This window comes from Hippoglossus stenolepis, chromosome 10 (genome assembly GCF_022539355.2).
Source record: "Hippoglossus stenolepis isolate QCI-W04-F060 chromosome 10, HSTE1.2, whole genome shotgun sequence".
Classification (NCBI taxonomy): domain Eukaryota; kingdom Metazoa; phylum Chordata; class Actinopteri; order Pleuronectiformes; family Pleuronectidae; genus Hippoglossus; species Hippoglossus stenolepis.
In genome coordinates, this window is record NC_061492.1 from 15843043 (window position 1) to 16419758 (window position 576716).

Consider the following 576716-nt stretch of genomic DNA (forward strand, 5'->3'; position numbering starts at 1 on the left):
TACACAGACTCTGTCATGGGTTACATTAGTAAGTGCATTGACGATTTTGGCACGGACCACCGCCTTCAACTCAGGAGACCTGAAGCCTACAAAGCAGCCAGATACAACCTCAGCAAGTTCATCAGGTTTCCAAGAGGGACTACAGGGACAGAGTGGAGTCCAACTACCGCAGCTCTGATCCCAGGCGTATGTGGTCTCGATTACGCTGCATCATGGACTACAAAGGGAGGACCAGGGACATAGTTCAGTACACTGCATCACTCCCGGACGAGCCCAACACCTTCTACGCTCGGGTTCGAACAACCCAGTGCCTACCACTCGCCCACGTGTGGACGGGGAGGCTGCCACATTGACCCCAGAAGCTGCCGACGTAAGACGGTTCTTCAAAAGGGTCAACCCCCCGCAAAGCCCCCGGGCCGGATGGCATCCCAGGCCGTGCACTCAGGGTGTGCGCTGATCAACTGACAGAGGTGTTCACCAACATCTTCAACCTCTCCCTTAGTCAGTCCGTGGTCCCCACCCCCTTCAAGGCATCCATCATTGTTCCAGTCCCCAAGAAACCAGAGGCCCCCTACATGACTACCGCCCTGTCGCACTGACATCAGTCATCATGAAGTGTTTCGAGCGACTAGTCAAAACCCACATCTGCTCCTCCCTTCCTGACACCTTGGACCCTCTTCAGTTTGAAAAAGGACCATAAAGGACCACAGCCTGTTACCATCTGGCAGAAGGTACAGGAGCCCACCAGACAGTTTGTACCATCAGGCCATCAGGTTCCTGAACTTGTACTAAACTATAACTTACAACCCTCTGCACAACTTTTTTTTTTGCCTGTTTGCACTTTATTTGGAAATGTGAACTGACACACACACGTTGCAACAACTGCACATACACATGTGCAATAACTATTCACACACACTCCAGTTAAAAGTTCAAGCACCTTTAGTTTTGTAATGTATTGCATTTAACCTTTTGATAGTAAGCTCTTCTTACCTTGCTTTTATTTTAATTTTAATTTTAATTTAATTATTGCACTGCTGAGCTGACCGGTTTCTTCTTGTCCATCACCTTTCATTGTACTGTTGACCCTGTGTTAACTGCATATGACAAATAAAACTAGTATTTGTTCTTTCTTTCCTTTTGGCCTGGATGAAATATTACCAGCGTAGCAGATTGAGGGCTGGCCCACTGTGTAACTATGGGATGGGAAGTTATAGGATACAAAGGCTGTGCTAACTGCCTGTCCAAGAACACCAACAGTGAAATCAGTATCTTGTCATCATATGATCCCTAACCAAAATGTAAATCTTACAAACAACTGCCCAATGACAGACTGAAGCAGTGGGTGAAATAAAAAGCTCAAGGACTCAGGCGGTGTTTGAGTAAAACATTTTTAACGTATCTGAATAAATAGGAGCAACACAGAAACCCCACTTCATTTAAATGAGACCACACATCATACATACGTCTGGCACTTACCTTTGCCGTCTTGATTTCCATATCTTTAGGTTTGACTACTTCTAACATTTCCACGTCCTGCTCAGACCCCTCTAGTGCCATTGTGATTCCGAAATATGGAACGTAATAATTTTTCTTTGACAGTATATTGTCCAGGTTCAGAGAAACAAAGAAGGACGCTTCACAGAAATGCTGTGTTGGTCAGTGCTCTGTAGGTCTGTAAGGCCTCACCTGATCTAGAGCAACATACACCACACCTACCTGTAAGTGAAACACCAAACGGTTTACAAAGGGTCTTGTTTACAAAGGTGTTTATTAAGTCCTGCACTAAGCCAACCTTATAACCACTATAACCACCTCCAGGCGTTGTTAACATGCCACCGGGCATTGTTTGAGTGCTGTTAGACATGTCATCCCAGTCATGAGATGCAAAGTTCCACAGTCAGAGTGACCGGCCCACAGGGAGGAATCCCAGTGGGCCCGTCAGCCTGTGGGAGCACCATGCAGCAGCCCACTGATGCAGCCCACAGCCTGTACAGTGACGCTTCTCAATTCCCTGTGAACGGGCTGATGTCATATGGGGCTGAATTATCATACCATATATCTGTGGACCTCAATGATTATTATACACTAGCTCACAACCTGTCCCGTGACACAACGTTTCACATTATGTGCTGATCTCATCCTAAAGGGAAACTGAATTGTTGAGCCGTTGCTTTACAATCAATTCATTGTAAAGCTGCATTGACCCAGCAAGCCTACTACTATCTCCCTTTCCTCCTCCTGTTTCCAAAGGCTCATCTGGGCTTTAATGTGTTGTGTTTATATGTATCTTCAATTTGTATCTTGCTTCGTCTTGATATTTTTTCCTCAAATTCATGCATGTGCTCTTGCCTCAGTTTTTCATTTCAATTCTGATATTTAATCAATACTATATTTGGCAGTTGGTGAACTGGAATGTATTTATCTGGTTGTTGTATTTATTTCCCATGTATTGTGATGTGTGGTTGCTTTCATTATGATGATCACACCAACACCAGGCATCAGGCACGGCCACCATCAGGCGTTAAAGCATATACAAACATCAGTAATTATAATAAAACCCATTTACTGGAACATACTTTTGAAAGTTGATGAGGATTTTGCGGATGTTATTACTTCAAAGTTCTCATTTTTACTCAGTTTTACTCAAGTCCAACCTTTTTACTTGGGCTTTTAATTTAAGTTATTGTAACAATGCATCTGTCTATTTATACATCTTGGACTGTTTTATATATTTTTATTCAATTTTGTTTTAGCATTCAATAATTTACTAACTTGTTTACTTTTTGGAACGTTTTACACTTTAATACCCTTTTTTATATATCTGGTTTACTCCTCTCCTTTCCTTTTAGATTGGCATTTTTTTCTCATCTCCAATTTCCCCCGGGAAACAGAAAAGTATTTCTAATTCAGATTTTTATTGGCTTATCTTCATCCTTTTTTTCTTTCTTTGTTTTTTGTTTCTTTGTACTTTGGTTTGGACTCTTGTAACATTTAGTGGGATTTTTAATAGCGTGTCCTCCGTTCACATATTGTTTTGCAGTAAAATTGCTATACAAATAAAATAAATAAAGTCTGATTAATGGATTTTATTTCTATTTTTATTGTAAAGAAAGACAGTTCCACAGTACCACGAGAGTAAAGAGATCAGATAGTTTTTTACACAGATTGAACACCAGGTGTCAGCATAACGCAGTGTACATATGCTGCACTGAACAGTGGCTGCACCAGGTCACAGTCAGTCAGTTCAGGTTTTTGTGTCTGTGATTCACATGTTCAGGATCTGAATTTATTCTTGTTTATCAGTAAAATCTAGCGTCCAGCCCTGCTTCTTTGTGATGGCTTTGGATGGAGGAAGATCTTGTGGTGTGATCAATAGCTCCAGAACAGCTACTGAATGGACTCTGTGCTGATACATTCATGCTTCGTCAAATTTGATCCAAAACGAGTTTGCATTTCTTAGTGTGAGTTGCCAAATAAATGCCACAGCTTCCCCTGCAGGTGCCAAAAATTCACACAGCGTCAGGAAGATTTACTCTCTGATAGTGTGTCCCACATACCTGGAATACACGCATAAATACCACAAGGTTTAATTGCTTAATTGCTGATTTTATCCATTGTAACACACCACTCGCTTTTAATCCTTTGATTTTCCTCATTGTTTTATTTATTAATTGGTCTCATTGTCAATCCCTACACCTTGAACAGATTTACATTGTTACTTTTATGTTGTTTATTCCTCCTTTATTGTTGCTTGGTTTAAGTTGGATTCACATTCCTCGGACCACAATGAGGGATCTTCCTCATCCCCCTCCTCCTTTTCTGAGGTTTTAAATGAATAAGTAGATAAATAGATAAATAAACTAGAATGTCATAGAATTACAAAGACCAAAAGTCCCCATAAAACACATTTCTTTTTTTAAATCAAGATTTATCAATTGTTCTTCTGAAAATGTTGTAAAACGCCCTATCTCACAATGTTAAAGAAAGTGAGAAAGGAATTCCTGGATCCGCCCCCTGATCCGGATCCAAATTGAATGGGTTCTTTCTTGACCCAAACCACATCCTTCCACCAAGTTTCGTTGTAATCCGTCCAGTAATTATTGCGTAATCCTGCGAACTAACAGACAAATGCAGACGAAAACATAACCACCTTGGCGGAGGTGATAAATGTCTTAATTAGGACTCACTCACACTTAAATGTATAAACTATGTCCCTAATGGGTTTTCCTCAGTTTGTAAACTTCACACTTTTACAGATCGTATCTATCCATCTTCTCAGTGGTGCAGCACTTTGCTGAGAAGGAAGTGAACAGACGAGTGATGACATCAGCAGTAAAAGCCTAATGTGATGCATGCTTCGACAGATATAGATCTCTGGTGTATGTCACAGGTAAAGCTTGCACCCTGCTGATCCCTCCTGGTATTTCTGCTGGGGGCTGAATACGGTGTTTTATATCCCTGGGGAGCAATAACACTTGTGTGAATTATTTATGTCGTCCCTCTCATCTGCATGGCTTTTCTCCAAGTGCCGGTTGACTGGTCCCATTTTTAAACCTGCTACAGATTGTGTTTTTATACAGGAGGAGAGGTCAGAGGTCAGTGTGAGGGGGGGGTCCTGTGTCAGGGAGGTCGTGGGGAAAGGGAGGACACCGCGTTGTTTAAGACGTTCTACAGGCAGTTCCCCCGAAAACCATCCAAATACCTCCACTGCATTGTGTCTGATGTTCTTCAGGCGGCTGAGTGGCGTCGTAGACAACATGAGGACTCTGCTGATGGGGACCCCCGACCCCCTACTCCCTCTGCCCCGCCCTCTTCACCATCCACACATATGCTAGCAGGACAATAAAGGACAATGGCGGGTACTTGAAGTTAAGTTGGGAGATGACTTGGGGAACTGGCTATTGTTAGTGTTAAGCATTGTTACCCTAACAATGTCCCTGCAGAGGAAAAGAGCTCCAGGTTTTAATGAAGGAACAGAGGAGAGGAGAAGAGGAGGGGGACCTCATCTGAATTTTATGGGACCAGTATTTGTTCTTTCTTTCCTTTTGGCCTGGATGAAATATTACCAGCGTAGCAGATTGAGGGCTGGTCCACTGTGTAACTATGGGATGTGAAGTTATAGGATACAAAGGCTGTGGTAACTGCCTGTGAAAGAACACCAACGTGTTATTTTCGATTCAGAACATAAACTGAGATCACAAGGTTTTACAGACGTGATCATTTTCTTTTCCTCCTTTATTTAAGCTGGTAAAAGTCACCGAATTAAAATCTGTCTCTGGCCGAGAAGACGCTGCACTATAAAGCATCGTTAATGCATTAAACCTGAACAACATAAGCAGTCTTAGTCTGTCTGACTTATAGGTGATCAGTAGACTTGTGACAATAACAATGACTCTTGCTGCAGCATAATGTGGATATGTGACATCAAAATGAAGAATTGGGACAATAGTTTGTGATGGATGTCACAGGTATAATGTTTAAGTCTGAGCCAAGTCAAATCCAATATTTGCTACAATATGGAAACACTGCAAACTCCATCGACTAAGGAATTTCCTGTATTTAGACCAAATGCTCCAAACAGCTACTGAATCTGTTTGAAGAGCTCGGGAAAACACAATTGGGTTCGGACCTTCTCCAGACTTTGCCGTTCACATATGACAAACACAGCAGGAGATTGTGAGGGTCAGATGCATCATAACAACAGGAAGATCTTCAGCGCTTTCAGGTGAGAGGTGGCGCCTGTGTCGATCACGCAGGAGGCCGGACATGACGTATAAATTCTGATGCAGAGATCACATGTTTAGAGTATCGACCCGGGTGTCGGCCCTTATCACCAAAAGCTCTCAACTCTCGTTGAGAGTCTAGTTGACATCCTTGTCTGCATCTTGCACATGTACGTCTCCTCTTTTTCATCCTGAGATATTGGCCTTCTCTTTCAGTTGTAGGTCTGTCACGTGCTCGAAATGTCATCAACACTTCCAAAACTACACTTTTCCAGATATTTTACGACTATTTTACTCATCCATTTTCCAGACCCTGCATAAAAGGGGAGCTGGCAAAAAGAAACTGACATTTGTGTTGTCACATATAGTCCATCCGGAAATATTCCGAGTTCAGTGCATGTTTGAACGCAGCTATAATGGTTCTTGTAGTGAGAATAATATGTCATCACATAGGGGCAAAGAAGAGATTTTTAACCCAACATGGATTAGTTCTCATAAAAATGGAAAATGAGCAACCACAGTTTCCTGGCAATTGCATACACCTGACGAAGATCTTGTGATATGATCGAAAACTCCAGATCAGCTACTGAATGGAGCCTGTGGGGAAACAGCTTTGTCAAATTAGTTAATTAATTTCTTAATTTGAAAAAGCGTGTTGTCTCCTGCTCGGACAACGTGATTGGCTGCAGTTGATTGGCAGCCAATCATTCCTCTTGTCAGGAATATGGAGACTTGATCCATGGACACTTTTTATAAAAACATACTGTTCCTCAAACCCGAAGTGTAGGGGGCATTGTGCAGCTAGGGGCGTGTGTTTGACCTCAGGCCTGTCACTGACAACAGATGTCCAACACTAATCAGTGTCATTAACTCGGCCTAAATATGACTGAGACTGATGCTGCAGGTTTTGTCTCGTCCACCGAGATGCTTAATTAAGGAGAGGGAAGGCACGCTGTGGAACCAAACTGATCAATTTGTCACAGAGGAGGAGGAGGAGGTAAAGGTCACGGTTGTTGTACGATTGTGACCCGGCGTTGTCTGGTCATGAGATGTTGGTGAACTTTGACCCTCTGCTCGCCAGTGAGAATAAAGAATTGGTTCACAGAAGACAATATGTATATAAATCATCTCTGCTTAATTGTTGCCTGACTCAATGTGGTTGTATCCTGGTTGGTGTCGCTGAGTGCACATGTGTTTTACGAGGGTGGTCTTTTTCCTGTCTGCTGCTGCGGCCTGTAAATAACGCGCTAAGACCAAATACAGTGGTGTTTGTTGAGGACTTTAACTTGGGTGTCGCTGAAGCGGCTTTGAAGTGGCTTTCTCTCACTGTAAAGAAGATTACTCAATTCACCACCAGATGCAGGACGAATCTGTTTGTGTACTCGCTGTGTGAAACTGCAGGTCATTCAAACATTCCATACAACCATTGGAATTAAATGCAACTCTTAGCTTCTGTATAAACTTTGTATCAGGATGCTGAATATGGAAATTAAGGACTATTTGCACCTAATTCTCCTCTTTTGTGATACAAATTAAGAGTCCTGATACTGGAGTTCGACAAATCAACAAAAGGCAACTTCGCGTAACTGCTCAACAGCTGCTTTGTCTCCCTGTTTGAAATAAAGTTTCAGAACTGAAAGTTTTAGAGGAAAAACAGACTGAATTGACATAAACTAACCTTTCATGCAGCCAAAACGCTTGAAAAACAGATTAGGAGTCTTTCAGACTTCTGAGGTCTGCCAATTTTAACAGGATTAAGGGAAAAGAGGATCAGCTAAAAACTAATGTTTGCCATCAAGGTTGAGACGTGTGAGCTTTACCTCAGGATGAGGATCACACAGTCATGTCTCTGGATGCAGCCAGACACTGTGTTGTTGACTGCCTCAAATGCATTGTGTTGTTATAATGAATCATGAATGATGTGCCATGTGGGAGACATGTTAATCGTGCTGGGATGCAGTGGTAAAGAGATTATATATAATTACAGAAATGAAGCTATGAAACAATGAAAAACATTTGATTCCAAGAAAATGTAAAAGTCTGAAAAGTGTTGTTAGTTACATGTACTTAGAGTAATACAGGGAAAATACATTATTATACTTTTATTATGTAGAAATGTTTGACAGAATTATTCTATTTTCTGATCAAATAATTAGATAAAGGCAAAATATCAGCCGCAAAACTTTCACATTAGACAAAGATAAGCAGTAAACTCTCAGATATGGGAAGTGAAACTATAGGGAATGGTTGATGTTTTTGCTTGATAAATAATGTCTCATTACTTTATATGATAATTTTGGATAAGTATCACAGATGCATTGATGTGTTTTATTTCATTATAGCAATTGGAGGTGGAGCTCTTTTTAAGGATTAAACAGGATTCAAAGGCTCTATTGTCATATGCAGAAATTATTTATTCAATATATATCTAAATTATTGTTTCTCTATGTTTCTACCAGGTGCCATCAATAAATATCTAAATACAAAATCATAAAAATAGAATGAGGTAGTAAACTTTTAAAATAGCATCTAGACATTACAATTGAAGTTTAAGTTGACCCTATAAATTGATCTTTGTATGTAAATAATAATGCAGTGAGTAAAATGTAAATAAGGTGTCCAATGTAAATGTTGTGGAATATAAATTAACAATATTTCCCTCTAAATGTAAATAGAAATACTGGGTATACAGCCTGTAGTACCCAAGTAAAGTACCTAAATATTTCATTTAGATGAGATATAAGTGCAAGTTTTTATTATTATTATTGTTATTATTATTATTATTATTAGTAGTAGTAGTAGAAGTAGTAGTAGTAGTAGTAGTATAAAAAAGAATAATAATACCATGTATACAATACTACAACTACAAAAACAACTACTACTACAACTAATAATAATAATGATGATGATGATAATAATAATAATGAAATAAAGTATTAGATATGTGTATTATTATTATTGTTATTATTATCATTATCATTATTGTTATTGAGTTATAATAATAATAATCTTGATGAAATAAAGTATGGTATACGTGTATTATTATTTATTTTGTTCTTAATATCATAATTTAGTATAATTGATGAAAGAAAACTTTTGGGATGTGTCTATTATTATTGTCGTTTTTATCATCATGATTGAGTATTTTTATAACATTCTATGTTATAATCTTGATGAAACAAAGTATGGGATACGTGACAGTGATTGTGACCATAGTGGGTGTTGTAGACGGGGCGGAGCTGTGCGTCTCCCTCCGCCCCTGATTCAAGCGAAGGGGCTTACCCGGATCTACCGCTGCAGATATTTCCCAGGCTCCTCCCTGCGCCTCTTTATCGCCGTATAACAGGATATCTCACTGGCGCGAAAAACGCACTGTGTGGCTCTCTGTTACGCATTGTGGGCTGAAACCTGGATCCTCTTCTCCCAGCCCCGGCGTGTGTGCGTTGCCCCTTTTGTTGTTTTCTTTTTGTTTAAAGAGAACTCAAAGAAAAGTGGTAGCAGCACATCTTTAAATCCAGTCGGACCTACCGGATCTTGTACACGTCTGATCACCGTGTACTCTTTGCTCTTTGGCTGCTGCTGCAGGGGGTTCTCATGCCCTCGTAATTCACGTTGAGATTTGCGGAGAATCCGGTGAGTACAGTTTGATCCCGATTGCTGCCTTTGAAACTTTCGGAGGGGGACGTCTCTGTGCGCTTTTTACGCACTCAGACACAGTGTGGCACTTTTCTTCTCTTCCCTTTTACCGGTTCTCGGCTGCTCGCTAGAACAAAGCGCAGCCTTCATTTCAGGAAGCACAGCCTACATGGTACAGCAGTTTCCCACAGTCAAACTAAAAGTATGCAGCCTCCTCGTGTCCAATCCACTCATTCAGAACTTGCTGTGACTTATAGCTGGCGTTTATGTACAGTCTATATATATATATATAACTAGATTATATAATAACCCTGTGCGCCTTGGACAGTCTGCAAAGAGCATCCGCAAGATGCAATCAATTATTAATGGGGTCCTGTTTGTGGAAAGTAGGCTGTTGTGATATACAGACAGAGGGGGTGTGATGTCCTAATAACCCACGATGGAGACTTGAAATGTGGTATTATCATGTGATGGATGGGAGCTACTTTTTTAAAGGACCATTACTAATGACTGATGTTCCCCTCAGGTTGAACAGGACGTTCTCCACAGATCGCAGCTGACATCTGATCCTTTCTGGGAATAAACTCAACCGGACTTTTTATTACTACTATTTGGAAACATGGAGTTCGACTGTTTCCAGCACTATTTTTTGGACGATTTCGACACCGAGGAGGACTTTTACAAGTCGACCGCACCGAGCGAGGACATATGGAAAAAGTTCGAGCTGCTGCCCACCCCTCCCATGTCTCCCACCCGGACTCTGAGCGGCGCTGCCCTGCACCTCTCGCCGGGGGACAAGCTCAGCTGGTTGTCCAAGGTGCTGGGGCAGGACGAGGAGTGCGAGGGTCCCTTCACCCCGGACCCGGAGAAGCTGTTCGGCAACCTGAGCTCCATCATCATCCAGGACTGCATGTGGAGCAGCTTCTCCGCCAGCAAGCAGCTGGAGAAGGTCAGCGGGAGAGTGGCCACCATCGCCTCCCCGGTGGCACAGATCTCCGTGAGACCCAGCAAAGCGCAGTGCGTCTCCCCCAGTGGCCCGCTCCCCGCCTCGGTCACAGACTGCGTCGACCCGGCGGCGGTTCTCACCTTCCCGGCGAACAGCTGCAGGAAGCCGGCCTCGTCAGGCTCCGAGTCTCGCTCCGATTCCTCTGGTAAGGAAGCAGTCATGCTCTAAATTGCCCCACCCTGCCCCGGCCTCGGGATTATATTGCCCTCTAACAATGCGTAATTTAGAAAGCATGGGCTGCAGTTGCATAACTGTGGTCTGCGGTGCAGCGGGGTTATCGGGAGCAGCATAGTCACTTTAAAGCTGGATTTACACGCTCCCCCTCACAATGCGCCACATGTTTGATCTGCAGTCTTTTAAAAACCGCGCCCTCGCCACTTTTGCTTCAATTCCACCTCATTCAGTATCTTCCAGCAGCTCTGCATTACAATCAGAGTGCGGTAAAGGGGCGGGGTCATGGTGATTTATCACTACTACTACTACACAAAGTGACAGAACCTGAGAGGAATTCCTCAGCAGTGCTGCATGACAAAAGCTTAAAGTCCAGATTGTTAGGTTGTTATGAATGAACAATCAGCTCCTGCTCTACCCTCCACAGACAGAGAAACCTGCATGTTTTAAAGGAATGCACTTCCTTGTAGTCACTTTAGTTAAAGTTTGATTAAGCTCAGGCATCTGAATCATTGAAGTATTTTGTAGAGGATTCTATAAAAAAGTCTTTCTGGCAAACCCTGTGCATGTGGCTGAATATATTTTCTATGTGATGACAGATGACGAAGAGGAAATCGATGTGGTCACCGTGGAGAGCAAGCAGAACCGGGTGCGGCTGGTCAACGTCAGAAAGCCAGTCACCGTCACGGTCCGGGCCGACCCATGCCCCAAACGCTTCCACATGTCCGTCCACCGGCAGCAGCACAACTATGCCGCCCGATCACCAGATAGCGAGCCCGAGGATGAAGATGATGATGAGGACGACGACGACGACGATGATGATGATGATGATGATGACGATGAGGAGGAGTATGAGGAAGAGCCTCAAAGCAAGCGTGCCTGCACAGCATCCAGCCAGCAGGGTCGCGGCTCCCAGCCCTCCTCCCCCTCAGATTCCCCCCTAAACTCAGATGCAGAAGACACTGACCGCAGACGGAACCACAACTTCCTAGAGAGGAAGAGGAGGAACGACCTCCGCTCTCGTTTCCTCGCCCTGCGGGATGAGATCCCCGGCCTGGAATCGGCTAAGACCCCGAAGGTGGCCATCCTGACTCAGGCGACGGAGTACCTCGTGGAGCTGCACTCCAGAGAGAAGCGGCAGCTCCTAGAGAAGAAGCGCCTCAAGTCCCGTCAGCAGCAGCTTCTCCGCAGATTATCTGAGCTGAAGCGCTCCTGAGACTCTGTCACAGTCAAGAACTCTGCTCTTAAGTTACTTGTCACTTTTGAAAACCTACAGTTTTCATTAAGACATGCCTCATGTGAATAGCCGTGGAATGAATTTTGTGTGGAATATTGCTGTGGGCTTCCGATGAATTGACAGTGCTGGCCTGTGAACCTGTTACGGGGAGGAGCAGTTAGATCTCTGTGTGCTGTGTTTTATATTTTTCTTTGCACAGTGTGTTAATTTGGAACATGGAGGCTTAAATGAATTTACTTTTATAGCTATGACCAAGATATATCCTGGTATGTTGTGATGGGGGACTGAGAAATGTTTTTTAATAGTTGTATCAGTGTGATGCCTGTAGCCTTCAAGGTGTGTGTATGTGGAAGCAGGTTGGGGATCTCCAGTGCACACTTGAGTGAAGTGTGAATGCCTTTCTGTACATACGAGTGAATGAGACTGATTGTGCGACTGATTGTTTGATGTACAGATTGTCCTGTAAATAATAGCTTATTGCTCCTGATGAAGGAGATGGAATCAAGAGTTGTCACCGGGTATCGCTCCTCTGTTTAACGGGCCACCAGGCACAGAGGAGCCTTTATTTTGTTAAGAAAATAGGAAAACTGACAAAAAAAAGGAAAAAAAGAAGAAAGTAGCACTGCTGTACTTTATATTCACACGTCACTTTGTGATTTCAATGCTTCTCCTGAGTTTGGTTGATTTTTTTAAAAAAAGCATGCTAACATCAACAGCAACATTAAATTTTTATACCATGTTTGCATAAAAGCCTGAAGTCTTTGGTTTTTCTTTAATTATTACACAGTATTTTACAGCTGTTTTCAGACATCCACTGAAGTCTGGACATTTTCCTTACATTTTCCAGAGGGGCTGTGTCTGAAATCTCAAATGTCTGAGTCTGACGATAATATTCCAGAGCTTTTGGTGATCAGGGCCAATGGCGGTGTAGATGAGCTGATAATATAACACATTTTTCCACAGCGGGAGTTAAACTTGCAGTTAAACATGCATGCTCGACCCCCACCATCTCTTGTCTGAATTTCCAGAATTTTTCCTGACCCTGACAATATCCTGCTGCGTTTTTCATAAGTGAAATGCAAACTCTGTAAAATGTCTAAAAACGGCTTATGTCACAAATGTATTCCTCTACTAAAGGAATCTCCGATTATTTTCACTTTGCCGTCAATCTCATCTCAAAATTGGCCCTCAACTTCTATCAGTTTCTCCGTCAACTTAGAGAAAAAACACCAAAGTGATTTTCTTAGATTGAAATGTTTGAGGCGGTAGTAAGAAGAAGTGGCACAGATTAAATACAGCATGCCTCGCACTGTCAGAGCTGGTGGTCTGCAGTACATGCTGCTGTGGCAGTGCCTCTCCAGACACGCAACTTCACATTCAAATCAGCTGTGAATGATAGCAGACCGTTTTAACTCGTCACGCTGCCGCTCATTGACACCGTGCTGTGTGTGAATGAATGAGCAGGTCCGGTGCATCAGCTTCTGGTTTACAGGAGGTGAGACTGAACTTGTCCTTGAGACTTACCCTTGAACAGAGTGCGTGTGTGCGATACAGTCGTGGATCCTCCCCTCTGCAGTGGCTGCTGCATGCTGGGCACCTGATGTGCTCTGAAGTAGGTTACACACACTCACACACTTACATGCGTTCCTACTATTGGTATCTTTAGAACAGTCCCTGGGGTTTGGAGACAGGTTGTGTGAACTGCTGCCGGGATTCAGTGCAGCTCTTCACACAGGTATGCAGTCAGAGCAGCACAGTCGTACTTAGTGGCTGTAAAAAGGCCTGTAAATTAATACAGTAAAAATCTCACAGGGATTTCCACATTAGTGGACGAGGCTCACTGCATGTATCCATTCATGAGACATTTGTTGCGTCATGTGACCTTTACGGCCCTTTGTTGATAGTTTGACCCCCCACATGCAGGCTGTCCCCCAGAGAGCACCCTGCGGTTTCTGGTAGATGAAATCGTTTTGATGTAATACATAATGATGGTAATAATAAATGAAAGTAGCCTTACACAGGAATGAAAATCCTCAAACTTTGTTGATCTGCAAAGGGCAACATTTTATTTGAACCCCAACAACCCTCAATGAAACAACTCAAGTCTACATTTGAGCAATTTGCTTGTCTGTTACTTTAACTATTACTTAAAAACTACTAAATGGATAACGAAATTTGGTGGTTGCGTTTTAGGTCAATTTTGGTGCATATGCAAAACGGGGCGAATCCAGGGATTTTTTTCTGAGTTGGGACATTTTTGTTGAGTTCTCAGAAATTGATTCACGGATATCAGTGAAAAAAATAGGCATGTTCAAGGAACTGATATTTATTAGTATGCAATTTGTTGCAGATCCAAGTACAAATGTGGATCTAGTGAATTTAAATGTGCACTCTACTTAATGCCACTATAGTCTGCTCTTTAGTTCAGCATGTCTTCGTTATTTGATTGCTTTATTTAACATGGGTTATTTAGACAAACATTGTTACATAGTGAGAAGCGTAAGTGGTGATGTTATAGGGTATAAAGGACATAAAGGTGAAGCTGCAGCTGTTGGGCCTTGGAGGAGGAATGCACTGTAATGAGTAGCATTCTTGTTCTGCATAAAACTGAACTAAATTCCTTACATGAGAGAAATTCTTGCCAATGAGCTCCTGCGTGATGCTGCTGCTGCCCTATCGATGACCTCACTGGCGAGTCTCTGCACGTCTGGATAACTCAGGCTTGAACTGCAGCCATTTGTTTAATAAACTCAAAGAAGCAATTTTGTTCAAACCGGGCCTGACAGACGAGCCGGGCACACCCTGAGCTCCAACCGTCTCACACCTCGCTGTTCCTTTGTAATGGCTGGGATTGGTTGGTGTTTCACCTGTTCACTTTCTAGGCCCCATTTCCAACCCTGAGGGCACAGTTCTCTGGAGAAGCTAAATATTTCCCGTACATAAATCAGCTCTCAGGAGGCTCAGTGGAGGGAGTAAAATAAGCCCCAGATGGAAGACAGAAAATACAAAAAAGTATTATCCAAAAATCTCTGTGATATCTCTGCAGTTGTTGTACTTACTTGGTAAACTGAGAACAAAAGAATCAACATATGAGCTAATACAAACCTGAGTGATCCTGGGATGAAGCGCAGTTGAAGTAAACAGCAGTCATTCCTCTCGAGGCCCAGGGCTGTTTGCACGATCACATCAGGAAGTGAAAGCAAAACTCGGAAATCAGGTTTTGGAACAGGTCGGCATAACCTCATACTTTTCTGGTTTCCCTCCAATCACAGAATTCATCTGAAATGATGCAGCACAAGATGAGGAAATCAGTCATTAATTCAATAACGTAGTCCAAGTTCAGAGACTTCCCAGGGGATGCTCTATTACTGAAGCTGAGGGGTCATTTCAGGACCATGCAACAAACCAACACCAGTATGCAAAGGGCTTCAACCACAGCTGAATTTGTTGTGATGTTCACCACAAACACACAATGGTTACGCTGCTCCTGTGTTTAAAAGAGCCGTTATTTTTCCTAAAGGGAAACAATGAGGCAAGAGGATCTCTTTGTTCTGTGGGATGCTCTGTTCGGCTCTGACGGTTAACTTGCCTAGCCAGATTTTCTGGTCTCAAGTTCACGCAACACCAACACAGAGCACAATCTGAAGTGCATGTGCGATCACTCTCACACACATGTTCATACCGTGGCCGTCTCCTTCCAAAGCATGTGTACTTTGTTCCCCCACATCTGCAAGCTTCATGTGATTTCTGCTATAAAGTGCAGCCCTTTAGTCCCAAACAGCTGCAGTATGTTGCTGTCCCATACGCTAACTATCTGCTATGTGTGTCAGTGGAGATCTGTGTCATAGAGATCGACTTATACTGCAGGGGTAAAACCCAGCACCTGACAGATTTATCGGTGATCAGACAGAAGTGTGCGATGTGTGCGTTCGGGGTGGGACTGTGGAGAATTGATGATTTGGCTGAGTGGAGAGCCTCTCTCTGATTGATACACACTCACACAGGCAAATATCCTTATTAGGACTTTGAATTCACTTCCATTCATTGTGGACAGCCAAATCCAAACCTAAACCTTGATGAACCATGACCAATTTAAGCTTAACCATAACCGTAAAGGGGAATTGTTGTACTTTTTAGCCTGAGCACTGCACGTTTATAAATGTGGGTGTGTAAATGATTGGTACTTACAAACGCTTCTGGAATCAGTCCAATAGATTGTCTCCGCAGGCAGCTGCGTCACGGTGGCAGTGGCTGCTATGTAATCTTATGGGGCAACTGCGACAGGTCATGAAATGTCCACTAAAAGTTTGTATTTTCATCAATAAAAGGCTGAAATTGTTATTCTGGGTCTTTGCTAAGAGTCTGGTGGCTTTACATATGTCTGGCTCAACGAGAAGTCTTGGGTTGTTGCAGGGGTGAAAACGTGACAGAGTGGAGAGGGAAGTTTGAATTTTACTTCTGATGTGGACAATGCCGATGAAGCATTAGATTTCGATGGCCGTCCCTACTTGTTTGAGGCATCGTGTCTGAAAACTGCTTGAGGGATGTGCTCCTACCAGTTAGAATTAAGACCTTAATAGAGCATGCTGCATTAGCGTGCATGGCTACTTGAAATATATACTGATTGAATAGTTGGCAATGCAGCATAATTAGTAGGCTAACTGCGCGATTAATGCAGATTGTTCTTCACAAAGGTTCAGACTTTTGTAACAGGGAGACCAGAGAGAGGAAACGTTCCCTGGAAGCCCAGAAATTGTGTATAACCTCCCATAATCCACTTTATCACATACAGCGGATGAAGCAACACGTTATATTCAGTGTATTCAGTGTGTTTACACATGTCTTAACTTGTCTAAACCTTGTCACCTCAGAACAATGGCTGTCAATCTGTGAGTGTTTGCTGAAAAACAGAAAAGCAGATGAACACGTCTTACACGACACCAGTCATACTAGCTGCTCTGGCATTTCTCGCTGAAGAACGAGCACTGACATCAAACCGGTGCAAATCTGCAGATTTTAAAACATCTTTGTGTGACAACTGCAATTTACTTTAGTGGGCTTATAATTGAGCAACTCATAAAGTGCATATGGGTTTCTGGTAAGAGGGAGGATAAACTTTCGCAACAGTCAACGAGATGAACCTCCAACATCTGCACTTTAACAGAGAAAAAAAAACACACACAGACACACACACAGGCACATTAAGCAATATTTCCACTGTGTTCACTGGTTGTGTTCTGACTGGCCTGGTTTGTATGGCGTGTATACATTGCATGTTTTCACAGAGGGGGCAGAGGCGGAAACAGACCATAAACTCGTCGCACTGGTTTGTGATTCTAAGAGCATGGTTGAACTGGCTGCTTATCCCTGACCTAGATGTTGGGGGGGAATATAGGGCATATAATACAGGCGGAAGAGTAACAGGCTTATCTCAGGATAACCTTTATGATCTTCTGTGTGAGAATGAGCTGCGGTGGAATCGAATAATCTGCCATTATAGGAGGCCTGCTTTTGGTCAGCGGCGCCGGGTGACTTTTGGGCATTTGACAGCTTGTAGGGAATGGGCAGTCGGCCGGAGAGAGGAGAAGTGGACACTTACTCAATACTGAACACACACCCTTCCCCTTGTTCTATTTTTCAAGTTGCTGCCGGTCAAAGAAGACTGTGTGGGAACAGTCTCTTGTGAGGACACACACACACACACACACACATTCCCACGGACACACAAATATATTGGCCGAAACTTTCCCTGGTCACAGCCCTCCATCTCACTGCCTACTGACCCACATTCCAGCCTGGTTGTGTCACTGGAGCTGAGCAGCGACTGTGGCAGCTACTGTCCATCTGATCATAATGAGGCTAAGGGCCCACCGCAGAAAAAAAAAAAAGGAAATGAATATGCTGGCATGCAAGAAATCAGTCTTTTACTCTCTGTTTTCCTGTCTCTACCCCCAGAATCAGTCTGCTGGCTCCTGCCCTCCCCTCAGGTACTTATCTCCACCATTTGCTGATCTAGGTCAGTCTTCTGAGCTCTGTCTCTCTCCCTCTCTGTTTTGCTCACCCTCCCTATCCTAAGGCCAGTGTTACATAACAGTGATGATTCAATTGGAACAGGCTGTATATGTTCCTCTGTCTCTGGATATATCTGGCCCCAGCTGACTGGTGTGGTGTCAACGCAGTGTTTTGCTTTCAAACCTCAGCCGCTCCAACAAAATCGGCCCATCCTTCAAAATCCAAACAAACACACGAGAGGCATCACGAGTTGCACCTGTTTTCCAGCACAGGACAAAGGACGCTTTTTATTTTTGCGTTGTCTCTTCCTTTACCCTCCTTGGCCCACATCGGCTCTCTTGTCTGTTGTAGGTTAGTAGTATCTGAGATAAATTCGGGAGGGTTAGCACGGGGCCAGGCGGCCGTGTCGTGTCAGCAGAGCAGGCCTTTCAACTCGACTGTCTAATCTGGAGCTAATCCTAATCCTGTTAGTATAAACACCGCTGCCATCTGGGCCCAGACACACCACGGCTCCGATTATAATGAACCCATCATAAGGTCTTCAAACCAACGCACGGCATGAGCTGTCAGCGACTCGCGCTAAACTCTCTGACCGGGGCTTACTGTATGACACAATCACGCTGAGGATGGACGGTCAAGCAGTCAGAGTGTAAACAAACATGAGACGATGATAATAAAACAGGCGGACTAGAATAAAACCAGGTATATTCTGTATTCAGACATATGGAGACAAACATGAGTAATCTGTGCCTGTGCTGTGGCCACTGGAGATGCATGAGGGAGCTTTAGCTGTGGTGATGTAACCATGGTGCTGGTTAATGGATAAGCAGGAGGAGAGAGAAGGGGAGAAGGGCCTCAACAGCGACAACTGCTGTGTTACCCTCACCCTGGCAACCCCCCCCAACACACATGGACAGAATGGTTGAGAGAGGGTCAGGTGGCTTGTGAGTGAGTCATTAAAGTTGACAGTATGCGTACAGTAAGTATGTTAAGATGCACACTAGTTCAGTTATTCTCTTGTCTTGTTTTTTTTGTTTGGTACCAGGGATATGAGCATGAAACCTGGTCGTACAGATGATTCATTATCCACTTTCTTAAATATCAATCAAGCTACACCAAATAGCACACACTCATAAAGTTTGATGGAAATTGGTTCTGTAGTTTTTGCGTAAATCTGCTGAACAAGCAAACAGACAGGGGTGAAAATCTAACCACCTTGATGGAGGTAATTACAGAAAGTGGGGGGAAAAAATCCCAGATCCACCCCCTGATCTGGATTCACACCAAAATTAAATGAATTCCTCCCTGACACAAACAACATCCTCCCACCAAGTTTCATGATAATCTGTCATGTAGTTTTTGTGCAATCTTGCTTAAAATCAAACAATCAAACAGGCAAACATAACCTCTTCGCCGAAAGGTAAATACAATAGGCAGCACTGAACAGCAGACAGACAAAGTTAGCTCCTAGCTGGTGGTAATAGTGAATCATTCAGAGCTGGATGTTTTCCTCAGGAATTGGTGGAGACCAAAACAGAGCTAAAGAGACAGTTGGAATAGTAATTCTTCAATGGGACACAAACACACAACCTTGAAAAGATAATAATGTCTCTCATTATATACATTTTTTAAAAATATTGCTTAACTTTGTGATATAATAATATGTAACAGGATATTAGTGAATGCCCATATCTGACAAAGATTTCATCTTCTTCCCAAATTGCATTGCAATAGAATCACATTCCTTACATTTGAAAGCACATTGAAAAAACTTTTTTTGTGCTTTTAAAATAAAGTGACATAATATTTCAAAGGAAGTGATCTGATGCCAGGTATCTCTGAGCTTAGATAAATGTTCAAACTTGTTGCTACTGTTTTTTTGGGGGCTCCACAGAGCAGCAGCTTAAACCGGAGCCTCTTGTGCTTGCTCACTCAGAGAGCTGCCAGCTTTGTCAGCCAGCAGATGTTCCATTGTTTGGCTCCGCGGTGTAAGGTTGCTTCAGTTGAAGATGGTGGGACACTTGCTGCATCTTTTGAATTCAGCCCCATTGAATGCCATCACCACAACCCCCTCCTCCCCCTGACCCCCAATGCTACTCAGAGAGGAGCTTTACCCCTCCCCCTTATCCCCTTTAACCCCCTGCCCTCATAGTTGTTGCCCACCACCACCATTATAACATTGTAACCCCCTACTCTGTCTCACCATCAGTCAGGCCTTCACTAATCAGCACCCCCCACACACACACACAACACATCAAAAGCCACTTTATTGACCAATTACTGTAGTGTGAGAGTTGATTTGCATCTATACACATTGAAATGCTAAAATGCAGAGACTCACGCACACACCCACACACACACACATACAAATTATACACCTGACAGACACACAACTACTCACTTTGGACAAGTTATCTAAACACTGTTTATTATTATTAATTATTTAGTATATTAACATGTAGACACACGCATAAACAAACTAATTAGTTACACACAGAATAGAGTTCTAGAATGTTGTAGAACAAATCATCAAAAGTGCAAGTACTTCATTGATCTCAGGAAGTGAAACACTGAATGTGTGAGGACAAGAGCTTCAACACAACTCCAACACAACTCGAAACAAACAAGACTCTGAAAAAACAACCGCTCCAACGACAACACAATACAATACAATACCTGTATTCAATCAAGATGAAGAAGGGCAATTTCAGTCGATCTTAGATTTTATCTTATTTTTTCTTCTTTTGTCTAAAACTTCAACAAAATAATTTTCTAGGGGGGAGGGGGGTCACACGTAACTTGTTTGTCATTCAGACTAAAGTGACATTGGCTGTCTGTATTTTACGATAATTTGGCTGACATGAGATTTTTCTGCTGTATAGGATCCTTCACTTTAGTATTGAGTATTGAAGTCGGCACTTATTGGAATGCAATATGTTTTTTAAAGAGCTTTACAGAAAGAAGATCCTTACTTGTACTGTATGGAAGGACCGAGTTACACACACACACACACACACACACACACACACACACAGTCGTGTCTCCTTGACTTCATTGGACAGTACATTGACTTACACTATCCTAAACCCATTCCCAAACCTAAATCTAAACCTAAAACCAACCCCAACCACAACCCCAAACCTAATCCTCTACCTAGACCTAGCCTAACCTAACCTAAACATGTATTCACTTTAAAATTTAATGATTTACGATATGGTTGATTGATTTTTGTCCCTACAAGGAAAACAAGTCCCCATAATGTGACTGTTATCAGATTTAGGTCCCCACAACGTGAGTAATACCTGGACCACACACACATGCATGCACACGAGCGCACACGCACACGCGCGCACACACACACACACACACACACACACACACACACACACACACACACACACACACACACACACACACACACACACACACACACAGAACTATCGGATGGATGGAGAATGTATAGTGTATAGATGCCTCTGTTTGTCCTGCTTGGTAACAATTCCTTCTTTTCAGCCCCACGTCTGAATGTGACTGCTGTTGTCGCCTGGGCCTGGGGAGCTTATGTAATAATCAGTACCCTGCTTTCCTCTTCCCCACTGTCGGCCTGTGTGTGTGTGAGCGACAGAGAGGCTGTGATGAGGCCTAGGAAACACATGGGCAGCACCAGCTTCCTGTTTTTGTGTTGAACCCCACTGGAGGCAGGAAGTGAGAGGAACCACTGCTCCCCTCTTTCTTTCCCTCTGACGGGTAAATTCCACGCTCGTGCTCAGTCAGCTGCCGCCACCCCCCTCCTCACTTACACTACAGATTTGATGGGGCTGGAGTGACTGCAGACTGTTGCCTCTCTAAAAGCCAATAACAACAAATCCAATTATGTCACTCGAGTGCAGCGTGGATGCTGCTAACGGTTTGCGATGCGACCCCAGCGAACGACCTCACCCTGCGTCCTCTACCTTGGAGGTAAACGACCATCAGGCCTGATCTCAGCAACAAAAGAAAGAGATTGCTTCTACTTGTGTGCGATAACAAGATTAGTGTGTGTGGAGGTGAGTTTTTTAGGCCTACAGGGCAAATCAGGAAGAATTCTGACCAAAACCAAGCAGAGGCCCAGTCAGAACAAAGAACCCTGGTGGTGGCGAACATGGCTGAGTGGTTGCTTTGAAGGACTGATTAAGGTTATAATAGTCATCCGCCTGGCTTCAAGGCTTCAGGCTGTGTTGGTTGCGGTGTGGGGGTGGGGCCTGATAAGGGGTAGAGGGGTAGTCCAGGCTGTTACCCTGTCTTTGTTCTGGCCTGCTCCACTCATGCCTGCTTTTGTCTCCTCCCACAGTCTAGCACTGAGAGAGAGCATTATCTCTCTATCCGTCTCGCGCCAAAACCAGGGAGGAGGGGTGTTGCTTCTGTCTTCCGGCTTTCTTTCTTTCTTTCTTCCTGCTCTCTTTCTTTCAGAGGTACATTCTGTATCGGATGCGTTTGCAGGGCAACTACAGGTGCAGAGTATAGGTGCACAAAAGCTCCTTGAGTCCAGCACATGCAGTCCTCTCTCTCCCTCTTTTCACTCGGTTTCTGTGTCTCTTTCTCTCCCTCCCTCTCTAGCATTTCCCGCCAGTCCAGGGTACAACAGGGAGGGGGAGGCTAGTCGAGGGGAGTGGTGTCACAGCCGGTGTGAAGAAAGGCTGGCTGCTCTGAGCCTCGCGCCAAATGCCGGCGTTATTCAAATCAGCTCAGTGGGTGCGGCCCCAACTGTCTCCACGTCCTGTTAACCCCCTCAGAGCTGGAGACTGGAACACAAAGGCGCACACACACACGCACGCACGCACGCACGCACGCACACACACACACACACACACACACACACACACACACACACACACACACACAACACACACACACACACACACACAGGCTCAGGGCCTTGCCAACACAAATGGTGAATGTATCATTGGTGTTCCACAAACACAGCAGGGTGTGGAGTCTTTATTTTTTTTATATTTGCGTTCACGAAACAGATTAGAAAACTGTAATTAATATGCGTTTTTACTGCTGCGTTTAAAGACAACTCTTCGTATTTTCTCTACCCCAGCCCTAACGATAAGCTTGAAATCATCAAATCTTACCAAGCTGTCTTTTATGTAACAGAATGTCTGTCATTCTCTGGTAAACTTTGAAGCTATTGGGATTATTCTACTCAAACCACAAGTCATAATAATACACAGAGGCTGAACGTTTCTGTAAAGACAGCAACACTTCCAAGTTTTAAAGTATCTAAAGATTCAGTGTTTAGGTTTTCAGATAGACTTCCTCTCCAAGCAGAGTTTCTCTTCCACATCCTCTTTGTCTTCAACGCCCCCTGAGCAATGGGGGAGGCTGTGAGCTATTCAGGAACACTCAGGATATGGAGGTTTGCTTATCCTTTACTACGCTCTAGTGGCTGTGAGCTCGAAATACAAGAGGTGACTGACGCGGCTTTCTGTTCCAACACACAGAGACCGGAAATAATGAAGCCACTCAAACAGGAGGTGATTTTCAGAACTAAATCAAATGTGTTATGGTTCCCTTAAATTCAATCAAGCTGCTAAATGTTCCATGAAATATTCCCTGCATTGAAAATGAGTGAAACTGTCAAAAGGACTCAGAGCTGGAGAGGGAAAAGAAGAGGAGCTGGATCCTACACACACAGAGGATGGAGCTCTTCTGTGAATTCACTGTCTCATTATCATCTGCTTATTCTTCACTTAGGCCTGTTATACTAATACAGATTTCTTAAGCATGTGCAACAACCAATACTTTCATTACTTAATCAAGCCTATTCGGCTTAATTTCTCATTTTGAGGTATAAATATTTATATTTTTCTATTTAAAATGTTGTAAGACGGGAATTAGCTAATTGTGTTATTTGCTAGTAAATACTTCAATTAAAGTGTGTTGAGAGAAAGGTCAATCTTGTATAAGTAACAAGAGAGCACATACCAAGGCCCAACAATCCCCTTATGAAACCTTATTTAAATTCACTGGATCCAAATTCTGCACCAAATTACAAACACTAAATCAGAATCAGCTCTATAGGCCATGTATACATACAAGGAATTTGACTCCAGTTTTTCCGTTGCTCTCAACATACAGAAATAGACAAATGAAGAACAACAAAGCAGAACAAGTTCAAGTATAAAGATTTAACTACTATGTACAAGTATGAATATAAATATATATGCAAAAGTATACATATATGCACATAAAACACAACAACAATGACAGTGAAATGGAGAAATAGTGCAATGATGCAGAGTGCAGGGATGCTAGAATAAATATGGAAAGATTGCCACAGGATACTTTATATACATGAGGTAGGTGGAATATGTATTTATATATATATAATTTAGAATATATAGGTACGAGGAATTATTGCACATAGATTGTACCTGACACTGTTCCTGGACTGTAAATATCAGTTCGCTCAATGTTCCTGATTTTTTTTAACCAAGATTCATTAATTATTCTCTGAGAAATGAACAAAAATGTAATGAAACACCCCATATTGTAATGTTAACATAAAGTCCCTGGATCCGCCCCCTGATCTGGATCCGCACCAAAAATGAATGGGTTCTTCTCTCACCCATTCCACCAGGTTTCGTTGTAATCCGCCCTGTAGTTTTGCACAGTGTTGCTCCTAGACAAACAAACATACTGTACTAACAGACAGGGGTGAAAACATAACCTGCCTGTACCTACATCATTGTTGGGACATACTTACACACAATAAATTCAAACACAATATAATCACTTAAGAGAGTAAAAAAGATTGTATTCATTAATACTGACGCATGGTTCTAGACAGCCGGACACATTACTTTTAGTCTGTTCGATGTCGGGCAACACTAAGTGATGTTGGGTTTAATGTGTGCTGCCTCTAGAACCATTAGATAGGTTCACTTGAACCCTGTGGTTTTGTATTTTGACACTGCAGTCTGGATCCGAGTGCCTGCAGCCCTGCAATGTATAGGTAACAAAATAAAATGTCACAAAGAACTATTTAAAGAAAAAAATTTTTATACCTATTTTAAATTCCTGTTCAACTCCAGTTGTGCTTGCATTTTTCGAACATAATGTACACAATCTTGTCTGGTGTCAACAATCAATATCTGCTGCCTCTGTAATGCTGAGAAGTGAATTAAGACGATGGCCGTAATGGATGCGGTTGTTTCCAGCACATTTCTCGTCAGACTGTGTCTCTTTTATCCTCATGTTCCTTAATTCCCTGCAAAGACATCTGCTCAGCTTCGTCATCCCAGAAACCATCTGTAGCTGATAAATTGCCTGTTTGTTGCCATAAATGCGTAGCTAATATTATTATTAATAATGCATTTATGCTCTTCAAAGTGGAACACACACTTTCATCTCATCGCCCTGCATCACCTGTCTCTTTCTCTGATTGATGCCATAATTGGAGGGCTACATATGCAGTCTGATGTCCCTGCAACCAATCAGAAAATGGATGCGGGTGTCCCAGCCCCTCTGACTCCCTTGCCGTTGCCTGGCAACTGGGACTGCTGCTTTGTGTTTCAATCTACGGCAGCATCCTGCAGGGGTTTTCACAAGGAGGCGGCAAGAGGAAATAATCATTAGATGCACAAGAGGAAGCAAATGACCCAGGACGGACTTCATTTCCCAGACTGCTGAGCAGGAACATGTAATGTAATGAACCACATGGGATGATATATTTTTGTTATAACATCTTAAACAAAATAATAGATATTCTATTGACTTTGAATATCTATTAAAGCACTGTATGATTTCAAAGATAAGGGTTTCTTATATGTTCACCGAGATATCAAGCTCCACCTCTCTTTTAACTGAAGAATGCATTTTAAGCATCCGTGCTCTGTTCTGTTCTGGGCAACGGGTGCAACAACTTGCTGCATTAAATAACATGCTCTGCTGCTGCTCCAGGGGACCAGTCTCTGAAAGGGTTAAGAAGAAAGGGGCAGGACGCGAATGGCTTGAATCCAGCATTTTCCTGAATCTCTCTCCATCTCTCTTACTTCCTGCAACATCTCACTCCTGCTCTCGAGCATCTAGCCGAGTGCCTCTGCAGCCATACGGTCAGACTCATGGAGTAGATTTCCTGGATGCACCAGGACAGGAATCAAATTGTGAATGCGTAGGAGTGAGTAAGGACTTTGTTGGGAACTCCAACCAAAGAGAGAGAGGCAAGGAAAGAGAGCCATCGGGGACACACACTGACTTAGTGTGGTCCTGAGGAAGAGAGAGGGGTGAGCTGAAGAGGTACGATGAGTTTAAACAGTCAAACTCTGACTGGCAGTGGACAGGATTGGACCAGAAATGGCAGCAGCAGCAGCAGCAGCAGCAGCAGCAGAGCCCCCATGGAAAATGAGAGTATGATTTTGAAGCCCTCCACCCCCACCAGGAAACCTATACCAGTGAGTATCTCTCCTTACGCAGCATCCATTTAGGTTCTGTGAGTTTCCCCGTCTTCATATGTGTTCACAAGTGTTGACAGCAAAAACAATGCACATCACATGAAATACAAGTTATTAATTAAAAAACTTTCTGTCATCACTTTGGATTTAGGTTAAAACTAAATTGATTAACAGTCAAATGTGAGTTCAGGCAACAAACTAGAATTTGCTGTCAGCCGTTCTGGTGTGGGCCTGCACTATGTCTTCCAGGGGAAAGTATATCATACCACTGTCACTGCTCTTCAGCTCACTCATTTGTTAGCAAGTTTGGCATTGTCAATAAAGCCTTTATTAAATGATCCCTGTCTGAAAGAGCCTGTCAGAGTCTGCACATCAGCAAGAGTTTCCTCATTATTCTTATGCTGCTGAGAGTGAATAATGAACTGTCTGTGCAGGTGGAAAAGATACAACTCTGAACCCAATTTCAAAACATCAACTTTTCAAATCCAATCCTCTGTGTGTGTGTGAAGCGTTAGGCAAGGCTGCATGAAACTAAACTTTTTTTTAACCTGTCATCCTCCAGCCCAAGCCGGAGAACGCCATCACCATCGCTGTGTCGTCTCAAGTCCTCTTCAACATGGAGAAGGAGCAGCAGATCTACGAACAGCAAGGCATGGAGGGTTACATCAAGTATCAAGGGGAGCATGAAACGGAGCCTTTCAGCCCCGGACCTGCCTTCTCCTTTGTCAAGGTCAGAGACAACGAGTGGAACGAGGAGGAGAGACATTCACAAGCACTCACCAGCACACACACACACACACACACACACACACACACACACACACACACACACACACACACACACACACACACACACACACACACACACACACACACACACACACGCACACACACACACACACTATATCAAACCCAATGCAGAGGGATTACTTGGTGTCACTTTTATGTGCTGGGTCGTGTCTCTGTAGGCGGTGGATGACTAATAAGCTTTAAACATGAACCCACTCTAACACACCTCCACCCTCTCTGCAGTGAAACAGTCTTTTCTTTTCTTCTTATATATTATATATTCATACACACACACACACACACACACACACACATATGTATATATATATATATATATATATATATATATATATACTCACCGGCCACTTTATTAGGCACACCTGTTCAATTGCTTGTTAACACAAATAGCTAATCAGCCAATTACATTGCAGCAACTCAATACATTTAGGCATCTAGACGTGGTGAAGACGACTTGCTGAAGTTCAAAACAAGCATCAGAATGGGGAAGAAAGGGGATTGAGGTGACTTTGAACGTGGCATGGTTGTTGGTGCCAGACGGGCTGGTCTGAATATTTCAAAAACTGCTGATCTACTGGGATTTTCACGCACAACCATTTCTAGCGTCTACAGAGAATGGTCCGAAAAAGAGAAATTATCCAGTGAGCGGCAGTTGTGTGGACGAAAATGCCATGTTGATGTCAGAGGTCAGAGGAGAATGGGCAGAGTGGTTCGAGATGATAGAAAGGCAACAGTAACTCAAATAACCACTCGTTACAACCAAGGTATGCAGAATACCATCTCTGAACACACAACATGTCGAACCTTGAAGCAGATGGGCTACAGCAGCAGAAGACCACACTGGGTGCCACTCCTGTCAGCTAAGAACAGGAAACTGAGGCTACAATTCGCACAGGCTCACCAAAATTGGACAATAGACGATTGGGAAAATGTTGCCTGGTCTGATGAGTCTCGATTTCAGCTGCGACATTCAGATGGTAGGGTCAGAATTTGACGTAAACAACATGAAAGCATGGATCCATCCTGCCTTGTATCAACGGTTCAGGCTGGTGGTGGAGGTGTAATGGTGTCGGGGATATTTTCTTGGCACTCTTTGGGCCCTTAGTACCAATTGAGCATCGTTTAAATGCCACGCCTTGTTGAATCTATGCTACGAAGAATTAAGGCAGTTCTGAAGGCAAAAGGGGGTCCAACCCGATAGTAGCAAGGTGTACCTAATAAAGTGGCCGGTGAGTGTATATATATATATATATATATAAAACTTTAATCTGTGTTTGGTTGTGTTCCCAGGCTCTGGAGGCTGTAAACACTCAACTGAGGGAGCTTTACCCTGACAGTGAGGAGCTGTTTGATGTTGTGCTTATGACCAACAACCATGCAGACGTTGGCCTGAGACTCATCAATACCATCAGTCATCACCGTGAGTTACCAATATATATTTAAAAAAGTAGGGCTACTCAGCGGGGCTATTTTGTGGGTGCCAGATGTCTGTACTGTGGCTGTATTATGTATTATGTCTGTACTGTGGCGGTAATATGGCTGTAATATAGGTGTATTGTGGCTGCAGTATGGCTCTGATATAACTATGTTGTGGCTGTAAGCTATAGTGTTTCTGTATCATAGTTGTAATATGGCTGAGGTAGGGCTGTAATATCATGGCTGTAGTGTGGCTCGCTCATGGCTTTAGTATGGAGGTAATATGGCTGTGGTGTGGCTGTATCATGGCTGTTATATGGTAGTAATGTGGCTGCACTGAGCACATTTTTTATACAGTCACTGGCCTCAATCACTAACGTCTCTATTTCTCCATATAAGGACATCTGTTTTTCATGAAGCGAGCGCTGCAAAGAACAGAGAAGTTGAAGTTATAAGACAGAAAAAGAATTTCACAGCAGAAATTGAAACAATTGTGTCGGAGGTGGAAGCATTTATGCGTATGCATGGTCTGAAGAAGCACTAAATTTGTTCGTACTCTGCGAACAAATTTAGGTAAGAACAAACTGATGAATCACAGATTTGTGCGTCAAATGTTCATAAGCACGGTTTAAGCACAGATCTGTGCGTACGCACTGTTTGTGAATAAGGGCCCAATGTCTTCTCATATAATACTTGAAACGAAAACAAATTGCATCGCCAAATTATTTCCTTAATGGATTGTTGTAGTGGATGATCCCTCCTTATCTATATTAATAGCCAAACAGTTGATGTTTTAAACCGAAACAAGTTGCCCTTTAATACTGATCTGTCTAATCACAGAGTTTTAAACTGTTACTACCTCGTATCACATGACTCAAGTTCAGGTCAGGTAATGAAACCCAAGTAAGGTCCATTCACTGAGGGAAAGCCCTACGATGACAATGAAGTGAACATTTTGCCACATCAATACATGACTTATTCAATATTTATGAAACAATTTCATTCCCCTGCACAAAGTATGAGAACAAACACATAAGCCTCTTTTTTGTCATGAAAATTTAAAAGTAAGAAGTGAAATTTAAAAGCACATCAGCAAGCTACACCATTGCACCGGTGACAGGTTATATGCGTACGCCCAGTTTTCTCTTTTGTCGTTGGAGTTATGTTTGTATATTACTACAACGTTTAAAAAAAAGAGCTAGGCCTGTTTCATTGAAAATATGTATTTATTACCTGTTCCTCATTTACATCTTCTGAGCAAATTAACTTGCAGCTTCAGGAAAGTAAATAAAAGAGAAATAAATTTGAGTATTTGTTGATACAGTTCTGAGCAGCTGACCAATCCACAGCCAATGTCGGTTGACACAGTTGAGTTTCTCTCATGCTGAAGGGTCAGTTAACTGTGGATACACGTTTAGGTCCGTCCTGCTGAGTAGATTCAACATATCAGCATGGCCTTATTTGTAATGGCATTTGAAATTAATAACAATGCTGCAAAAATAAAATAGATGTAAATATAGTAGTATAGTAACAGTGCAAACTATGCATATGGACAGGTTGCAGGTTGGGGAATTTCAGCCATTTATTGTCAACCATTTTGACAATAAGTGCCAATGTGAAATTTTCTTTTTAATTAGTGTGCCATAACAAACATTTTTTAATATTAAGTTATATTATTGAACCACAGTCTTCTGCCCATGAGGGCTGAAATGCCCGTACCTTAGTTTTTTTAGCTAGCGGGCATGACATCACCAATACACCTGAACGGCTGCACTTCACGGAGATTCATGTGGGAGGATGCGAGCAGCGCCGGCTGGGAGGCTTCTTCTTCTTCTTATTTAATGGCGATTGGTATCCAGCCTGTGCCGCATTACTGGCACCTAGTGGCTGGGAGGTGTTAACATCAGCCACTGTGACGGTAAAACCTTTGACATTTCTTTAATAAGAAATCGCCTGTGTGCCAATGATTATGGCTCCGCGTGCCACTATTGGCACGCGTGCCTAATGTGTTAACAGGCTGCCTCTTAGTTCAACGGGTCGCTCTCATCTCTGTGGATGAGCAGTGACTGCCGGTGGTTCGATCTGTCTCACGGTCAACACACAACAATGTGTCCCCAAGGGATAAGTGGTGGGAGTTGGGGAGCTGCAGTCTTCATGTTTCCTCACAGGGGTTTAATCTTTCCTCACCCTGCATCCACTGATTGAGTGACCAAGGAGTGACCAAGCAGAAAAATCTGCATGACACGTCATCTTTTCACGTCCCTCCAGGTTCACTCTCTCTCTTCCTGGCTCTGCCTACTATAGCCACACATCATCCACTGTCAGTATTTAATATTACAACAGTCAGAATACAAAAATAGTTGTGCCCTCAATCCTTGATTCTTCGTTATTGTCATTACTATCTCAGGATTTGAAGATTACTGATATCTTATTCACCTTAATTAATTTAATATTATGTAACTTTCCTCGCTATCCGAATACAGGCAAATTTTAAAATGAAACATTCGGTGACGACTTCATTCTTAACGGCATTAACTGTTCACTGAGCTTTTTGTATCCTTATCTCTGCAGAGTTGGTCATCGAGCGCTTCTGTATGACCGGGGGAAACAGCCCCGTGGGCGACTTGATGGCCTACCACACCAACCTGTACCTGTCGTCTGACCCAGGCAAGGTTCGAGAAGCTCTGGGTGAAGGTCGGTACAAAAGGAGCTATGTGTCATTGAGAAGCTTTAATAATAGATAATGATAATCTAATAATAGGTAGTCTTTGTCATCAGCACCTAAATTCGACAGGTTCGATTTATGGATGTGTGTCCATGTGTGTGTGATGCTCTGAATGAACCAGGTATAGCGGCAGCCACCATGTTCACCCCGGAGAAGATGACGGAAGTGTCGGAGACTCAGCTGCGAGTCGCCTTCGACGGTGATGGAGTCCTCTTCTCTGATGAGTCAGAACGTGTTTTCAAGGCCCATGGACTGGCAAAGTTCCTTGAGCATGAGAAGGCCCACGAGAACGAGCCTATGAACCATGTACAGTAAAGACGTAGTGACAACTGTAACACTGCTAATAGAAATGTAGTTCATCAATTTAAGGACAGTTCTGTGCTTGTGACCCTTTTTTATGCCACGGCTATGCACACAGACGAAATCTCTGTGGTAACATGTTGACGTCTCTACGACAAAGTGCAACAGAAAAGAAACGAGGTGTCAGAGCTAATAACATCTTAATTTGGATGTAAAACTGCAATTAAGACATCTGAACTGTAATTTATTATTAACCGCCAATTGCAGAGGAATGCCATGTCCCCATATAACCATATTAAGCACAGATTCCATAAAATATGAATATGACATCTGTAGAAACTGTGGACTAACTGCACTCCCTCCTTCCATCCTCCTGCAGGGGCCACTGAAGGGTTTCCTCGAGGCTTTAGGAAAACTGCAGAAGAAATTTGATGGCAAGGGCCAGCGCATGGACTGCCCCATCCGGACATACCTGGTGACGGCTCGCGGTACCGGCAGCTCCGGTATCCGAGTCCTAAAAACACTGAGCTCATGGGGCCTGGAGATCGACGAGGCTCTCTTTCTGGCAGGGACGCCCAAGGGCCCCATGCTGGAGAAGATCAGGCCACATATTTTCTTTGATGACCAAATGATTCATGTGACGGGGGCTGCGGAAATGGGGACGGTGGCATGCCACGTGCCCTACGGGAAAGCTAACGAGATTTAGCAAGAAAGGAGTGATGGGCAAAGAGACGTCTTCAGAGTAGCCCGGACATCACGGTGGTGACAGGCAAGGAGCTTGAGGGGGACATTTCATTTTTGCGTTCATTGCTCTATGAATGTTTTTTTAACAATTGAAACTAGAATGGCACATTCAAGCACACCTGCACATTCTCAACAATATTTGCTTAGATTCTAGTTTACAGATCAGGAAGAAACATCAGGTGACTTCTTTTATTATTTAATGTACTCATATAACATATTTTTTACCCACATTTGCCCACATTAAGTATAATCATCTGAAAGTCAAACTCTATTGAAATAAAGAATCCTTAACATCGAAGAGAACTAAACAGATATGTAGAAGAAAATCTATAAGAGTGAGTCTGAATGGAGCGTGACCTGTGCTACACAGCTGCACTGAAGACATACACTCAGTCATTTCACGCAGAATCTTTAGGAAAATTTCTACAGTTTTAACCCTTCACTGCTCACCTGGGTGTTTTAACATTTAAAAAAAAAACTGGTGCCTTTTTCCCCTAGTTTTTTGACGTTATTTTTCTTGTCAGCCTTGCACATGTTGGTAAATGGGCCTGTTTCATCAATGTATATGAATGTATTTTAAGATTGCAAATTAAGATTAGTAAAATATTTATTTTTTATTTCCTCTTGTACAAGAAAATAAAGTTTTAACATATTTAGTAATATTGTTATCAGCCATGTGCAATTTCCAATTATGCTCCTTGTCCCTGAATTGCCCAGAGTTCAGTGTGTCCCTTGTTGTTGCATGCTGTATGTCTGTTTTAATATTGTCATTCAGCTTTGTTGTTGTTAGTATTGTTGCTCTACTGTCAAACCTGTGAATTCTGGCGAAAGAGAGCAGTGGACAGTTAATGCAATCAAGCTTTTCTGTTTCAAGATTAAAGTAAAAGTGTCTGTATGCGAAAAGCACAGCTTCCGGCATTTTTTTCCTCCATAAACAGACTGGTTTATATTTGGTTGCAGAACTTGAAAAGTGTCACCTTCTTTACTCTCAATCAAGAAATGAAAAGCAAGATCTGATGGTTTAAAAACGCAGTAGTATGTTTTGCTTGTCAGTAAACTCTGAACTCTGGACTCTCAAAAGACTAGAAAAGGATGGATACTCACAGTGGTTTTACTTCCATTTCACACTAGGGGGAGACAGGGACCAACATGCATTCAAGCAAACAGCTGATGGCACTCATACGTTACAAAAGGCCAAGGGAATTATTAACTTTGAAACACTGCTATAATTTTAGTGCATTGATATGTTTAATGGTCATCATAGTATTCCTCTCTCGTGATTTTTAAAAGTATATATTAAAAATAGCTGCATGATCAATTCATATATAATTTAGGCTTTCAAAGTTGGTCACCCAATCAGACAATGCAATACATGACACGCAACCAACATTGCCAAACAAGGAATGTTACGATTTTATGGTGAGAATTTAAGGATGAGGGGCTGTCTCTTCTATTTATTATCTACCTCCTACCTCTCATTCTTATTTTTTGAAAATTTGCTTCTCTATTGAGTTGTCATTTCGTTAGAGCCCTGATTTCAACTTGATGGAATGGTTGTCGTCATTGTAGCAATGGAAATGAAAATCAAATTTCCAAAAAATAAGAATGAGAGGTAGGAGGTAGATAATAAATTCTCCCCAGTATAATCGTATATAGTGATGCACCGATGTTGCACCACTATATGCAAGTGCTACTGATATACGGCCGATATTCGCCTCGTTTACTGCCATCGGCCGATGTTCATAGGTATGTTTTCTGCAGCCTGCCAATCTGGCATCCAGATTATGGTACACTGATGCCGGGTTTACACCGGGCGCTGAAGCGCCGTGCCGTGCCGCACAGCGCAGCGCAGCGCCAAGGAAAGCCAGGCGCCTCCCATCCACCCCCCTGTTAAACCTTTGTGCGGTTCACATGGGCTGCGATGCGCCGCGCCGCGCCAGCGCCCTTCACCGATGGTTTCGGCGTGCGAGCGAGCGTATCGCGCCAGGAAACAGACTGAAAAATGATTTTAAACGATATAAATGACATATTTTATATGATATAAATGATCAAATACGCATCCCATACTTTGTATTCCCTTCTGTTGTCCTGGAGTTTTAATTTTCCCAATTTTCCCAATCACATAATTAAATGTCCCCCTCTGCCCATCCACTACAGCCACATAAGCAGTCATATAGATAAAAAGAGAGAGAGGGGGGGGGGCTAAAGGCTTGCTTGGAGAATACGTCATTTACCCCCGACACCCGACATTGAACGGGTTACATACAACAACAAGCGGAGAATCGCGGGCTGACCGGCGCGGAGAAATGCGGGTCCGGTGGTCACATGCGCAACAGGTACTACATACAAACAGCAGAGACAATGTCGGCAGCGTCGGCTGTGTGGGATTTCTTCACTGTCTCAGAGAAAGACATGTTCAGCCGACATTTCAAGAGGGGGTAATACCACCAAGGATTTCAACATGGCATCTAAAGTTACACTTGTCACTTTTTCTGTTTTTCATATTATTCAAGTAATAAACAAATATCGGTAACGGTATCGGCTAGGAATTTCCATATCGGTGCATCCCTAATAGTTTGTACTGTTACTATATTACTATATTTACATCTATTTTATTTTTGCAGCATTGTTATTAATTTCAAATGCCATTACAAATCCGGCCATGCTGATATGTTGAATCTACTCAGCAGGACGGACCTAAACGTGTATCCACAGTTAACTGACCCTTCAGCATGAGAGAAACTCAACTGTGTCAACCGACATTGGCTGTGGATTGGTCAGCTGCTCAGAACTGTATCAACAAATACTCTACGTTCCTTTGTTAATTTGTTCAGAAGATGTAAATGAGGAACAGGTAATAAATACATATTTGCAATAAAGCAGGCCTAGCTCTTTTTTGAAGACGTTGTAGTAATGAGCAAACATAACTCAAACGACAAAAGAGAAAACTGGGCGTACGCATATAACCGTCACCGGTGCAATGGTGTAGCTTGCTGATGTGCTTTTAAATTTCACCTCTTACTTTTAAATTTTCATGACAAAAAAAGAGGCTTATGTGTTTTTTCTCATACTTTGTGCAGGGGAATGAAATTGTTTCGTAAATATTGAATAAGTCATGTATTGTTGTGGCAAAATGTTCACTTCATTGTCATCGTAGGGCTTTCCCTCAGTGAATGGACCTTACTTGGGTTTCATTACCTGACCTGAACTTGAGTCATGTGATACGAGGTAGAAACAGTTTAAAACTCTGTGATTAGACAGATCAGTAATAAGGGGCAACTTGTTTCTGTTTAAAACATCAACTGTTTGGCTATTATGCAACTCAAAAATAACTGGGTTGGTTTCAGTATTTGTGCCATAACCGGTTGGGCCAACCTTACCAGAACCCCTGTGCACCATGTGTGCGGTATTTTCTGTAGGTGGAGATGGCAATGGGAGACAATTAAATACCAGGTTGGGGAGTTACTGTTCTACTTAGTCACACGTCAGTCACCTACTTTATTTATACTTCACCAGCATGGTTCCTTTCATTAGCTGACTACACCCAATCAGACATTGCAATTCGTGACACGCAACTAACATTCCCAAACAAGGAATGATACGATTAGGGATGCACCGATATGGAAATTCTTGGCCGATACCGATATTTAAAACAACAATCTAGCCGATAGCCGATACCGATACTGATACCGACAATGCATGTTGGTCCCTGTCTCCCCCTAGTGTGAAATGGAAGTAAAACTACTGTCAGTATCCATACTTTTCTAGTCTTTTGAGAGTCTAGAGTTCAGAGTTTACTGACAAGCATAACTTACTACTGCGTTTTTAAACCATCAGATCTTGCTTTTCATTTCTTGATTGAGAGTAAAGAAGGTGACACTTTTCAAGTTCTGCAACCAAATGAATATAAACCAGTCTGTTTATGGAGGAAAAAAATGCCGGAAGCTGTGCTTTTCGCATACAGACACTTTTACTTTAATCTTGAAACAGAAAAGCTTGATTGCATTAACTGTCCACTGCTCTCTTTCGCCAGAATTCACAGGTTTGACAGTAGAGCAACAATACTAACAACAACAAAGCTGAATGACAATAATAAAACAGACATACAGCATGCAACAACAAGGGACACACTGAACTCTGGGCAATTCAGGGACAAGGACCATAATTGGAAATTGCACATGGCTGATAACAATATTACTAAATATGTTAAAACTTTATTTTCTTGCACCAGAGGAAATAAAAAATAAATATTTTACTAATCTTAATTTGCAATCATAAAATACATTCATATACATTGATGAAACAGGCCCATTTACCAACAACGTGCAAGGCTGACAAGAAAAATAACGTCAAAAATCTATGGGAAAAAGGCACCAGTTTTAAAAAAAATGTTAAAACACCCAGGTGAGCAGTGAAGGGATAAAACTGTAGAAATGTTCCTAAAGATTCTGTGTGAAATGACTGAGTGTATGTCTTCAGTGCAGCTGTGTAGCACAGGTCACGCTCCATTCAGACTCACTCTTATAGATTTTCTTCTACATATCTGTTTAGTTCTCTTCGATGTTAAGGATTCTTTATTTCAATAGAGTTTGACTTTCAGATGATTATACTTAATGTGGATAAATGTGGGTAAAAAAATGTTATATGAGTACATTAAATAATAAAAGAAGTCACCTGATGTTTCTTCCTGATCTGTTAACTAGAATCTAAGCAAATATTGTTGAGAATGTGCAGGTGTGCTTTAATGTGCCATTCTAGTTTCAATTGTTAAAAAACCATTCATAGAGCAATGAACGCAAAAATGAAATGTCCCCCCCAAGCTCCTTGTCTGTCACCACCGTGATGTCCAGGCTAGTCTGAAGATGTCTCTTTGCCCATCACTCCTTTCTTGCTCTCATTAGCTTTCCCGTAGGGCACGTGGCATGCCACCGTCCCCATTTCCGCAGCCCCCTTCACATGAATCATTTGGTCATCAAAGAAAATATGTGGCCTGATCTTCTCCAGCATGGGGCCTGTAATGGCAGATTTTGCATTTGTGTAATGTTTAATAGAAGAACAGATATGTATTTAGAAGAAGTAGATAACAAATGTGTTTTCTGTGACTTAACTACGGAAGTTGCAGAAGGAAGTGTTTATGGCCCCCACATGTGTGTCTTAGCAAATGCTTCACTGCAGGGGGTTATTTAGTGTGTCTGATAGAGATGGGTGAGGGGAACTCTGCATTGTATACAGGACTGGGGTCTTTTGATGTTGTAAATCTAGATAAGGGATCTCGGAGACAGATTGTCTCACACCAGAGGTCACACCAGGGGTCTGGGACGAAGATCTGAGACAGGAACTCTGCCCAACCTGGTCAGACATCAAGAGACTGAAGAATACCTTTTGGCTCCTCGTAGGGAGGGGCTTCTGATTGTATAAGTGAAGTGATTCTCCTGTGCTCTGTGCTCATTCTATAGATGTTACACTAGGTGGCTGTGTGGGGTGAGCCCACCTGCAGGTGTTAGAATTGAACTTTCCGAGAGACAATGTTATGTGTGTATTATTATACAATAGAGTATCATTATTAAACAGAAACTGCCACCACAGGCCCTTGGGTGTCCCTGCCAGAAAGAGAGCCTTGTCGATCTCCAGGCCCCATGAGCTCAGCGTTTTTAGGACTCGGATACCGGAGCTGGCGGCACCGCGAGCCGTCACCAGGTATGTCCGGATGGGGCAGTCCATGCGCTGGCCCTTGCCATCAAATTTCTTCTGCAGTTTTCCGAAAGCCTCGAGGAAACCCTTCAGTGGCCCCTGCAGGAGGATGGAAGGAGGGAGTGCAGTTAGTCCACAGTTTCTACAGATGTCATATTCATATTTTATTGAATCTGTACTTAATATGGTTATATGTGGACATGGCATTCCTCTGCAATTGGCGATTAATAATAAATTACAGTTCAGATGTCTTAATTGCAGTTTTACATTCAAATTAAGATGTTATTAGCTCTGACACCTCGTTTCTTTTCTGTTGCACTTTGTCGTAGAGACGTCAACATGTTACCACAGAGATTTCGTCTGTGTGCATATTCGTGGCATAAAAAAGGGTCACACTGTCCTTAAACTGTCCTTAAATTGATGAACTACATTTCTATTAGCAGTGTTACAGTTGTCACTACGTGTTTACTGTACATGGTTCATAGGCTCGTTCTTGTGGGCCTTCTCATGTTCAAGGAACTTGTCCAGTCCATGGGCCTTGAAAACGCGCTCCGACTCATCAGAGAAGAGGACTCCATCACCGTCGAAGGCGACTCTCAGCTGAGTCTCCGACACTTCCGTCATCTTCTCCGGGGTGAACATGGTGGCTGCCGCTATACCTGGTTCATTCAGAGCATCACACACACATGGACACACATCCATAAATCTAACCTGTCGAATTTAGGTGCTGATGACAAAGACTACCTATTATTAGATAGAACCTTGCCTGGGTCAGACGACAGGTACAGGTTGGTGTGGTAGGCCTTCAAGAAGCCCACGGGGCTGTTTCCCCCGGTCATACAGAAGCGCTCGATGAACAACTCTGCAAAATTTGTTGACCCCCCACCTTGCCTGTGTTCGGATAGCGAGGGAAGTTAAATAATATTAAAGTAATGAAGGTGGATAAGATATCAGTAATCTTCAAATCCTGAGATAGTAATGACAATAATGAAGAATCAAGGATTCAGGGCATAGCTATTTTTGTATTCTGACTGTTGGAATATTAATTACTGACAGCGGAGGATGTGTGGCTATAGTAGGCAGAGCCAGGAAGAGAGAGAGAGTGAACCTGTAGGGACGTGAAAAGATGACGTGTTGTGCAGATTTTTCTGCTTGGTCACTCCTTGGTCACTCAATCAGTGGATGCAGGGTGAGGAAAGATTAAACCCCTGTGAGGAAACATGAAGACTGCAGCTCCCCAACTCCCACCACTTATCCCTTGGGGACACATTGTTGTGTGTTGACCGTGAGACAGATCGAACCACCGGCAGTCACTGCTCATCCACAGAGATGAGAGCGACCCGTTGAACTAAGAGGCAGCCTGTTAACACGTACAAAAATAAATATAATGGCAAAGTAGAACAGGACAAGAGATTCTTAGATTACAGTCCGTCCCTTACTCTCTTTGCATGTGTCTTTATTTCTTCCTCTTTCTGAGCCAATAGAGGATTCAGTGATGTCTCCAGTAGACTTGATTTGTATAAATGGGACCTAGAGGGACACTCACAGTGTGGGAATAAGAAGGACCAGCTAGAGACACCACAGAGCGACGGTACATCACTGCAGAGTCCTGCCTGCCCTCACTCTGTGTTTTTGTTTGCAGAACATGTTGTGTTATTTCAGGAGCTCACCCAATGAAAACCAGAGCTTTGTACTGCAAGGTTGAAGCTGAAATTCCCCAACCTGCAACCGGTCCATATGCTTAGTTTGCACTGTTACTATACTTCTATATTTACATCTATTTTATTTTTGCAGCATTGTTATTAATTTCAAATGCCATTACAAATCCGGCCATGCTGATATGTTGAATCTACTCAGCAGGACGGACCTAAACGTGTATCCACAGTTAACTGACCCTTCAGCATGAGAGAAACTCAACTGTGTCAACCGACATTGGCTGTGGATTGGTCAGCTGCTCAGAACTGTATCAACAAATACTCTAAGTTCCTTTAAATTTATTTCTCTTTCATTTACTTTCCTGAAGCTGCAAGTTAATTTGTTCAGAAGATGTAAATGAGGAACAGGTAATAAAAGGCCTAGCTCTTTTTTTAAGACGTTGTAGTAATTAGCAAACATAACTCAAACGACAAAAGAGAAAACTGGGCGTACGCATATAACCTGTCACCGGTGCAATGGTGTAGCTTGCTGATGTGCTTTTAAATTTCACCTCTTACTTTTAAATTTTCATGACAAAAAAAGAGGCTTATGTGTTTTTTCTCATACTTTGTGCAGGGGAATGAAATTGTTTCATAAATATTGAATAAGTCATGTATTGTTGTGGCAAAATGTTCACTTCATTGTCATCGTAGGGCTTTCCCTCAGTGAATGGACCTTACTTGGGTTTCATTACCTGACCTGAACTTGAGTCATGTGATACGAGGTAGAAACAGTTTAAAACTCTGTGATTAGACAGATCAGTAATAAAGGGCAACTTGTTTCGGTTTAAAACATCAACTGTTTGGCTATTATGCAACTCAAAAATAACTGGGTTGGTTTCAGTATTTGTGCCATAACCGGTTGGGCCAACCTTACCAGAACCCCTGTGCACTATGTGTGCGGTATTTTCTGTAGGTGGAGATGGCAATGGGAGACAATTAAATACCAGTTTGGGGAGTTACTGTTCTACTTAGTCACACGTCAGTCACCTACTTTATTTATACTTCACCAGCATGGTTCCTTTCATTAGCTGACTACACCCAATCAGACATTGCAATTCGTGACACGCAACTAACATTCCCAAACAAGGAATGATACGATTAGGGATGCACCGATATGGAAATTCTTGGCCGATACCGATATTTAAAACAACAATCTAGCCGATACCGATACCAATATTTGTTTATTACTTGAATAATATGAAAAACAGAAAAAGTGACAAGTGTAACTTTAGATGCCATGTTGAAATCCTTGGTGGTATTACCCCCTCTTGAAATGTCGGCTGAACATGTCTTTCTCTGAGACAGTGAAGAAATCCCACACAGCCGACGCTGCCGACATTTTCTCTGCTGTTTGTATGTAGTACCTGTTGCGCATGTGCCCACCGGACCCGCATTTCTCCGCGCCGGTCAGCCCGCGATTCTCCGCTTGTTGTTGTATGTAACCCGTTCAATGTCGGGTGTCGGGGGTAAATGACGTATTCTCCAAGCAAGCCTTTAGCCCCCCCCTCTCTCTCTTTTTATCTATATGACTGCTTATGTGGCTGTAGTGGATGGGCAGAGGGGGACATTTAATTATGTGATTGGGAAAATTGGGAAAATTAAAACTCCAGGACAACAGAAGGGAATACAAAGTATGGGATGCGTATTTGATCATTTATATCATATAAAATATGTCATTTATATCGTTTAAAATCATTTTTCAGTCTGTTTCCTGGCGCGATACGCTCGCTCGCACGCCGAAACCATCGGTGAAGCATGTGAACCGCACAAAGGTTTAACAGGGGGGTGGATGGGAGGCGCCTGGCTTTCCTTGGCGCTGCGCTGCGCTGCGCGGCACGGCGCTTCAGCGCCCGGTGTAAACCCGGCGTCAGTGTACCATAATCTGGATGCCAGATTGGCAGGCTGCAGAAAACATACCAATGAACATCGGCCAATGTTATCGATGAAAGTCGAGTATATCGGCCGCTACCGATATACGGCCGATACATCGGTGCACCACTACAAACTATGCATATAGACAGGTTGCAAGTTGGGGAATTTCAGCTTCAACCTTGCAGTAGAAAGCTCTGGTTTTCATTGGGTGAGCTCCTGAAAAAACAACATGTTCTGCAAACAAAAACACAGAGTGAGGGCAGGCAGGACTTTGCAGTGAAGTACCGCTCTGTGGTGTCTCTAGTTGGTCCTTCTTATTCCCACACTGTGAGTGTCCCTCTAGGTCCCATTTATACAAATCAAGTTGACTGGAGACATCACTGAATCCTCTATTGGCTCAGAAAGAGGAAGAAATATAGACACATGCAAAGAGAATAAGGGACGGACTGTAATCTAAGAATCTCTTGTCCTGTTCTACTTTGCCATTATATTTATTTTTATACGAGTTAACAGGCTGCCTCTTAGTTCAACGGGTCGCTCTCATCTCTGTGGATGAGCAGTGACTGCCGGTGGTTATGGTTCGATCTGTCTCATGGTCAACACACAACAATGTGTCCCCAAGGGATAAGTGGTGGGAGTTGGGGAGCTGCAGTCTTCATGTTTCCTCACAGGGGTTTAATCTTTCCTCACCCTGCATCCACTGATTGAGTGACCAAGGAGTGACCAAGCAGAAAAATCTGCATGACACGTCATCTTTTCACGTCCCTCCAGGTTCACTCTCTCTCTTCCTGGCTCTGCCTACTATAGCCACACATCATCCACTGTCAGTATTTAATATTACAACAGTCAGAATACAAAAATAGTTGTGCCCTCAATCCTTGATTCTTCATGATTGTCATTACTATCTCAGGATTTGAAGATTACTGATATCTTATTCACCTTCATTACTTTAATATTATTTAACTTCCCTCGCTATCCGAACACAGGCAAGGTGGGGGGGTCAACACATTTTAAAATGAAACATTCGGTGACGACTTCATTCTTAACGATGTTAACTGTTCACTGAGCTTTTTGTATCCTTATCTCTGCAGAGTTGGTCATCGAGCGCTTCTGTATCTCACCATATAATCATAACATTCCTTGTTTGGGAATGTTAGTTGTGAGTCACGAATTGCAATGTCTGATTGGGTGTAGTCAGCTTATGAAAGGAACCATGCTGGTGAAGTATAAATAAAGTAGGTTATTGACGTGTGACTAAGTAGAACAGCAACTCCCCAACCTGATATTTAATTGTCTCCCATTGCCATCTCCACCGACAGAAAATACTGCACACATAGTCACTTAGTGTGGTCCTGAGGAAGAGAGAGGGGTGAGCTGAAGAGGTACGATGAGTTTAAACAGTCAAACTCTGACTGGCAGTGGACAGGATTGTACCAGAAATGGCAGCAGCAGCAGCAGCAGCAGCAGAGCCCCCATGGAAAATGAGAGTATGATTTTGAAGCCCTCCACCCCCACCAGGAAACCTATACCAGTGAGTATCTCTCCTTACGCAGCATCCATTTAGGTTCTGTGAGTTTCCCCGTCTTCATCAAGTGTTGACAGCAAAAACAATGCACATCACATGAAATACAAGTTATTAATTAAAAAACTTTCTGTCATCACTTTTGATTTAGGTTAAAACTAAATTGATTAACAGTCAAATGTAAGTTCAGGCAACAAACTAGAATTTGCTGTCAGCCGTACTGGTGTGGGCCTGCACTATGTCTTCCAGGGGAAAGTATATCATACCACTGTCACTGCTCTTCAGCTCACTCGTTTGTTAGCAAGTTTGGCATTGTCAATAAAGCCTTTATTAAATGATCCCTGTCTGAAAGAGCCTGTCAGAGTCTGCACATCAGCAAGAGTTTCCTCATTATTCTTTTGCTGCTGAGAGTGAATAAGGAACTGTCTGCGCAGGTGGAAAAGATACAACTCTGAACCCAATTTCGAAACAACATCAACTCTTCAAACCCAATCCTCTGTGTGTGTGTGAAGCGTTAGGCAAGGCTGCATGAAACTAAACTTTTTTTTTAACCTGTCATCCTCCAGCCCAAGCCGGAGAACGCCATCACCATCGCTGTGTCGTCTCAAGTCCTCTTCAACATGGAGAAGGAGCAGCAGATCTACGAACAGCAAGGCATGGAGGGTTACATCAAGTATCAAGGGGAGCATGAAACGGAGCCTTTCAGCCCCGGACCTGCCTTCTCCTTTGTCAAGGTCAGAGACAACGAGTGGAACGAGGAGGAGAGACATTCACAAGCACTCACCAGCACACACACACACACACACACACACACACACACACACACACACACACACACACACACACACACACACACACACACACACACACACACGCACGCACACACACGCACGCACACACATGCGCACACACACACACACACACACACACACACACACACACACACACACACACACACACACACACACACACACACACACACACTATATCAAACCCAATGCAGAGGGATTACTTGGTGTCTCTTTTATGTGCTGGGTCTTGTATCTGTAGGCGGTGGATGACTAATAAGCTTTAAACATGAACCCACTCTAACACACCTCCACCCTCTCTGCAGTGAAACAGTCTTTTCTTTTCTTCTTTTCTTCTTTTCTTCTTTTCTTCTTTTCTTCTTTTCTTCTTTTCTTCTTTTCTTCTTTTTTTCTTTTCTTCTTATATATTATAGATTCATACAGACACACACATATGCATATATATATATAACTTCAATCTGTGTTTGGTTGTGTTCCCAGGCTCTGGAGGCTGTAAACACTCAACTGAGGGAGCTTTACCCTGACAGTGAGGAGCTGTTTGATGTTGTGCTTATGACCAACAACCATGCAGACGTTGGCCTGAGACTCATCAATACCATCAATCATCACCGTGAGTTACCAATACATATTTAAAAAAGTAGGGATACTTAGAGTGGCTATTTTACGGCTGTAAGATAGCTGTACTGTGGCGGTAATATGGCTGTAATATAGGTGTATTGTGGCTGCAGTATGGCTCTGATATAACTATGTTGTGGCTGTAAGCTATAGTGTTTCTGTATCATAGTTGTAATATGGCTGAGGTAGGGCTGTAATATCATGGCTGTAGTGTGGCTCGCTCATGGCTTTAGTATGGAGGTAATATGGCTGTGGTGTGGCTGTATCATGGCTGTTATATGGCAGTAATGTGGCTGCATTGAGCATATTTTTTATACAGTCACTGGCCTCAATCACTAACGTCTCTATTTCTCCATATAAGGACATCCATTTTTCATGAAGCGAGCGGTGCAAAGAAAAGAGAAATAGAAGTTATAAGAGTGAAAAATAATTTCTCAGCAGAAATTGAAACAATTGTGTCGGAGGTGGAAGCATGTATGTGTATGCATGGTCTGAAGAAGCACTAAATTTGTTCGTACTCTGCGAACAAATTTAGGTAAGAACAAACTGATGAATCACAGATTTGTGCGTTAAATGTTCGTACGCACGATTTAAGCACAGATCTGTGCGTAGGCACTGTTTGTGAATAAGGGCCCAATGTCTTCTCATATAATACTTGAAACAAAAACAAATTGCATCGTCAAATTATTTCCTGAATGGATTGTTTTAGTGGATGATCCCTCCTTATCTATATTAATAGTGTGATGGAAATCTGAAAATACAAGAGGTTGGAACACCAAATTTGTCTTTGTGTATTTTAATAGGGGCTTTCTGCAGAAAGGATCAACACAGAGAGTCACAGGGATCTCAGAGGGAAGATGCAGAACAGTCAAATGCAAGGATCTTATATAGGAGAACTAAGGCTGTTTGCCTGAGCCAGTCCAGACTGGTTCTGTAGGCACAGTTTGAGACAGGAATTAAAACAGGAATAAATTATTTGCATACATTTCCATTAGGTTCTTGAACAGTCAATAAGTAATAGAAAGGTCATACAGGTATATAGAAAGTTCATATAGGTTTCAGGTCACAAACACTTCAGGTCATAAAAGTCTTACACATGTGTGCAAAGAGTTACTCTTCAACTACAAAATAGGTTTCAACCACACTTAGTTATTTTCCACTACACTAAGTTATTTTTCCACTACAATAGCCAAACAGTTGATGTTTTAAACCGAAACAAGTTGCCCCTTATTACTGATCTGTCTAATCACAGAGTTTTAAACTGTTTCTACCTCGTATCACATGACTCCAGTTCAGGTCAGGTAATGAAACCCAAGTAAGGTCCATTCACTGAGGGAAAGCCCTACGATGACAATGAAGTGAACATTTTGCCACAACAATACATGACTTATTCAATATTTATGAAACTATTTCATTCCCCTGCACAAAGTATGAGAAAAAACACATAAGCCTCTTTTTTGTCATGAAAATTTAAAAGTAAGAAGTGAAATTTAAAAACACATCAGCAAGCTACACCATTGCACCGGTGACAGGTTATATGCGTACGCCCAGTTTTCTCTTTTGTCGTTTGAGTTATGTTTGCTAATTACTACAACGTCTTAAAAAAAGAGCTAGGCCTGCTTTATTGAAAATATGTATTTATTACCTGTTCCTCATTTACATCTTCTGAGCAAATTAACTTGCAGCTTCAGGAAAGTAAATAAAAGAGAAATAAATTTGAAGGAACGTAGAGTATTTGTTGATACAGTTCTGAGCAGCTGACCAATCCACAGCCAATGTCGGTTGACACAGTTGAGTTTCTCTCATGCTGAAGGGTCAGTTAACTGTGGATACACGTTTAGGTCCGTCCTGCTGAGTAGATTCAACATATCAGCATGGCCGGATTTGTAATGGCATTTGAAATTAATAACAATGCTGCAAAAATAAAATAGATGTAAATATAGTAATATAGTAACAGTGCAAACTAAGCATATGGACAGGTTGCAGGTTGGGGAATTTCAGCTTCAACCTTGCAGCAGAAAGCTTTGGTTTTCATTGGGTGAGCTCCTGAAATAACACAACATGTTCTGCAAATAAAAACACAGAGTGAGGGCAGGCAGGACTTTGCAGTGATGTACCGTCGCTCTGTGGTGTCTCTAGCTGGTCCTTCTTATTCCCACACTGTGAGTGTCCCTCTAGGTCCCATTTATACAAATCAAGTCTACTGGAGACATCACTGAATCCTCTATTGGCTCAGAAAGAGGAAGAAATAAAGACACATGCAAAGAGAATAAGGGACGGACTGTAATCTAAGAATCTCTTGTCCTGTTCTACTTTGCCATTATATTTATTTTTATACGAGTTAACAGGCTGCCTCTTAGTTCAACGGGTCGCTCTCATCTCTGTGGATGAGCAGTGACTGCCGGTGGTTATGGTTCGATCTGTCTCATGGTCAACACACAACAATGTGTCCCCAAGGGATAAGTGGTGGGAGTTGGGGAGCTGCAGTCTTCATGTTTCCTCACAGGGGTTTAATCTTTCCTCACCCTGCATCCACTGATTGAGTGACCAAGGAGTGACCAAGCAGAAAAATCTGCATGACACGTCATCTTTTCACGTCCCTACAGGTTCACTCTCTCTCTCTTCCTGGCTCTGCCTACTATAGCCACACATCATCCACTGTCAGTATTTAATATTACAACAGTCAGAATACAAAAATAGTTGTGCCCTCAATCCTTGATTCTTCATTATTGTCATTACTATCTCAGGATTTGAAGATTACTGATATCTTATTCACCTTCATTACTTTAATATTATTTAACTTCCCTCGCTATCCGAACACAGGCAAGGTGGGGGGGTCAACACATTTTAAAATGAAACATTCGGTGACGACTTCATTCTTAACGATGTTAACTGTTCACTGAGCTTTTTGTATCCTTATCTCTGCAGAGTTGGTCATCGAGCGCTTCTGTATCTCACCATATAATCATAACATTCCTTGTTTGGGAATGTTAGTTGTGAGTCACGAATTGCAATGTCTGATTGGGTGTAGTCAGCTTATGAAAGGAACCATGCTGGTGAAGTATAAATAAAGTAGGTTATTGACGTGTGACTAAGTAGAACAGCAACTCCCCAACCTGATATTTAATTGTCTCCCATTGCCATCTCCACCGACAGAAAATACTGCACACATAGTCACTTAGTGTGGTCCTGAGGAAGAGAGAGGGTGAGCTGAAGAGGTACGATGAGTTTAAACAGTCAAACTCTGACTGGCAGTGGACAGGATTGTACCAGAAATGGCAGCAGCAGCAGCAGCAGCAGCAGAGCCCCCATGGAAAATGAGAGTATGATTTTGAAGCCCTCCACCCCCACCAGGAAACCTATACCAGTGAGTATCTCTCCTTACGCAGCATCCATTTAGGTTCTGTGAGTTTCCCGTCTTCATCAAGTGTTGACAGCAAAACAATGCACATCACATGAAATACAAGTTATTAATTAAAAACTTTCTGTCATCACTTTTGATTTAGGTTAAAACTAAATTGATTAACAGTCAAATGTAAGTTCAGGCAACAAACTAGAATTTGCTGTCAGCCGTACTGGTGTGGGCCTGCACTATGTCTTCCAGGGGAAAGTATATCATACCACTGTCACTGCTCTTCAGCTCACTCGTTTGTTAGCAAGTTTGGCATTGTCAATAAAGCCTTTATTAAATGATCCCTGTCTGAAAGAGCCTGTCAGAGTCTGCACATCAGCAAGAGTTTCCTCATTATTCTTTTGCTGCTGAGAGTGAATAAGGAACTGTCTGCGCAGGTGGGAAAAGATACAACTCTGAACCCAATTTCAAAACATCAACTCTTCAAACCCAATCCTCTGTGTGTGTGTGAAGCGTTAGGCAAGGCTGCATGAAACTAAACTTTTTTTTTAACCTGTCATCCTCCAGCCCAAGCCGGAGAACGCCATCACCATCGCTGTGTCGTCTCAAGTCCTCTTCAACATGGAGAAGGAGCAGCAGATCTACGAACAGCAAGGCATGGAGGGTTACATCAAGTATCAAGGGGAGCATGAAACGGAGCCTTTCAGCCCCGGACCTGCCTTCTCCTTTGTCAAGGTCAGAGACAACGAGTGGAACGAGGAGGAGAGACATTCACAAGCACTCACCAGCACACACACACACACACACACACACACACACACACACACACACACACACACACACACACACACACACACACACACACACACACGCACGCACACACACGCACGCACACACATGCGCACACACACACGCACACACACACACACACACATGCACACACACACGCACACACACACACACACACACACACACACACACACACACACACACACACACACTATATCAAACCCAATGCAGAGGGATTACTTGGTGTCTCTTTTATGTGCTGGGTCTTGTATCTGTAGGCGGTGGATGACTAATAAGCTTTAAACATGAACCCACTCTAACACACCTCCACCCTCTCTGCAGTGAAACAGTCTTTTTCTTCTTTTCTTCTTTTCTTCTTTCTTTCTTTCTTTTTCTTTCTTTTCTTCTTTTTCTTTTTCTTCTTATATATTATAGATTCATACAGACACACACATATGCATATATATATATAACTTCAATCTGTGTTTGGTTGTGTTCCCAGGCTCTGGAGGCTGTAAACACTCAACTGAGGGAGCTTTACCCTGACAGTGAGGAGCTGTTTGATGTTGTGCTTATGACCAACAACCATGCAGACGTTGGCCTGAGACTCATCAATACCATCAATCATCACCGTGAGTTACCAATACATATTTAAAAAAGTAGGGATACTTAGAGTGGCTATTTTACGGCTGTAAGATAGCTGTACTGTGGCGGTAATATGGCTGTAATATAGGTGTATTGTGGCTGCAGTATGGCTCTGATATAACTATGTTGTGGCTGTAAGCTATAGTGTTTCTGTATCATAGTTGTAATATGGCTGAGGTAGGGCTGTAATATCATGGCTGTAGTGTGGCTCGCTCATGGCTTTAGTATGGAGGTAATATGGCTGTGGTGTGGCTGTATCATGGCTGTTATATGGCAGTAATGTGGCTGCATTGAGCATATTTTTTATACAGTCACTGGCCTCAATCACTAACGTCTCTATTTCTCCATATAAGGACATCCATTTTTCATGAAGCGAGCGGTGCAAAGAAAAGAGAAATAGAAGTTATAAGAGTGAAAAATATCTCTCAGCAGAAATTGAAACAATTGTGTCGGAGGTGGAAGCATGTATGTGTATGCATGGTCTGAAGAAGCACTAAATTTGTTCGTACTCTGCGAACAAATTTAGGTAAGAACAAACTGATGAATCACAGATTTGTGCGTTAAATGTTCGTACGCACGATTTAAGCACAGATCTGTGCGTAGGCACTGTTTGTGAATAAGGGCCCAATGTCTTCTCATATAATACTTGAAACAAAAACAAATTGCATCGTCAAATTATTTCCTGAATGGATTGTTTTAGTGGATGATCCTCCTTATCTATATTAATAGTGTGATGGAAATCTGAAAATACAAGAGGTTGGAACACCAAATTTGTCTTTGTGTATTTTAATAGGGGCTTTCTGCAGAAAGGATCAACACAGAGAGTCACAGGGATCTCAGAGGAAGATGCAGAACAGTCAAATGCAAGGATCTTATATAGGAGAACTAAGGCTGTTTGCCTGAGCCAGTCCAGACTGGTTCTGTAGGCACAGTTTGAGACAGGAATTAAAACAGGAATAAATTATTTGCATACATTTCCATTAGGTTCTTGAACAGTCAATAAGTAATAGAAAGGTCATACAGGTATATAGAAAGTTCATATAGGTTTCAGGTCACAAACACTTCAGGTCATAAAAGTCTTACACATGTGTGCAAAGAGTTACTCTTCAACTACAAAATAGGTTTCAACCACACTTAGTTATTTTCCACTACACTAAGTTATTTTTCCACTACAATAGCCAAACAGTTGATGTTTTAAACCGAAACAAGTTGCCCTTATTACTGATCTGTCTAATCACAGAGTTTTAAACTGTTTCTACCTCGTATCACATGACTCCAGTTCAGGTCAGGTAATGAAACCCAAGTAAGGTCCATTCACTGAGGGAAAGCCCTACGATGACAATGAAGTGAACATTTTGCCACAACAATACATGACTTATTCAATATTTATGAAACTATTTCATTCCCCTGCACAAAGTATGAGAAAAAACACATAAGCCTCTTTTTTGTCATGAAAATTTAAAAGTAAGAAGTGAAATTTAAAAACACATCAGCAAGCTACACCATTGCACCGGTGACAGGTTATATGCGTACGCCCAGTTTTCTCTTTTGTCGTTTGAGTTATGTTTGCTAATTACTACAACGTCTTAAAAAAAGAGCTAGGCCTGCTTTATTGAAAATATGTATTTATTACCTGTTACTCATTTACATCTTCTGAGCAAATTAACTTGCAGCTTCAGGAAAGTAAATAAAAGAGAAATAAATTTGAAGGAACGTAGAGTATTTGTTGATACAGTTCTGAGCAGCTGACCAATCCACAGCCAATGTCGGTTGACACAGTTGAGTTTCTCTCATGCTGAAGGGTCAGTTAACTGTGGATACATGTTTAGGTCCGTCCTGCTGAGTAGATTCAACATATCAGCATGGCCGGATTTGTAATGGCATTTGAAATTAATAACAATGCTGCAAAAATAAAATAGATGTAAATATAGTAATATAGTAACAGTGCAAACTAAGCATATGGACAGGTTGCAGGTTGGGGAATTTCAGCTTCAACCTTGCAGCAGAAAGCTCTGGTTTTCATTGGGTGAGCTCCTGAAATAACACAACATGTTCTGCAAATAAAAACACAGAGTGAGGGCAGGCAGGACTTTGCAGTGATGTACCGTCGCTCTGTGGTGTCTCTAGCTGGTCCTTCTTATTCCCACACTGTGAGTGTCCCTCTAGGTCCCATTTATACAAATCAAGTCTACTGGAGACATCACTGAATCCTCTATTGGCTCAGAAAGAGGAAGAAATAAAGACACATGCAAAGAGAATAAGGGACGGACTGTAATCTAAGAATCTCTTGTCCTGTTCTACTTTGCCATTATATTTATTTTTGTACGTGTTAACAGGCTGCCTCTTAGTTCAACGGGTCGCTCTCATCTCTGTGGATGAGCAGTGACTGCCGGTGGTTATCTGTCTCATAGTCAACACACAGCAATGTGTTGCAGTCTTCATGGTTCCTCACAGGGGTTTAATATTTTCTCAGCCTGCATCCACTGATTGAGTGAATAAGGAGTGACCAAGGAGTGACCATGCAGAACAATCTGCATGACACGTCATCTTTTCACGTCCCTCCAGGTTCTCTCTTCCTGGCTCTGCCTACTATAGCCACACATCATCCACTGTCAGTATTTAATATTACAACAGTCAGAATACAAAAATTGTTGTGCCCTCAATCCTTGATTCTTCATTATTGTCATTACTATCTCAGGATTTGAAGATTACCGATATCTTATTCACCTTAATTAATTTAATATTATTTAACTTTCCTCGCTATCCGAATACAGGCAAGGTGGGGAGGTCAACACATTTTAAAATGAAACATTCGGTGACGACTTAATTCTTAACGGCGTTAACTGTTCACTGAGCTTTTTGTATCCTTATCTCTGCAGAGTTGGTCATCGAGCGCTTCTGTATGAAGTATGGAAACAGCCCCGTGGGCCACTTGATGGCCCACCACACCAACCTGTACCTGTCGTCTGACCCAGGCAAGGTTCGAGAAGCTCTGGGTGAAGGTCAGTACAAAAGGAGCTATGTGTCATTGAGAAGCTTTAATAATAGATAATGATAATCTAATAATAGGTAGTCTTTGTCATCAGCACCTAAATTCGACAGGTTAGATTTATGGATGTGTGTCCATGTGTGTGTGATGCTCTGAATGAACCAGGTATAGCGGCAGCCACCATGTTCACCCCGGAGAAGATGACGGAAGTGTCGGAGACTCAGCTGCGAGTCGCCTTCGACGGTGATGGAGTCCTCTTCTCTGATGAGTCAGAGCGTGTTTTCAAGGCCCATGGACTGGACAAGTACCTTGAACATGAGAAGGCCCACGAGAACGAGCCTATGAACCATGTACAGTAAACACGTAGTGACAACTGTAACACTGCTAATAGAAATGTAGTTCATCAATTTAAGGACAGTCCTGTGCTTGTGACCCTTTTTTATGCCACGAATATGCACACAGACGAAATCTCTGTGGTAACATGTTGACGTCTCTACGACAAAGTGCAACAGAAAAGAAACGAGGTGTCAGAGCTAATAACATCTTAATTTGGATGTAAAACTGCAATTAAGACATCTGAACTGTAATTTATTATTAACCGCCAATTGCAGAGGAATGCCATGTCCACATATAACCATATTAAGTACAGATTCAATAAAATATGAATATGACATCTGTAGAAACTGTGGACTAACTGCACTCCCTCCTTCCATCCTCCTGCAGGGGCCACTGAAGGGTTTCCTCGAGGCTTTAGGAAAACTGCAGAAGAAATTTGATCTCAATGGCCAGCGCATGGACTGCCCCATCCGGACATACCTGGTGACGTCTCGCGGTGCCGGCAGCGACGGTAACCGAGTCCTAAATACACTGCGCTCATGGGGCCTGGAGATCGACGAGCCTGTCTTTCTGGCAGGGTCGCCCAAGGGCCCCATGCTGGAGAAGATCAGGCCACATATTTTCTTTGATGACCTAATGAATCATGTGAAGGGGGCTGCGGAAATGGGGACGGTGGCATGCCACGTGCCCTACGGGAAAGCTAACGAGATTTAGCAAGAAAGGAGTGATGGGCAAAGAGACGTCTTCAGAGTAGCCCGGACATCACGGTGGTGACAGACAAGGAGCTTGAGGGGACATTTCATTTTGGCGTTCATTGCTCTACCAAATAACACAGAGTCATAGATACAAGTTCCTTAAATATGCCTGATCAAGTTCCATGAATTATTCTCTGGGAAAAAGGTCAACATTTGGAAAAACGCTGTATTACACAATGTTAAAGAAAGTGAAAAAAATTATTCCTGGATCTGCTGTAATCCTGTGTTCAGCAAAAATCAAACAAACAAACAAACGGACAGGGGTGAAAACAAAACCTCCTTGTGGAGGCAATAAAGTATGCTTAAAACCAAACAGAACCAATAGGTACTTAAAAGAAAACCTGCACATTCTCAACAATATTTGCTTAGATTCTAGATCTGGAAGAAACATCAGGTGACTTCTTTTATTATTTAATGTACTCATATCACATATTTTTTACCCACATTTGCCCACATTAAGTATAATCATCTGAAAGTCCAACTCTATTGAAATAAAGAATCCTTCAAATCGAAGAGAACTAAACAGATATGTAGAAGAAAATCTATAAGAGTGAGTCTGAATGGAGCGTGACCTGTTCTACACAGCTGCACTGAAGACATACACTCAGTCATTTCACGCAGAATCTTTATGAATATTTCTAGAGTTTTATCCCTTCACTGCTCATCTGGGTGTTTTAACATTTTTTTTTAAAACTGGTGCCTTTTTCCTATAGTTGTTTGACGCTATTTTTCTTGTCAGCCTTGCACATGTTGGTAAATGGGCCTGTTTCATCAATGTATATGAATGTATTTTAAGATTGCAAATGGAGAAGATTAGTAAAACATTTATTTTTTATTTCCTCTTGTGCAAGAAAATAAAGTTTTAACATATTTAGTAATATTGTTATCAGCCATGTGCAATTTCCAATTATGCTCCTTGTCCCTGAATTGCCCAGAGTTCAGTGTGTCCCTTGTTGTTGCATGCTGTATGTCTGTTTTAATATTGTCATTCAGCTTTGCAATCAAGCTTTTCTGTTTCAAGATTAAAGTAAAAGTGTCCGTATGCGAAAAGCACAGCTTCCGGCATTTTTTCCTCCATAAACAGACTGGTTTATATTCATTTGGTTGCAGAACTTGAAAAGTGTCACCTTCTTTACTCTCAATCAAGAAATGAAAAGCAAGATCTGATGGTTTAAAAACGCAGTAGTAAGTTTTGCTTTTCAAGTCAGTGAACTCTGAACTCTCAAAAGACTAGAAAAGTATGGATACTGACAGTAGTTTTACTTCCACTTCACACTAGGGGGAGACAGAGACCAACAGGCACTCAAGCAAACAGCTGATGGCACTTTTACATCACAAAAGGCCAAGAAAATTATGAACTTTGTAACAGTGCTATAATTTTTGTGCACTGATATGTTTAATGGTCATCGTAGTATTCCTCACTTGTGATTTTTAAAAGTCTATATTAAAAATAGCTGTATGATCAATTCAAATATAATTTAAGCTTTCAAAGTTGGTCACCCAATCAGACAATGCAATACATGACACACAACCAACATTGCCGAACAAGGAATGTTACGATTATATGGTGAGAATTTAAGGATAAGGGGCCTTCTCTTCTATTTATTATCTAACTCCTACGTCTCATTCTTATTGTTTGAAAATTAGTTTTTCTATAGGGTTGTCATTTCGTTAGAACCCTGAAATAAAAGTGTCACAGATGAGAAACCAGTAAAATGATTATAAAATGATAAAAATAGATGGTAAGATCAGAACTAGGAGAAAGCCCTCCTATAAAAATGCGTCTTAAAGAGAGATTTAAAAGAGGATAAGGAGTTTGACTCACAGATGTCCTCAGAGTGGGAGCCCTGACAGAAAAGACCCAGCTGCCTTTGGTCCTCAGCCGTGACTTTGGAATGGTGAGCAGGCCTTTGATTTAACATCTTAACTGATGATAACAGGAGTAAATATAAGACATGTTTAAAAGTTTAGTTGTGACTGCAGTCAGGACAAACGTTTCTCTTTGTCAATGAAGAAAAGAATGTTTTGGCCCTGAAGGTTGTGGCACCTCCAATAAATATTTACAGTTCAGTGTGTAGAATTTAGTGACATCTAGTGGTGAAGTTTCATTTTGCAGCTGAATACCCCTCACATCACCCTCCTCTTCCAAACATGAAAGAAAACCTGTGGTAGCCTTCAGTTGTCATAAAAACTCAAAAGGTGTTTAGTTTGTCTAGTCTGGGCTACTGTGAAAAAATTGGCGGCCTCCGTAAAGAGGACCCACTCCCGATGTAAATATAAAAGGCTCATTCGGGGGTAAAGAAAACAACAATTGGTACAATTTAGATGAAACACACTGGTGAGAACATCACTAGGATCACTTTATATTCAGTTTCTGCCAGTAGATCCCTTTCACCTAGATCTTACACACTGGACCTTGAACAAATATATTAAAGTTATTGTACACAAGTGCCTAAATACAATATTACAGTACATATTCATGTTTATAAATCACAACAGTGTTATGATACACTGGTAGGTTAATAGATACTTCAACTAAAAAGGACAATAAACCAGTCAACTCTTTAAAATGTGTTTTAACTCGGTTGCTTTTATTTTCAGAGATGTAAGATTCAAACAATGAAACATCATGTCAGGTAACTGCAAACCAGACAACTTTCCAAACATTTCAGAACATAAACATGCTGCTTCATCACGTGCTTCATTAGATTAACAGGATAACCAATTGTTGATTATTCAGAAAAAGAGGCTTTCCAACCACCCCCAGCTGCTCCATCATTGGCAGCTTCACTTTTTGCCCTTTGACGCACCAGACGCACCTACAGTGACACACACACATTGGATGATCAGTACATTTTATCAAGCTACATAGAAAGCAATACCAATACTATCACAGATGTTAAGTGGATTAGAAAAGGTGAAAACAGTGCAAGAAACACTTAAGATATAAAAGTTCCACCCAAGGACACAGTTCAAACCAAAATGAACCATCTACTCTTTACCTTTTGATTGACAAGCAGACACCAGACTTCCGGCTCCCACTCTACCTCCGCTAGCCACTGCAGAAGCCGACATCATTTTAGCAGCCGTGGAGCCTGCTGCAATTCCACCTGAGGTGAAACCTGCGGCCCCCAGAGCTTTAGGGGTGCTACCCTGAGCCCCTGCTGAACACAACAGATATGAAGCCTTCATTATTATTGTTATTATGATTGTTGCTATTGTTTTTGTTTTTATTGTTATTATTGTTATTTCATGTCTATTAATGTCTTACCTGCTCCAACTGCTGCACTTGTCACTGAAACACAAGAATAAAATTGCATCTTATTACAGCTAAGCTTTACAGACTTGTATTACATGCTTTTATTAATAAGGTGAAACATGATGCTACATATAGGTGTTTATTTCTAAAAGAATGCTTCAGTATAGTCAGAGGAAGAGTGGTACTCACCAGGGTCCATGGTTTTTCTTTGCTCTCCTCTCTGCTGTGTTTTTCCTCTGTTGTGAGCAGCCTCAAGCTGGACTGGTATTTATTCACTTCATGAAGGTTTCCTCAGAAACGATACTGTGGCACAATCTGACCAAAGGGCAGTGACAGATAGTCATGTCATCTCTACTGGACTGCTGAGGAAAATGAAACTGATGAAATCCATCCAACCGCAAACAAAGGTATGGAAAATTAATCTGCAGTTCTATTATTTTCATTTCAAAACAAACAATGGCAGAACAAATGTTACTTAAACAAAGGAAGGACGGTTTTCATAAAAGCACCAGTGTACAATTAACTTATAGCTTGTCTGATTGTAATGAAGGAATTCATTTAAACATAACTGGGCTGTATCGATGATATTTTGGCAGATACTTTGCTCTTTAAATCATGATGCTTACATTTTTACATTTAAACAAAATTTGTTATTCTTTCCCAGACGATCAAACAAACAAGCCAACAGGGTGAAAACAAAACCTCCTCGTAAGAGGTAAAAATTATCATTAAAATCAAACAGAACTGAGAGATGAAATCTGCATTTTCTCAACAATATTAGCTTAGATGCCAGGTTTCAGATCAGGAGGAAACATCTAGTGACTCTGGACTATTTTTGATAAAGAGTGAGTCTGAATGGAGCCTGACCTGTGCTACGGCTGCACTGAAGACATGCACTCAGTCATTTCACGCAGAATCTCCATGAGGCTTCTACGGTTTTATCACTTCACTGCTCATCTGTGTACTTTAAAAACTGGAGCCTTTTTCTCATTGTAGTTTGACTTCATTTTTCTTGTCAGCCTTGTACGTTGTTGGTGAATGTGACTGTTTTACATGAATGTATTTAAAGATTGCAGATGAAAAATATAGTTGCTGTTCTAGTTAGTCACATGTCTATCACCTACTTCATTTATCCTTCACCAGCATTGTTACTCTCATCAACTGATTCCATCCAAGTAGTCCAGAACGCAGTAGCCCGGTTCATCACCAGAACCATTTCCATAGAACACATCAGCCCTGTCCTCCAACTACACTGACTCCCTATCAAACATCACATTGAGTACAGGATTCTCCTTCTACCTTGAGGCTCTCCATAGCTTCTGCACCTCTCAGACCTTCTTCTTCCATACATACCTACCCGTATCTCCGATCTTCCTTCTGTCCACTTATTCTCTATGGGGTCTAGAGCCTTGAGCTATGCAGCCCTCGTTTCTGGAACTCTTCATCTTTGACAATGACTTTGTCCCCAACTTCAAATCCCCTCAAACACTCCATTTTAGACTTGTTTATTTTTGTGAAAATGCCTGTATGACATTTTGTTATTAATATTGTTTATTTCATAATATTTTTCCATTAATAACAATAATATTTTTATTATACGGCACCTTTAAAACACAGTAATAAGGTGCTTTACTAGTTAGAAATAGGGCAGACAATAGGAAAGTTAAAAAGCAATTTGAAAATCACAAAGCATTAGAGCACAGATGCAGAAATAAAAAGTGTCATAGATGAGAAACCAGTAAAATGATTATAAAATGATGAAAATAGATGGTAAGATCAGAACTTGGAGAAATCCCTCCTAAAATGTGTCTTAAAGAGAGATTAAAAGAGGATAAGGAGTTTGACAGACAAATGTCCTCAGAGTGGGAGCCCTGACAGAAAGTCCCAGCTGCCTTGGTCCTCAGCCGGACTTTGGAATGGTGAGCAGGCCTTTGATTTAACATCTTAACTGATGATAACAGGTGTAAATATATGACATGTTTTAGAGTTTAGTTGTGACTGCAATCAGGACAAACTTTTCTCTATGTCACTGGCACCTCAGTAAATATTAACAGTTCAGTGTGTAGAATTAGTGACATCTAGTGGTGAAATCTCATGTTGCAGCTGAATACCCTTCACATCACCCTCCTCTTCCAAATATGAAAGAGAACCTGTGGTAACCTTCATTTGTCAAAAAACTCAAAAGGTGTTTAGTTTGTGCAGTCTGGGCTTCTGTAAACATGGCGGCCTCCGTAAGAGGACCCACTCGATGTAAATATAAAGGCTCTTCGGTAAAGAAAACAACAATTGGTACAATTTAGATGAAACACACTGGTGAGAACATCACTGGATCACTTTATATTCAGTTTCTGCCAGTAGATCCCTTTCACCTAGATCTTACACACTGACCTTTAACAAATATATTAAAGTTATTGCACAAGTGCCTAAATACAATATTACAGTACATATTCATGTTTATAAATCACAACAGTGTTATGATACACTGGTAGGTTAATAGATACTTCAACTAAAAAGGACAATAAACCAGTCAACTCTTTAAAATGTGTTTTAACTCGGTTGCTTTTATTTTCAGAGATGTAAGATTCAAACAATGAAACATCATGTCAGGTAACTGCAAACCAGACAACTTTCCAAACATTTCAGAACATAAACATGCTGCTTCATCACGTGCTTCATTAGATTAACAGGATAACCAATTGTTGATTATTCAGAAAAGAGGCTTTCAACCACCCCTAGCTGCTCCATCATTGGCAGCTTCACTTTTGCCCTTTGACGCACCAGACGCACCTACAGTGACACACACACATTGATGATCAGTACATTTTATCAAGCTACATAGAAAGCAATACCAATACTATCACAGATGTTAAGTGGATTAGAAAAGTGAAAACAGTGCAAGAAACACTTAAGATATAAAGTTCCACCCAAGGACACAGTTCAAACCAAAATGAACCATCTACTCTTTACCTTTGATTGACAAGCAGACACCAGACCTCGGCTCCACTCTACCTCCGCTAGCCACTGCAGAAGCCGACATCATTTTAGCAGCCGGGAGCCTGCTGCAATTCCACCTGAGGTGAAACCTGCGCCCCCAAGCTTTGGGGTGCTACCTGAGCCCTGCTGAACACAACAGATATGAAGCCTTCATTATTATTGTTATTATGATTGTTGCTATTGTTTTTGTTTTTATTGTTATTATTGTTATTTCATGTCTATTAATGTCTTACCTGCTCCAACTGCTGCACTTGTCACTGAAACACAAGAATAAAATTGCATCTTATTACAGCTAAGCTTTACAGACTTGTATTACATGCTTTTATTAATAAGGTGAAACATGATGCTACATATAGGTGTTTATTTCTAAAAGAATGCTTCAGTATAGTCAGAGGAAGAGTGGTACTCACCAGGGTCCATGGTTTTTCTTTGCTCTCCTCTCTGCTGTGTTTTTCCTCTGTTGTGAGCAGCCTCAAGCTGGACTGGTATTTATTCACTTCATGAAGGTTTCCTCAGAAACGATACTGTGGTACAATCTGACCAAAGGGCAGTGACAGATAGTCATGTCATCTCTACTGGACTGCTGAGGAAAATGAAACTGATGAAATCCATCCAACCGCAAACAAAGGTATGGAAAATTAATCTGCAGTTCTATTATTTTCATTTCAAAACAAACAATGGCAGAACAAATGTTACTTAAACAAAGGAAGGACGGTTTTCATAAAAGCACCAGTGTACAATTAACTTATAGCTTGTCTGATTGTAATGAAGGAATTCATTTAAACATAACTGGGCTGTATCGATGATATTTTGGCAGATACTTTGCTCTTTAAATCATGATGCTTACATTTTTACATTTAAACAAAATTTGTTATTCTTTCCCAGACGATCAAACAAACAAGCCAACAGGGGTGAAAACAAAACCTCCTTGTAAGAGGTAAAAAATTATCATTAAAATCAAACAGAACTGAGAGATGAAATCTGCATTTTCTCAACAATATTAGCTTAGATGCCAGGTTTCAGATCAGGAGGAAACATCTAGTGACTCTGGACTATTTTTGATAAAGAGTGAGTCTGAATGGAGCCTGACCTGTGCTACACGGCTGCACTGAAGACATGCACTCAGTCATTTCACGCAGAATCTCCATGAGGCTTCTACGGTTTTATCACTTCACTGCTCATCTGTGTACTTTAAAAACTGGAGCCTTTTTCTCATTGTAGTTTGACTTCATTTTTCTTGTCAGCCTTGTACGTTGTTGGTGAATGTGACTGTTTTACATGAATGTATTTAAAGATTGCAGATGAAAAATATAGTTGCTGTTCTAGTTAGTCACATGTCTATCACCTACTTCATTTATCCTTCACCAGCATTGTTACTCTCATCAACTGATTCCATCCAAGTAGTCCAGAACGCAGTAGCCCGGTTCATCACCAGAACCATTTCCATAGAACACATCAGCCCTGTCCTCCAACTACACTGACTCCCTATCAAACATCACATTGAGTACAGGATTCTCCTTCTTACCTTGAGGCTCTCCATAGCTTCTGCACCTCTCAGACCTTCTTCTTCCATACATACCTACCCGTACTCTCCGATCTTCCTTCTGTCCACTTATTCTCTATGGGGTCTAGAGCCTTGAGCTATGCAGCCCTCGTTTCTGGAACTCTCTTCATCTTTGACAATGACTTTGTCCCCAACTTCAAATCCGCCTCAAACCACTCCATTTTAGACTTGTTTATTTTTGTGAAAATGCCCTGTATGGCATTTTGTTATTAATATTGTTTATTTCATAATATTTTTCCATTAATAACAATAATATTTTTTATTATACGGCACCTTTTAAAACACAGTAATAAGGTGCTTTACTAGTTAGAAATAGGGCAGACAATAGGAAACGTTAAAAGCAATTTGAAAATCACAAAGCATTAGAGCACAGATGCAGAAATAAAAAGTGTCATAGATGAGAAACCAGTAAAATGATTATAAAATGATGAAAATAGATGGTAAGATCAGAACTTGGAGAAATCCCTCCTATAAAAATGTGTCTTAAAGAGATTTAAAAGAGGATAAGGAGTTTGACAGACAAATGTCCTCAGAGTGGGAGCCCGACAGAAAAGTCCCAGCTGCCTTTGGTCCTCAGCGGACTTTGGAATGGTGAGCAGGCCTTTGATTTAACATCTTAACTGATGATAACAGGTGTAAATATATGACATGTTTTAGAGTTTAGTTGTGACTGCAATCAGGACAAACTTTTCTCTATGTCACTGGCACCTCCAGTAAATATTAACAGTTCAGTGTGTAGAATTAGTGACATCTAGTGGTGAAATCTCATGTTGCAGCTGAATACCCTTCACATCACCCTCCTCTTCCAAATATGAAAGAGAACCTGTGGTAACCTTCATTTGTCATAAAAACTCAAAAGGTGTTTAGTTTGTGCAGTCTGGGCTTCTGTGAAAAACATGGCGGCCTCCGTAAAGAGGACCCACTCCCGATGTAAATATAAAAGGCTCATTCGGGGGTAAAGAAAACAACAATTGGTACAATTTAGATGAAACACACTGGTGAGAACATCACTAGGATCACTTTATATTCAGTTTCTGCCAGTAGATCCCTTTCACCTAGATCTTACACACTGGACCTTTAACAAATATATTAAAGTTATTGTACACAAGTGCCTAAATACAATATTACAGTACATATTCATGTTTATAAATCACAACAGTGTTATGATACACTGGTAGGTAAATAGATACTTCAACTAAAAAGGACAATGAACCAGTCAACTCTTTCAAATGTGTTTTAACTCGGTTGCTTTTATTTTCAGAGATGTAAGATTCAAACAATGAAACATCATGTCAGGTAACTGCAAACCAGACAACTTTCCAAACATTTCAGAACATAAACATGCTGCTTCATCACTTGCTTCATTAGATTAACAGGATAACCAATTGTTGATTATTCAGAAAAGAGGCTTTCCAACCACCCTAGCTGCTCCATCATTGGCAGCTTCACTTTTGCCCTTTGACGCACCAGACGCACCTACAGTGACACACACATTGGATGATCAGTACATTTTATCAAGCTACATAGAAAGCAATACCAATACTATCACAGATGTTAAGTGGATTAGAAAAGGTGAAAACAGTGCAAGAAACACTTAAGATATAAAGTTCCACCCAAGGACACAGTTCAAACCAAAATGAACCATCTACTCTTTACCTTTTGATTGACAAGCAGACACCAGACTTCGGCTCCCACTCTACCTCCGCTAGCCACTGCAGAAGCCGACATCATTTTAGCAGCCGTGGAGCCTGCTGCAATTCCACCTGAGGTGAAACCTGCGGCCCCCAGAGCTTTAGGGGTGCTACCCTGAGCCCCTGCTGAACACAACAGATATGAAGCCTTCATTATTATTGTTATTATGATTGTTGCTATTGTTTTTGTTTTTATTGTTATTATTGTTATTTCATGTCTATTAATGTCTTACCTGCTCCAACTGCTGCACTTGTCACTGAAACACAAGAATAAAATTGCATCTTATTACAGCTAAGCTTTACAGACTTGTATTACATGCTTTTATTAATAAGGTGAAACATGATGCTACATATAGGTGTTTATTTCTAAAAGAATGCTTCAGTATAGTGTTAAGACTAAAATCTATGTTTTCCTTTGAATATTTGTTAAGACTAAAATCTATGTTTTCCTTTGAATATTTGTTAAGACTAAAATCTATGTTTTCCTTTGAATATTGTTAAGACTAAAATCTATGTTTTTCTTTGAATATGTGTCTGTGAAGATGGCAATGAAACTGAACTCTAAACAAGTGCAGTATGTTGGACAGGGGTGGGGCAGGGGCAGTTTGGGCTGAATATGTGGGAAAATGTGCGGCCTTTAGATAGTGACTGATAGTAGCCGTTGCTGGCTGGTTTTAATCTTGAAGTTGATTGTTGTGTGTGGGTGTGTGTGTCACATCGCAGTTCAGTCTTGCACCTGTCTGATAATGCCTGTTTGAGAAGACTGTACATCTGTGGCATACAATACACTGTACTTTAACTTGTTCTCATACCTAACTTACTATATTACAGCATAAACTCCATTAGCTTTATTTCAAAAATCACACATAGATGAATGCACTGTTTTCTTAAAAAACTGTGACATACCCTTAGAAAGAATTCAAGCAGCTGCCACTAGGGTCTGAAGGACAGATAGGAAAGGCGTTGTTTTGTCTAGAAAATGCGCATGCCATACTGAAAGCTCACAAGCTGTCAGCCGATTCAAGGCTTGTTTTAAAACACCAAACCAAACACTGTCAGAATGTGAAGATTTGTCCCAGCTACTGTCAAAGGAGGGACGAAACTGGGAGCGGCTCCTCATCATTGGCGAATTCCAGTGCCTTGAGGCTGGGACCAGCCTGTGCACTAGCCACGTGACTCCCTCCTGCTGAAGTTCTACCTATTATTATAAATATTGCACCCACCGTCCGCTCGGGGCGACTCTTGACTTCCCTGGCGGTATTAGGCGGCTTGCGGGTTGTACGTTGAGTGCCCATAGCTATGTAGTAGCTGTTCATTGCTTCTAAATAAATACTTTTTTGAACCAGACCGACTCTACCATCTCTACCTAAGGAAAAAAGAACACGACAACTTTTGGTGACCCCGACGTGATCCTGTAGGGAACTTTTGACCAGAAAGGCCGGAACCCAAAGTCGAGGCCATCCGATCGATTCTCTACATACTCACAAGGCGCCAACCTAAAGGTAAGCAGAAACCTGTTAAAACAAATTCTGCATTAGTTATATAGGCATTGATATAGATTGTGAGTGTGCGGAGAGGAGAAAAGGAGGTAAACTATACCGTTCTGTGTTTTATGGAAGCAATGAGGGGCTATGTAAAATAAACAGAGGTCTGGGACCCTGTGAAAGGTCAGGGACCTTGTGTGGGGTCCGGGACCCTGTCTTGGCTCAGAAGAAACAAGATCAAAAGCGAGGTCTAGGACCTGCGCGGGACGGGCGCCACACCCTGTGACGCACGAACCCTTAAAACTAATTCAGATTGGAGAAAAGACAGACGATTCATGCAATAGATTGCATCCGTGCAACCTAATCTGAGATTAGGGTGTGAACTGGAGGAAGGGGCTACCGGCACTGACGAGTGAGGAGCTTAACTAGCCAGACACACCGTTGCTTGAATCGGGCACAAATTAAAAGATGCTGGGACCATAACGTGTTACGAGGACTGACAGATGAAGTAACTGACTAGAATAAAAAGACTGACAGAGACCAAAAAACTGACAACATAAAAAATATAAGATTTAAGAGGTCTGAATGTGTGGGTATTTATTAAATACTAAACAATAGCGATTTGGAGATTGATTAAAGAACTTAAGGTAACTAATATGTGTGGGTAATGGAACTGATCTGAGTAGTCCTAATATGAACTTCATGTAAAGGAACTATGGTGACACAGCACTAAGTTTGATACAAATGTGAATGAAAGTGTGTGTGTGGAAAACGAGAGAGAACCAAATTAGGAGGAGATAACAAGAGGAAGGTCACCCGGCTGACAGAGACAGAATAAATAACGAAATAAGAAAAATAGAGCGAGGTCGCCATCTAGTGAAGGATAAAAGAACGTACAACTAGCGGTGTACGCCTGCCACCTGGGGGAGACCAAGGGACATTACAGCTCGGGTTACAACTGGTTTGACAGCATTGGATTGGCTTGTGTTTTTATTTTTTATTTTTTATTTTTATTTTTATTTTTTCCACTAAGAGACAAATGACGACGGGAACTTTTTACAGTTAGAGATACACACCCCTGACATACCAACACGACCAACCCCGACCCACACAGATACACACACATTACAGCAACATGTCACAGCACTAGCATGTCACAACACCTCACTCGTCGTGGGTTGAAGCACTGCCCTTGGCGCTCATGTCAATAAGAAGTTCATCCAATGGTGTCACCCATCTATCCCCACATGAGCTTCTCACAGGACGGCCCATGCCAGGGCCTCCTCAAGACCCTGGTTATGGACCCGGGTTGGATGTACGTCAGGAGAAATTGACTGACTACATGAAAGCTTTAACTAATCTTACTGAAGTTTTGTCTGCAAAGGTCCAGGCCGCTGCTGGATATTCTGACGAGACCCCCACGGAGACTCCTGTTCCAGTAAGACCGGGTGATTGGGTGAGGGTCAAAGTTCACAAGAGAAAGTGCCCGACCCTAGGTGGACAGGACCTTGGGAGGTAACAGAGTGTACCTCACATGCGATCCGAGTAAAAGGAAAAACAGGAGCAATTTGGCACCACCTCACACATTGTGTACCCACTGACCCACCTTCTCGGTCTTTACGAGAAGTAGCCACTGATTTGGCCGACTCCTCCTCAAAATCTTAAAGTAATACGTTGACCACAAAAGGAGGGTCTATCTGTATGTCTTGTCTTTATTATTTCCAAATATAAGCTTGTATACTCTACTTTAAACTCAGCTACGCACCTCTGAGTTCCATATGAGCAAAGAGAAACACGCAGATAATGTGAATGACGATGGAGATAGCAGGACTTCACCCTTCACTTTTCCTACCTGAGACAAATCCCTACTGCTTTCCATGATTTCGGTTACAAGTGTGATTTCTAGTAATCAGGCAGTGAATTCTTATAATTCTAATAAATGTGTTTCTGTTGCTCTAACTCCATAGATAATTAAGACAGGACTGTTGACTTTTTTGTGACAAATTCTATATAATACTTTGTAATGAATTCAGATATTTAATTCCCAGTTTAACTTTATGTTTGAGCACATCTTTTGTTTAATCAATTTTAGTGCTCCTATTTGATAAGATTATTAAACTGTTCTTATCCCAAGGTTGTGAAGGTAAAAAGTTCAGTTAGTAATTGTCTCAACAATTTCTAATTGTACAATATGAATGTTTTGTATTTTAACAATTCAATTAGAGAAGCAGGTTACTGAGCTGGTAACATATATCCTGTGTCAAATATTTTTATGTATTCAAGAGCAATTTTCGTTAATGGGACTAGAGAGTCCATCTTATCTGGTATTTTAGTTGGAGTTGTTTATTTTCTTTATGTTTTTTATTGTTTTATTAGATGTTTGTTTTATTTGTTTTCTTTATGTTTTATTCAAACAAGGATATTTTAATATTTCAAAATTCAAATTCAAATGTCAGACTGAATAATGTTCATTGCTCTTTGAAAAGGTGAACTTGCATGATTATGTTATAATATAATTTTTCCTAAAAAGGTTTTAGAGTTATGACAATATATAATCCAACTAAATTTGCTATCGAGACCGCCAACCATAATATTTTTATAGTGCACAAAATTAGAGGGTTCCTTGCACTGTTACACAGATCCAAGCAAAATTGGTACTGTGAAATGATATATCCTTAACTGAATAGAGATCGAATTTGGAGTGAAGAAGCAATTTCCACACAGAAATTCTTTATTTATTTAATTTTCTTTGTTTTTAGAATTGGAAGATAAAGACTACTTAAGAATTTTACTTGAGATTTTCACCCTTAGATATAATATGTGCTGACATTTTGCAAGTAAATTTTGTATCTGATGTTGTGATAATTTTATGATCACAAGGGAGGAATGTAAGGGAAACATTTTACCATTATACCACACTAAATATTATCTCTGCTTATGCATACTATTTCTGCTTGTGTAAACTGCCAAATTGACATCAGAGCCACAAATCTGAGACTGTGCTCGTCTCCCCCAACAAGACCTCGAAGAGGCCTTCAGCATGTGTCTGTGTCTTATCTCCTGGGATTTTAATATTCACTCAGTCCACACACGTAGTTCTCACAACACATAGTTCACACACACACACACACACTCACACAGTTCAACTCTTCACACACACACACATCTCTTCATTGCATCTACATAAAAAGCATACGCCTGCAACTGTTGCTTTGTCATTACAAATGCAGTGTGCTCCCCAAGGGAATGAATGTGATAAAATGGCCAATGAATGTGAACGAACAGATAAATCTGCACAGAAAAAGTTTTCTTTGTATCCTACAGTGCCTCAGTGTGTCAGAGTGGACCACGATCTCGACTGTGCCCCTCTTCAGAGACCTGAAGTGGCTTCAGCCCCAGCCGTTCACCTCCGCCCTGTATTCCTCCACGAACAGAACAGCAGACACCTGCTACAGGTGTGGAAAGAGGGGACATTGGGCGAGGGAGTGTCCGGAGGAACGAGGTGCAGCTGCTCAGGCAGATTTGAGGAGGGGGGGGGGCCAGGAGAGAGCGGTGGATACTCTGATTCATTCGACGCCTGAGATACATGGTATCGCACCCACACCACACACACATTGATATTAGAAGCAATCACATGCTTAGAAATGAAAAATTACTTTTCTGCATTGTACATCACATGTTCATATGGTTCCTGATATCATATATAAAAAACAATGGTTTAGAGATGAATGCAAAATGATAAACCTTTGATAACACGTTTTGTGGAACACAGGCCCCAAAAGTTACACCCACAGATACAATGCACAAACCCCCTTAGGACAGCTCCAAAGAAACATCACCATCACCCGGAGGATCACGTCTGCCGGCTCCCCCGACAATAGTCTCTTAAAGACTCTTAAACATCTCCACTATAACAAATTGACTAAAAAAGCCGCACCAACAAGTCCTTATTATTTTGTTTTAGGAGTAGACATGACAGGAGCTGACCCAATGGGCATCGTTAGGATAAACGTCCGTTCCTCCTCCCCTAGAACTCAGCCTTCCCCTTCCCTGTCTGATGACTCTACGAGCTCTCCCCTGAATCCACCTCACCACTACCATCCCCACCCAGCTCCCCTGCGGTACAATATTACAACGCCAGTACCATTGAAGATGTGGTAGAAATAGAGACTGGATACACTGATGAAAACATATGGCTAAAATGGGTCCACTTTACCGCCCGTTCCCAAAACCTCACTAATTGTATAGTCTACAGTCAGCCCCGGCCCCCTACTGATAGACTCGGATCGACCCGGTTTTGATTGCATGTATGGCTTACACATGGAAGCCAGTCCCGCCAACTGTTCTACTCTCAGTCATCTCTTTCCCCCGGCGCCAAACAACACGCTGCCCCCTATATTTACTCCAGTAAAGGGAAATTACACGTGTCTGACTAAAAAAGGTAACTCATCTCACAGAGAGATGGGTTCGATACCGTCCTCCTGGTGTTCTAGAAACATCAATGTTACCAACTGGCACACCGCCACACAGCTGGAGTGGGCCCGCAGTGACCTCTTCTGGTACTGTGGAGGAAAACGCTTGAGGAACCGCCTTCCTTCAAACTGGAAGGTTTCCTGCACACTTGTTCAATTGGCCATGCCCTTGACTACCCTCTCTCCCCGCCCAGAAACACCCACTAGCACCCGTCGACGAAGAACAACGCATTTTGACTTAAAGAGGGACTCACCCACATACATAGACACCATAGGGTTTCCTCGGGTGTTCCAGACCAATATAAATTAGTGGATCAAATTGCAGCGGGATTTGTGTCTATCTGGATATGGGTAACTCCCAACAAAAACGTGGATCGCATTAACTACGTCCATTTCAATTTCCAACGCCTCACCAACCTTACTCGAGACGCCATAACAGGCCTATCCGAACAGCTCGCCCCTACGTCCCTTATGGTCACACAGAACCGAATGGCCCTAGACCTCCTACTGGCAGAAAAGGGTGGGGTGTGCACTATGATAGGGAGTTCTTGTTGTACATTTATCCCAACAATACCGCCCCTGATGGCTCGGTGACCAGGGCCCTCTCCGCCTTACGCACCATGGCACAGGACATGGCCGCAGACTCTGGAATTAACAACCCCCTACATAATTGGATGAACACTGCATTCAGCAAATGGAAAGGGCTGATTGCATCCTGCCTCCTCTCCCTAGCTATCTTTTCAGCTATCCTAGTCACCTGTGGCTGCTGCTGCATCCCTTGCTTTAGGACCTTGCTAAACCGACTCATCACCATGGCGCTGACCAAGGAAACCATGCCCCCTCCCCCACCCTATCAGTTGCTTTGTTGAGTGGTGATGATGATGATAGTGATGAGTTTGCATTGGATGTGATGGAGGTTGGGGAGTTCGTGGATGATCCCCAGTAAGTTGTTCACACCATGAAATGGTGTGAAAGGAGGGATTTGTTAAGACTAAAATCTATGTTTTCCTTTGAATATTTGTTAAGACTAAAATCTATGTTTTCCTTTGAATATTTGTTAAGACTAAAATCTATGTTTTCCTTTGAATATTGTTAAGACTAAAATCTATGTTTTTCTTTGAATATGTGTCTGTGAAGATGGCAATGAAACTGAACTCTAAACAAGTGCAGTATGTTAGACAGGGGTGGGGGCAGGGGCAGTTTGGGCTGAATATGTGGGAAAATGTGCGGCCTTTAGATAGTGACTGATAGTAGCCGTTGCTGGCTGGTTTTAATCTTGAAGTTGATTGTTGTGTGTGGGTGTGTGTGTCACATCGCAGTTCAGTCTTGCACCTGTCTGATAATGCCTGTTTGAGAAGACTGTACATCTGTGGCATACAATACACTGTACTTTAACTTGTTCTCATACCTAACTTACTATATTACAGCATAAACTCCATTAGCTTTATTTCAAAAATCACACATAGATGAATGCACTGTTTTCTTAAAAAACTGTGACATACCCTTAGAAAGAATTCAAGCAGCTGCCACTAGGGTCTGAAGGACAGATAGGAAAGGCGTTGTTTTGTCTAGAAAATGCGCATGCCATACTGAAAGCTCACAAGCTGTCAGCCGATTCAAGGCTTGTTTTAAAACACCAAACCAAACACTGTCAGAATGTGAAGATTTGTCCCAGCTACTGTCAAAGGAGGGACGAAACTGGGAGCGGCTCCTCATCATTGGCGAATTCCAGTGCCTTGAGGCTGGGACCAGCCTGTGCACTAGCCACGTGACTCCCCCTCCTGCTGAAGTTCTACCTATTATTATAAATATTGCACCCACCGTCCGCTCGGGGCGACTCTTGACTTCCCTGGCGGTATTAGGCGGCTTGCGGGTTGTACGTTGAGTGCCCATAGCTATGTAGTAGCTGTTCATTGCTTCTAAATAAATACTTTTTTGAACCAGACCGACTCTACCATCTCTACCTAAGGAAAAAAGAACACGACAATAGTCAGAGGAAGAGTGGTACTCACCAGGGTCCATGGTTTTTCTTTGCTCTCCTCTCTGCTGTGTTTTTCCTCTGTTGTGAGCAGCCTCAAGCTGGACTGGTATTTATTCACTTCATGAAGGTTTCCTCAGAAACGATACTGTGGTACAATCTGACCAAAGGGCAGTGACAGATAGTCATGTCATCTCTACTGGACTGCTGAGGAAAATGAAACTGATGAAATCCATCCAACCGCAAACAAAGGTATGGAAAATTAATCTGCAGTTCTATTATTTTCATTTCAAAACAAACAATGGCAGAACAAATGTTACTTAAACAAAGGAAGGACGGTTTTCATAAAAGCACCAGTGTACAATTAACTTATAGCTTGTCTGATTGTAATGAAGGAATTCATTTAAACATAACTGGGCTGTATCGATGATATTTTGGCAGATACTTTGCTCTTTAAATCATGATGCTTACATTTTTACATTTAAACAAAATTTGTTATTCTTTCCCAGACGATCAAACAAACAAGCCAACAGGGGTGAAAACAAAACCTCCTTGTAAGAGGTAAAAAATTATCATTAAAATCAAACAGAACTGAGAGATGAAATCTGCATTTTCTCAACAATATTAGCTTAGATGCCAGGTTTCAGATCAGGAGGAAACATCTAGTGACTCTGGACTATTTTTGATAAAGAGTGAGTCTGAATGGAGCCTGACCTGTGCTACACGGCTGCACTGAAGACATGCACTCAGTCATTTCACGCAGAATCTCCATGAGGCTTCTACGGTTTTATCACTTCACTGCTCATCTGTGTACTTTAAAAACTGGAGCCTTTTTCTCATTGTAGTTTGACTTCATTTTTCTTGTCAGCCTTGTACGTTGTTGGTGAATGTGACTGTTTTACATGAATGTATTTAAAGATTGCAGATGAAAAATATAGTTGCTGTTCTAGTTAGTCACATGTCTATCACCTACTTCATTTATCCTTCACCAGCATTGTTACTCTCATCAACTGATTCCATCCAAGTAGTCCAGAACGCAGTAGCCCGGTTCATCACCAGAACCATTTCCATAGAACACATCAGCCCTGTCCTCCAACTACACTGACTCCCTATCAAACATCACATTGAGTACAGGATTCTCCTTCTTACCTTGAGGCTCTCCATAGCTTCTGCACCTCTCAGACCTTCTTCTTCCATACATACCTACCCGTACTCTCCGATCTTCCTTCTGTCCACTTATTCTCTATGGGGTCTAGAGCCTTGAGCTATGCAGCCCCTCGTTTCTGGAACTCTCTTCATCTTTGACAATGACTTTGTCCCCAACTTCAAATCCCGCCTCAAACCACTCCATTTTAGACTTGTTTATTTTTTGTGAAAATGCCCTGTATGGCATTTTGTTATTAATATTGTTTATTTCATAATATTTTTCCATTAATAACAATAATATTTTTTATTATACGGCACCTTTTAAAACACAGTAATAAGGTGCTTTACTAGTTAGAAATAGGGCAGACAATAGGAAAACGTTAAAAAGCAATTTGAAAATCACAAAGCATTAGAGCACAGATGCAGAAATAAAAAGTGTCATAGATGAGAAACCAGTAAAATGATTATAAAATGATGAAAATAGATGGTAAGATCAGAACTTGGAGAAATCCCTCCTATAAAAATGTGTCTTAAAGAGAGATTTAAAAGAGGATAAGGAGTTTGACAGACAAATGTCCTCAGAGTGGGAGCCCTGACAGAAAAGTCCCAGCTGCCTTTGGTCCTCAGCCGGGACTTTGGAATGGTGAGCAGGCCTTTGATTTAACATCTTAACTGATGATAACAGGTGTAAATATATGACATGTTTTAGAGTTTAGTTGTGACTGCAATCAGGACAAACTTTTCTCTATGTCACTGGCACCTCCAGTAAATATTAACAGTTCAGTGTGTAGAATTAGTGACATCTAGTGGTGAAATCTCATGTTGCAGCTGAATACCCTTCACATCACCCTCCTCTTCCAAATATGAAAGAGAACCTGTGGTAACCTTCATTTGTCATAAAAACTCAAAAGGTGTTTAGTTTGTGCAGTCTGGGCTTCTGTGAAAAACATGGCGGCCTCCGTAAAGAGGACCCACTCCCGATGTAAATATAAAAGGCTCATTCGGGGGTAAAGAAAACAACAATTGGTACAATTTAGATGAAACACACTGGTGAGAACATCACTAGGATCACTTTATATTCAGTTTCTGCCAGTAGATCCCTTTCACCTAGATCTTACACACTGGACCTTTAACAAATATATTAAAGTTATTGTACACAAGTGCCTAAATACAATATTACAGTACATATTCATGTTTATAAATCACAACAGTGTTATGATACACTGGTAGGTAAATAGATACTTCAACTAAAAAGGACAATGAACCAGTCAACTCTTTCAAATGTGTTTTAACTCGGTTGCTTTTATTTTCAGAGATGTAAGATTCAAACAATGAAACATCATGTCAGGTAACTGCAAACCAGACAACTTTCCAAACATTTCAGAACATAAACATGCTGCTTCATCACTTGCTTCATTAGATTAACAGGATAACCAATTGTTGATTATTCAGAAAAAGAGGCTTTCCAACCACCCCTAGCTGCTCCATCATTGGCAGCTTCACTTTTTGCCCTTTGACGCACCAGACGCACCTACAGTGACACACACACATTGGATGATCAGTACATTTTATCAAGCTACATAGAAAGCAATACCAATACTATCACAGATGTTAAGTGGATTAGAAAAGGTGAAAACAGTGCAAGAAACACTTAAGATATAAAAGTTCCACCCAAGGACACAGTTCAAACCAAAATGAACCATCTACTCTTTACCTTTTGATTGACAAGCAGACACCAGACTTCCGGCTCCCACTCTACCTCCGCTAGCCACTGCAGAAGCCGACATCATTTTAGCAGCCGTGGAGCCTGCTGCAATTCCACCTGAGGTGAAACCTGCGGCCCCCAGAGCTTTAGGGGTGCTACCCTGAGCCCCTGCTGAACACAACAGATATGAAGCCTTCATTATTATTGTTATTATGATTGTTGCTATTGTTTTTGTTTTTGTTTTTATTGTTATTATTGTTATTTCATGTCTATTAATGTCTTACCTGCTCCAACTGCTGCACTTGTCACTGAAACACAAGAATAAAATTGCATCTTATTACAGCTAAGCTTTACAGAATTGTATTACATGCTTTTATTAATAAAGTGAAACATGATGCTACATATAGGTGTGGATTTTCTAAAAGAACGTTTCAGTATAGTCAGAGGAAGAGTGGTACTCACCACGGTCCATGGTTTTTCCTCTGTTGTGAGCAGCCTCGAGCTGGACTGGTATTTATTCACGTCATGAAGGTTTCCTCAGAAACGAAACTGTGGTACAATCTGAACACTAGGGGGCGTCTCTACTGGACTGCTGAGGAAAATGAAACTGATGAAATCCATCCAACTGGAAACAAAGGTATGGACAATGAATCTGCAGTTCTATTATTTTCATTTCAAAACAAACATGGCAGAACAAATGTTACTTAAACAAAGGAAGGACGTTTTTCATAAAAGCACCAGTGTACAATTAACTTATAGCTTGTCTGATTGTAATGAGAGAATTATTTAAACATAACTGGTCTGTATCGATGACACTTTGGCAGATACTTTGCTCTATAAATCATAATGCTTCGATTTTTACATTTAAACAAAATGTGTTATTCTTTCCCAGACGATCAAACAAACAAGCCAACAGGGGTGAAAACAAAACCTCCTTGTCAGAGGTAAAAAAGTATCCTTAAAATCAAACAGAACTGAGAGATGAAATCTGCACATTCTCAACAATATTAGCTTAGATGTCAGGTTTCAGATCAGGAGGAAACATCTAGTGACTCTGGACCATTTTTGATAAAGAGCGAGTCTGAATGGAGCCTGACCTGTGCTACACGGCTGAACTGAAGACATGCACTCAGTCATTTCACGCAGAATCTCCATGAGGCTTCTACGGTTTTATCACTTCACTGCTCATCTGTGTACTTTAAAAACTGGAGCCTTTTTCTCCTTGTAGTTTGACTTCATTTTTCTTGTCAGCCTTGTACGTTGTTGGTGAATGTCACTGTTTTACATGAATGTATTTTAAGATTGCCAATGATAAATATTATAATGTGAGAGAATTTAATTCTCATGCATTATGATGTCTGATTGGGTGTGGCCAGCTGATGAAAGGAACAATGACTAACTAGAACAGCAACTCCCCAATTTGGTATTTAAATTGTCTCCCATTGCCATCTCCACCTATAATAATATAAAAATAAACTTTATTTATATAGCACTTTTTAAAAACAGACTTTACAAAGTGCTTTGACAACAAAGCAAGAAAGGTAAATATAAACTTGAACACGTAAAAGCAATAAAAGGACATTAAAATAAGTGAATACGTAAAATAAAAGGTGAAAAGAAAACGATAAAATCACAGTATCACATGAAAGCAAGTCTATAAAAATGGGTTTTAAGAAGTGATTTAAAAGAAGTCCCTGACTCTGCAAGCCTTATCTCCTCAGGCCGTTCCAAAGCTGAGGGGCCCTGATGGCAAAAGCAGGATCACCTTTTGTTTGGAACAGCAAGCAGGGTTCCACCTGAGGATCTAAGGCTGTGTGAAGGCACATAAGGGGTCATAAATTCTGCGATGTAGCTTGGGGCCAGACCCTGGCGTGCTTTAAAAGTGATCAGTAAAATCTTAAAATCAACTCTAAAACGTACAGGGAGCCAATGAAGAGAAGAAAGGATCGGGGTGATGTGATTTTGCCTTGTAAGACCAGTGAGACCAGTGTAGACCACCAACAGTAAATACTGCACACATAGGGCACAATGGTTCTCAGGAAAACAGAAGTAGACATTAGCCTGATAGATGGTGATCATGGTGAACATTGTGCCTGTGTCACTGAAGAAAAGAAGGTTTTGGCCCTGAAGGTTGTGGCACCTCCAATAAATATTTACAGTTCAGTGTGTAGTATTAGGGACATCTAGTGGTGAAGTTTCATGTTGCAGCTGAATACCCCTCACCTCACCATCCTCATCCAAACATGAAAGAGAACCTGTGGTAGCCTTCAGTTGTGATGGAAACTCTAAAGGTGTTTAGTTTGTACAGTCTGGGCTACTGTGAAAAACATGTAAAGAGGACCCACTCCCGATGTAAATATAAAAGGCTCATTCGGGGGTAAAGAAAACAACAATTGGTACAATTTAGATGAAACACACTGGTGAGAACATCACTAGGATCACTTTATATTCAGTTTCTGCCAGTAGATCCCTTTCACCTAGATCTTACACACTGGACCTTGAACAAATATATTAAAGTTATTGTACACAAGTGCCTAAATACAATATTACAGTACATATTCATGTTTATAAATCACAACAGTGTTATGATACACTGGTAGGTAAATAGATACTTCAACTAAAAGGACAATGAACCAGTCAACTCTTTCAAATGTGTTTTAACGTGGTTGCTTTTATTTTGTGAGATGTAAGATTCAAACAATGAAACATCATGTCAGGTAACTGCAAACCAGACAACTTTCCAAACATTTCAGAACATAAACATGCTGCTTCATCACTTGCTTCATTAGATTAACAGGATAACCAATTGTTGATTATTCAGAAAAAGAGGCGTGCCAACAACCCCCCAGCTGCTCCAACACTGGCGACAGCTGCAGTGGCCCCCGACAGACCAACCGCACCTACAGTGACACACACACATTGGACGATCAGTACATTTTATCAAGCTACAGAGAAGCATTACCAATACTAGCATCACACTACAGTGTATACAGTAATATCAAATGAAATGAATGTCTGGCCAACAGAACTACTACAAAGCTGTCACATATGTTCTAATGGAGATATTGGCACAACAGATATTGTAAGTATAAGATGATTGAAAATTTGAGGTAGAGAAGTAGAATAAGGTAACAAAATTAACTGAGTACTGAAACCAAATATAAAAACAGATTTAACGATAAATAAATGAAACAATTCAAAAGTTGTGCATTAGATTAAGCCTGTAAATTATGGTACAGCAGATGTTAAGTGGATTAGAAAAGGTGAAAACAGTGCAAGAAACACTCAAAATAGAAAGTTATCCACCCAAGGACACAGTTCAAACCAAATGAACCATCTACTGTTTACCTATTGATTGGCAAACAGCCACTGCACCTCCAGCTACCACTCCACCTCCGCTAGCCACTGCAGAAACCGACATCATACTAGCAGCCAGTGAACCTGCTGCAATTCCAGCTGAGGTGAAACCTGCGGCTGCCAGAGCAAGTGGGGCCCCGACCACAGCCACTACTGCACCTGGACAAGAACACAGCAGAGATGGAGCCTTCATTATTATTATTAGGGCCAAAGCAACGACGGTGGGAGGCCCTATTGAATTTGTAAGGATTTTTCTTGTTATTATTATTATTATTATTTCCCTTTGGGGAGCATTTTCAGGGCCTAGACATGCTCAAAAGATCATGAAGCTTTGCAGGAAATTCAAGGCCCAAAGACATTTTTGTATTCTGGAGTAATTTGAAATGGGCGTGGCAAAATGTCTCAACAGCGCCACCTGGAAAGTAGCCCCTGGGATTCCCTTTGACCCATCATCACTAAAATCGGTACACAGGTGTATCATACGGAAGCGTATTGCATTCACTTGAAAAAAAAAAAAGTTCTGTTTTTCTGAGATAACTATCTCGGAAATTCCGAGATAACTTCTGTTTTTCTAATTATTTTTTTTCCCTGTTTTTCCGAGATAATTATCTCAGAACTTTTTTTTTTATTATTCAGAAAAACAGAACTTATCTCGGAATTTCCGAGTTAGTTATCTCAGAAAAACAGAACTTTTTTTTTTTTCAAGTGAATGTAATACGCTTCCGTAGTATCATGACCAGACAAACAAAAAAGTCACAAGCATCATTATGAAAAACACAACAGGAAGCCCGCCATTTTAGATTTAGTTCCCATTTTAGCCATTTTTCACGTTTTTAATTTGACGAACTTGTAGTAGGGCTTTCATTGTTATTATTTGTTGCTATTGTTATTTCATGTCTAATAATGTCTTACCTCCTACAACTGCTGCACCTGTCACTGAAACACAAGAATAAAATTGCATCGTATTACTGCTAAGCTTTACAGACTTGCATTACATGCTTTTATTAATAAAGTGAAAAATGATGCTACATATAGGTGTTGATTTTCTAAAAGAATGTTTCAGTATAGTCAGAGGAAGAGTGGTACTCACCAGGGTCCATGGTTTTTTCTCTGCTCTCCTTTCTGTAGTGTTTTTCCTCTGTTGTGAGCAGCCTCGAGCTGGACTGGTATTTATTCACTTCATGAAGGTTTCCTCAGAAACGAAACTGTGGTACAATCTGAACACTAGGGGGCGTCTCCACTGGACTGCTGAGGAAAATCTAACTGATGAAATCCATCCAACCGCAAACAAAGGTATGGAAAATGAATCTGCAGTTCTATTATTTTCATTTCAAAACAAACAATGGCAAAAGGCATGGCAGAACAAATGTTACTTAAACAAAGGAAGGACGTTTTTCATAAAAGCACCAGTGTACAATTAACTTATAGCTTGTCTGATTGTAATGAGAGAATTATTTAAACATAACTGGTCTGTATCGATGATACTTTGGCAGATACTTTGCTCTATAAATCATAATGCTTAGATTTTTACATTTAAACAAAATGTGTTATCTTTCCCAGAGGATCAAACAAACAAGCCAACAGGGGTGAAAACAAAACCTCCTTGTCAGAGGTAAAAAAGTATCCTTAAACAGAACTGAGAGATGAAATCTGCACATTCTCAACAATATTAGCTTAGATGCCAGGTTTCAGATCAGGAGGAAACATCTAGTAACTCTGGACTATTTTTGATAAAGAGTGAGTCTGAATGAAGCCTGACCTGTGCTACATGGCTGAACTGAAGACATGCACTCAGTCATTTCAAGCAGAATCTCCATGAGGCTTCTATGGTTTTATCACTTCACTGCTCATCTGTGTATTTTAAAAACTGGAGCCTTTTTCTCATTGTAGTTTGACTTCAATTTTCTTGTCAGCCTTGTACGTTGTTGGTGAATGTGGCTGTTTTACATGAATGTATTTTAAGATTGCAAATGATAAATATTATAACGCGTGAGAATTTAAGAATAATTCTCAGGCATTATGATGTCTGATTGGGTGTGGTTAACTGATTAAAGGAACAATGACTAACTAGAACAGCAACTCCCCAATTTGGTATTTAAATTGTCTCCCATTGCCATCTCCACCTATAATAATATAAAAATAAACTTTATTTATATAGCACTCTTTAAAAACAGACTTTGCAAAGTGCTTTGACAACAAAGCAAGAAAGGTAAATATAAACTTGAACACGTAAAAGCAATAAAAGGACATTAAAATAAGTGAATACGTAAAATAAAAGGTGAAAAGAAAACGATAAAATCACAGTATCACATGAAAGCAAGTCTATAAAAATGGGTTTTAAGAAGTGATTTAAAAGAAGTCCCTGACTCTGCAAGCCTTATCTCCTCAGGCCGTTCCAAAGCTGAGGGGCACTGATGGCAAAAGCAGGATCACCTTTTGTTTGAAAACAGCAAGCAGGGTTCCACCTGAGGATCTAAGGCTGTGTGAAGGCACATAAGGGGTCATAAATTCTGTGATGTAGCTTGGGGCCAGACCCTGGCGTGCTTTAAAAGTGATCAGTAAAATCTTAAAATCAATTCTAAAACAGACAGGGAGCCAATGAAGAGAAGAAAGGATCGGGGTGATGTGATTTTGCCTTTTAAGACCAGTGAGACCAGTGTAGACCACTAACAGTAAATACTGCACACATAGTGCACAGTGGTTCTCAGGAAAACAGAAGTAGACATTAGCCTGATAGATGGTGATCATGGTGAACATTGTGCCTGTGTCACTGAAGAAAAGAAGGTTTTGGCACCTCCATTAAATATTAACAGTTCAGTTTGTAGACTTTAGTGACATTAAGTGGTGAAGTTTCATGTTGCAGCTGAATACCCCTCACATCACCCTCCTCTTCCAAACATGAGAGAGAACCTGTGGTAACCTTCAGTTGTCATGAAAATCCAAAAGGTGTTTAGTTTGTCCAGTCTGGGCTACTGTGAAAAACATGGCGGCCTCCGTAAAGAGGACCCACTCCCGATGTAAATATAAAAGGCTGAATCGGGGGTAAAGAAAACAACAATTGGTACAATTTAGATGAAACACACTGGTGAGAACATCACTAGGATCACTTTATATTCAGTTTCTGCCAGTAGATCCCTTTCACCTAGATCTTACACACTGGACCTTGAACAAATATATTAAAGTTATTGTACACAAGTGCCTAAATACATTATTACAGTACATATTCATGTTTATAAATCACAACAGTGTTATGATACACTGGTAGGTAAATAGATACTTCAACTAAAAAGGACAATGAACCAGTCAACTCTTTCAAATGTGTTTTAACCCGGTTGCTTTTATTTTCGGAGATGTAAGATTCAAACTATGAAACATCATGTCAGGTAACTGCAAACCAGACAACTTTCCAAACATTTCAGAACATAAACATGCTGCTTCATCACTTGCTTCATTAGATTAACAGGATAACTAATTGTTGATTATTCAGATAATGAGGCCTAACAACAACCCCATCGAGCCGCTCACAGCTGCAGTGGCCCCCGACAGACCAACCGCACCTACAGTGACACACACATTGGACGATCAGTACATTTTATCAAGCTACAGAGAAGCATTACCAATACTAGCATCACACTACAGTGTATACAGTAATATCAAATGAAATGAATGTCTGGCCAACAGAACTACTACAAAGCTGTCACATATGTTCTAATGGAGATATTGGCACAACAGATATTGTAAGTATAAGATGATTGAAAATTTGAGGTAGAGAAGTAGAATAAGGTAACAAAATTAACTGAGTACTGAAACCAAATATAAATACAGATTTAATGATAAATAAATGAAACAATACAAAAGTTGTGCATTAGATTAAGCCTGTAAATTATGGTACAGCAGATGTTAAGTGGATTAGAAAAGGTGAAAACAGTGCAAGAAACACTTAAGATATAAAAGTTATCCACCCAAGGACACAGTTCAAACCCAAATGAACCATGTACTGTTTACCTATTGATTGGCAAACAGCCACTGCACCTCCAGCTACCACTCCACCTCCGCTAGCCACTGCAGAAGCCGACATCATACTAGCAGCCAGTGAACCTGCTGCAATTCCAGCTGAGGTGAAACCTACGGCCGCCAGAACAAATGGGGCCCCGACCACAGTCCCTACTGCACCTGGACAAGAACACAGCAGAGATGAAGCCTTCCTTATTATTGTTATTATTTGTTGCTATTGTTATTTCATGTCTATTAATGTCTTACCTGCTCCAAGTGCTGCACCTATCACTGAAACACAAGAATACAATTGCCTCTTATTACAGCTAAGCTTTACAAACTTGTATTACATGCTTTTATTAATAAATTGAAACATGATGCTACATCATGTTGATTTTCTAAAAGAATGCTTCAGTATAGTCAGAGGAAGAGTGGTACTCACAAAGGCCCATGGTTTTTCCTCTGTTGTGAGCAGCCTCGAGCTGGACTGGTATTTATTCACTTCATGAAGGTTTCCTCAGAAACGAAACTGTGGTACAATCTGAACACTAGGGGGCGTCTCCACTGGACTGCTGAGGAAAATCTAACTTTATTCTGCTGTGAACCACACTTTTAATCTCTCTATGACACAAACGTATTTACATCACTTCCCGAACCCGTTTCAAAGTAAAAGCACTCCAGCGTTTCACCTTCTGAATCCACTCATTTGTTCCAACGGGGCTTTGTTTGTTATCGACAGACCGAAAGATGCGCATCTTCATACCGTAGAGTCCTGACATTTACTTTAGTACATGAACCAACTTGTTCTTGAAGGAATTGCAGGAGATAAACCTGCTGCTCCGCCGCCAGTAGCGGACACACAGCGCGTGTGAAAAACAGACAACCGACACACAGCTGATCTGCGGCACGACGACAGCCAGTGAGTCCAGAGAGTTGGGGGATCGACAGTGAAGACTGCGAGATCGACCGGTAGATCGCGATCGACGGGTTGGCGACCACTGCTCTATGGGGTCTAGAGCCTTTAGCTATGCAGCCCCTCGTTTATGGAACTCTCTTCATCTTTGACTATGACTTCGTCCCCAACTTCAAATCCCACCTCAAACCCCTCCATTTTAGACTGGTTTATTCTGTGTGGAAATGCCCTGTATGACGTATTGTTTTTAATATTGTTTATTTATTATTATTTTTCCATTAATAACAATAATCTTTATTATACAGCACCTTTTAAAACACAGTTACAAGGTGCTTTACTAGTTAGAAATAGGGCAGACAATAGGAAAAAGTTAAAAAGCAATTTGAAAATCACAAAGCATTAGAGCACAGATGCAGAAATAAAAAGTGTCACAGATGAGAAACCAGTAAAATGATTATAAAATGATAAAAATAGATGGTAAGATCAGAACTGAGAGAAGGCCCTCCTATAAAAATGTGTCTTAAAGAGAGATTTAAAAGAGGATAAGGAGTTTGACAGACAGATGTCCTCAGAGTGGGAGCCCTGACAGAAAAGTCCCAGCTGCCTTTGGTCCTCAGCCGGGACTTTGGAATGGTGAGCAGGCCTTTGATTTAACATCTTAACTGATGATAACAGGTGTAAATATAAGACATGTTTTAGAGTTTAGTTGTGACTGCAGTCAGGACAAACTTTTCTCTATGTCACTGGCACCTCCAGTAAATATTAACAGTTCAGTGTGTAGTATTAGTGACATCTAGTGGTAAAATCTCATGTTGCAGCTGAATACCCTTCACATCACCCTCCTCTTCCAAACATGAGAGAGAACCTGTGGTAACCTTCATTTGTCATAAAAACTCAAAAGGTGTTTAGTTTGTCCAGTCTGGGCTTCTGTGAAAAACATGGCTGCCTCCGTAAAGAGGACTCGCTCCCGATGTAATTATAAAAGGCTCATTCGGGGGTAAAGAAAACAACAATTGGTACAATTTAGATGAAACACACTGGTGAGAACATCACTAGGATCACTTTATATTCAGTTTCTGCCAGTAGATCCCTTTCACCTAGATCTTACACACTGGACCTTGAACAAATATATTAAAGTTATTGTACACAAGTGCCTAAATACAATATTACAGTACATATTCATGTTTATAAATCACAACAGTGTTATGATACACTGGTAGGTAAATAGATACTTCAACTAAAAGGACAATGAACCAGTCAACTCTTTCAAATGTGTTTTAACGCGGTTGCTTTTATTTTGTGAGATGTAAGATTCAAACAATGAAACATCATGTCAGGTAACTGCACACCAGACAACTTTCCAAACATTTCAGAACATAAACATGCTGCTTCATCACTTGCTTCATCAGATTAACAGGATAACTAATTGTTGATTATTCAGATAATGAGGCCTAACAACAACCCCATCGAGCCGCTCACAGCTGCAGTGGCCCCCGACAGACCAACCGCACCTACAGTGACACACACATTGGATGATCAGTACATTTTATCAAGCTACAGAGAAGCATTACCAATACTAGCATCACACTACAGTGTATACAGTAATATCAAATGAAATGAATGTCTGGCCAACAGAACTACTACAAAGCTGTCACATATGTTCTAATGGAGATATTGGCACAACAGATATTGTAAGTATAAGATGATTGAAAATTTGAGGTAGAGAAGTAGAATAAGGTAACAAAATTAACTGAGTACTGAAACCAAATATAAATACAGATTTAATGATAAATAAATGAAACAATACAAAAGTTGTGCATTAGATTAAGCCTGTAAATTATGGTACAGCAGATGTTAAGTGGATTAGAAAAGGTGAAAACAGTGCAAGAAACACTTAAGATATAAAAGTTATCCACCCAAGGACACAGTTCAAACCCAAATGAACCATGTACTGTTTACCTATTGATTGGCAAACAGCCACTGCACCTCCAGCTACCACTCCACCTCCGCTAGCCACTGCAGAAGCCGACATCATACTAGCAGCCAGTGAACCTGCTGCAATTCCAGCTGAGGTGAAACCTACGGCTGCCAGAACAAATGGGGCCCCGACCACAGTCCCTACTGCACCTGGACAAGAACACAGCAGAGATGAAGCCTTCCTTATTATTGTTGTTATTTGTTGCTATTGTTATTTCATGTCTATTAATGTCTTACCTACTCCAAGTGCTGCACCTATCACTGAAACACAAGAATAAAATTGCATCGTATTACTGCTAAGCTTTACAGACTTGTATTACATGCTGTTATTAATCAAGTGAAACATGATGCTACATATAGGTGTTGATTTTCTAAAAGAATGTTTCAGTATAGTCAGAGGAAGAGTGGTACTCACAAAGGCCCATGGTTTTTCCTCTGTTGTGAGCAGCCTCGAGCTGGACTGGTATTTATTCACTTCATGAAGGTTTCCTCAGAAACGAAACTGTGGTACAATCTGAACACTAGGGGGCGTCTCCACTGGACTGCTGAGGAAAATCTAACTTTATTCTGCTGTGAACCACACTTTTAATCTCTCTATGACACAAACGTATTTACATCACTTCCCGAACCCGTTTCAAAGTAAAAGCACTCCAGCGTTTCACCTTCTGAATCCACTCATTTGTTCCAACGGGGCTTTGTTTGTTATCGACAGACCGAAAGATGCGCATCTTCATACCGTAGAGTCCTGACATTTACTTTAGTACATGAACCAACTTGTTCTTGAAGGAATTGCAGGAGATAAACCTGCTGCTCCGCCAGTAGCGGACACACAGGCGTGTGAAAACAGACAACCGACACACAGCTGATCTGCGGCACGACGACAGCCAGTGAGTCCAGAGAGTTGGGGGATCGACAGTGAAGACTGCGAGATCGACCGGTAGATCGCGATCGACGGGTTGGCGACCACTGCTCTATGGGGTCTAGAGCCTTTAGCTATGCAGCCCCTCGTTTATGGAACTCTCTTCATCTTTGACTATGACTTCGTCCCCAACTTCAAATCCCACCTCAAACCCCTCCATTTTAGACTGGTTTATTCTGTGTGGAAATGCCCTGTATGACGTATTGTTTTTAATATTGTTTATTTATTATTATTTTTCCATTAATAACAATAATCTTTATTATACAGCACCTTTTAAAACACAGTTACAAGGTGCTTTACTAGTTAGAAATAGGGCAGACAATAGGAAAAAGTTAAAAAGCAATTTGAAAATCACAAAGCATTAGAGCACAGATGCAGAAATAAAAAGTGTCACAGATGAGAAACCAGTAAAATGATTATAAAATGATAAAAATAGATGGTAAGATCAGAACTGAGAGAAGGCCCTCCTATAAAAATGTGTCTTAAAGAGAGATTTAAAAGAGGATAAGGAGTTTGACAGACAGATGTCCTCAGAGTGGGAGCCCTGACAGAAAAGTCCCAGCTGCCTTTGGTCCTCAGCCGGGACTTTGGAATGGTGAGCAGGCCTTTGATTTAACATCTTAACTGATGATAACAGGTGTAAATATAAGACATGTTTTAGAGTTTAGTTGTGACTGCAGTCAGGACAAACTTTTCTCTATGTCACTGGCACCTCCAGTAAATATTAACAGTTCAGTGTGTAGTATTAGTGACATCTAGTGGTGAAGTTTCATGTTGCAGCTGAATACCCCTCCCCTCACCCTCCTCTTCCAAACATGAGAGAGAACCTGTGGAAGCGATCAGTTGTCATGGAAACTCAAAAGGTGTCCAGTCTGGGCTACTGTTAAAAACATGGCGGCCTCCGTAAAGAGGACCCACTCCCGATGTAAATATAAAAGGCTCATTCGGGGGTAAAGAAAACAACAATTCGTACAATTTAGATGAAACACACTGGTGAGAACATCACTAGGATCACTTTATATTCAGTTTCTGCCAGTAGATCCCTTTCACCTAGATCTTACACACTGGACCTAAGTTATTGTACCCAAGTGCTTAAATAGAATATTACAGTACATATTCATGTTTATAAATCACAACAGTGTTATGATACACTGGTAGGTAAATAGATACTTCAACTAAAAAGGACAATGAACCAGTCAACTCTTTCAAATGTGTTTTAACTCGGTTGCTTTTATTTTGTGAGATGTAAGATTCAAACAATGAAACATCATGTCAGGTAACTGCAAACCAGACAACTTTCCAAACATTTCAGAACATAAACATGCTGCTTCATCACTTGCTTCATCAGATTAACAAGGTAACCAATTGTTGATTATTCAGATAAAGAGGCGTGCCACAAACCCCCCAGCTGCTCCAACACCGGCCACAGCTGCAGTGGCGGCCACCGACAAACCAGCCGCACCTACAGTGACACACATACATTGGACGATCAGTACATTTTATCAAGCTACAGAGAAAGAAATACCAATACTATCATCACACTACAGTGTATACAGTAATATCTTTATTCTACCTAAAGACTGCATTAGACAGACAGATAGTTTACACCCAAGGACACAGTTCAAACCAAAATTAACCATCTACTGTTTACCTGCGGATTGAAGAGCAGCCACCGCACCTCCTGCTGCCACTGCACCTCCGTTAGCCACTGCAGCAGCCGACATAACTTTAGCAGCCACTGAGCCTGCCACCACTCCAGCTGAGGTGAAACCTGCGGCCCCCAGAACAAGAGGGGCCGCGAACACAGCCACTACTGCACCTGGACAAGAACACAGCAGAGATGGAGCCTTCATTATTATTATTGTTATTTGTTGCTATTGTTATTGCATGTCTATAAATGTCTTACCTCCTACAATTGCTGCACCTGTCACTGAAACACAAGAATAAAATTGCCTCTTATTACTGCTAAGCTGTACAGACTTGTATTACATGCTTTTATTAATAAAGTGAAACATGATGCTACATATAGGTGTTGATTTTCTAAAAGAATGTTTCAGTATAGTCAGAGGAAGAGTGGTACTCACCAGGGTCCATGGTTTTTTCTCTGCTCTCCTCTCTGCTGTGTTTCCTCTGTTGTGAGCAGCTTCCACGTCATGAAGGTTTCCTCAGAAACGAAACTGTGGGACAATCTGAACACTAGGGGGCGTCTCTACTGGACTGCTGAGGAAAATCAACCTGATGAAGTCCATGCAGTTCCCCTCTGCCTTTCTTGAGATACACCTCTTTACTCTAGATAGAAATAGAGGAGTACTTGTCATACTTTTTTGATTTCTTAATTATTTTAATGGTGGGCATCATCTCAGTTTTCTGATGATTTTCTTATGTGTCAAAAACACCCTGAGGGTGTCTGGGCTGAACTGTCTGCATCTGTTAAAGCTGTGGCACTCCAAAGTAAAATTAAGACACACATCAGACATGGTTGCTGCTTCATTTCTTTTATTCTCCGCTTATGTTTTTGACTATAATGCACAACAATCATTCTCTGATCTATATATTGCTATTGACTGATTTGGAACTTGCGTTGATTTAGCTCAGTCACACTGGGTGATTCACTGACTTATTCACGTCCTTCCTGCTGGACACACAGAAACCCAATGAAACAGGGGTCTTCCACAGGTTAAGTCATGTTTTTCTTCCACATTCCAAATGTATGAATTTCTGATTAGCTCCTTTATTTAAAAGGACTTTTAAATAAAACATTTTTCTTTCAATCTTTCTTTTCCTTCGAAGATTTTCTGCTGATGAGGCTCGTCAGCCATCCCACTGCTGCTCCGGTGCTGGCCACAACTCCAGTGACAGCCCACGACAGACCAGCAGTACCTGCAGTGACATCAGTGGATGGATTCATGATAGCGAGCTACAGACAAACTGAGGAAACCTTGTTATCAAGCCAGACTTATTACACAATATTACAACACTCAGTGTCCTTAAATTGAACCTTTACTCTTCAGTTTGTTAAAGGGATAGTGTTTGAGTCCACAAAACACTTTTGGAGTTTCAGGGATCAACAGTGTTCCAGCCAAATTCAATACAATTGAAGTAAATGGTGACCAATTCTTCAAACGTAACAAAAACGAAAGAAGAAAACCATAAAATGCCTCCGTACTGCTCCTGTGGTGTCACCCAAGTGTCCGTAAGGCCCGACATTCATATTCCACCCAAAACGATGTCATTTACACCGTGTTTTTAGCCTAAATGTCCTCTGTGGTCCTTGCGTGCGGCTCCAGAGGAGAATATCAGAGGATACATAGGGATCACACTACACGAGTAGTATCGAGGCATTTCATGTTTTTCTTCAGTTGTTTTTATGTTTGAAGAATTGATCCCCAGTTACTTCAATTGAATTGAATTTGGCTGCAACGCTGTTTACCCCTGAACTTTATCCTATACCTGGTTTATCTGAAATTAATATTTAGAGTCAGTGTTTTTCAAATGAAACAGAATTTTCTTAATTATTTTCGTATGAGGCTCATATATATTAACTATTTCGTCATACATTGCATGTCGGCTGTTTCAAAGGTCTCTTGGCATCTTTGTCCATGTCCTCCACGTGTAAGGCTCCACTTTTTCATCCTGAGATTTTTGTATTCTATATTTTTGTTTTCATTTTTGCATCTGTCACATGTTAGAAACATCAACCCCCCCAGGTTATTGTGATTGGATTATTAAATACTGCACTAATAATCCATGTAAGATTACTAATCTTCACTCTTGTACAGGACATGTTGTTGTTGCTGTTTTTCAGAGAGACATCACCGTTAAAACCATCCTAAAATACCTGCGGATTGCAGAACAGCCACCAGACTTCCTGCAGCCACTCCTCCTCCGCCTGCGACTGCAGCAGACGACATCATGGTTGCAGCCATGGAGCCTGCAGCTATTCCAGTTGCAGTGAAGCCTATGGCTCCCAGAGACACAGGAACCAGGATCACAGCACCTGCTGCTCATGGACATGAACACGGAGAATGTGCTGATTGATTTACTGCACAGTAAAGTGTGTTAAAGGGTTAGTGAATCTCTTTTTGGACTCATCCTGCTGTCTTAATTCTGTTTTAGTTAGTTCATATAAACAGATGTTTTTCCTGAGTTGTTTTATCAATTTTTTGTTTTATTTCTTTTTTAAATAAATTGTTTTTACTGCTTTCACATGAGGTTATTGGGTTACAGGTTATGCATGAATTGTGCTATATTAATAAAGTTTATTATGATGATGATTCTTCTTCTTCTTCTTCTTCTTATTAGCAGTAGTAGGAGTAGTATTGTTAAAGAGTCTTACCTGCTCCTGCTATAATGGCGGCAGTTGTCCCTGAAACACACCATTAAAGTAATATTCACATTCCCAGCTCCTCTGGCTGAATCAAAGACATCTGCTGTGGTTACTGTCATCATTACATTTCAGATTTAAAGGAAAATGTAGAAATACGTGTCGGTTTAATAAGACACTCACCTTTAACCCCCATGTTGTTGTGTTGTCTTTCCTGGTCGGACTGTGTAGTGTGTTGTGAAGCTGGGCTGAGCTACAGAGGAGGGACACAGTCAGAGAAAAGGGAACAAAAAGTGAAGTGAAAGAGAAGCCCCGAAAGGGCGACAGGTGACAGTGGAGTGGAGTGGGAGTGTCAGTGGATAGTTTCACACCAGGGAACACACTGACTGACGTGCACTCACCACCGTCCTCATACAACAATAAAGCGAACAGCAGCACAGACCTCCTAGTCGTTCCTGTTGCAGCGCAGACCTCGAGGTTTCGCTCTGTTTTCCGGACACGATCACGTGGTAGGTGTTGCGCACGCGCACATGGAAGGTGTGGGGTCAGCCTGTGATGCAGACAAGATGCCCACTGCCACCATCGCCCCTGTGTAGCAGCGGAGCGCCGCAGACCCCCCCCCTGTCGTCCCCCAGCTCAGCTGCATGTTGTAGTCCGACACACGGAGCTCCATGTCTGTGGCGAATGCGAAACACACGGTCCTGAATCCGGTAAGAGGCTTATTCTCTTCATCATCTTCATCTTCATCATCATCAGCAGCAGCAGCTCTCTGATGCCATCATGCAATCTACAGACCCCCCCACCCCACCCCTCCTGTAGCTCACAGTGCAGATAAACACTGTATTCAAGTTGCAGTGATGTCAGCATGTGTGCAGAGACGAGCTGCATGGGTCCGTGTTCACTATGCACCGGTCTGTGTTCACCGTGCATGGATCTGTGTTCACCATGCACCGGTCTGTGTTCACCGTGCATGGGTCTGTGTTCACTCTGTGCACAGGTGTGTCTTCACCGTCCACGGGTCTGTGTTCACCCTGTGCACGGATCTGTGTTCAGTTGTTCAGTGGTCGTCAGTGCAGGTGTCCACTGCTCCTCACCTCTGCTCCCCCCCCACCTCAGGTGATCCCATACACAGGGCCCGTACCCGGAGGCCTGCACCCTGGGGAGATCATCATCATCCAGGGCACCGTGCCCCCAGATGCTGACCGGTGAGTCTGACTCAAACCAGAGGATGAGCTGCAGACGTGTGGACATGTGTCTTATTGGTAAAGCCACAGCATTTCATATTTACTTTGAATCAGGAAAAACTTCAAAACATTATCTTGTTTACTTTATTAGTTCCTAAACTTTTAAACCTAAACTTCATTCTCTGCTCCACACTCACACCCTGGGACCCTCACAGCTTGAATCAATGACACCACAGATATCTAATATGAGAAAGTCTAATGTATGGGCATGTTCTCAAGGTGAAAATATATGTATGAATTAGGGATGGGCAAAAATTATATCAAGATAAAAAAAATCAGTGGATATCGATAATTATCATATTAAATGTCTTAGTATTATTTCTTTTGAGTTTAAAGACAGATTTTTACTCCGAGTGAAGGTTGTGGTTTTAAACTCTTCTCTATGAACGGAGAATAAAAAACACTGATGTGTACCACCTTGATAGTCTGATACATACATCACATAACAATAACACAATGGACAAATTGTGCAAAAACTACTTCATTCAAAATTTCCATTCCAATGAATTGGAAGAATGTTTGCATTGCATAGTGTCACGGAACAGTCAACACATTGAACTGGAATTCATTAGCAATAAACATTATACACTTATACAGTAGAAGGTGGAAACAAATCTAAATTGTTGCAACATGACTGGAGGAAAAACAGAGAAAAAGGGACTGTGGTATTACCCCTTATCCAAAAGGTAGAAATACTTCAACACCCAGAATGCACCTGGAACCATCAGGCCTCTCCCAGTGGTTAATCTTGACCTAAACTTCAGGAATGTTTACAAAATGCTATTTTGTAAATAAAACTATTTATAGCTGGGGCGGGACTATCGATTCGCTATCGTGGAAAAAATGACTGCGATTGTCAGCTGATCGATATTTTTGTCCAGCTCTAGTCTTTGGGAACATCTGGTTTATTTCTGTGGACACAGCGGGGCATCAGCTGACATCATGTGTTTATAGGAACAATTAAATTGTCATTAAGTTACAAAATTATCAGCTTCCTCTGTCGAACATATGGCTATAAATATTTCACAATGATAACAACTACTAGATGAGCCTGGATTCATTTGAGCTCAGCTTTGACTTAGTGGAACTTTTAAGCTCCTCAAATCCTGATTTTGCTCCATCAAACTAAACTAATAAAAGTCCTACTACTACTTTGTGATAATTGTAGTTCATCAAATGATGAAAACCCTGTAACACACAGTAAAGCTGAGACCTTTCAGCGCCCGGCCTTTAATCCAGCGTCGGTGTGGGCCATGTCTGCAGGTTTCAGATCGACCTGTCGAGCGGCTGCAGCACCAAGCCGCGCTCTGACGTCGCCCTCCACTTCAGCCCGTGCTTCACAGGCCCCCCCAGGGTGGTATGCAACTCCCTGCTGCAGGAGAGCTGGGGTGAGGAGGAGACGCTCCATCAGCTGCCCTACAAACGCGGAGCCCCCTTCGAGACCATCATCCTGGTGCATGACGACGTCTTTAAGGTCAGTGATCCTACGATGCTACCTGCAAACAACACAAGCACATAGTGAGTTAATTAATGGAAAAACAAAATGGTTCTAAAGTATCTGTCTTCACCCATAGGTGGCAGTAAATGGTACTCACCTGCTGAGCTACAAGCACAGAATCCCACTGAACAGGGTCGACACATTTTCTATTTCGGGGAAAGTCAGGGTGTACGCTGTTGGCTACATCCCAAACTCAGTAAGTACATTTCCCTTGTTTTCATATTTTTTTCCTCACAAGCTAGTGAGATGTGTGCTTCTTTTATAGAAACGTCTTGTTTATTCATTTCTAAATGTGGCTTTCCCCCCCCAGGCGATATATTCAGAATCAGGTGACTTGGTGAGTTTTTCCTTTTTGCGTCATCTTCATAAAACCCCTGTGCATGAATGTGCCCAGTGTCTTGTGATGCTGCTAAAAGTGGATCACACTTTGTAAAGGATCCCTTTGTGCTCTGTAGACTGTTCAAGTGGGCGTGCAGACCTTTTAAGGACAGCTCTGGTTTTTCGACAGCTTCTGTCTCATTTTAGTGATGACACTGTTGTGGTGTCTAAGATCTGGGAACATGGCTACAGCCAAGTCTATTTGGGCAACAGACCTTCAGGAAGTTGTAAATAAAGTGTTGGGGACGATGCTGCGTTCCCAGATGGTGCCGGATGGAGTGATGTCCAGAGCTGTGAACATACATTTTTGCTCAAGCATTAAGAAATAGTTTGGAATAATAAGTCCCATGTTATCTACACTGTACACAGAACACCAAATGTACAGCTGATCACGATGTGAACACTCAAGGGTTTTCCTCATATGCATTTATACGTACATACTGAATATACTCACAATATGTCAATGCATACAGTCGTGTAAAATACATTCATACATAGAAACGTGTTTTTTTTATCTTGTCCACTTCTTTCTTCACCTGAATTTAAAAGCCCCACCAGACGACAGCTGCAAATGAACCGTGACATCACTTCTCACTATGTTTCAATGTTAGTCCATATTACCCTCGTCAATCCAACACAATACAATCAAATACCAAAGACAAATGATGCTGAAATCAAGATTAAACTAGAATGGCACTCAGAGTGTACATGCCTCTGCCACAGTTCCCTTATTCGAATCTCCACTAAATTTCTCACACTCATAAATATCAGTTCCCTAAATATATTTTTTCATCAAGATCCATGAATTATCATCTGTGAAAACACTGTGAAACAAAGTCAAATAAAAATGTCTTGGATCTACCCCTGATCCAGATCTGCACCATAATGTAATAGGTTCTTCCCGGACTATTAATGTTCTGATCATATCCTTCCTCCAGGTTTTGTGGTGATCGTTCCTGTAGTTTTTACGAAATCTTGCTTAAAATACCAACAAACAAGTAAACCAACAACTAACTTTCAAATATACACAAATATATACAAAAATAAAATATAACCTCCTTAGCTGAGGTAAAAAGTGTTTAGAATACAGATTTTTAAAAAGGGCTCAGAGTTGTGAGTGTTGATGAATGAATTAGAGGATTGACAGGAAGATGATGTGATGTAATGTGTTGACAACTAAGCAGCCATTTTGAATTCATCGTTCAAATCATATTTTCCAAAGCGACATTTGTTGGGTTCAGCTTCTTAAATGTGATGATTTGCGGCTTCGCTTTGTGATGCAGGATGTGATAATCTTAGCGTCTTGGATTATTGCCCCAAAAAAAATAATACTTTGGATTGTGGGAAATAGCTCAGTCTTAATAGATCAAATGATTAATGGAGAAAATAATTGTATTCAAAAGGTTTATCAGCAGTTATGTTGTTATTTCAGAGCCTCCCTTACAAGGGCAGTATACTGAAAGGCCTGAGCCCAGGGCAGCACATCACAATCAAAGGACAAGTCAGCATGTATCCTCACAGGTAAAGTGACATATTTATATTCACAAGTGTATTTATCAATCACTGATTGATTTGGTCAGTTCATGTACTGTTGTAGAGGTCTCTGTGATAATCGCTGGGCCTGAAACATTTCCTTTATGAACATTATTTACCTCTTGTCCATGTTTCCTCCAGTTTCACCGTGAACCTCTGCAACAGCAGGACGGAGAACATCGCCTTCCATCTGAACCCTCGCATGAAGTCGGGTGTGTTCATCAGGAACTCGTACCTGAGTGAGACGTGGGGTCAGGAGGAGCGGGAGCTGCCCTTCTTTCCCTTTTCATCGGGGGAGTACTTCGAGGTAGGAGCCACTGAACCACTTCACTCTACTTTGAAAAGGGTGTGGGGGATGTGGATATCACTTTAGGTAAATAATGTCACATCCTCACACAATGATGCCTTTACCTGGATCCGGATCAGGGGTGAATCCAAGGTAATTCTTTCACTGTCTTTAACGTCGTGAGATTCAATGTTTTTCTACATTTTCTTTGATTTCTCAGAGAATAATTCATGGATCTTGATGAAAAAAAATCAGGCATGTTTAGGGGACTGATATTTACGAGTGTGTGCAATTTGCCATTCAAGTTGTGTATAGATTTGAGCATAATTCATTATTAGTGTTTTTTTGTGTTTTTTTTTCAGATTCTCATCCTCTGTCAGTCCCATCAGTTCAAGCTGGCAGTGAACGGCTCGCACTTGTTCGAGTTCAGACATCGGGTGCAGGACCTGAGCAGCATCGACCAGCTGGAGATCATGGGAGACCTGGAGCTCACTGATGTTAAACTGTGGTGACTCGGGACTCCACAGCGACACAGAAACCAGCGTTACCGACACCGTCAAGTCCTGGTGATCGACGGTTAATTAGCTCAGCCCCAATGACGCAGACGGTGGATGCTAAAAACATCAAAAATCCCGAGCTGACTTCTGGATCGACTTTCAAAAAAAAAAAAAAAAAAGCTAAGAAAAAAAAGCACAGCGATATTAAACTAGTTCAACCATTGACAAAATGATCCATCTATCCAGCTCAGAGGACCGATGCATGAGCGGGGGCTGTGTCGGAGAATCAGGGCTGTGAGCCACCATGACCGTTTACAGCGTTTACAGAGTTAGGGTTGCCTTGGTTCATATCTTCTACTGTCTCTAGTTTCTCTCTGCTGTGATACGCCATTAGTGCACTGTATAATTAAAACAGCAAGCATTTAAATGTTAATATTATTAAGTAGGATGGAGTATTGGGAGGATATAGACATTTTTTTGAGATTTTGAGGATGTTATATTACGAAAATAAAGTTGCGATTTAATGAGAAAAAAGTCATAGTACAAGCATATAGAAAAAGGTTTTAGGAAAACAGCAGCAAGGACCCGTGGTCTTCAGAGTTCAACTCCGTCTAGATCTAAAATCTTGAAAAAAAAGGAAACTTCATAAGTTTAAGTATTTTGTTATTTGTTAAACAAACATTAAAGTACACTTGACAAGATGCTCCACATTCCTCATTTTTACACAGGCGACTGGTTGATCTTCTGATATTCCCCCTCCATGATGACACTTAACCTTAATTTAAGACTTTATTCTCATAATAATACTTCATTCTCAAAATCTCAAGAGTTTTTGTTCCCCTGTAAGTGACCATAAATATGACTCTGGCGTAAATAAGCACTTAAATCCTGGCTTTGTTTAAATGTCATGACAGTCTGCATATAAAACAATGAATGAAACTGTTGGGCCCGTATTTTCTTTTGGAGCAAAGCTCAATAAATCAAATTTATTGTGCAGCTAAGTTAAAGAAATCATTTTTTAATAAAATGTTTTGTGATTACTATTTTCTTTGGAGAGAAAAATGTATTGTAATGTCATTAACATTTTCACCTGCAATATTTTGCCCAGTTCTTTATTTACTTTTCTTCCGTTTTTTTTTATCCTCAGCATTCTTTAACACAACTCCGCGTGTGCTTGACAAGTTGAAATCTATTCATGATTTAGTGCAGCAGAAATTAAGCACAGTGCAGTACAGGGTCAATGAAAACTCTTTATAATAACCTAACAAATGCTGTTTTGCGATCTTTATGTGAGCTGTAGACTGAAATAGAATCCTGCATCGCTTGTCTCACTATTGTCCTGCTCCAAATAAAAAAAAATGTCCCTGGTTTAGAAATACAACCAAAAATCAGATATTTCTTTTCCAGTGCGATTGCGTTTTTTTTCCCCTTTGTTTATTGCAATTATTGTAAAAATGTATTAAAAATCTTCCCTATATCATAAATGAGTTAATAAATAAATGTGTTACTGTTTGATGCTTTTGTGTGATGGATTGTTCAGACATTGAGAATTTACCTGCAGTACTTGTGCTCAGCCACAAGGTGGTGGAATAGTATTAAATGTTTACTGACCGCCTTGCACTACCCAGACTCCTTCACCAACCACCTCCTGTCAGTGAACACCAGACTTTCTCTTTGGGGGATAAAGAAGCAGTAGTTCTCTCTTTAAGGCCCCTACACTTGAGTCTTCATTTTAGTTTTAACATCTCTGTGCAAAAGTTAGCGCCTGAGGCTGCAGCAGAACCATCGGGATGAACGGAAGAATAAATGGCCTCAAGTCTTAACCTTCTTTGAGCATCCATAGATGTCTGGAAACATTCAGACAGGCTTTTTTTTCAAATCTGTCTATTTTACGTTCCAATCGCCGCAGGCATCAGTCACAAGATGAATTTTAAAGGAAATGCTATCACCACATGACTCCCACATTAGCTCTTACTGCACTGTGCCTCCTAAACCTCAATATTAATCAAATGTTTTCTGATAAAAAGTTGGTGTTTTATTAATATCCACAGGAAATATAATTTGTAGAGGTGTTGCAATAACCATGGTACAGTACAACAGTCTCTTATTCTTTTTTTTTTTAAACAGATAAAAAGCAGGGTGATATGCAACATGACATCAACCATTGCACTGCTGAGAATGTCCATGAAAAAAAGGCAGAAGACAAAAGTCCGATCAGCAACAGGCAAATAGGCTAAAGTTTGTTTTACAAAAAGTCAGGTGTGTGATCCACTGACAGACATTCAGCTCTCTGACCAATGAACTGTTATATACTGTCAAAACATGGATTCTTGTTTTAGCTGGACAACGCTCAAGGACATTCGCCACGAAGCTCCACTGTCCAGTCTCCAGGAAGATGGAGGATGGGATCCCTTGAACTTTAAAACATACACACACCAAAAAAAAATGAGAGAAGTGTATGACTGAGTTGTCATACACTCCACCACACATGGAACCATCTCCCAGTCCCAGCAGAGAGGTTTGGCAAGACAATGGCTGAGGACAACTGGTTTCACTTAGTCACATACCACAGTTTCTAGCAGCTGAATTTAAACCACAGTCAGTTTTTTCTCCAGATCTCATGTCCTGCTGAGAAGAAAGGGAGGGGGAGATGTGGTTCAAAAGTGGCACAGTTTCAGGGGTTGGATGAATGTTTTTAGGGGAGAGGTGGTGGAGGGGGATGGGGGTATATTCCATTGTCAGACGGAGCTGAGCTTTACCAGTCCTCTGACAGAGTCCTCATGTAGCGAGTCCTGGCTGGCTGGGTTGTAGAAGCCGGCCTGCATGGTGTGGCTATGGGGGCTGCCGCAGGGTAGCATACCTGGGGGCGAGGGCACTTCCTCTGGAGTGAGATAGTGGTGGTGTGCCAGCGGCTCCTGAAGGGGGTGGCTGTGGTTGTGTGTGTGTGTGTGTGTGTGGCTGTGTCCGTGGATTGGTAACATGTCTGTGGCCTCGTGGCAGCTGAGGCTGGGGGTCGACGTTGGAGGCGTTGGCTGCCCGAGGGGGAGCGAGGTGCACGGGCCGGACAGGCTGAGGGAGTTGCGGCCCGGTAGAGAGACTCCGTTTTCGGGAGAGGTCGTCAGGATGACTGGTTCGCTGCTCTGCTGCTGGAGGAGAGGGGTGTTGGCGGCCTGCAAAACGAATTTGGTGCCTTGAATGCACTGGTCTTGATCACACTGCGAGGAAGCAGCCGGAAGCAAGAGACAGAACAACACAGGAGGGGATGTGACAGCCAGAGATAGATAAGGTGCAGGAGGTGAAGGATGGAAATAGAAAAATAAAGAGAGAGGCAGTGTGGAAAATTAGATGAAGGAGGAAACAAGGGATCGAGATGTGAGAAGACAACAGAGGAGGGGACAGGTGATTGGATAAGGGAGAGACAAAGAAAGAGACAAAGATGTTAGTACCCTGGTTAGAATCAGAGCCACACAGAGAGCCTGCACCAGTTTATACATCCGTCCTAGTAAAACCAGAGTCAATAGAAACAGTTGAACATTCAGGGCTATTCAGTCACTGCTTCATGACCTATTGATCTATTCGCTTTAGAGTGGAAAGCGCGCATCTAAAAGTGGAGCAGAGTAACTGGGTTAGGACACAAAGAGTCATCAATACCACACATTAACTACAGGGAGATTAGCTTTAACCCCATCAGCCCTTTACCACCACAGAGCAATCATGTGTATCAGAGAGCAGTTACAGATGAAACAGCATGAGTGGTGCAGAGGTGACAGGTATATACAAAAGATTATAAACAAACAGGAGAAGAATGTTAAAGCCTCCCAGCATCGCGCTCACACAGCCTGACTGACAAGATATTGGAAGTAGAAGGATTTGTCCCACAACGTCTAACTTTTCTTTATCAATCTCATTGACCTAGAGATGTGATTCCAGGTGTTATCAATCCTCTTATCGGCCGCACGCCTAAACTGCTCTCCACTTATCACTTTACAAGCCAGGCTCCTCTCCAGGTTGTTAGAGACTCATTTGACTCAAGGTTATTGAACTGAAATGACACCGAAACCTCAGTCGCCTCCACGCTAACAAACGGCTACATCATCGGCAATGTGATGGGTGTAAGATTCATATTTATTTTTTTCTACAATATGGTTCTTTCATGTGTTAAGAAGACTGAGCACTGTCTGTCCCCTAAAGCACACACACAAAACCTCAAGGAACAAGACGTACATTGACTGATGATAAACCTCAGATAGCACAGGCCTTGTTGTGTTCGGCTTTCACACGTGACAATGACACAACAAGGATAAGAGATATCTTTTCGCAATCGAAATGTTATCCTATAGTTACCCTTTAATTCTTGGCCCTTACAATAAAGATGACATAGCAAGAACCTGCCTCGTCCCTATCTAATTCATCAAAAGGTAAATATATATGAAAAGGCAGTGGGTCCTTCAAACACAACAAACCATATGTAAAGCTCTATAGAGAGAGAAATAAAACCTTCATTAACAAACCTCCACCAAATTCCAACAGTACCCTTATGGAATATCAGTTTAGCTTTTTCTGCATAACCCTGCTAAATAGCATCACCCCCTCGGTAAAAATATAAAGTGAACATCCCAGCTTCTCAGATTTAAGGATTTTCATTATGGGCTGATCTATATATTTAAGGAGTATCAGTTGAACAAAAACAAGCAGTTTGATGACATCACTTATGGGCTCTGAGAAATTGCAATTTTGCCAATTTCTATTCTTTTCTAACATGTCACACACCAAATAAATGAATAGACGAAATTAATAATTAGTTGCAGTCCGACCATCCATTCATTTTGTGCAATCCATGTCGAAACTGTCCACTTAACGTAGATTTTAAGCAGTTTCCTACACTTCAGTTCAACAGCCAGTCATAATTAGTTCAATTCAACAATTGCACGGTCATGAAGAGGATGAACGTGACCTTGTGCAGAAAAAAAAAAAAATGAATGACACCATTCAAGTGTCCAGACGAGGTGGTTGAATCCAGCTACAAGTTGGAGGGATTAGAGCCGTCTGTGTTATTCCTGACAACATGACCAATGTCTCCTGTGAGCAGGTGACTCATGCATTGAACCTTACTGAGGTTGTACATTTACTGATCAAAACAAGAAAAACAGGCGACGACTACATTAATTCATCATTTATAAACTGGCTAAACAAAGTGTTGTATCCAGCTCTGAAGGAAGCAGAGAGACAAGCCGAGTAAGAGACTTTCTGACTACTCAGTGAACCAGGAGTGAAACTGACAACAGGGCTGTGGGGTGTCAGCCCCTCATCACTCACTGTGTATCTGCCAGGAAATTGTGGTTGATCAAGTTGCTGTGTGTGCTTGCATGCATATGCTTGTGTGTGTGTGTGTGTGTGTGTCTTGTATAAAAATAGCTTGAATACAAAAGAAGAGGATGCACAAAGAGGAGAAAAGGAAGGAAGAAACAGTGAAGACCAAACATGGAAATAGTTAAAAGGCCAAATGTAAATCATGTGCCCCGGTGGTAAAGGACGAACATTTAGCATATTTAACATATAACATATAACACAACATTAGTAAAAGAAAACTGTGAAAAATGAATATCTATTAATAGATTTTACCCATTCATTTTCTGTTGAGTGACTACTCGATTGACAACTTACTTCAAAACAATCTGAAAACCTGGGCAAACAGACCTACCTGAATGGCAGCGTTCATATAAAGGCTTGTGTAAGAATCTATCTTATATAACGTGGGTGAACTGACGTGAAGAAAACAATGATTGCTTTCAATCAAACTATCCATTTCCCCCAAAGTCAAATCCCAAATGGAGGTTTTATGTTATCGAGGTGTAACGTGACATCATATCACACTGTTACCGGGGCAACCATTTGCAAGGCTTCTGCATACCAGGCTGTGGTTTTTAAGCTGCATCACAGACAAAGTACCTCACAAAGAAACAGGGCTTTTGACTGCGCGAATGAAAGAAAATGCTACTTCTAGGTATTAACAAGGCAGGTGACAGACGCAGTCAACAATAAAAGTGACGGATCAAATGAAAACGTAATGATATGGATGTAGCCACACACACACGCACAGTCTCTGAAGAACAACCACCCTACACACTGCGGCCATACGACTTTTATTCCTCGCTATTTGAACTATTTTAAATGGGTAAAATCAGCAGTTGCCTTATAATCTATTTAAAAACAGTCACTGCTGATAAAACAAATGCAAGAAAATAAACAGAGCAGACTAGATCAGTGGGCTGATAAAATGGTCAGCAGTCGGCACAATAGGACAAACCCACCTGCTAATCGTGACTTCTACGTAAACAGATGGTTGTTACTTGTGCATGTGCTAATGTAGGGGGGGTTGTCATTACGGTTAGTCCACACACGCAGAACCAGGAGACGGATGACGCTCACGTATGACGTCTCAATGAGAACGCGCAGAATGAGGTTGTGTTTGGAAAGACAACAACATGAGGACTGTGGCACAGAGCTGTGTGTGAATAACTCTTAAATCTAGCATGTAATCTGTGAAGTAAACAGTTAAAGAGAACAACAGAGGACTTGTTGCCTCTGTTCAGGCTCCAGAGACAAACTGGTCAGTGAGGTCAGTGCAATGTCTTCCTTGCGACGACAGCAGTTCTTAGACATCTCAGAGAATATCTGTTTACAGACTGAGGTGTACTTTCTGTTCAGGAATTGTTTATTACATATTATGTCTTTTTGACTCCTGCTCATTTCTTCTCGTTGGCTCAGAGCACACGCACGCACACACGCACTGAGCTAACCCTTCGCTGAAATTAGTGAGCGAGAATCCTACAGCTCAGCCTTTGATGCCCCTCAGCATTAGCACACACTAAGGATACCTCCCTGCAACTGTTGACCTAATTTACTGACGACATGGAACGACACATGAAAAATTGAAAACATCACTGACTCGCTCATTGCCACCCAGAGCAATATCATCTGTTTCAGTCGAGAATGGGATGAGGAAAACTAACTGGCTTCACTTTGCCGGGTCTGATGGATAGCAACATGTTTGTGAGGCTGCAGCATGTTTGAAAAACTTTAGACATGATATCTAGCTCAACCCTTAAACCAACAGCTAATGTTGACCATTATTATCCAATGCAAAATAATACAGGACTGGACATTTGTAGATTTAATTCAAGTTGACGTGGTTCATCTCAGATCACTCATGACAACATGTCACTCGTCTCCATTTTTAATTCAATAAACCAATCACCATGTATCTCAGGACGCAGTCAGATCTGTCTTACCATGTGGCTCTGCTGAGACTGGGTGGCCCCATACATAGTGATGCCATTGGTGGGTGGTGCCAGCTGTGGTGTGCCTGATCGGATAAAACCCCGTCTGTCAATTAGACTGGTGAGAGAGAGAGAAATGAAAAGACAAGTAAAGGAGAAAACCATTAATTCACAAATATCACACAGCAAATGCTATTAACAACTGACAGATCAAACGGAGGAGAGAAGTGCAAACAAATAGATTCACCTGAGTCCTGAAAGGTCTTCAAGTACAAGTCAATCCCTTTCACTGACTGCAACAGGGAGCTTAAAACTACAGCCATAGTAACCTTGTGTGCAGATGGTCAGGTACAATATTTTATTTTGGAAAGAAGCCTTAGTATTCTCGTCTTGACCAAACACAGAGCGCACACACTTGCTTTTCCGCTCACACATACAGTTGTTGATAAATCACTGTGGAGCAGCAGAGAACATCCCTGTTTGTGTCCCATCATTAATGCTGCAGAACTGTGACACAGCTGTTTAGACAACAATCGACAATAAACACACAAAGCTGGTCGATGTGTTAAAACAGAGCGAGCAGCAGGGTGATCGTTTAACAGACTGTGTGTTGACAGCGAGCCCCGCTGGGACTGAGCTGGATTCAGTTAGAAATGGTTTGCTACAATCGCAAAGACAAACTCCGAGAGCCGACAGCAGTGGCTTGTGTTACTGGTAATGAATACGGGAAGGTCTGCAAATGTGGTTAGGAGGAAGCCAGCATAAAAACACGTAGGACACCAATAGAAAATGTGAGTCAGGGTCTAAGCAGGGAACTGAGGGGAGCTTTTTGTGTGTGTGTGCGTGAGGCAGCGTTCCATGCATAGTCCAAGGCTGAGGTGAAATATTCCTTCCTTACTTGTGGATCCAGCTGTGTGGCGCCTTCGGCCGGCCGGCCACACACCCACCACACACACACACACACACACACCCGGCCACACACACACACACACACACACACACACACACACACACACACCCGCCACACACACCCGGCCACACACACACACACACACACCCGGCCACACACACACACCGCCACACACACACACACACCCGGCCACACACACACACACACACACACACACACACACACACAAGCTACCTGTGCACTGAGGACTCTCCTTTACCACCCACTGGAATCATTACCAGTGACTTACAGCTTGCGATGGCCAGAGCACAATCCAGCCAAGTACATTGGCTGCTAAAGTCCTTCATCACTGCTCTTCTTACTCTCTGTACAAGTGTGTATGCATCTAGGAAAATAATCATTTGACGAGGCACTGTGCGCATATGCTAAACTACAGACTGCGTGTTTCTCAGCTTTCTGTTTGTTCTGTACAGTTAATGCAAAACTGTAACTGCAAGATGCATGTGATGTCTTGACAGAGACAGCGTGCTTGTTATATCAGCAAGGTGGTCACTGTCAGAGGAAAAACCATGACGGAGGAAAACAAAGAAAGATTAAAGTTAGCAAAATCAAGAACGACAGCTTTCTGAATTCCTGAGCAAAAATGCTCAAGAGAAAGAAGCTGGAAGGGAACGAGCACTGACATTAACAGTCACATGGACACGAGAATGCAGCTGTGACAGTCGGCCGGTATTTGGGTTAAATCACATGAACGGCAGAAGTGTGAAATCTAATATATCTAACCAACTTTGATCTTGAATTTGGTTAAAATGGGCTTGAAATGCATTTGGCTCTTGCAGAATCTTAGTAGCTATGCATAGAGAAAAGGCTGCGGGCCGGCTCGTTTCAAAGCTGCTCCTCACATCAAAAGGAGCCCAACAATTCTATTTTAGCCATTAAACCAAATGGAGAGTTACAGTTACAGATGCTGTGATGTATTACAGAGAAGGTGAAAAATGACTGAGTGGGATTCTCAGAGCACTGAAGGATGAGACTTATAGATGTCATCATGTGGGCATCTGGCAATACGTATATATAACCTCATAAAAACACATCGTACCTCGGTGGCAGGGGTCCACACAGCGCTGCACAGCAGTTGGTGAATATATTGCCATGGCTGTAGGGATTATGGTTGTCCTTCCCTCTTTTAGAGGACCATGACCCTTTTATCTGGAGGAGACCACACCACATCATCAGTCGCAATTTCAGAGATGGACGAATCAAGAGTGCAAACAGATTATGATTGTGTACCATGTCTAGCCTGACCCTGAAATGTTTGAGTACCGAAACCCACAGACCACACTCTGACCAACTGAGCTACACTAATGTCTGACTGAGGTGAGCCTGAGCTGTGAGGACATGACATCATCTGTTTCTGTTTAGCATCAACTGAAACTGGGGTTGCAAATGAAAAATAAAAGAGATTATCAAAATAAAACTTTGTGACAGCTTGTGCAACCTCAAGAAAGTATAGTTTATACAGCTAAAAAAAAATTCTGATAGAGAAGCTGTTACGTATAGTAAAGTGTAGCAGTTGTGACTCAAGCGGTAGAGTGGTTTGTCCACTAAGCAGAGGGTCAGTGGTTCGATCCCAGGGTTAGGGTGTGTGATAGAGAAACCACAGCATCTAGTAGCGCTGTGTGAATGGGTGAATGTGGCTTGAACTGTAAAGCGCTTTGAGCAGTCGATATGACTAGAAAAGCCCAACATAAATAGTTGATTTACCATTTAACTACAATTAATAATGATCAATGCGATAAAGTAACATACTGAACTTTGAAATTGAAATTTAAAATGATAAATATGACCAAATCCCAAAATATAGTGTGTGTAGCAGCTGAGGAAAGTGTATCATTTGACATACTGGTGTCCATTTCACGTTCATACTCACATCTTCATTGGTGGTCTGGTTTGAGCTGATCAGGTAGGTATGGAAGCCTGAGAGGCCCACTATGGACCAAATGGAGAAGAAACACACCACCACCTCCAGCACAGTGAAAAAGTAAAGTTAAGGAACTTTCCTTTAGTGAGACATATGGCAGGGCAATATAATAATACCAGTAATTATTGCAATTCGAATTTATATTTCATTAATAGCAATATCAAAAAAAGTTAATACATCAAAAATAGTGCTAATGCATTGTGCGGGCACAGTAAGGAGGTATAAGACATAATTGATCTACCTCAAATTTGTTAAATGTATTGCTGTTTATCAAATGTTTGCCATATACAACCTTCATTTAGGAGCAAAAATCTTTCATTAAACTTATTAAAATAATAATGTGACATTTATCGTGATATCGACTGATAGGAAAATATTTATCTTGATGTAATATTTGGCCATATCCCCCAGGCCTAGTGAAACAAACAGTAATGTGAGAGCTCATCTAGAAAACATATAGAAACACACATTACGGAACGCATGCCAGCATGAAGAAAAAAACTAACTCACGCTAACACACTGACCTACAGCCTCAGGGCTGACCTCCTCTTGCCAATAGCTCCTACTTACCAGTTCATTTGGCTGCGATGGCAGGACACTGCTCTTTTTCTCGGCTCTACATAAAAACACACATGAATCCTTCTCCCTTTATAAAAACGAGGTGTAGTCACCCTGGGTGCAGTCTGTAAAAGTATGTGTTGTTCATTAAATAAAACAAACTACAAATATATTGGAAAATCAATATGATATTATAAACTAAAAGATAAGTGATGAGATGAGTCAGTGTGTTAAACTCTCCTTTTCTCTCTCTCTTTATCTCCCTCTTCTTTTTTTTACTCTTCCCATTCTCTTCCTCCTTAGCAAGCATATAACTTGTCATCATTCACCTCATATAAAGGACTGCTACGATACTGTTGGGCCATGGTTTTGTGTGAAACCACACTTCGGCCTACATGTGCCATCAAAGCCGGAAGCAGCATGTCCCTCCAGGACTCCGTCTCCCAGGGGCCATTAAAAACCAGAGCAAGGAACTCAATGTCCCAGAGGGCATCAACTTCACACAGAGGGGTGGAAACCCCCCCCAGGGACACAGGTTTCAACTCCCATTGGTCACTCTGGACCCCATGACCTGTGAGGTCACCGGGCCAATATAAGCTAAGTTCTCCAGCTTCTCGATCTCTTTCTAAACTCCCTCAACGGGGAGAAGGGTGTCTCTCTTGCTAAAACCCCTCTCTTGCTAAAACCCCTCTAAGGAGAGAAGGCTGTTGAGCCTCTTCTGCCTCTTCCTACGATCCTTCCACAGGAGGGAAGGCGGTGGAGCCTCTTCTCCAGCTCACATCTTCTCTTCCCATCCAACTCTTCGAGAGGAGCACAAAGGTGCAGCTTCCAGCTCATCTCACCAAGGAAACCTCCTCGCCCTCCAAGCTCTACCAACGTCCTAGCAGCGACTCGATGTCCTGCTGGCAAACTTCAGCAACTGAACTGAACTCAACCGAAACCAGCAAGACGACACAAAACTGCGAACTGCACAGCAACTTCCGTTTTCCCCTTTCCACGGACTGGTAACACAACTGGGCTTAATAATTATACTAGGCTAAGCAAGACTGTTTATTCGATTCTGTGTGAGGTTTATAAGTTTGGTTTGTGGTGTTGTGATATTTTGGGTACAAGTTATTGAGAAAGTAATGTTAGTCTGTTATGCTCTTCACAGTCTTTCGTTGCATCCAATCTAGTAACTTCCTCTAATTTGGCACACACACAGACACACGCATAACTCTTCACCTCATTATCTCTACAGGTCGTAAACATTCCAATAGGTGGGGGACGGGTGTTATCTCTTTGGCCAGCGACCATCTTGAAAGCACGCTGACTCACACAGACACACACACATACCTATCTTTGTTTAGCAATTAGACCGTTAGTAATTTGTGTTTTTATACTTTATTATATTCATAATAAATGTTTTTCTTTCACAAATGTTTTTTTATTAATGTTGCATAAGTGAATTTCGCCAACCTCTACACTGTCAAGAACCCCATATCTTTCAACTTAGCTAACTATCTATATGGTAATTTTGGTTATAGTTATTAATTTAATTGTTAATCAGAGTTCCAAAATTTGTAGTTAGAACCTTAATCTATGAGACTTAATCAATAAATTGGCTATCTTTTCCCTTCCTTTGAAGGGTGGTGCCCCGAGGTAACTTTAATCAATTAAAGTTATTATTTAATATTAATAATAAAATATTAATATCTAATATTTTATCTTGATAACCAAATTTATTGAATGCCGAAAGGCACACCATTTTATGGTATCACGTTTGATGCATTATGGCACAACAATACCATCAACTGCAATTCTCATTAATTAAAGCCCTGTAGGACACGGGCTATTATCAGCTTGGCACGGCACACACCACAGAGGGAAGGGACAGAGAGAGACGGTGCCATAAACATGTGCTCTCCACTTGATTTGTGACTTAGAAATGGCTTCAAGTATCATTTAGATTTGATAATTTATGATTCTCCAAACGTGCTAAACTATTCTAGTTATGGTTGGACCCTAGTGCAGATTCTTAGATTATCTAAAGAAGAAAAACATAACAAAACCATGAGAGTGGCGCAATATCTTTACTGCCTGGATCTATAGCTAAAGGCCAAGGTCAAAGGGCAATGACTGTGCTGCAATGACAAATTAAACACTTGTGGTGAAACAATAAGCTGAAATAGATGCAGGCAGGAAAATTGCATGAAAACAACACAAACAAACATAATTCTGAAGAAAACGAGGAGCCTGTACCTAATAGAGTGGTTAACTCTGTTGCATGGGCATGAAAAGTCTGACAAGGACCAGAAAAATTTACCTTTCAAATGGTGCTGCTGCATCCTCACAACGGACTCAACCACGCAAACCTCTTTTATCACCCGAGTACGAATCATGTCAAACACCACAGAGAGAGTCTACAGATGAGGTACAGTCAAGTTGCCTGTGACAGACCATGAGGCAAAGAATGATGAAGCTGCTGTTGCAACTTACATCTGAAAAGACACAGCCCCAATTTACACGGTCGAGAAACGGTTGGAGTAACAAATAGGGATATGTCGTTATCTGGATATGAAATGACCTTCATCAGGATATGAGATTTTGTTCATATCGCATAGCCCTACTTACAGCGTGTTTGTAAGAGCTGTAGCTTAAGACGTCTTGCACACACTCGGCATCTATCACACAGACAGACACACCCACGCTAGTTTCAAATCCCTCTCGCACAACATCTCTGCAGAGGGAGGGGGACAAGTGAGAGGCAGATGAAATCAAAGAACCACTAAATCAATTGGCAGAGACCGAGAGTGGAGCTGCTTTTTTGTGCAGCATGAGCCCGATGGAACAGGACTAATCAGACGCACACCATTCATGCAAGTACTGTTAGTCTGCAGAAGGTGATGGGGGCAACATGAAGAGTCATGCTAATGAATCCTGACCCACAGAGTAATGCACAGGGCCCTCGATGTACAGTTCAGTCTGTGTCTTAAAGAGAATAATCAAAGCTGAGTGACTGAATAACCACAGACAGACAAGTATATATAGTGAATATAGGCAGACAGGAGCAGAAATTAGACATTCACACTTAAAACACCTGCGATAAAGGCAGAAAGTCCGATTTTAGTGAAAGGATATCTGGCAGGACTCTCTTTTAGTGCATTGAGGAACCCACTTTGATGGGAGCCTGTGAACAGAGAGAGACAGTTTCCATTAGAACATGATACAATGGTGTTCATCATTACATACACACTTACACAGAAATGCACATCAGAATTGAACAAAACCATATGAATGATAGATATTTAATCAGATTTGGGGTTCGACACACTGAAGCTGTTGCACAACCTTTTAAAGTTTTAAGCACCAACAAGATGAACTGAGCTGTTTAAACTAGAGATGTTCCAAACACCTGCATCACAAATGCCTCTGATACTGCCAAAAAAGTGAGTATGCAAATCTATGTTCCGATCCGATAACACGTCTTTTAACTATATTAGTTTCTACAATTTTCTTTTTCCGGACATCAGTTCTACTTCGCCACAAAAAAGCAGCTGCACTATACCGCCACTGGTGAGTGCCGTTTTGAGAGCAGTGAAGAAGAAGGGATTTCCGGTAATGTAGCGTTAGACAGAGCCCGGTACAATGTCAGCAATATTTGCCAATATTTCACACTGGAAGATCCCACAAGTAAAACAGCGACATTTACCACTATGGCTGGACGACAACCTGACCCAGGCATTAAAACACTGATAACAATCATCACTTTCATACAGGGTTAGTAGCATAAAGCTGTTAAATACATAATATAAGTTCTTAATGTTGCAATGTGGTACACTGTTTCAGCCGCTACGCAATTTATATTTCAGAATCGATATCCAGAAGAGAAAAACATTAAGGACTGGCCATCTTAATATTTGGCAGATATCTCTGTGCCCCAAAGTCAGGTTGGTAAGTTTCAAGAAATGGGTTTAGATAGTGCAAAGAAAATGTTAATTTGATTGGTTACTGAATAAATTAAATCCTGAGACCAAAAGGGCACATTTTGGCATTTAAATGTAGCACTGCAGGACAGTTCCAGACAGTTAGATTGGTCTTAACTGTGAGTGTAAAACATCAAACAAACATTGAGTCACAGTAATGTTTGCTAACTTGGTCTGAGGTCCACTGGGAGGGGAAACAATACAAAATCATAGAACTCAAACTGCTGTGATTCCTTTTTGCCAAATCTGACAGCACTTAGTCTCAACACAGCACGATTACAATCAAAGAAAAGAGGATAACCTCACCACAGTTTAGTCAGCACTACAATGTTCTAGCAGCAAATGTTGGCATGCACTTCTTTCCCAGTGCAATATTGATCCACTGACTGTCATTTATGCAAACACATGGACACACACGTGCACACACTGATGGGGAGCAGTCCACACTGCCTGCTCCCAGCTGGAAAGATGGTAACAAGCCAGAGCGCTGCAGCTTTTCACAACGCCCACTTACAACCTGCTGGCTTAAAACACACTAAGAACACAGTCAGGAGGAGTGTGTGTGTGTGTGTGTGTGTGTGTGTGTGTGTGTGTGTGTGTGTGTGTGTGTGTGTGTGTGTGTGTGTGTGTGTGTGTGTGTGTGTGTGTGTGTGTGTGTGTGTGTGCCTGTGAGTACATGTCCTTTCCCCCTCCTCTCAGCTACTTACGTAAAATGATGTGTGTGATGACAAAGGCAAAGATGAAGATGGTGAGGAAGGACAGCGAAAGGATGAACATGTAGAAGAAACGGTAGTTCCTCCTTCCCACGCAGTTTCCCACCCAGGGACAGTGGTGGTCAAACCGCTCTGCATGGACAGAGAAAGACAGAGAACAGAGACGTTTATTTTGGATACAAGGACACATACCATACCAGAGTATCCTTTCATCGCAGCTGACACAGCAATAAAACAAACTCCCCTGTCTAAAGACTTTGTCGTGCACACAGACTCATTTAAAATGAACTACACATTCTTTAGAAATCATGTTTCTCTACAAGATGTACAGGTGTTGTTGTTGCCTGATCAAGAAAACCACATTTCTCATTTAGAAAACAGAGGCTTGGAAAAAATATGTGCATGTAAAGGCAGAGTATGATTCCAGAACTGTGGGAAAATAGCGAAAAAGAAAAATGTCCCTCTGGATCTTGGCATAATATTTTATCATATTTTTCACATAGTGCAACCTGGCTATTTATATAAGTATCTAAAAAAAAGTTGCAGGCTGGCCAACATGACTCTGTATGGCATCACAGTGGAGCCGCACGTGGGTGAATGAGGCACTTTGCTGGGTCAGCAGAGGAAGTATGTCAAGTAAAGGCACATTCATGCTAAATGTTAGACACATATGGAAAGAGCATTGTGTCCATGCTCTGTGTTCATTTGTCCCTGTTTGTGCACGTCTTCTGGAAGCTTATGGATATGGATTAAACAGACAAAAGGAGCAGTATAAGTGGAAAATATGAAGGGCAAGAGTAGCCTGATGATCGAAAGACATGAGAACTTTTTGAGGAGACACCTTAAGAGTTGGTAAGATACATCATATATATGATGTTACTTCACCCCGACACAGGGACAAACAGCCACTTTTGCTTCTTTCTTAAGAGGATCACAACCTCTTTTACTGCCGCTATGGTTGTTTTCAGGAACCCTCAGATCGTCAGTGCCCACTCTAGTGAATGCGTTTCTTATCAACCATGCAAATGTAAAAGATGCATGGAAGTGTGTGGGCATCTCTTTTTGCACGAAAAGGCAGCATAAATAAGCCTTAAGATGTCAATAAGGAAAGGTTTGAGGAGGTTTTGAGAAATTGTAAATGAAGAGAAAAGAAAGGCAGTAAAGTAAAAATGTTGTGTACCTTCCACAGAGATCACCCAGCTAAGAACCACTGTGGTTTTCCAATGTGTTAACCCTGACTGGAGCTGCCTTAACAAAGAGTGTACAACACTCAAGTGTTGAAGTATCTGGAATGCAGAAATTCTTGCTGCATTGTGTTCAACTACTGAAATGTTCAACTACTCAAGAGATTAAAATGAGTCCCTGGTATTTCATTAAAAGAAACCATAAGCAACTACAGCACACTCATCTTCTCACTTAGAGAGCTTATTGTTAACGTGGTTATTTATTCAGCCCCAGCTCCGCAGTCCTGTCACCGAGTGTGGACTACTAGCTGTGCCCGGTGGTAGCTACTTAAGTAATTAATCAGAGCCATTATTTGTTTAGTGAGGTGAAATGACCTGCTTCTGTATTCATTCATCAATGCCTGGTTGAAATGTGTTTGGGAAACGTCCTCCAGTCAGACAAGACGAGAGGCGACAGCTACTACAAGACAAACCTGGCTATGACCAGAGTCTGTATCAGTGGTCATTAATAATAAGTGACCAACGATGCTGGAGAGACTTGTGATATTCTTCTGTATGTGTCCTACGCTTGAAAGTCCATGTGAGGATGTTTTAACAATGAGTCAGGAGATCCACTGATATTTAAGAAACACATATCTACAATTTCAGCTTCTCAAATTACATTTCTAACCTCATCATCTTGGGCTGGGCGATAAAACAATATCAATAATTATCTAATAAATCTATAATCATACATTTTTGCTTTCATTAATAGCATTATATAAAAAGGCCAACATATGCACAATAAGGAGGTATAGCATATCGTTGATCTACTTATCAAACCAGACAGTTGTTCTGGCCAGTGAGACAAATCATAAACACAAAATAATTTAAGTGACACTAATACATTTTTCCTGCGATAAAAGAAAATGACATAAAAGAGCAGTCTAACAAGTATTTAAGTCTGTACTCCTCACAGGGCAACTGTTCAGAGAAGACAAGTATAGATACAGAAGGTTGTGAGACAAACGGGCAAACTATTATTTTTTGTTGGTACTGCTGGAAGAATGCAGCTCAACTGAATGAGTTGCTGAGGCAAACATGTTTGGATACGGTTTTCTCTGACAGAGCCAATGTTATGAAGGCAAGTTTCGTGGTGAGCGAGCTGAACACTAAGAAGCTTAAGCCTCATTCAGAAAGACGATTTGTGATGGAGAGGGTTGTTGTTGCTGCGGAGCTGCTGAAACCTGAAAAAGTTAAATTGTCACAAAGTGTCTGTTTGTATTCAAGACCCATCACAGTGGATTACTGAAACACTGAAGGACACAACAAGACATTTCCCTTTTTACTCTAGTCTGTTGCTAAAAGCAGACATAACAAAACACCAGCTCTACCAAAGGTGAGGATTTGTTTTGACTAAGACCAGCTGTAAGTGGCATCATCATCACTACCATAGAGGCGTGTGACATCAGAAGCCTCACCAAAGCTACAGCCATCACATTAGAGATGTTAGTGGAAAAAAGTCAGTGAAGTTTATTGGAATAATAATTTAGTATGGCCTGTGAAGGATGTTCCAAAAATGTTAATGGCCCTTGATGGAAAAAAGGTTCCTCAACCCTGCTGTAGAAACAACAGAGTATGTCTGTGAGGGAAAGGAAGTTTATCTAATTTCTGAGTGCTTATAAACACTTGCATCTCTTTTCCACTGCCAGTGGGATCCACAGATACAGTCTAAGAGCAAGTGCCAGTGTCTCCACAAATTTTCCTGACTGTAGGCATGAATATTGGTCCTTTTCTTCTCCACGGGATATAAACACTGTAATGTGATTCATGCAGGTTACCCTATAAAGTTTGACACCACTCGGGGGATGTGGAACCATGTTGGGTTGAACATTGGAGCTTCGGCTTACAACTGACTTCTCAATACTGCTACCCGCCTGCAGTTTTAAGTCCAACTGTGTGTCTCTTTCAAATTTTTCTTTTTATTCCCATCTCTGGCTTATATCTATGATCTTAACATCATAAACAAGGATTGGATTTAATAGATCACACTGAGAATGACTGGCTTCCCATCTTTTGTTCAGCTGCCAGTGTGTCTTTGTTCCTGCCAGCGAGCATCTACAGCATCTGATTACCACCTCCTCATCTTTTCCCCCTGTGTTTACTACTTCCTCATCTTTGTCTCCCAGGTTTTCAGTCGGCCCCGCTCCTGACGAGGAAATAGACAATCAAAAAAGGGGATGAGCAGCACAAAACCCCTGATCTGATGAGAGATAAAGACGCATGTTTCTGTATCTGTCTCCATCTTTGACTAATTGCCTTGTTGTGGTCTTTGTTTTGTTGCCAGAGACAGAGCATGTGCGTTATGCTGGCGTTTTCTTTCTGTTCAGTCAAACTACTCCCTCCCTCTCCTCTGTGTGTAAGAGAATAGCTCGAAGCATATGTACTGTACGTTCCCTGTAGGTCTGCATCACAAACCCAACATTTAGCTTGGCTTGTGTCCTCACATATAGATGTGTGTTTGTGTATGATGGAATTTTGTCATTTTAGGGGCAAGGCCATTTGGCTTTTGGTGTCACAAAAGTGTTTAGGGCACAGAGGCGAGTGAGTGAAATGAACAAATTTGGAGCATACAAATAAATGACTTCAATTTCTGATGAGAAAACATAAAAAACATTATTCACTTTTAATAACTTTTCACAAAAAAGTTAAATTGTGTTACAATCATTAGAATAAGATCTACTTCTCCTTTATTCAAATATTTTGAATCCATACATATGGAAATATTTAAACTGCTGGTGCTGAGATAACAGTGAAGTGAAACTCAAATATTCAGCTGTATAAACATGAAAAAAACTTCTTGAGTGGAGGGGGAGTTTAAAATGCAACAGTATGTGTATGTGCGCGATCAAGTGTTTAATCTGACTCATTATCACCTAAGGGTGGAGACAGGAAGAGAGTAGAACTCATGTGGCTAAGCTTGACTGCATAAATATAGACAATGGTTAGACAGATAGACACAGGACGGTTTGGACTGTTTGTGTTTGTTATATACTCTTTATACTCAAAATGAGGAAACAATTCTAATACTGACAGGAAACATCAGCAAACCAGAGAATATGATCTTCACTCACCCACACAGTTGTCACACAGGCTGCAGTGGGAGGCACGTGGCGGTCTGAAGATCTTGCAGGTGAAGCAATACTTCAGTTTGACTGTCTGGCCGTTGATAACCACCTCCTTGGTCCTGGGAGGAGGCCTGTAGCCTGTACTACCATTAGCCACATCTGGGGGGGAAAGAATGAGAACAAATTTAATAATTTGAGATTATCCAGAGTTCAGTTCATGTCTGAAAGCAGCTGTAGAAAACAGTCTCACTAGTGATTGGCTTTAACAAAACAAGTAAATGATAGGATAAATGTAATATATGACAAACTAAAGTTTCACAGTGCTATGAATTTTATGTTTGAAAGTTACAGTTATGCACTTGGTTGTATTCTCTTTACTTTTCAGTAGGTTAAATGCTTTAGCATCACACACTTTCTCTAACAGCTTACTTTGCATACCGGATAACAGCCCAATCAACAGAGCAGCACTCTATGTGAAGGCTACCGGTCACTAATGGCTATAAAATTTAAACGTGTAATACAGACTTGCTAGGATATATGTCATGCTGCCACCAAACATACAGATTTCATTCTGGAACCATTATTTCTTTACTAAAAGGACATTTCATTTGTAAAAATCATACGGGAAAAAAACAATAGATTTTACATCACTTCAAGCTACAAACCTCATTATTTTTACTTATAAATCTTTTGCATGAGCTCAACAGACTTGCATTAAAAACAACCTTTTGTCCAGGCGATAAAACACCACTTACCGCTCCCTACTCCTGAATGAAATGTATTAAAAAGCTGTTGCACTTCCTAAAATTGCGCCCCAGGTCAGGTAATCTTAAAAACAGTCTGGAATTTAACATTTGCTTAACACCACAATCCACCAATGATAATACCAAAAAAAAGATGATGGTGACAAAGGGCTCTGGATGGCTCTTGTGGAGGAAGACAGCAGTGATGACAGGCTAAACGGTGAGGATGGGAGTGATGATAGTGATTTTCAAGCCATAAAAGGTAGAGCCTGTATCCTATTATGGCTCAGCTCGCTTTGAGCACTCTCACGCACGGTGAGAGAGGATTGTGTGTGTGTGTGTGTGTGTGTGTGTGTGTGTGTGTGTGTGTGTGTGTGTGTGTGTGTGTGTGTGTGTGTGTGTGCACCGTGCCTGTGAGTACATGTCCTTTCCCCCTCCTCTCAGTAGGAAGATCATTTTGAGATCATTTAAAGGGGACATAGCATGCAAATTCCACTTTGTTAGTGCTTCTACAGGTTAATGTGGGTATCTGGCATGTCTACCAACCCAAAAACTCTGGGGAAAAACACTCGCGCGTTTTGTTATAGTTCCTCTAAGTCAGAAACGTCATGCTTGAGCGACTCGATTGCGCTTCCTGGGTATTGTGTCGTAACAATACACTGGAAGTCTCCCTACATGGTCTTGGCCCACCCCCCGTCCCGTCCCGTCCCGTCCCCCCACACTCGTTACTTCCGGGTTTACACCGGAGGCTGCGAGGCAGCGCAGCGCCGTTCCCAAGCACGCAGCCGGGCTGTTCACACGGGACGAGCATTTCTCCGCTGGTCAGCCCGCGATTCACTCACATGTGGCATTTGTCTGGATCGTTGGGACTGGGAGGCTGCAGCAGCTGCTCGGGAGCGACCGCTCACTCTCCCGTGCGTGAGCTGGAATTTGTGTCAGCGCCACACAGCCAACAGTGTGGAGGACTTCCGCAGTGTTCAGCGCTACTGTAACCCCGAACCCGACATTCAACGGGTACAACAACAAGCGGAGAAAGCAGAATCGCGGGCTGACCTTATATATACAGTCTATGGGGCTGACCAGCGGAGAAATGCTCGTCCCGTGTGAACAGCCAGGCGGCTGCGCGCTTGAGAACGGCGCTGCGCTGCTCAGCGGTCTTCCACACTGCCAGCTGTGTGGAAGACTTCCGCAGTGTTCAGCTCTACTGTATGCCGGGTTACAGTAGTTCCGCCGGGTTACAGTAGTTCCGCCGGGTTACAGTAGTTACGCCGGGGTACACCGGACGCGGAAGTGCCGCTGCGAGGCAGCGCAGCGCCGTTCTCCAGCGCGCAGCCGCCTGGCTGTTCACACGGGACGAGCATTTCTCCGCTGGTCAGCCCCATAGACTGTACATATAAGGTCAGCCCGCGATTCTGCTTTCTCCGCTTGTTGTTGTACCCGTTGAATGTCGGGGTTCGGGGGTAAATGATGGTCTTCATAGCCCCCCACCTCTCTCTTTCTCTCTGTCTGTCTGCTTGTGTGCTTGTAGTGGATGGGCAGAGGGGGACATTTAATTATGTGATTGGGAAAATTAAAACTCCAGGACAACAAGGGGAATACAAAGTATGGGATGCATATTTGATAATTTATATCATATAAAATATGTAATTTATATCGTTTAAAATCATGGGGGGAGAGGGGGGAGGGGGGAGCTGGCTCATTAGCATTTAAAGGAACAGGCAGTCAAAACAGGTCGCTCTGTGGAGGGCTGTTTTATACAGGGTAAAAAGGGTGCTGTTTTAAATGATCCTTGTGGTATTTTGACCAAAGTATGTTACAGACATTTCATTAAGACCCCAAGGAACCATATCAACTTGTGGTAAAATGGGCATGCTATGTCCCCTTTAAAGCAGGGGCCCCTTGCAATGTAAATTTGGTGGTATGTGTGTTGTTGGGGGGATGGATTGTGTAGGTGTTTGACATTTCAAAAGGAGGGCAGAGAAAACGCAGCAATTCCTGTTCTGCAGAGTTCCTCTCTCTCGTGATCAGTGACTACAATGCTTATTTCCTCTCTCCCCTCATCTCACTGTTCTTGTGCCCTTTGACATCCACTGAGAACCTTTTTCTGCAGACATCCCATTGTTTAGTCATAGTGCAATAAAGTTTATACCAACATTAAATGCTGTCAAGTGAAATAAAAGCGCTGAGAGAACCAACTGTTCTTCTGCAGCATCAGATGAGACATTTTCCAGCTAATTCTGGGACCTATCAAATAATGCTGGTAGGTAGACAAAGATATGTCACATTATACAAAGAGTCAGCTGCTGTGTGGAGGAAAATCTTCATTTCACGCCGCTAGTGGCACATTTTTGGGGATTGCTACTATATTTTACCACTCAACCAAAACAGCAACAGATATTGTCCAAAAACTGGGGGCAAACTGACTGCAAAGCCACTGCCTCATGCCTCAGCTATTTATAATACTTCTAGAACCATATGAAATTGAGAGCATGAAGTGGAAACAATCACAGCAAGTAGCAAAATAATTTTATCCAGTATATTAAAAGCTACTGTATATATTAAAATACTTTTGCAAAGATAATACTATTTGACCATCCCATGTTGAAAAACAATAGTATAAATACTGCCATATATAATTAAAATATGTAAGTAATATTCCAAGGTGGACAAAAACAAAGTAAAGCCAGTAGAATACCACCATGATCTAAATCAAGGGGAAGGGGAGGGTGAGATGAGGGGTATTCAGCTGCAACATGCAATTTCACCACTAGATGTCACTAAATTCTACACACTGAACCTTTAAACCGATATCTGGTTTTAATATAAAGGATGGTGGTGTTTTTGACTTAGACAAACCATAAAGCCAGAAAATAACTGACTACAAAATCGTTTTTAGTTTTAATTACTTTACTGGTTGTTCAGAATGAACTTTTTCAACAGACCACAGACATAAACTGCTCAGCCACAACATCAAAACCTGTAAGCAAGATTTAATGTTGTGGTTGATTGGTGTGTGGCACACATTTGCTGTTATAGTTGAAGTCCATCAAATAATGCAGTTTACATCATTTACATGAAGATAAGGTAATATGTTTATGTGGAGACAACCAAATCAGCGCAGCCAGTCTGACTCTAAACACAAGCATTTCCATACAGCGTCCTGCAAATCAAGTAGACTTCCACCAGTCCATCAACATTCGCTACACTTGCTCACAGATGTGTGCAGTAAAGCACAGGGTGAGCGAGGGTGTCTGGCTTTTCTGCTGAGCAAAGCCATTTGTACACTGAGCCATCGTGGCAGCCGCAGCTTAGCTTTAAACCAGTGTGGAGTAGGAGAGCCCACAGAGAGATAGGCCAGGCCCAAGCACGCCAAGCTACAAAATAGGGCCAGGTAGACTGGGAAGTGTCCCTATCCTCACACACCTTCAGGCACAAAGTTAAATGAAGGTTCAATGTCAGCCAAATGCGTTGCCTGGTGAGGTATAAAGGGAAACTAATTGCTATCCAACTGTGTATGTAGAGGAGAGAAAACTGGAGCCTTTACCTTCACAGATGGAAGAGTGCACTGAAATAAAATGATGATGACCAGCTTACAGTACTGACCTCAGCCTGACTTCCAGACTGACAGTCAAAATGATATTCAGCAGACGGCTATAAGGAAGTGATGAATATAAATGCAACACCAATCCTGACCTCATTAACAAAGGATATGAAATCTTAATGTCCATGTGAAGGGATGTGATTCTATAAAATTAGGTCTTCTGTACTCAAACAAGAGAAGGGATGCTCATAATTAACTGTTTGACTAACTAATTTCAACTTAACAACTTAAATCAGTTTAACAGTTAAAATGTGTGACTGATATCTCTCAGTATATCTATATGCTTTTCATTTTGTTAATCTGTTATTATATTAGAAAAGACTTAACTTACTATAATAAACAGATATTGGTATTTCATATTGTTCTACACCATTTTTACAGGATGAGCTAGAGTTTTTTTTTCTGTGACTAATATTTGCCTTTTACTGTAACATTTATTAACTTATTTATTTCATGTAGGTCAGTTTTTTGTGAATCCGTGTGTTCTGTTGTTCATGTTGCTAGTTGCATAGGCAAAAATGAACCCCTTGTTATTTAAAAAAAAAAAGAAGTTTGTATTGGTACTTTCACTTTTAAAAGCGTTAAAAAGCATGGGCAATCGGTGGGAAGTTAAAAATGTCCATCCCCAGAGAGCAAGGCAATCAACACAAAGACCATACACTGTACTTAAAGATGATCGACATGACGGGATGTGGGGATGCATCGTCTAGCTTTATATACAGTCTATAGTCAGGACCATGAAAACTCAGGTCAACAGTCTGGATACAGAGTCGGTACTGGATGAAGCTAGAATGTGGCAGCAGACTCAGATAGTATTATAGCTGTTATAAGGTAGATGCTGATGCCTTTATTATTATTTCAACAAATATTAGCTATTATTAACTTAATATGAGCCATGTACAAAAGCATACCATGTCACATCTCCGGCCAAACATTTTAAAAACTGAATTGCATCAAAATGAAGTGTGTGCGTGAGAGAGAGCGAGAGAGAGCACTCCACCATCCACTGACTATCATTTCTTTATCTCTGTCTTTGTCACGTCCATGTCATTGTAAGCCTGGGGACTAGCCGAGTATAAAGGAAGACTGACAACAAAGAAGGAATAGAAAAGAAAGTTATTTTACCTCAGGCACCTTCCAGAGAATAAAATGACTCTTTACAGCACACACAATAAAAATAACATTAATGGTGCTTTATGTTGTGGTGGATGTGGATAAACCTGCAACTATGTTTGACAACACTGTACTGGATGGTCAGTGGAAAAGCTTCACTTCAGCAAAACAAAGATACTGATTCATATATCTGAAACTTGTACCTTTTAATTGTCCATGGGGAATACAACACAACTGCAAGAGGTAGTTTCTCATGCACATGAACACAGCTCTGCTAGTTTTTCTCAATCTAGTCTCCTTCTCATGCCTTCTATGATACCTACTTCTAAGTAAGGATGCCAAGGAGACTTGGGACATCACCACTACAGTGGACATTTTACAAGATGGTTGTCAATTAGATATCTGTAGAGTGCTTATTTTCATCTTTAGTTAGATTTGGCTGCAGGCAACCGCACTATTGTGGTGAACTTGAAGGTGTGTGCGTAGATTAGACACGTCACCTCCAGAGGATGCTATTTTCATCAAACAAAGTTCGCTAATTGCCTTGATAATGTTATCAGGTTCCCTCTAGGCATTCAGGTTAAATCTGAAATATTGCCAATTGGCATTTTTGCTTTTGTCTTTGACACCCAATCCTCCTCCTTGTTAGTAAACTTCCCTTTTGATCATGTGATAACATGTGACTCTGCTCCGCTGCTGCCCATTAGAGCCTGACCAATTTATCAGACGATATAAGCCTCACACATACCTCACACGTATCTGTGCTAATGCTAACATGCACTGGTATGAAAATCTACATTTTACAGAATTATAATAATGGCAAGGCTCTACTACACAGAGCAGAAAGCTATGGCATTGTGGTGTCTGACTAATTATTGATGGTATTTTACAATCTGTCATTTTTATTTGCTACCATTGATTAAGGAAAATTAACTAAAATGTAACATTGACAACACTGGCAACTATATTTCCAAGCCTTTTTTTTCTCTGTGAGTGTCATGTTGAACTGTGTTTAACTCCCCTGCGGACATGCCCTCTGCTGTCAGTCATAATGAGGGAGGATAGACCGAGGTCCATGTGCCAGCAATCCACAAATGCAGAAGTTGAGATGTCAAAAGGCTCAGTAATCGAGCCTCTTTCCACTGGCTGCACACCTATTACTTATTATACAGCCAATAACAAGGGAGTCAGACAGGAATGTGACCTCAGGTGGTTCGCTTCACTGAGAGGGGAGAGAGGAGGCGAATCACAGCAGTAGCACCAGCATGAATTATAGTTGGCCTGTCATTCAAAACAAGGTATTTATCATTCTTTACTGTAACAGGACAGACATCACAACACCATGTCTCACACACACAGTTTATTATCTTGCCAAGGGCGAGAAGCTTTAACAAAAATGTAACAGACTGAGCTTCTGATGACTGTGTATGATAATTGCTTTTAACTTGTGCCAGCTTTTTGATGATTAGTGACATGTAACAATGAGACGGTCAGCATTTAAAGGACACAAATGCCCAGTTGTAAATAAGCAGCCACCTCCAACATCTTGTGTTCTCTGTGTTCTTTCATTATTCATGGTACATTGTCAAATTTGGTCTCCAGCCAAAGCAAATTCAATGCCACCAGTAGGCCTACAAGATGTTTAAATTAAAAAAGCATATTTGCTTATCACTACAGGGAGAGGAAGCTGTGTCTAATGTGATAAAGGTAGCTCTCATCTTAAAGAATGGTTGGAGCTGGTCGCTCTCTATTACTGAGCTGTGTCTTCTAAGTTTGGCATCTGAATCTAAAATGCAGTCCAACAAAAATGATAAACACAAAGAAATGAAAGAAGGTGCCTGATTATAAAGAGTATTGTAAGAAATTACTTTGCTTCTAAAAAATAGGAACTACAAGAATTGCAATCAGTACAGCACATAAATCTGCCAAGTGACCCATCTCACAATAATTATAATTAAGAAAGTAATGAAAAAATTCCTGGATCTGCCCTGTTGTCCAGATTCGCGGTGAAATGTATTAGCACATAAAGGTTGAAAAAGCCTAAACCCACTGAAACAACATTTAAATCCACTCGATCCTGATCTTGATTTGGATCCACACCAAATTGTGCACACTAATAGATATCAGTCCCCTTAATATGACTCTGTTGGAGAAAAAAAATATCAAGATCCATGAATTCTCTGAGAAATCGTTAAAAAGTTTGAAAAAATGAAATAAGAAACCCACTATTTACGTGAAATGAAGGGAAGTGATTAAAAAAAATTCCGGATCTGCCCCTTTGTCCGTAATCTGCACCAAAATGTGATGAGTTCTTTCTTTAACCCTCCACCAAGTTTCAGGACAATTGGTTGAGAAGTTCTTGCTTAATCCTGCTAAAAAACCAACCAACCAACCAACCAACCAACCAACCAACCAACCAACCAACCAACCGACCGACCGACCGACCGACCGACAAACAAACATGGGTGAAAACACGACCTACATGGCAGAATTAATATAATTGGACCAGACAAAGACAAAACAAATTGGTTTGTAGGACGGCCCTGGTACCCCCACAACACCCATGCTGCCTGTCAGGCTCCCATAATCTGAACATAGGAGAAAATAAAAAGATTTGAAACTCGAAGGGTGCTCTGAGAGCACATACTTCTGCCAAGGCTAAAGTCCTATCTCGCATTGTCAAAGCAGTGTTTCTTTAGACTGTGGCGGCCTGCTCTATTCTTATTTGTCCTGCCACAGTCTCATGATGAACCCAAAAAAATGTATATACTTCTTCTCATAATAACATAGGAGATCTCTAACTTGGTGTTCTGCTCCATTGCTGCATGTTCAGCTGTCCGCAGCTCCATTTCCAGCACTATTTAGCACATGCTCACTTGTGCCATCATCCATAAAGCTGTTACTGTCCAAACAGACAACCAGACCTCATAGTTTCAGCTGCAGTTGTGTGTGTACCGCAAGTGGCAATGCAGTTCTCTCTCTTGCGCAAGAGCTTCTCTTTCACTCTTTATTCTGTGTACCCGACACTCGAAATGTGTGATGAATGAATGTGGAATGAATTAATTCTGTGCGAAATGCTGCAGAGGAAGTGAAATAAAATTCCTGGATTCACCCTTTAATTTGGATCCGCACCAAAATTTGATGGGGTCTTTCCTGACCCAATCCGCATCCCTCCCCCAAGTTTAGTGGTAATTTGTCCAGAAGGTTTGGGTTAGTCCAATAAATAATGAATAGACAAAGAAACAAAGTGAAAACATAGCCATAGGATGAGACTGTATTCATCCATTAAGATTTTTAATGCACTTACAGACAGCACCATCACATCATCCTATCAAGTATCTCAGATTGCATCAGCAGGGTGTCTGCACTTTATGCAATTTTCAGATTATTATGAAGTTATTCACTCTGGCAAAGTGGAAAGAGTCAGGGAACACTACCAGCGGTGGTGGGGAGGCAACCACAAAGCACAACTCGAAACCAAAGAGAGAGGAGGGTGAAACTTTTAGCCCTAGTGCAAAACCTTTCTTTAATCAAGCATTTCCAAGCACGAGGTTATATACCGGCCATAATACTCTGTGAGGTGAATCATACATGTACAACCCCTGTTTTCATCCCACACACCACAAGATGTGAAAATATTCCTGGCTGATCATGCATGAACCTTGATCCAGATATACAGTAAAGACAAGGAAGACAAACCACTCCTCCCCTTCAATCATCCATATTGACGCTCCTGCACCTCGAGCTCTAAACCCTCCAAAATCTATTTCCTCTGCAGGCCTGGAGTCTGCCTGGCAGCTTTGGAAAAAAAAACGAGAAGCTGTCCTGACATTCACCAGCCAGCTTGGACCATATTAGGTGGAAGGAAGGAAGGAGCGAGGCAGCTCTGTCCATCTCTCACTCTGATTAGTGCTTTAGAAAGTCTTTTGGATTTGGCATGTGATAGATAAACTGATGCCAGCCTGTCTAGTCCTGGCATATTGGCCAGGCAGGCAGACATGCACAGACATCAAACATGGCCCGCTGAGGACAAATCAACTTGTCTCCATTTCAAGCGAACAAGAAGAAGTGCCACCTTTCTTGATTTCACTCTTAACCCAACCTTTTGAATATTTATTCTGCTGCATTAAAAGCACAATATACTGAGAATGAAGATCACATGTACAGTATTTTTTTTTTACCTGCGTAAACATATTAAATGCCTCTTAGAGGTGGACTGTACTTCAGGCCACCCACTCAAACCTCAATTTCGCAGACTAAAGCATCTGGCAGACAACAGAGAAATCTGCTCACAATGATGACAGCAGAGTCTGAGCTATCAGCTAACAGCTTTCTCTCCTAAGTACAGGGAGGATGAGAGCACTAGATGTCTCATATTGTACTAACATTAGGTCCTCCTTTGTTTAGGCAACAGATCAATGAGAGTGGTGTCGAACTTGAGACTCTTAGCACTTGGGACCTAAAAACATCATCAACTATTTATGAGTCTGCTGGAGAATTACAAAACTCCATAGGCTGCCGAAGGCTGGAATATTTGAGTATTTTGTTGTTATTAGATAGCCACATGCATACGTAGTTTACATTAGATTACATTAAATATAGCGAAAAGGAAAGTTTGCATTGGCAGCACTCAATAAATATTAGTTTTACCTTCTAAACTAAGGATATGGAAAATCTGCTTTCTTATTATCTGTGTCTGCACAGTTACATAATGATGCATTGTTTAAAAAAAAAACAGACAAGAGCTTTCTAAGTCAGGGAATGAGTCCTGGTGAAAGTAAGAGAATGGCAGATGAACACACACACACACACACACACACACACACACACACACACACACACACACACACACACACACACACACACACACACACACACACACACACACACACACACACACACACACACACACACACACACACACACACACACACACACACACACACACAGAGAGAGAGAGAGAGTCAGTCAGTGAAGGTTGATTATTGAGATTGACACAGTCTCATGCACTCTATGAATGACTGGGCCGGTGTTATACTGAGTGCTGCCTGCATGCTGAGCAGGATTGTATGGTTATAAGATAATACTGCATCCTGGGATATCTGAAAATAGCAACGTGTATGTGTCATTACCAACATGAAAAAAGTTCTAATGCACAATGTGTGTCCAGCAGAATTGTCTGTGTGGTTGAAGATGCAAGAGTGCGTGGAGGGGGGAAGAGAGGAACAGGCAAAAGTGTTTTCTTCTGGAAGACATTGTGAGGCTGGTCGATGCTGGGGCTTGGGATGGGGCTGGATGAGTGAGCTAAGAGCTTACAGATGTTCGACTTATGTCTTGCATGTCAAGCTGCCAAAGCCATAGCTGGAACCAAACAGCCGAGCACTACACAGGTCAGGACAAAACAACCAGAGGAAAGAAGTGAAGGAAGAACGGTGTTTGGAAATACATAGGAATGGGATTTGTTTGACAGACACCGATGGAAAGCTGGAAGAAAGAGCGGCGCAATGCAGTAAGCAACTATGACGAAAATGCATTTCAACCACTCACTATCTTAAATTTGACATTCCTCACTCAACAACACAAACCACCTGAGGTATTCATGTGCATGTATGTGTGTGAGTATGTGTGTATCCTCTTGCTATTACAAGACAGGTTCTTTCAAATGGAACATAATGGAGCCCATAATGGCACAAACACTAAAGCAGTCTATTAGGCTCCTAGCTGCATCACAAATGCCATTGTGGTGTGGATGTTTCAGGGAAGCACTACCACGGTTGATGTAGAGGCTTTACAACCACATGTTCCTCGAAAATTAAAACAGTTGAAACCTAACTAATCTAAACATTCATTTAGCAATTTCCTTGCAAGTGAAACTTAAGGGGAACACAATGTTGTCGCACTAGTTATGGAATGAAAGTGGTGACCCAAATGTGCTGCAGTTAAAACTAATAGTTAATACTAACCACATTTTTTCTATTTAAAATTGGATTGAACACTCTTCTTTTATTATGAGAAGTGGAAAAGAAATAACAATATGGCACCACAGTCTATATGTGAGACACTGCTTTGCCATACCATGTATGGACTCTCAGAGCACCCTTAACTGAAATTTCTATCATTTTCTTGGGAAAGGCCTACTCCATTCCATCACTGCACCATCTATGCATCTGTGACGCCGATTTCAGTACAAGTAATTGACAACATGACAACAATCCCTTGTCTATGAACAAGAGATTCCAGCCCACAAACAGACAATTGCAACAACAAATGCACAGAACAAAAGCTAAATGGGATGAACTGGTGGTAGAGAGGGGGAAGAGTGGTATTTAGGTCAAAAAGTTCATATTTCATATTAAATACGTGTCAATATAACATTGGTATGATGCCATTTCAGCCCATTGCTCCAAAGTCTCTGTGCTTTACCTTTCCTTCAGAAGCTTTTAAATCTCCTAATGAGATTAATTAGGTCAGTTCAGAGTTTGTCTAATGAGGCCCTAATGGCCTGAACCATGGAAAGCCATCCCATCGCTGGGAAAAGGGAGCTCCATGTTCCAAGTAAGAGGACGAAAAACTTCAAAGGGAATTTTTAAAAGATGGTTAAGGAAGATAAACCTTGGAATAAAGTAGTGATAATCCATTTAGCGACAGTACAGGAACAACACTACTTTCTTTAGCCTGAGCAAATACAATTTTGAACTGCAAACATGAAAAGAGTAACAATTCATGTTAATGCTGCAAAAACAAAAGCTTAACATTACCCCGAGTTTTGATAGACACACTCACCATACCAGGGATAGAGGGAGTCTACAAGCATCATTACATCAAATTATTGGGGACGTTGTCAAATAGCAGATGAGATCAAAGTTCTGAATGCCCCAAAGAAATGCCAAGAAAAACAACAAACAACAACCCCATCAGGTTGATGCTAGCCTTGGTTGGTGGGAGTGTTAGCTCATAGCAAAGACAGATAGACAGTCATTGTCCATGACTCTACCTGGTGCTTAAGTAGACTGCACTCTAAGCAAACATCTTTATGGTGGGCACATATCATTTCTTAACTCATAAAATAAATATCACCACTTTGGTATTGCCTTAAGAATTTTATTTTGATGACTTTGATAGCTTTCATTTAACATAACCATCAAAACCCTTTGAGAAGCACTTAAGAGTTTACCGATATGGATGATGCTAAAAGCAACACCTGCCCATTATCCTTGAGTTATCTCAGATGTATTTGAAGAGAAACTGAAGCCTTGAATGACAGTTGGTCAGCTTTTTATCCATCTGAAATACCATCAGCAATTACACAATCAGTAACATCTAAACAGGGTCTGTCTCCAGATAATTGCTTTCTAACTTTGATTTGTTTTCAAAAAACAAAATAGAAACTCAGAGCTGTGAGTTTCATAAACAAACTGAATCCACATCACAAACTGCAGACGCGATTCTGACTCATGTCAAGCTATTATCAGTGCTGTGATGCTGGTAATTCAGTTACTCCATATCAAGTGGTTCCTAATGCACCAACAGTTTTACATTTCACATCATAAATTAGATTTTGAAGTTATCAAAATGCAATTTATGAGTCAGGTAATACATCAAATGGGGCCTCTCGGACAAATTGGGAGTGAAAAACAGATCAAAAGCCATTTGGTCAAAGCAGCACCAATACTTCAACTCTGCCTAAATACACAGAGACTTAAAAGTCAGTTGAAGCTTGATCCTCATTTCTTTGGCTACGCACACAAACTGCAGACACATCAGCCAAACCTGGCACTCTGTATAGGAGGTTGTAAAGACACTCAAGCTCCTCTGGATCAGTACCATGCAGAGAGGCTTACTCAGAGAAAAATACAGTATCTAAGATAGAGGAATCCATAAACTCTGACAGGGAGGAAGAGAGAAGGATGAATGGGGGGAGTTAAAACGAGGGATACAAAAAAAAGACTGTACTGCTGGCCAAATGGTTACAGCATGAGCCACATAACTGAAGTCCACAGTTTGATTCTGGCTATTGACCTGGTTGCTGCATGCCCTACCTGTTCTATATCCCCATGTTTCGTGTCTGCATCTTCACTCATGATTATCATATAAAAGCAAAAATGCCAACAAAAAAAGAGATGCAAAAGAAGACATCTATTTGACAACAACAAAGGAACAACTGAATATAATTTAATAATAGATGGAAGGAATTTATCCACAGACAGTGTGAGGGGAAAAAAACAGGTGCACGCAAAATAATGGAAATGTGGATAAACAAACATTTTCATATGCATATTATATCTAAAATCATTTAGTATAGTCTTACCTATTTGCCTCTCAAGATCCGCTGCTTCATCTGGGGTGGCCCTGGGCAGCACCCCCGGGTCACTGAAGCTGGTTCGCAGCAGTGTCCCCAGTACAAACAGAAACAGCACGCCTCCTATGACTGGGATAACCGGGGTCAACTGTAGCGCCAGGAACTGACAACTGACAGGAAAGGAAGAGATGGAGAGAAAAAGGATAAATAAGCAACAAATAAAGAAACATGTGGTTCTTTCAGACTGGTGATGAAAAACCTGGACGTACAAATGTCCGGCTTTGGGGGATAAAGGCTAATTTATCCTACTGTTACGCACAAAAAGAGATCCATCATTTTAAAATAATGTCCCTGTCACTGCCCACATAATTCCATGTGTTCAGTTACATGGGCATGGTTGTTAAGCAATGCATCCACTAGAGGGTGGTGCAGAGTCAACAGTTTCTGAAGACAACAAACATGTCGACAGTGGGGGAGGTTGCTATATTGCACCTCTTGAGAAAGAGGCAGAGTTGACATCATCAGTTCAGTTTAGTTTAGTTTATTTTGGTCCACAAAACATTTTATGAACAAAAGGATTTGTTACAATAAAAGCAAGGCAATTATAATAGATAAATAAATAAATGAGAAAAGAAAATGTATGGGCCGAAAGGGTGTAGGCTGAATCATAAACTTATCATGCCTACCCTTCATATCCAGAAGAATGCAACTGGCAACCCTATTAGGCCCTAAAATTAATTAAATCAAAATCAAATAGTTATGACTCTGTTGTGTATTTGTTATTCATCTTGTATATTAAAATTTTTTAAACATAAAAAGTCAGTTACATATTTTTAATTCATCATCATGATTATTCCATATATTTGTTTTTTATATTTTTGTTTTGGGAGGTCAGTTAAGATGCCTGTAGTTTCTAAAGCTGCTTACAGACATGCACTGAACTCTCTCCGCCGGGCCTCCTAGTACATGCGATGTGAGAACACAGGATGGTTGTTGCTTAATGACCACCAAGTGTATATATCCCCTTAACAGACTAGCAGAGGCACACACGAGGGTCCGTCCCTTGTGTTGTAATCTGTTCTAATGAGTCAATCCAATATAATCCCATTAAACATCAAATAGTGCAGGTGCTTATAACAGTAATCACATTTAGTCTTACAGAGGTTGGGCACAGGCTGCCAAATCCCATTTCATTAGCTGGTCTCCTGTCTATTGGATTTGATTTGGGGTCAGTAAAGAGAAGCCATGCCAGACAAGGGAAACTACATGAACATATGGTAACCATATGTTTTGAGAGATGCTCTTGAGGAATTCAAAAGAGTACTGCAAAATGAGCCAAGGTTTTTAATAGTATCTATGATTATATACAGATTCTGTAAATCACAACTGTAAAGTATCTATTTCTTTTTTGTTTACTCAAAAAACATAAATGCTTTTTCCGCAACACTTTCATTGGAAGAGAATGTAAAAAAAACATCAGGTCATGCCCAAAATGGACCCTTGTTGTGCAGGTACATTTTGTTTGAGAAAATGCTAAATAAAAATGAGTCATGAACGGAATATATTGATTATTTTAAAACCTAACCAGATAAACTGACTGCAGATCATGAACAAAGTAGATCTTTAAGTGGCAATAATGGCCAAGGCAAAAATAACAGTAGCCAACCGTTGAGGTGACTCAGTTCAACTAATTGTTTTTCATCTGCATTTCTCTGGCAAATGCAGCATATGTTAGATAATTTACAGAGATGTGAAATCCCTATTTTAAAACCCTGTTTTAAATTCATAAAGACACTATATATTGTATGTTTAACCACACGTACAATAGGTTTTTGAAGAACATTTTATCACCATCTCACCAGCCTTCAGATGGTCACACCTTGGGAGGTCAGTTACATCCGCTGATCTATGCCAACACCAGTTAATCTGATAAACCAAGCCAAACTATATTTAGGGTTGCTGTGTTGGGTTTCACCGATGACAGGGGATGGGGAGGATGTTCATATCAACCTGGAGCATTTACTAATATTAGCTTATTCTTGCTAACTGGACTTCCAGCAACACTGATTTTACATGAACTGCTGGAGAGCATTGACACCCGAGCAATGCCCTCCAAAACAGCTAATTTCTAATTAAACAAGCACAAGTAGCTGACAATAAGTCACATTCTCAAGTAAGGTGAAACATGCCTTTGCCAGGTCATTATAGCAGTTCATCTGTAAGAGGAACTCGTTATCTGTATAACACAACCAGATAAGAAGCAGTTGGTGAGACAAATGGCAAATAAAACATATATATTAATGTTTACATTTCTAAATCTGAAGCAGATGCATAAAATGAATCACTGACTGCACAATATTTAAGCTGCGACACCCCTAACATCTGAGTGGACTCTGCCCTGGTCCTGCTGCTCTCTACATCTGGAGTAATTGAACTGGGCAGAAGAACACTGGGTTGTCTGGGACATCAGCAGGGAGCTCGAAGCAGGACAACACTGTGCTGCATAAACACTTCAACATTTGCCTGAAGTTTCCAAGGTCATCATTCTGGACACTGACTGTGTCCACGCTCAATAGACACTTGCTAAGAGGACAACAATTTTAACAGTCCTCTAGGCTTTATGATTCTCCCTCAGCCTCCTGTACTGGTCAGGGTGAAGATGCACTATCCAGTCAACTTCAGATTCTAATCAAATTCAGGCCATATTTCTATTTCTGGCTGCCCCTAACAATCTTTCTGCTTCTAATCTCCCAAATATGAACATCACTCTTTAGCTCTGCTGCTTCTGTCTAGCAAAATACTTCCAGTGTTGACATTCCAAGTACCAGTTGAAGTCTGTCAGACTTCTTTGAATGTACACCACTCGCAGCCATGAGAATATAACCAAGTAAATATTACACTACATTAAAGGTTCAGTGTGTAGAATTTAGTGACTTCTAGTGGAGAAGTTGCATGTTGCAGTTTAAGATTATCCTCCTCACCCTCCCTTTCTAAACATGAAAGAGAACCTGTGGTAACCTTCAGTTGTCATAAAAACTCAGAAAGGTGATTAGTTTGTCCAGTTTGGACATTTAAATTATGTAAATATAAAAGGGCCCATTCTCAGGTAAAGAAAACAACAATTTGTATAATTAAGTTTATTAAATATTAGTGAAAACATCACTAGAATTATTTTCTATTCAATTTCTGCCAATAAATCACTTTCACCTAAATCTTCCCCACTGAACCTTTAAGTCATATTTTTAGTTTTGCAAATCACTGGTCTTAATATTGTGGATTACATTAACAAGCAAATAGGCTTTTGGGATGTTAGGTTTGCTTCAACATCCAAACAGGAAACAAATAAAAGAATGCCAGAACATTTTACCATTTAGTCCGTGCTGAGTGGACAATCCTTGAGAAATGTCTTGTGTGGGAAAAGAGCTACATTGTTGGTTTCTTGTCTGGAAGCTTAAGTGCATGAGAATTGTACACCGGTTAGCTGTAAGTTAAATATTAAAAGTCTGACATTTTATTTTAATTGACCAGACTATTTCTATTGACCAAAACATTTAGTGCTTTCCTTTTATTGTACAGAGAAGAAAAGACAAACAGAATACGGTCTGCAGCCAATGTCCGCTCTTATTGTTGTATCAATTACAATAAAGGATAGATTTGACAGTCGAGTGCCCTGCTTCACTTTACAAATCCAAGAGCTTAAAATAAATAACAACAAAAATTGTATTAAGAAGCAGGGATGTCGATAGAACCGATACTGGCAAACCAATTCCAACCTGCCGCTGCAGGATGGTTGCTGCCCCTGCTTCAGGATCGGTGCAGGCACAAATTGAAAGTCCGGTGTCCTTGGACCGCGCTGTATTACACTGCCGCATGTTCTCCCTCCTTGCTCCCCCACTGACAGGGCACATTACACATTGACGGTGGACACTTGGGACTTGTGTTGAAGTAAATGGGATGTATTGTTTTGTGTTGTGGTATCGAAAATCATGGAAATTTCATGGTATTGGTATTGCCTCCTACATTTTTGGTATTGTGACATCCCTATTAAGTAGTATTAGTATGCACTCTGCAGTTTGCCGCTGTCTGTCTGCATTTGACCCTGAAAAGCAGAACATTTAAAAGTCTGACGTCATTATTTGAAATCTTTTCATCTACAAATTCAATTGGTCTTTTATTCTGTATGATTAGTCACACATCACATTAATGAATCTACCAATAAGAGTGGCTAATAAGAAATCACTATGGTTGTAAAAAGCTTGGCAGGCTTTTGAGTGAGGGTGTTGCATCTGTAATAATGAACGCAAAGCCAGGATTTGAATGGTTTTGAAGTAATCATTAAGAAAGTCAAGCGCCACACTGAAAACATTCACAAAAGGTTATTTGGAGCAACAAAACCAAGGAATTAAGTGAACACACTCGGTGTTCATTCTTTCTGCAGGTGAAAACCAAAACATGCAGGCTAGTGCTCTCTTCCAGTGAAATATTACCATTTTTCAAAACTTGTCAGCTGGCAAGAGATTATGGGGATGGCTGAGGGAGCAGCACAAACCGCTGCCTCTGTCCTCAGAAGCCTTGTCTCAATGTGTCAGACATCAGGAACATAATGAAAAGGCAGTCATGTGTGATGGAAAGTAGCAGGGCAGTAGAAACGGACAGAAATCAAACACTGAAACCCCCAGAGAGAGAGGATGGATGCAACACCAAGCCTGTGAGTCCTATAGACATTGATCAACAGGGATAGACAGATGAGCTGCAGGCAGGCTACATCTTTCCTGGTTTAAATTCCCCCTGATAACAATGTCCTGGAAATCAATATTTATCAGTCACTGAACATGGGCGGTAAAGACCATGAGCAATTTCAACAAACCTCTTCTCTGTTAAAGGACTGTTAATAGAGGAGATCTTAGTTTGCCTTTAAGTTTAATATACCAATTCTTATATTTAACTGGGAATTTAGGAGCATTGTTGCCATGGAGACAGACAGTATTCAATGGCAGCCATGGTGAATTTCGAAAGGGAATGTGGTTACCCTGGAAACAGCCACACGAGTAAGCTGAATCCTCCAAGGAGGGAAAATAAAAGACAAGACGTAGACAGCATGATGACATTTATTACAAACCATTTAAATGTCTCAAAAGATTGGATAGGTGATGAGGATGAAGACAGAATTATTATTAGTTGTTTTTTTATTTCCAAAATGACTTCTACAGCAGAAAGCTGAGGTGACAGGTAGTTAGGTGGGTGGTTAAAATAAAAAATTTGATTATGATCGTACATACATGATCGTACATTATGATCGATAAATTTACAATTTAAATAGGCGGTAGTCAGAATGTAGTTACATTCTTAAAATCAATAGATAAATCTATAAAGGATTCTTTTTTCTTTCTCCGGAGGACGTGCATGTGTGAACGCAAATGTCCGAGTGAGAGCCTCCGGATTCTCTGCAGACTTTCACCGCCAGGCCCCCTAGTATTAACACAGCAGGAGTCCCCCCGCTGTTCTCTGCAAGAGAGTGGGGGGTCAAAAAACTAAAAGAAAATAAATATCTCTGTGTGAAAAGGCGGAGCCAAAGATGGAGAAGACACCGACAAAGATGTCTAGAGAGTTTGTGGTGATACGAGCCTACGACGGTTTCTGTGTGTTGTAAATAATATCACGTCATCGCAACAGCGGAATTAATACGTTCCTTCCTGCCTCTGCCGGCTGCACTATTTGTTGCTGTAGAGAACGCGTCTGTGCAGAGAACCTGCCGCTGAGCTGTGCATGTGTGAAAGACAAAGTGCAGGTAAAGTACAGGCCCAATTCTCGGGTCTTTATCCACAGGTCATGTCTAAAAACAGCTTAGGAGTAATACGCAACAAAGTAACATGATAGCTAAATATATAATGAGCATCCACTCAATCTGCTCTCTTAAACTCAAGTGTCCTTCTACTAACCCAGGGAGTTGTTTTAAATATCTGCATTAGATTTTAGCATTACTATTCAATATATCACAGGGCTATTTTTTCTTATAAAATTTTAGCAAATAACATAGCAATCAAAACAAAGCAGCTAATTATCTAAACTAATCCACATATATTTTAAAAAAATTATAAAATCAGTTATTACAGTCACCCTGGTAATGCTGGTAGTATAATAATTCTTCAGCATTTCTACTCTGTGCACCAGTGTAACATGCTTGTTACTTCCACTGAAAACTAAAGGTTAGTCCTGATCTGAATATAGTCTCTAGACTTTTCCAAATTCATCTGCTTCCCTAAAGGGGGGGTGCTAATCTCAACAATAATCCACTCCGGATTACCGTTATCACATTTCCCACCAAATCCTTTTACGTTGGGGACCAGCTTTTCAAAACTCAGCTGGGAGTTAAGCTTGGGTTACTTTCATCTCTATTTGATGTGACCGTGAGACGGCTTGCTTCACTCAGTGCTGTTGACTGGCTGTCATTTCAATGTCACCCAAGATTTACTTTCCTCTTCAGCCACACACCTTTGAAGGCGATCAATATGCTGTGACCTCCAAAGAATGTCGGTCAACCATAGATCATCTGCATAGTTTACCCAGATGTAAAGATATTTACTCAACAATGATGCATTACCAAAATGTAAGTGGGTTGCAAATGTGCAAAGTGTTGTGTTAAATGCTTTGAAGCATTCGACTTTGTGGCTTTTCCTTCTTAAAGTTGCAGTGTGTAGAATATGGTGACATAAAGTGGTGAAGTTTCATGTTGCAGCTGAATACCCCTCTCCTCACCCTCCCCTTCCAAACATGAAAGAGAACCTGTGGTAACCTTCAGTTTTTATAAAAACTCAAAGGGTGTTTAGTTTGTCCAGTCTGGGCTACTACAAGAAACATGGCGGCCTCCGTAGAGAGGACCCCCCCTGATGTAAATAGAAAGTATTTCAATATAAAAGGGCCCATTCTAGGGTAAATAAAACAGATATTTGTATAATTTAGATGAAACACACTCGTGAAAACATCACTAGGATTATTTTATATTACATTTCTGTCAATAGATCTCTTTCACCTAAATCTTACACACTGGACCTTTAGGTCTCCTTCGTCATCAGGCTACATGGAAACAAAGCTTTGTGAGCTTTCCCTTTTATTACATTTGATTGCTTTAGATGGCAGACAAGGGCAGCATGTGACTCTCTGCTTACCTTAAGGCTAACTCATTTGACAGTGAAACAATTGAATGTGACAGGTTTTTGTATAAAGTTAAATTTTTGTCCAGACTAATTCATGGAATCATAATCTCCTTCCACCTTTCAGACATATGACAGTAGTACACGGCACAGCCTCTGAGGACACCACTGGTCATTTAACGTCTGTGAGAAGCTTCCAAATTCGCAAACATAACCTTCCAACCAACATGTGCCATGCTCTCAGTTACCAATGGCAAAGGAAAGCTGTGTGACAGGAGGTCCAGGGTCAATTGAAAGCTTGGAGCTAGTCAGGGAGAGGAATCCCACCACAGACAAGACTTGGTCAAATCCCACTATACGGCTGGACAGTGTAAGGTCTATGTGCAAAATTTGGGACATAGTTGAAAACCATTGTGGAACCTCCTTTATCTGTTTGCACATCACCTCAATTGGACATTAAGCGCACCTTGCAATCGGGAGCTGGCTGGGTAAAGTCCACTTAATGTCCAGTTCAACTGACTGAGACGTGTATTCTCACATGCAGCTCCTCCTAGTAATGTCCTGAAAAGCTCATGGTGTCACTGCTTGTGTTAAAAAACAGCTCTGGTCTCTCGCACAGCTCAAAGTTCATAGTCTGAATAATAAACTGCTGCTTCACCTCTCTCCCACTCACTGTACAGAGTAGATTTGAGAGTGCCCCCTGATCCTGGGGCAGTGATGGCGACTTTCTTCTATGGGAAGTAGCTAAAGTTTGTTGTTAAGTGATCTGATGATAGAAACTTAGGATGTTCATACTTAATTGGATAACCAACAATACGAATTTTGACAGATTAATACCCTCAGTTTAACAAAAAAAAAAAAAATATCTATAATTTAAATCAGACGTACTTCCTGAGGGGGACTCCTCTAGTGGGGCCCTATCTCTACATTCCATCAGTACCATCTGAGTTGGTATTCTCTGCCGTGGGTGACTAAGCACCAGACTAACCCCACAGAATGTCAACAAGTTGCTATTTCAGAATAAAAACCAGTAAATCCATTCTCTACGCTGATGACTGAGGTAGGCCAGGGGCCTGTTTGTTTATTGCGATAGTCATATGAACATGCACGCAGTACATTTTGATGCACATCAGTGTGACAAGAGATAGCAGGTGCTATGCGATGGTCTGTCTGCAAGCCGATGGGGTATAAACTTTATGGATGTTTTTGACTGTCCAACGCCCAAAGGCGACTGACGGTCTGACAGGTCAGTGTGTGTGTGACAATTTTATTTTATTTATTTTGGTTCTAAATAGTACGCTTTTATCCTGGTGGTTTACAGTTCCTGAGTGACAGATATCAATGAGAATTTGTTTAATAAATGTACATTCCTGATAGAAACTTAGGCACATTCATTTTAAAAGAGCACCAGCCAATAGAGACATTCCCAACCAATAGTGTAACTTCAGTCAGTCACATAGAACTCAGTTGAACAATGGTGTTATTTAATCATGAACTAAACTCTATCACTCACTCACTCAGGGATGAAGTACTGGACTGTGGCCAGTCCAGACAAAAAGCCAACAGCTGGCCATGATTCCTGGTTCCAATGAGCATTAGTGACGAATCAGCTTCTTGCTTCCACAGCAAAACAGACACAGGCAATAAAAGTCTCTGACAGAATGTCCAGTGAGGAATTAAATTCACATCCAAAAACTACTCACATCTTGAACAACCCAGCTGAGGCTAGCTGATATTTACACATTATTATACAGTCAAGTAAGATATTCATATGCATTATATAGTATTATATGCTTGTATGTTCTCTTACGTGAAAAAACTTCCATTACCAAACCAAATCAAACGAGGCATTCTACTTCAAATCTTAAATATATTGACCACTTGGCTTGAGAGGAATGCTTTTCTTTGAATGTTTGTGTACCATGGGTTTGACTGTTAAAATGAGGACAACTCTTTCGCAATACCTCTATATACTAAATTCCGCAAAACTAATATAGTGCAAGAAAGGTCACCATTTCACTGTATGAAATTTGACAACAGGAGAGCCAAAGGACAACATTTTTGACAGCTATTGTATTCTCTGAAAGAAGCAGCCATACCCTGGGTTTTCTCTTTTCTTTTCTGTTTTCTTTTCTATTTCTACAAGAAGATAGGAACTTAACCTTGGTCTACTAGTCCACTTACAGTGTTCTTTAAAAAGGCCAAATAATTAAATCTGTGGACAACAAAAAAAAAAGATTATATCAACTCTGAGTTGTACTGTTCCATTAAGATACAATATCTTACAACTTCTATAGCACGTGAGCTACCAGGATTACCTGCTAGGTAAATGGAGACTAAAGATTAGGAGGTTTGTCACAAGACTAGATATCAGCTTTTGAGATGATTAACTGATCTACATAAAAGTGAGACAGCACACTTTGTTTCTCTCTCTTCTTTGTCTTATTGTGTAGCCTTGTTAGATTTTATATCTGTCTGAATGCCGCAATCTTACTCTCTTAATATTTCCTCAGAGTTGTAAGTCTGACATTAGGGGGGGGGGCATTTAATAAGCCGTAACTGATCTGTTTTGCCTCGCCTGCACATTTAAGATTTAAGGTTAATAAAAGGAACAATAGCACACAAGCTAAACACACACATCAGGAAACCTCTCTTTATCCTGTCAAAACTATGACTAGTGCAGAATGCTGAGTAATGAAGATAAGGATTACACAAGGGTGTGAGCAGAAGGCAGGAATCCCTCTACCGATTACACCCAAACCTTAAAAGACGTTGCACTTGCAGAACAACTACTGTCCTCCAACCAAGTATTACACTGTTTATATTTCAAGGGGGTTAGTCATGCAAGTGAATGCAACATTGCTTTTTTAAAAATTCAAATAAGGAACCTGTTAACCTGGAAAGCAGACCAATCTGCGAACTTGTGTTCACATGGGACTGGCTGCCCTCCCATTCAGACTGATTTTGATTCGTCCAGAAAATGGTCCGCCCAATCACAGCCATGTATGTTCAACGGGTTTGATACAGTGACAGAGGAGTGGCGCCACAGCATTTTTGTTAACACAGATGGCTGGAGCTGATATGAAAAGGTCTTTTGAATCCTTTATCGAAACTGTATTAAATGAACTGAACAGTAACTTTTCTTTAAAAGAAATACAAACAACTGCTGCACACTCGGTATATATTTTGTAACATAGCGCTGTCACTCTACACTATGGGACACATTTCTTCACTCTGATAGTTGTAGGTCTACTCTGCAACCCTTGATAACTCCCCTCGAAAATTAAATGTGAATAGCAGATACGACAAGATGAGTGCACCTGCCAACGTGGGTCTTTTTTTTCAAATATCTTTTTTATATTTTTAAATATCTGCCACAATTAAAATGTGGGCTATCTCATTTGACAGTGAAACATGTTCAACTTGTCATTATACTCCTGGCCACTTTGGTGTATTTTTTAATCAAAACTTTTGAAGAAGCTGCTCCTTTTTGTTACTTCACAATTAGCTGCAGTTATATGTTAAAACTACCAGTAAAGATTTAAGGTCTTGAGAGTGTAAAATGATCTCCAAACGTTTTAGAGGAGAAGGTTTTATTATGGATGTGTTGACGGTTTCATTTTGAATTGTTCTTGGTGGTTTACAGTTAACGGTTGGCTGGCAAGTGACAGATATCAATGAGAACTTTTTTTCAAAATGTACATTCATAATAAAAACTTAAGCACATAACTTTAAACAGCAACAGCCAATGAGGACATTCCCAACCAATGGTGTAACTTCAGTCACATGGTAGAACGCAGTTGAACAATGGTGTTTTTGATCATGAACTCAACTCTATCACTCACTCCCTCCAAAGGTTTTAGAGGAGAAAGTTTTATTCTGGTGGGTAAATGTGACTGGTTCCTGGGCATTTTTCTGTGCAGTCACCAAGAATGTTCTCCCTGAATCAATCCTAGCTGGAAGCACACACTTCCAAAACACTGTACTGCTCCAAACAAGCTGCGCAAATAAGATGGTTACAGGTTTTACTGAAGGACATAAATCAGATGCGACTAAATGTGCAGGACACTTAAATCAAAGCGTAACGCAGCCAGAATCAGGCTGTAGCCTTCACATGCCCATAATCAAGAAGATTTGTTACCGTGATCTCCTGCAAACTTGAGTTTTAGTATAGGTTCATTATTGAAGAATATAAGCATTTCTACAATGTAACAAATGATCTGTACATGCAATGTATAATGCCGTTTTTTTGTTTAGCAGTTTTGCAAGAAATAATTCTCAAGAAACCACAGTGAAGGAGGAATGAGCTGCAGCTGACAGGCACAGTTTGGGGGAACTCAACCATCCAACATGTTATCAAGGTAACAACCACCCCAGACAGTTCCTGTTGTATGGAAAACACTCAACAGTTTACAGTGACGCACAGTAAAATCAAGCGGTTAATCCAAATATATGGAAATTAGGAAAATTCGAGCCACTGAAAACCTGAGCATGCATGGTGGTGCCAGCATTGTGTATTTAAATACATGCTTGATCAGTCCAATTCTAAACTCAATTAATCAATCACTCAGTCATTACATCCCTAGAGGCTCAAGTTTGCTCCAAGGATTGCTTTCTTGATTACAGTTTTTATTATAATATCTGAGCCTGAATTTACTTCATCAGATTTTTTTGCTTTAGCCAATCATCTGTCCGAAGAAATTAAATTTACTATCGGAAAGTACAACATAAATGCAGCCATTTCATCTCAGCACTTTAAAAAAGACACATGTAACAACTATTCACTGCTTAATCCCACAGCCCAGTACTGGTGGCGAGTACATTACACCTTAGTTTTGTCCACATAAAAATATAATACTAAAACCAAAGTGTTTGGCGTCCTCTCTACTCAAGTTCTTGCGATCAATTTTCACATTAAAGTAAACGGCGTAACACAACACCACTTCAAACATCTGCCCATGTGAACTTTTACGAGGCAAAAGGGAAAGATGGCAACATGTGCAATAGCAGCACACATGGACGACTGGAGGGAGCCAGCAACAGAATAATAAACAGAGCAGAGTCTGCTGGTCACTAACAGGGTTTATTGTGCATGGCTGAGCACCCCTTAGACAGAGACAAAGAAAACAAGCAACAAGAAATATGGAGATGTAGAAAGGTCTCCGCTAAATGTTCTGTGCATGTCTCCATCCCTGAGCACTCACCATCTGTTGGCTCTTTCTGGACGCCACAGACAGATGTGAGAACATAATAGGATACATGATAGAAAGAAAAGACAGAAGACGGCCCGAAAAACTGAAGGCGTAACTGTTCTCCAGTATGTAGAAGAACACACCTAATCGAAATGCATTACAGTTAATGACAACAGAAGCCAATGAGCCCGTCTGCTGACTATCCCCCCTGTCCGATAAATGTCTCCTTTAAGCTGACGGGAATCGGGTGGGGGGGGGAGACTGAGAGAGGAAAGTCAGGAGGACTCGGCCCGCTTGGGGGCATGGACTGCTGAGCAGGGCGGACAGTGCAAAGCTGAAACGTGGCTTTGTGGTTACACGGCGTTCCTGAAAAATGTCCCCTATAGTGACAACAGAAAGAGGACAGTGCACTGGGCCTGGCTCCATCGATTGGTCACAGTGTAGGAAATGAAGCTAACTGAGGGGGGGAGAGAGGTATCATCAGGAAGCATCTGGCATCCTCCATGTGGGTACTGAGGAACATCCAGATTCAAATAGCCACTCCTGCAAATATGTTTCCCAGCCATTTCAGTATTTTTATCAACTGTTCCGTATTAAAGAGGGCCGGAGGTTGAAGGCTGCCACGGCCTGTCTCCAACAGTCTGCCCTTTGGTCATGGGTTACGTCTGTATCTCTGCTGAGGTGACAATGTAGTGAAAGACAAAGTGGTCAGAGGTTACCACTGATAAAATGTGAAGCATTTATCTGGACTTCACAATCGCAGCATCCACAAGGCTTCTAACGTGCAGTGATTTGCATTGGGTCACATCAATGTTTTTTTGTATTTATAAAATTGACCCCTTTAAGTCTTTATTGCTAAATGTAACAAACAAAAAATGTAAAATGAAAAAAAGTACAGTGCAGTAAATTTTCTACAGGCTGCACATTCATGGATATTTATTTTATTATTTTTATTTGTTTATTTATGAGCGTGTTTGTTTTATTATTTTACTTTTGTAAAAATTACTTAGGTAAGAAAGACTCAGTTAACCAGGGTTGAGTTAAAAAAAGAAATATTAGTTTGATGTGTTTTGTTCCTTGTTTCCACTGTACCGAAAACAAACAGTGACCACAAAACCGAGGGACGTACCAAGTCGTGATGTTTTGTGTACGTTACAGCCCTCCAATTTAATCAATTAAGTCATTGGTCAATAAAATGTAAATTTCCAATGGTTGCTGTGAATAGTATTTTTGGACATATCAGTAATGTTGTACTGAACTATATTATGTTGGAAGATGTTTACAATATTTTGCCCATTCCCATTACACACACATAAGGGGCCATCCGTTATAACATCACCACCACTGACCACAGCCTAAATAATACACAAAGTAGACAACAAAAACTAGAAAATAGAAAACCGTTGAACTCATGCCAGAGGTGTTGGATTGCACTAGATTTTACGCGTGTCCCTAATAAAAAGGTGCCAGTGAGTGTGTATCATTAATGCACTGACTATCTTTACAGTGCAGATACAGAACAGCAGCCATTAACCACTGCACGTATTTCTGCCTGTTAAGCTCCCTCTGGCTCCGAGGCCCTTTAACCCAGATAACACACTGTCCAATTGAACGACAAATTCCATGATGAGGCAGGATTCTTATCTAGTATAGATGAGCCATGATACATGTCACAAGGATTACTCAGGGCTAATGAGGAGAGGCACAATGCACCAGCTCCTGCAGTGCACTCCAGTGATTTAAGTGTTTAGGTAAGGTCTACAATTCTGTGTTGTGCAGTGAGCCAATGTAGGATATCTGGGATGAGGTGAAGATGAGGGGCTGGATTGTGACAGTATGGAGGAGAGCATGCGGTCTGTTGATTACAGGTAGTCCAACCAGTGGGAGAAAGACAGACGGCTGCTTTGGGGATAGTGGGACGGTAATTAAGGCGAGTGTGAGTGGCCCACATGTGCACACTAACACTACTCTATAAGGAATTCATGACTAATCAAGAGAGAAAAATACTAAATGGCGCTAAGGTGGAACATAGGGTTGGTACTGAAATCTGGAGCCTTTTGAAATAGTTGCCGTGCTTACAGGCAACATAAACATGATGCCACGAAAAGCACATCAGCCGGGCAGTGTGGGCGTCCCTGGCCCAAGTGGTGGGGAGGAGACAGGTGATGACAAGTTTGGAGCTGGAGTATTTTGCTGTATTAGGTACAGAAACTGTTATTTGGTGTTAAATTATTGCAGTTGGGCTAGGTTTTATTTATTATGTGTAAATTTCCTAAGAGTTTTGCAATATACATTTATGTTAAGTACAATTAAAACAATTTGCAATAAAAAGGTATTTCTCATTGACGACTGTTGTTTATGATTTTAAGGGGAAAAGCAAGATTTCTGGCACCGTTTAGGAATCGATTTCTTAAGTAGTAGCACTGTTATCGGGAAAAACCCAAACAATGCCCGTCCCTAGTGGGGGCAGCTGGTTCTCTGGAAAACTATGACACCAAATGATAATTACAGTTAGAGGTTAAGCCTCTATGAACTTAGTATCGTGTCTAGGAGAAACGATCAAACATCATACATGAATCAGCTACAGATCAGCAACCCTGCAGGTGGTCGCTGGTCTGGACTCGATGCCTTGCTGAATGGCACCTCAGCTAGCACCGAACACTGCCCGCACCCTTATCAAGCTGCAAGGGCACATGTGTATGTATACAGTATAACCAACAACCTAACAAGTCAGGAAACCCACACATTTTACAGAACAACCACAGTTTCCATCAGTGGCAGACTGTGGCAAAACACACCCCCTCCACTTTAGTGAGTTGTCTTTTTCAATACTTCCTAAAAACAGAGATGTCAAATCCCCATCCAGTTGTGTTGACACATCCCTGAGCCCTGAGGAGATCACAGGAAATACACCAACTCCGCAGTGATGTCAGGGCCACTGACCTACATCGAAACTTGGTTTTCCTCCCTCCTCTGGACAGCTGAGCCTCATGAAATGAAATCCTTAATCCACCCTGTCAGTGAGCTCAAGCAGATGGGAGCAGGAATACTTACTCGAAGGTGAAGAAGAGTCCACAAGTCACCAGGATGAGGACGAGGGTGAGGTAGAAGACCCCCGTCTGCTTGGCCATCATAATCCTGCCATCGCAGTAAAACTTATTCCGACCTGGGAAGGACTCCCACTTCTTCTTCTTCGGGGTCCTCTTCTTGTAAGGGGTCTCCATTGGCGTGGAGCTGCGGGTGCTGATCTGACTGTACTCGCACTCTCTCATGGACTCAGACACCCCGAGATGCATCGATGGCCGATTAAAATCTCCACAGCTGAATAAATCCGGGGGCAGATGCGCCTCTGCGAAGACAAACACAAGCAAATCAGTGAAGCAGACGGCACGATCCGCCGGGACAAATGTCTGTGGTGCAGGAAAGTTCATCAAAAGTGAAACCCCACTTCCTGTTGAAAGGAACGTCCACGTTACATTCGAGTAGTTTACCGAGGAGTCACTTAACCTCAAAGTGAGTTCAGCAGAGCTACTAATAAATGCGGTTCAGCAGGTTATGCTAACCTCACGTTAGCTAACTTGGGAAATAACTTCACTCACACATACACACACCACAGCGTCCTTTGTTAGCGCCCTAGCATCTGAGGCAATCTTTAATGTTGCTAACACGAGCTAACGCTGCTAGCAAGTTAATTAACATTAGCGCGCTGGCCAAGTTGTGTAATTAGGAGCTAGCTTGTTGGCCGCTTCACTTCACCCACATAACCAGTGGGTCCGTGCACTCGGGTGATTCGACTCGCAGCTCCAGAGGAGACCCGAGAAACGAGGGTTGGAATGTGCGGCTCTGTCTGTCAACCAGCGCCGACACAGAGGCTCCACATCCCGGCTGTGCTCGCCAGCTGTGGCCGCCGAGGCGACAGTCGGAGCGGTGTCTTACCGAGGGGAAGGTGGTCGTCGTGTCGGGGTGTTGTCGCCTAGCTGCTCCTGTCGTTACCCGGGTTTGTTGCGAGCCGAGGACGAAGCGAAGAAGAACACCATGGTTGGAAGTTGAAATGGCGAAAAAAAACTGTTTTGAAAACAGCCGCTCGTCGCCGAAGAAGAAGAAGTTGGTTTTTAAAAAATCCAGAAGGGGGGGATCCGGAGAACGAGCACACGGCGGCGGGGAGCTTCTCTCAGGCGGGCTCCAGCATCCTGAGCGCCCGCTGCTGCTCGGGAGAAAACACCAGCTCACAGCCGAGGGTCCGAGGGTCTCACAGCGATGAACAGCGACCAGCCGCCGGGGATCAGCATCACTCCACCGCGGTACTGAGGGAGAAAAGTTGCAGCAGGAAGGCCGGTGGACAACCCTCCGTGAGTCCCCCTCCACACACACTGCTGCCCCCTCACAAACAACAAACATCCACACGGAGCTCAGCCTCCCCGGCTCCTCCCCCTCAACCCGGCCGCGAGTCACTGCTGAGGAGGAGGACGGGCTCGTTACCGCGGGTCTCGATCTGTGGTCCGCGGACCTCCAGGCGGCCGCTGGAAGGCCTGATGTGACACTGTGGTTTCCGGTGTCAAATCTCACTGCACACTTCAATGTGTGTTTTGAGCTGTAATCCAGATTATGTGACTGTTCTTTGATCAAACACATTAATGCTGGCATTTATATCACATTTATTACCAAATTTCAATTTTTTTAAATCCACATTTTATGGGTTGATCATGTCTCATTACGCCACCTAGTGTTTCAAACAGTCTTGGACCTTAGGCTTACATAAACTGCCTTCAGAAATGCACTGAACTCCCTCTGTGTTTTCTATGGAGGGGGTGCATGTGTGAACGCAAATGTCCGAGTGAGACGCTCCGCGGTTTCTGCAGACATTCTCTGCCTCACAGTAAAATCTGTAGAAAAGAAAAGAGAGGCTGATGTGTGAACACAGCAGGGGATCCCCCGCTGGATTCACTGCGAGCGAGTGTGTGTGTGTGTGTGTGTGTGTGTGTGTGTGTGGGGTTGATGACGCTTCTAAAGCGTGACAGATGCAAAAATGGAAAAAACAAACAAAACTAAAGGAAGTATCTACTGGTGAAAAAGCGGTGACACACACGTAGAAGACACCAACCTTATCTTTGTGGTGATAAGAGCTGACGATGTTTTCCGGGTGCAGTAAACATGATCACGTGATCTCCGCAGCAGAGTTACGTCACTTCCTGTCCATGTCTGCTGCACCAGGCTGCTCCACCTCTCGCCTGAATAACGCAGAGGATTTAACTCGACATTTATATATATATATATATTAAAACGTAACACCCTCTAATCAAGGGTGGGGGGCCCTGCCACCAGCGACTGCTCAGGAGTGAGAATCTGTGTGCAAGCTCGTTTCATTTTCAAATCTATGTTGAGACTAAACCCCGAAACCACCACATTATCTACCATTCAGAGATGTCCCTGTCCCTCTGCTGTCTCTCACACACACACACACCATCTTAACCGCTGGCAGCCGCCGGCTCGGGTCCATCGTGCTCCTCAGACACGGTTTAGCTCCAGCTGTCTCAACCCCAGACGCCTGTGCTGGCAGTTCAAACGGCTCGGGACGATCGTGGTCTTGGCCGTCAGGAAACTCCAGAGGCGAGAAGCCTTAACTTCATACGACATTTCTGTCAAAATGTGTGTGTGTGCTTCCACTGGAGTCGTGGCTCAGAGCTCCACAGTATAGACACTAGAAACGTTTGTGGACAGATTCATATTCAAGGCTTAACCCCAATGCCATGAAATAATCCCTGAGTTATTTCTCATATTGCTATACCTTATGATGCAATTTTAGGAAATTAAATATAGATATGATTAAATATACGCAGGAACCATTTAAAAAGATTTACATCATCAACAATTCACGTCATCAGACAACTCAATACTTCTTGTTCTATTACTCCTGACTCATAGCTCCAGATTCCAGTGATCTTTAATCTACAAACATTGAAAAAAAGTGTAGCAATCAAACAAACTCATTAAGTTTAACTAGTGTAAGTGTAATAAGCCTGTTTTACTAGCAGAGTTTGTTTGATGTGGATTAAAAATACTGTTCTTTACTCAGTACACCATATTTGGCGTTAAACAATAAGGTGGATATAACAGATTGTTTTTAAGAAAGATTAAACAATGTTGAGGTAAAACCTTTTTTACCAGCAGTTAACGTATTTACAGGAACTCATATACGACATGTATCATCAGAATCAGTTGTTCAGCTCAGTTGTGGTACTGCAACCAAAATATCCTCTCCAGCCCAAATATTTTCTTCCCACAGATTAGATGTTAAACTGTGGACAGGACACCAAGACCTCAGACACAGTCAGTGTATATGCTCTGTAATGTTACATGTTATTCATAAAATGCCCTGCAGCACAGACTTGACGGTCGATCATTGAATGACTCAACATGATTCAGGAACTTAGACAAAAACAAATGTTATTGACAGTAAATGGTTCTTTAAATGGGGGCGCAGTTCTTCTTATTAACTGTGTTTCTACTGAAAACAGACTTGCAGCGACGCAGCCTCACACACACGCCAAGTACAGTTCTCCAGTGATGCAATTTCCTCAGCTGAATGAGCACAGATGATTGCATCATCGGCCTACTGTTCCTCTGTCATCTGTCCTCCTCTTAACACCTACACACACTCACACACACGGGCACATGCACACACTCACACACACACCTCCTCATCGTGCTCGGAGTGGTTTTGCTCATTCACTCCCACAGTCATACAATTAGCCACTTTCTCTGAAAAGAAGTCTGGCTGAATTTCATGTTATGTGAGAGGACTTAATTGTTCAGGCTCACTAAAAGAGAAAGAGACATTTATTCTCCCTGTAACTTCATGTTCGGCCGATGCATTTGTCCTCGGATAAGTAGGAAGAGAGAGTTCAGGTGTGTTCAGATTGGAAATAGAGCATCACACACACAATAACTGTGTGTGTGATGCATGTGACGTAAAAGGCAGCGTGAGAGCCTCCGGAGTTTCCGCAGACTTTCTCCTTCTGGCCCCCTCGTATAAAGTCAGCAGAAAGTCTGCAGAAGTTGATGTGAGAACACAGCGGGGGATCCCCCACTGGATTCACTGATGATAAGTGATGATTGATTGGTGATAAGAGCCGGTGTCGATGTGCTGTAAATACAAATCACGTGATCTCCTCAGCGGAGTTAATACGTTACATCCGGCCTCTGCCTGCTGCACCACCCCTCACCTGAATCCTGCGGAGAATTAGTTGCTGTTGTGAACGCGTCCGAGCAGAGAACCTCCTGCTGCGTTGTGCATGTGTGAAAGGAAAAACTGTAGAGAAGCTCCAGTCCCAGACATCCGGAGATCCTCCGCAGGACATGTCTGAAAAGGACTTGAGATATAGCAGGTCTGTGTGTCCATCTATTTTCTACCCGAAGCTCCCAGTCCAAGCCGGGAGTCTGGCCGGGGGCATGATTGGCCTGCCGGGCATGTGAAGCTATCAAATGGCACATGTTTTGCCTAATCTGTTGGAAAGCTGTGGATGTTGTCAAAGGCTGCTAATGATCTGTAAGCCCTCCAGACTAATTCCTTAACTATGGCCCTCGTTAAATAGCGCCATGACATCTGGCCCGGGCCTCGCGTTTGTGTTGGGAACTGGGCGGACATGATAGGGACTTTGAGTCAGAATCCAAGAACAACACAGGCCTGAATCACTTCCTGCCAAGGCCTCATCCAGGCTGTATTGTTCCGTTTAGAGAGCCGCACAGGATGAGAGAGAATAGGATTAAAGCCTCATCAACAGGCCCATGGACAAACTATGGACACAATTAACATGTATGGAGTCTCCCGCAAAACACATTGTAGCACATCTCCGGAAAGGTCTGCATACGCTTTTGTTTTTTACCCAGAACTCATTCATCTACCTATGTTTAGCGGTGAGAGGCAGCAGGGCGGAGCACCCGGGCCGGTGGCAGCCAATAAAGACGGCCGGCTTCTTCTCAGCCACCACATCCATCCTGTCAGAGCTGGATGACTCAGCTTCTCAGAGGCACAGGAGTGTGGGAGGTTTTCTCCTGCGGTCGGCTGCCTACGTGAAACACATCCTCCATCACCGAAACAGTGCAGCAGCCCACTTTCCCTCCCAACTCTGAATGACAGGCTGGAATAGAAAACACTCAACAGCGGGGGTACACTGTACGTGGGCTACACATTCCTGTGCAGAATGTGCAGGTGCGCGCATTTGAAGACAATACAGCTAAGAATATGAATCATTTCTGCTTTCTCCAAGGAATCATTAGTCAGAAGTTGTTGAGACTGTCAGTCACCTCTCTGGTTTTCTGTGATTCATTTGAAGGCGTCAGGAAGATTTTAATAAGATGAAAATGACTGATGGAGCCTCTCCGCAGCCGAGCAACGTTACTGCTGAGAATCCCTCTTTTGAAACCCATCCTGTGATGAGGCTGTTTACTGTCTGTGTTGTCAAACCTCAGGAATGCTTTTATTAATGGCAGCTTAAAATAGGACTCAATATTATGCCCACATTTCCCTCTGGCAAAGGAAGAGAGAGAGAGAGAGAGAGAGAGAGACATCAAATTCCAACAGTTTGGGATAAACAAACTGAGGGCTCTATCCATAGATGAGCTGAATGAAATGTAGGAGAGTAATTGCGATAAACTCACAATGATCCTCACTTGTAGGATTTGTTTTCCTAGAAACTGAAACAGAGCAGCAGGAAGTGAACCTGCCTCACACACATTTATCAGATCACAGTTCCTACCTGATGTCCGTGTTTACACACGCGAAACAATTTGCACGCCGCCATTAAACGAGGGAGCAATGAGCCAACTGCAACAACAAATAATGGTGATGATAATAAAACAGTGCACTGCCGATTCAATTCTAAGAACACTGTGTTAAGTGAATGTGACAGCGTGCCACCCATTTATCATAATAACATTATCTTTTAATGTGATATTGGGAGAAGTTTAACGAGAGGTTTGTAGCACAGCCAACATTTCTATTTAAAAAAAAAGCTGCAGTTGTTGAGGCTAAATATAATCCAGTCATGGGACCTCACTGTGCAAGTTAGAATCAAATATGATACAAACTGGAAACACACTGAGACGAGCTGCACCCGCTCTGTGGGCACACTCAAATATCCAGTATGAGCTACACTGTTAAAATGTTTAAAAAGTATAACAAGTTTGAACTTTTAAGTACAGGTGAATGTCATTGATTGACAAAATGATGAAAATGTTATGACCTATTATAACTTGACCATTATAAGAGGGACACAGCTCAGCAAACTAATTACACATGTTGATAATATCACTGGTAAACAGCATTGTAATGGTTATAATATATTTATTTTGTGGGCATATCTGTTGTGTATCTATTAATATCAATATTAAAAAAAAGTGTAAACATGTATTAATACAATCTGTAACTGAATTTGAATTGTGTGTCTCTGTATATGTGCTTTCAGCCTATTTTCAAAGCATTAACTTTACATTAGACGACATTGATCCCAGGCTGTGAACTTGACCTTTGACAGTTTGGGATCAATCAATAGCGACTCTACTCCAATCCAATTTGCCAAATTTAATCTAAATTGGATTAAAGTTGCCCCAGACAAACAAACTCCATGATCACAATACACCAGTTAGTTACAAGAGGAGGCCTCCAGTATTCATAACTGCTTAAATTCACAGAAGTGAATAAAGAATGTTACATGGAGATATGTGACATATTGTGAAATGCTGCACAAAACCGGAAAGGGTTGACAGTGCACTTTGCATGACCCCCAAAATGTTAACACTTTCAAATGACAATGAATAACACAACATAATCTATACCCACTAATAAAGCATGTTCTGAAATTATAACAAATGTAAGAATATAGCGTTATGTACTGAGATGAAAGGAGAAACACAGAACAGAAATAATATCAACATTCTTTTTGACATTAGGTCTAATGAATGTTCTGAATCTTTTCTTCACTGCAGCTCTTTCTTCAGAATCCAGCCTCCTCATGGACTTTGGTGAGCGTGTTCAGAGTGTGAGGCTGGTGTGAATCCATGAGGAGGAAGTGTATTGATCCGTCCACATGCAGAGAATGGGGGTGTGGAAAGATCACTGACCTCTTTGTGAATGACGACATCATGAAAACTGATGCTCGTGTTCGTGGTCCCAGGAGAACAGTGATGAAAGCGCTACAGTTCAGATCGAGACTACAACACGAGAACGAATGTAGCAGGGTCGTGAATAAGTGGGTTAAACAATTCATTTTTAACTTCCTGCACATTGTTCAGATGAGCTGCACATCTGGGGTCTGGCGGCTGCATTCAACGTCCTTAGTTTGGAGAAAAAACTAAGTTGTCGAGGGTGAAACTAAATATTGACAGGGTTGTTCAATCATAAGGTTAAAGAGTCTCCTCACCGGAGCGAGACTGAGTTCAAGAACAATCTGAGAGAGTGGGTTTAACAGTGAGTGGGTCCAGGACACAGTTGAAGTGGAAACGTAATATAAACTGTTTCCTCCATCACTCATCACACTCATGTCCCTCTGTTCTGTCTCAACTCTAGAGTCACTGCTGTATCTGCTTTTACCTTCACCAAGGAGGGAATGCTTTGTCCCCGTCTGTTTGTTGATGTTCTTTGTGTTTTTTCGAAGCATTACACAGAAACTACTGAACGGATCCACAGAACCTGAGGAGACAGTGGGACATGGACAAAGGTGCTTTAACATAAAGAGAGAGGGTGGTTTTTAACATTTTCATTCATGGATCTTATATAAAAATCTGGCACATTTAGGGAACCGAAATCTATACGTGTTTGGAATTTGTTGCAGCTTGATTGAATTTGGGCCTTGGAGGAATGCGCTTTACTCAAAGCCATTCCAGTTTTTGTTTAGTTATGTTTCTCCCTCTTTATCTCCGTCTAGTCCGCAGTGTGTTGGTCAGAGCTATAGTGTTCACCTGCAACAGCAATGCTGATAATTATACAAAAATATTGTCATTTAGAATATTAACATTAACAGCGTCACTGTTAATGTTAATATTCTAAATTATTCATTATAGGAGTATCTAATTCAGCAGTTCAACACCCTAAACCAAAAATGATGATCATTTAATAAGGTTTGTAACCTTAGAGAGGAAATCAGAGCTGAAAGTGAAGGACTCTGAACATGAGCAGACGTCTCCTGACTCCTGAGAAGCAACTTTGTCTTTTCAGTGAAATATCTGCACTGCTGCAAATTATGTGATCAGACAGAAAACAGCCAGGTTCTCTTATCAAGTGTCCTCTGGACTTCTGTGTGTGAAGAGAAGGAGGAATGTCAACGTAGTGACAGTGGTCAGTTCATCCTGAATGAAAATCAATAACAGGCAGGTCACGTAAGCAGTTGATGTTTGTTTTATTGGCCTAAGATTGTCTGGACATAATGCAACGCCTCCGGTGTTTAACGATGTTCATCGTACATTTATTTTGTGACATGTGCAGCACAGAGTATAAATGTGTATACTGAATAAAAGAGAGACATGGAGTCATACGAAAAAAAGGCAAGTTGTTTTTTTTACAATGAGCTTTCAGGACATTTTGAATGGTCTTTTCAGACTTTTCTTTTAGAGCGTTTATCTAGATTGAAAAAAATATGCCCATTGACATGAATGGAGGACAGTAACAAACAGAAATGTGTTCAGGTTGCTTATGTCACCTCTCCTAGATATCCTCTCACCCTGGCACTTCCACGTTTGATTACCAAAGCGATTGTTTTCTCAGCTATAATACAATGCATACAGGATTTTTTTTACATTGAAACATCAGTTACATCTGCCATGTTCAAATATTTGACCCCATTAACAAAATATGTATAATAACAATAACAAATTTTACCAACAATAAAAGCATTTGTTATATTAGTCAGAAAGTCCCATCTGTTGCTATGCTTGATAGAGACTGAAAGAATCATGTGCGTCCATTGTACAACGGTTTATATACACAATGATGAAAAAATACAGACATGACACAAGTGCTTAGGAAACACAAAGATCTTCTGTGAAAGTTGTTGAGGCTATGATTGATAAATTAGACACTTCTTCCTCTGACAGACGCTCTGCTCTCATGTTGATTGGCTGGTGCAATGCTGCCTCCTCATGGCCTAAAGCACACACTGCAGTTTAACATTTTCTTCTGGTTCTCAGAACGGACAACTTGCTCGAGTCCTATTGCACAATTTTATCTTCCAGCGATGGAGACATATACATTTCATTTTAAAAAGTCAGCATTTCTCTTCCCCACAACTGTTGGCAAAAAGGTTCAAACTACTGTACAGTGTCACATTTTAAATAAATACTCTCCATTAACAAAATGTTGATGAGTATATTAGCATTTATAAAACTGAAAAACATCTCGATGACTCATCGACTCAAAAGGAACCATGTAATTCAGCACCAACATCTGGTGGCAGCTTTGGCTGAAAAAGTAAACAAACAGAAACAAATATGCCAAACAAACAAAAAAATTTAACGTAGCAATCCGACACCAGCAGGTATTAAATATTTGTATTAAACTGAGCTTTCAAATCCTGAACCCACTTTTTTAACAGGGCCCAGACGCTTTACATATATATTTTGTTTATGTGGATACTCCTTTAAAAAAACAAAAACAAACATTTTCTGTCATTTCGATAAATAAAAATAGAAAACCACAGAAATTTCTTGTACACTGTCAGGGTCTGCCACACGAGTCCTGCCTCTCCTCCTGTCATAATTTCCCCAAGTGAAAGAGAACTTGGCAAATAATGGTCACCACTCCAGCGCTGAGCACAGAGGAAATGGAGATGTCTAATAATCGGCTCTCGTACAGCGCAAACTCCGTTTTGTTTTCCTCCACTTTAGCCATGGCCAAGAGGCCTTTGGCTGCTCTGCACATCATGTTTATGCTCGGCGGGTCCAAAGGGGGATGCCCCATGTGCAGTAAGCTGTGAGGGTTCTGCTGGTACTGCGCCATGCTAACGCCATCCTCCAAGAAACCAACAAAATTACCCACACTGCCCTTCTGCATGGCTATGGCACGTGCTGCTGTGGGGTCTCCTTGTGCCAGGTGGGAGAGGACGGCCACCGCCATTTCCCTGTACACCTGGGCCTTCCTTTGTCCCACGTAACGGAGAAGGACAGTGAACAGTTTCTCCTGTCGGCTGAAGGGCGGCGTAGCTAGCAGGAGGTCGACGTTGCCATCCTGGATACTCAGCTTGCAGAGGCACTCCAGCACCAACCTTTGAGGGGTGAGCAGGGAGTGGGGCGCTGCTGACGGGAAGGGGTCCTGGGCTTCAGCGGAGGGGCACACCATCCAGTGGAGGAGGCCGTCCAGGATGGGGAGGCAGATGGTGTCTGAGTAGGTGGAGAGGTCCAGATGTCCAGAGATGTTGGCCAGCGTGACCAGGGCGTTCTCCCTGAGCAGACTCAGACACTCCCACCACCACTCTTCTTTGCTACTCGACAGCCCCTGCTCGCGCTGTTCGTCTCTCTGGTAGCTAGGGGGCGACCTCATCCTCTCCGGGTGCTGGTGTTGCAGCAGGAGCAGCCTGCCCAGGAGAAGAACCAGTGCAGGGTGGCGGGACATGTCCAAGTCGTTGCCAGGGATGAAGGACAGGCTCCTGACGATGTTGGAGACGCAGAGGCACCGCTTGGACAGCGAGTCCTGCCAGGCGGATATTGTGGAGAGCGGAGCCTCGTCCAGGCAGCGAGGCTCATCCTCAAGCAGGGTGATGTGGTCCTGCTCCCCGTCCGGGTGCACCCGGAAGGGGTAGGATGGCAAGGAGCGTGCAGGGTGGGCGTAAGAGAGGGCGTCAACACGAGCACACAAAACATCATCAATGGTAGCGGTGATGTGTTTCAGTGGTTGTTTCTTCCCGTCCTCCATCTTTTGTTCCTGCTTGTCCTCTTTTCTTGTTTTCTCATCCGCTCTGGCAGGTGGAGCAATCCGGGGTTCAAAGTGTGTCTGAATGTGTGCGGTGGAGTCGCCACCACCGGCCTGCCAGTGGAGCAGCCCACTGGTGAACTCAGTGATGTAACCTAAGCGCTCTGTCATGTCTTCAATCAGGTCCTCTTTGTGGACGACCTTGATGGGGAGCTTATCGTATTTGCTGGCTTGTTGAGGTTTAGGTTGTAACTCAGTGACAGGCTGCTCCGTAGACTCCTTTTTACTCTCTGCTCCTTTTTCACCCTCTTCTTTTTCCTTCCCCTCTTTCTCTCTGTCTTCCTTGTTCTTGTCCTCCTTCTTTCTGCTCGCCTCACACTCCTCCTTTTCACCGTTCACCACAGCAGACTCTGGCTCTGCAGCAACGGTTGGAGCTTCCTCTGTGACGCCTCCTGTTTGCTCCACCTGCGTCTCCACTGCCGGGGCTGACTCTGACTCAGGCTGAACAGCAGAGTCCGTTTCCTGCTCAGGGGTGGGTTCTTCTTCCTTCTGGTTAGGAGGAGGATCCAAAAAGTTTTTATGAGCTACGGTTCCCACCTCAAACTCTTCCAGGATCCCAAAGATTTCGATCAGGCAGCGGCGGAAGTGCTCCACGATGAGCTCGAGGAATCCAGGCAACTGCTCAGACAAAGATAAAATATCATCAGTGTCAGCAATTGAAGCAGAGGGTCATTAGTTCAGTGTTATTATACATACTCGAAATGTATAATCTATGGAAAAAATATTTCCCCCTCAAATAATCTTTGAGAACATCACTATAGAAAAGATTTATCTACGAGTTTAAAGGCCCTGTTCATCACACCTGGTATTAATATACTTCCTAAGAGATAGAATCACGAGTGGACAACTCCTGTCTCCTGTGACCACATGCGTTCCGATCTCACTCCCTGCTCTACATAGATAGTCACATACGTAATGATTGTGTGTTTGTGTGTGTGTGTGTGTGTCGGCCTGAGCGAGAGAGACAGAGAGAGAGAACGGACAAAAGAGAATGACACCTTCAAAAGTAGTGATCGGATCTCAGGAAGTGTTCAGGATGGATTCATATCTGAACTTAGAGCGGACCACTTGTAATCGTATCACTCAGGACGGATGTTAATACCAGGTCTGAACGGGGTCAATCAGTGAAACATTGTCGTCACCCTGTCCCAGCATGCTGCAATGTGCTAAACAGATCTCAAAACAGATCTCTTCTGTCAGTCAGCAGCGAGGTGTAGCCATCGAACTGGTTTTACCTGAGAGAGGATGAAGGAGGCCACAGTGCTGTCGTCATACAGCAGGATGTTGATGGTGTCTAGAGCCCATGTGCTCTCTGCCAGCAGCCCAGACTTCAGAGACATCATGACGCGCCAGGCCTCAGGCGTACCTGGGGTTTCACACAGTGGGATGTATTAGAACCAGGGAGAGAAAAAAAAAAGATCAGACCGTCCAAATGATAAAAGGGACACTGAAGAGAATAGATCATTGTAATTATTTTAAGATGTGCTGCTGAACTAAGGTATTTTATTGGATCATCAAAATACTGTACTGAATTTACTAAATAATGGGAATCCAACTCACCAGTCTCCTTGGAGGTGAGCTTGCGACGGGGCTTGAGGATGGGCATGGAGGCCTCCACTGATCCTGGTGGGTAGTTGAGGTCCCTCCTCAGGTTGGGAGGAAACTGACCCATGGATCCACCGCCCTGTGAGCCCATCATGGCCATCCCAGGCTTAGGCATCTTCATGGGCGACATGAACTGCATTTTGCTGGGTGACATCCGAGAGTCCAGGGAGCGCTGGAAGGCCCCTGGGCTGGGTGCTCTGGGCAGGTGGTTGGCCATGGATGGGGAGTTGGAATAAGACGATGGCTGGCGGGACAGGGGCGGCATGCCACCTGCTGAAGACAAGTAGGGAGACTGACGGTGCCACTGCTCCTGCCCAGGCCGCCCGTCCATGTCATCTCTACCAATGGAGCCGTACGGTGGCATTTGAGATGGCGGACCCTGTCGGTTGGGGTAGGGATAGCCCAGGTCTGTCCTGGATGGCCACATGTTGGGCCCATCAGCAGCGTGGTTAGGAGTGGGCCCCCCGCCCATCAAACTGTGCTGGCTCTGTCCTGAGGGGCCTATGCGGTCGCGGGGGTAAGGGTAGGGGAACTGTCCCTGTAAGCCTCTGTGTTCAGGGCCTGAGTATCCACCACTGTAGTGGTTGTACATGTCCGGCTGCTGGTTACCATACTGCATGGCATACATGTCGCTCTCATGTCTCTTGGGTGGGGGGCCGTACATACCGTCCATGGGCCGTTTGTAGCCCTGCTGAAGCAGAGATGTAAGCAGATATCTTTTTGTTAGTAGTTTTACTATCACAGATCTCGTAGATTTATTCTCACTGTATTGCTTTGGTCATATTATGTGTTATATTCAAACAAAGCAGTAAAACTATTAAAAGTGTTGAGAAAAATTGTAATTTATTATCTAGCTATGGTGAAAAGCTACAAGTGCCTTAACAACCCCCTAAAATTATTCCATCTCAGTTCCACAAACACAGCCCAACCATTTCCTTATTTATCTTACATAAAATGTTACATGTTTGTGTTCCTTATTCAATTTATTTTATACATATTTATATATTCTGTTATTAATATGTATATTTGTTGTCATCTGTCCTTTAAAGCTAACTTAATTTGACTGAGCTGAGGTGAAAACTGCGTAAGGGCTTAAACTGTCAATAAATACCACTGTGCACCTCGAGCAGCGAGTGACGGACATAACATCTGTGGTGGAAATGATATGTGGCTGTGACTATAATAGGGTTTTAACTCAGTTCAGAATGTTTCTAATACTTTATTGGAACAATCAGTTTAATAACACTGTTTTTACCAGGACACTAAGAAGAAGTAATAAACCACACAACTATTACTTTGATAACACTCATTGAATGATCAATGGACCATTGATTATACTTCATGAACATGATCAAACTCAGTAAGTAAAAATTTAAATAATTCATAATGAATTCATACATTGTTTTACATTATCTGTTCAGAATTGGCTGAATCGTTTTTCTAGGCTGTCTCATGTAAGACTACTGTATTTCCATCTAACAGGCAGAGGTGCGAGCTGCCTCTCACCTGCTGTTGTGGGTACATCCCAGATGGATGCATCCCATATGGCATGCTGGGATACTGCTGACCGTAGCCGTCGTGTCTGAAATGGAGGAGGGAGAGGATATACAGTTAATCACTCACTGATATCTGATATTACTTCACATTTTTATTCCGTGAAAACGCAGATGCTGACCTCTGCTGTGAAGGGTATCTGCTGGCAGAGTACATGCTGCCCTCGCTGTTGGACGGCCCCAGGTTGTTCTGACTCCCAGGAGGACCCATGCTCCCCTCCATCCCCATCACATGGTCTGGTCTGAGGATCACACAACAGGGATATCCTCATTTTACTCACAACACAACACTGATTTAAATTCTGTTATAAACACATTGTTAGGCTCATTAAACAAAACCACTATAGCCGGCCTCATGGCTCATGGTATATACAGTATATATATATATATATATATATATATATATATATTATAGGTTATTGCAGGTTCACCATCTTCTTCTGGTGGACGGTGAACCTACCTCCTGTCGTAGCCTGGCCCGTACGGATACTGTGATCTTTGGCTCATGCTCAGAGATGATGGGGGTCGGCCATACATGTCCTGCAGACCACCACCAGGCATCTGACCTGGTATGTAGGGATCAGCTCCAGCCACTGTGCAGGAAGAAGGCAAAATATCAACATCATGAACAAAACTGAAGAGAAAACACGCATTTCACAATCTAAAAAAATGTATCTATATTTATGGCATGCGACCTGCTCCTTTAACAGTACAAACTATGTCTTCTCCTAACCAGCAGATGGCAGCATTCCTCTATGAATATCCGCCACGTTCCATGATTAAATCTAACTGTTGTTATGCAGCTAACATCCACCATATTATTCATTCAGACTCCATTCTCTTCAGCCTTCAGAGGAGCTGCAATTCCTTTCTAAAACTGCCGTTTGTTCTGAAAACTAAATCACATGAGTTGGTCAAAACAGGTGCTTCTCAGCGGGGTGGAGAGGATGAAAGGTTGAAAACGAGGAGGATGAAAAGAACTAACAAAGTTAGGATGAGACGAAGGCTAAGATACACGAACATCAGACGGGTTGGTGTGTTTTTCAATAAAGGGATGTGTGGTGTAACAAACAGTTCTCAGCTCCTTTCATAGTTCTAGGAGCAAAAACACACGCACACACACACACATCTGTCCTGATCTGAGACAACATGGCGACGAGACAATGAATTAGACAAACGAGACAGACAAAAGAACAATGGCTTTAGGATGCATGAGACAATTTCATGATTAAAACTGTTTTTTGGGGACAAAACAACAGCTTATTCACAAAACAGGTCCAGGCCTTAGCGTGGGGGTGAAAGGGTGTCACAGCGTGTGCCTCACTCACTCTTCCTCATCCCGGCAAAGGGGTCCTTGGTGTCGTACTGCATCCTCATCATCATGTCAGGCATGCTGAGGCCCTGCTGGTAGGGAGCTGAGGGGGGCAGGGAGGCAGCACGCTTTACGAAGGCCGGGTCGCTCACCTCCGAGAAGGGGTCCTGTACGCTCACACTACTCCTGGACAAGGTGTGGAGGAGAGGGAGGAGAGGGGAGAAGAAGGTAATGTATGAGAGAGGCGCCGATCAGGGATTGGACAGAATGAAAACATGGAAAGCTCGGTTTTACATTCAATACTTTAATTATTGAAAAATAAGTGTTCGTTTAGGTTGTGTCTCATTCACCCCCCCTCAATGAAAATAACACTGCTGATTTTCTCTGCCTGTAAGTACGTGATTGTTGCACATTCAAAACATGTAATATCTATGTTGGTCGGTTCTTATTAGACTGAGTTTATTTTCCCACGTGAATAAACAGAGAATACGACTTTCAGTTCTTTTCAATGAAGGCTTTTCTGTTTTAATAGTGACCATTAGTATAAAAATTCTCACTAAAAATCTGGACAGCATTATAAAATGGCAACCTCACTATATAGTGGATAATACTGTGAGTAGTGAGTGAATTCAGACATAGTCATTTTTATAAGATAAAATTATAGATGTTTAATCTTGATATGAAATACACACACATACAACTTAAAATAATTACTTCAATTGGTGACGCACAAATTAATTAAGTGTTTTCTAAAGTTTGCCATTATGTTAATATAACTTGTTAACTTAAAGTTGAACAACCTTCTTTCATTTCTTGTCATTCTGACTTAAGTAATTCTTAAGGTAACTCCAACTATTTTCTATTTTCAGTGTCTAAAAGTACTAGTAGTGATGTCATAGGTGTATAATTAGTAGTAGAAGTAGTTTGTTGTAGATTTAATTCAAAATTCATTCGTTAAAAGAATAAAAGATTTAGCAGCAAAATAAAAGTAAACTGACCTCCGTCAAATGTGATATTATATAATTGAAATATAATGACATGCATTACTGTAGAACTTTTTGCAGAATTGTTATAGCTGTTATAGTCAAAAAGGTTTTAATGACTTAATGTGCTGTTAGTTTTATCTTAAACAATGCATCATATTTTAAGAATATAATAATATAATTTGTATGATTGATAAGTAATTAAGTAAGTAATTATTGTAGTTGTCAATTAAATTTGGTGGAGTAAAAACAAGATTATAATATATTTATTAATTCATTCAAATGTGGTCTAATGAAAGTGTAAAGTAACCTGACAAGTACGTCAAGCTGTATTAAGGTAAATGCCAATTTTCATCATTTTATTTGTGTCATGTATGTCTCTCACATAACATCACAAACAAAGCAAACAACAGAACGGGGTCTCCTCTGCCAGGCTCTGCAGACACATCTGTCACGATTTATAATTATCCAACACCGTGAAGGACATTTTACTGAAGAGACTTTTAATCATCATATAAAGAGCAAGAAAATACAATACAGTCTTTCATTTTAATCTCAACTAAATCGCCTCATTAACAAAGCTGTTCCTCTTCATGGAGACACTCACATCTAACTGTTTGGATGATGGTTATGTATCTGGAACATAACAGAGTTATTTACTATTGACTTAAACCTGCTTCACTTCACTTAAGTTGTCTTTTAAGGAACATTTTTCATATCTTAGGTTTATACCCTGCGTTAACTAAGAATGCTTGTTTATAATAATAATAATAATAATAATAATTTGTACTGGACAGTAACAGTATTGATACTTGTAGTAGTAACAGCAGCCGAGTTGTGCAGCATGTGTGTGTGGTACCTGTTGGGGGGCAGCGGTGTGACCTGCCCCAGAGGGGTGGTCGCAGGTGTGGGGGGTTTCAGGTCCCCTGCTGCCTCTGCTGTGGAGCTGCTGCCAGACGACTGTGGTGTCTGTGGGCCTTGGAGGGAGCCGCCTGAGTTTGCTGTGAAACAGAACAGAAGTCGCATTCTTATTCTTTCAAATTATAAATTAGGTTTATTGTAAAAAACAGTAACACATTCAGTCCTCAGCCCCCCGCCCCATAGTGGGCCTGTAGCGGCAGCACAGCGCTGTATTAGGGAGATAACTCTGGACTTAGGGCCAAAGCACTGACATGAGAAGTGAGGCTAAGCAAACATCCGACATGAGGGCTGAGGAGATGGGAATGGAGGGACTCTGAAAGAAGGGCCAGCAGAGGAAGAGGAGAGGACGCAGCGAGGACAAGAGAAGGAAGGGATTTCTCCGGGGAAATTGCCCACTCCAGCTCTTTATTTGGAAGCTGTTTGAAGATGCTTGAGCTGTTTTTATTTACGCCTGCCATCGGGTGGATGAGGGGTTCATGTGGAGGCCTGAGCTGGGGGGCACGAATGTATCTGAAGAAAATATAGTGTACATATATATATATATATATATCTACCATTATGGTAAAATCAAGGCTAATACCTAAGCAAATATCCCATAAATAATGCATGAGTGAGGACCTTGAGGAAGCTGGTGCTGATGACCTCCTCCTAGGAAAAATACTTCCACCTCACACAGACTCCAAACTGGAGGTTAACACTGGGTTAGTGTGCTCTCTTGTTATGACACCATATTTCTGTGAATCTCTCACTTCTGATGACGAGAAAATTATGGAGTGCTGAGCTACAAGAGCCCACCACACAAAGAACCCCCCCCCCCACCATCCCTTCTTGCCAGATAAAACCAAGGGATACAAATTCTCAGAAGCAGGTTTAATGGAAAACGTGGAGCGTTCCGGCTAAAAGATGACAAAGACGGAGAAAGAGAGAATATGAAAGTATACTAATGAGCATTTAGCTAAGAAGGCATTCTCTGGAATAGCCTCAGTGGCCTTTCCCCGCGCAGCACGTTTCCACAAGAAAAAAAGAAAGACTTAAGCTTTAAAAATTCATGCAAATTCTGAATAATTCAATGATACCCCCTGCCTCTATATCATAGGAGATGGAGAGAAAGAGAAAGTGAGAGCGGGAGAGAGACAGACACAGGGAGAGATGGTTATCCCATGACGATGAGGAGGGAACGGAGAGGGGGCAACGAGAGGCCAGGGAGCATTAAGGATTCTTCACTTCCTGGGACATTCCCACTTCAGACAAATATGAATGCACACCCTCACGCACGAGTGGAAAAGTCCAAACCATGGCGGGGTTAGACAAGGTTAGGAGATCCGCAATTCCTCAAGAGCACGAGGGCAGACAGACAAATGCATAATATCGGAGAGGGTGGGGGTATGAAGACAGAGGGGAAGCGTGAACTTAAGTGCCCTCTGTTCCATATTTAGAAAAGAGGGAAAAAATGACAGAGGAGGCAATGAGGGTAAAAAAAAAAGTGCTTGTGGAAGAGGCATATGGCTGACGTTTGATGTGTGTGTGCGCACGAGAGCCTGTGTGTGTATGTCAGAGGGTGACATAATCCAGACGGGTGGTAGTGGTTAAGGGGAGGAGGGGGAGAGAGGAGGAGGAGGAGAAAAAAAAAAGTCAGTCAGCTGAACCAGGTTTGTGAATGAAAGGTGACGGCAAGGTCGAGATTGTTTACGTTCTACATTCCAGTTCTCATTAATCACTCCACACACCCCTCCACCACCACCACCACCACCACACACACACACACACATAGACACACACTCTCCCCACCAGCCCGCTGGACAAGCTCCCTCTGTGACATCATTGGCCTGTCAGTCTATATATAGGCTGGCACGGTGTCAGTGAGACAGTTTGGAGCAGGGAAGCACAGAGAGCACAAGACAGAGGGAATGGATGGGATTTTTTAGCTTGTGAACCTTTGGTATTGATCTCGCTTCATGAATGAATTAGCAGAGAAAGTTTTAGAATTGGATTGTGCAAGTATTGTTTGTATGTTGACTTCTGTGTTTAAGTTAAAAGTATCAGTAACTATTTAACAGGACAAAAAGTGCTAATCATTCAGGTTATTTATATTATCTTAAAAGTCTACTATTATAAATATGTTGGGATATAAATGTAATACACACATTTTAAGTATGTAGTTATTCGATTGAATACAATCACTTGAATGATATATATCACAAGAAATAAAGAAAATTTATTTAAATAATGAAACAAAAATTGTATCTATATTAGGAATACGTTATCTTTGTAAGCTTGGCCGTAATGATGAAGCAACATTGCAAACACAGAGTCTGTTGGATCAAGTCTATAGTTGGCGCAAGAAACACAAGCAGTCAGAAACATGCAAATTGTAAACAAGACATCAGTGGCTATATAATCTGAAGAATTGGAGGGAAAACCTTAAGTGAAAATGTATTAATGATTAGGGTTGAATAAAACATAATGACTATTTCCCTGGAGAGCCTCGGAAAGGAGGGATGACTTTAAAAAGCATAAGTGTTAATAAATGATCATTTAACTACATTTTTTCTAATTTCCTGATGTTCCTGCTCAGTAAATCACGTGGTGATATTTTGCGAGCAGCTAACTGAGCGAAGACAATGTTAAGAATAGTGAGCAAAATCTGAAAGTAAGACCCAAGTTGTAACAGGAATTTCCCTTCAAATACAGGTATATTTTGTATTTCTACTAACAAGTAGCCTTGTAGAGAAAACATGAATAAGTACTACAAAACCGAAGGGGTTCAACTGTCAGGAGGACCACCCACTCATACATACGCAGATGATACCAAAAATATAGAGAAAATATCACTATAATCAAGTGTTGCAGCATAAGCCGTCTACAGTTGAGTGCTGCATTTCCAAAAAGCAGCCCAAACATCACATGTATTAACCTTTCCATATTTCACAATGCAGACGCCGTCTCTAGCTGTGTGTAGCATGGTTCCATCAGCTGATGTGAGACTCTCAAACTGAGTAGTTTAGATCCCCTTGAGTAGATGAAAGGGGCCTGAATTATAATTTATGTGTGTTTATAAACAGCATACTGTGTGCTCGTGTGTTGCTCATGTTCACTGTATGTATGTGCATGTGTGTGTGAATGCAAATGAAGGCACATGCTCTTTCCCACCCACCAGGAAAAGCAATCTGCAGTGTCTCCGGCAGGTGAAGTGCTCAGATGTTCTATTTAAAAGCCAGGGTCATTTTTCTCATCTCCGCTGCAAATTAGAGACGTGACCTCACTGCTCCATATCGCTCCAACTCGTTCACTCTCCGCTCCCGGTGCTCACATCATAATTGTGCACCGAGACACAGAGTGTGAACAGGTAATATACAGAAACAAAAATAAAAGCACCCATTGTGTTGCGGTGCTGCGCCAGAAAAAAACAATATTACTTAACCTCTCAAGCACTGTAATCAAATAAAGGCAAGTCCCTGGTTTGAGGTGCAAGTGGTGATTGTATTGCAGCTCACCTTCATTAAACTAAGAATCATCTCATCAAAACAGTGTTAATGTTCATTAATCTCTAAGGGTTTTAAGTTGTGTTCATGTTATCACATGGCATCCCTGGGTGCTATTTTTAATAATGAATCTAATACTTAGCGGCTGAACAGTAAATTAAACTGTTCAAGGGAAAACAAAGAAGCACTAGTGGTATCCACCATGTACATGTTGAGGTTTATCAACAGTTGCCTCAAACTAAATCCAATTAGTTTGCATTGTATTGAGGGAAATCTCACAGATGGATGGACCGAAATCCTATTTATAGGTAAACAGGTAAGAAGAAGATTTCTGGTTCAGCTCCCATAATGTGTGGAGTTTGTATCTCCTCACCATGTCTGTTGTATGTATGTCACTTCGGCTTCCTCCCACAGTCCAAAGACATGCAGATTGACACCCTGTCCACACTAGCGCGGATATTTGGCAAAACAAACTTTTCCCTCTGAGTTTTGGGCCTAGTTTTGTAAAAATGGTCGTGTGGACAGATTTTTATTTTTTTTAAAACAGAGGGAAAATAACTGTTATCTGCAATTGTGTAGAAAGGGCCTGGGATTAGGTTAGTTGGAAACTTTAACTTGACTGTAGGTGAGAATGTGCGGCTGAATGGTTGCTTGTCTCTGTAAGTTGGTCCAGCTGGTCGATAAGACTGTAAAAACACTATATAAACACAGTCCACTTACTGTATTGTCTACTAAACAGTATCTAATCCTAATATAATGAAATGTTTGAAATATGTGTGAAATAAATATATACGATTCAGAACCAAATAAACATGACAAAAATAATGATAAAAATAATAATAAAAACCACCCTCCCTCACTTATATACACATATTTCTTTAAGACATCAGGAGAAAATCTGATCTGGGAACAGAGGTCTGTGGTTAGTGCTATCTCGAGTGTCACACAGGAGGTTCAGGGAGTTGACGCGGTGGATTTATGATGTGATTTCCTGTTAAATCTTTTTAGATGTTGTGGTAAGATAATATAACCCTTTTAGTTGGATTTTGGCAAGCTCGCACAGCAGCTCGCACAACATGGCTCAAGCTAATAACTCTACCTTCTGTTTCTTTGCTAAATCAACCTGAAAGCTGATTAGTTACAAATTGAACCGCAACAATTTGTTTAGGACAAATAAGTCTATTTGTTTATTCCACCTGCAAATATTTTCATAGTTTAATATTATTATTTAAATATTTGTGCCACTTCCCAGTCATCCAAGTTGCTACAGTTTTTGGACACAGCTGCGCAGCCTTTATTGTAGTGTTGTGGGAAGCCACATTGCCATGGATGCAGATTTCTTTGATGCTTCCTGACACCTGTATTTTGATCATCAGCACCTGTTGTTTGGCTGCTGACAGATGGGTAACTGGAGTCGTTGGAAAAACCCAGCGCTCTGATATCAGGCCTTACCAGGTGACGGTGGCTGGATCTTGACCTGCTTCCTGTTTTCCCCTCCAGCCATGCTGCTGCTGCCGCTGCCGCTGCCGCTGCCGCTGCCGCTGCTGCTGCTGCTGTCCGCCGGCGGCTCCTCTCCCCTCTCCATCTTACACTCGTAGGCGAACAGATACTGGATGTACTGCTTCTTGAGGGCGCTGGCGGAGCTGCTCGACGTGCCAACGTTCAGCGTGGTGGACAGCTCACGCCACTTCTTGTTCTTGTTTACCTGAGTGGTTGAGGGTTGGGAGAAAGACAAGACATGGAGATGTTAAATGACTGGCAGTGGGATTTTAGGGTAAGGTGATGTATCCAAGTAGAATCTGCCTCAAACTTGTCATTTTGGTTGGAGTATAGTTGAACACAGCCGGCTAAATTTAATCCAAACTAGAATAGCACTAAGTATAGTGCATACATCTGCCCAACAGTCCCCTCATGAAACCACATTTAAATTCAATAGATCCAGATTTTTATTTGGATCTGCGCCAAATTGCGCAAAATCATAGACATCATCCTCTGAACAAGCCCAATTTATTCTCTAAGAAATCAACTAAAATGCTGGAGAACGCCCTATTTCACAATGTTAAAGAAAGTTAAAACAAATTCCTTGATCCTCGATACGGGATGGAAAAATGTATGGGTTTTTTTCTGATTTGAACTGCATCATTCCACCAAGTTTTGTGGTAATCCATCTAGTAGTTTTGTCTTAATCCTGCTAAATAACAGACAAAACAACGGGACAAACACAGACGAAAAAACATAACCTGCTTGGTGGAGTTGATAATCAAGTCTATAGGGGGGCATTTAATAGTTTTATATTTCCTAAAGCCACAGAGCTGTAGGCCACTCATGAGTAATGCAAATTATTTTTGCATTGTCTAACAGCAAAAAGCAATAAACTATATATTAACATAGGTATGTGGACCACATGCTTTTAATACTGCAACAAATTCCAATTAGGAGAAATCCTAATTCGACAACCTCAAATAATACGACAGTTTGGAGGAGGTCAGGACTTGTTCCCTTACACAACATCGCTGCTCATACCTAACAGATGCTCTCATGGGTGAATGGCTGCAAATGCCTGCAGGTAGTTTCCATATTGTTGTGGAAGAGCGGAGGCTGTTATAGTCACAGATTAAAGCCTCCGGTTGTGGAATATGATGTGTAATCTTCTTGTGTCCACATACTTGAAGTCGTGTGCATTATGTTATCTCTTGTTTTCTCTTGGCTTCCTGTCAACTCTGCCAATTTAAGCACATAAAGCTTAACATGTTTTCTATGTGTTTTTTTTAATCACACAGGTTTTGACAGCCATGGAGTTTTGCTCAGAGCTTGTGTGTTGTGACATTTTCAGGAACACACTGTAGGTTCTCCGAGATATATTTCATGAATCTCATTCTCTCGAGCATCTCCTAACATTTAAAAGCTCGCCATATGCCATGCTGCCGGAGTGCATATGCTGTAGAATACTGAGTAGCAAATGCAAATGATTAGGGTGGAAGGACTTTATGTTCAGCTAAAAATACTTAAATTCATATCTGTTATCTCCATCATCTTTAAGCACGTCGCCTATACATTACCATGGCGAGGCCTCCTATCTCACGGACAGCCAAGTAGAGCTTCCACAGGTCCAGTGGCTTCTTGCCCACAGTGGGCAGCTGGGAGACGGCCGTGCCCCTCTCCTCCATGAAGGTCAGGTATCGTTCCACCCAGCCCCGCCTCTCTGGCTCCACACCCAGCTCAAAAAGGCGCGTGATTCGCTCCCCACTGAGGGAGGAGGCGTTAGGGTTGGCTTTCTAAGAAGGGACAGAGAGAGGAAATAAGTAAAGGAGAAAAACTTTGATTTAAGAATTCAACCTTTTATTTATAAAAGTGTTGTAATGTAAGCACAAGATGTAAAAATTACATAAGTTTACATGTGCTAATTAGATGCATTCACACACAGTGTATTCTATATATTCTAATATATATATAGTCTATTATACGGTTTATTTTTCTTTGCTGTATCCTATTGCTTCATCCTATATTTACACATTCTGATGTAGGCTGCTGTGGATTGAGTGACCAAGCAAAAATAAACACTTCTTTAGATCATTTTCCACAGTCTGTTTTTTATTATAAGTTAATTTACTGCACATTCATATCCTCACGGTTGAACTGGTGGACAAAGTTTCATCCCACATAGCAACGTCTGGCTTCAGCCCAGGTTTCTAAGGAGTTTTGTGGTCTAACAACCAGCTTTTGATCAAGTAATTACACAATAATACTCTAGTCGCACACAAATTAATCAAACTAAGCGGTTATTGTCCTTTGTTTGGTCTTTGTGTCTAAATATGAATGTAATTCCAGATCTTTTGTCACACATCCAACCAACAGTGTCAGTGTCTTGTTCTTACGGGGCTAGAAGGGGTCTTGAGTGGCCATGGTGGGCTGCTGATGCTGTCGCTGTCGTCCCCGTGGTAGGAGGACAAGCTGGCCGGGCTGGGGGAGAGAGGGGAGGGCACGGGCAAGGCGCCGCCTGGTGTCGCTGGCTGGGACACACACTGCTGGGAGCTGCTGCTGCTGCTGTTGTTGTTGCTGTAGCCGTCCTGTAGCTGGTGAAGAGAGAGAGAGAGAGAGAGAGAGAGAGAAGAAGAGAGCCAAGGACTTTAATTATCTTTGGACATTATTCTCTGTCCGGTTTCTTCATCCACTTCCTCAGTATCAGTTTGACACAATGTTGTGTTCAGTACTGAGACAGCAACAGCAGACAACCTCAAATAACTTGTGTGTGTGTATGGTCATAGGACTGTTTATGGAAAGTACATCAAGTCAATAAATTACTGTATTTAAGTAGATATTTGAGGAGGTTCCACTGTTGAGTATTTCCATTTTAAGATTTTGACATCTGCACAATTTTTTTTTCACCTTTTTAGAATATAATTTTATAAAACCACCTTACAAAAACATGGCTTTAAACACTTTTAATATCCTTGTATAAAGTCATAAACAACTCGTATAAACCTGCTTAGCCAAAATTCTGCTCACATCTTGAAGTGCGAGTGATAACACACTATTTTACTGACGAGCATCATTAAGCAATTTTACTATGTTTAAATGACAATTTGTAATTTTGGCCACGCTGGGTTTCACAATCAAAACAATAATAAAACCTAGTTTGATGACGAAGCAGCTTGGGATCATGGGAGTTGTTGTCGTCCCCACCATTGTCAATGAAAATCTACCTGACGTGACTTAGGCGCAAATCATGTTCACGGATGTGGTTGAGTATTGAAGTTGTATTCATGTAACGTTTAGTTTCATTTGCTATATTATGTTGTTTCATTTTATGCTGCAAGTAACTATGAGTTACAACAGAGACGGACAAAGCCCCTGGTAAAGTCGATATGACTCAATTCAAAGGTCGACCAACTGAGTGAAAATGTAGATTTCGCTGGGTTTTAACATTGTTGGGAACATTTTGAGTAATGTCAGATCATAAGTCAACAAAATATATATCATTATAATTAAGAATTGTTACATATTACAGCTTTAAGTTTCATTTTAACGTTGGAAATGCAAAGCAGTATTGCAACACATTCTGGTATTTCTACACTTATAGACCCAGTTAGATGCAAACAGTGTGTGTGTGTGAGAGTGAAAGAGACTGAGACAGCCTGACAAGAGCTTCTGGTCTGTGTACAGAATGCTCATGTCAGCAAAACCTTATCTTTCCCCTCCGTCTCTCTGTCTCTAACCCACTCCCCCCATCTCTCTCTCTCTCCGTCTCTCCCTCTCTCTTGGCAGACAGATCATCTCTTTTGGGAGCACTGGGGGACTTTCTGGCTGCTCTGACTGCCTTAAATAATTCAAAAGGCCCTACTACCCTAATCAGCAAAAGAAAAGACAGGGATTTGGAGTGAAACGATGTGTAGTGGATGTGATGGAGGTGTAAGCGCGCGTGTGTGTGTGTTCGTGTGCGTGCATTTGTGTGTCTATGTGGGAGAGAGGTTGTTAAACAAAAACAAGGGGAGGGAGTAAAAAAAGAGCAAAGAGCAGAGTTCTGTTGTTGCTGAGCTGAGCCAAGCCGAGCAGCAATTGTGGGGCAAAATGAGAAGTCAGCATTGTGAATTGAGACGTACGTGTGTGTGTGTGTGTGTGTGTGTGTGTGTGTGTGTGTGTGTGTGTGTGTGTGTGTGTGTGTGTGTGTGTGTGTGTGTATGTGTGTGGAGACACTGAGAAAGTAGTGTTTAAAAGAAGGATGGTGTGTGTTTGTGAGGAAGTAGAAAGGCCAGAGTGCAGATTTTTGTCTTTATGTTTATGTGCCTGTGTGTGTTTGTGTATGCACAGCATTTACGCGTTCCGTTTAAATGTGTGTATGTACATGTGTGTACTGCGGATGGCGAGCCCTCTCTTTCTCTCTTTTATTTTTTGCAACTTGGTGCTGCCAAGACATCAGCGAGTAGAGAGAGAGCTGGGGGCAAAAACAAAGAGATGAAAACATTAGGAATGGTAAATGTTAAACAAATCATTAAATATGGTGGGAAAACAACAGCGATCAGCCCACTGTGCTGAGGCAGCATATGCTGATTCGATCTGGTTTGCTTCATTAGGAGATTGAGGAGAAAAAAGAAAAGAAGAACACAAAGAGAGGGTAAGAGGGAGGAGGTCAAACCTTTGGTTTGGGAGGCTCGTTGACGGGGCCTGTGTCATCTTTCACGTCCACTTTGGGTTTCCCATCCGGGCTCATCATTCCGTCCCCTGACATCGCCAAGGCTCCTTCACCAAGAATGAGAAAACAGTTACAGGAGATGATTGTACTAAACTTTTCACAAATGCTAACAAGCACTTTTACTATTTGGCTGTAACAAAACTATCTCCTATAAACCAAATATTTTTTGTTAAAAACAAATTCACAATAGGTGTTCTTTCACCACAGTGGAACGCAGGGGCAAACTTTGCATGTTTTCACAGTATGGTTGATTCAACATGCTTTAACTCCTTTAAATGAGTGGTGCCTTCTTTGTGTGCAGTGAAGGCTACTGGATAATGGTTCGTATAATGTCATAGACAAAGTCAGACATTGTGAAATGTTTTAATGTCTTTCTGCAGCTGAATTATTACATTCTTTCTTTCGGTTCTTCTCAAGGCCCCTCTAGAGCCTGCAAAGGGAAGATTGTGAAAGGGACATATGAAAAGACTGCTGCTTCAGGAAAGCCATAGAAAGAGAACGAGATAAGACCCACACAAAAAAGCAAGCCAGTGCTCTCTTCTCGCTGGCTGCACATTCTCAGTTTGGGAGAAATCATACATGTTCGCACATATTCAAAAGTGGTGACAGAATGGGAAGGTTAGCATTCAAGAGACGCTGGCTGACAGGGAGACTTGTTTCTGTTTTCAAAGACATTTGTGCGCCTTCATGAGGTTTCTAATTCAAGAAGAGTTAAGATCGTTAAGACTAATTTTAATAGAGCCAGGCTGCATATTTCTCATCAACAGAAAGAAGGGGGTCCTTGGATACAAGGCTCTCCTCTTTATTCCTCCCTTGTGCTGCTGCACAGTGGGAAAACTAATGGCTTTTTACCCGTGCCCAGGGGCAAACCAGATGAGTTAGGAGGAACCTTGGTGCTCTAATTTCTTTGAAGTTTTCCAAATGTCACGCATTCTGATATTTGGTTTTAAATAAAAGGTGCCTTTCATTTTTGGAGCCACGGTGCTACTCCGAGTTGCATTTAGCAACAATGCAACAGGGTGAAGGGCTGAGAGAAGGAGCGATGCACCACATTAATCTTTGCTCACTGGAGCGCCAGCACTACAGACAAAGTAACAGCACAGAGAGAATAACTGGTATCAGAGAGAACTCTTCATTTCTTGGCCTTTCACTGACATCTGCCCCTTCTGCCCCCCTCTCTGTTTCTCTGTCTCTGAATGGAAATGATTCGGAGCTGCTTTTGCTATATATTCAATATACCATTATACTGTCTAAAATGAACCCGGAGGACCGTGATTGCTTATTCAACAGGTTCTTCTCAATTCAAATCGACATTCACAGCCTCTTTTTATACATAGCTGTTGAATGTGGCTGTAGGAGGCTGACAGCTTCTATCTATGGGGTCAAGTTAAACAGAAATAATTTAACCAACATTTCTCCATTGTCTGGTGTGTGCTTTCCAAATATTTGGGTGCTTCCAATTTTGACATTTCTTTTGCATTTGTCATGATTCTGTCCCAGTGTCTTATTTTTTTGGACCTTTTTGTGAACTTGTGATTATTTGTTTGGAATTGTGTTTCTGTCATGGATCTTTTTAAAAGAGTTTCTGTTGTATGGACCTTTTATGTCACAGACTAATAATCTTCTTGTGTCTTGGTAACCTCGAGAAACAGGTTTGTCATGTCAATATGCAGAATCTGTAGGTGAGGGACAAGATTTTAGGCCGGAAACCATCTTGTTGCTGCTTTTAGTTTGACCAAGTGGCGGAACACATGCAATGGCCAACGGCTTTCATTAATTTTAACACCTACAAAAAGTACCACTGTTTGTGTTTTGTGTGGAGAAATGTTCGACACTATAAAAGAAACTAGTCAGACTGTAAACAGTGTACGGGGAACGGAAGACGGGTTGTATGCGTTTACATGTTGCAATAATCTGAAAAATGTATTCCAATAGGGAAAATGCATGTGAACGTCATCTCAACTCGGAAGAACAACAACTTGGAAAGTCTGCAATTTTGAACAGACCGAAGTCGGAACAACGACTTCACAACTCAGGAAATTGGACCTTCCGAGGAGCATGTGAACACACAGTTAGTCTTCCCCTGGATATCCGCTGTTAACACTGGAAGCCCCAAAATATTGGCTGTGGACCCAGAGGCTAATTTGTCTTGACACAATAGCCATGATTGCACTTTGAGTTCTTTATTTCCTGTTTTACTTTGAAGTGTTTTTCCTTGTGGGTCTTTCTCACTTTACTTTCTGTCTTGATTCCCTTCCCTTATTAGTTTCACCTCCGTCTTGTTTACTCATGTGTTTAATCCCCATGTTTCCCCTTCCTATTGCCGGTACATCTTCCCCTGTCAGTGTTCCTGATGTGATCTTTATGAGTTTAGGATCAAGCCGTGTTTTTCTTCCCTTCAGCCTTTGTGTTTTTTGGATAAGACTATTTATTGGAACTTTCCTCGTGTCTAGTCTGCATTTGGGACCACAGCTGTTGTCAGCATCACAGATTTATATTGTATTACCTGTGCCCCATTTACATATATTAAAAGAAATATACCCTTGCACAATATCAGCCATGAAAGTGAATTGGCATGAGCTGAATACCTGAAGGCGGCATGTAGGCTGGACCTTGTGCGTTACCCATAGCTGAGCTGTTGTTGCTTGCTGGCTGGCTGTAGGGGACGGTGGTGGCCATAGTGCTTGCTTGGCTGATGCCGGGGCCTGGATAGCTGCCCTGCCTACCACACAGAGAGGAGAAAGATGGAAGTGGATATGGAAGAGATGATTTATGATTAGTTCCATAATGTGATGGCAGGCTGTGGAGACATAAGTGTGTAACGAGGAACACTGCAGAAGAACAGAAGTCACAAACTCGTACAGAGATGATATCTGGCAGTATGTACTCTGACATTACTGAATAAACCGTGTGGCGTGTGTATCTGAAAGTCACAATAAAAAGCAACATACAGCAAACAGCTCTTCCAAAAGATTGACGATTTCGTGCAGCATTAGAAAAAACAAAATAAATATTCTATCCTCCCTTCTTTTCTCTCCCCTTCCACAAATCTGCCCTTCCCTCCCCCCCTCCGCCTCCCTCTCCCACAAGTCATAATTTAACTAATTAAGGTGTGCTTTTGGAGAGGATCATGTTATTTGTTACCATGGTGACAGCAGAAATCAATCCCGCTCAATCTCTCTCCCTCAGCCTCCCCCCTCTCTCTCAGGCAGCTCATCACATGGTGATGCAAGTGACATCAGAGGGGCTTATCTGCAACCTGCTGAATGCTAGCCATTCGTGTGTGTGTGTGTGTGTGTGTGTGTGTGTGTGTGTGTGTGTGTGTGTGTGTGTGTGTGTGTGTGTGTGTGTGTGTGTGTGTGTGTGTGTGTGTGTGTGCGCGCGTTTGTGTGGGAGAGAGAGACGGTATGAGTGTGTGTGTGATTGAAGGCAGAGTCTATCGTTGCATGCCATGCAGGCCAAAGCCTGTGACATGGAGGCTGAAAGGGAACACCATGTTGGGAACAATTTGGTCTATCTCCTGCTGACTCAAGATTATTTCCTGGACAACCACATAAAAAAGAGGGGAGACAGATGGAGAGAAAAGACACAGAGATGAACAGAGGGAGAAAGAGAGGCCTAAAAGATCAAGAAAATAAGTGAAAGCAGGTGGAAGCCTGAGACAGCAGGATGAAAAGAGGAGAGGAGAGGAAATGAGGACGACAGCTGAGGACGACAGCTGAGGACGTCAAATAGGAGCAAGGGTGAATGTAAAGGAAGGAAAGGATGGAAAGAGAGCCGGAAGGAAGGAAGGATGGAGGAGTATCTGGCACAAATTGCAGCACAGTTTTATGTGGACGAAAACAAAAAATACTATGCGGATTTATGTCAGTCAATTCCCTCCTAACTGGCACCTTTCTCTCGTTCACACACTCAAAGACACAAATCATAATACCTCATGTTGGAACCGATACACATAGCCTAAGAGGAGGGATCGGCTTGGTAAACCTCCCCATAATCTCATCTCACAGATGTAATTAGTCATAGAGCACGGCTGATGATACATATGTAATCCCTCTATGGGGGCCGAGGTGCACAGGGGAGCTCCATGGCAAAGAAACAAGCTCGCACCAAATCCACACTTATCTGGCCCCATTTCCCTATAATGAGGGAAAGTATAGACTCCTTCATTTGCTGCCTACATGTTCCCTAAAAAGCTCGGAGTGAGTCAAGACACAGAAATAAATTTACCTTTTAATCGCTGCACCTTCTCTCGCGAGCGGAAATGTATTCTGCATGCAAACGCCACACAAAAAGACAGAAATGATAAGCCGGCAAGGAAAAATAAGTTTAGAGATGCCACATGCCTGTGGAGCTCATTTATCCATCCATAATGTAAAAACACCCCTCACCCACCTTGAGGAATATAAGCACAAGCTCTCGTGTGAATAGTGAAACATCCAAATCAACAACAACAACAACAGTGGTTGGAGGTTTTCGACTGTGGCACTCTCCCATTATGACTAATTCATGTCATAAAAAAGCCCATTAGAAAGCACTTGATGGAGGCACTGCACAGCGTTTAATCACACTTAATATATGCATGTGCCGCTATCGGGGGAAGAAAAAAAAAAACCCGGCACAGCACATTCATCTTGCTCTCAGGCACCTTTGTGCTGGGGAAGAAAAAAGCATCCTGTTGCAGCAGAGAGGGAGAGAAAGAGTGAGTGAAGGGAAGGAGAGAGAGAAAGCGGGGGAAAGAAGAGGAGGGATGGAAACAGAGGGAGTGGAGGCCTTGGAAGAAAGGAGAGAAAGATGGAGGGAGGGAAACTAGGGCCCGAGAAGCCAGAGTAGGGTTTGCATAGGTCCCTGGTGGACTGGCTGGGGGTGGGGGTAGTTTCAGCTCAGGGCCCCAGAGCTAGGTAATCGCTGTTCCATGAGAATAAGCTGAGGGAACACACACACACATTCACACACACACAAACTATCCAAACACCATCAGGCCAGGGTTCTTTCAGTTTGTTGTCTCGGAGTGGCCTGAGGAGAAAGTGAGAAAGAAACAGGGCTGGAAAACTCTCACCCGAGTTTTCTTGAAAAGTTACAGAATTTTGACACAGCATCACAGTTCATACACAGACAGACAGACAGACAGACACGACATATATATAATGATTGGCCTTTGAGGGCGGAAAAGCCATCATCACACACCTTGGAAATGCATTAATTAAACACACTGTGGTCACACACTTCAAAAGGAAAACTACTTTTCTATTGTTCATACACACCCTTGTTTTATTCCCTAATCCTACACACACACACACACATACACGCACACACACAACCATCTCTCTCCTCTTGTTATTCAGTCCACATGTGTGAAGGGCATCAGAGAAGGCCACTATCACACCGTGGGCAGAGTGTGTGTGTGTGTGTGTGTGCGCGTGTGTGTGTATGAGTGTGTCCTTGTGTTCATGCGCAGGGTGTGTGCTGTTGCCAAGGGGACGCCATGGTTACGAGGTGCCAGCCAACCAGCTGACGGTGTCTCTCTAGAAGTGGCAGCGTCTTTGTCCTTCATTCGCGGTGACAGGCCGCGCCGATGCCTCCCAGCGCTGCTAACTGGACGAGACAGCAGAAGTGCTGGGACTGCAGGAGTGTGTGATGGCTGAGCGGCCCTCCCTATCGATCCCTCGGCTGTGTGTGTGTGGGTAAGAGTGTGGAGAAGAAAGTGAGAGAAAAAGAGAGAGGCTGCTGGATGGAAGGATGGAGTGGATCGGCTGGAGGCCATGAATTATATATGGACCCAATCTGTTCTCAGGGCAGCTTGGGCTCATAGCTCCTCCAAACTCCTGACTCAACTCAGCACACAGACAAACACATGCACAGACAGAGGGGAGACCAGAATAAGTCCTCCACAAAAAAATAAAAGGACAGCTTTTAACATATTAAATCCAGAGAAAAGCTACTCTTCTCCCTCCCCTCCTTCTCAAACATCAAACAGCTCAGGATGGATGGAGGAGAAGCCATTTATTTTGCCCATCTAATGAAAGCAGAGCGCTCCGCAGCACTGCCAAGACTGCGAGCGACAAAGCGCCACAGGCAGCATCCTCCGTTCTTGACATTCAAGCGCTGCTCTTATTTATTTAGCAAATTTACTTACTAAGGAGGTCAGAAATGAATTATTTGGCAAGGATTTGCCTGGGAGCACTCTCCTCTCCTCTCTTCTTCCCTCTTCCAACATTTTTCTCTCTTCAATTTCCCTTTGATTTACGGCTCTTTTTTTTTCTTTCTCCGAGCTTTGCTCTTCTTCCACTAAGTGCTTATTTTTTCGACAGCGCCCGTTCCTATAGCTCCAGGAACTTTTTGTAGAGTGTCGCCGGCAGCGCTGGAAAGTCATTTGAAAAGCCAATTCTGTCCTCAGAAGCTGCTGCCAAGAAAAGCTTATACCTTTTAATACTTTCTGTTCTCTCCTCTTTTCCAAAAATTCCCCAACATCAATCCCCAAGCCCGTAAAATATTTTCTACCACACCTTTCCCCCAAACAAACTCGTACCTCCTCCACACTGACAGGCCTGACATTGTGTGTGTTATTTGAACATGTCAAAATTCATACGCTGCAGCTCGTCATCCCGGCAACTGGCAGCCTATAGTGCCCCCAACATGTCAACAAGCTGACATGAAACTGATTAACCTCATTTTCAGATCGACCAGAATTTGTGAAATAAGGTAAAAGTGCACAAACAAGTAACATATAGATGTTTGACTTTTACAGAAGTAAAACAGAAGAAGAAGCATAAATTCCTAGATTTTCAAATGATCCTTCTGCTTTAACTTTAAGTAGAGCGACTGGACTCTTTTCCCTGATTCCAAAACTCTGAAGGTCAACACTGTTTCCCCTCAACCACCAATCAAACTGATTAACCGATAAAAGCGGGACATTAGTTTCTGATTTCAGTCGGTTGGCGGAGGAGAAACTCTGAGAGGGCTTGAGGGAAAAAACACTCACGCCTCACTTTATGAAGATTTAATCACGACCCTCGCCTGCAGCCATGGGATACGAGAAGTGGCCCTCCTCTGTTCATTCGGCATTCTTTTCACTCAGGGTAATGAAGCCGAAGTGTGTCTACAAGTGTGTGAGGGTGTGTGTGAGTCAGGGGAGGATAGATATGGGGGATTAGAGGTGGAAATTTAGAGGGATTATTGGTGGGGAAAGAAGAGAAGGGAGGTGTTGAAGAAAAAAGAGGGAGAGAAGGAGCGAGCAGCCTGCTAGCCACTGATTTAGAAGGTCGTGAGTGGGCGTCCGTGGCAGTTCACACAGGGTTGATGCATCAAAGGGCGAAAACTAGACATGTGCTACGACTAACAACTTGTTTCGCAGACAGGGAGGAACTAGGTCTGAATGTTTCAGAATGTTGCGCTGAGATCTGGAGAGCAAACGGGGTACTGGAGCCTTTAACTGCAGGTTTTTCGTAGGCCAATTTTCTCCTGATCTCCCTTAGATGTTCTAAAGTGGGATCTGAGGAATAAAAACATAACAAGGCTGTGCTGGAGACAGCGGAGAACAAAAAGCAAATTGGGAGGAAGAAAGACAGAGGGAGATAAAACAGTCTGGGTAGGATAACAGAGCTGCACAGAGACGGAGAGGGCGATACAGTTGGGAGAGTTGGTAAAAAAGAGTGAAACAGGTGGGAGGAGAGAGAACAGAAGCAGAAGGGGAAGGGATGAAAGAGGCAAAATGAGCGACAGCAGACAAGAATAACAGTGAGGGTGAGACAAGCAGCAAAGAAACTGGAGTTTTCTGCAAAAGTGTTCATTGCAACAAAACATTTTGGCTCTTTTTTTCTGTTTAAACTAGTAAAAAATACTTCCTGTCAAATCTTCTATTTGTAAAAGATGCTATTATCAATATCCTGAATAAAGAAGAAGGCAGAAATTTGGTTCAGATTAGTGAAAACAAACATTGTCAGCCAGCTGGCAGACTTTTCTTTTTTTTACACCTGCTAGTCATATATTAGTCTTCTGCTGATCTGAATATCCAGCGTCTGCTAGGTTTTTACTCCAGTGAATGTTTCGCTTTGAATAAAGACAGGAGCAGCCTGGAAGTTAACATGCACAATGTTACAAGACGAACTGAACTGGCTTGCTATTATTATTAGTTATACGCCTATTCTTATTGGAAAGCTTCTTCACGTTCAACTATAACAATTTATTCAGCCGCTTAGTGTGTGGAGTTGTCCACTAAAAGGGGGTTAACCCCGTGTGTGGAGCATCAGTCTAATCCCACCACTTCCCTCTACACCTGACGCTACAACTCTACAACTTCAAAACAACCCCCCTAATGGCTCATATTAACAGCAACAGCAACCAACACTGAAGAGAGAAAGACAAGAGAGACTTCCAGTAGAAAGTAAAAAATAAAAAGCTGCTTTATGAAATGAAATGTGAAATGTGATCAACACTGATGATCCTAAACACAGCAAAGACCAGGAACCCACAGACACTTTCACAGTCAACAGTGAATCAATGTAAAGATGGAGAAATAGATGAAGACACAAAAATACAAATTTTAGAGAAATTAAACAAGCAGAGAAAGTCTCCTCCTCCAGCAGCACCACGGAGTGAGTGACACCTCTGGCGTCTTGGTGACTGTGAGCAGAGACTGACAGGCGGTCTGATTGGTCCCAGCAGTGAGGATCGTGTCGTGCCACTTCTTATTGACAGCGCAGCCATCTCTTAATAGCAGCGCCGCCCCCCCAGATGCACCTTAATTAATCACGTATACTGTCAGCCGCCCCCTCCACGAAAAATGTAGACACAAAGCACACAGGAACGTGTATGTGCTCCTTCGTGGTTGCCACTACAGTGACTAACACATGCCGAAGATGATAATGACTGCAGCGATGATGATGAAGGTGATGATGGCAATTACGACGACAACAGCGATGACTCCTCTTGTTTTGCTCGCAGAGGGGAGCGTGTGAGAAATATCATGTTCACTTTCCGTTCTGCTGAGCTTGAAACATTCACACAAACACGTTCACTTATAAACAGTTTGTGTTAAAGATACAAACATGCATCATGAGGGTGGCAGACCTACCTATGGTGCTGTGAGTGTGAGGATGACAGGATGCATGGGTGATGAGATCTGAGTGGAGGTGAAGGTTGTGGACGGGTGGAGTCAGAATGGGGTGCAGGCCAGTGGTTGGAGGTGGGTGGGGTCAGCTGCATCTGTGCTGGGGACCTTACATATGAGGGCCGCCTTCAGCCATCAACAAGAACCCCCCATGATAAAAAGAGAAACTTCATCATCATCACTGGCTCACAGTCTGACTCACGCATCATCAGAAATGAACATTGACACATGTTAATCTGCCACCTCAGCCTGCTCCCACGATGCATCACCATCGAACACCGCACACTGATTGGAGGAAGCGCAGAAACCCACCCTCCCTCTCTGAAGGCGACCATGTTTCCACAAGTTCCCCCCTGGTAGGGTTCAGCGAAAGTTTACTGCCCACACAATCCCACAACAGCCCCAGCCTCCAACGCTACAAAGACTCATATATTCAAAGCTCCAACCCTGATGGAAAAATAATATATCTTAACTCATATACCTTTATAGCATCAAAGTGCTCTGTATTTGTGTTGAGGTGCTTGGTGTCACCTCCATCTCTGGTGTGTTCACTGTTAAACCTGTGGTTCGCTTTTTCTTCGTTTTTTATGTTTTGACAGTATTCAACCCATACAGTCTACTCACAAGCCAATATCTCTCTCTCTGCAACAAACGGCACTTGGTGTATAGTGCGAGCTATCAAAATGTCAGGCACTTTATGAGATGTGGGAAAATAGGGATAGTTCTGCAAATGGCTCATAGAAGTGTGGAACCCCTGAGAACCAACTCACGCCAGCACATCTGAAAAGACTTTGAAAAAGAAGGAAAAAAAGACTAACTCTGTGGCACAGAAACTCTGTGTGGTGCTTTTGAGTGCACGTCCTCAGAGACAACCTGCAGCAGATAGTAAGTGATATAAGAAAGAGATGCTTGCTGTCCCCTAATTTTAGCCTGCCACTTTTTCTAGGTGAAGTAAAAAAAAAACTCAGTCCCACAAAAATAATTTAGGCCATTTCTATTGGAGTGGCACCGTTACACAGTTCTTCATTCAAGATCACTTTTAGGACCAATTAGGTGCAGGAACAATTATTCACACAAAACTATACACAGAGATAAAAAGCCATATAAACCAATTATTATTAAAAAAAAAACAGCTATTCATTTAAAATACAATATTTCTTCCATGAATCAGACCTCCTGTCCTTGCTGTGCTCTTACCTGTTGTGTGTTGAGTTGGCAGATCCCAGCACCACAGCGGCTCCTGCATCCTGAACCTTGCGGTTAGAGCTACCCAAAGACGGAGGACCCATCCCAGGCCCAGCTGGCTGAGGCATGCTGGGAGAGCTGGGAGCCATTGGCGGATAAACCCTATTCTGGTTGCTCGGGCCATGGCTACGTCCCACAGGTATGGGCTGGCCGGGACCCTGGCCGTGCATAGGGCTGGTAGCATTCATACCCAGGCTGTTGGGGCCGGGGCCGCTGTAGCTGGCACTGGCCGTCCCGCTGTAGTTAGAGGGACGGGGGTAGTTACCTGGAAAAAGACAACAAACGAATAAGCTGACAAATACTTAAAATCATTGAAAATGTCAGTATTACGCAAACAATGTCAGTGAAAAGGTAAAACATGGGATGTTGTCACTTGAAACATTTTACTTCCCACATGAATTTGATCGATTGCTTGCAAGAATGACACAAAATGGCTGCTGTGAAATACTGTAGTTGCAGATTGGTGCCACGAATCATTTCATTTGAGGGAAATGGAGCGTTTATCAAGTGTGTGTCAGCGGATACACTTATACCTACAACAGTGACACATACAACAATTTCATCCATCAGGAAAATAATGCGCCGACAGATGAGGAATGAGGAATGCAAAGTGCTGAAGTAAATTCTGATTCACCACCTCTACAACCTCCAGCGGACGCAGGAAGAAAAACTATATGGGCTGTGATCTGGTGACATTGCAGGTTGCTGGATGGCCCTGGGAACAATTGCCAAGCTTAAGGCCGACTTTGTGAAACACTTGAGAGGAGCTCTAATCTGCGGTAAATGCTTTCTTGTTGGCCCGGAGTGCCACCAGGCCCCGGTGCCAGGAGCTTTCCTAAGGCACACTTAAACCCCTTCATTTTGGCTCCAAAAGCCGGGCTCGCCTCCAACACCAACTGTAATAAGAGCTGAGAGAGAATCACCATGCTATCAAAAACAACATGTTCACCTAAAACACACCTACTGTACATGTAAGTGCACCACACATCCACACAAAGAGCACATCGCATTGTATTGCCTCTGCAGGCACTGGGCCTTTTCCACTGTGATATTCCCTCCCTGGGACAAATCCCCTGCAAAATAGAAATGGAAAATGTGGCATCCTCCATTGTGAAGGGGGCTATTTATTTTGATTTGATTAAGGGTGCTTTAGTTGGGCCTCACTGCTTAATCCTCTGAGAATATGTCTGGAAAAGGGGATCAAGTCCCTTTAAAACCTGAAGGCTTTTCCGCACGCTGAAACGAGGGAAAGTTGAATGACAATATTCCACACTGGGTGGGGGTGGGATGGTGGGAGGGGGGGACTCCGAAAAATGGAAATGGCTTCTCAGTGTCCTCGAGCTGCTTCGGTGAAGACACTTTCCACATGACATAAGCCTGCGAGTCCGACAGAGGGAGAGAGCAGGAGGAAGCGGCTCAGGGCGGTGGCGGAAAGAAGAGAGGAAGACAGGCAGACAGAAGAAGGGGAGGGGGGGGAAACAAACTCCTGCCCCTCAACCCCCGAGATAGGATTTATATTGAATCAAAAATAAAAGTCTTTCCCATAAAAGTCAGCAGCTCCGGTTGAATTTGTCCAGAAATTGTGATGAAATCTACTGTGGGAGATGGGGAAGAGAAGAAGCGGATTATTTCTGGGCAGGCTTTGGTGAGGCGGTGAGCTGAGTAAGGCTGACACCTGTCAAGGGTTTTGGGGCTATAATAGGGAAGCGTTCAGGAAGAAAGGGTGTCTGCTAACGAACACAGGAGGATACGTATGGTGCACAAGTGTGTGTGTCCATCTGCTTGTCTGAGTAAATGCATAAATATTACGTCGTCACAACCAGTGAAAGGTACATTTCCATGTTTCTTGCGGCGTACAGCGCTGTGGAAAATCCGGGGAGCGGTGGCTTGCAGCCTCTTTCCTTTATCGTGCTGCATGGAGAGTTTGCTGCAGATGAACGAGGCCCCAGTCAATGACCCCTCTCAACCCTCTTTGGACAGCTGCTGAGCCCCCATGTCATGGCTGCCTGCCAAACATTCTCAGTGGCCTGGGTGGACACTTTGTGATTTTTGGCTCTTGTGACAGACTGAGGCTCCAACACACCTCCCTGGGAGTTGTTTATATCACAAAGTCCCATTTGGACAGTCTGCATGTTTTCCCCTGTCTTCAGCAGACTGGCCAAAAGTTTCAACAAGTGGGAGTGAGAGTCTGGAAGTTTCCATGTGACTGGTTTCGGCTTTACTGGGGGAGCAGATGAGAAGCCAAATCCAACAGAATTGTGTTCAAAAAAGTATCATTAAGTCACGCAGCATTGAGAGAACTTATCAGTGAGGATACGCTACAATTTGAAATGTTCTAGTAGTGGGCTGCATTTGCCTTGGCTGACAAAGGAAAGACAGAGTAGCTGTGGGACTGGGTTAATGCTAAGCTTTCCTGTGAGAGTCCCGCTCTGTCCTGACAAGAATGATTCACTTCCTGAAGGATTGGTGCTGCGCCAGAGCACTTCTTCAAGGACAGATAGCGCACTAACCCGCTTTTAAAAATGACTGACAGATCCACGCCGAAATTAAATGTGTCATTCATGGTTTCTAAAGCTGTGAAAGTGCCATTCAGATTACATTAGACCCTGGATCACTGCAGAGGTCAAAGACAAAATGCAGATGACTATAGATAAGATAAGATAAAATTGCATATATTAAATTATACTAAAGGTGCTGATACAGGCCTCTTATTGACAGAATCCGTTGCATGACATATTGTTTTTTATTAAATAAAAAAACATTAGGATACCACAATGACTATATTTACAGAGCTGAATTGATAATATGAATTCTTATCAGGCAGTATGAGTTGTGAACAGGTGGTGGCATCAACCCAACTTTTATTTATTCATGATTTATTTTCTCTCTATTGTGTTAACTCTTAAAAAAAGCACAGTGTAAGTAAGAAATAGCACATCCTGGCATTCAAACAGGCCACTTATGTTATCATTAACATACAGCAGGCACCTACTGCACCCACTTCTGTGAAAGCTTCTCATCCTTCTCTGGAAACCAATCAAGGAGGGACAAAAGCAAAGGAGGACAAGGAGGATGTCATTTCTTATTTGTCCCATCTTCGCGTCCTTGTGGGTCAGTCTTGGTTTCCTGACTGATTCTCAGGCGCTCGGTGCCTTTGGGGAGTCTTGGTGGTATTTATAGCGCAATGGAGGGGAGGAGAAGGAGAGCTCATGGTGCTTCGCTCACAATTTCATGGAAATTCCCGGCACGGTCACGCATTCGGCAAACGCTATATATCGTACGCCAGGTTTAATCCCTGCATTCCCGCGGGAGAGCTGGAGTGTGACCGAGCAGATTACCGTCTACTGCTTCCTCAGCAGAGTGGACCGTCCAATGCTAACAGCCGAGGCAGTCATTTTCCCGGCCACGGTGGAGTAAGGTATAAGGGTACAGCGACGCAGCCTCCGGATCTGTGAACTCCATCAATAAGGAGTGGAACGCAGATTACATGGCTGCATGCTTGAGCTCCCAAGGACAGAAGCGCGGGCAGGCTGTCCATGTCCGTGTGCGGCCAAACACAAATAAAAGAAATGAATAACAGCATTTTTGTATCTGTTACTTTTTCTGTGGATGTGGTAGGGGTTGGGATTGGGGGAAGATTGTAGGGGTGTAGTGTGTCAACAAGGAGAAGACAACCTGTTACTTCTGTTCCACTCTAGGGGTTTCACAGACAAGTTGACTATTAAAACCACGAGTCGACACTGTATCAACATAGACAACTCAGTCATCTTTGGGTTTGGCACAGTGTAGTGTTGAAGCAGTAGCTGTGGCATTTACAGCAAATAAGCAGCAGGGGGGGCTGTTGTTAATGACAAGTCATAGTTGTCATCAGTGACTTTAACATTGCAGTGTGGGTGCTAAAGCAACAGACATGCCGCAAGAACTGGAAGGAAACATGGCCACAAGTACAGATTCAGATGCTCGACTAAAGTGGGAAAATACTTAAACCGGAACAGATAAAACCTTCAGCTGCAGTATGTGTAAGGCTGCCCTAAAGTACAAAAACAATACCAGCTCTATGCATTACCATCTAAAGCTACAACCGCTTACGGCTAACGCTAGCAGCAGGAAAGTTAACGGAGAGAAGCGACAACAGAGAGGACAAGAAATGCAAACGACAATCGGAGATTTCTCTAAATGTCCTTTCACTGAACACCAAGCATCACCTCTCTCTCACACATTGACAAGGGTCAGAAAAATATGTCTCCCACGATTAATTGACTAGTAAAAAAAAATAAAATTGACAACTACTCCCATCCTATCCAGCGTGTGCCTTATGACTGCATTATATGTCGTACTGTGTACTATGTTTTGAGTACTTATTATGTTGCATAATTATATGCTCTGTTTTTGCGTACTTGTATGTTCTGTCTACTTATATGTTTACACCCGGGATCAGAGAGAAAAGGCATTTCAATCCCATCTATGTCCTGTACATATGGCAGGATTGACAATAAAGTTGACTTTGATTACCTAATTGATTTCATGTCAGGAGTCAACATTCTAAACCATGGCTGCTATTTATCAATACCAATCTCCTCAATTTTTTGCTTCCAACAGAACTTCATGTGTCATATATATTAAGTAAAACATTATTTTACTTAAAACTTAATTTAAAAAGTTTCTAAGCACCTGTTTGGAATCAAGTCTGTCAGTAATGTCAGTAAAGTTCCTTTTGGCTGTGTACAGTTTCTAAATCCCAGTAAAATTCTGCAGTAGACATGACTTACTAGGACATTTTTCCCCCCGCATCTCTGCTTGCCTGAGGCCCGCACATCCTCTCTCAGCCACCTCAGCACCTTCCCCGGCAGGGTGTCTGAGCCTAGGCAGAGCCGGGCTGTGCCTTGGGGGCTGCCGAGCTCCACACACTGTCAATGTCCAACAAAAAAACTCCATTCCTTCCCTCCTCCCCCCAGACGCTGGCTCTTGAGTCATGTTTTTTTTTTTTCTGGCCCGAATTACATGTCGGCTGCGGCAAGGCACCAAGACCTGAAAGTGCTGTCTGAAGCATGGTCATTACCAGCGGAGTGCTTAACCCCTCTGGGGGACTGTGCGATGGGTGGGAGAGAGAGCAGAGCCGACACAGTCTCTAAATCTCTTTCCTGTAATGGCATGATATCCTCCTCCTCCTCCGTCTGTCTTGCGTCCACTACTTTCAACACGCTGGCTCCGTATCACGTTCATTCAGTGCATGTCTTGAAAACAGCTGTTGGAGTCCTGAGGACAGGCCTGATATCAACACACTGTACCAGATCAGTTTTACTTAAGATAAACTGGGCTTTCAAAGCACAGCCATAAACATTTAGCGGCTTAAATATTTTGGGGAAATACTGGGAAGTCCAATCACTGTAAGAGCTCTTACTCAGACAGTGAGAAAACATCAGAAGCGAAAAATGTTGGCACGGTTCAAGTGTACATTAATCTAAAACAAACAAACCAAAAAAACTTTGGCTACAGTATCGGAAGCAGTCTTATCTACTCCAATGTCTATGGAAATAACTACAACATACTTCAGTATTGTTTGGAGAAGCACCATATCCTGCTGCAGTCTCATGTGTCACGATAACTGTTGAATAGAGGCTAATATGGCCCTAATAAAAGAGTGAAAGAGCTGAAGCATCAGACAGTTTTATTTGTTCTTAGTCACACACACACACACACACACACACACACACACACACACACACACACACACACACACACACACACACACACACACACACACACACACACACACACACACACACACACACACACACGTGTGAGGCCCGAGACTACGCCAAGAAAAAACAGAGCATCTGAGTTCATGAACTTGGAGTGAGTTTCCGTGTCAGCTAATGTGGCTAATTTGTTAGTGTGCTAGGAAGAGGGAAGGCGAGCAGATGGAGCTGTCATTAAGAACAATGACCAGCAGCTGTCTGTCCTGTTCAGCCGAAAACAGGCTTCTGACAGGCCCCTCGAAGAACTGGGGCCCCAGATCTGACCTCTAGTCCATATGAATGGTTTCCTGTACTGAAAACTAGGTCGATGGCAAGTACAGCACTGTTTTCATATTTCTGAATGTGATTGTGTGATAAAAATGGGTCTAGAAAAATTCGGCCAGGTTAAAAAGTGAAATGCAGTGTCGTAAATCATGTGCAAACACACATTCCTGGTAGAAAACTGATTCTCCTATTTATCCCTTGAATTTTTAGATTTGATTACTTTCCAGATAAAAAAAATCGTATTTCATAGTATTATTGGTGTGGTGTGCTGTGTTTTGGCATCTAATTAGCCTTTAAACTCATGAATGGATTTCTATAAACGTATTGCCTTAATTTTAATTGCATGTTCTTTCTACCAATGCAGCTCATTGTGTTCTTTTAAGACAGGACTCCTTTTTCTCTAAATGTCTACTAAAGGTTGAAATAGGATTGAGTTAAGTTAAATTAGAGATGAATATAAGTGTTGTCAATGGGAGATGACAAAGGGAAAAGAGAAATCCATGCAGCCACACAAGTGCCAGTTTATGTTCTCCCTGTGCTGTTCTCTGAATATCTAAATGTAGGAAAAATGCAAGTAAGTTGCATATGTATAAAACTTGAATGAGATTATACATACATAACTTATATGTACTGTATATGTACTATATATGTGTGTGATGAGAAGACAGCCGGCCTGAGCTGTTCTTTCTGTTTCCGATGGGAACATCCTTCCTGTCATCTGAGTGAGATTTCACGCTCATCTGCCTCCAGAGCCTCTTCCAGGCTCGTCCCCCTCGCTGTCACTCCCTGCTTACTTTATTCCTCCTTTTTTTCCCTCAGCTTACTGGGCTGTCAGCCCAACCAAAGTCACATTAAGAGATAAGAGTGGGCGGAGAAGGGAGACCAAATACCAAATGCATTAGGGCTATTAATCAACATTAATGAATGCGAGGGAGAGGCCGCAGTTTTGGGAAAGCTCGCGCATGGATGGGCGTATTTATCAAGGTGACACATTAAAACACGCATTTACCAAAAAATACCATAATGTTTCATCTGGTGTGTTGCCAATGGCAGGAAAACGAAGTACAACAGCAGATGTCAATGTTTATTGGATGGCCTGGAGAAAACGTTGGAGAAAAACAAGTGAGCAAAGACTGCTTAATTATAGAGAACGATCCAAACTTTTTTTCTCCTCCAAATTTCCTGAAATCTGTGACTTGTTTTTCCGAGGTTTTTTGTGCATTGAGTATCAATAAAAGCTCAGATTGATGGTTGATGTGACTGATTTAACAAATGGTTCATCGAACAGGCCTACACACTGTGGTGAACATTGTCTGGAAGGGCGTTTTCAAAATGATTATTTAAGAACATAGATACATTGACTCCACTGAAGGTCTTAACCTAATAGAGTTTAAATTAGTTAACAATATCTGGAACAACTATAGTGACTGTTTGAATGAGCAGAGAGGTTGGCTGGGCTGAAAATCTAGAAGACTACCTGGATATATTCTGGTATTCATGTTTGCATGTTGTGTCTCTGTATGAGGTAATATATGAATCTTGTTAATCTCACTGGAGGTCTGCCTGAAACAGAGCTGGACCCAAGCTTGAAACAGATCCATCTTAAATTTGAAAGCTTGGACCCAGACCCATTCAAAAGTAAACTGGCACTGACTTCACCATTGATATCGCTACTGCTAATAACAGGCTAGCCCTGCAAACATTGTGTTTTTAATAATGTAACACTAGTAGCCTTATCCCCTGAGCCTGGCATGATGGATATAATGCATCCTCCAAAGAGTTGATTAAATACATCCAGCTTTTCAGTTATTCCTCTTTTGCTGATTGAAATAGAGAGACTGATCCTCCACTCATTATTTCATCTTAAAAGACCACGTGCTGTCACAGTGACGGATGTTTAGAATCCGTTGAGTTTTGTTTCATCTTGCATAATAAAGATGACGTCCATAGTTTGTCCTGATTTAAGATTAGGGGAAATGGGCGACTGCCTTTATATCCTTCTACAAACACTACACTGAGTATACAAAAGTCTTCATGTATTTGAAGGAACCATGTCTGAGGAGTAAGAGATGAACTATGAAAAACACCTTTATTGTCCCTTTCTGAGATCCTAATATTAAGAGATTGAGCCCATTTACAGGACTGGACATTATCATCATTCAGTGGATAACCTGACAAAGTGTCAGTCTCCCTCTTGAGTCTGGAGCTAACTCATAATCAAATCATGAGGGGAATCAAGAGGTCTGTCCAGGGTTCAAGTTTCTTATAAATATTCTGAGAGATGCACCCTTAGACGCCCGTTTTTTTATGCCCGCTGTGAGACCCAGTGACCCACCACACGGGATGAGGGATGACTGCATCTGTGTGTGCGTGCATGAGTTGTAAAAAGAGCGACGGACTTAGAGACAGATACAGAAGTTGGATATGATTTTTAAAATTAGTCTTTTGTATTCCTCATTAGCAAAATCTCTTTGAAACCAGTGACACCGTTGTGTCAAGGCCCAATGTGACTGTGGAATGGGGGCCAACATCCGTCAAAAAAAAGACAAATGTGGCTTTCCCATCCGAGGCCAAACTTCTCTATAACACCTCACTCCAATATTACTTGTCAAGCAAAACCTGCTCCACAGATCTGGTGTCAGGTAAAAGTCAACAAAGGATGTGAACACAGGCCCAGTTATTGGTTTATATGATTAAATATTAATATGAAAACATAAAGGCAGCGGATTGTGGGGAGTCAAATTCACTGACTTTTGGTTTTGAATGGTCTTTCTTGGCATGAAAGTTAAATCCTCTATTTTGACAAAATTGTGACAAGAGTTGTTTTATGTTTTGTGCTCCAAGGACTCAGTTATGAGAGTATCAAGATACTGACACATGACAAATTTGAGGTGGACTGTTTTTGATCAGATTAAAAAACTAATTGTGTCTTTAGGAGATTGTTGAATCAGATGCTTTAAGCGAGAGTTTCTCGCCTCTGAGCCCCACAATAAAGGTGCCAAAGACATGCGACCTCCATTATCCCCAAAGTTGGTTGAAGCATTCAAAGGTTATAGTTATAAAATGCACCTACATGCACATGTCTCAATGTTTGCTGTGGTGCCGTAAATTGTGTTGCTGCAACTGGAGCTCATCTTTCAGAATTACTATTGGGGCCAGCGAAAATCCGAAGGACGAAGAACTTTTCATTTAGCAAAAATTATGGATAAAATACTCTTTTTCTAAATGCTTTTGAATTTTATTTCATATGTGGAAATCATATTGCTCTCAGCTAACCTTTCAGCAAACACAATACAAAGCATTATCTCAAAACTTCGACAAGCACATTTGTTGCCACGGAGTTCAATGTGGTGGCACCTATTGTATCTTATTAGAAGCATCAAACAACCCTGTATTAACTAGTTTGAAAAAGGGAATGTTTTGCAGTCAGTTATGAGACAGAAGTCAATGGAAAAAATATGTGTTTTCGATTCAACAGCAGATCTATTGTCTTGTTGCCTCAGTGCTAAAAGTTTCAGCTTGTAGAACTATCATGAACTATCATGTACCTGTCTTGTTGGCTCTAAACTTGCCAGTGCAGCAGCAGAGTAGAGTAGTCCCTGCATCACCAAACCTGCACATTATCTGTAATATTTTGCAAAGACATGCAGATGAATTTTGCTGTGTTACCTTTTCTTGTGCCCTGACCTTTAACATAAGGAAATAGAGCCACTGGCCTATCAGAGACGTACAGGTGACCTTTGTGCTTGAGCTTTTTGATTAATCAATCTGCCAGGCTTCCAGAAACCTTTAGAAAGTGTAATCCAGCCAATCAAAACAATCTACAATGTATTTTAAAAGCTCATTTATGAAAAAAGGCTCCAACCTTGATGTCCATACTGTGATCCTTGAGGTCCGTAATGGCCTGTGGGGCCGCTCTGGGAGTAGGGAACCATTCCAGGATACAATGGGCCCCCAGGTGAAGGGTGCGGGGACATAGAGGGTCCAGACTGAGGAGAAGCAAACTGGGAGCCGGCCTGGTTCCTCTGCATGTTGGACATAAATCCTGAAATGCACAGATAGACAGAAAAAACAACGTCCTCACTCAGTGAAATCAGTGATGGATGTCATGAATGTGTGATCATTCTGTGGCTCAACAGACCAGGATATCACATTAGGGTATATATTCTATTTCCTACAGTAAAGAGACCCTTCCTTGCAAAAGCTCTGATATTTCTTCTTAGCGCTGGCTCCTATTATTCAGAGATACAAACCCATGAGTAACATAACATGGAGCAGGTATATTAGCATGTAAAATGATTTTTGAGCAGAAATAATCCCACACAAAGAGATGTAGTGAGCTTTATCACTGGCAAAAGCACAGGTGTGCATCTGCCCTGAAAAGTGTATGTTGCTGCAAAAACCAAGTGTATGTGTGTGTCTACCTGCTAATGCTAAGGAACGTGTCCGCTTGATTTAAAAGCAGACACATTCGACTCTCCAAAGAATGTGCCTGTGATTTGACCACGGCTACTATGTTATTCTGAGCTATTCAGTCAATAGATGTGTCACAGCCTCTGAGGCCCAAACTTGCCTCCACCATTCAAATTGACATTTGGAGCCATCCTCGCTTGGGCTTCGCCCTTTTAAGCTGCCCTGTTCGTTTTTTAAATCCCACAGAAAGGTGCTCCCAGTCCGCCACGAATACGGAGAGGTTGCCGGATGGCCATTGTATGACAACTGCCATGTGTAAGTTTCTATACTTGTCTTTGTTGAGTGAGCGTGCACAGACTCCTCAGTGAGTTTGGCGTTTAGGGAAACAACCGGGTTGGAAGATGCGAGTTGAAACGAGTGTAATTCCTTGTTTCTGCTAAAAGGGCATGAAAAAATGTGAGGGGGGAGGAAGGAGATAAACAATCTCATGTGAGTGTTCACCATATGCTTGTGTGTTTATAAATGCATACATGTACATATTTATGCTTCTTTGTGGGGGGTAGATAACAGAGAGGGAGAAATATAAAAGCTCTGTGTGTGTGTGTGTGTGTGTGTGTGTGTGTGTGTGTGTGTGTGTGTGTGTGTGTGTGTGTGTGTGTGTGTGTGTGTGTGTGTGTGTCTGTGTGTGGGAAAGAGACAGAGGCCAAGACAGAAAGTGTGCGTGGGAGGGAAAGACAGTGCAACGGAGGGAAAGAGCGATTGGGGCCTGAAAGTGCTTAGGCTGCGAGTGTTGGGTTTAAGGAGCGAGGACATTATTGTAATGTTTTGCTTCCATTAGGGTAAGGGGATTCTGGGAGAGGAGGAGAAAAAAAATACAGTGTGTAATACCGCACTTTAAATTGCCTGGAAAATGGATGGGGAGAGGAACATTTTGCAGACAGTGCTAAAAGCAAATAACACATTCAAGGATTTCTCTCTCTCTCTCTCTCTCTGCTTCATTCCCTCTCCACACACTCACAGACACACTCGCACACACATAAACCTTTCTCTCTTTCTCAAACAGCGAAAGGAGCTCTCAACTGGACGACAACAACAACAGGCAGCCGGCAAAGCACGCGTGAGAGAAAGTGGGGGGAAAAAAGGGACATTCAGCGGATTTATGGAAATGAAGAGTGGAGCGAGGCTCTTAGGGAGGACGCCACTTGAGCAAAGTGGAACGTGTGTGTTCAGGAGCCGGGCGGGTGGTTGGGGGGGTTCGACTTAATCCAAGCTTGGAAAACAGCAAAAAACAACAGCCAGCTCTGTTAACCGGCACTGTGCTTTCCTGGACCGGGCTGGGGAGGGCTGGAGGTTTACAGGCATTAGAGAGCTGCATTAAATCTCCAGCTTGATTTCATCATGTTGGGAAATAACCTTTTACAGCGCATGGCTCTCCCTCTTTGTCTTCATCCGTCCACTCCCTCTGTCTCTGTCTGACTTAACTGCTCTTTGGTGGGTGATAGAGAGGGAGCATCGCACTCGTTCCATTAAGGTTACATACGAGTCCATCTGGGGTTTTTTTTTGTTTGCACTGTTGTGTAGATGCAGATTTTTTGTAGCTATTTTTAGTTGATTGTCGAGAAGTGGCCGTAAGTGCTGAAACCAATTTCCCACATGTCAAACACATGTGGTTTGTGTGTTTGCATTCTGGCTTGAACAGAGTCCAGGATAAGTTGACTTAATGTTTACTGGAACATTTTAGCCCTTGTACATGTGCCTGTTTGTTTGTGCACCTGCTCAGCCTAAAGTACTATCGCTTGATCCTGTGTGTTTTTTAAAAGTTTAAATGCACAGTGGGGCTGTCAAGAAAGCAGAGCGATACAAAAAGTGTATTTAAAAACGTATTTTTTGGAACAGTGGATTCATACAAACAACAGCACTAAGCCAGTCATGTCATATTGTTTACACGTCTCTACCAATGTTTCATGCTTTATTTGCATTTTTTTAATCTTCATGCATGTCTCACTTTGATAGAATGTAAAGGAACAGAGTGTTTTGGACAAGTTTGATTTGTATATATCCTTTTTTAAACTGAATATGATGCGGAATCTGGATTTCCTATGGAGAATATTTATGTTACACACAGTGCATGCATTTATTTTATTTTTCTATCTTTAGTGAAGAGCATGGTCTTTCATTTTGAGGGCAGGACTTTTTGATTTCAGGTTCAGAGTTTGTAATGCTCTCACTCAAAATCCTGCGCTCGCACTCAAACAGCCCCTGCCTGTGCTTACCTTTGCTCAAACTGCGGTTGAATCAGATATTTTGTTGTTTGCATTGCTTTCCTGGACCCGTGCAGATGGGAAAGTATGACGGGACTCTTAAAGGTAATGCATTCACTACAGGGGCGGAAACAATTTCATTTTTCAACACAATTCCTGGTATTCTATTGGTTGGGGAATTTTGACAGACTTGTTGCACAAAAAGAACAGGCATATGCACAAAAGCAGCTTGAGCTTGAAGAGAAGAGTGGAAGCGGCAGAAAATCTGTCCAAAACAATTGCTGAGTGCAAGTGCACAATTAAAGCACATGTAGAGCAAATCTAAGCACAAGGAGGGGCTATTTGAGTGATAGCCTTACAAAATCTGAACGTGAAGTCCTGCTCTCAAATTGAAAGAACACATTCTTGAATGAACCACAATTTTCAATGGGTCTTCTGAACCAACCACTAAATTTCACGAAAACAAAAATCAAGGTCCAACACCAGTTTCTGTACATAAACACATACCTCTCTCCTGAGCCATAGGTGAGCGGGTGATTGGTGGGTGGGCTCCATCTGGTCCGTTTCCAGAGCTCTGCAGGGCCACGTTGGAACCTGCAGAATAACATGGAATCACTACATGAAGACTCAAACATCCACATGGCACATTTTAGAGTTACAATGGTACAATACTGTCTATGTAATAAAAGCTGTCACGTTACAAGAGCTGGATTTGCTTCGAAAGCGATCAATAGAAAATTGATTTATAATTGCTGCCTATCTGCCTTGCCTGAAAATTGAATGAAACTGCAGGAACTGTTGAAACAATCGAGCCTTGAGAGATCACTTTTGTCTCTCTGTCTGATTTACTTTCAATGGCACAAAAGTTACCTGCTTCAAAAATCTTCTGCCTTTTTGATTGACGAAAGAAAAACAATGAGGAATCAGTATATAGCTGAAGTCTGAGTTCGTGTTTCTTCAGTGTCAAGCGATCGGGTTAGAAAGTTGGATGCCAGATACAGAACCAAGAAGAACGTAGAACAATCACTACACATGAAGTTGTTTGCGATCTGCTATTAACTAAATGACAAATGCACTTCCAGAGGACATGCTGTATCAAGTCATTGGAGCCTGCGCCTCTTCCTTGTGTAAGCATTAAAACCAGAGCGATCCCCTATAGAGACCCACCCCCATTTGAGGATTATTGATTAGACGGTTGTGTGGGTCTTTGGGCTGTGCCTGTTCCATTGGAATCCAATAGCGAGTTTAGGGTCTGATTAGGACAATGGCAGACGGAGACTATGGTGGATTGATTTGGCCCAGAGGAAGGAGAGAGATGGCAAATTAACCTTTTATCTTCTAATTCAGACATGGGACGATGTGGAGGGGGAGAGGAGGAGGAAAACTGGTTTGTTGTTTTTAAACTGCACTGGTTTCTGTGGATGAGATGGATGATTCAGTGCTTACACATAATGTATGTGACAAGCAACCTGACCGAACATGCGAGAAATGTTGACGTTATGTAACTGTACATGCTCACTGATGACTGTCAGTACATGTTTTCACATGATTTGCCGTCCTAGAGATAGGAATATGTGCCAAAAGTAACCGTCGGCTTAGGATGATTCGTTATGAAGTGCAGCTGTAGTAACACAGTTTTGTTGCTACAGTGAATATAAATTCACTAATTCACAAACAAGGCAAACACTTCACATTATTCAATCATGCAGTAGAAAGTGGTGTTTCAAGGAGTGAGTCTGCATGTGTGTGTCTGTGATGTGTCACTCCATGATAGCAGTAATACATGACTGGGGGTGGCACACTCTCCACAAAAACAAACCCAATTAAGTCAACATAATTGCTTTGCATAAAACTGCATAAACAACATTTCCATCCACCCGGCCGCCTACACACACACATACACACACACACACACACACACACACACACACACACACACACACACACACACACACACTAAGTATAACTAATTGCACAAACAAGTGTAAATAAACACTCAAGCACACAACGGAACACATAAGACATGGTGGGAAAAATAATATGGAAATACTTAAGTAAAGAATGAATCCCACAAACCTATGTTGAACTCTAGTGTTTGAATCACTTTCCACCAATGGTATGTCTGTACTGTATGTGTGCAGCCGTATGTAGGGAAGTCCTGCCCCTTATGAGCTACACTCTCATGTATGTGCACGTTTCTGCTAAAGTGTACATATAAACACTCCACTGTGCCGTTTGTGTGGTAGGAGCGGAGGTGTCTGACTGTTGAAGCCTGAAGCCTCTTGGCGAGGGTCATAGCCACATGTTGCCGTAGGGACAGATTTAGCTGCAACGCGGGTTTAGATGGGTGGATGGGTAGTGAGAATGAAGCATGCTAGCAGGAGTTTACTGAACCCTCACACTATGAAAGTCAACCCCACACTAAAGGCTGGTCTGTGTGTGTGTGTGTGTGTGTGTGTGTGTGTGTGTGTGTGTGTGTGTGTGTGTGTGTGTGTGTGTGTGTGCAAGGATGCATGCCAGGCACCAGCTATGCTGTCAGACTGTGTTTGTTTGGATGGCAGAATGGTGGTGACAGCAGCTTGTACTGTATGTGTGTGTATGTGAGCGAGTGCGTGCAACTGTGAAGGTATAAATAGGGAACAGTGCCCTCTATGCTCCACTACTCTTTTCACAGAGCCATGTAAAATGTGAGATTAATGCAAAGACATACGAGTGTGTGTATATATATGTGTGTGTGTGTGTGTGTGAGTGTGAAAGAGAGAGAGAGAGCGAGAGAGAGAGACAGAGAGATCGAAAGAGAGACAGAGAAAGAGCGAGAGAGAGAAAGAGAGGACAAAAAAGGAGAGGAAAGAAGTTGTATAGTTGAGTCAGACAAGGCCTCATCCCTCATTCCTTCTCTTTCTGCACTGAATGAGTGAAGCTTGGAGCACATCGTAATAACTCCACTAACAATTACTTTTCCAAACAAAGCCTCTCCTCTCCTCTCCTCTCGTTTTCCTCTCCGCACTATCATTTTTAACAAGGTGCCATTAAATAATTACGTCCAAATAAAACAAACAGGCTCCACAGTGAGTCCTGGCACGTTTAATCTGTACCATTAATAATTCATACACTGAATCTTTGACATACAGTTATTCTCCACAAGCTGCTGAGAGAGAGAGAGAGAGAGAGCAGGGAGAGAGAGAAGGGAGCTAAATGTCAGCAGGAGCTGACTGTATATCTTTGCCTGTCCATAGAAACAAAATAGTAATGAATGCAAATGAAAAACAAATACATGGAATGGAAAAGCTTCTTCCATTCAGGCTGTCCTCTTTTTACTCATGTGCATATGTCCACAGTTCAATATTTGTGTTGATGCATTTTCTAGCGCAATTGCACTCTATGTAACTTTTTGTGTGAAGATATGAATATTTTTCAAGTATATGGTTTTGTACAGTGTAACAGGTGTTTAAATATCTGTGATTATGTTATGTTTTTTCAAGTTATAATTATTTTTATTATTTTTAACGGTGTGTGTTTTCATGTGTGTACTTGTTCGGTGTTTAAATCTGTGTGTGTAATCCTTACAGTGCCGGTGTTCCCATAGGTGCTCTACAACACAATTAGCACATGCGGCAATCAGAGGCATTGTAATAGCTTGCAGTCCCTCAGCCGGCATCTTTATCCACTGTTTGCAATTCACACTTCCCAGAGTGCCCAGCGGAACACACACGTGTAAATATACACATACACAAATACACACTAATGACAATGACACATCCACATCCACGTGTACTCACTTTAGTGCAATGGGAGCAACGGTTTCAGAGCATTTAAGAAGCAAAGTGCTTTTTTTCGAACTCATTCAGTATTTTTTTCTTGTGTCTGAATTTGAATAAATCCAGACTTACACCTGCTATAAAGAATGGCAACATTCGGAGCACTGGAGATACCCAGATGCTAAATGTGACTGTAAAACGATGGAGACTTCTCACCCTCAATAGTCACCATCTTAGCTAAATAGCAGAAAAGGAGTGTGTTTTCCATTTTTTGCACTAAGATGTTTGCACCTGTACAAATGTTTGTCCTTAACACTGATCAGTCAAAGACCATTACATGAACAGACTGCATGTTTTGATCATGCTGACAGAGCTTTAGAAGGACAGGACTTGCTGCATGAAGGCATACAGAATGAACAGGCAGATATCTGGAGCGAGGATGCTCTTTGGGAAGCTGCTGAAAAGTCAAATAACTGTAATTTCCTCTTTGTATAAAAGGCACTTAGTGAGCACATCCATTTTCTGCTCTTTCTTCATGATACAAGGCAGCAACGGGCCAGAAGTAATGGGAGTTCATTGCGTTTTTCTGAGATAATGCTCATGCTAAAAACCCAATACACATTTTAATTTTCCCTTCCACAAGGACTGTTGAGGCAACCCTGAGTCTCCTTTGAAGCGAGGGAGTGTGGTCTTTGAAGCTTTTTTTCATCAGCGTTTCAAACGCAAATGCCGGGGAAGTTCAAAGCTGAGGGAGAGTACTTGTGGCCATATTTCTGTTTTGTTTCAGGGCCCTGGTAATATTAAGCTTAGGAGCTACTATGTGTGTGTGTGTGTGTATAATGTTGATGAAGAAAAGTCAACCAGACAGTCAATGAAAAGACTTTTATAATTGCTGATGAAAGGAAGGTGTGGGTGTGCATTAGCAGAAATGTGTGTGAATGCTAGAGAGGGTGTGCAGCTATACAGAATGTAGCCTATACACAGACACCCAGCAATACACACACACACACACACACACACACACACACACACACACACACACACACACACACCTTCACTGTTTCTCATAAACACAGACCCCCTGGAGCAGCGGGGGCCATTTTTGCTAAAGTGAGGTAACAGTGGTGAGCACTAATAGACTGGTGTAGAATACAGAGAAAGGGCTGCTTCAGCACCATGTCTTAATACAACCCTAAGGCTGCACTCACACCTGCACCACCCAACAACACACACACACGCACACACACACACACACCAAAGTAATATCCCCTACTTGCCGCGTCTTTAGGGGAAAGAGGCAGATAAACAGCAGGCTCCAATAATGGTGGTTTAGATCTCTATGGGTGCGAGTCAATGCCTCTCCAAGCCGGGGGCTAATGCCAGTTAACTCTCCCTATAGGGGACAAGTGCAGGCCTGCAGTGGCTCGCAAAACAAGCGCCCTCCCAAGATCCTCATTACTTCCAACGCTGAGTAGCAACTGTAAGTAAAGCAAAACTGCAGCTTAAGCTAAAAAACAGCGAGCAGGTTGCGGGGGAGAGAAAGCGATGGAGTGAGTGAGAGAAAGCAAAGAAATAGGTGTTGGGGAGAGAAAATAATTGTACACTGTGCTCCAGTTAGGGTTTTCCAGTCGGACAGAGTTAGAATGGGATTTCTCTAAACGGCTAACACAGCAAGCAGGCGCAGTTTTTTTTCTACTGTTTTGGCCGTCGGTGTGCTTTGTGAATATAATGCCTGTGGGGAGGACATTTTGCTGCTTCACTTCGAACACGAGGAGGCATCAGTAGGAGGAGAGACAGAGGCATGTGGGAGGTGGGGAAAGAGTTGTGGTGGTGCTGGTGGGGGGGTTTGATGCGTGGATGGGGATGAAGACAAAAAAAAAAGGAGGACAAAAGTGGAGTAAGGGAGCTGGAGGAGAGATGTGAGGAAATAAGAGGGAGGAACAGAGGCAGAAATGTGGATGGAAAATTCTGCCTTGTTCCTCAGTGGGAGGCCTGTACCACAGCAACGCTGTGAGCGAAGAAAGCAGCAGAGGCAAACAGAGATGGGGAGGAAAAGGGTGGGGACGAGGGAACGTGAGACACAAGAGGGAACATAAGAGAAAGCGAGCACGATAAAAATAATGAGAAGAAAGAGAGAGGGACAAGGACAGCCAGAGGCAGCGTTCCCACCACGCAGCCTCTCAGGGAGTGGTGTGACTAGAAAACTCGCCCGGCTCCACACACTGGCATAAAAACCCAACTCCCCCACCCTCTTCCGCTGCTTTCTTGTGATAACTTTCACCACTAACAGAGGAAAAATATAAGTTTTGGATGAGCAACCCTGTGGCGTCTTTTCCGGCCCGACGTTGCAGCTTGAAAATTTGTTATTTCTCTCTCATTGGGGAAGTCATTTACTGACAGTTTTTAAAAATGGCCATCTCTGCGCATGCAAGCCTGATCTGAGGTCATCGCTCCAGTTCCTTCCAGGCGAATATGCTTGACCTTTAACCTCAATGTGGAAAAATTATCAGTGTTTTTTTTCTTTCTGTGGTTTTCATTAACATAATTAAAGATAGAAATGTGTTTCTTAAAATGATAAACTGAGTGCAAACCACAGGCATGGCTGGCGGACAATGTTAAGGACAAGAGCGGATATAAATCGGGATGGAGGAGATTCATAGGGATGGACCCCTGAGTGAACAAACTGGACAAGTCTGGCCCTCTCTCTCTCTGTCTCCCACCCTCTATCCTAATGTCCTTCCCCTCTCCCTCCTCCACTCGCCCTGACCTCTCTGTCCTTTTCTGGGCCCTGCAAGCACTTGAAGCGAAGCACAGATAAACAGCTTAAACTCTCCAGAGCGCTCGCCCGCAAGCTCCAATCACCTCTTTAGAAGAAAATAAAAACTCAGACGGGGTGAGGAGAGATATAGAACAGGGACGAGAGAGAGGGCGAAGAGGCGGAGAGGGGAAGGAAAGGAGGGAGGGCAGGCGGACGAGCGCTGTTAACTGGACCACAGAGGATCTTGGTGGAGAACAAGAGAGGGAAAAATAGAGGAGAACATTTTAGTATTTGTGTTGTCTGTAGCAGACAGAGGAGGCCGCAATGTGGAGGAGTGTAGATGTGCTCTGAGTCAATTAGCAGACAAAACACACACACACACACACACACACACACACACACACACACACACACACACACACACACACACACACACACACACACAGAATAAAAAATGCACAAACACCGACCAGACCTGAAAAAAGGACTTAATTCAAATTTTGTTTCCTTGCTATCGCTGTATCTCAATTCTGGGGCTGCATCCTTCGAGAAGCTGCATTTGAAGACAGACTGCATCACAGTGGTGTGACTAGACATTTAAAATGCTCCTTCAAATGCAGCCGACAAATGTGTCCCTCCATCCCAGAGAAACGAAGGCTCCAACAAGTGGACCCTTCCTTGCCCAACCTATCCCAGGATTCATTGTGCTTCAGTGCCGGAAAGGGACTAGACGTCCAATGCTTGAGTATCATGCTTCAACTCAATCGAGCTAACGTGCACGTTAAAAAACCAAGGGGCATCAAAACTTGCTCGTCATGTCCAACTGCAGCTCTGTTGCTATGCAACAGCCATAAGGGCAGGACGATCTGTTGACGCAGAGCGCAGAAATAATTTTAGTTCAGCCTTCGCGGCGTACTCGGCCAAAGAAATCCGCCTCATTCACGTCCCCTGAAGGATGCAGCCTCTGAATTGAATCACAGCTTATGCATTAAGGCTTTTGGTCTAGATCAATGATATCGTAATGGTGACTAAGACATTACGTTACTACATATTTTCTATGTATTTAAAAAAGGTATTTTTTTAACAAAACAAAGCTTCATTGAAAAAGTTGTAAGTCAAGGCTGTACAATCCCCTCAGCGATAACAGCATCAAAATAGTCTTCTTGATGCTTGACATCGTTTTTTTTTTTTCTGTACAATAACTCGAAAGATAGGAGTATGTGCAGGTGACTGATGTAAAGAAAATCAATGGAGAAACAAATGCAAACGCTTCTATACAATGCACACTAAATGGCTATAAGGTCTCCATAGTTACAAGAGCTCAACTCAACTAAACATCTTTGGGTCATTCTGCAGCAACAAACAACTCTATGGTTGAACTTCAACTCCTTTTGGAACAGAAAAGAGTCAGAAGAGCAGCACATTCTGTTGTTGTAGACTTTGTTGACACTGAAATCTTATTTTCTGATATCTGGTAGTTTCCCCTTCACACAGAAGCAGGTAAATCTGCACCATATCAGCTCCATCCCATCAGCAACAGTGATCCAGGCTGATGACAACCGAGTCTCCGTGCTCTGTTTGCATGAAGTGTGATCTAGTATCAGGTACAGCCCGGTAATGGATTTGTCTTCTTGTGACAGCCACGCTAAGGCTGAGAGGAAGTGACGCCATACTGACAGGTTGTCAACCTGGAGACAACTTGTCAAACAAGCCCATGTTCACACTCAAAAGCAAAAAGCAAACACAGCTTTATCTGCGTGAAGAAATATTCAGGAAACGCAGAGTTTTGGAAACACATGCAAATCAGTGCATCTGATGGATTCTGTGGCTGCTGCATTTGGGGCGACGCTAACTGAGCCTCAGCTTTTTCGGGGCCTTCTGTTCTGCACTTTGACTGGATGACTTTGCCTCTCTCCTCCACAGCTAGTCGTCAGTGATGGAAGCTCGAACGCCGGCGCTCCCATTCCGCCTCGCATCCATCCAGATAAGAGATGAATTTCGGCTTGCCTCGTCCCCAATGTCTCATGGAAGGAGAAAAATATTCTGAGGACTCTCTGAATTGCTTCAGAGACACTGGGAGGAGGGAGGGGTGTGTGTGTGCGACGAGAGCCTGTTTTTGTGTGTGTGTGTGTGTGTGTGCGTGTGTGTGCATACGAGGTGGAGGAAGAGGAGGGGGAGGTTGGCAGTTGAGCAATGTGATTTCTGCTCGACTGTCACAAATCTAGCGCAACAGGAAAATCAATTTGGCCCTGTGTGTGCCTTTTTGGCTTGGGGAGAGAATCCAAATAGCAAGGCAAGGCCCGGATAATGTTACAGTGTATTGGATTTGCTTCATGGAGAGAGAGAGAGAGAGAGAGAGAGAGAGAGAGAGAGAGAGAGAGAGAGAGAGAGAGAGAGAGAGAGAGAAAGAAAGAAAGAGAGACAGAAACGGGGAGACGAGAGAATCACAGGCGTGCTGCGGAGCTCCGACAAGATAGATTTGTGCAAGTGTATGGGTGTATGATAGGCTGGCAATCTGTCTCCCCCTGTCTGACACACACACACAGACACAGACACAGACACACACAGACACACACACACACACACACACACACACACACACACACACACACACACACACACACACACACACACACACACACACACAGGTTATTTATACAGTTTGTGTGACCATATCCGCATGTTTAGTGTGAAACCATGAAATAAACTCTTAATAGGTGTGAGCATTAATGTGCTGTCATGTGTTGTGTGTGTGTGTGTGTGTGTGTGACAGCCAGGTGAAAGGATGACATGATGAAATTGCTCTCCTCTGACCGCTGTCAAGGGTAACGCGTGTCCCGCGAGTGCTCAGCCGTGTGACATGTCGCATCACTCCACGGAGTGAGGCTGACCGGCAGACAGAATACACACACACACACACACACACACACACACACACACACACACACACACACACACACACACACACACACACACACACACACACACACACACACACACAAAAGCACTTAATGCCCATGCTTTCATACACAAACTAACTTGTCTACTTTTCTTATTTCTACCTTCTTGGATTTGATATAAAAGCAAAAATGTCAGATTAGCATTAAAGTGACAAGCGGGTGATACATTCAACTTTAGCATGGTGAGCATCAAGAGTTGTCCTCATCAACAATCACTGTCATATATACTGTATTCCTTGTGGCTGCAGTGGGCTTCCACAGAAAACCAATTCAGACTACAACATTCCTGCAGTAAATTCCACTTCATGATTCTTGTTCAGTTCGTCTGATCTTCTTTAGCATTGGAAACCACATCCTTTAGGGACAGAAATTACAATTCATTGCAGCAGCAACATTTAAATCAACGCAACATCGTAGTAGCACCTGGGCAGACCCAAGTAAATATAGAAGAAACAAATCAGCTGTTTTATTCTCATGATATTATTCAAAACTTATGGACTCATGGTCCCTCAACTGACACTGAGAAGAGTCCAGTAACTTCCAGTTTCTAAACTGACAGCAGCTTTAATGGAATGCAACAAAGCTGCAAGATATTGTGAATTTTACTTTTTCTTAACTGGAGCTCAAACTACTGCAGTTAAAAACAACTTTAGTTGTTGCGCACAAATTAATTAGCTTATTAATGTTTGTCTTATTTTGTTTACTTAGAGGACACTGCAGTTCACTCGACTACTTTGAATAATGAATGTGTTTTTTTAATGGCTTCAGAAAAAACAGATCGGGAGAACTGAAGATACAAATTGTAGAAAAACAAAACACACACACAAACATACATGGAAACACACAGTGCAGCTTGTCAACTCCCCCGCTCTCTCCTCTCCTCACTGACTTGTTTCCCAACTATGACAACAACATGAACCAAAGTGTCCTGACTTGTGATCCTAACTTGTGATGAAGTGTTAGAGAGCAGAGCGTTGGTAATCAGATGAGCGCCAACCACATTAGTTCTCCTGTGTCTCTCTTAGGATGGCTGCTCCTTGATCTAATTCAAACTGATTGTAGTACAGCCGCTAAAACATGTCAGATGTTACTCAATGCTCCACGCTTTATCACCATTTATTTGGCATGGGGAATATTTTAAAATGTTTTCTTATTAATCACGTCCCAGCGATCGGTTTCGCTCTCTGTCTCGTCGCCTCATTCCAGATTCTTGGCACAAGCGCTTGAAAAAAAAACGCTGTCCCAGTTTTTCATTAGTGTCAATCACCGTGGTAAGCGGTTGCGCAGAGAGTAGGAGGAGGAGCTGGCGTCGGGATCTTGCTCAAGACATTTTGCCCCGCCTTGTCACGGTGACTGACAGGTCTGAGACATGCTGATGCGCCGGTCAAGCCACTCAGGGGGGCAAAGAGGTGGCGGGATGACGGGGATGCCAGGTGGGAACGGCGTGCACACACACACATTCACACGCCTGTCACAGGCAAATCAAATCCACACTTGTTTATAATGTTTAATGTTAATCTAAATGGTTATGTGCTCGACCAGGGCCCCCGGAGACAACCAGACACACCGTGCATTGTCTGATAATCCTGTCGGTGTCTTGTTCGGCCTGCCATATTCTAGATAAGCCCACAAATCAGACGTGAGCTCCTCGAGTCAGTCTCAATTCATTAACACTCAGACTGAAGAGCAGAAATATTGTCTGGACATAAATGTTGAAGATGCTTGTGCAAGCCACAGGTAACTGTGAGACGGACTTGATTTAAATAAGGGATGTGTTTCTACAGCATGGTGATCAAAGACTTAACAAATCCCCACAATGTGAGGACAAAAAAAACTGTGTGAAGAAAATGAATGAGACATATTTCATGAAGCGCTCCTCACTAAGCTGTAATATTATTGAGTGGTCTGAATTAGGATTTCATATGGAGCAGAGATATCACTGTCTAGACAAGCTGGATTGATATTATTTGGTCTTCTGCTGCAGTGTACATGGCGGCTTCATCCTCTGTTCAAACTGGCAGAATGAAAATTGATCTGGATGGATTATATGGTGGGTTGGAGTTGAGCTACGGGTCATTTGGGTTGTTCTAAAAGGAGATCAAACCCTGCCCGCCAAACACTCAAGCAAAGTGGATAGTTAAAATGCACTATATTATAATGAATAATCACGTTACTGGAAACAGCAGAAGCAGAAAAAAAACTAACTCACTTGGTTTTACAGAGGTGTGATGCAACAGCACACTACATTTAACATTGGCACAAACATTGTTTGTGGAAACATGTAAACCTTTTATGCACCAGGGTCAGTTTTCTGCATGACCTTTTTAAAATCCTCTTTAAATGCACATATTTAAAAACAAATGAAATCAGGCTCAGGTCTTTATATTGCAAAATAAATGGAAAGGTCAAGCAGAAATGTAGGTGTGATGGCTGTGAAATGCTTCCAGCAGCAACAGGTTAACTAATGCACTGCCTCAGAGATGCTCCAAGGAGGATTGAAAGTGTAACTTCACCCCAAAGACAAGCCTGACCTCAACACACACACACACACACACACACACACACACACACACACACACACACACACACACACACACACACACACACACACACACACACACACACACGTAATCATAATTACACACAAACATACATACGACATACCAACTAGCTTACTAAAGCAAAGTTATCTATGTTGTCTAGGGCTCCAACACACACTTTTTTGCGACAGAAATGTCGTATGAGGTAAAGGCTTCTCGCCTCCAGAATTTCCTGACAGCCAAGACCACGGCCGTCGCGAGATATTCGAACCGATGGCTCAGGTGGTGGTCGCAGCTAGTGGTTCAAACAGTGTCTGTGTGCGTGTGTGTGTGCGACAGCAGGAGGGCAGGAGAGGATGGAGGACATCTCCGACGATGTGCTGGTTTAGGGGTTTAGATTCAACATAGATTATAAAATGAGTGGATCTTTGCAGAATCCCACTCACAAGCAGTCACTGGACCTTCATTAGAGGGTGTTAACCTTTTCAAATATCTAGAAATGTCATGACGTAGAGATGTCCATAACGGTTGACTAAGCAGTGGCCTTGAAAGGTCTATGGTGGTTTGAAACAGAAGGTGGTGTTTTGAGCCGTGTTCAATCCATAAATGTAGATATTTCTTTATAGATTTGGTAATGAATGTGATATTAAAACCAGCATTTAGGTATTTCATTGAAGACCCGTCGTATAAGTTAGTTTACAGCTCAAAAAATCCAATTAAGAGGGCAGCATCACAACACAGAAGCAGAAACTCGTATTGGCCACCTGGATCGGTGATGTCACAGCTGGTATTTTTCATCAGCCGTCAAAGGCAACGTGCCTGATGTGAGGCACGGACGGGGGTGTGTATGTGATTGTGTTCTAACTTGGTTTCAAACAGCAGCCTCTTGTTTGGTGGCACAGAGCAATTTCCCTTTAAGCTGTAAAGCGATTTTGCAAATTTCCCAGGGAATCCGACTGTGTGGTTCACAATGAAAAATGTAGTGTAGTGTCTGGTTCCAATAGCATATCTTGTAAGTGGAAAGTCTTGTTTGTTTGCGGTGATTAAACTAATAAAGTTACTCTACAAGTTGCACCTTTCATCAAAATGAAACCTGATTATCGAGATTTATGCACGCATAACTTTAGACAGGCCCTAATGGCAGCGCTACCTGGTGCGGCGTTGTTGGCAGAGGGTCCGCTGGCAGGAGAGATGGGTCCAGAGCCAGAGCGAGAGTGCTGGGACTGAGTGGAGCCCGCCGGCGAGCCAACAGGGGAAGGAGAGGGGCCGCTCCTCTGGCTGGGGAGATGTGGGGAGGCGTGCGGGGAGAAGGGGGACTGTCCCTGGTTACTGGCGCCTCCCTGCTCCCCCTGGCTACTGCTGCTGCTGCTGGAGGACGACCCACCGGCGCTGACGGTCGAGACCAGACCAGCCTCCGTCCCTGTGGGGAGGTCATCAATCGAGCCGGACAGATCCTGGAACAGAAGAAAGGACTTACACTGAGTATTTATAAAGCTCACCCAAGCATTTCATGAGATGTGACGTGCAGCAGGTGGCACAAGCAAGCACAAAATCTTCACAGTTCCATATTATATCATATTAAAAAAGCACTCCTGCAACTATTTCAGCTTGGTTGACCAGATTGTATTACCTATTAAAATACATGATTTAAAAAAGTAAACATATTTCTGGGGCTTTCATAAGGCACTACAGTTTAAAAGGTTAAATGTTAACACATGCATGAGCAGTGTTTGACTTTTCTGTGGCCTGCTTTGGGAGAGTGACGGTGGTTAATATGGCAGAGGAGCAAAAGCATTACCCACAGAAGAAACCACGACTGTGTACACTGGCTGCTGTGATGAGAATGAATTGTAACAGGCCTTTCATTCAGACTGAGGGTGAGTTCATATTACAGTTTTCATTCCCTGTGGTGAGGAGGAGATTGTGTATTTGTGTGTGTGTGTGTAAGAGATTGTGTGCTTCATAGGTGCTCCCCCTCCTGAATTGATTCCAGGGAAATCCCATCACTGCTGCTGACGAAATATTCCCTGCATAAATGCGTGGAGTGAGGAGAGATTGAGAGATGTGAGAGAGAGCCAGTGGCAGAAGTAAAGAGGAGGCCAGATGTGATGCAATGTGATGGCTGCCCCCTGAACTACACATCACACACATTTTGATACACACACTAGTGGCTGTGCCCCAGCTGTGACTGGATATGGGGGAAATCACCTGTAAGCGACCCCTGCTTCTTGGCTGGTGCCCGCTTGGGGAGGAAAGGGAAGATTTGCGGGTGTGTGCCAGCTGATCCTACCTGCTATACCATGCCTGTTGACCCTCCACTCCTGTCCCACCTGAGCCCTGTGTGCAACCATTACTGTTACTACGAGCAGATACTGCATGTGTCTATTCGTCTGTGTGTCTCTTAGAGTTAACTGTGTCTTACAGTCAAAATCAACCAAAATACACCCATGAAACTTTCATGTCATATTACATTTAGCACATTTTGTACAATTGTAATTGTCATGTTATTGAGAGTTAATGTAACCTCCAGCAGACACATGGATGTGTCTGCTGGATCCAGTTTAATAGCTGCAGAACTAGAATGACACTCAGAAGAGCACATACCTCCACCAAGGCCCAACAGTCCCCTTATGAAACTACACTTAAATTCTCTTGATCCACATTTTCATTTTGGATCTGTACCAAATCGAACACACTCATAAATATCAGTCCCACAAACATGCCTGATTTGTTTCATCAAAATCCATGAATAACTCTCTGGGAAATCAATAAAAAATTTGAAAAAATGCCCTATGTAACAATGTTCCCAGTAAGTGAAATAAAATTCCTGGATCTGCATCAAACTTTAATGGGTTATTACCCATACAGCATTCTTCCACTAAGATTCTTTGTGATCTGTCCACTAGTCATTGCGTAACCCTGCTAACAAACAAAACACAGTAGAAAACATAACCTCTTTGGCGGAGGTAATAATTCACTCAACACAATAATGCATCAGTCTTTTCTTCTTGTGTCTGGGTGTGGGAGAGGAGGTCAGTGTGATATGTTAATAAGCTACTGGACAACTGTGTCACACTTTAATAGCAACAATGGAAACAACCCCACCCCACCTTAACTACAACAGACACTCTTGAAAGTTCTTTTTTCTTTAAATACTGACAACAAGTTCCACAATAAATTCAACATTCAACATTGAATCAACATTTGCCATCCCCTGCAGTGCACTGTCAAAAAGCCATTTGTTTTGAATTTATGCAGCTCTGTCAAATAGTCAATTTTATGTAAACCGCAGGCAAACAATGTACTTTTTCCACAATATCCGAGCACCATGTTATTTCCTTTAAAAACTGAGACATGCATCTCCATTTCTTCTCTCCATCCATGGACGGCTCCACTCTGTGGAGGAGACAACCAAGTCGGTGAGGCAATCTGTCCACGGCTGCTTGTTTTGGTTAATGCGATCTCGGCAGTGACACACAAAGCCTTTGTTTTTCCATCATGCTGCTGTGAGTGCCCACCCGCCCTTCCAGCCTGCCAGTCTGTCACCTGGCATTATCTACCCTCGCACGACTGAGCACATGGGGCACTAGCTGTCCTCTCTCTCTCTCTATCTAGTTTCCTCAACCATGGTACCACTCCTTGTCTCAGCCAATCAAGTCACCTGGTGATCTGAGCCCGGTGATGTAATGCGCTGCCCCCACCAAGAGGGTATTTTCAACCGACCGGCCGCCCCTGGTCCATGCCATTTCACATGGCGAGGTAACCATGAAAGCCATGTGTAACCATAGCGATGGCTTACCCAAAACACGAGAGCTAGTCGGATTTGCAGCTCTGTTGTTAACCCACAGGCTAATTGTGTGAATGGATGGGCATAATTGCATTTCACCTAATTGGGTGCTGTTGCCAGCTTTTCCAATGGCAGTTTAGGGTTGGGAAAATGCGTACCAGTAATTTGTTTAGAGGCTGTTAGGCTCATTTGGATTACACATACACTTGAGCACAGCTGTGTGGCCCAAGACCAAAAAAAGTAGTGGCAGTATATAACATCACAGGATGGGAAAGCTTAACACCACTGAAACATAAAAATGTCAGTTGTAAAAACCCAATAAATCCATGGTTATAACGTATGCTTGCAGAAACACTACCGTTGAAAAGCCATTTCACAATGCACCTGCAATATAATGCCTTTATCAACACATACACTCCTCCTCCACATGTACACTTAATCCTTATCAAGGGCCATGGAGCATTGTGTTACCTGGCTAAATGTCTGCTACATAGTCATGCGTAAAGAATCCATGCCAGGCAGCTAGCTAACCAGCCAGGCAGGCATTCAGTCGGGGGATCCAAACGCCCAACAATCTGGGGCCCCAATCCAAAGTGGCCCAAATCCAATTTGTTTGGCTCAGGGCTGCAAATTGCTCTGTGCATTGAGTCTCCAAATAGCTGTCAACCACTCCCGCTTGGCGTCCTGTATCGCTTAATTCGCTCCTGGAGCATGTAATTGTCATAATAAGAAAAATATTGAGGTGATAATAACCAGTTACTTTGAGATGCCCCCTGTCCGCCTCAAGATACACACACACACATGCTGTCGCATATACGCGCATAATGGGCCGAGACTGCCATCTACACATTTCACACAACATTGGAGAGGCAGTCGCTCGTGACCCTTCACCTCACTGGTGTTGGTGCCTGCCTGCATTCTCTCGTTTAGTGTGCCTCTGTTTGTCTGTGTGTGTGAGTGTTTGTGTGTGTGTGTATGTGTGTGTGACAGGCACACAGGCTGCTGGCCTGTCACAGTGAGACACGCTTGAGCACTGATGCAGCCGAAGGGACAGATGAGGCCACAAACATAACACCCCTTCCTTTTCCTCTCTCATACTATTGCCCTGCTCTCTCTCGCACGCGCACACGCACGCACGCACACACACACACACACACACAACCCCCAGCAGGGTAAAAGGCATCAGTGTGTAACAGGGAGCTGTCACATTCGGCAGACTGTGGGCCTTTTTCTCTTGACCATGGTGCTGATGTTTTCTCCTCTCACCACACACTGGGAATTAATCAAAGTTGTAATGGTAGACGGCACCGAGCGTGTGTGTGTGTGTGTGTGTGAGGGAGCGAGCGAGAGAGAAAGAGTGTGTGTGGGAGCGAGGGAGAGAGGGTGTGTGTGTGAAAGTGGTTCTCTGTCTAGACAGGGAGGAGCCAATGGCTGTCGCTTCCTGTGGGCTACCGGAAAGAAGAGCGATGAGAGAAACTAGTTACTTCAAACACTCACACACACATACGCACACAAACACACACTCGATTCAACTCTTCTAGGATAACTATGACTGTAGGACTGAGAATCTACAGACATCCACTAAGACATTTGAATGGAATATACAAATGGTGAATATAGGTAATATATAGATGACATTTCTGTGTTCATAGACTTGCGAGAAAATTTTGGGTCAAATAATGCCCTAACCCTAACCCTAACCCTTATATACTGTAGAATGGCCAAAATACACATTGATAACATTGCCTGTTAAGTAATTTTCTGTGGCACAACTCAACAAGTGTGTAGCCATAGAGATAGATTAGATAGATAGATAGATTTTTTTCCATGTCTGATATTTTCACTGCCCCTGGACACTGGAGGTGAATTGAATTTGATTCACAGGATTGAAAAAATGACTTAAAAAAAAATCAACAGCAACATCTTTCAAAAACAGTGTTCATATCACTATGATGATGAAATGCGATGAAATGCTATTCACTTCCATCATCTTGGAGAGGGCTGTACAAATAAGTCAAGCATACTGTAGAAAATTGGGGTGAATTGAACCTTTGATTAGTAAAAAATAGGATTTTATGGTTACTAATATATATATATATATCTATATGGAACATCAGGCATGTTGATGGGTGACTACATGTTGCTCAGTGCATGTGCTCCTCTACTTAAAGCTTACCCAAGAGGGATTTACCTGAGACTTGAGCATCTTGCACTATCTGTACAGAATTGATGAAATAGGGAAGAATGACTGTCAACCACCCTGGTTTCTCCTCTCTTTTACGAGGCCCCACTTTGGCAGGAGTTTGACATTTATTCCGCTACACCCCTGGTGTAATAATGTGCTCCTCCCACCTGCCACACATTCTACTGGTCACCAGATCCACTCGAGCACGCAGAGGCTGGCACAGCAGCAGGGAAGATCAGGGGCCTGAGTGTGGTGTGTACTCCCAGAATGTTCTCAGTGGATGTTCAGCATGAATATGTACTTATAGGGTCACAGTATAAAGTACTGTATATAAAAGGATGGGATTACATTTCTCCAAATCATTCTTTAAACAATACTGGCATAACTATAGGTGCATTTAAAGAGTGGCTGCTGTTGCTGTAATTGTTTTTTCTCTTCATACAGGCCATGAAGAGATCCCTTCAAAATATGAGTCCAATGCAAGCCTGTGTTAGCAAAATCAAGTGGTTATTTTCCAAAGTCACAGTCTTTTTAGTCTGAAATTTCCTCTTTGTGTTACTATCGCTCCACTGCAGCTCATCCAGGAGACCCTGCTGTGGGAACACAAAGGATTCATTTTGCAATAAAAAGCCAGTAACTCTGGAAGATTCCCACTTGATGTGACCATGTCCGACTGCTGAAGCCTCGTTTCAGCGTCGGCTTAAGAATTCATATTTAGACACCAGGAGCAGTTGTGTAACCATCATGTTTCAGATCTGTGAGAATAATAAGAGTGATAGTTACAGAAGTGAAGATGTTATTATGAGAGCAGCACAAGTTAATATAATAATAATAATAATAATAACAATAATGATGATAAGGATAAATAATATTGATAATAATAATAACTGTTGTTGTCATCCTGATCCTGCAGCTCTGGAGTCAGAGATTCTCTTGAACCACTGTTACAACTGTTTACTTTAGTATATGGATGTATGTGTATGATGTGTTTGATTTAGTATTTCTTAGATTTACATTGATTTTTAGATTTTCTATTTAGATATTTAGATATTTATTGATGGCTCCAGATAAGGACAAAAGCCAAATTTTTGACATTAATTCAGGAGAATGTCCGCACAATTGGGTCAGGATATTCTGAGTTTGCCTTTCACATATGAATGGAGCACCGTCCACGACAACACAGAAATCTCCGGAGCACTCAGGTGAAGGGTGGTGCAGCAGGCAGTGGCAGGACGTAACATATTTATTCTGCTGCAGAGATCATGTGTTCAGAACATGCCTCAAAGCAGCTGAGTGGAAATAGGATTTTCATGGCATTGATCACTTGTCATTTCTGCATATGACAATAAAGCTTTTGAATTTAATATTGGCAGGTCAGTCTGAACACTAACTAATGTGAACGTGTCCTTGAATAGTATTTGTCTATTTACATTTCAATACAGTATATATTGTTTTTACTGATGTGTTTATGTATCCATAAAGAACCTGTGTTTTCATAGGTCAAGAGTAAAATCCATTATAATGTTTCACACAGCGATGATTGTGCTCCGACTCACTGTGGTACAGTTTATACACAAATAACACCTCAGTGAGCAAAGAGGCCAGTTTTATTCTCTATTTCTCCTCTCTGTGTAAATATGATGATGCAAACTGTAATTAACTCCAATAGCCATCGTTTGTGGGCCTGAGGGAGAGGTCTGCTTATGGCAGCGCTGCACTCATTTATCGGCTCCGGCCGCTGTGCTTTAAATCTTTATGGTGCACTGGAGAATGCATGAAAATGCTATTACACGAAGATGTTATTTTTTTTTTTCATCCTTTCCCCAAACCGTCGATTGAGGCAAAATCCAAATGAAATGCCATGCAAATGAATCCAAATGGACTGCCGACTGCGTGTGTGTGAAAGAGGGTTTTAACATGATGCCCCATGTAGAGCACACACTGTAATACCCTTCACTAAGTGCTATTAAGTACGGAAAGAAGAAGAGAAATGAGAAGGAGAGGGACTTAGTGGAGTGAGATTTAACACAACACCCACACCATCATTTCACTCTTTGATGTCTGTCTACTAAGGCTGGAATGATGATGATAATTGGTGATGATGATGAGAATTGATAAAAAGAATATGACAATTTAAGCGCTGCACGATGAAATGCTGATCAAAACGAGTCTGCTTACACACGGCACTTTACATCCACATAACTGCTTTAATAATTTGGTCCGGGGCCTGCGTGGGTGGCCTGCAGTTGTTTGTTGTAGTATGTAGGAATGTGCAAACATGCCTTGACGGGGGATGTCTTTGTCAGATTAAGTGTGTGTTTGTGTGCAAACCAGGATATCTGTATGTATGAGAGTATGTGTGTGGAGATAAAGAGTTCCCTGAGCTGAGTCTCCGCCACTTCTTATGGGTCTCAGAGTTAAATCTTCAGCGAGGAGGGGAGGACCAAGCCAGACAGACTCCAAATATGGACGCTCTTCGGGGGAAGATGTTTGGCAAGCTTCAGGCTCGTCAAAGCCCACATAGGCTTTGGCCTAGCACCCAGAAGGCACTCACATATGTAATCATGCCAACCCATGGAGCTCAGTGTTGTACCATGTGCTTGTAGGCTGAATGTTCCCGTCTCAAGTGCCTTAAGTTTCCAATTGTCTAACATATACTGTAACCCTAATCAAGACTGTCATAGGTGGCATGCTATCTTCTTGTCCCAACAGCAACTCAGAGACGTAAGGCTGTGACCCATGCAACACATGTGACGTAACACAACAACATTTTATGGAAGCTATTGCCTATCACTTTATATTTGAAATTTTAACATTCATACAATTACAGGGGGGAAGTTCATATTCAAACTGTCATCACCTGTTTGAATTCAAAGTATACACTTCGTCAGACTATTTGAAGTAGATTTCCTTGAGATCCAGAAGAGGGCGCTCACAATCAGCTTGAACAATTGGTTAAGTAAGCCAGTAATGCCACACTAATTTTCCATGTAAATGAAGGGACGCTAGCAATGGAACTTAGCCTGAGCAGAAAGTCCCAATTCCAAAGCATCTGAGAAGCTGTGTGTGGAAGTGTTGCACGTTCTGCACCGCAGACACTTCCAATCCCGCGACAGACGCAAAAATAACAAAAAACAAAAACAAAACAAATATGTCCCGGAGAAAAAGCCGTGACACACACATATACAAGACACTTACGAAGATGTCAACAGAGTTTGTGGTTATAAGCCGACGACGGTGTTGGGGTGCTGTAAACATGTGATCTCGGCTGCGGAGTTAATACATCACTTCCTGCTTCTGTCTGCTGCAGCGGGCTGCTCCACCTCTCACCTGAATAATGCGGAGGATTTGTTGCTGTTGTGAACGTGTCTGTGCAGAAAACCTCCAGCTGCATTGTGCATGTGTGAAAGGTAAACTCTGGGTAAACTCCACTGCCAATTCTCATGATTTTACCCGTAGGTCATGTCTGAAAATGGCTATGGAGTGTTCAACCTCATCTAACTGCATGGGTTATTGAATCAAACAGAATGTTGGTCATGTCAAATTCATTAGAACCTGATTTTGGGAAAAAGGTGACAGTGCTATTTAGTTACTTTACATAACTACTACTTCGAGGTAAGTGAAAGCACAAGTTCTGTGTATAATGTCTAAAGTGTTTATACTGCATTGAGAGGGGGCAGCATTCCATACAGAGACAAACCAGGAAGCCAGAGTACCCAGAGAAAATCTACGCAGACACAGGAAGAACATACAAACCCCACTCTCTGTCATAGCCTCCCTTCTGTCACTCTCTTCCCCTCACATCTTTGAGGTCTCAATATGAATCATACAAATAGGGATAACAGGTCTGCGAGGGGCAAACCTGGTTAACCATGAGACAAAACAGAGTTTAATGAATAGGGACAAAAGCTGCCCCAGAACACACTGAACAGAACAGCACTCTCTTTTTATTTGAACACCATGGTGGTGTGGAAAAAACAAAGCCTCCAGAGTCCTGTGGGAGTTTGGACACCTGACTCAGGATTCAAGTAGATTCAGATGATCTAGTGATAATGCTAACAGAAACTCCACTGCATTAACAATTATTGCTTGTTGTAAGACAAGGGGCTCACTGAGTGATAACTGGCTCGGCTCTTAAACCTCGCGTACTGGGAGATATGGGGTGGGCCACTTTCAGAGGGACATTTGAGGCCCTATCAGCCCTAAGCTGTTAAAGACGCCCAAATCTGGTGCCGCTTGTCTCCAAACCAGAGGGATTAGTGTGGACTTTCACTCTGATTCTCCCTGATAATATGCCAAGCTGTGGCAGCTATAGTACTTATCACGTAGGCCCTATTCACTTATTACACCCCCCCACCCCCACACACACAAACGCATTTACACACACCCAGCATGGTGTCTCAAACATCCAACGCCACCTTTAGTGAGTTAATAAACATGGAGGTGGGTCCTTTTTGCTTGCCCGGGTATTGAAGTCAAAGATGCCACAAACTCGACCACAAGTGTGACCATTCACATGGCGAGTTAGGTCATTGGTATTCTGCCCAGAGGTGTTTATTTAAATATGCCCTCATTTAAAATGGCAGCTTTACAGAGGCAGAGACAGGCTGAGCCCACTTATTGTCTGAGCTGATGAAACTTTTCTTTTTTTAAGAAGTCTGCAAAGGTTCTTCACACTTTAGTTTATAATGCACGAGCCGACCACTTACGCCAACACACACACACACGCGCGCACACACGCACACAAACACTCCCTATTTGTTCTGCACGTATTGGTTCCACTAATGTTTTTATTTATGGCATTCCAGCATGACATCCTGCCATCCACCCACCCCCTTCCTCACCTCTCCACTCACCCAAGAGAGAACTGAAAAGACGACACATGACATAAAGTGTGTGTAGAGTGTGAGCCTGTGTGTGTGTGTGTATGTGAGAGTAAGAAAAAGAGAGAGGTGGAAGGGGAGCAAGCAAAATAAATAAATAAATAAGGAGCCCAAATTCCTCATTTCTAATTCAGCTGCTCGTTCAGCTTAACCTCTCTCTCCTCAGCAATTAAAGCGCACGCCACATCCTTCACGCTGCGTACAGCCGAGGCTAAATAATGCAGGGGGCATCCAGCACCCGCATCCTTTATCATCCCAAATGACAGCCATTTGCATATCTCCCCAGTCAATTAGAGCGCGGCAGAATAATCAGCCCATAATTGGGGGAGAGCGTTGGTAATCACCCGCCCTGGCACACCGACAGGGCCATCGGAGGAGCGAGGGGTTGTGTGTGGGGTTGGATGTTTGCGTGTGTGTGTGTGTTTGTGTGTGTGTGTGTTAGTGTGTGTGTTAGTGTGTGTGAGGGAAATAGTCCACTCAACTGCAGCCTCTTCACTTCAAACTAGCACGTCCAAACAACCAGTCTAACTTCTCCCTGGTTCCCTCTAATGCTCTGTTCTCCCCTGCTCACTAATTTGCACGTAGCGGTTGCGGCTCCAACACATTATTTCTGTGTAATATCTTTCATCAAAATGGGAGAGTAGGGGACATACAATAGCATAAAAAGTGGAATATGAATGAATGACGGGTTTCATTCTGGTATGCCATCCATTCTGAAATGTTATCAAATGTTAATTGCTCTGCATGAATAGTGACATCCTCTTCAGTGTGGCTGCTTTGAAAGCAAGATTGAAGGGTTCAAGACCCCAAGTGTCAAAAATAATATTTTATTGTCATTCCTGGAATCCTGTCTATGGATTTGCTAAAAGTGTTTGGTACATGCAGGAATGAATTCTTCATGTGCAATGGAATGCTAAACTTTCCTACAAAATTGAGGATTTCCTATCAACCATCACCACAGTGGAGCAACATGTTTTTTTGCCTGCCTGTAAGTCTTACATGAGGGCTAATAAATTCAAACTCTATTCCTTTTATATAGCAACAAAGCCTGACGCTGAGATCAGCCAAGACCAACGTAAGAAAAAGCTGTGCCAAGACACCAGGGGAAAAAATCCCCCTGCTTGTCCCTTTGGATGCAGACAATCAAAGTGGTTTCATGGGAAGTTTTCTGGGCAGCTTTGAAGTGCGGTAGCCGCGTAGCCTCAGCATTTCCTGCTGAAAGGGGGAATGACCGTTTTTGTGAAACAACATTTCCTTTAATAAACTGTAACCTCCCATTCCTCAGATGCTTTGGTGCTGTCCTCTGAACACGACGCATAAAAGGATCACTTGAGAGAGAAAGAGAGAGAAAAAGAAAGAGGGGTTGGGCACGGTGGAGGGGTGAGTGTGTGTGTGTGTGTGTAAAGGAACATCAGAGAAACCCAGGCAAGGTTAGCTCCCAAAGCAGCTCCATCCTTTTGTGTTTCCCCAGCTGCTTTCTTTTCCCTCATGCCTTTGTATTTACCCAATCCAGTTCAATGTTACCCAGCAATGCCTCTGTTGTGTTTCAGGCCCACCGTCGCTTTAGAGAGATGAAACGTGTGGCATTCACTTCTCCTTGATAGAAGCGACAAGAAATAGAGAAAGGAAGTTGGAGCCTGGAAAGGGTGGGTTGGGGTTGCGGAGGGAGGCGAGGACAGTGCAGAGGATGATAGCGATGATTTGTTTTCGATTTTACATCCACACAGGACTTCAGTCTATTGCTGGCGAGGGGCAGACCAGGCTAACCCTGAGACAAAACAGAGTTTAAACACAAACACAAAAGCCTCTTTTGAAGAGAATAGACTACAGAAAACACAAAAGTGGCAGCACGGTAAAATAGCTCTCTCTATCCGCAGAGGGAGGAAACACTGATTTCCTTTTTACTCCCTTTTTTTTAAAGGGAGTGTCTTTCTCTGTTTAATCCCTCAGTCCTCTACTCTCGGGGGATCTCTGGCATTTGCTGCCAGGCAGCCGGCCCCGCGCTGCACAGACTTATGCATCACTGTCAAAGTGACTCTGATCAAAAGAGGGATAGGGAGGTGACGTGAGTGGGTGGGTGGGGGGTTCTGGTTTGAGGGTCTGTTTTGGTCGGCACAACGCAAAACTCTTTCCCCCTTGGATGTGCTGCCTGTCAGTACGTCCGCCAAGGTAATCCATCAGCGTCCGCTGCCGATCAATAACGTGGATCGGCGGAATTCTGATTCTGCTTGTGATCCATGTAAAATGAATGCCTGATTCTGAATCTGTCCATCAACTTCAAGATCAAGATTGAGAAAATCTGAAAAAAACTGATCACTACCTCACAGCGGTTTGTTACATTTGTTCTGGACCACAAATGTGTGGAGATGTCATGATTGAGAAATCTCCCACATCCATGGCGGGTTTTAAAGAGTGCATTTGAAATCTAATGGGTCTAGATGTTAAAAAATTTGGTCACAATAAAATTAAGGACCCCTAATTACCCAGATACTGACCCACAGAGGACCCCTGTGTTAAATTAAATACTGTACTGTACTGTATGGAATCTATAATGGAATTTCTCACAAGACAAATTCACATGAGCTAAAGACTCATGAGATCAAGGCTACTTCATTTTTTACTACTACAGTGAAACACTTCTTCTTGTCAGGTTTCTCTGTAAATCCCCATTATATGTAAAATACACACAAAACAGTAACTCAGATAACAACTCTGTACAATTAAATCATCTCAGAATGAAGACGTATGGCTTTGAGGTGGATTAGGCAGAAGACCACATCAGGTTTCTCTCCTGTCAGACACTGGGTCATCAAAAGGCAGATGGTCGGGTCAGAATCTGGCATCAACGGCACGAGTGCATGGACCCCACCTGCTACGGTCCCCGCTAGTGGTGGTGTTCAGGAGTGGGGAATGTTTTCTTGTGGGGAATGGATTTGTTTTAACTTGACAAATAGACAATGGGTCGTTGAACAATAAGTATCTCATTACAGGTGAATCATGTCATATGAGCTGGGTTAGGAAAACACACACAAACACATGTTCACACACTGATGGAGTCACAGAGGGAGGCAGCAGCCCTCTCAGGACAGGCCTCAGCGCTGAAGTCAGCCCACATTTCAGGGCGTTCAAATAAACTTTTTAGCGTTGAAAACAAATTGGGCTCACCATCAAAGAGACTTTTCAAAAACCCATTTCTCTCTATGCCAGTTCAAAAGAACCCTGGTTGGTAAACAGGCACGGAGAATTCACAGCGCAAAGATATTGTAGGAGGTACAAATGGCTGGAACTTCACCACAACAAAGGCAGAGGAGTGGAGGGGTGTAATTCATCACACACTCAACAAAAAGCAAGTGTGACCGACTGTCCATGACCGAAGAAACAAAACAACACAAAAAAAGCTCCTTAATTGGAGAAGGAGTTGTTTTTATTTTTTCATTTCAAACCTCGTCTATTGTTTTTTTTCCTCTCCCTCCAATTTCTTGCTGCTCAGTCTGTGCCCTTGCCCTCTCCTCCGCCTCCTCCTCTTTCCTTCTTCATTCCCCCCCCACCTCCCTCTCTCCCCCCATTTCTTCACTAAAACAATTCGCTGTGAGTTATTCTGGCCTCTGACTTAAATTAGAAGACAGACAGAGCTGCAGGATGAGGGAGACAGAAAGGAGGAGGAGAGGAGGCACACGGAAGGTGCAAGAGGAGAAGAATGAGGAGGTTAGGAGGAGGAAAAACCTCTGGGACCTATATGGCTTGTGAGATGTCTTAACAAACAGACAGACGGACAGACAGACAGACAGATAGACAGACAGAGGCCTCGCTCCGCATACCATCCTCCCATCCACCTCAGGCAAAATCTCATTTGTCAGGGATTCAGCTGAAGACCAGAGGATAGAGAGACAGAGGGATCGAACGAGAATAGCAGCAGCAGCAGCAGCGGACTCAAGCCTAGCCCTCCGTACCGAGCCGTCATTAGCTATGCACAAGACAAACTGCTGACACAAAGTCACACAGCGTGCTGAGCAGCGGCTCGTGGGTATGGGCAGGAGGAATCCATCCCTCCGTCCCTCCACCTGTCTATTGACATCCCTGGCTCTCCCCTCGCCCGCCTCCGGTTTTTGCAATTACAATCAAACGGCAGCATCCTGGCCCCGAAGCACTGACTGACGGCTTGGATTAACCAAGACGTGGAGAGGCCTTGGGATGCTGTGTGTATGTGAATGTGTGTGTGTGTGTCTATGCCTTTCAGCCGTCTACGTGTGCATATTACATTGTTTTGTACTCCATGTGCAGCATGTTTCAGCATGAACACTTGTGTGTGAGTTACTGCGTCTGTGTCTTCTCCTGTCTATTAGTGGATTTTATCTGTATATTTGTACAGACACTATATTGATTTGCACTGTAAGTTTGAATGTGTATTTGACAGGGAAGGTGCATGTATGGAACAGTGCATTACTATGAAAACAAGTGAGCATAACAATGCAATTATGTATTTTTTAATTCATTTCTACTGTGTGGATCGTTTGTCTCTGTTGGCTGGATGTGGGAAATGTTGTATCTAAACAGTTATAGCCAATTAAAGTGAGCTCATATATAATTTGCTAAATAACTCCCACTTCCAAAATGCCTTTACATTGTCATTTTGTTGCAACCACTTCACAGCAAATTGAACAATCCAGATGCTTCATTTGAAAGAAACTGAGACTTTGAGAAATGTCATGAAAAGTGACAACTCAAGCAAATCAAAAATGTGTGGGTATAGAAAGAAATCAGAGCGCTGCAAGGACAAAGAAGAAGACACAGACACACACACTCTCTGAATTAACTTCACCGCTGCACTGCCGCAATCGAGAAAACCCACGTCAAACATGCAGCCGCACAGAAAACCGTCCCTCAGAAGGCAGAGAATAAAGTGCGAGGAACAAAAACACGTCAATCTGCTATATCTATAAGAATCTGAGCTGCTCTCTCATGTCTTCAGTGGGAGCATCTTCTTTAACCCTTCGCTGCTACACACCGATGTCATCCGTCAGAGATGACAAATGTGAAATGACAGCTCCGCTTGTGAAACAGCGGTGGCTACAGACAGAAAACTACTTGCACAGTGTGCAACAAGGGAAAGTTTGTCAAGACAAAACCACATATTTAAATCCGCTGATGGTGGGGCCTCCTGTAACTCCTAAATAAAGGTCTGTCGGCTGAAAAATGTCCAATGCAGACAATTATCTGATTTGGTTTTAATTGTTTTGAGTGCTCAATTTTGGCAAGAATCCAACAAATTGCCACAGAGGACAATTTAATCTTCGAATTATAATTCGATATTTTCATAATAACTCAAACCAAATTGGTAAATTCAAAAGCCGAGCCCTTTAGACATCTAGAAGTTACACAACTTTTTTTGCACAGGCTCTCCACAGCTCTCTTTGATGACATGTCATGTTGTAGTTTCTATGTTAGAGATCCAAAACCTGTCTAACTGTCGGCTGCAGGTTTTGTCCTATATTACAAAACACTTAAAATCCCCAAGTGAACCAATCCCTGTGAGATGATTAGAATCATGGCACATGACAGCCTCAAATGAAATCTAAAGAAGGCATCTGAATATCATCAACACCACACACTCATTCAGATTCACTGTTCATACCAGGCAGCCGACCAGTTTGCCTATTCACACTGCGATTCTGAGGCAGAGAGTCGTCCTGGATGCCCTCTCCCCACCTGGCCTGACGGAACAGAGACCGGCTAACCAACCAGAACACCCTCGCAGGAGCTCTGTGAGCCAATGGTTGCCCGGGCTGCGTGTGCATGCGGGCGGGCGCGTGTGTGTGTGCGCGTGTGATGTAAGCACAGGGAAAGGAGAGGTGACAGCGGCGCGAGGTTGATCTAATAAAAGGAGAAGATGAAACGCTGTCAGATGCTGCGGCGAGCAGCTCAAACGCCGGCAACGTTTGGTAAAACACACACGCGTTCTCCTCCCAGACATTCTCCTCTCCGCTCACATACTATCTCTGCCTCACACACACACACACACACACACACACAAACACACACACACACACACACACACACACACACACACACATTCAGACACATTTTTGTGACAGACAGTTTCATAGTATCGTAGCTGAGGTGTTGGCCTATAAAAAGCAGTGCTGATATGATTTAATGGGCGAGTCTTATTATAAGACTGTCGCTGGGCCAGTGTAATCTGGCTAGCGCTCCAGGGCACAGCGCTGAGACACATGCACTACAATGCTCCACAGCAGATAATATTGCTGTGTGCTACATTGCTATTATAAGATAGAGCCATTTGCCATACTGATACGCCGTGTATGAGGCTGTCATTTGGGAAGGAGTGATTTATGACTGTGAGGCATGAGAATAAAGACAGATTATTTTTATTCATGTGTCTTTAGAGGCCAACTTCATTCCTTTTTGTTTGCACTGCACTTATTTTTATACTGAATCAAAGGGAAATCATCTTCAGTATAAAACACACATACCACGGTTATGGGCTTTGTGGTGTTTGTACAAGCCCTACAGAGTGTGGACCACCCACTTAAAAAATTGCACAATGTCACTTTGACATTGATTCTGAATTTGCACTTAATGGAACAAGATCCCTCTGTTAGCTGTCTTCCAATTTTTGCTGGGACTAAATTGCTATTAATTATAAATTGCGGAGCAGCTGTCTTAAAATATATGACATATCTACTAGGGTATTAGACACTGTGGTGATATTGCCTCTCCTGCCACTTTTAATATCAGCACCCTGGCTCCAATCACGGCCTAATAATGGCTTCTCATTATGAAGTGCATGTGTGTGTGTGTGTGTATGTGTGTGTGTGTGTGTGAAGGGGGGGACTCCAATTTCATCACTTAAAAGCCACAGATGACACCTAGTAAAAAGTTAATTTCATTTTAGACATTTATGGAATAGGGCTGTAAATTTAACTCTGGAGGTGCACCGTGAGGCCATCAGCTCTGATAATTGAGATACTGCATAATTAGATGTAAGCAATTCATTTTGAGTATAAATGCAAAGAAGGTGTAAAAAGACTTTAAACTTTATTTGAGAACAGTGTGAGAAAAGTGTGTGTTTTTACACGAGCTGCTCGTGGTGAAACGTACAGAGGTTGTTTTTAGTGATCGCTGGTGGCCATTGTTCCCTGCATGTACTAGCAGAGTCAGACAGGAGATGGCGCTGTGCTTGCTGTGAGCACAGACGAGCATGTGATTGAGCTCTGAACAACAGAAGAGGGTGCAGGCAGGATCAGGAAACATTACTGACTGTTCCATAATGTGATTCAAACTGCTGACACAGACACTTATCACCACACATCATATCCAAACAAGAAGGGAAATGACTATAATATTCCTCTGATATGGACACGTGTGTGATCTCAGTGGAGTTTATGGATATTTTATGTCCTAGAGCAACAATATAATCATCCTCAAGTATTCCCAGGGACACTTTTTTGCGTCAAATAACTTATAATGGTACTTTTTTGACACAGGATTATATGATGCTCGTAGTAAATCATGGCAATTCAACCATTTTGTGTAAACACATCCCACATGTTACAAAAAAAGATGTTTTCACACAGCGCCAGTCCACGGTAATAACACAAGAGGAAATCTCAATTTTTTTGTTGGCCATCGCCGTCTCTGCCTTTCTTGTTTCCAAAAACTTTAATTTCACAGATCGTTCCATTTTGTTTTTCATGAGAAAAGAAAAAAAAGGAACTTGCTGCCAGATCTATGTTTAAAATTCTTAAATTATTTTTTCTGTCAGATGAGACTGAGTTGGGTGAGAATAGGGAGGAGGGGAGAGGGCTTCCATCTGACTGCAACCCCCCCCCTCAACTCTCACACACGCATACACCGGCTCTCCTCGCTCTTCCTCTAACTCCTTACCCTCCACCTCCTACATCCACCCGTCCAAGTCCTCCTCCCCCTTCCTCCCACCTCTCTCCTCTCTCATGGCCTCTGTCTTAATTTCACAGGGGAATCATTTGACAGATATTGCCCTTGAAGAGACAGTCTGTGCCTCGCCACTGAGAGCAATGGGGGGTTGAGGGTTGTGGGGATGGGAAGAGGAGAGTCGAGGGGTGGGGGGGTGAGTGTGATGGAGGAGAGGAAGCAACAGAGAGTGAGAGTGATGGGAAGAATGAGGGGGTTTGGGGGAGTGGAGGGTAAAAAGTTATTAAGTGGATGTGAAAATGCAGCGCAGCCAAAAAGGTTAAGTCTGGAATAGGAAATTAAAACTTGCATCGCTTTTGGCTTTAAATAGATTTGGTTTCATTACGGGCGCCAAGGCCAGTTAGAGTCAAATCCCTCTGGAGAGAGAGAGAAAGAAAGAGAGCGAGAGAGAAAGAGTGGAGGAAGGAGAGAGAGGAGGAGGAAGAGCGATGGTGACATGGGAAGGGAGGCAGGCAAAAAGAATAGGGAACAATAGGAGAGAGTAAGGAGGCAGACTATCATGCAGTTCACATTCATTTTCAATCTCAGCCTGTTTTTCCCCAAACCCCCTTCCACAGTCAAGCGAATACCAATTCTACATACAATTACTGATTTAATACTTAGACTTTAAGTGGAAGCCAAGGCTGCTGCGGAGCATGAATACAAAGAATGCAAGCGGCACTGGCTGGCAGGTGTGTGAAAAACCTTGTGACTATATTATTCTCCATCTTTCTGTGGACATTTTATGAGCCTTTGGTGACTTGAGTTAATGTTTCGACCCTGGAACGTATGGAACCTGTTCCCGACCTGCCTCTGGTGATCTCTGCAGTTTGCTTTTTTCGGATTGGAAAAATGAGGAAGCATGGGCCTTTTGCAGTTACAGCCTTGCACACCAGACCATGCATCTTACAAACACCTCATATGCATGAAACACATGTGAAGGACGAGAGCGTTTTCCTATTTTAACACTTAAAGATGGGACAACTGGCCCTGGAGGACACATTTCAAACCAATGGTTCTTACACACACACACACGTACACACACACACGTACACACACACCTGCACAGGTTACAAAGCCTGACCCTTTCACAGCTCTGGTTATTGCCTTCGTGGTCTCCTAGGGAAGAACAGAATAGAGAGGAGTAAGACCGATTGAAAGAAAGTGTTTGAAATGAGAGAGGGAGGGATGGAAGAGAGAGAGAGAGAGAGAGAGAGAGAGAGAGAGAGAGAGAGAGAGAGAGAGAGAGAGAGAGTAAAAAGCAGGAGACAAAAACAGCAGAGAATGCGATAAAGATGGTGAAACGTAAAGAAGAGGATACTGTGGGGGAATTAAAGAGCTAGAGATGGGTAGATAGTCCAAGAGATAAAGAGAGCGTGTGTGTGTGTGTGTGTGTGTGTGTGTGTGTGTGCGTGTGTGTGTCTGTACTCGATCGTTATCGTTCGCCACCTCTGGACATGTGAGTAAACAACAGCGATAATTAAATGCAAGTAGCTGCATGCATTAATAAATAAAACGGCGTAGACCTTTCAAGTCAGTTCAGGTTGGTAACTGTTAAGACCATTAAGGGTTCGATGACAAACAGTGGACTGGTCATAACTGATTAGATCAGATTAAAGAGATCACATGTGGCCTGCAGGAAAAGCAAATGAGATTAAGTGTGAATGATCATTTCACACGTCTGCATTGAAATGATCGTAAGTGGGTTATAACAGAAATACAGGCTCAAATACAAAAGTATATTCAATCTATGATCTATATTGTATGGGAACCCTAGTTGACTCTGGAGCAACATTATGTGTTTACAAGCATTTAAATACACTTAGAATCAATCTGTATGTGGAAATTGTATCTGTATAGGATAATGTAAATGTCTGACTCATTTTGTGTTAGGATTTAGGATAGGTGGAAAAGGAGTCAGTACAATCTGGACACACTAAGAATTAAAACAAACACACACGTACAAAGTTGAAATGTCCCTATACTTGACCTCTTCCTGCTATAGCAAACAAAACCAGTGCAAATCTAAGGTCGACCCCTTTTTTGGGAAGGGAAAAATGAGTAAGCATCACCTTCCTTGACCTGGGACACACGTTTGTTAACAAGTCCACTGGCTCTGCCTCACTATTCTGATAAGAACACATCCAGAAACAAAATAACGCATATAATGCTCATCAATACTAAGATTGCAGGGTGATATTAGGGGTAATGTATATGCTTAGATTGTGTAACAGGCTGGAAATAAAAAGACTTTGGCTCCAAGGTGAATGGATGCCATTTTCTTTTCTTCTACCTGCCTGGCACTTACGGCAACAACAACAGCATCGGACGTAGAGAGGAGAAACTCTCCCTCTTTCTCCCACACTCTATACCTCTGAGCACCAGATTATGGAAAACCAGTGACTCCACAGCTTTTATTTAAAGGGGGGAGAAAGAGAGAAAGACAGACAATGTGTGTGTGTGTGTGTGTGTGTGTGTGTGTGTGTGTGTGTGTGTGTGTGTGTGTGAGCCCCTCCATCCTAAACTCCACGTTTGTCCGATGACAGAAAAGGAGAAAAGACAGAGGAGATAGAGAACAGTCAGTGTCACCTTAATACAAGAAGCAAATTACTATTCATCCTCTCCAAAGAGAAGGCGATAAATACTTGATGAGCGCGATGTGTGCTAATCTAGCTGCAGCAGTCCACACACACCCACACACTCACACGCCGCATTGTTTCAGTGTGTGAAATAAATGCAGTCATGCAATTAAAGATATGCTAAGTATGTGTGTGACATTTTTGCAGGAGTTCATGTTTGACTGCATATTAATGTGTGTAAGAATGGATTGTGTGTGTGTGTGTGTCTGTCTCTTGTGTGTGAGCCAGTGAGATGTCCCTGTAGTGTGTCTGGGGTGGTAGTGCTAGGCAGGTATAGCCACAGTTGCTCATTGGCAAACATGAGCCGTGCTGCCGTAAAACCGCTCTCTCCAGACAGGAGGGAGAGGGGGGGATGCTACCTTATTGCACAAAGGTTGAGTGGACAGTTTTTGTGTGAGCGACTGTCAGAGAGAGAGAGAGAGAGAGAGAGAGAGAGAGAGAGAGAGAGAGAGAGAGAGAGAGAGAGAGAGAGAGAGAGAGAGAGAGAGAGAGAGAGAGAGAGAGGCAAAGGTGCTGAGACAAGCGGAGAGCGGGTGAAAAAGAAGAGCTGAGAGCAGCAGCTGCCACACTATGAACAACAGTAATAAGTAATAGTGTATATAACTTCTGGGGACATTTCTTTTCAAACTCGGCCAAACTGACTGACCGACTGACTGACTTACACTCTACACTTCTCCCATGAATCCAAACTTTTTTTGAATGCTTGGCAATGAATGGAGTTAGCCTCATGTTAGCTTAGGGCAGTTTATCTAGGAGTTAAGAGAAGGCTATTGCTCACTGGCTTGATGGGAGGGTTCCTCTCAGGGCTGTGTGCACACTTGGCTCATAGTTCCCTGACACTCGATAGATTTGTTGCAAACTCATTGTCTATCGTCTGATGAAATAGCCTCTGTATGCAATGGCCAATATTTTGGGGCTTCACCGGGCCAAGACTCCATCGGCCAAGACTTCAGGTAGCTGTACACTGTTTACAGATCGAGTCCAACGTTTTTCCACACAAACCAAAAACAACGACCTCTGTTTTAGGTCCAGACGACATTTTGACTAATATAAATGAACAGCTGTCTGCAAATGAATGCAGATAGTTTAAATAGCCGATGCATTTCGATCAAGGTGTTCCACTTCTTTTACTCTACACATGGACAGTTAGCCTGTGAGCAACCAAAACCCTGCTTCAACATGATTGGTCAAACTAGAAATGGAAACCAAAGACTTGTCCCTCTTCTACACGTTCTGCATATTCACATGCAGAATCTGTTTATGTGAGATTAGATCTGTTGCTGCAAATGTTATGGTGGTGTAGCTTAAAACTGAAGCCTTCTAATTGGTGCATTAGATGAAGTAACACAATTACCAACATAGTTTTGCTTTAACTCAACCTGAGCACAAGTCTGATCACGCTGAATCATTGAGTGTAACTTTTATATTCTTAAAATTTTTTTCAATCACCACTAGTAGAAACCAGGAGCGTTCCTAAAGACTTTGGGGGCCTCAGGCAAAAGGGATCTGGGGGGGCAAACCTACACTCCATCACCCCAAAAGGAACACAAGATAATAAACCACATCATCCCAATCTTCAAACTGTTTTCAAAAATAAAATCTAAGTGCATAATGTGCATAAATATACATCATCATACATGATTTATATTTTATTATATGGTTGCTTAATTTTTATGTGCAGATTCCTTTTGTAAATCTTTTGAACGGGTACAATTTGATTTGAGGATTGCACTTTCAATATTCCTTTGTGCTTGCACAATAGCAATATAGTTCTTGAATCTTGAACCATAGTAAAGCAAAAAATGTTATCCCAGTCACATCTCACACACATTGGTCTTCAACCAAACCTCTTTAGTTTTGGTAGAAAACTAGTGGTTTGGTGTTTCTGACTGGCTGGACGACACCACAGGTAAGCCACCATTACAAATATTAACTTTTAGTAATTTGCGTGAACATCAAGAATATTTCTTGATGCACCATTTGCAACGCATCCAAAATTTTAAAACTTTTCCTGTACAATAAGGAGGAACTTTTTTTTTTTCATTTCTTTCAGATTTTACAGCTTAGAATCTGTCCTTGTCTACAATGTTTTTCAATTACTTTACCATATTGGATATTTGTCTGTTTGTCATTTGCAGCATGTTACAGTGTGAATCAGGTAAACACTTTAAAGAGACCTTGCTCAAAGGTACCACGACAGCAGTTGTTAGAGGAAAGTGAAATCTTATTCATTAATATACTGTATGCCTCAGAATTTAAAGTTGTGACCTTCCTGCGACAGTGAGAGGATACTGCTGCGTCTCAATGGACTAAAGGTACAAAATTTGAATTCTGTGAAAAATGAATCATCATATCATGCACACGGCCAAAAATCATGTCCTCTGATGTTACAAATATCTGGAAACTGGGTTATTTACATTGAACTGCAAATGCTCAATTCCAGCATTAGAGCAATGCACACAAACATAAACACACACACACACACACAGTCAACTCTCTTCACTTAGCGAGTGCATCTCTCGTCTCTTGGCATCAAGATGAAGGCCAAAGCCAAACTCTAAGTGCACTGCTTTCCATTTAGGTCTAAAATACGACCCTTCTTCATACAGGAGGTTAGCACTATAGTAACGATAGTGCACCAGGGAAAAAAGATTCGGGTGAGGTTAAAGTATGTGTGTGCGAGAGAGCGAGCAAGAGCACAGGGTAAAGATGGTAAAATGTGATGGGCTGGCTGACTATCAAGGTCTACTTTGTAGCCAGAAAGCTGAGGCTGGGATCAGCGCTAATGTGTGTGCGTGTGTTTCTGTATACACCATACATTTATGTGTGTGAGTCTGTGTTTGTGTACTTACACACCCCTCACAGCCGAATGGAGAGAGCGAGCACTTCAGCAATGACAAGTAGGTAAACAAAATCATCCGTGCAGACGAAAGAGAGATGGAGATGGACCACTAAAGAGGAAAGATATAAGCAGAGCCAGGAGAAAGGATGGACATTTGAAGGAAGGGTGAAAGGATGGAGGGAAGCTGTGAAGAAAAGGAGGAAGATAGGAATAAAAAGGGAGATGCAGGAAATTAGAAATAGGGAGAGAAAGAATTAGGATGAAAAGAAGGCAGGGGGAGTGATGGGAGAATTTTCACCTCCATGCAAATACGGCTGGGGGCCTCATTCAAAAGAATTCTCTACTATGGTGTGAATTATCGAAAAAATAAAGTGTATAAATGAATAAAAAGGTGTAAAGGAAGACACATATTAGGAAAGGAGGATGGGAAGCCAGAAAACATCTCTTGGTAACGAACGAGAAGAACGATGAAAGGAGGACAGGAATAAAAAAAATGAAACACCCGAGGATTTCTTTGTATTCAACTTAATGTAATGTAACTATTTAATAACACAATGTATAAATTAAACAGGAGACTGATCCAAAATGCAGATAGCCAAAGGATGCAGCACTGGCATTATGGGATATCACCTTGTTTCCCTGGGTGACCGAGGCCCTCTATGTATGGACAACGTCGTTTTCTTCTGTCGCCATCAACAGTAACGTGAGCCCAGCTACTAATCCAGCCACTCCAAATGAATCACAGCAGAGTAAGTAGTTCGTGTTCATGAATACTGACAGAGACGTGTGCATGTGTTATTATGTTTGAGCATGTTTATTTTATGTGTGTGTACCATGTGTTGCACACAAGTGAGTCTTTGAACATCTGTATGCACCTCTGCCTCCCTATTCCTATTCCTCCTCCTCCCTGTGTTTCCTCTCCATACAGCTCAGCCATGATGAAGTCCGTCGCAGGGTCCCCGACCCAATATCCAACACCTAATAAACTAATACATCATTAATGAGGCGGAGGGAGGGTGGGAGAGAGAGAGGGATGCAGAGAAAGAGAGATGCACTCGGTCCACTGCCGGGCTACAGCGAGCTATTGCTCCACAGCTCAATAGGCTTTCTAACAAGGCTCTGTCCTTGAGAGAGGCTGCATACTAAAAACTTCTCCATCGGCCGCCATGCCAAGCAAGGGGAATTCATAAACAGAGGACAGAGGGAGACGGGAGGAAGGGAGGGAGGGAGGGAGGGAGGGAGGGAGGGGGAGGTAAAGGAGGGCAGATGAGAGAGGCTATTAGAAATGGAAGGATGGGAAGGTAGAGCGCGACAGAGAGAGAGAGAGAGAGAGAGAGGGAGAGGAAGAGGAAGGAAGATGAATCATGTTCCGCTTTAATTGTCCTTCTCTTATCTGACTGTTTGGTTTGGGTCAGACTGTCTGACTGGCTCACGGTAATGACACATGATCAATAACCTGTTTATTAGTTTGTTTGTCTGACGACTGCAGCCTGGACCCTCTCTCTCTGACGCTGGGTGTGTGACGACGAGAGAAATCCCAAGGGTATAAGTGGGTAGTAAAAAGAGGGCGCCACTTAGCTTTACAGCATCGCCATAAAACGAAGCGAGGGAGGTCCCAGATGCATCCTCGAACAGGTACACAGTGTTTACACATGTGCAAAAAACTGTCGTACTTAGCTACATCACCCGACAGACACACACAGACCAAACACAATCACACATATCGCAAATACATAGAAGGAGGTAGAGAGAGCTGAGAACCACTTCTGTCAGCGTGACATGTGCTCATGAACACACATGCACACACTCGGACACATCAGCGTGCGCACACACACACACACACACACACACACACACACACACACACACACCACACACACACACAAACACACACGCAAAGCAAATAAGCAAATAGTGCCGCAGGCCTCATTTGAATAGAGATAATTGAAAATCAGACTTGTTTATCAGGCTAAGTAGAATGACAGACACTCACAAAGGGAGGCAGAGAGAGCGAGCTTAGCGAGTATTAGCATAATGTTCATGGCTGAATGATTTCTAGGTCCATTAGGCCACGGAAGGACATTCAAGAAGTTCACTTTTCATAGCATGGAGCTAAATGCTGAAATATGACTTCATTTTGAGGTGTTACTTAAAAATGATGTATTGGCATTTCAATGCTGAAGCGAAGGTGGTGGAAAAGCAAGGGGGTGGGTTCAGGGAATATGCTCGACGAAATTAAAAGAAAAGAAGAAGAGGGGAAAAGAAAGGAGCTGTGAGAGGAGGAAGGGGAGGCAGAGGGTGGTTACAAATGCTCGGGAGAGATTTGGGAGACTGTCCAAGACTTTCATTATCTCTGATGCAAATTATCAGACCCCATAATTAGGCCTCTCATATCGCTCTCATTTCTTCTTCTTCTATTTCTCTCTATCTTCTTGTGATCAGTGAAGCACAGTATGGGGCTGAGAAGGGTGTAGTACCCCTCTTCTGGGGGGTTTGTTTCTCTCTGGGCGCCCCTAGCATGGCTCAACGCCTGGTCGTCCTCCTTCAGAGAGAAACCATCCCAGATTAAAACCTGATAGTTTTAATTTCCAAGACACATGGAAAGTATATTCACGGCAACAAGAGATGAAAAGTGACGTTTATTCCACATCAGACATCGGTATTTACTTAAACATAGTACTCTGGAGCACGAGCGATTCACCTACAAGCTTATCGGAAGAGAGTGGAAACAAAAACAGTCAAAATGTAAAAAATAAAGGAGTACAAATATTTGAAAATGAGAACCAACATGCCGACATCTGTAACAGTATTATCAAAACACACATAAGTATGAATTACGCCAATGTTACTCTCGAATTCACAAATAAAGAGCCAGCAAATTCCATTAACATTTAAAATCCAGAGGCATCGCCACCAATTCTATCACTGCAAAAGCTTTGAAGCAGCGAGAGGAAAATACAGCGATCATGAGAAAATCCTCGGGCCGAAGCCCAAATTGCCTCAGGACAGCCCTCAGACGGTACAACGCTGCTCTTGACCTGACAAATTAGGACTACAAAAGAACAACAAAGGAAAATCACATTACCTGGAAGGAAAACCAAACAAAAGTCTGTACATCCTGCAGCCTAACTGGAGATGATGCTGCGTGAGATAACATGACAGCGGTGGAAAATCGGAAACTTAGCAAGACAATATACAGGAAACCAGAGGGATACAGAGAGAGAGAGAAAGAGAAAGAGAGAGAGAGAGACAGAGAGGCCTGGGTGTCCCTGCAGTGGAAAGAACAGGTCTAATGTTCTCTTGAGGTGAAACATGCATGTTCTCCTGCACATGTAGACTGTGACTGGAGGGATTAGCACGACTAATGAACATGTTGCGACTGACTGACGGCTAATGGATAAGGTCTGGGGTTAAAGTTACGCAGTGTTGAGTTCAACCTCAACACACCATTCTGCTTAAGTAACGGTGTGTGCGTGTAAGTGTGTGTGTGTGAATGTGAAATGAAGATTAGAGAGTTAAAAGGTAACACACAGGTCTTCATCATGTGCATGTGTGTGGTCGGGACCCCCTTCTCGTCCCTGTGATAGGTTAATAATGGGATTAGTTGTCGTTGTGGAGGGAGAGGAGCACAGGGAGTCATCTGGAGGACTTCCTGTTCCGCCCCCCCTCTCTCCTCATTCTCTCTGTTGGTATTTATAGTATATTAGGATAAAATATGGCTTTAATCAAAACTAAAATTTCAGAGGAGGAACTCTGAATGTGACAGATTCCCAACACAAAAGTCAGCCAGATAAAATATTCGTGACGGCAATAGATCAAAGAGAAAAGCACATTTATCCGAGGTAATATCCTGGCAGGCTGCCCTGGTGTCAGGTACAGCCATCCAAAGGTAAAAGTCAAAGTCAAGCTTCCCATTTCCCTGGTGAGATCGGGTGATTAGCAGGAGGAAGAAAAATGGCAGAATGGAGGGATGGATGAAGCAATAGAGGCCCAGCTAAAGACTAAAGCCTCGGGAAAAAAATTATCTGACGCAAATTTAAGACATTTTTATCAAAATACTGCCAAATTAAAAAGTAACAACTACAACTGAATGAAAAGTTGGCATATTTCAGCCAATTTCATATTGAGATAAGCTAAATAACAAGGAAAAAATTTGATGAAACAAACAGCTAAAATGAAATAAATAAAATATCAAATTTTTGCTATTATGTATTTTAGAATACCACACAATAATCAAGACAAGAACACTATTGACTAGAGCCGATTTATCAGTTGGCTGATTAAAATTGTCCAAAATGAGCCTTTCACAGACACATCAGCTTTTATGTTTGAAGATATGAAAACTAATTTTACAGAATAAAGAATGCAAACAGAAACATTTTACATAATGTCATTGTAATTGTGTTGTCTTTGTATTTATAGCTATTTATTATAAAGCTTATGGTTGAAGTGTAAAATATCAAGCCTCAGTTACATCTTAGGAATCACTGCTATTTTTATTCCAATAAATATATAATAAAATCAGTATTGGCCCCAAAAAATCCATATGGGTCAGGCTCTGCTATTGACTTGTTGACCTTAAAACACGTTAACCAACAGCAACCTTGTCTCCATAAATGTGTCTGTTCCCCGAACCACAACATGTGGCGATTAAGCAACAGACACAGGCGGATAGAGAAATATAGAGGCCAAAAAAAAAAGAAGAAGAAATGCAGAGGACACACAGCCTCCTTTGGGAAAAGGAGGATGCGGGGGAGCAGAGAAGAGGAGGATGAAGAGAGGAGGTTGGGAAGGAGAGGAGGAAGAGGAGGAGAGGGCAATTTGGTTTCCACTCTTCTCTAATCTAATATGTGTAACTGTGACTGATTCTCTGTCCTAAACCAGGACCCCAGACACAGGAAAAGGGCACCAAACTTCTCCGCTAGCCTGAGGGAGATGAAGCAAGGAGGGAGGGGAGGACGGAAGGAGAGAGAGAGGGGGAGAGAAAGAGAGCGTGAGAAGGGCAAAATAATGTGTCAGCTCTGGTGAAAAAGAGCGATAGAACCTATTGCAGAAATGGGAGAGAGATATTCCCAAAGCTTGTGTATTATTGCCAGGATGTTGGACAAAGCAAATATCTAATACAGCACAGTAAATCCTCAGAAGGTGTGTGTGCATGCTTGTGTGTATCTGTGTGGGCATGAAAGGACGAGGACTCCACAGAGAAGCGCCAAATCTCAAATTTTTCACAGCACCACAGGAACCTGCTGACTGTAAAGCAAAAAGTATGTGTGTGTATGTGTGTGTGTGTCTTTCAGAGTCTGAAAGAGCAGCGGCTGTGGTCCTGTTTGGTGACTCCCACTGCAGCAAAGCTAGGGTTGGCTATTTGCTCTTTTCACACCTCACAGGGTAAAAAAGACTCAAGGCAGTGGGGGAAATTCAGCTATTAAGACTCACCAAATCCCCCTTTTCACCGGGGGAAAATATCCAATACGACTGCCCCCCCTCGCACTGAGACACTAAACCTACCAAACTGACACACACAGTCACAGCTATGGTCCTGCATTCTCCATTAGGTCATTGATTTTGAGAGAGAGAAGGGGTTTAGGACAGGATCTCTCTGAGGGGGAGGGCTCCAAAAGCAAGGTCAGCAATACACTCAGTAAAGAAAGTGTTCTCCTACTTTTGAAATAATTCCCACAAATATATATTTGTTTAACCGTAAATTGAATATAGACACAGACAGGATGTAAAAAGACGCTTCAGCCTTATCCTTTATGCAAAATCATCCTCTTTCACAGAACACAAGCAGCTTAACTGACAACACAGCGACACAAAAGAAAGGCCTCCCGCATTTTTGTAAAAGTGGCTGCACCAAATCCTCAAATTTCCTGAGATAAATAAACAGACAAATAGCTTCTCGTGCTGCCGACTTCAAACACAGGTAAGAGCCTCCTGTTCTGGAGCTGTGCACAAAACATTATTACATGTGCAAATATTTCCCCTGTTTCACCACTGCTGTCGCTTTCATTTATAAATTCTCTTTTGAAATGTTTTTTAACGGGATAACGCGACTGCATCTGTCAAGGAAATCATGTAAATAAATTCTAACTTCAACTAATGACCTTAGCATAATAGAAGAAAAAAGTCAGAAAATTTGATTTTGACACACGGACCCTAACCAAGGCCCAGCGTTTCCCATTAATAATCTAGACTGCGGCAGCCGCCATATTCTAATTTGTCCCGTCACAGTTTCAAATTGAACTAAACATTTTTTACACTTCTCATAATAACGTAAGAGATCTCTAACTTGGTGTGTGCAACAGTATATGCAGCATTATTTGCCACATGCTCGCTCGCTATTGCGTTGCCCCGTGCTCGCACGATGGTCCATGACGCAGACAGTCAGACCTCATAGTTTCAGGTGCCTATGTGGCATCAATGCAGTTCTGTCTCTCATGCAAGAACTTATCTTTCACTCTCTAGTCTGTGAACCTGTCTCTCTGAAACTGTTGCACATGAGAGTGATCTTTGTACATGTGCACCCCTGTTACCGCCATAGGTTGAGAAATGCAGAAATCCAACTGATTTACTGTATATCCTGACATTGAAGGGAAGTCTTTTAAACAGCAATTGTGTGGGGAGATAGAATTTGCAGAAGTCATAACATTGAAATGAATATATATGATGTGAAGAAAAGGGGGACAAAAAAGTATAGAGATGTCTTTGGTGGCTAGTCAACCATTTTGGACTCATGCTGTCAGTAGTTATAAGATCCTGGTCTTCCACGGAGGCAGCTGCCTGCATTGCTTGGTTGGTAATCCAGTTTTTCTATTGGTCACTTAGCTGAGGTACACAGGTGTAGGGAAAAGCATTGTTCTCACAATATGATCTAAAGACAACTGACATCAGTGTCCATTCAGTCCCTTTATTCCTTCCTCGCATGCCTCTGCCCTGGATGTCACCAGCACACATTCACATCTCACTCACCCACAAGTGGCCAAAATCCAGCACAGTCTTAATGCACGGTGGCACATGACAGCGTTATCTCTAATGCAGCTCCTGGAACTGTCCCTCACAGCCACTCTTACATTCTCACAATGCATTCTCAGTGTCAGATCGCTGCGCTATTCAACCGTACGCCTCTGAAGAGCACAGAGATGGAAGCGTTTAGGCATTTAGTGTGAATAATAAGGAGACACACACACTCTTAAGTCACTGTGTGTGTGTGTGTGTGTGTGTGTGTGTGTGTGTGTGTGTGTGTGTGTGTGTGTGTGTGTGTGTGTGTGTGTGTGTGTGTGTGTGTGTGTGTGTGTGTGTGTGTGTGTGTGTGTGTGTGTGTGTGTGTGTGTGCCTGGTGCATATTCAGTATGTCAGAGATGAGCAGCCATGCAGAGCTCTTAGATAAGGCCCGTTACGGGGCCCTTAGAGGGACAAGCAGAGCGGGGGAAAGAACATCTGAAAAGGCACATTCTTCTGTGGCGATCAGAGGAACCCTCATTCACACAGAAACCTCTCGTCTGGATCACTCTCTCTTCATCTCCTTCTTATACTTTCTCTTTTTCTTCTCACCTCGTCCTTTTTCCCCTCACAGACAAAGAGGAAACATAGTATTCTGACTCTTAAAGTTTTATTCATCATATCTTTACGTCTTCAGTCTTTTTACTTGGGTTTTTCTGGATGTATATGAAGTAATATTATGGGACCTGCACTTGATGTGACTTATGTTCCTCTGTGTACAGCTAGAATAAGGAATGATTAATTAACATGTGGCTTACTGAGTTGATTTTAGGGTCTGACTTGGTGTAATTGTGCTGGACTATTTTCCCATGTTTTTCAACTGTTATTAATCATTTCTAAAATTTGTGAGGGTTTTAAAATGATAAAAGGTGCTAAAGTGACCCTCTTGGTTGTTTTTCATCCATTTAATAAATTAGAGTGATCTAGAAAAGGATGATAAATACAACAAAATCACTTACCTACATGTTGAAGGCGCAGCACAAACCAACAGCAACAGAGACATAGAGGGGGAGAGAAAGGCCATAATTATAATGTGATCAGCATTATGATATCACTGTAATTACTCATACATTCAATAGCATTTGCATATAATTATTTCCATGAAAAAACATGCAATTCATTAATTTTACATGGCTGCATTACAACAGGCATTTGGCATATAATTACATATATTCCCAGGAATGTTTCCAAACAGTGATGACACTACTGTGTGAGACTGTGTGTGTGAGTGTGTGAGTGTGTGCGTGTGTGTGTGTGTGTGTGTGTGTGTGTGTGTGTGTGTGTGTGTGTGTGTGTGTGTGTGTGTCTGTGAGTGTGTGTCTGTGAGTGTGTGCGCAAGATGTGCTATATTTAAGTGGTTGTTGGATCATTAGTGCTTTTGAGATTCACAGTAGATTTCACAGTCTTATAATGACTGTGTTTGCACATGATGGAGCGAGAAAGAGTGGAAGAGAATTAGCTTTATTACCACAGAAATGGGTGAAGTGAGAGAAAGTGTATAAAAGAAAGACATGTACAAACACAAGAATTTAAACCGTATAAAGTGTGCTTAAAGATGAGAGAGGGTAGAGGATGGGGAAGAAGAAGGGAAAAGGAGAATGTCTGGCGTGTTGATTGGCTGTGATGATGACAGTCGCTGACTTTGGCCAATAGCGCAACAGAAGCTGTTCATCATTACCCACACAACGCACACACACACACACACACACACACACACACACACACACACACACACACACACACACACACACACACACACACACACACACACACACACACACACACACACACACACACACACACACACACACACACACACACACACACACACACGCTTTTTCTATCCCATTTCTGTCACACAGCCTCTCAAAACTCCCCCGTTCTCTCCTCACCTTCCTACGTTCCTGGCCCGCACTCCCCCCTCTCCCTTCCTCCTCCCCCTATTTTCAATCTCCCTGCTCTCATTTTAATTACCCAGAACGGTGAGGAGCCTGCGTGAGAAATTAAAAAGGAAAATGGAGAGCAGCGCGGGAAGGGGAAGGGGAAGCGGTGAAAGGTAAGGAATGGAAGGATGGGATGGGATGATAAACATTCTATCCCTTTAAGTGAATTAGGATTGTAGTAGAGACGATTTAAAATGGATGAGGAAGGAGGGGTGGTTTTTATAACGATAGAAGCAAAAAAAAAAGAACAAGAACAAGAAAACCCCACGAGGTCAATGAGATTGAAAGCAAGTGAAGTGGGATGCAACAGTCGATGCAAGTGTCAATTCTGCTTATATTGTATCTCCTCCACACACACTTTATCTCCTCCACACACACACACGTGGCTCCTCAACAGTCACTGTGTGTGTGTGTGTGAGAAAGAGAGAGAAAGAGAGAGAGAGAGAGAGAGAGAGAGAGAGAGAGAGAGAGAGAGAGAGAGAGAGAGAGAGAGTGTGTGTCCCTTTGCTGTGTCTACCGTCAAAGGGACGTAGGAATGTGTCCTTCAGTCTCTCATGGTGAATGTGTCCCTGTTCTCAAACGTGTGTGTGTGTGAACGTGTGTGTCGCTAGTCTCTGGATTTCTATCAGAACATCTGTGTTGCTGCCACTGTCACACACACACACACACACACACACACACACACACACACACACACACACACACACACACACACACACACACACACACACACACACACAGCGACAGGAAGGAAGGAAGGCTGAGTAACGCAGTGAAGGGAACGGGAACATGATTTCAAACGCACTGTAATGAAATCCTCCAGAGTTGGAATCATAGAAACACTAAAAAAAGAGAGTGAGATGAAAGCGCAGTCTGTTTCTTTTTGAGCTTTTTTAACACACAAAACAGCTCCTGTGCATTTGTTCTCCGGAAGGTAAAAACTCTTTTTTAGGGGACTTTATGCATCTGCCCATTAGAACACTCTGTTCGGCTAATACTTTTTCGGCTGGTCCTCTTCCTCTTGTGCAGCAAAATGATTCACCACTCTCATCCCCCTAAAGACATTTTAATAATTCTCTCACTTGCCATGCTCCCTCTTTCTCTCCAGTCTTGTCATTCATTCCTCCTATATTTCCATCCCGATGCTTCATTTCTTCCGCCCTGCTGGCTGCTTCCCTCCCTTCATTGGTTTGTAATTTAAATATTTTGCCTTTTTTAAGTGCAAAGACAAAGTTATTATGGATGGATTCTCTTTCCTCGCTTCCTCTCATTTTCCTCCATCCGGTCTTGTTCTCGTCTACTGGAGAGCGAGTGAGAGAGAGAGAGAGAGAGAGAGAGAGAGAGAGAGAGAGAGAGAGAGAGAGAGAGAGAGAGAGAGAGAGAGAGAAAAGAAACAAAAGGTGGAGAGGAAAAGAGGAAAAGTTACCGGGTAGATGTAAATTAGTTTCAGAAGGAGAATGAGAAGAGATGGATACAGAAATGCTAAGGAGAGAGGATGGAAAACAAAACCGAGCCAATAAGAATGTACTGTATTTTGGATTAATTACAAAGGACGTCATTTTTCCGTAACAACGCCAACAAAACTGAGACAGAAACTGGACAGTAAATGGCTAGAGCATGAATCAGACGGATGCAGCGAGCTGACTCACATGAAAAAAATACATATCATTTTTAACAAAGAAAGTCAATAACCACCTATTATGCCTGCTACCACTAGCCAGCATTGTGTCGATTGAAAATTACATCAGTGGGACAATTTCGTCAATTACAGGACAAAAAAACCTTCTCTCCCAAACAGAAAACTGCTCGCATGAACACGACTGCTCAGCGCTCTCTGAATGTCGGTGTCAACAACGTCACACTGAATCGTGAAGAGAAGTTTGATTATCAGGCCCGAGAGAAAGAAAGAATGAAGTTACAGTCTTAAAATTCAGGGCAACAAAAGGTGATAAAGAAATGAGGAAAACTGACGAGAGAATAGCGAATAGATATTTAAAGACAGGAGGAGACAGAAAAAGACAAATAAGAAAGAAAAAGAGGGGGGAGAGAGAGAGAGAGAGAGGGAGAGAGAGAAGGATGGAGCGAGGTTGTGTATGTATTAGCAGGCTGCAGTGTGTTGGTTGCTCTGTCTGAACGCAGCACGAAACTCAATGGACTGAGGTCCTTCATTATGCAGCCAAGGCACGGCTGACTGAGGAGCTGCCTGTTTAAACAGCTCAACCAAAATGCAGAGTCGACTTGTGTCCACACACACACACACACACACACACACACACACACACACACACACACGCTTTCATACAAAAATTTACTTTTTTTTCCTCATGCACAATTTGGAAACACATTACACACCTGCTAATAAACAAACACACACACAATCAGACCTAAAAACAAACAAACACGTACACACACAGTCTCTTCCTGTGTCTCCTTTCCCTCTCGAGTCATCCTTCCTGCCCTGCTGTATTCGTATGTGTGGTGTTTTTTTGTGTCTATGGCATTAGTCCAGGCATTACCCATGTTGTGGGGATTTAAGACATATAGTCTTTATACAAGTATATACACACACACACACACACACACACACACACACACACACACACACACACACACACACACACACACACACACACACACACACACACACACACACACACACACACACAGAGATACAGACATTACACACCTGACAGACACACAACTACTCAGTAGGGTCATGCTATTAACCCTGTATCTTATTATTAATTATTTAGTATATAAACATGTAGACACACACATTAACACTAATTAGTTACACACAGAATAGAGTTCTAGAATGTTGTAGAACAAATAATGAAAGAGTCAACATCAAAGTCAAGTGCAAGTATTTAATTGATCTCAGTAAGTAAAACATCACAGTGGAAACACTGACTTTGTGAGGACAACAGCTCTGACTTCACGACAACTCGAAACAAACAAGACTGTGAAAAGTCAACAGCTCCACACGTTCGTTTTTTGTCATTCAGACTGAAGTGACATTTGGTGTCTGTATTTTACGATAATTTGGCTGACATGAGATTTTGTGGATTTTATGCAGCTGCAGTTTAGGATCCTTCACTTTAGTATTGAGTATTGAATCAATATAAAGGTGAAAGACCTCCTGTCTTTTTGTCTGTATCCAAAGTTGGGATGGGACTATGTTCTTAACTTTTATATGTTGGAGTCTTTCAGCCAGTTGTACATGTTCTATCTCCTGAAAAAATGGCAGAGCTCCTCCGCAGAGAAATTCCAGAGCTGGAGTTTGAGAACATGGAGCTGGCGCACCAAAATGCTGCTCTGAAGCTGATGATGATGAGCAAAGAAAACAAATGGACCAAGGAAAAGAAGAGCCTGATGGACGAGATTGACTCCTTAAAGGCCAGAAATGACTTGAGTCCTGCACAAGTGGCACAGAGAGGGTGGGAAACAGGGAAGAGTAGGATTAACAAGGAGCTGAAGGAAAAAGAAAAGAAGATGCAGGAAGAGATCGACTCTTTGAAGTCAAAATTGTTTCAGACCAGAAATTACTTTCACAGTCAGCTGAAGGCTGCTTAAGTCGACAGCGAGGGTTGGAGTCTGAGAACAAGGGGATCCACAAGAGGTTGATTGTGAAGGAGAAGGAAGTGAAGTCTCTGAACGCCCGTCTTCACCTCCAGCAGGCTGAGACCCAGAAGGTCAAGGAGGAGCTGACAGACTTTGACAGTCAGTTGAAGGCTGCAAAAGACATTCAGAGAGGGATGGACAGAGAGAACAAGGAGATGAACAAGTATTTGACAGTGAAAAAGAGGAAGAAGTAAATTCACTGAAAGCTCATCTCCTACAGCAGCAGGCCGAGGCCAAGGCCCAGGTCAAAAACGAGATGTTGAGAATCTGCGAGAACAAAATGGAGCTGATCATCTTAGAAAAGGATAAAGTCATCGACAGTGTCAAGACTGAAAACATGGCACTGGTCAACACCATTCAAGAGCTTATGGCCAAGCTGAGGGCCGTTCAGTCTGAGATCCTCCAGAGCGAGATGGACATGAAGCTGAAAGTCAAGGTTCCTGACCCTGACCCTAACCTAATTCAAGTAATTCACTCCCTCGGAGTGCTTGTTCTGAGCACTGCGAGCAAGTCTTAACCCTCATACAGCTCATTAAAGGTGGGACCGAAAGTAAGATATCTGTACAAGTACAAGTTCAAGTACACCCCCACCCCACCCCCACACACACACACACACACACACACACACACACACACTGTATGTATATACCACCTGATAGGGTACAAACAAATAGTTTGATTAAACCATAAAAGCTAGATCAGACACTCTCTCTGATTTACACATGCAAACCTGATGAGATGCTGCACATCTGGGGCCCATGTGTTTTTTGGGGGGAATTCTGAGATATTTGCAAACATAAGTGTACAAATCTACAATAAAGGGACACACACACAGCAGGTTTTGTTGATACCAAAATTGATTGGCTCCATTTAAAAGTGACACAAAGATAAGTGTAGAGTGGCTGCTCATGTACACAAGGATGGGACATGGGAATTAAAGACAGCTGCAATTCTTTTAGTCGTTTTTTTGAATTAGAGCGAGAGGAAAAAGACCACACAAGTAAATGAAGGAGTGAGAGAGTAAGAGAAAAGAATGCAAGCTGGAAACCAGACGTGGAGCTCCCATTGCAAATGGGTCAGACATCATTAGGAAGGATAGCACGTCGTAATGCAAACACTGTGTGACCATACATTTCTTCTCATAAAGCTGATTACAATAACTATGTGCTCGCCTGAGCCTGTGCTGCCTCTCCTCCAACAGTGAAGGATCTTTTGTCTTCAAATTCACGGATCATTTCCCAAGGAGCTTAGAGCGAGAGGGAGAATAAATGGATGCTTACACACCCTTGCTACATTGACACACACCCACACGCCCGAGCACACACAACCATGACAATCAACGCATGACATGACACATGACTTTTAGAAGTCGGTGGATGTGTAAAGTGAAGGACGTGGAAGGGTGTGAAGGGAGGGTACGCACAGGTATATCAATGCGCACACACACATATGTGCAATAATATGCAACACTGTGCAAATAGGTGTGTGTATATATGTACAATATATAGTGGGAAACATCCATACATTAAGCTCACCTACTGTAACTACCCCCCCATCTTCAATATGACTCAAAAGACTCTTTCAAGATAAAGAGACTTCTGACTGGATCTGCCAGTCGACACTATTTACTTGCTGCAGGCATTGTGACAACAGTTGTGCTGCTTGACTTTACATAAACCTTGAAGTATGCCTTCCATAGCACAGACACAAACACTGGGCATGTCTCTATACCCTTTCCAAGGTTCAGCTTTAGCTCTAAGTTGATTTTGACAAGTCGCCCTGCTCTGCAGTCCTTGTTGCTACTCCAATGAACTGAGGACGGCAGAGACAGTCATTTTCCGAATAGATTTTGATTATCAGCCATAATATTGTAAACATGCGAGGTAGACAAGCTACAAGATTGTAAATTATGTGATATGCTCCTGTAGAAGCCACAAGTCCATAAGATATTAAATGTGTTTCAAGAAAAACATGTTTTATTTGCGATGTCAAGAAGAAGCACTGAACTACCCACAATCTTGAGGTGTAATAACGATGGCTGTGGTTGGTGGAGCTTGCAAAAAATCCTGTCGGCTACGATCAGATGGTTCAGCGTTACATTTGGTTTACCACAGATCAACCATGATTTCTCTTCTAACATGCTACGGTTTTTTAAAGATGAGGAAAAGAAAGTCCAAACGGGTTAAAATCCTAAAAAAAAGGTTCAATTGAAGAAGAAGCGCTGGAAATTGTTTGAAAGGATGCAATGGTTTATGGTGTGCATACTTTCCTCACTCTTAAAAACCTTTCTGAAATGTCAATGGAGAAAATTAATGGAAAATGTACTACGAGAACCAGAGCAGTTCTAACAGTGGGCTGTCACTATTACACTCTATACCTCTTTTCACAATTTCCCCTGATAAACACAAATGTTGTGTTGAACGCAGCACCTGGAGAGGTTGGATTAGTTATAGCTACAAACATGGCTAAGGGCTGAAATGAATAGATTCATAAACATATACATATATTCAAAATGCTGTGATGGAGGTTTTTCATCTCGCAGAGCTACATAATTATCAATACAAAGTATATCCCCAATAGATCCGATAAAAGTGAAGTAGAGCCCTGTACTGATACACAGTGCACAACTAATCTTGTTTCAAAAAGATGAATATTAGTTTAGGAACAAATCTACAAATGACACATTTGTATATTATATATTGTGATAATATTTCTCCAAATTGTTCTAAAACTAAATTTCACAACTAATTTCCCAAACATAAAAAAAAACATCAACTGAAGACAAATTTATTCTAATGGATTTAAAAAAAAAAAAAAAACAACGTTACGTCTTGTTTACATATCCTAATCCCTCAGATAAAACAGGCGGTGCGGCTGTGGTTCGGTGTGTCTCTGTGCTGGCAGATGTGTCTAATGAGCGCTCCTTCCCTTCCAGCGTTCCCAGTATCAAACGTCTCCTTCCACTCCAGTCGTTTACCCGGGGACGGATTCTCTATGATGTCGATGCTACTGCTTGTTCCAGCGCTTCGGCTTCAAACACAGATGTGCCTTTTGGGGCTGCGCACATATCTGCTCTCTTCCTCTTCCTCTCCTCCTCTTCCTCTCCTTTCTGTTCCCCTTTTCAAGTCTTCCCAGACGTCTGTGAGTCTTTGTCTCTTTCTTCTTTCAAGTCGAGACAGGTGGGACCAAACAGCCTGGCAGTTTTCCTCTCCTTTTTATCCACTTTCTTGTTTTCTTTCCGCTGATGCTCTCGCTGTATCCCCCATTCTCTATCTCTCTGTTTCTCCAAATTGAGCTCAGAGAAATCCTTCATCTCCCATTTTGAAGTCAGCTTTGGTGTATTTTACACACACACACGCGGATTTGGCCTACTGGATGTACATACATGTGATATTCTCATACACAAATAAATACTATGATTAAAATACAAATGGTATTTCAGATGTTCAAACTGATTCACACATGCAAACATAATACAAAAAACTAAAAAGCAGCTGATGAATGACATGTTGCACATCTAAGGGCACATGTGTATTTTCTAGGAATTCTGATATATTTGAAATAAAAAGTGTCTAATTCTATGATAAAGGGATATACACAGCAGGTTTTGTTGATATCAAAATAGTTTTTTAATTAAAAAAGTTAATTCCTGCACACACCTATCACCTCTGCATTGTCTTATTAAACAGATTGGCATTTCAGTGACAAGGACCTTTCTTTCTGGAGGAAATGAAAGATGGCAGGACCTTACTCAAGGTCACGGGAAAGGTCCTTGTGCACCTTTTTAATAAACCAGTGCAGAGTTGATAGGTGTCTGTAGGAGGAAGTAACTTTTTATCTTAAACAATCTTTTGAGGGAACTTGATTCCTTGCACCATAAAAGAGAGGCTTTTAAAAAGACGATTATACAATATATATTACAGGACAATACTGAATTGTTCTTCTGAATTGTTCGCCATCATTTATATCAGTTATAACTTCATAATTAGAACACTGACCTTCCTTTCTTTTCTAAATGATTAACATAGAGGTTTGTTTAAAACCTGTGATCATCCGACTGCTCATGTTTCCGAACCCTTTGTTTTGGTATTGATTACCAGACTCCACATCTCAGCAATTAACTAGGTGAGTACAATATTTAAGTTACCTACAGATGGTGAAACAATTTCTAATACATGTCTATCACATAGCTTAGTAGATGTGGAAAAAAAGGCTATATGTCAAATTATTACAAGGGATGTATACTGACTGGCTGACACATAGCTGCATGCATACTGCACTTGATATGAAAATAGGACACCGAAAAGCAAAGCATATTTCAAGGTCAGAAAAACAGCAACATGTCAAAGCTCTGCTTAAAAATACAGTGATGTTTTTCAATTAGACTTTTTTATACCAAGAATACAGTTTAATAGAGGAGGCTCAAAAGTAGATTAATAACTAATAACTTGAGTGTGTCCCCACCAGAATTTGATTCATGGTGAAGCAGAGGAGACTTTTACAAAACTGCATTTTTAAACAAGTAGAAAACTCTGGGACATACTGCATTTAATATTAAAACTAACTAATATATAAATATATATAACTGAACAATGAGTGGTCAAAGAGCAGAATCGGCCCTGAAGAGGAAAGAGCCAAGTTCACTTATGAGCAAAACTCATATCAGTTTGTGTTTAGCGGCATAAAGCCATCAGAAATAAACAGAAAGAAGAAAGCGGAGGGGGAAGGCATTCTGCCTCCTCTTAATTGCTTTCTTACTCTCCTCCAAAAATCTGCCCCATTACAGAGCTGATTTGAGCCTCCAGTTGGTCTGCTTTTTACGTTTGTACCTTTCCGGTAGATTGTAAAAGAGGCTTAATACAGGTCGAACTCACAAACCTCTGTCAGCTTCCCATAACTTACAACACTGATCTGGATACTGTGTGTATTCGTGTGTAAAATAAAAGTGTAGTGAGGAAAATAGCAAGAGATAAAGCGGGACGCTCTCCCTGTCTGTGCAAGAATGTGAGAGAGAAGATGACAGCTTGCATGAAAATCCCCACATTTGCGATTGTGCGTGTGTACGTGTGAGTTTGAGCTTACTGCATTATGTCGAGGGTACACAACTGCCAAAATGTCATTCCAGTAACACAACGATCATCAAAGCCAGCACCAGCTATCCTAAAGACCATCTCGTGATATTCATAAAGAGCATTGTAGATAACAGCCTTGTCATGTTACCTCCTCTATAATCCAGACGTCTAGTCTTTCATCTGCACTCGTTTGTGTGCGCGTATGTGTGTTTGTGTGTGTGAGGGGGGTGATCATATATGCTCCTGTTGTTAAGGCCTATCACAGAGATCAGAGTGATGTCAAAGCAACTGAGCTGGCAGGTGATAACACATACACAGAGGCGCATCTCCTGTACATACACACCAACATATGCATGCATACACACACGCGCACACGCACAGACACTACTTGAGACAGTCAAGATATTTAAGCTGTTGTAGAACAGTCAGCAACACGCTCAATCTTATTACCTCTGGGACGCCAACAACATGCCAGCAGCAAGAGCAGGTGTGTGTGCATGTGTGCGTGTGTGAGAGAAAGTGAGAGTGAGAGTCACATTTGTCTCTGCAGGTAAAATTGAAATGTGCTTTGAAATAGAAATGGTAATAAAAACCTTGATCAATATATATATATATACATATACATTTTTGGCAGTAGCTTCAAAATTTGGCATTTTATTACAAATGTATGTCCACATGGTGTTCCTCTATAACTAATCACTGATACAGACACTATCCTGATGTCGAACAGTCGTGAGCTCGACTTTTAAGAGCCGTAGCACCAATAACCACAACAGACGAGAAAAGAAAGTCCACTCCCTCCATAGAAAATTCCATAATTTCCTATTAAAGTCCTAAAGATAGATGCAGCACGAAAACATCACTGAGAAAGATGTCCACAGGGAGAACAAAACAAAAAAAGAAATGCGGTTTTGGTGCATTGTTTAATGTATTTTGTATTCACTCCTTTAGTGCATGTGTGCATCTTGTTCCCTGTTTAAGCGTTTCCAAGAGAGATCAGCAGCAGCCTCACGCCCAGTCCAATCAATAGCTTGTTACTGCGGCCTAATGTCTTCCGCCAAGAGGGCTGACACACATACACACACACGCGCACAGGCAGATAGGTGAACACGTACATGCAGAACCAGCACACATCAAACCATGAACACGGGAGAAAACAGCAGAGTGACACAGGTTCGGGCTAAATCTCTGACAACAATGTGCTTTCTAATTGTACCTTGCTGTATGGAACATGCTAATTTCCAGTGTCTCCAGTAAATAAACACCTCTCAGGAGGTAGCATTTCAGCTTTACGGCCTAAACTCTGTCAGCCCGGAGGAAAACAAGAGCAGACTTGAAAAAAGAAAAAGCCCAGATGAGATGAAAGAGGAGGAGGAGGAGGAGAGGAGCCATTAATATATAGAGAGAAACCAAGCAGGAAATGAAAGTTTAGATTCCTCCCTTCATCTGCTGAGACGGGCTTTATGGCTAAAACATGTTTTAGCAATTGCATCTGTTGTTATAATTTATGGTGCTGGCGAGATTGTGCTAAACCTGCTTCAATTATTTCTTTATATTTTGAGCATTTATAGAAACTGGAAGAGCAGACATCAAGTCCTAGATGTAATGACTGGCACTAAAGAGGTCAGAGGGTAGGCCACCCTGATTTTACAATATTGCAGTTATCAACGAACGATCAAGTAATAAATCCCTCTGCAGAATAAATACAAACTTCAGACAGGTAGACAGCATAGTATTGTTTTTTTGAAGTGAAGTTAAAGTGAGTTTTCTGTCTGTAACAGCAGCTGTTGAGCGACTCTGACTGGACTTTTAAGTTTATTTCTCGGCGGTAGACAAAGTAAAGTGAGGCTGCGTCTGCAGCAGCTCATTGCAGGATGAGGACTTCTAGAACAAACAGACAAATATGAGCAGGTTTATGAACGAGAAGTGATGTGACAGTCAGTGCATCTTTATATTAGCACATACAAGATCACACAAAAGAGGTTTTCTAAGGATTTAAGTGGAAAACCTCTGCAGCAGAATGAAAGGCATGATGGGAAAAAATGCCATTTTATAGACTCGGGAAAATGTCGAGAAAATGGGACTGGACTTTCTGCGGACTTTGCCTTTCACATGTTAAGAACGAAGAAGGAGATTGTCTGGATCAGACACGTTCAAAATAATAGGAAAATCTCCACAACATTCAGGTGAGGGGTGGCGCCAAGGTAGAGAATGCAGGAGGCACTTGAATCCGGATAATCTCCCGTCGTATTCTCACTCTGACATTATGCTGAGTTCTTACAAGGGGGGTGGCAGGAAAAACTCCAGAGAATGACCAGAGCCTCTGATTCGGTGATTTGCATCCTCACATACAGACGCTACAGGTAATGTCATATGTCTGAAAGCAGCTGTGTCAGACAAGTAGGTGAGAATGAAGAGTTTTCTGAAAGTGTTCATTCCATTAATAATCAAAATTAATCACCACCACTGCGACTGATAAACAAGGACTTTGCTCTGCTCCATTTAAATTTTTTTTTTTTTTGTCATCAGCTGAATCCAGTGACCTCTGACCTCCCCCTGCAGCCAGTTGTGGTGGTCTGCAGTGCAGCAGTGGGTTCGCACAATTACAGAAAACACACACAAAGCCCACTCGAAACACACAGCCACTTCCACACACTCACAACAGCACAGCATCCTTTTGTTCCGGCCTTTGTTTTGCCGTTTCTACTTTTTTTCCCTGGCTGAGGGTTTGAAAGTGATTACCGATGCGGTCCACTTCATTAGCATGAGAACAAAAACAGCGCGGGGAACACATTATCACATCACAGAGAAAGACCGAGAGCTGTCTGCCTCTTTGTTTATGCTGTTGCGTACGGACATTTTCTACCAGCGCCGCCACTGCTGTCTCACGAGGACGGTGTTTTCTGCAGGAGGAGGAAGTGGCGGAGGCAGGAGGGGCAGGAGGAAGACAACACAGACGGATAGAGAGGCAGACAGAGAGAAAGGTATAATGCCCTGATATGTGTTATGCAAAACTGTGTGCATGCATCAGCCAGGGTGTACACAAGCAGTGAATATTCAGAGGCACATAAGGAAAAGATATTCTCATCTGTCCCTTTGACTTTTTGTACAGTTGAAACTTGTTTACCGTGTCATCAAGTATGCAGCAGAAACGGGCTTGTTTTACAACAGAGGAATAAGGAGTGAATTGTGTTAAAATGTTAATTTGCAGATACACGTCTCAAGAATATTTTATTCTGTGCTAAGATGTCTCATATCCTTAAACAGTTCAGGGAATATATTGCTTGAAGCAGAATTTAAACTTGAAACAAGGACCCTATGGCGTATGTTGTTATTTTGATCTCATTGTTGGATTTCAACCTTTGGTGGCACCATCGCAACACCAGAGGCCATATTGCTGTTTATTATTATACCCCACATTAAATGAGTCTACATTCTTTCAATTACTTTGGATAGAACAGCGATGGACTACACACGTGTACAACTGGAGTAACTTTCCATTTTTTCTCATACAACAATCCCAGCTAAACAACACAGGTTCTGTGATTTCCACGTATATCTCCTTAACTATCTCATGTTGGTGTAATCTCCATAAACAGATTCTGCATGTGAATATGCAGCATCTCTCGGCGAGGGACAAGATTTTGAGGCAGGAAGCCTTCTGGTTTCCATTTCCAGTTGGACCAATCATGTTTAAGTGGGATACGGTTGCCTGCAGGTAAACAGTCTGTGTGGAGAACAAAAAAGGCGAAACACATTAACCGAAATGCATCGGCTTTTTAATTGATCTAAATTCACATGCAGATTCCTGCTAATAGGGATAAGCCGAATGTCGTCTGGACTCAAAACACCTTCTAAAAGTATCAATGTTTGACTTTTGTGTGGATAAATGTTCGTCTTGTGTGATAAAAGATACAAGTTCAATCCAACAGAGCAAGGATCAAACCATGAAGTACCATCTCTGCTGAGTTTTCCTTCAGCAACAAACTAAATCCACATAGCTAACACTTTTATATCTAAAACTTAAATATAATTAGTGAAAAGGAGAGGAACAGAAACAAACAGGAAAAAAAACAAACAGAGACACACCAGAACTTCCCATGCATATATGCACACACCATTTAAATGATGTATTGAAGTACGGCATCACGCTCTCAGCCTGAGGGGCCACAAAACCCTGTCTGATACTATTTTCCCACGATAAACCACATGGAGACTGATGGCATCTTATTAGAGGGGTTTCATTTTCTGTACTGTATGTAGAAAAAAAATATTCACAGAATAAGGATTTCTAGAGAATTACAGTTCGGTAAGTAAAATTAAATAACTCCTAGTTTTGCCAGGGGCCCTCTGGAGCCACATCAAGCACCTGTGAGAGCCCATGAACCACAGTATGAGAGCCAGTGGCCTCGTAAACTTCCATTTCAAGCCTTAATCCTTCCCCTTCATCCATCCTTCTCTCCTCTCCCTCATTCCTCAGCCTGCAGGGAGGTGTGCAGACAGACGGGGGAGAAATATAAAGGCTGTAGTGCACCAGAGAAAAGCTATTTGGAGCTGGCTGACCCATGGGTCAGCTGGCTGGCTGGCTTCCTGGTTAAAGGGGATTGGTGGGAAATGGAAACAGTTCTGGCTAGCCAATCGCAACATGCCAGGCGGAAATCAATGATGTTCCGCAGAAAATGTCAGCTGGGACTGACCTTTTGGAGACTGCAGCCTCCAAAAGGGAGAGGCCTCCTAGAGAAGAGGAGGAGGAGAGGAGGAGGACAGGAAATAAGAGGGAATGAGGTCGAAAGGAAATAATAGATCAGGATGAAAAAAAGGGTGAGAAAACGACAGCAGAGGAAGGAGGGATGAGGAGAAATAGAAAGATACAGAGGCAAGAGGGAAGAAGAAAATGGAGAAAAAAAAATACATACATTTTGAGAGATTTTATAAAACTACATGGAACAAACAGCTGGCAAAAGCTGAATTTATTTTTGACTTGGCTCTGCATGATCTTGCAGAGACAGGTAAGTGAGAGTATCTCTTTCAAACCAAAGTCTTTTCATTTAGGACAGAAGCTGTGATAATAAAGGGGTCCTCAAGCAAACCTATACACTAACCACTGTGTGCGAATGGACCTTCAGAGTAAAGATTCAGAACTTCCTATTCCGTCTATCACTGGAAACACTTCTTTATTCTCACACCAAGTTGCAGCAAAAAATTTAAAAACTGGAAGTTATTGCAGAGGAAATATGAGGAAGCAGGGAGGACGAGGAAGGCGACATGACCTTTTCTCTCTTGTGGCCTGCTGTTTCCTTGTCTTAAACCAGCCTCTGTGGGACCCAGGAGGGATGAGGGAGGGAGAGAAAGACAGAAGAGGAGAGATGGGAGACAACAATCTCCATCTGAATATTTCTTCTCTTGCAGTCCAAATGTCCTTTTCTCTCTCGTCTGGCTTTTCTCTCTATGATGTGTAAAACTATAACTCAGACATGATTTTCTTCCCCTTTCATTCCACCCTCTCAACCTTTCTTGATTTCTTTCTTTGATGCCCAAGAAAAACTTGTTTATTTTATTTTCCCTCTCTTTCTCACACACCACATTCATCCGTCTTTTGCTTCCTTCTTTCCGTTCTCTCTGAAGTTTAATTTTCTCAGGTCTTCCCTGACACCCAAGAGTCGAACAAGGAGTGCTGGATATATTAATCATGTTTGATTATCCTGTGCAAAAGTCAACTGTGATATCAAGTGTTAATCCATAGCTGACAACTGCTGCCATAAGGTGACCTTTAGGTCAAATGCTAAGGATCCTGAGTCTTGGTGCAGGAGTATGTGCGTGTGTGTGTGTGTAATAAGTAAGTACAGTATATTTACTTAGGCTAAAATTCAGATGCATAATCACCCAGCAAAAACAATCAATGCACTTTTCAGAGTTCTAAAAAGCTACAAATAAAAAAACATAGATATGTCCAGATAAGCACACACATTCACACACACACACTTCACACTCATAATGTAGATCTAACTAAAAGGCTCCAAAAATAACATTAACCACAACATGTTCGACTTGAGCTCAAAGAGGGAGGCAATGAATGATTGTAAAAATTCACTTTGGAAAATGGAGCACTGTTAAAAGGTTCCCACCTTCGTTGTTTGCCCACCCGGTTATTCTATCTGTCCTGAACAGCAACAAGAAGGTGAAAGGTCACAGAGGCCCAAATTCAAACTGAAATGAAAACTGTCTTCGCCATACTCTCTCCATCCTGAGTTGTTTCACTCCATCCCCTCTCCTCCTGTCACCTTCCCTGTGATGACCTTGTCTCATCCTCTCCGTCCCTGCCCCTGCTCCTCCGTCTCGGGTTGGTTTTAATTGGGGAGGGGGTTGATTGGAGAAGGACGAGTGCTCCTCTAAGCCTGGCTGCTCTTTGAAGGGGAAGGAAGGGGTTGTGGGGGGGGGGGTCTTTCTCTCTTTCCATCTCAAACCCTGCTGTCATTCCTAACAAACACACACACAAGCGGCTGTTTCGCTTTGAACTGTGTGCTGCAGTGTGTTCAAAGCAGAAATGAAGGCAAAAAATACAGGGCGAGGGGAAAGAGAAGGACACTTCAAGGTGAATTTGATTTCCACATCATTTTAACGTGCACGCGGGGACACGCACACACATATCCACTCGTGCGACCCAAGCCAAGCCAGCAAGTAAGCACAAGCATGCTGAGTTACCTTCAGTCACTGATACACATATACTGAGACTGACATAAACACACCAGAGAGTTAATTTGTGTGTGTGTGTGTGTGTGTGTGTGAGAGAGAGAGAGACAGCACACATTACAGTCTGTCTTATACATATTTATACATTTTGCTCATAACAGAGAATCACCTTTAAACTTCTTCCTACTCCAAACTGTCTGTGTGTGTGTGTGTGTCTGTGTGCATGAGTATGTGTTTACTGAATATGCATATGAGTGTGTAGGAGCACAATGACTCATGCAAAGTTGAACTGAAGAGTGCAGTCCCACATTGCTAGACAAAATATCACAACAACAATACATTCGGAGCCGACGTTGCACGGCAGAAACTGTTATAATACTGTGTGTGTGTGTGTGTGTGTGTGTGTGTGTGTGTGTGTGTGTGTGTGTGTGTGTGCGTGCGTGCGTGTTGCAACTGTTTCCAACCAATTAAAGCAATCAAGTCAAGTGCAAACTGCCCACTGTGCTGCATATTGGTGAGCCTGCGAGTAAAACATGGTGACCTGGCCAACGTGCCAAACTACTCCGACCCCTGCAACCGCCTCTACCACCAACACCAACCACTTTAAACCACTAAGCTTTGGTGTAGTCTCCAAACAAAGACACACACGTGCGCTAGATGCGAACACTGGCTTGACAGTATGACAAATATTGCCTTCCATCCAGAACGAATGAGGTAACAACAAAAAGAAGAAGAAGAAAAAGAATCAACGGCTCATTAGAAAGATAAAAACCTCCCGAAGCCCTGAAGGTGAAAGAGAGGGGGGTGAAAACAAGAAATGAAAAAGAAGAGAGAGAAAAAGACTTGAGAGACGACAAATCATAAAAGCTGTAACTCAATTCAGAGGCCCTGCCTGAGACAGCTTTCTTCATCTCTTTTCTGTCATCTTTTCTATCTCTCTCTCCCTCTCTCACACACAAAGTCAGTCAGTCCCTCTCCCTCTCTCTGTCTCTCACTCTTTCTCTTCTTGTCCTGGCTCCATGGTAATTTTTTCCCACCAACCAATAAGCAGTTATGTGGCAGTAATATGGCTGCTAATGGATGCGCCTACCTGGGAGCAAGCACAAGGCAACACCATTAGCCCAAATATTATGCGAAGCTATCACAAGACAAAATTAACCCAACTGAGTTTCTATGTGTTTGTGCATGTGAAAACCTGCAATGTCAAAACTGATCTTCTGATTAATTTGGTATTTGCCTGGATAAAGACCCAGATCCACTTTGGCTGAGTGGCCCCACTGGAGGGGTAAAAAATGTATAATAATATTGATGATGATAATAATAGTTTAAGTTGTGTGAGGACTCAAGGTGAGTCTTTTGAAGTTGTGTAAATAATTATCTACAAATAATATAACTAATGAGACGTTGTGAATCTCCAGATATGCGAGTGAAGATTGCCATGTTTGTAATGTGTTGCACATTATTGCCTTATATTATGCAATCACATTTAACATGGCTTGCTAGCTAGCTGGCTTACATATCGGCAGCTTTATAAAAGAACATCCTTTCTAAAAGGAGCAAACTTCAAAGTTTAGCTACCAGCTAAGCTTTGGAGAGCTCAGAAAACCAGTAGGTAAGGCATTGGGATAGTGATGTTAATCTTTGACATGTTAAAGATAGTGCTTTCTTCTATGTAGCAGCAAAGACATAAAAGAAACAGAAGCAAAACTGTAGGTAACACTGGCGTGCCTTCCCACCACTGGAGAAAGCTCTTGGCGAGTAAAGGAATGAAGATCGATGGCTAACATCGGTTAATGCTGATGTTGGCTATGTAGCGACAGTATAAACACAGTGGGAGAAAATGTAAAGACTAAATTACAAGGACAATTATTGTTTGAACATTGTTTTTCATCTTCTCATAACATGTCTGCTTTTGTCTCTACTGATACTGAACAATGAGGTCAAGAGTTATTTGTTTCAGATGGGCCTCTGCATACTTTCCAAAAGGTTCCACTGGGTTTTTATGGATAATGTGGGCTCAGGGGCCCTGAATACATAATTAAATAATTATAACAATTAAAATGTGCTCAGTCCATAGAGAGACGAGAATTAAAACTTAATAAGAATCAATTATAACAAGTAAACCTCACTCCGAACACACAGAAACATGTCCCAAAAAAATTGGAGCTCATAAAGAATCCATTAAAAACAAGATGTTTCCTCTGAATGGGGGGGTATTGTTTCTTAATTTTCAGTGTGGTACATCCATCTAGAGATGTTGGGTTTGATGTCAGTAAAACAAAAGAAAAAATACACACACACACACACACACACACACACACACACACACACACACACACACACACACACACACACACACACACACACACACACACACACAGTTTTTTTTGCCTCCTCCAGGTCACAGGTTGTCCATATGTGCAGAGAACCCAATCACATTGTTGGCACACAAACACAAATACGCACTCATGCACAGAGAGAGAGAGAGAGAGAGAGAGAGAGAGAGAGAGAGAGAGAGAGAGAGAGAGGGAAGATTTGTTTAATCATTTGGCCAATTCTGACAGATGGTCGAACACTTCCAAAAGAGCAGCGCGACTGGGAAAATGGGCAATCGGCGACCCTTGTGGTGTGTGTCTTTCTGCGTGTGCTTATGCATGTATGACAGTGTTACAAAAGCAAATGTTACACAAGCATTGTTTCAGTCCCATTGTAGCCCTCTGCCAAGCTCTGATAGTAATCACACTGGCAGGACAGCAAACAGCAGAAGTGGACTGAACAACAGGCATCAGTCAGGGCTGAATGCCACCAGGAGAAAATCCCTCCACTCCTCAATGCCACCTTCCTTCCCTGCTTTCCTTGCCGGGCCAAAAATCCCTCTCCCTCGCCTCCCTTTCCCTTCCTCCTTATGTCTCTGGCTATCTCTATTCTCCTGCTTTCAGTCATAAACTGAAGTCTACAGATTTTCCTGAGAATGTATGTGAGAACGAAAATGTCTGACTCCTTTGCTAACTTGGAAAGATAAAAAGATTCGAGAGCCTTTGATGACAAGGGCCAAAGCTAAAATCATCAAACACGTTGCATGGACGGCAGAGACTCAGTTGGAAATGTATATGTATATGTATTGTATATAAGATATGAATATCACCTCCTGCCTCCTGCATGCACTTCCCAGGTGCCTCCCCGAGCATAAATCCTCCAGAAATGTCCCTGTTGCTGTAAACTCATGAGACAATCTCCTGCTGCGTTCTTCATGTGAAAGGCATCACAACATTTTCTGGATATTTTCCAGAGCTCATGTCTGAAAACCACTTTTGAATCTCCTACAACACCTTCCTCAAACTGAAGCTTTTCCCTCTTTTTCTTTACGCTCCTTTTCTGCTATTAACATTAAGGAACTAAATCTTTAGTCAAGGTAAACCTCCCCACATGCACACTCACCAACATACACACAGGGATAAAATAAACACTCACACTATACGTATCATGTACACTGTAGGGACTAACAATTTGTAACATAAGCAATTAACACACTGTTGAATAGGCCTTTTATGAGAGGAGAGCTCAATTACATACACATAGAGCAAAGGATCATGCGCACACATGTGCTCCACAAGGGCACAAACAAATATAAAGCGCTTTGGCACACAAACATACACACTCTGGCGGGCGTCCAGACTGAGTCTTGTTGCTTGTGTCTATAAAGCCCTGAGCACCATATCGACAACTGTAATAACTGTGGCTGGCAGGAGAGAGCAGATTACAGCAGCAATCATAGACACGTGCACGTGTGCATACACACACACATACACACAACATAACATCTTTTCCCTCTGTCAAAGACTTGTTTCTTTTCTTTTATCATCGATACAGATACACACACCTTATTGGGTACATTCTATAAAGGTTAGCAGTAATAATGTAGCAGTGGACAGCAAAAGAAGAATGAGATTAAAACATGCACATAGTTGGTCGGACATACACCAATCTGAACATAAAACACACTTAGAATAATTATGGTGTACGTCTTATAATAATGGAGATCAAATGCGAAAAAAAAAAAAAAGAAGAAATGACTCAGGTCCAAAAAGTCGAGTTATGGCACATCAAATATTAATTCTGCTATACATTTGTAGGTGCAATCGCACACCTACAAATGACATCCACTGCCCCAAAAATTGTTCTTTAGAGAAAATAGAGAGAAGTACTCAGTAAACCAGTCAGCCGGTCAGAGAGGGTCTATAATGGCAGCGCAAGGCCACCTGCAGAAAATGAAAGTGGGCTATATTGGAGTGGACAGAGCTAGCTAAGATTGGGGTCAGAGTTATATGGAGCACAGGCCAAGGAGAGGAAATATATGGTGGGAGGAGGAGAGGAGGGGAAAGGAAAGGAGAGGAGAGGAAAATACCACATTATCAACAAATTAAAGGAGCACTTTGCCGCCTTTATACATAAAGGTCAGGTTACTAGTCACGGGAACAGCTACTCATCTTGTCAAACATTTGTATAATATCTTCTGTGTCTTTGGAGGAGTTTTGCCAAGAATAAAAATAAATGACTGTTTACGACAAGAGGGTTGTTTCAGCTTAGAGACATCAAATGTATGTCAGAAATCTAGTATATTAGGCAAGGACATGCTTTTTGTTTGCAGCTTTCTTGACTTATATTAGGCGTACTTTATACTGGTGTGTAGTATTAAGCCTTCGCTGTCATTATTCTGCTGGTGTGTCTGTGTCCCTCTGCAATTACTACCCCAAAACACCAGTTGGTGGTGGGATTTCATGGGGCCACTGAAACTGAATGGATCATTTTGAAGTTGGAATTAATAAATGCTGAACAACAGTTACGTGTACTGAAATAACTAAAGTGCAGAAAAGAGACGTCGGAGGACATGATGTGTACGACAACAGAACTGATTAAGACAATAGAAGGGTAAAGATAAGGATGAGGTGCATGAGGTGTAAGAGATAAGGATGAGGTGCATGTCAGGCTACAGCAGAGGGCAGGCGGCTTTGCCATGCCTATAGCTTTGATTAGCTGCAGAAGTATAAAGTGACCTTTAGCAACTAAAAGGATACAGGCACTTTAAAAAGTTGCATCAGGAGACAAGTTAATTCTATCACTTTGCGTATTGATTTCGTGTCAGTTTTAGTATTTTTATGTTGGTAAAGTTAGCAATTTTGTGAGTGACACTGTGTTTCTCAGTGTAGACTGAAAGTATCCACTCCAAATACAAAAACACGAAAAAACTTCCTGTGCAGGATTTAGGTCCTGAACATAAGATGTATATGTAAATGACAATAAAGATCTTTCAAGTTTCAAGTTCAAGTTTTAAAATGTTACATGACGTCAACAAAGTGTGTATGTAGTGTGTACTGTCATATACGATACATCTTCTCACATTCAGTGTATTGTTGTGTTGTTAACTAACTGTTTTTCTTGGACAATACTCTATAGAAACAATAGAAAACTCACCAGTACAAAGTCACATTAGACACATGACAGAGCTCCATTATCAATACATATACATTTATACATATATAGGACAATGCATATACGACCCGGTTTTGTATATTGTATAGGGAAGGCACATATGTGAAATACTATCGTCCCTTTCAATTTCACCTTTCCTCATTTATTCACTGCTCTCTCCCTCTTTCACTCTCACCCTTCTCTCCTCCCCTCTTTCTCTCTCTCTCTCTCTCTCTCCATCTGGCCCTGACCACGGAGAAGCGATTTGAAGGAGCAATCCGTCGCTAATTCTCGCTCAGCGTTCATGAAAAATGTATAGCAGGCAGACTGTAGGGAGATGCAGATTGGTGCTGGGCCCTCAGTGAGAGCCTGGCTCTGCATTAATGGAACATTATTTTCACCTTTTCCATCCCTCCTCTCCATATACGTCTCTTCTATTCCTCCCTCCCTTCCTCTTTGTGATTATAAAACATCGACCTATCTATCCATCGTCTTTGTGATTATAAAACATCTATCTATCTTTCTTTCCATCCATCTATCCATCTGTAAATATTAACTTTGAAATTGCTCCTCTCCTCACTCACAGTTTGATTAAACAAGAGCCATAAATATTCCAGGACTCAGTGGAATATTAGCAGCTCAAACAACCAAAACACAACTATCTGCAATCTGAACATCTCTGCGTGTGTGTCTGCGTGTGCATGTGTTCGCATTTGCCTACTAGCACAGTGTGCAGCCAGCTAACCCTTCTCAAAGATAATAAGAGGAATAACTTTATCTTAATCTTTAAAAGGCACGACGTGAAGTTTGAATCCAGCTGTGAAATGGGTCGTGTGTGTGTGTGCAAGCGAATGCATCTTAGCATGAGTGCACAGATACGTTCATGTGTGTTGTTGTGTTTAAAGCACAGGTATCTTATGAGAGTAGATTATTAACAGCAACTGTAATGCCATCAGGACTAGTCACAGTGAGGATCATGCATAATAAACCTCCCAAGGAGTTTATAGACACACACACGTACACACATGTACACACGCGCACCCTCTTCCTGTCACTATAGCAACGCTGGTGGTGTTGCTGCCCCTAACTTCAAAGTCAGATGTAATTTCAGCCTCCCAGCAGCCAGAGGGAGCCATGGTGATGACAGAACATTCCTCCTCATGACGGCTCCTTTCCCCCTCCATCCCTCCTTTAGTTACTGCACTTTAATTCTCCTTCATTCCTCAGCTGGCTCCTTCCTTCCTTCCTCCCTCCCTCACTCCCCTGCCTGGCCAGCCTGCTGGGAGGCCAGGCATCCAGGACCAGACATAAAAATAAACCCAGAAAGGTTAGATGTGTCTGACTGAAGCTAGGGCACGGGGGAGTAGATGGAGGAGGGGGCTTGACAGGGGGAGGAGGGATGCTAAATAAGGGAGAAGGGGAAGGAAAGTGGAGGGAGATAAGGAGGAAGAGGAAGGAGGGAGATGATGCAGTAATTTACAGATTCTTCCCAACTCTTCGTTCTTTTTCTCTCTGCTACAGTCAACAGTGAAAAAATGAGCAGGAGAAAAGGTAGATTGTGAAAAGAAACAAAACCCTATCAGCTGCAGCAAAGATGACTCAGCTTCAAATATTTGTTACTTCAGTCCAGATTATTATTCAGCAAGGAAGAAAAATTATTCCAGATTCATGTACAGAAGAATAATTTGACAAGAGAAGGCCCCCCCCACATCCGGGACTATTAATGAATATAAAATAGATGTTTCCAATCTTCTGTTCAAATTGGCTCAATAACATTTGAAAGATTTTTAACAGTTAATTTAAATATTAATGTAGTAAGAGAAAATCACCATTTATAATGGAGGGCTTAGAGCCAGACGGGCATATCTGGCATTAACGTCTGGTGGAAATGAAATCGATGGATCAAGCGTGCACTTGATCTGTTTGGTGTTCTGAAATCAATATGGGTGTTCTTATCAGAAGCAAATCAAGTATCCATGATCCTCATCGCATTTTAAGAACGGCACAGGGTGCAGCACCTGGTATAACACGCAGCAATATCATGTTCATTTCCTGATTTAGCCTTTATGTTCACACAGGGTCACCGTGTTTCTGTGTATTTTGTGCCCCTAACAACAAAAAGTAAAAACAGCGCACAATTGGCTTATTGTTGCCTCAGATATTAACAGTTATACAGAAGCTATGTATATATATATATATCAACACACACTTACCCCACGTACACACATAGTCATCTACTTTCCATTTATATCATCCATTTTTACAAGATGTTTATGCAGAATCCTTCTTGTCATTGAAATTCAGATCTGTGAGTGTGTGTGTGTGTGTTTGTGCGTGCGTGCGCGTGTGCGTGTGCTGCTGTATTAATGGAAACCAACAGCCATGAGCTGCCTCCTCCTCTGTCCTCCTTTGTCCTGAATCTGAACTAGTCTGTTAGAAGAAATAAGCTTTGACAGAAAACACCAGCCGGAGAAAGAGAACTGATGGGCAAAAGATATATATAAAAAAAGAGGGGAAACATTTTTCTCCTTCTAGGGTTAGTCCTCGCTCCCTCTCCTCCACCTCCTCCTCCTTTATCTCCCCCTCTTCCTCTGTAGGAGAGGCTGGTGGACAGGCGCCAGTGGAACCGGACTGGTGTTTTCTTAACCAAGTTCATCCCTCTCCATTTCCCCCTCACTCTGAGATGACAGAGCCTGTCACACACCGAGGGGGTACGCAAGTCTAAGCATAGGTGTAGGTAAGTGTGTGAATGTGGTCCATGGCCCATGGTCCATGGAGTGCTTTCACACACACATAAACACCCACACACACCCACACAACATAGTCCTCCTATCTCCCCTTCACTCCGGTGTGTGAGGCTTCTGTCAGCCTGCCTGTCAGGGGTGGTTGGGTATAAACATGGCCTCCCCCACAGCCGAAGAACCCCCAGACTACTCTTGCTGTCTCTGTACCACTGCTGTTCAGCCTTGTGTTACCAGTTTGCTTTAACAACCTACACTACCCAGCATAGTTCCCAGTAGGTGGAACAGTGTGTAGCCATCAAATCTTTGCCATAAGATACAACTAAAAGCCTTCAGGCAAAAAAGATTTTATTGATCCCCATAGGGGAATTCTCTTTTGGTGTGTCTCTCTTCCTCAGGGGCTGAGTGCAGTGTCAGCTGCAAAGAAGTGCCGGTGCAGATCCTGTGTCCTGCTAAAGGACACTTCAGTAGTGCAGATGCTAGGCAACATGGAGGTTTAACCAACCTAATTAATCTAGCACAGGTTGTCTTGCTACAAGACACAGATATGTTGAAGGGACTTTCTGCTTGTGGGGCAGTGAATCTCAAGGGTTTTTGGGTTCATCATTTGCAAGCTACTTTTCTATTACTCTAGAAAGTTAACACACATTAACAAACTTGTCCACCAGCCCACCTGGACAAATCCTGGTTAGCTTATATAGAAATGTAACAACTGCCAGCATTGGATAATGTATCTTGAATTTCAAGTTTACTTGCTTTGACTCACATTCTTTCCTTACAGCTCTTTCTGAAAAAAATTTCTTAGGTCTATTCTCAAGTTCACAATTATGAATGGACATTATTAGCATCCGCCAAGTTAAGATACTGGGAGACATGAGCAGAGTCTATGTTCCAAACAGATGAATGAACAGAAACATAAGGACAACAAGCTGGTAAGTTGACACTTCCAGCAATCCCTTATGTCGAGTTAATGTAACTAATTGAAAAACTTTAACTGAACAAATTAGCCTTAACTAAAGCATTTCAAACAGATTGCCCCTCTTGAATTCACAGAGAAACAAGATATACACAACATTTTACATGTGTCAGTGGCCTACTGGCTAACTAGCCAATGCTAGGTCAAAATCCATATAGAAACCTGCAAAGTTTGTTAAGCGCAATGAGTTAACGTAGTGAGTTTCTCTTTCAGCACTGAATTGGTTTATAAGCTACAACAGCATCATGCCCTTTAATTCCAGTTACGAGTGACTGCTAATTACCGTCACCTACTGACATGACGTGTTATGACGTAAAATTAGATGAACAACCTGAAAATGACGACGAAAAGATAGATTATATGCTATGAATCAGTTTTTGGTTTTGTACTCTAAAGTTAAAATCATTTTATTCTCTATCGGTAATCTAACTGAAAATAATCCATGGTAGCAATTAAGAACTTTAATCCCTGTCTGATGTTCAAATATATTAACGTTGCTACAAATAACTGGAAACACAACTGCTGAAACAGAAGAAAACACATCTATGGATTCATTATATTTATATTTCAGGGTATTATCACAGGTGAATTTTCTGTTTCAAGGGCATGTTGATGATGTACAAACATGAAAGACCCAGGGAAATTTCCCCGCTTTCAATTCACCTTCCTGTGCGTCTGTGTTTTCAAGCCGTAGGGGAACAAATGGTACAGCCCCAGCAAAAACACATGTTCCTGGCTCTTGAGGATCAAAAAAAAAACATGCGTGTACATGAAACTGTGTGTGTGTGCTAAATGATTCATGAGAGGCAAACGAAAACAGGCCGGCATACAAGCGGAAAAATAGCCCGTCTGCATTTTAGATGAAGCCCAGGGTCGTCTGACTCGCTGTGTCATGATATCTGGGTCTGTGGTGAAAACACTGAGTCGAGAACCAGTTTGATGCAAAAATCTCAAATTATACAGTAAGATATGAGGTCTTACGGATATGAATCAGTCACTCTTATTCATATTCAAGCTAACAGGTCTCCAAGTTTGAGGCTTGCGTGACCGTGGGCATTCCCCCTGTATACCTCACAGTGTGAAACTGGCTTCAGATTAGCATTTCTCAGAGCCTCTGTGAGCTCGTAGCAGTGGCAGGGAGCTGTTGTGGCCTTCAGTGCTGCTGACTGTTCTAAGAATAGGCAGCAGGGTCCAGAGAACATCTCGTCTCTGAGTCTCACTGCCTCCCTCTCTCCCCCACCTTCCATTCCTTTCTATCTCCACATGCTGCTAAAGTATATATCTCACATAAACACATACAAAAATACAAACAGACATTATGCTCCTATAAGAAAAATGGCCCTGACTGCTGGAGCATTTTCAATGTAATTTGAATGGTTTCTTAAAATATATGTTGAATAGTTTGCATCTAAACTATTCAAACCACATTCTGATGTATGTTAAAGATATATTTGTCTTTCCATTTCTCTCCCTCTTTCCTTTTTCCTCCCACGCCATTTTCCACCCTCCCTCTCTCCCCCCTTCACTCCATTCCTCTCCTGCCTCCTTTTTCCTCTCCTCCCCCGTGCACTAATGTGGAGGTTGAATCTAACCCTGCTGGATGACATTACTCTGTGCTGCCTGTTGGCCTGTCTGCCTGCCTGGGGACTCTAAAATAAAACACAGAAGTGGGGGGAACCAAAGTGAGAGCACATACTGTAAGGGCAGCCTGACTGACATGCTCTGATAGAGCACGCACACACACACACACACACACACACACACACACACACACACACACACACACACACACACACACACACACACACACACACACACACACACACACACACACACACACACACACACACACACACACACACACACACACACATGCTTAGTGTGAGAAAACGGCTCACAGAGGACAGAGTGTGTATCAAAGTGTGTGATGAGTGTGTGTTTGTGAGCAAAGGAGCCTGTTTGATTGTGAGTGTGTGGTTGCACTGAGAGAGGGAGAGAGCAGAGCGGAGGGGAGGGGAGGGGAGCAGGCCTCTCCAGCTGTGCCCTGTCAATCTTTCATGACCTAACACTCAGGAAAACAGAGGAGGGCAAGGTGGACAGGAGTGAGAGGGAAAGAGAAAGTGAGGAAGATGGTGTTTCTGAATTTTCCCTTTTGTCTGATGGAAAATAAGTCAAGGAGGGGCAAATGAGCACTGAAAGACATACAAGAATATTTTGTCTGTGTGTGTGTATGTGTGTGTGTGCGTGCTTGCGTGTGCGTGAGAATAACATGCCGCTGCCAGAACCCCATAGCCCCTGAATTCAACATCCCTCACCCTGAACAAGTGACAAAAAGATAACCATGTTTCACTTCACCGCTTCACGCCCTCTCTCTCTTTCTCTCTCTCTACCTCTTAGTCATTCTCTTTCTCATCCTGCTCTTCACCATGCACCCCCAGCTCTTCCTCACCTCACACTCCCACCCTCAGCGCTCTCTCTCTCTCTCTCTCTCTCTCTCTCTGTCTTTCCACATGGCTGGCCATCCTCTCCCATGTCCCAGAGGATGGGAGGCTGTGCGGCAGCTTGGCAGGCTGTCAGGGGAGTGCCGGAGAGCAGGGAACATGTAGTGACTGGAACGGGGGGGGGGCAGTGAAATCCCTGGCTCCTCACCTAACTGTGGCACTGGAAGAACTGGCTCGGCTTAGTGACGCTATGGGCAAAGAGATGCAACGGGCTGAGGGTGCTACAGAGAGAAAACACAGCTCTCACTCTTCTTCTGTTTCTGGATGCCTGTCCGCCACACACAGCAGGAAATAACAAGGCAGCAGTCAACATGTCATCCTGTGCCAATCAAGCTGTCCCGCTCTGCAACACCCCCTCAGTAACCTACATGACACGTCACCTTTTATTGACCCGCAATTGCCACACATGGCAAAAGCAATTGGTGAGAAACATCATCCCTTAAACGCACTGTCCACGCTAATGTGGATATTTTAAAATACAAACTTTCTCATCTGGCCGCTTGTCAACATGCAAACAGTAGCCTATTTAAAATCCTCTTTTAAAGTGCTGATTTTTAAAAACTCTGGTTTTCTCTGTATCCTTGTGCACGCAAACGTAAAACAGAGTGTGATGTCATAGCTTACTTTGCGTATGCCCACTGTTGTTTTGTGTAATGAGCATGTGTCAGAAACAACAACAACAATGGTGGCGATGTACAAGTTTCTCTGGCACTGCTAGGTCTAATTACACGTTTGGAGCTACATTTTGCAGTAGTGCACCACTTAGTCAGTATTCACAGGAATTGGCCTTACCCAGTATTAGGCCACAGCGTTCTTCTCCGGTATTTTACTGATTACTAGACTTTATCGCCACCTCCTTGCCCGGATTGCTTTTTTAAGCATCTGTAGTCTTTTATTTTTGTGTTCTCATCTGGATGGAGATTTTTTTCAAAACAGGTGAAAATATCCACAGTAGTGTAAAAGAGACACGTTTCTGTGCAAGTGAAGCAGTGCTGACTGAAAATCTAAATGCTATGTCAAACATCATGTAACCCTCACATTTTAGTTTTGTTCTTAATCTCTGTGTGATGTAAAAGGAGGAGAAAAATAAGGAGGCTACTGACAACACCATTCATTTCATTAAGTTTCACTATCGAGTAGTTCATCTTCGCAATAGACAATCTTTGCACTAGCTGTTGTCTTCACTGTTGTGTGGAACTGGAGGAACAGGCTCAGCTAGAACAGCAAATCTCTAGAGTCCGGATAAACGGCAGGAAGAATACTGTGGTGTTAATGCAACCTATTTTTAAAAATCAGGTTGTGAATGCAAATGTAACTTTAAAATGGAAAAGCTGTTGTCGACTGCTGTAACAGAGTACCAGGAGACAAAGCTCCTTTCAGCAGATAAAGCTGTTAAAAATATATTCAATGCAAAACACCATTAACTCACTCATTTATGAACAATAAAAACCACTGTGGCATAAAAGCTACAAAATTCAATCCTAATGCAAGGCTTAAGCACATGCCATGAACATTAGCATCAGCGCTAATGCTACATGGAAACTACTCTATGTCTTCGTGTAATTAGAGCAATAACAATACAGTTACTTTACAATTCCATGGAACACCAGGCATGCCAAATTTCCAATACATTATATTTTTAAAGAACCGAGGGCCACTGTGAGTTGCATTTGTGATAAGTTACTAAAGCACTTTTTCCCTTTGGTCTCCCTTCAAAAATCCCGCCACATCACACAGGAGCCTCGTCCCAAAACAACAACATGACACTTTGCCGACCCGCGCTCCCTCCCTCCTGACAGAGAGAAAGGGGGAAAAAAGATGACAGCAGCTTTAGATCTGACATCAAACGCCGGCAAGAGAGTGAAAAAGAAAGAGGGGGAGAGAGAAAAAAATAAAAAAACGGTTACATCTCTGCCGTGACAGCTTGCTGGAAGAGCCTGGCAAACGCTGAGCAATTTCTCTCTCCTCTCTCTCTCTCTCTTTCTCTCCCCGTCCGTCGATCCATCGCGCCCTCTCTCCCTCTCTGTGTGTGTCTCTCTCGCTCTCATCAAAACTTGCCGCCGATTAGGATCTCTGCGAGCCACGCGCTTTGGATGGGATGTGAAAACACACGGAGAACCCAAGGGGTAAAACGCCAGGATTAAAGCGGTGAGGGAATATGGGGTGATAGTGGTGCTGGTTCAAATAGATCGGCCCCTGTGACTGCAGTGGCTCCTCGCCTCGCCTTGCTCTCTCACTATGGATTCACACACTGATACATCAAGGCCATTTCTCATTACAGCACGAGAGGGGAGGGGGGGGCTTTCATGATGCTGCTTTAGACTAAAATACAGAGGAGGCAAGGGAATGGGGGGTGGGGGGGACGACAAAGAGTGGGTGAATGAAAATGAAAGAAAATGGAGAAATGCCAAGATAAAGCAGATGACATACTATTAGCAGTATGTTATGCAGGGAAAAAAACAAAACAGAGAAAGAAAGAGTGTGTGAACGTGGAAGTGGAAGAACCGGTTGGAAAACTGACGGATAAATCAGCCAGTGATTTGAAGAGAAAGAAAAGTCAGCCGTCAGTGTTTGTTGAAAGATGACCAGGCACATAGACTTTTAAAGTATCAGTGCAGGGAACATATCATGATTTCATTTCAGTTCATACACTTGATTTAGCTTTTCTTGCAGTTTATTCTTCTACTCCTGAGGCTGTTCCAAAGTGTCGGGTAAATTAAACGGCACACACCTCAAGCGGTGCCAATATTTGCAACTTTTGCAAATGTCTATTTATTCTATTCTTGAAAGTGCTGTGGAGCTGGAAGGGGGAGAAATGATAGAGAGTAAAAAAGCGATTAGTTTAGCCCCCAAAAAAATGGAGCAGCCCACATCTCTCTCTCTCTCCCCTCATAGATCAGCCATGGCCTCACAATTTCTTCTCAATTACTCCTCCTCCAGGCAACCTGCTTAACGATTTTTAGCTCGCCCAAATGCCAAGAGGCAATGCGTGAGGGTTCGCATGTGTGACTGCATGCGTTTAGTGGGAATGTCTGTGTGTGTGTGCATGTGCTTCTTTGTGCATGTGGGAATGTGTGTGTGTGTGTGTGTGTGTGTGTGTGTGTGTGTGTGTGTGTGTGTGTGTGTGTGTGTGTGTGTGTGTGTGTGTGTGTGTGTGTGTGAGTGAGTGAGTGCGTGATGCTGAGATCACAGGCTATTTCGTGTGGCCTTTTTGGATTCGCATTGGCGGCAGTAAAAACACAGACATACGCTCTGATATGAGCAGTCAAAATGAGGCGGGTCACAGGACAAACGGAGCCATTTGATTGGACAGAGAGGCTTTCAACTGAAAATTAGACAGTATGCCAGAAATTCAAGAAATTAAGGAAAACAAAGGAGCTAATGTTTCTATGATGCTTGCTACAACAAACAACTCCTTTCTTTAATCCTGAGATGTATGATAAAGTGCTGTTATTCAACTGTACGAGCAGCATTCAGCAATGTTCTGTGCTTATCGGTGGTCAGAACTGTCTGTCACTCACCGGCAGACTGGAGGGGCGGTCCTGGGAGACACCATCCTCATTGTTGGCCTTCCCAGAATTCCCTGGAGCAGGACCCCGGGTGTTGTAGCTCTCCTGCTGGGCCTCCTTAAAAAAAAGAGAGAGAGAGAGAGAGAAACACAGGGAGTCTTTGATCAATAAATTAAAAGGACAGAATTTACAGACCCTTCCAATATGTAGATAAATTAGTCAAATAAAAGCAGTTTACACGTACGTTATGTTTACAAACTGAATTGAAAATGTTTTATTAAGACACTGTTTCGACCTATGAGGTCTTTGTTAGGCAACTTATTTTGGTGCTGCAGTATTTTGCATCATGTGATTTTTTTGTCTGCTTATAAAGCTTGTTTTTTGTTCACATTAATGTTTGCTTGGAGCAGACTTTGACACACACACACACACACACACACACACAAACACACACAAACACACACAAACACACGCACACACAGATGTACATGGAGACTGAAAAACATCCAAACAAGCACCCATCAGCACACCATACCCGACAATTCATTTTACCCAAATCCGGGCCTAACCACCCACTAATCCTCAGAATATACAGACAGACACACACAAGCACGCACATACACATACACACACACACACACACAGTTGTATTGTTCAATCTAAGTCATTTTCTTTCCCTCTGTAATCACAAGCCTATCTAGTGTAAACCAATTTTCTCCCCATTGTCGGAGGTGTTGCCCTCTCCCTCCCTCTGTATCTCTCCCTCCTTCCCTCTCCCTCTTCTTTTCATTCACCACGGAGGTCGTTCCTCCATCATGTTAAGCGTCGGCAGCACAATGGCAACTTGTTAAAGAGCTCTGAGTGGAAGGATTAGCGATAACTGATCGGCGAGACGCGGCGAGAGATCACACGCGAGTGCTTGCGCACACAACCAAACACAACATACACAAAGCCACACGCACGCACACACACATTTCCTGTGTGGGTGTCCTCAGGTTTTTACTTTTGAAATCCATTTTTTCCCCACAGTTAGATTTTTTATCTGTTGTGTGATTATACTGTAGTAGGTGGGCAATATTCCTGTCAGCTAGGTGATATAATTTTATAGCAGAAGATTATCCTTCACAGCAAGAGATGTATCATGTGAAATGGATCTATTATTAGAGCATTAAATGTGACACAATTTGTACCTCTGGGGTGAATGATACCATTTCACTCCTTTTCTAGATTCTTCAAGAAATCTTATATCAAGTTAAATTCTTATGTACATGCAAAACCTGCAGATACTCTGTACACACACACCGTTTGCATGCAGTTTTAAGAGCTGCACACACAGAGATAAAAAGTTAATGTATTCAGTCATCTATTATTAAGAAAATGTAATGACCTCAGATGCCCTAGAGTAGTGCCTTCAAATCCAAGTTTCAATTATTAGCCAGTTAAATCACCGAAGCACTAATTCTAAAAATTACAGGAAAAAATCCTAATTTTTCTTGAAATGTCAGAGTTCGGTTTAGTACCATTTTATAGCATTAAGTTAGTCAAGCTGCACCCACCGTGAAGTCATGACTCCCTTTTAAATCTGGTCCTGCAATGTGCTGCGTTAAGAAACAAACCTCAACATGTTCGTGTTTATCTGTTTCATATGTGCCAATATGAAAGATCATTCTGTCTTCTGCTGCTCAATTAATTTAGCATAATAGTTTATCACAAGTTGAATTTTCTTAAACATCATCATCAGTTTGCTAGCATCTTACTTCCACTGTTTGTTGAAACGTGGAGTAACACATGATGCAGATACTAATTTATGAAAATTCTACTGGTGCACTAAGAAGTAAATATAAAATGTAACCGGATACTGAAGAAAATAAGATTTACAGACATTTATGTGATATCATCAATAATTTCAACCCGATGCCAGTTCTTGTGTGAAATTCATGAATCAGGTGATCCTTATTTTCAAATTAAGGAAAATAGAAGGTAGTAATTCCTTTTAGAGACTTTAGAATTATACTTGGTAATAATTTCAGTGATTGTTTTAATATGTGTTTGATGACTGCTTTGTTTGAGTGTTGAGTGTGTTTTCTAAGGTCTATGTGGTAAAGTAGATCTTGATCTTAGATAAAACAAGGCTAAACTATGCATTTTTTCATTTTTGATTTAGAATAATAACCACACAGAAAATATTTGAACACAAAACGGAACATAAATGGAACATCAAGTCATAATCTTTACAAAAGAGCCTCCTCATTCGGATCATAACCAAAAAACCCCAAACCATGTCTCGAAGCCAGGGGGGAAACCCTGTTCACCAAGATGTGGTTCAATCAGTGAATCACACACCATTCCATAAGTGGCGAGTGCTGAGAGACACAACAGGACTGCAGCAAAGATCGGAAACAACTTTTAGAAACAAAAAGCCATGTGAGTTTCCTCGTCAGGGCCCAAGGCGAGCACTGTGTTTGTCTGCACAGCCCCCCCTGTGTTCATCGCTGGATGCGCGCCAAACATCAGGCTTATATTACACGGTCGGAAGTGTTTTGTTTGAAGCAGAGACACAAGTACACACCTCCACAGGTAAATAAAGACCCAGGGAAGGAAGAAAAGAGGAGGGGTGGGAGGAGGAGAAACAGAGGAGATATGTGGTGGACAAGTGTTTCACACACATACACAGACACACACACACACACACAGTTTGGTTCACAGGCAAAAAAATGTGCATGTGACAGTTACTCGCTCAGTGAATTGAGAAGAGAAAAGTGGCTGCTGACCCAAGTCCAATATTTATTCAGGCATATGAGTCTGCAGAGTGTGTGTGTGTTTGTGTGTATTTGCGTTTTTGTGAGCGTGTGTTTGTGTACTCGGGGGGATTTCCGTTTTAAGTGGGTCAAAGAGAGGTTAGCCTCATACTACTGTTTACACTCACGTTCTTACATCATCACTGTCAACTGGAATATGGACAGAGAAGGTGAGACGGACCAGGAGGAGGGTGGGCAGAGAGAGACAGTGGCTGAGAAAAACAGAAGGTGAGATGCAAAAAGAGAAGAAGAAATGAATGAGGTAGAAAAGCAGAGGGAGAGAGAGGAGATGAAGAGGGAGAAACAAAGGCAAATAAAGAGACTGAGAAAAAGCGAGAGCGCATCAGAGGCAAATGAAGGAGTGCTGCGAGTGCATCCTTTTATTTGAGTTTTTTCCAGTCCATTGTCTCAAAATCCCATTTCCCAGCTAATTTAGAAGCTTCTAAAATACACTCCACTCCATACCTTAAGCCTTAGGCCACAGCTAATCCTGTCTTCTCTCACACACAGACACACACACACAGACACACACACACACACACACACACACACACACACACACACACACACACACACACACACACACACACACGCACAGACATGCTCATTCATCCTCCATGCTTTTCAAAAGACTTCATCTTGGCATAGTAGAAACGAATGAAGGATATTGAAGGCAAGCGTTTGAAGTACATCAGGGAATGCAGGAATCAAACTGTGAGTTAAATGCTATTAGACAGCTGTGTGGAGAGGCAGTGTAATATTAGATTTGATTGAATAGATGACTGCTGAATGTGGTGTAATATATAGAGCCGGAGAGGTGTTATGCGGACATAAATCAATATTGCAGCAGCGCGTTAATCCCGGGCCGCTGCGGAACGAGAGTCAGTCGGCAAGTGTGAAATGTTCGAGAAAGCAGAAAGATGTTAGACACCCGACAATTGTTTGGAATATGAGACTTTTTGATGAATCCTGCTACTAAAACTACTCAGTCCGGCTTAAATTGAATCTTTTGTATTGAGCCTGACTGAGAGCTTGAGGACATTGCAAGCCCACCTTCACCTGCGACCTGCACACATTGGACAGTACGAGCTGTGAATCAGACAGTATCCATGCCCCAATGGATTGGGGCATGGATACTGTCCATTTACTCTCAATTGGAACCATAGTTTACAAAATAAACATCATGATGCACTGAAAAAGACTTGAAACTAGCAATTTTATGAAAATGAGAAGTAGGGTCATTTTCTCACAGACTTCAATACGAACTAAAGACTGGATATACAGATGGACGACACATCTCCACTTCATCCCACTATCCGGAAATGAAGCTAAAATATCTCAGATAAAGACCCTGCCCTACTATACTGTAGTGATCAGGGGATGGAGCTGTAGTATCAAGGTCCCGTTAATACAAGCACTCGACAGATTGTGAGTCAGTCTCAACTGTCAATCTTAGCATTTCATCCTGTTTTATAGCAAGAAATAACAAATTAAAAACATGGACATACATCAGTGTGATAAGAACTACCTGAAATTACAAAAAACATGTTTTAGAATAATTTATTGCGCACTTTGGCAGCCTACCACCAGGTGGCGATTGATAAGCTTAGAATCACTTTTGGGGAGCAGTCATGTCGCCCATCTTTATTAACAGTCTATGGTAGAAACAGACTTCTTTAGAAACCAGTGGAGTCGACCTGTGCTGGTCATTTGAGAGAATGCATGTTTCAGGCACCTCTGTATTGGCTTCACTTTCTAAAGCCATTTTTACAAATATAGTCAATGATTGTATCAGTATGATGACTCTTTTCCTCAAAGAAGAGGTCAAAGGTCAGGTTGTTCCACAGAACAGCGCCTCCTAGAGCTGGCTACCATTTCAGTGCTGCGGGTCAAATGTCCGAGTGAGACGCTCCGCAGTTTCTACGTACTTTATCCGCCTGACCTCCTATTATAAAGTCCGTAGAAATCCAGGAGAAGTCAACGTGTGATCACAGCAGAACATCCCCCGCTGGATTCACCACGAACAAGTGGGGGGGGATTGATGGCACTTCTAACATACAACAGACGCAAAAATAAAACAAACATCCCCCGGTGAAAAAGCGGTGTCATACATGTAGAAGACATTGACGAAGATGTCAAGAGAGTTTGTGGTGATAAGAGCTGACGATGGTGTCTGGATGCGGTAAACATGATCACGTGATCTACGCAGCGGAGTTAATACGTCACTTCCTGCCTCTGTCTGCTGCACCCGGCTGCTCCACCTCTCGACTGAGAAATGCGGAGGATTTGTTGCTGTTGTGAACGTGTCTGTTCAGAGAACCTCCCGTTGTGTTGTGCATGTGTGACAGGCAAACTGGATAAACTTAGCAAACGTAGCAATTCTCCAGATTTTACCCGGAGGTCATGTCTGAAAACAGCTTCATGAACACATCTTTCACCTAATTTAAGGTTTGTACAGGACTTTTTTTAGTTGGTTGCACTCCACACGCTCTAACTCTATATTCAAGCAGGGACCAAGGTGAAATGCTGCCGTGCTCTGCTTGTATGAGTTTGATTGTCTGTCTCTGAAAATCAGCAATGAAACGAACAGACAGAAAGCAAGAGCATTTGATGCCACCACTTGACGAAACAGAAAGCAGCCACAGCTAAAAGATTTACAGCCGTTACGCTCAGCTGACTCTGGCTGACATCTCTCTCTCGATCTCTCTCTCGATTGCCTTTCTTTTCTAAAGAGCGTGCGTTACTTCAAACTAATGTTTACTTCAGCTTTATTTGTTGTTTATTTTAACATGCTCGCGCATTAATCCTGTTTTCCACTGCCATTCCTTGCTCTGGGCTATCTCACTTTTATAAAAATGTATGTGCAGATTTTTGTCACAGTTTTTTGTCACACATGCCCAGTAGTGTCCTGTTTGAATTTGATTAGCTCTCGATTTATGAAGTCAACTTCCTCTCACGTCCTTTGTTCTTTTCTATGTTCACATAGAATTTCCTCCTTTTCTCTATTACAGAGACATATTTACTTCTATTTTTTTCACCAAACCTCCCTCGCTCTCCTCAGACTTAACTGCTCCCTCGGCATCCGTCACTCCACCTCCCTCACTCTCCTTCTCCCATTAATCTCGTGCTCTCTCCACACCTCTCCCATCCTTCCTACTACACATCTTTTCCACTTTATACATCACTTTTCCAATCACTCCCTCCATCCACCACTACCTTCCCATCCCACTTGCCTTCCTCCATCTCCGTCCCTTTCTCCATCCTGCTCCTCTTCATCAATACCACCCCCCCTCCCCTCCTCGTCTCCAGCCGCTCTCCTCATGACTACCAAATGAATTAGTCACCCCCCCCTTTCTCCCCTGCACCTTGGCAGATGCACATCTCCACAAAATCTGACACTAATGCCATTAATATTCATTAAAAATTAAGCTTAATTGCGTGTCTTTAGGAGAGAGGCCCTATCCTCCAACAACCCCCCCCATACACACACACACACACACACACACACACACACACACACACACACACACACACACACACACACACACACACACACACACACACACACACACACACACACACACACACACACACTCTCTCTCTCTAACCATACAGACACACATACACATGCACATACACACACCAGTGCATCTGGCCACCACCTCCTTCCACATTACCCCAAGGACAGGCAGCTTTAGATGTCCATTGAGCACAGTGAATAGAAGCACAAACACACTGTATCTCACACAGTCACATTCACACACCCACTCAGATATACAGGATCAGTCACCGGGAAAAGAACCTGAGATGGGGGGGGTCAGACAGAGGTAAAAAGTGAGGCAGTGTGTCTACACGGCAGAGTTTGTCTGTTATGTCTTTAATTACGTGCGGATGTGTGTATACCCTGCTCTCTGCCAGTAATTACTGTTGAAGGCAGTATTTTCATTTGGCCGAGCTGCTAAAGAAAGACCGGGCCTTTAAAGAAAGAAAAAACAGACGTGTGCAAAAAGCTTCTTAGCATCAGACATAGGCAGCGATGATGAGGGTGGCGATGGTGGTTGTGAGTGTGTGTGTGTGTGTGTGTGGGGGTGGGGTGGGGGGGCGGCTGAGTTGCACACATGCACACATGCTCACACCAATCACACTGACTGAACCGTAATTGAAGCAACAATCAGCAGTGAGAGCGAGCTACACCGTGTTATGAAAAATGTGACAAATCAGCGGTTTGGTTGCGATGTGCTCGTCTTTCGTGTTATTTGACATTTTCATCCTTTGATCCATTTCAGAATACTTGCAGATTCATCTGTTTACTTCAGATATGCGGTAAATACAGTATATCATAAGGAAGACCCACTTTTGTCTCCTACAATGGTCTTCTAAAACACTGCATTTGTTAGACTGCATGTAAATGATGGGCAGTTATTCCAGGATACAGCCTATTATTATCATCACAGGAAAGGTGACCATTAGAATCTAAATAGCTGCTGTAAGTGCATATGCAAGAATTCCTGTGTGTGTATGCCTTCACATCGGTGAGTGTGTGTTTGTGTATGTGTGCGTACAGCCTATCTTAATAGGTCCATTTGTAGCAGGGCCTGTTCTAGTGCTGTGTCCTTCAGATTGGATTCTATCTCAGCAATCCCCCTGACCTTTAGCACAAAGAGACTACAAGAGAGAGGACCAGAGCTCTGACACAGGACACACACACACACACAGTTCGTACACACACTAACAGTCACGAGCAAGCACTCAGTGTTGCCCAAACAGAAGCGCGCACAAACACACACACACATATGCAGAAACACAGAGAGAAATGCACATGCACGTACAAACACCCACTCTGGTTTGTGTGCAGGCCGTCCCTCAGGGATGATGTCTGATGTAGCTAACAGTGTAAGCTGCAGATCCCGTTGCCAGGGCTTTCATTCCCATTCCTCTAAACAGCGTAATCAAATAAGAGCCGGTCTTTGTACCATCCTCACTTCACACACTCTTTGCAAGTCCCCTTCACCGCCACCCCCATCCGTACGCCCATTCACTTCAATTGCCTTGGCTCACATTTAAGCGGACATCCACCCAAACTGGTGTACACCCACATGACTTTTGCTGAAGCGTGGAAGAACAATAGTGGTGTGTTGGCGAGCTTGACTTTGACTGTGACATTTTTTTTTGGTGTTTTCTCTTTCTCTCTCTGACTGTGAAGTCTGTATCCAGGAACAAATGTAGCGGCATTTCCTAACAAATGGCAGCTAAATGAGGCCCCTAGGGTGCTGTGCCGCTAACTACTGCCCCCCTTCTTTTCTGAGCCATTATGATGGTCCTAACTGTTCCAAAAACACCTCTCCCATTCGCGTTCATTTGCATTTGAATTGCAGCTCGTCTGTACAAAAACAAACATAAATCAAAAAAGGGAAAAAAAATAGAAGAAGGGGAAAAAAACAGTGTTGAATTCTGGTCGAGCAATTAGCGAGTGTCAGTCAATGTGGAGGTAAAAAAACACACTAAATTAAAAACATTGTCTCAGACACATGCAGACCCCCCCGTCACACACACACACACTCACAGAAAACCTGGCTGACATATACAGTATGTACATAATTTTTTTCTTTTCAATTTTATCCTTTAGTTTTTGCTTGAAAACTCATCAAGCTTAAGTGCTTGTCACCGGCGGCCAATCGGAGTGCACCAGGCCTAGGGTTGCCGTGGCGATACGCAGGGACATTTAGAGGACTCCGATAAACTCTGCCATTTAAAAGGTTATGACAATTAACGCGGCTCTCTGCAAATTACCACTGCCAGACCTTTACCCACGGACGTTTCTCTCTCCCTCTTATCACCTCACACCCAGCCCCTCTCTCTCTCTCTCTCTTTCCTTCCTCTCTCTTTTCTCTCTCGCCATATGCCCTCCATTTCCACAACCTATCCTCCCTCCATCCCTCGCTCCCTCCTTTTTTCTGTCCACCCCCTTTCCAGCCAGCAGCACTTTTATTATCCTGTTAATTAACAGAGTTCTTCACTTAATATTCAAATGGTGACCAATTAATGACATTGAACTTTGGGCGCCCCACCCACCCGCCCGCCGTCCCCTCTGCTCTCACCACATCACTCTCTCTCTCTTCACACAGCCTCCTTCCTGACTCTCATTTCCTCCACCTCGTCTCCTCAACCTCCCCACCATTGCCAAGGTGAGCTCCCATTTCCGTGTGAGTTAAAGTGTGTGTGTGTGTGAGTGCGTCTGTGTGTAAGAGGGCATGCTCGGTGATTGAGGCAGCAGAGTCAGTATACAGCGAGGGGGTAATAAAGCCAGGGGGCCAGGCAGCATAAAGGCTCCATGGCCTTTTAATTAACCCGGTGTGATTAAAAGCGAGGGTGGTGGAGGGCGGGGGCCTGCTGCTGCAGCCGGTCAGACGTGGTCGGGTGACAGACAGGAAACAAGAAATGACACACTGGAAGTTCGGAACCGTACAACATCCGGTTATAGTTATGCAAAGAGTCTTCAGTAGTGACCTACAAAGCTTCAAGCTTAAACAGGAACATAAATCAAGTAAACAAGGTAAAAAGATTGCCACAAAGTCTATTTAGTAGCTTCTCGGGAGCTGTCACTCAATATAATTTCATCATTAAAAAATAACTTTGTGTCTTAACTTTTGAACTGCATTGACAATATGTTCTCGTGCTACAAGGAGCTGAGAGGGAAATGTAAAAGGTTTCTTGAAAAATGGACAAACTCAGTCAGGTGGAGAGGATCATGTGATACAATCCAAATCTCCAGAACAACCACTAAATGGAGCTTATGGTGAGACTGTCATGAGAAACATTTGATGGCCTGTACCAACAGACTTTTATACATTGTAATATAATATCACTGTCAAAAATCCCATATCTCAAATTGTTGATTATGTTTAATTTTTCATATTTAGGGATCACCTGTCTGTTTATGTGTTGGGCCATCGACACTGCTTCTGATAGAAACCTTTTAAAAACCCACTGGACTATGTTCACTCAGCAAGGATAAAAAAATTGTGTTTTTGATTCATGAAAAGTTGATTACATTTTTCAAAGCAAAACCATAAACACCAGTAGTCTGATAATTTCATTCTGTCATATCATAGAGCACAGTGGAGCAAACACATGCAGCAGCTACTGTTAAAATATTACTAAAAACTTCACCAGCCAGCCTAAGAGTGATAATTGTAAATTGTTTTTATAGTGGACATGTGATGTTGCACTAATGAGCATCACTGGGCAGCATCTGAATCCATAAATCACCTTCCTTCAAGCAGGTCCCTGTAAAACAAGCTTGTCTCCTCCAATCAGGTGAGAGCTCCTCTCCTAGAGCACCGCTCCCCAGAGCCCACTCTCAGACAGGAAGAGGAAATAGTTAAGGCCAATAGAGGAAACGACCACAGAGAGATCAGTTTCACAGAGGAGAGAGTGAATAGGTTTTATTTTTACTATTAAGAGTGAAAGTGGCCGGGAATGATTTCCTTCTTCGAATAATCCAGTAGCCAAAATTTTTCCTAAGTTTTCTACTGACTCAAGTACAACCTAGTGGCATATTCACTTTACAGTTTTATTTTACTGTATGGCAACAGTACTTTCTATTAATTGTAATTTCTCTATAAACATAAATTTAACACACTGTTTCTTAGTGAAAAATTAAATAGGGAGTGCTCCATGGAATACCAGATCAAAGCTGTTACCATGTTCTCACAACATTATGAGTTCACGATTGGCAGGTGGCCAATGTCTCTCTCTCCCTCTCTCTCCTTCTCTCTCTCCCTTTCTCTCTCTCTCTCTCTCTCTCTCGTCACACTCCACTGTATACTACCCAATAAAGCAAACACGCCATAAAAAATAATCTCCAAATTCTTGAAATACTACTCTAAACTACTATAAAAGTAACTACTCTCTCATTTCTGTTTTTATGGGGTACAAAGTATTAGACAGTAACAAAATATCACGCACTTCATCTGTTGTGTGTCAAGTGTAATACGGCTGGGAAGAGGAGGAAAGGCCACAGATTTTCTCCCTTTAAGTGATTTGTCTTGCGCCGTAATTGGAGCCAACAACCAGACCAAAAACATTAGTGTCATGATATTTATGGGGTCTGTTAAAAATATGCATCCAGAAGAAATCACTTTAAAGGTTCATCTAGCAGTGAGGTTGCAGATTGCAACCAAATGAATACCCCTCCCCCCCTTAAAGATCGACGACATGACGGCTCCTCAAAAGTAAAGCCAAAGTGTTTCAATCAATATCTAGCAGTTGGCTGCAGTATAGGTAATAATATATTTTTAATTTAAAGCATATGTTAAATATTTTTTCAGAGACCATACTGATGTGTGTTCAAGTGTGAATTTTTGTAGTAAGTTTGGTTTTTATTAGTTATTTAATCCTAACATCATCATGTGGAGACGTATCTTCCATCCTTATATAGTCTATGTAGAAATGAGAAACCACGAGGGCTGTCAGGAATCTTAAAAACGGCCTCGTAGAGACACCGTTTGGTTTGTCTATTCATCACTACCATTGGAACATCACAGTGCAACATGGCAGAGCCCACGGAAGAGAACCCTCTCCTTCTACAGTAACAGAAACATAATGATCCTTAGTTTTCAGGTGATAACGCACTAATTCCAACAATAACTTCTACCAGTAGATCTGCCTGAATCCTAAACACTGGACCTTCAACAGCATTTGGTGGAAAAATAAGTGGAGTGTAAGGTCAAAAAGCCATCTCAATCAATTAAGTTAAGGCAGAGTATGTGTCACAGTGTTTCCGAGAGCTACAACTCTCAGAAATCATCAATTTAAAAATATCTGGTGTTCTCAAACACCCACAGCACTCAAATACACCAGCAAACCACCCACATGGATTTTTCAAAACCTTCTTCTTCGCTGATGTGATATTATATATATATTTATATATATTTTTTTTTATATCATCAGCCTTTTCATCGTATCAGCCTTGATGTCTTAGAAATGTCTTTTTAGCCCGCTCTGCTCCTCGCAATCAGTTGAGGTCACAGCAGTGCAATAGACTCAAAGAAAGACGGCATTTTCACTTCGAATTGTGACAAAACCAACTAATAGCGGTCGGTTGCAGAGCAAATTCTGTGTCAAAGGCAGCTGGAATGGTTCCATCAGCTGGAGGATGTCCTCTAGCTAGGGTTAATGGGAGTGGAGTAGGGGGAGAGGAACTGCAGAGAGCGCGGGAGGAACAAAATAAAGAACTTTTCAGCTTGGATTTCTCAGAGTAATGCAGGGTCAAAAAACAGGGGTCAAAACCACAATGACATCCTAATCTGGCGTGCGCTTGCAATTGTGTGCATGTGTGTGCGTGTAATCCGTTCCGTGCGGCTCACATCATGTCTCATTTCAGCCCGGAATCACAGACAAAGGTCAGCGTTTGACCTTTTCACAGCTCGGAATTGCTGCAGCACACTCATCTGATTAGTGTACACACAGACACATTTACAAAAACTGACAGAGAGACGCACACTCGCACAAAACAGAGGAATGAAAATAATTCGGCACTGAGCTGAAAGCACACACACACTCTGTTTGTAATCTTGGCCAACTGCACTGTGTAAGTACAATTTCCAAACATGTTTACTCTTGGATCCAAAATCAAAGACAGAGACCTGCTTTCTTTGTTATTGAAATTAATTCTGGTATTTTCTGATATTGTTTTTCTCTCTAAATTGCTCTCCCACTCAATCAATGAACAATTAACTTTGTCTTAATGCCACAGCACAGGCTGGTATTTGTTATGTGTAAAATGTCATGTTTTTTTAATGATCAATATTGTGCATTTTCAGTAATTACTTGAACATAAACCAGTGAAATCAAGTGAGTGGACCTCGGACCTGCATTTCACATTTGTTATGCACGATGAAAATGGCACAGTTCGGCACAAATGTACACTCACATATATTTCAAGAAGTCTCAAGAAGTCTAGCCATTAGATCACTGTACATTTCATTTGCACATAGTGGATATATATATATATATATATATATATATGTGCCTGCAAAGTTTCAGATGCATACGACAGTTGGTTGGAAAGCCAGTCCTTAAACTGTACTTGTTCATTAAAAGCCAAGTTTCATTTCACCTTCCAGGTCAAAATACAGTTTAAGAATATAATGTAAGTGTAAACATATGGGAGCTTAATAGCAGGTGATAAAGACTGGATGTAGTCGGGTCTATAGTCTGATGGCGAGCAGACAGAAACCAGAAGGAGGTGTCGGCACATTACCTGCTGTGTTCCTTCAACATAAAATGCCATATAGCGCTAACACATAGGTTGGATTTCTTGATTATGGGTAAAGACAGCGGGATGCAATGTTGATGCTGCGGCTGCTCATGGTACTGTGGCTTTTATGCAGCGTTTACAAACATGTGTGCTGATTGAACATTTCCCCCCCCTTAAGTAGCTTGAATGCATAACAATGAACAATGCATGGAAACCAGCTCCCCGGCCACCTCAGCGGTTGGCATGGCAACCAATATGGGATCAGCACAGGTGAAATGGGGCTATGGCCAATCAGAGTGCGTGGGCGGAACTACCTGGTGTATAAATGTCAGTGAGGGTCAATTGCTGCAACATCATGGGCGATGATGAAAACACATCATTACTGTCACAAAATGTCAACGTGGCCATGGATCTCAGCCGTTTGCAGTTAGAGTGAATAATGTTTGTTCAGTGGGTTGCAGTGTGTGTGTGTGTGTGTGTGTATGTGTGTGTGTGTGTGTGTCAGCATGTTAAGTGAGAAAACAAGAGTAAGTGCTTTTTTTTTTTCAGAGTGAGACAAAAGCCACGCTGGCTGAAGTTTTCACTCAGTGTGAAAATTACTACGTTAAGACTAACGATTTCCTTTTTTGACAACCTGCTTTTGTGTCCGCAATGGCTCTTTGCTAGGCTGTTTGTCTTGGTGCGCTCAATATTCAAGGCTGTTGAAAGGAGAGTTTAACTACGTCGCACTAAATCACAGTATAACTACCTCCACACACAAAACTACACCATTACCAAATGGCATCAACTTGTGCAGATGCTAAATAAGTCGAGTCACATTTATGAACCGCTAATGATCAATTCAGTGTCTGGACTGAATGAAAAAAAACATTGTTGTCAGTGCTGCTGCTGGTGTTGTTTACGCAGCCCTGTGCTGTACCCTGCACAAATGTGTCTCTAAACGCTGCAGAAAATGTTCTTTACCAAGGGAATCAGGTAACACATTTCTCTTAAAATGTCCTGATCTGTGCTGCTTACTGTTCTGTACAGTTATATAGTATATAGATAATTAAAAAAATAAGCACTTATCAATAAAACTATGTCCTTTCAAAATATTAGTGTGTATGGCCTGGGTGTGCCTGTATGCACTCCTGACAACATCTGTTCCCTTAATTATTTTTTAGCATTGTACATTTACATTGCTTCAGCCCTCCAGCAGCAGCTATGGGTTCGGTTCTGACCTGGCCCTTTTCTATTTTTACGCTTATGCAATAAAAGCAAAAAAGCCCATAAAATATCTTTTAAAAAACCTAACGTCAAATACAGCAATGTACTAAAGCAAAAAAGATTTAAAAGTACATTTCCCTCTAAAATGTAAAAATGGACTAGAAATATGAAGTCACACAAGGGCTAATACGTCAAACAAGATCTGGAGTAATTTTACTTTCCACCACTGCTCTGCTCCACACTTCACTTCTCTTGATATAATTTTGTGTGTTAGAATTGATATGGACTAACATAGTCAATATTGATGAACTGAAATATGCCTGATACTGATCTTGTAGAACGGCTTGAGGCGCCCTGACTTAACTCTTCTGATTCCTCCTGTATTCTCCTCTCCCTCTCCGTAGTATCAGATCTATCCTTTCCTGTCCAGTGCTGTTGTAATCTCTCCCGTCTCGTCCTGTTCTTTCTCTGTTTCTTCATTTTGTTCTGCTCTGTTAAGGATCCAGAGCAGGGATGTTAGCCAGAGTCACTCCACGCAGGCTGATAGATCCCTCTGGCTGTAGAGTGGATGGGAAACACATGGGCAGCCTTCACTTAGCTCGAAAACAACTGCTTGAACGCAACTTCCCAGCGGAAAACTCCAACAGAACATCCATGGTGAAACTTGGCAGGACAAGTCTCGATCCCTATCTGCGGAACAAGCCCTGCGTTGTGCTGAGGATTGGGTTTGGGCTGGCGGGCTTGTGTGCCTTGGAAATGTATTCCAAGTGTAATATGCTTTTCTACACTATGACTGTCCACTCTGTGAACTTGCATTCAAATATCCTGGTTCTGTAAAGTAAATGTGTATATACTGTATGTGTGTGAAAATACACAGAAACGCAGGGTGTGAGATTTACCTAAAATACCTCTCATGAATAATGGATTGGAATAATGCGACCCACAGTCTAGGCATGCTGGACCACCGACACACCACGCTATCGTTTACACACAAAAACACACACTCACGCTTTATCCATTAAGATGCTCTCTCAAATCTCCATACTGCTAAAATATAAAAAAAGAGTTGGATTAAATTCTTTTCCTGCTAAAATGTCAAATTTAATTCCTGATGTTACACCCAGTAGGTGGCATCTGTGTATCTACAGTATGCGATATATTTATTCATATTCATTCATCCAGTTATGGTAATCACTTCCATTTTCGCTTATTGCATATACAATTACTCTAGGTTATATTTGTGTGTCTGTGCAATAAACTATACATTGTTTGTCGAGGTCTGAGTTTATGTGTGTGTGTGTGTGTGTGTTCGTACCTGTTGTGGTGGTGGTCGAGGCTGCAGGTAGGGGCTTTGGTTTGGGCCAGGAGGGGTCTGCTGAGGGGGGCTGAAGTATGGGGGGGTTCCCTGCTGCTGCTGCCCTGGCTGCTGCTGCTGCCCTGGCTGCTGCTGCTGCTGCCCTGGCTGCTGCTGCTGCGGCTGCTGCTGCTGCTGCTGCTGCGGCTGCTGCTGCTGCTGCGGCTGCTGCTGCGGCTGCTGCTGCTGCTGCTGCGGCTGCGGCTGCGGCTGCGGCTGCGGCTGAGGCTGTGGCTGTGGCTGTGGCTGTGGCTGTGGCTGGCCGTAGCCCGCCATCACCTGCTGGCCGTACGGCGCCACCTGCTGAAAAAAACAATCAGAAATTGATTAGTGAGATATTCAGGTCAGGGCTGGGGTTTGCGGAAAAACCTTCACTTTAAATCAAAAGCACTGGAGAGGGGCTGTTAGATGCGATCAGTAATCTAACACAGAAGAAGCTATAGGTGACATACTGTAGTGGTCAGTCACCTAAAAGCAAGATTCTTTGAACCTGCAACCCTCCAAGAATGATTGGACAATCAAAACAAAAACATCCCACATGAACCTAAATGACCTATTCATTTTCCAATTCATCCATTTGCCCCTCAGCTGAAGTCTTAATTTAGACCAGGCTGACACCAGTCTCCACAGTCCTCTGCCTAATGAACTCACACTGCAGGAAAAAAAACTCCAACTTTATGTCCTCTGGCTTGCCAAATGCAGCCTCCTCTCCACATTATCCATCTCGGTCAGCTCACAGATGGGATGAGGTGCGTTGGATATTACTGCGGGCCCCATCCCGGGCCATAACCCAAATGAGGGCCGCACGGATGAGCAGGGGCATTCCAGACCAGTGCAGTTAAGAAACTGAGTTGGGAGGGCGAAGCAGACACTGCATTGCGCTGCGGTTACGAGAGGGAATGTGAACAGGGGAGTGCGTGTAACAAGCTGGCACCAACACAAATGTAGTCTTAATCCCTTCTTGTCGTTTGTTATGACTGCAGACAGCGCCAGGTGCTCCTCACTCCTCGAAGGATTTCCTACGGAGGCTGGGGTTTTCTCATTCACGCAGCCTCATACACACACACACACACACACACACACACACACACACACACACACACACACACACACACACACACACACACACACACACACACACACACACACACACACACACACACACACACACACACACACACACACAAAAGCCAAGTACAGACTATTAAACAACATTTACGACCGCTGGTGAAGCAATATGGCAGCACTTTTCTTGTCATATTTTTTCCCCATCATGTCATGCTGCTTTTTCATTCAGTGATGGCCAATAGCGCTGCCACAAACTCATTAAACATGCACACGGGCTATAATTTGGGGCACGTGCAATGCTCACAGTCCACCTCCCAGCTCTTACCCCAAGCTCTACACTTTGAAATGTCCCTTTAAATCTTGCTTGGCAGGCTAGGCAAAGTAAACGTCTCCTAAACTCGCAGTGATTTATATCACAAAATGATGGTGTTGCAGGGGAATCCAGTGTGACGTAACTATTACTACACTACGGGCTCGTCAGATCAAAAGCAGGGAGCACACATCCAGGGTTGTAACTGTAACTGTTATGAGTGCGAAAACCCCATTCATAAAAGCCTTGTTAACGCTGATGGCTGCTGTGGAATAGAGTGAAATCTGATCTAGCTGCAGAAAGGGCCAGTGGAGATTAATACATTGGAAATAGTTTTGATGCGTAACTTCCTTTGAGTGGGTGGTAAAAGAAAGAAATCTTCTCTCTGCAATTGAAGAAGCTTTTTGACTCTGAATAGATATGATTGGACAATGTAGAATACTTTTCACTTCAATGGAAATTTGATTAGAAAGGACAGATCTGTGTGTGTGTGTGTTGTGTGAGAGTGTGTCATTAGGCCGATGAGACAGACAGACGGGGTGAGATCAGTCTAGCTGGCAGAGAGGTTAATAGCATGGCCCCGCTCATGCCAACAGCACCACTGGATTCATTACGACCAGCCAGAACAACACACTCACACACACACAGACGCACACACACGCACACGCACACACACACATACCGACATACTCAAATGAATACACATGAATTTAAGTTGTCTGGGGATTTGTTAAAGTATGAAAGACAAACAAATGCTCACCCTCTATCACACACACACACACGCACACACAGACATGCTCACATTCACACACACACACACACACACACAAACATGTCATTAGATGTGGATCAAAGCCACTCCGATAACACAGAAGCAACTCTATCCAGTGATCAGTGATGACAGGCTGGTGTAACACAGTGGGTCTCAACTGGAACACTACTGTTCTGGGATTGGTAAGGATTAGGTCGCCATGGAGATCGAGACCAGACAACCGTGGGTGGGTTCCTTTCTCAGACAAACAAAATGATGGGCAGACAGACAGATATGAGGAGACAGTGACAGACAGACGGAGGAATAGATAGACGAAGGCAGAGAGGGAGACAAAACACACAAAAAAGGTTTGACAGAAAGAGAATTGTTCTCGTTCTCCCCCCCCCCAAAAAAATCCTCTTAGTGCTATAAATAACCCTAAAAAGCCAGAAGAGCTAATGTATAAATAATAAACTACAGCAGTTTCCATCGTCTTTAAAATTGCCAATTTGAGTTGCTGAGATTTTACATGTAAAAATACACTGGGGACATACTGTAGCTGTGAAGCGTGCTGGAGCGAGAGAGCTGGAAGACACCAGTGTTACTTCTGCTGCTTTCTATCAGGAGAATGTGACTGACACTGGATGAGTAAGAATAATAGTGTCAAGCTTATGTATAATGTCATTTAACATGATTCGTATTTCCTGAATTAAATAACTTTTCCTACTATATGTGGCCACTCATGTACAATTTACCAGGCATTAGAGGTGTCACTTTTAACATTAATGATGATGTCTGCATACCGTTTAGGTTAGCCAGTTCCAGAGCACTGGAACTGTGCATAACTGGTGCGGTTAACTGGGACAGAACTGAGACATTGTTCATGTAATTAGCACAGTAGCACCCTAGAATAAGGTTTGTTAGGTGTGTTGAACTGGTTTCGAGAAATCTGGCAACTTTTTCCAACCACGAGGAGCAACAGTTCAGCCTTGAAGAATGTGGTGAAAAATCTGTACAGATAATAATGATTTTTAAATTCCCTGGTGTGATGATCTCTTGTCTCATGATCTTTATAATACTGTTTATGCAAACTATCCAATATTATAATACATAGTACATGTGAGATCAGAAAAATAGAACCCCGGAAAAAAGATGTGAGTCCTTCTTATTTATGTCCCAACATAAATAAACGTATTAAACATCTGGATGCGACAGCGACTCCACTGCCAAGTTGTAGAACATTAGCAATGAACTTTCCCGTACCATTTTTTCGGAACGCACAATCACTATCCTACTGGTTTCCTGGCGCAGAAGAACAGAAGACACACAAACACACAGAGATCCTATCACCCACTGCAATTAACGCTAAACAGTCAGTTATTACACCTGAACACTTCAGATCCCTTTTGTTGACTGATTCAGTTGTTATCATTAGAAAAGGTGATAATTGAATATGCAGCACTGAATGTATAGTTTGAACATTTCAAGCTGCCCTTGACTACTCTGTAGAAATACTTTTCAGGAAGAGCGACAGTGTGGACAGGTAATCAGGTAAGCAAGCAGAGAGACAGACACAGAGACAAACAAAAAAGGAACAGAAATGCAGGCAGTCAGTCAAATAAGCACAGAGACAGCAGACACACTGGAGGTCTAACAAGTAGCAACCTGTCACTGTGGCTTTGGGAGGGAAGAAAAAGTCATTCAAATGCAGCTTCTGTTTGATCGCTGGGGCCGCCTGTATGAATGTACTGTACCTACAGAGTAAACAGCAGCTCACTGGAATCTGATTCTCTTTGACTGAGTATATGCTTAGTAATAAACATTCTCGCTGTGCTGTTGCTGATACCAATAAAAATAACGGCTGGAAGTAGAAAATAAAACCATTTTCTGCCTTTTCCTTCCACTCAGGTGTGTGTGGAAGCAGACAAAATAACAGTGTGATTTATCCAGAGTGTCTTGGCAGGCGCACAGTGTCAAATAAATGTCTGTAATGAAATGACAACAGATGTGAAGTGCTGTAGGGAGAAATGACACAGAATAGACGTCCTGCGAAGCAAATAATTCACCATAAACTGCAGAAACAGTGTGATGAAAACAAAAGCCTTAGCGGCATATTAAGACACAAAGACACAAACATGCACACACACACCAACACAGAGAGAAACTCAATCAAAAATCTATCAAAACAAGAGTCGTATGAACAAGCAGACAATATCTTCCTGCTCTGCAAATGGAGGGAATAAATAGCCTCGCAAAGCTTCATCCAAGGCGTGCGCGCACACACACGCCTTAAATCAGCCGTTTAAAAACCTTGCACGGAACAAGTCACCGCTTGTAATTCAATTGGGCCAATGAGCAATAGACAGGAATTTTCATAACTCTGTCGAAGTGGCGATACGGCTGGCTGGCGACCGGAACCACAGGTCGCCCCCGTTTTGAGTGACAGATGGGCTCAACCAACCAGAGTGCTAAGCAGAGCCACCACCCCGACACATTCACAAACTGACAGGCATGACAGGCACTGCATCGGAATTAGCATCACAGACCGTAGGAGTGCCAATTTGAAATAAAAAAAATTAGAGGGAGAGAAAGCTTCATAAGAAATAAGTAGCTAGGTGAGCTGAAAAAGAAACAGAAGAGAAACAAGTTTGAAAAAAAAGCCCAATGCAGACGTGTGAAGAGATATAGAGGCAGCGGCAAAGGAAGATGTTTAGAGAGGCAGATAGGAAGATAGACAGATAGAAGAAGGGTGTTACAGACTGAAATACTTAAAGGGGAAGGATAAAGCGATGTTTCACGTGATAAAGACAGAGAGAGACAGATAAAGACGGCGATGCCGACAGAGAGATATGTGGAGAGAGAGAGGGGCGACACAGACAAGTGTAAGAGAGAAGAGGGGGAATGAAGGAAGTAAGGAAGGAGAGCCTTAGAGGAAGGATGTACAGTGATGAAGATGAATGGGGAGAGGAAGAAAACGTGATCGGGGTTCAGTGGATCGAGAAGTTTGTATACACACAAGACCAGAGGAAAACATAAGAGGGGCAGAGAGAGATAGAGAGACGGACTAACTGACATCAGAAACACTAGAACAACAGCATAGTTCTGTTGACTTTGCTATACACTAGGCTATGTTCTATACTATTCATTAAGTATATTCAGTGAACAGTACAGGACATGGTACTGAAATTCTTTCAGTGCACTGTTTTGGCAGCTAGGGCACATGTAAATAAATACAGCAGATTTAGTGTGCATATTGTCATATTGGAGTGTCGGCTACTTATGTCTTCTTTCAATTGTGAATGCAAAACGCTGGTGTCAACACACAATGGTTCGACAGCCCTGATCAATATAGATTGAAATGAATAATCAATAAACAAACAAATAATCCAACAGCAACGCACACTTTTAAAAATAAATTATAAAAAACACGGTTTGCACTATATTGTTTTACATTTATATCTTGAGAATCAGCAGATGGGAGATGTAATACCATATACACTTGTTATATACAGATACATTACACTAAAAGCCCCAAATCATCCATTTAAATTTACATTTATACAGATAATCTTATAATTTGGCATCCAGATTCAATTACATTTTTTATTTACCTAATCATAAAAAGAGGTATTGATCAGGAACTTGTGTGAAATATATTGCATTAAAAGGTGTTTGTGTGTCCTAATCTGATTTTAATGTTTAGTTTTGGTTCATTCGTGATATGTTGTAAGGTGTCCTTGGATGTCTAGAAAGGCGCTGAGAATGTTTTTTTACAATAAAAATTATTATTATTGGGGTTAGGGTAGTCTCCTATAGCAGGCCTCTGTCCATTCTGATGTTTCACAATGCTCCTAATTACTGATATAAGATATGGTAGTGGTAGCAGGGGAGTCCAAGATGTTTGAAAAATGAGGGTATAAATGATTTGGTTGTTGTACCTACAGACAGAGCTTCTCTTTAAAAATAGAAGTACACTCACATGGGTTAATCACAGCATCACTGAAAGGATGGATGTGAATTTACTAAACCTGGCAACAGTAAAATAATTACATTTATAAACAGAATACAAAGTGAAACACGAGATGTTCTTCTCATCCAGGCACAGTATGTAAATCTAAAAGCAAACTTAAAGGTAAATAATCAAAAGAGAATTCAGCGAGCAGGCACAGCAGGGAGACGGTGAGGGAGAAATGGTAGTGTTGACAAATCTGTCAGTCAAACGAATGAACGAGTTCACTGGAATCAAAATAACTGAGACAACTGATACAGTCACCTCATTTATTTTTCCACAAATTGTTTTCTATAAGTGGCTGAAACTTTTAAATGATCAAGGTGCGACATTTTTTAATAAACCTGCCTCTTTTTACTTTTTACTGACTGACTTATCGTGTTTTTAAATATATACTGTACCTCAAGAAAGAAAGAAAGAAAGACTGTTTATTTCACTATGGTTTAACAGAACAAGGGTGTTGACCATTTGGAGGTTTGAAACAACGCATGATTAACTCCTACATCCCGTCACTGACTCACTGGATGAGAAAAATATTAATTTAACAGCAACTTATATTGTCAAACCTTTTGTGACTAAATTGTTTTCCTTCTGAATTATAGCAAAAGCTCCACTGTGGAAAATACAAAACCAGATAGAGGAAATGCTTTTATAAAAGATTTCTTATTATAAAAAATATCTAAAAATCCTTTTCCATTTTATTTTTTCTCTAGATATTTGTACCATTTGTCTCATTTTAAGTTTGTTTTTATTAATAATTGATGCGGTGATTCTTTCGAGTGTTTGAGATTTGCTTTCTCTTTCGACTGGTTTGTGCAGCCTGTGGTAAAGATGTTGAAATTTCACAATAATGCCTGAAACAACCGAGAACCAAAACCTTACATCTCTGATACTGTGAGCTCAGTACTGATGTTGTGTGGGAATTTTACTTTTTCCTTTATTATAAAAAATGTACTTACAATCTGTCAGAGAGGTGTGAACAACAGACCACACTTAGTTTGCCAGTGAATCGTAGAAAATGAGTTAGAATACGACAATATGGCTTTTAACTTACGGATACTTGCTTAGTACCCGACACACACAAGTCCATATATAACAACAAGATGGTGACTGTGTTGGTCTGTGTTGTCTCTGATGTTATGAACATCTCCTCTTCTGCAACGTACAAAGTTGACATCTAAAGACACACTTTAGTCCTCCCACATCTGAGCTGAGCTGACAAGAGGTTATCATTACACTCAGGACCAAAAAAACAAATCAACCAGCTTCTTCGGCTCGGTGGGGTGATAAGATCAGCCGCTCGTAGCTAATACCACGACGAGACGTGAACGCCAGAGCTGGGTTGTGAATTGCAGGCGAAGGTGAGTCCCTTAACGAAATGCGAGGCGGCGGCGGGAAGGATGAGCATCAACGGTCTCATGATTAAACATAAGGGAATGAAGGAGGAAGGAGGAGGGGTAGCATCCCTGAGCTCGTCATCGTATCTCTCTCCCTCTCCCCAAGGTGACGGTGCTCGCCGTCGCGAAATACCTCTCTCTTCCATATCTCTGTCGCTCGCTCCTCCCCCCTCCTCATACATCGGGAGGCCCTTGACACCTCAGGAATGAGCTGCCCTTGGATGAGGGACAGAAAGAGTGAGGGACGGGGGGGGGGGGGGGTGGCGTGGCGGGGTGATATACAGGACTCTCATACATGAACCTACACACAACACATCAAGCCAAAACCAATTATAAAAATAAAGCAACGCAGACACAGTCGGGCAACAAAGACAAAGCAGACTGCAGATGATTTGCTGGTATATATTGTATGAAGCATGGTGCACTTCATATACTGTCGGCCTTTTTATTCCCAAATGAAAACACAAGCCTATTCACTTACTTATCCACCTGGTGATAACATCAACATCACACTGACGGCGAGTGAAAGCAAACAGATAGTGTATCCATCGACTGATAGACACACAGGCGTGTCTTTTTTCTCTATGTTTTCATCTCGCATCCCTTTCTGAAGACTACCAAACGTTGCTCTCTGCCCCCGTCTGTCTTTCTTTATTTCTCCCTCTCTCTAATTCTCTGTTTCTGCTCACATCCACTGATGGAGAAAAAGGGAAAAAAAAGCAGAGAGGCGGCTCATAGCAGAGGCTTTTTATTGCTGGCTGGCTGCGACTGGCGGTGGCTGTGTTGTTCCAGGCAGAGTCGTAATGGACATTTGGAGAAGCAGAGCAGGGCAGGTTAATGCTCTCTGTAATGTGTGTGTGAACAGCGATTTATTTTTTTTCTATTTTTTTTTCCACAAGAAGCTCTGGGCCCGGTGCCACCAGCTCCGAATGTTTTTCCCCTACTAAACTACTGACCCCAATCTGGGGCCAAGAAAGACAGAGGAGAGAGGGGGAAATTGAGAAAGAGGGAGAGAAATAAAAAAAAAAAACATGAATGAGGGGTTCGGTGGTTGAGTTATAGCAGGTTCTCCCAAACACAGTGTGAGAGAGTGTGTTAAATAGATCACTGATCACTTGAAATGTTTAACACAGAATTTCTCTGAGTTTGTACAAATTTAAAGGGGAAAAGGGGAAAAAGAAAAACTGGATCCAACTCAAAGTAGATTTGGCCTCAACAGATTGAAAATAATCATCATTAAATTACAAAGCAGAGGAGAGAGGAACGAAGGCTCATGACATTGGTAAACATCACAATTCGGCACAAAATAGCACTACAACGTCTTTCAGATCAATCATTTCAGCACAACGGCGGCTCGGCTCGTTTTTCCAACGCTCGCTGTGATGACAGGCTCGAACTTGTGTAGGAGTCGTGTCAATTACATTTGAACAGGGAGGGAGGGAGGGAGGGAGGGAGCGAGTGGAGGTGGTGGTGGGGGCTTCCAGTTGAAACACGCTTGTTCACCATTAGCAGTCGACACCAACACAAGAGATTATCCTCTGTATTTTACATCCCCCCGCTGAGAGGCTGTCTTCCTCGGGATGCTGGCGCTCAGACATACTGCCATGTTAAATAACTGTGACACGGTAGGTTTGTCGGGGTCCCTCAGGTCAGTGTGGACACTGTACGGTGCATTGGAGATGAATCAGAGGCTGGGATGATGGGAGTGAAAGGTATACAGGCAGGTGGGCATATGTTGTCCATGACACCTTTGGAGGGATCAGCACTACAGACGCTGACACACAAGTGTTCTTCACTAAGTCAACAACTGAACCTTCAGTCTGTTCTGCTTCATTATTTGACCTCTGACCTCGGCGACAAGAGGAAACAAGACTGTGACAAACTGAGAATCACAGTAAACATGACTCAAGTCTGTTGTGGATCAAATTAAACATTTAAAATGACCTAATACTTAATAATTCCTACATGTCAGCTAGCTTGATTATAATTTTTTTATTTCACTCAAATAAAGAGACACATACACATCAACAACTTGCTATGTTTACTAAAAGGATCTTTAAACCTGTCTGAATCATAGACTGTATATAAAGATGAATGACGTGGCTCCACTTCCTCCCAAAGTCCAGAAATGAAACCAAATTATTGCGGATCCAAACGGGGCCATCTTGCACATTTGGAGCTAGAGTCTGCGCTCAGGCTGTGGTAGCAAGGTCTCACTAACACAAGTGCTCGACCAATCGCAAGATAGTCAAAGGTGTTAATCATCAAGTTTTTATAGCATCAAATAACTAATTGAAACCAAACTTAACGCTGTTTTAAGTCACTAAAACCTACAATGAATTTGTCTTTGTCTTAACCTTTTCTTCTGACACCAGATTCTCAAATGTTAACTGCATGTCACGTCTCCTCACTTCGGCGTTCTAAAAACTAACGCCCAGAAACTGAGATGCTGGGGCAGACTTGACCCGCGCAGAAATCTATCTCTAATCTGGATGAAAACTGAGATGAATTCTCGCTGAGCCAATTAAAGCAGCAACTAATCCCCTTGTAACTCGGCAAAGACGTAAAGCATCCCTTTCTTTCCTCTCCCTCTTCCTCGCTCCCTCCGTTTCGCTCCACTTTCATCTCTCTGCTCTTTTATCTTACCAATAGGCACATATATAGAGCGCTGCAGACACAGAGTGCCGAGCCTGGATCTTTCACAAAAAAAAAAAAACATGCGCCGGGTGACGTTTTACACCTCCTGCCTGCGTTCAACGCTAAATTATATTAAATTCCACCATCACTTCACCTGCCTAAACGAGAATAATGGAGTTTGCAGCTCATACAACTAATGCAACAGCATGAATTAACAGACAGCTGGGTATGTAATCTAACTAATGGCTCACATGAAAAACTACAATCCACTGGGTCATATCTTATTTATCACAACTTAATCTTATTTATGATGTGTGTGCCATGCTCATCCTGAGTGGATAAAAAAATCTACTAATAGATGTTCCGTGGTGCTCTCTCCTTTTATGTTAGATAGTAACGTACACACACTTTACACTGATATAATTGATAGCATCACTTTTGTCTGTGAAAGGGGGAGGGGTCCGCTTTCCACTTTCCAGTTAATGTATAGCATCATCTCCACATGGCATGTGATTGGAGAGTCACTCTGCAGCAGCGGGGTAATAAAAGTTACAAATGAGCAGGCTATTAGAGTCATTGACGTGCGTAGGCTAGCTGGCTAATTAATTGATCCTGAAACTTCATCTATTCTTCAGCCAGAGAGGAACCCCTTAATTAATCAGCCTTTTCTATATCGTTGTCCTTCGTTCTTTTAGTCCTTTTCACTGTCCTCTTTTATCCCCTCCATCCCTTTCTCTCTCCCTCTGCCCTAATGTCTAGTTTTTATTGTAAGGTGCCCACAGTCCCATGTGCTTGCAAAGAGTGCAGGTCCGGAGTTGTGGAGTGTGTATCTTCATGTTTAAGTCTTGTACCTTCAACAGCGAGCCTCTGCTGCTTCAAGATCCTTTCACAAAGAGAGGGAGGGGTGTGATGAGGCTGGAGTGGTCCCCTTTGTACCCCCTCCCCTCCTCTTTCCCCATCTTTACTGGCAGAGAGGGCTGATTTATTGGGGCTTCCCAGCCATCCGTCAGAGCCTGCAGCGCTGGCTGCATTAACCCCAGAGACAACCCCAGCACCCGGGGCCCCTAAGTGCTTCCAAGTGGCCCTCGCTCTTCCCATCGGCGAGGAACCCCCCTGCCAGGCTCAATCAATGCCATAAATTACCCATCTAACTCCCTAAAGTCGATATCCCACAAGAGGATGTTTGGACTGGCGAGAGTTTTTACAGCTTTTTGTTTTAATGGAAACTTAAAAGCCTAATCAGTACTTTGGGCCCATGTAAAGTATGTTCACAAATTCTTTCATAATTTATTAGCATTTGTGTGTTTTCCTTTGGTCAGTGGTCAACAGTCCAAATGAAGAATCCAGACAAAAATAATAGGAACATCCCAGGTGGAGATACTAAAATGAATAACGGAGGAATACAATCGATTCAGCTGCTTCGGTTTCTAGGCCCTGGTCCATGTTGGCTCAGTCTCACACTGCACTGGTGTACTGGGACAACTGAAAGGGCCGAACCATTATTAATGTTATAAGCAAAAACTACGGCCAGTGTAAGAGTAAGTTTAAGTTCAAAGCAGAGCTCCTTCAGTGACTTCATGGTAAAGTGAGAAGAGTTAATTAAAGAAGACGGATTCAAGGTTTCACTTAGTTTATTGAAAGGAAATAAGAAAACCGCTGAGGGTGAATTAGATCAATAGAGAATTCTTTCATCATTTGTAATCACTTTTGTAACAATAGTCAAATGAAATAATCTGTACACTGGAGAACACGAAGGCCATGAATAAATATTTAGATTTTATTCCTCAGTTATAACTAAATACTAGATGGAAGAATTTAAACCATACTTCAGTTCAGGGGCTCAGGTGTTCTTTACTATTCAGTTGTCTCAGTAAGTAAAGAAGGTGAGGTAGCTCAAACAATAATGGGTCCCTGAAACTGGAGCAGCAAAATGGAATTCAGCCATCATTCATTTTGTAGATATATAATGTATTTCCTTAGAATTACTGACCAGAGACTTTATTTACAGCAACCGCATATGGCAACAGAAGGTAAAAGGCCTGTAGTTTAAATTCCCTTTGTAGTTTTTGTTGCGAGGCCGATACCGATGTATTGGCCAATATGCATAAAGTAAAAAGTGGATGATTCATAAGACTTCGTTATCAAACCATTATGACAGAGATATTTAAAGTTTAAAGTTTTTTCAGTAAAATAAAAGTTTTATATATTTATATCAGCACATGTCGAGAGAGATAAACGCGGATACCAATATGTCTGTGAAAAGCTCTTGCTCTTGGCCGATCTGATCTGCTAAGCCATAAATAGGTCAGCCCCTAGTTAATACAAAATCAACAGTTACGTTTCAACTGTTTCAAATTAAGACCCCTCTAGCGTTTCAGTTGAAAGAAACCCTTCATTTCTTAACAGGGCTTTTATTGTGAGACATTTGCATGCATTCCATATGCAACAACAGCTGGATAGGATTAAAGGATAACAAAGCAAAGATGATCGCAATGAATGAATCAAACGCTACCACTATAATCCATAACAACAAAGTATTGAACATAGCAAAACTTAATTGTTGAGTTTATCACGTTAAAGCAGTAGAAATGCTGTTGTGCTAAACATGTATGCGTCTAATACATATGACGTCTGAATTGTTTGCATCAACCACACCATTGGCCAATAGAGACCTTTTAATTGACTATGGTTTTTTGTATAACGAAATACAGTGTATTGAAATATTATTAAAAACGATTTCATTTTTCAGTTTTGTTATTTTTTGCCAGGTTGATTATTGAATACAAAAATCATCTTTACAAAGAGAGCGCCACTGGATAAAAGGTGAACGAAGCCCTGAAGGACAGGAGGCTTGTGAAGGGGTAATGTGGTTTGTATGGACTGAACAGGCAGCAGGTCGGCCACATTTCCACTTGACTTTAAACGCCCGGCTTCTATTAACATGGCCCAGTGTGTGAGGAACAAACAGCCAACACTGGTAATGATTTCTGCCTCACACCAAACCCTGTCCACACACATACAAACATACACACACTCCGTCCTTTCTCTCTCTCCCCCTCTCTCTCTCTTTCATTTCCCAGGATCTGTTTTTTTTCTCCTACTCTTTCCCCCACTCCATCACCCCTCCCCTCTTTTCACATCAAACACTAATGTTTCCTTCAAATTCCTTTTCCTCTCTGTCTGCCAACTTTGACATCACAGGAAATTACGCTCAGAATTGGCGGCGCTGGTTTTTCCTATTTTTTCTTTTTTGCTTTCAACTTCATTCCACTTCCCAAACAGACACTTCTCTCGTGTGGCCTGTCATCCCCGAGACACCAGCCTCCTCCTTCCTTCTACTTCCTCTTCTTCCTCCTCTTTTTTTTTTCTTCTGCTGATATATTTGTTCTGGCTCCCTTCACTCCTCCCATACACGTCGTCGGTTACACTCTTTCAAACGTACACTGTGTCTCTCACTTCTGTCTGACACATCCAAACTGTCTCTCACACGCTCGCACGCAGATGCAGCGTGACGCTAACTACACCTAATGCACTTGCTGGGCTTATTTTCTTGAGGCTAATAGGAGAGGCTTTTTTTCTCTCTCTCTGCGAGACATCAACAGTGAGATCGCTGTCTGTGCTTGCCTCCTATGACTGGATTAAGGAAAGGAGGCCATGAGCAGAATACTTAATTGGTGCTGAACTGCGGGGTTAAGAATGTGTCAGAGCATGTGTGAGAGTGCCTGTACGATCACATCAGCCGCTTGTGCACAGGTAAACTGGAAAATGTCTCCACAAGCATATATGTGGCTCCAGACATTATGCTCGAGGGCCTGAACAGGTAAACACGCTTGCCCAGAAACGATGACTCAACCCGGACTCGAGGGTCAGCCATTGCTGCTGGGTTACAGATGCTGTGAGTATGTTTCCATGTTCACCAAATACCAATCCACCGTGAACAGGAATAAGGTAACAGCTCAGTGACAGTGTAAACAGGAATTGTATGAAATGAAAACTATATAAATGATAATATATCCCCTGAGTTGATGACATGTGAGTGTACACAAGTCACAACAATTTAAAAAGTGATAAATAATCCTGTTTGGGTGATTAAATACTACAAGTACAGTTCCCATTCTAAACATGCCTGTTTGGAAGAGCTGTTCACCTGTTTATTCAAAGTTCAGTGAAGCTTGACTCAGTACACAGAACCCGATGAGTCCGAGCTGCGGCAGAGTGCTGGTCGCCTGTTGTTTATTCAAACTTTATTATTATTATTGAAAGTATTGTTTGTCCAAATTGCAACAAATTCAACACTGCACTTCCTTGGGTCCATATGCCAAGAGCAAAGCCAATAAGGTGAATGATTCTTGAGATATGCGAGCTGCATTCAAACAGATTTCTGGAATTTGTAGATACATGTCCTACTTACAATTTTATACAGCTATCTCAAGCTATCATTAGACATGTCCTCCAACAGAGTATTAGTGCCGTATTGGAGGAAAGAAATCTAGATTTTCAGAGGAAATAGAGAGATAAAGAAAATAATATGCATACCTCCACCAAGGCCAAAGAGTCCCCTTAAATTCAATCAAACTGCATCAAATTTCACATACTCCTAGATATCGGTCCTCTGAATATGCTTAATTTTTTTTCCATCTAGATCCATGAATTATTCCCCAGAAAATTTGTGAAAACATAAAAAAATGCCCTATCTCACAATGTTATATAAAAATAAAAATAATAATAATTCCTGGATCAGCCCCCTGACCCGGATCCACACCAAACTTTAATGGATTCTCCCCTGACCCATACTGTATCCTTCCTCTGAGTTTCATGGAAATCCATCAAAACATATCCTCCTTAGCAGAGAAAATTAATAAGAAAGATGCTCTTCATTCTTCGTTTCAATGCAGGTGACTTCTGATATTCAGACATCTTCTGTTAATCACCCTCAAAAATTACATTCAGTCTAAAATTACGACTTTATTTTTGTGATTCTATGACTTTATTCTTAAAATATTATGACTTTATTTTCCAGATCTCTGATTTGTTTTTCCATCCGTAGTAATATCTAACCAATCAACATTTTTTTTTTTAGATATCCATCATCTCCATATCAATACAATGCAGTTAAGCAGACTTGTGTTTGTGGTTCTCAAAGCATCATATGATGGCAGTGTCCTTCTTACTCTTGATAATCCAAAGACCTTCTCAGGGAATCTTTAACCAGAGTGGTGCATTAATCAGGTGTAATAACAGTGGTTCTAAGTGCATCCATCATATATATGAAGCTGTTACAAAAATGAATTCTGACGCTGCGTTGGGAGTCTTACGTAATAGGACGAAGGTGAGCCCCCTCACGTATCCAATACCATCACAGCATGAAATGTATGTATTGCTGCAGAGTCCGTATTTAATAGGAGTGGGGCTTAATTTTAGCAGGATTTAATCATAATAATGAAAGGCAGTCAAAGAGGAGCTTTTGTTCCTCTGCTAAAACACACACACACACACACACACACACACACACACACACACACACACACACACACACACACACACACACACACACACACACACACACACACACACACACACACACACACACACAGTCGCTCAGTCCAGGGAAATCACAGAGATAGACGTACACGCACATCTTTGTTGACGTCACGTTGCCTGGCAACATCCCAGCATGCTAGGCTGTGACAAGCTGAGGTCGCAGCCCTGAAGCACGATGCATCACGGGGGATTGTGCGTGCCGCGTCTTAACATAACCCACAATTCCCTCTTGTTGGTGGGATTGTCCCCCGCAGCTGATCCTGGGACAGTTTTTTCGCGACGTTTGAGGTTACGTAAGAGGGTGGGGCGTCTGATTCCTCCACCTTTCAACGCAGCTGAAATCATGTCCATCTTAATTGCGCCTGGTGCATCTTTTGATATGTAATTAACAGTCACTTTACGACTCGATGCACGCTATATTTTGCAGTACACATCTGGAGCATTGATTTTTTTTTAGCCCGCTCCTCCCTCCCTGATCAGACCCATGACCGCTTTTCTGTAGGTGAGGCTCATTATGCTCATCTGAGAGTGTGGAATTAAACCTCCTCCTCCAAACTCATTACTGTGAGCTAGATTTCACCGGCTGCAGATAGGCACTGCGGTGGTGCTGCTTTTAAAGCCAGAGCCAGATAATTAGAAACTTTAGAAGCGCAGTTCCCATGGCTATAGCCAGAGTGAACAACTAATTCTATTTGAACTAATTACGTTCCATAGTGCTACGCTGTGATTGCTATGCTGACGCTCTGCATCCCCTATGTAATACGTCCGAGGATTTCATCACTGAACAGTACCAGGGATGCATTTTTGTGTGTGAGAGTGACTGTACGTCATTATGTGCTGCATTAGTGTCTGTGCACAGCACGTCTGCAAATACTGTATACACCCCTGCTTGCTCCCAACTGTGTGTATTTTCACTTGCTAAAGCCCTGAGCAGGCTCAATGATGCTTATTTTGGAGTGTGTTGACATCATCAAAATGCGTCAGAGGAGGTTTAGACCTGAAGCCTTAGTAATAAAGTCTGACATGAGGCCTCCCTCTTAGATCACAGTGTAACTAGTGAGAGAAAAAGTTTGTTACATTAGCATTTACTGGCCTCTTGCCAGGCCTGTACGATTATAGCAGAAACACTGATTACACATCAGTTTTCTTTGCTAGTGCATGTACGACTATTTGTACAATATTTTCAGACAATGCAGAAAGTCAGTCTGTCAGTCCATCTGTGTTTCCCTCCTTCTCTTTCCATTTTTCTCTCTCTGTCACACATTCTCTCTCCGTGGAAGCTTGCTTGCAACCATGAGAGGTGTACCAGTACAGACCAACAGACCCAGGCTGACTAAATATAGCAGGCAGCCTGTGACAGCAGGGGACACTGTGCTTCCCCCCAGCCCCCTGCTTCTCTTACCATGGCGCTCCGTGCAACAGTTTCACTACAAACTACAGCCATGGAGCTAAATTGTCTTCCACATGCGCAGGAAAATGTGCAGAAAATGTGAGACAAAAAGATTAGACACAAAAACACATACAGTGTATAGTACACACAGAGTAATACACAGCATACTTTTCTCTCTAACACACACACAAACACTTCCAGTCCAAATAGCATTCACTTAGGACTCAATAAGGCAGACAGAAGCACTATTGTCTCTAACACAGGCCTTTTGTGTTGCACAGAGACTGTGACATTGGTCTATGTTTACTACACAGTGAGCATTCCCCTACACAGACATACACAATTAAAATCACATGCATACAACAAAATCAAACACACAAACACACGCACACAAAAATAATAATAAAGGATACAAACACTCCACCACCAAGCATGGAGATATGAACAACCTCACACACACAGCATCAAACTCATCTCTCGGAGGGGAAGTGAGTGATGAAGAGGAGTGACAGCACCACATGCCAGGGTGTGAGATGTGCTGCCTCGTACGTTAGGCTGCGTCTCAAATTGAACATGTCAAGCCTTCGGGGTAAAATCGCTGGAGGATGTTCACGACGAGAAGCGAACGTCCCACCGCAATATCGCTTATAACACCAGCCACACTATCTGGCGAGGGGGGCTGACTCACTCCCTCACAAGCCACAGTGAGACGCGCAGTTGCGGCTGCACTGTTTTGGGTTTGTTGACATACCTGCTGTTGAGGGTACTGCATGCCACCCATCATCTGACCCCTCCCCTGCATGCCCATCGGATATCGGTGCGGAGGAGGTGACGTGTACGGCTGGCTAGGGGGGTAAGGTCCGCCCCCTGGCTGCTGTGGAGTGGAGTAAGGATTGTTGGCCATGCCGTACAGCTGCGATCGCTTCATAGCCATGAAGTCCATGGAGGACACCTGTGGAGGAAAAAGAGGGATAAATGATGTGTCATCCGATCTTCTCTCTTGGACAATATTTCACACTCATTCATGACGGTGCTTTGTGATCATGTTAGAGGCGTTCGAGCGATTTCATCCACCGTCTGCCAAGTTGGAAGCCCAGACAGAAGTCCACTCAATGCACACACTCCAAACCACAGCCACCATTGATTTATTTTAGAGCTGCACAGCCAGTGGAAGCCTTAACTTACTATATACAGGTCATAAACTAACAACAAATGGAATCAAGTAGAAGCAAAGATGTAAAGTTTGCTGGCGGAGGGCCAAAGCAAAATGATTTAATTAAAACCTGAAGCTTGTATCTTTGTTTAAATGTCTGGAAGGGTTTTAAAAGAGTTGTAAATGTTGTTTAAAATGATAGGAAGCAATAGCAATAAAACTGCTATGGCCTTGTTCCCACAACCACAGTCCCACTGCCAATATTCACTGTAGAGCACTCCCTTCAACAGGCAGAAATCTTAATCTTTACAATGAGTTAATAGCTCTTGTTAGTTCAAATTAGGAAACAGGTAAATTTCGAGAGTTTGGCCGGAATCCAAGAATTGCATTTCAAACTTTATGGGTTTGAATCCCCCAAAGGGGTTTCAGAGCATTCAAGGTACCTGCTCTCCATGCCACACCTTTGGAGCTACAGTATATATAGCTTCTTATAGGAACACAAAAAAAACAGAAAGGGAAGTTGTCAAGGGCGATTTATTCCGTTGTAAGTATTTCTGAGACTTTTTAGGGGTTGTCTGGGGTTCTCAGCCATTGCGAAACTCCGGTACAGCGCGTCGGGCTAATGCTAATCCGTCACCCGTAGCGGCGTGTTTGTCTGTCTGCCGGGTAGATAATGTGGAGTTCTTCTATCTTCCCTTTCCCCTCTCATGCTTCCTCCCTTTTGTCTCCGCCGTGTAGGATCATGTGTGATTTATGACATTTTGCTCCTACTGTTTCTTACACACACACACGCACGCACACTCACACTCACACTCACACACACACTCACTTCTCCTCTCTCATCTCCAACTAACCTCCCCTCCTGCCCCACCTCCCCTCCTTCCTTCTCTATCACCACCACCACCAGCTCCCTCCTCAGTTCCCTTTCTTCTCCCCAACTCAATATCACCTCGTCTAGTGGAGAGGAGAAATTGCTGCTGCCTCATATTGCCGGGCTAATATCGAGAAGACATGTCAGGGGATGGGAGCACTTTATTCAGCAGGTTACGTGCAGACGGTTACGGTGCTCTAGTTTTAAAGTGGTTTTGTCTACTGAGGCATGCGCGTGGAGTAGTTTGGACTAATTCACAGAGCGTGGAGGGGAGCGACGGAGAGCGAGAGGGAGAGAGAAAAAAGTCTGTTTGGGTAGTGAGAGAGATGGAGAAAGAAAGCCAGAGAGAGACGAATGAGTGCTCTTGGGTGTCCAAAAGTTATTTCGCAGTGTGGAGGAGTGTGTCAGCGTGCGTTTGGTGAGGAGAGGGGGTCACACTGCAAAGGGTAACATCACAGGATTTCAAGAGTCTATACCTGAGGAAGAGGGGGGAAAAAAACCTTTCTGACATTTATTTTTGTGTTATAATGCCTGTCCTGCTCATGTACTCTCCTCTTTACTTTGCCATTCATGTATGAAGCTGCTAATAACTAGATCATTCCCCACGCTGCAGAGGCTGGAGTCACTGAGTAATACCAGCATGGTAATATGAGTAAAATGAAATATTTAACCACTGGAAGAAATTGACCTCATCTGACAAAATGTTTGCCAGCAATCAAGTAAAGCACCTCAGGGAATATTCAAAGTTATGAGTCATTTTGCATATACCCCCATGCATATACCCCCATTTTTGATTTTGAGTTTGTATTTTTTAAATATTTATTGATGAAATTAAGGTTCAAGAGGTAAAATTATTTTTTTTTTAAATTTGGGAGCAGAAAACCTTGAATCATCACAGTATTTGTCTCTGCTCCTTAAACCTCAGTGAGAAGATGCAGAGCCGGGCTGAACCGGAGAGCGACTAATAACTTCATTCACGATACAGCAGCTAAACCAGATTTAGCCCTTAAGTACAGTAAATTGTAACGAAGCAATAAACAGAGTTAAACTAAGTGAACACCAAAGGAGGAATTTGTTTTAAGGTGCTTTGGATGTGCTAAAACTGGCACCGGTCATATGTTTCAAATGTAAGGTTAATGGTGTTTTGATGCAGGGAAGCAGATGACCTGCCTAAATGTTTTTACACACAGACACACACATGTCCCTATGCAGTGAGAGGACGTCACTCTCCAGGTCTGAAAATCCAGGGCACTGTGCCACCTGTGATATGGGACAGAAACACACACACACACACCCCCTCCCTAACTCTACATCAAGTTCAGCAATCCATCTCAAGAGGTCCTGCGTTTGCCAAAAAATGCTGAGTGCAACACAAGTAAATCCTCTCACATGCACGCCTGAAAAGCACGTTAACTGCTGCACTTAGAGAGGCACTGGACACGGAAAACAACTTCAGAGTTTTGGGAGCGGAGGAGAGGATGCTCGATTAAACACACACACACATGCACGCACACACATGCACAGAAACGTTTGTTAGCAACGTCTCTCTCTCCCGCTCTGTCACTCACACACTTGTGAGGGATTCTTAAATAAAGCAGCTGCAATAAAATGATATAGAGCTATCTGACACGTTGGTCCGTCTTCCACACATGGCATTATCCACACCTATCCACGGAGGCAAAAAAATGACAATTCTCTGCCACCCCAAATGGAGCCTCATATCTGCTCTCATGACAAGTTCCACTAAATGAGATTTCAGCCCACTGCAGCCTTTTCCTCGAGATCTGCCCACCATTCCCCTCACACCACTAGGCACAAAAAAAAAACGACAATAATTCTTGACAAATTGAAACATTATTTTTTTTCCTACCCTCAGAGAAAAGGCTGTACTTAGATACAAAATTATGAATATGACACAAAGTGAATCGTGTTTTTTGCCAGGAGGGACAGCAGAAAAAATAGAAAAAAAAACTAGAGGCTATACAAAGAAATTGTTTTTTATTTTCTTCAAATGCGTTTTTCACTTTTGTTCATCTGGGCATGCCGTTCAATGGAGGTGGGGGAGGAGGCATGGGAGACAATAGTAATTCAACTGCTAAATTTAAAATTCAATTTATGAACTCCTCTACAATGTTCCGACTCTCTCTCTCCCTTTTTTTGCAAAACAAAGCCATTAAAACAGAACATGGGTGAAATTACTGTGGGGTGAAACCTGCTAAATTGCTTTTCTGAGCTCCATCGACGGCATTTTTATGTTGCGAAAATAATTTTACTCCTTCTCGCTTTAATGTGCTAAGTTGTTAATCAGAAAGAGACAAAATGCTCGACACAAAAGGGCCGGGATATGTGGATTATGAGACACACACTGGGATCAAACAAACATAAAACAATATTGGTAAATGGTTATTATTCCAATTTCATTTTGAATGTGGGGAATTATTTGGGAAAATATTCTGATTTATCAGCCGTGGTGAATGAACGTGTTGTAGCAGGGCTAGGATGCGCATACACACACGCACACACACGTTGTCCCTCTGGCTATTGCTACCCATGTCCTTCACACTAGATGACCAAATCATCCCCTGTCTGCATCACTCCTTCATTTCAGTTATTTACAATCTGCACACACACACACACACGCACGCACGCACGCACGCACACACTTAGCAGGTGTAGCAATAATACAGTGAGGTCAATCTACAATCTCATAAATAAGTCAGCTTTTTCTGACGTAAACAGCATGTTGGTCTTCATACAACCAACACTGAAATAGAAGATGTTCCCTCTTATGTTCTTTATGGGCTGCTTTATTGAGCAGTGGCTACTTCAGAAATAGTTTAGACAACGAAAGAGCAATTTAGTGAACTATTATGATCCCTGGTCATTTAACTTCCCTAATAGGTAACAGTTTAGACTGGTGCTCTACACATCTATGTATTTAACTGCTTGGATACTCCTGAGTCTTCAGTGTGATGTGCAAAAAGAACAGGATTCCTATTTCTCAGCTATTACTTGTAAAGACCTATTTAGCACTAACATGGTGTAAATTACTGCCGTGCAAAAAACGCTCCTGACTATCACTTTTAAAAAGATGTATCAAACCCGATTGTGTAAAAAAATTAGGCCCAAGATGCTTTTTTTGGTATTGATTATCTTCTCATTTTCTCGGATGGACGAGTGCAGAATCCCGCCTTTTATTCCTGTGTAATGAAACCATTTTAGCCTGTGTGTATTTGTGAGGAGAAACAAATAAGGATAATTATTGTCAACGGATCCTCTTTATCCTCTGTGCCACGTCTGTCTCTGGAGAATCAACATGCTGCAGCCAGAGCCGGCTGGTCTGCTGGGACTATCAGCCTCGTCTTTTATGTTATTTATTTATACCATGCAGCAGAGCGCTCTCCAGTTCCTATTACACTGCGGGGCCCGCCGATGACTGGGCCTCCAGAACAAAGCTCTACATTTCAGGCTTGAAACCCTGTGCATTTGGGCCTACAGTTTTACGCAGGAAAAAAATAGAGGGTGAAAGGAGAAGAAGGGAGAGGAGGAGAGGGAGAAAGAGGAGAAGAAGAGAGACTGCAGCTGTGGGCGAGTACAGATCGAGTTCCATATTAATGTGTGCAAATTCCCCCGCTCCTGCTGACTAAGATTAGAAAAATTAATTTCATGGATGCAGAGACAATACTGATGTCATCAAGCGGAGAGGAGAGGAGAGGAGTCGCGCGCTGTTAACTCCTCCTTGCCCGGCCTCCAAGAGGAATAGATCCCTTTTTCTTATCGGTTCATCATTTCATTTCACTGCCTGTATTAAAGCAAGTTCATAAATACTAAATACTGACAATGAAACACAAGTTAGCGTGGATAGACCTTCTTCTTTTTTATGAATTTATCCTAAAAGCGGAACTTGTTGTGTAAGTGTGTAGTGAAGACTCTGAGCTGTGTGCATGCTGGTGCTCCCTTGTGACTGCTGCATCGCTAAGAGGACTAAATTCAGTGAATTATGTCCTGAAACACAATCTCGTCCTGCATCTCTGTGCGCACGCCTTGTTAGTAAAGAGGCTCGTGACGAATGACAGCGCCAAGACTGCCACTGGTCCACGGGGAGCTGGGTAGAGCCAAACTGCCTTTCGTCAGCCCTGTATGCCTGGATGGCACGGGCAGCTAGGCATGAAGGCTGGCTACCTATGAACAATCATCTGAGGGGAGAGAGAGAGCCGTGCAGGCAGTGACAGCCATAGAGGGGATGAAAGGGGGGTATAAACGAGCGCAGTATACGTTTGGCAATAACGTCGCGAGTTGAGAAAGAAAGGGAAACACAGAGAAGCCAGATAACAGGCTGTTGTTATGCGGCCGACTACCGTGCTTTTGTGCTTGGCGCAATGCACATAATTGGTCTCTCTCCGGCGTTGTCCTTGGAGCTGTTGATCGGCGTGCCCTCTGCGTTTAACACCAATATTTACACCACGCACAAACACACATACAAACATCATGGTGCTAGGAAACGCACACCCACCCTCTCCCATCCAACCCCCTCCCGTGTGTATCAGGAAAAGTTGCCGGGCGTTCGGTTCGTCACGGCCGGCGCTAAGAGAAGATGGAGGTGGGGGGATGGGAAGAGGAGAGCAGAGGAGTGGAGGGAAGAGAGGAGGGAGAGGAGAAGGAGGAGAGAGGCTGCTTCATCTGTCTCGAGTGAGATTGGGGTCGCGGGTTCGCCGGAGCCCTTTTCCTTCTCCGAGACAGAGCAAAAGAAGCAGCGGAGAGAGAGAAAAAAAAAACCTCAATGACAAAACGAGATGTGCCTGACATGCCGGCGACACGCCATTAGAGAATGAAAACAAATAAAATGCAATTGTCTGCAAACAGTAGAGGAAACGTGTGGAAGAACAGAGGCTGCAAATTTGCCAGGAAAATCTCCTGCTAAGGTGCAGTTTTCTGAAGAGGAATGAATTTATTTTGATTTCCACTGGATAAGAAGTAAGAGGGATGAACGGACCAACAAATATAAACACACACTGGGACTAAACACTTCCAGGGGACATTTTGTTGTGTTTTTCAAGTTTGGTCAAAGATCTAAATTCTTCCTTTGCCTCTAACATGCTGACTGTTACAAGCCCTGAGCATGTGTCTTTAAACCATATATATGACAAACTGCTACAAACCAGCAGCGTCTCCCCTTCAAAAAATGTAAATGCTTTCAGGAAATAGCCGTAACTGATGTGGAGGAGTGCGAGCCTCGCTAAATTCCCAGTCTTTTCTTGTCTCTCCGTCCATGTGCGCTTCCTGCCTGTCGTGACCCTGGAACAGAGGAGAGACGCTGAACTAGCCCATTTCTTCTAAGGGCCGTGGTGGAACGAGAGGAATGCGCTCCCTCTCAAACTTCCCCAGCCCGCAGAACCCCATGTAGAGATGCTGTTACACAACCAAATGAGAGAGAGAGAGAGAGAAAAAACGGGGGAGGAAAATGACAATAACTCCATCTGCCCCAAAGAGCGAGAACAGGCTATTTGAGTAAACGCGCTGCCCTTTTTGCTTCCCACGTCTCCCGGAGCAAAGCCAAAATGCTCATATTAAATATGCAGGCTCGATTCCCCCCCTTTTATTCAAGGAAATCACCACCTTTGCTAATGGAATGGTATTGGAGAGGAACTGCGTTTCTACAGCCTGGATAATTATGAACGAGGTCCCGTATCACCAAGTGTGTTTATGAATTAGCAATGGTTATTCATGATATTGTGCTCAGAGTAGGGTGAAAATACATAAGTGAATACTAAGCGAGCAGACCAACAGAAACGATGTTAAAGGGTCCTAAGGGGGCTTTCTCTGCCATCCATTAGTCTTCCCTGTAAGGCAAAGCTTAACAAGCTCCTCTGGCTGGGAGGCTGCCCATTGAAGGAGAGGGAGGAGAGTAAATTAGGATTTTGAAAGCCTCATCTAAAGTAAGTCCTAAATAAGTCCCACTCCCTGTTATTAAGCTCTTTTCCACCTTTCCACCTTGAAAACAAAGTCTTTTAGGTAATTAATAAAAAGCAAATGCACTGTGTCTATAAAAAGAAAGTTGTCAAACTAGGTCACACCCGTGGTGCAGTTAAAGAGGCTCCCCACTAAAAAACAAGGATTTACATTCATGCTGCTTGTTTTGGAGCACTGCCCAGTCCTCCAGGGTGGAATCATCCATATTTCTCCTGTGGGTGATCCATCACTTAAAATAAATAAATAAAAATAAAAAATAAAAAAAAACAAATAACAAACAGATATCCTGACCTTCCTTCCTCAGGCGGATATTAGATACTCATTAGAAGTCACCTGAAACAATTTGAACCAAATTGATTTCATTATCGGACTCGGCACGACACAAGAGGCCCGCACGTCTGATAGCTCAGCGGGAAATTTACAAAGTTAATTAGAAAAAAAATTGATTTTCATATAATTTTTTTTATCCCCTCAGCTCGACCATCGTGAAGTGACACGAGAGAGAGAGAGAGAGAGAGAGAGAGAGAGAGAGAGAGAGAGAGAGAGAGAGAGAGAGAGAGAGAGAGAGAGAGTGGGGGCCTGTTGATGTTCAGTGCGGAAGCGAACACAGCTGGTTGGAGGCGCGAATATTGTCACTGGAGCCAGAAAATTTATTCCAGCTTTCAAGTGTGTGTGTGTGTTTGTGTGTGTGTGCGTGTGTGTGGCTATGACAGATTGTGTAATAGCACATGTTATGGTACTGTTCTTTCCCTCCAAACTCCCCTGCACCAATATCTCTTAACCTCCTGCATATATACACTCAAACTGACATGCACCTTCTTTTTCTTCTACACCTCCAGGTACCAGTCACTGCCACAATACCAGCAGCAGACGTGGCCTCAATGTTACCCTGTAATGCATGTGAGCCTCCACTCTTCCGCCTTGCTGTGAAGGCTTCCCCAGAAACGGTTTTCCTCGACCTGGGTTAAGGGCCCTGGAAATGGGTTTCTCTCCTCCCGCAGCCCCTGCAGGTCACCCTCTGTGAGGCCCTAGGCTCTGTGAGCCCGGGCCAGGCCTCTTCATCTCCTGGGCCCTGACTGGGAATCAATCACTACCGAGGCTGGACGGGAACTTGAGGTGGGGGAGCTGGGTTCGATCAATGAGAGGCTCCAGGCTTGTGGGAGCCCTGATGCATGGTCTGACTGCACATTCACACCCCTGACTCACACTGAACTCCACCATTCACTCTTATTATTGCCAAGCCCCGGGGCAGCTATGTTTAAGGTGAAGCGGGGGTGTCAGACTATATGAATAACATATGACTGAGAAAATTGATTGATATTTGCAATTAATGGGCCGTAATTAGATTTGGATACAATCACATTGAAATTGTCTGTCCATATACATTCTCTGCACGGTACCTATCCCTTTGTAATTATTTTCTTTTCCTTTTTTGAGTTTTCATTAGCTAATTTGTTTTTTGCAAAATAAAATTGATAAGCAGCTAAATTTTACAGTGATTAGATTCAGCATTTAGTAGCCGACAAAATCTATACGGGAAAAAGTCACAATGTGGCCAGAATAAGTGCCATGATCATGAGTTGTTTTACACACTGAACCTTGACCGACCTTTTATGTTCAGGTTTTTATTAAAGGCCAGACATATTAAAGGAATGCACATATTTCCCTGGAGAGGCGGCAGATCCTTTGGCTGCAACACACAGATTTCACCATGTGTCAAAATCTGTGAAAGAATGTGTGTGTGCGTGTGTGTGTGTGTGTGTGTGTGTGTGTGTGTGTGTGTGTGTGTGTGTGTGTGTGTGTGTGTGTGTGTGTGTGTGTGTGTGTGTGTGTGTATATTGTGTATTCACCCTGGCTCTGTGCGTGCAGAGCAGTGTATGTTTTACACTTTACAGTTCCTCGTTAAATGATTTTGGAAAACAATATGAGTAAACGCACACACATACACACACACACACACACACACACACACACACACACACACACACACACACACACACACACACACACACACACAGACAAGACATGCGTACATATAAAAAAAAACTCACATTTCAGTGATATTGGCAGGCATTCACATACAATCTGTGTCTTTATAGTTGTAAATATACTGATTTGTGTGTGTGTGTGTGTGTGTCTTTTGTATCTTTTCACACATTTGGCAACGTGAACCAGAGAATGTTTTACATACTAAAGCAAGTCAAAATTATTGTAAAAACAATATAAGTTAACGATACTTGTGCACATGCATGGATATGAATGTACGCACACATACCATTGTATGAAGCAACTATAAATGCACAGCTTGTCTGTGAATGTCTGCCAATATCAGTGAAACATGTGTATACGTTTTTGTTAATGTGTGTGTGTGTGTGTGTGTGTGTGTGTGTGTGTGTGTGTGTGTGTGTGTGTGTGTGTGTGTGTGTGTGTGTGTGTGTGGAAGCGTGTGTGATCATTGTGTACCATCTGTGTCCAGATGTTGTGTAGAGAGCAGGCTGCGTGGACAGCCAGACAGTTGGCAGGCCTTCTGACAGGCCTGTGTTCCTTATTGATAGAGGGATCACAGAGACAGAGGAGTCAGCCGTGCTCAGCTAGACCACAATATTGGCCTCTCTGCTGTTATTCATCCCAGTCAGCCAGGAGAAAATGGGATGTTCTGAGCCAAGTTTATAGCTGTCAGATCTGGGCCAAATAGGAGTTGAATAGGTTTCAAACATTTGGAAAACAGCATGAGGAACGTTTGATTTGTCATACAGATGCAGCCAGATTATTGTGCCAGGGCTAAAGAATTTCATTGTATTTCAATTCTGACAAGGATTTTAATACAGATGACTATAAAGCTGAACCTGAAACACACAGCCTGGTGCATCACAGCGAGCAGCAGCGCAGGCCAACATGTTTGGCGGAGTGGTTCGACTGGTTTCTGATTGTTTGTGGAGGTGAGATTGAGGCATTGCATGTGCAGAGAATACTACTTGTTTACTTTAATCTCTGTGTTTAGGAGGTGAAGCAAAAACTGAGTAGATCAAACAAATCAAATACTTTTGATGTCCAGAGGCCATTATCACAAGTACAAATACTAAATATTATACATACATTCTTTTATATTTAGTTGTTTTGTTCTTAAAGTTTTACATCTTGTATAGTTTCTTTATAACTCGTTACTGTAACGCCAACCAATCTAAAAATATAATAAATAAAAATGCAAATATACCAAACCTACAGTAATCTAAACTACAATAAAGGCTTCTTGGAGTAAAGGACAAAACGATCTTGCACGTTACCCCACTTTCTGTACTTTTAAGCCTCTAAAAAAGGCATCTGTTGACTGCTTACTTTCTATTATAGCCTTGCATATCTGTCTTCCTGATCCCGCAATCCGTGCCATCTTTCTTCCTGGGCTCCTGCCAGAGTTATGAAGCAGGGCCGACGTTTATGGAGGGCAGACCTTTTTTTCCCGGAGCTTTGATCCAGAAAGTTCTATAGCCTATAGTTTTGCAGGGGTCATCTGGGAGCAGCCATGTGGGCAAGCGGTGTGTGTAAGTGAAAGCATATTGAGCTCCTCATATTTAAACAGAGCCTCGGAGGCTACTACAAAATAAGGCCTTTGGTTTGAGGGGTTGTTAAGGTGCATGTTGGGTGAGTGCACACGTTTGCGAGGGCTACTAATGCGGGTGTGGGAAAGGAGGAGCACCTCAGCACTAATCATTGAGAAAAAAAAAAGAAGATTTGGAGGCCAACCCTAAATTTCATCAGGCAGTATCACGGCTCTCCTATCTGTCACTTCTCTTTCATCAAACCCCTCCGTCCCCTATACAAATTATTCATGCCAGCAGCTAAATATATTCAAACCATTCTGTTTACTTTATTACTCCACTTTTATTCTGCTCTTTTCCCCACATTTGTTTACAAGAATAAAAGCCTACTCTGACAGAATTATCCCTCTGCACAACAAAAATAAATCACAGCGCTTGCATACACATCATTCACATTCAAAGAGCACAGCTAAATTATAGATGGCCCCTTTCTCCCCAAATATGCATTTCATTAGCATTTCCTTCGCCTGTTGTCTTTTTTTTTCCCTCTGCCCGCTTGTGCGCACGACCCACTGATGTATGTGTGTGTGTGTGTGTGTGTGTGTGTGTGTGTGTGTGTGTGTGTGTGTGTGTGTGTGTATTTGCCTAGAGAATGGGAACAGACTTGCAGCAAAGCAGGACGCGTCCCCTTTCCCAAGCCTAATTTAGGATTCAATTACAATACTCTTTAAAAAGCGTCGACTTCGCAATTAATTATTTTAAGATTAGCCTGACAGTAATGGGCCTCCCACCGACGCCAGCCAGCCCATGACTGGCCGCCCGCACCCCAGGACCACTCTGTCTCTCCACATACACTCTATATATACACACACACACACACACACACACACACACACACACACACACACACACACACACACACACACACACACACACACACACACACACACACACACACACACACACACACACACACACACACACACCTTTCTCTTTCTCCCCTTCATTCTCTCCCTCTCCCCTTCACACTTTTAGCCCGCCTCATCTCCATCTTCCTCTCCTGAGGAACAAGAGATAAATCTTTCTCGCCCTCACCTTCATTTCCCTCCTTCTGTCCTTCCTTTTTTCTACCTGCGTTAGACTAACTATCTTTTGTTACTTTGTGTCGTGCTCTGATCTCATTGACGGTTGCTACACAATTGATATTGCTTCAGTACGGCAGACCCCTTTTTATGAGCCACAAGGGCCTTCTCCCACGTCCTCCTGCGTCCCCTGCAAACTGACGGATGAGCCCTGCGACAATGCGCGCACGCACGTAAACACTCGCGCTCGTACATACGAGAGCATGCACAGCCGTCTGTCACCACTGCTGCCAGGGGTAAGCGGGGAAAAAACATGCCGCCCTCCTCCGCCCGCTTTGATTGGAGCCAAGCGAAGCATTTTTTTTCTCCCCCTTCCTCTCCTCTTCTCTTTTTTCTCTCCTTGTTTCGGAAATGAATGTCATCATCCATCCCCTTCCTCACTCCCCTGCAAGTCCCCCCCACCATCCACTCCCCAGGCAAACTTCAGCCAAAGCCCCGGATTCTGTTTATTTAAATATTTGATATGTAAGCTGTCATAAAATAAATGTCACAAGAGGGAAAAGGAATGGATATGTTGGGTGTGGGGAGAGAGGCCATTATGGATAATGGTTTCTGATGTACGCCGCAACCCTCTCAGTGTATCCCCCCGCACACACACACCTCATGCAACCCTACCATACAGATAAACCTGCGCAAGACGGAGCCGAGAGACACAGTCTGAAGCAACAGGGGAATAGATGGAGCGGAAGCATGTACAATCTGAATCTGTGTGCATTGTGTGTATATATTCGCAACAAAGGCAGAGATGCAACAGCACACACACACACACGCACACGCACACTTGTTCGGCTAGCGATATGGAAAATAGGCCCTCCCATGCACAATTGACTTCTAATACATTGTATACTCCTCAAACCATCCATTTACCAGGCATTGCAATTTCAGGAGCCCTGAAAGCAGCACTTTGCAAGCACTTTGCAAAATACCTTAAAAAAATCTCCAGCCTTGACAAATATTCTCTCTCTCACTAACTGCCAGTTCTAACATGTCTGTTAAAGTGACAACACAGCCTTGTTCCCCTGCTATATTGAACATTTCTTTATTGACTTGCAAAGATTTCCATGTTGGACACATGATTTGGTGCTGCCTACTGTTTCAACACCCTGCCGCAAATACCTTTTGTAGCACACACACACACCTCTCACAATCTTCCAGCTAGTGGCACCCGAAGGATTACACGGCTGTGACAATTTCACCCAGGAACTGATAAAAAAAAAACGGGAGGTAGGCGGGGTGAATAATTCAAGCGCAGCTGCTGAGAAAGAGACAGAGTAAGAGAGATTCTCTTGGTGAACAACCTTGAATTTATCCTTGATGTCGAGATGCTAAAATATTGCAGATCAGCACAAAAAAAAAACTAATTAAGAATAAAAATCGTCGCAAAATTAGTGCTGACGGTATATTGGCTTGGCATTTCAGGGTCTTTTATTCTCAGACCTTTGCCTATAACAACCTCCCTGGTCACATCGAAGAGCTGCGGGAGGAGTGAGTGACATTAGAAGAGGAGCTGAAAGTCAAAGAGAGGCTTTGCCACATGTTGACCTTCATCACCTCTAAATGGTCAACAGTGTTTTTATTCCATTGGTCAGGAATACCTGCAGCTTTGCCTTATAATGCGGACAGTGTCACACACACATACATACAAAAAACACCCACTTATATAACACGTAATACTAACATTCCACACACATCTATATTCCACCTCTGCATTGACCACTCAACTATAACTGTTTACCTCCACCACACAAAAATACACACCTCTGCATGACATCACATACAGTAGGTTCATTTACACACACTATTATACTTTTATATATATCCTCCAAATACACACATGCCCCCTACTTACCCTCTGCCCCCTTCAGAGTCGGGTCAGGGTGCCCTCCAGAGCGCCTCGCCCTCTTTGCTGTTAATTACCACTAATTGGCCCAGCTCGCTTTTTTCCCCCTGCTATAATGGAACCATTCATCTTTACTACTTAATGAGTAGGCACCGTCGTCACCAGCCAAGGTCACCCACAACTAGCATCCAAAAGACAGAAAGAAAGAAAGAGGTTTGGAAACAATTGAGGAAGGAGAGGAAAAAAGAAGAAGAGGCAGAACAGAACAGTAGAGAAAGATGGAGGAGTTGTTTATGCTTTAAACAACCAAAGGAGTAAACGTGCATTCGCAGAGGTTTTCAACTTATGACTCTAGCGTTTGGAATGTGCCCAATGTGTAAAAGAAGTTGAGAAATGTCTGGGAGCTGTGGGAGTCGGCAGTGTCCAAAACGCAAACCACAACACACACGGGGAATTTCAAAAGACAGACTAATTAAAATACGCGTTATATGCGAGTGAAAACAATGTATCCCTCACAACTATGCTTAAAGCACAGTCTCACGCACTTAATAGGAGCTGTAAATATAAAATGTATTTTTTTTAAACGCGGGGAGAGCCTCTTCTTTGTTTTATGCACACATAATAATTATCAAAACAATCACTCCGAGTGTCAGCGCCGACTCTAGGCCCAGCGGGAGAGGGCAACACGTTAGCTACCATACAACATCTAATTAACAGTGAAAGCTTTAAATATTAGTCTAGTGGATGCTTTGTATTCATTTCCGTTGTTAGGAAAAATGAAAATGAGCCTTAGAAAATAATAAAAGCAACAGCATTTCCTGCAAAATTGAGGATTTTATATATTTTTTAAAAAGAAATATATATATATATATATTCTTCCCGTTATGTTATAAGTCACAGTTTGGTACAAACTTTTACCTCAACCTTCACCGTAGGAAAAAAAAAAAAGGGTCTGTTGCCAGGTCAAGTACTGCCCACTGAATAATAAGACGTTTTCACAGTACACAGCCAAGTTGTCCGCACCCAGCCGGTCAGACAAGACAACAATGTCTCACATTTTCTAACTGGCAGTCTGCTGCCAGTCTTTGCCTCAGGTACAGCGGAGGAATGTTTCAGGCTCAAGCATCATAATTTGTCCTGGCAAGTGACGGCAAAAAATCTGACAACCAGCCATTTTCCTTGGAAACATCTTTCCCCCGTCAGAGGAGTCACATTGTGTTGCGGATTCCTCCTCTCCGGTCTCATGTGGCATAGCAGTGGCACCAACAGTCATGTGCTCCTGCAGCGCCGTGGCGATCAGCGTGGCACGACAATGTTTGTAAATGGGACAGTTGTCTATGGATTATGTTAATGTGGTATTCCACACTCCCCTCTGGCAGGCGTCTGACATTACAGTAACCTTTGCATGTTTAGCCAACAGTAACTATGGATGTTCATTGAGTGAGGGAGACGCACGCGCACGCTTGCACTTAGAAACACACAGGCTCAGTTGTACAGAGAGATTAACTGTGCACAGCAAACATCTGCTCTTGTGAACTGTATTGATATCTTTTTTGGAAGGAATTAACATCTTAAAGAAATAAGACATTCAAACACCAAAATAAAGTTCACTTGTGTTGTCGATATCTAATCCAGTTCATCCAGTTTGTGTCAGAGGAGTGGCTGGAATGTCGAACGTTAAGTCTGTCCATATTAGAGGTGTGTAAGGCAAGAAAATGAGACAAATACCAAGAATAAATATCTGCAATCCACACCCAGTGCAACACATTACAAAATAAATTGCTAACATAACATCTTCTCCCACACACACACTCTCTCCAGTGACCAGTGTCAAACTATGCATATGTGTATGTGTGTGTATATCGCTGTGTTTCTGTGTTTGGAAGAGGATGTGGTGTCAAATTGTTTCCTAAATTGCTGTTATAAAATTGATCTTAATGAGGTAGAATTGAGCCAGCAGTGACCACTAGTGTTCTGTTGTGACTCGTGTCTATAAATCAACAACAGCAGACGCACACCAGCTTCGCTCTCACAAACACACTGGCTGGGGAAATATGTGCTTGACTGATCAACGGAAAGTGTGTGTGTGTTTGTGTGTGTGACAGAAAAGGACTAAGAGGGAGAAAAGGAAGTGGGAGTTGCAGAAAAAAAAGAAACAACACGAAGAAAGAGATAAAACTCATTAACAAAAACTCGGTATCCTATCGTTTTTCTATTTTTGTCTCTCTGTGCTTCACATGCGACATTCACCGTCTTACTGGTGTTATTTGGCTGTTGTTTTGTTTTTTTAGTAGCTGAGAAAATTGTCCCACCATGCCAGCGCTGATTAGGATCAACTAAAACCAAACAGACGCGTGACTGGAGTGTACAGTCTGGAAACAGAGACAGGAGTGCGGAGGCTTTGATGTGTAAAGTGACAGATGATGATGGTGATGATGATGATCATGTTGATGATGATGATGATGATTTTCTCACAGGCTGGTGAGAGGATGGGAGGAGAATAGTAGCAGTTTCTATGTCAAGCCACACACACACACACACACACACACACACACACACACACACACACACACACACACACACACACACACACACACACACACACACACACACACACACACTCGCTATGTGGATTACAAATAGGCTTCTATGGGAGCAGTAATTTGCATTTTTGTCCTGAATGGGACTAAAAATACAAGGTTATGTTGAACAATTTTTATCATTTAACTGAAATTTTTGCTGTACTTTTTTGGAGCAAAAGTACTTATGTTGACACGTAACACCTGGGTCACATATTGTCTGTACTAATACAAATGAAACGTTTTCAGGCGAATTCTGACAGTAAAGACATGAGCCTGAATTTTCATGACAAGGAAAACTGCTGTGGATTTGTGTATAAAAAAATGTTCACGCTTACCTAATTTGAAATAAGATATTTTTGTTACTGTTTGTTTTTGCTTATGGTATGAGCAGAATTTCAAATAATATATTATAATACAAAGTTGCAATGGAAAGAAAATATTGTGCAGCAGAATATTGTTTTTCTGAATCCTTATAAATAAATACTAGAATTAACTCCTAGCTCCAGTCAAGTTGCAAGTTAAATGGTCATAATCTCCCTCCCTGAGTTATGGCGTTGGTCAAAGACACGTGAACATTATGATGTCGCAGTGAAGTTGACATCTGACCTTTTGGATATAAAATGTTTGCACTTCATCATTTGGTCCTATTAGACACTTTTGTCTTGACTAAAATGTTGTCATGATTAGTGTATGGATTATTGAGGTATGGTCATAAACATGTGAGGTCACAGGGACCGTGACCTTTGACTTATGAAGACAAAATTCCAAGTGCGTTTGTGCAAAATTTGAAGATATTAAAATGAAAGTTCTCCACAGATATCACTTTCACGGGATTGGGACTGATGGATGCAAGTACATAAGAAAACAAGTACGAAAAAACTGGCAACCCGAAAACACTATGCCTCTGGCTACGGCTGTCACCAGCATAGAGGCATAAAAAACTCCCATGATAATCTGCCAATTATCCTCTCCTCTTCACTTTTGTAGCTGAACTGTCGAAACAGGGAGAGAGGAAAGCTCTGCAGAGTTTGGCTGGATATCATGCTGTATCTTTGAACTGCCGTTAATTGCCGCAATCACAAAATTGCTCATTTTTAGCAGGGACCGACCTTCGTGTTTCCCATTTTCCTCTACTGCATCATGACCAAAGAGCATTCCAGGAAAGAAAAGGCAGCATCTACTGAAAGTGGGACAGTGTTTCAGTAGTGGCCCTCAGATCTGTTCACTATACTGTATTAATATTCGATAGGATTCGCTGGCTGTCTAATACCTCTGAATCGACTGCTGATCCCTTGGGAGACTTCGCTGGCTGCTGAGAGCCACGACAGAGAGATGGATAAAAGAGAAAACAGGAAAACTTGTTTTTAAAAGAGAAAACAATTTGTAGAAAGAACCATCTGTTTAATACGTATACAGTTAACTTTTGTTCATCTACCTAGAAAGGACAGAAAGAAAGAAGGAAAGAAAGAAAGAAAGAACTAGCCCCCCCCCTCCTCCGCTGGGACAGAGGAGGAGGTCCCTACATTCAGCAGCTCCACGTGGCTAATTAGCATATGTGAAGGTCAGGGTGTCGGATTTGGAGTGGTGGGGGAAGTTTGGGGCCCCACCACAGAACCCACTGCCATGAGTTCTGGCGCACGGCCAGCTACACAACACATACACACTATTAAAGTGAGGAAAACCAATATATGCGAGTGGGGACGACAACTTGTAAAAACTTCCTTTTTTTGCTCCCATTACTCAGTGGGGTGAGATCCAGAGGGAGAGGATTCCTTGTGCCGACATTTGCCAGCATTACTGAACTGAGATACCGTCTCTCTCTCTCTCTCTCTCTCTCTCTCTCTCTCTCTCTCTCTCTCTCTCTCTCTCTCTCTCTCTCTCTCTCTCAACTCGGCCAGACCCATTCCTGAGGAGTCAGCAGCGCTCCGTGTGACTCACTTCAAATATCACCTACATTTATACATCTCCGGCTTTCCCACATGCCCACTTTCTCTGCCTCTGCTCACGTAGGGAAGACAGCAACTTAGGTCTCCATGCAAGAGTGTTTATGCAAATCATGACCTATTTAGACAGAATAACAAATGTAGATTCAATGAAATTATCATGAAAAGCACGTGAAACTAATGAAAGTACACCAGATAATGGTCATTGTTTTTTAAATGAATATCAATGAAAGTGTATTTTTTGAATTAATAATGATTAAAGCAACACATTTTCTACCATGTAAAGCTATTGGGTCCATGTAGAATTTGTAATTACATGATGATGCAATACTGAAGAGAGCCTCTCATTATTCTAGGGCTCAAGCTACATGAAATATCACCAGTTAGTGAGCTGGCACTTCAAAAACAACGATAATAGGTTTGGCACTATTTCATTATTGGATTTCATAATAAACAAATAATAATAATAAACATTTATTTGGTTTAACTGACTAAGTGAAATGTTTGCTGTGACATTTTTACAGTTATTTGTTGTAATAGATACATGTCTCCACACTAAAAGTAAAAATCTTCCTAATAATTATAAAGTGTTAAATCTGTAGCTTATTGCTGCATCGCACCAAATATCAGACCTGATAAATCCCAGAATGCCAGTGGAATGCTCTATAGTTTTCACAGACGGTCATCTGGGTAGAATCTACCACTGCTGACATAGACTAAAAAAAGGTAACGAAATGAAATTGAAATGACAAATGAATAATTCAATAAATTCAAAAGGATAAGTCGTATTCTCCCATGAGGACACTGAACTTTCTCGCTCAATATTGCTGTTAGTTTAGATTTTTCTGCTCCTCCTGCCACCGACAGATCGGATAAGACGAAGCTGAGAAACAGCTGACACCAAATCAACGCCTGCATGCAGTAATTAAATCCTTTCCTCGGGGCATTTACACATCAACCTTTGACTCCAGGGGATGTTGTGAGTGCACAGTGGGGCCAGGCAGAAAAACTACAATTATTTTATTAGCCTGCTAATAATACATGAGCTTATGTGTAGTGATGCAACTGGACAGCTGTGTCCTTTTTTTTAGTTTTTTTCTTATTTTTCAAACTAAGAATTAAATGGAATCAACATGCAGACCAGGGATAACCCAGCCTGCCAATTACCTACACAGGCTCTGTGTTTCATCCAAGGAAGATGAAAAACGCTGTGCGGGGTCCTTATCGGACGCAACAGAGCAAATTAAAATTTCACTCTGGTGTTGCTAATCAGCACTGCGCTTGCTGGCCAAGACAGAGATGTAAACAAAACAACGTAAGCAAGCGACTGACGGGAGGGGGCAGAGACGGCAGACAGAGAGGGAGAGAGAGAGAGAGAGAGAGGCACATTGTGAGAGGGGATGGGTTGAGGTTGGACTGCTTAGTGCTGACGAGGGGGCTTTAGACTGCTCCTGCCTGTAAACATAAACACACACACACACACACACACAGAGAGAAAAGACACTCTCAAGGACACACACCCACAGTAACAAGAGAGGCCCAAAAACACACAAATACACCTGCGTGCCCATTTCCTGACCAGACCCCATGGGCTGTCCGTCCGATGCAGATCATGTACCATAAATTAGATTCCAGCAGCCACAGTCAGGCCCATCACTATGCACAAGGCTCCCTGAGATACCCGCATAATACAATGTGACATTGATGCATAGCTCCCATTATAAAGTCTTTGTTCGTATCACACTAATAATTCATAAGAGAGAAATGTAAACAGTATGCACTGGAGAGCACTGCAAGAGGGGATCATTTCAAGGTAAGCAAGTTACCAGGGATGGGTTTGGGTCTCGTCTTTGATATGTAGAACTACTGAGCTTTGATTTCAATTCTTAAAAGAAAAACAAAGGCAAAACACTGAGCATAATGCTGCCAAATTAGTAGAAACTGTAGATATCCATTCATTTTTGTTTTATTAGGTCAGATTCTAAATGAGTTGCTGCTGTAATTATCTAAGCAACAACACTGTTTGGAACTTGCTAGGCTCTCATTATTATCTACTAATTACCTTTATTGTTCTCTGCGTGAGTTCTGATTAGTGGATAAAGGACGAACCCTTGTTACAGACAGAAAATGCTGTTTCATTTATGATATAAACTTAAATAAGTCAGTAGGATTTCATATATGCTCTGATATTTACGAACACATGCTGTGAGCGAGGAAGGGAAAACACATACACATTGTGTGAAGCAGCTGAAGTGCATTCAAACAAACGCTCAGACAGAAGGTCACAAACTGAAAACATTGAATGTTGTTCTGTTTTCCCTCAATCAAATAGGCCATAGTAATTAAAAAAACTAGGACAATGTCATTGTGATGAGAGAGCGGATTCATCTCACACAAACGCATCTAAATAACATATCTCATGTAACTCTGGTGTAGGTGCACACATACAAACATACACACATATTGTGTTGGGGCTCTGTGTTCATTTTGGTGAGAGGCCAGACAAGTGAGTGTTGGGGCGGGGGGGGGGTGGGCAGCGGTGTAAATGAGGTGCACTCCTGAAGAGAGGCAGTGGGGAGGGAAATTGAATTTGAAAGAGGGAAACTGTGCCAACAGGTGACAGAGGCGTGCTCCGACCAAACGCACTCTGAAGTGAAGCGCAGTCATATCACGGGGCCAATTTGGAGGCAGTATTATGCACTACACCGCTCGCCTTTCTCACACAGCCTGTCAGTGCACAGGAGAGCAGTGCTGCTGCTCCAAATATGAATTAAACATAGGGCTTTTGTAGCGTGAATATACTGCTGCTGAAATGTTGGTAGAGGCAAGAAAAAAAAAAAACACAGTAGCACATGCCATTACTCCTAAACTGGGAAACTGAAAAAAGGAAGGAAAAAAAACATTTGCAACATAAAATGTTAAATGTAAGATTTGGGAAAGGGATCGGTTTGTAGAAATCATTGGCGCTAAGAAACTGAATAAGAATACATTAGAATATGGCTCATAGAACTGTATTTAACTGTCGACTAGCAGACATTCATTAAGTTTACTTTGATTCATATGCATATTTTATACCGAATACACACAGTCACCAATAATTATTTTAGTGAGAGTGAGATTAGTGTATTTCTGGTGACCATCTTATCAGCACATAATTTGACACAATCAATACAACAGTAAACCCTCCCACGCTAAAACGTTCACTTCATTTTCCCAGCATCCAAAGCAAATTGCCTTTGATTGAAACAATGTAGGTTAATGAACTACTTTTGTCTAGCGAGAGGCAGACAATATAAGCTGTGCTCAACCACTATAGCCCCCCAGTCGTCCAGATGTGCCATCCAGCAGTGCGCATAATTTAGTGCATCAAAAACAACTGCAGAATAAAGGCTCTTCTGGAGAAACGTGGTGATGTTTTGATTTTGGAGTCCTGGACTGGCAGCTATCTGCTCCCCTGGGTGCCTTCAGACGCAAGAGGTATTTCAGCACTGGGTTCATGGACACAGAGGGACGCTTAAGTGCAGTCCCCCAAATTCAGAGGGAGGAAGAGTTGAATAATTAGCAACACTTGCTTTCTTTCCTGATCTGTTGCAGCTTGGGTACCCTCGAGCAAGGCAGTCAACCCCAGCTGCAGCAGTGCCTCAACAGTAAAAGTCAGCTTCAGGGGTTATTATGTAAAACTGTGGCTGTGAGTAAGAGTGCTTCAGGAAAAGTAAGTCTTTTCTCATATTTCAGACTGTTAATGCACAAATAGTTTAACAAGGCATTAACATTACATGTAGTCGAAAAGATAAAGGTGTTAGATCATTTTTTGTGCATTGACAATTTATATCAAATAGAATAAAAAATACTGGACAATGCTTACCATACCAAAAAAAAGAAGATTTAAACTATATATAAAGAACACATTATCTATTTTTCACTGAGGGCTGACATTGCAGGGTTTTTGAATATCTGTTCTTTGTGTTCAAAGAGTATTAAAATAATAATCAGGAACCACCTAAACCCTCATAAAACTGCAATTATTGAGTTGGACAGCCTCCAAGTCGCGAGCATTCCCACCAGACACAAATGCAGCATCACCACAGCGCCACAGCCAAAGATCCCTGCGAGAATCTGGCTTTTTTTCCCTGAGTGCAATCTGCCCAGTGGGGCCACAGGGAGCCAATCAGATGGCAGACTGGGTGTCAACTGTGAGCCAGGAGTGCGGAGAGCTTTTATCCAGTTTACCTCCACTATTCAAATCCTCAACGGAGCTGCATGGGAATAGACGAGGTGCACAGACGCGCTCCGGCTCGATACGGAGCGCACGGAGAGGGACACGGCCTTTGAATTTTTTCTGATTGCTTTAAAAAAGCCAGGAGAATATGTGTAATATGGAATAATATATAAAATACGCTTTTTATATTCATGTTTTTTCTACAGGAGATTTTTACTTTGACAAACAAAAGCATTGAGTACCACACGTCCTCTAAACAGGGCGTTTCGCAACGTGTCTGACACCACGTCGGCAAAGAGATGAATCTGTCCAACATTAACCTTGGTTTTTAATAAATTATGACAAAAACTATTGAGGAACACAGAGAATAAACAACTGTAATAGTAACTATTGAAACGTGCTGACGGAAACACACCCTCTGGTGCAGTCTTTAACAATACAGCGTAATTAAAACAGCCAAATCAATGAAGCTGCTATTTATAAGGGTCTCCTTCCTTTTTTCAGTCATACTGAAACTCAGGTGTCTGGTGTTTACAAATAAAAATTACGTGCGTGTAAATATGTTTTTCTTCCTGCATATAACCAACATATGATAAACAACCATGTTCATTTTTATAATCAAACTCCAGCACAAAGCTACTGGACCTAAAGACTGACTGTGGTCAACACACACACACACACACACACACACACACACACACACACAGAAAACACCTGGTATTATGAGTGACATCCCAGTGCAAGGAAACTAAAGTTCACTGATGTGCACCAGAGCGCCTGACTTAAGTTTCCAAAGCTCACCTGCGTCCTGCCGAGGCCTTGTCCTCCGTTACCCGGGCTCAGAGAGTGAGGGTGGTTCCTTTGCTGTCCTCCCCAGCCGTGAGCCGAAGCGGGTCCGTACTGGGGCCCCACGTCTTTCCCCAGGCCCATAGCGCCCTGCTGCTGCGCCGTGGGGCCACTGTAGTCTTGATAGGCAGCGCCATAACCCCGCATCATCGGGCTGGGGGACGTGAGCAGCTGGTTGAGGGTCGGGGTGGCCCCTGAGGGATGCTGCTGCTGCTGCTGCTGCTGCGGCTGCGGCTGCGGCTGCTGCTGCTGGGTTTGTCCCGGGAACCTCTGGAAGCCGCCCGAACCCGCTCCCAGGGGAGACTTGCCGTGGCTTGTTGAGGAGTTGCTGCCCATCATCATGTTCCCAGGTTGCCGGCACCCAGAGGGCCCCATCATCCCGTAGGCCCCGCCGCCGTAGCTCGCCCGGTACCCCGGGTACTGGTTGTACTGGTTGTTGTGGAACCCTGCTTCGTGGGAATTCTCCATGCTGTTATGTGCCGAGGAGTGCGTTACCCCCATCCCACTGCTTTGCTGCTGCTGTCCGCCATGTTGCTCGTAACAGGGCCGTGGAGTGTAATAGTTGTTGTTAAACTCGGAGTTGTTACTAGTTGGCCCTAAGTTAGAATGATCGTACCTGGTACTCGTCATCCTCTCCGCGGGTTTACAGGTGAGCTCCCCCTCACCTTTACCTGGCATGTGCTGCTGCTGCTGCTGCTGTGGCTCCCCCTGCCCCCCCAACAGGTTCTCTTTGCCACCGTGGTGCTGGTGATCCATGCCCCGGTCTCCACGGGGCCCCTGGCCGTTGTTATTGGCGGTGTTGTTACTTTGGATCTGTCGCTGCTGATGTGGCGCAAATTGGCCAAATTGCGGCGGTGGCTGCTGCTGAGGCAGCGGCTGGGACTGAGGGGGATCTCCGCTCCCCACACATTTCAGCTTGTGGTTTGCGATCAAACCCGCTTCCATCGAGGAAGTGGTTGAATTAGTCGACGCCGACGCGGACGTGAGGTTATTCCCATCCTTGTCGTGGCCGTCCGGCGCGCCGTGAGTCGTGGAAGTTGAATGGACCATGTTGAGCTCGTTACGGCGGCGATGGTCTACATTATTCAGAGTCCCATCTCCGGCTCCCAGCATCGGTCCACTTCGCTGCACGGTCCCTCCTCCTCCACCTCCTCCGGATTTCCCCGAATTGAGCTCCGGACCCAGACCGCTGGATAATTTCTTATTTTTGTTATTAGTTCTGGTCGGAGCCGATGCCACTTGCGCAGCCATGGTCACTCCAACATCTCAGCGCGCAGTGACAGCAAGCCCCGACCAGCGTCGCTCACAGAAAATAACACAAGAGGGCAAGAAAAGCACAAGCTGGGAGGTGAAAAATATGTTCAATGGAAAAGCAAGCTTTGTTCTAGCGCTGGCGTTGCTGTGGCGGTGGTGAGACGGTGCGTCAGTGAGGCTTCATGTTGAGAGTTTCTCTGCCAGGTTTAAACGAAACTTTTTTCTTCCCCCCTCCGCCTCTCCTCCATCCCGGTTCTCGGTAATATGTAGCAGCGTCTCCCGGAGCCCCTGTGGCCCAGCATGGCATGAGAGAGAGCGGGCTCTACCAGCTTATCCACCTCCAGGGCTCCGGCGCGCCTCGCGTGGAAAATCCGGACTGGAGCAGCGAGCCATTACGCACGCCGCATTTTCTTTCTTGTTTCTTTTACGATGATTTAAGGACAGATTTCAGAATAAAAACGATACACCGACGTGGTTGTATTTTAACATGACATACATGTCCAAATTCTTATTCCAACATAAACATTTCGACCAGTAATTACATGTCAGACGGTCAGGGAATGACTCCTTCCCGTGAGTTTAGGGTGAATTTTATTTTTTTAAACAACCAATAACCCGTGAAATCATGGATTTCCAAATTACGAACGGACGCTGCTGCTCCGCTCCGCACAGATCCCGAAAATAAATGCACGAAGAGATCTTAACTTTGCCGAAGCGAGTTTCTGCGCAGTTATCCAGACCTGATTTTCCCTCTCCCCACCATCCCTGTCCCTCGGCTCAAGCCAGTTCTCTGCAGCTCTGACAGGAGTTGGACACGCAACCACAAGCTGTGCGCAATAATGTTGCCATCGGAATAAGAATATAATCACACTTTATAGCAGCTATAATGTTCTAATATCTGCACCGCAGAGTTCATCCACCGCGCCATCCGCTCCCAGTCACTTCTTCTCAGGCTGTAAAGGAATAATGTTCCCCCCTCAACAAGGCACAGTAATCCTGTAATACGAGGGAAACCACGGACATTACCAAACTATAAACTGTATAATATTCTTTAGAACTATTCGGTGTGATAGCAGATAAAAATGTCATTACGATTAGTTCATTATAAGTCTCCATAGGAATGTAATAACCTATGAATATTAAAGCCATTCTTCATTAGGGTCTTTAAAGGCTACATTCTTTAATTTCCTCCCTTGGATTTACTTTGTCAGAGACAAACTTGTCTGAATTGATAATGACAATGAAATGAAAAAAGAAAAATAGAAAGAAAAAAAAAATCAACCCCAGGCTGCAGCATAGGACCACACAAAAACCAAAGTCTATAAGATATGCTCTCCCATCAGTGGCATTCAAACATGAATGTAAAATAGTGCTTAGTAAAGAAGCCGGGGTGTCTGTTGGGACTTGAATGAGCAGAGGGTCTGCTTTGATGAGATCAGATGCATTTGATCAACAGAGGGAGCTGCGGATGAAAGAGGGGTTTGGGTAAGGGGGTGGGAAGAGAAGGATTTGGGGATGAGAGTTGTGCTGAGGATGGCCATGATAATGATAATGACGATGAAGGTAAATGGGGGGAACACATGTGAGGAAGATGATGCTGGTGATGCCATGTGGCAGATGTTAGTGGTGACCATAGTGCTGTCGATGACTGTATAGGTGTAGTGATGAATGTATTCGTTAACACCTAACTCCTGCTTTATGTCACACATTTAAAAAACAAGGAGGAACAACTCACTCTGCCTCATACTTTGTGTAGAGTGGAGGATGAGGCCATGTCCATGACAATGGGAAGACCCCTGCTGGAGATACACTGTTGGTACAAGTTTGAGCATTAAAAACACAGAGGTCTATGCATGTATATATAAGCAGAAACACACCTTGTGTTTCAGTAATACTGTGCTGAATATGAACAAAACTTTCATAGTATGAATTTGTAATATTTCACAAATTCATATCACGCATGACAAGAGGCATAATCCAATATTTCCAAATGGAAGCTCACATTGGAGACAAATAAAAGTAACTGACATCCCCAGAAACCTTCCCTCCCATTTGCCTTTATGAGCCCATATGGCTGAGAATAAAAGCAGAACTACACACTACAAAGTCTCCATGGCGTTCACCATTCAGTATGCTCGGGCCCAGCCTATAGCATCAACATGAACAGATGGCTATTTATCTATAGGACAACCTGAGAAGACATCGTATTTACATCCTCCTGTAAGGGAGAAAAATGTATAGGTGACAAAAAGTGACTGCTGTAGAGTGTGTAGGAGTACAGGCAAAACTACATCTCTTTCAATGATCTAGGATTTTCTATGTTAAGTGTCATCATCACTGGTTATGTGCACCTTTTCTGATTAGAACAACCCTCATCCACACCATTCCTGCTCTCTGTACTTTTTTTTTGCACATGATGATTCTGGCTCCCATCAGCGTCCTAGATCAAAGCCTCAGCTCCGATCTCATCTAGAGCAACACTGAGGCTGACAGTGTGGGGACCTCGGGCATTAGCATATTCTATGATGGCGCCCGGCTTTTCAAGCCGTTGCCTCGGCTGCAGCTCTGGGTGTGCCACGCTGTGGCTTTGCAACTCTAATTTCCCTCTCTCGCTCATTAAAAAAAGCCCACTGTTCTCCTATTAATTCGCAGACACACTGATCTGTTTGAATGGCGAGGATGTGTGTGTGAAGGAGGAGGGAGGTGGAGGAGGGCAATGGCTCAGCGCATTTGCATTTATGTTTAATTTATAACCTTCAGGGGCCCCCTGATGCAGCAAGATTGAAACAATAACTCCAGACAAACACGGGGAAGAGAGGAGGAGGAGCCGGAGGAGGGAGGATAGAATTAAAAATATACAGATCTGGGATGGTATGTGCTTTGATGTGTGTGTGTTTGCATGTGTGTATGTGTGTGTGCATGTTGGCAACAATGCTGTTACAGCCTTTGCATGCAATTTTGTGCTCATTTGCACGTCTGAATCAAGGTGTATGTGAAACACACACACACACAAGCACACAGTTGCACATGCACGCACTGACAGAGAGGCATAGGTCTCCAATCTGCAGGGGGGTAACATGCCACGGTGAGTGTCTGTCAGGAGAAGAGCTGGAGTCTGTTCTGGGGGGAAGTCTGCAGGGATCTCCCTCTAGCAGCACAGCAAAGAACAGCACAGCAGACAGCAGACAGCAGCAGCAGCAGAAGCACAAGCCTGGCCAAGCACAGAAAGTGGGTCAGCCCAAAACACACACACATGCACACCCAGATACACACACACACACACAGCTCAGACGGATGTAGCCCCGGTGTCACACTGTGGGTGTGTTTGAAAGAAAAAGAGCATGCAGAGACAGAATGCATAGATTATGGTTTGTGTGTGTATGAGAGACAGAATGGTAGTATATTCTGCATATGCAATGTTCAACGTTGTTTAAGATCAGAGGTGGATGGCTAAGGAGTAGAAGGAGGGGTGTGCAGCTGAGACATGAAGCCAGCCAGCTATTGTGAGAAACACCCTATGGAAGTGCATCAAATTGATCCATAGTCTTTTCATTTCAGGCTTGGGTAAATAACAGCATTTGCATTGATCAGTCTGCAAAACCAGGCAATGATGGGCTTGGGAGCATACAGTATACGCTCGTCTGTGTGTGTCTGTGTGTTCGAGTGGCTGGTAACAAAAAAGAAAAAAAACACCTCTCTTATTCCTCTCTGCTCCTCGCGGAGTGGAAGGCCTCACCAGAGCCCTACAAACAGCTATGATGGATAAAATGTTTTTCAACAACACTTGAGAGGAGTGGATGCTATTGTGTCCGCCTGTATACTGAAACGCAGAATCACAGAATTCCCAGGACGCAGCACGCTCTATTTATGTGTTATGAAAAACATGACTCAAAAGAAAAAGGAAAACAGCTATGCTCCACTTTCACTGTCAGCTATCATGTGAAGTGTGAAGAGGAGGAAGAGGATGAGAGCGAGATACAGACGGGGGAGAGGAGAGTAAAGGAGAGTGATTTTCTTCATCCACACAGATCCCATCCTGATGGTGACAGGGGAGAGGGCTCTCAGAACCAACCCCCACCCCACCCGTCATTGCTCCTCTCCTTCCCTCCCTCCCCTTCTCATGACTGGAGGAGTGTGTGAAGTGTCCCCCGAGAGGCACAGACTCAAAGACGGTATTTACAAGATCCACACTGAGCCCACTTTTAACTGCCTGTGAAGAACTTCTCCCACCGCCTTTGATGTGCCAACCTAATGGGGAAGAGCTCGCCAGCAGTCATTGCATATGTTGGCGAGGCAACGTGTGCTAATCCACTAACATTGCAAGGTAGACTTCATGCTGCTTGCAGTAAGTGAACACTTTAAATGCTGTATAGATTTGGTGCATTGCTGCCCTTGGAAAAAAAAATCCCTACTGGCAAACAGACGCTGATGCGACGTATCAACATTTACAGCAAATTAGAGGCACCGGCAGCAAAAGAAGAGCACATTGCTTTTTTTGTGGTAGGTTTAACATATTCATGAACTTATATAAAAGTCTACTGATCGGATCATCAGGAAGATGATAAAAACTGAACCAGATGTGCAAAGTATAAACCCATATAAATCCTGCCTCCTCTGTGTTAGAGGATGAGACATGGGCCAAACTAAAAAGTCAAATACATTTTTCCCAAAGATGGTTTCTATCATTTTAGGTTATTCATATCACACTGATGTATGTTCAAGCGCACATTTTTCAGATAAGTCCAGTTTTAATTAGGTATTTGATGCTATAACAACTGGGTGAAACGGCATGATTGACAGCTGAGACTGACTTACGATTGGTTGAACATGTATTTTCCCAGGACCTCGCAACTGCAGCTCCATCCCCTGATCACTAATGTGTAGACTCTGGCTCCAAATGTGAAAGACAGCAGCTTTAACATCTGGGATGTTTTAGCTCCATTTCTGAATAGAAGGAGGAAGTGGAAACACGTCAGCCATCTTTATATACAGTCTGGGGTTTATAGTAAGTATATTAGCAGCAGATCTACCCTTTTGGTTGAAAAATACCTGTGATGCAATAAATTAGACAACCTCCAGATTCCACTGCCACTGAATATTTCTATCCAGATGGGATGAGTAACATCAGCATAGAAATCAGCGAAGCAAGCTCTCCCATATAAATAAAAAAAGCCCCTCCACCTTCATGTTTCTTTAAAGCAGGCATATGAGGCAAGAGGACTGATGCATCAGAGCGACTAGTGCCCCATGTTGTCAATTGTGAGGTTAAAGGTCACATGTCTCTCTCTCTCTCTCTCTCTCTCTCTCTCTCTCTCTCTCTCTCTCTCTCTCTCTCTCTCTCTCTCTCTCTCTCTCACAATACACAGAGGTAAAACACGGATCCTTGTCCAACTTAGTTTTATCTTTAACAACTGCGCTGAGACGGAAGGCTTTCATAACAAACAGAGGCATTTGGAACGATTTTGAATTAGGCTAATTAGGTTTGTGTTTTGTTTGTTGTTCAGGAGGCATGATCAAAGTGATATTTCACCAATTTGTGTCAGTTCCGGGGGAGAAGAGGAAGAGTTTGGAGAATTCTGCCTATTAATCTCCTCAGGTTCAGCACGCTGTGCGTTAGGGACGGTAATCAAAACAACAGAATTATGAATAATGAAAAGTGTTGATCAGAAAGAAACAAAACAGAAGATCTGTGCTTTATTAGCGGTTTATTAGTAACAGGATTGGACTCTACATGTTTTTTTTTCTATTTTCCTGTTTTCTAGTTCTTAAAAGGAAGTTGGGGGTGACTTCAATTTCAATGCCTGCTCAATCCTCCCTGCTCAGCCTGAGTGGAAGAAGAAAAATCAAAGGGATGTGGATGGCTTGACCCAGGAGTTCAGAGTCTTAGAGCAACCGGCTGTTTTGATATTATCTAATATTTATGAATAACTTCCTTGATATTTCCTTCGCTCCATGAAGCTGTCCGCTTTTACAGTGTTACACAATGATGTCTTAGAGGGGCGATGACGGAGATCAAACGGGGCCTAGGCTCAGAATACAGAGAGTGCGCCCCCCCCTCTCTCCCTCTCTCTCCGTAGCCTGGAAGGAAACTCAACAGAAAGCTATCTAACGCTGTGTGACTGAAATACAAGCTCCACTAGGCTGCGGTGTGAAGTGTGAAGATATTTGTATTTGTGTCTCTGTCAAAGGAATATGGGCACGGAGAGGGAAAACTCTGTCACCATTTGAGCATGAAGACATGTGTGTGTGTGTGTGTGTGTGTGTGTGTGTGTGTGTGTGTGTGTTGTGTGTATCTTATGTATCTCTACAGCGCGTTTTCTACAATGGGAATGATTCCACTGTCTGCCTATCCACGGGTTTCACCAACACAGCTATTCAAGGCTGTTTGGATCAGTGATGGCCTCAGAAGCCTTTTCACTATCTCTTCACAAAAGTCAAGTGTTCTCAACATGTTATTTGCCCAAAGTGGCCTTGTTCCAAGGCTCTATTGTTAGCCTAATGGAGGCGAGATGACACCAAGACTCTAATTATGGACACCAACGATCAGCCCTGATAATATTGAGAGGAAAGTGGGTAATTTATGGCTGTTGTGTTGAAGGGTTGAGGGGAGGTGAATAAAAGAAGAGTGGGGGTGCCGAGGAGTAGACGGGGGGTGGGGTAGTTGTTTTCTTGTGTCATCGCCCCATCGTCCGTCACCTCCATCATTTCCCCAGAGCAGAAAGCCAAGACATGGGCACAGCAGGAGAATATTAATGGACTGTGAGACATTATGGTTCCTGCCCATTCAAAAGGCATGTTCTATTATTTTATATGGGCCATCAACCAGTGATTTCTCACCGCTCGCTTTGCCTCATCGAAGTATACCTGTATTTCATAAAGTGCCCACAAGGTACAGCTTAAGTGCTTGTTTGTCTTATTTAACACAGGTATTACACATAGAATAGATCCATCTTTATAGATCGGAGGCTTGTTTGTCATGAATCTTGCTGCAAAGCTTATTCCCAACAGAATAGTCAATAAAAATTGATCAACAGGTATGATTTGATTGAATGGATATTAGCGTACAAATAACAAGTCATCTTTTCATCATAGCACTTTCTAGTAGCCTCACCTCTCCCTCAACAAAAGCTACTATGGAAGGTAGGGCAATTTTTGGCCTTAGTGCGGACTGAGGTAAACAGCCTATCACGATCAATACAGCGAGGTGCCAGAATTGGCAAGACAGATACCGAAGCAACTCAGCAAGCCTGTGCCTATTCTGTCAACACCCAAAATCAAAGCGCCTCTCCCTTGAGTGATCTGTCCAAACAATTAAAATGAAACCTCTTTGTACAATCACACTTAACATGTCAGACAGAAAAATGAAAGGAGCCTCATGTACTGGAGCCGCATGCCGTGACGCCTCCTGTGACAAGCCCCATGGAGAGCGGCACACCACAGGAACGACGGCACTGTTCAAATTTTAAATATGTTTTGACACAAAATCAAAAGTTGCTCACCATTATGGGGGAGAGATTCCCCCGTTTTCTGTGTGATCACTTATTAGACCCCTAGGTGAACGAGGCAGAAATACTGACACCTGAATATTCTCTTTGCACTTTCTTTGACATTTTTCTCTTTTTTAGCAGATCTGGGAATCATTTCACATTGTGAGATATCATTTCATAGTAAGATTGAAGCTCTGATCTCTCCACATCTGAGGCTCACAAAGAGCCACCGATGATCAATGAGGATTCCTGGGTGAGTTGCTGGGTTTTATCTGCTTCACTTTCTCCCTTCTGGTGTCCAAAGCTAGGTTTGCTGCCATTCTATTTCTGATTATAGGAGTAGAGACGATTTGACAGCTTTGCTGTAGCGGCTCTGACAGAGAATGCGCGGCTATTTCTAACAATCCTGAAAATACACTGAGTGAGAATTATCAGGATTTTTCTGTCTCTTTGAAATCTGACTGGTTTGATTAATATGATCCCTGAAGCACAGTGACTGACTAATCAGTCAAACAATCCCATCAATCAAAATAGCTTCCATCTGACATCTTTGTCACATGACAATGGCGTTATGTGGCAAATAATACATTTTTCTTTCACATTAATAAGCTTGAGTGGCTTTAAACATAATGGAAAACAAGACTATTTCATGGGCTTTCACAGTACTCTATACATAATCCTGAAGATGAAATTTCTAATCTTCTACCAAACAGGGGAGAAGTTTTTAAACCAAGACCCCAATTATGCCCAGCCACAAATTAGCATGTTTAATGCAGCAAAATGTTTTAATAAAGAATAAAAGCAAGGCAGTAGAAAACAAAAGCCAACTGGGTAATAAGATTATCTCTTCCAGGCACCCAGTGCACATCATTGTAGTTCACACAAATGGAAGAGATTATAAATCACATTCAAAACACCCTAATCCGTGAAAGACTCCCGATATGATTAGTTTCTATTACGTTTGGTGACCGAGAGCGACGGATTTATCTGGAATCCTGAGGAGTCTTTAAAGTACAGTTGGACATAAAGGCAAAGAGCCAGTTGAAGATTAGTTGAATCCATCTGTGATAAGCTTGAGCAGTTTGGCCACAAAACTGAGATAAACACAAATCTGAAGACCAGATGATGTAATACACATTCGACAGCTATAGATTATCCTTGCAGATCACACATTTACATAATGTATCAAAGGCATTATCACTTTCCAAAATACACAAATAGATTATTTGCTCACTTCTGTGCAGAAACCGAAAGATTTTCAAGCTTTTAGTAACTACAGACCTGACTCAGTGCCACATTGAGTGCTGCACAGTGTTTTATGGTTGTCTTAGTCATTGTTGTAGGTATTGCTCTGCTGCGTGCCATCTCTCTTTGGCCGATTACAGCCTCCTTCATCCCTGACCTCCCCTTAGTTCCTGACAAGGTCAAACATCTCCCATTAGGGAAAACTAGGCCCTGCTTTTTTCAAGAGAAGTATCCAAGTCGTACATCATGAAGGTCAGGGGCTGCATAATGAACTGGAAAATGTCACTTATATTACTCCCCCATTTAAATAGTGGATTTTCCAGCACCAGGAACAAGGGTGATATTTACCCTTTTTTCCTGCACAGGCCTGGAGTCCTCTTAATCCAGCTTGGGGTGTGAAATTGAGTTGCATGTGCGAGGGAATGTGATTTCCTAGTTCCAGAGATGAGTCTGCTATGCTGCACTACAACTACAACCAAGTGCTCTTCACCAGGGTAAAGACATGAGGAGAAGGTGTAATACCTTCATCTCTGTGAATTAGAAAATCCAAAACACCACATACTGGAAGCTTAAATATAAAAATGATGATAGTGAACATAAGAGGGAAAATAACATCTATAAAAGACAAATAAATGCATGATTGATATTCTTTTAATGCCAAAATATATGCCCACTGAAGTGACAGAGCAATTACTAATTATTAGTCTGATTATTCACATTTTCCAGCACATTCACACAACGACAGGAATGTCAATGGATGCATAAATTAACGTAAGAATAAAAGGGAGAGAGGCAACGGGGCTGAGATGACAAAAGGGCATCCAAAGGAGAGTGTTAATAATGATTCCTCTAAAACAATTTCCATTAATTTTCAGCCATCTCGCTGGGGAGTAATATCCACATGCCCGAGGCAGGTTTAAATTGCAAAGTCTGCCCGAAAAAGGAGACGAAGGCTCCCCAGTGTCCAGCTGTTGTCATCAGAACAGGAAGACTTGAGGAACACCCAGGAGACGGCACCACAATAGTGGCAGCTATGAGCTATTAGCACAGTGTCAAACCAGGAGAGGAGACTCGCTTGATGCTCATTGTTTTGAATGATGCTGTGTAACAACACACATGAGAGACATGTGCAGAGCTGGATTTCCTTCTCCTGACTTGATGTTTAGACACACTACCTCAGGTGACTGGTACCTTCAGACTGTAGCTCTGTCTGTGCTGCCTGGCGTGCAGCTAACAGGCAATGTCAAAGGTAGGACGTGAATAATACCATTATTTCATATTCTGATTCCCTGCCAGGGAATATGTCACTTGGACACCGGGTCACATAACCAGTCAGCATGTGAAGACAAAGTTGGGCCTGCCAGCTTTGCCGAGAGGAGAGGGAAGGCAGCCAGCTAATGTCACACATACCACCGCCGGGGATCCTCTCTGTCGCCCCCTAAAGTTATTCTGTGGCCGAGCTGGTGTCTCGTCTCCCCTCACGGCCGGTGTGAGCCGGCTATGCTCCCTGACACCGGGCATGTCTCCTGGGTATGGGCACACCTGGCAGACTGTCAGCGGGCACAGGTTTTAAGAGAGGGTGAAGAGGGTATGACAGGGAGGGGCAGGATTGCCGAGATATGTTTAGGGAAGGGAGACACAAAACACAAAACAGCACTATGCAGAGCATGTCTGTTGACTCCAGTAGTCTCCTGACTAAGTTTTAAAAAAATTTAAAAGATATTGTTACACAGCTACATTTACTATTTAATATTAAAAACATATAAAAAACATGATAAATGTCAGTTTCTTCCTCAATAAATGAGTATAAGAAATTGCAGAACTGAAATGCAATATATATGCTGTCAGTGTGGCCACTTTGTTTGCACATATCTTTTTCATAATTATTTAAAACCTTTATTTGAGAGAACCTTATCCCTTAAACATGTTTATATTGTTAATTCATATTAATAATGAATATAATCCAAATTATCTTTATCACGTACTGAGACACTTGAAATTAAAGTAAAATACTGCTAAATATCAGGCAAACAACCAAGGCAGATGAAAACAAAACCAGCTAATAGCGGAGGCAATAAGAATCCATCCTTTACCCAGTCCATTTTAATACAAGAATCTTCAGAGTTTAAGTTTGATTTATAGAGAACTATTATTAATTTAATAGCTCCGCAACTGCCTGTGGCTAAAAATATAGGTCTGTGAATTTACTGCAACATTAGTAACGAAACAGCTTGGATTGTATTCCCCTGCATTAAAATACATGTCAATCAATTAAACTGCGATAAACAGTTCCGATAATTTTTTTTTTTATAAGTTCGGTAGGAAGGTGACTGTTTTACTTACATATAGATCATGAATTGGCCAAAAAAAGGGTCAGCTTTGATCAATATGTTGATGTTACCCGACTCTCCTTGATGTCAAGTAGTTGTCAAATGTGAAGAGTTTTATTTTTAGAATTAATGAGAGGGAAACAGCACCAAGAAAATTTAGCATCTCCTCCCACAGTCAAGACCATAAAACAAAGTTTCCTCCCAATGAAACTTTTCTAATATCCTGTCCCTCGCCTGCCTCGCTGAGAGGTTGGATGTCTCATTTGCAAGTGAGGGCCAGGAGAAGAGACGGCTGCCCACCAGCCTGTCCGTCAGAGGAGCTCACTGGGGAGTGTGAGTGCGCGAGCTTGAAGGAGGGTGTGTTGATTAATATCAGGAGGGCAGGGCAGCACTCGGGCTGTGGCTGTCGGTGAGAGCGAGAGAGGACAGTTCTTTTCGCTGCCGCCCAGGGAGAAGTCTGCTGGCGGAGGGGGTAATGAGCCAGAAACAGGCTGAGAGGAGAGAGAAGAAGGCTGAGAGAAGAGGAGTGGAGGAGGCGCAAGGACAGGCCACACTCTACCCCCCACCTCACACACTTCACTCACTCTCCCTCCTTCCCTTACCCCCATCCCTCATGTGCCCACCGTAAGCACCATCAAGGTTCCCCTGGATTTTTTTCTTCCTTTCCCCATTTGACACTCATTGCCTACTTCCTTCTGTCTGGCTCTCTGTCTGTTCTGCTATCACACTCTAAATTGAAAAAATACATCTGTGTGTGCTTCCGTGAATACTGTAACAGGTTAGGCACACATGCGTCCATGCACGACTGTTCATACCAGGCCCCTTTAAAATTGTGTAAGATTACATGCGCACTATTCTCACTTCACTGCATCCAATTACTTTGAATAAGGCAGCGGTTTGTGAAGATTACATGGTTTAAAGAATATGATTGTTCTAACAATGCAACACTGTTTTTAAAAGGATGTCCTGACATTTTGGAAAATGTATTTATTTAGTCATTTGCTCTCCAAGAGTCAGATAAGAAGATGTCAATTACACCTTTGTATATTTAATGTACTAGCTTTGGGATGTGTTTAGCCTAGCTTAGCACAAATAGTTAGCCTTCATCAAGTTAGTCAGAACTGTTTTTACTTGGATGTTTTATCTTGGTAACAAGATAAAGGTGATAAATATAAATAAAGATTTGTATAAACAAGACCACAAAATAAGATCAGAAAAAGGAAGGTCATAATGTGTTATTGCAGGATTATACCAAATCAATAGGCTATAAATACTAATCTATTAGTTCTAATGACTGATGCATGACATGAAATTGGCCTTGTGTACTGGAAAACCCACCCAGTATTATCACCAGCCTCTGCATTGTCTTAGCATCTATCACGTCCTTGTTTTGGTTTTACAGTCTGTGACTGTGTTTTGTTTTATTCTCATCTCTCTCATCAACTTCTGTTCATAGTGAAAAAAAAAATGCTGGGCTTCTTGCACAGTGTCAAACAGAACACAGACAAAATTAGTGGCTAACTGGCAAAACATAGTATAACAGGCTATACAAATGAAGCTAAGATATCCCAGATGCATGTGCCGCCGTTTTGCAATTTTTATGTAATTTCAAAGTCTGTGCAGTAGTGGTGTTGGATCGCAATAACGAGGTCCTGCCAATACACAAGTCAGTCTCAGCTGTCAATCATGATGTTTCACCCTGTTTTTATAGCATTAAAAACAAATTAAAACCAAACATACAGTAAAAATCTGCACTTGGACGTGTGATAAAAGCCACCTAAAATGACAGAAAACATCTTTGAGTAAAAATTATTTCATGTGTATTTTGACTTTATTTAGTTTGGACAGTTTCTTATCCACTTAAATCGAAGAGTTGGTGTTTTTGACCTAGACTGCAGATGGTGTATCGAGATGTTTTGGCTTCACTGGGAGCTGTGTGGGGTCAATTTTTACTGTCCCCTAATGGCAAAACTAATTAATGCAGCGCCTTTAGCTAAATGCAATAAATCCTGATCCTAACCCTGGCGTGGTCTCTTGAAATTAGAGTGAACATTTCTGTTCTGTTATTAAATAATAGTTTAAATTCCATATCCCAGCCACCGCTCTCCTCCAAAGCCCTGAGAAGGGCTCAGTGCTTCACTTTTATGTGAAAAAAATGTTTTGAGGCCCTGTAAATCTTTCTGACTACACCAGCACTTGGACAACACTCATAACACCAACGGCCTCAGAGCAGTAAGCCATAAAAAAGAGACAGCCACAAGAAAAATTGGGCAGCATGTGCCTTTTCACAGTGGCCAGAGGGCAATGAGGTAAACAAGAGGCCATGGGTGGGGACTAAGAATGGAAGTACAGTGTTATGGTGGGGTCGTGGTGTCAGGGGCTAGTCATGCTGTTTGAGAATATTACCCTGCGGATAAATCTTTGTTTGTTTTTTTAGCATTGGACACTGAGCTGAGGGCTTTCTGGATCGAGGATTGGGCCGTGTAGTGACTGTCTGACGAGAGAGGGAGCATCCACTGAGACTTATGAGAGAGAACGGGGCACTGGAGGTTGTAGGGGGGGGCAGGAAATAACATAAGCAATTTCATAAATGGAAGGGAGAGGCTGTGACTTCCTAAATCGTCTGTGAAAGACAGAGGAAGGGAGCTGCAAGGCGGGGGAGATGGTGAGTGAAGGGGACGAGGGATGAGGGAGGAGAGAGTGTGACGCAAAGTGTGAAAGAGAAAGAAGAGACAGGAAAAAAGAGCCAGGGCTCGGTGGTAAATGGATATAACTGGGCGAGAGAGGAAGGGGCAAAGTGAGAAAGAGAGAGGCAGGAGAGATGAAAAGATGAAGAGGGCAGATTTCCCACCAGCTGAGTGAGCACCTCTATTACCCTTTGTCCCCCTCTGGCTCACCCCCCTTCTCTATCTCTATGTCCTATCAGCCTCAGTGTGGCATCCTCTCACATCAGATTAGCTCCAGTACAGAGAGATGGTTCAAACTCCTCTGTCAAAGTTATTTAAAACACATCTGATGCAGAGGCCACGCTCCGTTCTGCTCCCTCCCTCCATCACTCTTTCTCCCTGTTCGTCCTTGTCATAGCCCAAACTTAGGCTGTGGCCACATCTCCATCTCAGTTGGGATGCACATCTCCCCGTGGCATCTAAAGTCACTATCAATCAAACATGAGGGTGCTGGGGAGGACCTAGGTGTGGCAGGAGCCAGGAAGGAAGGGAGACTGCAGGTGACTCACATAAATCACCAGCCAGGGGAAAGATGTCTGAGATAAACATGACCTGGATATTAAAATTCATTTTCCCTCTTTGAGCATAGATATAAAAAAATTACCCTTTATAGGGACCACCATTTAAAACTTGATTGTTTTCTTGCCAGCGAGACAAGTTACTCTTACCAAGAGTATAACAGCCTGCTTGGGATCCTCTTTTTGGATTATTTTTTGTCATTCCTGCAAATCAATAAAACATGTTAAGTCAGAGTGGAACACTGCAATCCAATAGAGCAGTTAAGGGAGGCTTGGCTTTATAGAGGCATGACTGTGCATTGACCAACACACTATGGATGACTCCTGTGAGTGAGAGGAGCAGATCGAGCCATGAGCCACTGTGTCAGGGCTTCATCCTTCCTGATAAGAGAGGCCAGTTCTGTGTGGCATGGTGCGGCCCGGTGCTGCCCATTTTCTGACAGAGACGGCTGTTTGAGCTCTCCAGTCATGGCCTCGGTGATGAATGGCCTCCACTGCCGGGGAAACAAAGGAAAAGGGGGCCTGGGAGCCCTCTGAGGATCAATACGTACGCACAAAGAGGACCTGCTTCGCATGTTAAAATCTCTGATCCAGCCCCAGCCCTCCCCCGTCCGCTCGCTCTGCTGTCTCCTGCATCACTGACGGACAAGCCTCTGGGAGCGAGTGGGCGGGGAACCAACTCTGAGGAGGCAGGACTTCAGAGTGTGTATGTGTGGGTGCATGTATATCTACATGAAGTGTGTCAGCAGGTTTTCTAGAGGGGCTGGCATGTCAGCAAACTCAAGGTCGACATGGCACACACAAGTGCAAGATGCACACAGACGCACACACTCGCACAACTCTGTAAATCCACCCACTGTTGATGCTCTGAAAGGGGCCACACTGTGACATGGTAATTCAGAGGTGTCTAAGGCGATGGATATCCTATTAATGAGCCCAAAACAATGACTAGACTAATGAGCTTATAATGGGAATATTGAATGCATGGGAATGGGATTGCGCCTTGCGTGAGCCAAGAAGAGGGACCATTGAATGAGAGCCAATCCACAAGGGCTAGAGGCCTAAAAGCTTGAGATGAATACAAACTGCAAGGACGTAGCAGGGGCTGCAGGAGTAGGGCTGAGTGGAGGGGTGCACAGTCAACCCAAATCAATACACCCCTACCCGCCTTGCCTCGTTGGGTTTGTGATATACGAGAACAGGCAGTTTCTGTGAGCATAAATAAAACATGAAAATGCAACAAATTATCAGGGCGAATGGACAAAGATCTATTTACTCAGTAATGCTGTATTTTTTATGTGTCAGATCAGTCTGGGGTGGGAGGGACTGATTGTTACCCTGCATCCAATTTGAGTCGACCGAGTGCTGAGATGTGATTCAGCCTCTGTTTGTGAATTAATGAATTAATCAAAGACTGGTTGGTCGGGGGAGAGAGACGAGAAGCGAACAGAGCAAACGAGTGTACGGCAAGCTGTGACGGCCTAATAGCTGGAAAAGGAATTACAGTCCAATTGCTCTGTCTTACTCTGGTCCTAATGCTGCCGAGGCCTTTTGCTGCAGCCTCTCTGTGTGATTTGATTCCATTTGGAGAGCCTTATTTTCCTCTTGATCTCACACATTAAGGACCGTGCTATTCACCAGAGCAGAAAAAAGGAGGAGGACGGACAGAGCAATGGAATGGATTAGCACACAGCTGTTGAGTCCGGGCGGGTCAATGTTTTAAATCTCTAGCCCTGTCCGGTTAAATCTGTTGGCCTGTGCCTCATAGACACTCATGGACCTAACAGGGATGAATAGCTGTGAGCAAGATGGTTGAGAGTAAAAAAACTAAAAAAACTGCTCTTGGATAGGGTGAGGTGTTGGCCTTGTAAAATTGGCCTTTAGTTTCCAAGTAAGATAATCCTTCGAAGTGGCTTGAAAAACAACAGAGGGCAGATGGAAAAGATTCTAATGAGGAACAGCTGACTGGTCCATAAAAGATCTCAAAAGAGAATCTGCATGGAGGATACTTAAAATGTTCAGTGCATAATAAAGCACACAAACATTTACAAAACACTGCTCAAATTCATTTGGATCACGGAAAAACTATAGTACTACCAGCTTTCCGATTTACATTATTACATCAGATGTAGCCGCGTCTTTCTGCTGTGTGTGTGTGTGTGTGTGTGTGTGCGTGCGTGCGTGCGTGCGTGCGTGCGTGCGTGCTGAGGTAAGGGATGGAACTTTACCAGCACTGCTTGTCTGCCCGGAGCACAGCCAGCCAATTATCCCTCTTAATTATCTATTGACGAGATGGAATTTATGTTTTTGGAGCGCTGATCGGATAATCAGGAATGTTGGCCACAGTCAGCCTCCTTGGCTGGTCTCACTCATCAGGCCAATCTGGTCTCCTTGTTTCAGTAATCTGCTCAGTTGAACAACATATTCCTGCTTAACAACAATTTATGATCTCAGTGAAAGGCAAGGTAGATCATTTGTTCTGGACCTGAGGTTAGCGTAACACTCTCCAAGCACTTTACTCGGATCCCCTACAGATAAACATGGTTATTCGTGCAATTATCCAATCAGCTAATGTTGGGCAGGATCACAAAGCATAAAATCATGCCAATACAGGTCAGAAGCTTTAGAATATATTTTTTCGAATGTGGCCTGATTGTTGGTGTCAGATGAGCTGGCTTGAGTTTTCCTGAAACTGCTTCTCTGCTAGGATTTTTCACACACAACAGTTTCTAGAGTTGACAAAAACATCAGTGAGCAACAGATCTTTTTACAGAAACACCTTGTTGAGGAGAGAGGTCAGAACAGAATGGCCAGACTAGTTGGAGCTGTCAGAAAAGCTGCGGAAACACGGATGACCACTTTAAAAGTGTGGTGAACACAAACGCATCTCGTAGAGAACATGTCGTACCTACAGGCAGATGAGTTTCAACAGCAAAAGACCACACTGGGTTCCACTCCTGTCCATCAGTTGGCTGTGTAGTGGACACTGGACAGTTGAAGACAGGAAACAATATCCTTGGCTGATGAATTTCTGCTGAAGGACACAGATGGTAGGGTCAGAATTTGGCATCGACAGAATGAATGGCCACAATTTACCGTCCCCTAATGACTACTTCCAGTATGATAATGCACCATGTCATAAAACAAATGTCGTCTCAATCTGGTTTCACGACAGTGAGTTGAGTGTTTTTCCGTGGCCTCCCCAGTCCCCAGATCTGAATCCAAGACACTTGTTGGATCGGATAGAACAAGAGTGTTGGATGAATTTGCAGTTGACAAATCTAAGGAAGGTTTCCAACACCTTGTGGAATCAATGTAACGAAGATCACAGAGGTTGCTTCAAGATCAAAGCGAGAAACTAATCAGTTTTCCTAATAACATGCTCAGTGAGTGTTCCACTGTGCAGTGGTTTAGTTAAACCCACAAGCCACCAAAAATCTGTAAAGTGCCACTAAAAATGTTCCGTGATTGCACCGGTGCGCCTAATACTTAGCTGGTCTATCTCTCTATATTTTAGCGAGTCGTGTCGCATCCTCATCTCCTCTGCGAAGTTTACACTCACACACAGCCCCCCCACTAACTCACATCCTGACACACAGACAGGGAAGCAGAGATGAGAGAGGAGAGGCGGTGAACAGGCTGGTAAATGTCGAACCTGTGGCGACAAAAAGGGTGAATACAGGGTTTTAGCGATGGACCAGTTAACAGAGCCAGAGGAGTCCATTTTATTTCTTGTTTTGGTTGTCAGACTGTTCTTTAGAATTGGGTTAGGGTTAGGTTTTGTACTTGCATGATTATGCTATAATATTATAATTTTACCAGTCGTTTAAAATGGTTTCACAATGATGACAATAATATAATTTATCGCAATCATTTCTGGGACAAAATATCACTCAACAAAATTTGTTATTGTGACAGGCCCACTTTAATATTTTTAAGAATGCACTGATGCACTAAGTTTACTTGTTCAGTTTACAGCTTTAGTTCTCTAAGAACTTATTTCATATCCAGGCAAACGTGATATTGTACAGTGAAATGAAAGAATAAATCGACATTCGATCAAATCAAATCGAAGCCAGCCCTAAAAAATTACAAATGCATATGGTAACTGTCAAGAAAAAGGTATTGTAGGTGTATAATTGCAGTGTCAATAGTGAAAAATATTGGGTACACCTTAATAATGTGCTGGTGCACCTAAATAAAAAAGTAAGGCGCACCGGTGCAACCATTGTATAAAGTTAGTCTGGAGCCCTGCCCATCCCAAGCCTTTTCTCACAATGGACCAATGTTTTCGGAAGCACAAACGGTGACCTTTTCCATTCTGCTCTGTTCATTAACCCCCACCTTTATCTGCCGACAGGCCACTGCTTCTTACAGGGCTCCATTTCCAAAACAGCCCTATTGTGAACAAAAGAACTTAGCAGCATTAATTCCTGCCCCCTCTCTCTCTTTTCACAGCAGTAACAGCCCATTTTCTTGAAACTCTCTTGGAGATCGAGCTGGCACAGGACCAGGAAGGAAACGGGAACAGCAAAGCAGGAGAGTAGAGTGACACTGATTGTGCCTTCTCTAATTAAACCCTACCTGACCCCGGTGTTGGGACATCATTTGTTCTCGCTCATAATCATCAAACAGCAGCAATTACATTCTGTATGGCTCCATTTGCATTTCACAAGATTTCCCTGAACAATCAAAGACAGATTGGGAAAAGACGAAGAAGCCAAATAAAGCATAGAAGTCCTAAAATAAGCAGCTAGAGTCAATTTCTCAACAGTATATTGCAATGTTTTTTGGAGAGAAAGAAAAACCGTAGGTGCATCAAGGTTAAATGTTTCTATGTCTCAGTGGCCAGGATTGTAGACTCAGACCCCTTTTCCCATACAGCATTAATGCTGTCCTTATGTTCGCTGTAGGGACAGGAAGGTACGCCCCTTCTTGACAAAAAAAATATATTATTCTCGCAGCAAAACCACATCTCCGACCCCTTTAGTCCTACATTCTGCCACGAATCAGAAATGGCTTTATTGCAGGGATGACTGCCTCAACTGAGAGAGACAAGGACAGAGAGAAACCGAGACACTAAAAATAATCATACTCCAGAATACTCCACTGGAGCAGCTGAACATCTCCCCACTTGCAGGAAGTACACAACACACACACACACACACACACACACACACACACACACACACACACACACACACACACACACACACACACACACACACACACACACACACACACACACACACACACACACACACACACACACACCAGTGTAGAATAGAGCCATCTATGCAAGTACGCACTTCAGCGAAAGTGCACAAGGGCAGATCCTCCATCTGTATTCTGGGTGACAGCAGCGTTGTGCTGGGGTTGCGTATCTCTCCACGAGATGCAGTATACACAGAAACAGCCGTACGTCACGGACATTAAAGAGGGCCCCTTGAAAGCTCATACACACAGTTGGCGTTCGAACAAGCTGAAGGAGACTTTTTCCTACCAGCTCCTCACATGCATCTGCTGTTACTAAATCTGACAACAGCAGCAGAGTAAGGTCGTTGTGTTAAGAAGAGAATTATGCTGGCAAATACCCCAGGGGCATCCCACTTTCTAGGCAGTAAGCTATGGGACATGCATTCTCATCTCCATACTGCAGTAAATAGAAATGTCATTAGAGTTGAGTCAACCGAACAGTTGCCAAAAATATACAGATAATATCTGCAGCAAGCTAAACACTAGGCAATGTGCACTAGAAGCTTAGCAGATTTTCTATTTGACACATACCAGTATTGTACCTTTAATTTATATTTACACCAGGAGCACTGTTACATGACGATCTGAACTGGTTCTGCTCACATTTGCCTTATCAACACGTCAGATTATTGTCAGCTCATTGATACTTTTCATCCCCTCCCGTGTGACACCCTCAACTGGCTTCTCTCTCCCAAACCAATCTCCATTCAAGTGTCTCTAATCTCTGCAAAGTCTGCTGAGAGAGACACTGTGGTGAGATGCACTCTTTAACTGTGACTTGAAACAAAGATTATCTGGCTGAGATACTGTGAGGTGCCCTCAGTTGTTTAGAGACGGAGTTTGAGTTTTTGGATTGATGACAAGGTTGTACCACAACACAGACACCAAAGTACTCTCGTGCTATGCAATCCAATATCCCTGTGAATAAAGGAATCCAAGTTAAAGCTGCTAGATTTGCTCATTTCTACCATTAAAAAGGAACCCTGAGTTGTTCTTAATTTGTTTATTGATGATATTAGTCTGTCAATGAATTTCCTGATTTCCTGATTAATATTTTAATCTTTTAAATGTCCTTAACCCTAAGACATTAATTGCTTGAATTCAGCTCAATTTATTTAATTATACTTATATAATATACACATATCAATACTGTTTCTGGGGAGTCAATTGGACAATTAAAATATATCAATTTATATCATCAACCTTTAGTTGTTTATGATAGTTAACAGATAAATTGATTTGCTATTCAAATTGTTGTGAATTCCTTTTTCGTTCATGAATGAATCCACTGATTGTTTTAGCAGTAGTCCATTCATTTTTACTTGGGCTATACATTTCAGCATGCGAGTTGTAAAGTCAATACCAGACATTCATGAGATAATAAGATTCCACAAAAGAACAAAGATCTGATGGATTCTTAGGTGCGGTGGAATCAGTCAAGTCCAGTCACATAGACAATGATTATATGCATCACTTTACTCCATCAATACCACATGGGTCTGGTGCTAATTACCTTCGCCATGGAGGTTAAGTTGTCGACCCTGTCCATTTATTTGTTGGTTGGTTTGATTTGTCGCGGAACTGTGGACTTTAACAAGACTTATTTTTACATTTTCACCAACAGGAAATTTTAATTGATCTTGTATGAGGAAAATCAAGCATATTTAGGAGACTTATATCTATGGGTGTGTGAAGTTTGGTGCAACTTGATTAAGGGGACTGTTGGAGCTTCCATTCTAGTAGACAGATGTAAACCTTGGACTTTGATACAGACAAACGCCACAATGACCAGTCTGCATCAGATCTAAGCAGGACAACTATGATAATTTCAGAATAATCCCAAAGTTAGTTAATTAACTTGGCTCACAGTGGGAGTCTTATTAAATGCAAACTGAAATTTGTAGGAGAGCTGATCATCCACTGGCCGAGTGTTCATATGTATGGACTGTTAGGAACAAGAGCACCACAGATGTGCCAGACCTGATTTTAGAGGGCAGAAGATTGATCAATGATAGATCTCAACTTCATTCAGAATATATTAGGTAAGAGAAATGCACAAACAATAAATTAGATAAAGAAGCTCTAAACAAAACACCGACTTTTTTACATGCAAATTCCGTTGGATGGGCAACACCATAAAATCCATCTATATATTTTCACAGACCCATAGAAAGCTATACAATAAAACGAGCCTCCTTTTGAAAATGCAATTACTTTTTGAGGAAATGAATCATATGCAGGAACAACGTGATAAGAACTGCTAACAGGTTATTACAGCATGCCGTGTTCATCAGGCCTAAAAACTTACCTCATACCATCAGAAGAGAGCAAAGTGAATTCCAGAGCCAGATTTCACATTAAGGCAATTTAAAATATTCCAGACTGCCTAATTTAGGGGTCGGACTTCTGTGTAACTTAATTCAAAAAGATTAATTATACAATTAAATCCAGACTTCTCTCAATTATGTGGAGAAATGCTGCCTGCCTGATCGGGTCGACCCTTCACCTCTGCTGAGGCGAGGTACCTGATAAGCATAATTTCAATAGGAGCAGAAGAAATTGCCGCCTATTTTGTTGCTGTGCTCAACTCAGCACATTATAGTTCGTAATTGCCGGCAGACTTGGTGACTGTGCCCTTGACATGGAATGGCAAAATGTTATGCCATTTACTCGCATATTACCGAACGTACAGGGGCTCTCTCCTGATTGACAGGACAATCCATTGAAACACAAGACTTAATTGTGTGTCAAATGATTCAGTAATTACAATTGGCAGGCTCACCACTTGAGTTTCACTGATTTATCATCTGTGATGAGCAAGAACCTAATGACATAATATGGTGTTAGCAGAGAAATAGTCTACATTATCTCAATGATGTGAGATCAGCTAGGTTCAGGAGGGTAACCTGCTGTATTTCAGTTGGCCTACAACAGAGGTAGGCAGACCATGGTCCAGATATAAACCCAGACACCAGTCTATCTGAATGGTAATTTAACAGCCCTGTAAATCATCTCATGTGACAACACTCAGCCAATCAAATCTGAGATGATGATGAGCATTCTGACCAGTGACAGACAAGACAAGGGAGAATAGATGGTGAGAAGTGAGTCTGGAAGAAGTAAGAAAAGTGACATGGTGTGCTTTCTGTATTTTTTTTATATTTTCCTTGACTTGAAAAAAGATTATTATTTTTAATTAGAGAATTTATTTATAATCCCTCCAGTATAATTTGAAAGGGACAATAAATCCTGTTAAAATATTGTTGAATTATACTTTCTTTGATTTGACAGTCAATTGTCAACTACATCTTATTAATTGTTAATACATCTCATATTTCAATATCAATGCAGCACTGAATCATAACGTTAGTTAGATAATATGATGTTTAAGGACCTTTATTTGTTGAATTTTTTTTCTATCTGGACCTCTCTGAATTTTAATTGAATACCCCTGTTCTACAGTTTGGTTAATAGTCAGTAAAATGTGTGCTCTCTCATAGAATATTGTACACTTTACTGCTACATCAGCTGACAAGCACGATGCAGGATCACTACTAACCCCCAGTCGTGTTTCTTTCATATTTATGTCGAGGCTAGGAGCTGAAGCAGCAGGACAGAGTTACAAAGAGCAGGTGGGCTCATCCGCTTTGACAAGCAGCCATTATCAACACAGTTCTTAGAGTGAGAGAGGAAAACCACCAGGGATGAGTGTAAAACCTCTTTCAAAGACCAAAATCTTGAGTTTCTACCCTCGCTCTCTCTCTCTCAGTGCCTCCCTGTCATCATTTTATTCGCCCTCTCTCTGCTTCCTTCAGAGGAGAGGGGGGGAAAAAGGAGGCAGAGGGTCTACTTGACCTTAATCTGCCCAGCAGTGAGTTTCAGAGAGATGACATGCAACCTCAGAGGTAAAGGGCAATTGTTTCTTTTCCCCTCTTCTGAGAGCCAATTTACAGTGCCTGGGGACTTTTTTTTTCCAAAGCTGCGAACTATTTCAGGTTGTGCCACATTGTTTTGGGTTCACTCAACTGGAAGAAGCTAAAAGAGCAAGTACCTTCACTTTCCTTGTTCTCAATCATCCTGCAGCACATTTAGTTCCATTCATGCCTCCTGTAAACAGACAAGGCTATGTAAAGTGGAATTTGCATTTCATTGACTATACTGACTAGTTGTAACCTGTAATGGAAAATGTTTTCAGCTTGCCGTAGTTGCTATTAGAACAAGTCAGCAATAACATTAATCTCAGGGAAGCCCAACAACTTGAATTGTGCATAAAACACCAATAAGGAAATAAATCCCACTGGTAATATTCTGTATGCATACACAGAGGAAATGAATAAGAAGTGCCGTCAGTAGCGATTGGCTTTAGGGGTGAATATGGCCTCTATACTGTGCTAATCTCTATCAACACCAAGAAATCCACAACAATCTGGGATAACGTTTTTTATGTGAGCAAGTGAGCAAATAGACCCCCAAAATAAAAGGATATTCGATTTTAAAAATCTCTTTATGGTTATTTTGACTGCACCTCAATGTGCTGAATCTATAGAGTCCTACAATGTTTAATGAAAATTATTTTCTATGTCAAATTCAAGTGGACTGACTGATTAGTCGGTTGATCCTTTTTACCTTTAAACAAGTACCACCCAGCAGGAGACTGATACAGCAACAAAAAAAAACATCAAAACATGATCCATGATTGCTGCCCTAATCAGAACCCCCTAATTAGCTCAAACATGAGTCAAACAAGGCCAACTCAAGGATATTTTGCTTAAACACTCACCATTCCTCAAAGTAAAAGTGATCAGATGTACAGAGATATGCCAACCAGACCACATCCATCTAATAATTCCTGTCTGTGGCTCGCATATGTCGAGAACCGTCCCTATACCGGCTTCACACTTGTGAATAATTGTTAAGGGCCCAAGGAAGTGCAGTGTTAACTTTGGACATGTGATTTGTTCAATACTAATAAAGTTTTAATTAACAGGTGACCATCGCTCTACAGCATCAGCGGCTGGGACTCATCAACGCGAGTGACGTTGTCGATCACATAACAGCACGTCTACAACAATAGCACATCCAGGTCTATGGGTGCATTCACAACAACTGGATCTCCAAATCAGGGTTCTGCGTACTGCGTGAAGCTTCAGCTAACTTTCAATAAACAGGTGAACAGCTCTTTGTGCAGCAGCTTCAGGGTTCTGCAGATCGATCAGTTTTTACTTGCGTCTCAATTACTGCAGACAACTTTTACAGTTTCAAAAAGGAAGCTGCAACCAGCGTTACCACAGTCCAAGCAAACAAGCAGGTTTTGAACGGGCACTACACTAGTCAGTATAATGCGAAGAAGAAAGTGCATTTCCAAAACTATGAACAGAAAACTAGTTCATATTAGAATATTTATATCAGTATGTCAACAGACAAAACTGCAGCTCAGATTTTCTGATTTGCTCATATGGAATAGTCAAGAAGTAATGCATATTTAACAATGTATAAAGGCAGAGAAATTAACCATCAGACACGCCGTGCTGAGCCAATGTGAGCCATGAATTAATAATTTGGAGTGAAGTTATTAAGTTATTTGTTAACAGTAAATATTCTGTATGTGTCCCTGAGAGCATGACTTTTTAATAATTCTGAATTTTTAAACTTTAATGTTTAGCTCCATTCTAGAAACAATGGTGCTTAGCTGTAATTGATTCTTGCTGCGTGGAGTAATTATGATGGCTGTGTTGAAGTGAAGCCTGATCCACTTGGCCCTGGGTGATAGAAGAGAGAGCGAGGGGAGAACAGACAGATTTAAAGACGAGAAGGAAAGACAGCACAGAGACACGGATTTGGATATATCTCTTGACAGACAGCCTGACTGAACTGGAGGCAAAATACTACACACTAGTGGGAATAGCCTCCATCCCTGAGCTATCCGTCTTCTTATCCTCATTTTTTAGGCCTATTCGCTTCAACACTTTACGTCCACTATATTCTTTTTTATTTGTGTGGTCTGGGAACTCTCTCTACATTTCTCTCCATCCCTGTTGCTCTCTTTGCCACTCTTTCCATCCTTGCCCCCTGACAGCGTCTTGCTGCTAGCAGGTCAGTATACCAATGGCTGCAGACAGAGGCGATCTCAGCAGGGTAGTATTTAATCTATCAGGCTCAGTGTTAATTACTCACACATCCAGTGGCCTCTGGGAATGATCCCACAACCATGTGGAGACCCTTTGTATATAGGCCCATTACCTTGGCTCAAGTTAATATATAAAAAAGTCAGCAAGCAATGGTCACAAATGCGTCCCGCAGAGAACGGGGCAGAACGGAGGAGGATAAAACAAACACACATGGCAAAATCCCACACAGGTAAAGGTACAGTCATCTGTGACTGTTGGGGTTCCCCATAGGTCAGCGATACAAACCGCTTCATGGGGACCGCCAGAAGAGAAATGCCAATTGTCTCGTGGGTTAAGTCTCTACAGCCAATAAACAGACACACACACACACACACACACACACACACACACACACACACACACACACACACACACACACACACACACACACACACACACACACACACACACACACACACACACACACACTCCTGTCTAGAAAGGCGTAGCAGGCCCTGGTCACAGCTGCTCTCCCCCGCCTCGGGAGGAATTGCTTCCATTTGGCCTGTCACTTTGGCCAGGGCCACTGTGGCTTTTCTCATTTGTCAGAGAGCGGGGGCGATCCTCTGGCTCTCACGGCTAATCTGCAGCCGCAGGCTAGAGGAGACACACACGTATACAGACGCACATTCGCACACACGTAGACTCTCTCTTCTCTCATCCAGCTGATATAGGCTTTAGTTCACAAGGGTCTTTTTACTCTTTCCATTCAGTAGAGGGAAAACAAGAACAGGAAGGAAGAGACAGAAGGAGCGAGATGTGAAACGTATAAAGGTCAAGGATGCAACCTCTTGTGGGGCTCTATTTTTTATTTACACTGGCTGGATGGTGATGAAATTATATTCTTACACTACAACAATATTTTTTTCTGTTGACTTGAAAACTAAAAACAACACACAAGGTAATTGGACATGGTTTTAGCAATTATCCTCTGATGGACGTTATAAAAAACTTGCTTTAACTGTGACACTAAGGAGTCTCAGCTCCTTCTTCTCTTAGATGCATAAGCGCTCAGTTAGCACTTGGTTTACAGCGATTCAGTGCATCTCAGACACAGATATTAAGGTACAAATGAACATGAAATGGCCTGTGCTCATGAATAGATGTACGGAATTCCTTGAGATCATCTTTGTCTTGCTTGATTTTATTACAGTACATTGTGGAATAATTATACCATAGTCGAACTATGCTGGCTAATAACATTTTACAGCACTGAGGGAACGGACCATTCCAATTAAAGAGCTGTCACACAAGGCTTTGAGGGAAACATGGCCGACATGCTGTGCCAAAACCGATCCTATCATTAGAGGCTGCCATCGCTTTGAGGTACAAATGCTTTCAAGTCTTTCTTTCAGTCTGCCTCAGCTACAGTCAACAGGTGATGGCTCTACTTGATTATTAGTCTGCCTTAAATCCACTAGTATCAATACGAAGCTACCTGTGAGATCTCTATTGGAATGAAAATGTATTCCTATGATCACAGGCAGTTCAAAATGGGTTTGTCTCTCAAGATAAAAAAAAACCAAGAAAGTCAAAGTGATGCTTGATGCTTTTAATATTAAGAGACAAAGAGACACATCTCCACAGGAAGTGAATGGGACGGTGTCAGTACAATGTGTCTTGGAGCTACCATAGAAAAGAAAAAACTTCTTGGAAATAAGTAATTAGAACAATTTCATGATCAGACAAAATCATTTGGTTGGAGCATGTCTGGCTTTCATCTTCTGGTAACATCTCAAATAGAGCTATGTTTTTCAGCTTTTGTAATAGAATGCTGCCCATGTTCACAAATACTGCTCCGAGCATCTGAGATTAGGGAGGTAACTAAATACAAATGCACTAATGAGTTTCATTTATGCTGTAAGGCTATGATACACAGATATTCATTGTATTATTTTAAGAAAAAAGCAATATAATTTTAGTTTATCTGAGATTAATTCAATTCACTTAGTTTGAAAGAATGACACAAACACACATGTTACAAAATACATATAAGGCTTATTAAATGACACAATCAATCAAACATTCTAAGGGCTCAACAACTGTGGAATAACCTTCCTTTGTCAATCAGACAAGTTTAATCAATGTCCTCTTATTAAAACACATTTATTTATAAAATGGCTATCAATTAGATATTCATCCAGTATCTTGATTAAATTTGAAACTGGAATATGTATTTTCTATTTTTATGTCTATGAAACACTTTAAACTGGTTTCTTGAGAGGTGCTTTTAAATTAAATGTATTTAATTATACCCAACCTAAAACCCTGACTAATTTATGCCTAACCTGAACCACAATTCACATCTTACTTATAACTAGAAGCAGAACCTCACACACACACACACACACACACACACACACACACACACACACACACACACACACACACACACACACACACACACACACACACACACACACACACACACACACACACACACACACACACACACACACACACACACTCACACACACACTTTATAGTCATAATTTAACTAACTGCATGTAACTGCTGTGGTCTAACACTGCCATTTGAAACAGTATTCACACACACAAACTCTATTTCAATGTATACATAACTTAATAAATAAGATATATGTTCGTGTACATATAATTTTCATTCCCATGCTAATAATAGCAGTTTCTTTTAAAAGAATATAGGTGATCATGTAACTTACTAATATCCAGTTAAGTTTGCCAGACACATTGATCAAAGTCTCATCTTTAATTTACAAATCATTGCAAAGTGCATTAGAGAAAACATCATTTGAGTGATGGTCATAACTTTTTAAGCATTTCTGACAGGCTTAATATATTCCCAGGTTTAATTATTTCTTAATATTGACATTTCTAATTAAGCAGCATAATTGGAAATCCTGTGCGCAGTGGCAATCATTTCAGAGGCCAGTGAAAATTAAAAAAAATGTATTAATGAATACTACCGTTTTTAATTGCTGTGTACCCATATTCATAATTGCTGCAGCATCCTCCTTGAAATGACATGATGACAAATACAAGTGTCATGTCAGCGCTTCCCTTCCTCATCTCACACCTCAATCACAGCTAATCCATTTCACCTCAGCTATGAGCACTGAAACAAATTAAAGTCCCATTTCATTTTCCACCTTCATTAAAGCATTGCGTTTCCAAGGTTACAATCATTTAGTAACAGTGGAACAAACAAATTTAAAGAAGTCTGCGCTTTGATATTTTGAGAGGAAGACGTGAATGGAGCTTAATGGAAAAACAACAGGTTTTAATTCTGCGGCTCCAAAGTGTTCTGCCCGTGTTTATCATGAAACAAAGCCCTTTTCATCTAAACAAACATTTTAATATTAGACTTTAGGAGCTTATGCCCAGACAATAATTCTCATTATTTAAATTTTGCCTTGCCACTGTTAGACTAGTAAGTACGTCCTCTATTTAATAGTTCCTCTCCAAATGCATGACAGCAGGAGCAGCAACATTATGTTCATAGTGTTTGCTCCTTCATGTGTTGTGATGTGACAATTCTAGTCACACTGACCCAATTTGCCTGAGTGGTTATAGGGGGATGCCAATGTTAGGTTGCACCATAAATACTGTACAAATACCTTCTTGGAGGCAATAACACAATTTCTTGTATGTACCGACACGCAGCCATAAAATATGTCACATTTAGAGAGTGTTTACACACTGCATTTTCTTCTTTGCTCACATATAAAGGGGAACAAAATTGAGCCTAAAGAAATGCAAGGCTCGAGGTGGTGGGGGCACTGATGAGTTCTCAGACTAGCCTCTTTGGCATGCAAATCATATCTGAATTTCTCATTAGCATAAATGCATGAGCAACTTTAAATGCTTTTAATTTTCAATCTCGCCAAGCAGAGTAGTAATTTGTCACTGTCAGGATGGGAGACTAAAAGGGGGGGGACCAGAGGGAGCCAAGGACTCCACGCTAAACTGGAATCACAGAAAATTTCTGATTTACTAATTGACTGATGTGCAGTTCAGTCAAGTTGCCTTGAAGGTGTAAATAATTCTGTGTATATTCAAATGGAAAGAGTGAGAGAGTGTGGGGTGGATACGGAAAAGCACATTACATGATGCTTCTCCCCAGGCCATACTTTTCTCTGGTTATTCTAATTTCCAGCCTTTCACGTTTTTCACTCCTTCTCTAAAGGGGGTGCAGGTTTGCTGTTTTAGCACATAGTCACAGATAATCAACTGGAAATTAAAACAAAATGTCAAATTTTTTTACATCTCTTTGCCATTTCATGAAAAGAGGCAGCTCAAAGCTATTCAGCGGCAGAGCACAAAAAAAACATTCCAGCAGCTTATCACATGAGAAGCTGTAAGTCATTTAAAATTTCATCTTCATGCTTTCAAGATGTAAGATCAGTTGACAGTGCACTCTGAAAGCCTAAACCATTAACGCCTCATTTTTTAAACAAAGTAGTTCAGATTCAGACAGACCTTGTTAGCTAAATTTGGCTCTAGGTGAAAACAAGGGGAAAAGATTTAACAAGCTCCCCATTTTAATGAGTAAAACCAATTAAGCAAACATAATTAGTATTCTGAAAGAAAACTAAAGACAACTGCAGCACGGGGGCTAGCTGCTTACCTCCAAAGAAGGCCCCATGATACAAGATCTTGGTGGACGTTTCAGTCCGTGCAACAACGGCTGATGAAAAAACTGCCCTCGTCTCACAAGCCATTCTGGTTAACCACATTGGCCCATTGCAAACTTCATCACCGCCGAAGGAAGCAGATCCTCACAGCTCCAACCTCCTCACACCTCTTACAGGCTCTGGAAAACCAGGCAAACAGTCTGAGTGTAAAAAATAGTTTAAACATTTATTCGGCCAAAATTAAGATAAGGTTTGACACAGCCTATGAAATATACAATATAAAATTTGCTTTCTTTTCAGTGAACCACATAAAATTTCACTGTGGGACGAGCTAAAACTCAGCCACTATCTAGTTAATATCTATCTCATACATTTAGACAAGCCTAGACAAGGAGCCTCATAATTACGATACACAAGTTGGCTTTAGCACAGTTTCAACATTTATGCTTTGTGAACACCAAGCTAATGTTACCTTTTTCTCAGGCAGTCAAGAGCCGCAGGCCGCTGTGATATATTGCACAGCCCACTTAACTTAGCTCTGTCATTTGTGAGCTTCAATAGGAAGAAAGATAAACTGCTAAATTCAGCAGCTTCCTCCATATTATCTACCTACTACATTTTAACAAGTAAGCTTTAGGAACCATTTTAACATTTTCATTTTTTTTAACACGAAGCTTACATTTTCTCATGCTTTAGCAATAAATAAAAGCAGCATATTTGGAGGTTATTTTTCCACACACAGGTGTCGTGTATGAACACAACGAGCTAACATTAGCCACCCTAATGATAACTATACTAGCTGCTAAGCTAATCACCAGGCAGCTGTGATATGCTGTTTTCTATATCAACAGTTACAAAAACCATGTACCTGGCAGTAGGATATGCTTTTAAAAATAGTACATTAAATATATGTGTGTATTAAAATAGTATATTAAATAAATGTTCATTTATGCATCTTAACTTCTTTAGTTGTGACATATGACTCAATACGAAAGCTAAACTGTGCTAAGTTGCTAAAATGCAGCAGCACCTACCTCATGCACAATTTTCACATACATGCTTGTTTTAAAACCAAGCTAACATCACATTGGGCTTCATCACATAGTCTAAGTTAGCAACTACTGGAGTTAGCACAGAGACACTGACTTAAACCAATGGCCTCTTAATTGTGACTAATAAAGTCTCAACTCAAACCAAGATTCTTTGGAGCAATTCAGGCATCAGGTATAAAAACAAGCTAATGCTAACTACACTGGCTGATAAGCAAAACACACCAAGCAGCTTATTACATCATACATAAAAACTGTATCTGGCATTAGGGAATGCTTTATGGTAGCTTAATTTAGCAGTGACATACATGAGGACCATCAACTACACAACTGTTATCTATGTTTTTCATTTAAACAAATTAGATTTATCACAATTTTAACATTTATGCTTTTCCAACAGCAAGCTGACATTTTCTCAGGCTTCATCAATTAGCTTAAGTTAGTAGCTACCGCAGTTAGCATGGCACTGCTAATTTAACCCAATAGCAAAAAATTCCCAACTTGAACCGACCTTGCTTTAGAGGTTTTAACCGCAATTCACACTCTGGTGTAAAGTATAAACAGAACCAGCTAACATTAGTCAAGCTAATGCTAATTACACGAGCTGCTGAGCGAAACATGCCAGACAGCTATGACATGTTACTATGTCATTACTCTATTTACAACATATTTATACAAAAAACATACCTGGCTTCAGTGTAGGCTTTCAAAAATAGTAACCAGGCACATTTACACCATTTGGGCAAGTTTTCCCCATGATTGCTTTTTAAACATCAAGCCAACATTGCCGTTTTCTCAGCCTTTGTCAAGTTGTAGCAGCTACTGCAGTTAGCATCGCTGCTAACAAAACCCGATAGCTTCTTGTGACAAAAAATAAAAAAACAAACTCAAAACAAGCCCTTTTGGAGTTTTTTCTGCAATTCAGCCTCAGGTATAAACATAAACACAACTAGCTGACATTAGCTTACGCTAACTGATGAGCTACATAGACCAGCTGTGATATGTTGCTTATTTTATCAACCGTCTCAAAACCCACGTACCTTGCACCTGGGTTTGGTTTCTAATGTTTCCATGTAACATCTCCAAAATTACTGAAAGCTATTTTGGTAGGTTGGGAAATGGTAAATAGGGAAGTGCGCTCCTTGTGTGAGTGAACCATCCCACAAGACCTTCAGAGGAACAGGTTGAAACAAACGTCAGGGGCTGTCAATCATCTGAGCGCCATGGCAACAGGCAGAGTTGGGTTTGTGAATTGTTGTGACAACTCGCAGGAGCAATTAGTGAGCGCGATGTTTTCTTTCTTCTTCACCGAGACCTGCGAGTGCACCGCTCGATTGAAATCATTAATTAAATAGCATATGGTTTCATTTTCATTTAAACCTGAACGGGTAAAATAACAAGCACAATGTCAAATGTTCCCAGCTGACGGTCATCAGGAAATAGAGCGTGGATAAATCTATACTTCTAATTAAAAAATTGGATCGCTCAAAAATAGAGTTGGCAAATTAACTAAAAGTAAGATAATTGAAAGTATTAAAACAATAACAGGATGTGGGTTATTGCATGGTGTTTTGTTTGTTAGACTAGAATTAGAAAACTAATCCTTTCAGTTCTGCACAGTCGTTTTCAGTGAAATAACAAGGCCTTAACCCGTCATTTGACCCAGCCAACACGTGTGCCAGCTATGGACCATATTAATCTGGTATATGGTGCTATACAATCTGTATGAACTCATGTGGACATGCCCAAGTGCAGGCACAGATGGAGGAGGGTGCAGCTGTGGCTCATCTATTCTTTACATCAAACTCATACTGCTCTCCAGTGGTGAAAGAGGGAATAAGCTAATAATAAGTAAGCAGCACAACAGCAGCACAATGTGAAACAAGTCAGTATAACAATACTGAAATAAACAGGTCAGTTCTGAAACAGTTATTCAGTCTGTGTTATATTTAGGCGGCAGTTTGTAGTGTTGCTGTATTGGAATAGTGACTAAATTAATGCAATTCATTAATTTGGCGTACCTAACTTTTACTGCATAGGTAAGTCCCACAAAACAACAACGATAAGGTTGGTGGATAACCACTGCAGTGTCACTGAAAAGACATGAAGCAGATTTTTAATGATAAAAACAAACAAAACTCACATGAAGGAAATATTTCTACTGTGTTGGCCCATTCGCAGTGTGAAAATATGCTCGGTTAACCACCAAAATTAGAAAAAACTCCATCAAATTAAACATTTTTCAAGGCAACAAGCCAATTTACAGTGGATTTAGAAAATATTCAGCCCCCTTACCTTTTTGCACACTTAATCATATTGCAGATTTTATTGTAAATTAAATGAAAAGCCATTTGGGCCATCAGTCTACACCAAATAACCCACATATTTAGTTTTTTAAGTTTAAAAACCATAAAATTAAACTCTTGCATGTACAAAAAGGATTCAGGCCCTTCACTGTGGACTCCAAATTATGGGTAGATGCATCGTCCTTGAGATGTGGTGATAGAGAACTCAGTCTGGCAGTTTGAGACTCTTCAAAAACACCCACCTGTTAACAAAGGCTTTAGATCACTACCATTATATCGGTCCTTGGTTTGTTTTATTTATTTATTCAATTTTTTCCCAACTCTGCAAAGTGACCTTGGGTAACTTGAAAGGTACAATATCAATTCAAGAAATTATTATTATTGTTATTATTAAAAATTTAATAATTAGTCCCGAAGTGATTATTAAACTATTTCAACTTGAAACTGATAAAAGTGAAAAAGTCTAATTAGCATTGGTAGTATAAAGAAATGTAACTTAATATAATGTTATGAGATTTTAAAATAGAGTGAAAATAGTTTATCCTCTATAAATATAAGTTGCAGTTTTTATTCTTGTGTATTCTTTAAGGCCCTTCCACTGTGACAGGTTTCTATTTTATTTATTTTTTTTACATGTGTAGGTCATTGAGATCTTTGTCTCTGATCGTATCCCTGCAGGAACATGATGAGGTGGGATTTGTAAAGCTTGTCTCCAACCCAGGTATTACAGCAGATTTACATCCACATCACAGGATGTAAATCTGGGGTTTAATGTAAATGTCAGAAAAGATAAGGAGTCTTAAACAGACTGAGGATATATCACCACTAAGCGTAGGTGTGAAATTATGATTTGATGTACAGACTGATTTACAGCTTCAACACCTAGTAACATTCAATGGGTTTAAACATTTGGGAAAATCTCTTGCGTGTGTTTTATGTAAATTACTTTAACTGTTATTATTCTATATGATTATCTGTTAATTACTTTTACTGATTTTATACTAACATGGTTTGATAAAGGCTAATGCTAATAGTAATTATATTATTATTATTATTATTATTATTATTATTATTATTACAATAATAATAAATGTACAATGTTGAAAAAGAGACTTGGATTCTATGATGTTATTGATTGTACAGTTGTGTTTTGAAATACAGGACAATTGTTCTACATAGATTTGGCTCTGCAGCTGTAGTCCAGTCTCACTATACTTTAACATGAAGTGTTGTGGGTACACACTGCTACATATAGTAGTACATGCCTATATATACTTCCACCATTTAATTTAGCTTCACTGTCCAATACAGTTTCAGCCTCCTTTAGTTTTCTGTCCCATTCCTCCTGCTCTTATTGCTGTGGAGGAGGAAACAGCCTCTTATCTGATCACTTATATTTCTAGAGTACAAATGCATGAATTAATCGATGGATAGGAATAAAAAGATGATGAAATGCCAGCTGACATGTTACCAACTATATTCATATTTTACTAATTTGCACTCGCAAATGGGTCTGTTTCCCCAACAGCATTAAAAAAACAACTGAATGAAAGCAAATCATAGAGCAGAAGAGGGGATTGTTAACGCGATAGCAAAGCAGAAGTAAAAGTGTAGTGTACGAGTGTTTTGTGTTGTTGCCTTGAAGCTGTTGGCAGGAGATGAAATGTATCTCCCATCAGGCTTCTGCACAGGTTTTGTCTCTGTTAAGACACTGAGACGGTCGCTTGCACTCTAATGTGTGACTTGCTTTAGTGGAGTAAAACAATGCCTCCACTGTCCCTTTAGAAAACACCGACACGCCTCTGCACCACAACTTTCTCTATATTTACTACATTTTACAAATACTGTGATTTTGAGGTTATCACATGAAAACAATGTCCATGGAGGCACTTTGCATTTCCAGACTGCACTCGTGTAAATGTACTGTGACGGTCAGTGTGAGGTTTAAATGACACAGTATTTGAGCCACATTGGCCTTGAGTTTACATTTCTTACAAAGTAAGAAAACAGAACTATATTAATGACTATATGGGCTTAAAGTAGTCAAGCCTTGGTGTAAATGAAATGTGTTGTGAGGCTTTTGTAGTTTCACAACTATCACATTACATAAAGTTGACTTCTTGAAGCAAACATGTGGAAAATCAAACCTTTTAAGTCTAAAGTGTTGACTTCAACGGGACTAAAGATGCTGTTTAACTGATAATAGTGCCTGTGAGCTGTGTCACTATGTTGTGTTATGTCAGTGAAACACATATTAACTCACCATGGAGGCATGTGTGTTGTTTCCTGCGGGTGATCCCGTCAGCCAGGTCACCTAGTGATGATGTATTAAAGGAAACACACCCAGGAGAATCTTGGGAAATGGAGGGAAACGTGATGTGTCAATGTCCTGAATCTGCCACCAGAGGTCGCTGTTTAGCAGGAGTAAAAAAGCCTCGTTCACTTGACACTTTTGCAGATGATTCAAAAGTAGAAAACACAAAATGTCCACTTTGATAAAATAACAAAACTCTTACATTTCAAAGCTTCCACATTGTTTGATGATTTTCAAAGGATAAACCTATAGGAACTATCTGAGTTTAATTTTGCATGGCAGAATTTTGCAAGGTACTTCCTCAAAAATATGAGATCAGCAGGTCATAATTTCAAGGAGCCTCATAACTACGATACCAAGTCATAACCGTGAGACCGAGCTAGTGACTTCACTTTTATCATCAATATATAGTCATCTATTAACAATTTAAACATATATAACTGTAACAGCTGAAAATAAAAGCATCATGTTCAAATGCTACAGTTGGATTTGAAGGATTTGTGTCTTTGGCCAACACATTGTCCTAAACTCATAGATCTGACTGAGAGATTTTCCCATGAGCTGATATTTTACAACAAATAATATACAATTATATGCAAGAAAAGCTACATTAACCAAACCTCTTGGAGGTGTGTGGATTAAATCAGAAGTCACCTTTGGGTTACGTGTGGATAGATTTTCCTGAAGAGTATTTGGCATGATAGCTCCATCAAAAACATTTCAGAGCCAGCTGCAATAAATTTGTTGCATTAAATAACACACAGATGAAAATCTCCATTTTCCTTAATATTGTTCATAATGGCCTAAACCCACACATCTTATTGGCATAGAGTACTGTGAATATTACAACAATCACTGTACATTATTGGTGAGGAAAAACAGGCATCTTAGTTCCCTCTGCCAAGGAAATTACATTTATTTTATTGAAACTAAGTGGAAGGATGGGACACAGGCCAAGAAGTAATTTATAAAGTGTTTTGGCAGATCCAGATCCAGGAATTTTTTTCACTAACTCTGACTTGACACTTTCACCAATTTGATTGAATTCATGAATCTAAATGAAATTAATCAGGCATATTTAGGAGACTTATAACTTTAAGTGTGTGTTATATGGTGTAGCAGTCAATCAATCTATCTGTCCATTATAGTTCCTTAATGTTTTGTTGGCCATGAGCAGCAGCAGTACTGGGTGCAGCTACACTCAGAGCCCACTAGATGGCAGGTCCATTCCACGTGTGACAGGCTGACTGAACCCAAACAAAGCATCTTGTTGAAAACACACTCAAAGGTCAATGGGTCATTTTCAGACACAAGATATTTTATTTGAAGCACTTAACTCTGACCGATGTACATTATCCAACAGCTTATTGGTCAGCTCACTCCGTACGTTCGCCATGAACAGGAAGCCTCAGCGTCACTTTAATGTCCATCACAGCAGCAGATCCAGAACTACCAAATCCTTACAAAAACCAAGAGAATCACCAAAATACAGACGCCAGCCAGCCAGCCAAAAAAAATACAAAACCACATCCATTTTGTCTGCGTCACATCGACTGCATGGATACACTTCTACAAATATTATCAAAAGCTATTTGTTCAAGGAATAAATCAGCGTTAGCCTCCATACAAAACTGCCACTGTATTATTGCAAAGCAAGGACTGTTAAGAGCAAAAACTGGCATTCACGTACACCGATGTAGGAAGAACATGGTTCATTAGTGTCATATGACCAGTGGAGGCAGCGAGGGGCCGGGAGCCTGCAGCACAGTGGTCGGATTTGATGTTGGGCCTGAAGGGAAGGACCCTATTCATGGGAACAACCTGGTAACAGGTGAACAGGGTTCTGCTGCTGAAAGTCACACAGGGAAGGTCATAGCAGCTGTGGAGTTTGAGTGACTTCTCCTAAACCTTCCAGAGAAGTGTCAGTTAGCAGCAAACTGTTGTTTTACTTTTTGACTCGACTGTGGTGAGAAGTGCTTCCTTCATTAAGAACCTAATGAAAAAAAATAGATGTGAAAATACATTATACTGTTTGTGGGTTGGATTTATGCAGGTTTGTTATAGCCTTAAAGAATTCTTGTTTATCTTTGGCAAATGTGCTAAATGCAGGAACTGTTACACCTGTGAAGAGGCACTATAAGAAGAATACTGTGTACTTTTTTCAGTTTCTGATTTGTGATGCAAAAATCTAAAGCTTTAACTTGAAGGAGATGAAATACAAATTTGCTTTGTGTGAACGTCGCCTGAATTCATGAAAGGTAAATAAACGCTTCACCAGCAGGAATATTTGTTCAGTTTAGAAGATGAATACAGCAGTTTCTTGTTTTTTCACTCAATATAATGTGAGGATATTTCACAGGATGAATAAAAGGCAAAACATCGTACTCGTTCCAGTCAAATCCGCTCCTAGTAACCATGAACAGCAGACCCTTATATTCTGTTTCATTTGCATAGAACCTGCCTTACATCATTCATAAAGCGCACGATAACTGCTTCCATCGGTTTTTTTTTATAACAATAGAATCTCCAGCAAAACAACTTTTTGTTACCAAAGTCACCAGTAAACTAGTTAATATGTTCTAAGTCTATTCTACATTGCACCAAAACAAAACTGAACCCAGGAAATACACGAAAAAATCTACAGTCACTTTCATGATGTCATTATTTACAGTCAGATACAAATATGGTTTCGTTCAGTCATTCAACACTGACAAATAAAATGTTTCCTTTTAAGGCGCAAACCTGTTAAATTGCCATGCAAACACACACATTCCATTGCAAAGCAGCCATCGAGACACAAGGACAGAAGCTGACACTGAAGAGTGTGTATAATGTCTTCTGCTTATTCTAGTTTTGCCAGGTATAATGTCTTATTCTGGATGACACACGCACACACTATGTCACTTTTTCAGGCTTTTCAGGCAACGTGAGCACAAAAGGAAAAAGAACGCCCTTCGCCTCCAGAGGTGCCCTCAGCGCCTCCTCCACAAAGTAGCCGCTCTCCTCCTCCACTACGAACTGAAGCGTCTGGGATTTGTTCACGCAGTAGATGCAGTTCCCGATGACGGCGCACCTGAACGGTAAGTGGCTCCCGGGCCTCTGCGACTCGCAGTCGTGCCACATTTTCACTATGGTGTTGTACTTGAAGACGGTGATGCCCTGCTCGCGGTTGACGTCGAAGCGGTAGATGAAGCTCTTGAACGCCACCATGTCGGTGGACTTCTTCCTGCTGTTGTTGAAGGGGCACTCCTGCCACTCGTCCCTCTTGGGGTCGTACTTGACGAGGCGGTAGAAGAGGGAGCCCCCTGAGACGTAGAGTTCTCCGCTGCAGGTGGTGGCTTCGTGGGCCACGGCAAAGGCTCCCTTGGGCAATGGGGCCACGGTAGTCCATCGGTCCATGCGAGGGTCGTATTTTTCCACTGTAAACAAACATTCCCCTCCGATGGCATACAAGTGGCCGTCCATGGACACAAGCTTGAGCTGGGCTCGAGCCTGGTTCAGAGGTCTGACCTCAGCCCAGCGGTTGGTTATGGGGTTGTAACAGAAGACTTTGTCCGACACTTTGCCTTTGTCACCGTAGCCCTTGATCCCCCCTGCCACAAACAGGTAGTTGTACAAGGTGCACATCCCGCACCCTTTAGTGTTTAAGTCCTCAGGCATCGCCGTCAAAGGTCTCCAGTCATTCGCCGTTTCGTTAAAGAAGTAAATCATATGGTTATCCTCTAAAGACCCCTCCGACAAGGGGCTCTGTGGCCGGCTGCCGCAACGACTCGGCGGCCTGCTCCCGACTCGATCAAACACATCGTTTATCTCTGCGACCATCAGCGTCTTCCTCCCTTCCATTCTCTTCCTCAGGATCAGGTCCCGCTCCGATCCGGTCAGACGCCCGTACACGGCGGGGTCTTTGAGGATCTTGAGGAAATTGTCGCTCATGTAGCCGTAGGCCGTCTCCTTCAGCTCGTTCAGCCGCTGCTTTTTGGAAATGGTAAGAATCTCGTAGCAGTTCTCTGCGGTGATTTGTTCCGACATGGAGTCCATGGCAGCCTGGACGGCGCAGGGGATCTGGAGGATTTTAGCGCCTGTGATGACCTCGACGACATTGTCCTTGCTCACATTCACCTTGGAAGTGTAAATGTAGTCTATCAACGTAGACAATGTCTTGTAGCTCATTCCCTTTACTTTCAGGATGTCTCGTGACAGCCGCGCCTTAAAGTAGTCGCTCTTCTCTGCAAGGACAGATTTGTGAGCACTGATCGTCTGCCCGCCAACTTCGATGACTAGATCAGGCTTTTCTTTAGCTGATGTATTTTCATCTGCCTGTTCGAGGTTTGATTTTAGCCCTGAGCGATCAGTTTCCTCTTTGCCTTGACTAGACGAGCATACTTTGGCTCTGGCGCCGTTGTACATCTTACTGCTTGTACAGTTTTGCAGTGTGTCAGAAACATGATTGGACAGAGAGTCAGTATGAAGAGGGAGAACCAGAGCCCCCTTTACATTAGAGAGGTGGTACTGATCAGCTCTGGAGTCGTATGAGCCGTTGCCTTTCTGATGATCGATGTGATTATTCTCCATCAGCCTCCCATCCAACAGGTACTCCTTCTCAAACACCGGAGTAGGGCTGAAGTCCTTGTCCTCTGGCAGGAATCCCTGGACGTAACCCGGACATAAACTCCCATCTCTGTTTGCGGGCTTGACGAGGTCGGGGTTCGCGACGTGGAGGATGACGTCGGCCTCCACGGTGATGGCCCCTCCGCCTTGCCTGTGGCCCTCGTTCATGTTGACGTCCTCACTGGTGACAGGAGATGTTGTCTTCGCCGATCATGATGACTGGATAGAAAAACTCTTCACCTACATGGAGGGAAAACAAGGAGAGGATTTTACCAAAGCGAGAAAAAAGATTCACACTTTTATTTCCAGTAGAATTGACGACATGGGGCTTTTAACAGGTTTACCTAAAAAGAAATCAGGCACTTACAACTCTTCCAAAATTCTGCTGCAAGAGTTTGAAGCAAATCTAAAAAGACAACCACAGGATAGAATTCAAAGTTGAACTGTTCTTTTTAAAATATCTTAATGCAGCTGCCCCTAACATAGCAGACATGATAGTGCAATGCAACCCTGTTGGACCCCTGAGATCACTGGGGAGTGGTCTGCTAGTGGCACCCAGGGCCCAGTCTAAACATGGAGGAGCAGCTTTAAGTCACTATGCACTTTTAACTCCAGACTGAAAACTTTTAGTGCCTTTAACTATTTTACAAGGTCATTCCATCATTGTGTTTTACTCTATTTTTATTTATTTTATTATTGTACTTCTATTTTTTTGTATTATTTTACTCCTTCAACTTTTTTTTAAATATATACTCAGATTTTATCCTTGGTATTTCTTTGACCTCTTAATCTCTTTTAATTATTTTAAACTGTGCTTTCTGCTTTTTAATAGATTTTTCTTTTCATTTAGTCTCTGTGCTGTTTTTTAATGTACAGCACCTTGAATCTACCTCTGTGTAAGGAATCTGCTGTGTAAATAAAATGGCCTTAGATCTCTGAGGGGCGCTATTTCTCTAGTAAAAACAGCTCGGAACCAGTGGATTTTAAAGGAAAATATTACTTTGCTCTCCTGCTGTTGCCAGGTTTGCTCTACGACTCACCACTATAGTAATGTGGCATCATGTCAACCTATACATGGAGGCTTTTGGGTGCAACATCTGCAGATCGCACATGAAATCAAAGCCACTCCTACATGTAGCTTTGATCTTTAAGTGCTCGACGTATGTGCAACACTGTGTCCGTTATTCGTGGTAATCTGGAGACGCCCAGGGCGCATGCGCACAGGGTGTTGCGCTGATGGAAGAATTAATCTCTAATATGAAGAATACAAGGAGGATTGTGTTGTATCAGTAACTCCTGTGAGACATTCCACAGACCGTGTCCAAGGAGACATGATAAATCAGTTCCCCCAGTGGAGTCCTGCGGGAATATGAGGTGTGGTAACCTCATTATAATCTATATATAAGGATGTGAGATCAGCTCCCGTTAAATGTGACCTACCTGCGGTTCTGATTAAACAGCAGCAGCGTCTCTCTCTCGCTGCCGCCGGTCGCTCCTCACAGCTCAGTTACGTAAGTCCCGATGAAGCAGACTCTCCTGTGGCTCCACTGGTTCACTTCTCCCGACAATTTCCAGCCGCTTTGTCCCTCCGATCACCGCTTTTTATCCAGACTGCGCAGCCTCCTGGTTCTGTCCGCTCCCGACCCGCACTGAGGTGTCTGTCCGGGCGGCGGCAGCAGGAGGAAGAGGAGGAGGAGGAGGAGGAGGCAGGGAGGACGGAGGGGACGATCAACCAGTCATTCCAGGTCGCACCTCCTTCTGATCGGTGAGCTCCTCCGGTGCGAAGCTGCTGAGCACATTCAGTGTCTGTGTGGTGAGTTCCCACTGAGTCCTCTCTCTCTCTCTCTCTCTGTTTTTTTTTACAGTTCACTACAGTGAGGCGGTTATTATTGATCTAAGCCACGCCCCCTACAGTCGGCATTAACCCTACACTCAGGAAAGCACGAGGCTCCATCTGTCGTGTGCGCGCGCTCTGGACGGATCCAAGAGATGCGACATTCCTTTACGCATCATCCTTTACGCATCATCCCTGAGCTGGGTACCAGGACGTGTGGCAGCAGGAGGGTGGGTCCGCATGGGGATTTAAATATGTGGGACACCCCTCCCCTCCCTCCCCTCTCTCCCCTCATGCCTGTGCACACACACACTGGTACAGCAACCCCAACATAAGACTCACAAAAAAGTGTGAGCCCCAAAATAACCCCAAGATTATTGCCCATTGGAATATTACACACACTCATAAATATCGGTCCCCTAAATATGTCAACATTTTTGAGAAATCAACAAAAATGGCGTATAAAACACCACATCTTACAATATTAAGTGGAAAGTAAAACCCTGGATCCATCCCCTGTTTCCGACCCACACCAAAATTATATGGATTCTTCCTTGACCCGTACCACAGCCTTCCACCATGTTATATATGGTAATCCATGTGGTAGCTTTTGCATAATCATGCTAACAAACAAACAAATACACTGATGAAAAAATGGAAAAAGTTACCCCCTTGGTGGAGGTAATAAATAAATGTGTACATGAAGCAGGTTTAACCCAAAACTTCACAATGCTCTGAAAGTAAAAGTCACATTTTCCATCTGCTGATGATGCAACACTATTTCTATTGGAGTTCAATGAGAGATACAGTCTGAACCAATCAAAATGTGTGAGACATAAACACACTCAACGTGTGACAAGGGGCATCATTAAAGAGCAGCAGCTGCAGGGGAACAATTTTCTTTTTTTGTAAATCCTGGGGTCCACAACCTCTCCTCCTTGGAGATTGTGCGGCGTCTTAGCAACTGGCCTTCAAATACAAAAATAGACGGGAGCCACCACGAGGGCATCACACAACTATCGGCCCTGTGAGATTAGACAGCTTTCAGCAGGGAGGGTTTAATGCCAGATATTCAGAACAAAGACTCGCTGAAGACACACACACACACACAGACACACACACACACACACAGGAAACATCAGGGTCAAAGGGATAACAAAAGGACTTCACGACACAGCACTGTCTTGATATGTGAGCAATGGCAACACCCGTCCAGACACACTGATAACCCGGTTACTTACTTACACTGAGACTGGGGTGTTGCCATGTTGTACTTGTAGTTAATAAATACAAGACAGTATTCAGTTACAGGAGTTAAGCATTATCTCAAGTTCAAGTCGATAAAAATCAGATGAGATTATATTTAGGAATCATCCTCAGGTGCTGTGGATTGCATTTTTAAATAAAAAACTCAGACCATGAGAGTCATCTTGCCTATTTTTGCTAGAACTGACATGATAGTGAAAGCTGGTTGTGCACGAGTGGGCGTGAGCCTCATAAGAGAGAGGAAGTCTTGACCCTTTCTGCTCGGCAGTGGGAGAAATGAGCAGCAGAATCCCGGAAGAGCTGCATCAGGCTCAGTTCCTGCTGCCCCTCAGGCACATTGCTAGTCCCTGCATGTACTGATGGCTGCACACAGTCGGAGCGGAGGAGAAGTACAAGGTTGGAATAAAAAAAAAATGTGTTCACACCGACACCATTTCCTCCTTCTTTTATCTCCACTTGAGTATAACAAAAATCTGTTTGCTTCTAAACTGTACTTTGTTTGGCTTTAAAGATTCCAAAACTGCAGAAAAGCTTCCACAAGGCTTGTGGAACGACGTGTGTTTCCCTGAAAGTTTAACTGACACGACGGGAAGAATATAATTACAAAAAGAGGAAATTCTCGATAAAGAATGCATGAAATACACAAGTTTGCTCAATAAAACAATGTTTATGAATTTGTTAATGCACATAACAGACATACAGACAAATTATGACAAAGTATAAAGCTTTTCATCCTTTTTAAAAATATCCTTATGTGAGAAACAAATATGCATTAGGGGGAAACAACAAACTCTCTTGTGGTGATAAAGACTCTTTTCTTCCCTTTATGAAATGAAACCTGGCCAGCCAGGCATTCTCCTCAGACCCTCTCAAACTAATTCAGTCATCCATACTTCACCTTTTTTTCTCTATATCCCTTTCTCTGCTCTGTTTACAGTATAGTTGCAGCTTCAATGGTAAAAAAAAAAAAAGCATCTGATTCCATATATAAAAACTTCCTCTGACCCCAGATCTGCTGCACATGTAATCCTGAGCTGCGACACGTCACATTCACAACTCGGGCCTTGAGAGGCGATCTGGAGTCCTAATCCTAATAATCGTACGAGAAACTTCTATGTAACACTTTCAAAGCTGCGTCGTTTCCTCGCGAGCCTTTTGAGCGGGACCGTGTCGTCGATCGAGTCCCGTTTCCTTTTCAACACTGGTTTAAACACTGCAGTCAACTGTGTGGCACAAACACTGGGAAGCAATGGAATGTATTAGCCATGTTACGGAACACTTTTATCAGAGGGTGAAATGAAAAGACCTTGTAGTGTTTGTTTTTTTAAATACATCCTTAACAAGTGGAGAGTATCCTTCGACTGGTCTGTAGGATGGTGTTTGTATCGAGCGTAATGGTTGAGTGGTTTTTATCGATCCTTTGTGTTTTATGGCAGGAGACGATGATGCAGAATTCCCGATGCAGTTCTGCTTTAAATAACACGTTTAGTTGTAATATTCTGTGAAGTGTAACTCCACGCCTCACAGGGAGAGTTCTGTGGAGCCGAAAACCTGAAAAACACAGAAAATATAGAAATACTGGTGAGAGGTATGCACACAACATATTTTCTACTTGTAACTGATAAAATGCTGTTGTACTGACCCATCAATGAGTTTTTGGTGTCACATGTTGAGTAAAGGAATCTGCCAGATCATGATAGTGGAGGTTGTGTCCTCATGGCGAGACGGTTTGGTCTTTTTGTTCACCCTGCGGTGGCCCAGACCCCCGGACACCACCAGCAGCGAGCTCACGTCCACCTTGCTGGAGCGGCGACCCCTCCGATGGTGGGCCGGGTCGTGGAGCACGTCGTAAAGGGCCCCGTCCTCCGGCCCGTGCTCCAGCGAGCCCTGGGATGGGGCGAGGGAGCCGCAGGACGAGGAGGACACAGAGTCTCGGAGAGCCATGGCGGTGCAGCCCGCCTCTCCCAGCCACACGCCCCGTCCCTGTGGAGGAGTCAGCGCTGGATCCGAGGGCGGGGGGGTGTTCTCCGCATCCTCAGTCTCTGCTGGCTGGGCTGAGGCGGGAGGGGCGGAGGATGCCGGGCCCGTGGAGCGATTGCAGACCGCAGCAGCCACGGTGAGGAACTTGACTGCTCCGCTGTGAGCGTGAAAGGACACCATGCCCCGGCCTGACGACGAGCACAGACACATCAGTGTTCATCCTGATTGTTTCACACACTTTGCCTTTTGTTAATGTTTATCATCAATAAGAATGTCTGGGAAGTGAAATTAATAATCTGCAACTTTATCATGTGTCATGTCTTTATCAAAAATGTATTTTTAGGAGACATTCTATTAAGATCATTACATCGCCAAGCTGTATAAAACTATGATGATTAAGCTAATCGTTTTTAAGGGGGTTACTTGCATTAAAAAAAACAGCATATAACTGCTAAATCTGGTGTAAAATAGGTATTTAAGTCTTGATCTGACATAAGTACATTTGAAATAGTGACACAGTGATGTTTCGGTGTTACCTGTGACCTTGGGGATCCCCTGCAGTCTGGGGACAGAGAGGCCCACAGTCACCCCCAGGTTGGTCCCCACCAGCAGCAGACCGTGACAGACCAGCAGGCTGCTCACTGACACTCTCTGGTTCCCTACAGAAGAAAACAAACACACAACATGGCTTTCATTTTCCGAAGTCAATCCAGTGACATTTGAAATCGTCAGAGTTAAATGGTTCTTGGCTGAGACATGTTCCGTGGTTTATGGTGTCAGGTGTGAACTGTTGGACCTCACACAGATGCACCGTGCACACTCTTGTCTCCTGGAAAATCAGAGAAGTGCATATTTAATGGGCCACTTCAGCTTGAACACAGTGTGGTGTGTGGGAGGGACGGAAGGAGGGAGGGAGGAGATATATCTTTTTAGCGAGTGGGGGCATTTTCGCAGCGATGATGTTCAGCGGTTATTTGTCTCCAGGGCAACGTAGAGGAGAGGAGCCTGGGTAAGCGCAAGCTCTTTTCAAGAGGCTGAACACAGAACAACACAGAGCTGTTGTCCGCTTTGAGTCAGACAGGCAAACACAAAAGTGTTATGTAACAGATTGGTGTAATTAAGCAGGGAGCGCTGCCTCTATTGAGAAAGCTTACGGCAGCTACAAAGGGACAATCTGAGCTGACCTTTCATTTCCCCTCCTGGTTAGAAAAATCACTGTGATGCTCCTTTGGGCTTTAAAAGCAGCTTTTGTGACGTTAACAGCACCTTTCAGGCTCGCTGACGGACTGTTAGGTGACTTGTGATGTGGAATTTGGCGCTCGGCTCAGACCGTCCCTGCACGGGAGCATTGTCAGGAACAAGCCGTGTAAGAAACGGTATCTAGTCATTTTTATTGAATCGTGTTCAACATTTTGATCATCATTTTTCAGGATTGTGTGAGGAATCTGAGGGTTTGGCAAAAACAGTCATTTCAGTGCTGCTATGTGGGAGGCGAGACTGTCATGAGTCATTACTGCTGCAACAGCTTGACTTGAATTTCCTCCCTAAAAGTAATCCTCTTGGGTTTAAGGAAAAATGACTGCCAGTCTCTGCAGGCTGACCCCCCTCCCTCCCTGGAGCTGACCCCTTGCTCGGGGCACACGCACGCCACCCTGCCACACTTCCAGGAATCCTGCCAGACAGAGGGCAGGTACAGTGGAGGACGAGGCTCTGCGTCTTGCCCACATGTGCTTCTAATGAGATCCAGAGTTAGCAGAAACACACGGCCGGCTGGTCGGAGGGGGCCTTGCTCAACTTCCTCCTTTCATAATATTTGGAGTTCCCCACCCAGAGGGTGAACTAAAATAAACCCAGAGTGAGCATCAACACGGCCCGGCTCTGGCCCTGATCCCGCACCACTGCCCCACTTTGATCTACACTTACTCCTGACAAGCACCAGCAGGCGGGAGGAGCAAATCCCAAACTTTACAATAATACACATCAGCCATTCTATTAGTGGAGCAATAACAGATCAGCAGTATGTGAGGAAGCATTGGATCTGGCGAAAGAGCTGGAAGTTACACCCTCTTTCTTTATTACTACTATTGTAAAACATGTTCCCAAAAGTGTATTGATCGCCCCCTGGTGGCTGGCTGCAGTATAGGTCATAAACCCTGCCTCCTCCATGTTACTGGATATGACATGGGTCAAATTTTTTTTTTTAAATACACATCAAATACATTTTTCTCAAAGAGGGTTTCTGACATTTAAGTTAGTTATTATCAGACTAATGTTCAAGTGTTTTTCAGTTTGGTTTAATTTAGATATTTGACGCTATATAAATGGGGTGAAACGTAATGATTGACAGCTAAGACTGACTCATGATTGGGCGACCGTGTGTATCTGCGGGATCTCGAACCAGAACCATGCTGTTACAAGAAATACTAAATACTACACACCATTAATTATTTTCAAAGATTCTCAGTTTTAGCTGTAGCTTCCTGACAGTGCAGCTATGGGACACTATCATGTTGAGTCAGCGCTTTGTGAGCGAACGTTCATTCAGGAATAAGCATGTCATCCGTGTTGGGACGTGTGCAACAATAGTGGCGTACAAACAAAGAGAAGCTGGAGGTGTTATTTACTGACCCCCCCTGATGTTTATCTCCCATTAGACCGCGCACGGCTGCCTTTATAGGTCACAGAGCAGCATACAAAGGCAGACGAGACCCTCAGCACAGCAGCCAGCCGGTCAGCCACCATCCTCTGAGACATCAGCACAGTAAGGTCTTGCTTTGATAGAGGCCCACTGTCTTTTGAAGGTCTTCTTCAGAACTTGTTAAGATAGTCTTGTATTAAATTTCAAACTTATTTACATTTAACACAATGATTTCCCCTAAAGGTCCCCTCGCGGTCTTTACCCTGGTCCCACGGAGGTTCAATACAATAAATTCACATCCAGAAGAACCCTAAATATGGCTTCTTTTATTTTATCAAGATCCATGAATGATTCGCTGGGAAATCAGTGAAAAGGTCCAAAACCGCACTGTCTCACAATGTTAAAGAAAGTGAAAAAAATCTCCTGGATCCACCCCCACTGTAATGGGTTCTTCCCTGACTCATACTGCATCCTTTCACCAAGTTTTGTGGAAATCTGTTCATTTGTTTTTGTTTAATCTTCAATACAATCAACCAAACAACAACCTCCTCGGTGGAGGTAATAAGAAAATCCACATTACACTTCTGCGTGTCTAACACACTCGGTATTTGGGAATATAGAGGAAAAAGTAGTCCAATAAACACGACATCCAATCAGCTACTGATACCACTAAATTACTCTAAAACATAAACTGTATAGGATTCTTTAATAAACACGAGCTTTGAGTTACAGTGATAATGACGGCTATTAGAGCATATTAACCCACTGTGTGTTCAGTGCTTGGATAAGGAAGTTCGGTCTCCAAAGACGGGAGTTAGCAGAAATTGCTCCAACATGCTCGAACATGAGAAGGATAACCCCACCTACAGCGCCTCCTGCATTTAACACTGCACCATTCATTGACGCCGTTCACACTGAAGACAACGCCCTGTGTTTTTTTCTTTAGAGGAGATACAGCTCATTGGATCAGTGTGTTTTCCGTAGACAAGCCACATCCGCATTAGGGTCTTTAATGTGATATTCCTTCATAATAATGTGGACTTCCTGGAGATTAAGAGATTTATAAAAAAAAAAGATCTAATTTCATTGCTATTTTCCTACGAGACGATTTCATTTCTATCTCGCGTCTCGGTAAACAAGTGTCGATGGAGCGGAGCGCTGCAGAGGAAGGCCCCGTCACTCTTGGCCTCACACACATCGATTGCAGACGGTCCCTTCCTGTCCCAAACTGTTTGGCTGGCAAATCCAATTACGCCGGAGATTGTGCAGAAACAGCACATTTTTTGGTCTCATTCTGTTCCCCAGCAGCCGGCCAGCAGCAGTTAATGCCAGGGTGGAACACTCTGGAGCAGATCAACACAGACGACAAGCAGAGAGCCAGTGAGACAGGTGGATTTAATGCAACTGCTTCATTAAAACATAACAAATCTCATCTACACACCCTTGATCATGGGTTAAAAAAGACTTTTGATTTCCATGCTAACTGACAGTCCAAGGAGCCAGTGCAGCTATCAGAGGAAGTGAGCTTTTCCCGATGGCGAGGCCCGGAGGATGAACGCTTTCATGTGCGGTGGTCTGTCCCAGATACGGCTTCCTCTGCGGTTGCATGGATCCTATTAGCCAGTACGGGCAGCGAGGTCCCATTGCAGGCAGCTTTTATCATTCACATCTGTCTGAGAAAGAGGCCTTCCCCCGTAACTCCAAACACTGGGCATCACCCAGAGATTCTCTCACCAACGCAGGAAGATCAAGGGAATCGGAGCAGTTCTCTTATCTTGTACAAGTTTTCCCTGCAATTTGAAATGTCCTCAAGGAAATTCAGAGCTGATAGTACCGACCATTAATCTGTTTTTCTCTACAGTCAGAAGCATGACGCTGCAGAATGGCTGTTCATCATCGTGCCACGGTGAAAAACCTGTAGCCATGGTTACAATAGGACATGAGAGAATGGTTCTTTGTTGCAGTTTTTTTTTTTTTAACATTTGCAGAACTGGATTTTGGCTTCGGAGCTGCTCGAACAAATTAGTGACATTTAAAAACCTTCTCCCTAAACCCAATTACAAGGGATCTGACATCCTGCTGATTAACTAATGTCGCTTGAAGTAAGGAGACGAGTCAGATGAAAAGAGCTACCGTGCAGATTTAGCAGATATAACACGACTCACACGCAACGCGCTTCTGACATTTTGTACCTAAATACTCCTGATGCCTTTCTGAATGTTATTCCTACCTCATAGCAATAACAGAGAAATCCCTCGGAGGAATCACTGGAAACACATCTTATGCTAAACTAGGCTAATGACGATATTGGTAATGATGAAGATGACAAAGTAAGGCTACAACTACAGGGCCAGTTATTAAGTGAAGATCATAACACACCAAACGACTGTGACAAAAAACACAGATTCAAAATCTTCAGGTATCAAAACGCTAAAACAAGATTATACCAGATGTATATTCCAGTTTAAAAAGGATGGAAGTGTTGAACAAATATAAAATTCTGGAAATTCTGGAAAACAGGGTCGGGACATTTTTCTGACTTTGTCTTTCACATGTGAAGAACAAGGCAGGAGATAGTCAGACACGTTCACAACGACATGTGAGGAGTAGAGCATGGAGGAGGGAGGAGGGAGGAGGGAGGAGGGAGGAGGGAGGACATGATGAATACATTTAGCTGTTATTGCTTACAGCAATTCGACACTGGCATCAGCTGTCAAATCTCACTGTCTTATCAAGTCGATTTCTTTATTGCCATATTCAACGTGTATTTGAATGTCCACAGCAACTGACTCTGACATTTGCGTTTTCCAACCCCTTCAGAAAATGTCAGGTAATATCCAGACTTCAGTGCTTGTCTGAAAGCAGCTTTAAAGAAAACTTTGGAAACGCTTCTAGCTGTCTGCATTACTCTGTATGGAGGAAATCAGCAGTTACTGAACTGCACACATCCAGACTTCCTACCAACAGCAGCAATCTCCTCTCAGTAACAGAACACACAACTGTGTTTTTGGGTCAAGCTGACGTAACACAACAGATTACAAGATCCAAATCTACTGTGATGACTTCAGCCTTGATTCACTTTCACTATAACAGTCATCTGATCTGATCTGATCATCCTCAGCAACAATGTTTGGCTTAAACACACATGGCAGGAACTTCTCCATATGTCACACACTAATAAAAACACTATGATCTATTACCATAGAAACTGAACCAGTTTCAAATCTAAAGGAGACAGGCAGGAACTGAAAGCAGTGTTATGGTGTAATACAATGCAATTCCCTCCTCAGTTTCGGGTATGCACTGTGCAACATGGGGTTAACGTCTCCAGAGCCTGTAAAACAAATATTAGCTCATCTGAAAGAAACTCATCTGGAATCAAACTGTCTGTGAGCGATGGCTCATTTAGTTCGCCTCTGTATTTGTTACAACCTGCTAATGACAGGTTTACAGCAGCAGCGCCTTACAACATCACAGACCGAGGGTGAGCCACGGCGCTGGGATGACGTAATCAAATTACCTTTCAAAGCAGAGAAAAACCTCTGTGATGAGAATCAATGCACTCACTTGTAACGCTACATTAGATCAAACAAACAACCTGCAAATACTCCTACATTGTTATCTACAACAAGGAGGTTATGTTTTCACCTCTGTCCATTTGTTACTACTACAACTACTAGAAAAATATCCATTAAACTTGGCGGGAGGACGCGGTGTAGGTCAGGAAATAACACATTAAGTCTTTTTTTTAAAATCGGGTCAAAGAAACATTTTTAACAATTTCACAGGAATAATTCACAGGTATAAGCCATATTTAGAGGAATGATATATACGAGTGTGTGAAATTTGGTGCAGATTGATGTGTGGGTGTGGATCCAAAAAGCAAAAGCCGGATCCAATTTTAGGAATTAAATGTGGTTTCATAAGGGTCTGTTGGCCATGGCGGAGGTATGTGCTCTTCAGCGCCTTTCTAGTTGTTTATGTTTTCATCTGTTTTGTTTGACATTTTCATGGTTCAATAAATAAAAAAAAAAAGCTTGCCACCATTATTTTGATTAATTATTGGAGAAGGGTTTTTTTTTTTTCTTTTTAAGTGATTCATTTCACTCATGTTTCATGTGGCTGAGGACTGTTCATTTATGCTGATCTCCAAAAGTAGCTCAGCTGTAAATCTGCACTGAATTTCAATTCGATATCTAAATTCCTGTCTATATTTGGTCAATCATAAAAGTTTGTGTTTGTGCTCAACTTTGAGCTGGATTTTCCTTTTAGACAGCACCTTCCAAAACTCACTACGTTTCCATAAAATGACTTGAGGAGGTCAAAAGTTTAGTTTTTACGCAACACTATGAATAGGGACAAAATGAGAGGTCCCAGATCCACTGTTTAGAAGAGGACGAGAGCGTGACAGAGCTGCCATAACAACAGCTGTCTGGATGAGCTACGACACTGATGTCAGCTTAATTACTGACAGGCACCGAGTAAGACAGCATTTTTGACACGTGAGCTCAGGGGACATGCAAACGTCAACCACAGGTGCAGAGGCGTATTTGAATAGGCACAGTGGACGAGATGATCAAAAAGGAGAACACCTATGATTTGCTGTTCTTTGTTGGACAGCTTGACACTCGCTAAAAGGTTTCAGGCCCCGTCAGGCGTGCGGATCACATTACTGAGTGACACTCGAGAGAAGGTAAAGAGAACTGAGAGTGATGGTGGTGGGTACGGTGGTAAAGGAGGTGAGACCGCAGAATCACTATGAATCAACTCAAACCACACGACACAGGCCTGTACACAGGCCAAGGACTTCTACAAGGTGAGAAAACACTCTGAATAATACACTCCATCCATCCATTATCCATACTGCTTATCCTTTGAGGGCCGCAAGAGGGGAAGGGTACAGGTGGTGGCTGTTATTGGCTATTGTGTAGAATAAATCAAAGAAGATTGAACCACCTGCAAGAGCAACTAGAGTCCAACTGTCCCCTTTAATTCACTCAAGCTGCACCAAATCCCCCACACTCAACAGTTCCTTAAACATGTCTGATTTCCTTTCAATCAAGAGCCATGAATTATTCCCTGGGAAAAAGGTGAAAGTACCCCCTGAATATAGACTGAATATCTGAACTACAAACTTTCGTGTTACTAAATCCTTCACAGAAAAAATGATTGACAGAGTAGTTGACCCTGGCTAGGTTTACTGAGTTCATATATATCTAGAAATGTCAATGAAATAAAGTCATTTTTCTTAATGGTAAATCAATCAAAATGAAAATGATGTATTACCAGGCAGTATATTGTGGACCGGTGTAGCGATGTTAATGTCCTGTAGGGGCTCCAGGGTCTCCGTGTGGAAAAGGCGGAGTGTGGAACCCGAACTGAAGGCGATCCAAATGCCCACCCCGGCCACCACCATGTGGGACACCACCATGCCCTCCTCCTGGTGGGTCTCCAGCTGCCTCTGGATCAGGAGCACAGGGCAGAGTGACAGGAGTAAGTCATCACACTACTGCACATTGACACTAGATTTAGTCGGAGGGACCAAGTCTATCACAAAAAAATAAGCAATAAAATAATAAAATTGATATACAGATAGAAATATGTCAGTGTATACAACCTGTAGGATTATAAACTGTGTAGTTCTCATTAGCATCTACATCACCATAAATGCATTTTCACTGGCGAACAGAAAATGACTCTGTGAGGGAATTCAAACTTTTGTTTTTGTGTTTGGCACCAACGCTACACAATAGTATTATATTTGTAACTTTCTAGGCTCAGACTAAATGTTTTTTGGAGGAGAATCTCTGAATGTTGGTGGAACTGGAGAATCAACCCACAGAAAGTCTGTTTAGACTGCAGCTGCCCATGCATTGTAAGTGGTTGTTATGTCTGGGGATTCTTTGATTATGCTTAAGCATCAAAATGAAGAATCACATTTCCACAGTGCAAAGCAGAATATGATACAGGGGGGGTTTGTTCTGGGCCAAACGCTCAAACATTATTTATTCAGAGGTGATGTCAATGACGACGGTCAGGTGAAATCCAAACAGGAAGTACAGGGAAGAAGATTTGGTTTATAAATCTCAAATAAAATAAAATAAAATAAAAAAGTTACAATCCATTCGTAAGATTAAATCACAATCAGTTTGTAGTTTTGAACTCTTAACATGTGAACCAACAGAGTAGCCTCACTCCACCACCACTGGTTACATAATCTCACCACACATTACTCTACGTGTAGGTGGAGTTAGCAAAGGAGAGAGTCCATTCACAAGTGTATCAGTACATGTTTCTGATAAAATGTGAAACATTCAAGTACTGTGTTGCACCTTGTGTAAATGTAAACCCTTGTAACTTATATTAGATATACCTTTCATTGAAATGACTAAGTATTAAAATATCCGGTCATGCTTCCCTCATCTGTTGGACTTTGAGTCACTACTGTGGACAAACTGTAAGCCCTCGCTGAGGAAGAGAGAGAGAGCGACAGGCAGGTGGTACAACATAATGAGCTTAATGAGGCTAAACAGATTATGAATGAGTGCATGTCAGAGGAACGTTACTATTCCTGGACCCACGGCAGGTGCCTCCAATCCCTAAACCAGGCCAGAACACACACAAAGGGAATAACGTCCATATTCCAGGAAAATGGGAGCGGGTAGAGTGAGAAGAGAAGTGAGGCGCCCTGCTCTAGATGCCTTTTATACTTCAAAGCTGGTTTCAGTCATGCACTGAACTCTGGACATTTTACTGAAATTTCCCAGAGGGGCTGTATGTGAGAACGTAAATGTAAAAGTCAGCTTCTCGGGAGATATTCCACAATGTCACTGCTAACCGCCTTGTCATAAAATGTATGACAAATGTCTCATGTGTGAACATACAGAAGGAAAAAGTCACAGCGGGTGAGTCGGCGTGTTCATGATGTTTCTAAGAGGTGACAGACGCAAAACTGGAGGAAAAAAAAGGATAGAAATAAAAAAGGATAGAAATATCTAAGATGAAAAAAGAGGTGCCATGCGAGTAGAAGACGCTGACGAAGAGGTCAACTTGGAAAGCTAAGGATATTTTCTTTTCCTGTTGTGAACGTGTCCGACCCGGACAATCTCCTTCTGCGTTCATCATATGAAATTCGTAAAACGCCTTGACACAATTTTCCACTGATTTCCCGGAGTTCATGTCTAAAATAGCTTTGTGATCACATTTCACCTTTTAAAAAAACTTAAACAATAAGCAATGGTGTACGTATCCAAACTCAAACATTTCCACTTTACTTTATGACGGTTCACTGCCCTTAATTTGATTAAAAAGAAAATCACACTCCCTCTCTACTGAACTCTGGATGCTCTAAAGTACTAAAACACTCAATAAATCACCTTCAAGTAAACAAAACAGATTCCAAACTGGCTTTTTATTTTCCTGACCTGACACAGGTTTAGACTTGACAAACTGATATGAGGATGATTAACGCACTAATCATCCCTTTTCTCTAGCGCTTGTTTCCTGTATGATTTACACAGGCCGGCTGGGACAGGTACACAGATAAGAAGACATGCACCAAGGACTATTTACACACACACACGGACATGAAAAGTATTTATAACAGCGTGATAACAGTATCAGGTTGAGCGAGGCTTCATACCTCCACAGAATGTGTGTGGGTGCTGATGATGAAGACCTGGCCCCCCGATGATGCCCAGAGATGCTCCTCCACCGCCAGCATGGCCTTGACCGGGAGGACTCCCAGCTTCAGCACCTTGGGCTTGTCACTGCACCACAAACCGTCTGGAAGAACAAACACAGTGTTGGGATACATAAGCAGAACATGCATATGATGAAAAACTAAACAGTGCAGTACTGTACATCACTTCTATTAATATTATTGTTTTTTCTTTTGCAATTATTCATGTATTAGTTAGAACGGCTCACTGAGGACACTTTATTGGTCAATCTGTCTTTATATATGTCGTCTGTAAAGGTCATCTGCAGCTCTGCTAATGCTGGTGGAGTGGCCATTGATGGCTTTCACAGCCTTCACTATGAATATAGATGGGCTGCCAGGCTTTAGTCAGAGCCGAATCCCACACACACCTCCTACACGCACTGCTCTACATGTGCCCGGGCACCTACAGCGCCAGCAATGAAACACCACATGGACTGCCTTTATAAATACCAGCGCGTTGCTTTTCTGCAACCGTTCTGGTTTGGATTTCAGTCAGTGTTGTCTTAAAATGAGAGAAAATCTAATTTTGTCAGACAGAAAAAAAGTTAGAATTTAGGAAAAACTGAACCGTGCATCTGTAAGATGGCTTTAACTTACTTTGAGCTAGAAGGGCCCTGTGTTAAATACCAAATTCATTTCCTCCAGACACCACATTCCCTGAGCTAATCTAGCCCAGGAAGTGAATGTTGCCCGACCAGTAGTGTTTGTTTAAGAGAAGGCACAAAGGCAGCTATTGAAGGAAGCCACCCAGAGAGAAAGAGGTGTGCTTTCAGAGGTACAGTAATGACTGGGGAAGTAAGGGTAATCTCCAAAATAAAGGAGCTAGGTGGGATTAGCATTCCAGCAGTGCCCTGTTTATATTGCTGTAATGATCATACTGTGCAGGTGAATGCACATGAAAGAAAAGAGAAAATAAGAAAAAAGGATAGGAGCAGTGGAGGAAGAAGAAGAAAATGACATGAGTGCCAACTTGGAGGCTTATGTAAGTCATCTCTGCTGAAGAGAGTCTGCCCACATATCTCACATTTTCAACCAGAGCATTCCTTCATGTCAGTGTCAGCTGCAACAAGCTTCTCATCGCAGTGTAAGATAAGATCAGATAAGATAAGATAAGATAAGATAAGATAAAGTAGATAAGATAAGATAAGATAAGATAAGATAGTCCTTCATTAGTTCCACAATGGGGAAAAAGATATCAGTAACATATCAGTAAAAGTAAGTAAGCATGTACTTTATACGCAAAAGAATTGCATATTAGTGTATGTGTGTAAAGAGTACCATATCTACCGACTAGTTTCACAACGTCCTGTCTGTATGTGGAATGCATATCCCACTAACCGTTCTGCTAATCAGCTTCACACTTGGCATGTATATTGTCAATTGTCTGAGAAAGTGCAGTGTTGAGTTTGGTGCGATTTGGAAACGCAATACATTTTATATTAATAAAAATGTAATAAACATGTGACCAGCTCTGTCTGTGGGGGTGGGGCAGTTTCCCTTCAGTCTGTGGACCGAGTTTCATTTAAGGAAAAAACTGACATTAGTATCAGTGTAGAAGTTTTCTTGCGGCTGTAATATTACAATTTTCCCCACTGTGGGACTAATAAAGGATTATTTTATCTTATCTTATAACGGCTTCATTGCAGATAAACCAGGTAGGATGAACACAAAGTTTTTTAATTTCCCTCTGCACCATCGACTGTTTGTAAAAAGCTCTGCACACAACGTCCAGCATACAAACAATAAAAAGTGACAGTATATTGTAGAACTGTTTGAGGAGGACTCACTAATTACAAAGAATAATTCAGAAGTAGCTCCGGAGGATTAACACAGGCCAAGAGAACAGTCAGGTTTAGAACGGGCACTGCTCTACTGTAAAATATTCTCAACAGGAAAGGAGGCGTGACACAGAACGGCAGGACAGAGTTCATGATCTGAGTGTCTGTCTGTGACGTGCGACCTTTGCCGAATCACTGCCTCCCTCTTTCTCCATCCCTCATAACACAGTCAGTCACAGAGGAAATAGCGAGCGTGGCAGAATGAGGCTGAATGAGCCTCAGCTTCAGACACACTGCATCAGCAGCGGAGGAGCACTTCTGTGCAGCGACAACAATAAACTCAGCACTGAAGGCTCAGTGTTTTCCACATCACTGTTCACTGTGACGCCCCCCTTTGATCAGATGACAGTGCAACATCAAGGAATATAAGCTGATCATTCTTCCTAGTTCTGCCGGCTTTCTTCCCTACAATGTAAACCGTGGGCCTAGTTTATATGCTAATGGGGTACAGGCAGCCGCAGTGACAAAGTACTTGAGCAGGCTTATAATCGGCATGCAGGGCACAGTTTTCCTACCAAACTATGCAGGATGACTCATGATTTCAGCATCGAGCACCGTGTCTCGGTGACAGAGCTGCAGTTCCGTGGAAATAATAACAAATCTGAGTTTTAGGGGCCAGGAATTTTCTTCTGTGAAGTGATTTGACACACTTGTTGTGACGAATGATGAAAAGCAACTGCAGCTCGAACATTCAGTCACACTGGCACACACTGTGCCACTGTCTAATAGGACGTGTGTGGAGGGAAGAAAAGACATGTGCATCAAAACGAGGTGTAATGAGTGGCCCAGAAAACATTCCTGAACGGTTACATATGCTGCACGTTACTTCCAGGCAAACTGTAGCTTGAATGTGGGAGGAGTTTTCCTCTTTCTTATCCTCAGGCCATCATCCATATTCTCTCGGACTCTTTTCTCCTCTCTTTCTCACTCGTTATTTTGCACACACAAGTATTATCCTTAAATTTAAAAGTTCTCTGCAAGGATTCTGTTTCTCCATTTTCCAAAATATGAATTCATCTTAACCTGTACACCGTGACACGTAGAAGAATCAGACAAAGACGGAAACAAACTGAGAAAGGGAATGTGTGAGAAGCTCTGAGACCATCTGTTTGCACTGCTATGAAAGCTAATAGGAGATAAAACAAAACAGAGAATGTCAAGGACTGTGGGATTAGAGCAGCCCAGATCCTTTCCTCTGCTGTCTGTCCTCGTCTGAGAGGAGCAGATTTTAAATAGGTCACCACTAACGAATTGGCTTCTCCCAGACAACGGAGCAAACGGAAACAGAACCTCGGCACACAGGAGTAGAGACCCCCCGAGCTTTCACAATGAACCTCTGACTTAAACAGTAACGGCAACCTCAGAGAAAAAAAAGCAGTTGGAGTGGACCATAAAACAACATCTCTGAAAATAACCTCTTTCATTCAGTGTGGACAAATGTTTAGCTGAGTCATTTTAGCCCCAAACTTTTCAGCATTTTAAGACATTAATCATCCTCCTATTCATTGAAGAACTCACCAGGTATGTTGCTTTGTCTCAAAAGTTGCTAAATCCAAAAAGTCAAGTGGTAAACTCAGCAACAGTGCTCTCATCCATGTGCATTGTCAGATAAATTACAAAACTCTGGGCAGGCACAGACTAAATATCTAAGTAAACAATGTCAGAGTCCAAACTCAAAAAGTCTAATTAACTCAGTGAATGCATTTCTGTTTAGCACAATAATAGTGATTTAGCCTTGTAATCACCCTAATTATGGCTATCAACAAACACTATGAAAGCAGAACTCTGAGAATATAACAGATAAACACATTCACAGACCCACCCACTCACACACACACACATACACAAACACACCTTGTGATCTGGAGTAAACGGCCACCGAGCCGCTGACCAGGCCGGCGTACAGACAGGGTTTCTTATAGACCAGGCTGGTGACCGTGGACTTGTCCGGGGTGAAGAAATGCTGCAGACGTACTTTCTTGGACCGCTGGCTGCTTTTATACACGATGATACTGGACAGAGAGATAACGTTAGTACGGAAGTTAATACAGAAACATACTTTAACATGCACTCATATCCGCATTACATCAGTATGATACTGGCTGTGGATGCAGTTAAAACAAATGACAGACTCTAGTTATTACTTCGATGTTTGTGAGTGTTGCTGAATTGTGCGTGAGCAAAACCACAAGTTCGAGTGCTCTTATGTTATTATGAGAAGTGTGACGAAAATGTTTTGGCTATTATTAAAACTGTGGCGGGACAAATAAGAATATGGCCGGCCACAAAGTCTAGATAATGAATGGGAAACGCTGCATTGAGGGGGGTGAGATAGGGCATTAGCCTTGGCGGAGGTATGAGCTGACAGAGCGGCCTTAAGTGTCCTCACTGTCCCTGAAGCTGCTTTTCCAAATTTGAGTTCATTCAAAGACCTTCAAAAATTACTTGCAAAGCTTAACTCTGGTGTCAAATGAGGGGGTCTAGAAAAACACTATTGTCGTTTGATACTAAGACATAGACAGCAAATTACATTGTGTCGGTAGAGCACAACTTTCACAAAAATATTTATGGTTCCTACAGATAGACTTTTATGACACACACTGTATAACCATGTGTACCTGCCCTCCTCCATGCCCAGACAGACACTGGGAGAATCGCTGGCCTTTGCTGCAGGGACGTGGTGGTTTTCTGGGACCTTCTCGCCATTCTCCTGGGGTTGCTCAGTTGAGACAAAGGCCATGCAGAGGATACGGGACTCCACATTGAAACACTCGGTCACCTTAGGGCTGGAGTTCTGCATGGCCACAATGGCTATCTGGCCCATCTGGTTGGTGCAACTTGCAACCTGGACAAAAAAAAGAACTGTTTTACAGATGTATTTAACAATTTGTGGAGCCGAGGCCTGAGTGAAACTCGTTCCAATGCAGAATGTATGAAAAGAAAGCAAACAATACAAAAGAACAGGTGAAGTATTCCCAATGTAATGCATGAGAAAAACAAACATCTCTCCCCGAGCAAAATTTAATTACATTAGTGAGTGCACATCGAAACATGACGGACAATTTAAAAATCTCCTCTCTCGGTTTAACTTCTTTCAGCTACATTTCCTTTATCACCTCATCATGAACATAAGCAACTAAAGATATGTTTATATATTCAACAGATCCAAGCTTTTTATTAACAGACACAACACTCCGTTAGCTTTGGTTATGAAATTCATTGTGTATTTAGAGAAAAGCTTAAATACTGAAGCAATAACTTTCAAACCCTGAGAGTCTTTCTCAAGGGCACATTAGACCCTTAAATAAATAAACAGCAAAAAGGGACCATCTGCTCTGCTGAGGCGTTTTGGGGAAAATCTACCTCCTTGAAAAACGAAGAGCTGGACTTGATGATAGAATAGTGTCATGTAGTAATAGTGTTAGCTTTTGATTGCATCAGCTATTGAACAATAAGATCACGCCCGTCAACATTCATTTGCATCTGTACACAAAAGACAATGACATTAGGCGATAACAACCCCATTTTAAACAAAATGTTTTAATATACAATGTGAACAAATGCAGATGAATTCTATTTCATGCTCTGATCAAATGTGTTGTTTTAACGTTCTAAACATACAAATACAACACATTTGACAGCATCCATGATTTTTCCATATTCTGACTTCAAGGCAAATGAACAAAAAGAAGTTGGAATGACTTCACTACTCGGGGAACTTGGACCTTCAGAGGCAGACGTGAATGCACAGTTAGGTTTCAAAGTTGAGGCTAACGAATGTGTTTCTACAGAGCTACAAATAGAGTTCTCCCTCTGGGTAGAAAAGACCCTCATTACTGTCGGCAGTCACTGTAAACCGTGGAATAAGATCTTGATTTGTGTATTTGTTTAGATCTGAGCTAACACAGTGATTCTTTTCCGGGGGATGATGGGAAAAAAATGTCTCACCCAGACGCATCCATGGCCCACGACGGGAGTGTCTGCTGTGCTCTCTGTGTTGACATGGGGCTCTGGGTTATGAACAGCACACTCCACCTGGCACAGGACAGGAGGAAGCAAGAGAGAACAGTAAAGTCAACAGATAGGAATTCACAGAGTCAATAAAACAGGTGCAATACTAATGTCAAGGGTTCAAGGTTGTCTTTATTGCTATGCAAATAAGTGTTTATCAGTGTGAAGGTAGAATTGTCAAAGATCTGTGGTTCAGCCCCGTTGAAGTCAATAATCTCAACTGGCTATGAGGTTTTTTTAGTAGCTGCCATTTTTGGACTTTGTTAGCACTGACAGGAGTAGAGGAGCTGCTGAGCTGCGGCAGAGAATGAAATATGGTCGAGGAACAATAACGCTATTAAACAGAATGACTGCTCCTCTTCACAGAACCTAATACAACTTCATGTTCTCCAAACCACATGGCCTGCACGAGGATCGAACCCTTTGCATTATTAACGCCACGCCAACTGGCCCAAAACACACATTAAACAATCATTTGCATGTCGTTATCTGACTCCAGTCAACAAATCAGTGTCATGTAACAGTGTCAGGCCAAAATAAATAACCAAACATCTAAATCGAAAGATAATTTGTTGGTAGAGAATGTTGTGATTTATCCTTTCACACATCAGCAGGAATTCTTCCCCCCCCCCCATTTTATTAGCTTCCATTAAATCATATGCAATTTAAAAGTGCTTGAACATGTCAGTATAATCTAAATAATGACGCGTACAGGGATCACACCATCGACCTTAGTGCTATTAGCACCATGTTCTAACCAGCTGAGCTAACTGGCCACACATGTCAGCTATTTCTGTCACACAGGGTCAGTCGATGCTGGTGGAAACATGACTGTGTGACATACAAAGGGAAGTGTGACATTTGAGAGATCCACTCAAGAACAAGAAAGACGTATGGACAATCGGAAAGTTGATTTAAGATGGAAAAACTCCAAACTATCATTAATAAAATAAGAATGTATAAACTTACTTACTACCTACTATGGGGTCAAGACAATTTTTGGTGGTTGCCAGATTGTTGTAGACAAAATAAATTAAATAGTATGCACCAGTGATAAGATCTACTTTAGAGTGGATGTTATTGATTATGTTTGTGAGAGTCAAAGTCTGTTTGCACACTAGGACAAAACAAACAAAAACATAACAAAAAACAACCCCCCCTCCCCACTTTTATTTTGTTATTTGTTTATTTTGGCGTGCACCAGCCTGATAATGCTATTATACTAATACTAGGGTTGAGATCCACAGTATAGAGCATGTGAACAAACACGTGTTACATGTACACTGGCACTGGAGTAAGTATCCATCAAGAGTTTCTATCAAATTCCGTAATTACATTACATTTCATTTAGCTGACGCTTTTATCCAAAGTGACTTACAATAAGTTCACTCAACCATGAGGGTACAAACCCAGAACAACAAGAATCAAGTAAGTACAATTTGCTTCAAAAAAGCCAAACTACAAAGTGCTACATGTAAGTGCCATATATGTTTTCTTTTATTATTACATACAGTTTAAATATATTGTGACTTTATGAGCGAAACTGGTCTCCAATCAAAACTTAATAGCCCATACGGGGATAAAACCTGCAACCTTGGCATTATTAGCACCACACTCTAACCAACTGAGCTAACTGAACATATATACAACAAAGCTTACCTAATGTTTTTGGAGGTTGATACTACAGTAAGTATTGTATGATATAGAAGGGGTTGCTTTTGTAAGACGCACACAGAAATACTAACATTTTGGTTAGAGATAACATCAGAGGGTCCCACCTTGAACTCCTGTAGTTTCGACATGACCACAGGCATTTGTCGTAGCAAGAGGGGGTGTTTCTGCTTTTTGATCTGGTTCCCATCATCCTCTGCAAAGAACCATCCCTGCAGGTTGTCCTCTTCTGATGTAAAAACACACACAAATATGTTATTGATTCAATAATGTACAGCCTGCAGTGTGTTTTTACACGTTTTAAGAAAGAGAGAAGGAGAGAATCCAGAAGTTACACTGTAAAACTTCTCTAAATAAATTTTAAACATATTCTACGACAGATTTAAATTTCTCATTTCATTCATAAAATATAGTTAACCTTACATGGGAAAGATGTTTAATAGAAGTAATTGGTTTAATCATAGGCAACTGACTGAAGGGATAGATACATATACATATACAGTACATAGACACTGTATAAATGCATGTTCAGTGTACAGGTAAGCAGAGTACAGTACCTAGAGCCAGTTTCGCCATCTGCAAGTTACTGATCCATGACTGTTTGATGGCTGGGCTCAAAGTATTGAACACTGCACTGAAGTAAGTGGGTTTACCCGATCTGCAAACAGAGACAAACAAAACACAAACATTGATTATGATTATATCTATATCACAAAATACAGGATACGATCAGTGTGTTTCAGGGGTATTGACAGTAAACTACTGTGCTGTCTGGTGCTTGCAGAGTGTGGTGGATCAAGGAACACATGCAGAATAGTGAAATGGTAGTTTTGTTATTTCCTGGTCAATTTATTTAAAAGACAACAAATATCATTCTGCATGGGGTTGTATTTTAAAGCAAAAAACATGAACTGGCCTTCAGAGACCAACTTAGATCAGGCTTTTTGAAATTACGAAAAGGATAAAAGTTAATATTTTACTATGTTAATGTTATCAGAGCTTTAAAAAAGTCTCACATTGCAGCGAGAGTTCAAATACGAGAGTTTTTATGAACCAAACATCAGAGACGTACTCAATGATTTATGTTTTTACGAGACGTGTGAACATCTTTTGCAGCCAGAGGGCCTGAGTTAGGTTTTCCTTTTTTTCTAAGCCGTCATGTTGATGTCTGGATATTCTCGTCGACACACCAGTCTGATGATTTGCGTCCTTTTGAGTAAAATACGTAATAAGATGAAATTAAGTCAGCTCTGTTTGGGTTGAATCCCGGCAAAGGGGTCAATTGATTCTGGCTATTTATCACTGACTGACTAGACAGACAGTGACAGAAATGCGATAGGAGTCAATGTCAATTACCGCTTCTAACAGCAGGTCGTGTACACATGCTGTGTGTGTTTGTTATGTGTGTGTGTCGGTGTGTGTGCGTGTGCGCGTGTGTATGTATCCCTCTTGTCACTGGCTGATGGTGAGAAGTGTTTTGTTGTGTGTGTGTGTGTTTTGCAACACAGGGATCAAGGAAGGAATAACATAGGCACAGCTGTGTTTCTAAACATACCCGTGGGTAATCTCACCAGCTGAATGCAGCAGGGGTGAGGGATGGAGTGAGGAAGCAAAAGAGAGAGAGAATGTAACAAAGTCAAAAAGGAAGTTCACCCCTGGGGGAATCATGTGCCGATTATAATAGAGTGTGTAAATGTGTGACAAGAGCGTCCGGGTTCAGCAGCAGCTGCAGCACTGGGCAGACTTTAGGAGCAAACACTGATGCAGTTTTCCTCCCCTGAGATTCATGCCTCAGATTAGAGCTGTTGGAGAAACTTGTTTATCCAAAATATACAAATGTGCTCTAATACTCTAATACCAAAGCTAAAGGCATGCAGGGAGGCTGGGAGGATGGAAGGAGAAAGCAGGGTAAAAGGGGATAAAGACAACCCTAGGATAAACAAGACGAGGGTGGGAGGGGGGGCGGGCAAGGACTGAGACTGGAGGCTGTGACAGTGTTGTATGTGCCGTCTGTATTAAAAAGCAATTAATGCTAAAGAGGTGTGTCCATGTGTGGGGTAAAAAAGAAAAACAGACTTGTCTTGTTTGCCAGGCAGCTGGAGTTGGATCCTGCAGCGGTCAGCTGCCCTGATCTCCTCCTCCTTCTTCAGTATCAACCTCTGGAGACCTGATACCCAGTCCTGGGCCACGGTGGGGTTCACATTCTGTGAACAGGAAATGGGAGGGATAGAAAGAAACAATGAGGAAAAGAGGAGAAGGAAACAAGCCATAAGTTGTTTATCAGAGCGTTTCATTGTCATTACAGGAAGAAAACAATGGAGAGGAAAAGGTGTATAAGGTCATAATTTGTATGTCAGAGCATTTAACATTGTTAAATGAACCCTATTTAGAGACACTAGTATAATTTGAGATTAAAAAAACAACAGAAACATTAAGTAATGAAAAATAGACCAAGATCCCTTGACTTGAATGCAATCAAATAAAACATGTCAGTTGCAAACTGAGAATCTTATGTCCAAAATGTGAAAAATTGTCTTTGGCTCCACAGAAAAATAACCACATTAATATTTTATGTTGACACAGTATCAGGAAGCTTTTGATTTCTGAGGTGATTGTGTTTATATAAACACAAGGCCCAGGTTGAAAAATACCAGAATTCCCATTTAAAGTGTCATTAGGACTTTAGGACAGTATCTTGACCTTTTCAATGCATGGCTTCAAACTGTATGAGGAACCCTTTAGTATACACATAACTGTTAGTTATTGTTTGTTCAGTTGCTCCCATGAGAGATGACCACTGCAGATCATCATCTGCATATTTGATTTGACATAGGTTTGTACACCGCATAACCGAGTTCAGGGGGAACCAGGGATCAAACTACCGACCCAGGGAACAGCAGCAAACCTGCTCTACCACCAGAGCCATGACCTCCTTTAGAACAAGATTACTGTTATTATCATTTAGAATATTAAATTCAATATTGTGAAAGAGCTTGGCCGAATACAGCTCACATTTTAGCCTTACCTGACCCCCCTCCATCAGTATTCCCCTCCCTCCATCTCTGGGACACGTGTCCCTCTGAGACTCTGCCTCCCACTCTGCTTCTGACAGACCGACCAGCGCAGCACAAAAACAGCCTCAAACACTCACGCTGTGCTCTGCAAACTGAGCATCCAACACAGCAGCACCGACAGGCGAACTCTGTGTGTGTGTGTGTGTGTGTGTGTGTGTGTGTGTGTGTGTGTGTGTGTGTGTGTGTGTGTGTGTGTGTGGATTTTCTGTTACTGATTCCCTTTCAAACTTGATTAACCAATTACCTTATCAGGATTTAACATGATTAGATTTTTCTTGTGATTGTGATGAGTGCAGTTGTACGGTACCTGGTAGTTTCCTTTGAGGCTGCTGATCATGCTGGAGATCTGGTTGACAAGGCTTAGGTCATGGATTAGATTCTGAAGATCTTGGTACAACTGACCTGGGCCCATGTAAAGTTTGTCTGCACAGAAACACACAAGAGCAAAAATATTTAGACAGAGAGAAAAGTTTTGTTCTCGACCACCTTTTACCTGTGCAGTTGTCTTTTTTTCTTGGAGTCATCATGACCTTTGATGTTTGACCATCAAATTCTAATCAGTTTATCCATGAGTCCAAATGAACATTTGTAACAATTTTGAAAGGATTCCCTGTAGGTGTTCCTGAGATATCGCATTCACAAGGCAAAAAATATGCTCTGTAAAGTCACAGTGACCCGACCTTCAACCACCAAAATGTGTGCTGAAGTGTTTGATGCCACAAAACACGTTTGTATTCTCAGGGGTAAACAGTAGTGCAGCCAAAGTGTCCGTAAGCCCTGACATTCATGTTCGACTTGGGGTGTTAACATGACTTACACCATGTTTTAAGCCTAGATGTCTTCTGATATCTTCCTCGGAGGCGCGTTCACGTTCTCACGGACACACTGGAAAACCACACACACTGTCGCCCAAGAGATTGCGTGGGTGCGTGTTCTCACCGCCTAACCCCTAACCACAACCCCTTACCCTTTAAGATGGCTGTTTGGTAACTTAAAGTCGAAATTTTGTGTTACTAGAAAATTACTACGCTTTCTTGGAAGTACAGCTACAAGCAACAGTCATCACCTCAGCTCATAAATTGTAATGACTTCGGTCTGATATAAAAAGCAGCGTCCTTGTGTGAGCTGGAAATAATAGAAGCAAACAAAAATATAGCAAAGAAACTGAGGTGAGAGCTAAAAAGCTGATGTCTCCAACAGTTCTCACACACAGTAATGAGTGAAGCCAGTCTGATGAGAGAAGCCATTACATTGTACTGATGAAGACTGAGATCAATAAGGGACAATCAATCAGCTTCCCGCAGGAGCAGAGGCCGCTCTGCAAACTTGGCAGTGACTCTGACCAGCGTGCTGACTTGTTCACAAGAAAACTGTTATATAATCAGGTCAAGATTTATAATCAGTCAGGTTTCAGAGGCCAAACACCGAATACTGTGTTTGCTTTGGCAAGTAAATCATCCTCTGTTCTCCATTGTGTACCTACTGTAGGTTTTAACTGTTAGATTTTACTAAAAGTCAGATCTGAAAAATAACCTGCAATGACAATCAATAATAACAACAGTAACAATGGAGACCATTACACTGGAAAATAAATAAGTAAATGAATGAATAAATAGGGACAAAAGCTTGTGTAGCTGCTATGTGTGCTGCCTCCCACCATTTTTGCTCTTGTGCTCAAATTAATAAAACTAATGATCACTGAGCTACATGAACGGTTCAGTGAACTTTACCGTTACTGTGTTGTTCTGCATCAACAACGAAACAATGGCAAACATTGTGTGTGGCCACAAACCACTGCTGCACAGAACAGAGTCAGGCTCATCGAAGATCTTTCAAACACTCAAACGCACACACACACATACGGATAATTATGAATATAGTCATGAAGAAAAGCACGCATTGGGGGACAGGGTTTACGCCTGTCAGTTGGCCAAAACTCCAAACTGACAAATTATAACGGCAATTTGAGTACAGGAGTCTTTTATATCGAAACCTAACAACAAATATTTGAATGTGTGTTCCTTTCTATATTAACTCTTCAGAGTGTGTGTCGAGGGTAAAACAAAAATAGACCAAAATCACATTTCGAGTCCTTGGCACCTTCAGCTCTGTTTGCTTCTGCCCTTCTACTTTCTATTCTTCCTTTCCTTCCAACTCCTCGTCTTCTTCAATAGTCACTGAAGTCTGTCTGCTGCTCCAACTCCATGGCAACCCAGGCGGTCCTCTCCTGAAGGCCTTACGGACCAGGCATTCAGGGGAAACTTTACCCCAGAAACGCATTAGTAGGTGGTCTCCCAGAGAATGCCTCCCTGTGAGTTTGTACACAAGAGGCAGCTCACACACGCTGAGAAACTCAGTTGGCCTCATACATGGGTTTGCAGCCCTGCTCACTGGAGCACACGCACTGCACAACAGGCCGACTGTAGCTGCATTGTTGCATGGATTTGGATCTCACTGATGTGGTCAATGACCTCCTGCTTTATTTAATTCACATCACTGGATCAAATCATAGCCACCGTACAACATACACTATGTTTATTAACTTAAAATGTTGATAAGCACAAATAAGAAACTACAGTGGCACTCAGAGCACATACCAAAGCCCAACTTTCCCCTTAAATTCAAGAGGTACACCCTCATAAACATCAGTTCCCTAAATGTGCCTGATTATTTTCTTCAAGATCCATGAATTGTTCACTGGAGAATCAATGAAAAAGCCCTAGCAATGTTTAAAAAAAATAAAAAAATCCTGAATCCAGATCCACACCAACATTTATGGGTTCTTCCTTGGAACTTGCCCTGTCTTTCCCCAAAACTCCATTGAAATCTTTTGAGTTGTTTGTTGGTAATCCTGCTTACAAACAAACAAACGTACAGGGGAGAAAACACAACTTCCTCTGTGGAGGTAATGAATTGAGGAGTGTCTTCTGCTCTTTTCTGACCACGTCTCTGTTCATTCAACTAATTTGCTTGTCTAAATGTGTTATTTGCCGTCTTCATGGCTCATTGGTCTCAGTAAAAGGCTGAGAGACAGTGAGTTGAAACCAGGTCAGGGCAGAATTGCTGAATAAACCCTCCATGCTTGATGTGTCATGTTATCTCTCTATTAGGAGTCTACGTTAAAATCACTTAGACTTTGGCATTGATGAATGATGTATGTTAGTAACCGTGATCTGTCTGCACTCTCTTTGGAGTGTATCTATATCTGTATCTATTATTAAAATAAACCTTTTGCTATTTATAACCTATATTTGATATACAATATATAAATATTATAAATATAAATAATAAGACACAAGGAGGAACAGAATTAAATATATGATAAATAATAGGACACAAAGAGTAATATAATTGCACCATCACTGGACTGACCGTTCCCATAGACTACACTGGCACTGGGCAACCCTTTTCAAGTCCCATCCAACTTCCTGAATGGTGTTTTGTGAGAGCGCCAAATACCAAGACCTTTTTCACAAAACAGGCCTGGGAGCACCTCCAGCAGCAGGCCAGCCATCCCAGCAATTACACATTTCACACACACACAAAGAAAACATATCAACATGATAAACGGGCTGTAAGAGCAGCAGGGGAATGTAACTTTTAACAACCAGTCTGTGTGGTGGTCTTGCATCTGATTTCCCTGCAGCAGAGTGGAGAGATGAACAAACCAGAGAGACTCTCAAGGAGGTGACATCATGTGCTGAACAGTCTTTTCATTGAGCAGCTTTCGAGCAGCCTGGTCACTGAGCTGCTTTTGGCTGAATGCAGTGGACTGAGAGACTTTTTGTCTTTTGTTTCTACTAGTTATACATTCCTGGACACATTTGTATGCATGTACACACACACACACACACACACACAAACACAAACAAATACACTTTCCCAAAGACACACATAGAAGTGACCATGGTTCGAAAATAACTAAATTGGAGTGAGGCGACCCAGTGAAGGCCTGTTATTGTTGACTCAACATCTTATTCAATAAACAGTTTTAAAAGAACAAACCCATAATACTAAGACCCATCCTCAAGTACACACTATACATTGGTATCACCACTTTAAGATGACACTGTGAACCTGTCTGTCAGTTGCAGCCCTAGGAAAACCCATCAGTCAGACCAGATGTTACATAGGCTTGTCTTTGCCATCTGTTACATATATGCCCAATGCAATGGCTCATATCAGTGAAGTAGCAGAGGACAGGTGGTCTGACAGGAGGCTGAAAAAGACGCACCAAATGTTGCTTGAATAGAGCTGAAAGGAACAGGATTCAAGAAAAAGCATTTTATGACAGGAAAAGTGTAGAAACCTTGGAACCCACTGTTATTTCATGGCGAGAATTTTGACTTTTGTGTTCCTTTGCTCACGGTACATATAACATTTTAATGATTGATTGACACTTGTGCATGTAAAATGAAAGAATGATGTTGCATGATGGGAGCGGGAAACTATTGCAGAGTAATGCATAACATATTTTCTGGGAAGGCAAAAATAATTTGGAAAGAAATTTTCCCTGTGACCCGTTGAAACTCTGATATTTTCAGCACAGGAGGCCGAGGTTGGGCTGGAGGAGTGTGTATCTACATGACGTGCTGTCATCTGCACAACAACTTCACAGAGCACAGGGACTGATTCATTAACATGGGCATTGTCACGTTAACTTAATTCACAGTTGTTACTGTTATACCCTGTGCACTTGGACTGAAATACGTCCTGGTTGTTAATCTTTTTTCCCCCCAACATAGATGGGGGACTAACTGCTGCAGCATCACATAAAAAAAAAGAATCACAGGATTTATTATGAGATAAATGTGACACAAAGCAGCAAAGGACTGAGCCTTATGTAAGTGAATTAAAGATGATAGAACAGAGGGAGAAGGACACTGGGTGAGAGCATGAGAGAGTGGATGAGCTCCGTGGTAGTAATTCCAGTCCATTACCACTGGCAACTGAAAGCGTGGACCTCTGACCTGAGCTTGAATACATGTAACCTTTGACAAACCAGGGATAACACGGCATCGAAAGCATTCACCAGTCCAGCAACGTGCACAAACACACGCACACAGAAATATCTAGATCCCAGAATAAAAGCTGCAGCACTGTGACCACAAAATCATACGCTGTCGCTGTGCTTCTTGTTTGTCTAATCTGGGGTTCTTTTAAAGTGGCTGAGGAGCTGTGTGTGACAGGGGGATAATCCAGTGGAAAGACTGAAATCATTGGACTCACCAGCCAACCGACCAGTGGACTACAGAAGGAAAAAATAACAGCTGGTGGCTGTATGGGCAGCGCAGGACGAAACACCCTTTCAGAAATGTCTGCAAAAGTCCAGCAGGAAACGACAATCAATTAAGCTGCATTTATACGTAACGGTCGTTGCATGTGCCGACTATGACATCAACGAGATACCTTTCACTTTTATACTGGTGCAGCTTGGTGCAGCTTGGTGTCATAGACCACCGGAAAAATGCAAAGATGACTTAACACAAATAGAACCGTCATCGGCTTGTTTCCTCCAGGAACACCACTTCCGACTTTTGCTCTCGTCATGACAACCGTATGCAGAGTTTTTTTTCCATAGTTTTCTGTAGAGTGCCTCAAAACAGAATCTGCAATCTAGGAGCCATCTGAGAATCTCTTTGCTCCCTCATGAGGGAGAATAATAATCTCTGTCAGTCCGTAGAGACAAACCTGTTCGTAGTTTCTTGCTTTCAGTTTATCCTAGTTTGTGCATGGGCTATCGGTGCACGATGGGCGCCAAGTTAAAAAAGTTGTGAGGTGTGCGACAAGCCGAAATGATGGCGTTCGCCAGTAGAAATGAAAGGAACAGCGAGTATAAACCAGCCTTTATTTCTATGTATTTATGTATGAGACAAGTTCTGTTAGTTAATTAAAATGGGACAAGTCAACGGGTCAATTCGTTCCATCAAATGACTCCAGGTAGGACAGATAGTTGGAGATATTTCAGTCACAATTGAGAACTTCATGAACCACACACCAGGCACAGGCAGTTACCTGAGAGGCATTTATTGGCTCCGATCCCAGAGTCTCAAATCCACAAGGACTATAGAGGGATCAATCCTCAACTACCTGATACTCTGTAATCACGTCAGCTTTACTTCCGGAGCTCAGTGTGAAGAGAAGCGGACAAAGGCACGGACAGACAGACAAATAGGCCATGTGATCATTCAAACCAACAGAATGAGACACTACGGTTCTTACTTGGCTTAGCGTTGATGACCACCTTCTCCCCAGAATGAGCTGCCGGGTAGCGGCTGCTGTCGGCCATGTCCTCGCTGGATCCAAACTCCAGTGCCTCGACGAAGCTCAATGGCACGCTCCACTTCAGGAGGAACTTCTGCTCAGGTGGAACATTTCCACTGCCACTCCCACTGCCATCCTGACATCTGGACAGAAGAAGGGGGTAAAGCGGCACTTGGTTTCAGGGTGTTAGCATCTTGTTTGTGGAGAATAAACTGTATGTAGACCCTGCGCTGTGTGAGAAGAAGGTATAGGAGTAGAAGAAAGGCTGAAGGTTGGATAAAGAGAACATGCCATGTGCAAAAGAGAGGGGGCATCATGAGGCAGCATGTGGTGACCAGCATGTTACAGTACAGGACAGAACCTGAAAAGTCTGGGAACAGGGCTCTCCATCTCTCTCAGTTAAATAGCAGGCCACAGTGGGGCTGAATGGTCAAAAGTCAGCCCAAGGTTCACAGTTACATTCAATGCTGACCATCTTTCTTAGTAGGAAAAGTGACATTTGCAAATGTCATGATCAAAACAAAAATAACATGAGAAATGTCTTTCTAAGATTGTATTGAGATCCCAGTAGAAGGTGCAATTTAATGGCGAGATTAAGAGCAGGTCTGGTTTGTCGCTCTTACCGAATATTGGGTGTGGCACACATGAGAACATCATTGAGCAGGAAGAGGCGGCGCTCCTTGGTTTTAATGATTTCCCCACGCTCGTTGTAGACCGTCTCCACCATGTCGTCTGAGCGAATCAGGTAGCGGCTGCCGTTGCTCAGAAGCTAAAGGACAGGGCAGATGAGTCAGATACTGATACTATGTCAACGTATAGTGGGAGTTTGGATTTCTGAATTAGGTCTTTGTTTAGTTAACATAACCTACTTCAGAGAAGCAATGTAAACCATTCAGAGATCTAAATGTCCTTCATACATTTCAACAGGTTTTACACAAGAAAATAATTCCAAAGCATTTCAGCCAATAGAGCCTCAGATAAAATCTTAAAATGAACACTGCCATATGTTTTCAAACTCAGAGTATCCAGGAAAAATTCAGTGAGCTTTAGTCAAATTTCATCCTGCTCCTCCGTCTCACTTGTTTCCTGTCCCTCCGCTGTGAAACCACCTATTCTGGATCACAGCATACACTTTCAACGGTGACTCTGAACAATTAGAGGCTATGAAGAACAAAACTCCTCTGCCTCATGTGGGGTACCCTGTAAACACATGTTTCTACACAGATGCTACATAGAGGGGGTGGCTGCAGTTAGGCAAATAATTATACCTTGGGGAAGGCTGGTGGTGTGGGCACATGTTGTGCTGAGCAACGTGCTAAAAATATGGCATTCAGTCAGGAGAATAGTAGGTCGAAAATGTGGAGCTCAAAATGCCTGATGGCTGCCCACACTGGGACAGAGGGAAATGCCACAGCATATGCTGAAACAATCAAACGTAGGCCAAAAATGTGCAAACTGCAGTGAGCAATGAGAACATCGTTAGAACCACATTCTTCACCGGCAAGTAAGAAAATACAGATACAGAAACTTAGAATGGCACTAAGAAGAGCGCATAGCTTCGCCAAGGCTCAACATTCCCCTTGAAATTCAATCAAGCTGCACCAAATTTCGACAGTCATAGATATTAGTTACCTTAATATGATAGTTTTTTTTCATTAAAATCCATGAATTATTCTCTGAGAAATCGAGGAAAATGTTGAAAATCGCCCGATCTCGAAATGTTAAAGAAATGGGAAAAAAAATTCCCTGGATCTGCCCACTGATCTGGATCTGCACCAAACTTTTATGGATTCTTCCCTGACCCACACAGCATTGTTCCATCAAGTTTCAATAAAATCCATCATGTTGTATTTGTGTAATCTTGCATACAAACAAACAACCAACCAGAAATCACATTGACAGGGGAGAAAACATAACCTCCTTGGTGGATGTCAAAAACAAAATGTAATCTCAGTCTCATACAATTCAAACTACAAAACACATGCCAGCACACAAGAGGAACGGACAGACCTTGTTGAGGTAGCGCTCGTTCATGGCCTTTGCAATGTGGCGGATCTCACAACGCTGATCAGCTTCCCTCTTCTTCTCATTGAGCTTCTCCGCCAGCGTCTCCAGTTCGGTCAGCGCCATCTGAAGGGCCAGACGGTCCGCATGGCCCACCGGTGTGTTCTTCAGCATGTCCTGATGAGGAGGCACATGTTAGAAGCTACACATTAGTCTGCCGTTAGGACAATTGCTCATTAATTGTCAATAATCTAATAAAAACTCTGCCTAAATCTGCATCCAACAGCATTTGCTCCTCTCTCCTTCTCGTCTGTTTTTCTACACTCACAAAGCACAGGATTTGATAACAGAATTAATGTATATTTCAACTCCTATTATCATGAACACACAAGCTATTCTGATTGGCATTTATAGCATGTACTGTTAAACATATATATACTTTTTTTAAAAGCAAGAAACTCAGTGTGTCATATGTTGTATGATGTTTTCTTCAAGACACACAGGCAAATTAAATATATCAGTGAAATAAACAAATAAATAAAGGGATTTAAAGAGATCTGATGAATCCATTTCCCTTTAGAGCGCACCTTGAGTTATAGCACTTTGAAAAACCCAGTGCCTTGACATATGTGCAAAGTCCTCCCCCTGCTGGTGAATGTACATATTACACAAGGAGCTAAAAACAAGACTCCATTGTACCTGAAGGAGTAAAATGAACTGTGGAAACCTCTGGATAGGTTTCATCATCAGGCCATACAAAGTCATTCTGTCACTGCTGGTCTCCTGACGATGCTGCAGGTGAGAATATTGGTTACTGCAGTGTAGTGAGGAACCAGTCAAACTGATTTTAAAAGGAGTAGGACTACAATGCATGAACATAGTTGTAGTAAAAAGCTTGTTAAAATAGAGGCTTCAGTTTTTTGTTTTATTTGTGCTTTCCACTAAATTTACAAAAATCAAAAAAGATAAACAGAGAATTAATATGTGCATGATTTTCTGAAAAAAAAGAAGAAAAAAAAGATCCCTTTGAGAGAACATTATTTAACACAATTATAATAAAATGCTATTCTGAGTTTAACACTTTGCATTTCAGTGTTGCTGTCAAACCTTGAGGAACTCCAAGAAGCCAGGTTTGGCTGCGCACGTCTTCCTCACCACCGCCATTGCATTGCTGAAGTTGTTCACATACTCGCTGTAGGCGTCAAGCACCATAGACTTTGAGAACTGTTGAGAAAGACACAGATTTTATGACTTGGATCTGAGGGACACCAGGAATCTCAAATATATTTCTGGTGTTCCTGTTGAAGATGGATTTCATTGTCAAGATCTGGAAGTTTAGATTGAGATTTCTATGGATATGATCGCTGTTGTGTGACTTAAAAAGCATTTTAACCACAAGCAGAGTTCTACTCATACCATGATTTGCTCTGGTTGAATACATGTAAAAACTGTGAATAGCATGGTAGAGCCCTTACACCTTGGTGCACGTCGAGGGGTGATGCATAATTCAGTACCTTTATGATCTTTAGGTCATCGCTGAGGTTGAGCCTTTTCATTTTCATTGATTTTGTTTCTGTTGACTATGGTTAAAATAACTGGATCACATTGTTGAAAAAAAACATATTTACATAATTTTAACAGTCAAGCTGACTCCCTGTTTATTTAGTAGATAGATTTTAAATAAAAAAAACTGTGTGCATTCAGCTTCTGTCTATCTAAGTAAACTGTAAATGAACTATAAATGTGATTATATCTTGATATTATTTTATTGAACATATAGATTATAGGGAATGTTCCATGTTTTTGTGGTTTTTTTAATGATGGGATGAGAAGCATGAGCTCAGCCAAACAAGAACCAAACAAATGCAAGGTCAGAGCCCATTGGCTGTTGCCTGACAAGGCAACAGCCTCTGGGGGTAATATTTCGGGGCTTCCGGTGAAGACAGCAGAAATTCAGGCCAAGACTCTTTCTTCTGTTTGCTCTACACTGTTTAAAGTCCGACTCCTTTTTTTTTGTTTATAAATCACAGAAGACAAACTTTTCTCCACGCAAAACACAAACGACACTTCTGCATAGGCGATAGGCGATCTGCATACGAATGCATTTCAGTCCATTTTTTTCTTTTATTTTAGTGTTGCAATTCTTGTAAAAAGGCCTAGTAATTACAGCTTACCGATGCCACAAAGACGTCCCCGATCATCTCCAGGCTGTCCCACTCAGCCACGCGACTCGCCAGGGCAATCTGGAACAGGAAGTGGCACTGCAGGATCTCACGCACCCGATAGAAAGTCATCTTCAGTTTCCTGTCGCTCAGCAGCCTCGGCTCAAGCTGGGACAGGGGCTTCTCATATTGCTGATAAAGCAGACAGTGAACACTGTAATAACAAACACTTCAAAGTGGATTTAGGCATTTGCTGCAGCCATTCTCCCATACCTCCAGTATCCTCTTCAATGCTTCAAGATAGTTCTTCTCACTCTCCAAAATAGATCCCAATATACATCTTCTCACCAGCTGTGGAGGAAAATAACATGGTTTTCTAAAACAGCTAATTCACACAGCAATGAGCTCGATTTATTAAAGCTATACATAGAAGGGCATGTTCATTACCTGTTGCTGAGAAAGACCTTCTGGTGCGAGACACAGCACTGGCTCAACATTGAAACAGTCCACTTCGATGAAGAGTTCAGACTCCTCATCTTCAAAACCCACTGACTTCCTCTCTAAAAGATTAAGAAGACAGAGCAAGAAAAGCTGCAATAAAGTAAACATGTTGAAGGGACAGTCCTTAGTCTTTAGTAAATACTGAAACTCTCACATTAACACTGACTTAAAGCAACACTATCCAACTCCTTAACCCTAAAATAGCAGCTTCAAATTAGTTTGATTATACATCGACTTGAAATAGAGAGAACGGTGCCTCTTTCATTCCTCGCCCTGAACACCTGCTATTGCTCAGTAAAAGTTACATAGTGTTGCTTTAAGATAAATAGAAGAGGCAGTGGTCTTTTTAAGAAGCACATACCGTGACAGAATGACTTGGTTTTGATGAAAGAGCGTCCCTTTTTCACTGCAGCTTTCGTTTTCTCAAGCCCATCTTTGGTCCCCTCCTTGGCGGCCTTCACCAGCTTTTGCATCTTGGATAAGATAATATACATTATATTATCTATATGGCAAAAATTACACAAAATGTTAATAGAATGTGAGAATTTTAATCCAAGGTGAAGTTTAGTTTTCATCTAAACCTATGGTTAAAAAGCCACTGGACCGGGCTAAGCAGGACAGAAGTAGTGTTAGACGGGGATGAATGTAAACAGAAGATGGTGTCATACAGCAGAGCTGATCAGAGAATGACAGTGACTGAGACATCAGCTGTAAGAAACACAGTGGTTACACACATTAAGACAGGTTAACATTGTAAGAGATGCTGTAGAAGCCACTCGTATTTTCTTTATGTTACAGTTTTCAAGCTACTCTGAGAACAACTTAAATCAATTCAATTACTAGTGTTTCTGTTTTCCCTGAATCTATTTACAAATTCCAGAAATCTCATAGTTAACATATTTATTGTTAAGGGCCCAAGAAGTTGCAGTGTCAAAATTGGTGCAATTCGAATATGTGACTCGTTCAATTTTAATAAACAGGTCTGTTCTGCTCTGTAGCAGCAGCGGCTGGGACTTATCAACATAAGTGACTCGACAACAGTCAAAGCTGTAACTAGCATCACCACAGGCCAAACAAACAACCCATTCCAAACAGACAGGTTTAGAACAGACACTGCATTAGATATTAATCTAACAACTGTTTCTCAAATATATATCCTAAGCTCTACAACTTCTAGTGCATCAACATATAACAGGAAATATCAAAACAACAGACATAAGGAGATACATGTATGCAAACCCATCACCACTAGCACCACCACAAGTCATTCACATCAGAGTAGTATGAAGGTACCATGCTAAGTGTCAAATGTACCAGAGGGGTTAGCGGGACTCAGATTAAAGGGTTGGGACTACTTTGTCGAGCACAGGCGGTTGAAGTGGGCCTCAGGTCGTTTACCTTCTGCTCGTGTTTCTGTTTTAACTGCTGCAGCTCTACCGTTCCCACTGTATTTGCCATTAGATCTTTCATCTTTTTCTCATAGTGTTCTTTCAAGCGAGTCAGATCTTGAGAGAGCTAAACAAAAGCAAAGCAAGTGTTACTGGTTATGGTTTTGGAATGAGCCAGCAACTTAGATTCCACAGCAAACTGACTTTAATCTTTTGTTGCTGACTCTGGCCTCCACAAATATCTTAATTCTGAGGCTATTCAGATGAATAAAGATTTACTAAAAGAGGGTTGTGCCATCCCCTTTATTCAGGCAACATTTGCATTGATGCATAAATATATTTTCATCACATCAACACATAAAATGTAAAAATGCTAATTAAAATAGTTGATAGTCTGCCAAGGAGGTTGTTTTTACCCTTATTCATTGTTTGACTGTAAGCAAGATTACACCTAAATAACTGAGCAGATTAATAGGAAACTTTTCACCATTTTACGGGTGGAATTTGGTGGTATGTGCTCTGCTGAGTACCATTCTAGCTGGGGGAAATGTTCACCTTATATCTAAGGCATTTGGCATTGGATAAAATTCTTGCTATTAATGTCTGTCTGTGGTAAAATATAAGTTGAATTCTCAAAACCACAAGCCAATACATACAAAGTGCAGCCACCTGACCAGGAGTCAGAATGGTTTCTCTCAGATCTGCAGAAGCAAGTAGACATTTGATGGCACATGAAACACACAAATAGATGGTGTTTCTATAAGTAATTTATGCACAAGTGAAGAACAAGCAGGATAAGAGGATTTGCTCAACTGAAAAACTTTTACAACTTTATTCGAAACAAGTATGACAGCCTATGTTAAAGTGGATATGTGGAGGATACAAGAGAAAATATAATCCCTTCTATAAATATTCTAGTTACAAATAAAATGAATTTCCTTCTTTATCCACTGCAGTCATCCGCCCACCAAAAGATGAACAGTATAATAACACAGACACAGAGCTGGTTTTTGGCTGTGATCCAGAAAGAGAAATAGGATTGAGTTTGTTACACACATGGGTTTTCTTCTGGGGCGGCTTTCCTCTCATGAAGGCGTGGGGCAGGCCGTTCTCAGGGAGGCCCTCGCCATCGCTGGCCTCGTCATAGCTTTCAAACTCGCTAGAGCTCCATCCATTGTCGAGGGAGCTGTTGCAGCCGCCCTCCTCTCCAAGCTCCACGTCATCATAGATCATCTCATCCGGGTCTGTATCAGAAAGGCGTAGCCAGAGGAAATGCATTTAGAAATACTTTGTTTAATTTGTTATCTTAATGTAAATGATGGCCTACCAAACACTATACGGTTATTCTGTCACATGATAGGCATAAATGTAAACTATGGAAATAAACATAATAATAATGTACTGCACTCAAATTGAATAGCCATGAGAAAAATATTGATTTTGTAAAGCTGATAATCCTCAATATCTGCAGAAATGTGCGATTTTATGAAGTAATTTGTGCAAAAAACGCATTTCCGCATTTTGCGAAATTGCATTATACCATAAAGTGTTCCTGTTATGTTGTTAACACCTTCAACAAAAATGTAAGATCAACAATATCTATCATATTGGACTATAAACCACTATACTCATCATCATCATCAATGTTACAACAGAAAAGTGAGTGTCCACCAGTATCAAATATGTTAGTTAAAAAAAAATATAGGAAACTTTCATATAAAGTGAAAGGCTTCGACTGAAAGGCTCCTGGCTACAGGCAGCAAAAATGAAACTAAATTTGTGAAAAGTAAGACATTTTTCATACCTGTGTTGGAGTCAGAGTTCTCTCTGGGTACGTCATCATAAATCACCTCATCTGGATCTGAGCCACAAACATAAACATTCAGAAAAGGTAATGCACAGTTTCTTATGTCACATAGCGAAGCTGCGTTACACTACTACCAGGATGTAATGTGAGGGGGATCTAAAAAGACAGAACAACACACAAATGCCTGCTTCCTCAAAATAACAGGGAAGGAAGTGTCTGGGAATGCAGCTGTGTCAAAAGCAAAAAGAAATAATAGCACACTGAAGGAACGCACAGTTTATGCAGAGGCAAGCACAGAAAAGAAGTATAACCAGTATTCTCTCCAGGTTGATTACACATGCATCTTCCTTCATGTCATTGCTTACTTTCCATCCATGCAGTGTTGGCAGGATCTGATGCCCATTTCGCCAAAGCATCCTCTTCTCTAATAGGTGGATACTCTTCAATTAAAACACTTAAAAAACATGGAAACAAACATTTACTTAAACAAATATACATGTTCAATGTCAGTGGAATATCAGAAAATAAAGAAAAGACTGTGCATTTTATTCTGAATAAATAGTGATATTACTCCATGTCATGACGGTAGCAGTCAGCTATAATAACTATACATAAAAAATTAACTTGAATATAGTATTTTATGTAATATTCTGATTTGTTTTATGATAAGCCCTATTTTATTTAATTGCTATTCAAATGTATTTGATTGATTCTTGATAATAAGATATTTTCTCGTTTTTCTTACTTAATGTCTTTAAAACATTTAACAAGTCCAACATTATCATTGTACCGTTGACCTTGTGTTAACTTACGTCAGACAAATACCTTGAAACTAACAAAAAAACTAAAACCCATAAGTGAGGAGTAGGGTAGCATGATTTTAGGTTATTGCACTAAATATACTAATAGCTGCCACTTACCTGTCACCAGAGGTGTTTCCAGTCCCGACCACTGAAGGAGAAAAAAGAGAAAACATTACACAAGGAAAACCTTTTTAGAAACTCTACACAAAAAAATATTTAAAACATTTATTTCAGTAATCAGCACACTGCATGTTTGTAATTCCGAGATTTAGGCCGTTTTTATTAACGGTTTGGATTTATTGTTTAGAAACTCACAGGAAACAAAACCCGATCTGGGAAATTATATGATTTATTTTCACTATAAAAACCACCAACATGCTCAATGAAGTATTTTGAAAGTTGTAAATGTAAATACAGGTTGCAAATGTTGTTGTATGTATAATATACATCACTATATATTCCTTGGCCTATAAACACCAAACAAAATTAGCACAGTTTCAACTGAAGTTGGAAACAGCTCTCCACTCGGCTTTGTTTTTACGCTGTGACATTTTAAACTTCACGTTCGTGTGAATCCTGAAGTAAGAAAAAACATTTTCATATGCCACCACAAGGTGTCACTGATAAGTGTCTGCCTCCTGCAACTACAGTGTGGTTAAAAGAATCAAGCTTAGACACTATGACATATTCCTGAAAATGTGCTTTCATGAATTTCACTTGTCAAATGCATCTAATTTTAAATTAATTTCTAAGAAATTTTACAAAGGAAACGTGATCACTAAAGTAAAATGTCCTTGCTGAGCATCTACTAACCAACAGGACACCGAATGTAAATAATTTTGTACATTTTCACACCAACCTATCTGTTTTAAAACTCTTTTCAACGTGGCCTGGTTGAGATAATTACAGTGTAATCAGACTCCTCACAGTGCCAGGCCACAGGCTTGGACACAAGCTACCATGAGGTTTCAGGGAAACCGGAAAATCCTTACGGCCGACACAGAACTTTGGGGAGGGCTAAATTTAGGCCCCACTTCCTTGTGGCAAGGCTTTAGGAAAAACAAGAGAAAGACAAAAGGGGACAAAATAAAAGTGGCTGAGACTGCATTTATGAGCCTGTGAGCTATTAGGAGAATAGTCCTGAAAGTAAAGAATAGACAAGTTTATTTAAGTTGTTTAGGTGTTAAGAAAGTGAAGAGATAAGTGGAAACGAGGGGGGGAGATGTGTGGAGTGACAGCAACAAGGGACACTGGCTGTCTTCAAATCAGGGACATTAGAGTTCATGGCTGGTACCCAGGCCACTAGGGCAACCCACATATCTACAGAATTGTATGTAAAGGTTTTTGCAGAATTAGCCTCTACTTTACCATCTTCATCCACGGAGATGTGTCGAAAGATGACGGGTGTGGTGTACGCTGGTGTGAGGAGTGGTACACCAGAGGGGGTTGCGTAGCCACAAGGCACTGGGACTGAGTATCCCGAGGTGATGCCAACGGGGCTCGTGTGGACATCTTGGGCCTCTTCCTCTCGTCCTTTGGGCTCCATAGGTGAGGAAGTGGAAGAGGAGGGCGCATGCGGATGCTCAAGCTGCTGTAGCTGCAGAGGGGTGATGTCAATGACTGAGTAAGGGTTGACTTTGCTCTGGGAGGAGGTCCTAGCGACGGCCTGGGGATGGTGAGGGTCGTCGATGGATGGATCCTGGCCCTCTCTGCCTGGTGACAGAAATACAGTAAACATATTTTGTTACACGTATTGTTTAGGAACTGAGCAAAGATGCATCAAAGTAAAATTTAAAATTTAAAAATTTCACAAAACGTGATCAGCTTACTTGTGATTAAGTAGATTATTAATGTACTTCCCTTTTCTTAAACTTAAGATGTTATCATACCTGGAGGTTCATGTCTTTATTACCCTGCTTATATTCAATCTGGTTAAATTTAGTTTCGCATTTCCTCCCCCAAACTTTTGAATGACATAATTAGGTCATGTCTGCTTTGGTGTTTTAGGTAGATGACGTGGGTGCAAGTGTTATTTTTCTGATAAGTTTGGTTTCAATTTGTCAATTTGATGCAAGAACAATAATTTCAGTGCAGTGTTGGTCCCTCCAGGTGTACCTGACATATTGCATTCATAAAATATGAGGTCATTGTGAACTTGACCTTTAAACACTGAAATGTATCTCTGAGTCCACATGTCAACTGTAAAAAATGTGAAGAAATTCCCTAAAGGCAGACATGAGATATCATGTTAGTAAGCGAGTGAGAATATGCAGAGACCCGAACACTGTTTGCAGCTGCTGCTGTCACAACTTTCAGTGATAAAAGGCAGACAACCTGCTGCACCAGGCAGCCAGAGATACAAGGTGTCACGAGAGCAAGACTGACCACTTTAGCTGCAGGAGCTGGATATGAGCCAGATAAAGTACCAAAAAACATGGCAGGAGAATGTGGAGAATGTGTGTCCACGGACGAGAAACATCACACACACTCAAGGCATTATTTAAAGGCAACCAATGTCCAAAAGCTACTTCTGTATGGACGAGTCTCTGCCCTGAGGAAAGACTAAATGGGCTCAAATACTTTCACTCCACTACAGGCAACATTAAAAAATCAACACATTTGGGGTGCAAACCTGGTGTCCCAGGATCTGTCTCTGTGTCGTCATGAAGAGGAGGGGGTGGGGGTGGAGGTAAATCTGACTCTGTATCAACAGTCCCCTCTTCTTCTCCTGTTCCTCCTCCTGCCTTGGAGGCTTCATCCGTGGTGACTGTTGCGTCTGCTGATAAAGGAGGTGTGTCGGATGTGAGGGAAGGTGCTGGGGGGTCCAGGTCGGGGAGCTGGCCCTCAGGGTGACTGGCCACCACATTCTCCTGGCTCTGATCCTTGCAGCTGGTGGCTGAAGGGGCTGGAGGTGAAGGGGGAGGGGGGTCAGCCTCAGGGACATCATCACCGCTGTCATCAAAGTCAAAGGCTTCCCCCTCATCTTCGTCTGCGAAAGGGACGCTGTCTGCCAACACTGGAAACAGAGAAAGGATGCATATAATTATATACCAGGCGACAATGAAGGTTGAGATTTATCTCCACAAAGGTAGTTATCCCTTTAACATTCCTGGGTATATTAGGACACAGACAATGTTGCAATTATAATTATTTACTAATGCCATTATTTCACTATTTCATCCATAAACATTATCTCAACCAAATTTCCAGGAATTTTGAAAAAAATCGATTCATATATATTCAACTGAAATATTGTGAAGGGGGGGGGGGCTATTTAAAGCAGTCAAACATCATATTAACCTCTGTATTCACCCCTCTCCATTTGTTTGTTTGTTTGTTTGTTTGTTTGCTTGTCAACAGCATTAAGCAAAAACTATTTCCACGAAATCGGCTGTCGCCGTTTCAAATGATCTACATTCATATGCAGAAAGCTGTAGAGATTAATCAGAATGTCGTATGAGCCTAAAACACCTACAAAAAGTATTGCTGTTTGTGTTGAGATACATTCGACTCGGACTGTAGACAGTGTACAGCCAAGACGCCCCAAAATATTGGCTGTTGGCCCCCAGAGGTTAGTTCATCATCAGACAATAGACAATGGGCTACGAGATTGCCCAGGGAATAGTTCATGGATCTTGATGAAAAAACAGACATGTTTAGGGGACTGGTATCTATGAGTGTGTGTAATTTGGTGAAGCTTGACTAAATTGAGGGTTAGGGTTACCCTATAAACACAAGGGCCTAATGTCCGCGCTTCTTTTTTGACCTGCAACAGTGAAGTAGCTAAAGCCTTGGTACAAAGAAGAAGATACAAATTAGAGCATAACTCTGGAATGACAGTAGCGTAAACATGGCACAGGATGTGAGTCATTAATATACTTTTACTCAATACTACTTTAGAGATGTTAGAAAAAGTACACTGTTAAAACATACAATCTGGGTGGCTGTTCAAGTCCTTGGGCTGTTCTACGTTAAAGGACTGAGCCACATGCAGACTTATAATTAAGGGTGGGGTCTACTACAGCAGCATGTGTTCTTACAGAAATTTTAACATCAAGGTTTTACACAGAAACAGCTCTACTTTCAAGCAAAAACAAGGTAGAGCCACGCTACAAGATTATAGTTAGAACTGAAAGGCGTCACGTTCACATCAGAGCGCTCACTTGGCAGAAAGCAGGAAGGGAGCAACAAATGAATTTCCAGTTTCCACACTGCAATTAGGGCAGCAGGAAAGAGAGCTGTTACTCCCGTCAGTGAGTCGCACCGTCTGAGTTTATGCATTATTTCTGATCTGATGAGCAGAGAACGCCCCAGAAACTCTAAGTCTTGATAAGGAGCAAGAGCGAGTCAAAAGATAAGGAATTCACAGGCTCAACTCCCAGCAGCTGGTTTCATGTTTCTAGCCCCTAGAGCTGAATGTGTGAAGAGTAAGACAGTATTTCAGTTTTCATTCAGTGCTGCGGTGAGATGAAAAAAAGTGCACCGTGATCCAGGATTCAACGCTGTGGAAAACGTTGGCTGATCGTTTAAACAGGGTTAACAGAAGAATAAACTGAGCCACAACCCAAAAGCCTGAGTGGAAGAAATTCATTACCGCCAACAAAACCCTGAAGTTCTTCCAGAGTGCTGCTGATTTTCCCTATAGGGCGTCAAAGGTTTAGCGATGGTTTAACTTCTGGGGACTGATATTCTGTCATTGCTTAAGCTTTGCTCACACAAGCATACCATGGATTCTTTGCGAGCACTTTCATCAGTAGCCACAGCTTGACTGTATTAGCTCACAGCCTCATATCCTGAATGTATTCGCAAAGAAAACAGAAAACTCTAAGTTGATATACAGCATCACGAGATGAAGTTCCCCTCACTACACAGGCCGAAATAGCTCAGTTGGGAGAGCGTTAGACTGAAGATCTAAAGGTCCCTGGTTCGATCCCGGGTTTCGGCATTTTGACCTCTCCCTCCCCCCGCCAGTCACTTCTTCCTCGCAGATAAATGTCCACATAAAGTTTTCCTTATCATTTAGTAACTTTTGCTTTCAACAAACAATATCTGTTTAATTTTCAACTTCCTGCTTAGTTTAGTAATTTCAGACATTTATGGTGTGTCTTTGCACACAATTACCACTAAATGAATCACTATCACTGTTGCAACAAGCTCTGTTCTGCCTCCAGGCCAGAATGTAAGTAAATATAATCTAGAACAAACTCCCTGTAGCAAAAACCCACTAACTTTGAAGATCCTTACAACAATTTACACGGCTCTAAATCACCAGGAACAACTCCCTCAGGCTCCGACAGGTAGCTGTTCCAGTAGTAGTTGTGCGTGAGGAAACAGCCTGTGACTAACGTTTCAGGTCAGCAGCCTGACCCCACGTCCATCTGGACCCATGACTAAAGGTGTAAGAAAAAGACAAGTGTAAAGGGCAAAACTGGGAAACAGAGATGCTATCTCTTTTTTCCATCTGTGCAATGATGAATGGTGTGGGCCACAGAGATAAGGCACAGTTAACTAACTAAAGCTCCTTTTCCATTGATCAAAAATACCTGCTAACATTTGGCTTTTGACTGCAATGGGAGTGGATACAATCAGCATTAAATCCTGCGTCAAACGACTCTGAAGTATGCACATATTTTAATCGGCTCCTGCTCCTTGGCAGTGATCTAAACGAGACATCCTAGTGAGTGCGCTAATTTGGCAAGAGTTGAGAGAGCACCTCAGTGTTCGGTGTATTCATAACATCGAACATGATGCTATGGGGAAAAACTACGTAATGCAATTCTATTGGCAATGGGAAAGAAGTAAATCCCCTTTTTTTGTGGGTTTACCTGCATTTTTAAAAAAAAAACTGTGTTCCCGCTAATATCGGCGTAAAAGTGGACTGTGGTATACGAGGACTGTGGCATATATATCATATGTCAATAAATGTCCTAAAATGCACTCAGGTCACCCTCCTCTCTCTCTCTCTCTCTCTCTCTCTGTGGTGTCAATGTGAAACGCTTGACTGTGCCAGAACAGAGAAGGACTTGATCTGATTGGATTTGGCCAGATGATGAATCACAACCACCCATTCAATAGTGCATCTGCAACTTCATGCACATGAGGCCACTGATAGTTGACTGCTGTGCGGGTATGAATGCCAGCAAGCTAATTACAGAGACTGAGCTGGGATGGTGAACTTACAGTGCAACCACACACACATGTGAACACACAAGTATATATAACCACAAATGTGATGATCATCAGTGGTGGGAAGTAACATTTACTTCACTACTGTAAATACATTTTCTATGTATCAGTACTTTACTAAAGTAGATTTATTTTTTGGTACTTTTCACTTTTACTCCACTACATGTATCAGCAAATAGGACTAGTATAGTCGACTACACCATCAGTGACTTTGACCACCTCCCTTATTCGTGCATTCACTGTCCACAGACCCTACAGCCAGATACCATTCTTTCTTTTTATTTGTTCTTTTACTTGAGTTAAAGGATCGTCATGTTAAATCAGACCCCAGTCTTGAACTTGCAATTAAAGTTGTCACTTTGAAGAATTTCTCGTATCTTTCTATTCTTGTGAGAATGCAGACCTCAACACCATGGAGGGATATACATGCAAGTGCATGTGAACGCACAACGCCACACAACCATGGCCTAGTTGAGGTTCCCATTGTCAATTCATAACCACAATATGGATTCTGTTCCGTGGGCTCATCTCCACACTGCCATATAATGGTCCACTCAAATGAGTCACTGGGTTACGACCCGCTCCAGCATCACCCCTGGCAACAAAGCTAGACTGGCCAGCAGGAGACGAAGCATTTCTCTGGCCTGTGTCTATCCCCGGAGGCTGTGTCAGTGTGTGTGTCGATGTGTGTGTGTGTGTGCTGCAGCAGTGTTCAGTCTAATACTGAGGCACATTGTCTGGTATTCACAGCAGCACAGCACATTTTACCCGCCTTACTCCCTCGCTCCTCTGCCCACACGCTCCAAAGCAGCGCAGGAGCGGAGGAGAGGAATCTGTGTTGTTTACTCTTACTGTCCAGCTTCAGCAGCCCTCCAGGAAGTGATCTGACTACGAGATGACCAACAGAAACTAGCAGGTGATACTATCGGTCAAACACTGCAAACATCTCGAGCTAAGTCCTATAGCATCACCAAATGTCTTATTAGAGCTGCAATTTATGATTAATTGAATTCCCCAATGATCTGCCAATTATTTTCTCATTTAATCAATAAAATGGATGTCCTGTCAAATAAAACAGTAAATAATGTCCATCACTGTTTCTTAAGTTCAGTGTCACATCTTATTAAAAGCACAGTAAAACATTTTTTTTTATAAATAAATGAATTAAATAACTATTTGACCACATAAATGTAAAGTCTCACTATGTGTTTCTCTCCATAAACTAAAAAGACCTAATGTTTTCGCTGCCTCTACGATTACTTGCCCTGTAATTTCCATTCATTGGTGAAGTGCAAGTATTATTACCTCTGAAGTGCAGACATTTAGTGTAATCTGTTCCTCTATATTTACTTTGTTCTGTTCCCTGGTATGTAGATAAAAGCTGTGGCCAGTACGGGGATCGAACCCGCGACCTTGGCGTTATTAGCACCACGCTCTAACCAACTGAGCTAACCGGCCTACTTTTTCCCCACAAAGGTTAAGAGTCTACGTAACTTTTCTCTAAGAGGTTAGAGGCAAAGGTCATACGAGCATGAGTGACTTTGTTGACTTTACTTTCAGGAGGTGGGGGAGGAAAGTCTTCCACGTCCATGCTTGCTGCTCCTCTAGTGCCGAAGCTCTTCAGACAGCTGCATGCAGGGTATCAACTACGCCGACAAACATTCCTAAAGGGAGAAAAAAAAAAAACGAACAAACATCATAAACAGGCAAAAGAGGTGGGTTGATAAATACAGTATTTCCAAATTAAGTTAGCACTCAAGAATGTTTCCATACATCATGAGTTGGGCATTTCTGGGTTGGCATATGTTAGCCACTCTCGGAAAGCCCAACCGCGCTTGTTGTTCCATGTTACTTAATCACAGCAGAGGAGCGTGGCTGTGTTGCGGTCACGGTCTGATGCCTTTTGTGTCAACACCAGAATCTGTACCATGGCTAATTCAGACAATGAATGAAAACAAAAGACGCTCTTAAAGTGCTCCTGAGGACTGTTGACAGTAGCACATGGTTTAAGTGTACACAACATTCTCATTTGCTAATTGTGGGCGTGACTCATGTCATGGGTATAAATGGGCTTGGCCAGCTTCAAAATGGATGGGTCATACCCTGTGGAGTAACCACTATGAGAAATAAAGGCAGTGGGGAGGGGTTTCTGTAGCTATTCTGTTGGTATTCAAAGCAGCTTCATGCTCAGTTTTTTACTTTTGTTCATTGTGAAAGTCAACAGTAAACATAGATTTCTCTATTAGTTTATGAAAGTCTGCCTTTATCAAAAATTAAAAAAATTACCAGAGATGTGAAATCAATTAGTTTCCCACAAGTACCACCTTTGTTAAGGAAGTTATTTAAATATAAGTTATTTCCATTAAATTTTGTGGAGCATTTGTGCATGACCCTCATTTTTGGAGTGACTCCGATAAATGGGTGGGTCCAGGCGTTTTTTCCCATTTTCTTTAATAGGGCATAAGCCTTAGTATCACTTTTTCCAAAATAAGAGATAAAATACAATCCAATTAAGATTAGACAACAAACACAGCTCAATGCAAACACTACTTCTCGCACTTAACAGTGTTTTTATTCAAGCCCAGGAAAAAAATCCATTGTTATGCTTGACTATCGAAAAGATAAAATAGGCCAAGAAATCTATGTAAATGTAAACTTAAAGCCAAGAACATTGGGATGGGCGATATGGATAAATCTTATCACGATAATTTGTATGCATATCAGTCGATATCGATATATATCACGATATAAATCAAATCAGCGCCACTGCACTGAGGCACATTACTCTGCGCAGGTCAACAAGTCATTCTGCTCCTCTTATGTTTTCTAATCACTCACACGTAGAAATGATCTTTATAAAAACAAGGTAGCACTTCTTCTGCAACAATGAAGTTAAAACACAGCATTGTGTCATAATCTGCGGGAAGAACTTCTGTATGCAGGAGTGTGTGTGTGTGTGTGTGTGTGTGTGTGTGTGTGTGTGTGTGTGTGTGTGTGTGTGTGTGTGTGTATGATCGTTTCTGTCCCTCTTCACAAACAAACAGATAATCACATGTATTTAGTTATTAATTGATGGTGTCAGATCATGACCTCGGATCGTTCTGGTCACTTTAACTCTGATGTCCTGACTGTGCGCGTCACGTTACGTCTTGTGTTGTGTAGCAGGTTTAAACATGTGTCTCATAAACTCTAGAGCAAATCAAACAAACACAAAGTAAAATAACTTCTGAGGAGGATGGTGTTTATTGTTAAAGTGTAAAGTGAGTGCAGGTCAGAGGGGGAGTGAGGAGGAAACAGACTCCGACAGAGACACAGGATGACCGGACCTTTGATGTGCGTCTGTCCTGATCCTAAAGCAGCGCTGGTTATAATTATTCAGTGTTGGAAAACTGCTAAAACAATGAACATAGCAGAAAACATGAATCGATTATGTTCTGTCAGTGTATCGATGCAGAGTCGTCCACCTCTATCCATGAGCCCAAACATAAGCACGTGTGCTGCTGTTCCCTCCTACACTCGATGTCTTTTATTTCTATCAAAGAAAAGTTATATCGCGATAATTGTCTTTATTGTTTTATCGCCCAGCAAGAACATTATCATACCTGTAGGTCACCCCAGGTAGCAAAAAAGGACATGACTAAGGCTACATTCATACTACCACGTTCCCATTTTTAAAAAAAAATTCCAAACTAAAACAATCTCTGTCCACATGAGTGTTTTGGCTCTGTAACATATTTAATCCCCGTCTATAATAACACGCCTGAAAACACATACTACATAACAACTCACGGACATTGGTAAGGCCGGTGTGCACAAGAATTGTGCAGGCAAGCAGTTGTATCATTGTAAAATACAGAATTTAACTGTACAACAGCTGTTAGCAAAGACAACAGGGTGAGAAAAGACCTAATCAGCAAGCAGTTGTGAGTGTCTACATCATTGTTTCCAAACATCTCCGTTCCTGCCCGTCTCAGTACCAGAGTTTTCAAATTAATTTAGGCAGCAGACTTGATGGAAAACATACAGGCCCAGGGAAATGTCATTAGCATGTAGTGGCAGGAGAGTCCTTTGGACCTGCAGGGGCATGAGAGACACAACATTCCTCTGCAGCACACCCTTTGTTTGAAGATGTACAATTCGTATCCAGAGGTGACAGTTTCTGTCACAGGCCTACTCTAGAAAAAAAACTGTGCTATTTCCAGACTTCTTCAGCCTGCTGGTATCCACACGAACAGATGACAGAGTCGTGACATCATGCTGCAGCAAAAAAGCAGCCATTGTTGTGGCATGCGTGTCCCATATTCTATGCAATCTCAATAGTTCAACACAAACCACAACATAAGTTTACAACAGTGTACTTCTCACTAAGAAAAAACGTACACAACAGTGTCGCAGCAAACAAGAGCCAGAGGATGACTCGGTCTCAAAGCTTGTTTTGTCTACAAATAATGTGAAATCCTTTGCTTCTTTGTCCTCCACCCTATTCACAGGGCACAAGGCCAGAGCAGTGGATGTGAACACACAGGGCCAGTGTCTGCTGAATACAGTGTGGCTGACAGATAATGCTAGCGCTAACAGAGGCAGGTGGAGTATGCATAGCCTGAGGAGAAATAACAATACAACAGAGACGAACAAAAGCAGCTACACTGTTATATAGTACGACTGATGATGATGCCTTCATTAGGTTGTATTCTGCATCCTCTGAGAAAAGTTATCTTTTGTGTGAGAAAAATGGAATCACGTGACAAACATGGCTGTAAACTGACCAGCACATTTTGGAGTAGGAACAATTAAGAGCCGTGTCCTGACAGGAGCTTTGGAGAGTGACTCATCTCTTCCTTCTAATGCACTCTTCAAGGTCTATGACAGCAGGGACAGGAAGGAAGGAAGGGAGGGAGGGAGGGAAAATAAAAGGAGAAAAAACTCAGGTATGCGTCTCTTGACACTGAGGTGCAAAGGAGAGGAACCACATTGTCCAATAAAAGTAAAAGTTTTAATATGTGATCAGCCAACATGATTCAATATATTGTCTCCTTAGAGGAGCTGTCTCAGGGGTTTGATTGAGAGGCAACAATGGCCTTTTTCACCTTTGCTCTGAAACCAGTCTGCAAATTCCTCCAATCCTCCCTGCTCATGTAATTAGTCTGATTTTGTCTTTTTACTTACTAGTTGGAGAAAACTAAACAAAATGCACCTTTGCACAAATTACACCCTGCAAGGTGTGGTATGACTTCAGGTGTGGTGTGCAACCTTACAAGCATCTGGCTCACCCCATGGAGGTGACCAGCTCAGCAAAAGCACTCCCTACATTTGTAGCAACCTGTCTGTATTGCAGCGCTGTTAATTGTGATCACTATGGAAAGAAATGTGAGTCAGTACTGCGGATTTTAGACATGCACTGAAGTCCGAACATTTTCCTGAAGGAGGCTGTATGTGAGAACGTAAATGTCTAAGTCTGTTGCTTTTCTTGCCAGCCCCCTCTTAAAATGTCTGGAAAAAGTCCAAGTGAGCTCATGTGAGAATACAGCAGGAAAATTCACAAGCGGGTGTGCGAGTTGTTGACTTCTCTAACACACGACGGCCGCAAAACTGAGAGGATAAAAATATGTCAGGATGAAAAAGAGGTGCCATACACGCAGAAAATGTCGACAAAGATTTCAACTTGGAGGAGAAAGAGATTCAAGAGAGGTTTTGCCAAGTTGCAAGGACGGTAAGAAACTCGTTTGGAACATATATGTCCTGTCCATTGCATGCTCAACTCAGGCACCAGAGTTCACGTCTGAATGGTGATTGAGTTTCCTGTTGCTGTTAACAGATCTCACCAGGACAATCTTCAACTGCTTTCTTCATATAATCCTAAATTTCCCAGGGATCAATAAAGTATCCATCTCTATGTGAAAGGTCACTGTCCTGACCCAACTTCACGCATATTTTCCAGAGTTCACTTCCGAAAAAGTCTTGTGAATCCTCGCAGAAAACATTCTACATACTTCACTTATGATATCTCTGCTTATCTGCACAGTGTTTTAATAAAAAGGTTCTGGATTACAGTCTAATCTGAGAGCAATGATAAAGGGTGAAGCAGAAGACACCAGAGAGGTAAAATCAGCTCTGCTGTTGATGTCAGACTCAGCTGAGCATGTCATTACACGCTGGAAAGGCTGAGCTGTGCTCAGCAAACAGGAAAACAGTCATCTGGGCATGCCGGTGTAATGCAGACAATTTGCTCACCTGTGTATTCTTAATAACCAATGTGACAGAACAGACAATGACAAGATCAGAACCATGTTGACAGTATGTATAGTACATACAGTATGTATGGTGCTCCATGGTGTGGAGTATAAACTGCTACCTAGGTTCAGTCGTGGGCCTTAAATGTTAACCGCAAGATTCTTGAGACTTCCACGTATATGAAAAAAGCATGTCCCACATACAGCAATAGGAGTATTTGTTTATTATGGTTCATTGTATTTTTAGTATCCTTTAAACGTTTTTAACGATGCCAGAGCAACATAATTTTTCTCTAAATACATAATAATCCACAAATGATTACATCATCTAAATAAATAGAAAATCAATAATCATAATAATAACTTTATTTGTAAGCACTTTCAATACGGACATCAAAGTGCTTTACAACAGATCTAAATACAAAAAGAAAATCAAGGAATGGTGGAATTTGCAGAGAGAGTGGGACAGCATATGACACCAAGAGAGAATGTTAATATTTGTCCATACATTAAATCAGAGGTTTTCATCCGAGTAAAAAAGAAAAAAGAAAATTCTAACAATACTGATCCGCATTTCCTTTTTACGGCAAGCAGCAATTTGTAAGAAAGGAATTGTGTGAGTTGCTCACACATTTTTGTGCTAAACACCCTGGTTTGATAAGGGCTTTCGATTCTCCTGGAGAGTTTTCTGTAGCATACTTAAAGCGGAATTCCACACACGGGCTGAAAGCCATAAACAAAAGCCTGGAGGAAAGTGTGGTGAAAGAGAGGGAGAGAGAGAGAGACTTGTAGTCTGCTGTGAGCGTCTGTCTTTGGCTTCTGAGTTCTTTGGCTGACTCTCGTAGTGAGCGGTGTGTCCAAATCTTCTCCTTCCACCAGGCTTACAGTAATCAGGCATCGACTGAAAACAGCATATCCCAGGCTTACAAAGAGTGGACGGACAGGCTTAACAATGTGCTGTAATGTATTTGTGGGGAGGTTCAGGGAATGACAGGGCAGTGCCCTGCTGCATACTAAAAAGGAGAAAAGGTACCTCGTTCTAGTCTCTTCATAATCAGCAGGAACGAGTTGAAAAATAATAGCATTAACGCTGATTGTTCCACTATCACATCATTATGTATTGCGTAACATACAGAAATCTAACCCCTATCCTTGGCATGAGTAAAACACACTCAGAGTATCTGAGCGAAATAACTTTAAAAAAACACATTGCTCTTGGTTCCTTGTCGTGACAATTTGACATACATCTACTCTGCCAGGTAGCACAGCCTGTACCCTGGATAATAGGGGTGTAATGGTACATGTATCCAAACCAAATATTTCCGGTACGGGCTTTTCGGTTCGGTACACACGTGTATGAATGCAGTGAGTTCACGTGCAAAACTTATTTATGTATGTATGAATCACAGATTCGAAGTGACAGCTTTAGCCAAGGACCGAATGTGCTGTAGGCTAGTGGTCATAGCGACTGCAGACAAACAGGAGTGTGAAGACCCTTCCTCATCATTTAAATCTACTGTGTGGGAACATTTCAGTTTCACAGCCACTATAATGACGACGGACAAAGACGAGTGGATAGAACAAAAGCCGACATTGCGTAACTGCGATCGGATATGTAGCTGTTAGCACATCGAATATGCCAACTCATTTGAAATGGCATCACCAGATTGATGTCCCACTAACATTGGTGGGACAAGGAAAAAACGAGCTCCGTGCAAACCCAGCTCCCTGCGGCATTAAATCTGCTGCTTGCAAATAAAAAAAGTTTAAAAAAAAGATGAAAATACATATATTTAATAATGATTATCATACATCAATACAATAACTGAGCAGTTTAAGTATAGTTAATTTTCTACATGCTGCACCTTAATACATATTTATTTTACTATTACTAAACGTACCGAACCGTGACCTCAAAAACGAGGTACGTACCGAACCATAATTTTTACACCCCTACTGTATATCAACTCAAAAAGCTCTGCAGTTCATATAAGATCAACACAGCAACCTTCACAATATCACAGTATCTGGGCCAAACCGCCTTGACAACATACCACACTTCACCCACCCTCCCTGACCTCAAAAGGGGTGGGGACGCTAACAAACAGGCACAAGATAGTTGACTATTAAATCTGAGAATCCTGACTCCAGGCATTACTTTTAGGATCAGCAAAAGTCAAACTGGAAGCATATTCCGAGACACAGATATCACAATCAATCACAGATTAGCAAACAATCTCCCTCATACATACCTCTACTTTTGTTCTTATGGCAGCAAAACTTGTCTCATGCACCAAATCCCCCTACTCAGCGTAACATAACCTGCCCTCAGCGAACACACTGAACAATCAACCAAGCTAGAAAAGCAGACGATGAGTCTAGTATTGGCTATCAGGGAGCAGTTATAATTATGGGTCTGATGGGTGTGGATTTTAGAAAATAAATTTAAATAAGCAGGTCAGAAGGTCTGCAGTGTTTTATCTGATGTGAGAGGTGTGATCCATTTGACATGTGAGGGTACTGCACGTTAGCCACAAGTAAAAAAGCCATGTTTATAAGCCAAATGTGGTAAATGCTAAGCGACATACATGGTTTCATCCATCACAGTACAGCTGTTCTCAGAAATGTTCTTAAGTCTGGATATATTCCTGAAATGTTATGTTTGAAGTCAAATGTCATTTTCCGGAAATTGTCCTGCAGGCCTCCTCGTAAAATGTCCGGGAAATGTCTGAGTTAGCCCACTTGAGAATATAGCAGCAAGTGATGATGTTTCTAACATGTGATGGACGCAAAACTGAAAAAAATAAATATCTCAAGATGAAAAAGAGACATATAAAAACATCGACAAAGACGTCAACTTGGAAAGACAACGGGATTCGAGAGCTTTTGGCAAAGGCCCAATGCCATTTTTGATGTGCTGTCAGCAAAAACACATGATTTGTCATGATGTCAACAGGAATTTACATTTTCCTGTAGTTGTGAACGCATCTGACCCAGACAATCTCCTTCCGCGTTCTTCAAGTAAAAGGTAAAACAGACATGAACTCCAGAAAATGTCCGCAAAATTGGGTGAAAAGGGCTTAAGTGGTATGGTGGTTATGATGCATCACACAACATATGAAAGCCGTATGACATTTTTACATGACAGTTATCTTTACACTGACCTTAGCTTGTGAGGCAGCGTCTGTTTTCAGTTAAAGAGACAAACTAGTGAAACGGGTCTGTTTGGGACTCACAGGACGAAATGAAAGACTGGGGCAGCATAATATTTTAAATGTGGTGTCCATTTAAAAACAGAGGCAGCCGCAGTCTTGGCTGTCACTCCTAACTGGTCTCCACCCACCCACTGAGCCACACCAAAGCTTTGAGAGCCCAACGTGTCAGCAGAAGAACACTACATAGTGTTTGGTGAGGAGTGGATAAGCGGCCCGCTCCAAAGAGCTTTTGTTGACTGGCGAGATTTAAGCTCTGAAGGAATTTTAAGATGAACAGAGCAACTCATTCAGATTACAATCAAGAGCACTGGAAACCAAGATACTGTTAATCGTCAGCGTACTGGTCATTGCACAGACTTCAAACTGTGGAGACAATGCTACGACTTTACTTATCCTTGCCTGCTGTATATCTCAATTCACAAAGCGTAGCACCAACACAGGAATTTGAATAGAAGGATCAACCGTCTTGGTCCTGGCAGGATTTGTTGATGCCTACCACACTTTACTTTGCATAATTGATGTTCCAAGTTCAATTCCAGCTGGACATTTATCTGACACACGTTCCCAGCTGCGAAACAAGTGTGTGGTATGTGAGCAATTTCTCACATCCACCTGCAGAAGAGCAGTGGCCTTCTTTCCCAAGCTGTTGCAGAATTGTGTTGCTAATCCACGGCTTATCTCAGCGGATGGCCGGTGGGGTAGTGGATGGACAGTGACTCCATAACTGGGTCTCTAAAAATGAATGGTATGCTCCTCCGCTCAGCCACTGTGTACTCAGGCAGCTTAGTCATGGTAAACAAAGGGCATTTCCATGAGCCGCAACTGGAAAAACGTGGTGTACTGATTTGTCACAATTACTTTAACAATTAGCAGGTTTCTCCTCTAAATGACTGTACATCGTTTACTATGACATTGACAAAAGATACTGCAGTTTCAGGCTATACCATCTTTTTGTGCTGATGACAAAAGGGTTGATAGGATGTTTAAACACTGTCCCTTAAAGCGTTTACACGTTAAATACCGTTAACAGTAAACATGCCTTTCACCAAAACACTTCCCCCCCCCCCAGAGGTTCCCGAGAGCATTCTCAGTCAAAGCAGCTGTGGTTTGATGAGGAGAACGTGTCGCACATAAAGAGCCCACTGTCTACATGTCTCACCTGCATGCTTTCATTGGGAAACTGTGTGATTTTCAGGAAGGAAAATCAGATCTGTGCTCCACTGACAGCTTCCCTCAGGTGTTGTCCCAGCAGCTCAGGGTATTAAGCATCTGTATTTGCAGCCAGGCCACTGTGGTTATTTGCTAAACAAATGACCAGTGGAGACTTTGTGTACATACACGTGTGTGTGACAGCAGACAAGACCAAACTACTCTTTGTATTCAAACCTAAATAGCTCAGCTTTAAAACTCTTTGGAGGTGCTTTGGTGCAAAGAGGCAACTACTAAGGTAAATTGTTTAATTACATCTGCCTTGGAGGTTATGTTTTCACCTCTGTCCATTTGTTTGTTGGTTGGTTTGCATGTTTGTAAGCAAGATAACACAAAATCTACACGGCAAATTACCACAAAACTTAGTGGAAGGATGTGGTATAGGTCAAGGGAGAACGGATGAAAACGTTGGTGCAGGTCTGGATCAAGGAGAGTCTCCAGGAACAATGTTACACTACAAATAAAAATCTATTGATCTAGTGAATTTAAAAGCGGATTCATAAGAGGACTTCTGGGCCTTGGACTCTACTAAGAGCCTTTCTAGTTAAATTAAGGTTTTACTACCTGTTTGCACTGATCTTCCAGTTGACTGGAGCTGTGCGGCCTTTTCACTGAGGAATGCTATGCATGACTACTTGAATTTGTAGATGGGATAACTGCTGCAGCTCAGAAGCACTTCCTCACCCATAAATGAGTTCATGCAAGTGTGTAAAGCAGCTGAAATTCTTACATTTTTTAATGAATATGTTTTCCATATGAATGAAGTTGTGGTTAAAGTCAAGATGACAAACCTGACATGTTTTTGAATCCCTGTTGGGGCCATATTACACCTGCATACGCATCCTTGAAGAGGGACAGTGGGTTCAGAAAAGTATGAGGTTGTTATAATTCTCATCAATAGCCATAACAAAAGCCAAACTTTTATCAACATATTGCTTATGTATAGTGCAAACATTATCAGATTTGTTAAATGTTTTGCTGTTTATCAAGTGTTTGTCACTTTGCTCATAAAGACGAGTTTAAAACCACAACAATCACTTTAACTTTGAAATAATAATGTGATATTTATCGTGATAACTATCGATATCGACTGATGTGAAAGCTTTTATCTTGATATAATGTTTGCCCATATCTCCCAGCCCTGACTATCATGATGTTAATCACAGAGTCAACCCCTGGGGAAACGTGTAAGTATCCTGTTCAGTCTTCAACACAGGAGAAGTTGAACTGGGACATTTTAACTTCTTACAGTTTATTTCTGTGTTCGTAAAAATAAAAGCATGCTTTAAAAGCAGTGGCTGTCTGTGTTGTGGCAGGTATTCCAGCTTGTTGGCAACCTGACAGTGAGCCTGAGGCGCCACGTTATAGCCATGTCCCAACACACTGCTCTCCACACTAAATACACGCAGGTCACACGTTTCACACACAACACGAACACGTCCCAGTTCGTTTTTTATCAATGAATTAGCCGGCTAATGGCGCCTGTTTGAATTGGAACGCAAACAGCTAGCAGAAAAGTTAGGATGTTTCCAACTTTCTCAGAAACTTAAAAAAGAAATGTCCTCAACTCACCATTTAATGGCTTCCCCCCAAACGAATGCTCGTATTCCTTCCTGTAAAACCGTGTAAATGTCAGACCTGATGCATTCCTGACCGTGACACGACTTCAGGAATAACAACTACATCCAAACATCCAGTTGTCCTCTGTCCTTCTGTTAACTTCTCTGCCTTCGTACCGAGCTGACTCCATCCATGAAAACTACACCTCCTCCTGGTAGCTGATTGGCCGCAGGGCGCACTGAGGGAAGCTCTGATTGGCTGTCCCGGGCATCAGTCAAGCCTCCGACGCCTTCTCCGATGGGACCGGGACCGGAGGAGTTCCTCAGTGCTCACGTGACGTGTGAGGTGCCCCCCCCACCCCCCCTCGAAAACAGCTGTCCGGAGACTGATGTTGTGTTCGAGTGTAGTGGAAGTGAGTGCGTGTGTTAGTGTGTGTGTGTGAGAAAAAGAGAGTAAGCGACAGAGGTGTAAATCCTTTACTTGAAAACAATGGGTCGACTGGTTTGCACTGATTTTCCAATGGAGCTGTGCAGGCTTTCCACTGTTGTAGCCTATATGTCACGTGGACAGGGTTTGCATCTCCATATTTGTGTTAAATCTCTACTTTGTCAGGCAACATGGATATTTGACTTCTTAGGTTGCTGGTTCCAAATCTGTTTATATCGTCACATTAAGATCCTGTGATGTAAATCATTAAATCGTGAGGGGAGGACATATTCTAAGATTCGGCTAGGCTAGGTTTACCTTAAGGTTAGGTTAAGGTTAGAGTAAGGGTTAAGCAAGCAGTAACTATGGTTAAGTTTGGTTTAGGTAAAGGTTAGGGTAAGGCAAGCAGTAACTGGTTAATGTAAGGTTTAGGTTATGTTAAGGGTAGGGTAAGGCAAGGCAAGCAGTAACTATTGTTAAGGTTATGTTCAGCTCTTATCTTACCCCTAACTTTAACTAAGATTAAGGTTAAAAGTAAGATGTGAATTGTGGATAGGTTAAGGAAAGGTAAAAGGTTTTGTTTAGGCTGTCCACAATGAATGGAAGTCAATTCAAAGTCCTAATGAGGATAGCTCTCAAACCTGCATGTGTGTATGTGCAACATAAACCTACATACTTCAAGAATTCCCCAAAAGATTTCTTTATGGGAAAAAAAGACACTTAAATTATTTTTTTTCTCATATGATTACTTGGTTTTATTGAATGTTACTAAAAAAGAAAACTTTTCATCATCTTCAACAGTTTACTTTAATAAAACAACTTTAAGACAAGCCTGTTAAAAGCACTGTGTTGGTGCTTTGGAGTCAATAAACCCTGAAGTGGAAAAAAAAAATTGTTAAGCTTATGTGTGGTTAAACCAAAATCTAGGATGCATATTTTCTGTCATGCTGCCACCTACAGGCAGATGAACAACCATGAAACATTCAAGTATGAACCAAACCTATGGAAACAATTCTGTTTGAGAGTAAACAGTGTGCAACTCCAACTAAAACACAAACAGGATGTTGAATGCTATGGAGCTTATACCACCACCAACCCATCCCATTATAATACAGTACACTGTATCTAAACCATCATAAAAACCAATGAAAATGCAGAGTGTAAATAGAATATAGTCTGTTGGTCATTTTTAGGCTCACACATACGGTAAGAGATCAAATGATTATTTCACATGTGTATAACGGATCTGATGACAATATTTCGCTGCTACAAATTGAGCTTGTTGAATTGAGCTCAATTCAGTCACCAGCAGTGTAAAATACATGAGTGCTTATTAACATAATTAGCTTTGAGGTACAGTAACAATACAGATACAGGCAACGCACTGAGAAATGTGACAGATGGTAGAAAGACCAGAAAGTTTGACATTTAAACGCAACTTTTCTGTGACATACACATCAAACACTCAAGGCCAAGAACCATGATTACATTGTGCAGAAAAACAAAAAATACATGTTGAAATATTGATGCGGGTTGAGTAGGAATAAGCATAAACTATATCAAAACACTTCTAATTCAAATTATTGTCAGTGTGAAACCAGGAACAAGCATGGTTTCATGGTTATTCTGCATCAGTACTGCTTCCATTTTGTCACATTACATCTCCATTCTGAACAATAGAGCCTTTGTGGAGTGAACCAGACCTGATTTTTCTTCCACCGTAAAGAAGATTCGTTAAAGGCTTTTTCTCTCATGGCCACAATAAATAGTTCCCTCTGAATGAGAATCATGATTTGACTCATGTCATTATCCACTTAGTATTCACTAGCGCTAATGAATAACCTTCAGAACCTAATGCTTTAAGCATAATTCAGTTTTCTTGCCTACACTGCCCAATAAGGGCTGACTATCTGTTGTAAAAGCCCCAGAAGACAAAGGCCACATTCTTGACGTGACTTTACGGCAGAGTCGTTGGATGACTACTGAGAAGGAGCACAACCTCTCCTATCTCATGTCTCCCCCAAGCTGACAACGTGTTACTACTGGTCATCTTTCACTGACAGCCTAACAGGACTCAACTATAAACAGCAGCAAACCAGAAGCAGCTGTGGCTGCAAAGAGATTAACAGTGGAACACCTCCTCAAACACGACAGGATGTAAATCTAAAAAAAACTGTAAGTGTGCAGTAGCTTCAAACGGTCTGACAACACTAACATTTCTTCTGCACAATAAGTCAAATCAGTTAACTCTGTGGGCGGATTTTTCTTTCGAGTAAACAGGATTCAAATTTTTAAGTTTGTACTTTTGAATGGCTCTTGCTAGATTTGCTATCTTATATATATATATATATATATATATATATATATATATATATATATATATATATATATGCCCTTCATTTGCCCTACTGTGAATAAACCGTTCTTAAACTGGTAGAATGGATCTTTCACAATCCAGTGTTTGAAGGTGACCCATTCAAGCAGTGACCCATTACACTGCCTTACACAACCACACATACCTTTGAAGAGCAAACCAGATGTAAAATGAATTGTCTTTTCTTAAGATTATTAAAAAAAAAAAAAACTAAAACCTACATGAAAACTGTCAGAAAGTAAAACCTGATGGGAGGCAATGTTTATCTAGGTGGGTTTCAGATCAGGGACTAAAAGCAACACAATGTAAGAATTGCTCTCGACTACACTCAGGATCCCCCTACAGGTGAAAGGGATGACAAACGCTTTTATCAGTGTCGTAAACACAAGTTGACAGCGGAGCATAAAAATTTTTAAAAAACTGCCCAAACCAATTAAACCATTATTTTAACGTAGTTTTTACACCGCTGTCGCTTCGGTTTCTTACACCGTCACTTTCTCTTATGTCATAAAGCCTGTTGCAATTGTTCCTGCACGATACACCAGAGTTACATAGGGCAATTCCAGGCGTCGCGGGAGAGATGCTTCTCTCCAAATTTTAAGAGTGTAAATGATTTCAAAGCCGTTTTATAAACTACATTGTGTTGCTTTAAAAAGAATGAGTCTTGAAAATATCCATATTAATATCCTCATGTTAAAAGTAACTTCAAACATCCATCATAAAAGAATAACAAGTAAAAGCAAACATGGCATCCGTCAGATAAGAAAGGACCTCCTCAGTTGCCCCTTAGCTAGCATGAGGTTTGATGGAAACCCCAGACAGGCCGTCCGCAGCCCCGTTTAAGGTAGCCGGCTTGTTGCCAAAGTTCCAGTCCACAGGCTTGAGCAGCTGCATGGTCTTCTTCTGTGTCCAGATGGGGTTGAGGATGAGCGTGAGCAGAGCAAGGCCAGTGAAGAAAAGCAGGCGCGGGGGCAGGGCAATGTGGGTGTTCACGTCCCCCCAGTGGGTGAAGGTTACCCACCAGAGGTGGTAGGTGAGCACCATGCGACAGTGGAACATGTGGATCATCACCCACTGGTTAGCTCTCCAGATCAGGGTGCGTGCCCAGCCGGCCTGTTTAGGTGAAAGAAACACAGAAAAGTTCATTACATTGTCGAAAGCTCATTTTTAATACCATAACATTTTGTATGTACTTTACATCTGTGTAGCTTATGTGTCAAAAGTTTCAGGAGGAAGTGTAAAGGTTTAATTTAAACTTCCTCTATTGAGGGAGGCTAAAGTCTATTTCTGACAGGAACGGTCATAAGGTGCACAGGAAGAGGAAGTGAAACCTGATAAGGTATCTTGTAATTTATCGGGTAGTTGACTAAAATCAATAAGGCAAAGATGATAAATTAATAGTATCAGATGCAACTACAGCCCTAAGATGCTGGTATGGTACCTGCACTTGTAATAGAAAGATTAGGTACTTGCAATTTCTCAGAATCATGACGATGGAAAGAAAAATGTGCAAGATATCTATGGAGCAAAGTGAGGAAGAGTGGTTTAACTCATGACAATGTGATTTAAGGCCCCTACCTTCAGTAACATCCAGGATATACAGGTGAACGGCGTGCTTATCTCCAGCAGCAGCGTAACCATCGGCAGGTAGTGGCCATGGGAGTCCCACACCACCGCCCCCGCATACCCTGACAGGGCGAAGAAATGGTGTGTCGCCAGTGGGAGGTCAAATGACCTGAATACCACACTGGAGGCGTGTAGTGCAAAATTCTCAAACATGAAGAACCCCGTGGCTGTGAGGACGTTAAACCACGACCAGTCCTCTTGTCCTCTCACTTTGTCTCTGGTCAACATGGAGTCCTCAGTCAGCGCCCGGAGACCGGCCACGGTGCTCTGGATGCCGAACACCGCCCGGGTGGCTGCAAGGTTCCAGAAGACCTTCTCCTTGGCGGGGAGGGAATTGTAGGTGCGGGACAAAGCCAGGGACAGGAGGTGAGAGAGGAGGAAGGCTGCTGCATAGAAGCTGAATCCCAGGCCGATGAGCTGGAGGCGAAGGTCCCACTGGAAGTACTCCGCACTGGGCTGGGAGAGCAGAGGACTGGGCTGCAGGTCTGGATCCATGATGGTGATGGTGGGGAGGGGAGGGGGGACACTGGAGCTATAAGGTGAATCGAGTGGGGGGGGGGGGCTCAGCTGCGGGTGGGTCTGTGAGCAGAGCGTGGCACGTGCATGGCGTGCGGGTCACGTGCAGAACAACTGAAGATGACACAACACATCATACACTGAACATGAATAGAACACAACACTACGACAACAAACAACTAGCTTAGCTATGCTACACGTTTAACTCCGTTTGATTTAAGAACAACCCCTTTTAAAGCTGTGTAGCTTCAATAAACACACACTGTTTGCGGTAACTTCAAAATTACAAGTAAAGAGACAAACTTTTATCATTTAAAAACACGATGAGTCAAGGTAAAGTTCACGGAGTTGTTAGCACATTAGCACAAACAACACACACGAGCGTGAAGCTGGCTGCAGCTCCAGAAAACACCAGGAAGTCAGAAGAAGCGCTATCTACTCACCGAACACTAGCGAGCTTCTGTGCGGTTCATTCTGAACAGAGACGATCCCCCTGAACTCGCCCGAGCAGAGAGACGAAGACACAAACACAACTCACATCATACGACTTCAATTTGGTCATATGACCGCAGAACAGGAAGTCACGCCCTCGGTTCAACTTCCCGGAACTCCCATTGGTCCACACTGTAAGGAGTCATAATCCTATTGGTTGTCGACTGTTCCTTTAAATATCAGTTCCATCCAGTGCTGCAGGAACATAGACTGTTTATAAAAGTGCAGGAATGAGGCCGAAGTCACTTTTTGCTGCATTTGGAATAACATGATTATTAAAAGTCCCTACATGTCCCTCAGGATCAATAAAGTATCTATCTATCTATCTATCTATCTATCTATCTATCTAATATTTACCAGCATATAATGAATTTCTCTACAGATTCATGCTTATGCTGTGGTTTGTGATGTGTGCTGCAGCCTTTTAGAGCTACATGGTTCAATGAGCAAGTCATTTAATACCGGAATATAAAAGAAGTTGACATTACCAACAATAAATAAATAAACACATCAGGAATTGCACACACTCTGTGGCTCTTATGAATACTCTGTATTAAGAATTGAACTGACTTGAAATATGATTTGATCTCAGTTATGATCTATAAGATATTTATTGCACCTAATAAATCAAGCAAAAAAAATACATTAGACAGGGGCTGATATTTATGAGTGTGTGTAATTTGGTGCAGATCCAAATATCATTTATTTGAACAAAGCCTGCAATTCTCTCTTTGTCCAGCAGATGACAACATCACCTCATATGTGTGAGACAGGGCAAATGAGTTTAGTTGAGTACTATGAATGTAGTATTATTTAAATGATGGATGCTGAATATCTGATTGTTTGTGACATCTGCCAAAAAATCCCTTACAAGAATAAATGAAAAACAATCAGAAGTTTGGTTTAAGTAAATGCATAGATAAACCCATTTTTCTGACTTGCATTTAAAGGATTGACATCTTCCTAACTCTCCTGTTCGCTTCGTTGTGTGGGACAAATTACACCTTTTTGTTTTCCTGACAAACAGCCTACAGGCCAAATTGTTGCATATATTAAAACTTTTGGGGGTTTGAAAATTGCAGTGTTCAGAGTCAGACAACTTTTGCTGCGAAACCTACATCTTTATCATTCTCATTAGCACACGGTGTTTGGGAATTCAAAGCATAGCCTGGCCTAACTTCAGAGATAGGGGAGGTTTAATCATCTGCCAGAACAACTGAAGACCCGTGTGCAGCGCCTGTGAGACGAATATCTTGGAAAGTTTGGATTTTTAAAGTTGAAGTTCGAGTCCTGATGTATGTTCAGATCCCCGACTTCCTGGAGAAATGTTGAAAGCATCTAGTATCCACATTTTAGAAAAGGAATCTGAATTTAAATCAACATATGACAATTTTATTTGACAAGTAAACCAAATATGACAAAGCTGACAGTGGAATCATGGGTATGGCACAGGAACCCTGCTCTTGTCTTGTAATGGGCCTGAATCAGATAACCTTCACACCGGGATTTGTGAAAACTATGTAACAAAACTGCATAGCATACTTTTCACAAAACACCATTTCACTGTCTGCAGCGGTGTTGCAAGTTGGACAGATCATGTTGGATGTGACAGTGGCTCTCAAAGGTTTGCATGTCAGGGACCCCAAAAGTGACACAAATTAGACCACAGACCCAAATTTTACAAGATTTTGATGCTTTTAGATGTTATACTACAGGAAGTGCATTCAAATTCAGGACCAAAATAGTCATACATTCTGTCTGGCTCGCCTTTCTCGAGAACTGTTCATTTTTCAGCTTCCCGGTTGTTATGTGTATTGTTAAGGGTGCAGTGTGAAATATCCTGGACACGTGATACGTTCATTATTAATAAACTTGGAGTTCTTCATACTGAGCTGAGCTACCAAACTTCACAGAATAAACAGGTGACCAGCTCTTTGTGTAGCAGAGGAGGCACAGCTTCAGGTTCACGTGGACTGCAGGTACTGCAGGTCACTTTTGCAGTTTCAGAAAGAAAGCTGCAAACAGCATTACCACAGGCCAAGCAAACAGTCTATTCCAAGCAGACAATTTGTAAGTAAGTAAATGATTTCCCCTTTTGCCAGGGACCTCCCTGGAAACCCCTCAAAGACCCTGGGGGGTTCCCGGACCAAAATTATTTTTTAATGACTTACACACATAGGTGAGTTGACTCACACTTGCCAAAATGAACAAAATAGCAGCACATATGAAATTAAAGTATATTCTATCCCAATCAGCATTAAACCCTGTCATCTGCTGAGGCTTCATGGCTCGACTAAGTCAAGAAATACTAATTATCTGTGATGTTAATGTTAATGTTATGGCTGATAGGTGTAAATGCCAAGTCGCTGGTGACCTTCCTGCCTCACCTAACCAAGAACAGTCAGAAGTAATTTTCATTTCTTTGATGCTGCAAAGCTCCCCTTCATCTTTATCTCACTGCTAATTTGTTGAGCAGATAGAAAATACATGGATTGTCAAGAACAATTTGATTAACTCATTGAGCTCCTCCTGTGAGCTAATGCCACTGAGAATACTGTTATTAGCTGAGGCAATAAATAGCTGTTGAGTCTGACAATATGAAATTAAATCTTTAAGGGGTTTATTATAAATCAACTCATAACATTGGACCAACTTATTTTGCCGTGAGAGCAACTGACTGAGGTTTTTTTCAAAGAAACGACACAGACAAACGTTTCCAAACTTTTTCTCCAAAAATTTAATCGCTGAATTATTTACATGTGATGACCTCAGCAATGATCAAACTACTCAAAAGTCTTTCAATAGCTCAGCTAGGAAAGAATGGAGGGAGATGCATATGTTGTTGCAAACGACTCAAATAATACAAAAGTAACCCTGTGATACAGTAACTCGCACTGAAAAAACACACACTGAGAAATGCATATGTGGTCGACTGAAATAAATACGTAACAAATGTACATCAGTGGGGCAGTGTGGTCGTCTCTGACAAAAACAAAAGCCTACATTCAGAATCAGTATTTCGCATGCCATCATATCAGCTTATAAAATAACCATAACAAAGTAAAAATGAAAACAAAACATGAACAAGAGCAGAAAATAGTCATGTTTTCAATGAAGCATATATTATATATTTATATATCTATATATATATTTCTTTACAAATAATGAATATTTGGAATTATATTCATCCTCACTATAGATATGATATACAAGAGATGAAAATAGTTTTAGCTAAACCACTACATTTTTTCCTTTTTATCTCGTAATTATAGAGTTGTCTCACATTCCAGGTTCAAGGAAGTGTTGTATATCAGGCTAATATCTCCAAGTGAGTCTGACGCTGTTTCCACGGCATGAAAAATAAGTCCCCTTGAAACGTTTCACATCATGGGTTCAAGAGTCAGAAGTGGACAGACAGTCACATACTGGAAGGGAGGCCACAGAATGTCAAGATATGGGTTGAAATTATAGAAATACAGAGGGAGATGGTTGGAATGGTCCTCTTACACAAAACTGATGGATATGCGGCGTGTGTGGAGTCATGATTTTACAGTATGCTGGATAAAGATGGCACTTGTAGTTATTTGCTGCCCTCATTATATTAAATGTGACATTGATGGCATTTTCTGCCCTCTGGTTTTTTCGGGAGGTGACATGTTTGAGTACCATGATCTTTAATCTAAAAAATGACTACAGCTTCTTTCTGCCAAGTGAGGGAATCCTCCACTGCTCACAGCACCATATGCACCACGCAAGTGTACAACAACCAAAGGTATAAACAGCCATATGTTTTTTTTTCTTCCTATCTTTACAAGAGCTTGGTCTTTCAGTTTGAAAACAGGACTTCATGTTCAGATTTTTTGTAGTGCTTTAACTCAAATATACCCTGCTTGCGCTTAGATTTCCTGCGCTCCAGCTTCAACTCTACTTCTCGTGCTCACACTGCTTCCATGCACGTCTGCTCTCGGATATGTTTACTTCTGCATTTTTTGTGCAACAAGTCTGTCTAAAATCCCCATTCAATAGAATGCCAGATGTAGTGATGACAAGCCAAATTGTCCCATCATAAATGAGGGTGTGTTAGCTTATTGTCTTTGAGAGTCCTGTAAGGGTGGTTACTTTTACCGGGTATATGCACTCGCGCCCTCCACGGCTTACGCTGGCATTCTGTCTGTGTGTTTGAAGAAGAACCTTCATGACACCTTCACGGAGCAGGAGTCCAGTAGATCTCTGGTCAACATGGAGCAGCAAAATCAAGGATCTCAAGATATTTCCATTATGGGAACACTGTAGCTATAGCAGCTATAAAACAAAAAAATATATGGTGCCCTGTTTCTTTCCCCCCTGTATTTTATAGGAACAGTACCAAAAGCAAAAGTGACACCTGGCATTCTACTGGATGGGGATTGAACAGACTTGTTGCGCAAACAAATCTAAGCACAAGCAGCGTATATTTGAGTGCGAGCGCAGGGCTTTGAGTGAGAGCATTACAAAATCTGAACGTGAAATCAATAAGTCCTGCTCTCAAACCAAAAACAACACTCTGGAATAAAGATAAGAAAACATACAGCCACACTGCAAGAAAATACAAAATCACTTTGTCAACCGGAGGCCATTATAGCTGTCCACCTAAAAGTGTTACCTGTTTGGACAAAAGTGAGTAAAAGGGTAAAAAACACTTCTTCTGACTTATAATCATTACAGCAGAAAGATGTTGTTCACAGCTAAGGAAACGGCTCTGAGAGTGTTTCAAGGTACCAAGATAGTTTTTTTTCCTGGAAAGGAAATTGATCTGAAACTAAATATATGATAACTGCCTTACTTCTGACTGTATCGCTGCGAATTTACTAAAGCCTGTGTCTCTATTGCACAAATCCTTTTCAACATTTTCCGCACCCCCTTGACTTCTGGCACTGATCTCATTTTGCTATTTAAAATGGTTCAGCCACGGTCTAACTAGAAAAATGGTCTCATCGCAGCTATGAGCAGAGAAAGCCTCTAGGAGAAGCGAGAGAAATGCTTTAACCCGAACCAAGGCGGTGGATACAGTTCTTTTTTTTTTCCACCGCCCCGATCGATTTGCATATGAGAGAAAATGGCTCTGATGTTTCGATGACAGCCCTCGGTGAAACTAGCCCAGCAAAGATTGAATTTTGTACAGTGCTGATACTTAAGTTTTACAGTGTAGGCCACTATTCAGCAAAACATCTATCAACATAAGCTTTGAAGGGCCTCGGAGGCTGTTTGCTTGATCTCACCAAGGACCCTGAAATCTTACATAAGCTGCTTTGCTTAGTCAAAGGCAGGCTGGAAAAAATACCCAGCCCAGCGCCCAGCGCTGCACACAGAAACAGCCTCGCAGCTACACAACAGCACACAACACCAGCGGTTTGGGGCTCAGTGCGGAGCTCTCGTCTCCTCTAAGCCAGCATATGTCAGGCCGAGTCTGTCTCTACCCCGTCTGCCTGCCACTGTGGCAACAGCAGGGGAACGTCTCAGCTCTGCCAACTGCCTGGCATCACACACCCAGACGCTTTCCAGAAACCTGCTGTCATGCTGTTAAAGGTCCCTGCCTCTGTATGAACAAAAGGGCAGAACTATAGATGAGTGTGCGTGTGTGTGTTTTACTTAAACTGAAGAATGGCATGACATATCAGAAACACTCTACTGATGAATTTGGTTACTTGGCGATTTGTTAGAGTGTAAATATTTCTTAGCTCTCTGAAATGTATCATCTGAGTTCTGCTACAAGAGTTGATGATAAATTAAAAGTGAACATTCCATTCTGATGTAGTGAAAAGTTGATGTCTGAAGAGATTTTCTGTCATTCTGGTCAAAGTTGAATCAAGGGCAACTGAAAATGGTTGAAAAAGTCGGTTTGAACTCATCTGAAGGATTCAGAGCCTTTTTTGTTTTGTGTCTTCTTAAATTTACCAAAGAGCCTATACGGTTAAAAAATTAGGATTGTATTTATCAAAAATACAATCTGTAGCACAAAAAGTTAAATTATATGCTATGGTATCTAAAATATGTTTCAACAGAGTGCTGATGACACAGGGACTATTTGTATCTCTGCGTGAGCTACAATTCACAGAAGTGTACTTTTCTTGTTAATGCTCTATGATGAATCTCCCTGGTCCAACGCTTAATGATGCCAGGCACACTGGCACAATTAATCAACCAAAAATAGTCATAAAAATAGAGTTTTAAGTGATGTATCGATCTGCTAACAGGACACTGTGTCGCATTGATTGTTTGTCAAGTACTGTATTGATTAAATAAAAAGCAGCACCATTTAGTTGATTGATTATTCAAAGTTTTTACCAACAGACTACAGTCTTTAGCTCGGCGATGCGGAAGAAAGAGCAGCAGCGTTTTGGCTTCTGCTCAAGACTAGCTTATTTTCTATAACTGGGAGTAAACTCTGTGACAAGTGGGGACACTTTAATTCAAGGCCCCACCACTTCAGTGTGGTTTTTCGTACTACCGTGTCACATACCAGGATATGGGTTGCACCAGGAATTCGTAAATCCACCACCATGTCCCTCATGTCCCTCCTGAGTTTTTAGAATCTACGTGGTGATTTCAAATTGGGGATTTACTAAATCGAGTTGTAGCGCAAAAACTTGTCTCCTCAGGCCTTTATGTTTCTAGGAAAAGTAGCTAGCATGGTAAATTCAAAATATATCGCAAGAGAAGTCCATTTAAGCCTGGTAAAGGACACGAGGTCCAACGTCGTGTGTTCTGTTTTGCAGCGAAAAACGAAAGAATAGATGAAATCATGACTGAGAACAAGCACGCAACATCTGGTTGGTGACGCTTCCCGGTCAACTCGCTGTCTTTGAAGCTCTCATCAGTCAGATACAGTGTGTTGAATACATTTCAGGTGTTCATTAACGCTTAAATCTGAACTTGTCACGTATAGCAAGCTAACATTAGCTTGTCAGTTGGTACAATTAGCTACGTTGCAGTTACACCTGGCAGGTAGTAGGTGTAATTAAATATTTTGTTGCAAATTCGTCTTCATATGAAGTTGTTAACATTGTGCATCCAATTGTAACATATGTGGAAATGTTCACTTCATCTATCACTTGTGATATCGCAAGGTTAAATTTACAAAGAGCTGGTGCAACCAAAGCCAATCTCAGCATTACCATGGTAATCAATGGCAAATAATTTCTCGATAAGCTACATCATAGTTTATGATATTTAAATGTTTAGATGTCCCACATGGGTCTGCACAGCTACAGACTGTGACTCGTGTTTCCCCAGGAGATATGCAATTTTTAGATATTGGGGGGTCGCTTCTTCCATCCCTCTGGAGTCCCTTTGCCCAAATTCTTTTTCATTACTTCTCAGTGTTTTCTTGGTTGAGTCAGCACAGTTATAATTCTGCTTCTTTGGACTTTCAGCAACACAAAACTTTTTCAAGAAAATGAACATCGCAAAGCTCTTCAATTAAAGAAACTAACATGCAGATATTTTGTGTTTTTATGTTTTGATTGTATTTTTCTATCACTCCTCATTAACTGTGGCTGGGGGCACTAGTTGGAAGGGCCTGAGAGAAGTGTATTCAATGAAAACACAGCAGCTTGGTTTTGTGTGTGTGTCTGCATGTGTGTGATGAAGCTGCGACAGATCCGGATTTGTCGAAAGCAATAGAGAGGGCAGGGAAGCAGCGGATACGTGGGGAAAAAATAAACACAATGAATATTCTTCCCGCTCACAATTTAAAAAATACAACAGTACTATTGTGAACTTGGGTATATACATTTCCCTTGGAAATAGAGAGAATTGTAATAAGTGCATAAGTGCATTTGTCTACACATTTTTTAACTAAGGAGTTATACAAATCTTCATAGTTTATTTTCCTACTGCAATGACATGATGCAGATGTTGGCACGAGACTTGCATGTTTTCTGCTTCAAGTAAATGTCCGTATTTAAAAGTTGGCAACAGGAGCATGAGATATATTGGAGAGTAGATTGAAATGTGCATGTTAATGAGCTGATGGATGTCGTTCTTCCACCAATCCAGACCATGAAACAATGTTTGAGTACAACCAGATAGGGTAGAAAGCTGCATTTTTCAACACTGACCAGTTCAGAGCTTATAAGGGCTGCCTGAATAACCTTGAATGGGTGATCAGTGCCACATGCACATAGTTGAGGTATTTCAAGCATTGGCACTTTTCAAAGTTTAGAACTTACAACAATTCTGTGATATTTCTCTCGTAATTAACATTTACTCCCAAAAAAAGAACAGAGAAACAAGAGCCACAATCTAACTTGTAATCATCTAAAAATACTGAAGGTTTACTAACTTTGACCGTTTTCGAACAACTTGAAATAAATAGAATTTCTCTCATTTACTCATTTTAGCTCAAAGGCCTGGTTGCTGGTAGGTTTTCAAAGCTGCACTTTTTGAATGGCACTTTGCAAATGCTGAAAAACTACAGATGTACCCATCCAGGACGTTGGATGAGAGAGAGAGCGCTTGTAGGCTGGGCATCGCGATCCCCAGCAAACCACGGAGAAACCCAACCGACCCATGTCAGACATTTATTCCTGCTAACACACACTCTGGCAATGGGAGAGGAGGCTCGGCTCATCCTACAGACCGATGGCGATGGATATTGAGGATGGCTACAGATGGATAAAGGAAGAGTAGAGAGAGTAGCAGTCTAGAAAAAGGCTAGTTTTAAAGTTGTTTAAACGTGTGGAGCAGGGAGACACGTTGGCCCCTGACCCTATCTTCTCAAAGTCTAGTCTGAGCCTCGGGAATATAGATCTCGATGCTGTCCGCTCGCTCCGAGGCCGAGTTCTGCCGGAAGGAGGCCGCCCGCTTGGCTGCCATGAGCCGCCGACGGGCCTCCTGTCGGTGCCTGTCTGGGAGGTCCAAGGATTTCTCCCTTGTCACCAAGCTCCTCTGTCGCACTGTCTTCTTTGGTACTGGAGCTGGTGGCTTTAAGAAGAAGAATAGATAATAACTTTGTAGTGGTTGCACACTTTTTCCAAAGACACTGTATGCAAATCATTGTGGTGTGGAAGGTTGCAAAATATTTTTTAAATCCTTCCAGGGGGCTTATAATATTTATTTTGGGAAAATATAATCTTGAGTAAGAGAAAAGCCCAACTTGTAATGAATATAGATACAAAAATAGAAAATATACTGAAATATTAGCAAAATAAAATGTCATATGCATAATAGATTTTTGTTAAATCAAAGGTCATTAAATTGCACATTAGATGTGTATTTTTAAGAGTAGATCTCCAAAGAAAGAATATATAAAACATTTTAGAGTGAGACACATGTTAAAAGACCTTCTCCTGCGTTCTCCAAATTTAATAACCCTTCATGAATAAATAAAAATAAAAAAAATAAATGTAATCAATTTTGTTGCACGCTTCTTGACTAGTTGCTTGATATGAATAATAACAACAATAACAACAACAACAATAATAATAATAATAATAATAATAATAATAATATGTCCCTCTGGCACCCTGATCAAAAATGTTCCCTCAAATAAATATTTAAAAGAAAATCTTCCTCAAATTAAAAATAATGACTGTTTCCTCCATTAATCAGTTTTAATAAAAATAATAATAACAATAATAAATAACATTGAATAAGTTCAGTCTCTACTTTGGTCACTATCACTGTACAACACACATGCAGCTGACAGAGCAGTAACACTTTGAGGCAGGAGCTACATCCATACTGAAATGTGTTTGAAAGTTGACTGGGTTCAGAGCTCACCGTGCCGGGGAGGCTCCTCACCTTCTTCTCCGGGCTGTCGACGGACCTCCAGTTGTTGTTCTTGATGTGCTGCAGCTGGTCAAACTTCATGGTGACGTCGTCGACGGAGAGCTGCAGCAGGTCCCAGAAGCCGGCCAGGTCCTGAGAAGTGGGCCGCGGCATGGCACTGGGGTCCTGCAAGAGATACGGGTGAGAGGAGTTACCGTACAACAAGATGGGGCCGGGTGTCTGTGGTGACATTAATGGTTCAGTGTCTGTAGTCCAAATAACGAAACACAGTCAGCAATGGTACACACATAGAAACACATGCTCATAGAGTATATGGATTAAGTCAGTACTGCACTTCGCCGTAGATCCACTAGATGTCCTTATCAGACTCATCAAAGTAGGCATGGATACATAAGGTTGGAGGCTTTTGCTTGAAATGAAGGGTAACAACAATATTTTCTCGGATGAGGTGAGAAGTAATAAACTGCTTTTGTCAGTTTGGTCCTGTTCATCACTCGACTGCTGAAATGAAATGAACATCAGATTGAAGAGCACCTCATATCTTCACCCCTGTCCATTTGGTTTGTTTGTTTGTTTGTTTGTTTGTAAGCAGTATGACACAAAAACAACTGGATGGATTTCCATGGAACTTGATGTGGGATGAGGTCGGGGAGGAACCCATGAAGTCTTTCACTTTCATTGCAAGATTTAATATTTCCACTGTTTTCCCAGGGAATATTTTATGGATCTTGATGAAAACAATCAAGCACATTTAAGGGATTGATATCTATAAGTGTGAGGAATTTGGTGCTAACAGGTAACAGGTCTAATTCCACTTTTTTGTCTTTACTTTCAGATTTTCTTCCATTAATTCAGTCAATTTTTGCTCAATTGTTTAAAAACCCAAACCAAATAGGGAGAATCAGACGTTAGGCAGAGACGATCCCAAAGACAATACAATACACCAACACCTAGCATCATCTGGTTAATCAATATAAAGATATTGCTATGAATGTAATTAGAAAAACACCCAGTAGCTTTAGGGCCTGAAACAAAAACACAAAGTAAAAAATTTCCAAACAGCGATTTCAGTTTATCCAGAAACCAAAGTCTGTGGTTTACATTTTGCTCTGCGCTGCACACATTAATATCTCAACATCAAATATTACATCTGTAAAATCTGTAATTGGTTTAATGTGTGTAGTTGTATAATGGGGCTTTGTTCACTTATTCTCAGTTGATCTACAAAGAGACACTGTGGCTGGTACTGATCTGTGATACAACTCTGATGTGTGATTCACATGTTCACTGTTACTAAGAAACAGAGCAATAATCACACGGTGTATAATGAAGCTGTCCAAGTGTTCCACTCGACTCAGTGCTCCAGTCTCTTTGATTTATTTCAGTCTGTCTCACATCAGGAGAATTGGTGCCCGTCATGTTCGACATGTGTGATGAGCGTGACGACTCTGTAACCCTGGAGTTACACTCACACTCGAAACCCTGTGCTGTTAAGAGTCTGTGGCTGGGGAAGGGTGCTGCAGTCTGATGGTCCGACAGATTTACAGCATGGTGGTAATACCACTAAAATCGAATCGATTCACATATAAAGATTCAGTGTGTAAGATTTAGGTGAAAGGGATCTATTGGCAGAAGTTTAATATAAAATAATCCTAGTGATGTTTTCACTAGTGTGTTTCATCTAAATTGTACAAATTGTTGTTTTCTTTATCCTAGATTGGGCCTTTTATATCTAAATAGTATATATTCACATCGGGAGCAGGTCCTCTTTACCGAGGCCGCCATGTTTTTCACAGTAGCCCAGACTGGACAAACTAAACACCCTTTGAGTTTTAATGACAACTGAAGTTTACCACAGGTTCGCTCTCATGTTTGGAAGAGGAGGGTAAGGTGAGGGGTAATCAGCGTCAACATGCATCTTCACCACTAGATGTCACTAAATTCTACACACCGAACCTTTAAGTCTGATTGACAACTGGTCCAAATTTGAAGAAATTCATGAAGGCAGACTTGAGATATGATGTTCATTAGGCAAAAAACATGTTTTGTGAATTCCAACCATGACCTTGACCTTTTACCACCTAAATATAATCAGTTAATCTGTGAGTCAATTTTTCCTGAGGTCTTAAGGTAACATTCATTAATGGTAATGTTCAATTTCATGAGACAAAAAAGGTGATTTCTGAGGTCAAGGGACCTTGACCTTTGACCTTTGAACACCCAAATTCTAATCAGGTCATCCTTTGTGAGTCCAAGTGAATGTTTGTGCCAGATGTGATGAAATTCCTTATGGGTGTTTCTGATATTTCACGTTCTCAAGAACTTGAGGTCACTGTGACCTTGACCTTTGACTGCCAAAATGTAATCACTTCATCTTTGAGTCCAACTGAATGTTTATACAAAATATTAAGAAATTTGAATAAACTGCCTATAGCAACTGGCTGTTGTCTGCATGGAGGCTTAAAAAGCACTAGATTTTAAATAGGCCCATGATAATATCCATCATTTAAGGTCAAATAAGGGAAAATGTGAACATATTTCTGTTCCCTGTAATTACCGTAGCACTGCCTCCGCACTTGTTCAGTTTTATTCTGACCCCCGAACTCGTGATGTTCTGCAATCAGTTCTCAGAAGTCATAACGCTCTGAACATCCAGAGGTGACAGATTTAGGAGAGGTCTGTAAGTTTTAAGCTGCGGCTGTTGACAGTGTTGTGTGCTTTTAATCCTGGAGCTCCTCCCAGAGAAGAGCTCCACACAGACTCTGTTTTTTAAAGCAGTGTTGAAGTCAAACTTTATGTTAAGTTGATCCAAGAGGTCGACAGAAGCCGGGGTGATGAAACGCAGTAAAACATGTCTTTAAGCTGCCGGTTTGTGAACTTGAATTTCACAAAGTTGTTCTTCGTGTGTTTGTTATGTGGAAAAATGTTGCAGCTGTTTGGAATGAAAAAGTTGTTTTAGTGAACTAGCAGAGGGCTTGACTCCGTTTAAAAGGCTCCTTCACTGTATATAATCCCCGCGCAATTCCCACTCCCCCTGAATGAGCAGTTTCTGATGCGAAAACGGCATCACTATACCTCATAACTCCGCACCGACCTAATGTGAAATATTGGGCATTTGGCCGGGATCAATAACACGAGTTGGTGAATAGTGCAATAAAAATGTGAGGCAGAGCATCCCACACACTGTATGTGTTTCTTAGAGCAGCTGCCGTCTGGATATTTAGGTCTATTTAAAACCCTCGCTTTCTCTCTCTTCTCCTCCCCCCCCAACACACACACACACAGACACATACACACACACACATACACACACCATCCGAGCTCACGTAATGTTCATTTTTAAAACAACGTTCAGGTCACTTATAAATGTGCGAGATATTGATTCTCACTAGTGCAGCTTTCCACAATCAATGATAGATTCAGGGGGTTTTGATTCGGTTTGTTAAAGCATTAAATTTGTATTGAAGGCTGGAGAACAAAGGTGGTGAGGACACGGACAAAAGTTTATTTTCATAACACGTGCATATTATTTATCTTGACATTTTTCCTCACATTGCAGCAGTTAATAAGAAATATCTCTTCTCATCACTTGAAATTCAGATGTGATGTTCTCTAAGAAAGTGAAATGGAGTAACTTTATTTAAACTTTTCTACTTATTCTGAAACATTATTTTTACATTGATAGAGAGGTAAAATCATGTATAAGCTCAAATATCTTTAAACTATTTTCTTGTATGCTTCGCTATTTGTCTGGTCGTAACCTGAGGTCCACAGTCATGTCTGTGGACCAGAGGTAATTGGGCCTTTACCGACTATTCGGATAATAATAATTCTATCATGTTTTATTTAATTCCATTTTCACTCTTTTCTCATCCATAACATTGTGCTCTAATTCTGTTTGATCTTTAAATGGCTTTTAATTATTCCTCTTGTTTGCCTTCAATTCTTCATTAACCTGTAAATCACCTTGTGACTGTGCTTTGAAAGGCGCTCTATAAAGAAAGTTTTTTTGATGAATGATTATGAAGGTGATGATTATTATTGTTATAACTATTATTATTATTGATAAATAAACATGACTTACTGACCCTTGTTTTCAGTATGTGCAATGCAGATGTGCCAGGCAACACATTTTTTCCTTCATCTCTTTTGCTGTTATTGATATATTTGATTAGCGATAAATATATATTAAAGATCTGATTATATCTGGGGTATAAAAAAAAAGAAACAAACACATTCTCTGTAATCAGGTGAGACAGCTGACTGGGTATTTCAGACCCCAACTTGGCTGTGACAGCACGACGGTCAATAAAAAACTGAAATAATGCTGTCAATTGTAAAATACTTCAGGGAGGTTGTTGGAGACAAATCGGTTCAGACAGAATATTCTCACACACTCTGTGGTTGGTTTCTCACCAGGTTTTGCTGGCACAGCCAATAGAACTGCTGGAATTTCTGAGACATGAGCAGCTGAGCGCTTCCCACTGCACTTCGGATCTTCCCTAGGACTGAAAGACACACACAGCATGTAAAATATTGTACAACACACACACACACACACACAAATATGTGAAGTTTTTCAGCAGGCAACTCACTGTCCTCTGACAGGTCGTTCTCTTCAGCCTCGGCCTCCATCTCTTTACACCAGCCCTCTATCCTCTTGGTCTCCGTGTGAAGCAGTTGCATGAACCAGCTCCCGTCCCTCCGCAGGGAGGGGGACGCCCTGCCCGACTCCACTGACGAGACTGCGCTCTCCCGCTGGGAGGGGGGTTCCAGCTGCCAGGTGGCCTCGCTGGTCGTCTCCCTGGGGCTGGGGGGTTCAGTGGGGGTACGGTAGTCCTCGCGGTAGCTGAAGAGTCCCTGGGTGCGTACGGTTCGCACCGCCCCGTACTGCGTGGGGGTGCTGGGCTCCGAGTGGCGCTGGAAGCCCCCGCCGAACTGCAGGCCTTTGTCCTCCATGGTGGGGAAGCACTCCAGCTCCATGTCAGCCTGCACAGCTGCAGTCACACTGTTGGAGCGTTTGAACCTGCCCTGTCTGTAAAGGGATGCAGTTCACACACACAGGCCAAGATGACAGATAATGGCAGCGGCAATTGGGTAAACAACAAACATTCAGCTTCTCTAATAAGGTTTAAATTATTATCTCACCCTCTCTTATCATCTTCTACCTGGATCCCAACAGAGTGGTACTCCGGTGAGCCTTTGCTTTCCGATTCGGAGTCGGTGGCTGCTTCCACCTAATATGAAGAAATGATACAAAGCAACAGTGCTTCTCATTATGTGAGCTACCATTCCCTGGTGTTACTGGGTTTATTGGTTTGGGACTGGACAGAGCACCTTAACTGTACAGAGGCTGTCAGAAAGTACAAACACTACATGATTTATGGAGGTTGCAAAGGCAACAAGATGGAAGAGGTTTCCTGCAGAGGATTTCAGGTTTCCACAGTATAATTAATATCAAAATGATGGAGGAAGAGCTGTATACAAAGTCTAGAAAACAGTTTTGAATATCTGAGGCTGACTGTAAATTCTGTAATTCTTATTCTTGTTTCATAATTTTCTTTTTTGCTCATTGATCTTTTTGTGCTATAGTGCTATTATAATTCTTCTATAATTCAGGTCAATGATTTCTTACATAAAAAATACAAGAAGCAAAAATTAGGGTAAGAATATTTTTGTTGTTGAAGGTGTTCCTTAGGCCCCAAGGATCTATGTTGTACTAATCAGTATTTTAATATGAACAATGGATCAGATAAATATGTGTTTTTTACAATAATAAATCCACAGAATTATCACCTGACCCTGCAGCTCTTGTTTGCTTTGTGGAACTTTGTAGCATCTCTCAGCTCATAGCCCAAGACTTTACTGGTTTTGTTTATGGTACTGATGTTAATGATTGTCAATTTGATGCAGATCCAAATACCACTCAACCATTGTTGATTAATGCAGTATTGTTTATCTCTAGCAAGCTGTCCCTTTTGTTTTGTGTGTTAGTTTGAATGCACGTAGTATTTTAGTTCAGTCGGACAACTCGCATTTACAAATGTTTATTGCAGCAGTAGAACATGTTAGTGTTTCTGACTTAATCCCTCCTCCGGATATGATTACATAGATATGAGGGGAATGATGAGCAAATACTTATAACCCCCCCCCCGTCGGAGCCTACAGGTGGATGCTGGGGTGGTGGAGGGGCTGAAGCAACTGGCAGCAATACTGACGCATCAAGCAAAGGGACTGATGGGAAATTTTCTCTGCTTAAATAGACCACCTAATGGGGAGGGTGTGTATTATAGATAATGTGTATAGTGAGGAATGTGACTTGATGTATGTCACATGATTGGAGCAGCGCAGCTCGACTTGGCTGCCTGAACTAGCTCACAAGCGTCGCTCCATTATTGTCACTTTTTCCAAAAATCAAGTTAGAACAAATTTGACATGACACGCAATTCGTTAAAATGTAAACTACTCCAGACAGACTGATGAGTGTATATTTTGAATTCCAACAGGTCATGGACATGGACTTGGTTGAGTTAAACCTGGATGACAGACATATCGCCAATGTTGTGTGTGCGTCTTGCACTACTGCCTCTAAGTGGCTAAAAAGAGAATGCAACAGAAAAAAGATCTGACCCTCTCTGGCCCTCGATGCCAGAGCTCCTGACCCAGCAGCCCCAGACTCACAGACTGCCAATCGCTGCCCGCTCCGCTCCCTGGAGCCAGACCCGTGGTTTTGTGGAAATCCTGTCGCTGCTCAACAGTTTGACTTTGCTTTTTCAGACTTTTCCTTTCAGCCTTGTTTCACCATCTGCTCATCGCTGTCTTTTTTAGTTTCTTTGCTCTCACATACTCTTTGTTTAGCGTTCAAAATTTCCTGCTGCTTACTGTCACAATCTTTGCAGTCTTAAGCCTCTCTTTGTCTTTTTTGTCATTTCAATCTTTCCCTATTCAGTGCACAGTGAGCCTTTTATCAATTTGACTCTATCACAAACACTTTGCGAATCAAAATTTTGATAGGGCTGATATGCTCGCTGGTAGGAAGCAATGTGCAGTTTCTTTTATTTTGAAAGTAGCTCTTCCTGAAAACACTTCTTATACATATATATTTGATGTGATTTTGTAATAGCATGGGCTGTAATAAAAATAAACCAGTGTTTTTCTGTCATACAGGGAGCATAACGCCTTTTTCACCAGAATGAATGCAGGCCACATCCAGAAGAGTCCGCATAAGGCCTTTAGAGCGACTGACATTCATACATCTTCAGCTCAATGTGGGTTTATGACTAAGAGAATGAGTCAAAGGCACCAGTTCAAAATAGGACATGTTTCTGTTACAGAGAAATGTCAACTCTATCTTCAGTGTGGAGTGGTCAGTGCTAAAGCTGGGGGAGTGACTTTTTTTGGGGGGGAGCCATTTTGTATTCTGTCAGGCCGCTGGGGGGAAGCTGTTAGCTGCGAGGAAATGAGTGCGGAGCCGCTCTGCGAGGCGTCCTCCATTACTTAGTGTTAGAGGCAGAGCGAAGAGTCCACAACATGAGAAGAGAATGAGTTTCATGTCTGTGATGGATGAGGGCTGATGGAAGACAAAACATCCAGGAGGCTGGGAGATTTATGTCCAATAGGTTTACCCATCCTGTAGATGCGGTGGTGTACGTACCCTGGGACACACTGGCATGCATGCACACACACACACACACACACACAGTGTACATGCAACATCAGTAATCACAGTCACAACATAAGCACAGGTGTGGAAACAGCGAGCATCAGCGGAAACCGGAACAGAGCCACTGAGCTTTTTGTCTCAAACGAACAACAAAACACCACCTAGTGACTTTTGTCAGCCAGTGACTGCGTTTGAGGTTAAAAGCTTTGACTTGTTCTTCACACAACCTCAATATGGCTCCAATTAAAACTATTTTCGTACAATAAATCAAGCAGCGCCTCGGAACACAAACAAGTCGCGGCCTTAGCGTTGATTTAAAGCGCGGCTATGAAGGGCTCTCCAAGGATTGATTAGTCAAGAGGAGACACGTTCAGAGAGCAAAGATCAAAAGGTGTTGAAAGAAAAAAAAATGCAGATCAATACAGAGGCAGGTTAATTCAAGTTAATTATACAGTCCTTCCTGTAGCAGGTGAAGCAGACTCAACCGAAGCTATCTGCAGTGAAGATAAATCAATACTCGATAAGTCCCTATAGGGTCGCTTGCTGTAGCACATTATTGCCATCCCATCTAGTGAAATGGCAACCAATTAAAGTCAGACAGAGCTGCTCCTGCATGGAAACAGAGGGGAACTATTATTATTTGATTTATAATATTTTCCAGTTTTTTCCTATCTTCTTCTCATCTCTTTTGGTATTTAATTATTTTATCTATCTTTATTTACCAGCCTTTGGTTTCCTCATTTCAAATGTATGAGATTCGCAAAGGTTTCCTCCATTCCTGTTCGTATTGCTTTATTCCGTGCATGGATGGGGGTGGAGATTGTTGTTATTGCTAATATTCTGTAAAGCATTTAATGCTACATTGTTTGTATGAACAAACGGTCTGTCTATCCCAAATAATTATTGTCTGAATTAGTGAATCATCTACTAATCTTCATACGAATCTCTCCTGAAATCAACAAATGTTTGCAAACTCTGTCATTAACAATAATACATATTTAGAAAGTGTTTTCATACTCAATATAAATACCACACCCCCCAAGAATGAAATCTAATATTTAATATAAACACTTTTATTTATGTTGATAGAATAGTCCATCCATCTATCCATCCATCCTTAATACCACTTTTCCTCTAGAGGGAGATGGGGGGAGCTGCAGCCAATCCCAGCTGACAATAGACATTAACATCTCTGGTCAATTTAGAGTCTCAAATCAACCCAACCCCAACCTGCATGTCTTTGGATTATGGGAAGAAGCTGGAGAACCCAGAAAAAAAACCACACAGACACAGAGAGAACATGCTAAAAAAAAGCGTCTAAACTCCAAAAGGGTTTTGTGGACTTATACACTTCACCCACCCCCCCATCTGCATAGTGGTGATTAGATAATGAATTTTCATTTTTGGGTGAACTATCCCTTTAATTCCCATAAAAAATACTGAGGTCATGACCTAAGTTTCATCAAAGGTTTTGACCAACTTTGTGGTTTGGAAAATTAAACCAACAGTCAAAGCATTGCTGGACTGACATTGAGGAGTTGAACTGAGTCTTTCCTGGGACATAGTTACCTAACAAAAGCTTCCTGATTAATTGTGTTGTATCCATGTGGTTTTGATGTGGCAGTCCTGGTATTAACAATGAACAGTCATCAGTGTTGTCAGGTGGCAGGATCTGCCTTGGATGACTGACGCTGAGCCTCAATCACAGGAAACAGAAACTGAAGGTACTGTGTGTGAGTGAGGGGCTGAAGAGACGGATTTAAGAGTCATCTGCTCATTGAATGATTGGTGATACAAGTAAGACAGTGAGAAAATGAATGAAAACTTGATGAGCTGGAGATTTGCATGTTTACATGAGGCAGCAATTGAATGTAACCTGGTAACTGTGAAACCTGCTTTTACATTCAGGTGATTTAAAAATGGATCATGTTTACACTACAATCCCACGACCTCTGCTCTGGTATAAAACAGTATTTTTGTGCAAACACTCCACTGTTTAGCCGAGAGAGGGAGGCTTATTCAAACATATTTACTTTACCTTAGTTGATGTAGTGATGGCTCAACAAACAAATCATTTTTACAGTCTGGGATCGACGGCTGTACAAGCTGTAAAAATATCAACCTACTCAGAGTTTGAATCTAGCAGCAGGGCCTGTTGAAATATCATATATATATATAAGGCGTGAAAATATCTCCAGGCCCAGTGATGCTCCCTGCAGAGTTTGACTTTTAAACATTTCAATCCTGTACTTTATTTCTCATCAGTAAAAGAATCTGTCCGCAGTGTTAAAGTTTGAAGTGTGTAATGGCCATAGGCACAGGAACACATGCAACGTGTTAGAAATTGCTTTATATTTGACATGGAGTTCAGCAGAAATGTAGCTGTGTTTATTAAGATTTCTCTTAATCCTTCGCCTTAATTAAGGAAATAACTTGTCCCAGGTTGGGCGGCACAGCAGGAAGGTTGTGGGTTCAATCCTCATTGCTGAAAAGGGTCTTTCTGTGTAAACTTTGCATTAACTCCCTGTCTCTGTGTGCATTTTTTCCAGCGAGTGTAACGGGATCAATCGACTTTCTTGGTGATCATTTATTTGCTGGCCGACTCCTCAATGCCAGCGTCTGACAGTCAGCGGCGTCGGTGTAATTTGGGTGTTAGACCGATTCTCCAGACAACAGCCAACTTTCTTAACATCGGCTGGAAAAAAGAAAACCCCCACAGCAATTACCCTTTAAGGTGTGCTTGATTTATTCTACAAGAACAGTACAGTACCCAGCAACACTCCCAGGATGAGATTAATGGAGTGGTCGGCTTTTTTTCTCCCTTCAAATATCTGAAAGGTTCTCGAGTTCACCTTTGCACCTGTCTAAGAAAATTGGACAGTCAGCAGAGAAGTGACTGGGCGTGAGAATGTATAGATTTATGTGTGGGAAAGAGAAGAAAAATTGAGTGAGTATAGAGGAAAGGAAATTAACAAGAGACAGAGAATGACTTTTAAAGTCTCAAATTCAGAAGGTAACTTTGACGTTCTGCTTTGATAAAATACTATAAATGGCCCCGAGGTGATGATGTGAGCTGCCACAGACTCCACTCTCTCTGTTCTGCGACCTTTAGACTATGACATGAGATCAACAACACTGGAGACTCATATTATTTCAAAGAATAAGTAAGACAAACCCAAGGTAAGATCCCGGAGAGTGGGAGGTGGAGAGAGACACGAAGAAGCGAGGGAAGAAGAATAGAGAAGGAGAGAGAGGGAGCGGGAATGAGACTGGATAGGAGGATAGACAGGTGGAGTAAGTGGAGGAGGAGTGAATGAACCGTGGTGTGAACTATCATTCACTACAACCTGCTCCGGCACGAGTTGAATCTTAAATGATGGATTGCAGTGATATGAGTCATTCCTGCTATTTTTAGCGGCTGAAACGAGAGCACAGTCTCTGAGCTGAATGTATGTGTGTGTGTAAGCATCACATCATTACATAACCACACGCAGGTTTATGTTTACTGCTCCTGTAGTCTCATGTGGGGTCATACACAAGCATCAACTTTGCTACAAATACGCCTGCAGATTTTTAGAGCCGCTTAAACACTGAAGTTTGAAAATTCTGAGGCTGCATTTTAGTCTGGACGAGTCGAAACAGGAAAAGGTTGGAAAGTTCGATGTAGACACTCACAACCGCTTGCTGATTGGGTCTTTTGGTCACAACGTAGCCTTCGCCGATTTCAGGATTCTATCACATGAGCCCCTTCCAGGAGAAAACCACCTGCATCAGCCACAGCTACCAGTTTAGAATGCAACATCGATAATCAATTACAAGCGTCGCTGACCCTGTTTTCTTTGCTAACTGTTGTACAGTTGCATTTTACAATGATACAACTGCTCACATGCGTACGAGACAAACTATCTGCGTCAATACCTGTGTCCCGCTTGACATGCATGCCTTCCTGTTTACATCGGCACCCACATGTACGTGTGTGCGCCCAGTGTACGTGAGTGGTCACGTGATATGCGTTTTCAGGTGTTAATATGGTATTAATAGTAAAACTCATACAGAGCCAAAACGCTCACGTGGACAGAGATCTTTTACCAACGAAAACGTAGTAGTGAGGATGTAACCTCAGTGCCGAGACTGACCTGTATCCCTATAGATGATCGAGGTGTCTTCAGGTACTCCTCGGCCTTGGACACCAAGATGGCCTTGTCGCAGGTGAGCACCGAGCTGTGGCTGTCTGTGGACGGGTGTCTCTTTCCCGACATGACCCCGGCTGCCTCCATGGCTATGGTCACGGCTTTAGCGCTGTCCAGGCTGTCGGTGGAGTTGTAGAGTCCCCGACCTGGACCAAGCCCCAGGCTGAGTCCGTCGGGGGCCCACATCCCACCGTGAGGGTGCCTCCCATCGTGGTACGCGTCCTGGGTGGACTCGGTGCTGCTCTGGGCTGTGATGGAGATGAGGGGTTTGGAGGTGGTGCGCGGGGGGACCGGAGGGGGGGTCTTCTTGTAGTTGGGTGTGTAGGTGATGGCTGGAAAAAGTGGAAAGACATTCTGAGTGATGACAACATATTTTTACCATTAAAGACAGTGAAACTCGTGTATTTTTTAAATGTCAACAAGTAAGAAAAACTAACGTTTTGGTTCGTGATAGATTTTCTAAAGCAAGTTTAACAAGAGTTTAAAGCAATTGTAAAGAGAGTGACTGCACATTTGCTGTGGATTAACACACATTTATGCTCTAGTTAGTTTTACACAAGCAGGACGTTATTCGGGATCAACTCAGAAGTCCGTAGCTGTAATGAAGGAACATATTGTAAAGTCTACGTGTGCCCCTGAGAATTTTATTTTTAAGGCCCAGTGATAGTCACCAATAAAACCCCAAAGTGTGAGGTGCACAGAGCGTCATGAGAAACACAAAGGCAGCGAGCAAAAAACGTCAATCTCATTAAAAACAATCAAGCTATGACCTATGACCTTTGCAAACACATCATGAACACAGTGAGCATGATCCATTGTTGCATTCATCTTCCTTGGCTTGGAAGAACCCTTTTGTTAAATGTATCTCTCCACCACCTGATAGCTGTTATTAAACACATGCTTTCAGTAATGAACCTACTCTGCTGTCAATCAGACTGTTTCAGGCCTGATTTTGCTTTAAAAGTTGAATTCCCTTTTACCATGATACAAAGAGTTGTTTGTCTACAAGCCCCCTTGTCAGCACAATATGCCAAAATATGCTACATCTGATAATATGCAGCACAGACATCATGAGTTGTTATAAAAAAAGATGACTGGGATAAATATTTCCCTATCACTCCATATTACTGCTTAATGAATCCACCATCATTACTTAATGACCTCATTAGCATGTGGTGAGCTGATATAAGTGGATAGGATGATAGGATATGAAGCTTAAACACCATTTGTTTCTGTGTATAAGCAGGAACTTATGGCACATTATACAAGGTGAGTTCAACATTTAAAATTCTCTTTTGTTCCCGAACATGTTGTTGATCTGCGCTCGGGGGCTGAGTGAGTACTTTGTGTTTAAGAGGTGTGTTTTGCCTCTTCACCAGTCCGCTGTGGAAACCCCTTTCCTCCTCTTTTGTTCTCTGTCAGTGCTCGGATAAGGGCAAGGACAGATAAATAATGGAATAAAGTCGATAAAGTAAGAGAGAACATCAAAGCATTTGTGACACGAGACTCTCATCAGACGTGGACGATAGCGGAAAAAACCCAGAGAAGCAATCAACAGTGCTCGTGCCGCCCGAGCACGGCTGACAACTCCCATCTTCTTACTCTGTCCATTTAGTGGCAGAAAGAGGGGAGATTACTCCCTTTCAAGTGCAAATGAGAATATGGACCTAATCCACAGAGAGGTGGATTGAGGAACGGGTCGCGAACGCCTTCTAGGCTTTCACACGTCTTTATTTTCAGTGCGAGGCTTTGAGAGGAAAGCTCGCTCGGCGTGGTTACGGGCCAAAACATCTGAGGCGCAAGCTGTGTTTCACATGTTGCGATCAAAGCTGAGAGCGTGCCAGGTTCCTCTGAGCCAAGAAGTGAGGGGGAGGGGGAGGAATAACAGTGAGTCACGCTGCGGGTTAAGTTATGGGTTATCCTTTTCCCTGACAGAGAGGTGAACGCTGTTGAACTCTGCTTCCGTTCCTGTCTTACAAATGCTTACATCACACAAGGCAATTAAGGACGTCCTTGTGAGACTGAAACAAGTTCTATTTTGAGTTCTAATGAGCTGCGTCTCTCATGAAACCCCCCCCTTTAAAAAAAAGTTAGGGCATTGAATTAATAGCATTGCATCCTAACTAAATTGTAGCCTGGACAACACAATTACAGAGAAAACATAGGAATGCATTTTCTTTTGTTTGCATCCCTTTTTTTGAAAGAGCATCCGTTATGATCAAAACAAAACCCTGAGCTTCACCTCAAACCTCAAGCACCTATGAGCCCGTCTCGGTCTGTCCCTTTCCCGTATTGTGGTTGTGTTTATATATAGTTAGGGACGTCGGGTCTATGAAAAGCATTCTGCTGCTCCGGGTGCTTAATGACGCACACTGCCGTCCATTCAGAAAATGTGCTTCCTCATGGATGAGGTGATGCATAAGTGAGGAAGATGAGGTAAGAGAGCGCAGAGATGCAGAGGTAAGAGAGAGAGAGAGAGAGAGAGAGAGAGAGAGAGAGAGAGAGAGAGAGAGAGAGAGAGAGAGAGAGAGAGAGGGGTTTTGTGTTTGTGTGTGGAGGAAAGCGAGGAGAGCGAGGAGAGATCAGGAGGAGAGAGAGATGACCCATTCAGGGGGCATGATTCAGCAGAACGGCCAAAATAGAGCTATTATTAGCCCCAGCCAGTCGAGCATGGGGGAGTCATTATTCCTGTGCCCTTCTCAGCATCTATTCAACTCGCTCACTCACTCACTGAACAATGTTCTGTGATAAATGCACCACTGTGACATGGACAAAATATAAATTAGAGGCATTAGTGTATGAAAGCCTCCGAAAGAAAATAAAACCATGTGGTGTGCGGATACCCAACCCAACCCAAGCCCGACAGACTGAGTCACCTTGGCCTGACAGATTTTATGCTAAACAAGTTTTAACAATTAATGTCAGGGACAGGGTAACACTTTAACTGCATTTGGTTGCAGGTCAGGATTAGACACAGACACAGAATGCCTGTCGGGTTCTTGTCAGGCTCGGATCACTTTCCTCAAACTGTCCATTGCTGCAGCTCCTCTTTTCAGCCTCTGTCTGAAACACCTGGTTTTAGCTCCTGTCTCTTTAAGGCCCCCCTCCCGATAAAGCCCAGTCTCTTGTGATTGGTCAACTGCTTCCAGCACGAGAAGAAATGTTGGCAATCCTCTCTTGATTTACTTCGTTTGGTTAGGGACTGTGCCAGACTTGCTGCTTGGCCTGTATAAGGCAAATCTGATACATTGTGACATCATGTGACATCACAATGATACAGAAGTACTGTCGAGGTGTTTCAGGAGCAGTGTTATTGGGAGAAGAGCTGTAATACACTGGAGGAAAGAGAAGAACTAAAAAAGCATCATATGTCTCATTTAAGCTCATCCACTGGAGGAAAATGTGACACAGTTAAAGTACCTTAACTAAAAATTATCATTATTCTATGTTCCATGCCCCAGAGTCTGAGACCAGAGCTAGACGCCCCCAGACCACCAGATACCAGCTCTTAGAGGTCCAAGGAATTGTGAGTTTAGTCTGGTGGTGGACTATCTCTAAGGAGGACTTAGAGATAGGAGTCCGCTGTTTCCCATTCCCTTCTAATAGTCAACCTTGGTTTCTTTAAACATTGGCTCCTGACCTTGGTTATAACTGTGTCGGATCAGAAAAGGGTTTCACATTTGCAGTGGTGATTTGTAGAAAAATGTGACAGTGAACAAAGGATCAGATGTTTATTTATCATTTAAATAAGACAAAATGTAAAACCTTCCTCAAAGGTTCTTAAGGAAAACTCTTCTGGGAATGTGGAATGAAATGTAGATCATTATAGATCATATAGTTTTTAGTCGTTATCTTGTCCTGTTTTTACTTCCATTAAATGGAAGCCTGGACATGTCCCATGGTTAGAAGGTTATAGAAAAGGTTTGAGTCCATGGTTTACTGTGTCTTGTCTAACATTGCCTCAAACATATACATGACTTACATTTGGTCTGAGGGTTTGCAGAAGATAATAACTGGTTCTTTTTCCAGCAGATAGGATTTCAGCCAATCTCTGTGCATCTAATTTCTCCAAGAATACAACAAACCTGCAGTACTACTCTGTATTACTTGGGTTAATTGATTTGCTGAGCTGTATCCCCTATTGATCAATATCATTTTGTTAATCTTCGAGCAAAGCAGAGTGTTCTTCTCATTCTTTGTATTTGTGCACATTAATTCAGCAGGAAATCCACAGCAAACATGCAAATGACTTTGTCCTGTTGGTTCTAGAGCTTAGAATCAGAAAATGCTTTGTATGTAGTTCTGGAGGAGAAATACGAACGATGCAATTTGTCTTTTAATTTGAAGAACTCTGTGGATCTTTTGCAAATATAGACAGTTGTTCCTCATGTGTCACTTTCTTGTTGCAGGGCCCTTTGTCAAAAAGTAAACCTTATTTTACGAACTTTGTATTACTGTGCGGCAATAGACGCTGCCACCGGAGTCTCCCCACAGCGGCCAGAGATGAACCATTCATTTTTTACCTTCTTCATTTTCTCTTCACCAAACATGAATTCAAACTCAACTCAACTTAAAGGGTCCAGCTATTTCTGCTGGCCTGGCAGCTCAGCTCAGTCTTTTCCATGCGTCTCTCGTGCTTCTCTCCTTTCCAATGCGTGTTTCTGTGTCTCCCTCTGGCTGCTCTGCTGTTACCTTTTAAACATGAGGATCAACAGCCAACAGCCCTCAGCTATACTGATTGATCCTCTGGTACAGGTGGAGGTGCTCTCCCAGCTCTCCCAGCTCTCCTAGCCACCTCCATGCCCACAAACTGGTTGTCAAGCTGGTTGCTGTAATACTGCAAGACATACGTCAGTTCAGCCAATACTTGACTCGGGGGAGGGTGAAACATGTCACACATCTAAGGTTGAACGAATCAGATTTATGAAGGATCAATTGTCATGTTTTGAGTGGAGCAAAGCGAACAGTATTCCGATGAATTCCATTAAAAAACTGACAGGTGAAGTAAAAGATTGTCAGAAAGAAAAACAAATAACGCTCTTCAAACTAATTTGTCCGTCAAATCTGAAATATGTCAAAGATGATCTTGCTCTCTCGCCATATTACATGAGAAATGAAAAGAAAAATAAGGTTCTCGTTCTTTATGTCACATCAAAAAAATGTAATTAGAAACACCATGTCACAACCAATGACTATATAAAGACTGTGAAGCCAATGCGAAAGTGCCGGAAAACTGTATTCTCTAAAATGAAGGCGACTCGTTACAATTTGTTGCAGATATAGAAACCTATGAGAAAATGGCCATACTTCTAACTTCATTTATAACATTGGTAAACAGTTTATTTATCTTCTTCAATCTTCTAAAATATGGTCCCATTAAGAGTCAAATAGAAGATAAAGCACGGTATGTATTGGGGCATAAATACCACGTGATTGACAGCTAGTATCGTCCAATGGGTGCAGGTCGCAAGTGTCCACCGCCAAATATGGTTACTTGTGGTTTCAAAAAACCAATGTGTGACGTAACAGTGGGTTAACATTGGCTTCCCCAGAACGAGTTCAGTTGCCAAACTCACCAAGAACATTGTTTGGCTATCAGAGGATGCTTAACGTAAAAATGTTTGTGAACCACAGTTTCATATTTTGCTCACATTGTGCATATTCCTCAACAAAATTAACCTGAAATGAATACACACATGAAGTCGGGGCCAAGGTAGAACAAGCAGTAAAATGAGTACAACTGTTGTGTGCAGTGGAAGGAAACCCACAAATACGATATTCTGTAGCATGCGAGAAAAACAACACTTACAACTGCAGATGTGCTAAACGTCTCCCTGACAGCAAGAGGAACAAAATGTCTCCTTGTGTGCAGGTGATGTTTCAACACACAGTATGTGCAGCAGGAACAGTTTGAATGATAGAGGTTGCTCAGAGGTTGCTAAATGTATTTGGTGCGAATACTCAACTTAATCTCTCCGTCACACACACACACACACACACACACACACACACACACACACACACACACACACACACACACACACACACACACACACACACACACACACACAAAAACACACACACACAGACCAGTGAGGCTGATTAACGTGAGACACAAAGGTAGTGATTCAACCACTCCATCTCTGTTAGGACCTCTCTATCTATCAGGAACTGGCTTCTATGCTAACACGAGGGTGGGGCTGGCGAAGGGGGGGGGTGGCGGAGTGCAGTTGAGTGACGCGTCATTAAGAGTCTTTCTCCCCGATTGGATTTATCACTGTAAAGGAAATGCAGCAGAGTTTGTTTTGCAGCAGGCTTTTAAGGATATGCAAATGATGAGAGCGAGGGAGGGAGGGGAGCAACGGAAGATGGATGGTGAGATTCATTATTGGCACCGTCACAGTGTTGCAGACAGAAACAATAAGGAAATTAATATAAAAATAGCAACACTAGATAGTAAAAACAAGTGCAAGTGAGTGCAAGTGAGTTTGTGGAAGTTTAAAAGTTCCCTGAGAACAACCGACCCAGCGGATGCAAATGTAGTCACTCCATAGCTAGTTTTGCTTTTCTTTTCGCTCGCCTCTATTGCCTCTGATGTCGTCCTGCTGTTCATGAAAGTCACACTGTCGACTCTGTCTTTACGTAATGGCTGCTGCCGTCTGTTAGGGAGCAAATCTCTGCTTTAGCTCCTGGTGGCACGCTGAGCAGCATCTGCACGTCACCACGGAGATGCATGTCCCTGTGGTCCTAACCCTAACCCTTTTAAGAAAAAACAAACTGGCTTCTTGTCGACTAGATGGATCACTAAAACACCAGATGGAAGCTAATAATAGAAGCATCCAGAGGGTGATGTGTACATGCAGGTCTGTGCTCGTGTTCTGCTGCGGGATGTTTGAGAAAGGGCAGGTTTGAGAATGTGATGCAATCGTAAATATGTCAGGCAACAGCAGAGGAAGCACTCTCAACAATTGAGAGTCTGTCAAGACTGTGGTCTCTCCCTCAATCAAAAGAGCCGGATGATTTATGTGCAGTGGAGCAACTGTGTTTTCCAGTCAATCTATCTACTGTAGGGTCGAATGTTTCATGAATCAACAAAGAACTCGAGGGAAGATAATGACAACTGGTCAAGTCGCACAGATACGGGGAGACTGTTGTGTAAAGAAATTGTTATAATTATTAACCCAATTAGGCCGCCAAATATTTGGAAATGGAACAACTACGCTGTTCCATTTCGAAGAATCCTCCAAATATGGGAGACAAATGCGTACTTTCACACCTGCTCAATGATGGCTGTGGTTGGAGCCTTCAAAGGCCAACCTGTCCCAGGATTCATTGTGCATCGGTGACAAACTGCCTCCCGCTCATAAAACATTCACTTCCTTTGGCAAAGCAAAACTGCAGTGTGGCTTAGCATGGAGTTCAACTTCATCGAACTTTGACCGGCAACATTCCCCTGCATTTGCATTTGTGACCTTGCCTTTATTCAAAGAGGTCATGGCAGCTGAAAGAGATGAGACGTCCGATGCTTACACTTTTACACTTCAACTGTATTAGGCTTCAATTCAACCAAACAGCTAACGGTAAACATGTTAAAGTAACAAGGGGCATTAAAACGTTCTTGATGTGTCCAACTGCACACAGTTCAACTTTGGTAACGGTGGGACAAGCTGGTGACTTAAATTGTAGAAATCCTTCTAAAACCAGATCATCTAATCTCGGTTTGGCCTTCATGGGCTGTGTCGACAACGTCTTCCAAAAGAGGGGGCCCTGAACTGTGACACAGCTATTGTGTTGGTAACTTGTAGTCCATAAATCATATGGGCTTTTTTTACATCAGCTTGCTACAGGAAAGCTCACGTCCCATTAAGCTAATATGTAGTGCACTAATAAGGAGCAGTGGAGGATGGTCCAGGAAGCAGGTTTACCTGGGGTTTGTTGGGGAGTCCGATCAATGTTGCAGGTGGAGGGGAGGCAGAACTGGATCCCTGAAAACAAGGGAGTGGGGTGGATGTTCAGAAGAATGGGCGTATCTGCCCAAACATACAGTACAGTGCAGTACAGTCAACATTACACAAGGAAGAGTGGATCCAGGGAGAGACGGCAGGCAGTGTGGATCATCCTGCACAGTGGGTTGAAGAAAATACAAAGAAAATACTATTCTAAAACATGGCATCACTAGGGAAGAACACTGCCTAGAAAGTCTAAGAACATACAGCGTTAAATGAGCATCTGGTTCAGAGAGGGACTATTTCAGTCAGGGTTTACAATCAGCAATCAGCATTCATAAAAAACACTTTTTATTTCCCTGTACAGTTTTTTTTTTTACGTCTTTGAATGATCATTTGTCTCATACTTATGTTCCTTATTGTTCAACATGTTTGAGCAAACAGGTTGTGAAGAGATCAACACACATCATCTAACCTGACTCTGTGACACTGCTCCAAAATTAGTTTTAACAACCACTTTAATAAGGTGAAGGTCTGCATAATTCTGTGGATTAGCAGTGACGTGTGTGGCGTCACAGTTACAGGTGACCTGCAACTGTGTGCACTGTGCTAACCAGGCATCAATGCTATTAGCAGAGCGGTGTATACATTGGGATTCATACTTGTATATTTATTAAGGTATATTTTCATTGTTGTGTGTCTGTCCTTTAGGAGGATTACTCATGAACATTTGAAAGAGTAGCATATGGCCCAAGGCAGAACCCATTAACTATGAAGTGGATTCAATTAATGAGCTAATCCAGGATTTTTTTTTTTTTTACTATCTTTAACATTGCAAGATTTGTGAATTTTTGTGAAGCTTTATTAAAGAAATCAGGTGTATTTAGGGGACTGAAATCAATACTCAATGCATTCTAATGATCTAGTGAGTATTTTCTAAAATGCTTCTTGGGCAGTACTCAATCATTTTGCCTCTGATTTAGACAGTATGACCTAATTTAGTCCTACATCAAGAAAATGTGCTCTTAATGGGTGCTAACAATGGCAACAACCGAGGGTATAACCATTCAATACGTGAGAAGGGCTGGGCAAAGTGAAAGGATCATGATATTTGGTATTGTTCAACCTTGTAAATGTTACCACCCTACTCGATGCTACAAATGTGTTCACAAAGAATGAAAATGGATATACACAGAGAGCAAATCAAGAAATTATGCAAATGGAGAAGGGCAGTTCATTAGTTTACCATGTCATTGAGGTCATTGGCTTATTTGTCTTTTAATAATATAACAGTAAATCATGTGTTATTACAAACACACCTTGCATGTCAAGTTTTCTCTGCAAACCTTGAATTAAGCAGAAATTTCACATCTACCCAGCAGCACCGTTCCCATTGTTCCACAGTTCACAGCAGAAAAAAAGACCTGTTATCATATACCAGTATCTCTCATGGCGTGATCGAATCCTGACGCCATTTATTCTCAGACTACCACTTATGAATAAACATTACATCTCTGCAGTACAGGTTAAATGTGCTGCTTTTATATGACAATTTTGCTAACACAAAGTTAAACGTGGAAGCGGCCCAGGGAAGAAAAGGCTGGTGCGTTTGTATGCCAGCGAAACGAGTGTAAAGAATAAAACAATACAACCTAATTAACTTCCCTCCCCTTTGAGAACCCTTTCAGATTCAGTCAATTTAGCAAACTTTCATAAAGTGCTCTGCGCAGATTTAATTTAAAACAACACACAGGAAGAAGGTCTTCTCTGGCAGCTCACTGATGTTCAGCTGAAAGATTCTTTTTGTTCCAGTGCACTTTATTAGAGCCCAGGCTCCAGTGGCGGATCCTATACAGAGCCCATTAATTGGACAGATAGCACAGATATGCATCTTGTGATTTGCCTGACTTTAGCGGTTCAATGCTGGTAACAGAAGTCCGCGTCTTCGGTGGTATGCAGGATGCGTTCATTGCACTGATTATCAAACTGAAACCATGAATAGAACCAAACACGTACAGTGAGGCACCGTGTATGAAATGCACAAAACATTGTGGCCATCTGTCATGCACCAATATACCATAGTTTTTGTCACGTTTTGAAAAATAGCCACACAAAGATGTACACCTCTTTTCAGGAAGGAACACGATTCAATTAATCACATTACACTTATGTCCCCATTGTATTACATTCTCAATCTTTGATTCCTGAGCAATAAGATGATATCTCATGATAAAAAATACAATATCACCTCTCAACAAGGCCTGTTATTACTGTCGTCAGATTATCAGACACATGTAATCACATTTTTTTTGTATACTTAAATAGATGTATTTATACATATTGTCCAGCAATGATGTGTGTACAGTGTATGTGCATGAAGGTAAAATGAGGTTATGAGGCTACATACCATAACTCTTATAGTTCATAATTATATTTCAGTTATTCTCTCCCAACAAATAAAGAGTACAGTTTTCTGTCGATTGTGCAAACACTATTCCACAGTATCATTTCACTTGTCTATATAACTGCAGAGTCCACCCAGCAGCTCACATAGTAAACAGAATGTCCTTGAAGTTATATAATAACTGCCAACATTTACTTCACTCCACATTGGCGTGAAAATAAACACAGAGCCCAAAACAAGTGAAGCAAAGCAAGGATTGCCTGGACCTTGCATACATTTGGCCATTTTGTCCGTAGCCTATAACAAGAGCTCCAGAAGAGTCTCTTAAAATATGTGTAAAATGTCTTTGATGTAATCCACTGACTGAACAAGAACGTTCATTACAAGTGCATGAAGTGATTCAAATAGGTACTCTGATGTAGGCAGTTTTGTCCTGGAAGTTAGTAGTGATTGTTTCAGAGGAGTTCACAGTTTTTTTCTTTCAGTAAATGTGTCTGAAACATCATTGTTCAGTCACCACATCAGAGCGTTCATCACAGTTTTGCAGTCCATGACGCGTGGTTCTCACTGCTCTCGATGCAGTCCTTCACCTATAATATCAATGCAGATTGATGAATTTGGAAGTCCTTGCTTGAATGCCAATGTTCGCATGACATGTAAATCTGCACACTGCTCGCAGCTACAAACCATGAACTATATATATATACTTAGTTTGAGCTACATTTCATCTGCTGAGAACGAGGTACGAACTCACAGAGTGAGAGATACATATGTAATTTCTGCACTATTGTACTCGTATCTACCGCTCCATAGTTCCACACTTGCACTCCGGTACATTGATTCTCGTCTATGACCCCTCTTCTGCCACCTGCACCACAGAAAGGCCCTCTCACTCGATCTCTCAGGACTACCCGGGGTCTCTTCTTCCATTTGTTCCCCACACTCCTGGTACACAGCCATACACTGCAGTGTCTCTACTATAATATCATCTGGCTCCTCATGTGCCACTTCCACTGAGGATGTGACTTCAAGATCTGGTAGCGATGAATCTGTATCTGGTGAAAGAGGATCTGAGGCTGTATTTGTGGGTCCAAAATCTAGTTCCAGTGACGTATCTGGGGATACAGAACTAGGAGGGGATACTGTAACAGTGACCTGGGGAAGTGGGAATTGGTTTAGTTCCAAGGCGATGTCCTGAGGCAAGTGGGATAGGAAATTGTCCATGGCTGGATCCAAACAGATGGATTCTGTTAACTGTGGAGGATCCAAGGGGCACAGCGTGGAAGGGTCATCAGTGGATATGGGTGAATAATCTGACTGGTAAAAGGGTGGGTCTAAATTGTCAGCATTAGAAGGAGAGTCATAATTCAGGTCAAATGGCTCTGGTTCAGGGTCCATGAATACAGAGTCAAGATCATCTTGATCTAGGGAAGTCAGCATGACTAAGTCAAAGTGGACCAGATCAGCGTGATATATGGTGGTGTTATCCAATGGTTCTGGAAGGGGTGGCCACTCCAAGTCTTGGGACTCAGTGTTTGGTTGAGTTTCTTCTGAAATGGAAGCAAAGGTTGAAACCAGCATCATTTGCTCTGGGGGAGGGTCAGGGGGATCATCTGGAAGGGTGATAATGGGATCTGGATTTGTGTCACTGTCAGTTGGACTTCCAGGAGAGTCTGTGTGAAGGTATTCTGACACCAAAATGGGATCTGGATTTGTGTCACTGTCAGTTGGACTTCCAGGAGAGTCTGTGTCAAGGTATTCTGACACCACAATGGGATCTGGATTTGTGTCACTGTCAGTTGGACTTCCAGGAGAGTCTGTGTCAAGGTATTCTGACACCACAATGGGATCTGGATTTGTGTCACTGTCAGTTGGACTTCCAGGAGAGTCTGTGTCAAGGTATTCTGACACCACAATGGGATCTGGATTTGTGTCACTGTCGGTTGGACTTCCAGGAGACTCTGAGTCAAGGTATTCTGACACCACAATGGGATCTGGATTTGTGTCACTGTCAGTTGGACTTCCAGGAGAGTCTGAGTCAAGGTATTCTGACACCACAATGGGATCTGGATTCGTGTCACTGTCAGTTGGACTTCCAGGAGAGTCTGTGTGAAGGTATTCTGACACCACAATGGATGGACATCTGATGTCAGTCTCTAAATGACATGGTCTAACAGCATCAAGATTAGAAGGGTCATCACAGGTTGCGAGTGGCTCTGGATTCATTGCATCAGATGAAGACTCTATGGCTAAGTCTGATGGCTTTGGTTCTGGTTCTGTTGATTCGGCAGGATCAGGATCTTCTAATCCTGAATATGGCATAGATACAGTAGTGGGATCTTCATATACTGGATCTGGCTGGTCCACAGCATTGGGATCTGTAGATTCTGAATCTGACATGATACCATATTCATATTCCTCTGGTGGAGACACAGTAAGAACAGGGACTGGATATGGTAGCTGTATCTTATCTCTTTCAATTAGTTCTATATCTTGGGATGCCATGACATCAGAATGAGATGGTTCAGTATCTGAATGGGACTCACTAGCTGGGTTTATATTTATTAGTTGTGGGGTGATTGGCATTTCTTGTTTCACTGTCACTGAATCCTGAGGGCTTTCAGGGGCTGTTCCTGACAGAAGTGGCACCACACCATGAGTTGTGACTGGATCATTAGTGACAATGTCAGTTGGATTTAAAATTGCATGATCTGGTACATCTGGTTTTGGTTGTGGTTTATCCCTGGAGGGAATAGCAGTCAAGTCAAACAGCTCTAGTTGGACTGTTCTAACAGAGCCTGGGAGTATTGGATCCAGAGAAAGTGGTATGGCACTCTCTACATACATTGACTGTGGACAGGCAAGAATGCTTGGGTCCATTGAGAGCTGTTTTGGCAGATTTCGACGGGCACTTTTCTTTTCCTCATTCTCCTCTGGACAATTGACGGCTGCATCGGCAGTGCTCTGACGAACAAGGACCTTGCTTCTGGCCTGGGTCCCCACAGACACTTTGGATACTTGGGGTCTCTTTTCTCGAGCTCCCCCTGTCCCTCTATCTACTGAAGAGGTTCCAAGTCTTTCCGCCCCTGTTGCTCCTTCACCAACACCTGCACCTGCACCTGCACCTGCACCTGCACCTGCACCTGCACCTGTCTCTGCCCCTGTCCGTACCCCTACCCCTGCTCCTGTCCCTGTACTCGCCCTTCCACCTGTCCCTGCCCTTGCTCCTGTCCCAGATCCAACCCCTCCTCCTAAACCTACCCCAGCTCCACCCGTCATTTGGCCACCCTGAGGAGACCATGTGTTGTAATGCTGCGTGAACGTATTGAAATTACTGTTGAAAGCACGAAGCTCTTTACAAAGGTCCTTCCTGAGATCAGCAAGCTCTCTACGCATGGCAGAGACCTCTTCCTTCCATTGCATGCTGATAGCTGCCGCCAAGGTAGCTGACTCTTTGATACTGGCCTGGATGGCTATTGGTGACGGCCGTTCTGGGGCACTAGATCTTGGTGATCTGAAGAGGCTTGGAGAAACAGGTGGTCCAGACAGAGGTTTGGCGGTAGCCCCCATGTCATCTTGTTGGTAAAGCCTGTCTCTTCTGATGGGGCAGCCTAGATCATCATGTGCCAAAGGGGCTGTGTCTGCCAAATCCCCATGTATACTGGTCTGGTCAGGTAAACAAGAGTCTTCCTGCACATAATTTCTGTCTGCAAGACAAATGTAAATATGTATCTGTAATATTACCATAGGTGTGAGCAGCTGGAGAGAATGTGCTTTTAATTGCCACAAAGCAATAACATGAAGTCATGCACTGAATGCCATGAGTCAAAATAAGATAAGAAAGGATGCTAGTGTTATGATTTTGGCCCCAATTCACTAATCTCTATACCTAAGATGTGGAGTAAAGATTTTAATTATTTGTAATACTATTCTAAATCACAGTGCTAAGCAAAGTGCTCCCATTTTGACTCATTTCCATCAATGGTTTACACTGCCTTCTCAACCTTCATTTGTAGCATGCAATCTTCACATCTTTTCAATGCACAAAGCTGAAGCTCCTAGCTCCCGGAACACATCACAGAGAATGGACAATATTTCTTATAAATGAGGTGTAAGAACAACCCTTGCATGCTCTTCTGCTTTCATTTGAGGTAAAGCAAAATGTACTTTGTGCAATGAAAAGAGGCAAAGATGAGCAAAGCTTCAAGACATTTTCTCAAAAAATCAGGAAGTATAGTATGAACCCTATTGAAAATATGAGGTCCAGGTTGATCGATTCCTTCAAAGCACTACCTGCCCAATGTCCAAAATAATGGCCAAATCCATCAAATACCAAACTCGGCATCCTAAAAATGCAAACATATTTAAGTTGACTGAGAAAGCAGTGTAAGCAAACATTTATAGGTATGAAGAATTGATATTAAGCACATCTCCAGGTGTCCACACCTCTAACCCTCCCTATTATAGGCTGACTGTTGTTTTTAGTTCTTGAATCTAGTGTGGGAAGAGATGGAATCCGCTCAGACTTCTTGTCCAGAAACTGTCTTCGTTTCTTCCCACCTTCTTCATCTGTACATGGACGTTATCATGTCCTCTGTGAATCCAGCAACCATGGGAATTGTTGAAACCACCACCAGCTTACAATTTACAATCAGTATCAGGCTCAGTACCACAAATAAATGCATGTGTCAGCTAAGTAGGTTTAGATTTATTGCAGCAAGTTTGCATATGTGATATATGTGACTGACCAGTGGGACACTTCAGTTAGCGATATATTCATAGCCAGCTTTACATTTTCCATTATCCACACTATTGTTTGGACACAATAGTGTGCAGCTTCGTAATAAGATCTCATTGTGTGCGAACATGAGCTTTGCAATAAGACAAAATCATTTTTATGAAGTGAACAATCTCTGGGCAAACAAATTTCACAGTGTATTGTGTGATATTTGAGTGTCTGCAGCACAGTGCAGTGCATTGAGTTCACAAATAAAGAATGCAAACTTTGCATTTGGAAATTTCACCAGTTTGCAATAGAGCTGTGAGTACGTTCACAAGTGTCACCATGTGGCCTCATAAAAAAAAAAAATCACACAGCCAATATATTTTAGAAAAAGCAGTCGTGTCCTTATGACCTGATATTTCAGATAATGTCCAACTGTGATTTTCAATAGGGTTCATTGCTTTACTCTCTGATGCATCCAATGGATGAGCAGATGAAGCACTGTATCCAAAATACAGTAGGATGAACTGGTACAGCTCACAAGTGATAGCTACGGTAGACCTCCATCAAAAACAATGGAAACATACAGGAGTGATTCATGCAAAGATACAAAGCTGTTTGACAGCACAACTGGTTTGCACTAACTGTTCTATATTCATCCATTACCACACAACAATGCCAAGTGTAAGCTTCTGGTGTCCGTTTGTCACTTTGACTCAAGCAAACAAATCCCAACATCCAGGATGTTATAGGTTGTGTAAATTCAAGGTAGGTTAATCTGTGCTTACCTGTGGTGGCTCTGATGGTGGAGGTGAGAGTGGAGGCCATGGGGGGGATGCAGTCATCGTCCTGGGAGTAGCCGGCCTGGATGGCTCGCAGGTAGCTGTGACTGCGGGTGCGGAAGCAGCCGGGGAGGTCCAAGGCCTCCATGGCCTGGGATTCCACCTCACTGAACACCGACTCGCACACCGACTCAAACTGGCCATTTATTTCTGTTTCACTCACCTGCGAGATACAGAAGCCATCAGCCCGTTTTCAAGCTAATGGGAATATTTCTTTGTTATATATTAATTGCTTAGTTGTAAAACCTGACAGTGTTCTCTGTAAATTTGATTAAAACTCAATGAAATGGTGCAAAATGAAGCAGAGAAATCGATGACAAATGTTTTTATTTAATGTCACAAAACAGATTTTTTTGAATGATGCCTAGAGATGACTCCATCATTTCCACACTACTAGAAAAACAACAATAATGTGATGTGTGTGTGACATTGAATTGTTACACATGGTTGTTTACTGAGCAGAAAGCTGTGTGATGACTATCGTTTCATTCTCATTTGGCGAAATCAAGAATCAAAGATAAACATCTTGTTTTACTGAGGTTTGGAATTAGTGGGAGTTTAGTTGGGCTTTTAGGACTCTGAACAAATCAATACCGCTCTCATTTAAGGGAGATAAATATCTCAACAACCACAACTGGAGTTCTATAATTCGCACAGCCAAAGATTGTGCAATGATCTATCATGTAAATTGATAAATAAATGAAAAAAAATCATTTGTGGGTTTTGGAAACATATCTATGAAATATACTCAAACAACAGTATTATTTTCTATCTTTTATCGATTTTAAATGAAGAACTGTGGTGAAATTATCTGATTATATTTTTCTGGAGATTCCCTGGGGCCTCCTCTGGGCCCCTCTGCCCTCTGCGGCGGAAGAACCACTTCTCTTCCTTACATCGATTTGAGATGGAGTCGGGAATCGTTCCTAATTGAAAGGGTGTAGACTCACCTGGCTCACTTGGCTAACGCAGCTAGCCTGACTGAGGGTGCTGACAGCCCGCATGTAGCTCTGGTTCCTGGAGCGAAACTTGGGCGAGTTGTAGTTGGCTGAGGGATCCAGGGCAATGCCGGGGTGCATGTCCCTGGCGGCTTGCAGGTGGTAGCTCTGACTGAACGGAGAGAGAGGAAGAGTGGGGAGTGGGACGACAGTCATGGTGATTATTTCTTAAACAAGATATAATTGAACTTATTAGAAAGTATAGTTGGATGAGTGGCTGAGAGGTGCAACATGTTGACAAAAGCAATTAAGTGCTATTAAACTCAGCGGGCGTCCTCTGGGTAACCGGAACTCAAGAGGTAGACTTGGTTATGACATTGTGTCTTCCAACAGGGGTGCCTTCCTCTTTCTGCTCCTCTCCGCCGCCAGCGTCCTTAAAAAGATTTCTGCGGGGGCTGCAACATCTAATCAATGCTTGGAAATGAGAGAAATGCAAATCGGGAGCTAGTTAACGAGCAAGCACTTCAGAGAGCACTCCGGTGTCAGCCAGGTCAAATGAATGTGCTACCCCAGCATGCAGGGGCGGGAGAGATGCTCAGAGACCCGTGACTGGGTAGAAATCCGCTGGAGAGAAGATGAACGGAATGACACAGAGGGAGAAATGGGCTTTAAGTAAACTGAAGAATACTATGTGAGTCACGTTAGGACGACCAAAGTGAGATTCCCTCAGTCAGATCTGTTTGTGATGGCAGGCGGGGATGAGTAAGCAGTTTTCGTGGGGCTTTTTATAGAGATAAACGCTGGTGTTTGGCAGCGAGGAAAATGCCAGCGTGATTAAAAGTCCCTCAATCCATCTTGTCACGCTGTAGCGATGCTGTGCGTTATTTGCAAAGCAATATCAACCTTCTAAACACCCAAAGACGTCCTAGAGCAGAAATATCCAGAGATTAAGACTGAATTAAGGGGAGAAGCTGTAAATGGGAAGAAATCCTATTTTAAATGATGTGGTTAATCGCTCAAAACACACAATCTAACAGTGATGCTTTCATCGTTAAAATGAGCAAGTCATTAAATACCATGCTGCTGTAATGTGAAGCAGTGAAATCATATCTATAATGTGTTTGGAAGTGCCTTCTGCTTTGCTTCGTATGTGCAGATTGCCCCAGGTGACCTCTCACTGACTGGTCTTGAATGTTTTGCTCTGTGAGACGTCCGTATCGAGTGTGTCAGCAGGGCAGCGAGCCAGCTGGCGCCCACGTTCGAGTCTGACCACTGCAACATGGCAGCAACAGGGAGGTGAGGGGACGGGGGGGGAGAGCCTGTATTCACCTTAAGTCTGCAGCAAAATTGGTGATGTAGTTACGCATGTCACTGTTGATTCTATCCAGGCGGTAAGAGCTGCGGGTAGAGAAGAAAACAGAGTTACTGGGTCCCACAGTTCGGAGTCGGATGGATGTGATGTCACTGGGACCAGGTCCAATGGAGCAGGCTCTTGCACTGAATGCTTGCTTTGGGGGGGTTTTCACCAAAGTGCTGCAAACATTAGGGCGATACCATGTGACCGACAAAGGTGGGAGAATGTTGCGGTTGCATTCACAAAGCAGAAAGCATTGGCTGGTCGAGGCCGCATCCTCTGAATGAAGCACACGCACGCACGTATACACACAGGGAATGAGGAGTGAATTATAAGTAGGTGCACACATGCACATACACACTGCCCATCAGCACCAACCAAAAAATGATAACAAAGCACTTGATGATGAAAAAGCTGCGCACGGAAAACAGTGACAGGACATCACACACCACCCGTTGTTTCCCTGTGTGGCTAATTATATTTGGTTAATTGAGCCAAATGAGAGTTAAAACAAAAAAAACTACCTCACGTCCTTCCCCAAGCAATGAATTTAGTCGAGCTTTTAGCTGACAAGATAAGATATAAGTGCTGAGGCTTATTTAACCCACGGCTGAGGGAAGTGAGGCTGTTTTATCAATTCAAACCACAGCAAAATGTCTCTTATGTATATTGAAGCCTACAGGGGACAATATTAAAATGATAAAGTTAATTTGAAAGTAAATTCTACAAAAGCGTAAAATATTTGTTTAACATCCTCCGCTGTGGAAAATATACATTGCTCAGATGATTTAACGGCTTCACCTGTTGCACAAGAATCGTCTTGCAAAGTTACAAGTCTTTAAATAAAAATAACATTACCTGTTCTTGGAAGAAACAGAATGAAACTAAAACTAGACTAAATGGACTAAATACACCTAAAATGCACAACACAACAGAACAGCTGAAACAGGACAACCTTCAGGCTATTACATGAATGTAACTTTCAGTCAGCTATAGTTTTACTCTCAGGAGTAGGGAGTAACTTTCAGCAGTAATATTTTAAGTCCACCGTCCTCTTGATGCTCACTAAATAAAGTTGATGTTAGATGATAAGTTTTAGTTTCCTCTCAAACTAAATCCAGAAAAGGAACAGTATCTCAGTGACTCCAGAGTGACCCACTGCTATGAGGGGACCAAGCACCTGTAGCTGCAGTGATCCTGGGTGAGCAGGAGCGACGCCTCTATATTAGATTCTGTCCAAACAGACAGAGGTCTGAAATGCTAACTGGATTTATTGAGGTGACTCAGATGGTTACACCTGTAACCATGGTAACTGCACAGTAAGATGGTGACAGCTATTGACTCAAAATACCGTGAAGATGAAAATGAGATAAGCTAGACTAATGTGTCTTTATTTCACCCAAACTAAAACTTCTGTTCATCAAAAGAGGCTAGAATTTAAATGTACAAACTAACACTGATGATGTTTAACACCATGTTCTTCACCAAGGTCCATGTCTTTGTTAAACTGTTCACATCTGTTCTGGTTAGTTTTGATGTCACATTGTAATTAAGAATTTTTTTACATGTGTCGCCATCACCTATGTGGGCTGCGTCTACCTATACTGGACATTGATTTGTTTGTAGACAGCTGGTTGTCTTTGGAGAAAATGAATGAACCTGTACCTGAACCCCTTAATTCCATTACTACTGTAAAATCACTATGGTTTTACTATCAGCATCATCAACTTCAGGTACAGTACTTGACACTAGTTTGAATGTGCTTGATGAACGTCCTCATTGTTCAAACATTGGAGACGAAGACTAGAAGCAATCCTGAGAGTCGCTTTTTTTTCTTCTTCTATAGTTTAATGCTCTCTCAACCTCATGCTATTGGTCCAAAAGTCCAAACTGTCAGAATAAAGAGTTTTTGCACTGTAAACAAATCGTACCGTGGTTTAATTTGATCCGTACTTAGACCACACCTCTTTTGGTCTGAGGCACCCTTCACACTGGTTGTGTAGGTTTAGACTAAACAAGGTCGGAGTGAAAGTGCCCTAACAAGCTCTCTCTTACGAAAATACACAACTTTTTCTTTTCAAGCTACTGACTTTGTGTCAGTGCCGAAACAAATCAAGAGACATTTACAAACAGTTGCAAAGCTTTCTCATCAAAAAATGAAGTAAATTGACACAAACATTGACTTATTCACGGTGGTGGAATGAAAAGTGGAATAATAAAAACAGAAAATTAGCCTATCTATGCTGGACACGTCTCACACAGCCACAAATCAGTGGAATGGAATCCTGCTTTGACCTTGACGTGCGAGACAGAAATGCTCATACCCGGTGATGTTTGAATGAGTAATTATATTATGTCAAATCAATTATTATTGAACGCTTTGCCGGTGTTAACTTTGATTAATTATAGTGATTCAAGAAGCTAATCATGGATGGGAGGCAAACAAACATGAGTTATTTTAGAAACTGCCAGAAATGGGTGTGATTGAATTGCTTGTGGTGTTGAGACGCCGGGGCCACAGTCATTTAAAGAGACTGATGTCGATTCTCTCCTCTGGTTGTGTGTCAATGAGACCCAGTATCAAACATAACAGACGGTGCAGTGGCTCATCATGCTAATGGCTAATGGGGGAATCTGCCACATGTCATTCAGATACGCTCATCGTCAATAAATCTGTTAAACATGTTTAACAGGACCTTTAATAAAGCTGACTCATTTCTAACATCATCATATTGGTGGCAGTGGTCTGGAAATGGGGCACACATGAGTGGGTCCTTGAAACATTTCGTATCTTATGGGGTTCTTGGCTGGGAGGGGTTGGTGGGCGTAATTGATTATTAATTAAAACAGTCATCATCCAACTTTCTAGTGTGAAGGATCTTTGGGCTCAGCGGGCTCTGTGCCGTATTCCTTAATGGGGAGACGAACAAAGAGACAACCCTGTCAACCGCGACAACGTAAGAGCACCTGAAAGAGAGAAAGATGGAGGGGACACGACCTGACAGCCTGTTCTCACTTTAACGTGATTTGCTTCAGGGACCTGCCGCTGTCAAATTTGTGTTTGGCCCATCTCAATGCCCCAGCAAGACATCAAATTGCTACAAGTGCAGAGAAAACCCAACCTATGGCACGTCTGTCTTGAATCCAATCTAATTCCATCCCAAAAAGCCAGATGAACCATAATAGTACGAGAGCTCTCATGCCAAGTGTCACCTGCATCCGCAGAGGCTCTAAGGTGTGGACTAAAAACAGATCTAGATATGGACCATAGTGCTGTGGTGCCAAGAATAAAAACAGTAAATAGTCCAACTTCAAATGACGAGATAGTCGGGTATCTATCCATCTAATCTATCCATCCATTATCTATACCGCTGGGGGAGTTGGAGCCAGTCCCATCTGACTTTGGGCGAGAGGCGGTGTACACTCTGAACAGGTCACCAGCCTGTCAGAGGGCAAATATACAGAATAAACAACAACCTATGGTCAATTTAGTATCTATGATTAACCTTAAACCCAATCTGCATGTCTTTGGACTGAGGGAGGAGCAACTGGGTTTCAAACCAAGAACCTTCTTGCTTTGAGGTGACAATGATAACCACTGTACCACCGTGCTGCCTACTCTAATTCAATTCTATTCACTTTAATTTTATTTGTCTTGCAACAAATCACAACATACATTTTCTTAAGGCACTAAGGTCGAGACCTGACTAGTACTATGAACAATCTAATCTAATCTAATCATATACAAGACTGTGCAGGAATTCTGTATATTTCAAACATGAGTGTGTTCTTTCATATAAACTGATTTTTGGTGCGATTAAATCTATTCAGAGATTCACCTCTTGCTGCACTCACTTTTATCAAAAATAAATCTCTGTCTATTGAAGATACACTGATCTACAGCCTGACTGGTACATAGAGATTCTCATTCTAATATTTGAGTGTATAAACAAATCAACCAGACTGTATAAACACATGGACAAGAAACTCCCAAAAAGTGAAGCAAAGGCATCTTGATTGACCCCTGGTGGCTGGCTGCAGAATAAGTTATTAATCCTCCCTCTTCTACGTTAATGGATGGGGAATATTTTTTCCTGTAAATTTGGATTTCATTAGTTATTTGATGCTGTAATTATGGGTTTCAAAATCATGATTGAAAGCTGAGACTGACTCACGATTGGTCAAGTGCGTGAACCGGCTCCACCTCGCTCCCCCGGCTCCACCTCGCTCCCCCGGCTCCACCTCGCTCCCCCGGCTCCACCTTCCAATCGCTACTGCGCAGACTTTGGGGACAAATGTGCAAGATGGCAGCGGTCATTTCTATTTTGGCTTAATATTTTCATATTTTTGCTCCCTTTCCAGATAGTGGGAGGAAGCCGATCTAACACATACGTTTTACTCCATTAGCTAATAAACTGTCTAATATCGACCCGGCTGATTTATTGGCCCGGAGATGCAGCAAATCAATCTCAACTGGTCCCAATCAGAAAAAACAACAACCACTGGGTATCTCAGACGCACAAAAGCAGAGGAAGAGACCAAGTATGTCTCCATCTTAATCCAAGAGGAAAGACACCATATTATTGCCTTCTTAGAGTGGGTTCAGAGGAGTATCAGGACTCATCAGTAACGTCTCCCTTGGGGACACACAACAAGCCTTCTCCCCCTGACTCGATGATAATGCCACTGCTGTCAATAGGCTCAGAGTCAGGCCACACAGCCTGATCCACGCTAGTCTTTTCAGCAGACTCTCAGTAGAACCACTGAGAGAGCCATTATTCAGACGGGGCCTTGGAGTACAATAACTGCTACTGATAGCCCTTCCTGCTGCTGCATCCTCATAAATCATTCACTGTTTGCAGCTATTCACAATGAATTGTCACGGGGAGGCTTTGGAAGACGTCAAAGAAAAAAAGGAGCATACTTCACAGTGGCGGCCTCAGACGTTACATTATAATGAGAAAGAGCGACTACAATGGCCAAACGACTGCATCTTCTGTGACTGAATATCATTATCACGCCGCCTGATCTCAATCCATAACGTTCGATTTATCATTGTACAGTATATCCACTGAGATTACACTCGGTTCCCTGGATGTGGATCTCTGCTCTCTTCCATCCTGCAGACGCACGTCACCAGAGGTTGAAAGTAACAAATACTTTGTTAGAGTATATTTTTTTTGTTAGTTTACGTCCAAACATTTTACTTTTACTCCCCACAATTTAACACAAATATCTGTACTGTCTACTCCTTAGATTTTCACAGCAGGATCATTACTTTTGTTATATGCATTTCAGGAGATCATCCCTTTGGTTGTATTTTACATCATCGAGCGACGCCTTCCCAACATCGAGACGGAGAAACATAATAAAGACAATTCTTGGTTTGTCAGTGCATATCACACACAGCATAAAAGACTAGAAAGGGAGAAGAGGGGCAGTGCGTATGTCCGTGACAAGGACTAACAACATGCTGATAATGTCCACAACATCAACAACAAGCAGAGCATCAAAACATCCCTGGTCCTCGTATTAAAAATAAATCATTCAGCACATTGTACATATTTTCTCCCGGATTATTTTCATGCTCAAAAATCTTTTATTGCTATTTGTAGTATATTGTGTTTTATTTTATTTTAAATAAAAGTGGTTTCAGGGAAATTGTCTTCGAACTGCACTAATGTGACATGAGTCTCAGTTTGCTTTGCACAGAAGAAATGACCTTCAGAGGGGAAATTTATTTTAACTTTTATATTGTGACTACATTTCAGATCCCATATTTTTATACTTTCACTTGAGTAAATTTGAATCAGTAATTATACTCTTACTCGAGTCGCTTTTAACACAAGTATCTGTACTTCTACGAATGTGTGTACTTTTCCACCTCTACATGACACAATGCTCATCATTAATTCTGCTTGTATGTTTGCTTGCACCAATCTCTAAGCGAATCGAATGGTTGTTGCTCGCTGTGGTTTAGGGGCTTCCAAGTAGAAGAAAGTCTATATGTGAGAGGAGCAATTTCAAAATCTCTGCTGAAGTGCAGTGAGCATGGGGTCAGCTATGTGAGAGACGAGGATATGACAGCAAGAGTGAGGGAATCATCAGTGTTACTCAGCATGTGAATCACAGGTGCTTTCTATGTCTGCCTGTGACATACTAAAGATGTGTGTCTGTCACAGGTGGGCCGCTACACAGAGTTCAGACACAAGGTCGTATTTGCATAATATCTATAATTTATGTCCCATTATTCTCCTCTGGTTTTGTGTAGACCGGAAACAGAAGAGACAGAAAGAGCGGAGTGGCTTATTAGGGTCTATCTTCACGCAGCCTGTATTGCTCTGCATGGAAGAGACATCAAACAGGCTGCTCTCACATTGTGTTACTTTGTTGTTATATGGTCCATTTTCACAATTACATGCATTTTCTCAGCCATTTGTGATTGTGTAACCACAGTAGACAGTATTCCTCTATTCCTTTCTCCCTCTCTCTCAAGCCAAATATTGATTTAACCTTTCATCATATTTAATTTAAAGATAATTCTGATATCATATCTTGTATTGATAGAAAAATGTTTATACCACATTAACCGATTAACGATAGAAGAGGAAGTTGTCCAAATGTGTTTGATTATAGTGTCAGTGTGCACTGAGCTGTATAAGCTGTGCTGTATAAGCCGTTCTATCATGCCACTGGCAGGAGAGACTCCAGAGGATGGAAACACACACACTCTATTTACACCAATATTCTAATAAAAGAAGCATAAATTAAGCCGCATTTTTATTAATAGAGCTGGATGTATGTAAATATTACTGTAACTTGCAAGTCCTTCAATATTTGCATGACTACCTGGATAACCTTTATTTATTATCAAAACAACTGAGGTCACCGCAAAACACCTCTGCCACGAGTCCTCTGATTTAAAACAAGGAAAAGAAACAAATCATTTTCTCTTGTCTTTCTCTTTTTATTCTCTGTTGTATATTTTTTGTTTATTTTTATTTCTTGTCCTCTGATATCATCATCTGGAGCCGCGTTCACGTTTGTGCACACACACTGCCCACACTGCACACAAGCTCTCGCCCAAGGGTGCGCGGTATAGCAATGCTACCTCTAATGTAAATGATGCTGTTTCGAGTTGAGTTTGTATGTCTGGGCTTACGGACACCACAGGAGGAGTATTTTTACATTTGAAGAAGTTGTCCCCCCAGTTGGATTTAGCTGCAACACTGTTTACCCCCGAAACTCTAAAAGTGTTTTGTGGACTCAAACACTTTACCCACTCCATCGGCACAGTGGTGAGTAGATAATGAGTGAATTTTCTTTTTTGGTGAACTATCCCTTTAACTTATATTCAATGCCTTTTACAAATTTTATTTCTAAGATTGTACTTCTTATCTTTTTTTTTTCCATACTTCTGTTTCTTTTCCTTTGAGCACTTTGGCTCAAATCCTGTTGTTTTAATGTGCAATTGAAATAAATCTGACTTGATTATTGACTATTGACTATTGATTCTCACTGTTGTCATGTACAACAACTTCTATATATTGAGATACATTTTAGTCTTTGGTGTAGATTGCGGTGAAGAAGACTGATTTGAACTGTTAGGAAACAAAACAGGTGATTTAAACAGGGCCCACAACAAATTCTGAAACCATATTCCTCCTAAACTTTAGTTCAAACTATAAATTAGTTGATATCAGTTTGCTTTTTGTCGAACGGCTTTGATCAACACAAAAACAAGCTCTTGGTTGTTCATGCTCTGTAAAAACTTTAACCAAAACTACATGTGACAAGCACATAACGCGCTGATAAATTCACTCAAAATACACGGATGACAAATCAGAGCATAGAGAAGGTTTAAAAGAGGAGGTCTGGAATATATTTTCTTTTTCAAATCATCACATTATTAAAATCACTACCTCAGCTGTAATTACTGTTTTTTACATTCTGCTGCTAACAAAGAGGAAAAGTTCTCTTTGAATGGGGAGCGGATGTGAATTAGCTTTCTTCCGTTGCCACCTCGAAAAAATTACTCTGGAAAAGATGAAGCTGTCGGTGCACAATGCAATCATTTAAAAATACTTTAACAATACAATTTAAAAACCACAATAGGCAGTAAAATAAAACGACAAGCAACATCGAAATAGTTTCACTTGTGGATTCATAATTGAAAAATGAACATCTAACAGCTGCTGAACAAATGTATTCAGGTGGAGGAAATATTTTTAATTTTATTCCTGCATCTGTCATTCTTTTTGGAAATGAACTGGACAGGAAATGGATGAAGTAAAGATGGAGATAGGACGTGAGGTGCTACAGACGGTGAGGAAGGTAGATGATTATTAGAACATGCAACAGGAAAAGGAACAGGATAGATAAGGGAATCCTCCTCTGACCTATAACAGCTTTACACTAACCTCTGCAGTGCATCACAACTGTATCTTGTTCAGCTTTTATTACGTTCACGTATGAATATTAAGAAAGGTAGATCATTTTCATATTTATGTTGATGATAACACAACACAGTAAATCCCTCTTGGAGAAAAGCGGTTTCTTAATTCTCTCTCAGCTACAACATTACTGCAGGTGAGGCTTCATCACTCTTCTTCATTGATCCGACTCCACTGTTATCTAATTTCATTCTAATCTAATGGATTTGGTAATGCTGTAATCAAAGCAACTCCTCTCCCATCTCTCCATAACATAGTTTCTCGTGTTTATTTTCTCGTGACATCGTCTCCAGCTTGTCTCATCGTGTAATCCTCTTATGAGCATTTTCCTCCGCCGCCAAGCTAACAAAGACAAAAGCCCTGTATTTCCTCTGCGTTTAATAGGACACATCCCAGAAGAACGCGCTACAACACTTTCTTACAGTCGAAGACACTGATATGACTATCCATAAAGGGATTTTAATGAGAACAGAGTTCAGCTATCAAGTGTTTGACACTGCTGCAGCGATGGGCCCAGACAACAAGAGAACTGCCAACACTGCTGGAGGGAATGTAAATTAGCAAATAAATAACAAGCATGGTCTCGCTCAGAACAGCAACAGATATAAACTCTAGAAAGGTGCACCCTTGACAACTATAATACAGAAATAAGTATGTCTTAGAAGTCATGCAGGACATCCCAATGTACGGAGATAATTTCACCAAATCAAATCGTTAATACATTATTTTAATTTAAAAATAAAAAAAGTTGCATAAGAAGCAGACTATCTCATCCCTAAGGAAGAATCATTTACTTAAAACTTGCTTAAATGTAGAATTTGAAAGGGTTCGTATTTTGCACCACCTAGTGGTAGTATCAAAACTTAATGTGCTGAAACATCAATAAAAGTCTCCATGCGTCTCCACATCTTTTGCTTTTGACATCATTCGAAGACAGAGATTCCACAATAGAGATCACAAGGCGGAGCCGCAGTATTGAGGTCCCACTGATACACATGCTTGACCAATCCCGAGTCATTCTCAGCTGTCAATCATGCCGATTCACCCTGTTTTCAAATAGCTAATCATTTGGTCCATATCCCATCAACTAACATGGGTTCATGATTTATACTGCAGCCAGCCACCAGGTAGCGATCCAGATTATTTTGCTGTGTGCCAAGCTGCGATGTCGTCTATTTATATATATTTATATATATCATCTGTGGTTGAAACCAATAAATAAGCTGCACTATGTTTTTTATATAATATAAACAAATAAAACTGACTGAAATTATATAATCACCTAACTATCATATACATAACTGTTCGCTTCGCTGCATCTACACCAGAGCCGATGCAAATACACAAACAAGAACAGGCCAAAAATAACAGAAACCTAATAAAGAGCCAAACACTATGAACTATTGTGAAACCTTTAAGTAGAGTGTGTGGTACCTCTGAGAATCCAGCAGTTCCCTGGGTCTGATGATGGCCTTGACCAGGGCGTCTGGCCGCACCAACTTCTGAGGCGAAGTCTTGGGGCTGGAATCCGACTCGCCGCTCTCCTCATCCCCCATGGCTTTAACGTAGCTGCTGCTCCGCATCCGACGACAGGGGATCTCGTCATCCTTCCCGCCGCCAGGGTAACCCGCCCACTCATCCTGGGGCACCTGTGTGGAACAGCGAGGGACAAGGACACACATACTGGTTTCTACAGGTATATACACCATATGTGACAATATGATGAGGATGATATCTGAGTAGAAGTTGTGTATATACTTTTGATGGCATAGGGGAAGCATTTCTATATGAGATATAATTACTTCACAGAAAGTCTTATCTGTTTCCTTGGCTACAACAGGCTATTATTATAATTCAATATCAATACCAGCATTGGAAGTGCCTCTGATACTGCTGAAAACGCCAGATCGGGTATCAAGTATGCAAATCTATGTACTACGTATTTAAGTACATTAGTTTTTTTAATTTAGAGTATATTCGTTTCACCCCCAAAAAACTGCAATTTTCTTTTCTAGGAAATCACTTCCCATCCACTGAGCGACACAGGTGTTTGTTTCACGATGGGTAAACACACGTCAAACCCGTCACACAGCTTCCACAAAACCTGATATTCTGCTCAAATTAAATCTCAGGAAACAGGAGCTAACGTTGCTCAGCATGTGGCATCTATCCCGTGTGGAAACCTTCCGTCAAAACAAGCCAGGCTGCCTACATGCCGCAATTTTCTTCCATTCTTTAAAGCAGGTAATTGAGTCTACAGACGTTATCATCACCATTATCCCATTCAGAGTGAGAACTTGCACTTGCTGCCTGTCTATCTTCTCTGCATATGGAGTGAATATTTCACACTGAACAAGCAGCAACAAGGTTGGGATTAAAAAAAACAGAGCATCTGTACAGGCAATCTGGCTGCACAGTGTTAATGTAGGTTAACCACCCAGGTTGGTCTTAAATGCTTTCGTCAAACTATTAGATTCAATTTCAAGCAGATCACACACGCTCCATTATGGCACTTGCCACTCGACAACATGTTTCTGTTTTAGTCATGGTTGTGCTGTTTATTAAAATCCGGTGGGTTCACGTAATGAGCTGATGATGATTGTTCAAGCGTGTTATACACAATACACACACAGACAAACACAGAGACACACACACACACACACAACATTGCATTACATCATGCCTTAAGCTAAACCTAACCTTAAAACATATCTATACCTTAAAATGTAATGATTTACGTTATAGGGACTTGATTTTCCCTAACCATAAAAGCAAGTCTTAACCCTCAAACATCCCTTGGAAAGAGTGAGGACCGACCGAAATGTCCTCACTGCGTAAGGTCTATGCTAAAAATGGTCCTCACAAAGATAGAAGTACTCACAAACACACACGCACAAATACACACGAGCAAGGATCCTCTACAGACGTCCCCTACGTCTCCTTCTCTGTTTCCTCCCGTCCAGATTTACCTTGTTGAACTCTGTTGACCGTGTGCAATGGTCAGAAGCTTTAGTTGGACACTCATTTACATGGTCAATGGGCTGCACTCACAAAATATGACATTGTCAGTAATCATTAAACTCTATGTGGAAGTTGAAGGTTTCTCCAATGCTGTAGCCATCCGTCACTTTAACATTCTGGCAGCGGGGCCAGCCTCGGCACGGTGCCAGTCCACCCAGCCCTGGATTTCATTAAGTTAAATCTGACTCAGGTCCATATTTCGTTGACTTTAAAGCCATTCATGCTGTCAAGACAAGTTGTAAACCCCCCGTTCCCCACAATAACCATTAATTATTAAAACCCCAGCATAACTGTGTGATTATATGGATAAAACGGATTCTGTGTTTTTCTTTCGACACGTTCTTGTACCAGTAAATGAGTCAGTCATTATTCACAGGTTCACAGTGAACTGGTGGCAGTTGACTGGCTGTGGCATCCAAATGTCATTACTGCGTCAAACTCGTGACTCTAATTACTCTCTGAGACAAATGTCAGCTCATGGGAAAATCCCAACTGAAATGTCATGGTTATTCAATAGGTAAACTAAAATTACCACATTGTAGTTGAATGCCTCCTCCAACCAGTGCGGTTTCAGTCTACAACATTTTTTTTTTCACCATGACCTTCGACCGTTTGATAAATGAAGTCTAATCAGTTCATCTGATAGTCTAAGTGAACATTTGTGTCAAGGTTGAAAGGATCTTCTCATGGCGTCGTAAAGATAATTAAAAATAACACATTTACGAGGCATAAAAGGGTTTTGTGAGCTCACAGTGACATTGACTTTTGATCTCGTAATCAGGTAATTCATAAGTCGAAGTAAATTTTTTATGCTGGATGAGGTCACTATGACGTTGCCCTTCTTCTTTCGACCACCAAATTCCAATCACTTCCTCTTTGAGTCAAAGTGAACATTTGTACCAAATTTGAAGGTATTCCCTCAAGGTGTTCCTGGGATGATGCATTCACGAGAACAAAAACGTGTTTTGTTAGGTCCCAGTGACTTATACCTTTGACCACTAAATTCTAATCAGTTCATCCTTGACTCCAAGTAAAAGTTTGCACCAAATTCGAAGAAATTCTCTAAAGGCGTTCTTGAGATATCATGTTCACAAGAGTGGGACGGATGGACAACTTGAAAACATGATGCCTCCAGCCGCTGGCTATCGCCGGCGTGAAGGCAAAGAAAAGCTGCTGATCTTTTCAAACAGGAAATGTTTGAAACAGGAAATTAGTCCGACTTGTGACACTGATGAGTCATTCATTCATTAACAGCTCCAAAAGCATCTGCTAATTGTATTCATTCATTTCCACGTGACACTAATTCTACTGACCTCTGCCATTAGCACACGCCCACCCACAATTACTATGCTAACAAGTGTCACGTCAAATCAGAACGACTCGAATAATTGATCAGTTATGGCTTCATTACGACACTCTTTGTTAATTGCAGAGATCGAAGCAGCCTTTGACTCTCATGTTTCATGTATGATGAGAAGTTAGGATGGAGGGGGGGGGGCATGACTGATGGGGGATAACGGTCTGTCCTCTCAGTCTTTAAAGCTTAGGGGCAGATCTCAGTGAAAAGCTGAGGTGTTGGTCAATACGTATGTGGCACAAAAACACTTCTGTAGCAAAAATCATACTCGAACACACACTTTTGCAGAAAAAGACAAAGACGTTCACGTTTGAATTAAGCATAAACAAGCTCATTGTGTCGTCTTCTATCCAGAACATGCACAGACACGGATCCACTGATTCTTATCCCAACCGATGCAAACACACTTAAACACATCCTGATAAAAGTCATTCATCTCCCCTGCAAAGACAGGCTATGCAGCAGCTACCAAATGGAGTCGATGGGTTAATTAAGTCTTGGAGGGGTTTGGTATTTTTAGACGTCTAATTAATGAACGGAACGCCGGAGGACAGGCGCAAGCTGTGGTGAGGTTTGTTTAATTTGGATCTGTTGATAAACCAGATAGATTGCAGGGTGTCCCCCAGTGAAGATAAAAAAAAGTGAGATTGTATTGACTGTTGTGGAAACACACCATGGTGTCCCAGCATGCTTAGCAGTATGGACACTGTTCAACACGGGGTTTCACCGTCAATCAATCAGCCAATCAAATTTAACTGTGTAGCACCTTTCATGCAGGTTCGGGCAGTTAAAAGTGCTTCACACACAGATCAAGTGTAGAACATAATCCTGTGGAGCCAAAGAGTCTGGATCGCCCCCTGGTGGCTGACTGCAGTTTAGATCATAAACCTCCTCCATGTTGACAGATGGGACAAGGACCAAACTTAACAAGTCCAAGGACATGTTAAGTTTGGTTTTAATTAGATATTCGAGACTATTAAAATGGGGTGAAACAACATGATTGACAGCTGAGACCGACTTGTGATTGGTCGAGCGTATGTATCAGCGGGACCGCAGTACCACGGTTCCACAACAAAATCCCTACTGTGCAGACTCTGACTCCAAACGATGTTAAGATGTATGACGGCAGCACTCGTATCTTAGCTACTTTTGGTAAATTCTTGTATAATGGGAGGACGTGGAGAGACTCACTGTGCATCATACACTCTAAGACTGTAATAGAGTAAAGTAGAACCCTGAATAAAGATCTAAAACAGATCTTGAGCTAAAAATCCCTCTGAGGGAAGACATGGGGTTCAGAGGTTATAATGCACCCACAGGCTCACTGCCATAAAACCATTCTACGTTTTTTTCAGGGACGTTCTGATGGTTCTGACCTTTTAATAAACTAGATTCTGCTTAGTAAAGAACAGACATGACTTGGGGGGAATTATTTTTTTTCACATGGTATGATGAGAGTTTTCTTGTTGCAAACTGGGGTATTACCACAACCGGCATCTTGTTTACACAGCTACGTTAGGACTTCAACATTTAACCTCAAATAGCATTGTTGTTACCTTTACTTTCGGACTCTGCAAGAAGACGTGTGTGCTGTGTGTGTGTGTGTGTGTGTGTGTGTGTGTGTGTGTGTGTGTGTGTGTGTGTGTGTGTGTGTGTTTGTGTGTAGGCACCAGCTCATGCTCCTGCAGTGCAGCAGTGCATTTCATTGATTAACTCTGCAGCTCCATCTATACACAGCGCCTCTCCCTCTAAGAAACATAAGTCACTGCTATTAACTCAAGAAATAGAGTTGTATAGACAGAGAGGGAGAGAGATAGAGAGAAGCAGGATGGAAGGGATCTATTGCAGAAAGATGGAGAAGTGGCTGAGAGAGAGGGAAAGGGAGGGGGGAGAGTTTGAGAGCTCTTCAAGCTACAGTCATTGGTAATCCCAGCCAACAGGCTCCAGCCCCTCATTTCCATCCCACAATATTGCATGGATGAGCTGTGTATGACAGAACGGGTGCTGTTTTCCTTTTTTTTCTCTCTCTCTTTGCATCTCCTCTCTCTGCCTCACAGGGGAGGCTGAATACACATATTTTACCTGACGGCCAACTGACTGAACACACACGCCCACCACCCACCCTTCACCTCTCGTACACTCTCTTTCACGCATACACGCCCACACATGCAACATCTAGAAGACTGTATGGTCATCATGTTTTCCTGTTTGTGACACATTATTGTGACACTCAATTCTAGAAGGACAATAGAAGGTCAAGGTAAGAATCATGAACTTTAGGGTGTGAAAAATCGACATATCCTACTGTCATAATAAACATATACGATGTCTGAGGATCATTGAAATATCTAGTCTCAATTAGAATATAGCTCAGGCCACAGTTTTCCATCTAAACCGTCCAAGCCAGAGAGAAAACTCACCGCAGCCGAACCAAACCCAACAGGCATTCTGCTTTTTGTGTCGGGACCCAACCAAAGCCCGATGTTTTTCCAGATTACGGGCACTTGCAGTGTATTAAATCGAGCAGCTAGCCCAGCCGATGAGACAGAACTAAATATCGTTTCAAAATTGTTGTCCGAACTCGGCCCGACCTGTTGGGTACCGAGTCAGGTTCGGGTCAGGTATCCATATAGTCTCAATGTTCAAGAGTCTACAGCTATGATAGTGGCTCTGTGAGGCTCAGGCCCTGCAATGTTTTGAGCTAAATGCTAAATTTAGCAGATTAACAAGCTCCAAATGCTAACATGTTATTCTATTCCAACATTTGCTAATTAGCACTAAACAGAAAGTATAGCTGAGGCCGATCTTGACCACAAATATCATGGTGAAATTATAGGAAAAGTTAGCATCACTAAATCCATTAGGATTCATCCTCAGGCCACCATGAATATCTGTAAAATATGTAAATGTTGTTTATTCAACAGATCTTGAGATATTTCAGTGTGGACCAAAGTGGTGAATCAGGGAACTGGCTGACATAGTCATCACTAGATCCATGCCAATAACATGGGTAAAATGTTGAGTGCCTGAATTTTGGCATGTTTTCCTTATTCCTGTGGATAACTGGGTGAATTTAGATCTGATCTTTCCAGTGGTTCTACAATTTTTCTGACGCTGAACAATGATATTAAGAAATCCAATGCAGTAAAGATAGTTTCTTCACTTGCTCTACAGACGACTAAACACACCAAAGGTCTGTCTTACTCTCATTGTCACTACAACTTCACCGACATTTAAGATTATAAAAATATGAAAATGCAAACATACTCTTGGGATAATCTAAAGTTCAACTCAACTGGATACAGTAAAAGTACAATTTAACACATAAGCCTAAACAATAACCACACTTTCACTAATCCCTCCATTCCAAATAAGACTGAACTCTGTCCAACATTCATCACATATTTTATTGTTCAGTTAACTGAGTTGTTGAATTAATTGCTATTTCTACTCGCTGGGGACATGTTAAATTGTAGTCGCCCATTAACACAGAAATAGAGACAAAGACAAAGACAGAGAGGCAGTGAGAGTCGTGTCAGACATGCATTTATGTGACCCTAGTGAAATAGCAACAATCCATTTGCCAAAGTGGTTCTATAGAGTGAGGAGTTTTAAAGTACAGCTCTTGATTTACTGGTAAATCTTCATTTTACCCAAATGAAATTTGGGTGGTGACCAAGAACAGAGATTTTAGAATAAGTGGCCAGGGTAATGTTTCTTAACAAGGAGTTTGGGTAGATCTCCATATTCTCTTTCTCCGCTATGAGAAGAGCAAGCAGATTGGACGTGTCCAGCCACAGCCAGACCAGACCGACTGGAGGGAACAGATCTCCCAGAAGGCTTGGCAACACATGGAGTTCTCCCATGAAGTAGCAGGATGAAAAACACAGAGGAAAAGGACGTGGTAGCCAAAGTCCAAATTGATGCAGTAAAATATTCCTGTGCTAACTCATGATATTTCCCATTTCTCTTTTATTAAACTTTGCTTATAACAGGACAGACAGAGACAGTTGGCTGTCATGGGTGGTACATCACTGGCTGACCATTGGCAGTGTAATATTCATAACAATTCACCTCCCACTGCCTTGAGGGCTATCCTTGTCAAGCTCAGCAGGCAAATGGCTGACAGTGGAGGGTTGTCAGCTCATCATTATAAAAGCTTGGCCCTGTGCTCCGCTCGGCCTGTCTCCCTTCAGCTGGCATCAACTCTGCATCATCTTATTTTGCACCTTTAACACCTCCACAACACACAGCTCACACATTCACAGAGTTCTTTCATTGCCAATGTTTCCTATCTGCACAACCCAATTATCTGTTGACTTAATACAGTTTACATATTCAGAACAAATCCTCTTGTGTGAACTTCCTTTATATAACAATCCCTGAGAGCTGTGACAATCCACATGTGCTTGCTACATCCAAGGCGGGTCAAAAATGATTGCTTAGTACATTTTCATCAGTGTAAAGGATGTGACTCTTTATCTATATCTTGCTACTCTAATTCATGTCTGACCATTAAGGGGCAGGACATTTAAAAAAAAAAAAAACAGTTGATGGCAAATGTGCTTTTACAGCCTGCAGACAAGGAAGATTTGCATTAATTGGGACACATTTTGGTGGCTCAAAACATCTGGATAAATGTTTCTAATTTGACCAATCACATTTGAGCAGGCTCTGGTTGCCTGCAGGTAAACAGTCTGTGTGAAGAGCAAAAGAGGCAGAACACACTGACCGAAATGCATCGGCTTTTTAACTTTTTATTTTATCTGCATTCATATAGAGATAGCTGTTAATAGAGATTATCCAAAAAGTATCATTGTTTGTGACTTGTGTGATAAAAGAAACTAGTCAGACTGTAAACAGTGTACAGCGAACGGTAGACTCATAAGTCTTGGCCCAGATATCCGCTGTATACACGGGAAGCCCCCAGAGGCTAATGCCTCATCAGACGATAGCCGATATGTTGGGATATTGTTCCAATACTCACTCTTCAGTTAGCTAACTACTAGCTACTTATATAAGCACATATGATACACAGAGGAGAAGATATTAAAAGAAAGAAATTCATAGAATAAATGAACGTGAATGTAATAATGTATATAAAGTATTCTTCTATTCAATACCTCCACATTCTCTTAACACAGGACACAAAATGATGTCAGGTTCAAAAATCTAAACTTCCACCAATTAAACACAGAGTTTCATGAAAGTAAATCAAAAGTCAAACATATATCCACAGACAACAAAAAACTCTTTCAAAAGGTCCATAACTGTCTCTTCAAAAATGTGGGGGAAAAGGGAGGATTCATGACAGATGATGAACTACAAGGTCAAATTTATAGTTCGCACCAAATGACTATAACTCCCTATGTTAAGAGTCATATACAGAACAAATCTAAGCAAGAAAATGCTGATAAAGCAGCAAATATTGGTATTAAACCCCCAAGGAATTGTTTGCTATTATCATTGATTTGTCTTTGAGAAGCAGTAACAAAAATGTGCCGAACCGTGGACTTTTAATTGCTACTTAAATTGGCCTGACAATGTCCTTGTAGAATGAAATGAAACTTGAGGATTTAGATAACAACAGGTCAATAACAAAACAGAAGTATGAGCAGATGCTTGCCGACACGGTGGTAACCATGGAGCCACCCTGTCGCCTCGGGGCAACAGACGAGTAACATTTATCTACAAGCTGCTGTCTGATCCTGGGACAAAATCGTACAAAATCTTAGGTAATGGTTCATGGCCTGATAGCTATCTGGAAACCCCTTCATGAAAAAGTTAGGGAACCCCTGTGTGGGCGTGTGTATGTGCGGAGGTTACAGTAGCTTTCCGTCACAGTGCCAGTTTGGTTTCTGCTGCTTTGCACTTCACTTTTGTGTTTTAATCATCAGCCTTTCTGCTTCTCAAGCTCCACCTTTGGCAAGCCATCATGGCAATTAATTGGCTTATTAAATCCCTCCGCAATGCCCCATCAGCAAAACTATCATAGGCTAATCCTCCCTTTGTAGCATGGTTACTGGGCGCTAGGAGAGAACAGAGTAGAGTTTGCTGGAGCAGCTGACTTATTAAACAGGTCTGAGAGCTGTCAGTAGGGCTAAGTTATTGTGCTGGGAAGTTACTGGTTTGGGCATAAGGAAGGTGGCACAGATAGCAACTCTAACGTCAGTCCAGGTGTACATCAGTGTGTGAAAGAACAACAGAGAGATGGCGGACACACGTTCAAATTCCAACCACTAACATCTGGCTTTTGTCTGTTATCGGAATGGATACAATCGGCATTCACTCCCGGGTCAAATGACTTATGGTTTTTAACTGCCCCGGCTCTGATAGACTGTGATGAAAAACATGACATGCAGGTGAACGCACTTGCACCTTTTACAGCGCAAAGTTATGACACGCATTGAACTTTCAGCCATTGGCGCATAAATGGCCATGGACTTTTGTGTACTTTTTGTTTACATCTTGGGAGCAACGTGCAAACAGCGATTCTTTCTCTTTGTATCATGCAAGATGAAACACAATGTTCCGTCGCCGCTGAAGAGGAGCTGAAGTAAAAGCTATGAAAGTATAACCACCGTAACATTGTCACTGGTCTCTATAGTGATTTCAGTTGTGTGTCGTGTTTTCCACTTCAGAAGTGCAAACCCCTACACTGGCAATGGTAAAGGCGTCAAATCGCTACCTGCTAACTTTGGTGTAAAAGACATATAACATTGCATGTTTGTTATCCACAATCATCTCCTTTAATTAAAATCAAGTTCATGATCATACTCATAAAGGAATAGCAAAAGGTGCGTGTGTGTTTGTGTGTGTCTTCAGGAGAGCTAATTGTGGCCAATTTCAGAGAAAGAGCAGCCAAAATGAATCTATCTCTGTCTCCCCCAATGTCCAGTTAATCAATCTCTCATACGTACACACGCACCATAACCCACTTCTCACACAAAGAGTGTCACACACACCTGCTGGAAGCTCAAGCATTAACATACAGACACCGAACATCTGTCTGTTTGTGTTCTCATACATCTACGACACTTCAGAAAGTTGTTTTCCTTCCCTTTGTCATCAACCAAGGACGCAAACAAGGTGACTAGCACGTCATCAAACCATCTGGTGAATGATAAAAAGAAAAAAAGAAAAAAAACACCCCATCTCACACATTCATACATGGACACACATTCAGTATAGTCCAGTGCAGACAGTTGTGGGATAAATCCTAATCAGCTGCAGCAGGAAGTGAAAAACTTCTCAATGTGACCCCTCGGAGTGAGCACCATTCCTGACTATTGGCTCTATCTCTCTGCCTGACTGCTCCTGCTGATGAGCAACAACATTAGCCGTGGGGGAGCAAAAATAGCCATCCTTTTTTCGGCGTTTCTCTCCCCTCTCTCTGCTTCCTGGAGGATCTCAGTGCATGCACAGAGGAACGGGCCTCAGATGTATGCATCTCGAACTTTCCCCCGCCCCTCTCCTCTTCGATACATCTTCCCCGCTCTCTCCGAAAAGGGCATTGATTCTCCTCCGGGGAGCGAAGACGTGTCACCCTGCATGGATTGGATTGATAACGGCCGGCTAAATATAGCCCTGCGGCAGGAAGCAGGAGCGGGGGATATTTTTAGAAGTGTTTATAGTGCAATGACTTGGACACTACCTCAGCTGAATGACCAAATGGAAGAAAGGAAAGGGTGGAGGGGTGGCACCATACACTGTGGCTGTCTCATTGGGAGACACTCAGAGGGATTGTAAAAAATGTGCCTGTCGGGTTGGAAACGACCATCAGTTATGTTTAATAGCACACACGTCTAAAATTAGCCACCTGATATATATTTGGCCGACATAAACTTTGCTCACTTTAGCTCCATTGGCTGATTTGATTGGCTTTCTGATTACAACAGCCTCTAATCCATACAACACACTCTCTGCTTAGAGTACCCCTTTCCCAATGTGCTGAAGTGCTCACTTTATTTTGGCCACAGGCGGTACGAACATGATGCTATCACATACCACATTGTTGTTTACTGAGCAGCCTTGTTCCAAAGTCAATTACTTTCGCTGCTTGGATTTGCAATTTTCGATTTTCGGGCATGCTTTCTTTCCTTTTTCCACACAGTCTACCCTTCAGCTTGCATATAAAAAACCTGTGAAACACTTCTGTGAAAAGCGCTGACTCATTTTGAATTGATCCCCGCGGTGTTACGGGAGGGGGTCTCATGCAGAGCCTGATGATAGGGCCTGAGCTAAATGCTAATCTTTTTTTTTCCAGAGTTAAAACCTATGTAAAATCGAAGCAGACAACGTGGTAAAAAAATCTTCATTGATCTCTTCATCTTCTATCCTCACACTGCTGACTCATCCCTTCGAATGCAGACCATTCACTGTATGGAGTTAATTGATTCGTCCTGCTGTGAAAGTTCTCTCTGCTGCGAGCGACTGGCTGAGCCACAGGACAGGTTGACATTGTCATATACAGAGACAAACAAAACAATTTCAGATCAATCAGTTGTTCAGCTGTGATAAGCAGCTAATCTTCCTTGATCGACGACACCTATAGAAAAAGACCGGTTTGTGTTGTACAATCAACGGCTTATGTTCGGGGGAATAACGTTAACGAGGACATTGTACTTTTATGTTGGACCCTTAATCACTGTAGGGACTGGGAGATCATTTCTTTTTAACATCCCTTTAACTGCATGTCGTTATTAAAACTAGGATTTGCAATCGTGGAATAGCTAGCAAGAGCAGGTTACACAAATATGTCCCCTCAGCCCTCTTCTCAAAGCCACACCCCAAAAACACATGAATGCTTACAGTCTGACAAACGCTAGAGGAAGACTTTTCCGTGACTCGCTCGCTAATTTCTGGCTATCGTCTCTGGGTCAGCGGTTTATGTCTCTCCGGCTAGTGAAGACTCCCGTCATGTGCCGTGATAGCAAGGCAGGGAGAGCGCAGCCAGGCGGGTCGGTTAGTGACAGACAGGTACGCGAGTGAATGAAATGAGTGGTCATGTTTATCACAGTCCTATGAGGGCCATAGACTTTTTTTTTTCCCCAGACAACTTTATATATAGGTTGGCTATTTAGACGTGAAGAGGATTTCAACAAATACAATAAAACATGTTTGAGAAATAACCTTTAAATAACCATCTTCTGCTCTCAACACATCCTCCAATTTAAATAAACTAAATTGTTTTGCAGCCTGTGAATTCCCCCAATCAAGTGGCATCAAGAGTAATGTGCATGCAATTTTTGTTAATCAGTGAAATTAGAAGCTGTGGTGTTTCACTGGAAAATGTGCATACTGATGGCATAGTCAGCCAAACTCACCTGTAGATAGTGACAGGGCCTGAGGTTGGGCTTGAGGTCAATTGGTGTCATGGGCTTCTCCAGGTTGAGTGAGGACTTCCTGTAGGCCTCCTTGGCCTGGCTGACCGTTAGTGTTGACCAGGAGCTCCTCTTCATGAACTTGCCCTCTGGTGCCATGCTTATGCTCTCGCAGGCCGAGCACTTGACGTCGTTGTTGCTCTTGGAGGTTTTTAGCGACAGGTCTCCTGCCAGGTGGCTGTGCATGGAGTCAGGGTAACAGTGGCTGATGTGCTCAACGGGATGTCGCGACATGAGGCTCGGCGTCCTGTATGTGCTGTCGCTATCCAGGTTGTCGTCCGAGCTCCACCATCCTCCAGAGCGTTGCTTGCCACCACCATCAGATTTACGGTCTTTGCTCTTGCTGCGTTTGCTGTGTTTGTGGTGGCCCTGGTGGTGGTTATGGTGGTGGTGTGAGCCTTCCCGGTGCGAGTCGCTTTTGGTGCCATTCATCTTGGAGGATCCTTCTAGAGAGTGCGACTTTGTGAAAAGCTTCTGTACTGAGTGAACTAAGTGGCGTATTCTCCCAGGACTTTCATTGCGCTGCTCTGTGGTCGTGGTTGTGGTGGAGGTGCGTTGGTATTGCAATGTGTGGAAGCCATCCCGGTGCAGCGGCATCTGCTTTTCAAATTGGTCCATGAGGTTTGGTGGGATTCGGTTCATCTTGCCGCTGCCGCCGTGTGAGGAGGAGCCACAGTCATCTCGGGAGTCCCTGCCACCAGACGTGTTTCCACCGTTGTCCCGTGAAGCACTGCCGTAGTGCATGCGGGGGAAAGTGCTACTAGAGATGGAGTGGTCGGTGGCTGACATGGACACAGGCATCACCATGCACTCAGAGTGGATGGAGCTTCGCGGGGAGCAGCGGTGGTGACCATCAAGGGGGCAGCTCTCAGTGGGGCTAAGGAGGTAGGAGGGTGACCTTGAGTCGCCATGATAAAGGTGGTGGTCCAGGGCATGGTCGCACTCGGCCAGGCCACAGGTGTGAGCTGAGATGGGAGAGGTGAGCTGCAGCTGGGCAGGGCGGCCACCAGAGAGACCCTTCATGTTCCTGGGTGGAGGGGAGTAGCTGTCCTCATCGAAGTACTGCGAGGGCGACCATGAATACTGCTGGTCTGAAAGCAAGAGAGCGAGAGAGAATATGAATCTCTCAGAAGGTAAAAAAAAGACATTTTCGCAGAAATGCATTTAACACATAATGATAAGCACGAAAAAAGCCTAGTACCAAATCATGTCTTCTTCAAACAGGCTGGTTATTAGACGCTGTTCACACGCATCCACCTTGACTACAAAGGACACAAAAAAACTCCAAATGTGGCACATCTGAAATGCGGAAGTGAAATCAACGGATTGCACAGACAAAATCTCAGCCCTTCCATTTTTTTCACGCTCTGTTCAGGACGGCCCACTGGTGTAGAGACAGGGAAACAAGAGAGAAGGACAGGCGACAGGTAGGAGCCTGCATTGCCATTTATCCAATGCAAAGTGAAGTAATAGCCTATCACTTTGTGCCGCTGGTGTCATCCATCAAAGCCCTGAGGAGAGCGCTTGTGAGCCGTATGGCCGGATAAGCGTCCTTGGGAGGCGATCACAGAATGCACCCTCCCTCCTTCTCTTAGCGTTGGCCATGTAGTCTTAGATTAACACCCAGTTCTGTGTGATTGGTCACCAAGGGCAGACGTCTCCGCACGCCATACAATTGTATTCAACTTAATCAGAGGAAACGATTACTTTATCTTCACCGCCACCTGCCCTCACTGTAATTACACTGTCTGGCCTTTAAATAGGGTTTGGATTATTGGGGTAACATTTTCAAGGGTTACACAAGTGCTAGGTTATTAATGACACCATGAATATGATACTTGATCTTTTGCCTTAACATGGCGTTATTTTGGAAACAATAAAGTTCAGCTGATCCCAGTGTAGGATAGATGCTAGTCTGAGGGTCTCCAGTGGTGTTTTATTTTTGATTTATGAGGTTTGAGCTAGCTAATGACTCTTAATTAAATTATGCTAATTAAACGTTCAATCTTATTAATTAGGAGCACAAGTTTAATGTATTTTATAAAACCATACTCATTTTGTCTCTCACTTTATTTTACTCATTACCTGCTCCTAGATTAAAAGCTAAAAAAAAAGCTTCTCCATATTACAAACTCATCTCCACCCCATCTTGTGAAACAGAAAACAAAACACCAAAGCAAGAAAAAAAAAAACAGAAGACAAACAAAGAATAACCATATCCATCTCACTTGCCTGCCAATGATACGCCTCATAAGCCGCATGCACTTTCACTCTCATTGTAACCCCATGAAACGAAGGGGAGACTTTACGAGCCACCGGGGTTAGCGATAGACGGAGAGGAGATGTAGGCCAAGCTCTTTTCAAATATATCTATGTAGTAAGATGTCAATAAACTCTCTAAATATTATCATCAACTTCATTCTGATATAGTGACACGAATACCAAAAGCAAACTTGACAACTGAGGAGTAAAAACACCTTGACTGAGCTTATTCAGATGCCCAGGCAGATAACAACAAGTGTAAACCAGCATGGGATGGAGTTCAGACTGGAGGTTATTGTCCTGCTCATGATGATAGTAACAGCAATAAAAATAATAAAAGTTTATTTCTATAGCACTTATCTGATAGGGTGACAGAGTGCTTTACGATATATACATGGGAATGAAACAGCACAGAATAAAACAAGACAAAACTAAAATAAGAACCATGACTTTAGAAATGTTAAAAGTAAAGAAAATGAGGCATTAAAAGGCTTTCCTAAAAAAACAAGTTTCAAACAATGGTTCAAAAACAGGTACAGTGCTGGCAAATCTAATCTGGTTGTGTTAGTACCACATGTTCTTCTCCAGAAAACTGCTTCCTGTTTGTTTTTCCTTTTCCACGTAACTAATGGTGACAAAAGATTTTGTCTTTCCCAAAAACTCTCATCACATTGAACATGCCTCTCTGTTCTGTGTCATTAGGTAAGCTATTTTCTTTTATGAGTGAACTGTTGCATGTTAGTGTGCTTTAAACTGTCACAGTTAAATAAATACAAGTACAATATATCATACAAAGGATCTAAATTCATGCAGCACAATGAAAATTCCACCCGTTTTCCTTTTTGTCAAAATCGTGTTCAGATTATTATTATTATGATATTTTCATTTGAGGACATCATTTTTTTCAACAACTGCTTCTGGTTAAAACACAACTCTTAGTTATTATACTTATCAGGGCCTACTGATCTCAGATAGCTGTGGGAGAAATAAAAAATGCATTTCAAACGAAACCTCGGGTGTCAGGAGGTTAAATGTTCCACCATAAAGAAAGAGTAAAATGAAGAATATTATGTCGTTTTTATGAACCTTTCGAGGGAAACAGTCTCTTTGCTTCTCTTTGTTTGGCTGATGGAACGGGCGACAAGATTTCATCCCCCTCACAAAGACAGGAAAGAAAAATGGTTCCATAATGATTAAACCAACTAATACTCACACATCCCAGATAAGAGCTGAGACATGAAGAGATTTCAAGAAAAAGCTGCCATATTTGACCTGATGACAAATTGATATAAAGTCACACTCTGTATTCTCACATCTCCCAACCTTTCCTGTAACTACTACAGTACTACTACAATTTTAAAACTAAATATTTGTGATGTCTTGATAGATATTGGATCCCTCTGCATTCAAATACTAGTATAAGCTTCACTGTGGCAGAAGTTAGAAACCAGTGTGTGTTCTGTAAACGTCTCCTGGGTGCAGTTACTGATGTTTATCACTGGCTATATTGAGGATTTTACTCTATTGACAAGAGCTGTGAAAAATCTCTCCCTCTCACACACACACACACAGCCACATGCACACACACACACACACACAGACAATGGCCCGCTGTGCTGTCAGTGAATTGTTACTGAGGGTGGAAGCTTCCTTTTCATCTTTCAAATGAGATAAAAATGTATTCCTTTCAAACTTAGTTTTAATGAGGTCTAAGATCTCAAGCCCCGAGGTGCAGCCGTGCTCTTCTGTTGCTGTCGCCCTCCATCTGTCGAGATGAAAACAAATTCTCGCTGTTTACCAGTCTTACATGAGGACACCTACTTGGCAGCCTGATGTAAAATTAATCCAGGCTACTCTGAGCGTGCAAAAAAAAAATGAAATCAAAAAAGATAAGACGTTTTTCCCCTCAGGGGGAACTGTTTTTGTCAGGCTGCACATAACTAAGCTGAAAATGAAAAAAATATTTCTACTGGGAACAATTCAACAGGTTAAACCAGGTGAACGTGCATGTCCTGAGTCAGTTGCTATCACTGCTCGCTGGTAACTGCAGCAGAAGGATGATGGTGGATTATTGACAGAGGACTGATGCTACTTTTCTGTCTGAAGTTATGTCCCTTTCTTACTCAAAGGCCCAACCATTCCTCAAGGTATCTCAGGGAGCTGCACTGAATAAATGATCTACCATCAGAGTTATGGTATTTCATGTGATAATACGACAGATGACAGACACATCCACCCTCCATCTCTCCTTCTCCTCTTCCTCCGCTGATACAGAATTGTACTCTAGTTAAAAGCAAAGATAAAATAAGCATTCAAAGAGTTAACACTACAAAGCATTCTGATGGTTATTTCATATTTATGTATTTAAAGACTGAGGAGAAAGCGTCTCTCTCGGTGAGTGTGAATCCCTCTGGCAAGTGCTCTGCGAACAGGGAGACAAGTATCTGTGACATCTGAGGACAGGGAGTGGACTTTCTTCTTTTACACTGATACAAGCACCTGCCATCACATTATCGGCTTCCTGGCTGAGGTGCCAAGTGCTTCGGTGGACTGTTAGGAGGGGTGGTGAATTTAGAAAATGGAGTGCAAATAATTTACCGCACAACACATTTTTAGAAAAAAAAGAGATTCTTTAATGAACATTAACGATAAGATGAAACTTTGAACTTTCAAGGTCCCCAAGGCCCCTTTACAGAGTTCAAAACGGGAAGGAAAATACCAAGGACAGAAAATAATAGTAAAAATGCTAGACAGGGGCTAAAGAAACAAATGGTCAAAAGCCTTTGAGAACAGGTAGGGTTTGAGGAGTATATATAAAGATAGATGACATGACTGCTTCCCTAAAGTGAAGCCAAAGTGTCGCCCCCTGGTGGCTTGCTGCAATCTAGGTCAAAAAGTCCACCTACTCCATGTTAGCAGACTTTGTAGGGATTAAACTAAAAAGTCAAAAGCACACGTAAAATATTTTTTTTCTCAAAGATGATCTCTGTCATGCAAGGTCGTTTTCATCACAGTGATGCTTGTTCAAGTGCTCATGTTCCAGTTTGGCTCTAAGAATGGGGTGAAACGTTATGATTGACAGCTAAGGGTGACTTCTGATTGGTCGAGTGTGTGCATCAATGGGACCTTGCTACCTCGGCTACATCCACTGATCTGTACTGAGGAGGGTGTGGCTCCTAATGCACAAGATGGCAGTATTCCTATTTTGTATGGGATGCAGGAAGTCATGCAGTTCTAATGTTGGGGTACATAAAGAAAAGAAGCATATGAAATCGGTAATAAGAAGGAAGCATATGAAATCGGTAATAAGAAGGAAAAGGCAGGAATCTTTAACCTAATTCACCGGAATCTTTAACCCAATTCACCGGATGCACAAATGTTTTCACTGCACTGACGAGAAGCCCTAGCTTGAGCAGACATTTCCCCCAGAAAAATATAAACCAGTCACATTTGACCAAACATTCTGCACATTCCGAAACCATCCAATCATGTTTGACTTAACACCTGAACTCAGCTTCATAATGTAGTCAGAGCCCCCTGGGCTCGACTGTGATAAACACACCTTATATCTGACACAGGGCGTGCAGGGAAGGGAAACAGAGTCAAAGGAAGAGGCTCATTTACTGAGGGCTTCTGTTTTGTGCTTCTGCTCCGCCTGCGTGCAGAGTGTGAGTAAAGGTCGTCTTGCTCCTCTTAACACATTAGCATTTAAATAGCATTATATCTGCACTGAGTATCCCTGACAGCTCCCACTCTTCCACTGGCTCAGACCCTAACTGGAGTTGAAAACAAAGTTAAAAGATAATAAAGCTCCAGACTAGACTGAGAGATCAGAAGCATGCGACCTTCAGACTTGGCCGTGGTTAGCATGGTGGCTAGCAGCAGCAGCCGCAGTTTTGTTTAAAGGGAAGATAAGGATAAAAGCTACTGTTTTGAGGCAATGCCTTTATTGTGTTGCATCACAGAAAGAATCTTTCATTTCTAAATCATCCGGAATTTTTTTTGAAACAATTTGTGATGTTTGCTCGTCAAAGGTGCTGCACAAACAAATGTATAAACATAGTTTGAAGAGAGTGAGGCCAATGCAGAAGTTTCTAACATGGATCCTGCATCAAGATGGCGCTGGACAAAAAGCCAAGAGCTCAAGACTTGGGTGGGTGCCACTTGATATTGTGCAACAAATCTTTTTGGATACCATTTTTGACGCAGCAACAAAATAAGTTCTAAATATATTTTCCCATAAAAAAGCCTTGTCTTGCTACTTAGGCAGCCTCCCTTTCAAATGGCCAGAGCTAAGCCACACGCCCTTTTTCCCGGAGCAAATCAAATCGATCGAGCAGCTTTCTTATCCGTCTCCCAAAGGTTAAATGCACTCTCCTTAGAATCCTGGCCTTTCCTTAGAAAATGGAAAGGAAGAGGAATTGTGTCCTCAACCTTAGGGGTTAATCAGCAATGGTCTGAGCTATTAGATTTAAGGAGTGAAGGGACAAAGAGGAAAAGTAGCAGTAAATCCTTCAGCTTTGCAAGCCCGATCATATCAGCAACTCATAGCGACTCTGATCAAAATAAGGCCTCGGTTTTCCAGCTTTGGCAGACATCCCGCTCACTTGTCCATCTAAGTGACAGCGCAGCACGATTAATGCATGCGTTTGGAGTGTCGGCCGTGAACGGAAAGTGAACCTGCAGCATTTCAGTTGCTAATGCAAAACTCAACTAACTGAGCTGTTTCAAACTGACACAGCCGTTGGGAGCCAATTACTTGACATTTTTCCACAGACATCGTCCGTCTCTGGCTGAGCGAGACACCACAAATGTCAGGAAAAAAGACCGTTTCTTTCATGTTCGATGCTGTGACGGACACCTAATGTCGAGACATGAGATAAAAAAAACACAAAGGCTTTTATATTTGCTGAGTCATCGCTGCATGTGTCACATATGGACAGGTATACGGTCACATGGCAGTCACACGCTTACACGATGGGGCAGGACCTGCTCTCACAAATGGTCATAAATCAAACTGGCAAACTGGGAATTCATGTCGTGAGAAGCTAGTCACACATGATGATTCACTCTATTAAAAAAGACCAAACACTCGCTTCAGTGAAACACAGAGTTGACGGACACAGAGTTGACAGACACAGAGTTGACAGATCTCATAGTCAAGTGTTGCAGACGTGCGTGGATGCTGTTATCTAAGTGCATGCACACACATATACATCCTTGTGTCCATGTGGGGAGCCAAGATGTTTACAGAGTGTACCACAGACTTTATGTAAAGATGGACGACGCATCTCCTCTCACTATCCAGAAATTTTGCCAAAATATCCTGGGGATAATAGCCAGGGTATCGGGATAGGTGAGTCTAAATAGGGGAAATCTTTTTGTTGGATTTTTTTGCTATTCTCCTGCTAAAACCGTACCGACAGAATGAATTTAGATCAATAATAAACCATATATTGAAGAAAACATGCTAACAGATGCTGTTTTTTCCAAGAAAATGATTCCCAGGAAATAATCTTTCCTGAATAATGATTAACATTTATTCCCTCAGAAAGTATAAAAAGTGCACACTTCAGCACTTGATGAACACTCTGTGCTGCACAGTAGAAACAAAAACTAACAGACAACAAATGCTCCTGAAACTTTTTGTTTTGCACCTCCAAGGCACCTCAGGAGCGTCCACTGTTGTTTGTTCGTTTCTCGTCTTCTGGCAAACATGCAGTCCTAACCTGGACTGATACACATGTGCATCACTGGAGGTTTGGCTCATTGCACCGTAGCCTCTGGTTAATGCTGCGCAGAACTGCTTGTAGTTACACTTACACACCTGAGCGTGTTGTCTGGATGTGAGAGACGGCAAAGACAGAGAACTCCCGGTCACCTTTGCAGTGATCAAAGCCTAGAGCCCACCATCCTTCTCCCAGGAGGATGTGAGGGTTTGCCTGTCAGCCCGGAGGGACAGACTGTAGCAGAGTTATTGTCTAAAACAACAGTAATGATGAAGTGAAGGCAGTGTGTGTGTGTGTGTGGCTGTATGTTTTGGCAGATAACAGGTACAGAACACTGCAGAAATCATACGGATGCAAAGCTATAACGGCAGATATGCATATTCCTGTAGAGCTCTGAGTCTATCAACCTTGGCACTAATCTCTTCAAAAATGATTAGGCTATTGGCAGGCTGTCCCAACAAATGTAAAATGGCAATTTCTCCTCTCTTACACCCAATTTCACCAGCAGAGTGGCGAGCTGAAGGCGGCCATATAGTATTTAGCTGCAGAGAGATTATGGCGGCCAGATAAGGAGAAGCCGCTGAATGTCTGAATACTTATCGTGGACCCACTAATGATGAAGTGTGTTATCTGTGCTTTGCTCAGCGCTCCTCCTCGTCTCCCTCTCTCCAACAGTCAATGTAAGGACGGGGACGATAGGTGACGGGAAGAAATTTAACGGAATCAGCGTTCCTTGTTCCTCCCTGAATGACAACGCTGAAGGCTTTTGTACTGCACAAAATTTCTGCTTCCTCTTTTGTGTCTCGGCATTGAGCACAAAAGACTTTTTATAATGTTTATATTGAGAACGTACAGCCTTTTGTCTGCTCTTCTAATTTCATCCCACACAACATCACAACAGCAGGGAACGGAGCCAAATTGTCTTAGTATCTTTGTATCGCTTTCTTCTTCGAGCAGAGACGTCCTCAATCTGAATCCTTTCAAAGCCCCTTTATTAACAACAGCCACAGAAGCTGACGTGCAGCACAACAATGCCGCTGCGCAAACTCTCGCCAAGTGTGGTGGATTGCATTGGCTTGAATTTACATGGTGGAATCATAAATCTAGTGCAGCTATGAATTAATCATGCTGAATGTGAAATTCTGCGACTGGAAAGGCCCTGTGAGTGTATGTGTGTGTGTGTGTGTGTGTGTGTGTGTGTGTGAGAGAGTGAGAGAGAGAGAGAGAGAAAAAGAGAGTAAGTCGCATCTTATGTAACAGCCAGGACCGCATTGCCAGGCAACTTGTTAGAGGAAGCCTCAGAAATGTTCCCGGTTGCCATAGCAACATGCGCTGAAGTTCACATGCTTTGCAGCCACCGAGGAGTTCGGGGAAAATGAGAGATAATTTGATTTTGTCATTTCGTTATTATTTGCACAGATGACTTAAAGAAACACGTCAATGGCGGCGATGAGCATTTAAGAGGTTTTCAGGCAGCAGGTTCGTCACCGTATTAACTGCCCAGGACCCAGCTCATATTTCCCGGCAGAGTGAGAGATCCAGACCAGGCCCTCAGTCCCCCAGAGACAATCCCATCAAGGAACTTATTTTGAAAACACTACAGATCCCCCCGGGCCCTGCAGGCGTCCACAGTCCTCAGTCTGAAGGAGACAATTGAAATCCTTTTCCCTCTAATGTAATTTTCCTCTCTGCAGACCACAGCAGCACAGAGCGCGGAGGGCGGGGGCCGACCATAATGACTTTTTGGAGATGGAGGCGATACAGACAGTCCAGTTCAGATCCTTGTCTCTCACTCGCCTTTTTTTCCCCTCCCAAAGTCAGCCGGAACATTAGCGCCGCAAAGTCAATCAGCGCGTTAAATGATTCGCTGTGATGTTAATCTGGACAAAATCAGAAAAATTAAGTGCACTGACAACATCTATGGGTGGAAACAAGTGCTACTGATGGTATGCAAGCTCTTAATTACCGTGAGGATCACAGGAAGTGTGTGAATGGAAGAATTCAAACACTGCTACATTAAACCTTCACTGACTGAAAAAGCAAAAGCACTCAGTTGTGTAGACGGAGACAATCTCGCACACAACAACACCCACGTGTTGATGTGAATGGATGAAGGTTGCATGTTGCTCAGGGGAGCGAAGGTGAACCTGGACACATCTGACGGTAAAATGTAATTAGCGTAAGTGCCTCTCCTAGTGTTTTACTGGCCTAATTCACAGCAGTAAAATGAAATAAGTGCTATTGACAAAGCCTCGGCTGCTCTCAAAACGCATCATACAAAAACGACACATTCAACAGGCAGTGATGGAGCAGCCAAACAGCAGCTACTGCCACTACATGAGGCTTTATACAATTAACCTCTTGAGCGATGTGCTGCAGACAGCCGCCACCATTATCATTAATGTAACTGTACAGTTTGGGTGTTATTGCTACATAATAGCATGTATCTCACACCTGTAGATAATGCTACAGCGTAATTTAAAAACTCATAGTTTTAGGGCTGCAGCTAAAGTTAGATTTCTATTCCTGCATTAAGGGCTGTGCATAAGGCTCTGAGGTTATACAGTGGGCTACGCCATAGCTGACATGTGCAAGCTTAATTAGAATATCACTCAGTACAGCACATTCCTCCACCAAGGCCACAGTCCCCTGATGAAACCACATTTGAATTCACAGGATCTGGATTTTTATGTGGATCTTCACCAAATTCATAAATATCCGTCCCCTACAAAAAAAATGAAGATGCAATTTTTTACATCCAGATCCATGAATTATTCTCTGATGAATCCAACAAAAATAAATACTCTATCTCAAAATATACAAGAAAGGACCTGTCCCCTGATATGGATCTGCACCAAAATTGTGGTAATCTGTCCGAAAGCTTTGTGTCATCCTGGCAACAGACAAACAAACAAAGACACCAGGATGAAACCCTACCCACAAGAACAGTGATTATCTGTTTGTGTTTTCCCCTGCTTGTGTCTAATATGAGTGGATTTTGTAAGAAGGGGAATCAACACTAAGGAACAACCCTAAGGAAGTTGAGGATAGACCCTCAGTCGTCCTCTCATTTTCACTAACATACACTTCACGCAGAGAGTACACTTGCAAAGCTTCTGCTCACAGCAGTCGCCACTCTGCATAAATGAATGAATGCAAACACAGCAATTGCAAGGCTATAGTCCAGTAATGAGACACAGGGAAACGATGTCGTAACTTATCTGTTTGCAACCATAAATCTACATGTGCGAAGCTCACTGTTGCTCTGTGCCACAAAATAAATGAAGGAGCGTAAACGCAATTACTGTGGGGAGTAGAAGACATGATACGGCCTGATTATATGCAACACACAAATCTAACACGGAAGAGGTGAAATCAACTGGTAATGTTCGAATGTAAATCAAAACACAAGTAGGACTCCAATAAAGGGGAATTTCAGATTTTTTCAACCTATGGGCTGTATGTTTATAAATGTGACTTACAAAAACATTTGGCATCGATACAGTAGATCACTTCCGACAGCAGCTGCAACACAGCGGCAGTGGCTACAATGTAATCTTATGGGGCAACTGCGACAGTCCACAAAATGTTGAGAAGTCTTTGCTACCAGCGGAGATTGAACAGATTCACATTTTCACATTGACTAATTGTTTCAGCTTGAGATACTTTAAAATGTTAAAAGTTTCTGTAAATTTAAAGGAGAGAAAACAATTTTACAAAAAAATCACTCATAGGGAATTCAGCTCCTTTGCATTTGTATTGATTGATATTGTGTGGCTTCCTAGAAATAAAGAGTTGGTGCCAAAAATTACCCACAGTAATGGAAAAACATCAAAGACAATAATAGACCAATGGGGGGAGAAAGAGTCCATGGACACAGAGGTCATAAGAGACTGGGCTGTTTGATATGTTGGATTATAACTGCACTACACATATACTGTATGTTGGGTATGCGACAGTTGCAGTTACAGCAAATAAGGACATTATGACAGGTTTTGGTAAAAGCTACTTGTTGCACCTGTGTTCTCCCACCTGCAGCACGATGCTGTGTGACTTAAAAGAGCAATGCAGATCAGAAACCGCATGCACATTCATGCCGCCTCGAACGTCAACATCTGCGCTGAAGAACTCCTGAGGGGGCAGGTTGGCTTTCATTTGCTTCCCCCAGGTAGTGATTATAGTAATAATTCAATGGAGTGAGTGGGCTGATGTAGTGCCCACCCCTCCACCCCCCCGCCATCCCAAGATCCAATACAAGTAGCTGTAATGGGATAAGAGGAGATGCGGAAGACACGGCTGTAGGCTTTCGTGAACGGGCGCACTGGATTGGATTTACTCATTGTTAAAAGCTCGAGCTGTCACCTGCTCGTTGAAGTGTGTAACAGAAAGACAGAGAAAACAACTCAAGAGCAAGAGATTGATCGGTGACGGGCCAAACATGTTCCCCATTTTCGGTTGATATTCGCACTTCACTCTCCTTTTTACACAAATTCCCAGGGGTCTTGCAGCAGCCTCTTCCACAAGCCATTTTGGAATCCCTGTGACGTGACCGGGAGCAATTTGTAATGTCAGAATGTTTAGCACATATGTATTTGTGTGTGGAAATCAGTTTGCTGTCAGATTGAGGGAGCGGGTGAACAAGAGTGGTGGGGGGTGAGAAGACAGGGCAGCGTTCAGCGACAACAGAGCAAAGTTTGTCAGGAACACTCGCACGGTCAAAGAAATGGAGGTGACAAAACTATTTGACTTGGAAGTTTAACTCAGCTCTTGGGAATATTTCCTGCTGCTGCAATACAAAACAACAACAGGGTAAACACAGTGTTATGATAAATAACACAGGCAGCAATGCAGATCGTCCCGCAGAGAGAAAGCTTTCTGGTAAATAACAAACAAGATACCTTTCATTATATCACTCACTCTAACTGCTCGGCAAAACAGGCCTGGAGAATAAAATTTATGAGCTACGGATAAGATGTTTGTCGATACCAAGACTTACGCCACGGCTCGAGAAGTTAGATACCTCAAGATCCTGCTGAAGTGCAACGCTGCTGTTACAGCAACCTCTGACATGTTACTGAAGCAAAACCCTTTAAATGGAACCACTACACCAGACACCCATCCCTCCATCTCTCCCTCCATCCTCCCACCCCATCAAGACTCCACAGCGACTCTCTCTTGTTCATTACCTCCCAGCTTTGAGCTGGATGTTGCTGAGAAACAAAGCTCGAGCACATCACAGCCGGGACCAGAGTGTTAGTCTTAGCCCCGGGGCATGTACAGTGCACGGGGAGATGTGACAGTCGTAACAGCCGCTAGCTGTGTCTCAACTCAACGACCTCACCCTCCAATGTCTGTATATTGTAGAACAAGTATGTTGCAACAAGGCAACAATGCTATCCTATTTGAGAGGTTGTTAGACATTTTGCATTCTTTACCCAAATTTGAAGAACAAAAGCTGCATGTAAATAGATAAAAAGACTGAAAAAATATTGATAGATCAAGAATTACTTCAATGCTGTTGCATTATTACGCCAAACAGCAGTTTCAGTGTACGTATGTTTCATGGTAACCATGAACTAGACCACAAAAATCGAATGAGTTAATTAAGTTAAGTACAAGTAACAAATGGACAACTTCCTCACTCCCTTAAGGCAGACTGGACATATCATGTTAAAGAGGCCAAAGACATGTTTTCTTTAAACCCCACTGGGACTTTGACCTTTGACCACTCAAATTTAATCACTTACTCTGCGAGTGTAAGTGAACATGTGTACCAAATTTGAAAGGATTCTCTCAAGGCGTTATTAAGATAACACATTCACAAGGCATAAAAGGGTTTTGTGAGGTCACAATGACCTTGACCTTTTACCACGAAATTGAATTACTTCAGACTTGAGTCAAAGTAAACATTGATGAAATTCCCTAAAGGTGTTTTAGAGATATCTGGTTCACAAGAGTGGGGTGGACAGAGAGACACAAGGACAACCCGAAAACATATTGGCTGTTGCCGGCGTGGAGGCATAAAAATGCCACAAACTGACTGATTGTCATTTCACAAAAGACAATACTTAGTCTTATGATAATCATTGGGTTTAGGGCTATTGATTAAAAATTCATTGACAAAATAATTAATAGATAGTGAGGCAAAACACAGGTAGAATATCAAGTTTTGTGTTTTTTATCGAGCATTCTACACGAGTACCTGAAACATATACAATGATGCAGCTCGTACCAAAAGATCGGATTCAAGTTGAAAATTCAAATCAGAAGGACGAGGCAGAACGAGCCCCGGCTGTGCGAGCTCTTTGTCGTGAGAGGAGAAGAGCAATTAAATCTGCCCCCAGTCCCCTCTCTGGCAATTATGCCACTGTAGGTTGTTAATGGTAGTTTGCCTCATTGTTACCATCATTTTTAAATTATGCAGTGAAACACTCGCACAACAAAATGCGCTATAAATGTGTACGATGAAATATTCATCTGTATGAATATTGAAAAGGCACGACATATGGGTGGTCTGTCCCTTGACTGAAATCAATTTAAGCGGCCGCTCCCACTCTCATCTCCATTTCCAACAAGGCGAACCCCTGAGGGTAATGACCGCATCGTTGCATCACACTGCTTCCTGATTGGCCTCTAATGCTCGTCCTTGAGGCCTGAGCTTTGAAAAATTCCTATATGTGATGTGAGCGCACGATGCAAACAAATGAGCCCACAACAACTGCTTCGCCGTTAGAGCTGAGGATCATAGAGAAAAGAGGAGCAGAGCAGTTTGGGTAAGGTAGCGGATTCATCTTCAGTGGGAAAACGTGAATCACAAAGTATTCAATATTTGCAGGTTGTGGTTTAAAAATCAACAAAGCGCTGTGGTTAGTTAGGAAATCTGTGCAAGCGTATGTGATCCTGTTATAAATGAGAACAAGCGTCGTGCTGTCTCACATCATTTTAGCCTTCAGGAAAGGAGAGAGAAGGAGCCGGAGCAGAGCGTGAATTAACATAGGACAAGGTGAGTCAAGACGAAGCATGCAGCAAGGCATGCTCATGATGGATTAACGCTGTTCGCCATGAATTAACAGGAAATATATGAAACATGCTGTGAATCTGGTTCACTCAATGGTCAATTTAATACAATTTAATACCTAATTATGTTTCACTTGTCATACTTTAATGTCGCCTATACGTGAACAGTGAGAGGTGGTGATTTAATTGATGCTGCTCCCCTTGTTCATGGGCTTTGTCAGTCTGATAAAGGGAATAGATAGTAACTCATTACCTTGAGTTATTGATGCTGTGTATGCTCATGATGCGCTGGGCATCGTTCACTGAAGTTCTACCGGGATGTGACGATGACCAGATCAGGAGGGATGAATTTGTAAACACTGGCTGTGTCTCTATTACAGTCCCAGGAGGGGCAGAGCTGCATTATATGAGTGTATAAAGTTAAATGACACTGGAACTAATGAAAGTGTTTATGGGTTTTCCAATGAGATTGAAGATGTACTCTAAGGTCACCAGATAAGTGAGGACTGAGTTGATAGCAGAGGTCACAAGGTTTAGACCTCGACTGCTGCTGTTTGACTCTCCGATGTACAATGTGAGTTTTAAAGTTTTTATAGTGTTAGATTGAGCTCTGAACTGTGAGATCTCTTTAAATTGCTATCACAATTTTGTATGTAGTAATGATTCATCAGTAAGATGGTATATGACCAGTGGGCACACTTGAATTTAAACAGTACCTAATCTCCTCATTTGCAAGAACTATTCAGTGGAAAGGGAAGATCATAAAATCGGTGTTGCAGTGAATAGTCTCCTCTATTACTTACAAAATAGTTATTTAAGCTAATTTAAAACTTAAACATCCTTCTATATAAAAATGACTGCTACCACTTCCTGCACAGCACACACTATTATGCGATGCCCTGTTTTAGTGAAACTAATTAATCCACATCATGATTTTAGATTAATCTTTCAAGCGCAACATCAAGTAAAAAAACACCTGGTTTCAGCCTCACAATCTGCTGTTTGGGTTTCGAATACTTTGATTGGAGCAGCACTTTGAGGCTGTATCACAGACTGTATAAAAAGATGGACGATGCATCTCCAATTCCTCCCATTATTCAGAAATGAAGCCAAAATATCCTGGATACGAACATCTTGGGCAGATGTTTAGCAGTTAAAATGTCCATCATCTTTATTCAGCATGCGGGCAAATTAGGGCTGAACATAAAGTCAAGCTGCAGCTTATGAGAATGTTGTTCCCTTTGCATGTGATGAGCCCAAAACTAAGTTAAACCAAGGGTGAATTGTCAAATAAAAATAATGTCCTGATGTCGATGCTGGATAAAGTCTGCAATAGTTATTCATCCTGAATATCCAACCATCCATTATTCATACCGCTTGTCCTTTGAGTGTCGTACTGAGGCTGGAGCCAATCCCAGGAGACATTGGGTGAGTGGTGGGGTTCATCTTGGACAAGTGCATCTCAGTGAGAGGAGCCCACAATAAACCCACAGAGACACAGGGAGACCATGCAATCTCCACATAGAAAGACCCTTGTCGGCTGGCAGGTTTGAAACCCAGATACATCCTTGCTGTGAGGTGACGGTGCGAACCACTGCGTCCCAAAATTTCATGACAATTTATCCAATCATTGAGGAGAACGTGAGCCTCCTGATAGAAGAAAAGTTGGGGAACCACTGCAGACATATGGAGACCATGACAGGCTAAGTGGGAATACTGTGCCAATCTATCTGTTAATTAACAGAGTATTTTCAGTATAATTTTAACTTCACTCATCAACACTGAATCAATCAAATATAAAGGTAATCAATTAATTATTTGCTGATTAAAACAATGGCAATTTTCTGCCCCCTATATTTACTGTCAAAGCCAAAGTGAAGCTACTGTCACAATTACACTGACTGTAAGGCAGGAACACATGGGCGATATCTACCCACCTCCTCACCTCCCCCTGTTGATGACAAACAATAATGAACCAGCGTCTGTCAAGCTGTTGTCACCGCCGCCTTGCAGCCTGTGTCATCCCACATCTAACACCACATGAATCAAACCCAATGAATCACAGCAAAAGAGAGATACGGAGACATTCAGCCATTCAGACAGAAGGTCTTGTTTAGCCATCAAAATGTTTCCCAGAAACGGGGCAGATAAGTGGCGGTGCGGGCACGATTTCAACAGGTTAGAGAGCTCTTCAGGGCGCCAGGGGGGAAATACCACAGGTTGCATTACCTCGACAGAAGTGCCCTGGTGGCCGACAGTGATGGATTGTTTGGTTTTTAAAAATGAACGCTAAGTGAGCCCGGCTGTCCCTGTGAAGCACGGTGAACCAAAATTAAGTATCTTGTGTGCTCTTTGAAAGCACTTCAGCCGGTTTCAGAGGTAGTGTCCCGCTGCAGAGTGATATAAGAACTTCACTGCTGCCTTATTGGAAATCCACAAAAATGCCAAACAGGTTAAATTCCACCTCCATGTGATTATTGACGCTCAAGCAACAGGGTGCATTACATTCCAGCGAGACACATCCGATGGAGGACCACGAGCCGTGGCATGCATCCATCATCCTCGGCTCCACTGCCCAGATTCCTGCCACTAAGATTAACCCAGAGTGACCTTCACTGAGGCTGGGTGAGGAATTAATGTTTCCTGAGGTCCACTGGACCCAGGCACAGAGTCATTATGAAAACCCCTCGGGGAAGTGAGGGGCCTTTAGGGTGAGGACACAGTACACACTATTAACCCCACTGATCTTGGATTATTGCCACGTCAGACTGATGCTGGTTATCAAACACAGACCAGGGCAAAAAGGGCGGTCCGGAGGTTAAGTTTGCCACAGGAGGTACTGGGATTGAACATGGTTGGCGACAACAAAAAGGGCACTCATTATTCTTTTTCAGCGCAGAGGGGAATTTCCCGGACAAAGAAGTTTGAGGTAATCAGTGGAGCTATGACACTTTGGAAGTTGATTCACATCATCATCATCATCATCATCAGAGGCTCGTATTCAGCTCCAAAACTAACAATCCCCCCCTTGGTAGTTACCGGGAGAATTTCTAAATTGCATTTCCGATAAATCATTTCCAAACGATGACATAACACTTCCTAAAAACTTGTGTGGGAGGAGGAATCATTTGTGAGCACATCGGCCTCATTCGTGGATGATTCAAATGTTCCCTGATGTGGCAGGGGCTGATGGAGGAGAGGCGGATGAGTCGGCCCAACCTCACAGCAGTGCAGGTTTGTCATAATTGTTGATGGAAAATAATGGCCGTCCCTTTCAGCAGCTCAAGCTGTGAGCACTGTCCCTCAGTCTCTTTTTTATTTCCCCTCTTTGAGTTTGTTTCCTCTTAAAAATCAGAATGGGGGAAGATGTAATTATTTTTTGCAACAAAAAGTCTCCAGCTCTAGAACTAAACCTCGGAGGGACACACACACACGTGGTTTTGTGTTTCCAGTGCTCCCTGTTAAAAAGAAGGGACAGTTTAGAATTATTTAAAAAAGGAAAATGTGGCGCAGCAGCTCATTAGGCACAGTGACGAGACGTTATCGACCTTAATTATTATGAAAGGTTTAATACGGCAGGACCCGGCCATGTTCCAGCGATAATGGCGATGGTGTTTCCTCGGCATCGTTCAATTTTCCTCGCTAAACTTTTGGTCCTCCGAGCATTTGTGTGTTATGTCGCTACAAAGTCTGAGCCCGAAGCGGAGTCAATGAATTCTGGGCCACTGGGAAATCTGTCTGACTTGCTCACCTGAATTGCACTGAGGTTAATAGCTAATAGAGCCGCAGATGGAGTCGCTGCTAAGTTGCAACATGGTGGATGTGCATGTTCCCTAACATATATTATTAAAAACATTTTCCATGGAACATTAGGTCGCATTATGGGTTTTCACAAGGACTGCGAGGTATTCCGGCAGAAAAAGAGAAGACAGTATGACAGAAATAAGCCCTTTTTCCTGCTGGTCAACATTTTCAGGATCTGTCGTCTTTTCCCAGCACTCCTCTGCCTAAATGAAGAGGCTGCGGAGCATAATAATTTGATTTTGGTGCATGAACAAGAGAAGAATAACTTGAAGTGAGAGGCAGAGTTTGGCAATGAAACCAGCACATCCTTGAGTGCACACAAAAAAAAAATATATATATATATATAAACCCTAATGTTCTGTTGTAGGATGCGAGTCGTATTCATTATCTCCCACGTCACGGTGATTCAGGGTCCGCGAAAGACTTTACTGTCTGTCCTAGGGCCCAGAGGACTGAGTCTCCCCTATTACGTAAAAGGGATTGTGCTTCTCCGTGACCTCAAGCTGTTTGAGCTTATCAACTTGTAAACAATGCGCCACAATGAACTGATGAGCGCCGTGTCACCGAGCTACATCCCCCGTTTTTATGAGCTATCCTCTGGAAGCACATTGTCAAAATGTCAGTGACGACAGTTCGCTTGAAATGAAAAAGAATCTGAGCTCATTTCCCGACCGGGCACAATCGTATAAAAATAAAACGCCGGCGAGAAAAGGAGACAACGAGGAGCGGAACATCATGTGGAAATTCAGATGGGTGAAAATAGGGGGTGTTCGTGATTCACCCGTGCTGCAGCCTGACAGTAGCCATCAGTCTCCTACTCTCCTGATCCATTCTTCTCCATACACATAGCAACAGTGTGCTCGCGATTCAGCAGCGAGCCAGTGCATCATCCGATATCTCTGGGCCTGCCTAACGCTTGGCTGGCCAAGTGATGCATCTGTGGAGACTTTATGAATAAAAATGTGGCGGTAAACTCTTGATTCCAATCAAAAAATGATGCAGGGCTTAAATATGGTGAGTTTGCATTGCGCTGTAATCACTAGCATCTCCGAGGTGCCATCGCGTTGCAAAGCAATGATTAATTTCTTTGGGGCTCTTGATCGCATAGGCCACGGCTGTCTGAAAATGAAAGGGCCGGCAGAGAAGTGGTGTGAAATGATGACATCGGTGGTTCAGGAGGAGGGAGAGAATTTTATGAGTCATATTACAGTAATTGGTTCTTGTTGCTCACGCCTGACTGGGTGGAACAAACTGGAGAGAAACTTGCACCTTTGCCCCAGCGTGTGTGTGTGTGTGTGTGTGTGTGTGTTTAAAGAGGAGAGACCGAGGAAGAGGTGGTGAAGGAGAAAGAGAGTAAGAGGCTCCCAGAGGCCAGGTTTGGGGTTTTAATAAGCGGCTCTGAAGAAAGAGGCAGTTCCCCTTGGGGGGAGAAGACCTCGGCACTGTTGACCACAGCAGCGAGAGGCAGTGGACACACTCACATTAAGAAGAGGGCACAGGCAGGAGAGATGGATGTGAAGCAGAGAGAATGAGGCCTCATAGTCTGAAGGAGCCTTTGTATTTGTGGAATCTTTTTTACTTTAGTCTCAATTAACTGAAGCCATTAGTGGATGTTACACTGTTCTTGGTTTTTATTAAGAAGACAATGCTGAGGTATTTACCAGCAAGTAGACAAGGTTAAAACTTAAATAGTATGCAGTATAATGCAGTGATGCAATTAACAAACTGCAAAAAACTATAAAACAAGAAGAATTTTGAATTTGAATGCAGTATAACTGCATTGCACATCAACTTTCAACTTTTCTTACGTGTATATTGCAATGTACAGAATGATGTGCCAACTTTAGAGACACTCATAGTGTCACATTAAGGATAACTCTGTGAATCTAAATGTTAATGGTCTGTTTGAGTTGACATTGACCCTTTGTTCCACTTTTACCACATATGGAATAAATGTGTAAGCCCTTTCATCCTGTTTGTGAGCCTAACGTAATGCATACATACAGTATTAAAACAATGCACTTTTATATTAGTGCAGACCTATTTGTGAGAAATGGTTTTAAACACACTGACTGATCTTATTTAGTACAAATAACAGGGACGACACAGTGAACAAGTGGAACAACAGCAGGTAAGTATGGTGAAGGTAAAGCCGTTAGGACAAGTGGTGCTTTGATTAAAAAAAACGTTTCGTCTTATTCTCCATTGAACTTTAACATCCAACAGCTGAAATGATGAATGAGCTTCATGGGATTTCAAACCAAATAGAACATACGATGAAATCACATCCAGTTCAGCAGACAGAGTAGGTCTTAGACGAGTCAGAAAACTAGCGGGTGTTTAAACAACGACGTAAATCACCACAACTAAACCTAAACTAAACCATCAACTCAACACAACTGTTTGAACATCAAGGGTTGAACATACACCAATCCAACAGTTCCTCTCCTGATACTCAGCGCATTGCATCTACAGATAAGTGTATTGATCTCATATCAATCCTCCTTCATTAAACTCTAACTGTATACATTGAGCTGTATACGTGCACTTCACTGTACTGGCTCCCACCGGATCGGCTGATATTGACAAAATATTGATATGTATCAGAGTGATGGATCCCAACTATATCATATTATATTGATCAACGGTATATCAAATTTAAGCAGGAACTATTTGTGCACATCCTGGGTTAACTTTTAGAGTTTGGTTTTTCAGAACGATTTCAAGTATGAAAATCAAAGAAATGCCAAGTGGGATGTGTTGTCGTGTGAGACAGGTCGATGTTAACATCTGAGAAAAAGTGCAAATGATGTCAAGCAGGTGCTCGTGTAGTTCGTGTTGTAAGATTATTTAAGTTTTATTCATCGTTATTTTTTTGTAGTTTACTATTTAAGTGTTAACTAACCAATAGCTAGGTAACGCCAAGTTGGTTCTTGCCGCTATACTTTCACTTATCCAAATGATCAAGTGGAGTGATGTGTGCACCAGGAGCAGAGTGATGACACCTCCCCTGGCCAATTTATATCACAGCCCCGGGGAGCTTTCCTCGTAATGAGACTATTTGCATGCAGACGGTCAGTTGCTCTTGTTATCACCCCCAGAGCCCAATAAAACCACATGAGCTACAGTGAGGTTCGAGGCAGCGATGAATTCAAAAGTATCACTCTCATTTTATTGACCGTATTCTGCCTCAGAACATGACGCTTATGGGCGATAACAACACAAATATTTGGAGATAAATTCATCTGTGAGTCACCTCGATGATTTTCTTCATTTTTTTTGGGCCAACATACTCCCGCTGTGTCTTATTAAATGAGTCATAAATGGGAGCTTGCACAAAAAGCTTTTTTCAAGACATTCCCGTCTGAGTTGGTTCAAACTTCCCCCCGATGTTCCTGCTGCTCATCAGTCTATCGCCTGGAGTGATGTCAAGCTTCTCCCCTCGCTATCCCAGGATTCTGCGTATTCACTCCCCTGCAGCCATTACAGCCCAATCTGGACAGCTGCTCACCTGGGAAATACACACACCTAGACACACACATAAAACACACAATAAAGCTCCTATAGAGCTCAACTGTTTGTTTTCCAGAAGTAAAAAGACAGTTTGATTATCAGTCATAATATTTCAACCATCCAAAGTAGACTGAGCACAAGTTACAACAGTGTTAAACAATGTTACATGTTCCTGTAGAAGCCACAGGTTTGCACAATATCATGTATGTTTTAAGAAAAAACATTTCTATTCACGTTGTCAAGGAGAAGTCATTACCCACAATCCTTAGGTATAATAGTGACATGTCTGATTAGTGGAGCTCGCTGATACCATGGAAACTGCATGTTGGCTACAATCGGATGGTTCAGCGTTATACACTAGGTTACTGTACTATACACTGTATGAAAAGCTATATACATACATACAAGACACAAACTACAATATATTCAAAACAAGGCCAAAGTCAAGAAGTGGAAGTCGTAATGGTTTATGAGACGCGTAGTTCCTTCACCCATAATATATCTTGTGTAAACAGTGTTGTACCTTTGCCTTTATTCCATTTTCCAATATTTTTCTGCTCCGAATCAAATGTTTTATGGTCACGATTCATCTCTTGGCTGCTCGGCCTGGTTCCAGGCGTAAAACTCTTTTAATGAGGATTTTCTAAAGCGTCAATGGAGAAAATAAAGTAAGAAATTAACTTCTGGAACCAGAGCCGTTCTAAAAGTGGGCGGTCACTGTTTGTCTCTACTCTCACCTGCAGCCTGCGCTCTCTCACACTGTGGAAACAAAGCACTGATCGCGGTGGAGCAACTTCTGATTTGAACTTCTGCCAAAGCTCCTGAAGGTCTCAGCTCCCACTGGTGAGGCATCTGTATCTCTGCCTTCTCATTACTCCAGCCACTGATTTTTGGCGTTACTGGAGAGTCAGAGGCGGACAGATCGATGGCAGCGGAGAGTGTGTCTGAGAGAGAATTGTTCCATTTCAATCTCCAGGACAGATACATCCCCGCGCATTTGTCATGCCTGCACTCAAATTGAAGCTAGATTAGATGGCATGTAATGTCTGAGGCAGTGCCAGCAAATCTGCTACAACTTTCGCCACACAGCCTCCTCCATTATGTTTTCCTGATAAGATTTTATATGTCGCGCACCTGAATGGATGTCTCTCTGGAGACATTAAAAATACATTTTTAGATGTACTGAAGGGTATTATTAGGTGTAAAAATATCAAAGTGGCCGAGGAAAGCGGCAGGAGTGTGTTGTGTGACATTAAGTGGTGGTTTTGTGCTTCTCTATGCATGTCTGCGACTGCAAATAGCTGAAAGAGCAACTTTGGTTGATGATAAGCTCAAAAGATTGACTGCGTGCTGCACTTTTCATTGCCGCCTGAAGAGGGGAAAGAAAATGCTTGCAGTTTAAATAGCGTGTTTTCTTAATCCCACTTCACTGGGCAGCTTCAGGCAATCTTCAGATGTTCTTTTTTCCTTTCTCTCTCAGATGGCTGTTAGGGACATAAAGCTGCTGCCTCGCCATCCTCTCGAACACTATAAGTCTCTGAAACATTGTGTTGGCCTCCCAGGGCCGGGAACCCAACACTGCACTGATTGGCCACCATGCTGCCTGGCTCCTCCGCTGTGTACAGTATGGTGTATGGAGCGCAGACAGATCGACTGGCAGAGGCCGGGAAATCTAAGCTAAGATACATGAGTTGTCGAGCTGAAGCCCAAAGGTCTCTGAACATGCCAAGTCGAGCAGCGGAAGCAGAAAGTTCAGCTTTGTGAGGTTTCAGCACACAGCACTAACAAGGAGAGTCAAAGTTATGGAGGCTCCTGTCATTTTTCTATATCACACTGAGTGGTTCAGTGCTGTGACTTAAAGTTTAATTCAAAACACTCCCGAGGACATTAAACCATTAAGGTCTCATGACGATGGTTGACTGACATTTAAGGGCATTTGTGGCCAAGTGGCATGCTATCAACTTCTGGAACCCTGTACAGCTTATAAACGTTTCTGACTTACAGTTCAATCTATCCATCTATCTATATATATCTTAAAGTGATTCCTGAGCAAATAATTTAACTTTAAAATAACACAATATTAACTCACCATAAACAGAGTGCAAATGGAAACTGCAGGGGAACAGAGTGCATTATCTGCTGAGTAAACTGTATAATGCACAGCATCAGTACCCCCGTCACATCTACCAACAAGCCTCCTCCATATTGGACACCGACCTTGGCCAGCGGTCTGGCATGCCTTCCATTCATCTAGCCAACATACAATGCAAATGGTTTTCTGAAAATTAAAAATCCATGCTGCTCAATTCAATAAAGGACAGTGTTTGTGGGCTCAGGAGGAATATCCATTAGGGCATAATAATATTACCTTTAACTCCAAGACTCTCCTGGGGAAATGTCTAGAGGGGCACTGAATACATGCACTGCTTGAATATGTAGGAGACTGTGCTCCACATTACAGAGACAGCCTTTTACAGTCCTTTGCAAATTTACGTATTTGCTCAACATCCTACCTCAGTAACTTTATTGATAGAACATTGATAGATAAAAAATATAAGGCAAATATGTTTTGATAGAGATTTAATGCTGCTCAGATTTTGTTTTTATCACGTTGTTAACATACAGCCCCAATCATAAAATATTAATACTTCATGCATCAGCCAGAAATGCATTTTATTCATATATATTCCGCGAAACTAAATATTCAGACATATCAGCTAAAGCTTGATTTTTACTACATGTAGATAAAATCATCGGTCCAGCTGTCTGCAGAGGCCACCAACATCACTGCTGGTGTTCATATTCCCATTAACACAACCCAAAGCATATTCTTACCTCTAACTCCAGTGATGTAACTGATACAGTAACTACAGTCATTATGTGCTGGGATCTAAGTGCTTTTAAAATACACATCTGAATGCTTGTTTCTGTGTGAGGACTGGAACTGCTGCTACTCTGCTAATGACGTCGCCTTTGTGTGGAAATGGCGTTGCAGGCACTTAAAGCGCTTGGTAAAGTAGAAGGAAAAATTGTGTTCTTGGTAAAGAATTGAAGTGAATGGTCGATCGAAGGATGTGAACCCTGATCTCCAGTGTCAAGGTCCTAGATTTGGTATCAAGTGGTAACCCAGCTCTACGTTTCGAAGCCTCAAGTTTGGCCTTTTGTCAAGCGCCATCTTGGTGTTTTGAAACCATGGTTAACCACTTTTGGGGGAGGGTAGGGTGGAGCCTGAATGAGAGTTTGATGACACTGCGTGCCCACCAACACACCCACCAACATGCCACCTGCACCCATTGGGCGCTACTAGCTGTCAATCACACGATACCCTTGCCCCAGCGCAGACCGTGCATTAACATCTATTTGACTCTAAAAGGGGCCATAATGTAGAACATGAGCATTTTGGTGTATTGATGAAGACTTGAAACTAGAGATTGAAATCATCTGAAACCAATGAGTCGCCCTCTGCTGGTCATTTGATAGAATACAGGTTCCTGGCACTTTTGCATTGGTTTTACTCTCCAAACCCGGAGTCTACGTCCATTTGTATAGGCAATCAATGCTTGGTATGCACAGCTCACCCCAGTTCACACTGCTAGTGAACATAACCTGAGCAGCAGTCAAGTTTAGCATCAAAACATAAATGGCTACACAAATTAATAGTATACAAACAAAATTTTTAGAACACAAGTTTAGCCTGTCACCTTCTTTCTCTCTCTTCTCTGTCCTGATCCAGCTCACACTTCCCCTCTGTCTACCCCCGTTCCCTCTCGCGGCCATTTTCTATCTTTCTCTGCCTCACAGGGAAGTTCAGGGTCGCTGTGAAGGTTCGGTTAACGACCAAATGCTCCCTCTCACATTCGCTCCTGCAATCTGTAAGTAAACCCACATCAGCCCAAGGACAGGGCATTTATTCCGACACAGAAAGAGCTCTGAATTCTTCTGACGTCCCGCATGAGTAATGCAAAACGACACTGACACCATATGTCAGACCTTCACCACACTTTATTTGAATTTTCATCAGCTGTATTATGTATTCTCTGGGTATCAGTCTTCCTAATTTCAGTTTTGGGCTTTGAAGTCACAGAGTGCCAGTCAAGGTGAGCCTAGTCTTTTCAATAATGTTTAGATTTAAGGCTGCCCCGTCTAAGGAAGCGTCCTCTCTGTCCTTGTTCTGTAAAAGCTATTATCCAGACCCCTGGTTTCTCTCTCTGCAGCAGTAATAGTTTACAGACACACACCTGAAAATCAGCCTCCCATTTTCTCTTTGTGCTGCATAAAAGTGTGACACTTAACACAAATGTCACTGTGCTTCCTGAGTGTAGTGGATTTTTCTTTCCAGCATTTGGAGCCACGTCTTCGTGTATTTGAGGCACAAAGGAAAAGCGGTAATTGGTCGATATTTCTTTTTTCTTCATGCACAATACATTTGGCCTTTCTGCATGGAGAGTTGTAACAGATGGAATTATCTAAACTCAAGTATTCTGCAAGAACTATTCAGCAGCACCTTCAGCATTTCAAGTTCTCATTCAGATTCTGCTCCATATGGTAAGAAAGTGCTTGAAAAGCTTAAAGGAGAATATGGCTCCATGACGAATTACTCTTAAACTCCAAAAATGACTCAGTAAAAGCTTTAATTAAACACGCAAAGTTTAAATAAACACAACCCCTAAAACTACACCAGGTCTTTAGAACAACCAGTTACTGGAAAATACTTAACTGAAATCAATTTTCACCTCCCAAAATTAGAGGTATCTATTCCCCAGTACGATGCTGCCAACTCATCTTTTTATGTCTTATGTCATAACAGGACATGTTGCCCCCCCGGCAGTCTGCACAAAGACAGAGAGACGAGATGTGCAAAAAACGCATCTTTGCACTTCAGACTTTCTCCCTCACACCATCACACACGCTCTCGCTCTGTCTGTCTCTGTCTCTCTCTCTCCTGCAGGACAGTAATTACCTGCAGGCAGTGAGGCCTTGGTTGGCCTTGTAAATGCATTTGTTTCTCCTCTAACAACTGTCAGAGCAAACACAGAGAGAGGTGCTGTGTGTTTCATTTATTTCAGACACCAGCGATGATATGATACACCAGTGTGGATAACGATTACATAACAGTAGCCCACTCTTTTTTTAAATTAAGGAAAGTACTAATCTTTATTAACAATTTTGACACAGTATGAAAAATAAATGTACACTATACCTTCCAAGCAGTAAACAGTAGAATTTAGCTAGTGAATATAGGGAGGCAATTGGTTGGAGGAGACCAAAACAGTGTTGTTTTATCCACGGCTTTGAAGTTATTCTTTTTGTTTGTTTAGCAAAAAGCCACATTTTTTTCAAATGCAACAGTGTTTGTCATACAAGCATGAAAATAAATAATCTCTCCGGGAACTGGAACACAGCTTATGTTTGTTGGTAGTTTTAAATATTCCGATTTATGGAAATATTTCAGTCTTCCAGATACCTGACTTTCTTAACACAATCGTTCTAAGTCAACCAACCACACACACACACAACCACACACTTTCTCTCCAAGGCTGGTCTCCCTTTTGAGGTTATCATGGACACTGTGTGTTTCCCTGTGGTCTGATGCCCTGCATGTGCAACATGAAGAAACAGCATGGAGGTGCCTTGGGAGCTCCCATCTACACAGCTCCACACATCTTTGCACACATAAAATACTGCACACACACACACACACACACACACACACACACACACACACACACACACACACACACACACACACACACACACACACACACACACACACACACACACACACACACACACACACACACACACACACACACACACACACCCTGTCCTTCCCTCAGGCCTCACTCCTCTCTCTGTCCATCACAGCAGGAAGGTCACAGGCACACAGTTATCGCGCTCAATTTGATTATGTCTTAATCCAATCAAGCAAAGCAGAGAGAGCACCATTGATTTTGGAGACACAGAATAACGCTTATTGGGCTCAGAGGCACATGTCTGATTCCCGGACAAGGTTAAGTCCAGGGGGAAATATCATTCTGTCACAGAGTCCGTCACTGGACATGGTTTATGGTTTCTTTCTAGATTCACCCTCCTCGCTGCAAAATGTAAACATATCGACCAACTCCTGTTGTATTCAGGATTTCTGGTCTATTATGTTCCATAACATTTTGAGCAATGGGCGATCTGAAACTATAAAACAACTATAAAAGAGGAAATGCTTGAGTAATATTGAGCAGCTGCATCAAGTAATGATTACCCCTCAAACAAGATGAGGTCAAAACCTATTGTATACATTTAAATACAAAACAATATTTTCATTGTGAAATGTGTATATCATGTACATATTCTTTATTTTTATTGAATCTTTTATTGCTATTGCTATTATTTTTATTTTATATTTTCTTGTTTTGTTTTTTTACTTCTGACTTATCTGCAAATGCAACAAGTGCATTTCCCTGGTGTGGGATCAATAAGGTTTTATCTTATCTTATCTTGTCTTATCTTATAGCTGGACGGTGCATAAATTGGTCAATGTGCAATAGTAAGGATGCTGTTAAAAACTGTTGTGGAACTGGAATAGTCCAATTAGCGTGCTCGTGACTTCACAGCGCTGTATTTGCATTGTGCAGTGTGAAGTGTCAGCCACTTTCAGCACCTTATTTGCTTCCTTCCTTTTCTCTGTACACATATATAGAATATTTAAATACAGCCACAAATTCCCAAGCTGTTCTCATTTGCAGGTTTTCTTTTAGTTCTGTCATCAGACAACAGAACAAGTATGAGAAAGTTACAAAATGCAGCCCATTAAGAGGGCATGTTGACTATGTCTCTTCCAACCTGTTTCCAATAAGCTGCTGGTCTGGACTGCTAAAATCTTGATTAACTAAAGGAAAAGCATAGATTTACAAAATCATCTTACACATAAGTTAAACACCATGACTGTGCTGTGATTGCAGCTGTATCTACATGCAAAAGTAGAACAGCACTTAGTAGAGCACGTACCTCTGCCGTGGCCACTTTAATTCAACCAAGCTGCATCAAATTTTACACACTAATTGATATCAGTTCCCTGAATCTGCCTGGTTTCTTTCATTAAAAAAAAAATCTGCACTCTCTGGCAATATAAAAAAAATACAAAATGTATGGATCCACCTCCTCATCTGGATCCACATCAAAATTGAATGGTTTCTTCCCTGACACATACGGCATCCGATAACCAAGTTTGGTGGAAATCTGTTCAGTTGTTTTTGTGTAATCTTGCTTACAAACAAACAAACATAGAAACGGACAGAGGTGAAAATACAACCTCTTTGGTGGAGATAAAACCCAACGTTGGACACTATCCATTTTATAAGAGCAGCAGGCAGTGGGGGTACATCTCAACATCGTGCCAATCAACCAATGGTTTTAAATTCATCACAAACTCTTTCATTGAGTTAGTCGATCACGGACATTCAGGGATGCAGCGTCGAGCTGTGGGCAGCCCAACCAAACACTGTTACCCATGCAGAGGGATGATGTTTGGTTTTAGGAATGAAATATGAGGAGACAAATGAAATGGATTGCACTGAGATTACTGACAATGTAGTGGTAGGCTCCAGAGCTTTCAGCCTTCAAATACATCTGGAGCACATTGTGCACCCATGATCACATAATTACACATGTTCACGAGCGCACGGACACTCATGAAATAACATGTGCACACAAATAATAATTAATGAGATGAGAAGCAGAAGAGCAGAGCAATTCCAAAACTGCGTCCCTCAGCCTTCACACTGTCAATCAGTCAGGTCAGTAAGAGCCGTCTCCTGGTGCTAACACTCTGTTGACCTTCTCTATTCTACACCTGCGGTAGGTCCAAATGCGCAGGGCCGCTGTTTGAATGCTTTATAATAAATAAAATCAAAACCAGGAGGAGGTTTAGTGTTTTTTTCTACATGGATCATAAAAACTGGCCTGTGCCGCTGCTCTACTGAGCTGAAGACTGAGGAACAGTGAGTCTGCAGCAACGTGTCGCCCCCGCTCCACCTCCCACCCTCCCCACACAGCGAATAAACAAGCCGGGAGATGACGATGACACAAGCTTTTGGGGAATGGCGAGGCCCACTCACCTTCTGGTTCACCACACAGTGTGCACTGTGATTCTAAACAAGGACCAAAGAGAGACAACAGCGGATTAATAGAGGCAACACATATGGGAAAGTTTGTGCGAGTGTGTGTATGTGTGGGGACAAACATTTGCGTCACTGCTCTTGTATGAATGCTAAAATGCTCACAGTCATTCAAGAATCAGCATCTCTCTCTCTCTGTCATCGGCAAAAACAAATAAAAACAATAAACTAAATAAACAACATGGAGAACGGAGCCTGTTTTGCTCCTAATGTTCTTGCAGAGCGGTAACCATGTGCAACATAATAGAAACCCAGCCACCATGCATAATACGACCATCAGCCACATGTGGCTGCATAAAAAGATAAAATGATGAAGACAAAGGCGTCAACAGGCGGAAAACAACAACAAAATGAGACCTCATATTGCTTCAAGTCATCACTGTCACGTGCGAAAGAGGCTGCGGACAGAAATATGTAGTCACAAACCTGGCCGAGACTCAAAATTAAAATTAAAGCAAAAAGAAGCAGTCATTTTTGATTGCATGCTATCCATCATTTTTATTATTCATTTTAGGAACGGTCCTTTGATTCAAAGATACACGAGGCTTCACATGCATCACAGGGTTGAATGTAAACATGGAAGATAAGGTGCAGTTTTCATTTTGTTTATTAGCCCGTATTATTCAACACAACTGCACTGTAAGCCTCAAAGTCCAAATCAATATCTAGGCATTACTGTTAATGAAGTATCAGTCTTTCCCAGGACCCCACAGAGTGTAGGCCACCTCGGATAAGAGCTGAACAATTTGAACAAACTAAATTATTAAATTAGTTTGTTCTTTGCAGAGACAGACCCCAAAAAAGAACAGAATCACGGTGAAAACGAGCGCCATGTCCTCAGGCCGTGGTTCCTGCAGACGGCTTCGAAACAGCTGTGCTGTGTCAGAGTTCGTCTCTGTTCCCTGATGCTGCAGCAGCCATGAGAGACCATCTCGTGTTTTTTCTCCCTTTTTTAGTCAAGGCTCTCTATCTCATCACTGCTAATTAGAGGCTTAATTAGATCAGCAGCCACCTTGAAATTAGGACTTCTCTTATTTAGATTTTTTTTTAGGCAGTGAGACAGCTATTTTTGATGGTTCAATCCCCTCCAGTCATGGGGCATATAAATACAAAAAAACACGTCCATAAATGTTCATAACACTAAACTGCTGCCATTTCTCCGCTCCCTTCTCCTCAGGTGACCTTGCTCATGGGCAGGGTGCAGTGAGGGCAGTTCTGCAGACCAGCAGGTGAGTGAAAAAGCACTTTTAAAGCTTTGTTGTAGCTGTCAGTCTGCACAGGCTGTAACATGTCACAGCCCTTACACTCTCTCGTCACAAAACTGCCTGCCGGATCTTACCTTTGCACCCTGGCTGCATTTGGCAGAGCAAAACACCAAATCATATGGTTCTTTTTTCTCCTGTCAGACTTTTCTGCACGCCACACCTCACACAGACAGATTGAGAACATTGTTACCAACATACAGTGTTAGAAGAAAGGAAAGCCAATTCCACTAAAGCTGCTTTCAGACATGAACTCCCCAGATCCTCTGTATTTTCTCTGGAGGAGGTTCATGTTTGAATGCAAATGTCCGATTGAGAGGCTCCGCAGTTTCTGCAGACTGACCTCCTAGTATAAAGTCCGTAGAAATTCAGGATAAATCGATGTGTGAACACTGTAAGGGATCCCCTACTGGATTGACAGGGAGCGCGTGGGGGGGGGGGTTGATGACGCTTCTAACACGCGACAGACACAAACATTTAAAAAACAAAAAGAAAACAAATATCTCCTTGTGAAAAAGCGGTGACACACATGTAGAAGACACCGACGAAGATGTCAAGATAGTTTGCGGTGATGAGAGCTGATGACGGTGTCGGGGTGCAGTAAACAGGATCACGTGATCTACGCAGCGGAGTTAAAACGTCACTTCCTGCCTCTGCCTGCTGCACCCAGCTGTGCCACCTCCTGCCTGAATGATGCTGTTTTGAATGTATCTGTGCAAAGAACCCCCTGCTGTGTTGTGCATGTGTTAAGGCAGACTGCGGGTAAACTCTAAATTAGTCTTGATTTTACCCGCAGGTCTTGTCTGAAAACGACTTAAAATAATCCAGCTGTTATTGTCACTTTCCAGAGGTAATTGCATTGTATAAGTTTATTTGGACCTCTGTTCTCGAGGGTTTTTCCTGGGCAGGTGGGGGAAGTCTGTGGAGTTTCACCACACACGAGCGTCCTCGCTGGCAGTGCAGTGGCGGACGGCTGAAGCCTGGAGAGAATTTACTGGTTTAATTAGTCTTTTTTACTTCTTCTCCCTACAGTATAATTCTGCAGATTCAGAGCAATTGGACCTATTAGTTTGTCCTGCCTGTTTAAATTAAAAAAACTCTTGAATTTCCCAGTGCGGAGCCCATATTGATCTCGATCAGGCAGTTTTTACAGTATAGGATCTGTTCTTGGGTAACAGCTGGAGGTGTAAAGTGGCTGCCAGCCTTAAGTCATCATCCAAACCAATCATTGCTCTGCTTTTGAGAATGAGGGAGAAGAATCTGTGTCTACAGAGGCCCTGTGATTTGAGCTCAATGCAAACAGTAGCATGGTAACATTCTCACAATGGCAATGCTAAGATGCTAAGAGTTACAATGTTCCTCATCAGCTGGGATTAGCTCCTACACCCCACCACTACAACTTCTTAAAGGTCCAGTGTGTACGATTTAGGTTAAAGGGATCTATAGTCAGAAATTTAATTAAAAATAATCCAAGTGATGTTTTTTTCAAAGCTAGATTGCCATTTATCATCAGGGGACCGTGCATCTCTGCACTACATGATTTGCACTGCCTCCATCTGGGAAACAAACTGCTACTCCACCTTTCTGCCTGTCATTGAACAGATCACACACAGTCTCACAAGATGCTTTAATGTAAAAAAGTGGTAAAAAGTCAGTAAATTGCAACTGGCAATGGAGAAACACTTTCATTAAGTCCGTCAATCATGGACATTCGGGGATGCACTGCTGGATTATGTTCAGTCCTTCAATGAAAGTTGAAGGGACAAATGAAAATAATCTGTGTCTGTAATCTAAGAGTCTACAGCCATGACAGAGGCCCTGTGATGTGAGCTAAATGCTAACACTAGCATATTAACATGCTCACCATGACAATGCTAAGATACTGATATTTATCAGGTTTAATATTCATCATGTTCCTTGTCTGCTGGGATTGGAAATGGATGATGATGATGATAATGATAATGATGATGATGGAAAATGTATTTAGTTTTATGGCCAAAGCTCTGTTTATTAATTATTCATGAATGTCTGTACTCCATTATGGTCAAACTAAAAACTGTTGACATATTTCACATGTTGACTAAACTATCCCCACAGCTATACGGCTAGAGAGGCCGAAACACATGAACATATATCCTATCAAACAATCAAATACACCAAACTGCTTCACAACAATATAGGTTTTATAACGAGTATATTTCGGTTTTCCCTCTGGTGTAGACAGTGGATATCTGGGACAATTCAAACATTCAATCAAACATTTCTCCTTGCAAAACATAGTGATAGTTTTTGTAGGTGTTTCAGGTCAAGGTCACAGCTATCTGCATTTGAATTAAAGTAAAAAGGTAGATTTTCAGAAGAGGTAAAGTTATTTATCTTTTATTGTTGGTGTTAAGTATAGGAGTAATTTAAAGAAGTAAAAGTCCAAATACTTCGATGAATGAAAAGTAGTTGTACATCTAAGAGCAAACAATAATAAGAATGGCTGTCCTGTGGCCTTGGTGGAATTTTGAATCAAAAGCCAAATAGAGTGTTTTTTTTTTTTATTTGTGCAACTCAAGATACTGAAAAAATTGTTTACAAGCAACTTCCTGAATAGCAAAAGCATTTCACATAATGAGTAAATAGACAGAAGAATGAGAAGCAGCAAAATAAGAGACTTTGGGAGAAAGGAAAATACCAGTATAAATGTATTTACATTAGGCCTAGTACTGAATAGTTGATCAACACTGTCTTAGTCATACTTCATGAGCAAAGAAATAAGTGATGTTCAAATGTCTATTTTAAAATTCCACAGTCGGTTAGCATGCTTCAAAGGTGGAGCACAACTCTACGCTGACCTCCTGCTTGTGAGTAAACTAACGCAGAATCTCACAGGGGCCTGTGAAGTCCCCTGATATCAATCTCCAAACACAAACATACACAGAGTACAAATCCTCAGCCTTGATCTGATAATGTATTCATCCATAATTAAAGCCTGCATTTCCATATCAGCGCGGCTCGATCACACCTTCCCCACTGACTGATCTCTCCTTTACCCCCACTCTCTGTCTCTCGCTCACTCGCTCTCTTCCTCCTGATCATACGACGTGCGAGAGGTGCAGGTGCTAATTAGCCCGTGCTAAGATTGTTTCGGAGGCTTTTTCACAAGAACGCTGCATCTCTGATCAAACACACATGGTTATATATAAATCCAGGTGAGATGGAACATGATAAATTTGTTCAGGGAGCTGTTGAGTTTGATCAACGACTTGGGATTTACTTCATGGAGCAGCTCATTAAGGGTCTGAACTGTGCAGCACACAAGTCAAGGCCTTTGTATTTGGACAGGGTCAATGAGTGTAGTCATTATAGGGAAGTGCACATCTATGTACAGGTCACATGATTGTGTACTGACACGCTTGACCACACGTGCACAAAGAAAAACAGACTCACACCTACTCGAGTACACAACAGGAACAAGCACACTCCTGCACGCCCTCGGCTTCCAGCCTCCTCTATGTGGACGGTCACCAGTTTCAGTTTACCTTCCCTTTGAGTAGCACAATCCATCTTCAGCAGGGCCCCCTGTGTATGTATGCAGCCTCCCCACAGAGCTGATCTAGCACTTCTCCGAGGAGACGCTGTGCTGAGCACGGGGCTGGAGGAGAACTCATCAGCCTGCCAGTATAAACCCTGCCTGCCTCTTCAGGGGCTAATTGCTCTGCTCTGTCACATGAAGACGCTTGGGTATGAATATAAATGCATACAACAGCAATAAGACTTTGTGGAGACAGAATTTATGGATGACTACGTTCTTAAGTTTATATTAAGCACAGATTTTGATGTTTTGGGGAAATCGTCTTCTTAAATTTGTTTGCAGAGAGAAAAGGCCTTTACACACTAGACGTGTAGTTGTGCAGCTGACTTGCACCTTTTTTAAAGTTTTCACACCAATAGTCAGTCAATGTAAGATTTAACATCATATCCTTTCGCTGAGAGATATTGTGGTTTTTATTTTTTTTTTTAAACCAAGGGCGATTTTTTCAAGGTTTTGCTTTCGACATGTAAACATCTAACCAATCAGAGAGCATGTTGTTGACAACATTGAAGATTCGAAGCAGTAGTAGTAGTTGGAAGAACCACTTCCTCCTCCATCTGGACTGATATTAAGTGTATTAGTCAATATTACTAAATATATTTTTCTTAGTTATTTGTCTTGTTATTTTTGTCTTTAAAAGCAAATGATATAGCAAACTTGAACCTGGAGTCAACAGACAACTCCTGTCAAAGATAATGAATCAATCATATGCCCAAAACTGAAACTGCTTACAAACAAATGGGACCTTCCTAAAATTAAGCCTTGTCTACACTACTGCAGATATTTTTCGAATTTATATTTTCTACTCTGTTTAAAAAAAATCTCCGTCCACTCGACCATCCGTGAATACTTCTTCAGAAGTTTTCCAAGGTATTTTGTCTTTTTATTAAGTAAAGAAAGTGCCAGATCATTATCGCCTGATGTAGACTCCATTTTTATTTATTTTTGATCCTTGTAATTTATTTGCTAAATTGCCTCATGCTGGCGCGTCGACATTTGCCTCAAATTATTCATTATTTTGTGCCGTTTCTTTGCGTCGCCGTTAAAGTGCAAAGGCCTTCAGAGGAGAAAAGGTTCATTGAATCAAACCTCAGATAAAGCCGTCCTCCACACACAAGCAAAGTAATTAAAGCACAATACAAGCAGCAGAAACACCAATTAAAAAGCTGCTTAATCTGAGGAGCCCAAATATCACTTTGCAGGGCCAGAGAAGGAGTCGGCACCTCGGCACAGTTCAAAAATGAAGAGCTTATTGTCAGGAATAATCAAAATATTTCCTTCTAGAAAAGAAGCAGCAGGCGTCTGACATCAAACAGTGAGTGTTTGAAATGAAGCCAGCCGTCAGGGTTTTGTGGATGACGATGTCGTGAGAATACTACAAACAGCTTTACCGCTGTGTGAGCTCCCAAACAAGGTACAACCAGAACAAAGCACACAAACTCCCACCCCCCCAAAAAGAAACTAACACAAAAAAGCTTTTCGTCAGCTCTCATGGCAGCAGTGGGTGGTTCGGTGTGACGCGGGTGCAGGGATCTAAGCACGACCTTCAGTTACAGACAAACACTGTCACTCTGCGGCGAGTAAAAAGCCATCACATGTCAAGATACATCCCCTGTCTATTCAGGAAATCTGTTTGTGCGTGCGTGCGTGCGTGCGTGCGTGTGTGTACACGTGTGGCAGTGAGGCCATTGATGCTTGAGATGCAATGAGATTCACAACACAGCTGCTGAATGTTTCTTCTAAGTTTTCTTTGTTTAGTTCTGTACAACTCATCTGGTACAAACAACGGACTAATAACTAATAGACAAGCTCCATCAACACATATTGTTAGAATAGTGACTTCATTAGTCAATATTATTTTCCCCAGTTGCAGTCTCTTCCTCGTGTTCTCACCGTAACATCCTTTTTCATGGTTTTTCTCATAAATTGCACAGGAAGTAATGTTTTAAAGTAATGTGTTAGCATTTTTCATTTATTTAGCATTTTATAAAATTTGAATCCTGATCTTCCAAATCAATTTTTATAAAGTTTAATCTTTCAATATGTGAACACACCTTTACTGAAACATATGATCATGTTTTATTGCCTTTTGTTAGTAATCCACCTGAAAACAAAACGAGCCCCATAACATATACAAAGTTGATTAAATGAATCCAACACAGTGAAATAACAGATGGAGCCTTCTGACTTTTACACACATTATCTTTTGAACGCTACTGGTGCCAAATGCCCAAGGTCCTGATTCAGCATTTGGCTCTTCTTTCATTAAATATGGGATTTTTTACAATGTTGGAAGTGCCTCAAAGTGTAAATGGTTATTTGAATCCATCCCTTATATAACCAGCAGGTCACTCAGCTCTTCTGACCAGGCCTTATGGGTTGTCCAACCTAAAACTAAATGTGATTGCGCTTATGAAGCTAAGTGTAAGTTTGATCATTCATTCACAATTCTCTTACACTCTCATAGCCTCTTCCACTCAGCTGGCTGGGGGTGTTATCCAATCAAATTTTGCCATGATCCCAATCAGCCATTCATGTTGTTGCTGTCAAACTTTAAATCTATTGGCTGTTATTTCAGTGAACTGCAGTCTCCATATCCCGATCCCTGTGTGGTCTTCTCTTGATCCCATCCACCATCACGTGTCTAGACCCCAGGGTGTTTCCCATACGAAGCATTGCCTCACCCCCTTTTAACCTTGATGATATCACGAGGGGTCCAAGCACGACATTAGACGCGCGTTTATGTCACATCGCTTTCTTCTGTCAGTGTGCACGGCCATACATTTTGTTCATCTTTCTCTCCTGCTTGAATTGAAGTTGTGGACACTGCAGATTGCTCCTCCTGCAGACATAAAGTCCTCTGACCTCTTTTGACTTTAAAAAACTAATTTATTTAAACTGACCTTTGTTTCACCTTGTGCAGTCCTAACGTGTGTAATCTCTTTTTAATGTCTTCATGCTACTTGTTTTCTCTCTAACGGTGTTATCTTGAACTATTTTTTGTTGGTGAGGCACTTTGTGAAAGGAGCTTAATAATCTTTACCTACTTCACTATGAGGCTAAAACCACTGGGGTCGGTTTGTTTTTATTCATATAGGAGCATCTCCTAAAGTATCTTATTCAGCTCTTTTTGAGTGTGTCAGTGGGTGTGGAAAATTGCAGCTATATGGTGAATTAAATCATTTATATGTGGTCTCTACTGTGCACTTTATCTCTAGGCCCTAAGTGCAGTATATATGACAGTGAAACTGCAAATGCAGCACATACATATATGGACATATAATACGCATGTTCATATATGTATGTCTGCCAATGGTTTCTATCCACAAATAAGTATGTGTGTGTGTGTGTGTGCATGTACACTGTGAAATGTAACACAGTGAGAGTAGACATATTGTGGTCACACTGTAGGTGGTGGTACAAGTTTAATTTTGCAGTTTGTTTCTCATGTTTCGTCATTGAACCCCACATTTAACAGCCTGACTGTGACATGAGGAGGTGAGAACTAGATTGAGGAGGGGAGGGATGGAGAGATGGAGGAATGGATTTGGGTGGATGAGGGAGTTTTTAAAGAGGAGGAGGTAAAACATCCCATCGTTTTTCCATCAACCCCCCCAAGGGCCCTGGGCAAGATTTATGGGTTGTTTCTTTCACCTCCTGGTAGGTGAATGGAGCTGAAAGGAAGAGGGAGATATAAATATAACAGAGGACTGACGTACATGTTTGAAACTGTGTTTGAGTGATTGAATGCATCTGAACTGTGTTGAAGTGAGGATGGCAGAAGAGAGGTGGATGTGTGGAAATGAGAAGGACAAGAGAGGTGGGAGGATGCAAACGGATGGAGGGTCAAACAGAAAGAGACAGAAGCAGACAAAGAGAAAGAGAGAATATTGATGGCCTCCTCCACACCCCTGAAGCCCTCTGTCTTACTGGAGTATATATCAGTAGCTCTTGGCCCCGTAGATGACCATACTGACACCTGTTGATGGATGATCATGTGTCACCCTCAGTGACATGTCCGTCACTTCTCCTTCCCCAACATCTGCACGCCCCTCTTGCTCACTCCATCCTCCCATCAACACGTTCACTCATCATCATTTTCTCTTTTTAGTCCTTACGCAAATCAGAACTAACTATAGATTCTATATTAAATGGTCCAGAGAGTGAAGCCAATGTGGAAGTACCTGAACCCTGTGGTCTCTTAAATGACCAGCAGGTGGTTGGAAAAAGAAGACTTTCTACAGAAGTCTATGAGAAAATGACCCAATTCCCACCTGATATCATCAATCAATGTCGCTAAACATATTCCGAAAGACTTCATGGTCTCATTCGCTAGTTTCAAGTCTTCTTCAGTACAGCATGATATTTATTCTCTAAATTATGATCCCGCTAAGAGTAAAATAGACGATAAAGTACAGTATTCATTCGGGCATAGAGATTGATTGACAGGTACTACCATCCAATGGGAGCAGGTCACAGGTTGCTCCTTCAAATATGGTTCAAGATGGCGCTGGCCAAAATGACAAACTTGCGGAATCCAAATTGGCAGTTCACAAAACAATGGGTTGGTATTGAACATACAGTATTTTGGCCAGAGAAGACAGAAGAGAAGGTGGTCTAAGGCACTTACTTTCTGCCACCTACAATGCTGTCCTACGTTCTCCCCCAAACAGCTCAATACTCATCCACACCCCAACTCATGTCACCCCAATGAAAGGGTGGATCCAGAACTTACAGTTATCAACAGCCTTTCACAACTTTACTCAGGGGATTCCAACAACCTTCCCACGTAGCAAGATTGTTTTGGCCCAGATTTGGCCCACACTGCCACAGCACCACATTGTAATCCGGCCCACATATCGTGTGGAATGATGCCATATGGGGGTTCCGCTCCGTTTGTCGGATCTGAGCCACAAGTAAGCCTTAGCAATGCAGCATGTCAACCAAAGAAGCCAAAGGTGGCCTGAATTTGTTTTGTAATACTAAGGCTATAGTCACCAATTACCATTGGGGCCACTTTAGGTTCACATCCAGATTACACCTTGCTGAGAGCACCACATGTTTTCCAAAACAGGTCCACATTTGTTTCGGGATATTTGGGCCAGATTTGCTGTTTTACAAACATACAAGGTGACAGGAGCTACAATGGCCTTCAGGGTCATATTGCTAACATACTTGCGGGTTCAAAACAGAGTTAAAGCCTCTTACGTAATGATCAAAGAGTTCCTCAAAGTGCACATCATTCCAGGCTTAGAAAATGAATTACTGAATTATTTTTTTTATGTTATATGTAAGTCTTGACACCTGGGAGTCAGTCATCTTGTGCTGCAGTTAATTCCCATTAAATATAACCCACTAAAATCTGGGGTACTTGGAACATTTCAACATCAATCTCATGGTGTCAGACATCTACCCTGATCTCTCCCTGCATATCACACTACCTGTAGGTACAATTTTAAATCAAGTACTATGTCCCTTTATGACACAAAATATGGAGAAGCAGAGGGAGATAAAGCAGTTTTTCAAGATTACTCATGGTGGGAGGAGGGGAAATATGTGCATTGCCTTGAGGATAAAAGAAACATAAAATTGGAGATAAAGCCTAAAAAAAAATGTCAAGGTGAAATATTGTTGTAGCTACAAACCTATAAGGTTCATGCAGTGACTCAGAATGCATATGCTCTTTAATAGTTTCCAGTGTAAAAAAACACCCCCAGTGTGTAAATATCCAAGAAAGTCAACCTCATGACTCGACTGGAATAAAGCTGCACTGACGCCAAACCTGCAGATCATCACTTTTTATTTATGTGATTTACATTAACAACCACCCATTCGTGTAAAGCGTTTTCCTCCTCATATCCCACTTTCACAGGCACATCATTTAAGACTCAACTACAGATGTAATGAATCGCACAAGAAAAATCTGGGTTTGACGTATCATAACTGTTGCTGTTATGAATCAATAAATGTTATGGTTGTCGCCCTCTGTTGCAGCTCACTGCCTGCAACATGTGCACGGCATTGTGCTCGACAACAGTGGGTGAAGAAGCAGGAAGATATTCTGTCAGGCATTAAAGTAATCAGCAAGGTCAGTGACAACGGTACTGGGGCTACTGTCTGTTATTCTTATTCACTTCGACGTTTTAGTTCCGTAGATACAAAGCAAACAAGACACAGACAGGACGAAGCAGGAGAAGAGGGGGGGGGGGAAACACAGACACACAAAAGTATATGCGTGTGAGTGTATTTGTGCACGTGTGTGTGCATGGGTTTCTCTGAAGGCATTTTTTTTTTTTGCCTCTTGAAATCACTGAAAACAATGACTCTATTTGCTTCTGAGGGAGTTTTCCTCGTTTCAGTCATTTTCAATTATGTAACAAGACAATGCAAATTACTCCATTTGCATCAAGCAAATGAGACTTGATTGAAGTACGTAAATTGGCTGGAATTGGAAACTCAGTTCGCTGCACAGACAGAATTTGTGGAATGATTTTTAGCCTGAGGCCAGACAAGTTTTAACCAATGGAGATGGATGGATTTAACATATTAGGGCTGTGTATCACCAGTGTCTCATAATTCTACAAACCAAAATGGTCAACGAGACTGGCACCCATCAGCCATGCTAGTGGCCGCGTGGGCATGTACCATAGAATGTATGTAAAGATGGATGATGGCTCCACTTCCTCTTACTTCCCAGAAATGAAGCCATCCTGGATACTTACGCTGCCATCCTATGTCGACAACGTCATTTGGAGCCAGAGACTCACGTGATGGAGCTGCAGTAACGAGCTCCCACGATACACACAATCAACCAATCATGAATCAGTCTCAGCTGTCAATCATGATGTTTCATCACACTTTTAAAGCATCAAATAACTCATAAGAACCAAACTTCCCAGAAAATGAAAATAACGTGTACTTTTCAGTTTGGTCCATGTCCCGTCCACTAACATGGAGGAGGCAGGGTTGATGACCTGTACTGCAGGCAACCACCAGGTGGCAATCAAGACGCCTTGGCTTCACTTTTGGGGAGCAGTCATGTCGTCCATCTTTATATAGAGTCTTGGGCTTTGAGATAAATGCTAATGCTATCATGCTCACAAAGACCATGTAAACATGCTGATGTTTTACCAGATGGGCTATAATGTCTATCATCTTTACCCTTGTAGCTCAGCATGTTAGCATTTATTTGCTCTATACACAAATGTTTAGTTAGAAGCCAAATTAATGGACGAAACCATTTCTCTCAGACACATTAGTAGATGTTCCAATTTTTCAGCGCAGGGGAAAACTATGATGTGTTGTTTCTCCGTGAAAAGTCAGGGAATCAAACACAGTAAGAAGAGAAGAATCCTAAAGTCAGTGAAGTGAACATCTAGCAAGCCAGGCAAGGAATATGTTGTTATATATTAAGTATCAAGTGTCAATTAAAGCCTCATTATTGCACTGAATTAAATCTACAACCATGTACACTCACTAATAGAGCACAATGATATCCTATCACACTAGCAACCTCCAGCACCACATGGGCACACACACACACACACACACACACACACAGACTTCATAAAGGGTGTGAGTGTGTGTCTGACTCAGAAGCAATGGCACAGTGTCACCACACTCATCAGTCTTCTTGATCTCCCTAAGGATGATGTCACTGGCACCGAGCATGGCCGGTGGCCCACTGGACTGAGCGGGGATCAACTCTCATTATCTCCTGTCCAGATTTACACGGCTGCCATGCTCATGATTTACACAGGGGAGCATGGGCGGAGAGAGGGAGGGAAGGAGCGACAGAGCATTTTCAGAAGAATCAACCTCCTGACTACTCACTATTTAAAGAAAACTATTCTGGCTACCAGCACTCTCAGCTGCATCGAGTGCGTGTATGTGCACGTGTGTGCGTTGCCACATTTTTCTTAAGACAACATATCCTGTCACTCTGGACAGAAACACAACTCACTTTGTAAAACTTTACCACAATGGAAACATTCGAGGTAAAGACGCCCTTTGATTTCCGTTTATTTCTCTTTTTCTCACACACAACTTACAGAGGTTCCCACCTGTGCAGATGAGTTATGAGTCATCCGGTCAGGTAAACACACACACACACACACACACACACACACACACACACACACACACACACACACACACACACACACACACACACACACACACACACACACACTCATCTGTTCACTCATCCACAAACCCAGCATCCCACCAGTTCTATCAAATCAAAGCAAACATCAAACAGCCAAACTCCCCATGTGTTGGTGCAGATGTAACCGAGAACTTAGCACCACTGAGATACCCCTCTCTCTCTCTCTCTGTGTCACCATAATGTCACAACATTGTTCCATGTGATTGGATGCCTGTGTAACGATGAATGATTGGCATCCGGCATCACCACACGGCAGATTTCACGAGCCACACACCTGCTGCCTTTGGCGCAGACTGCCCCTGCCTGAGACTGGAGCACGGTACAGATGTAGTAGTGCACGTTTTTGTGTATGTGTGCGTTTGTGTGTACTTTACGAGTACTGTCCAGGGTATTGCATTATTCTCCGTCTCTTGAAATGGGCCTAATGGGCCGTGAGGAGAAAGCAGACGAAGCAGGCCCAGAGGCAGCGTACAATGTGTCTAACACCTGGTCGGCCATGTCACTGGGCGGCCATATTGGATGTGTGCTGGGTCCTTCTGTCTCTTTGTTAACTAGTAAATGCATCATGGGGGAATAGCCAGGGTGACTTTGCCTTCAGTGATATTTGAATCCAAACCAAATGCTGCCACCTGCAGACTAACAAAGTGTTATTCTCGATTTTAAACTAATTAAAAAGCCTTCTTGTATTTGCCTTATGAAACTGATGATGTAATTCCATCGGAAAATTGTCCATAGTTTTTTCTTAAACAACTCAAACACTATTCCAGTTTGGTCCTGGTTGTTAATAACTAACAGTAATTTATATTTCAAACATAACTCGAGCCCTGCCACATGAAAATATCTTAAACTTACATTTATGTGCACTTTGTGTTAGTGCAGCAAGCCGTGAACACAACACTGTTACATTAACACCTTTTAAAAGCAGAATGACACTCAGTGGAGTGCATACCATCACCACAGGCCTAACAGTCCACTTAAATTCCATCAAACTCCTCTTAATTGCACTCAGTCATAGTTCTCAGTCCTCTTAATGTGCCAGGTTTATTTCCATTAAGGTTCAAGAATTATTTCCTGTGAAACTTGGTGAAAATGTAAAAAAAATGCCTGAGCTAGCATAAAAGTTCAAAAAGAATTTCTGGATCTTCCCCAAAGTCTAATGGGTTCTTTAATGACCCATACTGCATCCTTTCACCATGTTTTGTGTAAATCCATCTAGTGTTTTTTACGTAATTCTGCTGACAAACAAAAGAATTGAACAGACTCTAGCACATATTTGGAGTCATGTGTATTTGGCTTCTAAATGCTCCTCTATAGTGACTAGCAAATTGCCTGCTGTTTGGGGCTGGACATAGCCCACAGTTGGTCTTTAGACATTAGTTTTTTGTGGAGAACAACTATCTGCTGCTGCTGCTGGAGATGACATTGATGAGAGTGAATGAAAACAGTTAGGTTATGGGCCGTCGAGATGACAAAATGCTCCGTACAGCGGAATGGAAGTGCACTGCAGTTGGAAGATTATTCTCATTATTACAGTCGACCCTCCTACACACCCAAAATATCGATCTGAGCAGCTTTAAACTCCCCAGGACATTGTGCTAAAATAAATATGTGAAAGAAGAGCCAAGGCGCTAAACAACAACAAATGAATTCACAGCACAAAAGCATGACATTTCAGTCTTGTGACCTTAACCACCCGCGACACAGACAACATATACACTGGTGCACAAGATCCAAATCAATAAATGACCTGCGGCAGATAAGGATGAGGGAATAAGGAAGCATGATAGGCTGGAATCAAGAAGCCTCACATAACGCTTGACGGTCCACAGAGAGGTGTTTACTTTGACGATATTGGATGAAAAAAGGATGTGTTTCCACGCTCTGACGCCTGCTGATCGAATGTAAACACTATCACGCTGGGTTTCCCCCTGGACGCTGATTTTAGCACCACTGACCTGTTATCCTCTCAGCGCTTGTAACCACATCCCTCCTTTCAGTCCCTCGCCGTCACTGGTGCTTAAATTTGTGTCATGGCAGCTTGATGGGAATACAATGTAACTACTGCTCTCCACAGGATATAACCATTAGATTCTGCAGGGGTGGCTTACAGGGGCAAATGCTTACAGTGCGAAACCCAAAGGGCTACAAGAAAGCTGACACGGGGCTTGGCCCTGTTCATCTGCATCCGCCTCAAAATCAGAAGAGAGAGGCGTATACTGGGGGAACACCAGGCAACTGCAGTGCAGCATGTAGCAGAGGAGTTTTTTCTTTCTTTCTAACTATGTATAACAATGCAATGACTTCAAAAGCTTCTCAATGCTGAAGGCCAAACATTGTGGCAATCCGTAACAGAGGAAAGCTTCAGGGATCCTCCATGTCCCTCTGTAGCCTAGCAACCAAAATACAGATCTTTTTTCTTTTGCTCTGCAGTGTCGTATGTTATAGGTGGAAGAAGAGTGACTGCAGTTGCAGAATGACAAGACAAGACAGGAGCGAACAGCCTCAGAAATCAGGAACGACACGTGAGAAGAGAGGAAGATAAACAAGAGGGAGCTCATATGTGCGACAGAATGTGACGCAGAGAAAGGATTGAAAAGACAAAAAGCAGCTGACAAAACCCAGCCAGCAAAAACACTCATCCCGAGAGACTCGCAAATTCTTTCACACAGACCTTTATCATACACATACACAAAAAGCCAATGCAGCTTTGTGACACACTCGCACCCTATATTGAAGACATCCGTTGCCATAGCGATAGGAGAGGAGGAGGAGGCGAGCAAGGTGTCGGTGGAGTCTCCTCACTGCGTGCAAAGTGTTTTCCCTCACACTCTCTTTACTTAGAGCAGATGCATAAAGCTTATCCGCCGTCTCCACCAGGACTGATTTAATGTGGCCCACTTCCATTCCAGATAGCAAGACGCCCCCGTGGAGCGAGGATGCTAACACTCTTCACTCTCTACCCTCTCTCCGCATCTGATGATGAGGATGATGCTCGAAGTCAGGGGTTGAGGCATGAGGAAGGGTTTATACCCTGACAGAAAAATAAATATTACATGCTTGCCTGGTCATCCTGGATAAACATGCTTGTGAGTCATCGGTTTGAAGTAGAAGTTTATTTGCAAATTTGATTAATACTACATCGATGTCCTCTTTTATGTCGCCATGACATCAGAGCCCCTTGCTATTCATCACAGCATGTTATGTCATTCTAATGCCGCAAGAACCGCACAGACAAAATCACTCTCTTATGCACCCGGCCTTATTAAGTTTAATCTCCTTGATTTGCACAAAGCACGAGCTCATGCGGAGAAGCCGGCAGGTGCGTGATGAATGTGGGAATGGCGTCTGATCTAAGAAAAAATTCCCACCGCTCCCTCAGACGTTCTCTCAGCATTGATCAGCGGGCCCTGTGGTGGGCAGACAGGCGTTGATTCCCAGATGACCCACACCAACATGATAACATCAGCAGTAAGTGCACCCTCAGCCTCAAACACATACAGTACACTAACCTACATTAGCATGTGTCCACCCACGTAATTAGGCAGATTTATACGCTGCTACAGTGCCTTGCATAAGTATTCACCCCTTTGGACTTTTCTACATTTTGTCATGGTATAACCACAGATTAAAATTTATTTCATCGTGAGTTTATGTAATGGACCAACACAAAATAGTGCATCATTTGGAAGTGGGAAATATTACATGGATTTCACAATTATTTAAAAATAAAAATCTGAAAAGTGTTGAGTGCATATGTATTCACCCCCTTTACTGTGAAACCCTAACAAAGATCTGGTGCGACCAATTGCATTCACAAGTCACATTTGCAAGTCACATAATTAGTAAATAGGGTCCACCTGTCTGCAATTTAATCTCAGTATAAATACACCTGTTCTGTGACGGACTCAGAGTTTGTTGGAGATCATTACTGAACAAACAGCATCATGAAGACCAAGGAGCTCACCAAACAGGTCAGGGATAAAGTTGTGGAGAAATATGAAGCAGGGTTAGGTTATAAAACAATATCCAGAGCTTTGAACATCTCTCTGAGCACCATAAAATCCATCATAAGAAAATGGAAAGAATATGGCACAACCGCAAACCTACCAAGAGGAGGCCGTCCACCCAAACTGAAGAGTCGGACAAGGAGAAAATTAATCAGAGAAGCAACCAGGAGGCCCATGGTTACTTGGAGGAGTTGCAGAGATCCACAGCTGAGGTGGGAGAATCTGTCCACAGGACAACTATTAGTCGTCTACTCCACAAATCTGGCCTTTATGGAAGAGTGGCAAGAAGAAAGCCATTGTTGAAAGGGATCCATAAAAATCCCGTTTGGAGTTTGCCAGAAGCCATGTGGGAGACACAGCAAACATGTGGAAGAAGGTGTCTGGTCAGATGAGACCAAAATTGAACTTTTGGCCTCAATGCAAAACGCTATGTGGCGAAAACCCAACACTGCCCATCACCCTGAGCACACCATCCCAACAGTGAAATATGGTGGTGGTAGCATCATGCTGTGGGATGCTTCTCTTCAGCAGGTACAGGGAAACTGGTCAGAATAGAGGAAAGATGGATGGAGCCAAATACAGGGAAATCCTTGAAGAAAATCTGATGCAGTCTGCAAAGACTTGAGACTGGGGCGGAGGTTCATCTTCCAGCAGGACAATGACCCTAAACATACAGCCAGAGCTACAAAGGAATGGTTTGGATTAAAGAATGTTAATGTCTTAAAATGGCCCAGTCAAAGCCCAGACCTCAATCCAATAGAGAATCTATGGCAAGACTTGAAGATTGCGGTTCACAGACGGTCTCCATCCAATCTGACTGAGCTTCATCTTTTTTGCCAAGAAGAATGGACAAACCTTTCCATCTCTAGATGTGCAAAGCTGGTAGAGACATACCCCAAAGACTTGCAGCTGTAATTGCAGCGAAGGGGTTCTACCAAGTATTGACACAGGGGTGAATACTTATGCACCCAACAGATGTCAACTTTTTGTTCTCATTATTGTTTGTGTCACAATAAAATTTATTTTGCACCTCCAAAGTACTATGCATGTTTTGTTGATCAAACGGGAAAAAGTTTATTTAAGTCTATTTGAATTCCAGTTAGTAACAGTACATAATGGGAAAAAGTCCAAGGGGGGTGAATACTTATGCAAGGCACTGTATGTGCAGTCATGTGAACAGTCAGGCGCTTTTGTAGATGCATGTGGCGGACATGCCCCGCCGCATATAAATACATGTATTCAGTGCATTTGAATATAGTGACAGTCCAGTCCAGTTTCAGCTTTGCACCCTAATATACTCGGAGCCCCCCCCAAATGACTGGGGTATATTATCCCTGACCTTCTATTCAGAGCATCTCGGTTAACAAGCTCTAACTAACAGGACAGCAGGAGTCCATCGGAGCTGTCTTTAAACACCCATGACTAAGTGGTGGCTGGCTCCAGATGGGGCCAACTCAGGTTCTTGGGGACTCTCCACTCTCTGCAAACTGCTCACAGCCAGGAGAGAGTGAAGCACGACTATTTCATTATATATTTTACATAGAATAGAATGCACTGGCAATTAAGGTGAGATGTTACTGAACTAGACTCAAACAGTGAATAGAAAAAGCTGTCCCTGCCAAGCAACACACAGTGAGCTACCATGCTTCACACCTATTCACTAATCCAAATGAGCCGTTGTCAGTGTGGCATTGCCTCTGGTCCGCTCAAGCTTTAATAGGTGAATAGGCGAGCAGCTGCAACCTCCCGAGGGTGTGTTCACACTATTCTTCTTTGTTTTTGAATGCCACTGCCATTTTGTTTTACATTCAGGTCAGCAGGGAGATGCCGCAGGCAGATTGGAGGGGAGTAGCTAAGAAAGAACGAAAAGAATTGGCCCTATTTTTTGTAAAAGCACAGTGGAGCACTTCCTTAATGTGAGTGAGTGTTGGTGCTACGTGGAAGCACCTGAGCCCTTAGTGAGTCAGCTACTCAGCAAGATGAGGCAAAGTGGTTGTTGAGGCAACCTGTTGCTTGACCCATCAGTCAGCTAATCGTTTAACTGACAACTGCAGAGAAATGGTCAAAGGACATAATGGACAAAGCCTTCGTTTTTCAATGCAGGTCAATAGTTTTTAAAAGCTTGTGTTTGCCATTATTGCCATTGTCAGAAAGATTTGCTGTATCTAGTTTCTCAAATGGAAGGATTAGCTGCTGTTTTCTTTCAGATCTTCTTTCTGATCAAACAATTAAAGCTAGGGTTGGTAATCCTGGAGAAGTAAGTAAGAGCAAGCTACACTTTAAAAAAATGTAACCAATATATCCCCACCCCTCCCATCGCCCCTTTCGTTCAAAGCTACGCCCTGAGTGAATCCCTCGCTCACTAACTTCTAGCTATCGTCTGCTTTATTGTCGTATGTCTTTTCAGTGAAGACTCTGGTCATGTGCAGTGAGAGCACAGGCAGAGTGTGAGCAGGTAGGCAGGTCGGTAAGTGACAGACAGGTACGCCAGCCAATCATTTAATTCTGTCCAAATGAACTGAGACACAGATTTTTTTCAGAAGACTTTGTTTATTGATGGCTATTGGGACACAAGGAGGATTTTGACAAATAAGATAAAGACAAGTTTCAGAACACAACTTACTAACCCAACCTTTAATCAATAAATACAGATAATAACAACAGAATTTAATTGTATGTTGATAATGGAAATGGTATCTTTAAAGTAATCCTTGGCAAAATGCATTATATTGTATATTGTACATTCATTTGAGATTAACAATGACTTTCATCTCGATCTAATGTAGCATTAGAAAAAGCAAAATGAGCTATTTGTAATATTATCCTTTCATCAATGGTGCATTGAGATAAAAGGACAGTGCAAATTACCCAAACTAGAAAAACATGCAGCAAAGAAGAGATACTTTATTTTTAAGTGAAGTCATATGAGCGAGAGAGCGAGGACATGTTTTGAGTTATGGTTACTGGAGGGGGCTACACCCGAACAGCAGTGATGAGAGGATTGAAATCAGCTCACCAAAAGAGAGAAACAGATTAAAAGTATCTGACAATTTCTTCTCAAAAATAGACAACCAGAGAAGAGTAAAAAAAAGAGAGAATGGGCAGCCTTACTGTAGATTCTCTTAACGTGATTTACGACCCTCAGTAACAGGTGGAGGACCTGGTAAAAAATGGATTTGCATCAGCGTTTCACAGATGGTTCACTTTTGGGTTCACATTTAGAGGCTCAGACATCAATTTTGCCGGGAGAAAGACGTAAAAGATGTTGAGGCTCATCTCCATTAGTCTGTCGTCCCTTTGGAGACAGCGCACAGAGATTGATGGCCGGGCGAGGATAAACAGCTGGAACTTATGGGGAGCGGTCTGTCTGTGTCAGGACCAGCCTTGAATTCCCAAGGATAAAAGTGGAGCAAATGTGGCTGGTTAAGGCCGAAAACATGCAGTGATACATGAGTCTGTCGTCTAATTCACAAAGTGACCCTGGGATATAATATCAACTTTCAGACAAGTGGCTAGGGCGATGGCAAACCACCTTTATATGGAATAGAGTTCAACACAACAGGGGTGTTTGAGTGCAAAACCATAACATACAACTTTGATGTGTGAATCTGCATTGGATTAAACCAAAGAGCTGGGATGACTCATAAAACACAGACATGTAAACATCACTCCATGGCTGCAGAAAAGAGAATTGGAGTCTAAATCATAGTGACAAAGCTGTAGGGAATCACTCCGTCCAATCAAACAACACTTCGCTTGGGAGGTGTTTGCATTTTTCCCACGATGCCCCTGATTTATGTCAAGCCATCATACACTGGCGGTCTCTGGCCCAGGGTGATTTAATTAATGTCAAGCACATCGAATCTCATATGTGGAACATGCCTGGAGTTTGGTAGTTGATCAGCATCTGTGGCCCCCGCAACGAAATATGATTCCAATCAATGCTGTTATGGCTTAGAGGTCCTGCACCTAATCAACAGCAGCAATGGCATGCAGGAATGATGGTACAGTGTGTGTGTGTGTGTGTGTGTGTGCGTGTGCGTGTGCGTGTCTGCGCTATCCAAGAGGAAACTTGGAAATTTTGCCTTTCTATAGGTGCAGACTGAGCAGACATACGCATAACGAAAAATGGCATTGACATCCAGGGCTTGTGAAAACTGCTGAGGTCTGATGTTGGTATTATTAAAAAAAAAAAAATGTTTAAAATACTTTTTTATTTCTAACTTTATTAAAGTTGTTTGTATTTTCCCTGTCTTTCTTAGGTCAGGGGAGTATTTTAGGTCTGAATAATTTAAAAGGTCAAGTCAAGGGTCGGTCTGACTGAGAGCTCTAGGACACAGCACGCCCACTTAAACCTACCACCTGCACCCATTGGGCGGCACTAGCTGTCAATCACACAGTATCTGCACCACATTGCATACAGTTACAGTTCATTTTCCATCCATGTAATAGTAATCTATTCCTTAGTGACTCTGATGTGACTCTCCGGCTCCTTTACTCTGGTGAAGCTGGCCTCCTTCTCAACCTGCTCAGTCCTCAGACCGTCCTCCAGAGAGTTGACTTTCAGCATCATGTCCGTCTCGCTCTGGAGGATCTCAGACTGAACGGCCCTCAGCTTGGCCATAAGCTCTTGATGTTGACCAGTGCCATGTTTTCAGTCTTGACACTGTTGATGACTTCAACCTTTTCTCAGATGATCTGCTTCATTTTCTTCTTGCAGATTCTCAAGATTTATTTTTGACCTGGGCCTCGGTCTGCTGCTGTTGTAGATGAGCTTTCAGGGACTTCACTTCCTTCTCCTTCACAATCAACCTCTTGTGGATCCCCTTGTTCTCAGACTCCAACCCTCGCTGGCGATTTTAGAAGCCTTCAACTTACTGTGAATGTAATTCTGGTCTGAAACAATTTTGACTTTAAAGAGTCGCTCTCTTCCTGCATCTTCTTTTCTTTTTCCTTCGGCTCCTTGTTAATCCCACTCTTCCCTGTTTCCCACCCTCTCTGTGCCACTTGTGCAGACCTCGGCCCATTTGTTTTCTTTGCTCGTCATCATCAGCTTCAGAACCGCCTTCTGCTGCACCAGCTCCATGTTCTCAAACTCCAGCTCTTTAATTATAATAAATAATAATTAACAGGGTTAATAAATGGTTAATAACCAGTGAGTTGTTGTGTGTCTGCCAGGTTTGGAATTTTGTGCGTAGGGATGTTATCGGTGTGTGTCCACTTTGGTCTTCTTTTAAAAAAGTGCTCCATTGATTTGCTTTGTAATATTAAAAGATAGTTTTTTTAAAAGCCTCAATGCGGCAGAACCAGAGATAGTTTTATGTTATTCCACACAGTTTTTTTACTCCAAGTTAAAGGTGACAGATGTGACCTTAAATTTTATATCACAGTGGGGGTTTTTTGTTCTCTTTATGATGATATTTCTGGTAATACATGATGGGTAAGGTGAGCCTGGCCCTCTGGTAATAACTACTTGCTACTTAGACCCAGGGACATCCTAGTGATGGGTTCACAACCTCATGGATGCCCAACTTATTCTGACAGGCACAGCACAAAGAATTTCCATCTAGTCTCTGTTCTATTCATTAAGAGAATCCTGCCTGAGGCCCACTGAGAGAACTGCCTTATAGATACTTGAGTTCAGAGAGTCTTTGTGGTAATTTTCAAGTATCTAGCCATTAAAAATGGTCATTAATGCCAATACAATGCCTGAGTATCAGTAATAGACAAGATGTGTCAGGCCCTACACGTTCAAGTTTCCAGCCTGAATGATAGAATCGCAAACTTTCTAAAAGCCCATTCAACACATTTAGAGCCTGCGTCATATGCCTGCTAATGAAAAAAGACCAATGCCCATCTGTACAGTGCATCTGTTTCCTGAAATCACTCAGATAGTTTGGAGAGCTGACACTGTGATCCCCCATTGTCATTCACAGAGCCTGGTTCACTCTCGCATTTGAACAGCGGATTGAGTGCCGTCCCCGTCTCACAACTCTCCATCCAATCCTCCTGAGAGCCAAACTGGCACCATATGACACTTTAAACATTCACATAGCAGCCAACACTCATTGTTTCTGTGAAGATATAGCGGAGTGCATGTTTCCTGAGCAGAGAAAGAAGCAAAGTCACCGCGTTGTAATCAAAGCGTCTCTGTTCTTTCTTTTGGTAGCTAATTCGGCTACATTTGCATACTAGTGCATGTGAGACCTTCCCAGTGGAACCATTGGCCCTTCTTGTATTACTATAAAGTGAGATCTCAGAGTCATACTCATATGAAGCGTTTGAAGAAATTGACCTTAGAGAATTTCCTCTGCTGAAGAAACCAGCTTGTTTGGTTGGGCTTCTGACAATGAAAGAGAAAAGACCAGAATAAACATTGTGACTCCCATTGTTTTTATAAAATGGAGAATCCAGTGTTCTTTGGGGGGTGGGGGTCAATTTGGTCCCCCACAGTGCCCCCCAAACGCTCCTAGTCAAAATTAAAGATTCAAGATTCTTTACTGTCACATCCAAAGTAAAAACAGGCATTACACTCTACGATGAAATATTTACTTTGCTCATTTCTGAATTCATTATTATTTGTGACTTCCTATAGAGTAAGCATGGTAAAGTTAGTTAATTGGCTTTTACCTCTAGTTCTTTCTAGAGGTATAAAAAAAATCGTATTGTTCGGTTGCTCACTTTTTTCCAGATGTGCTTCTCATTGTGTGTTTAGAGAGCACTTTCACTTTCGGAGTGAGACCAGAAGTGTGGCTGATGAAGTTTTCCTTTGGTCTGAAATGCTGGTGCTCACAGGAGTGTCATCATTTTTCTAAATTACCAAATTAAGACGGTATAAAGAGTCTGAGGATTCTGGAAACATCTTCAGGGGTAACAGGAGTAAGTGTTTGTAAATGACCTTCTGGATGCAGGGCTGTGTGACGTCAATGTAACATAAGAGGCACAAATTGCTTGTTGAGCATTATTTCCTCCTCACTCCTGATCTGGTTCACTCTCAGACATGTAGAAACACAACCGTCACACACAAGAGCTGTACACCGGACAAAACTCTGGTGCTGGTGGCTCTTAAAAAGTCAACTAGGACAACTGAGGTGTTTGCAGCAATGCCGCAGAAACACTATGATTCCAATTAACAACCAGTCTTAAGCCTGCCTCTCTATACCTGTTAGCAAAAACTAGTAAATTCCCAAACAGACAGTGTGGCATACTCCTCAAACACAAATGGCATTCCAGCAGGTTGGGTCCTGATTGTATTTGACTGGAATAATGCCTAATATTCAGAGTGTGTTAATCTATAGTCCTGTCTGTAGGTGATAATGCCGGACATGTGCTGCTCAGTGGGTCTCACAGCGGCACCACCTGGCCTAATGACCCTCCCTTCCATTAGTCAGCAGGTCTCTGGATCGACCTGCTACCCATCAGCTGTAAGGAGGAGGATGGAGTGGGTCCAGTTGTGGATGGATTTGTGGTTTTTTTTCCCCCTAACACACACAGACCTGCAGGTGTTAGCTCGCCACCACATCATATCAAAGGTGTCACATTGCTACCGAGCCCACATGGGGAAGGTGCAAATGTGAAAATTGTGTTTGTGCTTGAAGGCCCCCCACACTACACTCGTTGACAGGGGTTGTGTTTTTTTTTAAAGCACGTTTCTCACAAGGGGCACTGTCGCGTTTATTCAACATTTTTTTAACGTTTGCATCTGAATGCTCTCGATATGCATTTTGTTGGGAAACCACACTCATGCCACAGTCATTTGATTAAAATTTGGCAGCGTGTCACGGACATGTCACATTGATGATTTATCTGCAGCTATTAATAGGAGCTGTGAGGGGAGTGGGTGTAATTGCATTCTGGTGATGACTGACTGTGTAATGCGGTGAGCAATATAAGTAGATGGCAGTGAAGTGCAGGGCATTTGGTCACTTCAAGGATAACACTTAGTCTCTGATCAGTTTTAAACTAAATATCTGCAGTAAGAAACAGCTTCACACTTCCAAGTGACAAAAACTTGTTTAATCACGACCCCCTCTCCTCCTCCCTTAGCTTTACGCAAAAAAAACCCCTGCCCCATCCTGCGTCTTTATTCCAGTTGGTCCTGACTGAAAAGCTCCAGGAAAGACTCCCAGTCATTCTGTTTGGAGTGTGACAAAGACATCAGCTGTGATTCACCAACTGTACCCAGCAATTTGGTGAACTGCAGAGCGCAAACAGGAGCCAGCTATTCAGCCTATCCAGTGATTGCTGGTGTCTGGAAAGAAAAACACGATGCAGCAATCATGTTGCAGTTACTCCGCAATCAATTACTCATAATTGATTAATTAGTTATTACAATACACCCAGCTCCTTCAAAAGGTGCTGTTGAATAAATCCAAATCCTCCACACACAGTAATCAACCAGCCATCAGTTTGGACTCATTTAATGACCGTCTACGGATAGCTCAGTCTCACAGTACAGTAAAGCTGTGGGGTTTACACTGAGAAATGTTTGTCCCAGCCTGACAGGCCTGACAGGCTCGAGTCGGGTTTGGACAAGAATTCAGAAATGATATTCAGTTTGGTCACGTTGGCCGGGCTATCTACCTCACTGTTTACACTGCACGTGCCGGTGTCAGGAGATAATATCAGGGTTGTGTCAGGTTTGGATACAAAAACCAGAGTACCCGTGGAGTTTGGGATAGGCTTGGCTAGTCAATTGCAGGCTGAGCCACACTCTAGTTTACAACAACTCAGAATAAAACCTGGTTATGCTGGCTTAATACTTAATACTTAGCTAGAAATTATGTACAGTAACTAAATACAAGCTCAAGTATTGTATTAGGTAAAGTTTGTTGGAGTTGCTGGGGATGCTGCAAAAAGCAGATTAGTTGTTTTGCACACCCCTGCAGCCGTTTCTTAAAAAACTTGAAAACACAAAGAAACTGTGAACAGACAAAATGGCTTCATCACCACAGCAGGTTTAACCCCTCATGATGCTGGTGTCATAATTGCTACTTAGCTCTTTAATGGAGCGAGTGACTATGCAAAACAACATAACATCAAGAGAGTACCATAACCTCACAACATGCCAAACAAGCTTTGGTTACTTATGTTCATCTTGGGTCACAATTCCATCTAATGCTAATTTTAATGCATACTATCTATGCTGTATATGCAATGTGAATAAGAAACCATGTCAGTAATGCCAGGCTAATGCATATATACAAATATTTGACTGTGGCAAAATGCGGCCAATGCACATTTGCCTTTGACGTCACCACATCGGGTCTAATCATGTCTTGCCTGACACAATGCACATGCTAATTTCAGAACAGGTCAGCGCATCACATGACTGAACTAAGTGATGTGGCCGCAGCGCCCGTACTCCTCATTAGCGAGCAAGAGCCTGGTCAGAACCCTGGTGCTTCAAACAGCCCTCAGATGGTCTGTAATGCACTGGCTGTGTTTTTAATGTGGGGTTTGTGTAGGCATGGGTAGAGAGAGAGAGAGAGACACCAGCAAGACTTGTGAGAGAATACATTAATACCATTAAGGAGATCAGGATGGTGTATTTGTGTAGTTCAGTTTCTGATGGTGCCAAACTGCACACTTTCAGAGAGAGAGAGAGAGAGAGAGAGAGAGAGAGAGAGAGAGAGAGAGAGAGAATTTACAGCACAAAAAAAAATCCACGCTGGATTCTTTAAAGATGACCGGAGCAATGTTAAAGTTTGGATGCGCTCATACTGCAGAAGAAAAAACACAGAGTAAACAAGTGGGAATGAGAGGCTCAGGATCCGGATGAGAAAATGTGTGCGTGTACCTCTGTGAACGGGGGCGGGCAAGAGAGAGCAAGCACAGAGTAAATTGGGAGGGGTAAAAAAAAGAAAAGAAAAAGACAAGTGTTCCGGGGGAGAAGAGAAATAGCAAAAGTACTCCATTCAGCATTTTGGTCAGGGTACAGATCCAGAGGGTCAGTGTGTTCATACTGTATGTACACAGAAGTTTGTGTCCTGGCATAACCGAGGATTTGGCACAAGCTGCTGAAAAATCTGCACCTGAAAACCCCTGAGTCCCTGCACCAAGAAACACACCGTCTCTCTGTGGTGCCCTGCCAATGATTACTTAGTCATTTAAAGTGGTTACAACTGTGATGAACGATCCTGGATCTTTATCAGATGTTTGAATTTTGGTTTGTGCAGAGACAAACACTGCAGGTAAACACCACGCACACGGAGGACTGTGTTCCCAAAAGACCCAGCACCAAAGACAAATTAAATGATTCAAATCAACTATTGCCAGTAACCCTTGTAAACATGGCTGATTGGAATGGGCTGTTTGTTTGGCCTTTGGTGATGCTGGTTGCAGTTTTCTTTCTGAAACTGTAGCACCGCTGCTGCACAAAGAGCTGCTCAACCTGTTTATTCACAGTTTTGGAATGTTTCACATGTCCGGATGTGACACTGCACTTCCCTGAATGGCTTTTGAGATATGCAAGTCACAGACAGATTTGTGGAATCATTAGATTATATAAAGATGAAGTTCAATTGTGTTGAATCAATCGATGAAGGAACCAAAACAAAACCTTTACAGCCGCCACTGCCATCTTCCTCACTCGTCTACTGATGCAACTTGACAGATGTGAAATCTCGCTCACCAGGTCTCACTTTCCCCCATTCTCTCCATCTCAAAACCTAGCAACAGCCACTCCATTTTCTCTCTGATTGCGCAGTGTCGCCTTTGACCTACAGGTGCATCCACTGCGTCCCCGGCACATATCAGAAGTCCTGACTATTTGTCTCAGGTCGCAGCATCTCCACCCTCTGTGATGGCAATGTAAAGTAAAGCAGGATTGATGGAACTCCCGGCCTTATATACCAAACCTCTTGTGAAACAAATGGTAAAGGTCCCAATACTCAATCACAGTTCACGTTGTGTCACTTTACCAGAGAGCTGTGTACGGATGGAGCGATGATTCTGAGGCACTCGACAGAGGGAGGGTTGCATCATGTGGATAGACGACCGTTGAGCAGTAAAATTACTTTCTGTGATATATCTAGAAACAGTAAACTAAACACACTGGATAGGTTTATGTGCAAAGGGAACAAGCCGTGCTGTTATGCACATCATTGTGGATCGTTATGTACAATTTACAGTTATATATAGTAAATATATATCATGAGAAAGGTGTCATGACTTTTTTATTTCTTCGTGGATCTTTTGTTGGACTCATTGTTGAGCTTTTGGACTTGGATTTGACTCAGTTATTGGCAATTTGAGTTTATTACTTCCTGTTTTATTTTGTACTAACCTGTGTTTTTTCTTTTCAGAGAATTTCACTGCATTCCCGCCCTTCGTCGATAACCTGCCCCACCCTGATTAGTTTTACCTATGTATAGTTAACTCTGTGCATTTAGTCTCTCTTTGATAAGTGCCAGTTCGTCTGGGCCGTTTCCCTGAGCGCGACCTTCCTGACTCCCAATCTGTCCACCCTACTTGTAAGGCAAATTAAAGACTGTGGATCTGCGCTCATGTGGCATCAGCATTTGGGTTCTTACCTGATTAAGATAGTAGCTGTTCCACATATTCCATAATATGTATGACACAAGCCAAATTCTTTTTTAAATGTCAAAGCGAAAATGAGGATATTTTCCAGTCATGAATTCAGAACTGGTTGTAAAGACCGATGCAACATGCAGAGAGAAATGATCATTATTAATATAGCTTCATGTTAATTGACATATTGAACTATTCCTCACTCCTTGTTTTGGAGACATATCAGTGACAGCGACAAAAGCATCACCAATTTGATATATACAGTAAGTCCTAAGGCCGATTTGAGCGCTTTATCAAAGAGAACCGTACCCTAATGCAAAGCCCTAAAACCTTTTACACCCAATACACCATTAATAATGCATTTACAGTATTAAACATGGACAGTGACATCTGCTGACCAGAATCCACAATGCATCCGAGGAGCATTACAAAGCACTTCACTGTGTCCGAAGAGCTATTACATTATAATAACCTCTTTGTTTTTAGGGCCTGAGCACTGACAGTGCGAGGACCCTATTGCTTTTGTTTTTATTATTTTTTAATGTTATAATTTTTTTTTAAATTTTGTATAAATGTAATTGTTCAATTTATGAATATGTCATAATATTTTCAACCTTTTATCCTTATGTGTTCTTCAGCCTGTGATGGGTGGGGAAGGCAATGGGGATTTCCACTTCTGTTTTGTGTCTTTTCTTATTGTATAAAAACAGTGAAACTCAATAGAACGTATTATATAATATTAATAATATAATACTCTCTTCAGACTACATGTAAATATGTATGTGCCTTTGTATACTTTGCAGAAATACCAGAAATCATTCACTGAGCATTGAATATGTTAATATTCTATTTGCCAATGAATGCAGTAAAGGAAATCAGACTATTAATGTAGTAACTTGAGTTTTGTGAAGGAGCAAATAGCCCAATGGATTAACCCAAATTGGGTCACTCACAATGATTATGCACAGTGAGTGATGGGGATTAGGTGAAAACAAGGTGACAAATTAGCCCCGTTTTTTAAAACGGTATTACACTGCACTGAAAACTCTCAGAAAACAAATCAATATGTTTTACTGGGATCTGAAAATCGTTAAGAGTCGTAATCAAACTCTCATGTGTGACTATAATGAGAGTGAGTCTGTATTTGGCATCACACTGTGTGAAGTGGCCTCACAGGAAACTTGAAGTAATGCAGGGAGAAGCCCCTGAGAGAGGGTTGAAGCAAAATAAGCTGCACTGTTGCGGCATCCCTCCACCCACACTCCTGCTCACTCACACGTCCGTATCTAGTCATCTCTGCTGGAGGATGCGTGTGTATGTGTTTGTGTGTGTGTACAGTTTACTTCTGTGTACGTTTCCTGCACGTCGTCTCCATCATTCACTCCTCTCATTCTTTTCCCCGCTCTTTTGTTCATTCTCTCTGTCCCTCCCACCTTGTTTTGATATCTCTTTTTCTTTTCACTCCCACTCGCTCTCAGTCAGAAAAAAACGTGCATGTGCACCCATCCACACACCCACGCAGGAAGTTGGCACCGCCGAGCCGCCTGACAAGCAGGTTTGGCGTGGGGTTATGCAAAGAAATACAAAAATCGGTATGGCACCACTGCCTAATGGTGTCTCCATGGCAACTAAAGGAGCAAGGTCCTGTGATGTGGTGTCAAACAGACAGGATTTTAAACCTTATTGCAAAGAAAGGAACTGTGTTTAGTGGTGATGGTGTGATGGGATAAGTCCTTACATGACAATATACATCAATGCAATATGTTGTGTCAGGAAGTGCAGTTCCTACCAATACAATTCTACTCTAATAACATAATATATAATATCCCCATGCACTTTAACTTCTTCTAAGGTACAGAAAAAAATGAAAAAATCTTATTCTACAGTTTTATCAAATCATTAATATCGTGAATCATCTTCTGATTCTTCATTTAAACCACAGATTATGAGTAAATCAATCAAACCCAAGCAAGTCTTGGGCATCATTTCATATAACTTCTTCCAGATTCAGCCGAATATCTTCAGTGTCTTTGAAAACTTTTGGATTCCCACAAGGACTGAAAATGGAGAACTGTAGGTTTGAAGTTTTGCAGAGTTTGTGATCCTGATCCTCTGGAACCTCCACGACCAAATGTCTTTTGCCCAAAAAATTGAACATTTATTACAAAAAGTGACTGCTGATATTTGAAATCTATTGTAGGTTGTAATATTCAGATATCCTCCCCTGATTAGTCCAAATTTAGAGTGAAAGTTTAAAAAAGGTTTACGCTGGGAAGCTTAGCTTAGCATAACATATTAGAAATAGATGGAAAACAATAGCCTGCCAAACCTCTATAGCTCATTGTTCAACATGTTTAAAACTGAAGTACAAAAATGATAAATACAACAAAATAAATAATGTCTTTAGCATCACGATAACAGTAAAGAATGAATCAATTGTCTCGTCTCAGTAAGTTAAATGTTGAATTACTCCTTTGAAACAGGACTGAATGGTTTGTGGTGTGATGGTTCCACATTGTGGGAAATGGGCTACAGAAATAAAACAGTTTTGACACACTATGTGGACGCAGCCATACTGCGGAAAGGTAGTGCAATGCAAAACACACGCGTGAACCTGTTACACTAGCAAAAGGTAGCGGTAGAATGGTGGCGTGCCCGAGCGAACAGCAGTTTATCATCCTGTGACTTGGTGGCTAGCAGAGGCGTGAAGGTGTGTCAACAAGCTGCTGGTGGAGGTAAAGGGAGAGAGAATCGCAGCTCATTGGAGTCTAACTTTCAGGAAGCAAAGGAGGTTGTTTAGTTTTCCGTGCATGAGACGTTTGGCTTTAATTCTCGACCTGTGGCTCAGAGGCTGAGCTCTGGCACCTGCTCAGGCTGCATTCAAACTAACTAACTGGCCAGAGAAGAGGAGAGAGAGAAGATGTAGAAAGGGGGAGATGAAGAGGAAAGAGAGAGAGAGAAAGAGAGAGGAAGCCTGAGGAAAAAAGAAGAGAGGACTTTGTTCTCCTGTGTTTCTTTTGGGTTCGGTTCAAGATTCTCCGTAGGGAGGGAAGCCTGTTCTGAAGAGGTGACTGTTCACAGCCTCTCTAGCATTCTGCAGGTTTGTGTGTTTTCTAAAAGGAGAGAGGCTGATGGAATCAGTCGGACACTGATTGGAGGCTAAAAAAATGAACCCAGAAGACAGATTGTGCAGTGACAGTTGTTCAGCCTCACATAAAACACATACAAAAAAAAACGCACACACATGCTGCAAACTGACACATCTGACACCAGCTACTGACCATCTCCAGCGAGAGGACGCACAGTGGAACAACATGTACTGACCGGGGATTTCATATAACAAGCCAGGCCACCATCTGTGTGTCCAACAGTTCGTGCACTCATCCAGAGCTGTGGCACATTATTCTCATTCCAAAAATAAGAAAGTGCCCTGCCATAGTCTTCATCCATGTCAGCTGCTGAAACAATGATCCATGACAAATTAAATTCTTTCAGATTAAGCTGTCAGCCCGTTTCTATCTCATTCAGTCAAACACGTTCCTTCCCTGCAAAGTTCCTGCAGCTGCGTTGCAACAGAAATAAAGAATTAGTGTCTCTTTACATAAGGAACACGTTTTCAGAGTCACTTCACCGTCGTTCCAGCAGACGCTCCTCGTTGGACTGTGGAAACATGCGTCCTTAATCTTTGCAAATCAACGTGAGTGGGCCGCGAACCATGAAACCGGGAGCGCTGCAAACAGGATTTGTTGCCCTGACGACGCAAACAGACCTGTATCCACGTCAACCGCATTTTCAAAAACCAATTAACTATCTGCAAACCTTCACGGGCTCGTAACGCTTATAAGACCCCTGGTTTTCCTTATAACTCGCTTCAAGACGCGTGACTCCAGGCGTCTTGCACAAATTGAATGAATAGCTCCTTGTCATAGTCATTACAGATTTCTCCACCGCACGTATAATTCATGTGAAGTGATGTAGATTAGTATTGCAAGGTGCTGATGGCAAAATTCTGTACGTGGTCTCACAGCTACAGCTGCATGTCGAGATGGGGGAGGAGGGATGATAACACTTTGGGCTGTTTTTGTCGTCGATGAGCGTAAGCGTTGGAGCGTTCACGACCATTGCCATCAAAAGCTGTCCATTGTCCCAGATAGCCAACGTGAGCTGCCAACAACGCTCAGAACGCTTCTTCCATCTGTGCATTACTTAATGTGTGTATCTGTGTTTGTGTGCATGTGTGTGTACATAAATATCAATTTGTCCTTCATTTGCTACTCTTGGGAAAAACATCAAACGGAAGTGGAATAAGCCAAATAGCCAAAGCGAACATGACACACAGACAACATGCTAATTGACCGAAGGAAAACACATTATGTAATCAACCTGTTGGCCCAGTCAAATCCAGCCGCCACTCGAGAGTAACGCATCTTGCTAAAAGTAAATGTGATAGCGTCGTTTTCAGCAGACCAACAGCTGCATGTGTCTCAGTCCTGGTTCGTTCCGATTCATTGTCAGTCAGTCGATAGCCTGCCATCGTCAGCCAGGTTAATGTGCACTCCATATATCTACATAAGGTAAATTCACTGAAGCTTGATGGAGGTTTCGGGTTTAACTGCTTTGCGTGTTGTTTGTGTGCAAACAGAGTGTGCAAGGCTTGAGATTAAAAACAAAACCAAATGTTATTGCCTGGTGGTGTCATCAAGTTACGAGCCAAGCTGGCAGATGTGGTTAACTCGGATACTACTGCAAAAGCAAAGCTCTAATGACCGGTGCGGTTGCCTGCTATTTTCATCACACTTGCAGGAGGCCATGAGCGAAAACAGTCTGTGGAGTAAAAATCTGAGGGTGTGGTGATAAAGCTCGGTCTCGCCCCGCTTGTTTGATTTCTTTGGCAGGTGTGCCAATCCCAGCACAAAATGGTTTTAGAGGAAGAATATAATATTTTAATGGTTGAATTTCTACCCATGCACCAGACCATGAAATATGTGTTTAATGGTTTAATGTTTAGTTTTCAGATAAGTCAACAAAACATGTTTGCACATCATTATACCAGACCAAATCATAGCCTGGCAAAATATGTGATAAATTATGTAACAGTTTCTCCTTTCTCTATAGAGAGGTATTGAGGGCAATATAATTTTTATGTTGTTGTTTTTGGCCATCGGCTAAATTAGATCTACAATCTAATTTGTTCATTATTACATTTTTATAGCCCAAAAAATGTGGCGAAATAGATGCTACATATATAAAAATCTGGAAAATAGCTTGTCCGTCCGTTGCATTTATCTGTACCACTCATCCTTTGAGGGTCACACAACACAACCAAATACTCACAACACAACACAACACTCACATCTCTAGTGTATCACAGAGTGTACAACCAAAGGATTCACGCTTACATTCACACCGAAGGTCAATGTAGCGTCTCCAATTAACCTAACCTACCTAGAGAAAACCCACACAGACACAGGGAGAACATGGAAACTCCACACAGAAAGACTCCAGTGGGAACCTGTCCTCCACAGCCTCACCCCCCTTAATTGTTTACATCTAGTCCTCCAAACTCTTATGTGTGTTCACGATTGTCCTCTATAGAGTCACGTACAAATTCATGAACACCTCCTCCTTCTATTTGCATTAACTATGAGCTACGCTTCCTGAGTGTGAGACATGGATTGAAGGGGACCACTTCATCACCGCAGTGACACTTGTCCTTGGTTCTATAATTATTTCTTTAGTATTGCAGGAAGACATGTTATAACACATGCATGTTAACATAAGAGCGGCTAAAGAAGCACCTGTGCTCTGCAGGAATACACCCAGCTATGTGTGACACAGCGACCTGTCGCAAAAACACTTCAGCAGATGATTTCTGTCACTGTGACTTGAACCAGGAATCCCATTGCTCTGCCTTACATACACTTATTGCAGTATAGCACTGTGCCTAATACTACAGCAGCAGTCTACTGTAATGACGTAACAGTACAGTATTAGGCACAGAATTGTACTGTTTACGTGTAGGGGGAAGCCCCATTGAAAACGAAGGCCCTCTAATTCCAATTAATGAGCTTCACTTGGGAAAGACAGATGAGCCACAACATGTGCTGGGGATTGATTATCACTATGTTCATTATATGGCAGATGCTGAAATCGTTTTTCAACTAATACCTAGAGACCTGATCCTTCAGCATAGCGGCATCAGTTTTTCTAGTACGGCAATCACAACGCCACACACAGGCATCAATTCCCATCAGATAGGTCCGCCCGCACCTGCAAAAACACCACACCGCCGTGCTGGAAGTTACTTCAGATTACGAGCATCTGTTCAAATAGCAGGGACTGATAGATGAAGAGGCTCTCTAACCAAGCCTACGCTGTCTGTGGCTGAGTAACACTTTGGAGAGAGAGAATCTGTCTGCAGTGCAGCAGTGGACATGAACGTCCAGAGCATCTCCTCCAAACTGGCTGCAGTGGCTCTGTGCTTCGCCAAGCGGGTTGATTTACACCAGGGGTGGTGAGAACCCCCGAGCCTGGGTTGTAAATCGTCACCGAGTCACCACCCACAGAGGAACGCCAGGCATTACCTCATGAAGAGACGCCACTGTACTGTAGAGGAGTGTTTCCCCAAAAGTGATTGTGTGTGTGTGTGTGTGTGTGTGTGTGTGTGCTGCTGAGGTCTTAGCCCACGACCACATTCAAGTGGATGGGAGCCAGCAAATAATAGTGCTTGAGAGGGAAACACACACACAACAGAGGAAACATATGTCAACACACGTGCACTTTCTTTCTCCTTGACCGCACACTAAAAGCACTTCATTCACAAAACACAAAAATGACGCACAAGCCGCCCACGCAGCGCTCTTCCCCTCCATGAGTTTACATTACATGCATACAGCTGCCCACACACCCACATGCACGCGCTCACACACACACACACACACATGCGCGGGTGAGCGTGCGCCCTCGACCGTGCACGCACAGAATTTCCTTGTTATCATCCGTGCTGTGCGGCACTCCATACGCACAACATCTCCAAAGGGTTTCCCCCAAACAAAAAGGTAACATTTATAATGCTGCACTTTTTTTTTTATACCCACCCACTGGCCCACCCCAGGGCACACACTCTGAGCGACTCCAATACACGTTAATACATCCACTACCACTCCCTGATGCCCAATTACAGATTGGATCGTGGACGACAGTGTGTGGAACATGCAAATCGTGCACAGTACAAGAGGGTAAACACAGCTGATCCGGCCTCAATATTTGAAAAGAGATGATTTTCAAGTTGCTGCAGTGGAGCAGAATTCATTGCAGAGCTCTTTGGAAAATATGATGGAATCCCAGAGTTGGCACATACATACACATATGCCGTATCCATAACATACTCTATAATAGACCACACAATCTCAGCCAAAATACCATCCCCTCATTAGAACATGTTACTCCCACACCCTGAGGGGGAAATAAGCCATTGATGCTCCTCTGTCACCTTTTACATCAAAATGCAGAATAAGACCAAACAGATCAAGCCAGAGGAAGAACTTACCTGGAACAGAGTCTAAACGCAGGAGGCATCTAAGAGCACGAGCATCTCTGTCACCCGGAGACAGTGGAGCATCACACAGTCATGTGTGCAGGAGATGTTGGATTAAACACTTCCTGAGCTCTTTCCCTCTCTCCCTCTTCTATCCTATGACTTTTCCCTCACATTTATCCAGACCCCTCTGATGGTGCGGTGGCAAAGGAACGAGGGGCAGAACAGGGGGGAGAGCAGGAGGGTGGGAAAACGACAGTGAGATGCTCAGATCTCCTCCACGGAGACGAGTTGTGAGCGCACGGTGAGGACCATCCACTGCAGCAGAGCAGAGCAGTGCACAGTGAGAGAGGGAGAGGAGAGGGGAGAGAGGAGAGGCAGGATAAACAGGCATTTGCTGCTGGATCCAACAGCATGGCTCGAGCAAAAACCTGGGGACTGGAGTCTGGATCCTGGACTCAACACTCGGAGAGTGATGAAGAGAAGAGGAGCAAGAGGTAATGAGAGGCTGCAGTGAGCAGGAGTTTCCCCACTATCTCAGCGCCATTCCTCTCTTGCACGACACATAATACACCATCATTCTCCAGCTTCTTCTGTTTCCTTATCTACTCTGTCACTGTGGATAAACTATTAAACTTACTTCATATCAAGAGCTCCTTCCAAGTAGGTTTTCTTTCTATGATGCCGTCAAGGATTTTTCACTGTCTGCCTTTCTCTTTCTTGTGCCGTCTCAGCCTATGTATGACACGCTGCAAACTGTTTTAGAATTTAACGTAGAAGAGATAACGACGGTGGCCCTGGGAGCTCAACTCACTACAATTTAAGATAGATGCAACACATGCCAATAGAATCACATCATCAATTTGACTACACATGCAGTACAAATACAAAACACACTGCAAATACTCCCAAAACACGAAATACTCACAACACTACCAAATACTCACAACACAACTGAAATGTTTTAGGGGACACTAAAAAGTGATGAACATGGCTGAGACACACTTGTTGTTGACATGTAGGGTTGCCAGGTCAGAGGTTTTCCCTTGTTTTAGAGTTTTGCAGTGGGTTGAATTCTTTGTGCCCGGGTTGAATATAAATGAAATAATTTATTTACACCACCCAAATCCTAAACAGACTGTAGTCCAAATCACACACACACACACACACACACACACACACACACACACACACACACACACACACACACACACACACACACACACACACACACACACACACACACACACACAGAGCAGAGACACGGTGACACAGTGATGCAGGTAAAGTGACTGACTTGAGTGCTCGTTAGTTATTGTTCAGAAAAAGTAAAAAGGTCGATTAGAACTTGTTAAAACAACTTCTCATCTGTTTGATCCAGCTAATTATAAAGCATGTTATATTGATCGCCAACATGAAGTGAGCCTGTTTCTCATTTAATTAAGTGTAGATTTTTTGAATCGGCAGGCTGAAGTGTCACGTTTATCCCTTTTTAGTGTCCCCTTTTGGGTTGTGAGTAATTATAATAATAATGACTTTATAGGGCACTTTTCAAAATCCACGTTATAAAGTGCTTTACGAGGGCAGCAGGTCATAAAATCACGAGCACAGCAAACATTTTAGAATCACAATATTAAAAGATGGTATTCATTTAAAAGAACGCTGAAAGAGATACAATTATTTTAAATGGAAAAAAAAAAATTCTGGTAAAATGAGGAAAGGCTCTCCGATAAAAGTATGTTTTAACAAGGGATTTAAAAGAGATCACTGACTCAGCTGACCGGATTTCCTCAGGCAGATAGTTCAAGTGTTTTGGAGCCCTCACAGCAAATGCTCCCCTTTAGTTTTTAATCTAGTAATTGGAAAACAGAGAAGACCTCTGCCCGAGGGTCTCAATGTACGTGTATATGTATCTGGGAGAAAAGCCATGGAGAGCTTTAAAAGTAATCCGTAAAATCTCAAAATCAATCCTAAAACATACAGGAAGCCACTGTAAAGACACTAAAACAGGAGTGATGTGGTCATGGTTTTTGTTTCTGGTTCTAAGCCTGGCAGCTGAGTTCTGTACAGTCTGGAGTCGATCAATAGATGTTTTGTGTTAGGGAAGTAAAGAGGCTGGTACAATAGTCAAGGCATGATGAAATAAAAGCATGTAAAATCCTCTCAGTGTCTTTGAAAGTTAAAATTTATCAAAGCTTTTAGTTGTGACATAATTATTTGTGATGTGTTGTATGGGAGTGTTGGTTTTCTATTTGCCTCCATTTGCAGGTGTTGTATCTATTTAGATGTGGTCTTTAAAGTTGTACTGCTTTGAGCTCTCAGGGCCACCGTAGATATCAGATATCAGAAGTGTAGTACTCCACAGGGAATTCTTGTACATTTAGGTCACAGTGTTGGTCAAATGATCCACATGGTGCATAAAAACTAGGCAGACGAGTGGAAATCCATATTTAAAGCACATCAGATTCTGAAGGGGAATACTCTCCAGCAATGTGGCACATGCAGTTATCTATCAATCTCTCTTACGAAGCAATTGGGCAGCCTGGCTGAAGTGCCTCTTGCTTGCCGTGACAGGGGAGCAGGCTTTTAGTTGGAAGTCCTTCGGCCCCAGCAGGGCTCAAGGTCGCTTGGCAGAGCTGCTCGCCGTCAGCCCAAATCCTTCAATAATTAACAGTGGCAGACACGACACGAGCAGCTGTCAATCCAGATCTATAGTCTCGGGCCAGGGGAGCCGGCTATAGCAAACTGCCGCGCGTTCTAACAGTGCTCGACCAGGTATAGAGAGGGGATTTATGATCTCAGTGAAAAAAATTCATCCACCCCTTCACTGGAAAGGTGGGTAAATGTGTAACCCTGATACTGGTCCCTGCCTTGATTAAGGGGAAAAATGAAGGTGAATGAGACACGAGAAAGAAGGGGTGGGCTGTTTGGGTTTATAATGACAATGTGGCTCAGACCAGAATGGTTTCTTGGGTTATTCCCGGTGGGATGATGTTTTCGCAGCATTATTTTCACCGTCTGTTATGAATCACTGTCCAATTTCATCAAAATCGTCCAATTTAATTCACTATGAATGTATAATTTTAGTTTGATGCCCCATTTTAGCATTATTGAAAAGCCCCACAGAAATAATGTTTCATCACCAAAAAATATTATTATTATTACCACAATTGGTTGGAAATGGGTAATTCATGAAACCCCGCCCCTGGGCAGAAATTGTCCAATCATACCATAGCAACCAGGCGAAGGCACAGCAAATCTCCAACTTTTCCACATGCCAAACATCCAAGGGTTAGGTTGGATTGGATAACATTTGAATTAGATGCCAATTTATAATACTGTGCTTTAATATCAGGGCCAATCATAGACTGTACATGAAGAGGACAACATGACAGTTCTCCACAAGTGAAGCCAATGTATCTCCACTGCCGCCTGTTGGCTGGCTGCAGTAAGGGACGTAGACACTACGTCCCCCATGTTAGCAGAGGGGACATGCATGGACCAACTAAAAAATGAAAGTATGCTTTCAATAAAGAATGTTTTTTACAAAGGTGATTTCTGTCATTTTAGGTAGTTTTTATCACACTGATGTACTGTATGTAAGTTTGGTTTTAATCCAATACAATTGAAGTAAATGTCAACCACTGCTTCAAAAGTAAAAAACAACAGAAAAATATATGAAATGCCTCCATACTGCTCCTGTGTGTCATCCAAGTGTCCGTAAGCCCCAACATTCAAATCTGACTCGAAATGTTTTTAGCCTAAATGTCCTCTGTGGTCCTTAGCTCGGCGCCGTGTCTGTGCACACACACTGCACAAGCTTGCAACGCTGTTTACCCCTGAAACTCCCAAAGTGTTTTGTGGACTATTTTTTTTACTGGTATCTTATGGTTGCTCTATGGCAAATGTCTGAACTAGTATGTTTCCGCAATTTCAAAAACTACAGTAAGTAGTTGATGCATACTGCACTTTACCCACAATGGTGCAGTTGAAGTATTATGTTTCTGATTTCTTCTACATAAAGAGACCATGATTTTCAAATGTAAAAGTTTTATACTTGTGAACTAAACAGAGCTCTGCCGGTCAAGGACTCTAATGCTTATTTCCCGTTGGGTCCTAAACTTATAAGCCTCTGGGAGCCTGAGAATTTTTTTAATTGGTGTATTTGCCCTGGCCGTTTGGGAGACAGCTCTGTTCCTTTACCTTGTATTTAGTTTATCTGCTTAACAAAAATACTTTCTCAAGATTCATATCAAATTAAATTCCTCAGAGATTCAAATGATAATCATTTTAAAAATATATATTTCATGCAATAGAAAACCTCTCGCTAAAGGAGCTTCACAAAACGAGCATAACGCAGCTGCTCAGTCTGATCTGCACAGTCACATCAAATCACAAAACACACTTTCAAATTGTCTGAGTAATCTTATATTAGCCCAGCCTCTCAGTTATCTTCTTGTTCACCATGACCTTCACCACCTTCTTATATTCTTCCAATTCTCTACTGTTTACTCTTCTCTTACTCTCCTTTCATCTTCTACTCTACCCTCTTGTTCTCGATCCCTCTTCTCATCTCTTTTTCTCAGGTAAGATCATTTTCCGAGCTTCACACATGCTCATCATACAATACCTCTTCTCTCCTGTGCCGGGTGTGTTCTCAGTCGACTGGAAAAAAGCGAGCCTTCCTCTTTGTGTAAAACAAATCTCATTTCATAAAAATATTCATTTCACGGGTCGCTGTCCCATACAAACCAATATCCACGTGGGGAAAGGCTTTAAGCATTATTCCCCTCTTTATTCAAATTGGAAACAGCGGAATGGGGCTGTGCCAGAGATATCAGCCTCCTGCTGTACGTGGTTTGTCCTTGTAATGAGAATGCAGTCGCAGCTATCTATTCATTCCAGTCATTCACTATCCGGCCTTATCGTCGCTCTCAAATGGCTGTGGCCGGACAACATGTGTAAAAGACACATCTCACATGTCTTGTTGTGTCGGACTGATGTGCTCTGGGCTCCTTGTCATCGTTGAATGATGCACGTACCAAATCCCACAGGAACCACTGTTGAGTGTGGGGACCTAATGGAAGAGAGCTAACAGAACTTTCTCATTCAAAGTGTGTCAGCATTACAAGAAATACACAGTGAGCACTTAGAATCCAAATCTTTTCCTGGTTTTTACAGAATCCACGTCTCAGATTAACTAAAAATATTGTTTATATTTGTGGTTAGTGTAAAATACTAATTCCTTTCCAACAAATTCAATTCACACACACCATAGATACAGTACGGAACAGTTTAAAGCAGTATCAACAGAGTTAGAAATAAAAATATAAAAAATCCTGAACCGAGGAACAAAGGGTGGCAATGCTTTTAAACTTTGATACACGTCTTCCAGCTGATCATTTGCTGCTCCACCATCTCTGCTGGAGGGAGATGGTGACACAAATGCAGAAGGTTACAGTTATAAGCTTTGACAAAATGTTTCAAAGCAAATTCAGCATTGTACAATTTAGAAATGGGGGATATGTGTTTAAACCTGACTAACATACTGAAGGCCTGCTTGGAGCCTCTGGGATAAAATGATGCTATGTTTTGCTTGTTAACATTAACCACAGACTACATATATAAGGATTGAGATTTTTCAGTCTGGATCAAAGTGGTGGGCGGACTAAATGAATGGCTCTGCCTTAATGGTTAATGGGATGCATCTATATAGGGCCGTGCACTTTTTCTAATCTATCGACCACTCAGAAGTGCTTCAGAATGTATATGTCATTCTCCCATGGATCCATGCACTGATGAGAAATTAGGAGTTCATTCTTGTGCTCAAGGAGAGTCCAACACTTGAAACTGTGAAAGTAGAGAAATGAACCAGGAACCTTCCAATTGTACAAAACCTCTTGAGACATACAGCCCTTGGAGACAAGTGTTCAACACTAATGCAGCAGACGCAGAAATAGCCTTTTCGTCACCCTTCCAAAGCTTGAATCCAACATTTTCCATTATACAATTTGATGGTGTCTTTCATGAGACCATTAGACATTGTGATAGTGGGGGCTGCATTGTACTGTATACAGTGATGCGTCTGTGAGGCCATCAAAGACATTGCCACACGTGGACGGTAAAAGCCTTTTCACTAATATTACCTATGAGAGAAATTGACGACAAACGCCACTGTTGAGATTCCTTCCTCACGTCCTATGGTCGTATCGCTTTTACTATTGTCTACATGCTGTATATATGCTCTGTTTCATCCATATCTTTAAGCTTTCAGAAGACGTGCACATATGGACAAAATAAATACAGAGTACGGATATTAGACTCCTTACATTTCAAAAAGCACTGGCTCTCTTTTACACATGTCTTGTCTCTAAGCCTATGCTGTTGTACCTAAGTAATGATAACACTTGTATAATTTCGTTAGACCTGACAAATGTCTTCCATGGGACAGCATTCAGATGTTTCCAGACACTGAGTTGTGTTGACAGTGGCTATAAATTGACCATGATGTCATGTAAACACAGTGACGTGCCAACTGAAGTAGGTTTTTACCCGGATTCACCTCTTTAGACGAATACAGCACTAAACATGCACCAGTTTGTCGGGAACACAATTAGAAACCTAGATGTCATCAAGCAGCAATGTCCAACATCCAAAACTAACCAAGCCCACGCACGTGCATCACTCTGACGCACATGTTTACTCCAGTGGTGGTATAGTAGTGCGCTTTACCTGCACACTGTCAAAACTGCTAAACCACTGTGACATTAAATGCATCCAAGAGGAAATGTCTAAGTCTATCAGACAAATCAAATCTAGAGTTAATTTAATACTGCGTCTGTATTCCTGGCATATCTGGCTCTGCTTGCAGTCGGGATAATGGATCTCCTAGTTTATCTGCTCCCTCTGATCTCATTTGCTCTTACGTTTTTGTTTGTGGTTTGTGTGTGTGTGTGTGTGTGTGTGTGTGTGTGTGTGTGTGTGTAACCATTATGTAACCACTGAACCCACTGCTGAAGTTGTTCAAGGTGATATCGCCCACATTATTCACAAGGATTTCTAACACAGACAAACCTCACAGACCGATAATACGTCTGCATTACAGTGGGGTGCATCGATCCACTTCTCAGCTGGCTATGTCACGTCGGAGGAATAAAGCAGCTGCAGAGCGTTTGAATCATTCACAGCAGTTTTTAAAAAAATACAGGAAGGTGCCGGCGCTGTCTGGAGGGGTCTGCTCCATCCACACCATCCCTGGGCTATGAGAAGGGTGAACTGCAAAGAGTAGCCAACAACAGCACATTTATTTGTTAATGTCGCTGCTTCATTCATATCGGGCACTGACTGGGTCAACACAGGGCTTGATGAATGACGCCTCCTCAGGCCCTGTAAGAAAAACAACGTGCTGAGTAGGCCAAGTCGTTCTGTTTGCGGTTTAGGAAAGCACCAGAAATGACTCTGAGCAGGTGATTACTCGGCTGCATTAAGCAGCGTGATGGATGTTCCCGAAGGTAATAACACACACAACAAAGACAAATGTGTGAGCGAAGGCACCCCGACTGCAAGCGCATAATAAACAGGTAAAACACACATATAAAACACGCAGATATGCAAATCTGATGTTACGAGGTGGAAACTAATGGCTGAGCAATTTGAAAAGTGTTTTAATGTTTCTTACATGTTGCCTCTCGGTCTCTCTCCTCTCCACCTCAGTTTACTTAATGAGACTGATAGAGATGCGTTTCAATCTTCTCAGCTTGCAAAGCAAAATTGAAAGCAAAATGTTCCTTCTTGTGTTTGGTCGTGCATGAGTAAAAACAGAGATGACTGACATGTCCAATTACATTTCCCCACATGAAGGCAAACAGTAAATTAGTGATGAACAGCGTTTAGCTCAGGAATAGGTGATCAGAGCCGGACATCCAATTTGAGGCCGGCATCTCGTGCAGTTTGTGGTGAGCTGCCACTGTAGAGTCCTGACTCAGCAGGTCACTGTGTGGCAGCAGAAAGGAGACCTTCAGCACTTTGTCTATGATTCATCTAAATCATTAGGTCTTGAAAGACCCAGTGGTAGAGGGCAAATGTTTACGGCCAGGAGACGTAGAAGGTGTAAATCAGGGCTTGTGGCTGCAAACCCCCGTTCCCCTGTGGCACCATCAGAAGTATGATAAACGTCAGCACATTCGCGGAAAGTTTGGCATTCAACTGACACTTTACTGCTGAGGTCACACCAGTTAATCTTCTCAGAGAAAACGATGACATGAAATGAAACAATAAAGGCAAGCGTGCAGCACTGTCTTGTTATTCTTATGGTTGCATTAGCTGTGTTTCTGTTTTCTCAACAGCTCTCTCCGAGTCAAACATTATGCAGAGGCTGAAGCGCGACTGTCAGGTTGGTCCACTTGCCCTCTAGGCTGCTAGAGACATCGATGCCATTTACAAAACTTTGAAAAACACATTTGTCATTCTGGGCCCTGGAATAAAAAATGGTCATTTTGTTGAAATGCATGTGATTTGACATCACTGACATTTTATTCATCACCAGAGACTGAAACAGACTTGTTTTCTTTCTCTTTTTTTCAATAACTGTAGACATTCTGAACTGCTGTTGAACAGTGTTTGCCAATGCCATGTTCCACAATGTGGTTTTCTGCATGTTATTACCTCATATCCTCATTTCCTGCCATCACTTCACTGATTCTGAAGGCATATCATAAATGTATTTTTTTAAGAAACTGAACTGAGGGCCAATATATCCTTTTAAAAGTAAAAGTTACTTGACGTCAGAATTATAATAGCATTAGCCAGTGAAATTTACCTCAGTCTGAATGCTTGTTTTCCTTCTCACTCTCATAGTGTTCATATCTTTGTACCTCTGAATTTTGAATTTTCACAGTGTGCAGGAAATTACAATACAAATTGCACAAGATGATGAAGTTAATATATACAACAAATCACAAATGCACTGATGAAAAACATTAACGTAGACACAAGTTTTCCATACGAGGAATTATGTGACATAACGCTCAACACACCATTTTACTCCCCAATAAGGAGTGGGGCGGCTGTTTGAATCACTATGACTCATACTTAGGCAATTTGAACGTGGAATATTTAACATTTTCAGGTAAAGATGGCTCCTACCATCTAGAGACGGCGGTAATGTTTACATACAAATTAAAATAGTGGTCCAGATGGTGTAAACATAATATTAAGCCATGGTAATGTCAAGCAGCTGTCAGAAACATAGTGTATACACCACACACACGCAGCCATGCCAATTCCATTTGCAGCTCCTCCAAAGTCTTCAAAAGGCCACTTTGTCATCTGTAGGTCTGGAAGCCCAAAATGAGAATTTTCAATGACACCGTGGCACCAATTACTTTCCCCCCTAATCGGACACAAACCTTGGGAAGGACGGCTGTAATGGTGACAGAAACCTCTGTCACGAAGGTGCTATTCTGTTCCTGGAAAGGGTGACAGATACAAATGATTTGGCGGGGTACAAAGTGGAGAGCGAAAAGGGAAATGAGACGCATTACAGAGTGAGCAATGGTGATTATTACACTGCCCCAAGATGTGGTAGTATTTGTGGACCCAAAGCTGGATTTAATGAAAAGAAGTCACGGGATGAAGAAGAATTGTGCTTACACTGAAATTCAATATCACTTCATGTTCACAAGATGGGCTCCGGAGCAGCACTGCAGAGATTGTAATGAGTATGAACTATCTCATTCGGATAGGGAGAGCACTACGGAGCTCAATAAAGGACCAATCAGGGAGATTATGCACATGGAGACTTGCTATTATCGGTCTGAATAATTTCCACAGTGGTCTCAAGTCTGTAATACCAAACATCCCCCATGAAATGAACTGAATGAATTACAACAATGATATTCAGAATCTGGGTCACTGTGAACCCCAAATGCTAATCAAAAGAGTCACAGAACTCAGGTACTGACAGTTCGCTAAACCCCACCCCCGAACAGTGATTGTCCAATGAGTAGCAAACCTAATTGGGCGTGTCAAACTTTAGATTGACACGCCCTTCACGTTGACATATTTTACAGGAGACAGTAGTTCAAGGAGAGTTTGGTAGTGGTTTGTGTTTTTACCTTTTCCAAATGCAAACATGCAAGGAATGGTTTAAACAAGATGTTCATATGCTTTAATGTTATCTGCAAAAGCTAGCATGTCAGGCTAATGAGCTACCTGCGCCTTAATCCAACACAACTTCCAAGGTGGTAAATATCATACTCTTTTGTGGGATAAACCTTACTTTACAAAAGAAGCTCTGTTCACACTTAGTATTTGAAACTACAAACAGTAAAGGAGCACACGCGCATTGGAGGCTTTGATGAAAACGATGCTCATTCACTTTGAATGACGTCACGTTGTCAAACCATTGCAGTTCTCAGACACCAACCAATCAAATTGTGCTAAAACAAATACTCAAGTGCAGGTGCTAGCCAATCAAATCATGTCTGATAGCAAAGGTCAAAATGAGCCTGGAGAGAGCAGGCAGCCCCAGTTGGTGAACCTGGAATGAGTTTTGTGAAGTATTTGATGAGTAATTTATAAAATGTCTAAATAAAATAACAGCCTGATCTTGAAGTTTTCCAGGACATAATTCGGGCTGTAACACCCCAAAGCAATTATAAAACAATACCGTTGCATGAATCATAAGGTGAGGATGCAGCTTTAAACTCAGTGTGAAGTCATACAAATATAGTTAAGACCTCATTCACAACCTCCAAAAGGTCAGCCGCAGACAGTGTGTTAAGCTACCCGTGGAGCTAACACTAGCTTAATTAGCAAACTTGCTAGGGTGAGGAAGTGTCCCAATAAAATCGTAGTAAAAATACTGCATGAGGTTTCACAACTCTACCAAAATATGTTAACTGTTGGTAGAAGAGGGCAGGCCTCTCAGGCAATACGGGTACAAAAACAAGCGATTTAAGCTGCATCTGTTCTCACCTGTTTGCATTTAACAAGATGAAAGATTCCTATCAGAGCAGTAATTAATTTCTTGTGATTAACATGTGACTCACACTCATTTTCACAGTCCCTCTTGCAGAAAATGCTGCCTCCACATGTTCAACCCTGCACCTGGTGCCGCGACTCGAAGATAGATTAGGGGTCGTCTGTCGATGCTTACTGAAGAAAATTAAAACAAAGTGTGCTCACGTTAAATTAGCTTGACCCACTGCGGCGGAACTGTGCACATATGTGGCGTCTGTGCGGTCGGCTCCCTTCAACGCCCTTTGAAAGACAAAAACAAGGCAGCCACACGCCAGCTGGCACGACGGCAACGGTGGGACACTCTCACAAACACACATGTTTTTTCCATGTGGCAGATTTATGTTGATATGATGTGTATCTGTGTTAGTGTTGTTTATAGAATGTATTTCCCTTTTAGCTTCTGTCGAGGGAAATTAACTCCCTTGAGTTAAAAAAACGAGGGTTTCCATCGTAGGCCGTGGTCTAGTCTAGACTGAGCAACAAGAGTCTGTGCTGTGACGTGCAGAAACATCCCTCCTCCTATCATCATTTTAAATCTTGTGTATATTTGCCTACTTATTGGATATTACCAGCAGCGCGGCACATGCTGACACAGGGATCATGCTGGTTAACATGAAACAGTGGGTTATCTGATCTGACACTCTGCGAGGGCTCAGAGTTTGCAAATACACAGCGATAGAGATGCAGCGCACATTGTTGTAGGCAAGCACGGTTGAGTCAAACTGAGGTTGTGAATAACATCTCGAAACGACAAGCAGGCTAAATAAATGTTTTTCCTTTGTAAATAAGTGTAAGAAACGGAGGTAAATCAAATATTTTAAAAAACAGACATCACATACAGCTTGCAAATGGGTTCTAAATGCCTGGCTCAGTGGTGAATTCCTCTTCATCATTAGAAGCACAACAGATTGCGAGGACGTCAACCAGCATCAGAGCACAAATGCATATTCTAGCAGACTTTTGTGCCTTTTTGCTTTGAAACACACGAGTCTATTTCAGAGGGATGTACTATATTGCTACAGCTTTGTAAATAACCTCAGGGGCTTTCCTAAAAAGTTTTGATTGTAATTGCTGCCGAGTCGCAGAGTCTCAAAGTCTCCAGGCAAGACGAAAACGAAGTCATCAAGCATCTAGGAGACTTATTTGGTATTTAGAGTACACAACAGCAATAATAGCTGAGGGGAGCTAATTTATTGTGATTCTGGGTTTGACAGTGATGGAGTAGTAGCCCACTACAGTATTATACAACTAAAAGTGCATGTGCACAGAGCACGGTCAAAACTTAGACGAAAAGAGGGAACACTAGAAAGTTTCAAACCCCTTCTCTTTTCTTTCGTTCCTCTTTCTTATATAAAGATGCAGGACATGACTGCTCCCAAAAGCGAGGCCAGTTCATATCCAGGGTAGTTTAGCTTTGTTTCTGGACAGCGTGAAGGAGTTAAGATGCGTTTTCCATCTTTATATTCAGTCTATGTACTATACAACTACAAGTAAGTGTGCACTTACTAAGTCCAAACATAGAAACTAGAGAAAAGAATATAAGGATGTAAGGATGACGTAACATGTTCTTCCACTGCTGTCAGTAGCTGAGCTGAGAAAGAATCTGAGGGTTTTGCCCGAGAGGGGGAAAAGGGATAGAAGAGACAACAAGAGACAGAAAATTTGTTTGGGTGGGTGACAAGGATGATAAATGTGATTTATAGTGTGCGGTTGTGTCTGCCACTGCTGGATAAAAAAAAGGGGGGGAGAAGTCATATAAAGTTCTTTCATAAGATGACGGAAACAATTAGTCCACTTGTGGAAATGTGGAAAAGTAGAAACTCTGATCAAATAAATGATCAAATACTTTGTGATTATCTGACACATAGTTAAAATACAAGCTCTATGTCCATGTATAAACTCATTATCCTCTATCCACTGTTTTATCCACTGATGCATGACAGCACCTGTTTGTTTCTAGACAGGCTAGAATCTCAAGAGAAAAGAAAGGAAGACGAGGAACTGAATATCACCACAGCCACTGTTCATCCATTATTCAGCGTGCTCAGAGTTTGTCACTGCTCGCCTTTGAAATTCTGCTTATTTCTCAAAGTGTAGGGTACCTTTAATATTCCCTCTCTACACCCCAGGGAAAGAAAATAAAGTCGAAAACAGCAAACAAAGCTGTCATTAGAATATGTTACACACAAGACTCATGCTGATAACACTCTGCGTCCTCTGTACGATTCCAACTTTGGGTAAAAATCTCCCCATACCCACCATCACTGATTCCTCAGCTATTCAACTGCATCACAGCATGGAAGATGTTTGTGCATTTTCCGACAAAAACGCATAACAGATCATAAACATATGTTTAGAGGTAGACATCATGCTGTGCTCACGAGACAACAACCTCTTTGGTGTTTTGTGCCTTAAATATTTTGTGTTTAAAGCTTTTATTACTTTACTAGTTTTAAGGGTTTGGTTATAAATATCACAGGTTTTTGTATCTACTAAAACTTGGTAATTAAATATTCTGGAACGCCCTATATTTGTGATATATACATAGAGTAATTAAGAAATAGCTGTAAATACAATGCAAAACATGTATTTTGACTGGAATTCAATTTGATAAACCTGAAACCAGTTGGAAGGTGAGGGGTGGCTGAGAGAAGAAAATCTATCTATCTATCTATCTATCTATCTATCTATCTATCTTTCTATCTATCTATCTACCTTTCAAGCAATATTTTAGTTCCATTGTAGAAAGAACACAAATACGGGTTCAGCTCCCGAATGAGTAAAAATCTTTTCAAAATCCTTTGTTCGACGCTTTCATTTCCGAAACACTGAGACATGATGTAAATGTCAAAGCAACAATGGAAGTGCTTTAAACTTGTAGCCTACTGTATATTCAAAGTCTGTTATTATCATTATTATTGTGATTAGTAAGTGTCAGAAATCTACTTTGCTCCCTACAGACGGAACTGTTATACAGTAAGTGCCTATTGTATGCAGAGAAGTGATTGACAGAATGAGAGGTTGATTTTGAACAGCCATTGTTTCCAGATACTCTTTGAAGGCCTATTCCACAGCAGATATTTTAATATGTAGGTAAATAAGAAGTATATGACTAATAAAATGAATGATGGCTTCATTTAGCTGCTTCTACTTCAGGGTGATGCAGTGAGCCACAAGGTGCCAGTCAACAGGTCCCTATAGATATACATCTGTGGTCCTACAATGACTGAGGCCATTTTCAGACATGAACTCTCAAAGGGTCAATGCAGCCGGAGATTCTCTGAGTCAGACGTGTTCACAACTCAATGTCCCGAAGATTCAGGTGAGGGGTGGCGTCAGGGCAGGTCATCACGTATAGATTCTGTTGCAGATATCTCATTGTGTTTTCTACGGCACAGAGCGTCGGTTCCACCAAAAGCTCTAAATCTAGTCTTTCCTATTTTACATCTTCATCAGCGTCTTCTCTGTATGTGGCACCTCTTTTTCATCCTGAGATATTTGTATACTTTGTGTTTTTTCTTTTCTGCTTTTCGCATCTTAATAAAGTCATCAACACGCCCACTCACGGCTCTCCAGATATTTTTCTGCTGTAATCTCAGATAGCTTCACTCACACATTCTCTGAGTATTTTACTTAGGGGCTGGCGGGAGAAACTAAGGTGAATCTCCACAGCAACTGACTTGACCGTTTTCGTCCTCACATACAGCCCCTCTGGATAATTTTCAGTAAAATGTCCGGAGTTGGGTGCATGTCTGGAGGCAGCATGAAAAAGACCTTGAATGATGGTAAACTCAAGCTTTTGGCAACGTTTTCCTGCGTAACTCCATCTCCTTGCTCACATAAATGATCAATATCACCTTTTCCCCCAGTGTTGCTCACTGCAACATCCCCACCTGTGCTGATGCTAGTTGAAAATCTGTGGTTGTCCATGTCCCTGTGTAGATTATGAAGCGTGTCCTTTCACTGCTGCTCAGTCTCTGTTTCCACCTGTTCTCCAACACACATGGGCTGTGCTCGAGTGACCTGGCTTGTCTCCACACAGTCTGTCTTTTCTCTCGTTCTCCTCTTCTCCCTCCCCCCCCCTTCCCCTCCTGTGCCCTCATGCCAATCCGCCTGATCATCTCACAGCCCAAATGGCAGCAGGCAAACCAGACAGCATGACTCCAACAATATTACAACACGGCGGACCATTTCTGTAGGAATTCTGGCTGCGTCTGTTTATAAGCAAGGGATCAGTCTTTTACAGGGACCTGGGATCTGAGGGCAAAGGGTTGAGCCGAGATCATTAGGGGGAATATAAACCTGCAGTATAAATATGAGTATACGCGTACTCTTCGTCCTGAAGCAACTCCAAACCCAATGATTTCCAGCCTGCAGTGGAGTCTTGTTCCTCTTGGC

General features: G+C 42.2%; 17 protein-coding genes, 1 long non-coding RNA gene, 2 other non-coding genes and 1 pseudogene across 33 annotated transcripts; 6 read left to right on the top strand and 15 right to left on the bottom strand.

Annotated features, from left to right (window-relative positions):
* Nucleotides 1-9044: 9044 nt before the first annotated feature.
* Nucleotides 9045-12526, top strand: LOC118117069 (protein L-Myc-1b-like). Of its 2 annotated transcripts, XM_047341525.1 has the most exons (3): nt 9045-9359; nt 9889-10513; nt 11139-12526. In XM_047341525.1, exons 2-3 carry the CDS (start codon nt 9982-9984, stop codon nt 11753-11755), a joined length of 1149 nt encoding a protein of 382 aa, XP_047197481.1. In that variant the 5' UTR covers nt 9045-9359; nt 9889-9981; the 3' UTR covers nt 11756-12526. The 2 variants fall into 2 exon arrangements, with proteins under 2 accessions (XP_047197481.1, XP_047197482.1); XM_047341526.1 differs by lacking the exon at nt 9045-9359 and having other exon boundaries at nt 9381-10513.
* Nucleotides 12527-25400: 12874 nt separating this feature from the next.
* LOC124852605 (cytosolic 5'-nucleotidase 1A-like) lies at nt 25401-44548 on the top strand. The gene is made up of 5 exons (XM_047341712.1): nt 25401-26038; nt 42828-43009; nt 43567-43734; nt 44290-44419; nt 44538-44548. The coding sequence occupies exons 2-5, from the start codon at nt 42866-42868 to the stop codon at nt 44546-44548; spliced, it is 453 nt and encodes a 150-aa protein (XP_047197668.1). The 5' UTR covers nt 25401-26038; nt 42828-42865.
* On the top strand, nt 26036-33121 carry LOC118117067 (cytosolic 5'-nucleotidase 1A-like). The gene is made up of 6 exons (XM_035169138.2): nt 26036-26226; nt 26789-26956; nt 28324-28453; nt 31021-31143; nt 31296-31480; nt 31854-33121. The coding sequence occupies exons 1-6, from the start codon at nt 26077-26079 to the stop codon at nt 32178-32180; spliced, it is 1083 nt and encodes a 360-aa protein (XP_035025029.1). The 5' UTR covers nt 26036-26076; the 3' UTR covers nt 32181-33121.
* On the bottom strand, nt 37070-40318 carry LOC118116699 (cytosolic 5'-nucleotidase 1A-like). The gene is made up of 5 exons (XM_047341711.1): nt 40299-40318; nt 38669-38800; nt 38384-38588; nt 37807-38008; nt 37070-37230 (listed from the first exon to the last, which is right to left on the bottom strand). Exons 1-5 carry the CDS (start codon nt 40316-40318, stop codon nt 37070-37072), a joined length of 720 nt encoding a protein of 239 aa, XP_047197667.1.
* Nucleotides 44549-47635: 3087 nt separating the features above from the next.
* On the top strand, nt 47636-54341 carry LOC118117068 (annotated as a pseudogene).
* A 1519-nt stretch (nt 54342-55860) lies between these two features.
* On the bottom strand, nt 55861-60031 carry LOC118116574 (interferon alpha-inducible protein 27-like protein 2). 6 transcript variants are annotated; one of them, XM_047341681.1, is made up of 4 exons: nt 59954-60031; nt 56562-56585; nt 56293-56454; nt 55861-56109 (listed from the first exon to the last, which is right to left on the bottom strand). In XM_047341681.1, exons 1-4 carry the CDS (start codon nt 59961-59963, stop codon nt 56078-56080), a joined length of 228 nt encoding a protein of 75 aa, XP_047197637.1. In that variant the 5' UTR covers nt 59964-60031; the 3' UTR covers nt 55861-56077. The 6 variants fall into 6 exon arrangements, with proteins under 6 accessions (XP_047197637.1, XP_047197638.1, XP_047197639.1 ...); XM_047341682.1 differs by lacking the exon at nt 56562-56585 and adding an exon at nt 59777-59800 and having other exon boundaries at nt 59954-60012; XM_047341683.1 differs by having other exon boundaries at nt 56293-56451; nt 59954-59989.
* Nucleotides 60032-62550: 2519 nt separating this feature from the next.
* On the bottom strand, nt 62551-70902 carry LOC118117079. Its single transcript, XR_007032989.1, has 4 exons — nt 70767-70902; nt 63032-63055; nt 62764-62924; nt 62551-62583 (listed from the first exon to the last, which is right to left on the bottom strand). It is a non-coding gene; the product is annotated as an uncharacterized LOC118117079 (long non-coding RNA).
* A 2258-nt stretch (nt 70903-73160) lies between these two features.
* LOC124851063 (interferon alpha-inducible protein 27-like protein 2) lies at nt 73161-74164 on the bottom strand. 2 transcript variants are annotated; one of them, XM_035167414.2, is made up of 4 exons: nt 74046-74164; nt 73868-73891; nt 73593-73754; nt 73161-73409 (listed from the first exon to the last, which is right to left on the bottom strand). In XM_035167414.2, exons 1-4 carry the CDS (start codon nt 74053-74055, stop codon nt 73378-73380), a joined length of 228 nt encoding a protein of 75 aa, XP_035023305.2. In that variant the 5' UTR covers nt 74056-74164; the 3' UTR covers nt 73161-73377. The 2 variants fall into 2 exon arrangements, with proteins under 2 accessions (XP_035023305.2, XP_035023307.2); XM_035167416.2 differs by having other exon boundaries at nt 73593-73751; nt 74046-74135.
* Nucleotides 74165-76234: 2070 nt separating this feature from the next.
* LOC118116100 (interferon alpha-inducible protein 27-like protein 2B) lies at nt 76235-78198 on the bottom strand. Its single transcript, XM_035167413.2, has 4 exons — nt 78031-78198; nt 77853-77876; nt 76932-77099; nt 76235-76483 (listed from the first exon to the last, which is right to left on the bottom strand). The coding sequence occupies exons 1-4, from the start codon at nt 78038-78040 to the stop codon at nt 76401-76403; spliced, it is 285 nt and encodes a 94-aa protein (XP_035023304.1). The 5' UTR covers nt 78041-78198; the 3' UTR covers nt 76235-76400.
* A 2059-nt stretch (nt 78199-80257) lies between these two features.
* On the bottom strand, nt 80258-81512 carry LOC118116102 (interferon alpha-inducible protein 27-like protein 2B). Its single transcript, XM_035167419.2, has 4 exons — nt 81376-81512; nt 81201-81224; nt 80946-81113; nt 80258-80497 (listed from the first exon to the last, which is right to left on the bottom strand). The coding sequence occupies exons 1-4, from the start codon at nt 81383-81385 to the stop codon at nt 80424-80426; spliced, it is 276 nt and encodes a 91-aa protein (XP_035023310.1). The 5' UTR covers nt 81386-81512; the 3' UTR covers nt 80258-80423.
* A 1605-nt stretch (nt 81513-83117) lies between these two features.
* LOC118116101 (interferon alpha-inducible protein 27-like protein 2B) lies at nt 83118-84342 on the bottom strand. Its single transcript, XM_035167418.2, has 4 exons — nt 84239-84342; nt 84061-84084; nt 83806-83973; nt 83118-83357 (listed from the first exon to the last, which is right to left on the bottom strand). Exons 1-4 carry the CDS (start codon nt 84246-84248, stop codon nt 83284-83286), a joined length of 276 nt encoding a protein of 91 aa, XP_035023309.1. The 5' UTR covers nt 84249-84342; the 3' UTR covers nt 83118-83283.
* A 1610-nt stretch (nt 84343-85952) lies between these two features.
* Nucleotides 85953-89647, bottom strand: LOC118116098 (interferon alpha-inducible protein 27-like protein 2A). Of its 4 annotated transcripts, none has more exons than XM_035167409.2 (8): nt 89509-89647; nt 89250-89319; nt 89079-89108; nt 88581-88742; nt 86827-87622; nt 86649-86672; nt 86394-86561; nt 85953-86204 (listed from the first exon to the last, which is right to left on the bottom strand). In XM_035167409.2, exons 2-5 carry the CDS (start codon nt 89260-89262, stop codon nt 87510-87512), a joined length of 318 nt encoding a protein of 105 aa, XP_035023300.1. In that variant the 5' UTR covers nt 89263-89319; nt 89509-89647; the 3' UTR covers nt 85953-86204; nt 86394-86561; nt 86649-86672; nt 86827-87509. The 4 variants fall into 4 exon arrangements, with proteins under 4 accessions (XP_035023300.1, XP_047197531.1, XP_047197532.1 ...); XM_047341575.1 differs by having other exon boundaries at nt 89468-89590; XM_047341576.1 differs by lacking the exon at nt 89079-89108 and having other exon boundaries at nt 89468-89591.
* On the top strand, nt 89604-96015 carry LOC118116097 (galectin-8). Its single transcript, XM_035167406.2, has 8 exons — nt 89604-89776; nt 90183-90271; nt 91574-91784; nt 91885-92004; nt 92119-92145; nt 93619-93707; nt 93861-94026; nt 94368-96015. Exons 1-8 carry the CDS (start codon nt 89738-89740, stop codon nt 94515-94517), a joined length of 891 nt encoding a protein of 296 aa, XP_035023297.1. The 5' UTR covers nt 89604-89737; the 3' UTR covers nt 94518-96015.
* Nucleotides 96016-96514: 499 nt separating this feature from the next.
* On the bottom strand, nt 96515-144727 carry zdhhc14 (zinc finger DHHC-type palmitoyltransferase 14). Of its 2 annotated transcripts, none has more exons than XM_035167405.2 (10): nt 144236-144727; nt 143354-143648; nt 127966-128126; nt 114207-114359; nt 109904-110041; nt 108352-108400; nt 104623-104725; nt 103792-103901; nt 101795-101900; nt 96515-97672 (listed from the first exon to the last, which is right to left on the bottom strand). In XM_035167405.2, the coding sequence occupies exons 2-10, from the start codon at nt 143593-143595 to the stop codon at nt 97241-97243; spliced, it is 1494 nt and encodes a 497-aa protein (XP_035023296.1). In that variant the 5' UTR covers nt 143596-143648; nt 144236-144727; the 3' UTR covers nt 96515-97240. The 2 variants fall into 2 exon arrangements, with proteins under 2 accessions (XP_035023296.1, XP_035023295.1); XM_035167404.2 differs by having other exon boundaries at nt 96515-97717; nt 144236-144726.
* Nucleotides 144728-151668: 6941 nt separating this feature from the next.
* Nucleotides 151669-327821, bottom strand: LOC118116366 (AT-rich interactive domain-containing protein 1B). The gene is made up of 22 exons (XM_035168042.2): nt 325956-327821; nt 302650-302850; nt 285059-285098; nt 284757-284878; nt 269189-269293; nt 206520-206823; nt 193861-193947; nt 190545-190724; nt 180609-180921; nt 172891-173024; nt 170246-170349; nt 167988-168185; nt 167172-167387; nt 165565-165817; nt 160569-160710; nt 158743-158912; nt 157875-158007; nt 157537-157656; nt 157368-157443; nt 155817-156549; nt 155492-155622; nt 151669-154874 (listed from the first exon to the last, which is right to left on the bottom strand). The coding sequence occupies exons 1-22, from the start codon at nt 327249-327251 to the stop codon at nt 153042-153044; spliced, it is 6891 nt and encodes a 2296-aa protein (XP_035023933.2). The 5' UTR covers nt 327252-327821; the 3' UTR covers nt 151669-153041.
* Nucleotides 327822-364561: 36740 nt separating this feature from the next.
* Nucleotides 364562-369735, bottom strand: LOC118116997 (kelch repeat and BTB domain-containing protein 11). Its single transcript, XM_035169006.2, has 2 exons — nt 369313-369735; nt 364562-368112 (listed from the first exon to the last, which is right to left on the bottom strand). Exon 2 carries the CDS (start codon nt 368038-368040, stop codon nt 366160-366162), a length of 1881 nt encoding a protein of 626 aa, XP_035024897.1. The 5' UTR covers nt 368041-368112; nt 369313-369735; the 3' UTR covers nt 364562-366159.
* A 1884-nt stretch (nt 369736-371619) lies between these two features.
* arhgef10 (Rho guanine nucleotide exchange factor (GEF) 10) lies at nt 371620-427423 on the bottom strand. Of its 2 annotated transcripts, XM_035168202.2 has the most exons (30): nt 427249-427423; nt 416577-416686; nt 411469-411852; nt 410205-410549; nt 408954-408984; nt 408399-408487; nt 408031-408087; nt 407283-407470; nt 406237-406353; nt 405200-405311; nt 404785-404897; nt 404611-404688; nt 404350-404529; nt 403283-403399; nt 402875-402967; nt 402182-402352; nt 400795-400940; nt 400130-400314; nt 394215-394330; nt 392910-393037; nt 391391-391491; nt 390941-391062; nt 389100-389186; nt 387770-387996; nt 387006-387163; nt 383233-383375; nt 380877-381051; nt 373489-373611; nt 372615-373140; nt 371620-372523 (listed from the first exon to the last, which is right to left on the bottom strand). In XM_035168202.2, exons 2-29 carry the CDS (start codon nt 416611-416613, stop codon nt 372635-372637), a joined length of 4329 nt encoding a protein of 1442 aa, XP_035024093.2. In that variant the 5' UTR covers nt 416614-416686; nt 427249-427423; the 3' UTR covers nt 371620-372523; nt 372615-372634. The 2 variants fall into 2 exon arrangements, with proteins under 2 accessions (XP_035024093.2, XP_035024094.2); XM_035168203.2 differs by lacking the exon at nt 406237-406353.
* trnaf-gaa lies at nt 413709-413781 on the top strand. Its single transcript has one exon. It is a non-coding gene; the product is annotated as a tRNA-Phe (tRNA).
* On the bottom strand, nt 416407-416480 carry trnai-aau. Its single transcript has one exon. It is a non-coding gene; the product is annotated as a tRNA-Ile (tRNA).
* Nucleotides 427424-428387: 964 nt separating the features above from the next.
* Nucleotides 428388-432762, bottom strand: cln8 (CLN8 transmembrane ER and ERGIC protein). Of its 2 annotated transcripts, none has more exons than XM_035168595.2 (3): nt 432622-432762; nt 431615-432292; nt 428388-431149 (listed from the first exon to the last, which is right to left on the bottom strand). In XM_035168595.2, the coding sequence occupies exons 2-3, from the start codon at nt 432155-432157 to the stop codon at nt 430823-430825; spliced, it is 870 nt and encodes a 289-aa protein (XP_035024486.2). In that variant the 5' UTR covers nt 432158-432292; nt 432622-432762; the 3' UTR covers nt 428388-430822. The 2 variants fall into 2 exon arrangements, with proteins under 2 accessions (XP_035024486.2, XP_035024487.2); XM_035168596.2 differs by having other exon boundaries at nt 431615-432318; nt 432622-432732.
* Nucleotides 432763-434765: 2003 nt separating this feature from the next.
* On the bottom strand, nt 434766-495785 carry dlgap2a (discs, large (Drosophila) homolog-associated protein 2a). Its single transcript, XM_047341816.1, has 12 exons — nt 494659-495785; nt 482389-482603; nt 472477-472545; nt 471160-471319; nt 470156-470372; nt 462220-462279; nt 454241-454626; nt 447590-447678; nt 447037-447476; nt 446858-446949; nt 442433-442606; nt 434766-441634 (listed from the first exon to the last, which is right to left on the bottom strand). Exons 1-12 carry the CDS (start codon nt 495736-495738, stop codon nt 441428-441430), a joined length of 3189 nt encoding a protein of 1062 aa, XP_047197772.1. The 5' UTR covers nt 495739-495785; the 3' UTR covers nt 434766-441427.
* Nucleotides 495786-576716: the final 80931 nt, after the last annotated feature.

Excerpts from the sequence above, each read along its gene's own strand:
- LOC118117069 (XM_047341525.1), top strand. The coding sequence starts at position 9,982 with ATGGAGTTCGACTGTTTCCAGCACTATTTTTTGGACGATTTCGACACC. Across the intron at positions 10,514-11,138 it reads GTCTCGCTCCGATTCCTCTG|ATGACGAAGAGGAAATCGAT; the intron begins GTAAGGAAGCAG and ends ATGTGATGACAG.
- LOC124852605 (XM_047341712.1), top strand. The coding sequence starts at position 42,866 with ATGAGTTTAAACAGTCAAACTCTGACTGGCAGTGGACAGGATTGTACC. Across the intron at positions 43,010-43,566 it reads CCACCAGGAAACCTATACCA|CCCAAGCCGGAGAACGCCAT; the intron begins GTGAGTATCTCT and ends GTCATCCTCCAG. Across the intron at positions 43,735-44,289 it reads CTGCCTTCTCCTTTGTCAAG|GCTCTGGAGGCTGTAAACAC; the intron begins GTCAGAGACAAC and ends TTGTGTTCCCAG.
- LOC118116699 (XM_047341711.1), bottom strand. The coding sequence starts at position 40,318 with ATGACTCAAGTTCAGGTCAG. Across the intron at positions 38,801-40,298 it reads ATGACTCAAGTTCAGGTCAG|GCAAGGTGGGGGGTCAACAA; the intron begins GTAATGAAACCC and ends ATCCGAACACAG. Across the intron at positions 37,231-37,806 it reads TCTGGCAGGGACACCCAAGG|GCCCCATGCTGGAGAAGATC; the intron begins GCCTGTGGTGGC and ends CTGCCATTACAG.
- LOC118116100 (XM_035167413.2), bottom strand. Across the intron at positions 77,100-77,852 it reads AGGTGCAGCAGTTGTAGGAG|GTGCAGTAGTGGCTGTGGTC; the intron begins GTAAGACATTAT and ends GTTCTTGTCCAG. Across the intron at positions 76,484-76,931 it reads GGCTGTTTGCCAATCAATAG|GTGCGGTTGGTCTGTCGGGG; the intron begins GTAAACAGTAGA and ends GTGTCACTGTAG.
- dlgap2a (XM_047341816.1), bottom strand. The coding sequence starts at position 495,738 with ATGAAGGGTCTCTCTGGTGGCCGCCCTGCCCAGCTGCAGCTCACCTCT. Across the intron at positions 482,604-494,658 it reads GGCCCTGTCACTATCTACAG|GTGCCCCAGGATGAGTGGGC; the intron begins GTGAGTTTGGCT and ends TGTTCCACACAG. Across the intron at positions 441,635-442,432 it reads TGAGGAGCCTCCCCGGCACG|CCACCAGCTCCAGTACCAAA; the intron begins GTGAGCTCTGAA and ends TTCTTCTTAAAG.
- arhgef10 (XM_035168202.2), bottom strand. The coding sequence starts at position 416,613 with ATGGACGTGGAAGACTTTCCTCCCCCACCTCCTGAAA. Across the intron at positions 402,968-403,282 it reads GCTTCTTGGAGTTCCTCAAG|CATCGTCAGGAGACCAGCAG; the intron begins GTTTGACAGCAA and ends TCTCACCTGCAG. Across the intron at positions 393,038-394,214 it reads GCCTCAAAGGAAACTACCAG|AATGTGAACCCCACCGTGGC; the intron begins GTACCGTACAAC and ends TCCTGTTCACAG.
- zdhhc14 (XM_035167404.2), bottom strand. The coding sequence starts at position 143,595 with ATGCATCTCGGGGTGTCTGAGTCCATGAGAGAGTGCGAGTACAGTCAG. Across the intron at positions 114,360-127,965 it reads GGATCTTGAGAGGCAAATAG|ATGTGGCTAATGGTAGTACA; the intron begins GTAAGACTATAC and ends TTTCCCCCCCAG. Across the intron at positions 97,718-101,794 it reads AGTCTCAGCAGAGCCACATG|TGTGATCAAGACCAGTGCAT; the intron begins GTAAGACAGATC and ends GCTTCCTCGCAG.
- cln8 (XM_035168595.2), bottom strand. The coding sequence starts at position 432,157 with ATGGATCCAGACCTGCAGCCCAGTCCTCTGCTCTCCCAGCCCAGTGCG. Across the intron at positions 431,150-431,614 it reads TATCCTGGATGTTACTGAAG|GCCGGCTGGGCACGCACCCT; the intron begins GTAGGGGCCTTA and ends TCACCTAAACAG.
- LOC118116097 (XM_035167406.2), top strand. The coding sequence starts at position 89,738 with ATGTCTGTGGCGAATGCGAAACACACGGTCCTGAATCCG. Across the intron at positions 92,005-92,118 it reads TTGGCTACATCCCAAACTCA|GCGATATATTCAGAATCAGG; the intron begins GTAAGTACATTT and ends TTCCCCCCCCAG. Across the intron at positions 93,708-93,860 it reads GTCAGCATGTATCCTCACAG|TTTCACCGTGAACCTCTGCA; the intron begins GTAAAGTGACAT and ends TGTTTCCTCCAG.
- LOC118116366 (XM_035168042.2), bottom strand. The coding sequence starts at position 327,251 with ATGGCTGCGCAAGTGGCATCGGCTCCGACCAGAACTAATAACAAAAAT. Across the intron at positions 193,948-206,519 it reads TGCCAACAACGCCGCACCAG|GTTCCAACGTGGCCCTGCAG; the intron begins GTAGCGCTGCCA and ends GTTATTCTGCAG. Across the intron at positions 180,922-190,544 it reads ATCACAGTATGGACATCAAG|GTAACTACCCCCGTCCCTCT; the intron begins GTTGGAGCCTTT and ends GTCTTTTTCCAG.
- LOC118117067 (XM_035169138.2), top strand. The coding sequence starts at position 26,077 with ATGAGTTTAAACAGTCAAACTCTGACTGGCAGTGGACAGGATTGGACC. Across the intron at positions 26,957-28,323 it reads CTGCCTTCTCCTTTGTCAAG|GCTCTGGAGGCTGTAAACAC; the intron begins GTCAGAGACAAC and ends TTGTGTTCCCAG. Across the intron at positions 31,481-31,853 it reads AGAACGAGCCTATGAACCAT|GGGCCACTGAAGGGTTTCCT; the intron begins GTACAGTAAAGA and ends ATCCTCCTGCAG.
- LOC118116101 (XM_035167418.2), bottom strand. Across the intron at positions 83,974-84,060 it reads AGGTGCAGCACTTGGAGTAG|GTGCAGTAGGGACTGTGGTC; the intron begins GTAAGACATTAA and ends GTTCTTGTCCAG. Across the intron at positions 83,358-83,805 it reads GGCTGTTTGCCAATCAATAG|GTGCGGTTGGTCTGTCGGGG; the intron begins GTAAACAGTACA and ends GTGTCACTGTAG.
- LOC118116098 (XM_035167407.2), bottom strand. Across the intron at positions 89,109-89,249 it reads CAACAACATGGGGGTTAAAG|GGACAACTGCCGCCATTATA; the intron begins GTGAGTGTCTTA and ends GGTGTGTTTCAG. Across the intron at positions 87,623-88,580 it reads GGCTGTTCTGCAATCCGCAG|GTACTGCTGGTCTGTCGTGG; the intron begins GTATTTTAGGAT and ends ATGTCACTGCAG.
- LOC118116574 (XM_047341681.1), bottom strand. Across the intron at positions 56,455-56,561 it reads AAGTGCAGCAGTTGGAGCAG|CAGGGGCTCAGGGTAGCACC; the intron begins GTAAGACATTAA and ends TGTTGTGTTCAG. Across the intron at positions 56,110-56,292 it reads GTCTGCTTGTCAATCAAAAG|GTGCGTCTGGTGCGTCAAAG; the intron begins GTAAAGAGTAGA and ends GTGTCACTGTAG.
- LOC118116102 (XM_035167419.2), bottom strand. Across the intron at positions 81,114-81,200 it reads AGGTGCAGCACTTGGAGCAG|GTGCAGTAGGGACTGTGGTC; the intron begins GTAAGACATTAA and ends GTTCTTGTCCAG. Across the intron at positions 80,498-80,945 it reads GGCTGTTTGCCAATCAATAG|GTGCGGTTGGTCTGTCGGGG; the intron begins GTAAACAGTACA and ends GTGTCACTGTAG.
- LOC118116997 (XM_035169006.2), bottom strand. The coding sequence starts at position 368,040 with ATGAACGAGGGCCACAGGCAAGGCGGAGGGGCCATCACCGTGGAGGCC.
- LOC124851063 (XM_035167414.2), bottom strand. Across the intron at positions 73,755-73,867 it reads AAGTGCAGCAGTTGGAGCAG|CAGGGGCTCAGGGTAGCACC; the intron begins GTAAGACATTAA and ends TGTTGTGTTCAG. Across the intron at positions 73,410-73,592 it reads GTCTGCTTGTCAATCAAAAG|GTGCGTCTGGTGCGTCAAAG; the intron begins GTAAAGAGTAGA and ends GTGTCACTGTAG.